General features: G+C 42.9%; 2 protein-coding genes across 2 annotated transcripts; one reads left to right on the forward strand and one right to left on the reverse strand.

Moving 5' to 3' along the window:
- Window positions 1-2,748: 2,748 nt before the first annotated feature.
- Window positions 2,749-277,784, forward strand: COL5A2 (collagen type V alpha 2 chain). The gene is made up of 54 exons (XM_040439368.1): window positions 2,749-2,989; window positions 92,095-92,316; window positions 95,788-95,801; window positions 112,478-112,510; window positions 114,151-114,183; window positions 148,319-148,372; window positions 149,770-149,868; window positions 152,791-152,871; window positions 153,836-153,880; window positions 155,443-155,496; window positions 156,642-156,695; window positions 158,936-158,989; window positions 160,235-160,288; window positions 166,940-166,993; window positions 168,792-168,836; window positions 183,577-183,630; window positions 191,226-191,270; window positions 200,314-200,367; window positions 221,005-221,103; window positions 221,364-221,408; window positions 221,489-221,587; window positions 222,277-222,330; window positions 222,445-222,552; window positions 223,722-223,775; window positions 224,087-224,185; window positions 225,678-225,731; window positions 226,169-226,267; window positions 226,357-226,410; window positions 226,497-226,550; window positions 226,647-226,700; window positions 230,370-230,423; window positions 230,579-230,623; window positions 230,720-230,818; window positions 231,643-231,750; window positions 231,841-231,894; window positions 233,914-233,967; window positions 234,047-234,100; window positions 234,342-234,395; window positions 235,291-235,398; window positions 244,050-244,103; window positions 244,182-244,235; window positions 244,360-244,521; window positions 244,662-244,769; window positions 251,756-251,863; window positions 252,241-252,294; window positions 252,486-252,593; window positions 252,723-252,776; window positions 252,858-252,965; window positions 261,365-261,418; window positions 261,540-261,647; window positions 262,088-262,376; window positions 270,555-270,745; window positions 271,072-271,311; window positions 277,204-277,784. Exons 1-54 carry the CDS (start codon window positions 2,902-2,904, stop codon window positions 277,348-277,350), a joined length of 4,479 nt encoding a protein of 1,492 aa, XP_040295302.1. The 5' UTR covers window positions 2,749-2,901; the 3' UTR covers window positions 277,351-277,784.
- Window positions 277,785-360,923: 83,139 nt separating this feature from the next.
- On the reverse strand, window positions 360,924-467,490 carry COL3A1 (collagen type III alpha 1 chain). Its single transcript, XM_040439256.1, has 51 exons — window positions 467,272-467,490; window positions 442,008-442,207; window positions 435,593-435,646; window positions 430,337-430,465; window positions 429,107-429,187; window positions 426,099-426,152; window positions 420,281-420,334; window positions 416,046-416,099; window positions 415,305-415,358; window positions 415,049-415,102; window positions 411,536-411,589; window positions 411,294-411,338; window positions 410,791-410,844; window positions 408,923-408,967; window positions 408,716-408,769; window positions 402,889-402,987; window positions 402,731-402,775; window positions 402,544-402,642; window positions 402,132-402,185; window positions 401,922-402,029; window positions 400,474-400,527; window positions 400,274-400,372; window positions 399,416-399,469; window positions 399,096-399,194; window positions 398,891-398,944; window positions 398,750-398,803; window positions 398,300-398,353; window positions 394,922-394,975; window positions 393,623-393,667; window positions 391,980-392,078; window positions 391,397-391,504; window positions 391,243-391,296; window positions 391,062-391,115; window positions 390,913-390,966; window positions 390,016-390,069; window positions 387,431-387,538; window positions 387,248-387,301; window positions 386,315-386,368; window positions 385,376-385,537; window positions 385,057-385,164; window positions 384,760-384,867; window positions 384,488-384,541; window positions 384,287-384,394; window positions 383,536-383,589; window positions 383,315-383,422; window positions 378,345-378,398; window positions 378,143-378,250; window positions 377,721-378,009; window positions 375,096-375,283; window positions 374,636-374,878; window positions 360,924-361,911 (listed from the first exon to the last, which is right to left on the reverse strand). The coding sequence occupies exons 1-51, from the start codon at window positions 467,354-467,356 to the stop codon at window positions 361,765-361,767; spliced, it is 4,413 nt and encodes a 1,470-aa protein (XP_040295190.1). The 5' UTR covers window positions 467,357-467,490; the 3' UTR covers window positions 360,924-361,764.
- Window positions 467,491-576,716: the final 109,226 nt, after the last annotated feature.

A 576,716-nucleotide genomic window follows, 5' to 3' on the forward strand; every position in this document is an offset into this window, starting at 1 on the left:
TTTTCACCACACAATGTCAAATGCTTTTTTTTGTGCCACTAATACACACATAAAAGGGCTTTAGAACATACAGTATAACTGCACCGCTGAACGGCAAATAGGGTTGTAATTTTCTCACTTCACCACACAATGGCTAATAAGCCCTTTTTTCCCACTAATACAAGCCAAAAAATGCTTTAAAACATATAACTGCACCATACAAGGGCAAATAAGAAGTATAAATATTTCCTTGTAATAAACCCTGTTAATGGCTGTATCAAACAGCACTTGCACCCCAATAACAAGAATGGTTTGCTGGAATTACAGAGCTGTATAATGGCAATTTGGTTCCGCAGTTGTAATGACCGGCATCACGCACAGGGAGGGAAAAGGGAAAGCCCTGCCCAAGGGAGAGGGAAAGGTGGTGACCCCTGACTCACCTTGCGGCTGGCACCTGACTGCCCTGACGTCCATAGACGGGTTCCTCACCCGTGCGGCGATCACGTGCCTAAACCCTGGCTTTCCCTAGAATGAGCCCTAGGTAGTGAACGGGCCGGTGGGATCACTAGTCCGCACCACTGACACTAAGAGGGAAACACCAGGGAGAGGACAGACAATACAGACAAACACATACACCCAGGTGGGCGACCACAGCAGACCACAAAGGTCCAACAGGGATCCGGAGGGTAACGTTCTGGACCAACTACCAGAGAACGCAGCAACACAGCTCCAGAGGGTCAGTATAGAAGTCCAGGCAGGAAGCTCTATATCTGGCAGCCAGAGAAGTGTGAGAGGGGAATATAAGGAGGTTGGGAGTGCTGGACAAGGAACAGCTGAGGAGAAGGAGCTACGGATCCCTGAGTGAGCCAAAAAGGGTTACAAAGCAAACCCAGAAAGCTACCATAAGGAAACAGCCCTATCTTACATAGAGCGCGCAGCCAACCGCTGTGACTTCCTGACCCCGGGTATAATGGAGTCAGGCGTGGGTCTTGACACCCTCGTGACAGCAGTAAGTGCAGCAAAGTGTAATAGGATTGTTCCTATTACCCAGGCTGTAAACTCCCCTACTGAACCCTGTTCCTGTAATGACCGTCGTCACACAAAGGGAGGGAAATGGGAAGGCCCTGTCCAAGGGAGAGGGAAAGGTGGTGACCCCTGACTCACCTTGCGGCTGGCACCTAACTGCCCTGACGTCCCTAGACGGGTTCCTCACCCGTACGCCGATCACGTGCCTAAACCCTGGCTTTCCCTAAGATGAGCCCTGTGTAGTGAACGGGGCGGTGGGATCACTAGTCCGCACCACTGACACTAAGAGGAAAACACCAAGGAGAGGACAGACAATACAGACAAACATATAATCCCAGGTGGGCGACAACAGCAGACCACCAAGGCCCAACAGGGATCCGGAGGGTAACGTTCTGGAACAACAACCAGGGAACACAGCTACACAGCTCCAGTGGGTCAGTATAGAAGTCCAGGCAGGAAGCTCTATATCTGGCAACCAGAGAAGTGGGAGATGGGAATATAAGGAGGTTGGGATTGCTGGACAAGAAACAGCTGAGGAGGAGAAGCTACGGATCCCTGAGTGAGCCAAAAAGAATTGCAAGGCAAACCCAGAAAGCTACCATTACGAAACAGCACTGTCTTTGTACATCGAACGCGCAGCCACCCGCTGCGACTTCCTGACCCCGGGTATAACAGAGTCAGACGTGGCTCTTGACACCCTCGTGACAGTTCCGCTTCAATACTGTGAAATAATTCATCCCTATCCTTTCCCTGAATTTCTATAGAGCAAAATAAAAGTTTTCAAGTCTTTCCTAGCACTGTCTCTAGCGCCTGCTGACATCTCTCCCTGCACTAAGTACACTGGAAAATGTTAGAATCTAAGATGGCTGAGGCTATATATAGGGCTGCTGATTGGCTGCATGCATGGCATTGTGGGTAATCCCTCGCTCCTAGAGTTCCTTGCTCCATGTCCTAACACGTGCAGCAGCCATTTTTGTGATTTGTTACCACGAAGCGTAAGGAAATTCGGATTCAGTGCAAATCAAATTTTTCCTGAAATTCGGATTGATTCACTCATCTCTACTAAACACTACATGCAGACTTCCAATGTGAATGCAGCCGAACACTACATGCAGACTTGCAAGTGACAGTTATAGTTACAATACAAAAGTGTCATCACAAAGAGTACACCACATTCGAAAATTACATTTACCATAGATGCATGCAAATCTATGCCAACTTAAAAACGAGGATAATGTGAGACATACTTTTCTTATACATTTGTTGTAGCCTAGTGTAGTCAACTACATACTGTTGTTGAGGCCCTCACATACAAAGATTACATGTATGGAAAAAGGTCCCTATTTTGGCATATATACCATTATTAAAGTACATTGACATGTCGGCATATTCCATGCGCTACAGATATAGAGTGAATTTAGCCATAAATGTATAATATTTGCTAAAAAGTAATATCCAGCAATATAAAGTTAAACATTGTATAAAGTTTCCTGTACAGACATGTAGGAAAGAAATTCTATTGCAACGTTAAGCAGCAGTAAATGGTAATCTATAGGGCATGTTTTAATAATATTTGTAGTGATCACTTTCTTCCTATGTGTAGTACTAAAACAGCAAAAACGCTGGGGGAAGAGAGTAATTTTGATTTGGGTTGTTTACCATCAATCAGACTTTGCTTGGCAGGGACTGGATGACTATAAGCCTGCAAAGGCTAAAAGGGGCAGGAAAAGCTAGGGAAGGCTGCATTCTTCCTATTTAAAGCTGCAACACTTCAAAAAAGGTCTTGTTTGCAGACTTTGTCTTGGAGCTCACAAGGAAGAAACATATAGTGATAGCTTAATGGTGCTAAGAAGATCCTAACAAAAAGGAGAGCCACATGTCTAGCAAGCAGACATTATGAATTTAATACAGAAAGGGAATTTGATAGCTTTTACACTTTTAATAGGGCACTTTCTAGCTGTACAAGCTCAAGATGAAGAAAGTGGTAAGTGAAACGACTCAGACTTTGAAGTCTTTCTGTGACATTTGCCTTTGAGGGAAACAAAAGCAGATTTTCTAAACTTTTCCCTTTTTAAGCAATTTGTGTACTATGGGTGTACTATACTAGTAATGGTTTTATAACTGTGACTTTCTTTGAAACTATTGGAATGTCCTTGTCATTGAGATCAGTTTACAGCCCTGATTAGATATATGGAACAAAATTGTTCCTGGCAATAGTTTTGCATTGTTACCTAGCACAGGGCAGATGAAACCGATGTATGAGGATATTTTAGGCATAGTTACTTGCAGAATTTTCACTGTAGTTCTCACATCCAGCTAGGGTGGAGTCCTTGCTATGTCTCCAGGCTTTTTCTTTGTTGAGAAAGAATTCCCTTGTATAGCTTTTGATCACTTTTCATACACTTTTTTCTCTAAGTTGTTCATTTCTTTATTTTCGCCATCATTTTGCAACATGCAAATGATCTTCTGCCACTTTCCTGACACTATATTAATGTTTGCCTCCTCTTGACATGGTCCAGTTTTATTTGGTGTTCTGTTTGGTTATGTTCCTTTGCTAGACTATTTAAGGCAAAGTAAGACTGAAGATTGAGTGTTCCCAGAAGCAAAGTTCTCCCTTTCTTTCCATTGCTTTCCCTTGGGACTTGCTTAACATAACAAAGGCATTGTAGTGAACATTTCACCTACGTCCACACTTAGCTGTGTTTCCACACGCTGCTGCATTTAACGCATTTTGTTTCATGAATTGATGTGCAATAAGACACTTGTATAATTTGTGATTGAGTTTGGAGGTTTTTGTAATACTTATAAAGGAGCATCCTGAACACTTGCACAGTATACTTACAATTTCACACACAGACATGCATAGTTAACATTGTGATAGTAACATGAAACATTTTCACAGCTTTTTTCCTGTATTTTATCAGTAATTAGAGGATTCAGCAGGAGGGAGACTGGAAAATCTCTTGAGCAACTTTCCCATTTATACTCCTCCTTATAACACAAATACCATATGGGGGATGTGCAGCTGTGTAGAGTTACACCTACAGGAGGTAGCCCAGCATTGTAATGATTAGAACAGTTGGCTGGACAGTTACGTCATGGGTCATTAATTCTAAACTAGTCCGTGTCATTGATTGCTTATGTGACTTAACTTGTAGCTGCAGGTCAGATGCATGGCAACAGTAAAGACAATGCTCATACACACGAAGCACATGAAGCAAGTAACATGTTAGTTTTAGCTCATAATAAAGTTGACTTCTTACAATAGAAAGTTAATAAATGACATCAATTTTTTTATAAAGCATTTATAGAACAATTGCTTTACAGCTAATCATTATCAGTATTATAGTGTAGCTGATATATAATGTTTTTATTTGATAAATGTATTAATATAATCTGCTACATCTATGATAAAATGCTTTTTTTTTAAAAAAATACTGTATGTTCAGAGAAGCTATATAATTTTAGCATGCAAAAAATATCCACTGTACAATATCTAGTTAGACCTCTACCAAAATATAAAAATAACAATATCCATTGTCTTCTTGGTTGGGTTTCCTAAACTTCTCTGTTTGTGAATTACACAATTAGGGCTCCTAATTGGCAAGGAGACACCCCTCAATTAATGTGGATCTTTTCTTCCCTCCACATGGGCATGGAGTGCCTATGAGGAGGCCTTCTCCCCACATGTAATACCATTAAACTACAGGAGTGGCAACTAGTATGGGGGAAGGGTCACACTTTGAAATTGGAAGGGCTGGTTTAACAGATGCTAGAACCTCCAGTCCCTGGATGGGAAAAGAGAGTTGTAATGAACTAGCACCAGGAGGGTGCCTTATTTTAATTTTGCAACATTTATATTAAAAAGGCTAAAGATCTCAATTAAGCTTCATTTTTGGATAAAAGGATCATTGATTGCTAGACAGAATGGGCTGGGTGATCTGAGTTTGTGCAATATACTGTTGATGGCTTGTCATCAGCAATCTGAGGACAACACTACCCCAAGTGGCTTATTGTTCTACTGAGAAGCTGAAGCTCCTTCATTCTAGAAATCAGAGTCCCTAAACCTAGAACCCACCAATAATAATGTCAGCTATATTCTGTGATTGGTTTCCACATTCATGATGCCTCAACTCTTATTACATTGCCTTTGGATTTTGGGTGTTATGCAAACAATCAGAAAATACCCCAATATATGTACCAAATATAAAGCCCCAATTAATGCAACAGCATACTATATAGCTTCATACATCATGCATAGGGCCCTATAGTAAAACAAAAAGTGCAATTTTCTGTATAGTTTTTTTTTTTTTTTTGCGGTGACCAACTGTATAGTAAAGCAGAGGGCCAAAAAAAGCAAATGCCATTGGATCAGCCTCTAGGAATATATGGACCGGATCAATATGTGCCTACATTTTCATATGTGCATCAATACAGTGCGAGCATGGCGTTAGCCATCAAGCCTGACTCGTTTTTATAATAAGATGAGCAGTACATTAACTAAATAACAGTACAAGTAGATTTCTGTTACAAGTAACACACACCTACAGGTAACATAGCTGTCGTAATAAGTAGTTTATTAGTAATATAAGTAATCTACCATAACAAGTAAAGGTAATATTAATTGTACATTATTCAGATGGTTCTGGGTTCTGTTCTACTGAGCACAGATTTCAGAGGTCTGCATGTTAAAATTTCATTAGAGTTAGTCATCAAGGATCAGCGAGGAATCTTTTACCTGCTGATCTGGTTGTATAACTCCAGACATTTCATAGGGTTAAATTTTTTTACTCTTAATGGAGATTGTTGTAACATGTAATGCTGGCCAGAGGTTACAAACTTTACATGCAACCAATAAAAATGCTGGCTTCCTGTCTGATGATGTAATGGGTTTATGAATGTTTTAGCAACAAAGCTGGATTAGAGTTCTCTTGGAAAAGATGTCCCATTAAGTGGCATTTAAGGGTTATATTGTTTTGTTAATACTCATATTGTAAAACTATGTGTAACAGGACATTCATTAGTAAACCAGGCACAATGCCTTGTATGGCTAGCTCAACTAAATGTAATGATCATTTATTAATTCATTCTGGAGAAAAAGCATTCTTAATCCATAAACAAATGAGCCATTAACTGCACCGAGGGAAGGCCTAAGCCACTATGTGCACCCTTGTTCTTTCTAACTTCTCTGCCAGCCCCTCCCTCTCCACCTTGATTGACAGGGACACGTTCCTGCATATTAATCTTGCCTGGCCCTGTTAATCAAGGAGGAGAGGGAGGCACTATCCGAGGAGGTGGGGCAAGACTGCACAGAATGGCTTGGGCCGACCCATGGTACACCTAACTGCTCATTGGCATATGGATGAACATTACTTTTTCTGCAGAATGAAGCATCAGTTTGCTAAGTAAAAGGTATCATTACATTCAATTGAGCTAACCCTACAAGGCTTTGTATCTTGTTTAACAATGAGGTTCCTGGTTACAGACTCCCTTTAAAGGTTGGCAAGTCATACAAACATGTTTGAAGTTTTAAATGGTGTGAAGGGAAATGCTTAAAATCTTTTCACACATTGCTCTGCTTGTCTATACCAGGAATACCAAGAACACAAGCTGGTGATGGGCACATTATGGTCCAGGGAATGTTTTTGTGGCATTCTCCGGGCCCATTTATCCATGTAGAAGGTACTCTCAACCAATTAGGGTATGATTATGTACACTTATACATGCTGATTATCTTCACTGGGGTATATAGGATCTTCAAGCAAGACAATGTGACATGTCATATAACTATAAATATCTGACATTGGTTGGAAGAGCATGACCGATGCTTCAAAGTACTACCCTGGCCTTCTAATTCCCTAGAATTAAACATAATTGAGCATCTGCAGGAACACATTGATCATCATGTTTGCTACAGGGATTCTCTCCCATGCACCCTACAACAGCTGTAGCATGCACTGCAGTCAGCATGACACCAGATACCTGTGACAACCTGCCAGGACCTTACTGAGTCACTCCTAGCCTATTTAGCTGCTTTCCATGCTGCACCGCTAGAATCTGACTGGCCCACCGGAGCACCAGAGAACCAGAAAACCGTGGGCCTTCTGACACTGTTTCATGACCGCCGTGGCCACCTGCTGCCCTAATTCAAAGTGCTGTTAATACTCTCTGAGCAATGCACACAGTTTGGCTGCAAAGCCTGGAAGCCCTGCAGCTGCACTGTCTCTGTGCTCATTGAGAGCCAGCATGTAAAGGCCTACTCACCCTTCGGTCAGTTTAGTGGACCTACCCTCACCAAGTCCTCAATAAGTATAGGTACATACAACATATCGCTTGATATTATGATATTTGGGAGGCGAGGTGACCCAAAAATGGCCATTCTGGCATGGTTTTATTTTTTATTGTGTTTGCCTTACGGGATAATGTGATATATTTTCTATAGAGCTAGTCGTTACAGATTTGGCAATACCAAATATGTTTTTTTTATTCACTTTACACAATAAAAACCTTTTTGAAAATAAAAAATCATATCAATAAACTGTCAGCCCACATGCAGGTGAGGCATATGGCTGGTTCAATATGGTTGGCATTGAGATGGTAACATTGTGACCGTGGCTGGAGATTGTGACTATGACATCCTCCTGTAGCTCATACCTCAGCTGTTGATTTCGAACAAAGTCGAACCTTTATGAAAACCTTCCCAGACAACTGATTCACCTATGTGCCAAAATTGGGGTGTCTATGAGAAGATATTAGAAGGAAGATGGATACATTGTCAACATGGCTGGAGATATCACCACCCTGTGATTCCTACCACAGTACAATTAAGTTTAGCACAGTCAGGGACCTTTACGAAAACCTTTCAGACACCTGATTTCTATTTGTGGGTCAAATGGTTCCGGGGTTTGGATGCCTATTAAAGACAGGTCAAACAGACACTCACTTTTATAGTATAGATTTACATATTTATATTTGAATAACTATAGATTGACAAAAATAGACTGTAGTAGTAATAGTTGCATGGAGTCACATTTTTAATCACATGATCACATAATTACATGATCCGTCTCATGTTTTCTCGTTTTGTGAAGAAAATATATATCACAGATCCTCTTCAGAGCTGAATTGCCAGCAGTCTGCATTAAGGGTACAGAGAGGTGTTAACCAGTTGGGGGTGTGTATCTACACAGATTCACTCTATCCAATCAGTGCTGCCATTTTCAGACTGTGCAGGTACACACCTCCAACTGTACCCTTACTGCAGACTGCTAGCAATTCATTCATAACTTCTAGTACAAATAATAAAGGAATGGAACAACATAGAGCCGTAAGAATAGATGCTCCAGAATTGTTATTACATGGGGAATGCAAGAAGCTATTAAAACAGGCATGCCAGGAGTGGTGGAAGGTCCTCTTTAAATAAACAGTGCTTGGGGATACCCCCTTTATCTTCATGGCACTGACTCCAAAAGCGATGTTTGGAGTCAGAGCAGGGACTTCTAAGAAGTTGCAGATGCCAACATGATGGTTCTACCAGCATTATTATTGCTGGGAAAAAAAATACAGGCACTGGCAATCTAAGTAAAATAACAGCCTGGCTGGTGGAATAGCGGCCATGTGGCAACCCTAGCTGTAACAAACAGCTTAAATCCACCGCTGCAATGGCCGAGATCAATACTAGCACCGATCCTTGCCAATTAAACCCTTAGATGCTGTGGACCGTGGCTTCATCTCTCCCCCATTGGGTCCCCTGCTATAGCAGCCTGAGGCCTTACAAAGGTTAGATAACTATTTCAGTGTATTGTACCATTGATCAGACAACTGGATATTAAAGTCCCCAAGTGGGATTAAAAAAATTATGATAAAAAATTCAAGTAAATAAAAATCCCCCTTGCTTATATCTAGTCATATATAATTGGTTAAAAGATGAAAAAATGACCTGATCTATAAAAGCATCATGTTGAATATCCGGTGCCATAAAAAAAGAATTAAAGGGGTTGTCTCACTTCAGCAAATGGCATTTATTATGTAGACAAAGTTAATACAAGTCACTTACTAATGTATTGTTATTATCCATATTGCTTCCTTTGCTGGTTGGATTCATTTTTCCATCACATTATACAGTGCTCGTTTCCATGGTTACGACCACCCTGCAAATCCAGGCACGGTGGCTGTGCTTGCACTCTACAGAAAAAGATGCTGGACTATGTGATGTACTGCGGACCCAGCCACTAGAGAGGCCGGCGATTTTTCCTATAGTGTGCAAGCACAACCACCACTGATGGATTGCAGGGTGGTCGTAACTATGGAAACAAGCAGTTTATAATGTGAAAGACAAATTAATCTAGCCAGCAAAGGAGGCAATATACACAATCACAATACATTAGTAAGTGCCTTGTATTAACATTGTCTACATGATAAATGTCATTTGCCATTTTCCATTGCAGTTTAAGAATTAAAACATCCCTGATTGAATATATTTTAGTACAATCCTGATCAAAAGTTTAAGACCACTTGAAAAATGGCAAAAAATCATATTAAGCATGGCTGGATCTTAAGTTTCCAAGTAGAGCTTCAACATGCAACAAGAAGAAATGAGAGTGAGACAAAATTTTTTTGAGCATTCAATTTAATGAAAACAATGAATAAACTGAAACAGGCTGTTTTTCAGCTGATCAAAAGTTTAGGACCACACCTCCAAAAAAAAAGTAAACCCCCCCCCAAAACAGAAATCCAACTTCCAAACATGAACTCAGTAATGAGTAGCTCCGCCGTTATTAATTATCACTAGTTTCCATGAGGTGAGTGGGAACATTTCTCCAAGTGGTGAAGACGGCCGCAAGAAGGCTATCTACTGTCTGGAACTGTTGTCCATTTTTGTAAACTTCCCTTGCCATCCATCCCCAAAGGTGGATGGATGGCAGGATTGGCCAAAAGATTGATGTTTTTCGCCTGGAAGAAGTCCCTTGTCCTGCGGGCATTGTGTACTGTAGCGTTGTCCTGTTGAAAAACCCAGTCATTACCACACAGACGAGGGCCCTCAGTCATAATGAATGCTCTCTGCAACATCTGGACATAGCCAGCGGCCGTTTGACGCCCCTGCACTTCCTGAAGCTCCATTGTTCCACTGAAGGAAAAAGCACCCCAGACCATTATGGCGCCCCCCCTTCACTGTGACGCGTAGAAAACAACTCAGGTGGGATCTGCTTGTCATGCCAGTAACGTTGGAAACCATCAGGACCATCAAGGTTAAATTTTTTCTCATCAGAGAATAAAACTTTCTTCCACCTTTGAATGTCCCATGTTTGGTGCTCTCTTGCAAAGTCCAAACGAGCAGTTCTGTGGCGTTCAAGGAGACGAGGTCTTTGAAGACGTTTTTTGTTTTTGAAGCCCTTCAGTCTCAGATGCCGTCTGATGGTTATGGGGCTGCAGTCAGCACCAGTAAGGGCCTTAATTTGGGTCGAGTATCGTCCAGTGTCTTGACGGACAGCCAATTGATTCCTCCAGCCCAGTGCTGATGAAATATTTTTGGGTCTTCCACTTGAATTTTTTGTTCCATAACCCTCAGGATCATTTAAGAAATTCCAAATGACTGTCTTACTGCGTCCCACCTCAGCAGCGATGGCGCGCTGTGAGAGACCCTGCTTATGCAGTTCAACAACCCGACCACGTTAAAAATGGGAGAGTTTCTTTGCCTTTGCCATCACAATGTGTGACTACCTGACAGAAAATGACAATGAATCCACATCTTTGCATAGATTTGGCCTTTTAAAGGCATGTGGTCCTAAACTTTGGATCAGCTGAAAAACAGCCTGTTTCAGTTTAATCGTTATTTTCAATTAATTGAATGTTTAAAAAATGTTTTGTCTCACTCTCATTTCTTCTTGTTGCATGTTGAAGCTCTACTTGGAACCTTGTTAAGATCCAACAATGTAAAATATGATTTTTTGCCATTTTTCAAGTGGTGTTAAACTTTTGATCAGGACTGTATTTTTACCAGTTCTGAACTGAACTGTTAATTTTACCCTGACAATATAGTTATTTGGGAGGCCTTTCACCACTGAATACCACGTTCCTCTGTTACAATTTCCAGTTGATCCAGAGAAACGATCACTCTTCAACAGAATTGTCAGATTTGCCCTAAAGTACAAGCTTTCCTCACTATCCCTTTACTGACAAACAGATCAGACAGATGATGGGATCAACCAAGACAAATGTCCAATCCTTTCCTAAATTTATGAACTGTCTACTATTACCAATTCTTCTTAGTGTATATTCCATGACAAATTTTGTTGTTAGCGCAAAAACAGCCGTTGTACTGTTTTGGGTCTACCAATGAAATAATAAAGTTATTACAGTGATCATCTACATAGTTGTGAAATCTATCATAAGAGCCCTCTTCCATTTCTTCTTGTTGATTTAGGTTTGCTAGTTGTGTAATTACTCAAACTGCACCTAATTATAGTCATTTATTATATACTATGTATCACCTTTCATACATTCAAGACCCAATGAAGTCTTTCTAAGATTGATCAGTCAGTCATTCTGGAATAATAAGTAGATCACGTTTTTATTTATTTTACTCTCTTATATAGCGCTGACATATTCCACAGCTTTTTACACTTGTATCTCTCTGTCCCCAATGGGGCTCACAATCTAAGTTCCCTATCAGTATGTCTTTGGAGTGTGGGAGGAAACCGGAGTACCCAGAGGAAACCCACGCAAACACGGGGAGAACATACAAACTCCATGCAGATGTTGTCCTTGGTCGCATTCGAACCTAGGAACCCAGCGCTGCAAGGCACCAGTGCTAACCACTGAGCACACATGTTGTGTAAGCATGCCTTTTGATATTATTCTTGTTTAGATCAGACAGCCATTTCATACATTTGTTACACTAGATGTACATTGTCACTTTGGACACTGATTCTTCCAAATGTAAAAATGAATACAAGCAAACGAAAAATGCATCTTAATCAGAACTGCTACTATGTCTGTAGAGTAATTAATTTTTATGTTATTTCTTCTAGTAGTTGCATCCAATAGTTAACTGGTTACCAATAGCAACTGCATCTTAATTTACCTGCTTACAGAGAGCCACAATGTCAGGGATGTAAAATAGGAAATTACTTGGCAGACAGTGTCTTTGATGTACATCTGTTTGTCTTATGCTTCCCTTCAAGTTATTTCTAGTCCCAGAGCAAAAGATACAGCATGTGAATGCCAAGCCTTGAAGTTATTACGCCAAACTAAATTCCATTAATATTGCTTCCACTCCTCTTAAATCAAAAACTTTCCCTGTCCATATGTGACTCATTATCCATATTCAACATGCATTTTATGCCAGAGATCAAATAGTATATTGACTTTGATCTAGGTATTAAAGTTGGTTACAATTAGAGATGAGCTAATTTCATATTTTGAAATTCGTTCACGATTCGTTTACTGGTAAAAGGTGAATTGCGTTATGGATTTCGTTACCACAGACCATAACGCAATTCTATGATGGACTACATAACGGAATGCCTTTAGAGGCTTTCCGTTATTCATTCCATCATAATAGAAGTCTATGAGCTGCAAAACGGATCCCCTGCATAACGGAAACTGGACGGATTCGTTTTGCAGCCCATAGACTTCTATTATGACTGAATGAATAACGGAATGCCTCTAAAGGCATTCCGTTATGCATTCTGTGATATAATTGCAATATGGTCCATGGTAACGGAATCCATAAGCTGAAATTCGCTCATCTCTAGTTACAATGTTTATGCAGAAGATGAGTGCCAACTTTAAAATACATTATTAGGTGCTGGCAGCATTTTAGAATATGTGTGAAGCAATGCATTTTGTAAATCATGAACTACATTACTAATAAATTATCTTTAGAGCATAGCCAGAGGATTTCCAGAGGATGATCACATAATGACTCTCATTTTACCAGGAAGATAGTGGAATAAGTAGACTTTTTCAATTGATATACAGTAGGTAAAACTTGTGATATTTATGATATGACTAATTCAACTAATTGTAAGAAAATTACAACTGTCACGAGACACATTGCTGGCATAATGGTATTTCTTTTTTCCCAATTTTCCTGATTGTGTTAGCTGTATTAGTGATTGCCTTGAAGGAACACTTCTGGACTGTGTTATACCTACTGCATAGCCTTTGGTTTTCTATGAAGTCTTGCGTTATGCAGTGTCCATTCAGGTTCTACTTGCCTGGAGTGTTACTTCAAAAGTTTATGCAAATTCATCTTTATTAACTTTATTTTCATGCATTGTTGGTCCACAAGGATGTAGAAAACAAAACAAAACACTGTAATATAGCTATCAATTTCCCTCATGTAAGAGTTAAAATAATTCCTTTTTTATAGAGGCTTTCACATATTTTAATGCCTTTAAAAAACATACTGTACATTCCATATGTTTATTAATTTTATGATTCATTCATAGTGGGTGGGTTTAAAAAGAGTGAGGATAGAGGCCCGTGATAAGAAAGAAATGTGTTTATTTCTCAAATGCAATAACAAGGTTTATTCACTATTTCTTAATTTCTAAGCTAAGTCTTATGAAGTACAGCACAGCTACATAGTGTTGAAAGTAACTTTTAGGAACTTTGTATTCTGTTCATGGTAGATAGATACTCATGGGAAAATTGATGTTTCCAGGATAGTTATTTATTAGGTAATATTAATTGATAATTCAGGTGTCCAACATGATACAAGAGACTGCACAGTGAAGCTTCACTGTAATCTTGTAATAAGGGTTGAGCGAACCCGAACTGTAAAGTTCGGGTTCGTACCGAACTTTAGGATTTTTGGACCCTGGACCCGAACCCAAACATTTCAGTAAAAGTTCAGGTTCGGGTTTGGTGTTCAGCGATTTCTCAGCGCTTTTTGAAAGGCTGCAGAGCAGCCAATCAACAAGCGTCTGACCTTAGAAGCCATCACAGCCATGCCTACTAATGGCATGGCTGTATTTGGCCAGAGCAGCATGTGACCCAGGCTCTATATAAGCTTGAGTCACGTAGCGCTAGTCACTCTGCTGTTACAAGTGTAGGGAGAGGATGCTGCTGGACTGGTGATTTCAGGGAGAGAATAGGGGAGAATCTAACTCAGCGATCTACATACACTTAGTTGTGTGGGTGCAGGGCACCATCTTTTTACCCTGCCCTGATCCCGTTGACCGAAAAAAATAACTTTTATCCGTCTGTTAGTTAGGTGGGCGGCGGCGGCCATTTTATCCAAGCTCAGTGCACCAGCACTGCATCTGAGCTTTTGTGACATTCTAATCCAAGCTTGAAAAACTGCACTAATAATCTGGTTGTAAAAAATCACCCTTTTTTGGCAATATACAACATCTGGTGCATTTGCAGGATTAGTCAGTGTGCAATTTTAGCTAGAAATACAGGCATAATTTTCTGGGTTTTTAAAAACACACTTTTTTTGTGCCAAAAACCACTATTTTACAGCAAGTGTGAAATTCAAGTTGAATATATACAGCTTTCATATTCTGTTAAAAAACTTTTTGGGCAATATACAACATCTGGATTAGTCGGTGAGCAATTTAAGCTAGAAATACAGCCATCATTTTCTGGGTTTTTTAAAACACACTTTTTGGCAAAAATACACTATTTTACAGCCCTTGCAGCATCAGCACGTGTGAAATTCAAGGGTTATATACTGCTGTCATATTTAGTTATTAAACACACACCCGATAGGGTAAAAAAAAGTTTATTTGGCAGCCTTTGCTGCCTATGTCATTGTGAGATACACCCTTTATATATTTGGGTTACATTCAGATATTTGAAATACCGCCATTTGGTGCACAAATCTTTAATTGAGGCCTAGTGTGGGTCAGGGCGTGTGAGATACACCCTTTAAATACAGGGGTTCTATTCAGGTATTTGAAATACAGCCATTTTGGGCACAAATCTTTAATTGTGGCCTAGTTTGGTTCAGGGCGTGTGAGATACACCCTGTATATACAGTGGTTATAGTCTTCTATTAATAAAACACCCTTTTTTGGGCAAAATACACAATATTTCCGCCCTTGCAGCATCAAGACGTTTGAAATTCCAGGGTTATATACTGCTGTCATATTCAGTTACTAAACAAACACCTGTTTGGGCAAAAAATATATATTTGGCAGCCTTTGCTGCAGATGTCATTGTGAGATACACCCTTTATATATTTGGGTTATATTCTGATATTTGAAATACGGCCATTTGGTGCACAAATCTTTAATTGCGGCCTAGTGTGGATCAGGGCGTGTGAGATACACCCTTTAAATAAAGGGGTTCTATTCAGGTATTTGAAATACCGCTATTTGGTGCCCAAATCTTTAATTGAGGCCTAGTGTGGGTCAGGGCATGTGAGATACACCCTTTAAATACAGGGGTTCTATTCAGGTATTTGAAATACAGCCATTTTGTGCACAAATCTTTAATTGAGGCCTAGTTTGGTTCAGGGCATGTGAGATACACCCTGTATATACAGTGGTTATATTCTTCTATTAATAAAACACCCTTTTTTGGGCAAAATACACAATATTTCCGCCCTTGCAGCATCAAGTCATTTGAAACTCCAGGGTTATATACTGCTGTCAAATTCAGTTATTAAACAAACACCCGTTTGGGCAAAAAAATATATATTTGGCAGCCTTTGCTGCAGATGTCATTGTGAGATACACCCTTTATATATTTGGGTTATATATTCGGATATTTGAAATACCGCCATTTAGTGCACAAATCTTTAATTGCGGCCTAGTGTGGGTCAGGGCGGGTGAGATACATCCTTTAAATAAAGGGGTTCTATTCAGGTATTTGAAATACCGCCATTTGGTGCACAAATCTTTAATTAAGGCCTTGTCACGGCGGACGTGCACTCAGACTAACAAATAAACCACCAACCAGGCTCTAGGCGAGAGGCAGGGGAAGGGTCACCTCCTAGCTAATCCCTGATCTCTCTCCCTGCACTGCTCAGCCCACATGCAGACCTTGGTGGTAGGTATGATGTGTCCCCGTGCCTGGGCTGAAACACCCTAAATTCCATGAGATGGTGAAGAGGGGAAATAGGAGCAGCCTGCTCGCACAGAACCTGGATGGGGGAGATGACACAAAACAATCAAACTTGAAACCACACTTATCTTTCTGAGCTGGAACAGACAACCTTCCTTCCTAGCTTCCAAGACCAAAGTGATTCCTATAATCCGCTCAGAGCACTGGGCTGGAGTGATATTTAAACTAATGACCCCACCCAGTGCACCTGATGGGAGGCGGATCCAGCACGGCTCCAAAACAAAACACTAAACTCGTGCTGCTATTCTGGCCGACCTCCGCACATAGTCAGGGCGGGGCATGACAGTACCCCCCCTTCTACGGGTGACCTCCGGACACCCCGGACCAACCTTATCCGGATGGGACCTATGAAAAGCCCTCACCAGTCGGCTGGCGTTGACATCTAGAGCCGGAACCCACGTCCTCTCCTCAAGGCCGTATCCCCTCCAGTGCACCAGGTACTGAAGGGAACCCCGAAGAATTCTAGAGTCGAGAATCCTGGAGATCTCGAACTCCAAGTTTCCCTCGACTAGAAGAGGAAGAGGAGGCATTGGCAATGGTTCCACCGGTTTCATTTATTTTTATAATAACGACCTGTGGAACACATCATCATGGATCCTCCAAGTCTGCGGAAGATCCAGTCGAAACACTACAGGATTGATCACCGCAGAAATTTTATACGGACCAATAAATCTTGGACCCAGTTTCCAAGATGGCACTCTTAATTTGATATTCTTAGTGGACAACCACACCAGATCACCCACACATAGGTCCGGACCAGTCACACGTCTCCTGTCAGCCATTCGTTTATACCTCTCACCCATCCTCTCCAAATTCCCTTGAATCCTCCGCCAGATGGAGGATAAGGCAGAAGAGAATCTCTCCTCCTCTGGCATCCCAGAGGAACCAGTCCCAGAAAAGGTACCAAACTGAGGATGGAAACCGTATGCGCCAAAAAATGGCGACTTACCTGTGGACTCCTGCCTACGGTTATTCAACGCAAATTCTGCTAAGGACAAGATTCTCAGCCACAAAGCACCTCAAGTAGGTCTCCAGGTTTTGATTAGTCTGACCATTCGACTGCGGATGGAAAGCCGAAGAGAATGAAAGTTGAAAGCCAAGCTGAGAGCAGAACGCCCTCCAAAACCTGGAGGCAAACTGTGTGTCCCTATCAGAGACCACATCCGAAGGAATACCATGCAATTTCACAATATTATCCACAAAAATCTGCGCAAGAGTCTTAGCGTTAGGCAGACTAGTTAGCGATATAAAGTGAGCCATTTTACTGAAATGGTCAACTACCACCAAAATCACTGTTCTACCGGAGGAACTCGGCAGATCCGTAATAAGGTCCTAGACAAATGCGTCCAAGGACGAGATGGAATAGACAATGGAATAAGTGAACCAGCCGGTTGAGTATGAGCAACCTTTGACTTAGCGCAGGTTTCACAGGCTGTCACGTAATTCTCAATGCTCTTACGTAACCCTGGCCACCAGAACCTCCGGGACACCAGATCACAGGTGGACTTACCACTAGGATGTCCAGCAAGGACAGTATCGTGATGTTCCTTGAACACCTTGTATCGCAGGCCCTCAGGAACAAACGACCTCCCTGGGGGACAAGAACCAGGAGCCCCCTCCTGGGCTCCCAACACCTTCATCTCCAATTCAGGGTATAGACCGGAGACCACCACCCCATCCGCTAAAATCGTCGCAGGATCCTCTGAATCACCTCCCCCAGGAAAGCTGCGAGACAAGGCATCTGCCTTGACGTTCTTGGCCCCTGGGCGAAAGATAACCACAAAATTGAACCTGGTAAAAAACAGTGACCATCTGGCCTGCCTAGGGTTCAGACGCTTGGCAGATTGCAGGTAAGCCAAATTCTTATGGTCTGTATATACCGTAACGGGGTGAGACGCCCCCTCCAACCAGTGACGCCATTCCTCAAAGGCCAACTTGATAGCCAACAACTCTCTATCTCCAACATCATAATTCCTCTCGGCGACCGAGAGCTTCTTGGAGAAAAAGGCACACGGGACCCACTTGCCAGAGGTTGAACCCTGTGACAACACCGCACCAACCCCCACCTCTGATGCATCTACCTACACTGCAAATGGCTGACACACATCCGGCTGCACCAGAATGGGAGCAGACGCAAAACGCTCGTTAATAGCCGAAAAGGCCTGCAATGCCTCATCCGACCAGACAGACGTCGGTGCCCTTCTTGGTCATATCAGTGAGAGGTTTTACTATGGTAGAGTAGTTTGAAATAAATTTTCTATGATAATTCTTAAACCCCAAGAACCGCATCAAGGCTTTCTGATTCTCTGGTCGGTCCCATTCCAGAACCGCCCAGACCTTCTTAGGGTCCATACGAAAACCAGAATCAGAAAGCAAGTATCCCAAGAACGGAAGCTCTTGCACCGCAAACAAACATTTCTCCAATTTAGCATCTAATTTATTCTCCCGAAGGATCGTCAAAACCTGTCTCACATGATCCTGATGGGTCTTCAGATCAGGAGAATAAATTAAAATATCATCCAGGTAAAATACTACGAACCTCCCCACCAAATGATGAAAAATGTCATTGACGAATCGCTGAAATACTGCTGGCGCGTTCGTCAACCCAAAAGGCATAACCAGGTTCTCAAAATGACCCTTGTGCGTATTGAAGGCCGTTTTCCACTCATCCCCCTCCTTGATTCTGATCAGATTGTAGGCCCCTCTCAAATCCAACTTGGAGAACACCTTGGCTCCTACAATCTGATCAAAAAGATCAGAGATCAAAGGCAGGGGATATGGATCCCGGACTGTAATACGGTTCAATTCCCAGAAATCCAAACACGGTCTCAGTGATCCATCCTTTTTCTTCACAAAGAACAAACCCACTGCCACTGGAGACTTAGATGGTATAATATGACCTTTTCCCAAACTCTCGGCGATATACTTTCGCATGACCTCTCTTTCGGGTTGAGAAAGGTTGTAAAGCCGAGACTTTGGCAACTTAGCCCCTGGGAGGAGATTAACTGGACAATCATAGTCACGATGAGGGGGCAATTCCTGAGCCCCACCCTCTGAAAAGACATCCGCAAAATCTGAGAGATATTGAGGTAAAGCCGTAATGGACACACCAGAGATAGATGTGCCAAAACAATTATCCGATCAAAACTCACTCCAACCGATGATTTGTGTCGCTTGCCAGTCTATAATTGGGTTATGTTTAGTCAACGATGGCAACCCCAAAACTATAGGAGCTGGCAAATCCTTCAAGACAAAACAAGAAATAATTTCAACATGTGAATTACCCACCCTTAAGTGAATACCATGAACAATGTGAGTAAGGCTCCTTTGAGAAAGAGGGGAAGAATCAATTGCAAAAACACGAATCTCGTTCTCTAAAGTGCAAGTACTTAGTCCTAGATTTTGAAGGAAAAGAAAGTCAATTAGGTTTACCCCAGCACAACAATCAAGGAACACCTCAACAAAAACATTTCTTGACTCCAGCGCCACCATAGCTGGAAGGAGAAAACGGGAACTGCAGGGAGCTTGCATACCTGCATGCTCCACCACACCATTCATGCTACCAAGTGTCAGGGAAGTTTTTTTTTTTTTCTTTTTCTCTACCACGTGGGGTTTAACAGGACAAGCAAAAACAAAATGACCACTCTTTCCACAATAGTAACATAGTTTGTGCAATTTCCTAAAGTCTCTACTATCAGAATGGCAAGAAATCTGACCCAATTGCATGGGTTCCTCCGCTACCCCCGCGTTACCTGTAACATCACCCGGGGAGGCAGTAGAGATGAAACCACTCACAGAAGGGATACCTTGCGCAGGGGGAGCCCTATACCTCTCTCTGATACGTCTGTCTAGCCGTACTGCTAAAGACATGGCGTTCTCCAAAGAGTCTGGGTATTCATGAAAAGCAAGGGCATCCTTCAATCTTTCAGATAACCCCTGACAAAACTGGCTACGTAACGCGGGATCATTCCACTCTGATTCAGTAGCCCATCTCCTAAATTCAACACAGTAAGCCTCTGCAGTATCTTCCCCCTGAAACAAATTACGTAATCGCGACTCTGCCATCGAGACCCGATCTGGGTCGTTGTAGATTAATCCCAGAGCCTTAAAAAATTCCTCCACCGACCGGAGCGCCCGAGAACCAGGTGGCAGAGAAAAGGCCCAGGATTGTGCGTCCCCTTTAAGCAGAGAAATAATTATACATATCCTCTGACTCTCATCTCATCAAAGTACAATTTGCAGGACTCTCTAAAACGGACAAAGTCATCCATAAAAATTAAGTACTTACAGTTTTTGAAGACAGCAGGCTCAGGGATCAGTGCATTGGTGGCCGGGGCCTGGCCTCAGTGTTCACGGTGACCGTGTGCAGGATTCGTTCTGCACTTGGAGGAGATAAGGCTCATCCTAGCGTTTCCGGCCCGTGACTCTACCTCCGTGTGACATCACGACGGCAACGCGCGGACGCAAAAGGCAGGGGAGGTCGGGAGGAAGTCAGGAGGAAGTAAGTCTTTCAACTCCTTCACTATGCGGCGCCGGCGATGCCGCTCGCATAGTGAAGGATCGGATCGGACAAGGGGCAAAAAAAATATTTAGCATATTGTGTAACTATCACTAAGCAAACAAGGCATTTTGCCGCCCCATTGGCAAGTGCCGCCCTAGGCAAATGCCTTGTTTGCCTCGTGATAGATACACCCCTGACGATGGTGCACTGTTAGTAATGGCAGATCAATTCATCGGTCTCAGTTGAAGGTGTTGAAAATCCTCATGGATCCATGCCTCATTCATTCTGACAAATGTGACTTTTTTTGTACACTGGCAGAGGATAATTTTGTTCATTTCGAAGTGACAACACCACCTGGTGTGCTGAAAATCCTCTCTGAGATAACACTGGAGGATGGAAAAGGACAGTACAGACACGCAGGTGGCAGGCATATACTCGACAAAAGCTGTCTCAAGCTGTTTACACAGTGTATCTTGATAATAAAGCAATTTGGCCTCCTTTTCGGCAACATGAAAACATACCAACATTTTGCTTTGATAGTAAGGGTCTAAAAGCATGGCTATCCAGTAATTGTCAGATTGTGTCATGCGAACAATATACCTTTCAGTACTTAAGCAAGGAATACAGCTTGCCATCTGGTCAGCGTGCCCAAGGGTCTACTATAGAACTTTGTTCCCCACTGAGATGATTGGTTATCTTGGCCAGTGTCATCATTATAATAATCAGCTTCATCCTCCTGCACAAGCAACTTTCTTCAATATTCAGTTCAGTGGGTGTGGACCCACTGTGGCAACAAACCAGTTTGGCCTTGGGCTAGACCTAAGGGCATTCTCCTGGTGATTTCCTGGAATTTAACCCTTTAACCCCTGTACAAGGATCTGGACTTCGCTGTAAGGAAGCAACCAGACCGCTACCTCCTGGAGTAGTCCTGGTGTAGTTAGCTGCGGACCCACAGGGGTCAGAGACACTGGTGTGAAGCACCAAGGACTCCTGCAAAAGGCGTAGTCTGAATACAGTCCAATAGTCAGGGCAGCCTGAGTACTTGTGTATTCCAAATAGAGATTCCAAGGTCATGGCAGGCTGAGTACAAGCATAATCCAGGTCACAGTTCCAAGGTTGGGGCAGGCAACAAGGAGCAGAATTAGTAGATAGACAAGGTTCGGTACACGGATATCTAGGCGAGAATACCTTCACTGGTTACTAGCAAGTAGATACCCTCAAAGCTCAGGCAAGGAAGTGGATCCACAGCCCAGCAAAATAGGAAGGCTGATCTTCAACTTAACCAGCACCTGGACAGGGAAAGGAAGAAGGGATTAAATATCATAGTGATGAAAGGAGTTCACTGAGCACTAGTCCCAAAACACACAGGGAGAATGGAGTGATGTCTGTGCATGCCCCAGACAGCGGGATAGTGGCAAAAATGAGCCACCAGTGTAACACTCCTCCTGCTCCTCCACTAGTGGTAGCTTCTCATCCTCTACTTTATCCTCAATGGAACTTTCTCCATGTGGGTCCCCAACAGCTACACGGTCGCCAACATTGTCCATTGTTGCTTCCCCATGCATCAGTCTGCTCTAAAATAAATATCAGAGGGATGACATCATTAATGCTGCATGTTGTCACTATTGACAAATCTTCGGAGGGCCTAAGTACCTGGCAGGCGTTTCTGATGAGCTGCTAGTGACCTTAAGACAATACATACTTCCTGCTGAGGAGATCTGGTGCATGACAAAATCATTCACCACTTTACGCTGCATGTACAGATGCTCTAGCATATGTAAAGTGAAATTCCAGCCAGTTGTAATGGCATGGATCAAGCCGTGCAATGGCAGACTGTTCTGTTGCTGCAAGTACAGCAGGGAGTTCCTTGACATATACGAATAGCTAAAAAATACATGGCCACCGTACCTTTTCAAATAGAATTACACGACTAAATTTTTTATGTGTCCCATGCAGGCAGCATGTGTTATTTCCCCCAAATGCAATGCAGCCACAATGTTTCTGCTATTATCACTGACCACCTTGCCAAGTTGGAGTAGGCGGGGAGACAGCCAATGGGATGATTGCTACTTGATGCACTCTAGTAGCTTATCAGCTTTGTGGCTACTTTTACCCAGGCAGACCAGCTCTAACATGATATGGCAATGGTTGACTTCAAAGATGTGATAAGAGGGAGGGGGAAAGGGAACCATACTCTGCCCTACTTGTGTTTGGAAGTGGAGGAAGCCCATTGAGGAGGACATGAGGGGCTAGGTGTGTGAACCAGACCAACACAAATATGGAGATGTCAATAGGACTTAGCCTTGTTGCTGTGGTGCTTCCTCACCACTGTAATAAAAAACTTTGGCCCAATTGGCCGTGAAAAAAAAATACTGTTCATGTATGTAAGAGTTGCCCACTGTAGTATGCATTTTACTGCACAGTGAGAATTGCAAGGAGCAGCCCACAATCTTCTGACCGGTAGGTATCTTCCAGTGGGGCTAAGCACACTCCATGAGTTCCCTAAAGTCAGCAGAATTTGCTAAATGGTATTGCAGTGACTGTACCTCCAGCAACTTGGCCAGGTGGGAGTTAAGATTGTGCACCAGCGGACTGCTCATAATATTCTTTACTGGCCAAAAATTCCATTATCGATGGCTGTCTATGGAGTGGAGTGGAGTAGAGGAGGAGTCTGAGTGGGATAAGTAATAACTGATGATGATCAGGCTTGGACTAGCCCACAGGGGTACAGCTGAATCTCCCAGTGGGCCCCTGAGTAAGGTGGGCCCCTAGTCTCCTACCCCCTGCACAAGTGGCACATAACACAGTAGACTTACTGCACTACATACATATATAATATGTACAGCACCTCAACCAGCCTATGTTCATATAATTTTTTTTATAGATTATTAAAGAAACTTCCCAGTTTATTATTATAGACACGTTCAGAGCTGAGATGACTTCTTGCTATAGAGGAAATCTAGCCAGTATCCTCTTTTCCCCAGGACCCACCTTCTCAAAGTTTCTGCAGGGACCTCCATATTCAATCATCTGGTAGCATCTTGCTACTGTGTGAGTAGGTAATATTTAAATGTATCCGTATGCTGGGTGCCCAAAATAAATGTTACTGGTGGACCCTAGGCACCCCAGTCAGACACTGATGATGATGATGATAAGGACACTGTACTATATGTGGATGTGGCCTGACTGCTGCAAATGAGGCCGGGAGAAGAAGGACACTCTTGTTGTGTTAGCTGGCTGCCGTTACTATTTTCCCACAGGAACTGGTGATGCAGCTTCATGTGCTCCAATAGAGCAATGGTGCCTACATTTGTGTTTGAATATCAATAGCTTATTTTAATTCTACAGATTTTGCTCACGGCAATGTTTTTGTCCTCTGGCACTACGGAGAAAAACTGTCATACGGGAGATACCCAGACAGAGCTATTGGCAACCAAGATTGGCCTAGGTCTGGCACGTTAGAACCTGCACCTGTAGTATCAGCAGCATCCCCAGTTCCTGAGCTGACCGTAATAGAAGCAGATCTGGCCCGGCAGTTTTTGGGAGGTTCTGGTCATACATTGCCTCTGCACTTTATTGTAGCTATCATCATAGTTTTCAACCTCCCCACTCTGTTTTTGCCCTGAGAGCTACAGTCGCTACCAGTGCCTTTACTCCCACCATCTACAACACAGAGATGCATGGGGTCCTCAACCTCCCCCTGAACATCATCCTCTTGAGAGTCCAAGTGATGACAAGTCATCAACCGGGAGACTCTCTTGAGTTTCTTTCATAGTTTGTGCTGGGGTTTTGTTGCCTCTTCTTAGTAAAAAAGACACCAGCTCACTAGAAGGGGGCAGTGAAGACAGAGATGATGCAACTGAAAGTCTCCTGTGAGGTTTTAAAGAGGAGCAGCAGGCAGGAGGAATGCTTTGACAGCCTGGCCTTGTTACTCACACCTGGGGAAGAGGGGGAAGATAAATCTGACTGTACCCTTTGTTTAATACCGAAGTATTTGCTGACAGATTCCCTTTAAACTGATCATAGAGATGAGAGGGGGGGGGGGGCATAGAGGTTGACAGTACAGCTGTAATTGTATAGTTGTACAGTTCTCTCTATGATTGGGCAGATCATAAGGAGAGAATCAGTATGTGGTGAGGGGGAGCCTGCAGGCCTTCCGGACTTAGGAGCCTGACCACAACTGTAGCTCCTGCAACCCATTATAGCCAGTAAGATTACCAGAGAACAGTCAATTAGTACGAGTGAATAAATGGAAAAAGAGAACGAGGTTGGGGAGGGGGTAGTTCCTGAAGGAGTTGAAATGGGTTGGTGTTGGGATATAAAGAGAGACAACCCACAAGAAGGATATCAATATAAATAAATAGGGGGTTATTTTACAGGCAGATACATGCCATTTTTGTGACATACTGTATATCTGGTGCAGATTCTGTTGCATACCATGTTGTGGCAGAATCTGCAACTTTTTCCCCGCTCATGGCAGATATTAAAAAGGGGACTTAGTGTGGGTGGGGAAATTGTGTAAATGTTAGACAGCAAAGAAGCTGTCTTATATTTATAATTGGCGGTGGATATGATGAAGTTATGTAGAGGGCACCTCTACATAACTTCTGTGATCCACCGACAGTGCAGGGGTTTATTAGGACCGGCATCTAAAATGTACCCCATAATTTTATTCAAATTATATTCAAATAAAAAAAAAAATTGTGAATGAGTGATATGCTTATATCTGAGCATATGACTCCAACTTGTGTGAATAATTAATCTGTGTAGAATAATGACTAGCAATAATTTTGACCGATATAAATAGAATTCGCATGGTCAAGAGGTCATTCTTTTACACTGACTTATCCGTATGGTTTAAAGTTCATTTTATGGGTGTCCTGTTCCATGTAGAAAGTTTAAAAGTCTTCTATGCAATATTAATTACTGCAAGGAGTACTCCAACATATGGGTTTCATATATTTTTTTTTTGCAGGAACAAATAACAATTTTTTTTCAAAATCTTTGTTGTAACTTGTAGATAGATTTTTTTTATATTAAGAAATGAAGATACATTAAAACATGGCTTTTACTGACAATCCATGCAGTAATAATAAAGTCGTAAACAGTCTTGGGTTGGACATAGCTTTGTTATGGATTAGAAATCTAATTTGCCAACTTTGCCAAGAGTGTTCTGTAATAGTATGCAGTACAGCGATATACCTCTTGGGGGTTTAGAATAACATGATTCTAAGGTAAATGGTTTTCGCTAACTATGATGGAAGACAAATTCCAGATGCGCTAAAGTTCGCTTGTTTTGGAACAATGTCACATTACAAGTGGAAATTACTGGGCACATATAAACGAATGGAAACAGACAAGCAAGTGGTAAAGAACATTAAATTGACATAAAATGGAAAACTGTGAAGAGCAAAATAGGGTGCATGATTAGTAATGGTGACATTACTTGAACCCTAATCATCATTTAGAGAGTAGAGATTAGTTCTATGGGATCATTTTTAGTATAAGATCTTCTTTTACATAATAAAATAATATGTTGATGATGATGATGACAATGTAAGGGAACCTCTTCAGGACACAGTCAGTTTTCACAGTCAGGACCCAGCCTAATTTCGCAAATCTGATGTTTCACTTTATTTGGTATGCTTTAACTTTATTCAAGCAATTCTGAGAATATTTTTTTCGTGACACATCATACTTCTTGTTACTGGTAAATCTGAATTGATATGTTTTACCTTTAGTAACATATTAACTTAGTATATAAGGCCGAAAAAAGACATTTGTCCATCCAGTTCGGCCTGTTATCCTGCAAGTTGATCCAGAGGAAGGCAAATAGAAATTCCTTCCTGACTCTTTTCAGGCAATCAGATAACTCCCTGGATCAACGACCCCTCTCTAGTAGCTATAGCCTGTAATATTATTACACTCCAGAAATACATCCTGGCCCCTTTTGAACTCTTTTAGTGAACTCACCATCACCACCTACTCAGGCAGAGAGTTCCATAGTCTCACTGCTCTTACCGTAAAGAATCCTCTTCTATGTTTGTGTACAAACCATCTTTCCTCCAGACACAGAGGATGTCCCCTTGTCACAGTCACAGTCCTGGGGATAAATAGATGATGGGATAGATCTCTGTACTGACCTCTGATATATTTTTACATAGTAATTAAATCTCCCCTCAGTCGTCTTTTTTCTAAAGTGAATAACCCTAATTTTAATAATCTTTCAGGGTACTGTAGTTCCCTCATTCTAGTTATTACTTTAGTTGCCCTGCTCTGAACCCTCTCTGCCTTGTTCATAGGAGACTGCACACAGTACTCCATGTATGGTCTGACCAGTGATTTGTAAAGTGGTAGGACTATGTTCTCATCGCGGGCATCTATGCCCCTTTTGATGCAACCCATTATCTTATTGACCTTGGCAGCAGCTGCCTGACACTGGTTTTTACAGCTTAGTTTTCTGTTCACTAAAAATTCTAGGTCCTTTTCCATGTCAGTGTTACCCAGTGTTTTACCATTTAGTATGTACGGGTGACTTGCATTATTCCTACCCATGTGCATAACCTTACATTTGTCAGTGTTAAACCTCATCTGCCACTTCTCTGCCCAAGCCTCCAATCTATCCAGATCCCTCTGTAGCAGTATACTGTCCTCTTCCATGTCAATTACTTTACACAGTTTAGTGTCATCTACAAAAATTATATATATATATATATATATATATATATATATAAATATTTTACTGTGAAAGCCTTCTACAAGATCATTAATAAATATATTGAAGAAGATAGGGCGCAGTACTGATCCCTGAGGTACTCCACTAGGGACAGTGACCCAATCTGAGTGTGTACCATTAATAACCACCCTCTGTTTTCTATCACTCAGCCAGTTACTTACCCACATACAGACATTTTCTCCCAGTCCAAGCATTCTCATTTTATATACTAACCTTTATGTGGTACAGTGTCAAATGCTTTGAAGAAGTCCAGATATACGACACCCATTGATTCGCCGCTGTCAAGTCTAGTACTTACCTCCTCATAGAAACTGATTCAATTAGTTTGACATGACCGATCCCTCATGAGGCCATGCTGATATGGCGTTATTTGCTCATTTTCATTGAGGTGCTCAAAGATAGCATCTCTTAGAAAACCTTCAAACAGTTTACCCACGACGGATGTTAAACTTACCAGCCTATAGTCTCCAGGCTCTGTTTTTGGACCCTTTTTGAATATTGGCACCACATTTGCTATGCGCCAATCCTGTGGAACACTCCCTGTTAGTATAGAGTCCTTAAATATCATAAATAAGGGTCTGGCTATGACATTACTTAATTCTCTTAGGATACAGGTGTGTGTGCCATCCGGTCCTGGCGATTTGTCTATTTTAATCTTTTTAAGACGCCACTGTACTTCTTCCTGGGTCAGACAGGGCACTTTTAATGGGGAATTTACTTTTACATTCTGCATTTCATCTGACAGTTTATTTTCTTCAGGGAATACAGTGAAGAAAAGAATATTTAATTGCTTTGCTTTATCCTCATCACTCTCTGCAACTCCCCCCATCACTCTGTAAAGGGCCGACACCTTCAGATTTATACTTTTTACCATTTATATAGAACATTTTAGGGTTAGTTTTGCTCTCTTTGGCAATTAATCTCTCGTTCTTTAGTTTGGCCACTTTTATTTGGTTTTTACATATTCTATTTTTTCCTTATAGTTTTTAAGTACTTCCTCACTACCCTCCTGTTTTAGTGATTTAAATGCTTTCTTTTTGTCATTTATTGCTTTCTTTACAGTTCTATTTATCCAAATTGGTTTCTTCTTGCTCCTCAACCTTTTATTCCCATAAGGTATGTACCTCTCACAATTAGGTTTTAGGATGCTTTTAAAAATATCCCAATTTGTGGCTGTATTTTTATTTTTGAGGCCTTTGTCCCAGTTTGTTAGGCCTATGGCCTCTCTTAATTGACTAAATTTAACTTTTTTGAAGTTTGCTATTTTTGTTCCTTCCTGAAGAAAAACTCTTTTAAATGATAATTGGAAGGTTATTACTTTATGGTCACTATTTTCCAGGTGTCCCCCAACCTGCACATCTGTTGTTCTGTCAGGTCTAATGGTTAATACTAAGTCTAGTGTGGCCGTCCCTCTAAGTTATGGCCAAGAACCTGTTTCCTTTATGAGATGCACAGGTTTCAGTTTCCCAGTCTATATCTGGGTAGTTGAAGTCCCCCATAATAACTACCGCATTATGATTTACCACCTCATCAATCTCGTTTAGAAGTAGATTTTCTGTGGACAAGGTGTATGTATATTTTTTACCCTACACCTTTCCTTCTGAACTGTTCTAATCCCTCCTTCTATTCCTCCCCCAGTTCCATTACCTTGCCTCAGGTCTCTATCTGCACTATCTTCCCCTCCTATAACGTAATTACTCCCCCAGTCCCTAGTTTAAACACTCCTCCAACCTTCTAGTGATCTTCTCCCCAACACAGCTGCCCCTTCCCCATTGAGGCGAAGCCCATCCCTATGATAGAGCCTGTAGCTGAGAAAGAAGTCGGCCCAGTTCTCCAGGAACCCAAACCCCTCCTTCCTAAACCAGTTCTTGAGCCACTTGTTAACCTCCCTAATCTACCGCTGCCTTTCTTGTGTGGCTCATGATACAGGCAGTATTTCAGAAAATACTACCTTTGAGGTTCTTGCCCTAAGCTTTTGACCTAAATCCTTAAAATAATTTTTTAGGATGCGCCACCTACCTCTAACTTTGTCATTGGTTCGAATATGGACCATGACCGCTGGATCTTCTCCAACTCCTCCCAGTAATCTGTCAACCCCTACGCCATGTGTTGAACTCGAGAGCCAGAAAGACAACACACCATTCGATGATCCTGGTCTTTGTGACAGATCGCCCTATCTGTACCCCTAATATTTTAGTCTCCCACTACCAGCACCTATCTGGCCAGCCCTGCTCTCCTGGTCCCCTGCTTACTGGAGACAACATTCCCCTGACTGGCAGAGGAAGTGTCCTGCTGCAGCAGTGCTGTCCCTGGACTGACATCCCCCTCATCTGCCAACTTTGCAAACTTGTTGGAGTGTGTCAGATCAGGGCTAGCCTCCCTGGCACTCTTCCCTCTACCTCTCTTTCTAACTGTTATCCAGCTAGCTACCTCACTTTACTCTGCCTCCTTGCTACCACCCTCACCCACATCTACCCCAAAGAGTGCTTGCTCAGTGAGCAGCAAACTCTTTTCCAAATTGTCAACGCCTCTCAGTGTTGAAACTCGCCCGTTTAGATACTCGATGTGCGATTCCAAACGGGCAATTTGCTCACATTTTGAACAAAGATATGCACCCTCAAACGGCTGTTCTAGGACTGCATACATCAGACAAGATGTGCACTGGACTGCACTGTCAATAATGGAACACATACTAAATGGGGATTACGCAAGAAAAGAGAAAAATACAATATAATGCAGTGATAAGAAACTGATTTACTGCAGTCCCCTCCTAAATTCCCTGAATCTGAAATCGCACACTTAATACAAACACACACTTAAAAATCAAGCACGCTAACGCTCATAAACTCGCGTTGTTTGGCTGCTTGTATAAGTGCAGCTCTCAAACCAGTCTGCTTTTTTTTCTCTGGATTTAAAGAACTGAGCTGCCCTCAAGGCTGGCTATTTAACTTCTCCTAAATAGACAGACACACCCTAATTACTCATCTTTGCAAGACCCTTTGCAAGACCCTGGAGAAGGAAGGGGAAAAAAAAAATGTAATCACAGTATACTCTCAGCTGCTTTGCAAAAAATTTACAGGAAATTTAAAAACATTAGCAATTTTCCAAATTTGAATTTTTCTGCTTTTAAGACATATAGTGATAACTCCTAAAATAGTTAATAATTAGCCAGGGGCGGACTGGGAAATTAAAGTGGGCGTGGAAAAAAACCAAAGTGGCCCCATGTTGTAGATAAGTCTAAATTGACAGAAGACAGGGCAGCATAAGTAGGGAGGGCCAACACAAATAGGCAAGCACAACAGAAGTAGGCGAGCCCTGCAATACCAAAGTGCAGTAAAAAATACAGCCCCAGCAGAACCAAATATCACAATGCAGCAGAAAATTCTGCTTTAGCAAAACCAAATACCACAGTGCAGCATAATATTCTGCCGCCCTCTCTACATTATTCAACTGTGAGTTCCGGAGGGCACCTGTGGCTATTGGAAATGTGCTCTCAGCATTTACTTGTAGGGTCTGTGGCCATCCCAACCCTGATTGGAACATTTTTATAGAGGTTTGTAATGTGTGTGATTCAACATGTTTAAATGGGTGTGTATGTAATGAATTGAAAATAAAATGTTGGATAAAGGAAGAAAGAAAAGGGGGGGGGGAAATAATAATAAAAAAATATTATATATACAGGGAGTGCAGAATTATTAGGCAAGTTGTATTTTTGAGGATTAATTTTATTATTGAACAACAACCATGTTCTCAATGAACCCAAAAAACTCATTAATATCAAAGCTGAATATTTTTGGAAGTAGTTTTTAGTTTGTTTTTAGTTTTAGCTATTTTAGGGGGATATCTGTGTGTGCAGGTGACTATTACTGTGCATAATTATTAGGCAACTTAACAAAAAACAAATATATACCCATTTCAATTATTTATTTTTACCAGTGAAACCAATATAACATCTCAACATTCACAAATATACATTTCTGACATTCAAAAACAAAACAAAAACAAATCAGTGACCAATATAGCCACCTTTCTTTGCAAGGACACTCAAAAGCCTGCCATCCATGGATTCTGTCAGTGTTTTGATCTGTTCACCATCAACATTGCGTGCAGCAGCAACCACAGCCTCCCAGACACTGTTCAGAGAGGTGTACTGTTTTCCCTCCTTGTAAATCTCACATTTGATGATGGACCACAGGTTCTCAATGGGGTTCAGATCAGGTGAACAAGGAGGCCATGTCATTAGATTTTCTTCTTTTATACCCTTTCTTGCCAGCCACGCTGTGGAGTACTTGGACGCGTGTGATGGAGCATTGTCCTGCATGAAAATCATGTTTTTCTTGAAGGATGCAGACTTCTTCCTGTACCACTGCTTGAAGAAGGTGTCTTCCAGAAACTGGCAGTAGGACTGGGAGTTGAGCTTGACTCCATCCTCAACCCGAAAAGGCCCCACAAGCTCATCTTTGATGATACCAGCCCAAACCAGTACTCCACCTCCACCTTGCTGGCGTCTGAGTCGGACTGGAGCTCTCTGCCCTTTACCAATACAGCCACGGGCCCATCCATCTGGCCCATCAAGACTCACTCTCATTTCATCAGTCCATAAAACCTTAGAAAAATCAGTCTTGAGATATTTCTTGGCCCAGTCTTGACATTTCAGCTTGTGTGTCTTGTTCAGTGGTGGTCGTCTTTCAGCCTTTCTTACCTTGGCCATGTCTCTGAGTATTGCACACCTTGTGCTTTTGGGCACTCCAGTGATGTTGCAGCTCTGAAATATGGCCAAACTGGTGGCAAGTGGCATCTTGGCAGCTGCACGCTTGACTTTTCTCAGTTCATGGGCAGTTATTTTGCGCCTTGGTTTTTCCACACGCTTCTTGTTACCCTGTTGACTATTTTGAATGAAACGCTTGATTGTTCGATGATCACGCTTCAGAAGCTTTGCAATTTTAAGAGTGCTGCATCCCTCTGCAAGATATCTCACTATTTTTGACTTTTCTGAGCCTGTCAAGTCCTTCTTTTGACCCATTTTGCCAAAGGAAAGAAAGTTGCCTAATAATTATGCACACCTAATATAGGGTGTAGATGTCATCAGACCACACCCCTTCTCATTACAGAGATGCACATCACCTAATATGCTTAATTGGTAGTAGGCTTTCGAGCCTATACAGCTTGGAGTAAGACAACATGCATAAAGAGGATGATGTGGTCAAAATACTCATTTGCCTAATAATTCTGCACGCAGTGTATGTGTATATATATATATATATATATATATATATATATATAGCGAGAGAGTGAGAGATAAACTATCTACCCCTATTTCTCTTCTTTTCTTTTTTCTTTACATAAAAGAAATAACCTGCACTAAAACTGAGCACAGATACAATCAGTCGGCCGGTCAGCATTGAAGGTCTGCAAGGGGTTAAGCCTCAAGGTGTCAAGAAATTGCTGCAAGCTTGCTGCCACTTTAACCATATTGAACTTTGTTTAAAAAGGTTGTCTGAGATACGGGTAATCTTATAGAATCTTATAAAATAAAGAAATGATGTTATGCTCGGTTCTTTCTTCAGTGCCATTCTTTGTACCACAGGTCTGGTCCACCTGCTACAAGTTTGCAAACTGTAGCGGGGGCATACCTGTATATGGCACTGGACCGCTGTAATCAATTACTTTTCTCAGCGGTCTGCAACAGTGACATGCTGTATGCTTGCATCTCACAGTGCACATCACTGTGATGTGCTTGTGTACAGCATGTGACTACTGCTGCCAATCACTGTTCTCAGTGGCAGACTGCTGAGGTCAGTGATTGGTCTTCTATTATTATGTCAATTCTGCAGTTTGTGGGCAGTAGGTCTATACCACTGGTGCTTACAACAGTGATAGAAAAACAAGCAAGTGTAACATAATTTTTTATTTTGAGGGACTAGTATAAGATTTTTACTTATCTCGGACAATGCCTTTTAACACCATTTTGTGTGACTGGGCTATTATCTGTAGCTAGGGTCCTTTTATGGTCCCTTAAAACTGGACAATTCAGCAGGCGATTGTTGGGAAGGAACTATTCCTTCCTGACAATCACCTGCTTGTCACTGGAGCAGACTGCTGCATTTATATTGCTCGTCCCAATACAGACTCATTGTTTGCTGGCAGCATAGCCTGTTTAAACAGCATGATCTGCTGCCAATAAACGACAATTCAGGTCCCTGCACAAACGATTCATTTACCCGAAGAACGAGTGTTTCCCTTGTTCATTGGGTAATCGGCGGCAGCTTTACACCACCAGATAATCACTAACAAGCTTTGCTATTGACTTTAATTAGCGATTATCTGGTGGATTCTCAGCCTGAATAAAAGGCCCTTTATAAATCCTATTGGTTCGAATAATCTTTTTATACAGTTGTTTTTGCTGACTTTGTGTTCAAACCACCACTCAACTACAGATGAATTCCAAGAGCGTTTTCCACCTTATCTTGTAAACCTCAGATTTTACTATTCAGCTAAGTGTAATTCCAAATGATGACTAGTTTACTCGGGGGATTTGTATAGCTCTGTAAATGTTTCCAAGGAGGAAATGTGTTTTACATGTGTGCTAGTTATTGACAAGTTGTCTAACGCCACACATAGCCCAATCATTAGGAATAGTCAATGTTATCTCAGTGTCAACGACATATGTAGGCTATTACTAATCATCTCTCTCCAGGGTTAATTATGGGGAGCATGTGTTCTAGTAAGGTTATACACTGCTCAAAAAAATAAAGGGAACACAAAAATAACACATCCTAGATCTGAGTTAATTAAATATTCTTCTGAAATACTTTGTTCTTTACATAGTTGAATGTGCTGACAACAAAATCACACAAAAATAAAAAAATGGAAATCAAATTTTTCAACCCATGGAAGTCTGGATTTGGAGTCACACTCAAAATTAAAGTGGAAAAACACACTACAGGCTGATCCAACTTTGATGTAATGTCCTTAAAACAAGTCAAAATGAGGCTCAGTAGTGTGTGTGGCCTCCACGTGCCTGTATGACCTCCCTACAACGCCTGTGCATGCTCCTGATGAGGTGGCGGACGGTCTCCTGAGGGATCTCCTCTGAGACCTGGACTAAAGCATCTGCCAACTCCTGGACAGTCTGTGGTGCAACGTGACGTTGGTGGATAGAGCGAGACATGATTTCCCAGATGTGCTCAATTGGATTCAGGTCTGGGGAAAGGGCATAGCATCAATGCCTTCATCTTGCAGGAACTGCTGACACACTCCAGCCACATGAGGTCTAGCATTGTCTTGCATTAGGAAGAACCCAGGGCCAACCGCACCAGCATATGGTCTCACAAGGGGTCTGAGGATCTCATTTCGGTACCTAATGGCAGTCAGGCTACCTTTGGTGAGCTCATGGAGGGCTGTGCGGCCCTCCAAAGAAATGCCACACCACATCATTACTGACCCAATGCCAAACCGGTCATGCTGGAGGATGTTTCAGGCAGCAGAACGTTCTCCACGGCGTCTCCAGACTCTGTCACGTCTGTCACATGTGCTCAGTGTGAACCTGCTTTCATCTGTGAAGAGCACAGGGCGCCAGTGGCGAATTTGCCAATCTTGGTGTTCTCTGGCAAATGCCAAATGTCCTGCACGGTGTGGGGCTGTAAGCACAACCCCCACCTGTGGACGTCGGGCCCTCATATCACCCTCATGGAGTCTGTTTCTGACCGTTTGAGCAGACACATGCACATTTTTTGGCCTGCTGGAGGTCATTTTGCAGGGCTCTGGCAGTGCTCGTCCTGTTCCTCCTTGCACAAAGGCGGAGGTAGCGGTCCTGCTGCTGGGTTGTTGCCCTCCTACGGCCTCCTCCTTGTCTCCTGATGTACTGGCCTGTCTCCTGGTAGCGCCTCCATGCTCTGAACACTACGTTGACAGACACAGCAAACCTTCTTGCCACAGCTCGCATTGATGTGCCATCCTGGATAAGCTGCACTACCTGAGCCACTTGTGTGGGTTGTAGACTCTGTCTCATGCTACCACTAGAGTGAAAGCACCGCCAGCATTCAAAAGTGACCAAAACATCAGCCAGGAAGCATAGGAACTGAGAAGTGGTCTGTTGTCACCACCTGCAGAACCACTCCTTTATTGGGGGTGTCTTGCTAATTGCCTATAATTTCCACCTGTTGTCTATCCCATTTGCACAACAGCATGTGAAATTGATTGTCACTCAGTGTTGCTTCCTAAGTGGACAGTTTGATTTCACAGAAGTGTAATTGACTTGGAATTACATTGTGTTGTTTAAGTGTTCCCTTTATTTTTTTGAGCAGTGTAGATTTCATTAGGTTACAGTGAACAACCAGTTTAATGTAAAGAACCAATCTAGCACACCTTCCAAATGCCTTCTTTGTAGAAACATTTTAGTTGTGAAGGATATTATATTTGGGCCCAATTGAAACATACATCTTTTAATTAAATAGCCAGAATTTTGGATAATTATATGGGTCCCCATTCATATGAATACGGCTCTGGCTTCTTTTTCCCTAAAAAAAAAAATGGCCAGAATAAGTACAAGCTTTTATTTAATTTTTGGCACTTGTGCCACCATTTTGCCACATTTTTTGCACAGTGTGTCTTACCACTAGAGTTTTCTTCATGGCGTTGTTTTCCTTATATAGCAGGGGATGTGAAAATGCACAAAAAAACAGAGCTACAGCATGTAGTTTGTCTGTCCTGCATTTCAAATTTACCACAGACCTTCAGCTAACATGTGGAGTTCGCATTTTTATGGCAAAAAAACTAAATAAAAAAGCCAAGAACCACTTAGGCAAAAAAAACTGAAAACGTGTGAACATACGGAAAAAACCTACATGTGAAAGCAGCCTAATAGGATATTAGTTATTAAATACCTTATTTTCTACTTGTTGCAAGACCTGTCTAATAAGTGCTGCACATACTGATAAAAGTAGACCTGAGCCATAACTGCATACAATTCACGATCCTTGCAGTTTTAAAATGATTTCTGGGAACACTTTGCAATTTAGGCTACTTTCACACCTGCGTTAGGTGCAGATCCGTCTGGTATCTGCACAGACGGATCCGCACCTATAATGCAAACGCTTGTATCCATTCAGAACTGATCCGTTTGCATTACCATGAACAATTTTTTTTATTTTTGTTCATGATAATGCAAACGGATCCGTTTTGACTTTCATTGAAAGTCAATGGGAGGCGGATCCGTTTTCAATTGCACCATATTGTGTCAGTGAAAACGGATCCGTCTCCATTGACTTACATTGTACGTCAGGACGGATCCGTTTGGCTCCGCATCGTCAGACGGACATCAAAACGCTGCAAGCAGCGTTTTGGTGTCCGCCTCCAGAGCGGACTGATCCTTACCCATTCAGAATGCATTGGGGCTAAACTGATCCGTTTTGGGCCGCTTGTGAGAGCCTTGAAACGGATCTCACAAGCGGACCCAGAAACGCCAGTGTGAAAGTAGCCTTAGTTAATAACCCACATACTCTGTAAAACTTGGGCAGCATAAACATATATCAGACAGTTACAAAGATGTGTCAAATTTATAACAGTGGCACAAGCTATGTGATAGATTTGGCATTTCAAGTTTAATAAAGATCAGTTAAAAGCCTGATAAGTGTTTAAAGATCGGTCCTCACCAGCACTGGTGGAATCTCTTTTTTCTCACACAGGCACAAATGGTCCATGAACATCTGTTGTAGAAGTAAAATGTCCATTGTTAGAATTAGGAATGATCATTCTTTTTCCTATACTGTCTTTTCAGTCTAAATTCATTTAACAGCAGCAGGAAATCATTATCCCACCATAAAATTCCTTTCCAGTGATGCCATAATTGATTCCTGGGAGTTTTTAAACAGAAAGTGTTTGCCATATATTAGAAGAACTCAGCAGGAATACGATCACTTAGACAAGTTACCATTGACTTCATGGCTAGATCCACTTTGACTACATGATCAAATTACTGCCATATGAGTCAAGCCTGCTTTATGACCATTCTCTTGCTGGCTATGCAAAATTCTTCTTAAACTGAAATATAGTTGCCTCTTCCCGACTGAGGGAGAAAGGACTTTATATAAGACTGTTAAAGTTTAAAAAGTTTAGAAAGGGAACCTTTCACATTGAATTTGGTGTTTGTGCTGAAGGCAGCATTTTATTGATGTATAGTTTTTTGGAAAAATATTCATTAAAACTCGTAATTTATACATTTATATCCTTGCTCATTCATGAAGGTGGTCCCTATCAGTGCTTTTCAGCCTTCCATCTATGACTGTCTATACTCAGCTGTCAATCAGTGGTAGGATCACCTCCTTGACTTCAAAGCTCATAGTGAGCAGGAATTTATGTGAATGAAATGCATAAGGTATATATTATTCTGAATCTTTACACATAAAACTATATATCAAATTGCTCAGCTCCTTCTGTTCTTTTAGGCACTGCCTGCAGATTATTTCTCATTTTCATAGTGACAGGTTCTCTTCAATATGAATACAAATGTTACAATCCTCACATCTCTTTCACCTCCATAGTTATTGAATACAAAATAAGTGGGTTCACCTGTTGCCCAGTAATGGATAAATGTGTCACTGAGTGCACAAAAAGTTCCATACCCTTAGAACCAAAAATAGTAATTATAATGTTTTGGTGCCTAAGGCATCATGGTATTATATTAGATCAGAGGCCTGAGGTGGATGAGGCTGAATGGTGGGGACATGAGCCCGAGACCGCCTGAGGCAAGAGGCTCATCTTGCCTCTTGGCAGATGCTGCCCTGCCCCTACTAGGCCAAAGCTGAAGCCTGTTCTGTCCTACGCCGCTTCAGAGTGAGTATAAGACATACATGAATACCTCTTCACATAATGTTACCATGACTACCACTATGCAGGATACAAACAGGTCACCAGTTATAATAGAGCTTAGATAAAATAAAGATGTAAAATTAGCTCAGGTTTATGTCTCTCAGTCTCCACGAATCTCCATGACTGTTGGTTTTACATTTTCACCTCTGTGGGACGGGCTTAATTGCCATGCTCTTGCCCACTGACATCTTAGTACTGAGAGGTAATTGCTATACAGCTAGCTTAGTTACTGCTCTTAGTCTTCAAGCCACTTAATGGTGTTGTCCGGGTTGAACCTGGATATGAGCTATTCTTTATTCTTGTACTACATATGAGTGGAACATCGGAGCATCTCCTTTCTCCGCAAGCTCTGTTTGTTTACTGCTGGTGACATACTGGGCTTCTCCTCACCAGATCAGATGAGTGGTCTATAGCACTGCTGGAGGCTGTTTTGGAGGTGGGTACTATGCTACTTTTCAATAGCTTTAATGCTGCAATGTGGGATATATGTAGTAAAAAGAAATAAAAGTGATAAAGAACCTGATCAATGTAAAAATAGGGGTAACATATAAATAATGGATCCTTTATCATTTTTGACCAGAGTGGTTCTTTAATATCAGAATGTTAAAAATAAGTGATTTAGGCTCTATGCACACACTGCATTTTGCTGCCATTTGCTTTTAGCCACACTCAATTTGGAAATCACATTGACTTGTATGTGGTGCAGTTTTGGAACACTCATAGGTAAGCACTGTTATGTAAGGTATGATGAGGTATTATTCTCTGTTATTCTAATTTTAGATGCAACCTTTTAACTTGTGCAAAATCCTGAGATACAGAATAATATATGCAGGGGCAGACTGGCCTTAGACCCTACAGGGAATCTCTCCGGTAGGTCAATGCCCCACGAGGCCATCTAATGCCGCTGGGCCGGATACATACTGTAGTGTCCCACTTATGTGTGTATGGGCCACTCCAAATTCCAATATGCCCTTTCAGGTCATCTTGCACTAATCATTATATTTCCCTTTGTCAATGCTGCTAAATTCCTATTACAGGCTGGTGAAATGCATTACACACTATCAACACTACAGGTCACTTTAACACCATTTATATAGGTCAGCACACAGGAAGTTAGAGAGATTATGAGTGAGGAGTTAGGAGGAGAGGAGACAGACTTGGCTCTGTCCTCCTGGGCCTAGCCCAGGGAGTGAAGCTACTTCAACCTTTGTAGTCCAAGTCAAGGACTTATTGATCCTTTACTGTAATACCCTAGGGACCCTTCTGGGTTTAAGAGAATAATTGCTGTATCTTGTGCAACCTTTTCAAAGAATGGAGCAGAGAGTTTGCCTGCCATGAGGGAGACCGCCCTTGGGTTGCTGAATTACTGAAGCATTGAATATTGCTGAATTGCTAAGTGCAGAATAGAACTTACAGAGGATCCAAACTATTATTGAAAGGCTGAGTAACCAGAACAAGATCAGGAACCAAGTGCAAGTAACATCATCATTCCTATACAGTTGATCTGGAACCTACATATACCACCTCACTGAGCCTGTTATTGGGATTTATAGCTTTACCATCTATATGTATGACAAAGTGCTGCTATTTGATGATACTTATTGCAAGACTACAATTTACAAGTAAAGTTCCTGTTTGGTTCAACTACTGCCTTTCTCATCATTCTACTCTATCTCCTAATTGCACCTTACGGTGCTGGCATCACAAACACAAGGACCCAGCCACCAAACACCCAAAGCATACCCATTACAATCAAGGGCACCTCAATCAACATCTGGCTGGTGTTCCCTGCAACAGAGAGTGCCCTGGAAGATTTAGTGCTGTCTTCCCCTCCACTGCACGCCGGCCCAGGGAGCTATAGAAAAGTGAGTACAACTTCTGCACCCACTCGGCAACACCAAAAACGCGCACTCACTTCATTCCTGTGGCTCGGACGTTGCAATACTACTGGGGCACTATTGCAGAAAGTCCAGGCAGCATACTGAAGGTCGGGCTAGCTTGGTTCTGTGGCCCACATATGACCTCTTCAGCCCCCTTCTCCATATCTTACTTGGAGAAGGATAGAACGTGGCAGCTATTAACTGTCACCATAGAGTGGCAGCTTCTGGGAGGTATTTTGTGCGACACTGTGGTATTTGGCTCTTTGGGGTGGTATTCGATGATGCATTATGTTATTGTTGACCCTGCCAACTTGCATTGGCCCCATCTAATTGTGTTGCCCTGCCTTCTGTCAATTTAGACCAACCTACAACGATGCCTGAATAAGTTATCAGTATCAGACTGGCGAGGGTGAGACTCCCAACAACCCTGCTGATCAGATGCTGGACCCCCCCTTTAAGCAAACTACAGTGTTGCCTTAATGTAGAATACAGTGCTATAAATACAACACTAACATGATAGGCACTCACATTTTCTACTCTGTGTTTTATTTCATGCCTTACGCACCACAAAATTCCAGTCTGCAACAGGAAACTATATATTATAAAATAAAATGAGTACTTGCTTAGACAGGTTATGCATTTGCTCAAGAACAGATGTCTTGAGACGTGGCACAAGCAATATTTTTTTTCAAAATCATTAACCTTATTTTTTGTAGTATTGTATTTATTTATTTATTGTAGTATTTTATTGTAGTATTGTAGTATTTATTGTAGTATTGTATTTATTTATTGTAGTATTATTGCAGAATTTATTGTATTTATTTATTGTAGTATTTTTCAATGATCCACGCTTGTTCCTGCTTAATATGGAGCTTTAAATACACATATGTAACATTAGACAGTGGATTGTCTTTGATCTTGTGTGTGTGTGAATCCTTTTAGCCTGACAGTGCGTATATAAATAAGATTTACCTTTGAGAACAGGATGCCGGCGTTCTCCGGATCTGGCCGAGAGCCGCACTGACTATAATGGGTTCCATAGGGGGAAACCAGCAAAATGCTCGGATTTGGTTAGACAAAAAATGAGTGCAGTGATTTTTGTCCGTCCGAATCCCAAAATTTATGCTGGGGCATGGACAAATCTCATTATAATCAATGTGGTGTGGCGGGCACATGGCACTAGCCAACTATGCCAGATCCATAGAACGCTGCAAGTGTAAAGTTAGCCTAACAATACTTAAATAAAAATGTTAAGGACAATTGACTACGGAAACATATACACATACGTGGAATTATCTTTTACCACCCCTAAACCACAATGAAATGAATAATGGAAGTTTATAGTATTATAGAGCTCAGTGCACTAAACTATTTAAAGAGGACTTTTCATGGGTCCAGACATTATGAAATAAGTAGCAGGTTATGTAGGGCATAGAGCAGGGATCTAAGAGCGCTTACTATTTTTTCTGGGTGCCGCTCCGTTCGCCTGCTGTGCCCCTGTTGAATTCTCCTGCCTGGTATGCTAATGAATAGCATTGGTTCAGGGAGGAGGACCCTGCCCTGTTTCTCAATGGACTGTAGCGCGGTCCAATCACAAAGGAGAGCGTCACAGCCAGGGGGAAAAAAACTCACCTTCTCCCTGGCTGTGACGCTCTCCTTTGTAATTGGAATGCTGAATGTTAAATAGTGCCAGACAGAGAAATGACACATGCTCAGTTTTCCTGTTCAGCGCCATTAGTGTATAGACATTGAATCTGTGCACTGACATTCAGTACATTACACTAGTTGTGTCCAGATCCAAGCTTAAAATAGCTGTTTGGTCAAATCAGCCATCAGATTTTGATTTGGTCTGAATACATTTGGTCTTAATCAAAAATGCCTCAACTGTCTTGAAAAGATGTCTCCTACAACTGCAACCAGCTCCCTTCATGCTCCCTTCAAGACAGCATTAGTTTGCCCAAGTGACAAACATACACTCACCTAAAGAATTATTAGGAACACCTGTTCTATTTCTCATTAATGCAATTATCTAGTCAACCAATCACATGGCAGTTGCTTTAATGCATTTAGGGGGGTGGTCCTGGTCAAGACAATCTCCTGAACTCCAAACTGAATGTCAGAATGGGAAAGAAAGGTGATTTAAGCAATTTTGAGCGTGGCATGGTTGTTGGTGCCAGACGGGCCGGTCTGAGTATTTCACAATCTGCTCAGTTACTGGGATTTTCACGCACAACCATTTCTAGGGTTTACAAAGAATGTTGTGAAAAGGGAAAAACATCCAGTATGTGGCAGTCCTGTGGGCAAAAATGCCTTGTGGATGCTAGAGGTCAGAGGAGAATGGGCCGACTGATTCAAGCTGATAGAGGAGCAACGTTGACTGAAATAACCACTCGTTACAACCGAGGTATGCAGCAAAGCATTTGTGAAGCCACAACACGCACAACCTTGAGGCGGATGGGCTACAACAGCAGAAGACCCCACCGGGTACCACTCATCTCCACTACAAATAGGAAAAAGAGGCTACAATTTGCACAAGCTCACCAAAATTGGACTGTTGAAGACTGGAAAAATGTTGCCTGGTCTGATGAGTCTCGATTTCTGTTGAGACATTCAAATGGTAGAGTCCGAATTTGGCGTAAACAGAATGAGAACATGTATCCATCCTCTGATGGCTACTTCCAGCAGGATAATGCACCATGTCACAAAGCTCGAATAATTTCAAATTGGTTTCTTGAACATGACAATCAGTTCACTGTACTAAAATGGCCCCCACAGTCACCAGATCTCAACCCAATAGAGCATCTTTGGGATGTGGTGGAACGGGAGCTTCGTGCCCTGGATGTGCATTCCTCAAATCTCCATCAACTGCAAGATGCTATCCTATCAATATGGGCCAACATTTCTAAAGAATGCTATCAGCACCATGTTGAATCAATGCCATGTAGAATTAAGGCAGTTCTGAAGGCAAAAGGGGGTCTAACACCGTATTAGTATGGTGTTCCTAATAATTCTTTAGGTGAGTGTATATGGCGACGGATATGCTAACGGATGGTAGCAACACTCTTCCTGTTTGAATACATACTGCACTGTAAGATTTTAGTTTTTTATTAAAAAATGGTCCAACAATGATCCCTTTTGGTGGAAGATATCTTCTTCATCTTCTGATCTGTGAAATGGTGGCCGCAATTTTGATTGAATCATGCGGGCTAAATCACAAAAGCTTTGGAGTATTGATTCTCTCAGCTCTAGTTACGAGAATTATAATATATTTACTTATATGAATTCTAGCTTAGCTCTGATTCATTGTTTAATAAAAAAAAATTAAATTAATTCCACACAAAGCAATGCCATTATGTGTCTGTGAAGGTTCTCATTTATCCAGGTCATGGTATATCTGTAAAGAATAAATCAAGGCAACTAGACTTACTATGGATTTCTTGAAAACGTTTCACTCGTTCTTCCAACAAGCTTTATCAATTCAGAGTGATTTGACTCAGAATTGAGAAAGCTCGTTGGAAGAACGAGTGAAACGTTTTCAAGAAATCTACAGTAAGTCCAGTTGCCTTGATTTATTCTTTACATAAATGCCATTATGTATTAATGATACATTATATGATTAAACTTGATTGCATGCTTTCTCAAACAATGGGATTAACAGTAAAGAATTACAACATTTATAACTTTTAATGAAGTAATAATGGAATAGCCTCAGTTTTTGGATCTGGAGTGAGGTAATAGAAATGGAATTTTAAACTTATTAGAAACACATGCTCTCTCATGCTTCCCAAAGCTTTGTAACAGTACTGGTAACTGGTGTGTTATCTTTTTAAACATATGAACACCAAATGTTTTTGTTTGGGAAAAACAGTTTGGACATGTACCTCAAATGAACCCTCCAGGCTCTTCATACTTAGTGCTCTCCATACTTAGGGTACAACCACATGTTCTGGTTTCCTGGTGCAGTGTTGGAAGCCAAGGCCAGAAGTGAATACAAAAAAAAAAAAAAGAGATCTGTCCATTTTATATTTTATCTCATTTTATGATCCACTCCTGAATTTGACTTTCAATCCTGCAGCAAGAAACCTGAATGTGTGTCCGTATCTAAAGGGTCACTCCCTTCATTATATGTGGGGCAGTTACCTTTAAATTTTTTTCTTCTAGTTTAAAGGTCTGTACATTCTGATAATTCTGCCCGTGTCGACATGGAAATATGACCTCCATGCATTGACAAGCTGATCCTGTGATAGTTCTGTGTTCATATATGGCAGTCATCTGATGAGACAGAGCTGCAATAAGGAGGGAGAGCGGCAACCTGGCTGAATGATGAGACAAGAGACATGCTTAAGACTACATCAGACTGCCTGCAGACACTGTAGCTAAATTGTAACCACAGATCATAGCTTTGCTGTAATGTAAGATTTTGTAAGATTTTATGACTTTGGATCTCATGACTGGACAGGCACTTTCAAAAAAACACCATCAAGGAGTCAAAATAGTACTTTCCCTAGGCACACAGGCATCCCTAACCAATAGGACACAGAGATATACTTGATGAGGAGGAGAGAGTGCCATCAGCTCTGTGCTCTCTTGCCTGCACTGGTCACAGATATCAATACAGGACTTATACATGTGAGTGCCCTACTGGCTGCTCACAAGTTTCTTCCATGTCAGAGAAGTGTGGTAAGCGGTGGGACAGGCAAATACCAATGATGCAATATGTGACTGTCACTATTGTTTGTGCCTGGCACTGCTAAGCTTCAAAAAGGAGTACCGAGTGAAAATTGGTAAAAAAAAAAAAAAAATTTGCAATGCCATAGAAAAGAATAAAATAGTGATTAAAGATTGTAAAATTCATCAAAAATTTCATTTTTTATAGCAATGCATTAAAACAGACTTAAAGGGATTCTGTCACCTCCTTTTACGATTTTAAGCTGGCACCATCGCTATGTTGACTAAAGTAGCTTATTTCCAGGACTCTTCTTTTTACTTATTTTCGTTTGGTAGTTTTGTTATAAAAGCGATTTTTATGTTATGCTAATTAGGGTCCAAGGTGCCCAGAGGGGCGTTTTTCTCACTCTCCAGTGCCCAGTGACGCCCCCCTGCAGTGCCCAAGATAGCCTCCTGATAGTCAAAACACCTCCCACAGCCCGGCAAACGGTTCCGCCCCCTCCCCACGTCATAGTCTACCTTATAGATATGCCCCGTCCTCCTTCCTGTCTGCAGCCAGAAAACTCGCGCAGGTGCTGTACCGCCTGCAACCTGCGCGATCATCAACGTCCTGAGGGCAACAGCGCTCAGGTCACATCACTGGGCTCGGCTCATGCCCAGTGAGACTTTTGAGGCTGTTGCCCTCAGGAGGTTGATGATGGCGCAGGCCGCAGGCGGTACTGCGCCTGCGCGAGTTTTCTGGCTGCAGACAGGAAGGAGGACGGGACATATCTATAAGGTAGATTATGATGTGCGGAGGGGGCGGAACCGTTTGCCGGGCTGTGGGAGGTGTTTTGACTATCAGGAGGCTGTCTTGGGCACTGCAGGGGGGCGTCACTGGGCACCGGAGAGTGAGAAAAACGCCCCTCTGGGCACCTTGGACCCTAATTAGCATAACATAAAAATCGCTTTTACATCAAAACTGCTAAACGAAATAAAGTAAAAAAAAGAGTCCTGGAAATAAGGTACTTTAGTCAACATAGCGATGGTGCCAGCTTAAAATCGTAAAAGGAGGTGACAGAATCCCTTTAACCATATTAATTGCAAATATATCAAATCTACCTACACAGATCTACATATACATAAATAGGGAGACTTTCTTTTCTGTTTACATAGTTACTTAGCAAACCAATTTAACTCTTCTCTTATCTATAATCTCATATGTAGAGCCAAATGTGGTGTAGTGGATGATTCAAGGCCACTTCATTGCAAAAGCATTCCACTCTAGTACTAATGGTTAACACTAGACATTTATATAACTGAATGTGGTATTTGAAAGCCACTGGATCCACTAAAATCATCTCATAGTTTGTAATCAAATTTATGTTTAGAACATTTTGATTCCTTACATTCTCCAGTAATCTTAAGGGAATTGATTCTATGTATCATGAAAAAAAACTGAAATGGGGTCATTTATCAAACTGGTGTAAAGTAGAACTGGCGTAGTTGCCCATAGCAACCAATCAGATTCCATCTTTCATTTTCAAAAGCTCCTTTGGAAAATTAAAGGTGGAATCTGATTGGTTGTTATTGGCAACTAAGCCAGTTCTAATTTACACCAGTTTGATAAATAACCCCCAAATTATATACATAATATATATTGCAGATATTATACATAGTATAATGAAGTAGATGTGGACAAATTTGACTTGGGGCTACTCCTAAGTGTTTTTATCTAAGTGGCTCTTCAGGTGTTTATCCTTTAACCCCTATACAGGGATCTGTATTTCACTGCAGGAGAAGCACTACACCACTACCTCTTTGAGTAGTCTCAGTTAAAGTGATGGGAGACACCAGAGTAGGGGACCGAGGGGTCGGGTACCAAGCGTAGTCAGGGACAGGCTGAAGTTTGGGAAGATAGAGTATGAGCAATCTGATAAACAAGCAGCGATCAGGTACATGGAACAGGCAAACAACCATAGCATACCTTAGCAGGAAACTAGCCAACAAAAACCTATTGCTCAGGCACCTCGCCAAAGGAAAAGGTAAAGTACCCAAGGTTAACCATCCATTGGCTGGGGAATATTAGAATGCGCGTCCACTTGGCTTTTAAGAGCCAGAGTGTGCATGTGTTTTATGGGGAGAGGCATTGCTGGCAGAAGGTAGGTCATAGCCTGAGTGGATGGAAAATTTCTACTCCAGTGGCTGGAACAGGGCAGGAAGAGGAAGATGCCTGCAATACTGAGCTACCAGAGTCCTGCAGCTATGAAGCCAGTGATCAAAGCGGCAGTCATGCCCACCAGCAGGAGAGAAGTGGTGGTGGACATGGACTGCTGCCATTTTATATATACAAACTCAAATTACATTATTATGACCATCAGCTAATATTCTGAATAACTGTTTTGTGCAGCACAGGCATCAGTTAGAAGGAATGGGAGTGACTTAATAAGGTCCTGGTAGGTTGTCACGGGTATCTGGAGTTATGCTGACTGTAATGCATCCGACAGCTGCTGGAGGGTGTGTGGAGGAGGATCTATAGAGTGAACACAACGATCAAGGTAGTCCGACAGATGCTCGATTGGGTTTAAGCCTGGTGAATTAGGGGGCCAGGGTAGTACGTGGAAATAGAGATAATCAAACCATTTGAGACTAGTTTTGGGTCTGGTTCGCTTATTTCAGTTTAAGTTCAGTTTGGACCCGAATCAATTCGGGCCGAACCAAAGTTGCTCCAATTGCCGCGAAATTAGGTATATAACCCACTCTAGCTTCCTAGGACTCTTTAGGAAAACGTGTTATTTCTTTTCATTTCTTGTTTATGATTGTTTTCTTTTTTCCTTCCCCCTCTCCAGGCTCTGAAACCCAATGACAGCAATAATAAATTATATCTGAGTGACACTGACATACATAGCTATCGATAAACGCACCTTTGATGGCATTAACATACATTGTGTTTACAAACACACCATGCCGGCACATGTGTTATGCTTTTTCATATTCCAAAGCTTCCAAAAATTGTCCCTTATTGGGGTCAGATGATGTTTAAACACACACAGTGGCTTGGGGAGGACAAAGCGTCCAAAAATTATCCCTTGACAGTCAGAATGCCTGCCTGTATGACTTGCACAAGTGTTGATTGTCAGAAGAAAAAGTGGCTTGTTGTGAATGAACCTAACAAAATTATCCCTTTTAATTGGGAGCAGCAGCAGTGCAGTATGGATGTGAAAAGGGCTCAGCATGCAGCTGCAATAGAAGTGAGGCAGAATCAGCAGAACATGGAATGTACAAGGTTGTCTATTGGTAGTAGCAGTAGTAGTAGTAGTAGTTGTGGTAGTAGTGCCAGATGCTTTGCGTTAATGGTGGTGGCATTATTGTACATGTTGACAGAAAGGCAGCAGCATGATGGAGGCAACAGCAGCCTTATGGTACATGATGGAGAAGCAGCAGCAGCCGTCAAGAACATGATGATAGGCACAATGGAGACGGCAGCAGCAGAAGCCGTACAGACCATGATGGTAGGCAGATCGCAAAAATGGCATGATGAAAGTGGCAGGAGCAGCCATACAGAACATGGTAGGCAGATTGTAGTAGTGGCATGAAGGTAGCGGTGGCATCAGCTGTACAGAACATGATGGTAGGCTGGTGTCAGCAGTGGCATGATGAATGCAGGTAAGCAAACAGCAACAGTGGTAAGATGGGGCACTGCCAGGCCAGATCTATTCACCGGCCTCAGCCGGAGGAGTGTGAAAATCCTCCTGAATCCAGGCTTGGTTCAATTAGACAAAAGCAATGTTTTGGATACTGGTGGAGGACAACTTTGTTTGTTTGGGTGTCACCGTGCCCACTGCCTCACTGAAAAGCCTCTCTGAGATGACACTGGAGTCTGGGCAAGAAAGAAGAAAGAAAGTGTGCTGTACCACTGTTCCAGTCTGCCTGACCAGAAATCCATGAGGCCAGGGAACAGGGTATGCACCAGTCAGAGTTTAGGTAGGCCTGAACCTAGGCATTGAGACGGTAGCTGTCAGCTTGCTGACTTGCCTCAGCCTGGCGCTGCACATGGAAAAAATGCTTCATCATATTGAGGAGGCTAAAATGCTGCTGCTACTGCTGCTGTGATTTTTGCTGCTGGTGGCGGCAGGAGAGGGTTGACTTTGCGGGTAGCGGAGAGTAGTCTCCCTTTCAGATACACTGGCAGCAGGCATCTGCAAACTGCATACACAGTGTTTACTGGTAGTAACAGAATTTGTCCTCACGTTCTGTGAGAAGAAAAAATTCCCCCATTTTGCCTTGATAGTGAGGGTCTAAAAGCATGGTTATCCAGTAATCAAACTGCTTGATGTCAATGGTTAAACAGGTTGCCATTCTGGCCAGCGTGCCCGAGGGACCAGTTCTTTCCACCTCCGCCCTGCACTGAGAAGATTGGATGTCGTGGCTGGTGTCACCATCATCATCCTCTTTCACCTCCAACTCTGGCTCCTTTTCCTCCTCCTCAGGTGACAGCACTTCTTTCTCCTCACCCTTGGGAGTTTCACATTGTGGGTCCCCAACAGCCACAGGGCAGACAGCAAGATGTATTAGCTGTTCTTCTTCCTCCTCCTTTGTCGCCACTTATTGCATGTGCGTCAGAAAGTCTTCAAAAATACATATGAAGGGGACATGATGAGGGACAACTGCAGCATGAATGGCATGAGCTGCCACTGCCTGACCTGGAAACATTTGCTCCCGGCTGACCAAATCGTTCACGCCGTTCTGCTGCTAATACAGACACTCAAGCATGTGCAATGTTGAATTCCAATGAGTTGGAAGTTCACTGATTAAACAGTGTAATTGCCGACATTTCTGACACTGCAAGTCTAGGAGAGCGTTCCTCACCACGTTAGAATGGCTGGACATTGCCAGCACCATTGCATTATTTTTAAAAGGCCATGCAGGGAGCATGTGTTATTTCACCAATGTTTAGGCTGACCAGGATGTTGTGTCCATTGCCGCCCAGTTGGAGTCGGCAGGGTGACAGCCAGCGGGATGTTTGCTACTTTATGTACTTTGACAAATGCTCACTGGTGCGGCTACTCTAGCCCAGGCCAATTGGCTCCAAAACAGAGTGGAAACGCTTGACTTGAGACATCTAATAGGACGGTGGGGGGGGGGGGGGGGTAGTGTGAAAGACGTTGTTCCCTGCTGCTGTTGGGGATGACACTGTGGAGGACGAGGTGGAGGAGGCAGATGAGACAGTCCCATGATATGGTGTGAGGGGGTCAAAAGGACATGGCCATATTGCTGGGGTGCTGCCTCTCCACTCCCATAAAAAACATTGACACAGTGGGCCGTGAAAGACATGTACTGTCCCTGCCCATACCAGCTTCTCCAGGTGTCGACCACGGAGTGCAGCTTGCCACAGGGAGAGAATCACAAGGAGCAGCCCGCATTTTTCGCCAAGTGAGAACACAAGGCACTACTGCAATGGTACTGCAGTGACTGCACCTCCAGCAATGTGGCCAGGTGGGGGTTCAGCTTGTAGACAAGCTAATTGCTGGTGGATAAAAGTTTTATTGGCCAAACATTCCGTTATAGATGTCTCACGATGAGGACAAGGAGGAGTCTTAGCAGGAGAAGAATATGATGATGGTGATGATGACAAATATTCTGTATTGCTTGGGGATGCAAGTTGGCTGCCACAAAGAGGACCAGGAGAAGGGAGACATACTTGTTCTGATTGTAATGCAGCACAAGGCAAGGGAGAGCACTGGAGCACAAAATGCTTTGATGCTCCACTCAGAGGGGATGGCTGGGTGAAGAAGGGGATATGTCCGGGTTCATCTCTGAACCTGGACAACCCTTTTAACACCGGTATGCATGGGGTCCCCAGCCTGCTCCCCAAACTCCTCTTCAGGGCAGCCCAAATTGTGATGACTCTAACACAAGTTGTCAACGGGGAGGCTCTCTTGACTATCTGCCGTAGGGCATGGTAGGATTTTCTTGCCACCTCTTCAGAAAAAGGAAGGCTCCCCTCTAGGAATGGGCAGTGAAAACTGAGAGGGCTTCACTAAAAGCCTTCTCTGGAGCTGCAAGGAGGAGAAGCTGGAGGAACGCTCTGACCCCTGGCTCCATGGAATGGTGTTGAACTCCAAAGTCACCTCCATGTCATCCTGCTGCGACTGAGAGAAGGAGTGAGCCATCCAATCCACAATCTTATCCTCTTTCTCCTGAACAATAATGTTGCGTCGGGGACAACTGCGGCCTACTTACTACTACCACTTCTTTCCGGATTACTGGTGCTGTTACTGCCCACATTCTGGCTCTGGGATGTTTTGTTTGGAACCCTTCCATAGTCCTGACATTTTTGGTCCTCTCAGATAATGCTGTGCAATACCCTCTGTATTGGTGGAGCAATCACGTTAATGTATGCAGGCTTGAGTATATTCAGTAACAACCCCCCAAAAAATTCATTGGACATGTGTATAGACATAATCCATAGAAATGGACTTGGCTCTAAATTTGTTATCATTCACAGATATTTTTGTGCCCCACCCTGTGTATTGTTGTAGTAATCATGTTTATATGCTGGTTTAATTAATTTGAACAATCCCCCCAAAAATTAAATTGCAACCGTGTGGATATAAAATAAATGAAAAAGGATGATTGAGGGCCAGGCCTGGCACTCAATTTCATTTTAACTTACAAGTAAATTGCTGCCATAACTTGTGTATGGTTGTAATAATCACATATACTGTACATGCTGGTTAAATTAAACAGAACAATCTAAAAAAAAAAAAATTCCAACCATGTGGATATAAAATAAATGAAAACGGATGATTGAGGGCCAGGCTTGATGCTCAATTTCACGTTAACACTCATAGGTAAATTGCTGCTCTTCCCTGAGTATTGTTGTAGTAATAGAATTTTAGAAAAATGTAAAATAAAATTCCAACCGTGTGCAGAAATAAATTAGCATAAACTGATCATTAAGGGCCCGGCCTTATGCTCAATTTCACGTTATCATTCACAGGTAAATAGTAGCCCTACCCTGTGTATTGGTGTACTGATCGCCTATAGTTACATATTTTATACTGTTAAAAAAAAAAAAGACATAAGTCTATCAAGTTCAACCAAGGGATGGGATGGGGCGCAAATTTTAGAATAGGGAGTGAGACACAGATTTCTTCGCATTGTCATAAGCATTAATGTAATTTACTTTTAAGAATTCATCTAATCTTTTTTTAAAACTGCCCACTGTTCCTGCTGTGACATCCTAGGTAGACTATTCCACTATTTCATAGTTCTTACAGTAAAGAATCCTTGATGCCTCTGGAGACTGAACTTTTTCTTCTCCAGAAAGAGGCAGTGCCCCTTGTCTTTTGAGGGGATTTCACATAGAACAGCTTTTCAGCAAATTTATTGTATGAACCATTTCTTTATTTTGTATAGGTTAACCATGTCCCCCTTAGAGTCTCTTCTCAAGACTAAATAAATGTAATTCTTTTAGCCTTTCCTCATAACTAAAGGTGCATTTACACAACCTGAGAATTAGGCAGATTATCGTGAACGATCGTTCCTTCAAACAGATGTTCCCTACAATCTGGCCATATAAATGTGCTGCTGATAACACGATGAAGGTGATTAGGTGATCTTGTCATTCATGTAGGCACCACCATTCATGGATTTTGGACAGCAGGTCGCGTGGTCAAAACCGCGATCTGCTGCTCAGAAACCATGGTTCTATATGAGGATGAGGGATTCCAACAGCATGGTCTCCTTCACTTAACCAGTAGCCGATTGTTGGGATGGAACGCTTCCTTCCTGACAATCGGCCGGTCAGTCAGCCTGTGTAAATCCAGCTTAAGACCCTGCATGCCCCTTATCAGTTTAATCGCTTTCCTTTGTACTTTCTCCAGCTTCAGGGCAACCTTTCTATGGACTGGTGCCCAGAACTGAACTGCATATTCCATATCAGGCCGCACCAAAGCTTTGTAATGTGGTAATGTTATATCCCTGTCCTGCGAGTCCATGCCTAGTTTAATACATGACAATATCCTGGTAGCCTTAGAAGCAGTTGATTGACATTATATGCTGTTATTTAACCACCTCAGCCCCCATGGCTTAAACACCCTGAAAGACCAGGCCACTTTTTACACTTCTGACCTACACTACTTTCACAGTTTATTGCTCGGTCATGCAACTTACCACCCAAATGAATTTTACCTCCTTTTCTTCTCACTAATAGAGCTTTCATTTGGTGGTATTTCATTGCTGCTGACATTTTTACTTTTTTTGTTATTAATCGAAATTTAACGATTTTTTTTGCAAAAAAATGAAATTTTTCACTTTCAGTTGTAAAATTTTGCAAAAAAAAATGAGATCCATATATAAATTTTGCTCTAACTTTATTGTTCTACATTTCTTTGATAAAAAAAAATGTTTGGGTAAAAGTTATAGCGTTTACAAACTATGGTACAAAAATGTGAATTTCCGCTTTTTGAAGCAGCTCTGACTTTCTGAGCACCTGTCATGTTTCCTGAGGTTCTACAATGCCCAGACAGTACAAACACCCCACAAATGACCCCATTTCGGAAAGTAGACACCCTAAGGTATTCGCTGATGGGCATAGTGAGTTCATAGAACTTTTTATTTTTTGTCACAAGTTAGCGGAAAATGATGATTTTTTTCTTTTATTTTTTTCTTACAAAGTCTCATATTCCACTAACTTGTGACAAAAAATAAAAACTTCTATGAACTCACTATGCCCATCAGCGAATACCTTGGGGTCTCTTCTTTCCAAAATGGGGTCACTTGTGGGGTAGTTATACTGCCCTGGCATTCTAGGGGCCCAAATGTGTGGTAAGGAGTTTGAAATCAAATTCTGTAAAAAATGGCCGGTGAAATCCGAAAGGTGCTCTTTGGAATGTGGGCCCCTTTGCCCACCTAGGCTGCAAAAAAGTGCCACACATGTGGTATCTCCGTATTCAGGAGAAGTTGGGGAATGTGTTTTGGGGTGTCATTTTACATATACCCATGCTGGGTGAGATAAATATCTTGGTCAAATGCCAACTTTGTATAAAAAAATGGGAAAAGTTGTCTCTTGCCAAGATATTTCTCTCACCCAGCATGGGTATATGTAAAATGACACCCCAAAACACATTCCCCAACTTCTCCTGAATACGGAGATACCACATGTGTGGCACTTTTTTGCAGCCTAGGTGGGCAAAGGGGCCCACATTCCAAAGAGCACCTTTCGGATTTCACTGGTCATTTTTTACAGAATTTGATTTCAAACTCCTTACCACACATTTGGGCCCCTAGAATGCCAGGGCAGTATAACTAACCCACAAGTGACCCCATTTTGGAAAGAAGACACCCCAAGGTATTCGCTGATGGGCATAGTGAGTTCATGGAAGTTTTTATTTTTTGTCACAAGTTAGTGGAATATGAGACTTTGTAAGGAAAAAAATAAATAAAAAAAAATCATAATTTTCCACTAACTTGTGACAAAAAATAAAAAATTCTAGGAACTCGCCATGCCCCTCACGGAATACCTTGGGGTGTCTTCTTTCCAAAATGGGGTCACTTGTGGGGTAGTTATACTGCCCTGGCATTTTCCAGGTGCCCTAATGTGTGGTAAGTAGGTAAATGACCTGTGAAATCCGAAAGGTGCTCTTTGGAATGTGGGCCCCTTTGCCCACCTAGGCTGCAAAAAAGTGCCACACATGTGGTATCTCCGTACTCGGGAAAAGTTGGGGAATGTGTTTTGGGGTGTCATTTTACATATACCTATGCTGGGTGAGATAAATATCTTGGTCAAATGCCAACTTTGTATAAAAAAATGGGAAAAGTTGTCTTTTGCCAAGATATTTCTCTCACCCAGCATGGGTATATGTAAAATGACACCGCAAAACACATTCCCCAACTTCTCCTGAGTACGGCGATACCACATGTGTGACACTTTTTTGCAGCCTAGATGCGCAAAGGGGCCCACATTCCTTTTATGAGGGCATTTTTAGATATTTGGATCCCAGACTTCTTCTCACGCTTTAGGGCCCCTAGAATGCCAGGGCAGTATAAATACCCCACATGTGACCCCATTTTGGAAAGAAGACACCCCAAGGCATTCAATGAGGGGCATGGCGAGTTCATAGAAATTTTTTTTTTTTGGCACAAGTTAGCGGAAATTGATTTTATTTATTTTTTTCTCACAAAGTCTCCCTTTCCGCTAACTTGGGACAAAAATTTCAATCTTTCATGGACTCAATATGCCCCTCACGGAATACCTGGGGGTGTCTTCTTTCCGAAATGGGGTCACATGTGGGGTATTTATACTGCCCTGGCATTCTAGGGGCCCTAAAGCGTGAGAAGAAGTCTGGAATATAAATGTCTAAAAATTTTTACGCATTTGGATTCCGTGAGGGGTATGGTGAGTTCATGTGAGATTTAATTTTTTGACACAAGTTAGTGGAATATGAGACTTTGTAAGAAAAAATATATAATTTCCGCTAACTTGGGCCAAAAAAATGTCTGAATGGAGCCTTACAGGGGGGGATCAATGACAGGGGGGGTAATCAATGACAGGGGGGCAATCAGGGAGTCTATATGGGGTGATCACCACAGTCATTGATCACGCCCCTGTAAGGCTCCATTTAGACGTCCGTATGCGTTTTGCGGATCCGATCCATCTATCAGTGGATCCGTAAAAATCATGCGGACATCTGAATGGAGCTTTACAGGGGGGGGTGATCAATGACAGGGGGGTAATCAATGACAGGGGGTGATCAGGGAGTCTATATGGGGTGATCACCACAGTCATTGATCACGCCCCTGTAAGGTTCCATTCAGACGTCCGTATGCGTTTTGCGGATCCGATCCATCTATCAGTGGATCCGTAAAAATCATGCGGACATCTGAATGGAGCTTTACAGGGTGGTGATCAATGACAGGGGGGTAATCAATGACAGGGGGGTGATCAGGGAGTCTATATGGGGTGATCAGGGGTGATCAAGGGTGAATAAGGAGGTAATAAGTGACAGGGGGGGGGTGTAGTGTAGTGGTGCTTGGTGCAACATATTACTGAGCTGCCTGTGTCCTCTGGTGGTCGATCCAAACAAAGGGGACCACCAGAGGACCAGGTAGCAGGTATATTAGACGCTGTTATCAAAACAGCGTCTAATATACCTGTTAGGGGTTAAAAAAATTACATCTCCAGCCTGCCAGCGAACGATCGCCGCTGGCAGGCTGGAGATCCACTCGCTTACCTTCCGATCCTGTGAACGCGCGCGCCTGTGTGCGCGCGTTCACAGGAAATCTCGCGTCTCGCGAGATGACGCGTAGATGCGTGATTGTGCGCAGCGCTGCCACCTCCGGAACGCGAATCTGCGTTAGGCGGTCCGGAGGTGGTTAAAGAGGACCTTTCACCACTTTTTAACAGCTTCATGCATTCCCCATGTAATAACAATTCTGGAACATATATTCTTATGGATCTATGTGGTACCATTCCTTTATTATTTCAACTAGAAGTTATGAATGAATTGCTAGTAGTCTGCAGTAATAGTACAGAGGGCTTGTCCAGGTCCTTTTTAATCTATGATCTACAAGTTCACCCAAATCCTTATCTACAAGTGACAAGTGTTACATCCCCTAGGACAGATGATACCTGGAAATTACTACCCAGATGTATAACTTTATGTTTATCCACATTGAACCTCATTTGCCAAATTGATGCCCAATCACTCAGAATATCTGTAGTTTTTGGATATCTTCCATAGACTGCACAGTACTACATAGCTTGGTGTCATCTGCAAAAATAGAAACTGTGCTATTAATGCCATCTTCAATATCATTAATAAATACATTAAAGGGGTATTATCATCTTAATGATCACTGTTAAATCTGTTAATGATTTAACAGTGATCATTTTTCAAAATATATATTAATTAACAAATTCCCACCCCTTAGAAGTAAATAAACATATACTTACCTGACTGTTGTCTTCCGTCTGCCCTGGTTACGGCCACCGCTCTTCTCAGGAATCGCGGTGGCCGCGCATGCACAGACGACTTCTTCTCTTCTCCCGGCCCGGCCGCGCACTGTACTGAACGCGCACGCCGAGACTGTGCATGCGCTATGGTGATTTCTTCCTGGCCAGTATAGTATACTTGCCAGGAAGAAGTCACATGCGCATGCGCGGTCTCGGCATGCGCGTTCAGTACAGCGCGCGGCCCGGCCGGGAGAAGACATCGATCAAGATGGAGCCCGCCCCCTGCCGAGTGCCGAAACCAGGAAGTGGACAGCGCGCCGGGAGCAGGTAAGTATTAAACGGTGTCATGAGAATACCCCTTTAATTAATAGGGGACCCAACATTGAACGTTGGGGTACACCACTTATAACCCATGACCATTCTAATTAGGGCTCTTTGACCATGATTCTCTGGACACTGTCCTTCAGTCAGTTTTCAATCTTATAAAAAACTATACATTCTAAGCCTATAGACCTTATTTTACTTGCCTATTAAATATCTATGAGGGACAGTATCAAATGCCTTTGCACAATCCAAGAACACTACATCCAAAGCCACCCCTCTGTCCAGGCTTCTACTCACCTCCTCATAAAAACAAATCAGCTTAGTCTGACAACTTCTGTTCTTGGTAAACCCATGCTGGTTATCACTTATGATATTATTTACAGTCACATATTCCTGCATATAGTCCCTTAGGAGTCCTTCAAACATTTTTCCCATAACAGAAGTTAAACCTACCGGTCTATAATTACTTGTGAAGGATCTTAAGTCCTTTTTGAATATGGGTACCACATTTGCTTTGCGCCAGTCACTTGGCACTGTATTAGTCCCTAGAGAATCTTTAAAAATTATAAACAGGGGCACAGCAATGACTAAACTGAGTTCTTTAAGAGCTCTTGGGTGTAATCCATCTAGACCTGGAGCCCTGTTCACATTTACCTTATAAACTTTGCTTGGATCATATCTCCAGTTAGCCAGTCTACTAACAGTCCTGGCACCACCATATCACCTCCTTTCTCTTCTTTTGTATATACAGAGCTAAAAAAAAAACATTTTGTAACTCTGCCTTTCCTTATCTTCATTGACTAACACCTCTTTAGCATTATTTAGGGGACCTACCTGCTCAGACCTTGTTTTTAGCATTTATATATTTAATGATTTTTGGAGGATTTGTTTAACTCTCTTTTGCCATCTGCTGTTCGTTTTGTATTTTTGCGGGTTTTATCTCTCTTTTTTTTCTACAAATTTTATTAACCACTTCACATCCGGGCCATTTGCCCCCTTCCTGACCAGGCCTAATTTTGCTAATTTGACATATCTCACTTTATGTGGTAATAACTTTGGAACACTTTTACTTATCCAAGCCATTCAGAGATTGTTTTCTCGTGACACATTGTACTTCATGCTAGTCATAAATTTGAGTCAATATATTTCACCTTTATTTGTGAAAAATCCCAAATTTAATTTCTCTGCTTTTAAAACAGAAAGTGATACCTCATAAATTATTTATTACTGAACACTCCCCATATGTTTACTTTATGCTGGCATCATTTTGGAAATGTCATTAAATTTTTTTAGGACATTAAAAGGCTTAGAAGTTTAGAAGCAATTCTTAAAATTTTTAAGAAAATTGCCAAAAAAACACTTTTTAAGGACCAGTTCAGGTCTGAAGTCACTTTGTGGGGCCTACATAGTGGATACCACCATAAATGACCCCATTGTAGAAACTACACCCCTCAAGTTACTTAAAACCGATTTTACAAACTTTGTTAACCCTTTAGGCGTTCCACAAGAATTAAAGGAAAATGGAAATTTGGAAATTTCATTTTTTGGGCAGATTTTCCATTTTAATCAAAATTTTTTTTAACACATCGATGGTTAACAGCCAAACAAAACTCAATATTTATTACCCAGATTCTGCGGTTTACAGAAACACCCCACATGTGGTCATAAACTGCTGTATGGGCACACGGCAGGGCACAGAAGAAAAGGAGCGCCACATGTTTTTTAGATGCCATGTCCCATTTGAAGCCCCCCTGATGCACCCTTACAGCAGAAACTCCCAAGAATTAATCCCATTTTGGAAACTGGATAAGGTGCCAGTTTTATTGGTACTATTTTTGGGTACATATGATTTTTTGATCATTCATTATAAACCTTTATTTATTTATTTTTACAGCGTTCACCTGAGGGGTTCAATCAAATGACATTTATAGAGCAGATCGTTACGGATGTGGCGATACCTAATATTTACACTTTTACTTATTTATTTAAGTTTTACACAATAATAGATTTTTTGAAACAAAAAAATTATGTTTTAATGTGTCCATGTACTGAGATCTATACACTCACCTAAAGAATTATTAGGAACACCATACTAATACGGTGTTGGACCCCCTTTTGCCTTCAGAACTGCCTTAATTCTACGTGGCATTGATTCAACAAGGTGCTGATAGCATTCTTTAGAAATGTTGCCCCATATTGATAGGATAGCATTTTGCAGTTGATGGAGATTTGAGGGATGCACATCCAGGGCACGAAGCTCCCGTTCCACCACATCCCAAAGATGCTGTATTGGGTTGAGATCTGGTGACTGTGGGGGCCATTTTAGTACAGTGAACTCATTGTCATGTTCAAGAAACCAATTTGAAATGATTCGAGCTTTGTGACATGGTGCATTATCCTGCTGGAAGTAGCCATCAGAGGATGGGTACATGGTGGTCATGAAGGGATGGACATGGTCAGAAACAATGCTCAGGAAGCCCGTGGCATTTAAACGATGCCCAATTGGGACTAAGGGGCCTAAAGTGTGCCCAGAAAACATCCCCCACACCATTACACCACCACCACCAGCCTGCACAGTGGTAACAAGGCATGATGGATACATGTTCTCATTCTGTTTACGCCAAATTCGGACTCTAACATTTGAATGTCTCAACAGAAATCGAGACTCATCAGACCAGGCAACATTTTTCCAGTCTTCAACAGTCCAATTTTGGTGAGCTCGTGCAAATTGTAGCCTCTTTTTCCTATTTGTAGTGGAGATGAGTGGTACCCGGTGGGGTCTTCTGCTGTTGTAGCTCATCCGCCTCAAGGTTGTGCGTGTTGTGGCTTCACAAATGCTTTGCTGCATACCTCAGTTGTAACGAGTGGTTATTTCAGTCAACGTTGCCCTTCTATCAGCTTGAATCAGTCGGCCCATTCTCCTCTGACCTCTAGCATCCACAAGGCATTTTCGCCCACAGGACTGCCACATACTGGATGTTTTTCCCTTTTCACACCATTCTTTGTAAACCCTACAAATGGTTGTGCGTGAAAATCCCAGTAACTGTGCAGATTGTGAAATACTCAGACCGGCCCCGTCTGGCACCAACAACCATGCCACGCTCAAAATTGCTTAAATCACCTTTCTTTCCCATTCTGACATTCAGTTTGGAGTTCAGGAGATTGTCTTGACCAGGAGCACACCCCTAAATGCATTGAAGCAACTGCCATGTGATTGGTTGACTAGATAATTGCATTAATGAGAAATAGAACAGGTGTGCCTAATAATTCTTTAGGTGAGTGTGTATATATATATATATTTTTTTTAGCAATTTTCCTATGTAGGGGCTCATTTTTTTTCTGGGATGAGGTGACTGTTTTTGGGGTACTATTTTGTGGGACATACGCTTTTTTGATCACTTGGCGTTGCACTTTTTGTGATGTAAGGTGACAAAAATGGCTTTTCTTTACAGTTTTTTTTTTTTTTTTAAGGTGTTTACCCGAGGGGTTAGGTCATGTGATATTTTTATAGAGCTGGTTATTATGGACGCGGCGATACCTAATATGTATACTTTTTTTTATTTATTTCACTTTAACACAATAATAGCATTTTTGAAACAAAAAAAAATGATGTTTTAGTGTCTCCATGTTCTGAGAGCTATATTTTATTTTATTTTTTGAGAGATTTTCTTATGTAGGGGCTAATTTTTTGCAGAATGAGGTTACCAACTGTTACAGGAGAAATACACCCCCCAGACAGGTTGCACTTTTTGTGATCACATGCCCGCCGGGCCAGAACAGGAAGCGCATAGCACTTCCTGCACTGTACACACAGCGCTCGGTGAGCACTGTGTATACAGCGATCTAGAAGGCAGGGACACCTGGGCTATTTATTGTCCTTTTTACAGTAGCTGTAAGTCAAGTGGGGTTTAATTTTAGCTTTTTTTTGTGTGGATTTAAAGCTCTTCCGTTTATCCTCAGTATTATTATACAACAGAAACTGCTCCCAGTCTATGCCCTGAAATGCTGCCCTCCACCCAGGGACATTTTCAACAAGATCTACATCGTTAGAAATTACTAGGTCCAAAAAAGCATTGCCCCTAGTGTGATCTTCTAGTCTGGGTAAATTAAATTGAACAAGTCCCCCAAAAATATAATTCCAACCATGTGGAAACTGAATATACATAAACGGATGATTGAGGCCTGACCCTTAATACTCACAGGTGAATGGTTACCCTAGCTTGTGTATTGGTGTACTGAATTTACTGATGACCTATATGCTGGCTTAATTACATTCAATAATACAATAATACAAAAATAAGACCAAAAAATTGGAACTGAACTGTGTGTTTGTCAATAATAAACATATACATCAAAGATATATATGGTTTTTCAAACTAAAACCCAAAAATTTAAATATGTGCCACAGAGTTCTCGCTAGTATTCTATATGTTAGATTGATGGAAGAACACATGTTGGTACAGTTTTTGCTTATTACACCCTCACCTCCCACACCAAAAAAGTGATTTCTGTAAAAATGGGAAAACACAATTAAAGTATCTGCTTTCAGGTTTGATGGTAGAACACATGTATTCTACACACACAATTCTTCTTCCTCTTTGTACATTTAGCCTTTCCCTTCACTACCCCTGGCAGTAGAATACAAGCTCAATTGATTTCTAACTGTCCCTGATTGTTTTTTCACTTTCCCTGACACACTAAGATAGTTTTACTGGCAGACCCTGTACGACCCAACCACCCTCATTCACAGCCCAACACAGAATGATGTTCTGCTCATTCTGCTAGGGCATCTCCCTGCCTGAGCAGCACTGATTGGCTCCTCCAGGCTGTCTGTCAGCCTGGGAGCTAATGAGGGCAAACCCTCCCCCCCCACTTCCTCTCAGGGTCATGTGAAACCCCTTCTTCTTCCTCCTTAATGTTTTTATTTCTCGCAATATGTACACAAAAATGGCGTTAAGCGCTGTTTTAGTGGATTCATCCGAAAATTTTTGGGTTAGACTGCCATCCGAAAAATTGCAAAATTCAGATTTAACCTTTTTCAGTCCGAAATTCTCGCTCGTCCTTACTTGGAAGTCTTAGTTATGCTCTTCCAACCAATTTATGACATTTCTAGCTCTGTGACAAGATGCATTGTCTGGCTGTAAGATACAATCTACTCCAGGGAAGACAATCAGCAAGTATGGTTGTACGTAATCTGCAATGATGAATTCATACCCAAATTCAGAGTGTCTTCCACATGAATGAGTGGACCCACAGAATGCCATGAAAACATTCTGCAGACCATAAATCTGCCACCACCAGCTTGTGTTCTTTCAGCAATGGTTATAGAGTGTTTGTTCTCTGATGTTTTTAGCCTGACATGCCAATGTACATTAGTTCAATGAAACATAAAACGTGACTCATCCGAGAAGGCAACCATTTGCCAATCAGTGGAGGTGCAATTCTGATACTGCCTCAAAAATGTAAGCCTTTTCTGCCAATGCAAATTCTTTAGCAGAAGTGCAATGACCATCTTTCTGCTTCGGAGCCCTATACGCAGTAGGGTAAGCTGAACTGTTGTTCCGGTAGCACCCTGGTTCAATTTGGGGGTGAGCTGCTCCAATCATCCCTTTTTCAACTTTTACCCATGACAGCAATGAGGGATATGTGTGCAGACAGCATATTGCACATCTTATATACTCACCAGGCCATCTCACAACACGTGACTTCCTGACCATCTGGTTTTGATGGTATTGAGCACACACAGCAATCTAACACTTCCTGTTTTTTGTAGCTCACTTGCCAGCTTTGCTTGCAGACTAGGTCACATTTTATTATCAGTACAGGATAGGTGTAATTTAAAGGTAATGTATATTTTTTTTATACTAATTAAAGTTGGTTAGTTAAACGCATTCCTTTTTTCCAATCTTATTTTTATTTTCTGATTGTAGATTCTTTTATTTTCTGTACCACCATTTTGCCTGAGCTGTTGTTAACAGCATATAGATACATGCTTTACAGTAATGACATGGGCCATATGCGAAATAGATGAGTTATGATATTAAGATTTTATAGCCATATAGTAAATATGGATATTACAAAATGCAGCACTGTGGTTTCCCTTTATGTATTTGTTGAAAATAATGAAAGTTAAAAAGCTAACAAGACTGTGAAACATACAGTATAGTGCTGCATTGTGACAGCACTTGAACAAAAATGGTCTAAGCAGTAAATGGGAGCTTTTCTGGTGACATTTGTACTTCATGCTGCATAAATAGCCTCTATTGTATCTCCCACTTCTCAGAAAGAAATTATCTTCTTAACTAGACATTTTGTGTAGCTACAGAAAAAGAATAATGCTCTTTATACTTCCTCTGCAGCTTAAGGCTTGTAAATGTCTAGGCTTGATAGCCTTAAATTCTTTCTTTATGCTATACTGAGTAGATTTTTCTGTAGAGTGGGTGGGGAAAAATCTTTCATCATTGAGTTGGATGTATACAATGGTGTACAGTCCTTATCACTGTGTCTGAACATGTAAATAGCTAAAAGGTTGCACAGATATTAAAATGTGTTGGAATGGAATGTCATCAAACTGAACAAGATTAAAACATTCTTGTCAAATTCTTGACAAGATATGTTAAAGGCAAATTCCAGTTTTTATTATTTTAGTTTATTTGTTTTTAAATAAATATTATATACATATATATATATATATATATATATATATATATATTGTGACCAGTGAGAGGTTTAGTCTGGGAAAACAGGTATTTTCCTCCCAGCACGTGCTGCTGGGCTGATTTACAGCCAGGTGAGGTCAAACACCGGACCGGATTTTAAGTGCCGATCCGGGTTTTGGCCGCACCTGGCTGTCCTTAAATAGGCAGCTGGACTCAGAAGCCATGTCTGTGTGCTGGGATCTGAGGCCTGTGCTGGGCTGGAGAGCTGAGACCCGTGTGTCAGGGGAACAGGCTGCCTAAAGCCTGTATTTGGACTTTCTGAGGCAGAACTGCCACCAAGGTGACTTTTTGTTATATTAACTTGCCATTGAGTGTGAAGTAACACCAACACTTCAAAAGTGACATTTTGTTTTTGGCACCATGTGTGAATAAACACTGAAGTTTGAATTACAAACTTGTATTTTGCCTCTGTACTGCGCCCGATTATCCTAACTACCAGAGCGAATCCCCACAGTATATACATACACATTATTATATAAAAATAAATGTATATAACAAATTGTTCAAAAACCTAATTTCTAATTAAATAAATATTATAAGTAAAACTGGAATACCTCTTTAATGGTGGCAAATAGTATTCTGTAAGAGCTTTTCATGCGAGCAGAGTTGTCCGGTCAGTAATAAAGGCTTTCACAAAATTAAAATTAATTTATAACTCACCTATTCCCTGCATCTCCCATTCTGACACTTCCTTGTTCCCACACTGGTCTCTGCACTATCTGTTCCCTGTCAACACAGAAATGTCAATTCACTGGCCACAGTGGTGAACTTCTGTCCTGCAGAGGTGGTAAGGGATCGCTGAGGTAAGCATGATTTTTTTACTGGACAGACAATCACTTTAAGCAGCATACATTCCGAAAATGTGCAGAAAGATCTTTTTTTTTTATTCACATTGATAACAAATGTAATATACAGTATACATCTGATCTTTCTGTTTCATATTTTTGCTGTTTATAGTATTTTGGTCTGCTTTTTGATGTACCTTCATAAAATGATTGCACAATAAATGTATGTCCTCATTTTGGATAGGATAAATAGGACAGGGAAACTTTGGCAAATATCAAAGCTGCCCGGTAGCAACACTAGCCGCAATGTCCTCATAAGATACAGTCACAGTTAAACACTCCAAACTACTACATTGCTCTGTTCCCCTTTTAGCAGGAAGTCACTGTGAGCTTGGGGACTAGAGGGGGAGGTTCAAAGTGTAGAACAGATAAAAGTATGCTCAGCAGAAATGGTCTGTGATACACTGCTTTCGCCATACAATGTGGGTGTGTCCTCATGGTCTAGACCACTAAGACCTACATAAATGTAATTCTCAGCAATAGTGCCCCCACTTAAGGAGGATTTGCCACGTTTACCAAGTAAAGTGTTATTTTGGCAAACATATACAATGGATTCAGAAAGTCTTCAGACTCTTTCACTATTTTCACATTACATTATTTTGCGGCCTTTTGTTAAGAGAATTGTATTGTAAAAAAATATATAAAATTTCCCTCATCAATCTGCACTCAATGAGACAAAGATAAATAATTTCAGAACTTTTTCCACCTTTAATGTGTCCTATAAACTGTACTACTCAATTGAAAAACAAACTGAAATCTTTTAGGTAGAGGGAAGAGAAAATATAAAAATAAAATAATATGGTTGCATAAGTGTGCACACCCTTAAACTAATACTTTGTTGAAGCACCTTTTGATTTTATTACAGCACTCAGTCTTTTTAGGTATGAGTCTATCAGCATGGCACATTTTGACTTGCCAAGATTTGCCCACTTTTCTTTGCAAAAACACTCAGAATATGTCAGATTGCGAGGGCATCTCCTGTGCACAGCCCTCTTCAGATCGGATTCAGGTCTGGGCTCTGGCTGGGCCATTCCAAAACTTTAATCTTCTTCTGGTGAAGCCATTCCTTTGTTGATTTGGATGTATACTTTGGGTCGTTGTCATGCTGAAAGATGAAGTTCCTCTTCATGTTCAACTTTCTAGCAGAAGCCTGAAGGTTTTGTGCCAATATTGACTGGTATTTGGAACTGTTCATAATTCCCTCTAGCTTAACTAAGGCCCCAGTTCCAGCTGAAGAAAAACAGCCCCAAAGCATGATGCTGCCACCACCATGCTTCACTGTGGGTATGGTGTTCTTTTGGTGATGTGCAGTGTTGTTTTTGCGCCAAACATATCTTTTGGAATTATGGCCTAAAGGTTCAACCTTGGTTTCATCAGACCATAACACCTTTTCCCACATGCTTTTGGGAGACTTTAGATGTGTTTTTGCAAAATGTAGCCTGGCTTGGATGTTTTTCTTTGTAAGAAAAGGCTTTCGTCTTGCCACTCTACCCCATAGACCAGACATATGAAGAATACGGGAGATTGTTGCCACATGTACCACACAGCCAGTACTTGCCAGATATTCCTGCAGCTCCATTGATGTTGCTGTAGGCCTCTTGGTAGCATCCCAGACCAGTTTTCTTCTCATCTTTTCATCAATTTTGGAGGGACGTCCAGTTCTTGGTAATGTCACTGTTGTGCCATATTTTCTCAACATGATGATGACTGTCTTCACTGTGTTCCATGGTATATCTAATGCCTCGTAAATTCTTCTGTACCCTTCTCCTGACTGATACCTTTTAACAATGAGATCCCTCTGATGCTTTGGAAGCTCTCTGTAGACCATGACCTTTGCTGTGGGATGCAACTATGAAAATTTCAGGAAAGACCAACTAAAGCAGCTGAACTTTATTTGAGGTTAATCAGAGGCACTTTAAATGATGACAGGTGTATGCTGACTCCTACTTAACATGATTTTGAATGTGATTGCTTAATTCTGAACACAGCTACATCCCCAGTTATAATAGGGTGTGGACACATTGTTTTAGGTTTTTTTTTTCTTCCCTCCACCTAAAAGATTTCAGTTTGTTTTTCAATTGAGTGGTACAGTTTATAGGTCACATTAAAGGTGGAAAAAGTTCTGAAATGATTTATCTTTGTCTCATTTTTTTTACAGCACAGAAACCTGACATTTTAACAGGGGTATGTAGACTTTTTATATCCACTGTAAGTATTCAGACCCTTTGCTATGACACTTGAAATTTAGCTCTGGGGACCTCCCATTTCTCTTGATTATCTTTGAGATGTTTCTACACATTGACTGTAGTCAACTTGTGGTAAATTTAGTCAGTTGGACAACATTTGGAAAGACACAATCCTGTCTATATAAGGTCTCACACCTGAAAATGCATATCAGAGCAAGAACCAAGCCATGAGGAGGAAACAACTGCCTGTAGAGCTCATACACAGGATTGTGTGGAAGCACAGATCTGGAGAAGGGTACAAAAATCTTATGCTGCACTTAAAGTTCCTAGGAGCACAATGGCCTCCATAATTCTTAAATGGAAGACGTATGGAACAATCAGGACTCTCCCTGGAGCTGGCCGCCCCACCAAACTAATTGGGGGAGCAGGGCCTTGGTAAGAGAGGTGACTAAGAACCCAATGGTCACTCTGGGTGAGCTCCAAAGATTTGTGTGCAGATGACAGAAACTTCAAGAAGGTCAACCATTACTGCAGCATTCCACCAATCTGGTCCAGAAAGAGACTCCTCCTCAGTAATAGACACATGAAAGTTTCCAAAAAAGCACCAACAGGACTTCTCACTGTGATTAACAATATTTTCTGGTCTGATGAAACCAAGATTGAACTTTTTGGCCTCAGTTCTAAGCATTATGTCTGTTGGAAACCTTGTACTGCTCTTCACCTACCTAATACTATCACTATAGTAAAGCATGGTGGTAGCAACATCATGCTGTGCAGGTGTTTTTCAGTGGCTGGGACAAGGACACTGGTCAGGGTTGAAGGAAAAGCTTTATGGAGCAAAGTACAGAAATATTCTGAATGAAAACCTGATCCAGAGTTCTCTGGACCTTAGACTTGCCCAAGCATTCACCTTCCAACAAGACAGTGACTCTAAGCACATAGCCAAGACAAAATAGTAGTGGCTTAAGGATAACTCTGGGAATATCCTTGAATGGCCCAGTCAGAGCCCTAACTTGAAACCAATCAAACATTTCTGGAAAGACCTGAAAATGTCTGTCCACCGATGGTCCTTCTCTAATCTGACAGAGCTTATAAGGATCTGTAGAGAAGAATGGCAGAAAATCTCAAGATTCAGGTGTGCATGCTCAAGAAGACTGGAGTACAAAAGTGCTTCAAATTTTGCTGTAGGGTCTATTGCTAGTCCACCTCTTCTAGGGCCCTCCAGGGGAAATTGTTTTTCAGACCCAAGTCTTATATCATCAATAAAGTTTACTAGGTCTTGAATCAAAGAAATAGACCCTAGAGGCAAGTGAATATCTCCAAAGGCAGCCAAAGATTTTTTCTCCTGTGTCTTTGAGGTCCAATATGGTATCAGAGCCTGGACCCACCGGAGAATCCTCTGGAACTTTGTTGGGCCAGTCCAACAATGTCTTCCAGTGAGGCTCAGCGTACATCATCATTTCCCTATAGGCAGCAGAGTCCACTAAGTGGTACAGCAGCAAATGCAACTTGGCCAGATGGGAGTTAAACTTGCACACCAGTTTAGTGCTTGGTGTATAGAATTATTTCCTGGACACATATTTCATTATGAATGGCTAATGACAGTGGAGTAGGAGGGTATGTATGAGTGGGAGAGGCAATAAGAGATGATGACGATGACAAAGATATTGTACTGCATGTGAATGTGACCTGGCTTCCACAAAGTAAACTAAGAAAAGGAGAACAGTTTTGTTCCTGTTCCTGGCCAGTTCTATTTTCCCTAAGGATTTAGTGATGCTTACTTATATGTTGCAATAGAGCCATGGTTTCTACATTTGTGTTTGAATGCCCATGGCTTATTTCATCCTGCAGATCTTGCATACTTTTATTGGCAATTTACAATAGTAATGCTGTGTGTTGAATGAAAATGGTCTATTAATACAGTACAATACGTTAACTAAAACTGCACACGATCTTGAAGCAATACAGTGCATGGAATAAAACTGGTATATTAATGCAGATATTGCAGCACAGTGGGTTAACTAAAACTGCACAGTAGCCTGACGCAATACAATGCGTGAAATGAAACTGTCATAGTAATGTAGTTATTACAGTACAATGATCTCACTAAAATGCAATGCATATTGACATAATACAATGTGTAGCATATGTGGCAAAAGTGGGAAAGGCACTCATAGGGTAATAGTTTTTTGATCAGTTGATTAAAGAAAAAGTAGCGATTATGCTCACCTTTTGGTGTTGTTCAAGGATAGGCACAACACTAGTGTAAACTGTAGATGTGTATTTAAATAATGGTTGGTGCTGCTGGTATCGTTCGCTCCTCACTTGTGGAGTTGCCAATCCTCCAGAGGAGTGATGAGAGACAATAAAATGGTTGTGGAGTGATAGGGGTCCACCGTTTTCGATACTTCTTGGCGCAAAAGCCACAACCTCGAGTGATTGGAGACAACTCTATTTTATTAACATATAGGTGACCACATTTTGGAGTCGAAAAGCACTCCTTTTTCAAGTCTATAGAAACAGAGCCTCCTCGTGCACACAGCGCGTTTTTTTTCTCAGCTCATACAATGCAATAATACAATGTGTGGAATAAAACTGCTCTATTCACTTTTTATTACTTACCTCCACTGATCCCCCAGCTCTCATCTCCAATACTTTCCACTTTCTGGTCCTGACTTGACTCATCAGAAATTCCAGGAAAGGTCACCTTGACTAATCATTGGCCTTAGGGGTGACTTGCCTCAGCCTGTTTGGTGAATAAAGAGACACAGGATGTGAAGAAGTTGGAGTGCTGCTATTTCTCTTCATTTCAATTTTGACATTGTCAATATTTGGTGATTGTATTTGATCAATATTTTAAATACATTGTTGAGTTGACAGAGTTTCTCTGTGGTGAAGAGAAAGTAATGCTGAATGTGCTTTAAAATCCTGCACGGAGGTAATATAATAGATCCAGATCCAGCAATGGGATTACTCTTTCTTCAGATTGATAACATAACTAATCCCCACCGATGTTTAGCATCACTTATGTTGCATATAACTAGAGCTATAATAGCAAAAAATTGGAAACAGATGCCTAGAATATCTAGCAGGGTTTTATGGGACATTTGAGTGAGGCCTCTTGCACACGACCGTGTGTCCCCGTGGCCGCATTGCGGCCCGCATACGGCGGGTCCGCAATACACAGGACACTAGCCGTGTGCATTCCACATCACGGATGCGGACCCATTCACTTGAATGGGTCCGCAATCATGGAGATGCGGAATGGAACCACAGAACCCTACGGAAGCACACTATCTTTTTGCTGAACAGACGGTGTCCATGCATTGCGGACCACAATTTGCGGTCCACAGCACGGGCAGCACACGTTCGTGTGCAAGAGGCCTTACACACATGCTATGGAACAATTGATGTCCCTTCATTTTAAATCTCTACATAAGTTTGATAAAGACTGGAAACAATTTGAGCTTTTCTAAAAGATAGTGGGGATAGGTTGGTGACATCGATAACTCTCTAATGCAAAGGTTATGATTGAGGAAAGAGGGAGAGTGAAAACAGAATGAGGAAAGGGTGAAAAGAAAAACTGGCTAGGACATCCTAAGCATGTTTGTGTGATTTGTTATATGTAGAAATGGCCTTGCGGTTCGCCTGGCGGTCATTTCGCAGCGAACTTTGCGTGTTCGCGATTCGCCGAACATGCGAACATATGGAGATATTCGCGCCCGCCATATTCTTTTACATTGTAAAGAACTTTGACCCATGACACATCCATCAGGTGGTACAGGACAGCCAATTGAGACGTTTCAGCACATGGACATACCCCCTACCTTATAAATAAACCTGATCTGGCCGCCATTTTACATTCAGTGATTTGCCAGTGTAGGGAGAGGATGCTGTGTGGAGCATGGACAGGCTGTTAGGGACACCAAACGCTAGCTAATAGGGCCACAAAAGTCATTTTAAGGACTGGTATAGGTGTGCTATCTATAGGTGTGATACACAGAGGGGTGCGATATACTTATAATATACTTTTATGATGAGTCAAAAACACATAGATCTATATAGTGATCACCTGGAAGTCAGGGCCCTAGTAAGCCCCTAGTTCCAGCACAATAAAAATATATTGACTTGCTTGTATTGTTCTGACATGATCCTATTATATGGAATACACCCCTTGTTTAATGAATACCTAAGGATAAAACTGAACGGGCGAATTTATGTATCCAAGACTATAAAAACATGATAGGCTGTAATTGCTTGACAGTCTTATGGCATATTATAGAATATCTACCGTACACCTCTGGGCCCTGAGGGATTTCACATAAGCTAATTAGCCTGTAACATTTGAGTTGGTTGATACGCCTATTAGTAGTTTTCTATGGTATTGTAGCAAATGACTAGGTTTGAGCGAATCAAAGTATCAGAAGTGGACTTTGAACTGAATTTCCTTGTGCTTCATGGTAATAAATACATTTTCCCTGAAATGGCGGTAAAAAAAAATGCTCAACTCATCCATTTGAGGTTGCCGCGGCCATCTTGATTGAAGATCCCCTGTAAAATCTTGTGCGCCGTGATCTATGATGTCACCATGCTGACCAACAAAATGACATCATCACGCACCATGCGAGATTTCAATCAAGATGGCTGCGGCGGCCTCTTCCCACTCAAATGGATAAGGTGAGTATAATTATTATAATTTTTTTTATGGATTAACCCCTGAAACTGCTCACTATTATTCCCTGATGCCGTGATCAGCGATGAACGCGGTATCTGAGAAGTTCAGTGATGGGGGCCGTGCGTTCACTGTTCCCCCATTATTGCACCCACTACTTACAAATGAATGCGCTTTGTGACAAAGTAATTTGTCACTAAGTGAATTTATTGTGAAATTCGCCAAAGCAGCGTAATCAAATTTTAAAAAAATTTGCTCAACACTACAAATAACATACAGTAGAGCTGGCATAACCCACACAGTGTAAACTATATTCACCTGTCCTTGTATATAGACCCACTACACATTGATAATCATATGATTTACTATTTTTTCCATACAGTTGAAGTAGGAGTTTTTTTTTCCACCACAAGTGTCCTAAATGTAAGGCCTCTTTCACACGGGCGTTGCGGAAAAATGTCCGGGTGCGTTGCGGGAACACCCACGATTTTTCCGCGCGAGTGCAAAACCTTGTAATGCGTTTTGCACTCGCGTGAGAAAAATCGCGCGTGTTTGGTACCCAAACCCGAACTTCTTCACAGAAGTTCGGGCTTGGGATCGCTGTTCTGTAAATAGTATTATTTTCCCTTATAACATGGTTATAAGGGAAAATAATAGCATTCTGAATACAGAATGCTAAGTAAAACAGGGCTGGAGGGGGTTAAAAAAAATAAAAAATCATTTAACTCACCTTAATCCACTTGCTCGCGATGCCGGGCATCTCCTTCTGACTCTTTTACTGTCTAGGACCTGTGGAGAGCATTAACTATAGTTTAAGGACCTGGGATGACGTCACTCTGGTCATCACATGGTACGTCACATGATCTTTTACCATGGGTGCAGTGGTAAAACCCCAGCAAGCTTTTTTCTACAGGTTCCTGTGTTGGTTGAAATCAACCACAATCCTGGTATACTGCTTAAAGGGATTGGCCTATCTCTATTGGTGGCATATTGCTACCAAAATGTTAAATAACTTTTTCAATAGTTGTGACACGTGTTATCACGATTAGTTTTAGTTCTGCTACATCTGTAACACACATCTGCCGTAACACACATCTCACACGGCTCACTTCTGTACTGAGCTAATGGCTTCTGGATGATCCCAAAATGGCCTCAGGGTAGATATTTCAGTCTGGACTTTTGCCAAATTCCAAGTCTTATCAGTAGTCCTAAGCACACAAAGCTTAGTACTGCCAAGCATGCTTGTAGCATTGCTTTCACCCAGGCATGAATGAACTTATAGATCCAGATAGTCCTTAATGACAGTTCATTTACTCTTGCTGAACTCAAGCAGTTTGTGATCTTGTTTTGTTCTTAATTTTGCAAACCTATTGACTTAAAGTTAAAGTAATTGTTTCACCGTAAATGTAAGACAAACATACGGTAATTACTTTCCATGTACATCTGTACTTTACTTTTCTTTATGCTAAACATCAGTTATTTATGCATCAGTTTATTAATGTTTTATTTTTTCCCCCAAGATTTGTTTGATACAATTTTCATATATAGAAATATTTTCTTTAAGTTTTCTACATGCAAAATTAGTAGCAACACTAGCACAGAAATAAACACAGCAAACACAGGTACATTTAAACTTTTATAATTTTTTATGCAGTTTTTTAAATGGAGAGTAGATAAAAAAAAAACCCTCAGTGGATCGGAGATGAGCACTATTGCAGTATTAAGGTACTGGGTTCAAATCTAACTGAAAGCAACATGTGTTTGGAATTTTTTCATGTTCCTCTGTACTTGCAGGGCATTTCTTTCATATTCCATAAACATACTGGTTTGGGTGGACTAGAGTACTCAGAAAGACAATCAAAATTAAGATTATATAGTTTAGAAAAAAGGTGGTTGAGAAGTAACCTAATAACTATATACTTGTATATAAAATGTCAATACAGAGATTTCTCCCATGATCTACAGGGAGTGCAGAATTATTAGGCAAATGAGTATTTTGACCACATCATCCTCTTTATGCATGTTGTCTTACTCCAAGCTGTATAGGCTCGAAAGCCTACTACCAATTAAGCATATTAGGTGATGTGCATATCTGTAATGAGAAGGGGTGTGGTCTAATGACATCAACACCCTATATTAGGTGTGCATAATTATTAGGCAACTTTCCTTTGGCAAAATACTGTATATGTCCAGTTGTTATAGATTACATACTGTATTCACATACTGTGTATGTTCAGTTGTTATAGATAATATACCGCCTACACATACCGTATATGTTCAGTTTTTATAGATCACATACTGTCTACAAGTACTGTATATGTTCAGTTGCAATCTATAACAGCTGAACATGTACAGTATGTGTATACAGTATGTAATCTATAACAACTGAACATGTACAGTATGTGTATACAGTATGTAATCTATAACAACTGAACATTTACAGTATGTGTATATAGTATATAATCTATAACAACTGAACATGTACAGTATGTGTATACAGTATGTAATCTATAACAACTGAACATGTACAGTATGTGTATACAGTATGTAATCTATAACAACTGGACATATACAGTATGTGTATACAATATGTAATCTATAGCAACTGAACATATACAGTGTGAGTATACGGTATGTAATCTATAACAACTGGACATATACAGTATGTGTATACAATATGTAATCTATAACAACTGAACATATACAGTGTGAGTATACGGTATGTACTCTATAACAACTGAACATATACAGTATGTGTATACAATATGTAATCTATAACAACTGAACATATACAGTGTGAGTATACAATATATAATCTATAACAACTGAACATATACAGTGTGAGTATACGGTATGTAATCTATAACAACTGAACACATACAGTATGTGTAGGTGGTATATAATCTATAACAACTGAACATATAAAGTATGCGTAGGCAGTATGTAATCTATAAAAACTGTACATATACAGTATGCGTAGGTGGTATGTAACACAAGGTTTGCAGGTCAGGCAGTATCGAGCGCAAACAACTCTCACGTTTAGACACAAACCCTGTACATTTGGGAGTTGAAACCGGGAGAGATCATGTGATCCCGGAAGTGCCCATAACAGAATTAGACTGGGAAGCACACTGTTCACCCAGTAATGGAATATACATCATAAGAAGTCAGTTCTTGTAAGTCTGGGCACTGTGAGCTGAGTTTACTGGTATTTTTTCTGGTGGGTGCAGTGGTAAAACCCCAGCAAGCTTTTTTCTACAGGTTCCTGTGTTGGTTGAAATCAACCACAATCCTGGTATACTGCTTAAAGGGATTGGCCTATCTCTATTGGTGGCATATTGCTACCAAAATGTTAAATAACTTTTTCAATAGTTGTGACACGTGTTATCACGATTAGTTTTAGTTCTGCTACATCTGTAACACACATCTGCAGTAACACACATCTCACACGGCTCACTTCTGTACTGAGCTAATGGCTTCTGGATGATCCCAAAATGGCCTCAGGGTAGATATTTCAGTCTGGACTTTTGCCAAATTCCAAGTCTTATCAGTAGTCCTAAGCACACAAAGCTTAGTACTGCCAAGCATGCTTGTAGCATTGCTTTCACCCAGGCATGAATGAACTTATAGATCCAGATAGTCCTTAATGACAGTTCATTTACTCTTGCTGAACTCAAGCAGTTTGTGATCTTGTTTTGTTCTTAATTTTGCAAACCTATTGACTTAAAGTTAAAGTAATTGTTTCACCGTAAATGTAAGACAAACATACGGTAATTACTTTCCATGTACATCTGTACTTTACTTTTCTTTATGCTAAACATCAGTTATTTATGCATCAGTTTATTAATGTTTTATTTTTTCCCCCAAGATTTGTTTGATACAATTTTCATATATAGAAATATTTTCTTTAAGTTTTCTACATGCAAAATTAGTAGCAACACTAGCACAGAAATAACCACAGCAAACACAGGTACATTTAAACTTTTATAATTTTTTATGCAGTTTTTTAAATGGAGAGTAGATAAAAAAAAAACCCTCAGTGGATCGGAGATGAGCACTATTGCAGTATTAAGGTACTGGGTTCAAATCTAACTGAAAGCAACATGTGTTTGGAATTTTTTCATGTTCCTCTGTACTTGCAGGGCATTTCTTTCATATTCCATAAACATACTAGTTTGGGTGGACTAGAGTACTCAGAAAGACAATCAAAATTAAGATTATATAGTTTAGGTGGTTGAGAAGTAACCTAATAACTATATACTTGTATATAAAATGTCAATACAGAGATTTCTCCCATGATCTACAGGGAGTGCAGAATTATTAGGCAAATGAGTATTTTGACCACATCATCCTCTTTATGCATGTTGTCTTACTCCAAGCTGTATAGGCTCGAAAGCCTACTACCAATTAAGCATATTAGGTGATGTGCATCTCTGTAATGAGAAGGGGTGTGGTCTAATGACATCAACACCCTATATTAGGTGTGCATAATTATTAGGCAACTTTCCTTTGGCAAAATGGGTCAAAAGAAGGACTTGACAGGCTCAGAAAAGTCAAAAATAGTGAGATATCTTGCAGAGGGATGCAGCACTCTTAAAATTGCAAAGCTTCTGAAGCGTGATCATCGAACAATCAAGCGTTTCATTCAAAATAGTCAACAGGGTCGCAAGAAGCGTGTGGAAAAACCAAGGCGCAAAATAACTGCCCATGAACTGAGAAAAGTCAAGCGTGCAGCTGCCAAGATGCCACTTGCCACCAGTTTGGCCATATTTCAGAGCTGCAACATCACTGGAGTGCCCAAAAGCACAAGGTGTGCAATACTCAGAGACATGGCCAAGGTAAGAAAGGCTGAAAGACGACCACCACTGAACAAGACACACAAGCTGAAATGTCATGACTGGGCCAAGAAATATCTCAAGACTGATTTTTCTAAGGTTTTATGGACTGATGAAATGAGAGTGAGTCTTGATGGGCCAGATGGATGGGCCCGTGGCTGGATTGGTAAAGGGCAGAGAGCTCCAGTCTGACTCAGACGCCAGCAAGGTGGAGGTGGAGTACTGGTTTGGGCTGGAATCATCAAAGATGAGCTTGTGGGGCCTTTTCGGGTTGAGGATGGAGTCAAGCTGAACTCCCAGTCCTACTGCCAGTTTCTGGAAGACACCTTCTTCAAGCAGTGGTACAGGAAGAAGTCTGCATCCTTCAAGAAAAACATGATTTTCATGCAGGACAATGCTCCATCACACGCGTCCAAGTACTCCACAGCGTGGCTGGCAAGAAAGGGTATAAAAGAAGAAAATCTAATGACATGGCCTCCTTGTTCACCTGAACTGAACCCCATTGAGAACCTGTGGTCCATCATCAAATGTGAGATTTACAAGGAGGGAAAACAGTACACCTCTCTGAACAGTGTCTGGGAGGCTGTGGTTGCTGCTGCACGCAATGTTGATGGTGAACAGATCAAAACACTGACAGAATCCATGGATGGCAGGCTTTTGAGTGTCCTTGCAAAGAAAGGTGGCTATATTGGTCACTGATTTGTTTTTGTTTTGTTTTTGAATGTCAGAAATGTATATTTGTGAATGTTGAGATGTTATATTGGTTTCACTGGTAAAAATAAATAATTGAAATGGGTATATATTTGTTTTTTGTTAAGTTGCCTAATAATTATGCACAGTAATAGTCACCTGCACACACAGATATCCCCCTAAAATAGCTAAAACTAAAAACAAACTAAAAACTACTTCCAAAAATATTCAGCTTTGATATTAATGAGTTTTTTGGGTTCATTGAGAACATGGTTGTTGTTCAATAATAAAATGAATCCTCAAAAATACAACTTGCCTAATAATTCTGCACTCCCTGTATTTATACCCAGCATTGTGAGAGCCTCTGTCAGCATGATCAACTCTATTACACCAATTGTAATGGCTGGTTGGATTGATCATGCTGATTAAAACGATACCTAAAGGGTGTATTAAAAGTCCCGATTCAACAGACGATTGTCGGGAGGGAAGCGTTCTTTACAAGCAATCGTCTGCTCGCTAGCGGAGAAGACTGCTACAATTACATGCAGCAATCTCCTCCTCAGTATAGGTATTATATTGGTATAGTATACCACCACTCCTCCCTATACTGAATCATTGTTTGCCGGCAGCAGATCATGATTAGACACCATGATCTTCTGCCTTCAAATGTTGATTTTTTTAACCTTTCAAAAGATTCGGATTGCCTGATGAACGACGTCATACATCATTGAGCACAGGATTTTGTGCAAGATCTTCAAGCAAGATGGCAGCAGCCGGCCCGTCATGAGCAAATGGATGAGGCAAGTATCATGTTTTTTTGTTTTTACACTATTTTAGGTAAAATCGATTTGCCACCATTAAACACAAATTTGGCTTTGAGGTGAATCGAACATTAATTAATTCGATCATCTGCTGAAAAGTTGGCAAGTATAATACACCTATTAGTTATCTTTGTACATAACAGCATTCCTAAGATATCAGCATTTTATTATTATGCAAATTTGCTCATTTGAGCATCAAGGAGCATGGCAGAAGGCTAGAAGCACAGCTATTCTACTGCCTACTCCCCTGTGCATGCCCCCTCCCATTTGATTGACAGTACTAGATATGTCATCCAGTCCTGTATTGAGACACCCTCAATATCATTCTTATGTAGAAACCTCTTGAGCACTTCACGAGTGGTCTTATAATGTAACACTAATAATGCCAAATGAGTCATTGGTGTCAGTGTGTGCTATGGATTACATATGAGTCAGTCATTGGTGGCAGCGGAGCAGCAGGACAAGGGAGAAAATGATGAACGGACAGGACAGACTACTCACCTCGCAATTCACCCAGAAGCTGCACTCCTCTACTCTCAGTTAAGGGTACTTTCACACTTGCGGCAGAGAGATCCGGCAAGCAGTTCCGTCACCGGAACTGCCTGCCGGATCAGGCAAAACGTATGCCAACTGATGGCATTAGTAAGACTGATCAGGATCCTTGTCAGTCTTAAAAAAGCCTGATCAGTCGAAAAAATGCATTGAAATGCCGGATCCGTCTTTCCGGTGTCATCCGGCAAAACGGATCTGGCATTTATTGTTTTCACCTCTTTTTCAGTCTGCGCATGCGCAGACCGGAAGGACGGATCCGGCACTAATGCATTCCTATGGGAGAAAAATGCTGGTACCTGCATTCAGGCAAGTCTCCCTTTTTTTTCGCCGGAGATAAAACCGTAGCATGCTACGGTTTTCTCTTTTGCCTGATCAGTCAAAATGACTGAACTGAAGACATCCTGTTGCATCCTGAACGGATTACTCTCCATTCAGAATGCATGGGGATAAAACTGATCAGTTATTTTCCGGTATAGAGCCCCTGTGACGGAACTCTATGCCGGAAAAGAAAAACGCTAGTGTGAAAGTACCCTAAGCTGACAAATTCAGTCCATCCAAAAATGGAATCGCTAGCATGTGGACTAACCATTAGTGTCTCAATAATACCAACATTTTTTTGGTTCATATGCTAATTTCTCTATCTGAAAACATAGAATACTGCCTCACTATGCTTTTGGGGTGTTTCTATAAATTCATGCATTTTCGAAGCTTTTGGTAACACCAAGTGACCAAAAAATTCAAGGGAGCTGTCTTAAAATGGCACTGCAAAAAACACAGTATACCGAATTTAATAGTGTGCCTGTGCCTAGAATCTGTCTAAAAAAAGGGGGGGGGGAAGCTATTTGGCACAACTAGGGCTTCAACTATTTTTCTCACTTGCTCAAAAAGGGGGGAGGCATTTAGCAGGAAGGGTGCAAGGCTTTGAGGGAAAGGGTGCATGACCTAAGATGTGAAATTTTGCACCTCAATTCTGATGTAAAAGTTTGTCTCAAAATAAGCCAACCAATAGTTGGTATCAGAGAAAAGTGTCTAGCCATGTGTCACATTTTCCCATCCAGCCTAAAGAACTGTGGTACAAGTCTAGACAGCCTGTCTACATTTACATCATCTATAGGTTTAGTAAATCTGCCCCAGTGTTTGTAAGGGCATAATTTCCTGTTCGCCAACATGTAACATTTGGCCACAGTGTTTTGGTAAAAAAAAAAACTATAAAATGTGATGTTATTGAAAAAAAGTGAAAGTGAAGCCACCTATACACACTAGAAATAAATTAACCTATTAGCACAAAGTATGGGAGGAAATATATAGTGTGTATAGGAAACTCAAGTAAACAAGGAAAGAACATACAAAGTCCATGGGTGAGGTTTACGACTCAAAATGTGGCAGAATTCTTTTGTAATTTGTACCCCAAAACTGGCATACATACGTTTTATCATATTTGTTAAAGAGGTTGTCTCATCCTGCCACTACTAAGGCGAGATGATGCTAAGTCATGATCACCAGTTGGCCGGAAACAGTGGAGTTGCCTGGAGCTCATAGTACAGTGCTTCAGAGCGATGGAAACTAATCTATGTTAGTGAAACAGCCTAGTTTGCTGTGCTCCACTGTTTCCAAGCCCCCCTGATGGTTGGGACTTAGCCTTATCTTGCCTTAGTAATACCAAAGTGAGACAACCCTTTAAAAGAGCTTTCTGAGACTTTACAACTGTTGACCTACACTCACCTAAAGAATTATTAGAAACACCATACTAATACGGTGTTGGACCCCCTTTTGCCTTCAGAACTGCCTTAATTCTACGTGGCATTGATTCAACAAGGTGCTGATAGCATTCTTTAGAAATGTTGGCCCATATTGATAGGATAGCATCCTGCAGTTGATGGAGATTTGAGGGATGCACATCCAGGGCACGAAGCTCCCGTTCCACCACATCCCAAAGATGCTCTATTGGGTTGAGATCTGGTGACTGTGGGGGCCATTTTAGTACAGTGAACTCATTGTCATGTTCAAGAAATCAATTTGAAATGATTCGAGCTTTGTGACATGGTGCATTATCATGCTGGAAGTAGCCATCAGAGGATGGATACATGTTCTCATTCTGTTTACGCCAAATTCGGACTCTACCATTTGAATGTCTCAACAGAAATCGAGACTCATCAGACCAGGCAACATTTTTCCAGTCTTCAACAGTCCAATTTTGGTGAGCTTGTACAAATTGTAGCCTCTTTTTCCTATTTGTAGTGGAGATGAGTGGTACCCGGTGGGGTCTTCTGCTGTTGTAGCCCATCCACCTCAAGGTTGTGCGTGTTGTGGCTTCACAAATGCTTTGCTGCATACCTCGGTTGTAACGAGTGGTTATTTCAGTCAACGTTGCTCTTCTATCAGCTTGAATCAGTCGGCCCATTCTCCTCTGACCTCTAGCATCCACAAGGCATTTTTGCCCACAGGACTGCCGCATACTGGATGTTTTTCCCTTTTCACACCATTCTTTGTAAACCCTAGAAATGGTTGTGTGTGAAAATCCCAGTAACTGAGCAGATTGTGAAATACTCAGAAAGGCCCTGTCACGGGGTTCCGAAGGTGCACTCGGTCCCCCATCGCCCGCAGACCTGTTGGTTAGCTTTGGGAATGAGGATCTGTGTTTGACCTCATTCCCAGGGCGGCTTTACTAGCTGGGTGGCTCCCTGCTCCTAAGTCTGCCTTGAGCGCCGAGCTGATCACTCCCTCACTCCCCACTATAAATGCAGGCAGCCTGCTGGCTACAGGTTGCCTGTTAATTTCTAGGTTCCTGGCTATTTGTTGGACTGCTGAATACTTACCTGATCCTGTTCCTTGACCATCCTTTTGCCTGATCCTCCTGTACTGCGCATCCGTCCTGGTATTGTGACCTCGGCTCCCACCTGACTACTCTCTTAGGACTCCTCTTGTACTTCTCTGCTCTCCTGGTATTTGACCCCGGCTTCTCCTGACCATTCTTTGCTTAATCCTTTGTACTTTGTAGCTTTCCTGGTATTGACTCGGTCCGTTCACGTCCTGTTGTTTGTCTGTCTGTCATCCCTGCACTTATTCCAAGTTAGGGATTGCCGTCCAGTTGTCCCCTGTCATTAGGACTCGCGAGGCAAGTAGGCAGGGCCAGGGGTAAGGGTGGAGCGCAGTGGTCACTTCCCTTCTCCCCTGTGTGTGTGTGTACGCGACCGTTACAGATTAACAGGCCCAATAACCACTGTATTATGAATCCTCTGGTGACCCTGACTGACTATGTCTCTAATCTGACGCAGATGGTGCAGGAGTTAGGGGAAAAACTCAGCTCTTTTGAGTTAGGGCAAGGCTCTTCCACTCCTCAGGCCTCCAGTCTGCATTTTGAGCCCCAGATTAAGCTCCCAGAAACCTTTTCTGGAGACCGGAAGAAGTTTTTCTCTTTTAAGGAGAGTTGCAAACTTTACTTCCGTTTGCGCCCCGTGTCCTCTGGGCCCGAGAGTCAACACGTGGGCATTATCATTTCCCGATTACAGGGTGATCCCCAGGACTGGGCGTTCTCTTTACCTGCTGGCGCCAGTTGTTTATATTCTGTGGAGGGGTTCTTTCAGGCCCTAGGTACCCTCTATGATGAACCAGACAGGGCTCTAGTAGCCGAGACGGCTCTAAAGGCACTGGTTCAGGGCAATTTACCAGCGGAAGATTATTGCACCCAATTCAGAAGGTGGTGTGTCCCCTCAGGATGGAACGAACCAGCCCTGAAGAGTCAGTTCAGGTCAGGTCTGTCTGATAAATTAAAGGATCTTCTGGTCAGTTATCAACTTCCAGAGACCTTAGAGGAGATGATGACCCTTGTTGTCCGACTTGACCGACGGGTTAGAGAGAGACGACAGGAACAACAGTTCTCTTCCCAGATGGTGGTCCAGCCAGAGGCCTATCCCAGAGACAATGCTGAGGTCTCCACCGAGGAGCCCATACAGGTTGGCATGACCCGAGGGAATCTTCGCCGCAGACGTGGAGAATGCTTTTACTGTGGAGATTCTGACCATTGGATCAACCAGTGTCCTAAGAAGGTCCTCTCTGTTAAGTCTCCTAAGGCAAGGCAACCTAAAGACCAGGTACACCCTGAATTTTCTAAATGTAAGCTTTCGGTACCCATTACGATTTCTCTGGGAGTAGATAAATGGCCGGGTAAGGCCTTTATTGATTCTGGCTCAGCGGCTAGCTTTATTGACTCTGAGTATGCTGTAAGATTGGGTATTCCTATGTTTGCCTTACCAACTCCTATCCATGTCATGGCTATTGATGCTACTCCTCTTATTGGTGGTACGGTGAGCTTATGTACCTCGGAGATTTCTCTAACCGTGGGTGTTTGCCACTCAGAGAGATGTTCGCTTCTAGTTCTGGAGAACCTACCTGCTGAGGTGGTACTAGGGTTGCCTTGGCTCCGACTACATAACCCCACTATAGATTGGTCCAATGGGGAGTTGGTGAGATGGGGGCCTAAGTGTGACTCGTGCCTGTCCGTGGTACAGGCTGGGGTCTCAGTAAAGTCTGATACTTTACCCTCTGTTGTTAGAGAATATTCTAATGTATTCTCATCACCAACCCCGGAGGTTCTACCCCCCCATAGACCTTATGATTGTACCATAGAGCTAGTAGAGGGGGCCAAGTTTCCTAAAGGACGAATTTATAATCTTTCTATGCCTGAACGCAAGGCCATGGAAGATTATATTAAGGAGAGCCTTGGTAAAGGGCATATTAGACCTTCTGTCTCTCCTATGGGGGCGGGGTTTTTCTTCGTTAAGAAAAAAGATGGTGGTCTTAGGCCATGTATCGATTACCGGAGATTAAATAAAATCACTGTCCAGAATAGATACTCCCTCCCATTGATTCCGGATTTATTTAACCAGGTCCTGGGGGCAACCTGGTTTTCCAAAATTGACCTGAAAGGGGCATACAATCTAATCCGAATCAAGGAGGGAGACGAATGGAAGACGGCGTTCAATACTTTGAATATCAGGTGATGCCTTTTGGACTCAGCAATGCCCCAGCTGTGTTCCAAAACTTCATGAATGACATTCTTAGGGAGTTCTTAGGTAAATTTGTTGTTTTCTATCTTGACGACATTTTGATATTCTCTCCCGACTTCGAATCCCATGTGTCTCATGTTAGACAAGTATTAGAGGTGTTGAGGGAGAATCAGCTATCCGCTAAACAAGAGAAATGTGTCTTTGGTGTGCAGGAGATTCTGTTTCTAGGGCATGTTCTGACTCCTCACGCCTTCAAGATGGATCCTGGTAAGGTACTAGCAATTAAGGAATGGGTAAGACCTTCATCCTTAAAGGCCTTACAACGGTTCTTAGGTTTCGCCAATTACTATCGTAAATTTATTATGAATTTTTCCGTAATTGTTAAACCGTTGACCGACCTTACTAAGAAAGGGGCGAATTTGGAGAATTTTTCTACTGAGGCCATTTCTTCATTTGAAAAATTAAAAAAGGCATTCAGTAGCGCTCCCATTCTGATCCAGCCTGATCAGGAGAAACCTTTTATTGTGGAGGTGGATGCGTCCGAGGACGGCGCAGGAGCAGTCCTTTCACAAGGTCCTGCTAGCCTCACTAATCTGAGACCATGTGCCTTCTTCTCCAGGAAATTCTCTCCCACGGAGAGAAACTACGACATAGGGAATAGGGAGCTGCTGGCCATTAAATGGGCATTTGAGGAGTGGAGGCATTTTCTGGAGGGGGCAAGGCATTGTGTAACTGTTGTCACTGACCATAAAAACCTTATGTTTCTCGAGTCTGCTAAGAGGTTGAATCCCCGCCAAGCCAGATAGGCTCTGTTTTTTACTCGTTTTGATTTTTCCATCACGTTCAGGCCGGGAAGTAAAAATGTGAAGGCGGACGCATTATCTCGGAGCTTCCATGCTTTTCAACCTACTGAGGTACCACCTGAATCCATCCTACCAGCAAAAATCTTCTTAGCAGCTCTTACCCAGGATATCTCGGCTCGCATTTGGTCGGAACAACATCTGGCACCGGTATCCACCCCAACAGATAAGTTGTTTGTTCCCATACAATTTCGTCTCCAGCTGTTGGGTGAGTGTCACGATTCTGCCTTTTGTGGACATCCGGGTGTTGAGGGCACTAAGGATCTGGTTTCTAGATCTAATTGGTCGGCCCACTCTAACTAGGGATGTCAAGTCCTACGTGTCAGCCTGTGAGGTTTGTGCCAGGTCCAAGACACCTAGGACTCGCCCTGCTGGTAACCTACGACCCCTACCCATTCCCAGTAGACCCTGGTCCCATATCTCGATGGACTTTATAACTGACCTACCGCCGGCGGAGGGTAAGACTGTAGTGTGGGTAGTGGTGGATAGGTTTAGCAAGATGGTCCATTTCATTCCCCTGTCTAAACTCCCGAATGCCAAAACCCTGGCGTCTATTTTTGTGAAAGAAATTGTTCGATTGCATGGTATCCCGGAAAATATTGTTTCTGACAGGGGTGTGCAGTTTGTGTCCAAATTCTGGAGGGCCTTCTGTCAAAAATGTAAAATTTCATTGTCTTTTTCCTCTGCCTACCACCCTGAGAGTAATGGGTAGACTGAATGCCTTAATCAGTCTGTCGAACAATTCTTGAGGTCGTATGTTGCTGATGACCAGCAATTATGGGTGAAATTTCTTCCATTGGCTGAATTTGCTTTGAATAACCGTGTCAATTCTTCCGCTGGGGTCTCCCCTTTCTTTTGTAACCATGGTTTTCATCCCCGTTTTCATTCTGGGTCGTCCGTCTTCTCCTCTAACCCTGAGGCGGATAAACTCTCCTCCGAACTGTGCACAGTTTGGGCCCGGGTTCAATCGAACCTAGAAAAGGCTCAATGTTCTCAAAAACTCAAGGCCGATAGGAGACGTTCAAGGGGGGTAAACTTTCAGGTTGGGGATAAAGTATGGTTGTCCTCCAAGAATCTATCTCTCAAGGTAACTTCTAAAAAATTTGCTCCTCGTTTTATTGGACCATATAAGATCACGGAAGTGATTAACCCGGTATCTTTTAGGTTGGAGCTGCCCGAGTCATTCCACATTCATAATGTGTTCCATAAATCTCTGCTTAAAAAATATTTTGAACCGGTAGTACCATCAAAAGCCTCGCCTCCGCCGGTTCTTGTTAATGATGCTGTCGAGTATGTGGTGTCTAAAATAGTGGATGTCCGGAAGGTGCGTAATTCCTTGCAGTACCTGATTCACGGGAAGGGGTATAGACCTGAAGAGAGATCTTGGGTACCTGCCAGGGAGGTTCATGCTCCTAGACTTGTTCGTAAATTTCATTTAGAACACCCTGAAAAGCCATCGCCTGAAGTCTTGGGTCCGGTGGCCCCTCGTAAAAGGGGGGGTACTGTCACGGGGTTCCGAAGGTGCACTCGGTCCCCCATTGCCCGCAGACCTGTTGCTTAGCTTTGGGAATGAGGATCTGTGTTTGACCTCATTCCCAGGGCGGCTTTACTAGCTGGGTGGCTCCCTGCTCCTAAGTCTGCCTTGAGCGCCGAGCTGATCACTCGGTGCTCGACTGGTTGGTCTGTCGGTCATGTGACGCTGGCCACGTCACATGACCCTCACTCCCCACTATAAATACAGGCAGCCTGCTGGCTACAGGTTGCCTGTTAATTTCTAGGTTCCTGGCTATTTGTTGGACTGCTGAATACTTACCTGATCCTGTTCCTTGACCTTCCTTTTGCCTGATCCTCCTGTACTGCGCATCCGTCCTGGTATTGTGACCTCGGCTCCCACCTGAATACTCTCTTAGGACTCCTCTTGTACTTCTCTGCTCTCCTGGTATTTGACCCCGGCTTCTCCTGACCATTCTTTGCTTAATCCTTTGTACTTTGTAGCTTTCCTGGTATTGACTCGGTCCGTTCACGTCCTGTTGTTTGTCTGTCTGTCATCCCTGCACTTATTCCAAGTTAGGGATTGCCGTCCAGTTGTCCCCTGTCATTAGGACTCGCGAGGCAAGTAGGCAGGGCCAGGGGTAAGGGTGGAGCGCAGTGGTCACTTCCCTTCTCCCCTGTGTGTGTGTGTGTACGCGACCGTTACAGGCCTGTCTGGCACCAACAACCATGCCACGCTCAAAATTGCTTAAATCACCTTTCTTTCCCATTCTGACATTCAGTTTGGAGTTCAGGAGATTGTCTTGACCAGGACCACACCCCTAAATTCATTGAAGCAACTGCCATGTGATTGGTTGACTAGATAATTGCATTAATGAGAAATAGAATAGGTGTTCCTAATAATTCTTTAGGTGAGTGTATACTCTAGATAGGCAACTGAACCCCCACCAATCAGCTGTTTGAGAAAGCACTGGTGCTCGCAATAGCGTTGCACCCTTTTCCTGCTAACCAAGCACAGCACTGTCCATTTCATAGTGCCAGACTTTGCTTGGTATCGCAGCTCAGCCCCTTTAAAGGGAACCTGTCATCACTTTATGATTTCCAAACTAATGGCAGCATAAAGTAGAGACAAGTGAGTTGATTTCAGCGGTCTGTCATTTGAAAGTTAAAAGTAAATGGTTGGCGAGAACCAACATCACAATAATTGCAGACTGGGCCTGGAAAAGAGTCACGGCCACTTGAGAAGAGTCATGGTTATACATTAATTCCTGTTTTCCCTGCCCACCAGCTGATGATTGGCAGTCTTCTATCTAGTTTTCTCCCTTTCTCTCTAGGAGAGAACTGACAATCATCAGCAGATGGGCTGGGAGAGCAGGAGATTATGAATAACTCTGACTCTTCTTAGGTAGATTTGACTCTTCTCAAGGCCTGGGCTGCAATGATTATGATGATGGTTCTCAGCAACCACTTACTTTTAGCTCATGAGTGACACACTGCTGAAATCAGCATTTCTGTCACTATTTTATGCTGCCCTCAGTGAGGTCAGTATAAAGTTGATGACAGGTTCCCTTTAACTTCAATGGGGTTGAGCTGTGCCTAGGCCATGTAACCAATGAACATGACGTCACATGGCCTAGGGAAAGTTGTGAGGAGGCTGCGGCGTTACTGAGAGTGTTGGTGAGTTCTTAAAATGCTAATCAGCAGGGGTCCTGGCTGTCAGACCCCCCATGATCAGATACTGATGTAAAAAATTCTTGGAAAACCCTTTAAGTGTTATAGACACTTTTATCGGCTTGTGTTTATTAGCTTGCAAAGTTTGTGGCCTACTTGAAAGGGTGTGGATTAAGTTGGGACAATGCACACCTAACATTTTGGTACAAAATTCTGGAATAAAGTAAATCAACTAATTGGTGGTATAAAGTTAGATTAGACAGTCTGAAGATGCATCAGAATTATTATTATCTGGATAAATCTGGCTCTTCTTTTAGACTATATAAGTTACACTGTTTAAACATTAGTATTAGATAATCTGCTGCCATGTCCCTAGTTTTGCAAAGTGACAGTACTAGTAGTATAACCACTTTTTCATGTGCAATAACATGTAGGACTGCAGGACAGAATTGAAATTATGATCATATGAACATTTACATGATGCTAAAACAACTTTCTGGATATGTCAGAGTTAATGCTTAAAAAATTCAAGACACAAGGTCAGCAATTCTAAATCTTCTCCTTCTTTCTCGAATACTGATTGGTCACATGTGGAGGAAAATTCGACTGTAGTTTTTATGGCAGTGTTTTTGGAATGAAGTCAAAAGACATGAATAATATAAAGCAGACTGGGTGTTATCCACCAAATTACTTTATGGAAAAAGAATGGTACTTTAAAGCTAGTAGCAAAATACTGCCACCTTGTGGAGAATGAATAAATAATGTGCAGACTTCATAAAAGTCCATTGTTCTTTCTTCTTCTCCTCTAACAATGGTGAACATTGTTAATGAATGAAGCAGACAATAATTTCAATTTAAAGTATGATGTATTTGTTCTGTTAATAACTATAGCACAAACCATATTAATAATGCAATTCAATCTTCTTAATAAAAGCTTACAGACACCTTGTATTATTTGTTTGCATGCACATTTTTACTTTAAAAGATGTAATATACTATTTTACATTAACAGATATGAAAATCATACTTGCTCAATTGTGAACAATATAATAATAAAGTTGCACAGCTGTTGGGAATTCAAATCCCTTAATGCAGCCCAAAAATGCATCAGAACAATGCTGATTACTATAAGTTTAGTTTGGAGGTTCCTTGAAATAGAACCCCGAGGTCAGGTTATGTGTCTGTATGAGGTCCATAAAATATAATCCCTGTGATGGCTGCATTCCCCAGACCGATTATAACTCGTCTGAGCTGAACTTACTGCATCATAGTGATTTATGATCCTGTGAGATCCAGCCTGACCTTGGGTCTATTGATATTTCTCACTTGAGCTGCAGTTGGTTCATGAAATGTGAAATGCAAGCAAATGCATAGTATCACCCTGCTGGAAGAAAACCTTGCAAGGACTCCTATGGTGGAAACCTCAAAGTGAAGAAAAAATGGCTATCAAAGGAAATCTTCTATAACTTGAATTTATTAGCATGAGTAAATGGTCTATGCTATATGCATTTCGAACCAACTATGGGTTTGACCTCATGATTAAGAACCCCTCGTCGGTTTGAAGCACTGACCATTTACTGGTGTCATAGATCGAGCTGTAAATTTTAATAGATGCTAATAAATTCAAGTTTTAGAAGATTTTCATTGCTGAATTGCTGGGCATTTTTCTTCAGTCCATGAAATGTGGCCATTATATATGGTGTTTCATGGTCTGCACACGGCTGTCTGAAAGTGACCCGAGTATAAAAATGTCCCACTTAATCCTGGATAACACCCCGATGATCAGGGCTGGTTTTAGACAAAATATGGCCCTGGGCTAAATCACAAGTGGGGCCCCAAATCTCCTAATAATGTACCAACAACACAGTCACATTCCGTCAATTCCGGTCCTCCTTCATAGATTTACAGCCCATAAATCCCCCCACACAGATATGCACCCTCATGGTCCCAGAATACACCAAATTCCTCCCCCCGTTCCTGACAAATTTACACTCCATAAAACCCCACACACAGAGATCTGCACCCTCATGGCCACCAGAATATGCAACATGCCCCTACCCCTCACAGGAATGAGTTCCCCTCCTTCACAAAATGTTTTTGTTTGTTTATATCTGAGATTTGTTATTTTCAGTATTTAGGGTAGGACAGCTATTTAAACCCACTTTAGGCCACCTAACCAGGTGTTGCCGCTAATACATCCCCTTTTCAGGGCCATCCAAGGGCGTTTAGGAGGTTCCTGAATACGGGATCGCCCTTATCAGAGCGGCTGTTCCGTTTTGTCGGCAGGGCCTAAAGTATAGGGTTAATATCAGGGACAGTTCCTCCATCTTATAACCCACACTTGTACCTACAAAACAGCCTCTCTTGCCTATGTGGAGAAGACATATCTTTTACTAAGTTTGTTTAATATATATTTTTGTGTGTGTGCTCACTTTTGGGTTACTTTTAAAACTATATATTGATTAAAGGCTACGTTTTAATAGAGTGGTAATCTGTGAAATCTCTTTAATGTAAATAGCTGTGAGTTCGATTGCCAGCAGAAGCACTTCAAAAATAGAGACTAAATACAACTTAAATACACAGGGTATACCCAAGCATACTGACAATGCTTAGGAATACCCCCTTCATCTTCATAGCATTGACTCCACATATGGACACAGCCATATACTGTGTCAGAGCAGAGACTCCTTAGCAGTTGGGATGCCGGCATCTGCTGCACTCTGTTCCTTCCACTTTCTCATTCAGTAACTTAAAGTGGCTGATGGATGAAATAACTGGCAATAATAATTTCCAGTGAAAAAAAATTACCAGCCAGGTGTCACCGCCAGCTCTGTGAGAAGGTCTGTTAGACATTCTTCGCTACCTCTTGCATGAAGTTCTTTGTTTTGGTTTCACTTTGTCATCTCCTTTCCTTCTCCCAGCTGTCATCTATTTGCACTGATTGTCTCCCTTTATATTCCCTCCCATACTGCCTCACTTTGCGGTTTATACTTCTTCCTGGATGAGTTGTTCACTGCTGGATGCTCCTTCTCCTGATTCCTCAGATAAGTCTGTTTCCTTTATTTGTGTTTTCTTGCTGGCTTGATTGTAGGTGACCCTGACTCCGTCCGTATTAAGTGCAGGGAGTCGGTGGTCGTGTCCCCTCACTATTATAGGGTTTTCAGGTGTCAGATAGTATAAGGTACGTGGACATGCAATCGTCTACCATAAAGATCTTTGCATGGGCATAGCAGTCAGGGAGAGGTCTAGGGGTTTTATAGGGCTCACCCATATGCTCCTTAGTTTGGGATCAAGCCAGTCGGATGTTTATTTATAAGTTCCAGCTTTCTGCAACACCATCCGTGAAACCAGGCCCTCTAACCTGCGCAGCTTGGAGGGAACACTGCCCAAGTCCATGTTCAAAGTGATGCTTTTTAGCTGTCCACCCACTCGCTTCAAAGGACGTTCAGCACAACAGGAGCACTGAAGCAGGGGGCCGCTTAGACAATGGGGGCCCTGGGCAATTACCCAGTTTGTCCCCCCTTCCCCCTTAATGCTGGCCCTGCCGCTGATCTCTTCTGGACATATAAAAGAGAGTGGTGACAGAGCCAGAAGACTGTTACAACACATACAAGCATGTCCAATCTCATAGTTTTGAAACTGGAAATAAAAAGCTTATATACCTGACATCTGGAATGAAAGCTGTGCTTCTGTTAAAATCACATGCAATGAGTCATACATATTATGTACATATATGAGGGTGAGGGGTGAGGAAGTTAATAGCAATGCAGCTGTAAAAACTGGTTTCTCGTAAGAATTTGGTTAGGTTTTATTAAGAATGTCTACTCTGGGGACCAGATGTTCCTATAAGCAGAAAGTTCCTATGACATGAATTACTTCCACAGGAAGGGTTCATTTCTGGCAAATGTTCAAACTCAGGCAATTAAGTGAATCTCCACATTTATAGCCTAAGATTTATATGACATGATCACTGGACCTGAGCTATTTTTCAGAGCCCCAGTGCAGTCAGTCTTATCCCATTCAAAAGAAAAACTAAGACTTCAAATCACCAGTAAAATGGTTCAGGGCTCCATGGGTAAATGGAGAGGGAGGCACAGCTGATCGGACAGTAGGTTATGTCACTATGCAAATAGGAACATATAACAAATGCCTTTGTATTTCATAATATTTCATATTTTACTGTGATTTCAGTTTAATATATGGACATTGTAATACATAATTAGCATTATTTTACTTTTCCTAAAGATGGGAATTGTACAGTATATATTTTATGTTGTCTTGTATTAATTATAGTGCAAGTTTTACAAGGCTTTCATGTGCTACTTTGAGTGATACTGAATGAACCTCAATGAACTCCTGGGTTCAGTTCTACAGCTTATCATCAGATTTGGCTTCATTTAGGATATGTTCCCCAAAAATAAATTTCACAGAGCATATCTGATTCTGAGAAAACTTTATTACAATATCTCAGTTCATAGATAAAAACACCCTAAAAGCCAATCCACTACATTATATAAAAGGGCTATGGGAACTTCATGCATGGAGCACAAGTAATACCATACACTTATTGGCACAGAAACTAATATTTTTCCCTGTTAATATATCAGAATAATAAATTCATTCTTTGTAGATTATACTGAATTATGTCGAAGAACTAGAAGCAACTAACATCAGCATTATCATGTCTCATTCATAGCAATGTTTTAAATGTTTGAAAATAACCTCCTTATTCATGTATTTCCAGGAGAAGTTGAAGGCATTGTCTGCAAACAGGGTGATAACATTTACATGAACCAAGATGTTTGGAAACCAGCTCTATGCCAAATCTGTGTATGCGACAATGGTGCCATCTTGTGTGATGAAGTTCAATGCCTCAATGTCGTAGGATGTGAAAATCCTGAGATCCCTCCCGGAGAATGCTGTCCAGTCTGTAGAAGCACGACCGGAGGTCGCACAAGTGTTGAGGGTAAGAAAGAATTCTGATTATATTTATTATATGATTAATACATTTTTATATGCATATTTACTTGTGAATCATATCAATATGCACATTTTTATACAACACCACTTTTAAAGGGAATATGCTTTTTTTTAAATTAAATGTGCTAGTTTTTCCATTCATTCATTTATATATTTATGGTTCCAATTAGTTTTACAGGTCTATAACATAATGTTTCCATTTAACATTTGATGTATTGTTAAGCATCCTTGTGTTTTTAATCCTGCTTTGAAAAGTCTTATATGCGTTATATGGTTTGAAAGGTACAAAAATGTAATGATAGTAGCTTGGATTGTCTGGCTGATAATATTTGTTTGTACATAGACTTAGAATGGCATAACAAAATAAAAAGGGGTACTCACCACACTGCTCCTGCCCCTCTCAACAAGCAGGAATTGTCTTCCCGGCCAATCATTGGTTCCAACAGTGACCCACTTCAGCCAGTTATGTCATTCTGAGAATATGTAAACGCAAGATATTATTAGCCGAGCACCCCCTTTAACTAGTTTTTATATTAGAATATGTTCACATATGGCAAATTTGTGAGGTTTTGAATTCTTCCATGTGCTATTTGGTATGAACCCTAATCATGTGGGCAGAAAGTAATCAAATTTAAAGTATTACACTGAATATTATATAGAACATTTCACAGACTTACCACAGATGACAGGTGTGATGCAGTGGTAGTGGAACCACTGTGTCAGCATACCGGTTTGACTTTGGGCTAAGTCTAAAGGCTCATGCACACGGCATTATGTATTTTGCGGTCTGGAAAAAGTGGATTTGCAAAAAATATGGATGACATCCACGTGCATTCCATATTTTGCAGAACGGAACAGCTGGCCCCTAATAGAACAGTCCTATCCTTGTCTGTAATGCGGACAATAATAGGACATAGGAAACGGAATGCACATGCAGCAACTTCAGGGTTTTTTTTTTTACGGACCCTTTGAAATGAATGGTTCTGCATATGGTACGCAAAAAAAAAAAAAGGTACTGGACCGGGAGAGCATGTGTGAATCCAAGAAACAATCCAAAGGTCAAGGCGGGCAGCACAGGGTCAGAACGGTGAACAGACACAGGTCAGGTCAACATTACATAGTTATAAGGTTACATTTTTTTACTCTGTAAAATGTAATGGAGCATGGCACACAGAGGTACAATATATGCTAATAGCAAGGTATGTGTTGTATAGCAGAGCCATATAATACGAGTCCTTATACAACCATGTATATAAGGCCTAAAATGAGAAAAAACACATGTAAAATACAGTATTTCATATTATAACACACACTTTTTAGCATGAAAAAAATCTTGCTAAAAAGCCCTGCATGTTTCAGTCTGCAGTCGACAGGAGAGGCCGGCATCTCTACACACCTCTGACCACTTATTTAATGGTTGGTGAAAGCAGTCATAAAAGCACTATGCCTGATCATTTAGAGACTTATGCTTCCGTTCACAGCAGGACACTTCTTCCTTCCCTAACCCAGCACATCACATTCAGCTTTCTGTCATGTTGAGAACTCTGCACTTTGTAACTATGTAGCACTAGCTAGACAGCTAGACAGATTCTTCTACACGTTACTATATCCTTCCAGCCCATCATTTACTCCAGGTCATCTGGAAAATATGAATAGCCTAGACCACAGATATGTACTGCCACGGCTACCTTAGACCACTTTTTCTATGGTAAAATATTACCCCTCTTCTATGCTGGAAACTATAGATGAACAAATCAATTATAAATGAGTCAAATTAGTTACAGATTTCCAAAACTTTCGTTTCCAACTAATCCAAATATTTTGGGATCCATCCCACACAAATTGGACAAAATGAGGTCTGCTATCTTACAGTTTAGAAGACAGAGCAGAAAGCATCTTCCACCTAAAAGGGATAACCTTTGGGCCATTTTTTTTTTATCAGACAGTGCAGCGTGTTTTTAAACAAGCTGGTTGCTTCCACTGGCTACAATCTGTTCACCCATAGCCATATCTTGCTGTCACTTAGTTATTACTAACGCTGTCTTGGCGTTAAAGGGTTTAAAAAGGGGTTAGATATAGTCCTGGGAGACCCCGGAGTGTTATGCATTACTTTTCTGGGCAATTCAGACTGAATAAGGCTACTTTCACACTGGCGTTTTGGTTTCCGTTTGTGAGATCTGCTCAGGGCTCTCACAAGCGGTCCAAAACGGATCAGTTTTGCCCTAATGCATTCTGAATGGAAAAGGATCCGCTCAGAATGCATCAGTTTGCCTCCGATCCGTCTCCATTCCGCTTTGGAGTCAGACACCAAAATGCTACTTGCAGCGTTTTGGTGTCTGTCTGATGAAACTGAGCCAAACGGATCCGTTCTGACACACAATGTAAGTCAATGGGGACGGATCCGTTTTCTATGACACAATTTGGCACAATAGAAAATGGATCCGTCCTCCATTGACTTTCAATGGTGTTCAAGACAGATCCGTCTTGGCTATGTTAAAGTTAATACAACCGGATCCGTTCTGAACAGATGCAGAGGGTTGTATTATCTGAACGGATCCGTCTGTGCAGATCCATGATAGACCCACACCAAACACGAGTGTGAAAGTAGCCTATATCAAATCTGACAGCCGATTCAACAGAATCAGACCCAAAACGAACTTTGCTCATCTCCACTAGAAACCAAAAAAAGAGAAACTACCACAAAGGTTAGAAACATTTTCTCCTCTACTTCCAAAGATTATTAGGGAAGTCTTAAGTAGTATAAAATATAATAGTTGTCAAATCTGGATGTGTGCTTTAGTCAGATTCGTTTTTTTAGACTGGAAAACAGTAAGATATTAAGTTGTTGTTTCCCTAATTTTTGTTAGCAGAATATTCAACATTTGCTTTTCAACACAACAGGAATATATTCATACATTATGCAACAATAATTTACTGACACAGCTCCGCAGACCTTACTATAAAAAATGTATAGGGGGCAGAATATGGCGATGCAAAGAAAAAAAATTATGTTTCCACTGCCTGGCCTTGTTAATCAAGGTGGCCAGTCAGAAGCTGACCACAGAAAGGAGTATCATAATTTGGGAACAGGGTCTCGGATCAAGCAAAGACAAATCAGGTTTTAATCAGGTGAACTATGTGTCTACACAAACAATTTGATAGGGAAGTCTCTGGTGACAGATTGCCTTAAGGTATAGAAAGAGCAGAAGTTTGATTGTATAAATGACAAGTTTTATTGAATCTTTTCTCATATAATCCGGCCGGACATGGTTACCTGCAGCCAACCACTTGCTTCAGAGGTGATGTGTCGCTAGTGGAAATTTCAGAACCTGTTTACAATCTGATAAATATAAAGACATGACTAAAGGCTCTCTGGTCTGTACTTTATCAGGTTTAATGATTTCATTTTTTTAATATCTGATTATAATGATCATTTTATTTTATTTTGTATTTGCAGGTAGAGGACTAAAGGTGAGTTAAAATTGCATTATTTACTGCATTAAATGGGTTTTCCGAGATTCCTATGATTTAAACAGATATGCCCATATAGTTGTTTGCCCCATGTACAGCTTTTATTTTCAATATAGACTCTCCTGAGCCATTTTACCAGGTAAACAAGTCACTCTAGTTTGTTTCCATCCTGCATGTAGCACTTCCTCCTAATGTATCCAACCAAACCCATGATGCACTTCTCCTTCCTCTGCCAAAGCTCCAACACCGCCCTCAATAATGCCTAGCTAATTTATAGCTCCTTCTCACTCCCCTTTACTGCCCCCGTTGCTGCTTTGATAAGCCCATGGATAAAACATCACAAGAAATACAAAAGATCTGCATGAACATGATCATGTGACCAAAGCCCGGAGCGGACAGTAGGAGCAATTAAGGTAAAAGAAATGCACTACAAAAATAACACCTACCCTCATAATTGATTACCTTAAAGGGAACCTGTCATCACCTTCATGCTGTCCATACTAACGACAGAATAAAGTAGAGACAGGTGAGTTGATTTCAGCGGTCTGTCATTTGAAAGTTAAAAGTAAGTGGTTGCCGAGAACCAACATCACAATCATTACAGACTGGGCCTGGAAAAGAGTCCCGGCCACCTGAGAAGAGTCCTGGCTATTCATGAATTCCTGCTCTCCTGCCCACCTGCTGATGACTGACAGGCTTCTACCTAGTTTTCTCCCTTTCTCTCTAGGAGAGAACTGCCAATCATCAGCAGATGGGCGAGAGTGCAGGAGATTATGGATAACTGACTCTTCTCAGGAAGATTTGACTCTGTTCAAGGCCTGGGCTGCAATGTTTGCGATGCTGGTTCTTAGCAAACACTTACCTTTAGCTCATGAGTGACACACTGCTGAAATCAGCATTTCTGTCCCTATTTTATATACTGCCCTCAGTGATGTCAGCATAAAGTTGATGACAGGTTCCCTTTAAAGAGTGCTGATGTTAATTGGAAAATTAATTTAGACCTAAGCTGTTTGATTACTCTGAGGCAGATTCAGCAATGTTTTATGCCAGTATTCTAGTGTAAATATATTGAAAAAATTGCCATTTGTGCCATATTTATAAACACCCTTCAGTGAGATCTGGTAAGGTTGATCATGCTGATTAAAATGTTATCTTGTGACATTCCTGAGAAAATGAATTTTTATGCAAATGAGGGATTAAGTGCATTGAAGGGTGCGCTCAACAGTGGAAAAGTGCACTGATGGGCTAGGCCTCACCTCTAATGCATTGAAGCCCTAATTTGAATAAAGAATAAAAATCTTTATGGAACACTGCAACTGATTTTCACAAAACTAGCATCTTTCGAATCAGCAGTATCAACCCTACTGGATAGTATGTGTGGTTTTATATAGTTTATCCTGCTGACAGATGCTCTTTAAGAAGCCCACACAGCAGTTTTTCCAACACATGTGATTGTGAGTGAACCTCAAGTTCATATGATTAGCATTGACATATTCAATTAAATCGGGTATGGGCGCTACATCGCGATGCCAAATAATGAGCAAGTCGTCAATGTAGCGCCCACACCACACAACAGTCTGTCAAAAAAGGTTATACACCAAAAAAAAAAAAAGATTTTTAATCCGAGAATGCCATAACTAAATTCGCTAAAGAGGGTGAAAATTTTGACCACATCGGGGCTCCTTCTATCTGTAAATAAAAAAAACCTCATCAAATGAGAAAAAACTGTGCGTTATTAAAAACTCAATAGACGGAATAATGAAATTACATAAGTCTGTGAATGATTTCATTAGTTTTTACTAACCTATATGGCTATCACTCTAACATGGGTTATACATAGCTGTAGCATGCTAATAGTAATCATGATATCACTTTTAACCTGCTGGTTGATTGGTTCATGTTTCTTTTAAATCAATCCATGTTCTACTATACAATTTAGCTATGAGTAAGCACACAGCTGTGCGAAATGCGTAAGGGACTTCTGTGAATGTCTGTGCACCCCATGCATTGTTTATATTTATGGAATTTTCTACAAATAAAGCTCTTCAAGGATTTTAAGACACTGTATTTCCTTCAATTTTTTTTTTTTTTAAGCAGGACAGATTAACTTTTAGATTCTCATGTACATAAGAATGGCTAAAAATGAAAGACATTGACTAAAAATTAAAGTTTTCAGCCTTCTGCAGAAAATCCACAATGTATCTGGGCAAAATCCAGATCAGCAAAATTCATGACAAATCATTAATTTTTTTGCAGTGGAGTTTCATACACAAATGCTGGAAACTGCAGTATAAATCAACAGCATAAACTGACATTCTGCAGAGTTAAAATCCATGCCATGTGTCAAGTTATTGAAACATTGCACTTACACTATTTTGGGTATGGCCTTCTGCAAAATAATTTCTGCTGCAGATTGGTTAAGGAGGTTATCTGGGAATGAATCCAGGACAAGTCATCAATATCAGATTAGCGAGGGTCCGACACCTGGGATCCCTGCCGATCAGGTGTTAAAAGATACTTTGTGAGCTCCGGGGCTTCTTCCTGAGCCATGTGACATCACCATACATTAGTCACATGGCCTAGTTGCAGCTCAGCCCATTAAGTCAATGGAGTTGAGCTGCAATACCAAGCACAGCTGTTATATGTACAGAGATTTGCTTAGTAAGGACCCAGGTGGCTGCCACACTCACCAGAACTGCAGTGGGCACCGCAGCTTCCCGAAACAGCTGATCGGGGAGGATGCTAGGACTCACACCCCCACTGATGTTATATTGATGACCTGTCCTGTGGATAGGTCATTAGTAGGGATGAGCAAACCCGAACATTTTCGTAAAAGTCTGGGTTCGGGTTCGGTGTTCGGCGCTTTCTTGGCGCTTTTTGAAAGGCTGCAAAGCAGCCAATCAACAAGCGTCATACTACTTGCCCCAAGAGGCCATCACAGCCTTGCCTATTATTGGCATGGCTGTGATTGGCCAGTGCAGCATGTGACCCAGCCTCTATATAAGCTTGGGTCACGTAGCGCTGCACGTCACTCTGCTGATACAAGCGTAGGGAGAGGTTGCAGCTGCGACGTTAGGGCGAGATTAGGCAGATTAACTCCTCCAAAAGACTTCATTCTGTGATCGATCTCCAGCTGTGGATCATTGAAGTGCTGATATTCAATTGCTCACTTTTTTTAGGCTGCCCAGAGCGTTTTTATATAACTTTTTTCTGGGGTGATCGGTGGCCATTTTGTGGCTTGTCGTGCGCCAGCACAAGCTACCACCAAGTGCATTTAACCATCAATAGTGTGGTTATTTTTTGCTATATCCTACATCAGGTGCAGGCTGAGCCTGTGTCACCCAAGTGCATTTAACCATCAATAGTGTGGTTATTTTTTGGCCATATACTACATCAGGTGCAGGCTGAGCCTGTGTCACCCAAGTGCATTTAACCATCAATAGTGTGGTTATTTTTTGCTATATCCTACATCAGGGTCAAGCTTTCATCAAGTGCATTTAACCATCAATAGTGTGGTTATTTTTTGGCCATATACTACATCAGGTGCAGGCTGAGCCTGTGTCACCCAAGTGCATTTAACCATCAATAGTGTGGTTATTTTTTGGCCATATACTACATCAAGGGCAAGTTGAGCCTGTCACCCAGCGCCTAAAAAAATAGGCCTGACATTTATATTCCTCCAAATCAGTACTGTTTTAGCTGGTCAAGTTATTTTTAGTGACCGTAAAAGCACAGTTTTTGTTCTGGGTTAAAAAACAATTCCCAAATTTGCCATTCTCAAAATTAGTAGTTTCTGCTATATCAGGCCTACTTTAAATCTATCCCTAAAAGGGTATATTAGATTCAAGGTGCTGATAGGGTCATTCTGAAAAACTTAACACACACGCTACAGTGCAGATACAAGTCTAATTCTGTGATTAAACCTATACCTGTCACACAGCGCCTAAAAAATAGGCCTCACATTTATATTCCTCCAAATCAGTACTGTTTTAGCTGGTCAAGTTATTTTTAGTGACCGTAAAAGCACAGTTTTTGTTCTGGGTTGAAAAACAATTCCCAAATTTGCCATTCTAAAAAATAATTGTGGTTTCTGCTGTATCAGGCCTACTTTAAATCTATCCCTAAAAGGGTATATTAGATTCAAGGTGCTGATAGTGTCATTCTGAAAAACATAACACACACGCTACAGTGCAGATACAGGTCTAATTCTGTAATTAAACGTATACCTGTCACCCAGCGCCTAAAAAATAGGCCTCACATTTATATTCAGCTAAATCTGTCATTACTGGTGTGCCTGTATTAGTGTAATACGGTACCTAAATAGATAGCCAGACAGTGTTAGGTGTCTGTAAAAAAAAGGCCTGAATTTTAATTCAATACATTGGCCTGAATAATATTTTTCTTATTGTGGTGAACGGTAACAATGAGGAAAACATCTAGTAAGGGACGCGGACGTGGACATGGTCGTGGTGGTGTTAGTGGACCCTCTGGTGCTGGGAGAGGACGTGGCCGTTCTGCCACAGCCACACGTCCTAGTGTACCAACTACCTCAGGTCCCAGTAGCCGCCAGAATTTACAGCCATATTTGGTGGGGCCCAATGCCGTTCTAAGGATGGTAAGGCCTGAGCAGGTACAGGCATTAGTCAATTGGGTGGCCGACAGTGCATCCAGCACGTTCACATTATCTCCCTCCCAGTCTTCTGCAGAAAGCGCAAAGATGGCGCATGAAAACCAAGCCCATCAGTCTGTCACATCACCCCCATGCATATTAGGGAAACTGTCTGAGCCTCAAATTATGCAGCAGTCTCTTATGCTGTTTTGAAGACTCTGCTGCCAGGGTTTCCCAAGGGCATCCACCTAGCCCTTCCCCAGGGGTGGAAGAGATAGAATGCACTAACGCACAACCACTTATGTTTCCTGATGATGAGGACATGGGAATACCACCTCAGCACGTCTCTGATGATGACGAAACACAGGTGCCAACTGCTGAGTCTTTCTGCAGTGTGCAGACTTAACAGGAGGTCAGGGATCAAGACTGGGTGGAAGACGATGCAGGGGACGATGAGGTCCTAGACCCCACATGGAATGAAGGTCGTGCCACTGACTTTCACAGTTCGGAGGAAGAGGCAGTGGTGAGACCGAGCCAACAGCGTAGCAAAAGACAAAGAGGGAGCAGTGGGCAAAATCAGAACACCCGCCACCAAGAGACTCCGCCTGCTACTGACCACCGCCATCTGGGACCGAACACCCCAAAGGCAGCTTCAAGGAGTTCCCTGGCATGGCACTTCTTCAAACAATGTGCTGACGACAAGACCCGAGTGATTTGCACGCTGTGCCATCAGAGCTTGAAGAAAGGCATTAACGTTCTGAACCTTAGCACAACCTGCATGACCAGGCACCTGCATGCAAAGCATGAACTGAAGTGGAGTAAACACCTTAAAAACAAGGAAGTCACTCAGGCTCCCCCTGCTACCTCTTCTGCTGCTGCCGCCTCGGCCTCTTCTGCTGCTGCCGCCGCCTCGGAATCTTCCTCCGCCTCTGGAGGGACGTTGGCACTTGCCGCCCAGCAAACATGGGATGTACCACCAACACCACCACCTGCGTCACCAAGCATCTCAACCATGTCACACGGCAGCATTCAGCTCTCCATCTCACAAACATTTGGGAGAAAGCGTAAATTCCCACCTAGCCACCCTCGATCCCTGGCCCTCAATGCCAGCATTTCTAAACTACTGGCCTATGAAATGCTGTCATTTAGGCTGGTGGAGACAGCCAGCTTCAAACAGCTCATGTCGCTTGCTGTCCCACAGTATGTTGTTCCCAGCCGGCACTACTTCTCGAAGAGAGCCGTGCCTTCCCTGCACAACCAAGTATCCGATAAAATCAAGTGTGCACTGCGCAACGCCATCTGTGGCAAGGTCCACCTAACCACAGATACGTGGACCAGTAAGCACGGCCAGGGACGCTATATCTCCCTAACTGCACACTGGGTAAATGTAGTGGCGGCTGGGCCCCAGGCGGAGAGCTGTTTGGCGCACGTCCTTCTACCGCCAAGGATCGCAGGGCAACATTCTTTGCCTCCTGTCTCCTCCTCCTCCTACTCAGCTTCCTCCTCCTCTTCTTCCACCTGCTCATCCAGTCAGCCACACACCTTCACCACCAACTTCAGCACAGCCCGGGGTAAACGTCAGCAGGCCATTCTGAAACTCATATGTTTGGGGGACAGGCCCACACCGCACAGGAGTTGTGGGGGGTATAGAACAACAGACCGACGAGTGGTTGCTGCCGGTGAGCCTCAAGCCCGGCCTGGTGGTGTGCGATAATGGGCGAAATCTCGTTGCAGCTCTGGGACTAGCCGGTTTGACACACATCCCTTGCCTGGCGCATGTGCTGAATTTGGTGGTGCAGAAGTTCATTCGAAACTACCCCGACATGTCAGAGCTGCTGCATAAAGTGCGGGCCGTCTGTTCGCGCTTCCGGCGTTCACACCCTGCCGCTGCTCGCCTGTCTGCGCTACAGCGTTACTTCGGCCTTCCCGCTCACCGCCTCATTTGCGACGTGCCCACCAGGTGGAACTCCATCTTGCACATGCTGGACAGACTGTGCGAGCAGCAGCAGGCCATAGTGGAGTTTCAGCTGCAGCACGCACGGGTCAGTCGCACTGCGGAACAGCACCACTTCACCACCAATGACTGGGCCTCCATGCGAGACCTGTGTGCCCTGTTGCGCTGTTTCGAGTACTCCACCAACATGGCCAGTGGCGATGACGCCGTTATCAGCGTTACAATACCACTTCTATGTCTCCTTGAGAAAACACTAAGGGCGATGATGGAAGAGGAGGTGGCCCAGGAGGAAGAGGAGGAAGAGGGGTCATTTTTAGCACTTTCAGGCCAGTCTCTTCGAAGTGACTCAGAGGGAGGTTTTTTGCAACAGCAGAGGCCAGGTACAAATGTGGCCAGACAGGGCCCACTACTGGAGGACGAGGAGGACGAGGATGAGGAGGAGGTGGAGGAGGATGAGGATGAAGCATGTTCACAGCGGGGTGGCACCCAAAGCAGCTCGGGCCCATCACTGGTGCGTGGCTGGGGGGAAACACAGGACGATGACGATACGCCTCCCACAGAGGACAGCTTGTCCTTACCTCTGGGCAGCCTGGCACACATGAGCGACTACATGCTGCAGTGCCTGCACAACGACAGCAGAGTTGCCCACATTTTAACGTGTGCGGACTACTGGGTTGCCACCCTGCTGGATCCCCGGTACAAAGACAATGTGCCCACCTTACTTCCTACACTGAAGCGTGATAGGAAGATGCGCGAGTACAAGCGCACGTTGGTAGACGCGCTACTGAGAGCATTCCCAAATGTCACAGGGGAACCAGTGGAAGCCTAAGGCGAAGGCAGAGGAGGAGCAAGAGGTCGCCAACGCAGCTGTGTCACGGCCAGCTCCTCTGAGGGCAGGGTTAGCATGGCAGAGATGTGGAAAAGTTTTGTCACCACGCCACAGCTAACTGCACCACCACCTGATACGGAACGTGTTAGCAGGAGGCAACATTTCAATAACATGGTGGAACAGTACTTGTGCACACCCCTCCACGTACTGACTGATGGTTCGGCCCCATTCAACTTCTGGGTCTCCAAATTGTCCACGTGGCCAGAGCTAGCCTTTTAGGCCTTGGAGGTGCTGGCCTGCCCGGCGGCCAGCGTTTTGTCTGAACGTGTATTCAGCACGGCAGGGGGCGTCATTACAGACAAACGCAGCCGCCTGTCTACAGCCAATGTGGACAAGCTGATGTTCATAAAAATGAACCAGGCATGGATCCCACAGGACCTGTCCATCCCTTGTGCAGATTAGACATTAACTACCTTCCCTTAACAATATATTATTGTACTCCAGGGCACTTCCTCATTCAATCCTATTTTTATTTTCATATTACCATTATATTGCGGGGCAACCCAAAGTTGAATGAACCTCTCCTCTGTCTGGGTGCCGGGGCCTAAATATGTGACAGTGGCCTGTTACAGTGGTGGGTGACGTGAAGCCTGATTCTCTGCTATAACATGAAGACTGATTCTGTGCTGACATGACGCCAGATTCTCTGTTACGGGACCTCTCTCCTCTGCCTGGGTGCCTGGGCCTAAATATGTGACAGTGGCCTGTTCCAGTGGTGGGTGACGTGAAGCCTGATTCTCTGCTATGACATGAAGACTGATTCTGTGCTGACATGAAGCCAGATTCTCTGTTACGGGACCTCTCTCCTCTGTCTGGGTGCCAGGGCCTAAATATGTGACAGTGGCCTGTTCCAGTGGTGGGTGACGTGAAGCCTGATTCTCTGCTATGACATGAAGACTGATTCTGTGCTGACATGAAGCCAGATTCTCTGTTACGGGACCTCTCTCCTCTGCCTGGGTGCCGGGGCCTAAATATGTGACAGTGGCCTGTTCCAGTGGTGGGTGACGTGAAGCCTGATTCTCTGCTATGACATGAAGACTGATTCTGTGCTGACATGAAGCCAGATTCTCTGTTACGGGACCTCTCTCCTCTGCCTATGTGCCTGTGCCTAAATATGTGACAGTGGCCTGTTCCAGTGGTGGGTGACGTGAAGCCTGATTCTCTGCTATGACATGAAGACTGATTCTGTGCTGACATGAAGCCAGATTCTCTGTTACGGGACCTCTCTCCTCTGTCTGGGTGCCGGGGCCTAAATATGTGACTGTGGCCTGTTCCAGTGGTGGGTGACGTGAAGCCTGATTCTCTGCTATGACATGAAGACTGATTCTGTGCTGACATGAAGCCAGATTCTCTGTTACGGGACCTCTCTCCTCTGCCTGGGTGCCTGGGCCTAAATATGTGACAGTGGCCTGTTCCAGTGGTGGGTGACGTGAAGCCTGATTCTCTGCTATGACATGAAGACTGATTCTCTGCTGACATGAAGCCAGATTCTCTGCTATGGCATGAAGAGACTGATTCTCTGCTGATGTGAAGCCAGATTCTCTGCTATGGGACCTCTGTTCAATTGATATTGGTTAATTTTTATTTATTTTATTTTTAATTTAATTCATTTCCCTATCCACATTTGTTTGCAGGGGATTTACCTACATGTTGCTGCCTTTTGCAGCCCTCTAGCTCTTTCCTGGGCTGTTTTACAGCCTTTTTAGTGCCGAAAAGTTCGGGTCCCCATTGACTTCAATGGGGTTTGGGTTCGGGACGAAGTTCGGGTCGGGTTCGGTTCCCGAACCCGAACATTTCCGGGAAGTTCGGCCGAACTTCTCGAACCCGAACATCCAGGTGTTCGCTCAACTCTAGTCATTAGTATTATTTCCCGGATAACCACTTTAAGGATTTAGGAGAAGATTTGCCACAGATTTGAAATCCCAGTACAAAATTTGCTTTGTTTCCACGGTAGAAATTCCACCGCAGATTTGGTGTTGTTTTTATTGCGGAATTGGCACAGATTTCACCCTACGCATTGCAATGGTAAAATCCATTGTTGATAAATAGAGATGAGCGAATTTCCCAAAAATTTGATTCGGTCGGTTTGCCTAATTTTTCGAAAAGATTTGCTTGATCCAAATTTATTTGTGTCGAATCGCGTTAAAAAACAGCTATTTCCGGGCTGCATAGATGTCATGGCGGGGAGTGGGGGAAACCCCCCTACCGTGCGGTGTCAGAAGGTAAAGGGGATCAGCCTGGCCAAAAGGAGTAATAAGGGATCAGGTCACCTCCTACCGCGTCCCTAATCCTCTCCCTGACTCCTCACTGTATGAGCGGACCCCGATGGTAGGACGACTCATACTCAGGATTCCTAGAAACCCTAAATCGCGCTCGTAATCCCTAATTAAGGAGCAGGGGAGAGACAACCTGTTCACCCCAGTCATGGAGGAACAGGAGTCTCTATCTGAGGCCATGCTGCAAGGAGAGGGGAACACATACAGCTATAGAGATGGCAGGTAAGTGAAACCAGTAACACACTTACCTGCCCTAGACACACTGACTGGAACCCATGCACAAGTGCTGGTGTCCACACCAACATTAAAAGGACACAGCACACACCACAACCACACAGGAACCCAGGACTCCCATAGCTGCAATAAACGTGAGACACCATAAAAACATCTAACATCTATGACCACAAGGGTGGCCCTCACTGGACAGATGGAATATGAAGACCAGGAGGATAGCTCCAGCATACACCATGGCTGGAGTACCCCTCAGCTTCAGGCATCCAGCAGAGGCTAAATAGCCCAAGCAGCCACACCCACACACACATAAACCCAGTGTTAACAAAACACTAGGAAGGGAGTTAACCCGTCCAACACCAGACAAGGGAAGGAAGCCACTCAAAGGGGAAGTGCACACAGAAGCATACCAATCCACATGTTACCACCGGCAACAGCATGCGTGGCAACCATATCCCGGCAATCACCCAGAAGGCCGAGACACTGCCACGGCATGCTCTCACAGCAACACGTTGCCGCAGGCAACCGCAAGTGTAGCAACAGTGTCACAGCGTACACCATAGGCCCGTGACAATAGAGCCTTTATAGAGGTGTAGAACACTGTGCCTTGCAGTAACACACATAGGGAGTGTGCTGTGGTAGTGAAATAATACTGTGAGTCCATATGACATGTAGATGACAGGTGTCGCTCTTAAAATAACTTATTTGGGCAGTCACGGGGCCAAAACCGACAAAATAACTCAAGTATGAACTCAGCCTTATAGGTCGATGTTAGCGTCAAGAAGAAGCGCAGTCCTTTTACACCGTCGACAGCTGATTCCACATAGATGTAAACAGAACCTGTTCTATTAAAAATGCTTATACAAGTAGAGCCCCCCCCCCAACAGAGTGAAGAGGGCGTCAGCAGTAAGTTTGTGTTGACGTCACTGATTAAATTGCCCTTCCACTGATCCGTCAGAACAATAACGCACAAAAAACTGATCCTGTCTGTGGAGCATACGCCTTCTCTCGGTCAGCATTTGCTTAATAATCCATTAGTATTGCTAAAAAAACAGGAGTGGATCTAAAACAGAGATGACACGTGAATGGAATATTTGCATGTCTTCTGTGTTTTGGACCCACTCCTGCTTTTGGCTACCAAATCATAAGCCAATTATGATGGGACCATATAGGCCTTACAGCTGCTACAAAGACAGGATCTGTTGTGCCTCTCATTTTTCCAGATCAGAAGAAGGGTCAAACAAATAATGATGTCAGCCAGGACGAAAGGCAAAATAGTGGCCCAGTCATGAAGTGGGAAGGGTGGGAACAGCATGATGAGATCACAGAGCGGCACATCGACAGTGTGGAGTTGGCAGCAGCATCAGGAGGACACAGAGTGGCACAATGATTGAGTCTGGAGGTGGCAGCAGCAGCAGTAGCAACATCAGGAGAAGGCCACTGAGTGACACAATGACAGAGTCTGGAGTTTGCAGCAGTATGAGGAGGCCACCAAGTGGCACAATGACAGAGTGTGGAGGTGGCAGCAGTATTAGAAAGCCACCGAGTGGCCCAATGACAGAGTCTGGAGGTGATGGCAGCAGCATCAGGAGAAAGCCACCGAGTGGCACAATGATAGATTCTGGAGGTGGCGGCAGCAGCAGTAGCAACATCAGGAGAAGGCCTTCGAGTGGCACAATGACAGAGTCTGGAGGTGGCGGTAGCATGAGGAGGCCATAGAGTGGCACAATGACAGAGTCTGGAGGTGGCGGCAGCATGAGGAGGCCACAAAGTGGCACAAAGACAGTGTGGGGAGGTGGCAGCAGTAGCAGCATCAGGAGAAGGCCACCGAGTGGCACAATGACAGAGTCTGGAGTTTGCAGCAGTATGAAGAGGCCACCAAGTGGCACAATGACAGAGTGTGGAGGTGGCAGCAGTATTAGGAAGCCACCGAGTAGCCCAACGACAGAGTCTTGATGTGGCGGCAGCAGCAGCATCAGGAGAAAGCCACCGAGTGGCACAATGACAGATTCTGAAGGTGGCGGCAACAGCAGTAGCAGCATCAGGAGAAGGCCACTAAGTGGCACAATGACAGTGTTGAGGTGGCAGAAGCATCAGGAGAAGGACACCAAGTGGCACAATGACAGAGTCTGGAGGTGGAGGCAGTAGCAGCATCACTAGGAGGCCACAGAGTGGCACAATGACCAAGTGTGGAGGTGGCGGCAGCATCAGGGGGCCACAGAGTGGCAAGGTGACATAGTGTGAAAGTGTCAACAGCATCAGGGGCCACAGAGTGTCAAGGTGACATAGTGTGAAAGTGGCGGAAGCATCAGGAGACCACAAAATGGCAAGGTGACATAGTGTGGAGGTGGAGCAGCATGAATAGGCCACAGCATGAGGAGGCCACCGAGTGGCACAATGACAGGTTCTGGAGGTTGCGGCAGCAGCAGTAGCAGCATCAGGAGAAGGCCACCGAGTGGCACAAGGACAGAGTCTGGAGGTGGCGGCAGCATGAGGAGGCCACAGAGTAGCACAAAGACAGAGTGCATAGGTGGCAGCAGCATCAGGAGAAGGCCACCGAGTGGCACAATGACAGAGTGTGGAGGTGGCGACAGCAGCAGCATCAAGAGAAGGCCACAGAGTGGAACAATGACAGAGTGTGGAGGTGGCAGAAGCATCAGGAGAAGGCCACCGAGTGGCACAATGACAGATTCTGGAGGTGGAGGCAGCAGCAGTAGCATCATCAGGAGAAGGCCACTGAGTTGCACAATGACAGAACATGGAGGTGGCAGCAGTATGAGTAGGCCACAGAATGGCACAATGACAGAGTCTGGAGGTGGCGGCAGTAGCAGCATCACTAGGAGGCCACAGAGTGGCACAATGACAGAGTGGGGAGGTGGCAGCGGCAGCATCAGGAGGAGGCCAAAGGGTGGCACAATGACTGAGTGTGGAGGTGGCGGCAGCATCAGGAGACCACAGAGTGGCAAGGTGACATAGTGTGGAGGTGGCAGCAGCATCATTAGGCCACAGAGTGGCGAGGTGACATAGTGTGGAGATGGTAGCAGCATGAGTAGGCTACAGTATGAGGAGGCCACAGAGTGGCACAATGACGAGAGATTGCGGAGGTGACAGCATCATGAGGAGGCCACAGAGTTCCCGCTTCGTCTATTCATTTATAGTGAATATGGGACAGAACAGAAGGTTAAAATTTCTCAACTTTATAAAGTGCTGCTTAAAAAACAATTTAATAATACACGTTCTCTGGCATAAAAGGCTTGGCAAATTGATTGTCCGTGAATTGCCCTTGAAGATTTGGATAATATATAGGCAAATTTAAGTCTACTTTCTTATAACTTGAGTCAAGTTTTGGGTCAATTTAATAATAAATATTTAATAAATTTTATAATAAAAATAAAGTGTTGCCTAAGACAGGAGAGAATCCACCAGTGTTCTGTTTATTCAACGACATGGTTGCGAAAGCATTCCAAAAAAACGATTTCTCTCCACCTGGAGACGAATCCTGTCAAGATTGATGCAAGTGATTGATGCGGTATCGGCTGCTTATCGAGCCAGATACTTCTGGGGGAACCTGCCTGGCATGAACAGGCTTCTAGTAGCTACAGACAATGAGAAGACAAAGCTTCAAGATAGCTTGGAGCCTGGAAGAGTCGGGAAATTCATCAAGATTGAAACAATAACTACCAGCACCTGGTCTCTTCGTCAGGGAAAACCTCACGAGTTCCCAGTTATCATGGATGGGAAGGAGGACATCCTGTGGTGCACAGAAATGGAAATGGTCTTCGGATTCCCCGCGCAGTATACGGACGTTTTAGAAATGAACCGCTGCTCCCGTCAGCAGCTCCTGGTGTGATATACCAGTCGCCCCCCAAAAAAACTGATAGAAGCGGGGTGTTATATACTAATAATATACTTTCTTTATAGTGCATTTGGGTACTGCAGCATTTGCTTGCGGTTTGCTGTGTTCCCTCTGCTACACACAGTGAACAACGGTATTGGAAAAAAATATTATAACTGGTGTGATATACCAGTCGCCCCACCAAAAATCTGATAGAAACGGGGTGTTATATACCAATAATATACTTTCTATATAGTGCATTTGGGTACTGCAGCATTTGCTTGCGGTTTGCTGTGTTCCCTCTGCTACACACAGTGACCAACGGTATTGGAAAAAATTATTATAACTGTTGTGATATACCAGTCGCCCCACCAAAAATCTGATAGAAACGGGGTGTTATATACCAATAATATACTTTCTATATAGTGCATTTGGGTACAGCAGCATTTGTTTGCGGATTTGCTGCGTTCCCTCTGCTACACACAGTGACAAACGGTATTGGAAAAAATAATTATAACTGGTGAGATATACCAGTTGCCCCCCAAAAAAACTGACAGAAGCGGGGTGTTATATACCAATAATATAGTTTCTAGATAATGCATTTGGGTACAGCAGCATTTGTTTTCGGTTTTGCTGCATTCCCTCTGCTACACACAGTGACAAACGGTATTGGAAAAAATAATTATAACTGGTGTGATATACCAGTCACCCCCCCCCCCAAAAAAAACTGACAGAAGCAGGGTGTTATATACCAATAATATACTATCTTTATAGTGCATTTGGGTACTGCAGCATTTTTTTGCGGTTTTGCTGCGTTCCCTCTGCTACACACAGTGACAAACGGCATTGGAAAAAATTATTATAACTGGTGTGATATACCAGTCGCCCCCCAAAAAAACTGATAGAAGCGGGGTGTTATATACCAATAATATACTTTCTTTATAGTGCAATTGGGTACTGCAGCATTTTTTTGCGGTTTTGCTGCGTTCCCTCTTCTGCACACAGTGACAAACGGTATTGGAAAAAATAATTATAACTGGTGTGCGCATGCGCGTACGCGAAAATTATATTCGCAATATTTTGCATTGAAAAAAATAATGAATGGAGATCGCAAATTCGAATAATACATCTTCTATGTCACTGTCCATGTTATGGGACTATTTGTGCACTTCTAGTAATTATTTCTTGGCCGCAAATATGAGCTGAAGGTTTTTCAGGTTCGCCTGCCATTAAAATCAATGGGACCCACCACAAACTTGCGGTTCGCGAAAATTTGATCGCGTTCGTGCGATCGCGTTTGCGAACTGTCCCGGCAGATGTTCGTCCATCACCACTGAAATAGGCCACTAAACTCTTTCACCACAAATAAATACAACAGTGAAGTGTGTATATTTTTTTCCTTTTTGTACTGAAATAGGACACTGAATGCTTTCACCACATATAACTGCAAAAGTGAAATGCGTATATATTTTTAGTTTTTTACTGAAATAGGCCACTAAACTCTTTCACCACAAATAACTGCAGAAGTGAAATTTTTCCACAGATATAAGCCACTAAAGGCTTTTCAACATAGCACTTGCACCCCAATAACAAGAACAAATTGATGAAATGCCAGAGCTGTATAATGGCTATTTGGATCCCCAAATAATGTTTCCCTGTACTTCCAAATAGCTATTTTTTTTCACAATGAGGTTTTTCTATCACTGTCCCTAGCGACTTCAAACATCTCTCCCTGCACTAAGCACGCTGGTGAATGGCAGAATCTAAGATGGCTGCCATATTTATAGGGCGTCTTCCCAGAGTTCCTTGCCCCATGTTCTCACATGTGTAGCTGCCATTTTAGGAAAAATTGCTATCCGTTACCACGAAGCACGAGGATATACACATTTGTTGCTAATCGACTTTTTCCTGAAATTCGGATCGAGTTCCACTTCATCAGCTTCGATTCGCTAATCTCTATTGATAACCATAGCCTAAATTGATATGCTGCAGATTTAAAATTTCTACGAAAGGTCAATTTGTGGTACAGATTTTAATTTATTGTGCAGCGTATGGAACTTATTTCTTAAAATCTCATCCACTTTTCTTGTTGTAAAATGCACGTAAATCCACATCGACAAATCGGCAGCATATTCACTACTTTTAATATGAGATAAATAAACATAGATTTTTTTTCACATAGATTTTTTTATTGGAACCTTTTATATCTTGGAGTTCTTCTGTATGTATTAATGGTTTTGAGTAAGGCTAAATGAACCAGGTTCTGCATGGAAGCTACATGAACTGAATCTTTCTATGGCTATGACTTCTCCTTTAATTGCTACAGATTTCCACACGTAATTTCACTGTGGAAGATCTGTAGTGTCGAGGAGACATGAAGTACAGAGAGGAGGTGGGGATGTGACTAATGAGCAGCAGCACTTGTATGCAAGCTCCATTACGACAGCACCACATTACCACAGTCTGTCCTGTCCATCCTCTCTGTACTTTATGTCTCCTCATGAACTCCATTCCTACAGAGATTCAGCTAAAGATATTAGCAATTCTAATCAGGATCATAATCCCTCTCATTTATGGATAAGGAGGATGAGGCAGCTCTTTACCTCAGTGTTGTGAAGTAACTTGTCTGCTGTGTGATTAGGACAGGCTTTGTGTGAACTAATAGGACGGCGGCCATTTTATTACCCCTGATGATTGCTCCCTAGACAAAACAAGCCATTATAACTAATTAAAGGTATTTGGGAATATATTTAGAATAAAGTAATATTTACGTATTTTCATTTTCTTAATTCCCGGTTTTAATGACGTTTCTTAAGCAAAAGATGTAATATTGCAAATCTCCATTGTTTTGTAAATGTATTTATGCACTTTTTCTTCTTTAGGGTCAAAAAGGAGAGCCTGGTGATGTTCCCGCTGTAAGTTTTTGTGTTTTTTATTACTTTTTTCTGCAAATTCTTCAGATTCTGCTTGATTTATTACAAATATCACACATTATCACTGTTGTGTAATATAAAGTAGAGTACAGTAATTTCATTTTTTTAAAAGCATATCAAATATATAGGCTTAAATCCAGACTATCACAGGAATAACCACCAGAATTTTATTGCTGCATGTAGTGTTGAGCGTAGTGAAGTATTCAAAGTAGAATTCGGTCCAAAGTAAAATTTTTGCACACTTCATGGTAACGAATCTATTTCTCCTAAAATGGAGGATGCACGTGTTACAAAGTAAAAGTAAGAAGCCCAGGAATGTGAGATCACCCATAATGCTGTGCAGCCAGCCAACGATAGACATCCCCTGTGATGTCACAGCCCTCTAAAACCCTATAATGAAGGACTTTACAGTGTGATCTTCATTATTAAATGAAAGGTAGCTTCAAGCTAATTGGCCACGTGGTTCATTACCGCAGCATAGCTGCTCCGTATGGCCATACTCTAAGACAGAATGGCCTGTGTATACCTGACTTATAGCAATTCATGACAAATAAATTTGTAACAAATCGAATTTCTTGGCTAACTTTGGCAAAGGTGCCAAATAGAATTTTTCAAAACAAGGAACAACTACTGAACTCTGCCAGGTTAATAAATGCCTCACAGCACGTACTTTGCAAGCCATGACCCCCTTTTCCAAAAGGAAAGTCAATATTACCAGGAAAAATTTGGACTTAAAAGGAACCTGCCACCGCGATTTTGGGCATAGAGCTGAGGACATGGGTTGCTAGATCGCCGCTAGCACATCCGCAATACCCAGTCCCCATAGCTCTGCATGCTTTTATTGTGTATAAAAAACGATTTGATACATATGCAAATTAACCTGAGAGGAGTCTGAGCTTGAAAATATGACTCTTCTCTCGTCACACAAGTAAAATATGACTCTTTTATGTTAATTTGCATATGTATCAAATAGTATTTTTTACCCAATAAAAGCACACAGAGCTATGGGGACTGGGTATTGCAGATGTGCTAGCGGCCATCTAGCAACCCATGTCCTCAGCTCTTCACCCAAAATCCCGGTGACAGGTTCCCTTTAAGATCATATTGATGGATTTATTATTGAATTTAATAAAACCTGTGTAAATCCATCTTCAATAAGTGCCAGCATGAAGACAGAATATTTTTTCGAAGATAATTTTTCACATTATTTCTTGATATACTTGTCCTACTTTATAAAAAAAAAATATTAACCTATGTATGAGGCTAATATTTCATCAATTTCTTAAACACAGGATTATGACTGTGTAAAGATATTGGATTTATAGAGTCATATGCTATAATATATAACTATTTTTTACTAAAAGCACTTAATATACTTAAATAGATATGCAATGACTCAAGAATGTGAAAGCAGTTTATTATATAATGAAATATGCATGAGTAAAATGCATGTTTTTATACTGTGTGTACTGTTATCCTTAGAACATTTATTCCAGATAAAATACTGTAATATTCTAGTTTTACTTAGTAGATATCTTCAAACTAGTAGAAAGTGATTTTAGTTGTCTGCATAGATGTTGTTTTTAGTAAAAGCTTAATAACATTGTTTTCTATTATTCTAGGTATCTGGAATTCGAGGGCGCCCAGGACCTGCTGTAAGTTTTGAAGATATGCAAGAAATTGGGCGTAACTATAGCCATAGCAGCCCATAGCACTCAATTTACGGTGCAGCGGTTGGAAGGGGGGCAGTCAGGTGCATGAACTTTTTGTGGGGAATAACAATATATGAAGCTTATACTTATAATTATTGCTACTTTTGTTGCGGTTTTAATTTTCTTACACTAGATGATGGGGTGCCCATCTTATCTTGCTATGGTGCCCTATGAATTCTAGTTATGCCCCTGAAATTAGTGCATATCTAATTGATCAGAAAGCAGTAACATGACTGATATTTTCACTTGGTCATGACTGAGGTTTGTTTTCTTTAAAGACACACCCATGTATTTGTTTATTATATTCAGTAGACAGTGGGTTTGAGAGCTTGCACTTCTATACCGTGCCTTGAAAATAGTAACCTGTGTGTACTAAGGTTAACGTTTTTTTCAGGAAATTACTTTTAACTTATGTCTTCTAGCATGGATCATATAATGAAAGAATCATACTTTCCAGCTGTGTGACACTAATCCTTCACCTTGAGTCCATTCCTGGTTCCTCAGCTTGTTTACTTCTGGCTGGGTATGGACATAGTCAGCAGTGACATACTTGGGGAGTGGCCCTTGACCTAGCAGTGACATGCTGCTTGGAGATGTGCCACCACTGAAGCCAGTCATTGGCTTCAGCAGCACACATGACTATATCCACAGTTATGAAGAAGTAATCAAGCCAGGGAATGGAATATGTAAAAATGGGGCCCAGAGTGCAGGTCCAAAGAAACAGGGAGCAACTGATTATTAATCTTTCCTTTTGTGATCTATGTTTGGGGCCAGTAAATAGTACTCTTGATCGAGCATCTCGATGCTCGGCACGTGGCGGTATTCTGTGCTCGAGTCTCCTCCCCTCACATTTGTTGGCTGCTATGCAGCCAATAAACGTGCGGGTAAGTACTGCCCTTCACTGTAATGCCATAGCCATGTTGGTTACTGGCATTACAGTGATTGGCTGGCCGGAACGCATCATCGGATGCTATATAGCACGCGATGACATGTTTTTGGCTCAGTGTTAGTCAGGAAGAGCTGTGCTGAAGAAGAGGAAGATAGTGTAGGGAGTGAAATTTTCTTTTTTTCAGTTGAAAAAATTGTCAGAGACCCAAAAGTCCTTTTAAGGACTATTGTTGTGTGTGGCAGCAGCAATATATATTTTTAGCACAACCTGCGCTAAATTGCTAAAACTTTACAGACCCAAAAGTCCTTTTAAGGACTGTTGTGTGTGGCAGCAATATCTCTTTTTTGTGCATCCTGCGCTAAATAGCGTGCAATATTTAGGCCGCTGCAGACAGCGACATTATCTGCGCTGCATCTCCTGTGTAACATAAAATCTCTGTGACATCCAGTGTACTTTTCTGTAGACAGTGTCCGCTGTGGACAGTGACATCACCTGGGGTGCATCTTCTGTGTAATGTTTCCACATCCAAAATACCTGTGACATTCCCTGTAATTTTATATTAGCTGCTGCTGACATCATCAGCGACATTATCTGCTGTATTTCTCCTGTGTAACGGGTGCGCATCCCAAAAGTATCTGTGACATCCAGTGTACTTTTTCCGTAGATGGTGTCCATTGCGGACAGTGACATTATCTGCGCTACATCTCCTGTGTAACGTGTGCACATCCAAAAAATATCAGTGACATCCAGTGTACTTTTTCCATAGACGGTGTCCGCTGCGGACAGTGACATTACCAGGGGTACATCTCTTGTGTAACGTTTCCACATGCAAAATACCTGTGACATTCCCTGTAAATTTTATATTAGCCGCTGCTGACATCAGCTACATTATCTGCGGTATTTCTCCTGTGTAACGTGTGCGGATCCCAAAAATATCTGTGACATCCAGTTTACTTTTTCCGTAGACGGTGTCTGCTGCGGACATTGACATTAGCTGCGCTACATCTCCTGTGTAACATGTGCACATCCAAAAAATATCAGTGACATCCAGTGTAATTTTTTTGTAGACGGTGTCCGCTGCGGACAGTGACATTACCTGGGGTACAACTCCTGTATAACGTTTCGACATCCCAAATACCTGTGACATTCCCTGTAATTTTTTATTAGCTGCTGGTGATAGCATTGACATTATCTGCGGTATATCTCCTGAGTGACGTTTCGACATCCCCAATTACCTTTTTTAACTTTTTTGTGTGTACACTTACAAATCCTACGCTACTGTATGTGTGATAAACTTTCTAGCATATATAACATTTAATATGAAGAAGGCGAGCATTAAGGGACACTGGAGTGGCCGTGAGCTGATGGTGCACCCAGAGGCCGTGGCCCTGGGCGCGTTGTAACTGTGCCTGATGCCAGAGCACAAGAAAAACAATCATCCACAATACCTAGCTTCATGTCCCAATTATCAGGACAGCATAGGACAACGCTCTCGAAGTCCGACCAGTGCGACCAGGTGGTCAGTTGGATTGCAGCAGATAATGCTTCCAGTCGGTTAAGCACCACCCTGTCTTTCAACAAATTCAGTCTCAGAAGCCAAGAGTCTGGTCAACACAATCCTCACCCTGATCCTCCTTACTCCCACCATGGAGAGTCTTGCCAAACAAGTGATCCCACACTCGGATATTCTGAGGAGATCTTTTCAGCACCATTCCTTCAATTGGGCCTATCCACAGTCACAAGAACATAACAGTTTGGGAACGGCAATTAGTGTTTCACAAGGTGGATAATGATGATGAGACACAGTTGCCAATAAGTTTACGGCAATTAGTGTCTCAAGAGGTTGATGATGAGGATCAGACACAGTTGTAAATAACTGAGGTTGTTGTTAGGTCAACAAGTCAAGAGGATGAGCAGAGTGAGGAAGTGGAAGAAGAGATGGTGGACGATGAAGACACTGACCCAACCTGGGAAGGTGGCAAGCCGAGCAAGGACAGCAGTACAGAGGGGGAGGGATCTGCAGCACCGAAACAGGCTGGAAGAGGCAGTGGTCTGGCACCAAACAGGCCCGCAACTGTTCCCTGGAGCACACGATTGCGGAAATCTCCCTTGCCAAGGGGTAGGTGTACCGCAGTCTGGCACTTTTTTTTAGGAAAGTGCGGACGACAAAAGAATTGTAATTTGCAACCTATGCCAAACAAAAATGAGCAGGGGCGTGAACACTAGCAACCTCACCACCACCAGCATGATCCGGCACATGGCATCAAAGCACCGTAATAGGTGGGCCAAATGCCTGGGTCCACAATCTGTGTCTGTGGGTCACACCACTGCCTCCTCTTCCACGGTGTTACATGCTGGCCAATCCCCTGTCGAAGGAGCAGGCCTGGATGCCTCCCGGCCTGCACCTGGACTTTCACAAGCACTATCAGCGACCACATCCACTTCTGTGTCCCAGCACAGTGTACAAATGTCAGGCATTTCAACGCAAGCGAAAATACCCAACCACCCACCCACAGGCCATCATAGCACTAAATGCGCAACTTCCCGAATTACTGGCCCTGGAAATGTTGCCATTTAGGCTTGTGGATACTGAGGTCTTCCGCAGCCTGATGTCAGTGGCCGTCCCTCGTTACTCAGTCCCCAGCCACCACTATTTTTCAAGGTGTGCTGTTCCCGCCTTACACCAGCATGTCCCCCGTAACACCACCCGTGCCCTGACCAACGCAGTTACTGGGAAGGTCTACTTAACCACTGACACATGTACAAGTACTTTCGGCTACATTTACCTGACGGCACACTGGGTGAACGTTGTGTAGTGAGTCGTACCCTTGGAAGGCACAGGTTCTACCGACGCCAAGGATTGCGGGCCCTACTTCCATCAGGGTTTCCACCAGCACCGACGTTAGTGGCTCCAACCCCCAATTCTCTTCCTACACCTCCTCCTCCACTTCCACCTCAGAATTATCTCTTGCAGCACCAGTCAGCCATCAGTCGGTATCTGAAAGCAGTGTAGCACTGCAGTGGGTAAGCGTCAACAGGTCGTGCTTAAGCTGATCTGCTTAGGTGACAAATAGCACACCGCCGCAGAGCTGTGGCAGGGGATAAGAGACCAGACTGAGCTGTGGCTCTCACCAGTCAACCTAGAAACCAGGCATGGTTGGGTCTGATAATGGCCGTAACTTGGTGGCGGCTTTGGAGCTCGGGAAGCTCACACACAATCCATGCCTAGTCCACGTTTTAAACGTAGTGGTTCAGCGGTTTCTCAAAACCTACCCCAATTTGCCTGAGCTACTGGTGAAGGTGCGCCGCGTGTGTGCCCATTTCCGCAATTTATCGTTAGCTTCCGCCAGTCTGTAAATGCTGCAGCAGCGATTACAATTGCCAGATCACCGACTGTAGTGCGACGAGAGTATACGCCGTAACTCGACGTTCCACATCTTGGCAAGGCTTTGTGAGCAGCAGAGGGCAGTAGTGGAATACCAGCTACAACATGGTCATCAACTTTCCAGTCAGCTTCCGCTCTTCACAAGCAAGGAGTAGGCCTGGATGTCTGACCTCTAAAAACTTTGAGGAATCAACACAGATGGTGAGCAGTGATAACGCTATTATCAGCGTCACCATCCCACTTCTGTGTCTACTCAAACGCTCGCTGCTCACAATTAAGGCCGACACTTTGCATGTGGAAGAGGTGGAAATGGGGGAAGACATTACACAGGGAGATAGCCAGGCCACCCTCAGTTCGTCTTCTCAGTGCAAATTGGATGATGTTGATCATGAGGAGGCGGAGGAAGAGCAGGAGACGGTTGCCTCTGCTACAGAGGGTAGTACCCATGGAAGTTAATTTCCATCTGTTCAGCGTTGATGGGCAGAGGAGGAGGAAGAGGATGAGGAGATTGAGAGTCATACTCCTGATGACGACAGCAAAGTCTTGCCTGTTTGTACTCTGGCATACATGGCTGACTTTATTTTAGGCTGCCTTTCCCGTGTTTAACTGCCTGAATACACGCTTAAAAGAAATATTTATTAATCATAAATTAAAATTCGTGGCGAACTTGCCACATGTAGAGTTTGTCAGGCTAAGCCTGGGTGGGTGGCTCACTCCACAATTGTATGGGTATAGCCACTCACACCACGCTTGTAAGACGTGCAGAGCTGGAATATCAGAATGATTTGCTATAGATGCCTCTTCTGATATATTCCCAGATGCACTCCCATATGCTCACTAGAGGTGGTTGGATTACTAATGAATTGTCAGAAGTACCAGCAATGACATTAGTAGCAGCATCAACAGCAAGCTGCAACAATGTATCCACGTAGTGAGTATGGATAGATAGAGGAAGGGATAGGTGACTGTGGGTGAGAGCTTTATGTTTGAGCTCTACTTACAACCCAGCTAATCTGCATCCCTATTGTCCCTTCCCTATCTAACAAAAGGACCATCTCTGCAGGTATATGCGTCTGCTCGACGCGTTTCTATGTCACTATATAGATAGCAACATTTCTTCAGGAGCAGAGTAGCAGTGGCATAAGTGTAAGTTCTTATAGTCTTAGACAACTTGCACTATGCACACTGGTGAAGAACGCTGCACGCTGCTGTTTGCGCGCGTGCAGCTCCAAGAGATACAGCCCCCGGCAATGTGTTAGCAGCCGACTCACGGCCGCTCAGCCGCCGAACTCATATTGAAGTCGCCACTCCCACTGGGCGGAGCTTCATCGGCAGGCGGTGACGTCACCCAGGAGAGGTAAGACGTTCTGTTTATCCGCTCTGCCCGATTTCCTATGCTAGCCGCTGTTGTGGGGATTGTTTATTATGGGCAAAAAATTGCCTACCATCGTAGGGGGACACTGGGGGTTGGTATCTTCGTCATAGGTAATACTTAGACAGTAATTGCCAGTACATAGGGGTACTTATACTTATAAGTCCCATATGACAATTGATGCATGGGATAGATATAAATCACCATGTCTTACACATACAGCGCGCAGAAATAGAATACTGTATACACATCCAGAGCTACAGACTGCTCGTGAGATGTTGTGGGGTATCTAATATATCTCGTTCTCTGTATATTGTGGTGACTGATGCGTTGCTTATTAATGCATGGGATAGATATCAATCACCATGTCTTACACATACAGAGCGCAGGGATAGAACCCTGTATACACGTCCAGAGCTAGAAACTGCTCATGAGATGTTGTGGGGTATCTCATATATCTCGTTCTCTGTATAGTGTGATGACTGATGCGTTACTCGTATGTGTTATTCATGACACATTATGTGGATGGAGTTCTCGTCTTGCCTACATACTGTTTAAGGCAGATACATGTGGCCACATAGATCACTCCTATTGTTTTACAATTTATAAATGATCTGATGGTGAACTCACGTCCTGTGGTTGTGCACTTTACCACATTGCCCTTTTTGATGACTTTACAGGCGATGCATTTCCCACATTTGAAAGTGCCGGGTGGTCTATTTGGAAGCCATGTAGTTTGTATTGAGGGGCTGTATAGGCTGTGCACCAGTTGATCTCGTAGGTTGCTTCCTCTTCTGTAGGTGATCAATGGGGCATCACTTATAAGGTGTCCGACTATCGGGTCAGATTTGAGGATACTCCAATTTTCCCTGATAATGTTTCTTACCTCCTTATTGGCCAAGTCGTAAGTGCCTATAATTCTTATCTTGTTATCTGTGGCTCTTGTTTTGGGGACCAGGAGGTCGTCCCTATTACTGGCTGAGGCATGTTGATATGCCTTAGCGAGACAGGGGCCAGGGTATCCTCTCTGACTAAACCGTTGTTGTAGATCAGAGGATGCTCTCTTAAAGTCAATCCATTCGGAGCAATTCCGACGGGCTCTCAGATATTGTCCCTTGGGTATCCCAGATTTTAGATTGGTGGGATGTGCACTCTCCCATCTGAGTAAGGTGTTAGTGGACGTCGGTTTCCGAAACATTTTCGTGAGGATCTTTCTAGATTTATCAATGCTAATGCATAAATCCAGGAATGTCAGTTGCATATTATTGATCTCGCTTGTGAAGAAAAGGCCCAAATCATTTTGGTTGAGTTCCTTAACAAAATTATTAAAGGCCGTACTTGTACCATTCCACAGAATGAACACGTCATCTATGTATCTTATCCATAAGGTAATAGATGACGTCCATTGTTCCATTGTCTCACTGAAGACGCATTCCCTCTCCCACCAGCCCAGGTAGAGGTTGGCATAAGTCGGGGCACATGGGCTTCCCATGGCCACTCCCCTGAGCTGGTGGTAGAACTTGCGATCAAAGGTAAATACGTTATGGTTCAGAATGAACTCAAGTAACTCGATCACAAAGCCATTGTGGTTGGTCAAATGTGATCCTCTTTCAGTGAGGAAGGCACCCACTGCCTGGCAGCCCCTGTCGTGGGGTATAGAGCTTATAATGCCTCTACGTCGAGGCTCGCCAGCAGGGTGCCTGGATCACAGTAGATGTCATTTAGGCGTCTCAGGACATCCATAGAGTCTCTAACGTAAGATGGAAGGTTTAAAACAAAGGTTCTCAGTACCTCATCTACATATAGACTGATTTTTTCCGTTAAGCTATTGATGCCAGACACAATGGGCCTGCCCTTTAGCGGGCTCAGCCCTTTGTGAACCTTAGGCAGGCTATAGAATGCTGCTGTTACCGGATGTTCTGGTAGCAAAAAAGCGAATTCGTTCTTGTCTATGAGGTGTTTTTGCATACCTTTCTTCAGGACACCTCTGAGTTCATTTTTGAACACTTCCATAGGGTTACACTCTAGACGCCTATAGCAAGACTTATCATCAAGGATCCGAGTGCACATCTCCACATATTTCCAGTCGTCTAGAACCACCACATTGCCCCCTTTATCCGAGGGCTTGATCACTATAGTAGTGTCCTTTTTTAGAGTGTCTAATGCATTTTTTTCTTCTACTGTAACATTAGATATGTGAGATTTGTGCATACAGAGTGATCTTAATTTTTCTGTGGTTATGGTGAGGAATGCATCCAGTGGGGAGTATTCATTTATCGGTGGAGGCCTACGTGAGGGTAGGCGCAGATTAGTGAATGGACCCTCGCCAATCTCTCTTTCACCTTCCTCAAAGAGGCCCGCTAAAAGTCTTACATCCTGTAATTCTTCAGGATCAATGCCTAACTTGTGGCACTGTTCTTTATCATTGGTAAGGAAGAATTTTCGCCATTTTAGCTTGCGTATAAACAGATTTAGGTCCTTCACCCAGTTGAATGGATTATAGTGGCAGTCAGGGACGAATGATAGACCTTTACAGAGGACGTCCATTTCCACGTCAGATATATGGCGTTTGGAAATGTTGATGACTTGTAATTTATCGGTTTCTCTTTGTTCTAATTGCCCCTTCTGTTCCTCAGTGGATACTCTGGATACTCTGCCTTTCCCGTGACCCACGCGTTTTATGCATTTTGGACAACACCGATTACTGGTTGTTCACTCTTCTCGACCACCGCAACAAAGAGAACTTCTCATCTCTCATTCCTGTGCTGGAGAGTATGAGCAAAATGGTGCAATACCAGAATGTCCTTGTGGAAAAATTGCTCCACTAATTTACAGCTGACAATGCTGGCGGCAGAGTATGTAGTTCCTTGGGCAACCGAGGAGGGGAGACGAGGGGAACAAACAGCAGTTCCAACAGAGGCAGGGCAACACTCTCCAAAGCCTGAGACAGTTTTCATGACACCCCGCTAGCACCCTCACCCTGATGCGCGGCCTAGTGTCACAAGGAGGGAAAGATTTTGGAAGATGAAGTAATACATAGTAGACCGTGTCAGCGTCCTCAATGATCCCTCTGTGCCTTACATTTACTGAGTGTCCAAGCTGAACACGTGGCATGAACTGGCGCTCTACGCCTTGGAGGTGCAGGCCTGCCCTGCCGCCAGCATTTTGTCAGAGCAGGTATTTAGTGCTGCTGGGGGCATAAAAACTGATAAGCGCATCCGCCTGTCAACTGAAAATGCTGACAGGTTGATTCTTATAAAAATGAACAAGGCCTGGATTGCCCCTGACTTAACTAATACACCAGAGGAACGTGGCTGAACATAAAGGCAATTTAAATGTGTTTTTTATAATGTAATGAATACACTGTATTCCCATGCACCCCTTCCACCACAAAAAAGGGTATATGGTTCAATCTTCAATTTCTCGTCCTTCTGCTCTTCGATCCTAAGGTTGTAGAGGGTCAGCTCACCGGCAGGCACTCGCATATAATGTTTTAGAGGGTCAGCTCACCAGCAGGCCCACGCATATAATGTTTTAGAGGGCTAGATCACCTGCAGGCCCTTGCATGTAATGTTTTAGAGGGTCAGCTCACCAGCAGGCCATCCATCATAATGTTTTACAGGGTCAGCTCACAAGCAGGCCCTCACCTACAATCTTTTAGAGGGTCAACTCACCAGCAGGCCCTCGCATATAACGTTTTTGAGGGTCAGCTCACCAGCAGGCCCTCAACCATAATGTTTTACATGGTCAGCTCACCAGCAGGCCCTCACCTACAATCTTTTAGAGGGTCAGATCAACTGCAGGCCCTCGAATATAATGTTTTTGACGGTCAGCTCACTAGCAGGCCCTCAACCATAATGTTTTACAAGGTCAGCTCACCAGCAGGCCCTCACCTACAATCTTTTAGAGCGTCAACTCACCTGCAGCCCCTCGCATATAATGTTTTAGAGGGTAAGCTCACCAGCAAGCCCTCAACTTCAATAGTTTAGAGGGTCAGCTCATCTGCAGGTTCTCGCATCTAATGTTTTTTAGGGTCAGCTCACCAACAGGCCATCAACCATAATGTTTTTAAGGGTCAGCTCACCAGCAGGCCCTCACCTACAATCTTTTAGAGGGTCAGCTCACCAGCAGGCCCTCGCATATAATGTTTTTAAGGGTCAGCTCACCAGCAGGCCCTCAACCATAATGTTTTACATGGTCAGCTCACCAGCAGGCCCTCACCTACAATCTTTTAGAGGTTCAGTTCACCTGTAGGCCCTCACATATAATGTTTTTGTGGGTCAGCTCACCAGCAGGCCCTCAACTTCAATCTTTAAGAGGGTCAGCTCACCAGCAGGCTCTCACCTACAATCTTTTAGAGGGTCAACTCACCAGCAGGCCCTCACCTACAAACTTTTAGAGGGTCAGCTCACCTATAGGCTTTCACCTACAATCTTTTAGAGGGTCAGCTCACTAGCAGATCCTCACATAAAATCTTTTAGAGAGTCAGATAATCAGCAGGCCCTCAGCTACAATCTTTTAGGGGGTCAGGCCACCTCCAGGCCCTCGCATGTAATCTTTTAGAGGGTCAGCTCACCAGCAGACCCTCACATACAATCTTTTAGAGGTTCAGTTCACCTGCAGGCCCTCGCATATAATGTTTTTGTGGGTCAGCTCACCAGCAGGCTCTCACCTACAGTCTTTTAGAGGGTTAGCTCACCAGCAGGCTCTCACTTACAATCTTTTAGAGGGTCAACTCACCAGCAGACCCTCACCTACAAACTTTTAGAGGGTTAGCTCTCCCACAGGCTCTCACCTACAATCATTTAGAGGGTCAGATAATCAGCAAGCCCTCAGCTACAATCTTTTAGGGGGTTAGCTCATCTCCAGGCTCTTTCATATAATGTTTTTGAGGGTAAGCTCACCAGCAGGGCCCCAACCATAATGTTTTCCAGGGTCAGCTCACTAACAGGCCCCCACATACATACAATCTTTTAGAGAATCAGCTCACAGGCAAGCCCTCACCTACAAACTTTTAGAGGGTCAGCTCACCTTTAGGCCCTTTGCATATAATGTTTTTGAGGGTCAGCTCACCAGCAAGCCCTCACCTACAATCTTTTATAGGGTCATCTCACCTGCAGACACTCATATGTAATGTTTTAGAGAGTCAGCTCACCTTTAGGCCCTCACATATAATGTTTTTGAGGGACAGTTCACCAGCAGGCCCTCAAACATAAAATTTTACAGTGCCAGCTCACCATCAGGCCCTCACCTACAATCTTATAGAGGGTCAGCTCACCAGCAGGCCCTCACCTACATTCTTTTAGAAGGTCAGCTCACCTGCAGGCACTCACATATAATGTATTTGAGGGTTAACTCACCAGCAGGCCCTCAACCATGATGTTTTACAGCATCAGCTCAACTGCAGGCCCTCACCTACAATCTTTTAGCAGGTCAGCTCATCTGCAGGACCTCGCATGTAATGTTTTAGAAGGTCCTCACCTACAATCTTTTAGAGGGTCATCTAACCAGCAGGCCCTCCTATGTAATGTTTTAGAGGGACAGCTCACGAGCAGGTCCTCACCTACAATCCTTTAGAGGGTCAGCTCAATTGCAGGCTCTTGCATACAATCTTTTGAGAGTCAGCTAATCAGCAGGCCCTCACCACAATCTTTTTGAGGGTCAGCTCACCAGCAGGCCCTCGCATATGTTTTTGAGGGTCAGCTAACAAGCAAGCCCTCAACCATAATGTTTTACAGGGTCAGCTCACCAGCAGGCCATCACCTACAATATTTTAGAGGGTCATCTCACCTGCAGACCCTCACATGTAATGTTTTAGAGAGTTAGTTCACCAGCAGGCTCTCACATATAATGTTTTTGAGGGTCAGCTCACCAGCAGGCCCTCAACCATAATGTTTTACAGCATCAGCTCACCAGCAGGCCCTCAATCATAATGTTTTACAGGTTCAGCTCACTAGCTCGCCCTCACCTACAATCTTTTAGAGGGTCAGCTCAACAGCAGGCACTTGCATATAATGTTTTTGAGGGTCAACTCACCAGCAGGCCCTCAACCATAATGTTTTACAGCATCAGCTCAACAGCAGGCCCTCACCTACAATCTTTTAGAGGGTCAGCTCACCTGCAGGCCCTCGCATGTAATGTTTTAGAGGGTCTGCTCACTAGCCGGCCCCCACCTACAATCTTTTAGAGGGTCATCTCACCTGCAGGCCCTAGCATATAATGTTTTTGAGGGTCAACTCACCATCAGGCCCTCAACCATAATGTTTTCTAGGGTCAGCTCACCAACAGGCACCCACCTACAATCTTTTATAGAATCAGCTCACCAGCAAGCCCTCACCTACAATCTTTTAGAGGGTCAGCTCACCTGCAGGCCCTTGCATATAATGTTTTTGAGGGTTAACTCACCAGCAGGCCCTCAACCATGATGTTTTACAGCATCAGCTCAACTGCAGGCCCTCACCTACAATCTTTTAGCAGGTCAGCTCATCTGCAGGACCTCGCATGTAATGTTTTAGAAGGTCTGCTCACCTGCAGAAACTCATATGTACAGCTGATGCTGTAAAACATTATGATTGAGGGCCTTATGGTGAGTTGACCCTCATAAACATTATATGCAGGGCCTGCTGGTGAGCTGACCCTCTAAAAGATTGTAGGTGAGGGCCTGCTGATTAGCTGACTCTCTGAAAGTTTGTATGCGAGAGCCTACAAGTGAGCTGACCCTCCAAAAGGTTGTAGGTGAGGACCTGCTCATGAGCTGTCCATTTAAAACATTACATACAAGGGCCTGTTGGTGAGCCGACCCTCTAAAAGATTGTAGGTGCGGGCTAGCAGCTGGTTAGCTGATTCTCAAAAACATTATATGCGATTGCCTGCAGATGAGCTGACCCTCTAAAAGATTGTAGTTGAGGGCCTGCTTGTGAGCTTACTCTCTGAAACATTACATATCAGGGTCTGCAGGTGAGCTGACCCCCAAAAGAATTGCAGGTGAGGACCTGCTGGTGAGCTGACCTTCTAAAAGATTGTAGGTGAGGGCCTACAATCTTTCAGAGGGTCAGCTCACCTGCAGGCCCTCACATACAATCTTTTAGAGAGTCAGCTAATCAGCAGGCCATCACCTACAATCTTTTAGAGGGTCAGCTCACCTGTAAGCCCCTGCATATATTGTTTTTGAGGGTCAACTCACCAGCAGACCCTCAACCATAATGTTTTATAACATTATTTTAAAGCATCAGCTCAACAGCAGGCCCTCACCTAAAATCTTTTAGAGGGTCATCTCACTTTCAGGCCCTAGCATATAATGTTTTTGAGGGTTAGCTCACCAGCAGGCCCTCAACCATAATGTTTTCTAGGGTCAGCTCATCAACAGTCACCCACCTACAATCTTTTAGAGAATCAACTCACAAGCAAGCTCTCACATACAATCTGTTAGAGGGTCAGCACACCTGTAGGCCCTTGCATATATTGTTTTTGAGGGTCAACTCACCAGCAGACCCTCAACCATAATGTTTTATAACATTATTTTAAAGCATCAGCTCAACAGCAGGCCCTCACCTAAAATCTTTTAGAGGGTCATCTCACTTTCAGGCCCTAGCATATAATGTTTTTGAGGGTCAACTCACCTGCAGGCCCTCAACCATAATGTTTTACAGCATGAGCTCAACCACAGGCCCTCATCTACAATCTTTTAGAGGGTCAGCTCACCTGCAGGCCCTCGCATGTAATGTTTTAGAGGGTCTGCTCACTAGCCAGCCCTCACTTACAATCTTTTAGAGGGTCAGTTCACCTGTAGGCCCTCGCATATAATATTTTCCAGGGTCAGCTCACCAACAGGACCCCACGTATAATTTTTTAGAGAATCAGCTCACCAGCAATCCCTCATCTATAATCTTTTAGAGGGTCAGCACACCTGCAGGCCCTCACATATAATGTTTTTGAGGGTCAGCTCACCAGCAGGCCCTGAACCATAATGTTTTACAGTTCAGCTCACCAGCAGACCCTCACCTACAATCTTTTAGAGGGTCAGCTCACCATCAGGCCCTCACCTACAATCTTTTAGAGGGTTAGCTCACCTGCAGGCCCTCGCATATAATGTTTTTGAGGGTCAGCTCACCAGCAGGCTCTTAACCATAATGTTTTCCAGGGTCAGCTCACTATCAGGCTCTCACCTACAATCTTTTAGAGGGTCAGCTTACATGCAGACATTCGCATATAATGTTTTAGAGGGTCAGCTCAACAGTAGGCCCTCACCTGCAATCTTTTAGATGGTGAGCTCACCTGCAGGTCCTCAACAATAATGTTTTACAGAGTCAGATCACCAGTAGGCCCTCTCATACATTCTTTTAGAAGTTCAGCTCACCTGCATGTCCTTGCATATAAAGTTTTTGAGTGTCAGCTCATCAGCTGGCCCTCATCCATAATGCATTACAGGGTCAGCTTACCAGCAGGCCCTCATCTACAATCTTTTAGAGGGTCAGCTGACCAGAAGGCCCTCACCTACAATCTTTTAGAGGGTCAGCTCACCAGCAGGCCCTCACCTAAAATCTTTTAGAGGGTCAGCTGACCTGCAGGCCCTGGCATATAATAATTTTAAGGGTCAGCTCTCCAGCAGGCCTTCAACTATAATGTTTTACAGGGTCAGCTCACCAACAGGTCTTCACCTACAATCTTTTAGAGGGTTAGCTCACCAGCAGGCCCTCGCATATAATGTTTTAGAGGGTCAGCTCACCAGCAGGCCCTCACCTATAATATTTTAGAGGTTCAGCTCACCTGCAGGCCCTCGCATATAATGTTTTTGAGGGTCAGCTTACCAGCAAGTCCTCAACCATATTGTTTTGCAGTGTCAGCTCACCAGTTGGCCCTCACCTACAATCTTTTAGACGGTCAGCTCATCTGCAGGCCCTCATATGTAATGTTTTAGAGGGTCAGCTCATCAGCAGGCCTTCACCTACAATCTTTTAGAGGGTCAGCTCATCTGCAGGTCCTCATATGTAATGTTTTAGAGGGTCAGCTCATCAGCAGGCCTTCACCTACAATCTTTCAAAGGGTTAGCTCACCAGCAGGCCCTCACCTACAATCTTTTAGAGGGTCAGCTCACCTGTAGGTCCTCGCATATAATGTTTTAGAGGGTCAGCTTACTAGCAGGCCTTCACCTGCAATCTTTTAGAGGGTCAGCACACCTGCAGGCCCTCGCATATAATGTTTTTGAGGGTCAGCTCACCATCAGGCCCTCAACCATAATGTTTTACAGCGTCAGCTCACCAGCAGGCCCTCACCTACAATCTTTTAGAGTGTCAGCTCACCTGCAGGCCCTCACATATAATGTTTTTGAGGGTCACCTCACCAGTAGGCCCTCAACCATAATTTTTTCAATGGTCAGCTCAGCAGCAAGCAATCGCCCATAATTTTTTCGATACTCAGATTAGCAGCAAGCACTCGCCCCTAATGTTTTAGAGAGTTAGCTCTACAGCAGACCCTCACCCCTAATGTTTTAGATGTCAGCTCAGCAGCAGGCCCTCTCCCATAATGTTTTAGAGTGTCACTAGCAGGCCCTTGCTTCTAATGTTTTTGAGGGTGACCGGCAGGCCATCAATCATAATTTTTCAAGGTTGTATGATGCCCTCCTTTATGTGTATTAAATGGTGAATTGGAGTACCCGTTCCTTGTAATTTTTGGAAGCCCTTTCACTTAATGCATAGGCTTTATGAGTGTAGGAGTCCCACTACCTGTACAATTGTACCACAATGTGAATGAGGTCCTCCATTATGTGATATACAGGTTGTATCGGAGTGCCTCTTCCTTGTAATTTTTGGCAGCACTTGCACTTTATATACAAGTAAATATACAGGAAAGAATGTTTCCTAATAATTTTGTGCGTATTATTGTCAGTCTGTAAAAGTGGCGTGCTACTCGGACAACATCGTTCCCAGCAGTGACCAAGGAGTCCAAGACGCATCCAGACATCCTCCCCATGCTGTTCCCGAACCATTTCGGTGGTGTTTCCATCAATTTCTGACCTTTTCCTATGAACCAGGCTCTTCAGAGCAGCGGGTGCCTGGTTTAATGCTCGGGTTCTCCCATTGACTTCCATTATTCTATCGAGCACCCGAGCATCCCAATGTGTTCGGCTTGAGCACCCGAGCACTATGGTGCTCGAGCAACACTAGTTTACGCACCTTGTCTTGCTCTCAGCTCAGGATGGGATACAATTTAATATCTGTAAATCTAAAGACAATCAAAAAAACAGGCACAACTCTGCACCAGTTCAAACTAGTCCTTACTGTGCTCTTGTTTTGTAAAATGAAGCTTTCTGCAAAACTTTGTCTTACAGCTAAGACTGTGTGCATCACGTTTTTGCCCCTATCCTCAGAATAGGTCATCAGTATGTGATTGGTGGGGGTCTGATACGCAGGAACACCATCAATCAGCTGTTTGAGAAGGCATCGGCTCGCCTGTGAGCGCCAGGGCTGTCTTTAACGCGGGGCAAAAGCGGCAGCTGCCTCGGGCCCAGTTGCTCCTGAGCGGCCCAAGCACTGGCACTTTATATACAAGTAAATATACTGGAAAGAATGTTTCCTAACAATTTGTCCTCTTAAAACGATTTTATCTTAGTTTTTTTGCATATTATTGGCAGTCTGTAAAAGTGGCGTACTACTCGGAAAACATCGTTCCCAGGAGCGACCTGGGAGTCCAAGATGCATCCAGACATCCTCCCCATGCTGTTCCACGAGCCATTTCGGTGGTGTTTCCATCAATTTCTGACCTTTTCATGTAAACCAGACACCCTCCCCTCTTCAGAGCAGGGGGTGCCTTGTTTAATGTTCGGGTTCTCCCATTGACTTCCATTGTGCTTAGGTGCTCGGTCGAGCACCCAAGCATCCCGAGGTGTTCGACCCGAGCACCTGAATACCTGAGCACTTTGGTGCTTGATCAACACTAGTAAATACTTAATAGTTCCAGGAAAACCCTTTCAAGAAAAAGTGTTAGTGTTTCTGAAAGCAATAATAATACTTATGGTCAGGGCTAGGACAACGTCGGCGTACGCAGAGAAACCTGCCCTGAACATAGTGGCTGAATTGTGCCGGAAGCCACGGGCGCGGGTACACCAGTGAGGAAAAAGGGGCATACCTGATGGAAGCCTGAGAAAAAGGGCGGGAGGGAGGGGCGTGATGCTCGGGCGCCTGGCTGAACGGAGGGAAGGTGACTAAATAGCCAGACGCCCCTCCCACAAATGCAGGCTGGTAACAGCCTTACAATTTATGGTCAGGGCTAGGACAACGTCGGCGTACGCAGAGAAACCTGCCCTGAACATAGTGGCTGAATTGTGCCGGAAGCCACGGGCGCGGGTACACCAGTGAGGAAAAGGGGGCAAAAAACAACAGGTAGGTGCAACACTTTTATTTACAAATTACAAAGCCAGAGAACGAAAGGCATGAGATATCTCGGTTTGAGGATTGGGTATATACCTGGTAAAGCAGGAGGATCACCACCGCCCCATGGACCGGATGACGTGAGCCGGCACCTGATGTCGGGAAGCAGCGGAGGCTGCCCCTATACGAAATGAGTGCCCTGAAATTACCTTGGGGTCATAGCCTAAACCCTGGGCGAGGGCACGGATATAAGCGATGAATTGCGAGGTGCTGAGAGGCTTGCCTGCATGCGGCAAGAGTGGACTGTTGGGCAATGAACCTTGGATGAGTGCTGTCAGTTGATGCAGCACTTGAACTGGGCACCAATTGTTCAAGGTCGGGTAGAACTTGATTTCAGTGGGAGGACCCGTCTGATTGGTTTTGGTGGAGGGTAGAAGCAGAGTGTAATGGCCCTGGCCCCATGACAGATTTTGCTTCAGAGGATGGTTTTTTCGATTTGGACCAGCCAGAACCTCTCCGGGCCGGAGGAACCCATAAAAAGAGAGATACATAGCCGCTTTCAGAATCAGGCTAGTGGAGGGCCCAAAAGGATTACCATCCAATGACGAGGAGAGATCACATGAACAACTGGCCGGATACTGGCTGCCGATGGCTCACGGATCCCATCCCTTCCTTTTGAATGCCCCGAAGAGTGGCTTTAATAGCTTGGATGGAAAAATAGGACCTGTGACGAGGATTGGCCAGCATAGCGTGATGTTGAAGTCCGGCCAAATAAAGTCTGATGGTACCATACGACAGAGAGAGATGCGAGTGACAATAGGCCAGGAAGGCCATGATGTAGGAGATCTCGGAGTGTTGACCCCTCGGATGATTCCTAGAGAATTTATCAAACGCCCTTAGGCCAGCCTGATAATTCCTCGCCGTATTACGTGACAATGATTTGGCGACCAGGCCCTTGGCCTCCTCTAAGAGTGAATCTAAACCAGAATGAGGGTGCTGAATTGGGGCACCGGGGTGCCTGACCGATCCGCGTCGGGTATTTCCTGAAAGAAAATTGGAAAGTTAGCACGGGAAAGCGCGTCCGCAGCCCTATTCTGCTCGCCTGAGATGTGTACGCAGCGCATGTGAAAATTATGGTGGAGGGATAACCACACTAACTTGCGTAATAACGCCATGATCCTGAGGGACTGGGCTATGCCCTTGTTGACGATGTCCACCAAGGTCTGGCTATCCGTAACGAATGTCACGGAAGAGTTAGACCAGAGGTGACCCCAGGCCTGAGCAGCCGCCACTATGGGATATAGTTCCAAAAGGGGGGAAGATTTTAGAGCTGCAGAGTCCGAGGCTAATTCTGGCGGCCATCCGGCAGCCAGCCAATGAGATCTGAAAATGGCAGCGAACCCGGAGGAACCGGCGGCGTCGGAGAAAACCATGGGGGAAGAGGAATCCCACTGCGGAATGAACAAGGAAATGCCGTTCCAGTTAGCGAGAAAACTGCTCCACATGTCGAGATCTGCAATGGCCTGGCTGTCCAAATGGACGACAGAATCTTGTTCCGGGGCCGAGGGCAGGAGACATAGCAACCTGGAAAGGAAGGCCCTGCCTTGAGGCATAATTCTGGTGGCGAAATTAAGCATCCCCAGCAAGGATTGGAGCTCCGCCCTGGTCAGCGAGTGAGACTGGACTGCCCGGGAGATGGCTGAGCGGATCCTGAGCAACTTCTCGCTGGGGAGGCTAGCTTCCATTCTAACGGTATCTAGAATAATGCCCAGGAAGGTGACTGTAGTGGCCGGACCCTCAGTCTTGGCCGTGGCCACGGGGACCTGGAGTCGGGAAAAAATATCCAGAAGTGAATGGGGAATGGAAGGGACCTGACTGGGCCTTTCAATGAGGAGAAAATCGTCCAAGTAATGAACGACCATGGATAGGCCACCGTGATGGTTGAGAATCCAGTGCAGGGCTTTAGCAAGCTGTTCAAAAAGCCAAGGGCTGCTCTTGGAGCCAAAAGTAAGCAGGTTGGCAAAATAAAATTTATCTGCCCACTGGATGCCGTAGTACTTCCAAAGCTGCGGGTGTATTGGAAGCAGCTTGAAAGCGTCGGCAATATCTACCTTGGCCAACCAAGCCCCGACACCTGCTTGAAGAATGTACTGGATGGCCTCGTCAATTGAGGAATATTGCATGGAATATTCCTCAGACGGAATGAGTGAATTAAGACTGGGGATGGAGGACATATGAGGCGCGGAGAGATCATAAATGAGACGTTTTTTATTTGAAGATGACTTTGTGACCAGGCCGATAGGGTTGATGCGCCACGACCGGAATGGGATCTGAAGGAAAGGACCAATGACGAACCCTTTGTCGACCTCTGCCTGAATGAGAGTGGTCACCGCCTCAGGATCACTGGAGGCGGATAGCAGATTGGGGCCCAACCAGCAGCCCTGGGGGGGCGTGATAATGCCGGTATGAAACCCCTCTCTGCACCCATCTAATAAGAAGGCGACAAAGGAACGATCTGGGTGGTGCTGCAGGAGTGCAGCCAGTAACTCTAAGTTGAGGTCGGCTAGTCAGGAGTCCCTGGCTGACTTCCTGGGACAGGAAGGACGAGGGTGGGCCCGAAAACAAAGGGAGCAGATGTGCAGTGCTCGGCACGCATTGAAAGCACAGCCCTTGGCATTAAAATTATTGCACACCTGGCTACTGCCAAGGTACACAATGGGCCTACCCAGTTTATCTAATGATGAGGAAGACCTGGAGGACCCGGACGGACCTGGAGTGGGCGCTGACTGAGGATCTTGCACCGGATTAGGGCACCATTCCGTGGAATGAAAGATGGACTGGCAGATGGCACACAGGGGAGCCTTCAGACCTGCGAAGTGCCGGCAGAATAACTCCATGTCCAAGTCTGCCCAGTTGGACATGAACTGAAATTGATTCAGGGCTGCGGCGGCTTTGGCAGAAAACGAACGATGATAATCGTAAAATGCAGAGCCGCCGTACTTGTGCCCCAAATCCGCAATCCGGTACAAGTAAGTATCTAATTCCTCCCTGCGATTGGGATGGGCGGAGCATATTACATCCCTGTAGAGACTGAAGGCCAGGACGAACTCGGAAACCGACAGCTTCCTATTTAACCGAGCATCCTTGGCCTTCAACACCACGGAAACCTCTCCGCAATTAATCACCCGGTTTTCGGAGATATCCTGGGAGGCAATCAAAATGGATGCTAAATTAACGTCCTTGCCTGCCAAGATATCCTTCTTAATATGCTCCGGAACGAAGTGGGAAGGAGCAATTTGGGGGGTGGCAGAAGGCCTACCTGCAACGTCCGGAGGAATGGCAGGAATGACTGCCAAACCTGGAGATTGCGGTGAGGCTGCTGGCCTGGATTCTAAAACCGCGACCCTGTTCTGAATGTCCGTGACTGAGCTAACGAGTCCGGTGATGGATGACTGGATCTGGGCTAGAGCCAGCCGGATGGAGTCGCTATTGGACTGCTCAGCTGTCGGACCCGGAGTGGTCATCAGGAGCCGGTATAATTCGGCCTTGCGGGCCGTCGCGGGATGCCGAATCCCCCTGCGATTGAGTTCGGCGATTAACTTTGGCACAGTCCAACTCCTCAGAGATGTGTTGCTAAAATGCCCCGAGACGGATGATCCTGGCATGGAGAGGTTGTCCTCCATATCGGACATGTGAGACATGATGACCTGGGAAAAAAAGGGAACTTATGTCTACCGGAAAAACGAAAAAGAAGCACAGACGGAAGCGGTGGTAGCGGCCGAAAGAAGGTGAGAGACTGAAGCATGTGAAAGTGACGAAAAACCTACCTGACGGGAATGTGAACGGATTTAGAAAGATGATTTCCAAAAACCCCAATCGATTAAGTGGAAATTAATAAAAAGAACGGACTTGAGTATCAAACTGAGAGTTAACCCTACCCCAGTGACCGTCTCTGAGCCGACTTAGGCTACTTTCACACTTGCGTTAGGCTACTTTCACACTAGCGTTCGGGGCTCCGCTTGTGAGTTCCGTTTGAAGGCTCTCACAAGCGGCCCCGAACGGATCCGTACTGCCCCAATGCATTCTGAGTGGATGCGGATCCGCTCAGAATGCATCAGTTTGGCACCGTTTGTCCTCCGCTCCGCTCAGCAGACGGACACCCGAACGGCCGTGCGGAGCCAAACGGATCCGTCCAGACTTACAATGCAAGTCAATGGGGACGGATCCGTTTGACATTGACACAATATGGTGCAATTTCAAACGGATCCGTCCCCCATTGACTTTCAATGTAAAGTCAGGATTATACCATCAGATCGGAGTTTTCTCCAATCCGATGGTATATTTTAACTTGAAGCGTCCCCATCACCATGGGAACGCCTCTATGTTAGAATATACCATCGGATTTGAGTTACATCGTGAAACTCAAATCCGACAGTATATTCTAACACAGAGGCGTTCCCATGGTGATGGGGACGCTTCAAGTTAGAATATACTGAGAACTGTGCACATGACTGCCCCCTGCTGCCTGGCAGGTGCTGCCAGGCAGCAGGGGGCAGACCCCCCCCCCCCCCTCCTGTATTTAACTTATTGGTGGCCAGTGCGGCCCCCCCTCCCTCCCCAGTATTAATTGTAACCAGTGCGGCCCCCCTCCCTCTATATTCATCGGTGGCCAGTGCGGATATTAAATATGAGCAGTGCGGTCTCCCCCTCCCTCCCCGGTATTAAATATGAGCAGTGCGGCCTCCCCCTCCCTCCCTCCCTCCCTCCCCAGTATTAAATATGAGCAGTGCGGTCTCCCCCTCCCTCCCTCCCCAGTATTAAATATGAGCAGTGCGGTCTCCCCCTCCCTCCCTCCCTCCCCAGTATTAAATATGAGCAGTGCGGTCTCCCCCCTCCCTCCCTCCCCAGTATTAAATATGAGCAGTGCGGTCTCCCCCTCCCTCCCTCCCCAGTATTAAATATGAGCAGTGCGGCCTCCCCCTCCCTCTATTCATTGGTGGCCAGTGCGGATTCAAAGTATTGTGATCAGTGCGGCCTCCCCTCTCTCCCCCCCCCCCCCCCCATCATTGGTGGCAGCGGAGAGTACCGATCGGAGTCCCAGTTTAAATCGCTGGGGCTCCGATCGGTTACCATGGCAGCCAAGACGCTATTGCAGTCTTGGCTGCCATGGTTACTTAGCAACAAATAGCAGCATTATACTTACCTGAAGAGCTGCGATCTATGTGACCGGCCGGGAGCTCCTCCTACTGGTAAGTGACAGGTCTATAGGCAATGCGCCGCACAGACCTGTCACTTTACCAGTAGGAGTAGCTCCCGGCCGGTCACATAGATCGCAGCTCTTCAGGTAAGTATAATGATTCTATTTGTTGCTAAGTAACCATGGCAGCCAAGACTGCAATAGCGTCTTGGCTGCCATGGTAACCGATCGGAGCCCCAGCGATTTAAACTGGGACTCCGATCGGTACTCTCCGCTGCCACCAATGATGGGGGGGGGGGGGAAGAGAGGAGAGGCTGCACTGATCACAATACTTTGAATCCACACTGGCCACCAATGAATAGAGGGAGGGGGAGGCCGCACTGCTCATATTTAATACTGGGGAGGGAGGGAGGGAGGGAGGGGGAGACCGCACTGCTGATATTTAATACTGGGAAGGGAGGGGGGGGGGAGACCGCACTGCTCATATTTAATACTGGGGAGGGAGGGAGGGAGGGGGAGACCGCACTGCTCATATTTAATATCCGCACTGGCCACCGATGAATATAGAGGGAGGGGGGCCGCACTGGTTACAATTAATACTGGGGAGGGAGGGGGGGCCGCACTGGCCACCAATAAGTTAAATACAGGGGGGGGGGGGGGGGTCTGCCCCCTGCTGCCTGGCAGCATCTGCCAGGCAGCAGGGGGCAGTCATGTACACAGTTCTCAGTATATTCTAACTTGAAGCGTCCCCATCACCATGGGAACGCTTCTGTGTTTAGAATATACTGTCGGATCTGAGTTTTCCGAAGTGAAAAATCAGATCTGAAATAAACTGTTATGCAAACGGATCCGTTCTGAACGGATGCAAGCGTTTGCATTATAGGAGCGGATCCGTCTGATGAAACATCAGACGGACCCGCTCGAACGCTAGTGTGAAAGTAGCCTTAGGAGCGGATCCGTCTGGTGTCTGCACAGACGGATCCGCTCCTATAATGCAAACGCTTGCATCCGTTCAGAACGGATCCGTTTGCATAACAATGAACAAAAAAAAAAAAAAAAAAAAAAATTTTTTTTTTTTTTTTTTTTTTTATGATAATGCAAACGGATCCGTTCAGACTTTACATTGAAAGTCAATGGGGGACGGATCCGTTTGAAAATTGAGCCATACTGTGTCATCTTCAAACGGATCTGTCCCCATTGACTTCCATTATAAGTCTGGACGGATCCGCTCGCCTCCGCACGGCCAGGCGGACACCCGAACGCTGCAAGCAGCGTTCAGGTGTCCGCTCACTGAGCGGAGCGGAGGCTGAGCGCTGGCAGGCGGATGCATTCTCAGTGGATCCGCCTCCATTGAGAATGCATCAGGGCTGGACGGCTGCGTTCGGGACCGCTCGTGAGCTCCTTCAAACGGAGCTCACGAGCGGACACCTGAACGCAGGTGTGAAAGTAGCCTTACCTGGAATTGCCTCGAAATTCCTAGATGAAACGAAGGAGAGGAAGGAAAAATAACAACTGCCCAATCTAAAGGAAGGGACAACCGACATCAGCATAGATGTAAAAACCTAAGAAAATGCAGACAAAACCTGGGCGATCCAGGAATATTGACAACCTGGGCGATCCAGGAACATTGACAACCTGGGCGATCCAGGAACATTGACAACCTGGGCGATCCAGGAACATTGACAACCTGGGCGATCCAGGAACATTGACAACCTGGGCGATCCAGGAACATTGACAACCTGGGCGATCCAGGAACATTGACAACCTGGGCGATCCAGGAACATTGACAACCTGGGCGATCCAGGAACATTGACAACCTGGGCGATCCAGGAACATTGACAACCTGGGCGATCCAGGAACATTGACAACCTGGGCGATCCAGGAACACTGACAACCTGGGCGATCCAGGAACATTGACAACCTGGGCGATCCAGGAACACTGACAACCTGGGCGATCCAGGAACACTGACAACCTGGGCGATCCAGGAACATTGACAACCTGGGCGATCCAGGAACACTGACAACCTGGGCGATCCAGGAACATTGACAACCTGGGCGATCCAGGAACATTGACAACCTGGGCGATCCAGGAACACTGACAACCTGGGCGATCCAGGAACATTGACAACCTGGGCGATCCAGGAACATTGACAACCTGGGCGATCCAGGAACACTGACAACCTGGGCGATCCAGGAACATTGACAACCTGGGCGATCCAGGAATGTTGACCACCTGGGCGATCCAGACAATTGACAACCTGGGCAGAACCAGTGACGTGACACCCTGGGAAGACCGCAAGGCACGGGAAGACCCCGGATGATCCACCGGACCCCAAAAAGTGGAAGGATCTGGAGACGGAAGCAACGTGACGTAGCAGAACCGTAGAATTGGAAAGTAATGTATCACCAACTTCACGGCGCAAATTCTGGCAATGTGATGCTGAAGCAGTGACGAGGACGGACTGACTGTAGGGAAGCGTTCCCCCCCTGATAAATGGCATTTATGAAAATTCCCTTTTTTTTTTTTTTTTTCGTGCCCTGCCTAATAGAGGGCATATGGTTGAAAACTGCGTCTCCCCCCCCCCAGAATGAAAACGCTGCCTGCATCACATAGCCAGAAAAATGCCCGAATTACTTGTGCTGACCCTTGCTGAAAAAAACAAAATTTAGGAGAGTCCATGAGTGGCGAAAAGAGGGAACAAAACTGACAGCCCAAAGTGAAAACTACTTAGTACCCCCAGTAGCGTGGCACGTGACCGGCAAGATAGTGAACCAGGACGCCGGATGCCGGCGCTGCAGCCGGAATCGGAACAAGGCAGGGGGAGAGCGGCACCTGACCAGTACCACCAGGGGGCGCGAGCCCCGACGTGAGGCTCAGCTGGTGCGACGCGAACTGCACCTCGATTACCTGGAGAGGAGGGCGACGGAGAGGATGATTCGGACGCCGGCGGTGCCTGTATGCTGGAACCGGAAGGAGGTCACGAACAGAGAGGAAGGAGCGCGATACCACGGAATGCGTGAGGCTCGGGCGCCTGGCTGAACGGAGGGAAGGTGACTAAATAGCCAGACGCCCCTCCCACAAATGCAGGCTGGTAACAGCCTTACAATAAGCCAAAGTGCTATACTATATTCTTTGAACTGTGGGTCCCAATGGTTCCCAATGGATCCCATGTACTTATAGCATCATACATTGGGGATCCCGCTCCTTTGATGGTAAGTACAATGCTATTCAATTTTGACAGAACTTCTTATAGAGCCTTGGACAGTAGTGTGAACGGATTATCATCTTAAACTGCAATCTGGTTGGTTTTTATGTTTAGTTCTGACACTAATTCAAGTTGCACGAATGAGACTTATGTTTTAAAAAAGAATAACCTTCATATAATCACAGGTGTGTTTTGTTACTCGTATTTAGGGATGAGCGAACCCGAACTGTATAGTTCGGGTTCGTACCGAATTTTGGGGTGTCCCTGACACGGACCCGAACCCGAACATTTTCGTAAAAGTCCGGGTTCGGGTTCGGTGTTCGGCGCTTTCTTGGCGCTTTTTGAAAGGCTGCAAAGCAGCCAATCAACAAGCGTCATACTACTTGGCCCAAGAGGCCATCACAGCCATGCCTACTATTGGCATGGCTGTGATTGGCCAGTGCACCATGTGACCCAGCCTCTATTTAAGCTGGAGTCACGTAGCGCCGCACGTCACTCTGCTATGATCAGTATAGGGAGAGGTTGCAGCTGCGACGTTACGGCGAGATTAGGCAGATTAACTCCTCCAAAAGACTTCATTCTGTAATCGATCTGAAGCTGTGGATCATTGAAGTGCTATTATTGACTTGCTCACTTTTTTGAGGCTGCCCAGAGCGTTTTTAGATCACTTTTTTTCTGGGGTGATCGGCGGCCATTTTGTGACTTGTGGTGCGCCAGCACGAGCTATCACCAAGTGTATTTAACCATCGATAGTGTGGTTATTTTGTGCTATATCCTACATCAGCTGCAGGCTGAGCCTGTGTCACCGAAGTGCATTTAACCATCAACAGTCTGGTTATTTTTTGGCCATATACTACATCAGCTGCAGGCTGAGCCTGTGTCACCCAAGTGTATTTAAACATCGATAGTGTGGTTATTTTGTGCTATATCCTACATCAGCTGCAGGCTGAGCCTGTGTCATCCAAGTGCATTTAACCATCAACAGTCTGATTATTTATTGGCCATATACTACATCTGGTGCAGGCTGAGCCTGTGTCACCCAAGTGCATTTAACCATCAACAGTCTGATTATTTTTTGGCCATATACTACATCTGGTGCAGGCTGAGCCTGTGTCACCCAAGTGCATTTAAACATCAACAGTGTGGTTATTTTTTGGCCATATATTACATCAGGGGCAAGTTGAGCCTGTCACCCAGCGCCTAAAAAATAGACCTGACATTTCTATTCAACCAAATCTGTACTGTTTTAGCTGGTCAAGTTATTTGTATTGACCGTAAAAGCACACTTTTTTTTCTGGGTTGAAAAAGCATTCCCAAATTTGCCATTCTCAAAATAACTAGTTTCTGGAATTTGAGGCCTACTTGAAATCTATCCCAAAAAGAAAATCTTAGATTGAAGGTATTGATAGTGTCATTCAGAAAAACCTAAGACACACGCTAGCGTGCTGATAGAAGTGTGATTCTGTGATTAAACCTATACCTGTCACACAGCGCAAAAAAAAACAGGTCTCACATCTCTATTCAACCAAATCTGCACTGTTGTAGCTGGTCAAGTTATTTGTAGTGACCGTAAAAGCAGACTTTTTGTTCTGGGTTGAAAAAGCATTCCCAAATTTGCCATTCTCAAAATAACTAGTTTCTGGATATTTGAGGCCTACTTGAAATCTATCCCAAAAAGAAAATCTTAGATTGAAGGTATTGATAGTGTCATTCAGACAAACCTAAGACACACGCTAGCGTGCTGATAGAAGTGTGATTCTGTGATTAAACCTATACCTGTCACACAGCGCAAAAAAAAAACAGGTCTCACATCTCTATTCAACCAAATCTGCACTGTTATAGCTGGTCAAGTTATTTGTAGTGACCGTAAAAGCAGACTTTTTGTTCTGGGTTGAAAAAGCATTCCCAAATTTGCCATTCTCAAAATAACTAGTTTCTGGTATTTGAGGCCTACTTGAAATCTATCCCAAAAAGAAAATCTTAGATTGAAGGTATTGATAATGTCATTCAGAAAAACCTAAGACACACGCTAGCGTGCTGATAGAAGTGTGATTCTGTGATTAAACCTATACCTGTCACACAGCGCAAAAAAAAACAGGTCTCACATCTCTATTCAACCAAATCTGCACTGTTGTAGCTGGTCAAGTTATTTGTAGTGACCGTAAAAGCAGACTTTTTGTTCTGGGTTGAAAAAGCATTCCCAAATTTGCCATTCTCAAAATAACTAGTTTCTGGTATTTGAGGCCTACTTGAAATCTATCCCAAAAAGAAAATCTTAGATTGAAGGTATTGATAGTGTCATTCAGAAAAACCTAAGACACACGCTAGCGTGCTGATAGAAGTGTGATTCTGTGATTAAACCTATACCTGCCACACAGCGCAAAAAAAAACAGGTCTCACATCTCTATTCAACCAAATCTGCACTGTTGTAGCTGGTCAAGTTATTTGTAGTGACCGTAAAAGGAGAATTTTTGTTCTGGGTTGAAAAAGCATTCCCAAATTTGCCATTCTCAAAATAACTAGTTTCTGGATATTTGAGGCCTACTTGAAATCTATCCCAAAAAGAAAATCTTAGATTGAAGGTATTGATAGTGTCATTCAGAAAAACCTAAGACACACGCTAGCGTGCTGATAGAAGTGTGATTCTGTGATTAAACCTATACCTGTCACACAGCGCAAAAAAAAACAGGTCTCACATCTCTATTCAACCAAATCTGCACTGTTATAGCTGGTCAAGTTATTTGTAGTGACCGTAAAAGCAGACTTTTTGTTCTGGGTTGAAAAAGCATTCCCAAATTTGCCATTCTCAAAATTGTGGTGAACGGGAACAATGATGAAAACATCTAATAAGGGACGCGGACGTGGACATGGTCGTGGTGGTGTTAGTGGACCCTCTGGTGCTGGGAGAGGACGTGGCCGTTCTGCCACACGTCCTAGTGAACCAACTACCTCAGGTCCCAGTAGCCAGCAGAATTTACAGCGATATTTGGTGGGGCCCAATGCCGTTCTAAGGATGGTAAGGCCTGAGCAGGTACAGGCATTAGTCAATTGGGTGGCCGACAGTGGATCCAGCACGTTCACATTATCTCCCACCCAGTCTTCTGCAGAAAGCGCACAGATGGCGCATGAAAACCAAGCCCATCGGTCTGTCACATCACCCCCATGCATATCAGGGAAACTGTCTGAGCCTCAAGTTATGCAGCAGTCTCTTATGCTGTTTGAAGACTCTGCTGCCAGGGTTTCCCAAGGGCATCCACCTAGCCCTTCCCCAGGGGTGGAAGAGATAGAATGCACTAACGCACAACCACTTATTTTTCCTGATGATGAGGACATGGGAATTCCACCTCAGCACGTCTCTGATGATGACGAAACACAGGTGCCAACTGCTGCGTCTTTCTGCAGTGTGCAGATTGAACAGGAGGTCAGGGATCAAGACTGGGTGGAAGACGATGCAGGGGACGATGAGGTCCTAGACCCCACATGGAATGAAGGTCGTGCCACTGACTTTCACAGTTCAGAGGAAGAGGCAGTGGTGAGACCGGGCCAACAGCGTAGCAAAAGAGGGAGCAGTGGGCAAAATCAGAACACCCGCCGCCAAGAGACTCCGCCTGCTACTGACCGCCGCCATCTGGGACCGAGCACCCCAAAGGCAGCTTCAAGGAGTTCCCTGGCATGGCACTTCTTCAAACAATGTGCTGACGACAAGACCCGAGTGGTTTGCACGCTGTGCCATCAGTGCCTGAAGCGAGGCATTAACGTTCTGAACCTTAGCACAACCTGCATGACCAGGCACCTGCATGCAAAGCATGAACTGCAGTGGAGTAAACACCTTAAAAACAAGGAAGTCACTCAGGCTCCCCCTGCTACCTCTTCTGCTGCTGCCGCCTCGGCCTCTTCTGCTGCTACCGCCACCTCGGCCTCTTCTGCTGCTGCTGCCGACGCCTCGGCCTCTTCCTCCGCCTCTGGAGGAACGTTGGCACCTGCCGCCCAGCAAACATGGGATGTACCACCAACACCACCACCTGCGTCACCAAGCATCTCAACCATGTCACACGGCAGCGTTCAGCTCTCCATCTCACAAACATTTGAGAGAAAGCGTAAATTCCCACCTAGCCACCCTCGATCCCTGGCCCTGAATGCCAGCATTTCTAAACTACTGGCCTATGAAATGCTGTCATTTAGGCTGGTGGACACACACAGCTTCAAACAGCTCATGTCACTTGCTGTCCCACAGTATGTTGTTCCCAGCCGCCACTACTTCTCCAAGAGAGCCGTGCCTTCCCTGCACAAACAAGTGTCCGATAAAATCAAGTGTGCACTGCGCAACGCCATCTGTGGCAAGGTCCACCTAACCACAGATACGTGGACCAGTAAGCACGGCCAGGGACGCTATATCTCCCTAACTGCACACTGGGTAAATGTAGTGGCGGCTGGGCCCCAGGCGGAGAGCTGTTTGGCGCACGTCCTTCCGCCGCCAAAGATCGCAGGGCAACATTCTTTGCCTCCTGTCTCCTCCTCCTCCTACTCAGCTTCCTCCTCCTCTTCTTCCACCTGCTCATCCAGTCAGCCACACACCTTCACCACCAACTTCAGCACAGCACGGGGTAAACGTCAGCAGGCCATTCTAAAACTCATATGTTTGGGGGACAGGCCCCACACCGCACAGGAGTTGTGGCGGGGTATAGAACAACAGACCGACGAGTGGTTGCTGCCGGTGAGCCTCAAGCCCGGCCTGGTGGTGTGCGATAATGGGCGAAATCTCGTTGCAGCTCTTGGCCTACCTGGATTGACGCACATCCCTTGCCTGGCGCATGTGCTGAATTTGGTGGTGCAGAAGTTCATTCGCAACTACCCCGACATGTCAGAGCTGCTGCATAAAGTGCGGGCCGTCTGTTCGCGCTTCCGGCGTTCACACCCTGCCGCTGCTTGCCTGTCTGCGCTACAGCGTAACTTCGGCCTTACCGCTCACCGCCTCATATGCGACGTACCCACCAGGTGGAACTCCACCTTGCATATGCTGGACAGACTGTGCGAGCAGCAGCAGGCCATAGTGGAGTTTCAGCTGCAGCACGCACGGGTCAGTCGCACTGCGGATCAGACACACTTCACCACCAATAACTGGGCCTCCATGCGAGCCCTGTGTGCCCTGTTGCGCTGTTTCGAGTACTCCACCAACATGGCCAGTGGCGATGACGCCGTTATCAGCGTTACAATACCACTTCTATGTCTCCTTGAGAAAACACTTAGGGCGATGATGGAAGAGGAGGTGGCCCAGGAGGAAGAGGAGGAAGAGGGGTCATTTTTAGAACTTTCAGGCCAGTCTCTTCGATGTGACTCAGAGGGAGGTTTTTTGCAACACCAGAGGCCAGGTACAAATGTGGCCAGACATGGCCCACTACTGGAAGACGAGGAGGACGAGGATGAGGAGGAGGTGGAGGAGGATGAGGATGAAGCATGTTCACAGCGGGGTGGCACCCAAAGCAGCTCGGGCCCATCACTGGTGCGTGGCTGGGGGGAAACTCAGGACGATGACGATACGCCTCCCACAGAGGACAGCTTGTCCTTACCTCTGGGCAGCCTGGCACACATGAGCGACTACATGCTGCAGTGCCTGCGCAACGACAGCAGAGTTGCCCACATTTTAACGTGTGCGGACTACTGAGTTGCCACCCTGCTGGATCCCCGGTACAAAGACAATGTGCCCACCTTACTTCCTACACTGGAGCGTGATAGGAAGATGCGCGAGTACAAGCGCACGTTGGTAGACGCGCTACTGAGAGCATTCCCAAATGTCACAGGGGAACCAGTGGAAGCCAAAGGCGAAGGCAGAGGAGGAGCAAGAGGTCGCCAACGCAGCTGTGTCACGCCCAGCTCCTCTGAGGGCAGGGTTAGCATGGCAGAGATGTGGAAAAGTTTTGTCAACACGCCACAGCTAAGTGCACCACCAACTGATCTGGAACGTGTTAGCAGGAGGCAATATTTCACTAACATGGTGGAACAGTACCTGTGCACACCCCTCCACGTACTGACTGATGGTTCGGCCCCATTCAACTTCTGGGTCTCCAAATTGTCCACGTTGCCAGAGCTAGCCTTTTATGCCTTGGAGGTGCTGGCCTGCCCGGCGGCCAGCGTTTTGTTTGAACGTGTATTCAGCACGGCAGGGGGCGTCATTACAGACAAACGCAGCCGCCTGTCTACAGCCAATGTGGACAAGCTGACGTTCATAAAAATGAACCAGGCATGGATCCCACAGGACCTGTCCATCCCTTGTGCAGATTAGATATTAACTACCTCCCCTTAACAATATATTATTCTACTCCAGGGCACTTCCTCATTCAATACTATTTTTAATTTCAATTTACCATTATATTGCGGGGCAACCCAAAGTTGAATGAACCTCTCCTCTGTCTGGGTGCCGGGGCCTAAATGTCTGACAGTGGCCTGTTCCAGTGGTGGGTGACGTGAAGCCTGATTCTCTACTATGACATGAATACAGATTCTGTGCTGACATAAGGCCAGATTCTCTGTTACGGGACCGCTCTCCTCTGTCTGGGTGCCGGGGCCTAAATGTGTGACAGTGGCCTGTTCCAGTGGTGGGTGACGTGAAGCCTGATTCTCTGCTATGACATGAATACAGATTCTGCGCTGACATAAGGCCAGATTCTCTGTTACGGGACCTCTCTCCTCTGCCTGGGTGCCTGGGCCTAAATGTGTGACAGTGGCCTGTTCCAGTGGTGGGTTACGTGAAGCCTGATTCTCTGCTATGACATGAAGACAGATTCTGCGCTGACATAAGGCCAGATTCTCTGTTACGGGACCTCTCCTCTGCCTTTGGTGCCTGGGCCTAAATGTGTGACAGTGGCCTGTTCCAGTGGTGGGTGACGTGAAGCCTGATTCTCTGCTATGACATGAAGACAGATTCTGCGCTGACATAAGGCCAGATTCTCTGTTACGGGACCTCTCTCCTCTGCCTGGGTGCCTGGGCCTAAATGTGTGACAGTGGCCTGTTCCAGTGGTGGGTGACGTGAAGCCTGATTCTCTGCTATGACATGAAGACAGATTCTGCGCTGACATAAGGCCAGATTCTCTGTTACGGGACCGCTCTCCTCTGTCTGGGTGCCGGGGCCTAAATGTGTGACAGTGGCCTGTTCCAGTGGTGGGTGACGTGAAGCCTGATTCTCTGCTATGACATGAAGACTGATTCTGCGCTGACATGAAGCCAGATTCTCTGCTATGGCATGAAGAGACTGATTCTCTGCTGACATGAAGCCAGATTCTTTGCTATGGCATGAAGAGACTGATTCTCTGCTGACGTGAAGCCAGATTCTCTGCTATGGGACCTCTGTCCAATTGATATTGGTTCATTTTTATTTTTTTAATTTTTATTTTAATTCATTTCCCTATCCACATTTGTTTGCAGGAATTTACCTACATGTTGCTGCCTTTTGCAGCCCTCTAGCTCTTTCCTGGGCTGTTTTACAGCCTTTTTAGTGCCCAAAAGTTCGGGTCCCCATTGACTTCAATGGGGTTCGGGTTCGGGACGAAGTTCGGATCGGGTTCGGATCCCGAACCCGAACATTTCCGGGAAGTTCGGCCGAACTTCTCGAACCCGAACATCCAGGTGTTCGCTCAACTCTACTCGTATTCAATTGTGTGCTCTTTTTTCCGATTATTAGAATAATAATCACTATTACTGACTTTTCTGTAATATTAATTTGATTGTTGTAGGCTGTCACTGGAAATTCTCTTTGAAAAAAAAATAATTATACTTATCATCATCAAGAAAATTGCATTCCTTTAGGCTTTGTCACACACATAGGTAAATTTGAACTGTACAAATGGCCTTAAAACCTGCATCAAATTTTCAGGAAATTGAATGTTCTACAGTCCATGAGGAGGCAAAAGGTCTATTCTGCCTGTTTGAAGTCAGTCTTAATTAAATATGTTTATGGTCAGGTTTTCTTTTAAAACTACTGTGATTAGAACCAATCATTTGTCTTTAAAGGAATACTAAAGAGCAGAAAATTATAATATGGCTTAAGATGCCAAAAACTCTGCTGATGCCAACAGTGTGCCTAAAATCTTCTCTCTCCTGAGTAGCTGAAGATTGTCCTTATGTAGCACTTTGTTCAGCTCGCCCTAAGAAGTCAGCCAGAAAAACACATGTGATATCCACTTGCTATGTGATGAACCTTGAGGTCACTAAGAATTAGGCAGATCATTCTCAGTTCAGCCCACGTCTAGCTCATGCCAAGCCCAATAGATGTTTCTAAACACCATTTCCACAGCAAAGACTGCATCTTTATTATCAAGCACATTAGACCAAATCAACTAACTCTTAATCTCAAGCTATCCTTTCTCACAATGCAATACTAAGTTAATGATAACTTATATGTTTATCCAGTTCAGACTACTACCTTATTTTATCTTGATATAGAGAAGGCAAAGAAACAAAGATGTTATCATGTAAGGGAAAAAAATCCTTCTTGACTTCAGAGACATCACAATAAATCCCCTCCTCCCAATCTTTAAAGATACCTGTTTCTTGTGAAATTTATCAGTTCATTAAAAACACAAATCTCTAATATGTCATGCTCTGGATATGGACAGCTTTGAAATTCTATTCAGATTTTCTTAATTTATTATTTTATAATTTTTTACAGGGTCCACCTGGCTCCCAGGGACCAAGAGGAGACCGAGGCCCAAAGGGTAAACCTGTAAGTCAACATTATAAATTCATAAAAAAGATTTCCAAATGAACTCTTAGCTGCCTGATTAATAACCAGTTGTAACTGTATAAGAAACTAGATTATGCATAAATATTTTTATATGAAAACTGACTTTTATTCATATGTAAATTAGGGCTCGCAAGTGCCCAGGGCGGCGTTCACCTCGTTGGTGCCCAGGCTGTTCTGCCTCTTTTCATCATATCCCCGCCCCAGCCTCTTCCTCTGCCCGCCCCGCTCTTCCTTTGCGTCCTCCTTCTCTGCAGCGAGATCCCGCGCCTGCACTATCCATTGCTTGGCCGGAGCATGCGCACTGTGATGCCAATTGTGGGCACGGCATCACAGTAGCTACTGCGCATGCGCCGGCCAACGGCGAGAAACAGCGGCGAGGAGGCGGACCAGAGACACCCACAATGGGCATCGCAGTGCGCATGCCCCGGCCAATCAATGGATAGCGCAGGCACGGGATCTCGCTGCAGAGAAGGAGGACGCAAATGAAGAGCGGGGAGGGCAGAGGAAGAGGCTGGGGCGGGGATATGACGAAAAGAGGCAGAACAGCCTGGGCACCAACGAGGTGAACGCCGACCTGGGCACTTGCGAGCCCTAATTTACATATGAATAAAAGTCCGTTTTTGCCTTGGGGGAACTTCACAAGAAAACATCAAAGGTACCATTAGAATCATAGACTGCTATGCTAGAGTGCTATGTAAGCGGCCTATAAGGTCACAATCTGGTGACAGACTCCCTTTAAATTGTTTCTAAACTTATTCAGTTATATTAAACTGAAAAATGGTCTTTGGTATTCAATATTTATGTTGTACAAAATGAATTATATAAGTTTATCAGAAACATCCATTAAAGGGGTTGTCCGCTTTTTACTATCGATGAACTTTCCTCAGGATAGGTCATCAATTTCAGATCAATGGAAGTCCAACACTCGGCACTCCCGCTGATCAGCTGTTTGAAGAGAAAGCAGCACTTTCCTCTCTGTTTACCAACAACTGCAGTGGGGAGCAGTGTAATTACAACCATGGTGCCCCCATTCCCTTTTATTGGACAGCTCCGTCCTATTCACTTGAACAGACAGGAGCTGACCCCTAGAAATGTATGGGGATGCCATAGTTGTAATTACACTGCTTGCTGCTGCAATTTTCACTTTTCAGGCGCACAGGGAATGATAAACCCCACCCTTTGTCTCAATTCAGCCAATAAATACCTAAATATATATAAAAAGAAACACTTTTTGACCACAAATTGTAAACACACTTTTATAGACAATTAACAGCCTTTTTGAACACGTTATATTGCTTTCTGTTACCAGCAGAAAAGCATAATTAAATCAACTGTGGCACATGATTTAAATACATTACTTTTCCAACTATTTAAAGGGTGCACGAGGTCCTGCTGGAATAGATGGAGAACCTGGCATTCCTGGACAGCCTGGCGACCCTGGCCCTCCTGGGCATCCTTCCATTCCTGGAACTCATGTAAGTAAAAAGTATTTTTACCATATTATATTTCATAAAAGGGGTTGTGCCAAGTTTTGATATTATGCGCTATCCATAGTATAGGGATAACTAACTGATTGGTGGCGGTCTTATTGCTGGGACCCCCTTGATCTGGAGAATGGGGTCCTGTTCCCCTAATCTGATGGAGCGAGAGGTCAATCATGTGCCCTGCTGCTCTATTCTTCCTCTCTGGTACTGCCAGAAATAGCCGAGCGCTGTACTCAGCTATCTCCTGTAGTCCCACAGAGAATGAATGGAGCAGTTTTAAGGAGCGATGGCGATCCCAGCAGTTGGACCCATGGATACGGGATAACTTCTAAACTTGGCACAACCCATTTAAATGTATAGGGCTTTGCCTTTAAGATAAATTAATAAATCACTCAGGACTTAAGATATTTTCAGTGACATCAAATCATTGTACAGAACATGAAATGTAAACTCACTGCAGATACATTTAATTAGAGATTGAGGAAATTTGCGTTGGGTGAAGGGCAATCATCAATCTCATTTATAACTTAACATGACAATGCATATGGCCAAATGTGCAATGGAATCATGCAGAATGTTATTTGAGATTAAACATACTGAGAAGCAGGAGATAACACTGACCAGTGCAGAAAACAGAGCTTATTACCAGAATAGGGAATAGATGCTGTACTCCTGATGTACAAAATAGTCCCTCTGTTACCATTGGCTACAGAAGTAAATTGAGATGTACACAAATCTGCCATGTGTTTAGTGCTGAAAAAAAAAGTGGGAAGGGAAAACTAAAGAGGGCACATTACAGGACAGTGGCACTTCTTAAATGCATTCCTGCTTCAATAGAAATTATGTCCGCCCCCCTCCATAGCTAATCACAAGCCTCAGCAGTCACATCTGCTCGAACGGTACAGTTTAGCGAGGCAAAGGTAATCTACATTGGGGTTGTTGGCCTGTAGGCTGGACAACCCCTTAAAGCAGGGGTGCACAATGTTTTTTTGGGTTGGAGAGCCGCATTGTCACATTGCTCTATTATTAGTGGCCGCAAAAAAAAGAAAAAATTGACTGGGGCTCGTTTGCATCACCCTATTACACAGACGCATGCTAAATGAATGGGGAGGAATGATCACTTGCACAGTCATTCCTCCCACAGTTCCCTCATTTTTGGTAGCACATCCGTGATTACATAGGGAGATGTGCTGACGATTATCGTACATCTTTTATCCTGAAAAAATATGCTAATCAGCCAACAAACAAGTAATTGCTCACTTATCAGCCGATTGACGGCACGATACAGGTCATATAGTACCTTAAGTACCAGGACATCATGACGTACCGGTACATCATATGTCCCCAACGGGTTAAAGGTATTTCCCAGTAAAACTGATTTTATTAACAAGTTCCTGCAGCCTGGCCCCTGAAGATTTACACTTACCTGCTCCCCGCCACTCCTGTCCTCTGCGCTGCCCTCCTCTGTCTCCATCTCCCAGTTTCTGTGCTGTTTATATCTGGTTGGCTATGGACATGGTCACATGCTCCTCTCCAGCCAATGACTGGCTTTGGCAGTGATGTGGCCACAAGCAGTGTTTCGCCGTTGAAGCCAGTCATTGGCTGGAGAGGTGCATGTGGCCATGTCCAGCCAGCCAGATATGAACTGCACCAGGACCGAAAGATGGAGACAGCGGTGGCAGCACGGAGGAATGGTGCAGTGAGGAGCAAGTAAGTGTAAATCTTCTGTTTCGAGGGCCATGCTGCACGTCATTTTTACCTGAAATATGTTCCACAAGCAATCATAAAAAGAGCTTTGGGGGACACTGACACTTTTTTAGTTTTAACCTTTACCTTTTTATTTTTTCTTATATTTGTATTTTATACTTTTTTTATCTTATTTTTTAGAACTGCTTTATTACTTATTTTTTAGATATATTTTTGCCACATAATATGTCCCCTAAGAGGTCATAAAAAGGCCACTGGGGAACAGGGAACACTTTTTTATTTAGCACTTTTTCCTTTTTATTTTATTTGCTTTTTATTTATTTATTTTTAGACTTTTCCTTAATTATTTTTTAATACATTTTTGCCACATATGTCCCCAGAGAGGTCTTTAAAATACCTCTGGAGGACACAAACTTTTTTATTTTATTTTATACTTTTTCCTTTTTATTCTTTTGTTTGTATTTTACTATATTTTCTATTTTATTGTTTTCAAACATATTTATTATCATTTTTTAACTTGTATTATATATTTTTGCCACATAACTTGTCTCCAAGAGGTCACTGAAAGACTTTTTGGAGACAATGAGAATTTTATTTTTAAATTCATCACTATTTCCACTGTAACTGGAGCATCCAAAGGACCCCCAGTTACAGGGAAAACCAGCCTCCTGTGGGGGTCTATGTACAAGGCAGAGCTCATCAGAATCTACTGGCCCTGCAGCTCTGAACTCCTCTGCTCTCGAGAGACCTGATGATCACATAATCGCTGGATCCAAGCTGCCTAGTGCTCATTGAGGAGAAGGCAGAATCGCTGATAAACGGCTTCTGTCTTCTCCTGAGCTCCCCCGATATCACTGTGTAGGAACTATAATGCGATGCTCCATGGCAGAAACCAAGCTGATCACATGATCAGCTGTGTTTCTACCCAGCAGGACGAGGTTGGCAAACTTTGGCTCTGTGGGTTGCATGTAGCCAGTGGGCTGCAGGTTGTACACCCCTGCTTTAAAGCTTTACAATTACCCCAAACATAGAAGAGTGCAGTGCAGGCATACAGCAGTGAAACATTTTTGCAATAAACAAGAAGGTCTGTTGTGGCCAGTTTGAACTGTTAAAAATGCCCAAGTTTGATTATCAAATGGTGAGGAACTTTCAGTCATAAATTCATTGCTGTTCATTGCCGTACTTAGTTTTGTTTTGTTTTTATAGCCATTGTCTTCTCAAATGCAAGGTGGATTTGATGAAAAATCTGGACTTGGATCTCAGGTTGGACTGATGCCTGGTTCAGTGGTAAGATACTATATTCACATTTTATTTTCATTGTCAACAATAGTATTAATACAATATTTGTTGTTTTAGTAAGCCCATGTGAATCATAATGAGTCCTATACTCACCTTCACTAAAGGGGGAGATTTAACATGTTACAGTCAACATCTAATTTTCACAATCTTCACATACTTAAATTCAGGGCATATTTCCTGCATAGTCTAAATACAGTATGCATACACCTGAATATCATAACCATAATCCATTCTATATGCATTTAATAAACATCTTGCTCCAGAAATATGGGTATTATTCTAGAGTTGGACGCCCATTGTTTCTGTAATATTCTCAGATTTCCATGGAAGATGTTTTATTAGATTTTTTTTAAACAAAGCTTGGAGGTTTTCCTCCATTCAACCACAACCAATTACTAGTGAGGTTAGGCATTGATGTTGGGACAAGTTAAAAACTTTGTAGTGAGTATTGCAACCAAGAAGGGGTGATATTTATACTTATGTGTAATGGGTATGCTCATCTGTGATTTTACAGATTTTTAAAGGTAGTTTTCCAGCAGTAAATAAAATTGATGGCAGTAAGATCAGATTAGGTTAAAAAATAATAGAATCTGAGTCCCTAATGTTGTCTACTTCTGGGTCACGTCTCAATACCCAGGAAATGCCTGGAAATGCCAGCTCAGCCAATCACTAGCAACAGTGATGTCCCACCTCAGCCAGTGAATGACTGAGCAGGCATTTCCTGTGTGTTGAAACCAGACCAGGATGTAGAGCTGCAGGGACCAGAGCATCATTGGAACAGGGGCAGTGAAGGTTCAGTGAGATAAGTATTGGTACTTTTAATTTTTTTAACCCACCCTCTCAGCCTGCTGCCATTTTTTTACCCACTGGGAAACCACTTAAAAAAAAAAAAAACTTGCCCAAAAGTTGCCTGTTACTGCCACTTAAAAATGTTTTGTTTATTGCTTTACAGGGACAAGTTGGACCAAGAGGTCCACAGGGTTTACCAGGCAGCCCAGTAAGTAGTCATTATTTCTGGTTATGGTCTGTTTTGCTTAAGAAGTTTCATATTTAAATGTCACAGATAGGACATTAGAATCTACCGAACCTAAAGTTGAGCTTAGAGTGTATCATTTTAATGCAGACCTAGAATGGCCCTAGAAGAATATTTAAATAGCATATGTCAGCATGATCAACCCTATTAAACCAGGCATCATTGTCTCCACTTCTGAGTGTAGTCTTGCATCATCAGTCTGCAACTGGAGTGCTCTAGAAGCAGCAACAGCAGATCGAGTACCCAAGTGTCGAGTCACTGAGTGACAGCGCAGGCGCAAGAATACAAAGCTAGGCAAGATGTCTAACCCTGTCTATCAAAAGGAAGAGGGAGTTCCAAGAGCATAATGGCATTATAGAAGCAGTTTTCCAAGGGCTGCAGCTGGTCCCTTGGTGCTTGAGACAGCTCATTTGCATATGATGAAAAAAGCAGTAATCTCAGGACCAGTTCTCCATACAGAGATAAAAAAGATATCGTTTTAATCAGCATGATCAACCCTGAAAGGCAATGTACCTGGTTTAATAGGGTTGACCATTTTGACAGGTTTTTAACATGTGGCTCAGAGTAGTCAATGTATATTTTTTTTAGTCCATACAACATTTAGCATCTAGTATCTCTTTTTTCTATTGGAATATTTAACATCTGGACACTAGTGGTTAAATGCAAATTAGTACTTGTCAATGGCAAAATAGGTATTTTAGTATCTGTTAGTAAGTTGGGTTTTCAAAATCTGTGTACCTAGTAATTAGGGAAAAATGTTAACATTTGGTTTCTGGTGAGTATATCTGGATACAGTTCCAATATGTCAATGTCCAGTTGCTTATAGTCAGAGGTGGTCTGGTACCTTGTGGTCACTGGAATGTTTAAAGGGGTTTTAGATTTTTTAACTGATGACATATCCTCTGGATAGATAAGGAGAAAAGAGACCGGCACTCACTTGTTTAGATAATCTTGCTGTGATTTATGAAACAACACCCATTTAAATAACCCGCCAAACCTCAGACTTTGCATGGTGTAGCGTCCTTCTCTGAGCTCACCAAGCACAGCACCAGGCTGCATGCAAGGCTATGGTGGTTTTCATACACAGGCAGTTGAGCCTATTGATTTCTTTTTAGTTGTATAATAATGCCACTGAACACCTGAGCCCAGTGCAATATACTGTACATTCCAGAGACCCCAACCATCATGTGGTATGTATAGTAATGCTGTCCTCAATGGGCCTTATAAGGTGTAAAGACCCACTTCTGCTTCCCCTATAAAACTAGTGCTACGTGAAAGTCATTCAACAGTGGCTGAACAGAAAGATGGTCCCCTACAGTCAACTACAGTCCTAACCTAAATGAATTTCTTATCTGGCCTCATGTGAGACCAGAAAATACATGTCTGTGTATTGCTGTGCAATGTAATCACAATAATTAACTGATAAAATGTTATATTTATATAAATTACAATTATGCAATAAAATGTAATATAACATTGTGTGTTTATTTAAATATAGAAACCTACTTGTCTTTATTTCCTACTAGGGTAGCATGGGACCTCCTGGACCTTCAGGAGAAACAGGTGAACCAGGCTCTATGGTAAGCACAAACATTCTACACACTTTTCATTATGTGTCATACCCCTTCAGTCTGAATACTGAGAATGTGACTGAAGGAATAAATTATGTTTGAAATGGACTAATAGAGACACACGTGAACAACCCAATATGCCTCTTCATTTGCTATCGAAACAGGTCTGAATATGTTGACAAATAGTATCTTTAGTGACATACATAGGCAATATTAAAGGGTAACTGTCATGTTTTTATAAAAAAAAATCTTCACATACCACTGTTTTTCTTCAGTTTTTCCCTTAGTTACGGCTCTTTAAACATTTTCAATGTGAGGACCTTCTCAAGGTGGATCCTCTGCCAGTTCTCTGAGGCCAAAACTGCTTTCCCTCACTTCCCATACACACTTCTTGTAGCAAGCAACTCTCTGCCAGCCAATCATATTGGATTACTGAGAGACACACCTCCTCACTCTGAAGCCTAATGCAGGCATGCAGTGTTAAGGACCGCCTCTCTGTGTTCTGTTTACATTAAGTTGGGAGACAGACAAGCCCTAGTAATGGTCTTTTAAGGGAGCAGTGGAAAGGGACAGAGGGCATTAATGAAAGCTGTTATTATAAGGTAATTACAGATCTTTTGACAATCATTGACAAACTAACTCAGGTATACATTCCTAGTACTAATAAACTAGCAAATAAAAAAAAAATATGACAGTTACCCTTTAGTGGATTTTTTTTCCAGTGGTAATTCACCCTCTAAATATTGATAAAGATAAAGCTATGAAAAATACATGACTTATTAGTTGTGTACAGCAATAAAAAGTAGATGTGCATATATTATCAGACGGTATATGGTTAACTTAAATATCACATTGACACAATATCTCAATTCAATGCATAATGAGATGCTCCAACCTAAAATAAATATTAAGTACGTTTACGAATAGCCTTTTATTGAAAAAAATAAATGCTAATGTTTTGTGTCTGCATCAACTATGCAGACCTGTGTGTCTCATAGGTTATAAACTAGAAACCTTTTGTAGTTCATCTGTTGGCTAATTCTTGATAACAGACTTTTTGCTGTATGAACTTGTTTAGTACTGGTTATAAATATCACACATAAATTATATCAGTGAATGACAATGTCTGTTAATGCGTATCATTTTTGTGTTAGGGTCCAGTTGGTCCACGAGGCCCTGAAGGACCTTCAGGAAAACCAGGGGAAGATGTAAGTTAACTTTAAAGAACAATTATCATTTGCAGTTTTTAAGAAACCTTGTATATGTTTTATTATAGAAAAATTCCTAAATATCTACTTATCAGTAGTGATGAGCGGCAGGGGTCATATTCGAATTTGCGATATTTCGCGAACATTTCGTAGAATATTCGTTAGGAGTAGTGTTGATTGCGAATTTTCGGAATGCAAATTTTTGTAATAAGAATTTTCGTAATGAGAATCAATGAGATCGTGAAAACTCAGATCCGATAGCATATTCTAACCCCCAGGCGTTCCCATGATGACGGGGACGCTTGTCGGGGAGAAGTATGCCAAAGTGGAACAACTGTACAGATTTAAATAAAAAAGACGAATATTCTAAAAAAATAATATATTCGTTTTTTAGAATATTCGTAATATTCTAAAACAAGAATATATAGCAATATAGCGAATATTCGGAAAAAAAACTAATTTAGAACAATTTAGCTAATATAGTGATATAAACTTTTTTTTTAATAGTTGTAATTTTTTTTTCCAATCTGAACTTCAGATGAGAAAAAAATTACAACTATTAGACAAAGAAGATTATAGCACTATATTAGCTCAATTGCACTATATATTTTTTTCCGAATCTTCGCTATATTGCTATATATTCATTTTTTTGAATATTCGTAATATTCTAAAACAAGAATATATAGCAATATAGCGAATTATTATATTGCGAAAATTCGCATTACGAAAATTCTCATTACTGAACTGAACTCTTCAGAGTGGATGGACCTGTGGTGGTGTTCATACTTACCTGCTTCCCGCTGGATTCCGACTACATTGCTTCAAGGCCACCTTGGCAGGTTCCAAGTTTCTGGAAATCAACATCTTGTTGATGGGCACCACATGACCACTGTGGCCAGTGATTGGCTGCAGCGGTCACGTGGAGCCCATTAACAGGATGTTGATTTCCAGACCCTGGAACCTACCGAGGAGGCCATGGAGCGATGCAGGCAGAATCCAGCAGCGGGGACCAGGTATGTATGAACCCCACCACAGGTCCAACCACTGTAGAGGTCCGCTAAAAGTTTAGTCTGGTGGAGAATGCAACAAACCTAATAAGTAATACATTTGTTGCATCTTCTGCTGTAATGTGCCCCAGGCTCATATGTTAGTAAATAAGTTGGGCTACAAAGCTTAAGCCCATGGCTTGCCTCCTCCTGCTCACATCAGATCTACTTTTTTGAAAGCAGTGAGGGCTACATAAAAAAATTGCAATTTCACCTAAATGTATGTGCAGTGGCATTTAAAACATAAGACACCCATGGTTTGGGACTTTTTTATGCCAGAAAACTGGCATAGGGGCATAGTAAATAACCCCTCTGTTGAATGTAGGAGAGAAATATGCAACTAATAACCAGTAAGGCTGAAAAACATGTTCCTCTGTGAGTATACAGAGGTATTGGTATTAAAAAGCTTGTTCTGTTGTCAGCCACTTTAGTTTTGTTTAACGATTATTTAATCTAACTTAACACATTTATAACTTCTGTTCACATTTCTTATAAATTGATCTTAAAGGGGTTGTGCAGGGTTTTTATATTGATGACCTATCCTCAGGATAGGTCATAAATATCTGATTGGGGTCCGACACCCAACACCCCTGCCGATCAGCTGTTTGAAGAAGAGGCGGCGTTCCATGTGAGTGCTGCTTCCTCTTCATTACACTACATTGCTGTCACATATTTTGTATAGCCACATCCATAAGAACCCGTAATAGACAATTATCACTTAATTAATCCTGCATGGTGAATGCCATGAAAAAAAAAGGCAAAAGTAGTAAAATGTAAAAAAATATATATATATATCTATATTTGGTAACTATGTATTTTGTATGCCACAAAGTAAACGTCACAAAATTTACAACATAAAAACTCAGTTGCATTGATGTTCCCCTCCCAAAAGAGGAGACCTTACCCCAATATTATGCCATTAAAAACTATAATATATCCCACAAAAAACAAACACTCATAAGGCTACACTGACGGAAACATAAACAAGTTATAGCTCTTGGATGAAGAAAGAAAAAATTACGTGGTCACTAAGACCCAAAACAGGCTGGTCACTAAGGGGTTAAAAGTCTTACACATAATGATTACTGACAACTATAGATGACAGTCTGCAATACCTTACAATGGTCAATTATATCATACCAGAGATGGATCAGTTTTTTCCAACAGTCCATTTGTATTTGTGTTTTTTTCAAGGGTGAAGCAGGAAGGCCAGGACAAACAGGTGAAATAGGATTTCCAGGATCTGCAGTAAGTATTACATATAACTGTGTTAAATCAGGGCTGCCCAGCAATTCATCCATGGGTTAATATATGGAACAGCTTGGACACATGTAATAGCACCTGTGTATGCAATTTAGGACAAGTCCCAAACTATGGGACCACACCTCACTTGTCTGCGGGATTCAAATTGGTTAACAAGTTCTCCCCATGTGCCAGGGGATGCGGTCAACCTAAGAATCAAAGACCAACACACTTTGCTGGTTAAAAGATTATCTGCCGGGCAACGTCTGTAGTTTTATTAGTTGTACGTTGTGGGTCTAACCACCCTCCTTTAGCCATCAATTTTAATATGTCCAATCACAAGTAATTATTAAAGCAACCAATCAGAAGCATAATGGTATGGAAAAATGCATCTAAAAATTACATAAAGTTGCAGGCTTAGTAAACCTGTAGATGGCATAAACTTAGACATGCACCAAATCTATTATGGTGGCTCAAAATTGGTGCAGTGCTAGACCCTATTTTTTTCTAATTATTTTGTTTTGCTTACTTTCATGCAAGAATTGTGGCACAGTTTCGGAGCAAAACATTGTTTCTTTGGCCATGCCTCATTTTCTGTGGAGCCACCCCCTTTCCATTAGCCATGCCCTTTTTGTACTAGGCACAGAAACTTTCTCTAAACCCAGATACACCTAAGTGCCCCAAATTGTCCCACTTTTTTGTGTAATTTATGCCAGAATCTAGGGGCAATTACGTTAGTAAATGTGGACCACACTATTGCTGCCCAGAAACAATGAATCTGAATAGGGACACTCACCGCCTACCAGGGAATATGACTGATGTAAATATAGCCATCATCTCCACTCATCATCAGGCAATTATCAGTAACATTTGATTAATTTCCGATAGTTGCCTGTGCATCAGCCAACTTCTGGCTCTGGCTTATCTCCTGGGAACAAAGGAATCAGGCATGCTGATATCCTTCCTAATCCTTCTTTTTCCTGACATAATTCTAGATGTCCCTATACGTTACATTATCGTTAATATGTATCTAATGGTTATTTTCCGTCTACAAACTAATATTACATAACATAAACACAGTCAAATAAATTATTCAACATGTCATGGTGGCTCACGTACTATCACTAGTGTGGCAGGGAAAATGTATGCATAACGATTACAGTGTTTTGTGAATATATTTTGTAATAAATAAATGTATAGCTAGATTTTGTTCAAGTTTGTACTTTGCATTTATTTAATCTCTTTCCTTAGGGAGCTAGAGGATTTCCTGGTGCTCCAGGACTCCCCGGACTCAAAGGACATAGAGTAAGGATCTGTTGATATATATATATATTATTTTACATACTGTATTGTGTTTGACAACTACAGATATCCTGAGTTGCAGTTTTGAGAACAAAATTAAATATTGTATATAACTGTTACTCTGATGCTTGCATTTCTCTATGGTCTACACATTCTGTGTACCAGTGTTACCAGTAAGTAATGTAGTTACAAAAACAGACATGTCATAAGAAGTGAGAGTACATACCTCTTTAATGGAAATTAAAAAAAAGGCATATTCGTTATTAACAGCTAGAACAGTTAGGACTTACATAAGCTTGCTAAATACAGGACCTTCCTTGACCTCCTTAAAGATTCACTTTCCATATTCAACTGTTTTGATGGAGTATTTATTAGGCATAACCTAAAGCTCTTAGGTCCCAATGAGAAATCTATTAGATCAATCTCCCACCTATTATGTGACATTTATAATACTGGTGTATTCTGATGTGGCAGAGGCCTGAGTGCGACAGATGCACTAGGTACCTCTGCACCCCTTATAGCTAGACCCTGTCAAACAATGTCCATATTTCAAAAGCCAAATACAGATGTAGCAGGGGTAACACAAACACTCTTAACTCAAATTTCTTAACTCATCGTGTTATCTTGAAACAAAAGACATTGAAAAGCAATTGCTTAACGCATTTAGTTGCATTTAGTTTAGATAACATGTCTCATAAAGCATGTGGGTTAACCCTGCTACATCCGTACATTATGCGATTATGAGTGAATAACAACATTCTTGTTTATATCCACAGTCGTCAAAAGTCTACAGTAGTGATGATCGAGCATGCTCGGTCGAACACCTGTTCTTACCCCAGGCCTTTGAATGCAAGCAAAAATACCCAGCCACTCACCCACAGGCCATAGCACTAAATACGCAACTTTCCAAATTACTGGCCCTGGAAATGTTGCCATTTAGGCTTGTGGACAGTGAGGCCTTCCGCAGCCTGATATCGCCGGCCGTCCCGCGTTATGCAGTCCCCAGCCGCCACTATTTTTCAAGGTGTGACATGCCCGCCTTACACCAACATGTGTCCCGTAACATCACATGTGCCCTGACCAACACAGTTATTGGGAAGGTCCACTTAACCAAGGACACATTAACAAGTGCATTCGACCAGGGACGCTACATTCCCTAGACAGCACACTGGGTGAATGTTGTGGAGGCCGGGAGCGAGTCATACCCTGGCATGGCACAGGTGCTACCGACCCAAAGGATGGCGGGCCCTACGTCGATCAGAGTTTCCGACAGCACCTACGTTAGTGTCACGGTGGGGAGTGGGGAAAATCCCCCCACCGTACAATGTCATAGATATAAAGTAGCAACTAAGCCTGGATGCTGGAATAAGGGAGCAGGTCACCTCCTAATGCATCCCTTAATCTGGCCCTAGTCTCCTATCTGTATGAGCTGACCCTGAAGGTAGGAGGGCCCATACGCCGGAACCTCAGAACCCTGAAATACCTGAATTACCCTGAGGTAAGGAGAAAGGGACAAGAGACTAACTGGTTCATCCACAACACGGATAAACCAGAGTCTCCCACAGGCCTAGCAACAAAGGACAACAACACCAAGGAAATGACAGGTAAGTAACCAGTGGCCAGAGACAACTGAACCAACCATAATAGTAAATCTGGTCACTTACCTGCTGCAGCTGCTGGAAGACACCAAAGAAGAACACAGCTGAAGTAACCTGGAAACCAAACAGATGCGCTGCCATCCAAACACCTTCTGGATGCAGTCCGTACTGACACACAGGAACCAGGACTCCAGCAACTGCACATCCTAGGAAAATGGTTTACCCCTCCGGGAAACTAACCCCATTCCAGAGGGACAACACACACAGGGAAATGTCTTGCACTCATGCAGGGACAAACACCAACAACATCCCAGACATGAAACAAAAAAACAAGACGTACAACAAACCCTAAATATAAACCCACACAAAACATACAAGTGAGGTTGGGTACATAGAGGATACAAAGGAATGACATTGCTAAGAGACCTTGATGAACAACAAGTTCGCCCTCAATGACAGGGCAGATGGAATAGCCACAGAATGGAGCATAGCTTCCAGCCCAAAGCAAGGCTAGATCCCAACTAACCTTCAGGCTACAAACAAAGGATAAATAGCTAGAAGAGATCACACCCTGATCTAACCAAGTCAGGATATTAACCCCACGCACACCACACAGCAGGGAGACACAACTAAAGGGGAAGTGCACGTGCAAACCGCAAACTACACGTTGCCACAAGCAACGAGTCTGCATGGCAACCTCGCCACGGTTAAACACCAATAAGGCCGTGACAGTTAGTGGTTCCAAACCGCACTTCTCCTCCACTTCCACCTCCAATTTATCCACGTGCAGCACTAGTCAGTCATCAGTCAGTAGCTGGAAGCAGTGTAGCACTGCAGTGGGGAAGCAGCAACAGGCCTCTCTGAAGCTGATATGCTTAGGGGACAAACAGCACACCACCGCAGAGCTCTGGCAGGGGATAAGAGACCAGACTGAGCTGTGGCTCTCGCCACTCAACCTACAACCAGGCATGGTTGTGTATGATGCTGGCCGTATCTTGGTGGCGGCTTTGGAGCTCGGCAAGCTCAGACACATCCCATGCCTAGCCCACGTGTTCAACCTTGTGGTTCAGCAGTTTCTCAAAACCTACCCCAATTTGCCTGAGCTACTGGTGAAGGTGCGCCGCGTGTCATCATTTCCGCAAGTCATCGACAGCTTCAGCTGGTCTGTCAACGCTGCAGCAGTGCTTAAAAAAATTGCCACCTCACCGGCTGTTGTGCGACGTGAGCATGTACTGGAATTACACTTTCCACATGTTGGCAAGGCTTTGTGAGCAACAGAGGGCAGTAGTGGAATACCAGCTGCAACATGGTCGTCGCCTTTCAAGTCAGCTTCCGCTATTCACAAGCGAGGAGTGGACATGGATGTCTGACCTCTGTGAGGTTTTAAGAATCTTTGAAGAATCAACACAGATGGCTATTATCAGCATAACCATCCCACTTCTGTGTCTACTTAAACGTTCGCTGCTCACAATTAAGGACGATGCTTTGCATGTGGAAGAGGTGGAAATGGGGGAAGACATTACAAAGGGTGATAGCCAGACCAACCTCTGTCCGTCTTCTCAGCGGGAATTGGGCGATGAAGAGGAGGAGGAGCAGGAGACGGTTTAATTCCATTTGTTCAGCGTGGGTGGGCAGAAGATTAAGAAGAGCCTGAGGAGAATGACAGTCATCATCCTGATGACAACAGCGAATTTTTGCCTGTTGGTACATTGGCACACATGGCTGACTTCATGTTAGGCTGCCTTTCCCGTGACCCGTGCGTTATACGCATTTTAGACTACGCGGATTACTGGTTGTTCCCCCTTTTCGACCCCCACTACAAAGAGAACTTCTCATCTCTCATTCCTGTGGTGGAGAGGACGAGCAAAACGGTGCAACACCAGAAGATCCGTGTTGAAAAATTGCTCCAAAAATTTGTAGTCCGTAGTTCCTTGGCTAACCAAGGAGGGGAGACAAGGGGAACACACAGCAGTTCCAACAGAGGCAGGGCAACACTCTCCAAAGCCTGGGACAGTTTCATGACACCCCGTCAGCACCCTCACCCTCACCCAAGTTGGAAGATGGTGAAGTAATACATAGCAGACAGTGTCAGCGTCCTCAATGATCCCTCAGTGCCTTACAACTACTGGGTGTCCAAGCTGGACACGTGGCACGAACTGGCGCGCTACACCTTGGAGGTGCTAGGCTGTCCTGTCGCTCACGTTTTGTCTGAGCAGGTATTAAGTGCTGCTGGTGGCATTATAACAGATAAGCGTATCCGCCTGTCAACTGAAAATGCTGACAGGTTGACTCTTATAAAAATGAACAAGGCCTGGATTGACCATGACTTCTCGACTCCACCAGAGGAAAGCTGATGAACATAAAGGCACTATAAATGTGTTGTTTATAATGTACTGAATACACTGTATTCCCATGCACCCCTTCCACCATAAACAAGGGTATATGGCTGAATATTCCTTTTCTCATCCTCCTTCCCCTCTTCCATCATATCAACACATGCTTATTCGTCGCTAATAATACTCTCGCATATATGCCCTTCGCATATAATGTTTGACAGGGTCAGCTCAGCTGCAGGCCCTAGCATACAATTTTTTAGAGGGTCAGCTCACCAGCAGGCCTTCAACCATAATGTTTTACAGGGTCAGCTCACCAGCAGGCCTTCACCTACAATCTTTTACAGGTTCAAATCACCTGAAGGCCTTCGCATTTAATGTTTTAGAGAGTCAGCTCACCAGCAGGCCCTCACCTACAACCTTTTAGAGGGTCAGCTCACCAGCAGGCCCACACCTAAAATCTTTTACAGGGTCGGCTCCCCAGCAGGCCCTCGCATATGACTTTTTACAGGGTCAGCTCACCAACAGGCCCTCGCATATAATTTTTTACAGGGTCAGCTCACCAGCAGGCCCTCACCTACAACCTTTTAGAGGGTCAGCTCACCAGCAGGCCCACACCTAAAATCTTTTACAGGGTCGGCTCCCCAGCAGGCCCTCGCATATGACTTTTTACAGGGTCAGCTCACCAACAGGCCCTCGCATATAATTTTTTACAGGGTCAGCTCACCTGCAGGCCTTCACCTACAATCTTTTACAGGGTCAGCTCACCTGCATGCCCTCACCTAATTATACCTAATAGGTAATTTGCGCGCATGCTGCCTTGCTTGGATGTGGTATCCGTAGCTGTTGCTCAGGTTCCCTCTCCGAAATCGAACCACGATTCCCCCGTTACCCTTGGTCTATATGGTTTGGGCTAAAAATAACATCAAAAGTTGATAGGGCAGACATCCGAATGGATCGTCGCCCTGACGGGGATGTGCAATCGGCCCCAGGTTATCTAGAGTCACCAAAGTGGCAGCAGGCCTCACCCATAATGTTTAGATGGTCACATCAGCAGGCCCTTGCCCATAATGTTTTTGAGGGTCACCAGCAGGCCATCAATCAAAAATTTTCAAGGGTGTGTATGATGCCCTCCTTTATGTGTAACAAAGGGTGTATTGTAGTGGCGGTTCCTTGTAATTTTTGGCAGCCCTTTCACTTAGTGCATAGGCTTTATGAGTGTAAGAGTCCCACTACCTGAACTATTGTACCACAATGTGAATGAGGCCCTCCATTATGTGATATACAGGTTGTATCGGTGTGCCTCTTCTTTGCAATTTTTGGCAGCACTTGCACTTTATATACAAGTAAATACACAGGAAAGAATGTTTCCTAACAATTTTTCCTCTAAAATCGGTTTTGTGTGTATTATTGTCAGTCTGTAAAAGTGGCGTACTACTCGGATAACATCATTCCCAGCAGCGACCTTGGAGTCCAAGATGCATCCAGACATCCTCTCCATGCTGTTCCCGAACCATTTCGATGGTGTTTCCATCAACTTCTGACCTTTTCCTATGAAAAGCACATTCTGTGCTGTGATAGGACAGAAGGAGAAGGAACGCCCACAGAGAAAAGCTGATGTCTCCTCCCTGGTGTTCCGATGCTATTACTTAGCATACAGCGCTGGAGAATGTAACGGGGGCATCAGCGGCGCAATGGAGCGGCGCCCAGAAATAGTATTATTTCTGGGCGCCGCTCTGTTGCGCCGCTGAGGCCCCCGTTACATTCTCCAGCGCTGTATGCTAAGTAATAGCATCAGAACACCAGGGATGAGACATCAGCTTTTCTATGTGGGCATTCCTTTTCCTTCTGTCCTATCGCAGCGCAGAACATCACAGCTAGGGAGGAAAAAAAACTCACCTACTCCCTGGCTGTGACGTTCTGCGCTACAGCCAGGGAGAAGGAACACCCAAAGAGAAAAGCTGATGTCTACTCCCTGGTGTTCCGATGCTGTTACCTAGCATATAGCGCGGGAGAATGTAACGGGGGCCACAGCGGCGCAACGGTGCGGCACCCAGAAATAGTATTAAGTGCAGGGAGATCCCCCATGTATGCCCTACATGTCCTGCTAGTTAATTAATAAAGTATTGACCCATGATTGTGTAAATCCCAGCGAGTGCTTGTGATAGTCTCCAATTCTTTATTTCATGTCAAAATAATACATATTACATGGACGCATTTCGGCCTGTTCAGCCTTCGTCAGCATGCTCTGGGTCCGAGTGCCAGCTATTTTCTGGATTCTTTGGACCCATGAATGCGGCAGCGGCACTTGTGTTCTCCCTCTTGCCCAGGGTCCAATCAATATTAAAGACGGCCCTGGTGAGTGCCAAAGCCTTCTCTGGGCTCATAGGACACAGTGCTGTACATAGTATAGCGGCTGTGCTTGGTATCACAGCTCAGCCCCATTCACTTCTATGGGGCTGAGCACTATACCAAACATATATGGTACTGTGCTTGGTGAGCACAGAGAAGGCTGGGGCGCTCACAGGAGCGCCAATGCCTTCTCAAAAAACTTATCGACGGGGGTCTGTAAACCCTTTTTAAATATCTGTCCCTTCTAACGTAGCATATGTAGCTTAATAGTAGAGTTGTATTACTAATATTGTAAACTATTAATTCAAACTAAAGTTGAGTTACTGTATCTGAGGAAACAGTGTGGGAAATGATATTATGTTGCCTTTTAGGGTCATAAAGGACTGGATGGCCCAAAAGGAGAGATCGGAGCAGCAGGAGCAAAGGTAAGAAATTAATATATGCATGGCAACTAAATACTTTAATTGTAGAATTTCTGGAGGAAAAAAATGTCAGGAAAGTAGCCTGAGGCCGAGTTCACACGAACGTGTGTTAACCATGCCTGTGCTGCGGCCCGCAAATAGCGGGCTGCAATGCACGATCGTCGGCCGTAGGTCAGCCGCATCGGATCGTGGACCCATTCACTTTAATGGGTCCGCGATCCGGCCGTTCCGCAAAAAGATAGGACTTGTTCTATCTTTTAGCGGAACGGAAGTACGGGACGTAACCCCACGTAACCCCACGGATTTGCGGACCCATTGAAGTGAATGGGTCCGCATCCGTGATGCAGAATTCACACGGAACTGTGGCCGTGTATTGCGGCCCGCGATTTGCGGGCCGCAATACGGCCACAGATCACACACGTTCGTGTGAACTTAGCCTAAGGCTACTTTTACACTTGCAGCAGAGTGATCCAGCAAGCAATCTGCATGCAAACAGACAGCATTTGTAGACGGATCCGGATGCGGGTCCGTCTTACAAATGCATTGCAAGAACGGATCCATCTCTCCGGATGTCATCTGGAGAAATGGATCCGTTATATATTTTTTTTACATTTTTTTACCGGTCTGACTCTGCACATGCACAGACCGGAAGGACGGATCCAACATTTTTAATGCTGGATCCGGCACTAATACATTTCAATGTAAATTAATGCCGGATCCGGCATTCTGGCAACTGATCCGGAATTTTGGACAGAGGTAATACCGCATTGAGCCCCTATGACGGAACTCAGTGCCGGAAAAGAAAAACGCTAGTGTGAAAGTACCCTTAGAATAGATGAGGGCTTTTTTTTTGTAGAAAACCATGCACTAAAATAGAGTAGTATCACATTAAAAGGGTTGTACCATAACCATGGACATATCTCATTGAAATAGTGGCGAATGCTTATGGAGTTAAAATAATTGTAAAACTTGCAATATAATCAAGGGTTAATGTGCTAATCACAAATTCCTTAGCTGGGGAAAATGGGCCTTGTTTAGAATATGGATAAAGATATGATCTTGGGAAGTGCAACAAAATGTTGCCTGTGAAGTAACTCCACTATAACAAGGAACTACAAAAGGTTTCTGTGACCAAATTTGCTTTTTCTTCCAGCATATACGTGATATGTCTTTCTTTATGATTGGAACACGTCATATTACACTATATTAAGCTCTCCCACTGCTATTTCATATACTGTAAATAAATGAAGCTGGGAAATATGCTTTGATTCCTGCCTAGTGAAGTACTTAAATATTTGTGATTTGAAATCAATAGACAAGGGAAACTCCATTAGCAGTTCCCAAAGTTCTTTTATTTTAACATCATGTATCCACTCGGAGGGCCCCACTGCTCAAATATCCACTGTTTGCTAGAATGGGGTCCTGAGCTCCTCTTCCTCCTAGCTGCATGGCAATCAAGCGGCAATCAAGCATGCACAGTGCAACTCCTTTCAAGGTCTATAGGACTGATGGAGAGAGCAGGGTGAATTCACACTGATTATCATTGCAGCCATACAACAAGTAGGAGCAGGGGTCTCTAGACCCTCGTTTAGCAATCAGTTCGGACCTAGTGTAGGGCGCCCAGTGATCAGTCATTTATCTCCTATTCTGTAGATAGACAATAAGTGTCACAACCTTTTTAATCTTGAAAGCATCACCAATTTCCAATAAATACACATATACTCACACATATCTTATCTGAATACATATTGTATTAACTGAGACAGTTACCTAACTACATATTCTTTACTGTATCATTTAGGGTGAAAATGGTCCTTCTGGTCCAATGGGTTTAAATGGCCCACCGGTAAGTTTGGAACAGCATATAGGCACATTGTGAAAAGTTCTATTAATTTTGTTTTCCTATTTTTTTCCTATAATAGCCTAGAAGAATGCATGTACATATCTAGTGTAGTTGTTTAACTTGCTTTTTGACCCCTTTCAAATGAGCGAGTTTCATTCTCCGGACTCGCAGCGTGAGTATGCAGCAGCTCCCGCCCTGACATCCCAGCACTGATGGGGCCGCATAGCATTATAGTAATATATGATGCTATGTAACCTTTACAGTTATGGAATGTATTGTATAACACCGACAAAATGCTGTCACTGTTATCCAATACATTCCAGACCTCTAAGGGTTATATAGCATCATAAATCACTATACTGCTATGCGACCCCGTCAGTGCTGGGAGGTCAGGACGGGCACTGCTGCACACTCACGCTGAGAGTCCGGAGTGTGGAACTCGCTTGTCTGAAAGGGTCCTTCGGGTGGTGATAGATTAGATACCAACTTATGAAAGCATGAACTTGGGACTTGGTAGTAATCTGCCATGATCCTATCACATGCCTTTAGTACCATTTTTCTTTTTTGAATTGGGATGACTGTTAAAGGGGTATTCTCATCTTGCTACTTCATTCTCAATTGCTGCCAGCTAGCTGTTCACTTCCTGGTTTTCTGCTGTTAAGGCTGGGCGGGCTTAGGCAGCTAGAGTGAAGGCCGGCCACGCCTCCTTATGACATCACACTGAGAACTCAGTCCTTGTGTGCTAGTTCATGTGAAGAGTATGACTCATCAGTCTGGCAGCCTGCAGTGTCTGTGAGGCCCCTCCCCCTGCTGGGGGAATCATCAGAGAACATTTTTATTCTACTCCCCCACTAGCACTGTGTCTGAAAAGCTTCATATACAGCTCTGCTACATCTGTCTGCTTATCTCTTCAACCAGCACTATGTCAGAACAGCTGCATATTCAGCTCTGCTACATCTGTTTCTCTCTTCCACCAGCATTGATGCTGACCCGCCAAATATACAGCTCTGCTACATCTGTCTATTCCCTTCCCCATTAGAAATGTGTCTGAACAGCAGCGTATTCAGCCCTGCTACATCAGTTTCTCTCTTCCACCAGCATTGATGCTGACCCGCCACATATACAGCTATGCTACATCAGTTTCTCTCTTCCACCAGCATTGATGCTGACCTGCCACATATACAGCTCTGCTACATCTGTCTATTCCCTTCCTTACTAGAACTATGGCTGAACAGCAGCATATTCAGCACTGCTACATCCATCAGCCCCCATATGCCTCCATCAGCCCCCAAGTGCTTCCATCAGCCCCATATGCCTCCATCAGCCGCCCATGTGCCTCAAACAGCCCCCTATGTGCCTCGAACAGTCCCCATGTGCCTCAAACAGCCCCCCATGTGCCTCAAACAGCCCTCATGTGCCTCCAACAGCCCCCCATGTGCCTCAAACAGCCCCCATGTGCCTCAAACAGCCCTCAATTGCCTCAAACAGCCCCAAGTGCCTCCAAAAGCCTCCAAGTGCCTCCAACTGCCCCCAACTGCCCCCATGTGCCTCCAACTACCCCCATGTGCCTCCTACTGCCCCCAAGTGCCTCCATATGCCCCCATTAAAATAGCCCCCAAGTGCCTCCATAAGCCCCCATTCAAATAGCCCCCCAAGTGCCTCCATAAGCCCCCATTCAAATAGCCCCCAAGTGCATCCATATGCCCCCAAGTGCCTCCAACTGCCCCCAAGTGCCTCCATATTGCCCCATTCAAATATCCCCCCAAGTGTCTCCTTAAACCCCCATTCAAATAGCCCCCCAAGTGCCTCCATATGCCCCCATTCAAATAGCCTTCCAAGTGCCTCCAACTGCCCCCATTAAAATAGCCCCTAAGTGCCTCCATATGCCCCCATTCAAATAGCCTCCCAAGTGCCTCGATATGCCCCCATTCAAACAGCCCCCAAGTGCCTCCAACTGCCCCCATTCAAATAGCCCCCCAAGTGCCTCCAACTGCCCCCATTCAAATAGCCCCCCAAGTGCCTCCATATGCTCCCGGTCAAATAGCCCCCCAAGTGCCTCCATAAGCCCCCATTCAAATAGCCCCCCAAGTGCCTCAAATAGCCCCCAATCGTTGGTGGAATTGGTGGTGCATGTAAAAATAATACTCACCCACCGCTTATGAAGTTGTCTCCCGGTCCTCCTCTCCGACACTGTCCAGACTCGTCTCGGGCGGCCGTGCATGGCAGAACTATATTCTGTTGTGCTGCGTTGGAGCCGCGCATGCGCGGCTCTCTTTTAGACGCGACTCAAAATAATCTGCGCATGCGCGGCCCATGGATGCAGCATCGAAGGGGAAACGACTGCGAAGAGAACAGTAGCTTTTTGTTAATGATATATATTTACAAAAAAGTTAAATGGGGGATAAATATTTTAATCAAAGATGATTAATCAGATGGGAATACCCCTTTAAAGGGGAATTCCTATATCAGTCTTTCAAGGCAGAGATGGGAATAACCGGTGCAAATACTGGCTACGAGTAGCTGAAGTTACAAAAATATCCAAGCCGACTGCACTCCACTGTTTCTGTAAATCACATAGCAGTGAACAGGAGCTATGCAAACAGCATAGCACAGCAAGCCACACTCTTTGTGGTAACTCAGAAGTTACCAAAACTATGTAGCTCGCTGTACTATCTGTTTTTGTAGCTCCAGTTGATGGCTATTGGAGATATCGAAACAGCAGAGTGCAGTCAGCTCAGCCTTTTCTGGAGGTTCTCCTACCCCTGGCCTGTGCTTAGGCCTCTTTCACACTTGCGTTGTTGGGATCCGGCATGCACTTCCGTTGCCGGAGGTGCCCGCCGGATCCGCAAAAACGCAAGTGTACTGAAAGCATTTGAAGACGGAACCGTCTTCCAAATGCTTTCAGTGTTACTATGGCACCCAGGACGCTATTAAAGTCCTAGTTGCCATAGTAGGAGCGGGGATCGGGGGAGCGGTATACTTACAGTCCGTGCGGCTCCCGGGGCGCTCCAGAATGACGTCAGAGCGCCCCATGCGCATGGATGACGTGATCCATGCGATCACATGATCCATGCGCTTGGGGCGCCCTGACGTCACTCTGGAGCGCCCGGGGAGCCGCACGGACGGTAAGTATACTGCTCCCCCGCTCCCCGCTGCACTTTACCATGGCTGTCAGGACTTTAGCATCCCGGCAGCCATGGTAACCATTCAGAAAAAGCTAAATGTCGGCTCCGGCAATGCGCCGAAACGACGTTTAGCTTAAGGCCGGATCCGGATCAATGCCTTCCAATGGGCATTAATTCCGGATCCGGCCTTGCGGCAAGTGTTCCGGATTTTTGGCCGGAGCAAAAAGCGCAGCATGCTGCGGTATTTTCTCCGGCCAAAAAACGTTCCGTTCCGGAACTGAAGACATCCTGATGCATCCTGAACGGATTTCTCTCCATTCAGAATGCATTAGGATAATCCTGATCAGGATTCTTCCGGCATAGAGCCCCGACGACGGAACTCTATGCCGGAAGACAATAACGCAGGTGTGAAAGAGCCCTCACTCTTAGAATTCTTTAAACAACTGTAGCAAAGTTGGACTTGGCCCAGTATTTATACAATTAGTTTATAGACCTTGGGAAAAGCATGATGCCATTCAAAAGTAAAACATGAAAATGTAAAAAAATAAATAAAAATAACCTGAGGAAAAGGAGAAGCATTTTTGGATATGTAACGCTGACTAGTGCTATTCTTGTGGTACAATTTGTTTCATCCTGGCTGAGCTCTATACATCTAAAAAATCGGAAGTTTATTTTTTATTTTTTTTTATGCACTTTATGCATATAGCGCTACTAAATTCCGCAGCTCTTTACAGACATTAGCATTCAACTGTCCCCAATGGGGCTCACAATCTAAGGTCCTTATCAGTATGTCTTTCGAGTGTGGGAGGAAACTGGAGTACCCAGAGGAAACCCACGCAAACACGGGGAGAACATACAAACTCCATTCTGAACCCTTTTTTTATGGGCGCCTGTGGCTTGTGATCTAGCTCTGACCACCGGTCCGAAGTGTGCACTCCTCTGACAAAAACTCAGTCTCTATCAAACTCCTAATTAGAGTTCTGAGACATCTTGCTTGCTCACCAAGCTTTGCTATCCTTGTTCTTTTCTAAGGAGCCTCCATGCAATACCCTATTCACCATTGAGCCAGACTATACAACTGCTTTGAGGCCGAATGCTGAATTCCTTCTGTTTCAGACATGTCACTTTCCTGCAGCCGCCATTAGGGGGAGCACAGTGCAAAGAGATTTGTTATAGTTTACATTCCCTCAGCATGAGTTACATTTTTATAAACCAACTATTACTTTTTCTGGCATTGGGTAAAAGCATTACATCTATTAGGGTGAATATGATTTTTACACTCGCGTCCAAGCCACCATGGCAACCAAACGGAGCCCCGCGATTTCACTGCAGGGTCTCCGATCGTAACTGCATCCCTCTGCTCTCACTCACAGGTGGCGCAATCAGCGTTGATCCTGGCACCTGAGGGATCAAATGACGGGGGTAGCGCGATCAGCCACTGCAGAGGCCCGCTCCATACATCCCCTGCACCACAGAGACGTGACAGTGGTTGAAAGGGTTAAAAAACGAAACAACAAAATGAGCATGGAGATTGAGTCCTTAACCCCTTAAGGACCGGGCTCATTTTCACCTTAAGGACCAGGCTCATTTTCACCTTAAGGACCAGGCCATTTTTTGCAAATCTGACCAGTGTCACTTTAAGTGCTCATAACTTTAAAACGCTTTGACTTACCCAGGCCGTTCTGAGATTGTTTTTTCGTCACATATTGTACTTCATGACACTGCTAAAATTGGGTCAAAAAAGTTAATTTTTTTGCATAAAAAAATACAATTTTTACCGTAAATTTTGAAAAATTAGCAAATTTCAAATTTTCAGTTTCTCTACCTCTGTAATACATAGTAATACCCCCAAAAATTGTGATGACTTTACATTCCCCATATGTCTACTTCATGCTTGAATTGTTTTGGGAATGATATTTTATTTTTTGGGGATGTTACAAGGCTTAGAAGTTTAGAAGCAAATTTTGAAATTTTCAGAAATCTTCAAAATCCCACTTTTTATGGACCAGTTCAGGTTTGAAGTCATATTGTGAGGCTTAGATAATAGAAACCTCCCAAAAATGACCCCATTCTAGAAACTACACCCCTCAAGGTATTCAAAACTGTTTTTTCAAACTTTGTTAACCCTTTAGGTGTTCCACAAGAGTTAATGGCAGATGGAGAAACAATTTTGAAATTTATATTTTTTGGAAAATTTTCCAATATAATCAATTTTTTCCAGGAGTAAAACAAGGGTTAACTGCCAAACAACACTCAAAATGGGTTGCCCTGATTCTGTAGTTTGCAAAAACACCCCATATGTGGTCGTAAACTACTGTTTGGCCGAACGGTAGCACATAGAAGGAGGGGAACACCATATGGGTTTTGGAAGGCAGATTTGGCAGGACTGGTTTTGTTTATACCATGTCCCATTTGAAGCCCCCTGTTGCACCCCTAGAATAGAAATTTCAAAAAAGTGACTCCATCTAAGAAAGTACACCCCTCAAGGTATTCAAAACTGGGTTTACAAACTTTGTTAACCCTTTAGGTGTTCCACAAGAGTTAATGGCAGATGGAGAAACAATTTTGAAATTTCTATTTTTTGGAAAATTTTCCAATATAATCAATTTTTTCCAGGAGTAAAACAAGGGTTAACTGCCAAACAACACTCAAAATGGGTTGCCCTGATTCTGTAGTTTGCAAAAACACCCCATATGTGGTCGTAAACTACTGTTTGGCCGAACGGTAGCACATAGAAGGAGGGGAACACCATATGGGTTTTGGAAGGCAGATTTGGCAGGACTGGTTTTGTTTATACCATGTCCCATTTGAAGCCCCCTGTTGCACCCCTAGAATAGAAATTTCAAAAAAGTGACTCCATCTAAGAAAGTACACCCCTCAAGGTATTCAAAACTGGGTTTACAAACTTTGTTAACCCTTTAGGTGTTCCACAAGAGTTAATGGCAGATGGAGAAACAATTTTGAAATTTCTATTTTTTGGAAAATTTTCCAATATAATCAATTTTTTCCAGGAGTAAAACAAGGGTTAACTGCCAAACAACACTCAAAATGGGTTGCCCTGATTCTGTAGTTTGCAAAAACACCCCATATGTGGTCGTAAACTACTGTTTGGCCGAACGGTAGCACATAGAAGGAGGGGAACACCATATGGGTTTTGGAAGGCAGATTTGGCAGGACTGGTTTTGTTTATACCATGTCCCATTTGAAGCCCCCTGTTGCACCCCTAGAATAGAAATTTCAAAAAAGTGACTCCATCTAAGAAAGTACACCCCTCAAGGTATTCAAAACTGGGTTTACAAACTTTGTTAACCCTTTAGGTGTTCCACAAGAGTTAATGGCAGATGGAGAAACAATTTTGAAATTTCTATTTTTTGGAAAATTTTCCAATATAATCAATTTTTTCCAGGAGTAAAACAAGGGTTAACTGCCAAACAACACTCAAAATGGGTTGCCCTGATTCTGTAGTTTGCAAAAACACCCCATATGTGGTCGTAAACTACTGTTTGGCCGAACGGTAGCACATAGAAGGAGGGGAACACCATATGGGTTTTGGAAGGCAGATTTGGCAGGACTGGTTTTGTTTATACCATGTCCCATTTGAAGCCCCCTGTTGCACCCCTAGAATAGAAATTTCAAAAAAGTGACTCCATCTAAGAAAGTACACCCCTCAAGGTATTCAAAACTGGGTTTACAAACTTTGTTAACCCTTTAGGTGTTCCACAAGAGTTAATGGCAGATGGAGAAACAATTTTGAAATTTCTATTTTTTGGAAAATTTTCCAATATAATCAATTTTTTCCAGGAGTAAAACAAGGGTTAACTGCCAAACAACACTCAAAATGGGTTGCCCTGATTCTGTAGTTTGCAAAAACACCCCATATGTGGTCGTAAACTACTGTTTGGCCGAACGGTAGCACATAGAAGGAGGGGAACACCATATGGGTTTTGGAAGGCAGATTTGGCAGGACTGGTTTTGTTTATACCATGTCCCATTTGAAGCCCCCTGTTGCACCCCTAGAATAGAAATTTCAAAAAAGTGACTCCATCTAAGAAAGTACACCCCTCAAGGTATTCAAAACTGGGTTTACAAACTTTGTTAACCCTTTAGGTGTTCCACAAGAGTTAATGGCAGATGGAGAAACAATTTTGAAATTTCTATTTTTTGGAAAATTTTCCAATATAATCAATTTTTTCCAGGAGTAAAACAAGGGTTAACTGCCAAACAACACTCAAAATGGGTTGCCCTGATTCTGTAGTTTGCAAAAACACCCCATATGTGGTCGTAAACTACTGTTTGGCCGAACGGTAGCACATAGAAGGAGGGGAACACCATATGGGTTTTGGAAGGCAGATTTGGTAGGACTGGTTTTGTTTATACCATGTCCCATTTGAAGCCCCCTGTTGCACCCCTAGAATAGAAATTTCAAAAAAGTGACTCCATCTAAGAAAGTACACCCCTCAAGGTATTCAAAACTGGGTTTACAAACTTTGTTAACCCTTTAGGTGTTCCACAAGAGTTAATGGCAGATGGAGAAACAATTTTGAAATTTCTATTTTTTGGAAAATTTTCCAATATAATCAATTTTTTCCAGGAGTAAAACAAGGGTTAACTGCCAAACAACACTCAAAATGGGTTGCCCTGATTCTGTAGTTTGCAAAAACACCCCATATGTGGTCGTAAACTACTATTTGGCTAAACGGCAGGACATAGAAGAAGGGGAACGTCATTTTTGGAAGGCAGATTTTGCTGGACTGGTTTATTGACACCATGTACCCTTTCAAGCCCCCTGATGCACCCCTAGAGTAGAAACTCCATAAAAGTGACCCCATCTAGGAAACTACGGGATAAGGTGGTTGTTGTTTTGGGACTATTTTTGGGGTAAATTTGATTTTTGGTTGCTCTATATTAGTCTTTTTTGAGGCAATGTAACAAAAAAATGTAATTCTAAAATTGTTTCTACATTCACTATTTGGTTTTGTGGAACACCTAAAGGGTTAACATAGTTTGTAAAGTAACTTTTGAATACCTTGAGGGGTGTAGTTTCTTAGATGGGGTCACTTTTTTGGAGTTTCTAGTCTAGGCTACATCAGGGGGGGCTTCTAATGGGACATGGTGTCAAAAAAAAAACTGTCCATCAAAATCTGCCTTCCAGAAACCATATGGAGTTCCCTTCGTTCTATGCCCTGCCGTGCGGCTATATAGCCATTTACGACCACATATGGGGTGTTTCTGCAAACTACAGAATCGGGGCAATAAATATTTAGTTTTGTTTGGCTGTTAACCCTTGCTTTATTACCGGCAAAATGGATTCAAATTGAAATTTTGCCCAAAAATTGGTGTTTTGGCACAGTTTTTATTTTATATTTTTAACACCGTTCATCCGAGGCGTTTGGTCAAAAGTTATTTTTATAGCGACGACTTTTACGCACGCGACGATGCCCAATATGTATGGCTCTCAGACTTTGGAGACACTAAGCAGGCATCCTAAAACTGCGGCCCTCCAGATATTGTAAAACTACAATTCCCACCATGCCCTGCTGATGGCTGTAGGTTGTCTGGGCATGCTGGGAGTTATAGTTTTACAACATCTGGAGGGCCGCAGTTTGAGGATGCCTGCTCTAAAACTAATATTTTTTGGGGAAAGAAAAATTGTTTCCGTGTCTCCAAAGTCTGAGAGCCATAGTGTTTTATGTTCTCTAGTGGACTGTTGAGGATTATAAAAATTTAGTACTCCATGGAAGTGTGATACTCCCTGAAGCAATTGATAATGCAGAGGCCCGGATGATCGGGGCAAGTGTCACATTGAGTAGTGGTGTCCTTCCGTATCCCCCTCTTGTGACACACTCTGCACTTTTTTTGGGTTCGTCCCTTCTTTCCAGTATGGGGGACCACACCTGGAAAGTGTTGGCCAGGGACGATCCGGGCGCCTCCAATTCCCGAGGTACTCCGGCCTGCTCTTTCCCGGTCCGAAAAGATCAGGTCTTTGAGGACTGCCTCATAGAACTGGAGGAATGTCCCTGTGCTGCCAGCGCTTCGGGATAGTACAAAAGAGTTGTACATGGCAACCTGTACCAAGTAGACCGCAACTTTTTTGTACCATGCCCGGGTTTTGCGCATGGCGTTATATGGCGTGAGGACTTGATCAGAGAGATCAACTCCTCCCATATACCGATTGTAGTCGACGATACAATCGGGCTTGAGGACCGTTGCCGCGGTACCTCGCACAGGGACAGGGGTGGTGCCGTTACCGTGGATTGTGGACAGCATAAGGACATCCCTCTTGTCCTTATACCTGACCAGCAACAGGTTTCCACTGGTAAGGGCACGGGTCTCACCCCTGGGGATAGGTACCTGGAGGGGGTAGGCAGGGAGGCCGCGTTGATTTTTCCGCACGGTCCCACAAGCGAACGTGGATCTGGCGGCAAGGGACCTGAACAAGGGAATGCTGGTATAAAAGTTATCCACGTACAAGTGGTAACCATTATCCAGCAGTGGGTACATAAGGTCCCACACGAGTTTCCCGCTAACACCCAGAGTGGGGGGACATTCTGGGGGTTCAATACGGGAATCTCGCCCCTCGTACACACGAAATTTGTAAGTGTACCCTGAGGCACTCTCACAAATTTTGTATAGCTTCACGCCATACCTCGCCCGCTTTGTGGGAATGTATTGGCGGAAACTGAGTCTCCCCTTGAACGCAACGAGAGACTCATCAACCGCGACCTCCCTTCCAGGTACGTAGGCCTGCTGAAATGTGGCCCCAAAGTGATCGATGACCGGCCGTATCTTATACAGCCGGTCATAGGCAGGATCACTTCGGGGGGGACATGCTGCATTATCGGAATAATGCAGACATTTCCGGATGGCCTCAAACCGGTGACGTATCATGACCATACTGTACAGTGGGGTCTGGTAGAGTATGTCCCCACTCCAGTATTGCCTGACACTGGGTTTTTGGACTAGACCCATATGCAGCACGAGGCCCCAAAATGTCCTCATTTCGGCTGCACTGACCGGCGTCCAGCCACCGGGTCTAGCCAAAACTGAGCCTGGGTTTTGAGCGACGAACTGTTGGGCGTACAGATTCGTCTGCTCCACCATCAAATTCACCAGTGAGTTACTGAAAAAAAAACTAAAATAGTCTATTTCAGTAAACCCCACTGTGGGAATCTGGATTCCAGGATTGCCAGCAAAATCCGGAATCTCAGGCTCAAAGTCCACTGGGGGACACCAGCTAAGTTCATCGGCAGGGGGCTCCGGTGGACTTATTTGGTGGGCCGGGAAACCAGTACGAACCCCAGGGCGGCTCGTACTAGGGTGGGCCACAGGATCCCTAGCATGTGGGGCCCCTGGCTCCGCCTGGCGGCGTCTCCGCCGCCTTGGTGGCTCATCGTCATCAGATGATGATGAGGAGGATGCGGATGACAAAAGGAATGTGGGGTCATCCTCATCCTCACTGGGGCTCTCAGAGTCGGAGGCAATCTGGGCGTATGCCTCCTCGGCCGAGAACATCCGGTGGGCCATGGGTGTGTGTGCGTGTAGGTGTGCGTGTGTGGCAAACTTTATTATATGTGCGTGTGTGTGGGGGCAACGGGTGTTCGCGTACTAAAAAGTCCAGGCAAAAAAATGGGCAAGTGTTAGAAAAAAAAAAAGTTAAAACTTGCTGATCAGCGGTACAACGCTGATCAGCGGTCGGTGGGGTGGTGGGGCGGGCGATGCGCTAACAGTGGACGGACGCTAAAAAGGGCCGGCCAGTCAGCGCACGCAGAAAAAAAAAAGTGGTGGTGAGTGGGGGGTGGGGGGTGCTGGTGGGGGGTGGGTGGGGGGGGGAGGCAGGTGGGGGGGGGGGAAGTGGCTGGTGGGGGGTGGGTGGGGGGGCAAGTGGCAGGAGGGGTCTGGGTTAGGGTTAGATGGAAGTTTGGAAGTTTGGAATAAAAGTACTTTTTTTTTTTTTTTTCTAACTTACTTTTCCCTTCTTTCCCTGCCTAACGGTGCCTCTCCCTCACTGACCCTAACCTACCTGGGTGGCGATGGGTGCAGGAGGGTGATGGATGCCGATTAGGGGGACACAGGAGCTCGTTCTGGACGGTGCTGCACGGTCAGGGTGCTGGACAGGAAGAGGAGGGGAGAGAGGAGCGCAGGAAGTTTGAATCTCGCGCCTCTCTCCCCTGCACCAATCAGCACCCTGGACAGCGGCATTCAGCACCAGGGCCAGCACCGCCTCTCCAAATCCTCGGACTGCGATAGGTGGTGTATAATTACGCCACCGATCGCAGTCTTTTTCCGGTTCATCGGGTCACAGGACACCCGAATGGACCGGAAACGCAGAAAACCGCAGGTCTGAATTGACCTGCGGTTTTCTGCGATCGCCGATACGGGGGGGTCAAATGACCCCCCCCTGCATTGTTACGGGATGCCGGCTGAATGATTTCAGCCGAAATCCCGTTCCGATTAACCCCTGCGGCGCCGGAGTTCCGATTTTAAGTCAGGACGTACCGGTACGTCCTCGGTCCTTAAGGACTCGGGAAATAGGGCGTACCGGTACGTCCTAGGTCCTTAAGGACTCGGGAAATAGGGCGTACCGGTACGTCCTAGGTCCTTAAGGGGTTAAAGGGGCTCTCTCAGCTTAACATTACTAAGGCGATAGGGGACTAAGCCCTGTGCGCTCCTCTCCTCCTCCTTTTGTGTCCGGAGCTCGAGGAGAGAGGAGCGCTGCCTGTACGTGTCTGATCTGTGCCCCAGCACCCATCCTTGCCCCCAGGACCCGATCTGTGCTCCAACACCCCCATCTTTATCACCAGGTAATTAGGGAAAGTATAGGGAAAGGTTGGGCTAGGCAGGGATATAAAAGGGAAAGCTAGTAGTAAAAAAAAGTTTTGTTGCATCACCCTAAGTAGGGTGTCTGGAGTCCACAGCACAGCTGTGTGACCCTAGACCCCCCAGGGGTGCTGCTGCTTGCCCCCCTGCCCCCCACCCCTCCGCCCACAACTTTTTTGTGGCACAGGCATTTTTTTTTTTTTTTGTGCATACGCTGACTGTGGCTGGCACTCTTAGTGTCCGGCCACTGTCCACTGTTAGCGAATCGCACACCACACCGCTGATCAACTTCGGACGGTTGATCAGCGTTTTTTTTTTTTTTACTTTTTTATCACATTTTTCCCCCTTTTTTTTGTTTGTCTTTTTTTTTTTCTGTTAGTTTTAGGGATAAGTACGCGAACACCTGTGCCCCCACGCACACCAAATAAAGATTTACACACACGCACATACACACGCAGACACACACTCCCCTATGGCCCGCCGGACGTTCTCGGCCGAGAAGGCATGCGCTTAGCTTGCCTCCGACTCCGAGAGTCCCAGTGAGGACGAGGATGACCCCACTTTACTGTTGTCATCCGCGTCCTCCTCATCATTTAGCGATGATGATGAGCCCCCAAGGCGGCGGAGCAAGGGGACCGCCATGCTAGGGACCCTGTGGCCCACACTAGTACGAGCAGCTCTGAGGCTCGTACTAGTTTTCCGGCCCACCAGTTAAATCCACCGGAGCACCCTGCCGGTGAACCTGTCTGGTGTACCCCAGAGCGATATGGGCCCGTGATTCCTGATTTTGTAGGCCAATCAGGAATACAGATTTCCACAGTGGGCTACACTGAATATGACTTTTTTTTGTCATTTTTTCGGTGGCCCTGACCAAAAGGTGGTCAAGGAAACAGTGGAGCTGCCACACATACTTGACACCATCTGAAACAAATAAGTTTATCTTGGTCTCATCAGACCACAGGACATGGTTCCAGTGTGGGCTTTCTCATCATCTTTAGAAGAGGCTTCCTTCTGGGACATCAGCCATGCAACCCAATTTGATGCAGTGTGAGGTGTATGGTCTGAGCACTGACCCCCGTCCCCCCTTAACCTCTGCAGCAATGCTGGCAGCACCGATACGTCTATTTTGAAAAGACAACCTCTGGATATGATGCTGAGCATGTGCACTCAACTTCTTTGGTCGACCATGGCTAGGCCTGTTCTGTTCTGAGTGGAACCTGTCTTGTTAAACCACTGTATGGTGTTGGCCACTGTGATACAGCTCAATTTCAGGGTGTTGGCAATCTTCTTATAGCCTAGGTCATCTATATGTCGAGCAACAATTCTTTTTTTCAGATCCTCAGAGAGTTCTTTGCTATGAGGTGCCATGTTGAACTTCCAGTGACCAGTATGAGAGAGTGTGACAGCGATAACACCAAGCTGTACACTGACTACTTTACATTGTATCAAATTGTCATATCTTCAGTGTTGTCCCATGAAAAGATAGAAGTAAATATTTACAAAAATGTTAGGGGTGTACTCACTTTTGTGAGATACTGTATATTAGAGACTTTTGGTTGAATGGTTGCAGACAAGGTCTCCTCTGATGAAGTACATCACAGATGTCAGAGGTGTGTATGTCTACCCTTAGTTTGCTGATTAAATGAGAAACATGTGAAGTTGATAGGTGAGCTACAATTGGCTTGTTGTTCAATGATGTTAGTAACAGAGCTAGTAACAGCTCAGGGCACACTATTACATTGTATTAAGCCCAGACCCCTGAGCATACCTGGTGTTTAAACCAGCAGGATATAATGCCAGTATATGATCATTACAAGGTATTCTTATTTAATAAACATAAAATAATGGATTTAACATTTTCCAGGTTCATACTAATCTTTAGAAATGCACTTCTAAGGGGCCGTGAATGAAAATCTGAATAAGAACTACCAACTTACTTTTAGGCCTCAGTCCCATGACAGTAAAAAGGGGCCATTAAAAATGGATACACTGTCAGTTTTTCACCCCCATTTTGCATCCCAGTATGCATCCATTTCCTTGCTGTCTATCCATTTTTAGTGACCATTTAGCAACAGTTTTTTATCCGTTTTTTCAAGATTGTTCAAACTGGGCATTAAAAACACATGAATTTCATAGGCTTTTTTTTTTATCCCAACTCCTCAGTATACATAATGGCTGCAGGACATCACATGGCCCCTATAGTGCCCCTGAGTATGAATAACAGATCACCCTCCTTCTTAATGCCCTTCCCGTATACATAATGCCTACATATAATTCCTCCTATTATAGTGGCAATAAAAAAAAAAGACTTACATCACCACAGGCACTTGCGGGGACACTTACTCCGCACTGGATGCTGCAGGACCTGTGCTCCCAGTGCGGTCATGTGACATTATCATGCTAGGCGCTAGTGTCCCTGTGTGTTCAAGTGGATGAGCATTTGTATTTTTATTTTAAACCTTGAAAGGCCCTTGTAGCCATTTTAATGGCCCCATAGACTTTAATTGGTTCTGAAAAACTCTTATGAATGAGGCCTTAGTCTAAGCTCTATATGTCTGGGTGATAAATAAATAATGAACACACAGTGCATAGAACCCACCCTAAAGTAGAGATCATGCATTTTTAACTTACATCTTAACTGAATCTGCATTTGTCTATTAGATACGGTAATTGCACTATCCAGGATTTCACAATATACCAGCACATTCTTATTCTTTTGCTATTTATATTTACATGTAAGAGCGTAATTAGACAGAAGCCAATGTAGTAACTATTTCTTATCTAAATTCTTAATTTTAAAGGGACCAAGAGGAATGCCTGGAGAAAGGGGACGTATTGGACCTCAAGGTACACCTGTAAGTATCAACTAATATGCATGATCAGATCATGGCATCATATAAAGAGAGGCACTGCCTCCTAGACATATTAGAAGCAATATTATAATACACCATTGTTCTCTCTGTTCTCTGGAATTGAAAGAGTTATAAATTCCAAACTGTCCAGTAGGTAAAGCTGCTATTAGGCTTGTTCCTCATTAGTATGTTGTTTTAACCCTTTCCTTTACAGTGTGCACAGCTTAGAGGGAATGCAGATATGGATATAGCAGATGTTGTGCCTTTATACATGGCACCTCTTAAGGAGCCAAGTAAACAGCATAGGTGGGGGGTGCATGCTGTTTTACATAGCAAACACCTGCCGTCAGTCTGTGTTCAGAGATAATTGATCACAGACTTTTAACCCCTCAGATGTTGTGCTCAGTTGCAACCATGGTATCTAAGTGGTCATTTAGTGAAAGCAAAATGTACCTAGCGACCAAATGGCCCCTCTTAGACAAGATCACAGGAGCTATTTGGTTGCTATGGCAGCATTGGGCCTTGTGCAGGCCCCTAGGTCTACCATAGTAAAGTTCCTAATAAGCTCTGACTGTGGTAGGACTTAATAGCATCAATAGACTACAATGGTAAGCCTTTACATTCTATGGTAGAAGCAATCTAATGGGCACATCGTCAAGTCCCTTAGAGGGAACTAAAAACAAAGTTTTAAAAAAGTGTTTAAAGACATAAACAAATGAAAAAATCAAATCATCCTCATTTTACATATAAAAATAAATAAACAATAAAAAATAAACATAATCGGCATTGTTTGAAAATGGACACACTTAAAATATAAAGGTATTTATTGTATATGGGGAACAGCTTAATGGAAAAAATCTAAATAGTCCCTTTGCCTTCTAATTTTTTTTTATAAAAAGTGATCAAAAAGTCAGACAGATCACTAGAAAGAACTACAGATTACCCAGCAAACACAGGGCCCTTACACAATTCCACAGATAGAAATAGACTAAGTTATGGATGTCATAATATGGTGATGCAAAGAAACTTTTTTTTTTACTTTTCTAAAACTATTAAACCTTATGAAGAATAACAAAAATTTGGCATCACTATAAAGACTATATATTTATAATAGTGAATGCTGTAAAAACAAAGTCCATAAAGCAATAAAGCACTTGCATTTTCCGATCCCATTTAGAATATTTTTCCAGCTTTTCACTACATTAAATCGAAAATCAAATAATGCAATTGCAAAGTAAAACTTGTCCAAGAAAAAAAAAAAGCCTTGTGAAAAATATCTGGGATATGCAGTGTACTTTTTCCATAGACGGTGTCCACTGCGGACAGTTACATTACTTGCGCTACATCTCCTGTAAAACATTTGCGCATCCTAAAAATATCTGACATCCAATGTACTTTTTCCGTAGACGCTTTTCCGACATTATCTGCGCTACATCTCCTGTTTAACGTGTGTGCATAGTAAAAATATCTGTGACATCCAGTGTACTTTTTACGTAGACGGTGTCCGCTGCGGACAGTTACATTACCGATGCTACATCTCCTGTATAACGTTTGCACATCCTAAATATCAGTGACATTCAGTATAATTTTTTCGCTGCTGGTGGAAGCAACATTACCTGCACTACATCTCCTGAATACCGCTTGCACATCATAAATATCAGTGATATTCCCTGTAATTTTTTATTAGCCTCTTGTGACAGTGACAAAGCGCTATAAAAATATCATTATTCTTATTATTATTATCTCCTGTATAACATTTGCGCATCATAAATATCAGTCACATTTAGTTAAATTTTTTCGCCGCTGGTGACAGCGACATTACCTGCAATACATCTCCTGTATAACGTTTGCGCATCCCAAATAGCTGTGACATTCCCTGTAATTTTTTATTAGCCGCTGATGACAGCAGCGACATTACCTGCGCTACATATTCTGTATAACGTTTTCACATCCTAAATATCAGTGACATTCAGTCAAATTTTTTCGCTGCTGTTGGCAGCGACATTACCTGCGCTACATCTCCTGTACCTTGCGCATCATAAATATCAGTGATATTCCCTGTAATTTTTTATTAGCCGCTGGTGACAGCGACATTACCTGCGAAACATGTCCTGTAAAAGGTTTGCGCATCAGAAATATCAATGACAATCAGGTTCTGTATAACGTTTGAACATCCTAAATATCAGAGACATTCAGTTTAATTTATTTGCACTTACAAAACCTGTGCTACTGTACGTGTGACATACTTGCAAGCATATATACCATTTAGTGGCCGTGCTGCTGATGGTGCACGCAGAGGCCATGGCCCTAGGCGCGGTGAAACTGTGCCTGCTGCCAGAGCACAAGAAACACACTCATCCATGATACCTAGCTTCATGTCCCAGTTTGCTGGGCGGCGCATGACACCACTCTCGAATGTTACACCAGTGCGACCAGTCGGTTAAGCACCACCCTGTCTTCCACAAAATCCAGTCTCCAATAGTCTGGTCAACAGAATCCTCACCCTGATCCTCCTTCCTCCCAACACGGAGAGTCTTGGCAAACAAGTAATCCCACACTCGGATATTCCGAGGACCTCTTTTCATCGCCATTACTTGATTTGGGTCTCTCGCTTTGCCCGCTTGAAGAGATCATGTGCACTGATGCCCAAACTCTTGAGCATCCACAGTGACAAAAAGATGAAGTTGCCAATAAGTCAACGGCAATTATTGTCTCAAGAGGTTGATGATGAGGATGAGACACAGTTGTCAATAAGTGAGGTTGTTGTTAGGTCAACAAGTCAGGAGGATAACCAGAGTGAGGAAGTGGAAGAGGAGATGGTGGACGATGAAATCACATACCCAACCTGGGAAGGTGGCAAGTCGAGCGAGGACAGCAGTACAGACGGGAAGGGATCCGCAGCACCGCAACAGTCTGGAAGAAGCAGTGGGGTGTCAAAACAGAGAAGGCAGGCCACACCAAACAGGCCCGCAACTGTTCACCGGAGCACCCCCTTGTGGCAATCTCCCTTGCCAAGGGCTAGGTGTTCTGCAGTCTGGCGCTTTTTTGAGAAAAGTGCAGACGATAAAAGAATTGTCATTTGCAACCTGTGCTAAAATGAGTAGGGGCGTGAAAACTAGCAACCTCACCACCACCAGCATGATCCGCCACATGGCATTAAAGCAACGTAATAGGTGGGCTGAATGCCTGGGTCCACAATCAGTATCTGCGGGTCACACCACTGCCTCCTCTTCCCCTGTGTTACATGCTGGCCAATCCCTTGTCCAAGACACAAGACCGGATGCTTCCCGCCCTGCACCTGGACCTTCGCAAGCACCATCAGCTAGCACACCCACTTCTGTGTCCCAGCGCAGCGTACAGATGTCCATACCCCAGGCCTTTGAACGAAAGCGCAAATACCCAGCCACCCACCCACAGGCCATAGCACTAAATGCGCACATTTCCAAATTGCTGTTCCTGGAAATGTTGCCATTTAGGCTTGTGGACACTGAGGCTTTCCACAGCCTGATGGCGGTGGTGGTCCCTCGTTACTCAGTTCCCAGCCGCCATTATTTTTCCCGGTGTGCCGTCCCCGCCTTACACCAGCATGTGTCCCATAACATCACCCGTGCCCTGACCAATGCAGTTATTGGGAAGGTCCACTTAATGACTGACACATGGACAAGTGCTTGTGGCCAGGGATGCTACATTTCCCTGACGGCACACTGGGTGAACATTGTGGAGGACAGGAGCAAGTCATACCCTGGGATGGCACAGGTGCTACCGACGGCAAGGATTGCGGGCCCTACTTCCATCAGGATTTCTGCCACCACCTACAATAGTGGCTGCAACCCCCCCTTCTCCTCCTCCACTTCCACCTCTGATTTATCATCTTGCAGCACCAGGCAGCCATCAGTCAGTAGCTGAAAGCAGTGTAGCTACTGGTGAAGGTGTGCCACGTGTGTGCCAATTTCTGAAAGTCATCTACAGCTGCCGCCAGTCTGGCAACGCTGCAGCAGTGCTTGCAATTGCCAGCACACCAACTTTTGTGCAACATGAGCACACGCTGGAACTCCACGTTACGTTACACATGTTGGCCAGGCTTTGTGAGCAGCAGAGGGCAGTAGTGGAATACCAGCTGCAATATGGTTGTCACCTTTCCAGTCAGCTTCCACTCTTCGCAAGCGACGAGTGGGCATGGATGTCCCACTTCTGTATCTACTGAAACGCTCGCTGCTCACAATAAAGGCGGTTTTGCATGTGTAAGAGGTGGAAATGGGGAAAGACAGTACTCAGGGTGATAGCCAGACCCCCCTCCGTTTGTCTTCTCAGCGCAAATTGGATGATGATGATGATGAGGAGGAACAGGAGACGGTTGCCTCTGCTACAGAGGGTAGTACCCACAGCAGGTTTATGCCATCTGTTCAGCGAGGATAGGCCGAAGAGGAGGAAGAGTATGAGGAGATTGAGAGTCATCCTCCTGATGAGGACAGCAAAGTCTTATCTGTTGGGACTCTGACACACATGGCTGACTTTATGTTATGCTGCCTTTCCCGTGACCCTCGGGTTATATGCATTTTGGCCAACACCGATTGCCGGTTGCTCTCCCTTCTCGACTCCCTCTACAAAGAGAACTTCTCATCTCTCATTCCTGTGGTGGAGAGGAATAGCAAAATGGTGCAATACCAGAAGGTCCTTGTGGAAAAAGTGTTCCAAAAATTTCCAGCTGACAACGCTGGCAGAAGAGTTCCTTGGGCAACTGAGGAGAGGAGACAAGGGGAACACACAGCAGTTCCTACAGAGGCAAGGCAACACTCTCCAAGTCCTGGGACAGTTTCATGACACCCCGCCAGCAACCTCACCCTGATGCGCGGCCTAGTGTCAGAGAGAAAGGTTTTGGAAGATGGTGAAGGAGTACGTAGCAGACCGTGTCAGTGTCCTCAGTGATCCCTCTGTGCCTTACAAATATTGGGTGTCCAAGCTGGACACATGGCATGAACTGGCACTCTACGCCTTGGAGGTGCTGGCCTGCACTGCCACCAGCGTTTTGTCAGAGCGGGTAATTAGTGCTGCTGGGGGCCTAATAACTGATAAACGCATCCGACTGTCAACTGAAAATGCTGACAGATTGACTCTTATCAAAATGAACAAGGCCTGGATTGCCCTTGAGTTCTCTACTCCACCAGAGGAAAGCGGCTGAACATAAAGGCACTTTAAATGTGGCTTTTTTGGTGTAATAAATACACTGTATTCCCATACACCGCTTCCACCATAAAAAAGGGTATATGTCTCAATCTTCCTTTTCTTGTCCTCCTTCTTCTCCTCCATCAAATCAACATGCTTATTAGGCTGCCCTCGCTCCTAATGTTTTAGAGGGTTGTAACGGATCCGCTTCCGTTAATGGACGCTTCCTAGCTTGCGCCGAGGACCACAAGCACCGCACTGGACACCACAAGTGCCGCAGACTCCACAACCGCCGTAGCTTAACTGGAGCCGCGCCGTCTTCCTTCCACCCTGAATGAACCTCCAGCATTCAGGACCGTGTGGGAAAGATCTCTCCTCCAGGGAATATGCAGAGCATAGCAATCCCCAGCGTGATACAGCAATTCCCTCCAATAACGAGACAAGGCTGCGTTTTGAAGGGTTAGAAAAACATGAACTGAACTGAGCTCTTTATTGAGGGCTACCCGCCCGTATTTATGCAGGTCCCCACAATGCATCATGGTTTCCTCCTCTCTGCCCCTGAGACACCCGAAGCGCAATTCAATTATCTCCCAGGACAAAGGGAGATCACCAATACACATGTGGGAACAATAGGAGAGGAATCCCCACCCGAATACACAAAATCCTCCCTTCTGTCTGGGATATAATTATGGAGTAACATAACTATCACAGACAGTAAAAATACAGTTTTTAAACATACACTGTAACTTTAAAACCATACATTCCATGTCCATAAAACTTACATATTTAAACTCAGCATACATCAAACATAAACACTTCCAAAAATCACACAAATCCCTCCAGCGGATCAAAAGTTTAGTGGAAGTCCTTTATGACCGACCGCAAGCACAATTTCCTGCCCAAAACAGTTCCATAGATTCTTTAGTATACACCGCTGACCGCGTTCGGTCCTAAGAACAGTCCAGACATGCGGCATAGTTCTGTTCTTGAAGGCTAATATGTCCCGGGGCCATAGTCGTAGGGCAGGAGGCTAGCCATAAGTCCTCTACAATGCCCAGTGGCAAATGGCAGTTTGTCACAAGGGTCAGCTCAGCAGCAGGCCCTCAACCATAATTTTTTCGATGGTGAGCTCAGCAGCAGGCCCTCAACCATAATTTTTAGATGGTCAGCTCAGCTGCAGGCCTTCGCCAATAATGTTTTAGATGGTCAGCTCGGCAGCAGACCCTCGCCCATAATTTTTTCCATGGTCAGATCAGCAGCAGGCACTCACCCCTAATGTTTTAGATGGTCAGCTCAGCAGCAGACCCTCACCCCTAATTTTTTAGATGGTCAGATCAGCAGCAGGCCCTCGCCCCTAATGTTTTAGAGGGTCACCAGCAGGCCAATGCGCCTAATGTTTTTGAGGGTCACCAGCAGGCCATCAATCAAAATTTTTCAAGGGTGTGTATGATGCACTCCTTTATGTGTAATAAAGGGTGTATTGAAGTGGCAGTTCCTTGTAATTTTTGGCAGCCCTTTCACTTAGTGCATAGGCTTTATTAGTGTAGGAGTCCCACTACCTGAACAATTGTACCACAATGGGAATGAGGCCCTCCTTTATATGATATACAGGTTGTATCGGAGTGCCTCTTCCTTGTAATTTTTGGCAGCACTTGCACTTTATATACAAGTACACATACAGGAGAGAATGTTTCCTAACAATTTTTCCTCTAAAATTGATTATATCTTCGGTTTTGTGCGCATTATTGTCAGTCTGTAAAATTGGCGTACTACTCGGACATCGTTCCCAGCAGCAACCTGGGAGTCCAAGATGCATCCAGACATGCTCCTTATGCTGTTCCCGAACCATTACAGTGGTGTTTCCATCAATTTCTGACCTTATTATGTGAACCAGACACCCTCCCCTCTTCAGAGCAGGGGGTGCCTGGTTTAATGCTCTGGTTCTCCCATTGACTTCCATTGTGCTCGGGTGCTCGGTAGAGCACTCGAGCATGCCGAGTTGTTCTACTCGAGCACCCGAGCCTTTTGGTGCTCGATCAACGCTACTCAATATCTAAGTCTTTTATCTCTAGACATAGACATTGCTCCTGGCCAAGTATACAAAGAGTATACTTATCTGTGTTTTGACTTCGGAAATATTTATTTAATCTAGATTACCTTGTTTTATAAAACAAAGAATCCATTCTTTTCAGTTAATAAGATAATAATAATAAGATGTTATTACTTGCATAATAAGTCCCTTATGAATTATTCAACCATTACACACAATGAGTGTTATGTTTCTTTTAGTATTGTTACTACAAGACATTGCTTTACAGAGAATTTGTGAAAAATACTTGGAATCTGTAAAGGAAATATGACAGAACTCTTGATATTAGGGTGTCTTTAATTGTACATGTTCTGTCTAACTCAACAGTTTTGTTTGATATTTCCAGGGTGCAAGAGGTGCCAATGGACTTGTGGGACCAGCTGGAGCAACAGTAGGTTACCAAATGAGTTTCCTTTATTGATACCAGTAGGTTTGTTCTAAGAACAAAATAATTTTCATTAGTTTGGTTATTTTTTAGGGATTGTACTTACTATTAAGGTTCAGCAACAAAGTAACACAGATAAGATCGAATAAGTCCATGTATTGCTATCCTGCAGTTCTGATCCAGTGGAAGGGAAAAATAATTACTTGTTTACAACAACCAATCTCTAATTCAGTACATATAAGCTACAATATTTCTTCCAAGAAAAGCATCCAGGGTCCTTTAAAATATTTCTGAAAATTAACCATAGCAACAGGCTCTTGAAGCAAAAGAGAACCATCTTCTATGTTAACCTTCATTGGTCTAGTCATACTTGCAACCACAAGTAACCCACTCACTACAAAATCCATAAAAATATTATGTATATGTGTATTTAAGAAAAATATTCATGGATCATTTTTGTTGAAATTTAATTTTTGTATTTTGTGATTCTTGTGCTCCCACTGAGTCAGTGCACCTTAGCCTGCGTTTTCATGGGAGCTAGCGAACTGCTGGGTGTGGCATTATCACCATATGCTGTCAGAATAGTTGGCACGGGGGCATGGATTTTCCTGGATGTTAGCTTGGAGGAGTAAATGTCAGTCAGGCAGGGTAGGAGCCCTACACTTATGTGACTATGAGTGTTGTAGTACTCAGACATTGGGCCCCAATGCTAGTAGATAGGGTTGAGGCACATCTATAAAAGAGTGGGTGTTTGTACTGAGAACATAATATGCCAGAGACACCTTCTTCTGAGCAGAAGGAAACCTCAATTCAGCCACTGAGGAGAAAGCTAGTGAGTTAGGGAGACAATTGTGAGCGATGAAGCAGCTAAAAGAAGCGGCGTACTGTTAAGTTTAAAAATCAGCTGTAGAAAGACCCAGTGCATACTAGCAGTGGGGTGATTGGATCCAAGGAGATAAACTGCATAGTGAGACCTAAGAGATGTCACTTAGTGAAGCCAGAGGGCTTGTGAGTCTGCTGACATAATATTATGTGTGGAAGTTCCTGTGTGCAGAGAAAACATAGCCCAGTTATCAAGAGTAGTGCCGAATGGTTACCCAGAAAGCCAAAAAAGACAGTGTGCATGTAAGTGGGAAAGGGTTATAGGAGATGGGAACATGTCTGCACGTGGTTATAGCAAAGGACTAATATTTGAAGCTAACCCTACTCTTGCAAGCACAAAGGCACAAATATGACCTCATCTCATGTTACAGTTTTGAGTTGTAAAAGCATACCGGCCTAGATTTTCCAATCAGTTAGATGACGTAAACTTAGGCAATCTAGACTTGAACCAGAATTATCACAGTGGCTCAATCTTTGTCAACTATTGATTGGCTTACTGTGAGGCAGAATTTTACTGCAGAACTATGGCGTAGAACAGCAATTCATAAGCTAATAGGGGATATTTAGGGGGAATTTATCATGAATACAGTATTGAAGTCAGTCTTGCTTGACTCTGAATGGAGTACTTTATGACATATTTATGAAAAGTCACATATTATTTGATAAATTTGTCTTATCCTTAAAGTAGAACTGTCGCAAAAAAAAATTATTCTCTGACCTGTTAGAAAGGTGCATGATGTAATCTATAGTGAATGTAATCTTATCATCAGTGACTGTATTTGTGAGGTATCTTCTCTGTCACGAGTTGGAGGTCCCAGGAGAGACCTCTGCGTCATCAAGCAAAAACAAATGGAAATCAGGTACAAACACACAAGAGTTTATTGCACAAACAGAATCCAAGGAGGGAAACACAGGGAAATTGAGAGCTCTATGTACCGTCTGCACAGTGGGAGGAAAACCCCCACTGCGCCACTGTCTAGTAATACTCCAGAGGGGCATGACTAAGCAACTCCTGGTATTCACTAGGGCCCCAGATGGTAGGGTTAGGCTTTGCCGCAGGGAGTTGCCAGGGTCCACTCTGGAGCGTGAACTAGACAGTGACAACAGGAGCAAATGGACAACAGGTAACAGAAGGTACCGACGGTACATAGGCAAACATAACAAACAGGCAAATACAAGCAGGCAACTAAAAACACAAGCAGGAGTTCACGCAAGGGAACAGGAGTGGCAATGAGCAGAGAAGGACTAGCTCCACCAGTGGTATACTGCGTGGCCTTGCCCATAGCACTCTGCAGCAAGGCACACTGCAGGAAGGGCTTGCTGAACAGAGACATAAGAATACACACAAGGTGACTCAAACATAACTGGCAGAACAGATAGCAGAAACACAGGAAAGAGGACGGGAATGAACAAGTAGGAAACCCACAGAGCACAGACAGACACAGATCCCATGGGTCAGCAGCATGGGAGGGTGAGTACAAACAAGGAGCAGGACAAGACAACACACACCAAGAGAGCAGACACAGAACTGAGGAAACCTCAGCCTTATATACAGGTTCCATGGGTGCAGCAGAGAGGCCACACCCATGGAGCAGACAGAGGATTAACTCCTAATAGGCACACAGGGGAGTTAACCCATAAAGAACCAGAAATAACACACAAGAACGGAGCTGCAGCGAGAGCATAGACAGAAGGTCACAGCCAGAGGTAACGACTTCTCCCTTCTAATTGTAGCTGTGTGATGTGACCAATTCTTTGATCTCCAACTAACACAGGACAGGAAGTCAGTTACTTCTCTATTCATTCCTATGAGACTGACATTGAGGCTCCCATAGGAATACATAGAGAAACTGACTGTCCATATATAAGATGCTGTGACAGTTGGAGAGTCTGGTTGCTGGTCACATAACACAGATGAGAAGAATTAGGGAGGTATAACTCACAAATACAGACACTGGTAAGAAAATTACAGTCACTACAGATTACATCATGTACCTTTCTAGCAGGTCAGAGAATAACATTTTGTCACGGTGGACAGGATATCAAATACATAGAAAAATAAACAAACAAGTTTCTAGGCGAGAAGCTGGGGATCAAGGTCACCTCCTAACAAATCCCTACCAGCTCTCCCTATACTGCTATGCCCACATTCAGACCCTTAAGGTGGGTGCCTGGGATGAAAATACCCTAAAATCCCTGAGATGATGAAAGGGGGATAGAGGCAGCCTGCTCCATCAGAACCTGGAGGGGCAGGCGTCTCTCTAACAGCCTAGACAGCAAACCACAAGAAAACAGAAACCAACTTATCTTTTCTGAGTAGGAAAAGCCAATCCTTTCTTCCTTGCTTGCACAGAGCCAGACAGAAGCTGGCAAGGAACACTGGGAGTGGGTGTGATTTAAACTGAAACCAACGACCCCACCCAGTGCACCTGAAAGAAGGCGGATCTAGCTCGACTCCAAAACAAAACAAAAGGCTAGACACATGCTGCTAATCTAGCAGACCTCCGCACATAGCCTGAGCAGGGCATGACAGTACCCCCCCTTCTACGGGTGACCTCCGGACACCCCGGCCCATCCTTATCCGGGTGGGATCTGTGAAAAGCCCTAACCAGTCGGCTGGCACTAACATCCTTTCCTCAGGGCCGTATCCCCTCCAGTGTACCAGGTACTGAAGGGAACCCCGAAGAACTCTTGAGTCAAGAACCCTGGAGATCTCGAACTCTAAATTTCCATCAACCAGAACAGGAGGAGGAGGCAATGGCGATGGTTCCACCGGTTTCACATATTTTTTCAGTAAAGACCTGTGGAACACATCATGGATCCTCCAAGTCTGCGGAAGATCCAGCCGAAACGCTACTGGATTGACCACCGCAGATATTTTGTACGGTCCAATAAATCTTGGACCCAGTTTCCAAGATGGTACTCTCAGTTTAATATTTTTAGTAGATAACCACACCAGATCACCCACACACAGGTCCGGACCAGTCATACGTCTCTTGTCAGCCATTCGCTTATACCTCTCACCCATCTTCTACAAATTCACTTGGATCCTCCGCCAGATAGAAGACAAGGCAGAAGAAAATCTCTCCTCCTCTGGCATCCCAGAGGAACTAGTCCCAGAAAAGGTACCAAACTGAGGATGAAAACCATATGCGCCAAAAAATGGTGACTTAGCTGTGGACTCCTGCCTACGGTTATTCAAAGCTAACTCTGCTAGGGACAAGAATGAGGACCAGTCCTCCTAATTCTCAGCCACAAAGCACCTCAAGTAGGTCTCCAGGTTTTGATTAGTACGCTCTGTCTGCCCATTCGACTGCGGATGAAAAGCCGAAGAGAACGAAAGTTGAATGCCAAGCCGAGAGCAGAACGCCCTCCAAAACCTGGAGACAAACTGTGTGCCCCTATCAGAAACCACATCCGAAGGAATGCCATGCAATTTCACGATATTAACCACAAAAATCTGCGCAAGAGTCTTGGCATTGGGCAGACTAGCTAACGATATAAAGTGAGCCATTTTACTAAAACGGTCAACAACCACCAAAATTACAGTTTTACCGGACGAACTCGGCAGATCCGTAATAAAGTCCATAGACAAGTGCGTCCAAGGATGAGACAGAATAGACAAAGGAAGAAGTGAACCAGCAGGTCGAGTATGAGCAACCTTTGACCGTGCACAGGTTTCACAAGATGCCACGTAATCCTCAACGCTCTTATGTAACCCGGGCCACCAGAACCTCCGGGACACAAGATCAAAGGTGGACTTACCACCAGGATGTCCAGCAAGGACAGTATCGTGATGTTCCTTGAATACCTTGTATCGCAGTCTATCAGGAACAAACAACCTCCCTGGAGGACAAGAACCAGGAGCTCCCTCCTGGGCTCCCAACACCTCCATCTCCAATTCGGAGTACAGAGCGGAGACCACCACTCCATCAGCCAAAATCGGAGCAGGATCCTCTGAATCACATCCCCCAGGAAAACTGCAAGACAACGCATCTGCCTTGATGTTTTTAACCCCCGGGCGAAAAGTAACCACAAAATTTAACCTGGTAAAAAACAGTGACCATCTGGCCTGTCTAGGGTTCAGACGCTTGGCAGATTGCAGGTAAGCCAAATTATTATGATCCGTATATACTGTAACGGGGTGAGACGCCCCCTCCAACCAGTGTCGCCATTCCTCAAAGGCCAATTTGATGGCCAGCAATTCTCTATCTCCTACATCATAATTCCTCTCGGCGACCGAGAGCTTCTTGGAAAAAAAAGCACACGGAATCCATTTGCCAGGAGATGAACCCTGCGACAGCACTGCTCCAACCCTCACCTCTGATGCATCAACCTCCATCACGAATGGCTGAGACACATCGGGCTGCACCAGAATGGGAGCAGACGCAAAACATTCCTTAATAGTCGAAAAGGCCTGCAAAGACAGAGACGTCGGCGCCCTTCTTAGTCATATCGGTCAGAGGTTTTACAATGGTAGAATAGTTCTAAATAAATTTTCTATAATAATTAGTAATCCCCAAAAACCGCATCAAAGCTTTCTGATTCTCCAGTCGGTCCCATTCCAGAACCGCCCGGACCTTTTCGGGGTCCATACGAAAACCAGATTTAGAAAGCAGATATCCCAGAAACAGAAGCTCCTGCACAGAAAACACACATTTCTCCAATTTGGCATATAATTTATTCTCCTGAAGGATCGTCAAAACCTGTCTCACGTAATCCTGATGGGTCTTCAGATCGGGAGAGTAAATTAAAATGTCATCCAAGTAAACTGCCACGAACCTCCCTACAAAATGATGGAAAATGTCATTGACGAATCGCTGAAATACCGCTGGCGCGTTCGTTAACCCAAAAGGCATAACCAGATTTTTTAAATGACTCTCGTGCGTGTTGAAGGCCGTTTTCCACTCATCCCCTTCCTTGATTCTGATCAGATTGTAGGCCCCTCTTAAATCCAACTTGGAGAACACCTTGGCTCCAACAATCTGATCAAAAAGATCAGAGATCAAAGGAAGGGGATACGGATAACGGACCGTAATACGGTTGAATTCCCGGAAATCCAAACAAGGTCTCAGTGATCCATCCTTTTTCTTTACAAAGAATAAACCCACTGCCACTGGCGACTTAGATGGCCTAATATGACCTTTTGCCAAACTCTCGGCAATATACTTCCGCATTACCTCTCTTTCAGGTTGAGAAAGATTGTAAAGCCGAGACTTTGGCAACTTTGCCCCTTGGATGAGATTAACTGGACAATCATAGTCACGATGAGGGGGCAATTCCTGAGCCGCACCCTCCGAAAAGACATCCGCAAAATCTGAGAGATACAGAGGTAGAGCCGTAGTAGACACTCCAGAGATAGATGTGCCAAGACAACTATCTGAACAAAATTCACTCCAACCAATGATCTGTCTTGCTTGCCAATCTATAATTGGGTTATGTTTTGTCAACCACGGTAACCCTAAGACTATAGGAGCGGGCAAGTCCTTCATGACAAAACAAGACATAATCTCAACATGTGAATCACCCACCCTTAACAGAATACCATAAACAATATGAGTGAGACTCCTTTGAGAAAGAGGGGAAGAATCAATTGCGAAAACCGGAATCTCTCTTTCTAAAGTGCAAGTACTTAGACCCAGATTTTGAAGAAAAAGAAAATCAATAAGGTTTACCCCAGCACCACAGTCAATGAATACTTCAACAAAAAAAATTCTTGGGTCTAGCGCCACCATAGCTGGAAGGAGAAAATGAGTACTACAGGTAGCTTGCATACCTGCTTGCTCCACCACTCCAAGAGTCAGGAATGTTTTCTTTTTTTCTTTAAGCAAACCTCTTTGTGATTCTTTCTCATCAACATGCGGTTTAACAAAAGGACAAGCAAAAATAAAATTACCACTTTTCCCACAGTAATAACATAGTTTATGCAATCTCCTAAAGTCTCTACTACCAGAACGGAAAGATACCTGACCCAGCTGCATGGGTTCCTCCCCTACCCCAGAGTTATATGTAATATCGCCCTGGGGAGCAGGTGAGATGAAACCATTCACAGAAGGGATTCCTTGCGCGGATGGAGCCTTACACCTCTCTCTAATACGTCTATCTCACCGTACTGCCAAAGACATAGCATTGTCCAATGTATCCGGGTACTCATGAAAGGCAAGGGCATCTTTCAATCTCTCAGATAACCCCTGACAAAACTGACTACGCAATGCGGGGTCATTCCACTCTGACTCGGTAGCCCATCTCCTAAACTCAACAGAGGAAGCCTCTGCAGTATGTTCACCTTGCAATAAATTACGCAATTTAGATTCCGCCATCGAGACTCGATCTGGGTCAGCATTAATTAATCCTAAGGCTTTAAAAAATTCTTCCACCGGAGGGCCAGAGAACCGGGCGGCAGAGAAAAGGCCCAGGATTGCGCGTCCTCTTTAAGCAGATAAATGATTATACCAACCCTCTGACTTTCATCACCAGACGAAGATGGACGCAGCCGAAAATACAACTTGCATGATTCTTTATAGCGGATAAAGTCATCCACACCCCCTGCAAATCTATCAGGGAGAGCGACTTTAGGCTCCCCATAAATTTGACTTGCACCTGATGCCAGAGCATTCTGACACCGTGTGACCGAATTACGCAGATCCGCAACTTCTAGGGATAATCCCTGCATGCGATCAACTAGCACATCAATTGACTCCATCTCAAAACCGCTGAGCAATGGCAGTCAAAGTATTGACAGGTTATAATGTCACGGCGGACAGGATATCAAATACATAGAAAAATAAACAAACAAGTTTCTAGGCGAGAAGCTGGGGATTAAGGTCACCTCCTAACAAATCCCTACCAGCTCTCCCTATACTGCTATGCCCATGTTCAGACCCTTAAGGTGGGAATAACGTGTCCTCGTGCCTGGGCTGAAAATACCCTAAAATCCCTGAGATGGTGAAAGGGGGGATAGAGACAGCTTGCTCCCTCAGAACCTGGAGGGGCAGACGTTTCTCTAACAGCCTAGACAGCAAACCACAAGAAAACAGAAACCAACTTATCTTTTCTGAGCAGGAAAAGCCAATCCTTCCTTCCTTGCTTCCACAGAGCCAGACAAAAGCTATAACCCGCAAGGAACACTGGGAGTGGGAGTGATTTAAACTGAAACCAACGACCCCACCGAGTGCACCTGAAGGGAGGCGGATCTAGCTTGACTCCAAAACAAGACAAAAGGCTAGACACGTGCTGCTAATCTAGCAGACCTCCGCACATAGCCTGAGCAGGGCATGACACATTTTTTGCTGGAGTTCTTCTTTAAACCTAACACTTATCTACAAAAGCTACTCCAGTTTTCCTACTCCACCCTTCTCCTGGAGTGTGATTGCGAGTTTTTAAAAAAGTGGTAAATCTGGAGTGAAACTCATTAACATAACCAACCATGACCACTTCCCATCCATATTTCAAAACTGGAGTGAGTGGTGTAAAAATGCAAAAAGTCACCAAAATTTTGTGCAAATGAGCCAAAAAATTAGCAAAAGGCTCTTTTTGAAGCCAGAATTGTGGAGTAAAGGCATGATAATTCAGAGCCCTAGTGTTTTAAAAAAAAATTAAGCCAATGATGTGCACACCATTCAACATACTGTAGTGGTGAAATTGATAATGAGGACCTTGTAAAATAAAGGTATTTTAAGAGCCATGATAATTAGAATGAGTGAGGTCAGATCCAAAAAAAAAAATATAATTCTGCTTTCTTAGTATTTCTTTAATGAAAGCTAAGTGTAACCAGTGGCGAACTGGCCACAGACCTGGGTTGATGCCCACAGGGTCCACCCAAGCCCTCCTCACAGCCATCAGGTACACAATGATCTGATGCTCTCAGAACGAATTAATTAATATAGGAGATAGTGGTCACAATCCTGAATTCAACTGCATCACTGTCCTCAGGACAGTGATACAGTTAATACTGCAACAAGGCGGCAGTATTTTGTGCTGGTACTTGGTTCTACCCCTCCTACTTCTGTTGTCCCTGACTACTCATGTTATCCAGCCTTCTGTCAATTTGGACCCGCCAACATGTGGCCACTTTTTTTTTTTCCAGGGCCACTTTAGGTTCCCAGTCCGCCCCTGAGTGTAATATTTAAGTTTTTATGATAAACAATCGTTTTTTTTTATTTACTAGGGTCCAATAGGCTTGAGTGGTGCCCCTGGATTTCCTGGTATCCCTGGTATGAAGGTAAGATGCAGTTTTAAAGATTTACTTTCCTGCTCATATCTGAACACTCACAGATCATTATGTTTAGTGTTGAGCAAATAGAAGTCCACAAAGTGGACCTCGATCCGAATTTCAGGAAAAATTTGATTAGCTATGAAGTTGAATTTCCTCATGCTTCGTGGTAGTGAATCGATTTTCCCTGAAATGGTGTAAAAAACAAAAAATAATACTTACCTCATCCATTTGCTTGCGACGGGCCGGCCACCGCCATCTTGATTAAAGATCTCCCACCAAATCCCGTGATGCATAGTGATGTATGACGCCACCACGCTGGCCAACCTGATGACGTCATCACGGGCCGCGCAAGATTTTGCACGAGAACTTCAATCAAGATGGTGGCAGCCAGCCCGTCGTGAACAAGCGGATTAGGTAAGTATGATGTAATTTTGTATTTTTTTATTTTACACTGCATGATTACTTTCAGATGCCGCGACCAGCTATGAACGCAGCATTTGAGGGGTACAGTGAAGGGGAGCGGTGCAATTGCCGCTCTCAGTCATTGCACCCACTACTTACAAAGAAATGCACTTCATGATGAAGTAATTGGTCACAAAGCAAATTATTTTTTGTTAAATTCAGCGAAGCAGCCAAATAGAATTTTTGAATACTTTGCTCATCTCTAATTATGTTCAACAAAATCTGTGTTACTTGCTACTGTATTAATTTTTTTCCTATTATAGAGGTGCTGTGTTCATACTGTATAATAATTTACAGTCATTTATAAATTGAACAGCATGTTAAGGTATATGAACTTCACAGAAGTGGAACTTCCTCTGGACAGCTTAATGTCTGCATGTAATATTTTGTAGTATTGTATGGCTGAGGATAATGTACATAGTAAATCAGATGTTTGCAGGATGTGAGAGGTAATAAGGGCAATTCATACAAGTCCACCTCTTTAAGTTATAAATGTAGTTCAAGGACAACTGTATCTACTTACATGAGGTGCTTTTGTGAATTTGGCAGAAAATTAGCGGTTCGATTATGGTGTATAGATGTGCAATACATTTATGTCTGCAGGTGATACTTAGTCTAAAAGATGGAGACAGCTGCAACTGAAAATGTTAGTTGGCAGAGTCTAGTTCTTGATTTGCCACCAAATAATAAACTGCAGACTGTTTTATACAATACAACTTTTCATTCATTTTAATAGTGCGTAATCAGTTTGTTTCTCATGCATCTTTGGCTTTATAAAATTCCCAAAAGCTTATAAAAGAACTGGAATGAACATTGTTTGGCATAGTAAGTGGGAACACTATTAAATACCCTAAGGAGGCATCTACTTGTTCAAGGGAAGATATCTCTGTGACCTATTTTGAAGAAAATTTAGGAAATTGCTAAGAACTGATCTGACCTAGAATTAATGGTTTAAGATGTTCATCTTACTATACTATACTGTATATAAACTATAGTTATCTGACGTAATAGAAACTGGAGTAAAAACCATTGCTTTCTTTATTGGCTTCTATATAATACATGTAATATTCATTTATGAAGGGACAACAGCAGATCTTGTGAATCTAGTGTAAAGAAGTGCTGCATTTTAGATGTCACTTTATATGTCACATGCAGTGGCATACATCACATATAGGCAGACCACGCAGCTGCTATGGGGCCCGTGGGGGCCTGCAATGGAGAATAGGCCCCGCCCCCTAATTACCTTCAATACTGGCTCCCATCCAGCTTCAGTCAGGAATTCCTATTGTCAATGGAAAAAGCTAAAGGACCATCACAGGTCCTGTATATCTAGTTATGGAAATGTACAGAGAATAGTGTAGGTCACAGGTTAGAACAGTGCATCTGCCAGGACCTGTGATGACATCATCTTCAGCATCATAAGTCCTGCATGATCTAGCAAAGGAACTGCACCAAGAATAGTGTAGTTTCTAGGTTAGAAGGGTACATCTGCCAGGACCTGTGGTGACATCATCACAGGTCCTTTAACCCCTAACAGCAGGGATTAGAAGTGCACAATGTGCTCTGCATTGATCCATTGACTGGAATGGAGTGGTAAGAGGAGGTCCTCCACTTTTCCCTTAATTTGCCCCCCACCCACACCCACACCCATGTCTTGATTTTACTCATTGCTCACTCATATATAATACTGCAGACAGTTACAATCACCATTACCTCATGTACCTCACACACAGTGACCATAATGTATAAGTCAAAAGAGGAAAGACAAGAAATGAATCGCACATCCAGCTGCTATGCTTTGATCTAATCCCTGCTACTTTAGCAGAAAACAGCACTAAAGTGCATGTGAACCGCCTCCTATGCTACATGCTAAATGAGGCATTAGTGTACATTTTGATCAAAAGGCATAAGCCCACTCACCACGCCAAGGTTGCCTCTATGAGTGGGTCCTAACCTAAAATTGGCATGGCGCTGCGGCGCCATCCCGGCCGGCGGCGGGACCCAGCAGCCAAACAGCACCCCTGCTGCCTGACTACGCCATACCTGGCACTGGGCCCCACCAACCAGCCAAAAAAACAGCACAGTGGCCCCCGTGCAGCACGCACCATGTGAACAGTTGTCAAAGCTCACCTTACCTGAAGCTCTCAGGAACTCCAACTGAGAGCATGATAGGTTATTTTAACCCCTACTGCAGAATACTTGTCTAATTAAAATCACCTGGCCGAATGGAAAGAGTGCTGATCTAGGGACATAATCTCTATACATATATAAAAAAAGGGAGAAAAGAAATGAATCGCACATCCGCCTCCTATGCTACATGCTAAATGAGGCATTAGTGTACATTTTGATCAAAGGCATAAGCCCACTCACCATAATGTATAACTGACCACATATTTTTGTACACGCTGCATCTATTATACCTTGTATGTCTCATATCAGTACACTGCTCATTTTTCAAACTAGTGTAAAGTAGAACTGACTTAGTTGCCCATAGCAACCAATCAGATTCCTCCTTTCATTTTCCAAGGAGCTGTCCAGAGTGAAAGGTGGAATCTGATTGGTTGGTATAGGCAACTAAGCCATCTCTACTTTAAACCAGTTTGATCCAAAAGACATACTGATAGGGACCTTAGATTGTGAGTCCCATTGGGGACGGTTGGTTGCTAATGTCTGTAAAGCGCTGCAGAATATAGTAGCGCTATATAACTGCATAAAATAAATAAATGAACTCCTATATATCTATACCAATATATATATATATATATATATATATATATATATGTATATATATATATATATATATTATATACAGCAGTGTACAGATATATACAGTATATACAGCAGTGTACTGATATGTGAGGTACGAGGTATAATAGATGCAGGGTATACAGATATACAGCATGTACTGATATGTGAGGTACGAGGTATAATAGATGAAGGGTATACAGATATACAGTATATACAGCAGTGTACTGATTGTGAGGTATGAGGTATAATAGATGCAGTGTGTACAGATATATAGTACTGTATATATAGCAGTGTATTGATATGTGACATGCTGTAAAAGGTGCTGTCGGCATGACAGCTTGTTCCCTATCCACAGAATAAGGGAATACGTGTCTGATTGGTTCCAGTTACTGCTGGGACCTCCACAATCTCTAGAAGGGGGCCTTTGTTTTCCACCTCAAGTGAAATGGACGATCAAATGTTCACGAACCGCGCGTTCACATCGCACCTATTGACTTAAATTGCAGGCGAACCTGAAAAACCTTCAGGTCATATTATCAGCCACCAAATACAAACTATGAGTGCACAAATAGTCCCACAACATGGACAGTGACGTACCAAAGGGGGGATCATTGGCAAAAATTCCCACAAAAAATATGTATTTTAATCAGTGGCCATTTTTATGCATCTTAAAGGGAAACTCTCACAAATGTGCCCTGCTGGAGCCAAGAAATGTTTTATTTCCTATCGGTTTGATGTATACAAATGTGCAGCACTCCACGTTTTGTATCCTGCAGTGTCCATTAAAACGTTAACATAATTTTTTTTTCTACCATGGAACTGTATGGTGAGCGGATGCCACTGTACGGTATCAGTCTGAGGCATCTGTTAACGCATACATTTTTGGTATGCATTAAATGGATGGCAAAAATTGGATGTGAACTCAGCCCTAGTGTCAGAATAAGTGTCAGTACACAGCGGAGCAGCGTGGCGGAGAGGGGAGGCCGCCATGTACTGACAGAGCGCTACCTGGTCCTGGTGGTCAGGGATGAGGACTGTGTTTCCCAAGGATAATTTTCTACTGGGAAATACAGGGCACAGTATAATACACTAGAATCTATATAATATAAAGATTTTAGCCCTACCCCTGAATAATAATACAATTAGGTTATTTATTATATAGAAATAGGTCAATGTTAGGCGTATTTCTGACACAGATTGTGGCGCAAAGGTCCTTAACTGCATATTTTTCCAGCACATGCCAGGTCTAAAAAATGATGGCATGGGCAGGGAAAGGGATACAGTTATGGCCATCCAGTTATTGGATACCACTGCCATACATTGACCGGATAACACCTCTGTACAGTGACCAGACAACACCGCCATAACGTGACTGGATAAAAGGGTATAAGAGGGCACAGTACAGGGAATGACTAGGGGCACTGCACAGGGTGTGGTAAGAGGGCACAATGCAGGGTATAAATGGGCACAGTACGTGGTGGAGGGCACAGTCACATGACCCTGTGACATTAGAAGGTCCTTATGGTGAGTTCGGTTCATGTGCCACCATAATGAGAGGCAGAGGAGTGAGAAAGGGGTGTGATTATGTGGCTAGAGATAAAAAATTTAACTGTCAGCCAGTACAGGCCAAATTAGGCAATAGGCATTCAGCTGACAGCAAAAAACTTTGGATTCTGTGGCTGGAGGTACATTAGGCGGTCACAGGATAAAAATGTAACTGTTCGCCAGTACAGGCCCCAAAAATTTGCCAATAGGCATTCACCTGACAGCCAGAACTTTGGATTCTGTGGCTGGAGGTGCATTAGGCGGTCACAAAATAAAAATGTAACTGTCAGCCAGTACAGGCCCCAAAAATTAGGCAATCACCTGACATAAAAGGCCTTTTTTGCCGCTGTATATACATAAGGCAAGGACCGTTCTTTGTTCTGGGTGGTGGCGGATATGTGTGGGCTGGCATGAGGAAATTCCATTACACATGGTCATCACAGGTGTTGAATTCCTCAGAGGTTTATGCCGCATTCATTTTAAAAAATGTCGTGAGCTAGTCGAGTGCACTTATTAGTCACGATCCACCATCCTGCGCCAAACGTCCTTTCGGACAGGACACTCGACGAGGGGCAAGCCAAGAGTTCCATGGCAAATTGTGCCAGCTCTGGCCACAGGTAAAGCCTACACACCCAGTAGTCAAGGGGTTCCTCGCTTCTCAGAGCATCCACGTTAACCCAATGTAGTAGGACACCTGTCGGTCTAGGCCAGGCATCCTCAAGCTGCGGCCCTCCAGATGTTGAACAACTACAATTCCCAGCATGCCGAAACAGCCTACAGGTATCAGCCTACAGCAGGGCATTGTTGGAGTAGTAGTTTTACAACAGCTGAAGGGCCGCAGTTTGAGGATGCCTGGTCTAGGCGTTCCCTGAGGCTGGATCCGGAGGGAGGCTGTCGATGGGTTGCCTGCAAGAATGATCTCATATCCGAAGTGACCAACACATCTTTAAACCGCCCTCTTTTTGCAGGCGCGGTAGGATTGGTACCCGCACCTTTTTCGCTGTGGGTGGAAATTCCTCTGCCAGTTCCCGCAACAGCAGAATGCAGCATCTCTTGAAGCAAGGCCTGGAAAAGCTGCATTCTGATAGCCCTCTGTGATGCTGGTAACATGTCCACCATTTTGTGTTTGTATTGTGGGTCTAAGTATGTTGCCACCCAGTACAGGACCTTTATGCTTTTTATACGGAGGTCCATCTTCAAACACTGGAGCATGAAGGCCCACCATTTGCACTAAATTGGAAGCGGTGGAGCGCCCTGGCTCCTGCTGATTTCCCAGGAGAATGTTGTCCTCGATCTCCTAACCCCAGCCACAGACAACACCAGGGATCCCCGAAAAGTTTAAAGCCTGCACTTCTTGCTCCTCCTCCTCCCCCAAGCCACCATCCTCCTCTGACTCCTCTTCAGACTTCTGCTGACTTGTCTCAGATAGAGTAGCCCCCCCGGGAATTCATTCAGCATTGCGACTTCCTCATCTTCCAGCTCCTGCTCCTCGACGGCTTGATCAATGACACAAAGCAATGCATGCTCCAGAAAGAAGGCGTAAGGTACGATGTTACTGATGGCGCCCTGGCTGTGACTGACCAGTTTGGTGATCTCATCAAATGGCTGCAGAAGTCTGCATGCGTCACGCATGAACAGCCACTGGCGCGGTGAAAAAAAAACAAGCTCTCCAGAACCTGTCCTACTGCAGAGTTTGTACAGGTAGTCGTTAACGGCACGTTTCTGCTGGAGAAGCCTATCAAGCATATACATGGTGGAGTTCCAGCATGTCGGGCAGTCACAAATCAGACGTCTGACGGGCAAGTGGTGTCACCGCTGAATGTCAGCAAGGCAAGCCATGGCCGTGTAAGATCTTCTAAAATGGCCAGAGATTTTCCTGGCCTGCCGCAAGACATCCTGGACCCCAGGGTATTTGGCAACGAATCGCTGCACGATTCAGGACATGTGCCATGCACGGCACGTGTGTCATTTTGCCCTGTTTAGCGTGCTCAGCAGATTGGCACTGTTGTCACACACCACTTTACCAACTGTCAAATTGAGCGGAGTTAGCCACTGATCAGCCTGTGACCGCAGAGCTGAAAGGAGTGCAGGACCGGTGTGGCTCTTCTGTGAAGAAGTTAGGGTTTGGGTACCAAACATGCGTGATTTTTCTCATTACAATGTTTTGCACTCGCGAGGAAAAATCGCGGCTGTTCCCGCACATTTTCCCGCAACGCCCGTGTGAAAGAGGCCTTAAGGTGGTCGTCCCTAGGTGAGTGTTGGGCTTACCGCGACTTATGCATTGACAGCACAGGCTGCAGATGGCAACACTATTATCAGCAGCTGACAAGTTAAAAAAAGCCCACACTGCTGAGCCAAGTGCCGGCATCCTGGGAGCGCAAGATGTGACCATGCATGGTGGATGGCTTGCTCTAGATGCATTTGCAGTCTGCTTTTTGCTTCCTGTGCACTGCGAGTTATGCCTGCTTCTCCTCCTTCTCCTACCTATCTGCTGTTCCGTCTCTTCCTCTGAACTCCCCTCCTCTTCCTCTCTTGTGGGAACATACGTGACGTCCATCGACACGTCATCATCGTTACCTTCACCACCACTGACATTAGAGATCTCGGAGTAGGCAGCAACAGATGGGACCACCCTCCTTGGGCTGTTCTGGGTACTGTCGTCAGACCGCTAGGTGGCAGCCGTTGCTACCTTCTCTTCCTCATCCGATACGAAGAATGGCTGCGCATCGGTAAGGTCTTGTAATGGATGGGAAAATAATTCCTCTGACTCGAGTGGAGGGGCTATGGTGGTGGTGGTGGTGTCTTTGGAGGTGCACACAGCAAAGAGTGAGGAGGGTGCTAATACAGAGGATGAGTAGGGTGCAGAAGCGGAAGGCTGAGTGAGACACTCAACCAACTCTGGTGCGCCCTTTGAAGTTATCGCATGCATCTTCTCCAACTTCCCACTTAGTCTCCAGCCTGGTGCACCTGCCCGACCCCTAGCATCCCTGCGGAAAATTCTGCCTCTTCCTCTGCCTGTCTCTGCAAGTCCATAGAGAAGAGCAGTATTTGTGGAAGAAGGTATATCGCAGCCCTCAATCAGTATTTGGTGGAAAAAGGTATATAGCAATAGCACTCCTCAATTAGTATTTTTTGGAAAAAAGTATATGGCACCCCTCAATCAGCATTTGACAGAAACAGTTATATAGCACCCCTCAATCAGTATTTGGCAGAAACAGGTAAATGGCACCTATCAATCAGTATTTTGCGGAAGCAGGTGTATCGCAGCCCTCAATCGGTATTTTGTGGAAGAAGGTATATAGCACCCCTTAATCAGTATTTGGCGAAAAACAGGTGTATAGCACCCCTCAATCAGGATTTTGTGGAAGAAGGAATATAGCACCCCTCAATTAGTATTTGGCGGAAACAGATAAATTGCACCCCTCAATCAGTATTTTGTGGAAGCAGGTGTATCGCAGCCCTCAATCAGTATTTGGTGGAAGAAGGTATATGGCAATAGCACCCCTCAATCAGTATTTTGTGGAAGAAGGTATATGGCACCCCTCAATCAGTATTTGGCAGAAACTGGTATATAGCACCCCTCAATCAGTATTTGGCAGAAACAGGTGTATAGCGCCCCTCAATCAGGATTTTGTGGAAGAAGTTATATAGCACCCCTCAATTTGTATTTGGCAGAAACAGGTATATGGCACCCCTCAATCAGTATTTTGTGGAAGTTGGTGTATCACAGCCCTCAATCAGTATTTGGTGGAAGACAATATATAGCAATAGCACCCCTCAATCAGTATTTTGTGGAAGAAGGTTTATGGCACATCTCAATCAGTATTTGGCGGAAACAGGTATATAGCACCCCTCAATCAGTATTTGACAGAAACAGGTATATGACACCCCTCAATCAGTATTTTGGGGAAGCAGGTGTATCGCAGCCTTCAATCAGTATTTGGTGGAAGAAGGTATATAGCAAATGCACCACTCAATCAGTATGTTGTGGAAGAAGGTATATAGTAGAGATGGCCTCACGGTTCGCCCGGCGGTCGTTTCGCGGCGAACATTGCTCGTTCGCTGTTCGCCGAACGGGCGAACATATGGCGATATTCGCGCCCGCCATATTCTTTTACATTGTGAAGAACTTTGACCCATGACACATCCATTAGGTGGTATAGGACAGCCAATTGAGATGTTTCCGCACATGGACATACCCCCTAGCTTATAAATAAACCTGATCTGGGAGCCATTTTACATTCAGTCTTTTGCCAGTGTACGGAGAGGTTGCTGTGTGGAGCAGGGACAGACTGTTATGGACACAAAACGCTAGCTAATAGGGCCACAAAAGTCCTTTTATGGACTGGTATAGGTGTGCTATCGATAGGTGTGACATACTGAGGGGTGTAATGTACTTATAATATATTTTGTAACATAGAAAGTATATTATAGTGCAATTGTATTGTGCAGCAGTTGTGTGCGGTTCTGCTGCGATACTGCAGCCACACAGAGTGACAAACGCTATTGGAACAAATTATTTCTACTAGTGCAATTTTGGCTACTTTCACACTTGCGTTTGGGGTTCCGCTTGTGATATCCGTTTGAGGGCTCTCACAAGCGGCCCCGAACGGATCCGTTCATCCCCAATGCATTCTGAATGGATAAGGATCCGTTCAGAATGCATCAGTTTGGCTACGTTACGCCTCCATTCCGCTCTGGTGTCCGCCTGGCCGTGCGGAGCCAAACGGATCCGTCCTTACTTACAATGCAAGTCAATGGGGACGGATCCGTTTTACGTTGACACAATATGGTGCAATTGCAAACGGATCCGTCCCCCATTGACTTTCAATGTAAAGTCAGGCGTCCCTAATAATATACCATCGGATCTGAGTTTTCTCCAATCCGATGGTATATTTTAACTTGAAGTGTCCCCATCACCATGGGAACGCCTCTATGTTAGAATATACCATCGGATTTGAGTTAGATCGTGAAAACTCAGATCCGACAGTATATTCTAACACAGAGGCGTTCCCATAGTGATGGGGATGCTTCAAGTTAGAATATAGTAAGAACTGTGTACATAACTGCCCCCTGCTGCCTGGCAGCACCCTATCTCTTACAGGGGCTGTGATCCGCACAATTAACCCCTAAGGTGCCGCACCTGAGGGGTTAATTGTGCGGATCTCAGCCCCCTGATCGGGTGCTGCCAGGCAGCAGGGGCCAGATCCCCCTCCCAGTATTGAAGCATTGGTGGCCAGTGCGGCCCCCCTCCCTCCTTCCCCAATATTAAAGGCATTGGTGGCCAGCGGCATTTCCGATCGGAGTCCCAGTTTAATCGCTGGGGCTCCAATCGGTTACCATGGCAGCCAGGACACTACTGCAGTCCTGGCTGCCATGGTTACTTAGCTTATACTTACCTGCGCTGTCTGTGGCCGGCCGGCGCTCCTCCTACTGGTAAGTGACAGGTCTGTGCGGCGCACAGACCTGTCAATTACCAGTAGGTGGAGCGCCCGGCCGGCCACAGACAGCGCAGGTAAGTATAAGCTAAGTAACTATGTGAAAGAGTAAACTCCCCCAACCTTTACACCCCCTGCTCCCCCCCAAGGCCAAAGTTTCCTCTTCCACATAAGAAGACACCAGAGACAACAGAACATGAGCCAGTTATGTACCGCTTAGGGGCACATATCACCGCCTCGGCCAGTCCTTGGCTACATCGGTACATGCGATCCCTGTCCATGCCGGAAGTTTACAAGCAGGGACAGGAGCGAGACAAATGTAGCAATGGATAGAAGGAGCCAAAAGTGCGGGGCAGAAAAGTGTGCTTCCCTCCACAAGTCCGACAGGGAGTAGAGCCAAAAACTGTCAAAAAGCTGGGAGCCACAAAAAATATTCTTACCGTCGCGGTCTGTGGCCGGCCGGCGCTCCTCCTACTGGTGTGACAGGTCTGTGCGGCGCATCGCACAGACCTGTCACTTACCAGTAGGAGGAGCGCCGGCCGGCCACAGACAGCGCAGGTAAGTATAAGCTAAGTAACCATGGCAGCCAGGACTGCAGTAGCGTCCTGGCTGCCATGGTAACCGATCGGAGCCCCAGAGATTAAACTGGGACTCCGATCGGAAATGCCGCTCCTCTGCCACCAATGATGGGGGGGGAGGGGGGTTGTTAGCCTGTGGCCACTGGCCACTGGCCACCAATGCCTTTAATACTGGGGAGGGAGGGGGGCCACACTGGCCACCAATGCTTTAATACTGGGGAGGGGGATCTGGCCCCTGCTGCCTGGCAGCACCCGATCAGGGGGCTGAGATCCGCACAATTAACCCCTCAGGTGCGGCACCTGAGGGGTTAATTGTGCGGATCACAGCCCCCTGTAAGAGATCGGGTGCTGCCAGGCAGCAGGGGGCAGTTATGTACACAGTTCTTAGTATATTCTAACTTGAAGCATCCCCATCACCATGGGAACGCCTCTGTGTTAGAATATACTGTCGGATCTGAAAAAGCTGTTATGCAGATGGATCCATTCTGAACGGATGCAAGCGTTTGCATTATAGGTGCGGATCCCTCTGTGCAGATACCAGACGGATCCGCACCTAACGCAAGTGTGAAAGTAGCCTTACCAGTTGCCCCCCAAAAAAACTGATCGAGGCAGGGGTGTTATATATCAATAATATACTTTCTATATAGTGGATTTGAGTAGTGCAGCATTAGTTTGCGGTTTTGCTGCATTACCTCAGCTACAGATAGTGACAAACAACATTGGAACAAATAATTTCTACTGGTGTGATTTACAGTTGCCCCCTAAAAAAACTGATTGAAGCAGGGGTGTGATATATCAATAATATACTTTCTATATAGTGCATTTGGGTAGTGCAGCATTTGTTTGCAGTTTTGCTGCATTACCTCATCTACACAAAGTGACAAACACTATTTGAAGAAATAATTTCTACTGGTGTGATTTACCAGTTGCACCCACAAAAAATGATTGAAGGAGGGGTGTTATATACTAATAATATACTTTCTACATAGTGCATTTAGGTAGTGCAGCATTTGTCTGCGGTTTTGCTGCGTTACCGCATCCACACAGAGTGAAAAACACTATTTGAAGAAATAATTTCTACTGGTGTGATTTACCAGTTGCCCCCCAAAAAAACTGATTGAGGCAGGGGTGTGATATACCTTCTTCCACAAATACTGCTCTTCTATAGGGACGCACCAGACTTGGTTGAGTGGCTCACTCAGCCTTCCGCTTCTGCACCCTCCTCATCTTCTCTATCTGCACCCTCTTCATTCTCTGCTGTGTGCACCCCCAAAGACACCACCACCACCACCACCATATCCCCTCTGCTCGAGTCAGAGGAATTATTTTCCCATCCATTACAAGACCTTACCAATGCGCAGCCATTATTGGCATCGGATCAGGAAGAGGAGGCATCAACGGTCGCCACCCAGCAGTCTGACGACAGTACCCAGATTAGCCCAAGGAGGGTGGTCCCCGCTATTGCTGCCTACTCCGAGATGTCTAATGTCAGTGGTGGTGAAGGACGTCATGTGGTTGCCCACAAGAGAGGAAGAGGAGGGGTGTTCAGAGGGAGAGATGGACAGCAGATAGGGAGGAGAAGGAGGAGAAGCAGGCAGAACTTACAGTGCACAGGAGGCAAAAAGCAGACTGCTAATGTATCTGGAACGAGCTATCCACCATGCACGGTCACATCTGGCGCTCCCAGGACGCTGGCACATGGCTTTGCAGTGTGGGCTTTTTTTAACGTGTCCACTGCTGACAATAGTGTTGCCATCTGCAGCCTGTGCTGTCAACGCATAAGTCGCGGTAAGCCAACACTTACCTAGGGACGACCACCTTAACAAGGCACCTGGCCTCTCATCACCGAGCCCAGTGGGAGCAACACCATCAGAACCCACAAAGCCACACTCCCGGCGCTCCCTATCCTGCCTCTTCTCCCTCTCCTCTCTCCTCCCAGTTGTCCTCCACTCCACCTTCCACCGTGCCATCATCGCGTTCATCTGGCAAAAGGCAGGCTTCCTTGCCCCAAATGTTCGAGCGAAAAAAGATGATGACGCCGGATAACCCTCTTGCCCAACGGCTGACCGCTGCTTGTCAGAATTGCTAGCCCAACAACTACTGCCATATAAACTGGTGGACTCGGAGGCCTTTAGAAAATTTGTGGCCATTGAAACACTGCAATGGAAGGTCCCCGGAAGGAAATATTTCTCCCAGAAGGACATCCCAGAGCTATATGGCCACGTTCAGCGGCAGTAGTATTTCTATATAATAAATGATCACCTAATTGTGTTATCATTCTGGGTAGGGCTAATATCTTTATATTATATAGATTCTAGTGTATTATACTGTGCCCTGTATTTCCCAGTAGAAAATGATCCTTGGGAAACACAGTCCTCATCCCTGACCACCAGGACCAGGTAGCGCTCTGTCAGTACAGGGCAGCCTCCCCTAACCGCCACGCTGCTCCAATGTGTACTGGTTCTTTTTCTGACACTAGGGCTTGGTCCACCTCCTATTTTTGCCATCCATTTAGTGCATACCAAAAAAGTATGCGTTAACAGATGCCTCAGACTGTTGCCGTAAATTGGCGTCCGTTCACCATACAGTTCCATGGTAGAAAAAAAATTACGTTAACATATGCATTTTTTTTATAGACTCTGCAGGATACAAAAATGTGGAGTGCTGCACATTTGTATACAGCAAATAAATAGGAAATAACATTTTTCTAGGCTCCAGCAGGGCACATTTGTGAGAGTTTTCCTTTAAGACACATAAAAATGGCCCCTCATTAAAATAAATATTTTTTGTGGGAATTTTTGCCAATGATCCCCCTCTGGTATATCACTGTCCATGTTGTGGGACTATTTGTGTACTTCTAGTAAGTGTTTGCTGGCTGCAAATATGAGCTGAAGGTTTTTCAGGTTCGCCTGCCATTAAAGCGAATGGGGCCCGCCGCGAACTTGCGGTTCGTGAACATTTGATCGCGTTCGCAAACCGCCCCGGCCGATGTTCGTCCATCACTAGTATGTAGCACCCCTCAATCAGTATTTGGCGGAAACTAGTATATAGCACCCCTGAATCAGTATTTGGCGGAAACAGGTATATGGCACCCCTCAATCAGTATTTGGCGGAAACAGGCATATGGCACCCCTCAATCAGTATTTTGTGGAAGAAGGTATATGGCACCCCTCAATCAGTATTTGGTGAAAGAAGGTGAATATCAATATCACCTCCCAATCAGTATATTTTGGAAGAAGGTATATGGCACCCCTCAATTCGTATTTTGTGAAGACAGGTGTATCACATCCCTCATCAGTATTTGGTGGAAGAAGGTATATAGCAATAGCACCCCTCAATCAGTATTTTGTGGAAGAAGGTATATGGCACCCCTCAATTAGTATTTGGCGGAAACAGGTATATGGCACCCCTCAATCAGTATTTGGCGGAAAGAGGGATATAGCTCCCCTCAACCAGTATTTGGCAGAAACAGGTATATGGCACCTCTCAAACAGTATTTGGCAGAAACAGGTATATAACACCCCTCAATCAGTATTTGGCGGAAACAGGTATATAGCACCCCTCAATCAGTATTTGGTAGAAATAGGTATATGGCACCCCTTAATCAGTATTTTGTGGAAGCAGGTGTATTGCAGCCCTCAATCAGTATTTGGTGGAAGACAGTATATAGCAATAGCACCCCTCAATCAGTATTTTGTTGAAGAAGGTATATAGCACCCCTCAATCAGTATTTGTCAGAAACAGGTATATAGCACCCCTAAATCAGTATTTGGCAGAAACAGGTATATAGCACCCCTCAATCAGTATTTTGTGGAAGCAGGTGTATCACAGGCCTCAATCAGTATTTGGTGGAAGACAGTATATAGCAATAGCACCCCTCAATCAGTATTTTGTTGAAGAAGGTATATAGCACCCCTCAATCAGTATTTGGCAGAAGCTGGTATATAGCACCCCTCAATCAGTATTTGGTGGAAACAGGTGTATAGCAACCCTCAATCAGGATTTTGTTGAAGAAGGTATATAGCACCCCTCAATTAGTATTTGGCGGAAACAGGCATATGGCACCCTCTATCAGTATTTTGTGGAAGCAGGTGTATCGCAGCCCTCAATCAGTATTTGGTGGAAACAGGTATATGGCACCCCTTAATCAGTATTTTGTGGAAGCAGGTGTATCACGGGCCTCAATCAGTATTTGTTGGAAGACAGTATATAGAAATAGCCCCCCTTAATCAGTATTTTGTGGAAGAAGGTATATGTCACCTCTCAATCAGTATTTGGCGGAAACAGGTATATAGCACCCCTCAATCAGTATTTGGTGGAAACAGGTATATGGCACCCCTTAATCAGTATTTTGTGGAAGCAGGTGTATCGCAGCCCTCAATCGGTATTTAGTAGAGCAAGGTATATAGCAATAGCACCCGTCAATCAGTATTTTGTGGAAACAGGTATATAGCACCAATCAAACAGTATTTGGCGGAAACAGGTATATAGCAGCCCTCAAGCTGATTTTTTGGTGGCAACAGGTATATCACATCCGTTGCAATTAGTTACTCCAATAGCTTTTGTCCCTCTATCTAGCTGTGGTATTGCAGCAGAACCATACACAACTGCTGCACAATACAAATACACTATAATATAATTTCTATGTTAGAAAGTATATTATAAGTATATCACACCCCTCTATATCACAGCTATCAATAGCACACCTATACCTGTCTTTCAAAGGACTTTTGTGGCCCTATTAGCTAGCATTTGGTGTCCCTATCTGTCCCTGCTCCAAACTACAACCTCTACCTACACTGGCAAAATACATAATGTAAAATGGCTGCCAGATCGGGTTCTGTTATAGGGTAGGGGGTGTTTGCATGTTCTGAAACGTCTCAATTGGCTGTCCTGTCCCACCTGATGAATGTGTCATGGGTCAAGGTTCGGCGCTAGGCAAAAAAATATGGTGCGTGCGAATATCGCCATATGTTCGCATGTTCGGCGAATCGTGAACAAGCAAAGTTCGCCGCGAAACGACCTCCGGGCAAACTGCAAGGCCATCTCTAGCGACAGATACACATGCATATCCGCTGCTCCATTCTACTTTATAGGACTTCTAAGCGCTTGTACTTAGTTTAGAGTTCAATGGAGCATGTATGCATTCATGGCGATACAATCAAATGGAGAACATGAAACCCCATTCCAGTGATCAGCGGGGGTCCTGTGCACTCAGATCCCACTGATCAGACACCTAACACATATCCTGTGGATAGGAAATACATTGTTGTCATGGGTCAATCCATTTAAGATAGATACCAGAACTCAGTGGCATCTTTTTATGACGTCAGTTGAGTTTGATAGTATTCCCCTGAGTAATGTTTTAAGTATTTTTGTTCAACCGATTTACTTGCTTAAAAGGGTTGTCCAAGTTATTTTTATTGATGACCTATCCGCAAAATAGGCAATCAATATCAGATCGGCGGGGGTTCAACACCCCTGCTTATCAGCTGGTTGAAGAGAAGGCATGAGCTGGGCCAGTGCTGCCTTCTCTGCTCTATTCACCGGCTCACAATTGCAACAGTAGCGGTGAGCAGCTGTATTTACACAATGGGACAGCTCGTTCACATACACTTGAATAAGAATGAGCCATCCCATTGAAATGAATGGGATGGCTTAGGTGTAATTGCACTGCTCATCCCTAGTGTTGTGAAAGTGAGCAGGTAAACGATGAAGAGAAGGCAGCACTGGCAAAGTGCTCACCTTCTCTTTAATCAGCTGATCGGCAGGGGTCCGACACCCAGTAGGTCATCAATAAAAATAACTTGGACAACCCCTTTAAGGGCACCATTACAGTGGCCAATTATCATTACAGCTTGTTTCCAAGCAATTGTAACAGAATTGACCAATATTTGTAAGGGGATGAATTATAATTTATGGTTGATAGTTCTCAATCTCACAGCTATCAAATCAAGTTTTTATATTAAACCTATTACATAGGAAGTTTTGGCTATTTGGTGGATTTTCTTAAAATCTTTCATGTCACTATAGGAAAGATTTATCACCATGAAGGGAAGTCAGTTTTGTAGGAGTGTGCGTTTTCGTAGTTTGCTCTAATTCATTAAATGCTATAGAATGATAAATTTGGTGCATCTTTATAGAGAATCTGTCAATATGATCAACCCTATAAAACCAGGCATTCTGCGTGGTTACGTTGGTCATGGTAAATTTAATGAGCCCTGTATTGCTGGAATTGGATATACCATTGCAGTGTAATTCATATTTTAATTCTTATGCATATGATGTGCTCAGAGCCTCAAGAGACTGGCCTAGTGCCTTGGAGCACTGTTTTACTTTCTCATCTCCCCTTTCATCACTCTCCCTCATGTCCTAATTAATAGGGCCAGGGATCTTCATTTTTATGATGCCTGGCCCTGAAATCTCTCACATATGCCAGCAATATTTCAATCAACACATGTGCAGTGTAACTCATGAGGTTCTGACTACTCTAAGCTCTGCACTGCACATATTGAAATCTCTCTGGCACATGCATGGGATTTCAGGGCCAGGCATCTGAAAAGGGCATGAGGGGGAGTGGTGACAGGGGAGAGGAGTAGGTGAAGTAGTGCCACCCCCAAGGTGCTTTGAGCACCTAATTTGTATAAGAATAACAATGTTAATATCTGATTGCAGACATATATGACTCAATTAAGTCACTACGATCAACCCCACCAGACAGTATGCTTTGCTTTATAAGGTTGTTAGTAGTGACAGATGTTCTTTAAGTCTAACACTTCCACTTTCAGTTACTCCACTTCTCATGCTATCTCTTTCAGAAAATTGCAGCTGATAAATCTAGATTCTTCTAGAATCAGCTTGACAGGATAATAGTTGGAGTACAGTTCACTGCCTGGCTCATGTAAAGCCCGAGATGCTTCTGATTTATAAAGTTATCATGCAGTCTACAGTCCCTGACAAAAGTCTTGTCGCTTGTGTACAAATTGACCTAAAGTGCCGCTAAAATATATTTCTAATCAATATATTGTTACAAGAAATGGGTCATTTTAATCCCAACAGCTTTTGTAATAATGTTTCAGTGCAAAACAAAACTGACAAAAAGTATTCTAATATTCACAGCTTGGTAAAGCCCATTGAGTAAATTTTTGCCAAGACATAAGTGTTGTCGCCTTGTCATATGAGCTTCACCTGCGACTAATAATGGATCAATTAGGGCTCAGGTGTGTATAAAAAGTACCCCAGTACACTAGACCATCACATCAACTGCAATTAGACCTCTGCAAACATGCCTAAGATTCACCCGGAGACCAAAGTGTTGATTATCAAGAGGCTGAAGACCAGATCCACTGCTGATGTGGCAGACAGCTTCAATGTTTCTTAGCGTCAAGTTCAGAGGATAAAAAAAGATTTGAAGAGACTGGAGACGTTTTGGACAAGGCCAGGTCAGGCCGACCCCGCAAGACAACTGCTCGAGAGGACCGTTTGTTGGCTCAAAAATCCCAGGCCAGCCCATTTTCCACCGCAGCAGAGCTACACGAGACCTGGTCACCTGAAGTCCCTGTGTCAACCAGAACAGTTTGTCGGATTCTGTCTCGAAATGGCCTCCATGGTCGAATCAGTGCCCATAAGCCAGCACTAAACAAAAGACAATTGAAAAAACGTGTGGCATTTGCCAAGGGCCACAGCCTGCTAAAAGGATGGATGCTGGAAAAGTGGCAGAAGGTGGATTTTTCAGATGAATCTTCTGTTGAATTACACCACAGTCGCCGCAAATATTGCAGGAGACCTACTGGAACCCCCATGGAGCCGAGATTTACCCAGAAAACAGTGAAGTTTGGTGGAGGCAAAATCATGGTCTGGGGTTACATCCAGTATGGGGGTGTGTGAGGGATCTGCAGGGTGGAAGGAAATATCAATAGTCTAAAATACCAAGAAATCTTAGCTACCTCTTATATTCCAAACCATAAAAAAGGCCAAATTCTGCAGCAGGATGGTGCTCCATCACATACTTCCATCTCCACATCAAAGTTCCTTAAAGGGGTTGTCCGAGTTATGAAAAAAAAATATATAGCACTGCAAATCTGATATATAACTGAGCTAAGCAAGTTTTATGCCAAAAAAAAATTTTTTTTTCCTCATTTCCTGGTTCTTTTCTGGCCCTTTGTTTACCTGCAATAAAAACAATCTCTGCCCCTCCCCCTTCTCTGCTAAGGGAGTGAATACAAGAGCTGCCCTGAGTGACATGTCTGCCTGCTGGGAGACTCTGCAGCTTGTTGTATGTGTAGGACTACAAATTCCAGCTGTATAATGACACTGCTAAGGGAGTGAATACAAGAGCTGCCCTGAGTGACATGTCTGCCTGCTAGGAGACTCTGCAGCTTGTTGTATGTGTAGGACTACAAATTCCAGCTGTATAATGACATTGCTAAGGGAGTGAATACAAGAGCTGCCCTGAGTGCTGGGAGACTCTGCAGCATGTTGTGTGTGTAGGACTACATGTCCCACCTGTATAATGACACTGCTAATACACACAGGATCTTCCCCATACCTTCTTGTGCAATGCGCTCTCTAATCTGTTATTTCCCTGCAGGCAGTCTCCTCAATGCTAGCAGAGCTGTGCAGCTGAAGGGGTTAAGATTCCTAGGATAGAGCACACAGCCGGCAGTGAAGGGGGCGTGGCCAGCACAGTGACGTTTCGTTTACAGGCTTGTAAACAACCTTTATCAGAGCAGGGAGAGAAGCTGACATCACAGGTCATGTGACCCTCAGGTCATGTGACCCTCAGTGAAATCTGAGAAACCGGCCACTGGAGATAAAGTGAGTGAATTGGAAAGCTGTTACATTTGCTTAGTTAGGAACATAGAGAGAACAAAAAAATAACTCGGATAACCGATTTAAGGCGAAGAAGATCAAGATGCTCCAGGATTGGCCAGCCCAGTCACCAGACATGAACATCATTGAGCATATGTGGTGTAAGATGAAAGAGGAAGCATGGAAGACGAAACCAAAGAATATTGATGAACTCTGGGAGGCATGCAAGACTGTTTTCTTTGCTATTCCTGATAACTTCATCAATAAATTGTATGAATCCTTGCCAAACCGCATGGATGCTGTCCTTCAAGCTCATGGAAGTCATACAAGATATAAAATTTGGATCTCACAGCACCATTACTTAATTTGCTGACATATTTTTGGATTTGCAGTAAAGTTGTTCAATTTCTGTATAGGTGACAAAACTTTTGTCTTGCCAAAATTTGACCTTTCTGTCTTGATTAAATGATAAATCTTTTTTCAGTGAAACTAATTTATTTTAGTGCATTAAACATCATTTGGGAGGGCTTTAGCTTTTCATATGAGCTATTTCTAACACCAATTGATTAATTAAAAGTCAGGTTAATAGCAGGAGTTTCTACAAAATAGAGAAGCGACAAGACTTTTGTCAGGGACTGTACATATTCCTATGGTCCATGTGGTTGTTGTAAACCATATTTTTTAAATGTTTTTAACTGCATCTCAGGCCAGATGACCATCCCATAATTATGTACTGTAAAGAAGATACAATTTAAAAAATTATATGAAAAAGGCTAAAAAAAGAATATTTAACATTATCTAGTTTTAATTAGTAAAAGAGCTATATAATACAATTCTTTTAAAAATCTTTTTAATTGACTGCTAGGAGTAGGTAGGCAAATGTTAATGCTATATGTGTGATACAAATATGATGCAAATATTTTATTTTGTTATTGCTGTAATATAGCAAATAAGCATTTTTGTAATTATCAGATATCAATAAAATGCATTCATATAAAGTTGAAGCCAAGTTATAATTTTTATGTTATTTTTCTAATCTTTTCAAATGTCCTTCTAACAAGGGTGAAGCTGGCCCAACAGGTGCACGTGGTCCTGAAGGTCCTCAAGGTCCAAGAGGTGAAACTGGTTCACAAGGACCTGCTGGATCACAAGGTCTCCTGGTATGTTTTATTTCATGGAAATGCAAGTTAAAGTACACAGCAATATAAAACATGTTATGCATTGTCATACACTGCAAACTTAAATAACTCATTTTGACTACTTACATACTTGCTTCCTTACTTGCTGCAGTTATTTCACATCCTACTTGAAAGCCATTTCACTGTAGATATTGTAGAGAAGACATATCTATGATCAAATGTAATAAAACCATTATATACTATTATGGATATCTTTTGTAACACTTATATTTGGCATTTAGGGTACACCAGGAACTGATGGAACTGGCGGAGCTAAAGGACCAACTGTAAGTGAAACATAACCCACAATGAACTTAATTCTCAGCAAATATACATTTTACGATGTCTATTATATTTTCTCTCCCAGGGAGCTCCTGGTGTTGCTGGTCCACCTGGACTTATAGGACCACCTGGATCTCCTGGACCTCAAGGAGGTACCGGACAACCTGGTATCAGAGGCTCAGTGGTAAATATAATTCATAAGTGTGAACTGAATTTATAAAAAATCGTAGAATTTTACGCACACAAAACAACAACTTATACGTAATCAGATTCTGAAACCATCCATGATAAATAGATTATAGTGCCTCAAATTTGAAGAAAGTCTGTACAAATTATCAATATACAGTTGGAAATAATATTCACATAGGTCATAGTTTTAAAACCGGAGAATGTTCTAAAACCTAAGTATTGTAATGATCTGAACAGTAGTATTGAGCGAATCAAAGTTCACAAGGTGAATATGATTTATCCTGGCAGCCCCAGCATCAGGGTTGTTCTAGTTAGTGCTGCTATTGATTATAAGGCAGAGTCACTTACCATTTTTTGCCAGGCATTTTCTTATAATCCATTGTCAGCAGCTCTAGAGGTCCCAGGTGCTGGATTCCACTCAGTGTATGGCATGTGGAGTCCTCGTATTCGTGCCACTGATTGACAGCTTTCTCCCTATGTATAGTTTGGAAAGAATAGGAAGAAATCTGTCAATCATGGGGGTGTGACCCTGCATTGTATCCATATTTAATAGCATAAAAAGACATAAGGGTGGTTGTTTTGTTAAATATTTGAAATACTGTATTTATATAGTTCATGTTCATCAATATACTTTTATAAAAAAGGTCATATATTTTGTGCAATGAACATTTTTATTACTTAAAGGGTGATCCTGGTGTCCCTGGTTTTAAAGGTGAAGCTGGACCCAAAGGTGAACTGGTAAGTGTATGTAGGACTTTAAAAACATAACTGATATTTATTGGTTTTTCTATTTATATTAAAAGAAACAAGGATTGATTAGAGTTAAATGAAGACAATTATTTGTTAAACCAGGGTCCACATGGTCCACAAGGTCCAACAGGTCCTCAAGGAGAAGAAGGTAAAAGAGGCCCTCGTGGAGATCCTGGATCAATAGGCCCTCCAGGATCAGTTGGAGAAAGGGTAATATAATTTTATGCAAAACAGAATGAGTCATAATATTCAAAAGGCTTTCCACAACAGACATTCCTAGAATATTGATTGGATATGAAGTTGCTGCGATGTTTATAGTGGATTAACCTTCACGCAAACTGTACAGTGCTTTGTACATAAACCATAAGATAATATAGAAAACTTTATATGACAAATAATTTCTAAATGGAAAATAAGAGATTCATTGTATAATCATTGTGCTATATATCTTATAGCTGTGTGAGAAACTGATAATGTAATGTTTTGGCAAGAAATCAAGCAATTTATTCTACATTTGTAATGAAGAGGGCAGCTGGATATACTGCTCAATACAGTTGGAACTGAATTTAGAAAAGGTGCATATTTGTCCAGTGCTAAATCCGTATAACATGCAAAGTGACAATTATAAAAGTATTCTTGATTATTTGTCTATCAAATTATTAGTAGCGGAGTGGGTGCCATCTTTAAAGACCCAACATGTGACTATTTCGGCACATGTCCGGAAGAAGTTAATATTACTAAAGCTGGCTTGGCATTAAAGAGCTTGAAATAAGTTGCATACAGTCCTAGGAGGCCTAAGAGTGTCATCCACAACTTTTCAGGGTAGTTGGAACACTTTCAATTCTGGTCAGATTTATTCAGAACCAAATCAAATTGCCTGACTGATTCTGCCAAATTGAATCTGAACTGAATTTCAACAAATCAATAAACATAAACTTAAATCTGAATATCAGAGACTTTAGGGTCTTCATACTGTATGTGGCCTGTCAGGCCAATGTGATGATATTCAACTTGATTGCTGCACATTTAAATGGTCTTTTACGCAGTCAGATGCAAATAAATGGGGAATGAATGGTTGTTATTATGACCGATTCTCAAACATTCACTTTGTATATTGTCAGCAGCACATCTCTTGTCTGCACAGGGTAATATATTGCCAACAAAGATTTTGGGTGCCGCATGAAATATGTGATTACCCAACAAATGAGTGTTTTCCTTGTTTGTTCGGTGAATGGCGGCACTGTTACACAGGCCAGTTACCAGGAATGAGTATTCATATTAATATTAATTTCTGATCATTGGCCTGTGTAATTTATATAATTGCTACATTCTGTTCAAACCATATAATAATTCTTAGCATTTACCATTTTTATTTTTAGGGTGCCCCGGGTAATCGTGGGTTTCCTGGATCTGATGGGTTAACTGGACCGAAGGTAACATTAACAGTTTTGATCAATATCTTACCTAACGTACTCATAGGTCCAAAATACCTGGTGCCTTATGTTCCTCCCACCTATCTAGCCTCAGTTACACCGCTCACATATTAACATCATGCGTTACACAATAGATTCATAAAATGCCTTTATAATGATATTGTTGTTTATATACCAAGAATTTATTGCATGCAATAATAACTGTATACATATTCAATATTATAGCTATTTTTTTCTGTTTTAAAAGATGATCAATTTATTATATTAATGCAAAAAAAAAATATCTAAAATATTCACCAAAACTTTTACAGGGTGCTCAAGGAGAACGAGGAGTCGCAGGGGTTTCAGGCCCAAAAGGAACTAATGGAGACCCTGGTCGTCTTGGAGAACCCGGTCTTCCTGGTGCTAGAGTAAGTAACATGTTAGCATTGGTTATATTTTCTGATTTACAATTCTATAAGTCTATCATTTATAATTTTATTCTGTTTATTGATATGATTTGGTGAAACATTGTACAGCAAAACATAAGGTCAAGGACAACAGGCAGAGCCACATTTTATGGTTATTGTCCTGTAGGAGCCACAGTAGACCACAGTAAATTCTCAGTTTAGTAGCACCTGTTCCGTAATCACGTTTGAAGTGAGCCACCATCTTGAATTTTACATTTTAATCTTTATTAATCATAACAGCAGGTTGCCTATAAGTAAGTCCTGGTTTGTGAAGGCAGTTATTTGCTATTTTAATCTTAAAGATATTTTCCATTTTGCACAATGCCCTTGGCCTATGAAAGGTCCCTCAACTATGAGCTTCTCAGCTGTCATCACCAACAAAACATTTAACTCTCTATTGATTCCTATAGAAAGGGGAATAAGGAAGAGGGATATCTAAAGAAGACAACCCTTTTAAGTATCACATATCATTATGTAAACTTTTTGTCAACACCAACTAGTCATAATGGTAAACTCAGAGGAAGTCCCTTCTACGTATCTTATGGCAATCACATTGAATTGGCCTCTAACTGCCATTAATGCTTATTTTAGTAAATGCACAATTTATTCCATCTGCCCCCCCCCCCCCCAAAAAAAAAGAAAAGAACGAAAACCTTTCCTGTGTAAGGGGGTCTGTGGCAATGTGGAAATGTGGTAAGTTAATGTGGCATGCAAAAATAATGAAGGGGTAATCCGAATAAAAATGTTTTTCTATTATATTGGGAAGGTAGTAAAGGGAGTCTGTCACCACCATATGGCCATATACAGTGCTTACATTGCCCTATAGCACACCTATACATGAATGTTATAGTACCTTTGTCTTTAGACTTGCAGAAGCTGGAAAAATGAACTTTTATTGATATGCAAATGAGCACTCGCAAGTGCCCAGGGGCGGCGTTTACTGTGTTGGTGCCCAGGCTGCCCTGCCTTTTTTCATTGTTCCCCCGCCCCAGCCTCTGCATATGCCCGTCCTCCTTTTCCCTTGCATCGTCCTAAGGTGCGGCGGAGATCCCATGCCTGCGCACTGCCTCGCCGGGCCGGAGCATGCGCACTGCGATGCCCATTGTTGGCACGGCATCGCTTTAACTACTGCGCATGCTCCAGCTAATGGCTGAAGAGTGAAAATTACATCAGAGAGCAATGTTTCTGGCATTCATTTAATAATATAATAGGTGTGCAATTCTTTTTTCTCTATGTTCTATTGAGTTCTACAGTACGTAAAACTCCCTGTTGCATGTTGCACATATTATCTCAGAGCATCATATCATATTTTCCATTGATTATTGAAGAATCTAGTAATACACTTTCCAAAGAAAAACATAAATTGTTTTGGAAACTCTTTTCATACAGTATATCTCCAGAGGAAAGAATGGTCTTCAGAATGAGCAGAATGCTTATAAATCTTCTATTTCAGGGTCTAACCGGAAATCCTGGAGTCCAAGGTCCAGAAGGCAAACCAGGACCAGTGGTAAAGTGTAAAATATTTTATACATCTGCATATTTAAGATTATGTTTTCAACTTATTAATTCATTTCAATGAAATTACAAAGAAGTTTTGTTTGTTAAAGTTTAAAAACAATGTTGATGTCCATTGTTAAAATTTGTCTAAATTTCTGCATGGTATAGTGAGAAAACAGCTGACATTTCTGTTCTATGTTATATACTGTAATGTGCATACTGTTTGAGCTACAGTGCATTCTTGAACAATTTTAAGAGTTTTAATGTGATAAACAAAACTTAAGTTTTTCCTAAATGGGATTTTCTTTTTATATCATACGATATTTTTCAGAAAATCTGTGTTCGTTCCTTTCAGTTTTGGTGTAGTAATACATCTATCTTTTTTCTGTATAGAAGTTGTTTGGTAAAAAAAAAAAAAATTTTAAGCCTATGGTTTATGTCTTGCAGGGAGCTCCTGGAGAAGATGGTCGCACTGGTCCACCTGGTCCAATTGGAATACGTGGGGAAACTGGAACTATGGGGCCTGCTGGTCCAAAAGGCAACAGTGTATGGGCTATAATGGCTTATCAATTTACAAAATTATCAATACTCTTTCTTTTCCTGAATAATTTATGAAATTAAGGTCTGCTCAACAGGGAGACCCTGGAAAGCCTGGGGAGCAAGGCAGTGCAGGTGTACCTGGACAAAGAGTATGTTACCATCTCTGTTTCCCAATCACTGTGTGGGAGCAAAATATATCTTTCTATAAATCTACATTTTTTATTATTTTAATCAGGGAGCTCCAGGAAAAGATGGAGAAGTTGGTCCTTCTGGCCCTGCTGGACCTCCAGTAAGGAATACAAAATAGATACTATGTGAATATTTAATAAGGTTTACATATAGAGAACCATTTTAAATATGTTTCTGAACTCCTTTCATTTTTTAGGGTCTTGCTGGTGAAAGAGGTGAACAAGGACCTCCAGGCCCTACTGGATTTCAGGTATTTTTCATAATTGTTGATATATTACATGTAATGCAAGGTACTTTATGGATAATGTACTAAGTTAAATTGCACATAACATATGGCCTCTAATTTACATAAATACCTAAGGAAACAAAGTTCATTAAGGAAAATAGTTGTACATTCCCCTTTATATGGTACGTAGCTGTTTACGCCTATCTTAAGATGATATTATTTAAACTATGGTTATTGTATATATAAAACCCTTTTTCCTATTCATAAATCCTCCCTATGTCATTCTTTACCTCAAAACCGCAATGTGTCTGGTACTGACCAAAGCCTCAAAAATGTTATGATGACCTCACTTCCACAGTTTGCCCATGGTCACTCCTTCGTTAGAGACCACTGGCTTCCCAATCCCACAATTCACAAGAAGACCACTGATGACTCACTGCTTCATGAAGAATATAAATTCTTGATATCCCTATAGTCCACACTTGCAACTGATCCCTCCTCATGCTTACCAACAAGCCTTATACCCACGATCGGCAATATTGACCCCAAAACACACCAGAAAATTTACCAAATGTACAGTAATACTCCCTTTGGGATATCTTCCACACCAGTACCATCCCAAAAGCATGTCTTCAGACTACTTTCCTGCACCATAAGAAAGATAACTCTTGAAAGCTAATTTGAATACTTTTGAGTTTCTGGGAAAGATTAAACTTAGCTTTTTTTTTAAAAACAGTAAGCCTTTCAGATGCCAGTAGAAGTAATTTTCCCCTGAAACACAGAGCAGTGTTGGCTGGACTACAATACTCCTCATGCATACTAGATGGTCTCGCTAATGACAATGAGCCCCGACAAAGGCCACTCAGCTAAATAGAGCAATTTTCTCTTGGGACTCTCAGTTTTCTTTTCCTTTTGGAAATAGATCTGACTTACATGTCTTATTCAGAGAAATACAATATGAGAAAATCAGTACTTTTATCCGTTTCCAAGTAGAGCTGGCTTCCAGTGGAGTATTACAAATTGGTCTTACGTTCTCTCTGGAATTCGGGTAAATTGATTCATACGTGAGTCAAATCTTGTAAAAAAAAAAAAATGTATCAAATTACGACTGAAACTAATTTCAATAGATTTACACATCTTTAGTTAATTCCTTTGACAACTTTTCATAATGAAAGAAACAACTATTTAGCTAACTATGGTCTCAAAACATTGTAAGGCTCTCAAAACGTACAGTACCAGTCAAAAGTTTGGACACACCTTTTCATTACATGTTTTTACTTGTTTTATTTTCTACTTTGTAGATTTTTATTGAAGGCATGGAATTAATGAAGGAACAGATATCAAATTAAGTGGTTAAACCAGAATATGTTTTATATTTTGGATTGTTTAGTAGACCCTTTTTGCTTTGATGACAGCTTTGCACACTCTTGTCATTCTCTCAATCAGTTTAATGAGGTAGTCACTTTAAATAGTTTTCAACTAACATGTATGCCTGGTCAAGAGTTCATTTGTTGAATTTCTTGCTTTCTTAATGTGTTTGAACTTTAGTAACATAGTATATAAGGCCAAAAAAAAGACATTTGTCCATCCAGTTCGGCCTGTTATCCTGCAAGTTGATCCAGAGGAAGGCAAAAAACAAACTGTGAGGTAGAAGCCAATTTTCCCCACTTAAGGGGAAAAAATTCCTTCCTGACTCCATTCAGGCAATCAGATAACTCCCTGGATCAACGACCCCTCTCTAGTAACTATAGCCTGTAATATTATTGCTCTCCAGAAATACATCCAGGCCCCTCTTGAACTCTTTTAGTGAACTCACCATCACCACCTCCTCAGGCAGAGAGTTCCATAGTCTCACTGCTCTTACCGTAAAGAATCCTCTTCTATGTTTGTGTACAAACCTTCTTTCCTCCAGGCGCAGAGGATGTCCCCTTGTCACAGTCCTGAGGATAAATAGATGATGGGAGAGATCTCTGTACTGTCCCCTGATAAATTTATACATAGTTATTAGATCTCACCTCAGTCGTCTTTTTTCTAAAATGAATAACCCTAATATTGATGATCTTTCAGGGTACTGTAGTTCCCTCATTCCAGTTATTACTTAAGTTGCCCTCCTCTGAACCCTCTAGCTCCGCTATGTCTGCCTTGTTCACAGGAGACCTGAACTGTACACAGTACTCCATGTGTGGTCTGACTAGTGATTTGTAAACTGGCAGGACTATGTTCTCATCACGGGCATCTATGCTCCTTTTGATGCAACCCATTATCTTATTGGCCTTGGCAGCAGCTGCCTGACACTGGTTTTACAGCTTACTTTGCTGTTCACTAAAATTCCGAGGTCCTTTTCCATGTCAGTGTTACCCAGTGTTTTACCATTTAGTATGTATTGGTGATTTGCATTATTCCTACCTATGTGCATAACCTTATATTTGTCAGTGTTAAACCTCATCTGCCACTTCTCTGCCCAACTTTGAAACCATCAGTTATATTGGGAGGGAGGGAGGGTTGGTACACAGTTTCAGTTTAGCCCTATTCTATTTCTGTTCCAATTCACATTATGGCAAGAACCATTAAACTAACGCTGAGTTCACATCGCCGTTATTTTTCCGTCCTTCTGATCCATTATTTTAGACTGAAAAAAAGTCTTGCAGTCCTTTAAAAGTGTCAGCAAATGCAGTCATGAAAACTATCAAATGCTATGATGGAGCTAGCTCTCATGAGGACAACTATACGAAAAGAAAGAAAGACCAAGAGTTACCCCTGCTGCAGAGAATAAGTTTATTAGAGTTTCCAGCCTTAGAAACAGCAAATCAGTGGCATTTCAAATTAGAGCCTACATACTGTAAATGCTTTACAGAAATCAAGTACCAGACATATCTCAACATCATATGTTCAAAGGAGACTGCAAGAAATAGGCATTTATGATCAAATTGCTGCAAAGAAGCCACTACTGAGAAACAACAAGAGAAGAAGAAGTGAAAATCTGTACTTTTGTCTGATGAGTCACAATTTGAGATCTTTTGTTACAACCGCATAAAAGCTGAGAGGATTGTTTCAACATGTGTGGTTTCCATCGTGAAGCATGGAGGAGGAGGTTTGATGATATAAAGGTACTTTACAGATGATACTGTTGGTGATTTATTCAAAATTCAAGGCACACTTAACTAGCATGTCCACCACAGCATTCTGGCGCAACATGCCATCCTAACTGAGTCAATGACCTGAATACACCTCCAGGTTATGTAAGGGCTATTTGACCAAGAAGAGTGCGGCGTCTGATGACATGGCCGCTAAAATCACCCGTAACCCGTTTGGGATGAGTTTGACTACAGAGTAAAGGAAAAGCAGCCAAGTGCTCAACACCTCTGGAAACTCCTACAAGACCATTGTAAAATAGTTCTAGGGGATATCTGATGGAGCTGACAGAGAATGCCAAGAGTGTGCAAAGTTGTCATCAACACAAAAGAGGGCTACTTTGAATAATCTAAAATCTAAAACATATTCTGGTGTGTTTAACAATGTTTTTTGTCTACTACTTAATTCCTCATGTGTCCTTTCATAATTTTCATGCCTTCTGATTTACAATGTAGAAAAACAAAAAACAAGAAACCTTCTGACTGGTACTGTATCTGTGCAGTTTTATAAAAAGATAAAAACATGTTAACTATATAGTATAATGTTTTCTATACATTACAGGGTTTACCAGGTCAACCTGGGCCTCCTGGAGAAACAGGGAAGCTAGGAGATGAAGTAAGTTATTTCTTATGCATTATATAATTGTATAATGAGCACTTCAAATACGTAAAAAAAAAAAGTTTCATATATTTTGTGCTATTTTGGATGGTATTTTTCAGTGATGTAAATAATTGTAGAAATACTTATTATAAATTTTATATCTTAACCAGGGCGTACCTGGAGATTCTGGAGCTGCAGGCCCACTTGGTCCAAGGGTAGGGATTATATTTATATGTAAATCCTTGTATTGCAGTAAAGTGGTATTCCTTTTTTGTTGGAGCAAACAAAATAATGCATTTGTTTTCTAACAGGGAGAGCGTGGTAATCCTGGTGAAAGAGGAGAACCTGGAGCTTCAGGACTACCTGGTGAAAAGGGTATGGCTGGTGGTCATGGACCTGATGGACCAAAGGTGAGTTAGTCTTATTTCACTTTGTGCAAGAGAAATAAAGGAAAAAAATGTACTACTTCAATAATTATGACCTTTTGCATGATTTACTTGAGTATGATGATTTTTTTAATATAATAAAAAAAAATCAAAAGGCAAACATTAAAAAATAAGCCTACTTATAAAAAGTTAGGCTACTTTCACACTGGTGTTTTGGCTTTCCGTTTGTGAGATCCGTTTAGGTCTCTCACAAGCGGTCCAAAACGGATCAGTTTTGCCCTAATGCATTCTGAATGGAAAAGGATCCGCTCAGAATGCCTCCGTTTGCCTTCGTTCCGTCTCAATTCCACTTTGGAGGCTTGCAGCGTTTTGGTGTCCGTCTGACGAAACTGAGCCAAACGGATTTGTTCTGACACACAATGTAAGTCAATGGGGACGGAACAGTTCTTTATGACACAATCTGGCACAATAGAAAACTGATCCGTCTTCTATTGACTTTCAATGGTGTTCAAAATGGATCCATCTTGGCTATGTTAAAGATAATACAAACGGATCCGCTCTGAACTGATGCAGACAGTTGTATTATCTGAACAGATCCGTCTGTGCAGATCGATGAGGGATCCGCACCAAACGCGAGTGTGAAAGTAGCCTTAATTTGATCATGTACATATTTCTTTAATCACTGTGATTGAAAATATAAATGCATGACTGTCATTGTATTTGACAGTCCATTACAATTTTAGTACATATTTTAGAGCTTTGTTGCGTACAATCCATATTTTCACCTACAAAATAACTGTTAATATACATTTTCCAAGTTTTTATCTAAATTATGGTTATGACCATAGGGAAGTCCTGGTCCAACTGGCACCCCTGGTGATGTTGGACCTCCTGGTCTTCAAGGTATGCCTGGAGAAAGAGGCATCGCTGGAACACCAGGTCCAAAAGGTGACAGGGTAAGTGATTTTTTTCTATTACTTCTTAAACGAAACAAATATAATGTAATAAAATACAATATCGTTTCTTTTGTTTTTTTTTTATTTCAGGGAGGTATAGGTGAAAAAGGTTCTGAAGGAACTGCTGGTAATGATGGTGCAAGAGTGAGTACATGTTTATCATATATTGAAGCATATACAGTACACATGATAAAATGCAATCAAGGAATTGATGATCAGTCACTTGAGCAGGGCTGAGTAGCTCCCATCTGGCAGACTCAGACCACTAAGACATTTAAAATCTGTTAATGGTCTGAAAGTGCTTAGTTGTAGGGACATGTTACAGAGAGGGAACAGATACCATATACCCAATTCTGATTATTTCCCTTTCTTCTTTTAAAATATAATTTATTGAAAATTAACAACAACACAGATAGAGCAGCAGCACAGTCAGACGGCGTGAATAGGGTGCAACTCTTCGGGGAAGGCAGGCTTCTCCTCTACTGTAAATACGTCCAAAGAACGAGGCAGCACTTCAAATTCTTGTGAGGGGGGTGATGACCCAAATTTATTTCCCAGGCAACGTTTCGGCCTACTCAATAAGGCCTTTGTCAAGCAATGCAATAGTGTTAAAACTGAGTATATACAGTATACCCAAATGCCAAAAGTGCAAACAAATCACATGGTGCAAATTAAGTGGATAATTGAATACATGATAGATATAACGCATGATTACATGACATCAGAAGCATTATAAATATTCTCAGTACAAAAGTGCATAAATACATTAAAAACCAAATAACTCATACTGTGAAGGGTTCATAAATACAGTGAATGCATATTATTCGTATCACATCTTTATAAAAATAGATTTGTAGACCTGTAGAGATTTCTTAGTGCTAAAGTGCTCGTGCTGGTGACTTAGGGGTTAAAAAATTGTCTGCAGTTGTTCGAACTACAGCTGTATCAAATTTGAATATTGTTTGATTAAAATAGCTTACCATTGGTGGTTCAGTGTGACCGCATGTATCTGGCATCCCTGCATGATTGAAAATGAATATATATATACAGAAGATATATTATCGAGTCTCGGTGTGTACTCATATATAAAGTTACAAAGATAATATTTGTTTATATTACAGTAATACAATTAATTGAATTAAGAGCAGAAGAGTGCTAATGTTAATACTCCAGATGTCAGAACATTTGTGGGTTATTGTCTGAGCCACATTGCCAAATTCAAGTTTATCCTAGCTAGAGTGAGAACTCAGACGTCCCTGACGTAATGGGGTCACACTGGTTGTCACTTTTCTATTTTTTATTCCAAAGGGCAGATTTACTAATCCTATAGATTCTGTAAACTTAAAGAACTTTGCAAAAATGTTTATTCTCTGGCCTGCTAGAAAGGTGCATGATGTAATCTATAGTGAATGTAATCTTCTCATCAGTGACTGTATTTTTGAGCTATGCCCTCTCTTCAAATTTTTAGCTGTGTCATGTGACCAACTCTCTGATCTCCAACTTACACAGAACCGGAAGTCAGTTACTTCTCTGTTCATTCCTATGAGACTGACATTGAGGCTCCCATAGGAATACATAGAGAAACTGACTTCCCGTCCACACATAAGGTGCTGTGTTATTTGGAAAGTCTGATTGCTGGTCACATGACATAGATGAGAAGCAGAAGGGAGCAAATAACTCAGAAATACAAACACTGGTAAAAAGATTACATTCATTACAGATTGCATCATGTACCTTTCTAACAGGTCAGAGAATACAAATTTGACTCCTTTAGACAAGCTGTTTAGACATTCAGCAGATTTGTCACAGTTCCTCAGACTGAATGATACATTTGATGCAGGGCTAGGCACTTTTGTCTAACTCTATGCCAACTATTGGTTTGCTTAGTTTGAGAGAAATTTTGTACTAGAATTGTAGAGCAATTTTGGTGCTAAAGTTGCACATGCCCCCTTTCTCACAATCTCACCCATTTTATGGTAAGCCACTCTCCTTTATAAGCTAGATGGAGAGGATTCCTCAAAAACTAGATGCGCCAAAGTAAATAAAAATGCACCAGATTGCACTACATTTGGTGTAGTTTCTGACAGTGCCTAGGTGCACTGAAATTAGTAAATGTGGACACATGTTGTCAATTATTTCAAACATTAAATATGTTTCTTAAAGGGTCTTCCAGGACCTCTTGGTCCAGCAGGTGCAGCAGGTCCAGCAGGTGAAAAGGTAAATATGTGATTTAATAGCGTCATACTATCAGTTTTTAACAATAGATATGATATACAGTATTACATTCTTTTTCTAGGGTGAACCAGGACCAAGAGGTGTAATGGGACCAGCTGGATCACGTGGAACACCTGTGAGTAATGTGTTCCTATGACTTTTCCTTCAATGACTATTAATGTGGCTCACAAGGTTCTAGTTTGTCAAATTTTATGCATTGTCCATTATATTCTTTGACATTGCTTCATAATATATACTTTTTAAATTATCTTTTTTCACAAATCTTAACATTCTTTGACATGACAACATGAACAATCACATATGTAAGTCTTAAACAAAGCTGAACTGTTATGATCATTTGTTTTCTTTTCTTTCAGGGTTCCAGAGGTGAAAATGGCCCCACAGGTCCTGTTGGCTTTGCTGGACCTCCGGTATGCTCTTTTTCTGGAACTCTTGTTAACACTAATAATTTTAAATTATAATGTGTCGCCTGTTTGTTTCATGCTTAACTTTCCATGATTCTTTTACAGTTTTTAAGTACTATAAAAAAGACTGAATTTTACCAGTTATGAATACTTTTGTAGTTTATTCTATTTATAAATTAATACAATGGTAACATTTGCAGTTCCAAAGTTGAAATTAATTTTCAGATTTAGAGTTCAAGAATATGCAAAGGCAGGGTGCTGAATCTCCCCTGCCTAAACCACTTCCAAGATATTGCACTGCACCAACCAGAATCCTACTCTATACTGATGAGGGACAAGCACCCCAAAATAGCTGTCTACGGATGGCTATCTGGCTTGGCTATATCCCCTTGTCAAATCCCAAGGTTTGTTGGAAAGTCAGATCATGACCTAGAGGCGACCACTTCCAATAGGTGGTGCAAGCGAGATGGTTCTCTTTCTTGCAAGATACCTCTTTGCATATTAGTTTCCCATGAAGCATTACCAATAAGTCCATACTATAGAGTACTTCCAGTTAGTCTCCACACAGGGCTGGTCCTTTTAAGGAAATTCAGCACCCGTCAAAGTTCAAGAGCAAAATAAAAACATACAAAATATTGACATGATATTATAGACTCCATGAAGAAAAGAAGATGCCCATTTCTCAATCCAATTATTGATTGAATTTTATGAGCTCTTCATCCTATTACCACTTCTAGTAGATAGCCTTACAGATAGCTACATCAGTGAATGAAGATTGGTAATATATATAAAGATTAATCCCTTTCCAGTCCAAAGTAAATCTGTAGAGTAAATCTGTCAGTGCAGAAAAAAAATATGACGAACTGCATTTTATGCATTTTTTTTTTTCATTTAATTTTAGGGACCTGATGGACAACCTGGGGTAAAAGGAGAACCTGGAGAGCCTGGCCAAAAAGGTGATGCTGGATCTCCTGGTCCACAAGGCCTCTCTGGATCTCCTGGTCCACATGTGAGTATGAAGACCCATAAATATGAAGCACTGTCTTTTGCAGTTCACATTTTAAAGGGATTGAATGTCCCCCATTCCGTGATTCCACCTCCTCCCCCCAAAACTCCCCCCCCCCCTGAAAAAAAAAAAAAAAAAAAGGATTTTGAGCCTGTGCAGTCACATGCCAATCTGGGACATGTCACCACTGAAGCCAGTAAATGGCTGCAGCAATTAACATGACCACAGACAAAACATGAATTCCAGAAGTGGGAATAGGAGCCTCAGTGCTGGAACAGAGTGCTTTCAAAAGGTGACATGATATTTTTCTTTGTGATAAACAGTTTTTTTTTGGAAGTTCAGACAACTCTTAACTAATTTAATCTAATTTAATCTATGCAATACAGCTCTCCTCACCCAACAAATGTATTTATTGACATTGCTACTCACATCCTAAACTGCCTGTTCCCATAACACTCTACCATATTTTAGTGTGTGCTCTATACTTTTAATTAATAGCTTTAAATTGATATTCAAGTCAAATAATGTATATTTTTGGCAAATTGGTTGTAACATTTATGGTTAGGTCTATTGGCACATTTAAAGGGGGTTATTTGAAATGCTGCTGCGGCCACCACTTCCAGGATTACATACCATACATTCAGCTCAGCACATGATCCCAGCCTGGGATTACAACCTGCAGCGCATGCATGAGTCTGAATCTCTCGCTAAAACGCTATCAAGAGATTTAGACTAACGCTTGTGCTGTAGGTTGTAATCCCAGGCTTGTAGCTGAATGTACAGCATGTGATCCTGGAAGTGGCAGCCGCATCTCAGATAACCCCTTTAAGTAATAGCTGAATACAGCATCAGTGTCCTAAATATCATAGTAATCACTGAAGGTATATTGGCAATTGATCCTTGCTAATGTATATAATGTATCACTGAGGGCAAGGACCTAAAACGTAACTTTCATTTATAATCACAAAAAAATTAAAGTACAACTTGGATCAAGCATCCTAATTGGTGCGTAGAAAGCTATCAACGGTAGACGAGGGGCGGTAAAAAGGCTGAGAAACTGGGATACAGGGAATAACTATCCCTAAACTTTCCCTCCACAGCTGCTCAGCCCAGAGATACACCTTAATGGTAGGTGTACTCTGTCCGCGTACCTAGGACTGAACTGTCCTTAAAAAGACCCTTTTACAAGATGTATCCCAATTTCACAGGTTCCAACGCGTTTCCCCCTCTTATTGCAACAGAGGGTTCATCAGCGGACAATACCTGAATAGTGTGCGGCCTCTTAATGGACTAACAGCGCATAGATATAAGGGCAAAATGCACAAAAACGGAACCAGTGGTACACACAACTACTCCTAAGATACAGAGTTTATGGCAGAACAATTCGGCGGAGATGTAACCAACAGATAGAAACAACATTAGTCACAGTCCCTTAGCATTCATGCTATGCAACAGTGCAGGAACTAATATTACATGTACCATATATTCATGAAATGCTGAGTTTGAAACAGAGGGGTTATAAACAAACCAATCAATGAGACCATAATCACAATTGCTTGACAGTCATACTGTGACACAATGCATGGGCTGATATTACCTGCATCACTGCGTCCTGTGTTGTTTCCATTAGATACTAAATGGGATCATACATACCAAGCCGCTTGAGGTGTGAGTAGAATTAATACAAACTCTCAATCTGCCAACTGTGTGACCAGAGATGTGTTCCTGGGGCCAGATGATAGCTTCTATATATTATATCAGCATGCACTGTGATGGACTAAAGTAGCAGCAGATTATCATATCATGCTCCAGTGTTTGAAATACAAAAGCACAATGCATCAATACATGACCACGTTGACTAGAAAAATAAATTGTGTAATGGATCCTGATACAGATGTGTCATACATTAACTTTTCCTTAACTTGACACATCCTGAACTGTGTAAAACGAGAAAGAAAAATGTACATATCCAACGGATGCCATCCATCAGCCATTTGTCACACTAATCTCATCTGGATATTTTTGATGAATAGCTGTGATGGATTGCCCTTATAAATACCATCATTCAACTCACCTGTCAGCCTTAAAGGGGTTGTCTCACCTTGCAAGTACAGGACTGCCACTGCTCACCAGTTCTGAACTTCCTGGCGTGTATGGGGGCATTGGCTAGGAGTTTGATTGATGGAAAACATGCTCGCACAGGCAGGAGGTGATGTTGTCATCCTAGCACAGTTTGCTTCTACAAGTGCATTCCTGGGTTGGCGCTGCTAATCAGTGAAATAGCTATGTACAACAGCTCTATGGCTACTGACAGTGCCTATGCACGCTCCCACTATTCCGGCTACATTGCAGTGGTGGTCATAACCCCTGACAACGAGCAATCTATAATGGGGTGGAGAAATAGAATAAACACTGACAAAGAGGCAATTTGGACGAATGGATTACATTAGTAAGTCACTTGTATTAACGTTTTAAACAGTATAAGGGCCATTTGATGAGGTGAGGCAACCCCTTCAACATGAGAAATGGAGATTCAAAAACAAAGTGTTTAATATATATACACTGCTCAAAAAAATAAAGGGAACACAAAAATAACACATCCTAGATCTGAATTAATTAAATATTCTTCTGAAATACTTTGTTCTTTACATAGTTGAATGTGCTGACAACAAAATCACACAAAAATAAAAAAAGATATCAAATTTTTTAACCCATGGAGGTCTGGATTTGGAGTCACACTCAAAATTAAAGTGGAAAAACACACTACAGGCTGATCCAACTTTGATGTAATGTCCTTAAAACAAGTCAAAATGAGGCTCAGTAGTGTGTGTGGCCTCCACGTGCCTGTATGACCTCCCTACAACACCTGTGCATGCTCCTGATGAGGTGGCGGACGGTCTCCTGAGGGATCTCCTCCCAGACCTGGACTAAAGCATCTGCCAACTCCTGAACAGTCTGTGGTGCAACGTGACGTTGGTGGATAGAGCGAGACATGATGTCCCAGATGTGTTCAATTGGATTCAGGTCTGGGGAACGGGCGGGCCAGTCCATAGCATCAATGCCTTCGTCTTGCAGGAACTGCTGACACACTCCAGCCACATGAGGTCTAGCATTGTCTTGCATTAGGAGGAACCCAGGGCCAACCGCACCAGCATATGGTCTCACAAGGGGTCTAAGGATCTCATCTCGGTACCTAATGGCAGTCAGGCTACCTCTGGCGAGCACATGGAGGGCTGTGCGGCCCTCCAAAGAAATGCACCCCACACCATTACTGACCCAATGCCAAACCGGTCATGGAGGATGTTGCAGGCAGCAGAACGTTCTCCACGGCGTCTCAAGACTCTGTCACGTCTGTCACGTGCTCAGTGTGAACCTGCTTTCATCTGTGAAGAGCACAGGGCGCCAGTGGCGAATTTGCCAATCTTGGTGTTCTCTGGCAAATGCCAAACGTCCTGCACGGTGCTGGGCTGTAAGCACAACCCCCACCTGTGGACGTCGGGCCCTCATATCACCCTCATGGAGTCTGTTTCTGACCGTTTGAGCAGACACATGCACATTTGTGGCCTGCTGGAGGTCATTTTGCAGGGCTCTGGCAGTGCTCCTCCTGTTCCTCCTTGCACAAAGGCGGAGGTAGCGGTCCTGCTGCTGGGTTGTTGCCCTCCTACGGCCTCCTCCACGTCTCCTGATGTACTGGCCTGTCTCCTGGTAGCGCCTCCATGCTCTGGAAACTACGCTGACAGACACAGCAAACCTTCTTGCCACAGCTCGCATTGATGTGCCATCCTGGATAAGCTGCACTACCTGAGCCACTTGTGTGGGTTGTAGACTCCGTCTCATGCTACCACTAGAGTGAAAGCACCACCAGCATTCAAAAGTGACTAAAACATCAGCCAGGAAGCATAGGAACTGAGAAGTGGTCTGTGATCACCACCTGCAGAACCACTCCTTTATTGGGGGTGTCTTGCTAATTGCCTATAATTTCCACCTGTTGTCTATCCCATTTGCACAACAGCATGTGAAATTGATTGTCACTCAGTGTTGCTTCCTAAGTGGACAGTTTGATTTCACAGAAGTGTGATTGACTTGGAGTTACATTGTGTTGTTTAAGTGTTCCCTTTATTTTTTTGAGCAGTGTATATATATATATATATATATATATATATATATATATATATATATATATTAAAAACTATGGTAAATACAGTACATTTAGTATTTCTGTAATCATACTGACCTGAGGAAAAAGGCCACAATGTTATTTAGAGTACACAATTAAGGCTATAAAAAGGAAGGGGGGCATGACCAGAAAAATTGGATCGTCCACCGCACCCGATAAGTATTTTAAATTTTAATTGTTTTGGCATTTCCAGACACATCAATATGATATATATATATATATGGTGGGTGATTTGGGCAATTTAATTTTTTTGTATTTTTTATATGTTTAACCCCTTAGTGACCACCCATACGCCTTTTTACAGCGGTCACTAAGGGGCTTTAGGCTGGGCCGCCACGGGGAGCCGGGGGCCGGCTTGCACATGAGCCCTCGCACAGCCCAAACCGGCAGGAGTGCCGATCCAGGCTGTTTAACACTTTACATGCCACGGGCAATGGCACCTGCTGCATGTAAAGTGCTGACAGAGGGAGCGTACTCCCTTTGTCTCACATCGGCACCCCCAAAATACGATCCCAAGGTGCCGATGTGTGTGAAGGCTGGCTGGGGTCTAGTGTAGGCCCCAGACCAGCCTTGAGTAATTTCCAGCAGGCTGCGCTGGTCAATGTCAGAATAGCACTGACATAAAAATGCAATGCACCATAGGGATAATGCATTGCATTTTAAAATCAATCAAAAAGCTGTCTGTTATAGTCCTCTTGTGGGACTATTAAGTGGTAAAAAAAAAGTAAAAAACACATTTATTCAATAAAAGAAATCCCATTAAAAAAATTACGCTTTTTATGCCCTATGGTGAACGCCATAAAAAAAAAGACAAAAAAAGACAGAATTACTGATTTATTCCTAGTTGCCACCGAAATATTTTTAGAACAAGCGTTCAAAAAGCGCCATTTACTCCAAAATGATACCAATGAAAAATACAAGTTGTCACGCCCTCACAGAAATGCATAGAAATAAAAATAAAAAAGTTATGGGTCTTAGGAAGCGGCAATGCAAAAATATTTTTTTCTTTAAAAAAAAGGGGGTTTTATTGCAAAAACGTAGTAAAACATAAAAAAAACACCTATATGTATTTGATTTCACTGTAATCGTACTGACCCAGAGAATAAAGATATTATGTTATTTATACCGAAAAAGGAACGCCGTAAAATTTATAACGCAGTGGCAGTATTGCTGTTTTTCCCAACTCCCTCCCAGAAAGAGTTAATAAAAGTTAATAAGAAAGTTATGTGTACCCCAAAATAGCGTCATTAAAAACTCCAACTTGTCCTGCAAAAAACAAGCCCTCATAAAGCTATATAGACAGAAAAATAAAAAGTTATAGCTCTTGGAACGCGACATTGAAAAAAGGAAGAAAAACGCTTGGTCTGTAAGGCCCAAAACAGGCTGGTCACTAAGGGGTTAAAAACATTTTTATATCATTTTTATTTCCTTTAGTGGACTAAATGTTATCATCATTTGTACTGGAGACTGAACTTTTCTTCTCAGTCGGAGGCAGTGCCCCCTTTTTTGACATGGAACAGTTTTTCACTGTATTTCTTGTACGGCCCATTTATATATTTGTATAGGTTAATCATGTCCCACATTAGATGTCTCCTCTCAAGACTAAATACATTTAATTATGTTAATCTTTCTTCATAACTAAGACCCACTATGCCCCTTATCAGTTTAGTCGCTCTCCTCTGTACTTTTTCCAGCTGTAGTGCATCCTTTCTATGTACTGGTGCCCAGAACTGGACTGCATATTCCAGGTGAGGCCGCACCAGCGCTTTGTAAAGTGGTAGTATTACATCCCTGCCCCGAGAGTCCATGCCTCGTTTAATGCATGACAATATTCTGGTAGCCTTAAAAGCAGCTGATTGACATTGTATGCTGTTATTTAATCTACCATCTACATGGACTGCCAAATCCTTCTCTATAAGTGACTCTCCCAGTACTACATCACCTTGGACATATGAAGCACAGAGATTATTACTACCAAGATGCATAACTTTACATTTATCCACATTGAACCACATTTGCTAAGTTGATGCCCAATCTCTCAGAGTATTCAAGTCTGCTTGCATTTTATGAACATATTCCATAGACTGTACAGTACTACATAGCTTAGTGTTATCTTCAAAAATAGTTATGGTGCTATTAATCCCGTCCTCAATATCATTAATAAATAAATTTAATAATAGAGGGTCCAGCACTGAACCTTGGGGTACACCACTTATAACCTGGGACCATTCTGAATAGGAATCATTGACCACAACTCTCGGGACACGGTCCTTCAGCCAGTTTTCAATCCAATTACAAACTATACTTTCCAAGCCTATAGACCTTACTTTACCTATTGAACGTCTATGAGGGACAGTATCAAAAGCCTTTGCAAAATCCAGAAACACTACATCCACAGCTGCCCCTCTGTCCAGGCTACTACTCACCTCCTCATAAAAACAAATTTAGGTTAGTCTGACAACTTCTGTCCTTGGTAAACCCATGCTGGTTATCACTTATAATATTATTTACAGTCACATACTTCTGTATATAGTCCCTTAAGAGTCCTTCAAACATTTTTCCCACTACAGAAGTTAAACTAACTGGTCTATAATTACTTGTGAAGGACCTAGATCCTTTTTTGAATATGGGCACCACATTTTCCTTGCGCCAATCACTTTACACTGTAACAGTACCTAGAGAATCTTTAAAAATTATAAACAGGGGCACAGCAATGACTGAACTGAGCTCTTTAAGCACTCTTGGGGATAATCCATCTGGACCCAGAGCCTTGTTCACATTTACCTTATTTAACTTAGCTTGGACCATATCTATAGTTAGCCAATTGAGTATATTACTGGATGTACTAACACCCCCAGCACCACAGATATCAGCTCCTTTCTCTTCTTTTGTATATACAGAGCTAAAAAAAACATTTAGTAACTCTGCCTTTTCCTTATCTTCAGTGACTGTCCCCCCTCCCTTTGCCATTATTTAGGCGACCGACCTGCTTCGACCTTGGTCTTTTAACATTTATACATTTAAAGAATTTTGGGGGATTTGTTTTGCTCTCTTTTGCTACCTGCTGTTCGTTTTGTATTTTTGCAAATTTTATCTCCTTTTTACAGATTTTATTAAGCCCTTTGTAAACTTCAAAGGCTACAGCTGACCCCTCAGATTTGTATTTTTTAAATGCATTTTTGTCATTTATTGCTCTTTTTACGGTAGCTATAAGCCATGGGGGGATTTAATTTTAGCCGTTTATACTTGTTGCCTAAATTAATAAAACATTTTGTGCAATTACTCAATGTAGATTTAAAGCTCTCCCATAATTATCCTCAGTATTATGATGTGACAGTAGCTGCTCCCAGTCTATGCCCTGAAATGCTGCCCTCAACCCAGGGAAATTAGCCTTTTTAAAATTCTGTGTTTTTGCTGTGCCTGACAGCATTTTCTTCTTATAGTTTAGAGAGAATATAATTATATTGTGGTCACTATTACCTAGTGTTTCTCGAACAGTAACATTTCCAACAAGCGCTGCATCATTAGAAATTACCAGATTCAACTGCAATAGTGTAATATTGCAGTCTATGGAGTACTGACAGATATCTTACTTTGGCAAACCTGGAAGCCTTCACAAGGCCCCAGGCTACCAAAGCAACTGAGTTCACTGTATGATGACACAATAATGGAAGCCCCATCCCTCTACCTAGTCCCTAAGATGCCGCAGTCACAATTGCCAGCATTGGAGTCATCTCAAATCCCGTTCACTGCTGGTGGGTCTCTGCTTTATTATACAGTTGGCACCTGCTGTGTATGCAGAAAGCTCAGCTCGTGACTCTGTTCTATACAACCTCCTAACACAAATGATGTACGTGTGTGATTAACCCCGCAACGCACAAAGGATTGAAATTGCAATCCTTACAATAGATTATCAATATCAAATTAGCAGAGGTCCAATTCCCAGTGCCCCCACCAATCAGCTGTTTTCAGAACCCAAACCAGTTGCTAGAACTATAGAGTTTTATTCACTGTGTAGTGAATGAAAGAAGAGTTGCAGTAACTAGGACTAGCCACTACATGGTAAAAGGAGCAGTATAGTTCTAATGTCTGGTTTCAATGCCAGAGCTTCTGATATTGATAACCTATCTTAAGAACAAGTCATCAATAAGTAAGTCCTGAAAAACCCTTTTAACAAAATTTAAGAAAAGTTGAGATTAAACATATCTGTATCTGTCAGTGCTTTGCAGACTATATTGGTTGGCTGAAAGGATTGTCCCATATAAAACGTTGTAGGTTGGCTTTCACTAGATGGCATTTTGAGCATGTTCAGTACTTCCTAGGGTAGCCTATACAGTATTGTGTATGGTACATTATTTTGTATACAAGTATCCAGTTGCACATATTCCTTAAAGAATACCGATAATCTAAGTAATATAATTAAAATCACTGCTAAATACTAGAATCAGTTTGTTTTAACTTGTTTAACTTGTTTTAGGGACCTCATGGTGTGCCTGGACTGAAGGGTGGTAGAGGAACCCAAGGGCCCCCTGTAAGTAATATAATTATATATATATATATATATATATATATATATATAGTACATCTATAATTCTTTATTACTTTTTAGGGAGCAACAGGATTCCCTGGATCTGCTGGAAGAGTTGGCCCTCCTGGTTCCTCTGTGAGTAAACCCTGAAGATATTCAAAATTTGTTTTATTTATATTGATCAATCATATCATGGGTATCTATTTTGGCATTATTAACAGTTTTACTGTACTTAAGATATAAATCTATATATTTTTAGGGAGCCGTTGGTCCTCCTGGTCCTATTGGTGATCCAGGAAAGGAAGGTCCACCAGGTCTACGTGGTGAACCCGGTGCTCATGGAAGAATTGGAGACAGAGGTCCTTCTGGCCCATCTGGTAGTCCTGGTGATAAAGGAGATCCTGGAGATGATGGACAGCCAGTAAGTTAGAAAGTTAAAAGTAAAAAATATATAGTAGAAATAAGCATATTTTTAAAAAAAATATGTGTAAATATATTTATTTTTATGTTGTTGCACTGAAGAATTATGAATAGTTAACAATATTTAACTATTTTGTTCAGGGTCCTGATGGCCCACCAGGTCCATCTGGAACAACTGGTCAAAGGGGTATAGTTGGAATGCCCGGTCAAAGAGGAGAAAGAGGCATGCCTGGACTTCCAGGGCCAGCTGTGAGTATCCTGACAAAAGCTTTACATGATTTATATTACTGTTTGACTCTGTGGGAGTTTTTAGCACATAAAATCCCTAGTTGTATATAAGGTCTGCAAGGAGAAGGAAGTCTGTATTCTAGTGCAGTTGTATACAATAAACAATACAGCAGCTTTTACATTTTATGGATATGTTCCATTTTAATGCATTATGGATAATTAGTTCAGGAGGATTTACAGTCAGAAATATTTGGGTTTTACCCAGCATTTGTTTCTCAAGCTATTGACCTCTGGCAGATCACCACAGTTTAATTGCTTGCTCATTCTTTTTAGATATATTGAAATGACTAATGCGGTTTAATACAATAGAGGCGTTATGAAACTTCTCCAACAGATTAGAAGTCAAAAGTCAAATGTGATGTTTGCCGAAAAGAGGTGTAACTGTTGTAATTGTGCCCAGTCTAAGAGCTCATGCACATGACCGTGTGCTGGCCGGGCCCGTGCTGCAGACCACAAATTGCAGTCTGCAATGCACAGGCACTGACCGTGGGGCAGCCGCATGCGGATCGCGGACCCATTCACTTGAATGGGGTCCGCGATCCGCATTCGATGGTCCGCACCGCAAAGAAGTAGTGCATGCACAACTTTTTTGCGGTGCGGAGGCATGGCCAGAAACACCACTGAAGCACTACATTGTACTTCCGTGGGGTTCCGATCCGTGCTTCCGCACCGCATCTCTGGGTTTGCGGACCCATTCCAGTGAATGGGTCCGCATCCCTGATGCAGAGTGCACACAGCCGGTGCCCCGTGTATTGCGCACCCGCCGTATGGGGGCGCAATACGGCTACGGCGGAGCAACAGCCGTGTGCATGAGCCCTAAGGAGGAGATTGATATGTGATTACACTGTATATTAAAGTGAAGCAGGGTTCCAGCAAGACAAATATTAGATTATGGTTATCAAGAATTTAGTAGAGAATTATATACAGAATCAAAATAAAATGCTTGATACTTTTGCCAAAACATAATTAACCCCTTCAGGACTGGGCAATTTTCTGTTTTTTGCGTTTTTATTTTTGCTCCCTGCCTTCCTAAAGCCCAATTTTTTTTATGCATTCATTTACATAGCTGTATAAGGGCTTGCATTTTTCAGGAAAGTTGTATTTTCTAATGGCACCATTTAATAATACATACAGTGTAGTGGGAAGCTGTAGTATGGAATTTGGAAAAAAAAAACACAATTCTGCCACAGTTTTTTTGGTTTTAGTTTTACCGTGTTCCCTATGAAGTAAAACTAACCTATTGCCTTCATTCTCTGGGTCAGTACGATTACAATGATACCATATAAATAGTTTTTCCTATGTTTTAGTACCATATTGGATAAATACTGTTAAAATGTAATAGTATGGATGATCTTGGTAAAAAGGAAAGTTCAGCAGCTCTCACCTGCCCCCTCCTTCACCTGTGAGCACGGAAAGCCCGAGTCAGGCCCGGGTAGCATAGATGCGAAAAAGATTCAAGAAATCCAGCTCCACTTCGATAAAAGGAATCTTTATTTTGCTTACGGTAAAATCTCATCCAAATATGGTTACAAAAAGTCTTGTCTACGCGTTTCGGGCTACCAGAAACAATTCCAGCCCTTCCTCATGACACGGTAAGACATTAAAAGTGGCACCTTTTAAAAGGGAAACTGCACCTGTTTTCACTAATTGTGTTCACATGACTGCAAATGCACTCAAAAGAGTGCCACGCCTCTGAACAACTCTTCTCATGAAAAAAAAAAAAAAAACAACATACAATACATAGTAAAAGAAACTATGCAAGAAACACAAATCACAGCTAAGACAATATCCCGTCAGAGGGAGTAATAATCACAGGTAGTATGTATGTATAATTGTTAGGTCACAGGGTACCTCCTGCTATAAAACGTAGCCTTTAATATTAGTTGTATATAAAATAACAAACTCCCACAGACAAACAAAACATAGAATTGAAAAGAAAGAAAATAGAAAGATGACACATCAGGGGTATGTATTGTATATGCTCAGTGGCAATACTCCTACTCCTCAATTGTGGTTTGAGGATATAGAGATATAGGCAAGGTGATCTCTTGTGATTTTGGGCCTGTCCCTAGATATGGCCCTCTACTATACAGTTCCTGCCTACAAGTCTTGGAGATCGACATATGCGTGCAACAGATGTCCACACCTATAGCTCCCTTTGGTCTTAAGCCAGACTGGTTGTGATTTTTTCTTTTCCTGGTATAGACTAGGGCTGACATAGTTTGCGATTCTGGGCGCTCTTCTAGCTGCACATTGGACCCCATCTGCAACTATATCAGTCCATTCCTTGTCATATGCCAGGACAGGAAAAAGTTTTTTTATAATGCAACATATTTGTTTAAACTCTGTACTGTATTGTGTAACAAACAGATTGTTCTTCCTGTTACTATTACTTTTAGAGTTTTTGTTGTAATTTTTGTTTCTGTTAGTAACTGTACTGCGGGGTTCACCCCCCTTCAGCACATTTTCCTGTCTTGGATAAACCAGGGATCCTCTTTCAATAATTGAAACCTGTTGTATTACATCCTCAACTTGTTTTGTGCCATAAGCTCTTTTATATAATCTGTGAGAGATATTTTCAGCCTCAGTCAAGAAGCTTATTTCATCCGTGCAGTTTCTTCTTGCACATATTATCTCACCCCTTGGTATATTGGCTATGACATGTTTAGGGTGACAAGATGTAGCATGTAGTGTGGTATTCCCTGCCATGGGTTTTCTATAAGTGCATGTGAGGACTTGATTGGTGGAGGGATCCCCCCTCAGGCGCAAATCCAAAAAAGAAACCTCCCGTATATCATGGTGGGCACTAAAAGAAATAGTGTCCACACAGGAGTTAATATAATTACAGAAGGATGGTATGGCCGCCACATCACCCGTCCAGATTAGGATCAGGTCATCAATGTAACGACCATACCACCTGATGTGATGCCAGAAGGGGTGGATGTCGATGAGGAGAAAGCTCCTTTCCCTCCATGCCATAAATATATTGGCTATGGAGGGAGAGAACTTAGCCCCCATCGACACCCCCGATATCTGAAGATAAAACTTGTTGTTGAACATGAAAAAGTTGCGCCTGAGGAGGAAGTCCACCACCAAAAGTACATATTTCTGCAAGCCTGAAGTAATATTCCCATATGTCTTTAAGAACCAGGCTAGAGATTGTATGGCCAGTTCATGCGGAATATTTGTGTATAAAGACACAACATCCGCTGTGATCCATGTATAATTTGAGGACCATTCAATTTTCTCAACTATTTGTAAAACGGACGCTGTGTCTTTAAGAAAACCAGATATAAGTGGTATAAGCGGTTGGAGTATGGAATAAACCCATTGGGAGATTCTTTCAGAGACGCAATTGACGCAAGTTCAAGTTCTTGGACGCAATGCCTATGATGTCTATTTATTTGATTGGGGTTTTTTTATTCTGGGAAATAGGGAAGTGATTTGAATTTTTTTTATTTATTTTTTATTTAAAGCTTTTTTTTACTTTCTTTTGGGCCCCAAAGGGCCTAACATTATGCAATTGTTAGATTGCCACTTCTATTTATAATCGATTGACAAATAAAAGATTGATTATATTGCAATGTAGCACTTCCACCTGCAGGTCTACATTGAAATATACCTGTAAAAGCAATCAGAGCCTCAGTAGGCTCCAGTCTTTCACAGACAATGAATGGCTCCCCCATTCACTGCATGGGCGAGCTGTTCCATGCCCAGAAGCACATTTCTTAACCCATTTAGGACACAGACATATTTCACCTTAAGGACCAGGCCATTTTTTGCAAATCTGACCAGTGTCACTTTATGATATGATAACTTTAAAACGCTTTTACTTATCCAGGCCATTCTGAGATACTACCGGATAAGGTGGCAGTTTTTTTTTTGGGACTATTTTTAGGGTACATATGATTTTTGGTTTATCTATAGTACATTTTTGTGAAGCAAGGTTACCAGAAATAGAAATTCTAAAATTTCATCTCCATTTGCCAATAACTCTTGTGGAACACCTAAAGGGTTAACGACGTTTGTAAAATCAGTTTTGAATACCTTAAGGTGTGTAGTTTCTTACATGGGGTAGCTTTTATGGAGTTTTTACTGTAGGGGTGCATCAGGGGGGCTTTAAATGGGGCATGGTGCCAAAAAAAAAAGGCCATCAAAATCTGCCTGTATGCCCTGCCATTTGGTCATACAGCAGTTTACAACCACATATGGGGTGTTTCTGTAAACTGCAGTATGAGGGTAATAAATATTAAGTTTTGTTTGGCTGTTAACCCTTGCTTTGATATTGGAAAAAAACGGAAAATGGAAAATTTGCCACAATTTTTTTGACAGTGTTCATCTGAGGGGTTAGGGGGGGTAATTTTATAGAGCAAATTATAACGGATGTGGCGATACCTAATATGTCTACTTTTTATTTATTTATGTTTTACACTATATTATCTTTTTATAAACAAAAAAAACATTTTAGTATCTCCATAGTCTAAGTCATTTTTTTTTTCGTTTTTAGTCGATTATCTTAGGTAGGGGCTATTTTTTTGCGGGATGAGAGGACGGTTTTATTGGCACTATTTTGGGGGGCATATGACTTTTTGATCGCTTGCTTTTTTTTTTTTTTTTTTTTACCGTGTTCATCTGAGGGGTTAGGGGGGGTATTTTTATAGAGCAGATTATTACGGACGCGGCGATATCTAATGTTTTACTAAATAATATTTTTTAACAATTTTTTTTTTGTTTTAGTGTCTCAAGTCTAAGAACCATCGTTTTTTTATCCGATTGTCAGTGGTTAAATTGGGATATAAATTTAGTACTCTATGGAAGTGTGGTACTACCTGAAGCAACCAGTAATGCAGAGGGCCCGGATGATCGGGGCACGTGTCACACTGAGTAGTGGTGTCCTTCTGTATCCCCCTCCTGTGACACACTCTGCACTTTTTTTCGGTACGTCCCTTCTTTCCAGTATGGGGGACCACACCTGGAAAGTGTTGGCCAGGGACTATCCGGATGCCTCCAGTTCCCGAGGTACTCCGGCCTGCTCTTTCCCGGTCAGAAAAGATCAGGGCCTTGAGGACTGTCTCATAGAACTGAAGGAATGTCCCGGTGTTGCCAGCACTCCGGGACAGCACAAAAGAGTTGTACAAGGCAACCTGTACCAAGTAGATTGTACCATGCTCGGGTTTTGCGCATGGCGTTATATGACTTGAGGACTTGATAAGAGAAATAAACTTCTCCCATATACCGATTGTAGTCGACGATACAATCGGGCTTGAGGACCGTTGCCGCGGTACCTCACACAGGGACAGGGGTGATGCCGTTACCATGAATTGTGGACAATACAAGGGCACGGGTCTCACCCCTGGGGATAGGTACGCACAGAAAAATAAAAAAAACTGCCTGCACCCCAAAAAAGTTGTGGGGGGAGGGAGGCAGGGGAGCAAGCTGCAGCACCCCTGGGGGTGTAGGGTCACACAGCTGTACTGTGTATCCCAGACACCCGATTTAGGGTGATGCAATCAGTAACTGTTTTTTTTTTTTTTTTTTTTAACTAACTTTCCCTAAATATCCCTGCCTAATCTAACTTGTCCCTAGCCTTTCCCTAAATACCTGGGGGTGCTGGGGCACAGATCGGGTGCTGGCTGGATCCTGAACTCTTCACAGATGGGGGGGTTCTGGCTCTGAGACACGTGCAGCGCTCCTCTCTCCTCGGGCTCCAGGACACAAAAGGAGGAAGAGAGGAGCGCTGCGATGATTTGAACCTCCCGCCCGCCGAGCCGACCAATAGGAGACGATCCTGAGAGGTGATGTCACATCACCTCTCAGGATCGCAGGATGGTGATTGGTGGTGTATTATCACACCACCGATCACCATCCTGTTCCAGGTTATCGGGTCCCCAGAGATCCGAATAACCCGGAAACAAAGCAAACCGCAGGTCTGAATTGACCTGCGGTTTGCTGCGATCGCCTACACGGGGGGGGTCACAGGACCCCCCGGTGCATTGTCCCCAGGTGCATGCTCAATGATTTGAGCAGGCACCGGGTTCCGATCACCGCCCACCGAGCGGAAATACATAGGACATACCGGTATGTCCTGTGTCCTTAAGTATCAGGACATCAGGGCGTACCGATACGCCCTATGTCCTAAACAGGTTAAGGGTTTTGCACTCTCAGATACTGCATCTGAGAGGTAAAATGTCTGCATTCGGCATTAGTGCAGATTGCAGACATTAGTCCCGGGTATCTACTTTATGAAACAACAGAAACCCAGCAGCTATAGCGCCAGATTCACTTGTGAGCGGGTGCCATTTTTAATAACTGGAAGGGTTTAATTTGTTAGGAAATAAATGAATAAATGTTGACTATATTTAGTGTTATTTAATATTTTGCATGCACTAAACAAGTTCTTATTATTTTATGTTTACTAGTGTTGAGCGAATCAAAGCATCCGAAGTGGAATTTAATCCAAAGTTTAGGAAAAAATTTGATTCACCACAAAGCCAAATTTATTGCGTTTAGCGATAATGAAAAAAACGTACTCACATTCTCTCGAGAGGCAGTCCGCTCCACTCTTGAGTTGAAAAGACCTGCCAAAGGACCTGCGCTGAGCATGATGACGACACTGCATGCTAATAGTGCAGGTCTTTTCCACTAAAGAGAGGAGCAGACTGCTTCTGCACAAGCGAGTGGATGAGTTGAGTAATTTTATTTTTTTTGTAAAACCAAAAGGCCGTATTGCACTAGCGTGTGACAGTTTTAACAGCTATTAGACTGATGCAATTCTGTCTAAGAGGTCGTTAAAAACTGTCCCATATATTGATAGGCTTAAAAGTGTTTTAACATAGCGTTTTGTGACAAATGAATTCGTAACAAATCTAATTTCTTGTCAAACTTCGGCTAAGCAGCCAAATCGAATTTTTCTAAACTTTGCTCATCTCTAATGTTTACCTTTGCAGGGGTCTCCAGGAAAACTAGGTCCTACTGGATCCTCAGGAGAAAAAGGTCCATCTGGTCCTATTGGTCTTCCTGGTGCTAATGGTCCTGTTGGTGAACCAGGTGCAGAGGTAAATGCAGGCCTTCCTTTTCTAGTAGACTCGTGTTGCTAGTTGCTATGCGTGCTTCTACACATTGCATTGAAAATGTATCCCTCTGAAAAGTAAAAAATATCAATTTACAGTCCTGTTTACAGATTATTTATTCTTGTCTATATCCCTCAAGTATAGATAGCTATGAATAAGCTATATTGTTGTTCATTCAATAATACCATTTTCTTATTATATGTTTATGTGGAAATAATCTCTGTACTGAGAGTACATAGCAAATGGATTTACTTTAGGTTTATAATACTGACTCTGATTGTTCAAAGGATACCAGATAACAATATTAAATATAATGAAATTTAGCTATTGAGTGAGTAATATGCTAATATGAAAATTTTTAGGGTCCACCTGGAAATGATGGTTCACCTGGACGTGATGGAGCTCTAGGAAAGCGTGTAAGTGTTCTGATTTTTACATGTATATCTAGTTTTGCTATATTTGCCATTTTGGACATAATACACAGTATGATTCAAAGTTTGATGGTTGGTATCATTTGATGGCATTCGTTTTAGCTTAAAATATGTAACAAAAAATATATTGGAGCATATTTTTATATTGGCTTTGTGATTTTAATTTTCAATTTTAGGGAGATCGTGGTGATCCAGGGCCTGAGGGTCTAGCGGGAGGTCAAGGATCTCCAGGAACACCAGGACCTGTTGGTTCACCAGGGGAAGCAGGGCCAAGAGGTGCACCAGTAAGTTATTGTATACATCTTTTAATGTTATTGTTTTTTTTTATGATAGAACAGTTACACAATTATAGATATGGTATGTTTGTTGATATTGCCTATGCCTAAGCTTTTTAAATTTCAATTATTTTCTAGGGTTCTCGTGGACCAATGGGTCCCCCAGGAAGAGCTGGAAAACGAGGCTTTCTGGTATATTGCTATTTAACTTTAACTTGATTGGTAGCATCAAATCTATGTAAAACAAGGGTTAATTTTTGTTTTTCATAAAAGGGACCACAAGGACCTCAAGGTGATAAAGGAGACAATGGTGAACGTGGAGAAAGAGGACAAAAGGGTCATCGAGGTTTCACTGGTTTGCAAGGTCTTCCAGGTCCTCCTGTAAGTGTTATTTAAAAATTACAGATTAACGTACACTAATATATATATTTTTTCAGACTTTATTTAATGTACAGTGCATTGATCAAGTGAGTGCAGCGGGCTGCCTGTTATCCACTGGCATTTCTAAAAGATGCTGATGCCAGCAGATTAACCCCTTAGATGCCATGGTCAATGCTGATCACAAGATCTAAAAGGCATACAGAGGGAGGGAGCTCCCTCTCTATCTCTATCAACTCCCTGCAATATGATCGCAGAGTGCCAATGGTTGCCATGACACCTTGAAGCCTTACAAAGCCCTCCGGGCCTGCCATGTCCTGAAACCTATGAAGCTCAGCCCCCAGGCTAGTTCTCAAAGGCAACTGTCAGTGTAATACAATACAACATGTACTTATACTGCATTGAAACAGGGATCATACCCTAAAAGTTGAAATTCTATAGTGGGACAAAAATAAAAAATAATAATAAAAAAGTGTTTTTATAAAAAGAAATCAAGTTTTGGCACTATTTACCCTCATCTTTTTTTGTTTTCTATTTTCTACATTAATGGGTTATTAACTAATGTAAAAAATTGAAAACAAAAAAAAATAAACATATTAGTTTTGCCACATCTGTAACGACCGGCTCTATAAAAATATCACCTGATTTACCCCAACAGATAACGTTGTTAAAAAAAATTAAAAATAAATAAATAAAAACTATGCCAGAACAGCCATTTTGTCACCTTACCTCCCAAAAATCATAAAATCAAGGTATCAAAAAGTATTATGTACCCCAAAATGGTACCAATGACAATGTCACCTCATCCTGCAAAAAATTTACAAAAGACAATAGTTAGAATAATAAAAAAAAAGTTTGGCTTTCAGAAAATGGCGACCCAAAAATATGATAAAAAAAAATGCTTTGTGTAAAAGTGGTAGAATGTATTAAAAAAAACTATATAAAATTGGTATCTCTATAATTGTAGTGATCAGCAGAATAAAGATAACATGAGAATTTTCATGCAGTGTGCACACTAAGAAAACCCAAAAATTGGTGCATTTCTTTACCATGCTTCCCAAAATCCTAAATAAAAAGTGATAAAAACATCTCATGTACCCCAAAATAGAACCAGTAATGGAAAATAAGCACTCATACAGCTCCTTCAATAGAAATCTTTCCCAAAAATATGATTCTTAGAAAATGGCTGTACCACGACCCCAGAGGCTGTTCAGAAGCAACATGGTGCCTGTAAACCAATCAAATCTGCTCATTAATTCCTGCAGAACACCCATGGTGTCAAAATGCTCAATTCACACCTTAATAAATATATTGAGGGGTGTAGTTTCCAAAATAGGGACACCTATAGGGTGTTTCCACTGTACAGGTACCTCAGGAGCTTTAAAATTCTAATGTAGCAGCTGAAAACCATTCCAGCAAAATCTGTACTCCAAAAGTCAAATGGCATTCCTTCCCTTCCGAGCCTTACCATGTTCCAATACAGCAGCTTATTACCATATTTATGGCATTTCTGCACCCAATAGAACCCCCTTATCAATTTAAGTAGTGTGGCCTTCCCCCCCTCATTGAACCCCTCAGGTGCCACATTCATCACTGATCATGGCATCTGAGATGAATATTTAGGACTTTCAGGGGTGGATCATTAAAAAAACAATAACATTTTAGTTATCTTATCCCTTTGAACGTGGAGAGGCCGCCACGGGCAGCTTGCTAGAAGATCCAGTGCGAAACCTCGCGTGGTGCGTGATGACGTCATATGTCACCATACACGAGCTTTCACGTGAAATTCTATGAAATGCCTATGGGGTCAAAGCACTCACTACACCCCTCAATAAATTTCATGAAGGGTGTAATTTAAAAAATGGGGTAATTTTTGGGGGGTTTCCACTCTAGGCGTATTAAACGGTCTCCAAAATCCATATGATGCTCCTTCCCTTCTGAGCCCTGTGGTATGTCCAATGCCCATTGCCCATACAGCAGTTTACAACCACACAATGGGGTCTTGCCATATTCAGGAGAAAATATGTAACAAACTGTCTGGTCCTTTTTCTCCTGCTACCACTTCTGAAAATGAAAAATCTGGGGCTAAAGTAACATTTTAATAAAAAAAAATCATTTTTCATTTTCCCAGCCACATTTTTCCAAATTCTATTGAACGCTTGAGGGAAAAAAAAAACACTCATTAAATTCTGTGATGGGTATAAAAAATGCAGTCACTTTTGGTATATGACACTCTGAGATCTCCTTAGATTTTTTATATCTTTTTCATCTCTTTTTACAAATGTTTGCTCTTTCTCTCCCTTAGCACTTATAAGCTCTTTAACACAATGAAAGCAATAGCAAATAGTTTGAGAGTGACACTGACATATATATATATAGCTATGGGTAAACGCATGGTTGATGGTGTTAACAAACAGCGTTTGAAAACACGCTCTGCTGTCACATGTGCTAAGCATTTTCATAGAAACACCTTCCAAAAAGTGTCCCTTATTGGGGGCAGCTAATGTTTAATCCCTTTAGGACTGCTGTCATACACCTGTTCGCCACAACCTGTTTTACACAGCAGACACCTAATGCTTATTAGTGATGAGCGGCAGGGGTCATATTCAAATTTGCGAAATTCTGTGATGGGTATACAAAATGCAGTCACTTTTGGTATATGACACTCTGAGATCTCCTTAGATTTTTTATATCTTTTTCATTTCTTTTTACAAATGTTTGCTCTTTCTCTCCCTTAGCACTTATAAGCTCTTTAACACAATGAAAGCAATAGCAAATAGTTTGAGAGTGACACTGACATATATATATATAGCTATGGGTAAACGCATGGTTGATGGTGTTAACAAACAGCGTTTGAAAACACGCTATGCCGTCACATGTGTTAAGCATTTTCATAGAAACACCTTCCAAAAAGTGTCCCTTATTGGGGGCAGCTAGTGTTTAATCCCTTTAGGACTGCTGTCATACACCTGCTCGCCACAACCTGTTTTACACAGCAGACACCTAATGCTTATTAGTGATGAGCGGCAGGGGTCATATTCAAATTTGCGATATTTCACGAATATTTTGTAGAATATTCGTCGAATATTCGTCATATTCTACATTTTTTTAACTCGAAAAATCGGCAAGGTAATTATCGCGTAATATCATGCTATAGTGCTATATATTCGTTTTTTAAAATATTAAGTAACTTAAGCAGGGAGGAATCATGACTTCAGATGGAAAAAAATGCTGAATATTCTAAAAAACAAATATATAGAGCAATATAGCTAATATAGTGCTGTATTTGTTTTTCAGAATATTCATAATATTCTAAAACAAGAATATATAGCAATATAGCGAATATTTGAAAAAAAATAATATAGAGCAATTTAGCTAAAATAGTGCTATAATCTTTTTTTTAATAGTCGTAATTTTTTTCCAATCTAAACTTCAGATGAGAAAAAAAATTACAACTATTAGACAAAGAAGATTATAGCACTATATTAGCTAAATTGCTCTACATTAGTTTTTTTGAATATTCTCTATATTGCGATATATTCTTGTTTTAGAATATTACGAATATTCTAAAAAACAAATATATAGCACTATATCGAATATATTTGTTTTTTAGAATATTCGTCTTTTTTTTTTTCAATCTGTACAGTTTTTCCACTTTGGCATACTCCTCCCCGACAAGCGTCCCCGTCACCATGGGAACGCCTGAGGGTTAGAATATACCATCGGATCTGAGTGTTCACGATCTTACTGAGATCGTGAAAACTCAGATCCAATGGTATATTCTAACCCCCAGGCAAGCGTCCCCGTAACCATGGGAACGCCTGGGGGTTAGAATATGAAACAACTGTACAGATTGAAAAAAAAAAAGACGAATATTAAAAAAAACTAATATATTCGATATAGTGCTATATATTCCCATCTAAAGTCATGATTCCTCCCTGCTTAAGTTGCTTGTGGGCCAATGACTCATTGGCCCACAAGCAAGAAGCAGGGAGGAATCATGTGTTCAGATGGGAAAAAATGACAAATATTCGCTACAACGAATATATAGCACTATATTCAAAATATTCTCAAATTCTCTAAGTTGCGATATTCGAGATAACATTTCGCTATTCGAATATTCGCGCTCAACACTAGTGCTTATGTTTTCAATTTGCGATAATGCTGACACATTTAGACCACAGACACTTAACCACTCAGATGCTATGGTAATTGTTACCATGTCATCTGAGGTGACTTTCAACGAGAGCACTACAAAAGCCTTGACCGTGTGGAGATTGGGGAAGTCCTCTCCTGCATAACGAAAACCAGATGGGTCCGTTATGCAGCCCATAAACTTCTAATATGACAGAATGCAAAACAGAACACCTCTTAAAGGCTTCCATTTTGCATTCCGTCATAGAATTCCGTTATGGCCCATGGTAACGGAATGCATATCGGAATTGTAATAAAATCCGAATCCCAAACTCGAACTTGTAAAACACGAGTTCACTCATCCCTAATCATAGACATTGCCGTGTCCCAGAACTTTTATACTGTTAAAGGATATCTGTCAGTAGCTTTGTACCTATGAAACTGGTTGTCCTGTTGAATGTGTGCTCGGCAGCTGAAGACTTCTGTGTTGTTCCCATGTTTATATGTGCCTGCATTGCTGGAAAAAAAATGACAATATATGCAAATTAGTCTCTAGGAGCAATGGGAGCGTTGCCGTTACACTGAGGGACTCTGCTCTCTCTGTAACTGCCATACCCTCTGCACTTTGATTGACAAGGCCAGTCAGGCATGATCACGTTTACACTGCTCCTAGAGCCTTATTTGCATATATTAAAACATCATTTTTTTCAGCAATGCGAGCACATATGAACATGTGACCAACACAGATGCCTTCAGCTGCCAAGCGCACATGTAACAGATGAGCCAGTTTAACAGATACCAATCTGCTGACAGATGCCCTTTAAAATACAAAAACATGTTTATCCCGTATAGTGAACGCCATAACGGAAAAAAAAAATACTCATTTTTCACTTCACCTCCAAAAAAAATGGAATAAAAAGTGATCATAAAGTCATACACACTCCAAAATAGTCTCGCAGATTGCCCTGCAAAAAAATGAGTCATGAAGTTATTCAGGGCAGAATATTATAAAGAAGAAAATAATATTTTTTTCCAAAGTTTTTCTTTTTTTCATCATTAAAAAGCAAGAAAAACTATACAAATGTGTTATCACTGTAATTGTACTGACCCATATAATGAAGTAAACAGGTCAGTTTTACTGCATAGTGAAAGTTGTAAAAATGAAACCCATATAATCATTTAAGAATTGTGTTTTTTTTTCCAATACCACCTTGTTTGGAATTTTTTTCCAGCTTCCCATTACATCATATGCAACATTAAATGGTGACATTAGACAGTCTAACATGTCCATCAATAATCAAGCCCCCCATATGGCTATTTGAAAAAAAAATATAATAATTATTGCTCTGGGAAGGCTGGGAGTGAAAATCGGAAATGCAAAAATGGAAAATTGGCCAGTGCTGAAAGGGACACACACAGTATTATCAGAAGAAAATTGTGGCTTGTTCAGACCAAGTGTCCAAAAATTATGCTTAATGGGGGCTGCCCCTGTTTATACACACACAAATTTATTTCATAAGAAACAGTGGCTTGTTCTGCATAAGTGTACAAAGATTATGGGGGAGATTTATCAAACTGTTGTAAAGGAAAACTTGCTTGGTTGCCCATGGCAACCAATCAGATTCAACCTTTCATTTTTCAGTGCTCCTTTGGAAAATGAAAGTTTAAATCTGATTGGTTGCTATGAGCAACTAAGCCAGTATTCCTTTACACCAGTTTGATAAATCTCCCTCTATGTGTCAATGGAGGAAGAATGCCTGCCTGTATTTATACACATACTAGTGTTAATTATGAGAAGAAAGAGTACCTTGTTCTGAAGTTCAATAAGCCTGGAAAAATTATTACTTGAGAGTAGCAGCAGTACAATGTGGATATGGAAAGGGTAAGTTGTGTAAGAGTAATAGCTGGCAGCAATAGTAGCTCCAGGAGTAGCAGCAGCATAGAACAGACAAGGCATTAGATGTGTGTGCAGCAGTATTGGAGTAATAGTAGTAGTGGTGACTGTGTAGCAGTAATGGAACTGGCAGTAACATAGTAACATAGTTTTTAAGGCTGAAAAAAAGACATCTGTCCATCCAGTTCAATAGGGGATTAGCAACAGGTAGTAACAGCTGTGAAAGTAGCAGTGGTAAGATGGGGCACAATCAGCAATAGGAGATCTATTCATCGGCCTCAGCCAAAGGTGTGTGAAAATCCTCACGGTCGATGCCTCATTCAATTTTGTCAAAAGTGATGTTTTGTACACTTGCAGAGGACAATATTGCCCATTTGGGTGCGACGCCACCTGCCACTCTAAAAACTCTTTCTGAGATGACACTGGAGGTTGGAAAAGACAGTACAGAGACAGCAAACTATGCCAGTTCCAACCACTGTTCTATTCTAACTGCGCAGAAGTCCACAGGATCAGGGAAAACAGTATGCATCAGAGAAATGCCATGGGACAGGTAGAAATATACTTGGTTGTTCAGGCTGTACATTTCTGTAGGCTGATTTGCGTCAGCCTGCTGTAACACATGGAAAAACTGCTCTATCATGTTGATGATACTGAACTGGTTGCTGCTGCTGCAGCCTCTACTGCTTGTGGTAGCAGAGACGGTGGGAGTTGGATGACTAGGCGGGGGGCAGAGAGGGGCCTCCCAGACAGACACATCTGCTCACCAAGAGATGTAGCAAGCTGCATAAACAGAAGGGCATGGTAATAAAGCTACTTGGCCTTCCTTTCCACAACAGGAAAACATTCCCCCAATTTGCTTTGATAGCGAGTACTCATTAGATTGCTTTATGGTAAAGATACGCCTGCCATTACATAAGCAAGCAAGCATACAGCTTGTCATTCTAGCCAGTGTGCCCGAGGACCCTATTCTTTTGGGCCCCTCCCACCACTGAAATGATTGCTCATCCTGCCTCAGCCTTGTCCTCCTGCAAAAGGGACTTCTCCTCCTCCTCCTCCAATGGTAGCTCCTATTCCTCATCCTCCCAGGTCCTATCCAACGCACATAGTCCTCACCCTCCCCACCGCTTTTATCAGACTGTGATATGTAATCTTGGCCCCCCTGCCAATTCCCTACTCTATATTTTCCCTCACATCTGTCTGTATCTCCTCCTCCTCATGGCAGTCCAAATACTGACTGTTCTCATATGAATCATCAACAGGGAGACTCTCTTGAGTATCTTCCATAGTGTGTGGTAGGGATTTGTTGCCTCTTTTAGAGACAAGAGGGAACAGTAAATACAGAGAGGATGCAACTGAAACTGAAAGGCTTCTCTTGGGTTGCACGGAGGAGCAGGAAGAATGCTATGACCCCTGGCTCCAAGGCTCCAAGGCACAGTGTCAGATTCAGGTGACCCTAACATAATCCTGTTGTGAATGAGAGAAGGAGTGAGCTATCCTATCCACAGTCTCATCCTCTTTGTCCAAAATAATAATGTGGCTCCAGTCAGGGAGAACTGTGACCTACCACTACTAATACTACTGCTGGCCAGACGACGAGTGCTGCTACTGCTGTTTGCACTACTACCTACATTCGGACTTTCAGATGACAAGGCTTGGATCGGGCTGTGGGAAAAGTACTTATCTGTTCTGCATAAGTGGAAGGGGGTGCTTTAGCTGCGGATATCTCTTGAATGGTAGCAGTAGAAGCATGGAACTGGTCTTGTTTGAAAGCTAGAATAGTGTGGGTAAAACCTGCTTTTACTTTCGCTTTCAGCTGTATTTATTGTATCACAATTTCTAACAGTAATATCTTCCCATGTACTGAAGATAATGATGACATTCTGGTATTGTTTAAAAGCTTGGAATGCCAGCCTTCAAACAAAGCTGAGATATGAGCAGTTAAAGGGCCCCCCTCTCAGTATGGAGGAGGAGAGGGAGCAGGCTGTAGGAGGAAAGGAAAAATATATACAGTAGAAATATGGCATCATCATCACTGTAGTGACCCACATAATAAAGTTATGTTATTTTTACCACACAGGGAACACCATAAATAAATTCCACAATATAATGTTAAAATTGCTGTTTAATAAAATAAAAGTTATTTACTAAACTATATATACCCCAAAATGGTTCCTAAAAAAACAACAACTAATCCCGCAAAAAAAATAAAAAATTTTGAAGAAAAAAATTAAAGTTTGACTGCTGGAACACAAATCTAAATTTGTATGCATTATTTGTTAAACAAAAATAAATAAATTAAAATGCATATTAGCACAACCATAGCATTTCAGATGTTTTATCTGTTGTTTCTTATGTGCCTGTTTCACCTTTGCAGGGTCCTATTGGTGAACAAGGAGCAACTGGACTTCCTGGACCTTTTGGTCCCAGAGTAAGATTTGTCTTATATTTCCCACATTTACTATATATTGTTCTTTATTTAAAGTCATTTGCTGGTACAACAAGTATAATTCTGAATAATTCCAACACAGTTTATCATTTTACATGTGTAGGGCCCTCCAGGTCCAGTTGGACCTCCTGGTAGGGAAGGTAATCAAGGAGCTAATGGACCAATTGGACCTCCTGGTGTTCGAGGGACTTCTGGAGAAGTAGGCCCAGAGGTAATAATTATAGTGCTAATCATATATAGGGGTTTTCCAGTTTTATTAAAGTAAAATACTGATTAGAAATGGTTAAAACCCCATCTGCAAGACCTTCACCTCTGGTGCTTCAGCGCTGCTCCAGTCCCGCTGTTCTCCACTTCCTATCTTGGCTCTACACATCAGGAATACAAAGAAAGACACAGTCAGCTAATTACTGAGCACGGCTTGCCAGGCACTTCTGGTGTATAAAGCTACAGAAGGAAGTATGGAGCAGGGAGGATTGAAGCAATGTTGGAATAGCAATGGTAGGGGGTTGACAGAGGTAAGTAATACTTCTTTTTCATTCTTAACCCTTTCTGACCTGTTAAAAAATCAGCTCCCTGAAAAACCATTTAATTCCTTATGCAAGAGTTCATAAGCATAAATTAATACATGCCAAAAAATTGCTTTATGCTTAGGGACCTCCTGGTGATGCTGGTCCACCTGGTCCTCCTGGTCCTCCAGGACTTCTCACAGCTGCTCTAGATGATTTAATGGGGGGCTACGATGATACTGTGCCAGATCCACTTCCAGAATTTACTGATGATGAAGCTGTTGATGATGCTAAAAAGAATGATCCAGGGGTTCAAGCAACCCTGAAATCCCTCAGTAGCCAAATTGAAACAATGCGCAGTCCTGATGGCTCCAAGAAGAATCCAGCACGTACATGTGATGATTTAAAACTTTGTCATCCAACAAAGAAAAGTGGTAAGAATCTTATTAATGCTAAGTTTCTGTTTAGTTCATTTTTAAAATGCACACTGTACCTGTATAGACTTGTTCTGGTGATGAAAAAGTACAGGGTGGGCCATTTATATGGATACACCTTAACAAAATGGGAATGGTTGGTGATATTAACTTCCTGTTTGTGGCACATTAGTATATGTGAGGGGGGAAACTTTTCAAGATGGGTGGTGACCATGGTGGCCATTTTGAAGTTGGCAATTTTGAATCCAACTTTTGTTTTTTTCAATAGGAAGAGGGTCATGTGACACATCAAACTTATTGGGAATTTCACAAGAAAAACAATGGTGTGCTTGGTTTTAACGTAACTTTATTCTTTCATGAGTTATTTACAAGTTTCTGACCACTTATAAAATGTGTTCAATGTGCTGCCCATTGTGTTGGATTGTCAATGCAACCCTCTTCTCCCACTCTTCACACACTGATAGCAACACCGCAGGAGAAATGCTAGCACAGGCTTCCAGTATCCGTAGTTTCAGGTGCTGCACATCTCGTATCTTCCCAGCATAGACAATTGCCTTCAGATGACCCCAAAGATAAAAGTCTAAGGGGGTCAGATCGGGAGACCTTGGGGGCCATTCAACTGGCCCACAATGACCAATCCACTTTCCAGGAAACTGTTCACCTAGGAATGCTCGGACCTGACACCCATAATGTGGTAGTGCACCATCTTGCTGGAAAAACTCAGGGAACGTGCCAGCCTCAGTGCATAAAGAGGGAAACACATCATCATGTAGCAATTTCGCATATCCAGTGGCCTTGAGGTTTCCATTGATGAAGAATGGCCCCACTATCTTTGTACCCCATATACCACACCATACCATAAATTTTTTGGTTCCAACAGTCTTGGAGGGATCTATCCAATGTGGGTTAGTGTCAGAACAATAGCGGTGGTTTTGTTTGTTAACCTAACCATTCACATAAAAGTTTGCCTCATCACTGAACAAAATCCTCTGCGTAAACTGAGGGTCCTGTTCCAATTTTTGTTTTGCCCACTTTGCAAATTCAGTGCGCCTATCTGGGTCATCCTCGTTGAGATGCTGCAGTAGCTGGAGTTTGTAAGGGTACCATTTGCGAGTAGCTAATATCCACCGAAGGGATGTTCGACTAATGCCACTCTCCAGTGACATGTGGCGAGTGCTACGCTGTGGGCTCTTGCTGAATGAAGCTAGGACAGCCACTGATGTTTCTTCATTAGAGACAGATTTCATGCGTCCACATTTTGGCAAATCCAACACTGAACCAGTTTCACGAAACTTAGCAAGCAGTTTGCTAACTGTAGCATGGGAGATGGGTGGTCTCGTAGGGTGTCTTGCATTGAAATCTGCTGCAATGACCCGGTTACTGCGTTCACCAGACATCAACACAATTTCTATCCGCTCCTCACGTGTTAACCTCGGTGACATGTCAATGGCTGTAAACAAAGAGAAACTTGTAAATAACTCATGAAAGAATAAAGTTACGTTAAAACCAAGCACACCATGGTTTTTCGTGTGAAATTCCCAATAAGTTTGATGTGTCACATGACCCTCTTCCTATTGAAAAAACAAAAGTTGGATTCAAAATGGCCGACTTCAAAATGGCCGCCATGGTCACCACCCATCTTGAAAAGTTTCCCCCCTCACATATACTAATGTGCCACAAACAGGAAGTTAATATCACCAACCATTCCCATTTTATTAAGGTGTATCCATATAAATGGCCCACCCTGTAGTTACGTTTGGACCTGTCAGGAGCCTGATACCCCATTTTAGTTTACCTGTACACAACCATTAAAGAGGTTGTCCAACAAACATATGTATATTGAGTTACTTTATTTTAACACACAAACCAATTTTTCATTTCCAGCCAAATTCTCCTGTGTATTGCTGTTATATTCTTGTAATGTCACTGTCTCTTTTTTTTATTTTCCTCTTAGAATGTCCACCTAACGAGTCCAGTGCTGCTGGTCACACATGCTCAGTAGCTCGGTCCCACTGTCTAAATCTTCTTGCTACAGGTGGTGGGATAATCGTTACAAATATATAGGCCATCCTTTTAATACATTTGGAGCATCTTGGAATGTTTTAAAGACAGAAAATTTAACTAATGCCTGGTATGAACAAAATCATGGGGGGATTAGGAATTCAAAGTAGCCGTGGAAAAGTGTTGTACACAGAACCTTGTTTTGCAAGGAGCCAAACTATTAGAAGGCATGACCAACACAAGTGAGCGGGGTGAACAAAACATTAGACTTGGTCATAATGCTGGCTGGTGAGACCAACACAAACAATGAGTCTTTTCACTAAGCAGGTTTAATATACAAGTAAGCAAGGCATTGCACTAGACAAGGCAAAAACAATAGAACTGTAGAGGATGCAGACAAGCCAGTAGGTCAGCAAGTGCTTCAGTTATGTCTGTAGGCAAAGCTAATGTGACTACATCTCTTTGGTTGCTTGAAACTTTAATCCCTTAGGCCTCTTTCACACGGGCAAGTTTTCCGCGAGGATGCAATGCGTGAGGTGAACCCATTGCACCCACACTGAATCCGGATCTATTCATTTCTATGGAGCTGTGCACATGAGCAGTGATTTTCATGCATCACTTGTGCGTTGCGTGAAAATCGCAGCATGCTCTATATTGTGCGGATGCGGTGCGATTTTCACGCATGGTTGCTAGGAGATGATCGGGATGGGGACCCGATCATTATTATTTTCCCTTATAACATGGTTATAAGGGAAAATAATAACATTCTTAATACAGAATGCTTAGTAAAATAGGGATGGAGGGGTTAAAAAAATAAATAAAAATTAAACTCACCTCATCCACTTGTTTGCGTGGCTTCTTTTCTGTCTTCTTCTTTGATGACCTGGGAGGAAAATGACCCTTGGTGACGTCACTGCGCTCATCACATGGTCCATCACATGATCAATCACCATGTGCATTTGTTTAATTTGGAGATAAAAAAATAATTACAAACTTTAAGACTTTCATGATTTATTAGTCCTAGTGTTGGTCGAGCACCAATGGAAGTCAATGGGAGAACCCGAGCATTAAACCAGACACCCCCTGCTCTGAAGGGGTTCACAGGAAAAGGTCAGAAATTGATGGAAACACCACTGAAATGGTTCGGGAACAGCATGGGGAGGGTGTCTGGATGCATCTTGGACTCCAAGGTCGCTGCTGGGAATGATGTTGTCCGTGTAGTACGTCACTTTTACAGACTGACAATAATACACACAAAACCGAAGAGAAAATCGATTTTAGAGGAAAAATGGTTAGGAAACATTATTTCCTGTATATTTACTTGTATATAAAGTGCAAGTGCTCCCAAAAATTACAAGGAAGAGGCACTATGATACAACCTCACATAAAAGAGGGCCTCATTCACATTGTATTACAATTGTTCAGGTAGTGGGACTCCTACACTCATAAAGCCTATGCAAAGGGCTGCCAAAAATTACAAGGAAGCGACATTCCATTACACCCATTATTACACATAAAGGAGGGCATCATACACACCCTTGAAAAATTATGATTGATGGCCTGCTGGTGACCCTCAAAAACATTTGGAGCAAGGGTCTGCTGAACTGACCATCTGGGGCGAGTGCCTGCTGCTGATCTGACCTTCTAAAACATTAGGGGTGAGGGCCTGCTGCTGATGTGACGATCTAAAACATGAGTGGTGAGGGTCTGCTGCTGGGCTAACCCTCCAAAACATTAAGGGGTGAATGCCTTCTGCTGATCTGACCTTCTAAAGCATTAGGTGTGAGGGCCTGCTGCTGAGCTGACCCTCTAAAACATTAGGGGCGAGGGCCTGCTGCTGATCTGACCATCTAAAACATTAGGGGTGAGGGTCTGCTGCTGAGCTGACCATCTAACACATTATGGGTTTGGGCCTGCTGGTGACCCTCAAAAGCATTATGGTTGAGGGCCTGCTGGTGACCCTCAAAAACATTATGGGCAAGGGCCTGCTGGTGACCCTCTAAAACATTATGGGTTTGGGCCTGCTGGTGACACTCAAAAGCATTATGGTTAAGGGCCTGCTGGTGACCCTCAAAAACATTATGGGCGAGGGCCTGCTGGTGACCCTCTAAAACATTATTGATGAGGGCCTGCTGATGAGCTGACCCTCTAAAACATTAGGAGTGAGGGAAGCCTAATAAGCATGTTGATATGATAAAGGAGGATGAGAAAAGGGAGATTGAACCATATACTCTTTTTTGTGGTGGAAAGGGTGCATGGGAATACAGTGTATTCAATACATCATAAAAGCCACATTTAGAGTGCCTTTATGTTCAGCTGCTTACCTCTGGTGGAGTAGAGAAGTCAGGGGCAGTCCAGGCCTTATTCATTTTTATAATAGTCAACCGGTCAGCTTTTCAGTTGACAGGCGGATGTGCTTATCAGTTATTAATGTCGCTGTCACCAGCGGCTAATAAAAAATTACACTAAATTAATGTCACCAATATTTAGGATAGGCAAACATTATACAGGAGATGCAGCACAGGTAATGTCGCTGCCACCAGCAGCAAAAAAATTAGACTGAATGTCACTGATATTTCAGATACGCAAACGTTATACAGGAGATGAAGCGCAGGTAATGTAACTGTCCGCAGCGGACACAGTCTACGGAAATAGTACACTGGATGTCACAGATATTTAGGATGCACACACATTACACAGGAGATGTAGCGCAGATAATGTCGCTGTGTGCAGCGGCCAAACAATTGCAAGCTATTTAGCCCAGGTTTCAGCCGAACGCCGCGATGTGCCGAGCATCGCGATGCTCAAGTAAAATTAGTGTTCGGCAGAGAATGCTCTCCCAACACTAATTAGTCCCACAAAGGGATTTTACAATCAATACTTTCATCGCTCAAATAATACACTGTACTATGTTTGTAGTGCAATGTATTAAAGTGTCAGTAGCAAACTGACAGGCAACCATAGTAGATTTAAGCAGTAGATTTAAGGTCGTGTCGTATAACGTGAAGATCTTCTCTCACATTACCCAAACCCTTTCCTTTCTAATAATATGTGAGTGTTTCAATATTTTGTCACTGGTTGGGGTGTATTTAAAGTGGTGGCAGTTCTTTGAACTTTTTTTAATCTTGAGATTGCACATTTTTGTCTATTATTTTATTTTTTGTATTATGTGTTATATATATTTTAATAGGGTATCTGGTTTATGTATGTTGATTTTATCTATTATATATTTCTATGATTCGTGTTTTTGTATAATATGTAATAATATATTCTCCCCTTTTTTAGTTTATTTATATTTATTTTTATTCTATATAATTATATATTAATCATGTTGATCATTGATGTATAATATAATATATATGGATTATTTTGAATATTAATGATGGTCGATTGTGGTTGTTTCTTGACGCTGCTTTCATGCAGCTGTTATACAGGACCAGTAGAGAAAGCTTTATGTGTACTAGTGTTTCTTCTCTTGCTTGGGATGTGGGTGTGCGGTGCCTGCGCTCGGCACCTTCCGTCTGTGGGTCTCCAACCTTTCTTATGTGTTTGTGGGCGTGGCGCTGGTCAGGATGGAGGCGGAGCGTGGGCACTCGCACATCGCGTGGCCATTACATACCCAGGTGATTGAAATCATTTTTTTAAACTCAAGCATCCTATTGGTGGGTATAGGACTAAATACCTGATCCTATAGTGATGGCGTTACCCCCAGACGAAGGCACTCGAAACGCGCGTTGCGGTAGTGCCATCCTGGTGTACACACTTTGCTTGGGTGAGTCTTTTTCTTGCCATTGTCTCCTTGGAGTTTTGGCTAAGATTTTTGCAGGATTGGTCCGTATACTGTATATTATCAGTTTGCCAATATCCTTATATTATGCACTGTTGATGACTCTCCCACTTTTTAATGGTATATTTTGTTATATACTATATACGATTCAAAAAATATAATATTTTATATGGGTACTATGTGAGCTCCATTTTTTTTCCAGAACTTTTTGCTTGTACCCTTGTTCTATAGATTTTATCTACTTTCAGTAAAGCTGGATTAAATGTTTAAGGGCTCATGCACACAAACGTATTTTCTTTCCGTGTCCGTTCTGTTTTTTCTGCGGACCGTATGCGGAACCATTAATTTCAATGGGTCCGCAAAAAAAACGGCAGTTAGTCCGTGGGCATTTTGTTTCCGTATGTCCATATTTCAGTTCCGCAAAAAAAAGTCCTATTATTGTCCGCATTATGAACAAGGATAGTACTGTTCTATTAGCTGTTCCGTTTCGCAAAATACGCAGTGCACACAGATGTCGTCTGTATTTTTTGTGGATCAGTTTTTTGCAGACCGCAAAATACATATAGTCGTGTGCATGAGCCCAAAGGGCTCTTTCACACGAGCAAGTTTTCTGTGCCGGCGCAATGCGTGATGCGAACGCATTACGCCCGCACTGAAACCGGACCCATTTATTTCAATGGGTCTGTGTACATGAGTGTTGTTTTTCACGCATCACTTGTGCGTTGCATGAAAATCGCAGCATGTAATATATTCTTCGTTTTTCACGCAGCCCTGGCCCTATAGATGTGAATAGGGCTGCGGGAAAAATGCATCGCATCTGTAAGCAAGTGCGGATGCAATGCATCTTTCACTGATGATTGCTAAGAGATGTTGTTTGTAAACATTCCGTTTTTTATCACGCGCGTGAAAATTGCCTCAATGCGCATTTCACCAGCGCGAAAAAAACTTAACCACTGAACGCAATAGCAGACAAAACTGACTGAACTTGCTTGCGAAATGGTGCAAGTTTTCCTGAACGCACCCTGAACGCATCCGGACCTAATCCGTATCGTTCATGTGGAAGAGGCCTAAGTGTTCCTAGGAATGCTCTTTCCCAGAAAGGGATTGTTCACACAAACATATGGGTTCTATTCCGCAATTTCAGTCCGCAATGCATGGAGAACGTTCATGAGGCCTCCAGGACGGATCCAGACCTATTCAACTTGAATTGGTCCGCATTAGTGTTGATTGAGCACCAAAGTGCTCGGATGCTCTGCCAAGCACCCGAGCACAATGGCAGTCGAAGGGAGAACCCAAGCATTAAACCAGGCTCCCCCTGCTCTGAAGATGAGAGTGTGTATGGTTTACAGAAAAAGGTTAGAAATTGATGGAAACACCACCAAAATGGTTTGGAAACAGCATGGGGAGGACATCTGGATGCATCTTGGACTCCTATTACCTATGACATACAATAGACAACCACACAAAGGCTATATGCCAAAAGCTGGGTATGTGCAAGCCAACAATCTATCCATGAGACAGCTACAGTCAGCAGACCTTACAATGGCAGCCTTGTGCACTATGAGACATTCAAAACCAGCTCTCATTTGACTGAGAGCCAGTAAGCCTCAAAGTTGCTTCATAACTGTTGGATGGCTTGGGTGGACCTGCGCACCTAGATCATTATCATTAGGGTGACAAAAAGTTTTCTGATTGTCCTAACATAATATTCAATAACCTTTTGACTCTGACCGCTCACTCCACTTTCACATATGGCTAAAGTCAGTTTTAGCCAAGTCAGATTTATGATCGGCCCTTTAAGACTGTAATAAATGTGATTTGACGGTAGCAGTTTATCCGTCAGTAAGAGCTTTACAAAAGTCGCACATCTTTACGAAAAAGTCGCACGTCTTTACCAAAAAGTCGCATGTTCTATTAAAAAGTCTCAAAAGATAAGCATGGTCCTCACTGGAGTGAAATTGCGCATTTTTTTGCGACTTTTTTAATAGTCCCAATAGTAAATCTGTCTAGAGATTCATTTACATAAGAAAACATGCCCACTTTCAGAAAACTGGCAAGCATAGTGCAGAGCAGAAAATTTGTGTGCAGTTTTAGCGTTTGCACATTTTTTTGCGACTTTTTCACTCCATTATTCTGACTTGAGCTAATGATAAATCTGGCCCATAGTCTTTTCATGAATCCAATAAATGGCACTGTTTATAAGTAGTGTTGATCGCAAATTTTTATTGCAAATTTTCCATGCAAATGGTGCTTCCGTTCCACACCGCTCCAGATTTGCGGACCCATTCAAGTCAATGGGTCCGCATCCGTTATGGAACTTAACCATAATTTAGGAAATGCAAGCTTGTTCATTTTATATGATGCTGATAATATTTAATCTGTGTTCACAGGAGAATATTGGATAGATCCAAATCAAGGATGTTCAGAAGATGCCATTAAGGTTTACTGTAATATGGAAACTGGAGAGACCTGCATATCTGCAAATCCTTCCAAAATACCTATTAAGACTTGGTGGACTGGCAAAAGTGGAGATAATTTCAAGCCCATATTTTATGGTGTGGATATGAACAGAGGATCTCAGGTACATAATTGAATAATGTATTTTATTATTATGCTAGCAAATGATGTCAGCCTATATTTTGGATCAATAACTGGGATCCCAATGACCCTCAAAATGATAGAGCCCCAGTGCTGCATCTCCTACACAGTTCTCTTGTGCACAATGACATAACATTATAAGATGAGAATAATCCTTTCCTATATAATAGGGTAACTTGTAAAGTAATTCTCATGTTATATCTGCATTGCCTTTTTTGTCAATAAATTAATTGTGATTAATTTGTAATTACATTTTGTAACCAGAAACTAGTGTACAGATTTGTTTTAATTTTTTTTATTTTTTTTTAGTTTGTCTATGGAGAAAGTGATTCACCTAATACAGCTGTGACTCAAATGACCTTTTTGCGTCTTCTGTCAAAAGAAGCTTCACAAAATATTACCTATTACTGTAAAAATACAGTGGGATTCTTAGATGAAAAAAATCACAATTTAAAAAAAGCTGTAATACTCAAAGGTGCTAATGATCTTGACATTAGAGCAGAAGGAAACAGCCGCTTCAGATACACTGTTTTAGAAGACACTTGTTCGGTAAGTGAATGCATGCAATATTATAATCCCAATTCATAAGAAAATATAAAGAATAATGAAAAGAATATATTAGAATATATGTAATATATATATATATATATATATATATATATATATATATATATAGTGACATTTATAACAATGCTATTTCCTTAGTAAGAGGAATAAGAGTAATAGACTGATAATCACCAAATCTTGTTTCATGTTTCCTGCTTTTGTTAGCCATCCCAAACTTTGCACATGGAGAATGTGCTGAGCTGTAAGCAGGGCAGGTGTCAGTACCTAGCAAGGTCATTCAGATGGCAGGGACCTCTCCTGCTCTCTGCTTTGAATTTTTATATTTGTATCCCGTATAGTTTCTTCTACAAAGAATATTGAAGGTGGGTCCCCCCCGGTACTGACAGTGCACCTGTGTATCATGACAGTTTGCACCTGTGTATTATTCTGCTTTTTTTTGCTAGGTCTCCTCTGGGTCTCAACCTTAGCTGCTAGTGTATAAGAGGCCAAAACACTAAGGCCTATTGCACACGGACGTTTTTTTTTCCCGTTTACTGGACGTTTTTTGCGTTCCGTATACGGTCCGTATACGGAACCATTCATTTCAATGGGTCCGCAAAAAAAACGGAATGTACTCCGTATGCATTCCGTTTCCGTTTTTCCGTTTTTCCGTTCCGTTTTAACATAGAACATGTCCTATTATTGCCCGCAAATCACAGTCCGTGGCTCCATTCAAGTCAATGGGTCCGCAAAAAAACGGAACACATACGGAAATGCATCCGTATGTCTTCCGTTTCCGTTCCGTTTTTTGCTGAACCATCTATTGAAAATGTTATGCCCAGCCCAATTTTATCTATGTAATTACTGTATACTGTATATGCCATACGGAAAAACGGAACGGAAAGACGGAACAGAAACGGAAACACAACGGAAACAAAAAACGGAACAACGGATCCGTGAAAAACGGATCGCAAAACACTGAAAAAGCCATACGGTCGTGTGCAATAGGCCTAAGGCTAACTTTAAAGGGCTTGTCCACTTTATTTATATTGATAACCTATCCTCTCCCTGGACCAGCACCGATCAGCTGTTTGAACAAAAGCAATGCTTGTATGAATGCTGCCTTCTCTTTAATGTTTACCTACTCGCTGTCGCAGCCATAGTGGTGAGCAGGTATAATAGCAACTACACCATTCCATTCACTTCAGTGGGACAGCTCCTTCCTATTCACTATCCCTGTCACGGCGGACAGGATACAAGATACAAAGAAAATCAACAAACAAGTGTCTAGGCAAGAAGCTGGGGATAAAGGTCACCTCCTGACAAATCCCTACCAGCTCTCCCTAGACTTCTATGCCCACATTCAGACCCTGAAGGTGGGAATGAACGTGTTCCCGTGCCTAGGCTGAAGATTCCCTAAATTCCCTAAGATGGTGAAAGGGGGAAAGAGGCAGCCTGCTCCCTCAGGACCTGGAGGGGACAGGCGTCTCTCTAACAGCCTAGACAGACAACCACAAGAAAACAAAACCAACTTATCTTTACTGAGCAGGAACAGCAAATCCTTCCTTCCTTCCTCTGAACCAGACAGAAGCTATAACCCACACAGGACACTGGGAGTGGGCGTAATTTAAACTCAAACCAATGACCCCACCCAGTGCACCTGAAGGGAGGCGGATATAGCTCAATTTCAAAACAAAAAGCTACACACGTGTTGCTAACCTGGCAGACCTCCGCACAAAGCCTAAGCAGGGCATGACAATCCCATACAAGTGAATTAGAAGGAATGGTTAGCAATATAAATAAAGCAGACAACACCTTTAAATGTGATGTATTTTCATTGTGGAACAATCCACTGCAGAAATTTACACTATGTTTGACTACGGGGAAAATAATTCCCAATACATACATAGAGTCAAAAGTATGTCGCAGTGGAAAAGCTTCCTGCAGAATATATGCCACAAAATCCACAGCATGAAAATCTGCATATAAATTCTAGTGTTTTTGCTGAGGAGCAAAAACACTAGAATTAATATGCGGATTTTCATGCCAGTTGCGGATCCAGCTTTAGAGTGAGCCACAGGGTGCACTATTATCTATGAGAGCACTTTCTATGCCTAAAAACCCAAACCATACCAGTCTTCACTTACATTTATTTAGTATGCTGGTATATAAAGATATATCTCTATATCCCAGTATATTATAGGTATAGGTAGAAAAAAATGATTAAAAAATGGTTATTCTATTCATTCTTTTAAAGGAAACATCACCAATTTGTTAATAACAAAGACATTTGATTTTAAAACTTTAACAAACAATACAATTCAGTGTGCACATTAGTTATGGTCCTTAGTAAATGGTGTAATAAAAAATGGTGCAATAATTTTTTTTCTGAATTTAACCCATACGTTAATGTAAGGCCTCATGCACACGGCCGTTGTTTGGGTCCGCATCCGAGCTGCCGTTTTGGCGGCTCAAATGCAGACCCATTCACTTCAATAGGGCCGCAAAAGATGCGGACAGCACACGGCCGCGGCCCCGCTGAAAAAATATAACATGTCCTATTCTTGTCCGCGCTTTGCGGACAAGAATAGACATTTATATTGACGGCCGCCCTTTCCGTTCCGCAAATTGCGGAAGGCACACGGGCGGCTTCCGTTTTTTGCAGATCCGCGATTTTCAGACCGCAAAAAACGGCACGGTCATGTGCATGAGGCCTAAATTGAATGTTAATGTATGAGTAAGGCAAAATGTTACCTAAAAAGCTCAAATTAAATAAAACCACAAATAGCTAGGCTGTAGTACAAAATAAAAAAAAAGTTATGACTGTTATGGCAATAAACATGGATGGGCAAAGACAAAAAAAAAGTCTATCTACTATACCCACAAAAAGAGAAAATCATGGATCACACATCCACATGCTATGCATTGATCTATTGTTGCTTCTCAGCATTATTAGTAGTATACAATGCCATAAAGCATGTCAAGGTCACCTCTATGAGTGGATGCCTACTCTAATTTATTGCCATATATCACACCAATAGGCGGTGTAACCGAGCAGTCCGACAGCACCCCTGCTGCCAGAATTGCACAGAAACCATGCAGCATTGCACCATGTAAACAGATGCCAAAAGTTCACCTTGAGCTCTTAAGGATTCCAACTGAGAACCAGTAGGAGTTTGGGAGTGCTGATACCATGAGAGAAAGAAGAGCACTATGCAAAATATGCAATATGCCGACAAAAAGAGAAATGCATGGATGGCATATCTACTTGCTATGCAATGATCTATTGTTGCTTTCCAGCACAACTAACATCACTTTTCAGCATAATTAGTAGTATACAGTGCCATGTGGTGCTGCACCAATTGCATAGCATGGGGATGTGCAATCAATGCTTTTTTTCTCTATTTTTTTTAATTTTATCAGTGTCTGTCTCTTTCCTATGGTATCAGCACTCCTTTTACACAGCACAGGTGTTTTTAATTAGCTGGAGACTGCCGAAGGGTCAATAAACTCCTACTAGGTCTCAGGTTGTAGATCTTGAGACCATATGGAAAGGTGAATTTTTGACATCTGTTTACATGGTGCGGTGCTACATGGTGGCTGTTGTTGCCCCAGTGCTGTGCCTGTGGATCTGTGCTGCTCAGTGACAAGGGGACGTGGTGTTTTGGCACAGTGGTCTCCATGTGGTGCCGCACCAATTTAGAGTAAGTACCCACTAGTAGAGGAAACCTTGGCATTGTGAGTGGGTCTATTCATTTTGATCAAAAAATATATTAATGCCTCATGTGCAGTATGTAGATTAGGATTTGACATACTATTTATAACGCTGAAAAGCAATATGAACTATGCTGAGAAGCACACCTCTCTCCTACTTTGGTTATTTTCACACATGATACTTTTTGGTGCTTTTTTGAAAACCAAAAGCATGACAAAAAGTCACTAGTATATTAGAGAATAGAGTACCGCACACTGTTTTACTCTTCCCGGTGCCAGCAAAGACCCGACGGTCATCCAACTATAGTATAAATATCCGGCACACAATATTTTTTGCAATTTAAAGGTAATTTTATTTAGTGATTTTCACAATAAAAAGGTTCAGGATTCAGTTTATAGAAAACTAAATGCTGCATAACCACTATCCATATATGAGCGAGACGTTTTGGTCCATAGAGATCTTTTTTAGCGGCTTGGAGTTTCTATAGGAAAATAATAGCACATCTATAATGAGGTATCTGAACCCTTTGTGATAAATAAAGTATTCAATATGTATATATATACACAATCGATTATATACATAGTGCGGATAAAGGCCAATATATAGAGGAAAAGTGGTGAAAAGAAAGAGTATGGGAAAAATGTGGGGGTGTAAGGAAGTTATAGAGCAAAATGTCATTTTGCTTTATGTACTAGACAATATTAGAGATTGTAGCTGGTAAATGGTATATAGCAGTATGGTGGTTGTATGAAGTATAGCTATATATAGAATGAGAGGTAAAAGACAAGGTAGCATAGTAGGCAACATAAATAGAAAACAGAGATGTCGGTAATATAGTGAAGGTAGAGGGATGTAAACAGCTGCATGCATGTAGGCAAAAGTAAGTACTAATACCTGTGGTCAGAGATAAAGGGATTGCATTTTCAGGCAGATCTGGCATCTATTTAAAGTGTATTGGCTTTGCTGAGTGTCGGTCACGTGATTACGTCGCCACCTGATGTGAGCGGGCCGGTGATGTGTTCCACAGCTTAATGTGCTAGATTCTGACCTCTATGTGTGGTGTATGGGCTCTATTGAGTGCAGTCACATGATAATGTTGCCATGTGATATGGGTGGTGTAGAGGATATGTTCCACAGTGTCATGTGATATGTTCCACTAGTAAAAAATGTATGGTCTATAGTGAGAAGTTGTGATATGTAGATAGAGCAAAAGGATAAAGTTATGGAGAACAAAATGAAATAAAATAAAATAAATATAGAAGGGAGATGGAAAATATAGTAGTAAATGCATTAAATAAAGCAAAAAAAAAAAGGAAAAAATATTTGGAAAATTATATAATAATTATACAAAAATGATTTTGTTAATGCTACTAAAGAGACACAATACCAGTAAGTTAGGAGTGGGGGGATTTGATACATGTAACTTCAACTGACCCTCAGTTGAGGTGACAAGTATCCTCACTATGTATATACCAATTGTGTATATATATCCATATTGAATACTTTATTTATCACAAAGGGTTCAGATACCTCATTATAGATGTGCTATTATTTTCCTATAGAAACTCCAAGCCGCTGAAGATGGTTCCTATGGACCGAAACGTCCGGTTCATATAGGGATAGTGGATACGCAGCATTATATTTCCTATAAACTACTAAATACATATAAATCACTAAATAAATTACCTTTAAATTTAAAAGAATATTCTGTGTGCCGCATATTTATACTATTATAAAAAGTCACTAGTGACATTATTATTGTATTGGGTGGAGGAAAACAGTTGAGGCAAATTAAATCCCGATGTGACTGTGTACTAGCTATAAGTACTCATTGTGCCACCCTATAGTGCTCCATATGGTGGCATAATACATAGTTCATTGCTAGACACATCGCTTCTATGGGAGATCATCTCTATAATATGGCATTTGATAGATGGGTTGTTTTTGTTTCTTATGTATAAGGAATCCAACAGAAAAAAAGTTTCCATTTCTATTTACAAAATCATAGATTCAATAGGAAGGTCCAGTAGGACATAATAGAAGTGGAGCCCTACTGTGTTTATGAATTCACAAGACGTAAATATGTTGTAAGGGTGCCATAATATAATCATGTGCACGGCACTGTATATTGAATAGGGATTCCCACCACATGACAAATTCATGTTTGTTTCTCTTTCCAGAAGCGCAGTGGAAATATCGGTAAAACTGTGTTTGAGTACAGGACCCAGAATGTGAAACGTTTGCCTATTATTGATATTGCTCCTGTGGACATCGGAGGTGCAGACCAAGAATTTGGAGTTGACATTGGGCCAGTCTGCTTTTTGTAAATCACACCAACAAACAACCTAAGAACTTAAACTGAAAGTTATCCTGAGACTCTTGAAAACTGTAGCTGTCTGTGCTCCAGCACTGTACATACAGTTGTTCATTATTTTCCCTTTTTTATTAACTTCTTGGCCTTCCTTAAAAATATTTATTTTTGATTTTTAAACCAACTGAAGAGCAGGAAGATAATACACGAATCAATATTTTTGTAGTGTTCCATATGTTTGCACTCCATTTAATAAATCAGACAAATTGAGAAAAAAGGGGTAAAATAATCATGATTTTTCTATGTATGCCAAGTACCGTAAAGGTTTAAAAACAAATTGAATTGTTCCAGTTTGATGGACTTCTGCTTTCCAACATTTTGGGATGAATTTTTACATGTTTAGTTTTACATTGTGATGTAAGCTAACGTTATTAAAAGTTCTAAAGTTATGATTAGATAATTTATGATGTCTGGTTTATCAGTATTGGGCTTTAGTTACAATTTGAAGCTCAAATGTACTGTACATATTAAATAGAAATTGCTTACAAAGGGTTACAAAGCTTGATGGGTTTCCCATTTTGGTTTTCAGTTGATTGTAATTTTGAAGATATTTCTTTAGAATTTGCATACTTGCATTGATGTACTGCAAAGAGTAAAACCAAAAAATATTTATTTACAAGGTACAGTATAAAAACTATATATATATTTTTTTCAAGTCTTCATTATGTTGATTGTGTGTGCCAAACTATACTGCTCACAAGCATATGTTACTTTTAGCATTTAGGCAAGTACCATAAATTGTATGCAGAAAACTGTTATGTACAGAATATGAACACTATTTCCATTTTACCCTTAAATTGTCAGGTGCAAAAGGATTTGGTTTCTTAGCATAAGCTACCTCATCTCTAGATGCTGGGATGCATATACAATAGTTGTATTTAGAAACATAGAAACATAGAATGTGTCGGCAGATAAGAACCATTTGGCCCATCTAGTCTGCCCAATTTCTTCTTCAATATTAAAAAGGTGCTATGCTTTTATTGTTCTTCAGAGAATGGGGAAAGTTACTATACATGCTTGATGGTGCTAAAATACCTTTTGTAAAATCCTGAATAAATAAAAATTCATAGCTGCCCATAAATATTATTTTATAAGTGGGTTTAGTGTGCATTTTAATAATCTCATTTCCTTTGCAGCTAAACAAAATGCAGAAGGCATTGGATGTAAACAGAAATATACCATTAGCTATAACCATGTATCTTTGCAAAATTTTATTTACGTCTCATTTGTTGGTGAGTGTAGAATTAAAAAAAATATGACAAAGAAAAGCAATGTACACAATTTATTAAACTGCAGCCATAGTTTGGTGTCATTTTTATTGTTGATAACTTAATAATACATACGGTAGATGTACTGATCATTTCCTTGTATGCAATGTGAATAGGCAAACAATACATAACTATGTATGCAATCCTTTTATGAAGTTTAAATAATAATTGCATTTAATACTGTAAATTCAAATATATGAGTAGTAAACAGAGGAGGGTAAAGTGGAGATCACCTCTAAGTATTGAAGTGAAATTTTGTTAAATAAAATAACAGCAGTTGGTTGCTGCACATGAGACCCATACTTTAAACTAGACAACTTTTCACATTTAGGAAGAAAATAGAACATTCAACCATAACCAGAACAGTGTTGCATACACACACATGCAACTACTCAAACCATCTTATCTTAAAATAAAGTTTGGGAAAGTAGAGTGAAAGGTGTGCATTTAGCACCAATGCTTTGTAACACTGGGTTTTGGGTTTAAGTCCAAGGAAGGGCAACATCTGCATTCAGTTTGTCTCCTGCAAAATCATACTGATTGTTTATTTGTCTTATGAAATTCAGTGTCTATCTGAGATAAGAAAATTATACTGTGAGCACCACTGGGGATAGGGACTGGTGTGGGTGATGATAGTTCCTGGTCAGCTCTGCAGAATATGTTCATTCTATAAAAAGCGACAGGAACTACTGTAAATAGTGGTGTACACTCAGCTATCTAGCAATGGAAAACAACATATTAGCCCATATAAAATGTATTCAATGACATTTTGAGCATGAAATATACCAGGGACACTTTATTAAGAAAGTTGAAGAGTTCAGGAGTATTCAGGCATGGGCAAAAGAATCAATAAAATAGTTGAGAAATATTACTTTTAGATCTCATGAATATGACCTTATTTTTGGTCTGTGTCCTTTCTGCATTTTTTGTGGATTGCACATGGACTCTTAAAATTTTTATGGGTCTGAAAAAAACAGACAGCATGCTGTCCTATCCTTGTCCATTTTTCAGATTTTTTTATGGAGAACAAAATGGATATAGTCATGTGCAGGGGGCCTTAGTAAAAGGGAATTGAGAAATTACATTAAGGGTGGTATCACACACAGGTTTTTGTGCTAGGTTTTGTTGCAGTTTTTTTTATCCTGAAGTTGATCCACCAGATGGAGAAGCATAAATCCTTCACATGCGATCAATGAAGTTATTAATGTTTAAGGAATGTTATGCAATGCAGTATGCAGTTGGGCATGCCAATAATCAAGATCTGCTGGTAACTCCATATACAATTGCCAACCAATGATGTACCAGATGTACTCTATGGAAGAGAAGTCCAGAGATGACGCAGGCCATGGTAATATGTTTAGACCACATAGCTGCTCACAGTAGCAAGAACAATATGTGGCACACATTGTTGAAAAACAGCCCCCAGGGAACTATAATTGAAATTGTTATGTCACTGTTTCCATGACCAAATGAATGTGACGCCATATACCTGAAATGAAGACTAGAGGGTCTGCCTATAGTACATTATGCCATTCCACACCATAATCCTGGTAGTAGTACTAGTGTGACATTCCCTTACGAAGGGCTCTTCATGGGATTTCCCACATAGTCTCCAGACCAATCTTGTCTCTGTGCACTTCTAGCTGTCATTGCAGTTTGTTGTTCTCCCAACCACCTGGACATACAGCGTTTAACAGTGCTGACAACTCAGCCTAGGAGAGTACTAATCTCCCAGAGTGTGATAAGCAAAGATCTCTGAGTTCAAGCATTCTGCCTCTCTCAGTTTGTGACAAATGGTGATATTTTGCATGTCGACAAACAGAAGGCATCATCCCACATGACTTTTTGAGGATTCATGTGGCAAAAAAAAACTTTGCTTAGATACAATAACAGAAATAAGCTCACTGCATAAATACTGCAAGAATCCCAAGATTTCTACATAGAAATGTTACCAGAATGAAGATTACTACATAGATATTGTAGATATGAAAGCAGTAGCAGAACAGTCACCCCCAGCAGTTCTCCTTGCTTACAGTAGGCGACCAGATTACTATTGAAGACAAAGAGGATGACATTGTGGACTGAATAGCTCCCTCATCATCTCAGTCACAGCAGAATGATGTTGATTATTAACTGTACAAAAATTGCAACAGGTTTTTGGGGAAAAAGGCACAATTGGATGTCCCTCGGGTGAGACTAAAATATGCACTGCTGTTGACACTGTAAAATAAGCTTATTGGTCACTTATAAAGTATTTTTTAAAAAGTGACAGGATTTGGGAAAAATAGGCACAATTGGACGTTCACTGGCTGTTACTAAAATATATGTCATTATTCTGCTGTTTACACGCTAAAATATGCTTATTGCACACATATAAACTGTAGAACAATTAATACATACATATAACAATTAAAACAACAGGCGCAATTGGATGTCTGCTTGTAGATTGCAATTGTATATCCCCTGGGTGTTACAAAAATTTTACTCTGCTGATGACATACTAAAATATGCTTAATGTACATGTATACATACTTAAATTAAATTCAGTTTTTTGGGGACTAAACAGGTGCAACTGGACATCTCTTGGGTGCGACCAAAATATACTCTGCTGTTGACATATTAAAATAGGCTTATTGCTCACTTTTAAACTATAGAAAAATATGCTATGACTAAAAATGTGCTATTACACTGCTGTTCGCTGTACAGAAATATATGCTGCCAGAAATATGCCTATTACAAATTTATGAACTGTAGAAGCTTGGCAATAGGTTTCTGTAAATAAGCTTTTCTCTGCACATAAAAACTAGAGCTGAGCGTATTTTAAAAAAATTTGATTCACTGGTTCGCCAAATTTTTCGGGAAAAATTTGGTTTGCATAAATTTGCGGCGAATTACGTTAAAAAACGTCTATTTCCTTGCTGCTGAGAGCCTTTATAGTGGTGTAGAACACTGTGCCTTGTAGTAACACACATAGGGAGTCTGCTTTGGTAGTGAAATAATACTGTGAGTCCATATGACATGCAGATGATAGGCGTTGCTCTTAGAATCACAGCGTACTTCACTTATTTGGGTGGTCACGGGGCCAAAACTGACCAAATAACTCAAGTATCAACTCAGCCTTAAAGGTAGATAATAGCGTCAAGAAGAAGCGCACTCCTTTTACACCCTCATCAGCTGATTCCACATAGATGTCTACAGAACCTGTTCTATTAAACGCTTATACAAGTAGAGCTCCCCCTACAGAGTGGAGAGGGTGTCAGCAGTAAGTTTGTGTTGACGTCACTGATTCATTTTCCCTTTTCTCTGATCCTTTAGAACAATTACCCAGAAAAAGCATATTCTGTCTGTGGAGCATACTCCTTCACTCGGTCAGCATTTGCATGTCTTCTGTGTTTTCTACCTACTCCTGCTTTTGGCTACCAAATCATAAGCCAATTCTGATTAGACCATACAGGCCTTAAAGCTACTACACAGACAGGATCCATTGTGCATCTCGTTTTTCCTTCATTCTGACAGATCAGAAGAAGTGTCAAATAAATGATGATACAGTAAGGTAACGGCCAAAGGGTGAGAGGCGCTTATAGGGTAAGTAAATCGAGGTACAACAGCTTCCTTCAAAGAGCTGGTGGATACGATAGACTCACCTGTTATGGTTGCACCGAAGTTAAGTGCAACCGTATTGCAGGTGAGCTGTGAGGTATAAAAGGTGCAGGTCGGTGCTGCCAGATGCGTCTAGAAGCCCCTTGAGACGAAGGCCAAGTCGCCACTCGGGTATATATTGGAAAACGTGTCTTAGCTTGTCACTGTGGAGTGATCAAGCTGGTAGACGATTATAAGGTGCATTACCACGACCCGGTACAGGATACAATAAAGTTTATTTTGAGACAACGCGTTTTGGGGTGTGTACTGCCTGGTTTCTTCTAAAAAAGGCGCATGTCCGTACCTCAATTTTGTTCTTGTTACACTTTGAGTGAGTGTAGCGGTTCACCGCTACAGTCCTATGTGCTGCACATGTAGAAAGGGTGCCAGCAGCATGAGGAGACGGAGCGGCACAATGACAGAGTCTGGAGGTGGCAGCAGCATGAGGAGACCACAGAGCGGCACAATGACAGAGTCTGGAGGTGGCAGCAGCATGAGGAGACCACAGAGTGGCACAATGACAGAGTCTGGAGGTGGCGGATGTCAGCCAAGCCAAAAGCCAAAATAGTGGACCAGTCATGAAGTAGGGATGGTGGGAACAGCATGAGAAGTCCACAGAGTGGACCTATGACATAGTGATGAGGTAAAAGAAGCATGAGGAGACCACAGAGTGGCCCAATGACAGGGTCTGGAGGTGGCAGCAGCATGAGGAGGCCACAGAATAGCACAATGACAGAGTCTGAAGGTGGCGGCAGCATCAGGAGGCCACAGAGTGGCACAATGACAGAGTCTGGAGGTGCCAGCAGCATGAGGAGACCACAGAGCGGCACAATGACAGAGTCTGGAGGTGGCGGCAGCATCAGGAGGCCACAGGCAAGGTGACATACTGTGGAGGTGGGTGCCAATACCAGTACCCACTGAAGACGATGGGTGAAAGAAGGAGAACTTGGCATCAGATGTGTGGCATCAGGCGGGTAACAGCATCAGAATAGTAGCTGAGGCAGGTAGCCAGAAGAAACCGGTCTCTTTTTTCAAATTGTTGGTGTGGCACCATGGATGATCTAGTCTGATGCATCAGGCATTGGTGTGTGGAAATCCTGGCTGATCCACGCCTGATTTATCTTGATGCAGTGTCCCTCTATGTGCTATATGTGGGCATTTTAAACTCTTGCTAAATGTCATATCAAATGTATTGTGGTATCATGCTGTAATTCCCTTTAACAGGCTGGCAGTGTCATTTACCTTTATTCGCCCCTAGGTGGTACTTGCACCACATATATATATATAGCTGGGGAGGGTGTAAAGTTAGTGTGTCCGATGCTAATGAAGAGATGATGAAGTTAATGGAAGATGTGGAAATTTGTATTTCCACCTAAATAAATAAAAAAAGATTTTAACGCATATAAGAGCACCGCTTAATGTAGAATACAAGATTTTATGTCCACCCAAATAACAAAAAAAAGATTTTAACACAAATAAGTGCAGCGCTTAATGCAGAATGCAAAATTTTTTGTCCACCCAAATAATTAAAAAAAGATTTTAACGCATATAAGTGCAGCGCTTAATGCAATATTTTTTCCACCAAAATAATTTAAAAAAGATTTTAACGCATATGACTGCAGCTCTGAATACAATTATTTTTTTACACCAAAATAAGTCCCAAAATATTTTACCACATATAACTGCCACGCTAAACGCCAAATATATTTATATTTTTCTACTGATATACGCCACTAAAGGCTTTACCACATATAATTGGAACAGTGAACGCCGATTATATCTTAATTTTTCCACGTATATACACCACTAAAGGCTTTTCAACACAAGGTTATAGGCTGTCAGTTTAAAAAAAAACTATGGCGCCTGAGGTGGAGTGATCTGAAGTTAACAGGACGTAGCGGAGGAAGTAGGTTCGCGCTGGAAGAGCAAGACGCAGTCCCCATAGTGTCCAGTAAGAAATACTGCAGATAGATGCGGGCTGGAGTGAATTAGTTTGCATTTTTGTACAGGGTTAGTGCATAGTGTATTCACCTTTATTGATGCGCCGCTCTTATGGACGTCCTCATGTAAGCGCGAAGTGTGTGAAACGTAAATACAAAATTTCACCACGACTTAATTCGGTCCATACCGCAAAAAGAACTTTCCCACATATAACTGCAGCGCCAAATATATCTTAATTTTTCTACTGAAATATGCCACTAAAGGCTTTACCACATATAACTGCAACAGTCAATGCTGAATATATTTATATTTTTCTACTGATATAATAAAGGTTTTTCAAGATATGAGTGCAGGAACGAATGGTGAATGTATACTTCTTTTTCTAATGATATACATCAATAAAGGTTTTTCTACATGTAAGTGCACCAGCGAATAGCGAATGTATATTTCTTTTTCTACTGCAATACGCCAGTAAAGACTTTACCAGATATAACTGCAACAGTGAAGTGAGAATATATTTTTCTTGTAGTACTAAAATACGCCCCTATACTAGTGTTGATCAAGCACCATGGTGCTCGGGTGCTCGTGCACCCGAGTATAATGAAAGTCAATGGGAGAACCCGAGCATTAAACCAGGCACCCCCCTGAGCTCAGAAAGGGATAGAAACACCACCGAAATGGTTCGGGAACAGCATGGGGAGGATGTCTGGATGCATCTTGGGCTCCCAGGTTGCTGCTGGGAACGATGTTACAGACTGACAATAATACGCACAAAACAGAGGATAAAATTGATTTTAGAGTAAATTTGGCAGGAAACATTCTTTCCTGCATATTTACTTGTATATAAAGTGCAAGTGCTCCCAAAAATTACAAGGAAGAGGCACTCCGATACAACCTGTATATCACATGAAGGAGAGTCTCATTCACAGTGTAGTACAATTGTTCATGTAATGGGACTCCTACACTCATAAAGCCTATGCACTAAGTGAAAGGGCTGCGAAAAATTACAAGAAACCGGCACTACAATATACCCTTTGTTACAAATAAAGTAGGGCATCATACACAGCCTTGAATAATTATGATTAGTGGCCTGCTGATGACCCTCAAAAACATTTGGGCAAGGGCCTGCTGATCTGACCATCTAAAACATTATGTGCGAGGGCCTGCTGCCGCTTTCCTCTTTCTACTCTTCGGCCCACCCACCCTGACCAAATGGAATAAAACTTCCATGGGTACTACTCTCTGTAGCGGAGGCAACTGTCTCCTGCTCCTCCACCTCCTCTTCATCGTCCAATTCGCGCTGAGAAGACGAACTGAGGGTGGTCTGGCTATCACCCTGTGTAATATCTTTCCCCATTGTCAAGCAACTTAAGCAGGGAGGTATCATGACTTCAGATAGAAAAAAATGATGAAAATTCTAAAAAACTAATATACCGTATAGCACTATATTCTATAATGCTATATATTCCTTTTTGACCCACGCCTGTATTGATTGCGTAATATTCACATATTAAGCGATCACTACATTGCCGATTTTTTTTTGTAAAAAAAAAAAAGACGAATATTCGAAAAAAAAATATTTAGCACTATATTCAAAATCTTCCCAAATTCTCGAAGTTGCCATATTCGCGCTCAACACTACTTGGTGGAAGCATTATCTGCTGTAATCCAACCGACCACCTGGTCGCACTGGTCTGACTTCAAGAGTGGTGTCCTGCGCCGCCCTGCAAACTGGGATATGAAGCTAGGTATCGTGGATGATTGTTTTTCTTGTGCTCTGCCAGCAGGCACAGTTTCTCCGCGCCCAGGGCCACGGCCTCTGCGTGCACCATCAGCATCACGGCCACTTCACCGTCCCTTACTGCTCGCCTTCTTCATTTTAAATGTGATATATGCTTAAAAGTATGTCAGACGTACAGTAGCGTAGGATTTGGAAGTGTATGCGCCAAAAAATTTGCAAAGGTATTTGTGATTAGAATAATAACTGAAATAAAGTGGCCTAAATTAGGGAGAATGCTCAAAAACCCCAAACACTGTGGTGTGTTTATAACCGGGGGAGCAATTCCTCCGCATGTGATCCATTGCTAACGGCAATCCCCAGCAAAAATGCATACAATGGAGGATGTCGGCAGCGGATCACATGCACCACAATGGCATCCTACACAAGATGGGATAAAGTGTGGATGCAAATTTAAAAATACATAAATCACTGCGAAAGGTGCACCACAATGATATGGAACTGACAACATTGGCCAATCCCTCAAGCAGATGTTAAGAACTGAGACTTTAGCCAATGTATTCCTGTCAGGAACACATCGTAGCCCTTTTGCACCACCGTCAAGGTATCTCAGCTTGTAGGGTTGAGCGAACCCGAACTGTAAAGTTCGGGTTCGTACCGAACTTTAGGATTTTTGGACCCTGGACCCAAACCCGAACATTTAAGTAAAAGTTCGGGTTCGGTGTTCGGCGCTTTCTTGGCGCTTTTTGAAAAGCTGCAGAGCAGCCACTCAACAAGCAGTTAACTGTCTGACCTTAGAAGCCATCACAGCCATGCCTACTAATGGCATGGCTGTGATTAGCCAGTGTAGCATGTGACCCAGCCTCTATATAAGCTGGAGTCACGTATCGCTGCACGTCACTCTGCTGTGCTTAGTGTAGGGAGAGGTTGCTGCAGGAGGTTTCAGGGAGAGAATAGGAGAGACTCTTTGCTCAAAATCAGAATCTAACTCAGTGATCTACATACATTGTGTTTTGTGGGTGCAGGACACAATTTTTTTATCCTGCCCTAAGCCCAGTGACCGAAAAAAAAAAAACTTTAATAAGTCATTTAGGTGGGTGGCGGCGGCGGCCATTTTATTCAAGCTCAGTGCACCAGCACTGCATCTGAGCTTTTGGGACATTGAAAATCTAAATTTTTTGGGCAATATACAACATCTGGATTAGTCAGTGTGCAATTTAAGCTAGAAATACACCCATCATTTTCTGGAGATTTAAAAACACACTTTTGCCAAAAAACACAATTTTCCTGATCTGCAAGTGATAAATTCAAGTTTAATATATACAGCTTTCATATTCTGTTACCAAAAAAACCCCACTTTTTTGGCAATATACAACATCTGGATTAGTCAGTGTGCAATTTAAGCTAGAAATACACCCATCATTTTCTGGGGGTTTAAAAACACACTTTTTTGCCAAAAGCCACTATTTTCAGGCCTTGCATCAGCACGTGTGAAATTACAGGCTTATATACTGCTGTCAAATTCAGTTATTAAACAAACACTCGTTTGGGCAAAAAAAAATTAGTTGGCAGCCTTTGATGCAGATCTCATTGTGAGATACACCCTTAATAAATTTGGGTTAGATTCAGAAATTTTAAATACCGCCATTTGGTGCACCAATATTTAATTCAGGCCTAAAGTGGTTCAGGCCGTGTGAGATACACCCTTTACATACAGGGGTTTGATTCAGGCATTTGAAATACAGCCATTTTGGGCAAACAAATCTTTAATTCAGTCCTACAGTGGGTCAGGCCGTGTGAGATACACCATGTATATACAGGGCTTATATTCTTTCATTAATAAAACACAATTTTGGGGGCAAAATACACAATATTTCAGGCCTTGCAGCATAAGCACGTTTGAAATTCCTGGGTTATATACTGCTGCCATTTTGAGTTATTAAGCAAACACCCGTTTGGGCAAAAAATGTTTATTTGGCAGCCTTTGCTGCATATGTCATTGTGAGATACACCCTTAATACATTTGGGTTAGATTCAGAGATTTGAAATACAGCCATTTTGGGCAAAGAAATCTTTAATTCAGTCCTACAGTGGGTCAGGCCGTGTGAGATACACCGTGTATATACAGGGCTCATATTCTTTCATTAAAAAAACACCCTTTTTTGGGCAAAATACACAATATTTCAGGCCTTGCAGCATAAGCACGTTTGAAATTTCTGGGTTATATACTGCTGCTGTGGCGGTCACGTACACTACACACAGGGGGGAGGATAGTGACCACTGCGCTCCACCCTCACCCCTGGCCCTGCCTACTTGCCTCGCAAGTCCTAATGACAGGGGACAACTAGATGGCAGTCCCTAACTTAGGATACGTGTTGGGAAGACAAATAACGGAATATGAACGGACCGGGTCAGAACCAAGAGAGCTACGCAGTACAAAGGGTTAAGCAAAGAATGGTCAGGAGAAGCCGGGGTCAAATACCAGGAGAGTAGAGAAATACCAGAAGAGTCCGCAAAGAGTAGTCAGGTGGGAGCCGAGGTCACAATACCAGGACGGATGCGCAGTACAGGAGGAGCAGGCAAAGGATCGTCAGGGAACAGGATCAGGTGAGTAATCAGTAGTCCAACAAGTAACCAAGAACCTAGAATTAACAGGCAACCTGTGGCCAGCAGGCTGCCTGTATTTATAGTGGGGTCTGAGGGTCATGTGACGTGGCCAGCGTCACATGACCGACAAACAGACAAGTCGAGCACCGAGTGATCAGCTCGGCGCTCAAGGCAGACCTAGGAACAGGGAGCCTCCCAGCTAGCAAAGTCTCCCTGGGAACGAGGCCAAACACAGATCCTCACTCCCGAAGCTAAGCAGCAGGTCTGCGGCTGATGGGAGACAGAGTGCACCTTTGGCGCCCCGTGACAGCTGCCATATTGAGTTATTAAACAAACACCCATTTGGGCAAAAAAAAAATATTTGGCAGTCTTTGCTGCATATGTCATTGTAAGATACACCCTTTATACATTTGGGTTAGATTCAGAGATTTAAAATGCTGCCATTTGGTGCACCAATATTTAATTCAGGCCTACAGTGGTTCAGGCCGTGTGAGATACACCCTTTATATAAAGGGGTTTGATTCAGGCATTTGAAATACAGCCATTTTAGGCCAAGAAATCTTTAATTCAGGCCTACAGTGGGTCAGGCCGTGTAAGATACACCCTGTATGAAAGGATTTGGACCTTTCTGGAGCTCAGACACTGACGTCAGGAGAGATGTTTCTCAGTAGGTAATAACAGACACACACATCATTGAGAAACACTCTAATTTTATTATGCAATAGCTTGGCCTCATATAGAGAGCAGAAAAGTTTGCATAACATCAGCGCTAAACCAATCTTAAAGGATAAACATTGACGCCCATACAGATACTACCGGAACATCCTTTTATGGGTATGTAATACGTCACATATAAGAATGTACGCAGTTGTGCCGAATGACCCTGAATTAGACAGGACATTTGTTCTAGTTCTGGGAGATTCCCAGAATCTGTCCTGAGACAGATAAGTGAAGTTAACTCACAGCGTGGGGGATGTGAAGTGCGTGGGTGAGATATTATAACAATTCTGTACATCTTAGAGAAAAGACAACATGGAGTCACATTTCCCTTCAATCCCCTCTTAGAACCAAATTTCTTAGATAATATGGTTCTTACCCTTGCCCTTTTCCCTGTATACCACCAGATATTTTCTATATCCTTTATGTGAGTTGTCTTCAGGATTAGGCAGCGGAGTCTCATAAAATGACATATTTGATACTCCTTTCATTATCAGTTTCCGTACACATGGCATGATACATGTTGCAACTATTGCTATTACTATAATAATTATCAGGATAATAATTCCCAACTGTACAAGTGCCTGTTTCCAGTTAGTGAACCAGCAAAAATACTGATCCCAAGGGTTATTGATACCTGAGTTTCTTTTGAGCTCGATTGATAAATCCTCGAGTTTGTTTATTGCAGTGTGACCTTACCATTTGGGCCGGTGTTGTTGGGTATGAACGTGCAGCATGATGAGGGGTCTGGCAATTGCTTACAGACACCATCTCTTTCTGCAAGTATCATATTGAGTGCCATGCGGTTTTGAAATGTCATAATGGAATCTGCCTGTAACTCTTCTGCTACACCCTGTAACGCGTCCCTGTGTAGTTTACAAACCTTTGTTGATTATAGTAAATATAGTTGATCCAGTCTACATTTTTGTTGATTGTTATGGGGGGAATTATGGATTCAAATCCTGCTGTGGCCTTGAATTCATCAGGGGCCCCTCTTGGGATCCCGATTGCATCAATATACACGTGTGGGTCGAAGCTACCTTTTGGAAGGGCACGACGGTTGCGTATATGTGTTGGTGTCTTTCTCATTTTTAATGAAGATGTGTATGTTCATGATGGCTTTAGCAAGAGCACATTCACCTTTCCAGGAACCCTCTAGTCTAGATCTTATCTTTCCATCCCCACAGATCCAATATACAGGGTGGGCCATTTATATGGATACACCTTAATAAAATGAAAATGGTTGGTGATATTAACTTCCTGTTTGTGGTACATTAGTAAATGTGAGGGGGGAAACTTTTCAAGATGGGTGGTGACCATGGCGGCCATTTTGAAGTCGGCCATTTTGAATCCAACTTTTGTTTTTTCAATAGGAAGAGGATCATGTGACACATCAAACCTATTGGGAATTTCACAAGAAAAACAATGGTGCTTGGTTTTAACGTAACTTTATTCTTTCATGAGTTATTTACAAGTTTCTCTTTGTTTACAGCCATTGACATGTCGCCGAGGTTAACACGTGAGGAGCGGATAGAAATTGTGTTGATGTCTGGTGAACACAGTAACCGGGTCATTGCAGCAGATTTCAATGCAAGACACCCTACGAGACCACCCATCTCCCATGCTACAGTTAGCAAACTGCTTGCTAAGTTTCGTGAAACTGGTTCAGTGTTGGATTTGTCAAAATGTGGACGCATGAAACATCAGTGGCTGTCCTAGCTTCATTCAGCAAGAGCCCACAGCGTAGCACTTGCCGCATGTCACTGGAGAGTGGCATTAGTCGAACATCCCTTCGGCGGATATTAGCTACTCACAAATGGCACCCCCTACAAACTCCAGCTACTGCAGCATCTCAACGAGGATGACCCAGATCGGCTCACTAAATTTGCAGAATGGGCAAAACAAAAATTGGAACAGGACCCTCAGTTTACGCAGAAGATTTTGTTCAGTGATGAGGCAAACTTTTATGTGAATGGTGAAGTTAACAAACAAAACCACCGCTATTGGTCTGACACTAACCCACATTGGATAGATCCCTCCAAGAGTGTTGGAACAAAAAAATTTATGGTATGGTGTGGTATATGGGATACAAAGATAGTGGGGCCATTCTTCATCAATGGAAACCTCAAGGCCACTGGATATGCGAAATTGCTACATGATGATGTGTTTCCCTCTTTATGCACTGAAGCTGGCACGTTCCCTGAGTTTTTCCAGCAAGATGGTGCACCACCACATTATGGGTGTCAGGTCCGAGCATTCCTAGATTAACAGTTTCCTGGAAAGTGGATTGGTCGTCGTGGGCCAGTTGAATGGCCCCCAAGGTCTCCCGATCTGACCCCCTTAGACTTTTATCTTTGGGGTCATCTGAAGGCAATTGTCTATGCTGTGAAGATACGAGATGTGCAGCACCTGAAACTACGGATACTGGAAGCCTGTGCTAGCATTTCTCCTGCGGTGTAGCTATCAGTGTGTGAAGAGTGGGAGAAGAGGGTTGCATTGACAATCCAACACAATGGGCTTAAAAATGGGCTATAAAATTGAACACATTTTATAAGTGGTCAGAAACTTGTAAATAACTCATGAAAGAATAAAGTTACGTTAAAACCAAGCACACTATTGTTTTTCTTGTGAAATTCCCAATAAGTTTGATGTGTCACATGACCCTCTTCCTATTGAAAAAACAAAAGTTGGATTCAAAATGGCCGATTTCAAAATGGCCGCCATGGTCACCACCCATCTTGAAAAGTTTCCTCCCTCACATATACTAATGTGCCACAAACAGGAAGTTAATATCACCAACCATTCCCATTTTATTAAGGTGTATCCATATAAATGGCCCACCCTGTACATCTCCAATCGAGTATTCTTGATTCTGTGTGAGGGAGGTATCTGTTTCACTGTAAGTTGCACAGTATCCTTCAATGAAATTACCCAGGGGTCATCCTTGATCTCCCCCTCTGTGGCTGGTATAGTTACCAGGATAGATATGTATACCTGCACCAGGGCAGGGAGTTTTTATGAGGCTTGTGTATTTTTGCTTCCATTCTTCACATGCAGACTGGTTACTAGATGAAATTGTGAATAATTGCAAAAAACATTCCTCAACACTAGAGGGCAATATTAAGGGCACAGTACCTAGGTGAGGCTTAGCTGTCCCACATATATAACAATTACTTTTATTTACTGAAGCAGCGCTGTACTTCATCCATTCTAACCATAGGTTGGCATCAGAGAACCCAGTTTCTGTTGCAAGAGCCTCCTCATATGTTGGGTAGTGATGAGGGGCAGGTGCCATATTCGATTTCGCCGAAATTCGATAGAATATTAGTTTCCTATTCGTCTAAATCGAATATTAGTCATTATTCTAGTTATCGCGATTAATATGCGATTTAAATAATCACGTATTGCGATTTTAACTTAAGGCTACTTTCCTATTGGTTTGATATCTAGAATTAGTGAAGATGACGAATATGACGAATGTATTCGTCATATTCCTCAAAACGAAGATCACAAAATATTCTCCATCTTTGTTTTAGCTACCTATTCGTCAACTTTGCTAATTCCAGCAATCAAATAGGAAAGTTGACTATAGAGACAGCTAAGTTTAATTCGCTATGCGATTATATTACTTTGCTTTTTTTTAAAAAAAAATTGAATAGTTAAATACTTGATTATTATAATGATTCTATTTATAAAAAAAAAAAAGCAAAGTAATATAATCGCATAGCGAATTAAACACAGCTGTCTCTATAGTCAACCTTCCTATTTGATTGCTAGAATTAGCGAAGTTGACGAATAGGTAGCTAAAACGAAGATGGAGAATACTTCGTTATCTTCGTTTTGAGGAATATGACAAATACATTCGTCATATTCGCTAATTCTACCAAGCCAACCATAGTAAACCAGGTCCAAGTTGAAATAGCAATGCGATTAATTCAAATTATAATAATCGAATTGCAATTTCAATTTAGCACTGCTATATTCCATATTCGTTAAGTCTAGCCTATCGGAATATAGCAGTGCTAAGTTGAAATCGCAATTCGATTATTATAACTTGAATTAATCGAATTGCGATTTCAACGTAATTCTCAAATCCGACAGTACATTCTAGTATGGAGACGTTCCCATGGTGATGGGGACACTCCATGAGCACGGAAGTCGTCAGAAGCGGCAACGGGCACTGACTGGAGCAGCCAGGAAGACAGGAATCCTAAGGACAGGTAAGAACTACTTTTGGGAAGTGGGAAAGAAAAAAATATAAACAACAACAAAAAAAAAAAACAATATTCGAAATATCGAATTTATAGCACTATATTCAAAATATTCGCGAATTAGCGAAGTGCCGATATTCGCAAAAAAAATTTGAATATTCTCGCTCAACACTAATGTTGGTCAGATATTGCTCTCATATTGTTAAAAGTTAAGATACAGGGTTTGAGCACGTCACTCTGCTGATTCAAGCATAGGGAGAGGTTGCTGCTGCGACGTTAGGGCGAGATTAGACAGATTAACTCCTCCAAAAGACTTCATTCAGTGATCGATCTCCAGCTGTGGATCATTGAAGTGCTGATATTGAATTGCTCACTTTTTTTAGGCTGCCCAGAGCGTTTTTATATCACTTTTTTCTGGGGTGATCGGCGGCCATTTTGTGGCTTGTGGTACGCCAGCACAAGCTACCACCAAGTGCATTTAACCATCAATAGTGTGGTTATTTTTTGCTATATCCTACATCAGCTGCAGGCTGAGCCTGTGTCACCCAAGTGCATTTAACCATCAACAGTGTGGTTATTTTTTGGCCATATACTACATCAGGTGCAGGCTGAGCCTGTGTCACCCAAGTGCATTTAACCATCAACAGTGTGGTTATTTTTTGGCCATATACTACTTCAGGTGCAGGCTGAGCCTGTGTCACCCAAGTGCATTTAACCATCAACAGTGTGGTTATTTTTTGGCCATATACTACATCAGGTGCAGGCTGAGCCTGTGTCACCCAAGTGCATTTAACCATCAATAGTGTGGTTATTTTTTGGCCATATACTACATCAGGGGCAAGTTGAGCCTGTCACCCAGCGCCTAAAAAATAGCCCTGACATTTATATTCCTCCAAATCAGTACTGTTTTAGCTGGTCAAGTTATTTGTAGTGACCGTAAAAGCACAGTTTTTGTTCTGGGTTGAAAAATTATTCCCAAATTTGCCATTTTCTAAATTGGTAGTTTCTGCTATATCAGGCCTACTTTAAATCTATCCCAAAAAGGGTATATTAGATTCAAGGTGCTGATAGTGTCATTCTGAAAAACTTAACACACACGCTACAGTGCAGATACAAGTCTAATTCTGTGATTAAAGGTATACCTGTCACACAGCGCCTAAAAAATAGCCCTGACATTTATATTCCTCTAAATCAGTACTGTTTTAGCTGGTCAAATTATTTGTAGTGACCGTAAAAGCACAGTTTTTGTTCTGGGTTGAAAAAGTATTCCCAAATTTGCCTTTTTTAAAATTGTGGTGAACGGTAACAATGAGGAAAACATCTAATAAGGGACGCGGACGTGGACATGGTCGTGGTGGTTTTAGTGGACCCTCTGGTGCTGGGAGAGGACATGGCCGTTCTGCCACAGCCACACGTCCTAGTGTACCAACTACCTCAGGTTCCAGTAGCCGCCAGAATTTACAGGGATATTTGGTGGGGCCCAATGCCGTTCTAAGGATGGTAAGGCCTGAGCAGGTACAGGCATTAGTCAATTGGGTGGCCGACAGTGCATCCAGCACGTTCACATTATCTCCCACCCAGTCTTCTGCAGAAAGCGCACAGATGGCGCATGAAAACCAAGCCAATCAGTCTGTCACATCACCACCTTGCATATCAGGGAAACTGTCTGAGCCTCAAGTTATGCAGCAGTCTCTTATGCTGTTTGAAGACTCTGCTGCCAGGGTTTCCCAAGGGCATCCACCTAGCCCTTCCCCAGGAATGGAAGAGATAGAATGCACTAACGCACAACCACTTATGTTTCCTGATGATGAGGACATGGGAATACCACCTCAGCACGTCTCTGATGATGACGAAACACAGGTGCCAACTGCTGCGTCTTTCTGCAGTGTGCAGACTGAACAGGAGGTCAGGGATCAAGACTGGGTGGAAGACGATGCAGGGGACGATGAGGTCCTAGACCCCACATGGAATGAAGGTCGTGCCACTGACTTTCAGAGTTCGGAGGAAGAGGCAGTGGTGAGACCGAGCCAACAGCGTAGCAAAAGAGGGAGCAGTGGGCAAAATCAGAACACCCGCCGCCAAGAGACTCCGCCTGCTACTGACCGCCGCCATCTGGGACCAAGCACCCCAAAGGCAGCTTCAAGGAGTTCCCTGGCATGGCACTTCTTCAAACAATGTGCTGACGACAAGACCCGAGTGGTTTGCACGCTGTGCCATCAGAGCCTGAAGCGAGGTATTAACGTTCTGAACCTTAGCACAACCTGCATGACCAGGCACCTGCATGCAAAGCATGAACTGCAGTGGAGTAAACACCTTAAAAACAAGGAAGTCACTCAGGCTCCCCCTGCTACCTCTTCTGCTGCTGCCGCCCTGGCCTCTTCTGCTGCTGCAGCCTCGGCCTCTTCCTCCGCCTCTGGAGGAACGTTGGCACCTGCCGCCCAGCAAACATGGGATGTACCACCAACACCACCACCTGCGTCACCAAGCATCTCAACCATGTCACACGGCAGCGTTCAGCTCTCCATCTCACAAACATTTGAGAGAAAGCGTAAATTCCCACCTAGCCACCCTCGATCCCTGGCCCTGAATGCCAGCATTTCTAAACTACTGGCCTATGAAATGCTGTCATTTAGGCTGGTGGACACAGACAGCTTCAAACAGCTCATGTCGCTTGCTGTCCCACAGTATGTTGTTCCCAGCCGACACTACTTCTCCAAGAGAGCCGTGCCTTCCCTGCACAACCAAGTGTCCGATAAAATCAAGTGTGCACTGCGCAACGCCATCTGTGGCAAGGTCCACCTAACCACAGATACGTGGACCAGTAAGCATGGCCAGGGACGCTATATCTCCCTAACTGCACACTGGGTAAATGTAGTGGCGGCTGGGCCCCAGGCGGAGAGCTGTTTGGCGCACGTCCTTCCGCCGCCAAGGATCGCAGGGCAACATTCTTTGCCTCCTGTCTCCTCCTCCTCCTACTCAGCTTCCTCCTCCTCTTCTTCCACCTGCTCATCCAGTCAGCCACACACCTTCACCACCAACTTCAGCACAGCCCGGGGTAAACGTCAGCAGGCCGTTCTGAAACTCATATGTTTGGGGGACAGGCCCCACACCGCACAGGAGTTGTGGCGGGGTATAGAACAACAGACCGACGAGTGGTTGCTGCCGGTGAGCCTCAAGCCCGGCCTGGTGGTGTGCGATAATGGGCGAAATCTCGTTGCAGCTCTGGGACTAGCCGGTTTGACGCACATCCCTTGCCTGGCGCATGTGCTGAATTTGGTGGTGCAGAAGTTCATTCGCAACTACCCCGACATGTCAGAGCTGCTGCATAAAGTGCGGGCCGTCTGTTCGCGCTTCCGGCGTTTACACCCTGCTGCTGCACGCCTGTCTGCGCTACAGCGTAACTTCGGCCTTCCCGCTCACCGCCTCATATGCGATGTGCCCACCAGGTGGAACTCCACCTTGCACATGCTGGACAGACTGTGCGAGCAGCAGCAGGCCATAGTGGAGTTTCAGCTGCAGCACGCACGGGTGAGTCGCATTGCGGAACAGCACCACTTCACCACCAATGACTGGGCCTCCATGCGAGACCTGTGTGCCCTGTTGCGCTGTTTCGAGTACTCCACCATCATGGCCAGTGGCGATGACGCCGTTATCAGCGTTACAATACCACTTCTATGTCTCCTTGAGAAAACACTTAGGGCGATGATGGAAGAGGAGGTGGCCCAGGAGGAAGAGGAGGAAGAGGGGTCATTTTTAGCACTTTCAGGCCAGTCTCTTCGAAGTGACTCAGAGGGAGGTTTTTTGCAACACCAGAGGCCAGGTACAAATGTGGCCAGACAGGGCCCACTACTGGAGGACGAGGAGGACGAGGATGAGGAGGAGGTGGAGGAGGATGAGGATGAAGCATGTTCACAGCGGGGTGGCACCCAAAGCAGCTCGGGCCCATCACTGGTGCGTGGCTGGGGGGAAACACAGGACGATGACGATACGCCTCCCACAGAGGACAGCTTGTCCTTACCTCTGGGCAGCCTGGCACACATGAGCGACTACATGCTGCAGTGCCTGCGCAAAGACAGCAGAGTTGCCCACATTTTAACGTGTACGGACTACTGGGTTGCCACCCTGCTGGATCCCCGGTACAAAGACAATGTGCCCACCTTACTTCCTACACTGGAGCGTGATAGGAAGATGCGCGAGTACAAGCGCACGTTGGTAGACGCGCTACTGAGAGCATTCCCAAATGTCACAGGGGAACCAGTGGAAGCCCAAGGCGAAGGCAGAGGAGGATCAAGAGGTCGCCAACGCAGCTGTGTAACGGCCAGCTCCTCTGAGGGCAGGGTTAGCATGGCAGAGATGTGGAAAAGTTTTGTCACCACGCCACAGCTAACTGCACCACCACCTGATACACGTTCCGTGTTAGCAGGAGGCAACATTTCACTAACATGGTGGAACAGTACCTGTGCACACCCCTCCACGTACTGACTGATGGTTCGGCCCCATTCAACTTCTGGGTCTCCAAATTGTCCACGTGGCCAGAGCTAGCCTTTTATGCCTTGGAGGTGCTGGCCTGCCCGGCGGCCAGCGTTTTGTCTGAACGTGTATTCAGCACGGCAGGGGGCGTCATTACAGACAAACGCAGCCGCCTGTCTACAGCCAATGTGGACAAGCTGACGTTCATAAAAATGAACCAGGCATGGATCCCACAGGACCTGTCCATCCCTTGTGCAGATTAGACATTAACTACCTCCCCTTAACAACATATTATTGTACTCCAGGGCACTTCCTCATTCAATCCTATTTTTATTTTCATTTTACCATTATATTGCGGGGCAACCCAAAGTTGAATGAACCTCTCCTCTGTCTGGGTGCCGGGGCCTAAATGTGTGACAGTGGCCTGTTCCAGTGGTGGGTGACGTGAAGCCTGATTCTCTGCTATGACATGAAGACTGATTCTGTGCTGACATGAAGCCAGATTCTCTGTTACGCGACCTCTCTCCTCTGCCTGGGTGCCTGGGCCTAAATATGTGACAGTGGCCTGTTCCAGTGGTGGGTGACGTGAAGCCTGATTCTCTGCTATGACATGAAGACTGATTCTGTGCTGACATGAAGCCAGATTCTCTGTTACGCGACCTCTCTCCTCTGCCTGGGTGCCTGGGCCTAAATATGTGACAGTGGCCTGTTCCAGTGGTGGGTGACGTGAAGCCTGATTCTCTGCTATGACATGAAGACTGATTCTCTGCTGACATGAAGCCTGAATCTCTGTTATGGGACCTCTCTCCTCTGCCTGGGTGCCTGGGCCTAAATATGTGACAGTGGCCTGTTCCAGTGGTGGGTGACGTGAAGCCTGATTCTCTGCTATGACATGCAGACTGATTCTCTGCTGACATGAAGCCAGATTCTCTGTTACGGGACCTCTCTCCTCTGCCTGGGTGCCTGGGCCTAAATATCTGACAATGGACTGTTCCAGTGTTGGGTGACGTAAAGCCTGATTCTCTGCTATGACATGCAGACTGATTCTGTGCTGACATGAAGCCAGATTCTCTGCTATGGCATGAAGAGACTGATTCTCTGCTGATGTGAAGCCAGATTCTCTGCTATGGGACCTCTGTCCAATTGATATTGGTTAATTTTTTATTTATTTTTTTTAAATTCATTTCCCTATCCACATTTGTTTGCAGGGGATTTACCTACATGTTGCTGCCTTTTGCAGCCCTCTAGCTCTTTCCTGGGCTGTTTTACAGCCTTTTTAGTGCCGAAAAGTTCGGGTCCCCATTGACTTCAATGGGGTTTGGGTTCGGGAATAAGTTCGGGTCGGGTTCGGATCCCGAACCCGAACATTTCCGGGAAGTTCGGCCGAACTTCTCGAACCCGAACATCCAGGTGTTCGCTCAACTCTACTCATGGTATTCAGTTAAGGGTGGGTGATTCACATGTTGAGATTATGTCTTGTTTTGTCATAGAAACATAGAAACATAGAAACATAGAATGTGTCGGCAGATAAGAACCATTTGGCCCATCCAGTCTGCCCAATATACTAAATACTATGGATAGCCCCTGGCCCTATCTTATATGAAGGATGGCCTTATGCCTATCCCATGCATGCTTAAACTCCTCCACTGTATTTGCAGCTACCACTTCTGCAGGAAGGCTATTCCATGCATCCACTACTCTCTCAGTAAAGTAATACTTCCTGATATTACTTTTAAACCTTTGCCCCTCTAATTTAAAACTATGTCCTCTTGTAGCAGTTTTTCTTCTTTTAAATATTCTCTCCTCTTTTACCTTGTTGATTCCCTTTATGTATTTAAAAGTTTCTATCATATCCCCTCTGTCTCGTCTTTCTTCCAAGCTATACATGTTAAGGTCCTTTAATCTTTCCTGGTAAGTTTTATCCTGCAATCCATGTACCAGTTTAGTAGCTCTTCTCTGAACTCTCTCCAAAGTATCAATATCCTTCTGGAGATATGGTCTCCAGTACTGAGCACAATACTCCAAATGAGGTCTCACTAGTGCTCTGTAGAGCGGCATGAGCACCTCCCTCTTTCTACTGGTAATTCCTCTCCCTATCTACCCAAGCATTCTGCTAGCATTTCCTGCTGCTCTATGACATTGTCTGCCTACCTTTAAGTCTTATGAAATAATGACCCCTAAATCCCTTTCCTCAGATACTGAGGTTAGGACTGTATCACTGATTTTATATTCTGCTCTTGGGTTTTTACGTCCCAGGTGCATTATCTTGCACTTATCAACATTAAATTTTAGTTGCCATATTTTTGACCATTCCTCTAGTTTTCCTAAGTCCTTTTCTATTTGGTGTATCCCTACAGGAACATCAACCCTGTTACAAATCTTTGTGTCATCAGCAAAAAGACACACCTTCCCATCGAGGCCTTCTGCAATTTCGCTGATAAAGATATTAAACAATATGGGTCCCAGAACAGATCCCTGAGGTACCCCACTGGTAACAAGACCTTGGTCTGAATATACTCCATTGACTACAACCCTCTGTTGCCTGTCCCTCAGCCACTGCCTAATCCATTCAACAATATGGGAGTCCAAGCCCAAAGACTGCACTTTATTGATAAGCTTTCTATGTGGGACAGTATCAAAAGCCTTACTAAAGTCTAGATAAGCGATGTCTACTGCACCTCCTCCATCTATTATTTTAGTCACCCAATCGAAAAAATCAATAAGATTAGTTTGACATGATCTCCCTGAAGTAAACCCATGCTGTTTTTCATCCTTCAATCCATGGGATTTTAGATGTTCCACAATCCTCTCCTTAAGTATGGTTTCCATTAATTTCCCCACTATTGATGTCAGGCTTACTGGCCTATAGTTGCCCGATTCCTCCCTACTACCTTTCTTGTGAATGGGCACAACATTTGCTAATTTCCAATCTTCTGGGACGACTCCTGTTGCCAGCGATTGGTTAAATAAATCTGTTAATGGTTTTGCTAGTTCAACGCTGAGCTCTTTTAATAGCTTTGGGTGTATCCCATCAGGCCCCTGTGACTTATTTGTATTAATTTTAGACAGCTGACTTAGAACCTCTTCCTCTGTAAAGACACATGCATCAAAAGATTCATTAGTCTACTTTCCTAACTGAGGTCCTTCTCCTTCATTTTCCTTTGTAAAAACTGAACAGAAATATTCATTGAGGCAGTCAGCTAGTTCTTTATCTTCTTCCATATACCTTCCTTCTTTTGTTTTTAATTTGGTAATTCCTTGTTTTAGTTTCCTTTTTTCATTTATGTATCTGAAGAATGCCTTCTGGCCTTTTTTCCCTGACTGAGCTAATTTCTCTTCTGCCTGTGCTTTGGAAGCTCTTATAACTTGTTTGGCCTCTCTCTGCCTAATCTTATAAATTTGTCTGTCATCCTCGTTTTTTTTTTTTTTATAATTCCTAAATGCTATCTTTTTGTTTTTAATGATTTTGGCCACTTCTGCTGAGTACCACAGTGGTCTTTTCCTTTTTTTGCTTTTACTGACAAGCCTAATGCAATTTTCTGTTGCCTTCAATAGTGCCACTTTTAAGTAGTCCCATTTCTCCTGGACTCCAATGAAACTGTTCCAGTCTGATAGGGACTTGTATACCACTAATCTAATTTTAGAAAAGTCTGTTTTTCTAAAATCTAAAACTTTTGTTTTTGTGTGGTGTGACTCAGTCACTGTACTTATAGTAAACCACACTGACTGGTGATCACTAGATCCCAAGCTTTCCCCTACAGTAATATCAGATACCAAATTCCCATTTGTGAATACTAAATCTAAAATGGCCTCCTTCCGGGTTGGCTCCTCGACTACTTGCTGTAGAGATAATCCCAGTAGGGAATTTAGAATATCTGTACTCCTGGCAGAACTAGCTATTTTGGTTTTCCAGTTTACATCTGGAAGATTGAAGTCTCCCATAATGATAACTTCCCCCTTCAATGTCATTTTAGCTATTTCCTCAACTAGTAGATAATCTAATTCTTTGACTTGGCTAGGTGGTCTATATATCACACCTACACGAGTTACCTTATGATTATCAAGCTGCACGGTAACCCAAACTGACTCTAAATTGTTCTCGCTAACTTGTATCAAATTAGATTTTATGTTATCTTTCACATACAGGGCCACCCCTCCTCCTTCTTGCCTTCTCTGTCTTTCCTGTATAGAGAGAACCCTGGTATTGATATATCCCAGTCATTACTCCCCTTGAACCACGTCTCAGTAACAGCCACTACATCTATATTCTCAGATGCCATTATAGCCTCAAGTTCATTGATCTTATTCCCTAGACTGCGAGCATTTGTAGACAAGACTCTGAGCTTGTCATTTCTTAACCTTTGTGCTACTGGCCTCTTCTGGCATTGTTCTGGGGGGCAGTTGGACTGCTGGATTATCACTCTTTTGCCCCCCTTTCCTAGTTTAAATGCTTCTTAGCAAATACCTGGAACTGTTCACCGAGGACATTCGTTCCTTTGAGAGAAAGATGCAAACCATCTTTCTTGTACAGTTCTTTTCCATTCCAACAAGAGCTAACATGAGACACAAAGCCAAACCCTTGGTTCAGACACCATTCACCAAGCCATACATTGAATTCCTTAATGCGCATCTTCCTGTCATGCTGAAGGTTATGCACAGGCAAAACTGCAGAGAATGAAACAGTTGATGCAACATCCCGTATATCCTTTCCAAGTGTGTGAAAAGCTTCTTTCACCTTTGAAACCTCATTGCAAGCCAGATCATTTGTCCCAAGATGGAGAATAACATCCACTTCCCTTTCCTGCTTTGCTTGCCTAACAATATTAAGGATCCGACGTCTATCCCTGCTAGCGGTAGCACCAGGGTGACATCTCACAACACCATTCTCCTCAAACTTCACACCTCTTATGATGGAATCGCCCACCAACAGCTGCTTACTATCAATCCTCACCTTCTCCTTTTTGTCTTTGGCTGCAGTCTTACATACTTTAGGCATGGGAGATGATTGTTTCTCACCCACTGTGCTTGAGCCATCCTCCATGTTGCTCTTGCACTCTGAAAGTGCTGCAAATGAATTATGGAGAGCCACAGACTGTGGGACATGCCCTCTATCCACAACTCTCAGTCTACCAGAACCTACAGTAACCCATCTCCCTATTCTAGGGGGCCTCTGTGGCAGTGGCATTGCAATGTTCTCAGCCTGAGTTTGTTTAGTGGTTAATTTAAAAATCTCATATTTCAAAAAGGTATTTTCCTGCTGCATTATGGAGAGCTGTCTACAGATCAGACAGTATCCAAACCTCTGAAGAGTGGAACCTGAAATAAAAGCGCAACAATTCCTGCACAGAACCAGGTCTGCCATTGTAAAGAGGGGAAAGATTTTAAACAAACAAATATTACTTGTTTAGATTGTATCCACCTCCAGATTACCTCCTGAGTATCTCCTGAATATCTCAATGCTCTTGTAAATCAGCTCTTGGTAAGCAGTCTTGGAAAAGCAGCAAGCTAATCATGAAGGATTTGCCCGCTCCTATAGTCTTAGGGTTACAGTGGTTGACAAAACATAATCCAATTATAGATTGGCAAGCAAGACAAATCATTGGTTGGGGTGAATTTTGTTCGGATAATTGTCTTGGCACATCTATCTCTGGTGTGTCCACTACGGTTCTACCTCAGTATCTCTCAGATTTTGCGGATGTCTTTTCGGAGGGTGGGGCTCAGGAATTGCCCCCTCATCGTGACTATGATTGTCCAGTTAATCTCATCCCTGGGGCTAAGTTGCCAAAGTCTCGGCTTTACAATCATTCTCAACCCGAAAGAGAGGTCATGCGTAAGTATATCGCCGAGAGTTTGGCAAAAGGTCATATTAGGCCATCTAAGTCTCCGGTTGCAGTAGGTTTATTCTTTGTAAAGAAAAAGGATAGATCGCTGAGACCTTGTTTGGATTTCCGGGAATTGAACCGTATTACGGTCCGGGATCCGTATCCCCTCCCTTTGATCTCCGACCTTTTTGATCAGATTGTTGGTGTCAAGGTGTTCTCCAAGTTGGATTTGAGAGGGGCCTACAATCTGATCAGAATCAAGGAAGGGGATGAGTGGAAAATGGCCTTCAATACGCATGAGGGTCATTTTGAGAATCTGGTTATGCCTTTTGGGTTGACGAACGCGCCAGCGGTATTTCAGCTATTTGTTCATCATTTGGTGGGGAGGTTCGTGGTAGTTTACTTGGATGACATTTTAATTTACTCTCCTTATCTGAAGACCCATCAGGATCATGTGAGACAGGTTTTGACGATCCTTCGGGAGAAATTGGAGAAATGTGTGTTTTCTGTGCAGGAGCTTCCGTTTTTGGGATATCTGCTTTCTGACTCTGGTTTTCGTATGGACCCCGAAAAGGTCCGGGCGGTTCTGGAATGGGACTGACCAGAGAATCAGAAAGCTTTGATGTGGTTTTTGGGGTTTACTAATTATTATAGAAATTTTTTTTTGAACTATTCTACCATTTTAAGACCTCTGACTGATATGACAAAGAAGGGCGCCAACGTCTCTGTTTGGTCAGATGAGGCATTGCAGGCCTTTTCGACTATTAAGGAGTGTTTTGCGTCTGCTCCCATTCTGGTGCAGCCCGATGTGTCTCAGACATTTCGTGGTGGAGGTTGATGCATCAGAAGTGGGTCCCGTGTGCTTTATTTTTCCAAGAAGCTCTCGGTCGCCGAGAAGAATTATGATGTGGGAGATAGAGAGTTGCTGGCCATCAAGTTGGCCTTTGAGGACTAGTGTCACTGGTTGGAGGGGGCGTCTCACCCCGTTACTGTATATACGGATCATAAGAATTTGGCTTACCTGCAATCTGCCAAGCGTCTGAACCCTAGACAGGCCAGATGGTCACTGTTTTTTACGAGGTTAAATTTTGTGGTTACTTTCGCCCGGGGGTTAAAAATATCAAGGCAGATGCGTTGTCTCGCAGTTTTCCTGGGGGATGTGATTCAGAGGATCCTGCTCCGATTTTGGCTGATGGGGTGGTGGTCTCCGCTCTGTACCCCGAATTGGAGATGAAGGTGTTGGGAGCCCAGGAGGGGGCTCCTGGTTCTTGTCTCCCAGGGAGGTTGTTTGTTCCCGAAGAACTGCGATACAAGGTATTCAAGGAACATCACGATACTGTCCTTGCTGGACATCCTGGTGGTAAGTCCACCTGTGACCTTGTGTCCCGGAGGTTCTGGTGGCCCGGGTTACGTAAGAGCATTGAGGATTACGTGGCAGCTTGTGAAACCTGTGCACGATCTAAGGTTGCTCATACTCGACCGGCTGGTTCACTCCTTCCTTTGTCTATTCCGTCTCGTCCTTGGACGCACTTGTCTATAGACTTTATTACGGATCTGCCGAGTTCCTCCGGGAAAACAGTAATTTTGGTGGTAGTTGACCGTTTTAGCAAGATGGCTCACTTTATATCGTTAACTAGTCTGCCTAATGCCAAGACTCTTGCGCAGATTTTTGTTGATAATATCGTGAAATTGCATGGTATTCCTTCGGATGTGGTTTCTGATAGGGGCACGCAGTTTGTCTCCAGGTTTTGGAGGGCGTTCCGCTCTTGGCTTGGCATTCAACTTTCGTTCTCTTCGGCTTTTCATCCGCAGTCGAATGGACAGACAGAGCGTACTAATCAAAACCTGGAGACCTACTTGAGGTGCTTTGTGGCGGAGAATCAGGAGGACTGGTCCTCATTCTTGTCCCTAGCAGAGTTTGCTTTGAATAACCGTAGGCAGGAGTCCACGGGTAAGTCACCATTTTTTGGCGCAAACGGTTTTCATTCTCAGTTTGGTACCTTTTCTGGGACTAGTTCCTCTGGGATGCCAGAGGAGGAGAGATTTTCTTCTGCCTTGTCTTCTATCTGGCGGAGGATCCAAGTGAATTTGGAGACGATGGGTGAGAGGTATAAGAGAATGGCTGACAAGAGACGTGTGACTGGTCCGGACCTGTGTGTGGGTGATCTGGTGTGGTTGTCCACTAAAAATATTAAACTGAGAGTGCCATCTTGGAAACTGGGTCCAAGATTTATTGGCCCGTACAAAATATCTGCGGTGATCAATCCAGTAGCGTTTCAGCTGGATCTTCCGCAGACTTGGAGGATCCATGATGTATTCCATAGGTCTTTATTGAAAAAATATGTGAGACCGGTGGAACCATCGCCATTGCCCCCTCCTCCTGTTCTGGTCGATGGAAATTTAGAGTTCGAGATCTCCAGGGTTCTCAACTCTAGAGTTCTTTGTGGTTCCCTTCAGTACCTGGTACACTGGAGGGGATACGGCCCTGAGGAGAGGATGTGGGTTTCGGCGCTGGATGTCAGTGCCAGCCGACTGGTGAGGGCTTTTCACAGATCTCACCCAGATAAGGTTGGTCCGGGGTGTCCGGAGGTCACCCGTAGAAGGGGGGTACTGTCAAGCCCTGCTCTGACTATGTGCGGAGGTCGGCCAGATTAGCAGCACGTGTTTAGTTTTTTGTTTTGGAGTCGTGCTAGATCCGCCTCCCTTCAGGTGCACTGGGTGGGGTCATTGGTTTAAATCACACTCAATCCCAGTGTTCCGTGCGGGTTATAGAGCTCAGTCAGTCTGTGGAAGTAAGGAGTGAAGGATTGGCTTTTCCGGCTCAGATAAAATAAGTTGGTTTCTTATTTCTTTGGTTTGCTGTCTTAGCTTTTGTGTGTCGTCTGTCCCCTCCTGGTTCTAAAGGAGCAGGCTGTCCCTTTTTCCCCTTTCCCCATCTCAGGGATGCTATGGTATTCTCAGCCCAGGCACGAGGACACATTATTCCTACCTTCAAAGTCTGAATGTGGGCAAAGCAGAATAGGGAGAGCAGTTAGGGATTAGCTATGAGGTGACCTTATCCCCAGCTTCTCGCCTAGAAAACTTGTTTTGTGATTTATGTATCTTATATCCTGTCCGCCGTGACAGTAGTTCAGTGACAGTTAAGTGACCCAGAAAACAATAATTCTGCAGTGTGGGCCCATTGTTGTCTAGTAGGCTTTAATGATCACCTTAGATGATCACAAAGAAAATTTATGTTTTTTCTATGCAAAATTCTCCAGCCGATCGCTTTTGGTCTGTTCACAATAAAGCAACGACCTTATCATCTGGGGTGTGCCAACATTGCCATTGCAAACACACTCATAGAGGTGGTCACTTCATTGTGATACGCAAGCCCCTTCACCACGACAAGGTAACGATCACGAAGGGGAATTGACACATGTATGTGCCTTTTTTTTGGGGGGTTTTTGAAACCACAGTGCAGCACCAGAGGCCAGAAAAATTAGGCATGTACACATGCCTAAAAAATTAGGTATTGTTGCAGCCGCTGCTACAGAAAAATTTATGTTTCTTTCCCAGGCAGAAAGTGCCCTAAAACATTGCGGCTTGAACCCTAGTTGGTGGCGGATAAGTCACGCAAGTCATCCGGCATTCAGAGGTAAAATACAGCAGCGTGTGGACCATTTTTAGCCCAAGGCAGATCATCTCATCCCCAGGCCTTGTTTAGTCGAATGTATCGCTCACTGTCAGTCCCTTCGGGATCCATCCCTCATTCATCTTAATAAAGGTGAGGTAATCTAGATTTTTTTGACCTAGGCGACTTCTCTTCTCAGTGACAATACCTCCTTCTGCACTGAAGGTCCTTTCTGACAGGACACTTGAAGCGGGGCAGGCCAGAAGTTCTATCGCAAATTGGGATAGCTCAGGCCACAGGTCAAGCCTGCACACCCAGTAGTCCAGTAGTCAAGGGGTTCATCGCTCCTCAGAGTGTCGATATCTGCAGTTAAGGCGAGGTAGTCTGCTACCTGTCAGTCGAGTCGTTCTCTGAGGGTGGACCCCAAAGGGCTGTGGCGATGCGTAGGACTTAAAAAGCTCCGAATGTCCTCCATTAACAACACGTCTGTAAAGCGTCCTGTCCTTGCCGGCGTGGTCGTGGTAGGAGGAGGATTACTTTCACCTCTTCCCCTGTTAGATTCCCATTGTGCTGTGACATCACCCTTATACGCTGTGTAAAGCATACTTTTTAATTTATTTTGGAACTGCTGCATCCTTTCCGACTTCCGGTAATTAGGTAACATTTCAGGCACTTTCTGCTTATATAGGGGGTCTAGTAGCGTGGCCACCCAGTACAGGTCATTCTCCTTCAGCCTTTTTATACGAGGGTCCCTCAACAGGCATGACAGCATGAAAGACCCCATTTGCACAAGGTTGGATGCTGAGCTCCTCATGTCCCGTTCCTCGTCCTCACTGATCTCACTGAACGTCTGTTCTTCCCCCCAGCCAAATACAACACCATGGGTACCAGATAGGTGACAACGAGCACCCTGGGATGCCTGCTGTGGTTGGTCTTCCTCCTCCTCAAAGCCACATTCCTCCTCTGACTCCTCTTCCTGCGTTGCCGCAGGTCCAGCAAGCGATGCTGATAAGGCTGTTTCTGGTGGTGATGATGGTGACCACAACTCTTCCTCTTCCTCTTCACGCTCATCTACGGCCTGATCCAGCACTCTTTGCAGGGCACGCTCCAGGAAGAAAACAAATGGGATGATGTCGCTGATGGTGCCTTCGGTGCGACTGACTAGGTTTGTCACCTCCTCAAAAGGACGCATGAGCCTACAGGCATAGCGCATGAGCGTCCAGTAACGTGGCAAAAAAATTCCCAGCTCCGCAGAGGCTGTCCAGCACCCCGGTCATACAAATACTCATTGACAGCTTTTTCTTGTTGGAGCAGGCGGTCGAACATTAGGAGTGTTGAATTCCAACGTGTTGGGCTGTCGCAAATAAAGCGCCTCACTGGCATGTTGTTTCGCCGCTGGATATCTGAAAAGTGCGCCATGGCCGTGTAGGAACGCCTAAAATGGCCACACACCTTCCTGGCCTGCTTCAGGGCGTCCTGTAAGCCTGGGTACTTATTCACAAAGCGCTGTACGATTAGATTACACACATGTGCCATGCAGGGAGGGAGGGTCTGCTGCTGATTGGCTGGAATGTGTCTGCTGACTGTGAGGTACAGGGTCAAAGTTTACTCAATGATGACGAATAGGGGGCGGCGAACGCGAACAAGCTATGTTCGCCGGGAACTATTCGCCGGCGAACTATTCGGGACATCTCTAGTCATCACTGGACTTAAGGTCTAGAATGGGAGCACCAAGAAGAAGGACATAACTAAAGAGTGCCAAGAAGGACATAACTGGAGTATGGGGCACCAAGCTAGACATTACTGTGCTAAAGGACAACAAGGGTATGCATTACTGTAGGGGCAAGGGGTATGTTACAGGACTAAGGGTAATCAAGACGGACATTACTGAACTAAGGGCAGCAAGTGGGAAATTACTTGTCTAAGGGGATACCAAAAGGATATTAATAGACCAAGGGTCACCATGAGAAAGTGGTGATTGTAACTGTAGTATTATATATAAGTAAACAATTAATAAAAACAGGGCATGCGTGGGGGGTCACCATTCCAGTCTTAATGGATCAATGCAGATCACGTTGCGCACTTCTGATCCTTGCTATTACGGGTTGAAGGATGTGTTATGATTAGGGTTGAGCGAACCCGAACTGTAAAGTTCGGGTTCGTACCAAACTTTAGGATTTTGGGACCCCAGACCCGAACCCGCACAGCAGCCAATCAACAAGCGTCATACTACTTGCCCCAAGAGGCCATCACAGCCATGCCTACTAATGGCATGGCTGTGATTGGCCAGAGCAGCATGTGACCCAGCCTCTATATAAGCTTGGGTCACGTAGCACTGCACGTCACTCTGCTGTTACTAGTGTAGGGAGAGGTTGCTGCTGGACTTGTGATTTCAGGGAGAGCATAGGAGAGAATCTAACTCAGCGATCTACAGACAAATAGTTGTGTGGGTGCAGGGCACTATTGTTTTACCCTGCCCTGTGCTTATTGACCAAAAAATACTAACTTTTAGAATTCTGTTAGTTAGGTGGGTGGTGGCGGCGGCGGCCATTTTATGCCGAATATTCGCGCTCAACACTATACCCTACCCAAATGAATCGCCCAAAAACGGAAAAAATTATGGCTCTCAGACTATGGAAACACTAAAACATGATTTTTTTTGCTTAGAAAATGAAATTATTGTGTAAAACTTACATAAATAAAAAAAAGTATACATATTAGGTATTGAAGCGTCCGTAATAACTTGCTCTATAAAAATATCACATGACCTAACCCTTCAGATGAATACTGTAATTTTTTTTTTTTTAAACAGTGTAAAAAAAGCCATTTTTTGTCACCTTACATCACAAAAAGTGTAATAGCAAGCGATAAAAAAGTCACACGCACCCCAAAATAGTGCCAATAAAACCGTCATCTCATCCCGCAAAAATCATACCCTACCCAAGGTAATCGCCTATAAACTGAAAAAATTATGGCTCTCAGACTTTGGAAACACTAAAACATGATTTTTTTTGTTTCAAAAAATAAATCATTGTGTAAAACTTTCATAAATAAAAAAAAAAGTATACATATTAGGTATCGCCGCATCCGGACAACCTGGTCTATAAAAGTATCACATGATCTAACCTGTCAGATAAATGTTATAAATAACAAAAAATAAAAAACTGTGCCAAAACAGCTATTTCTTGTTACCTTGCCTCACAAAAAATTTAATATAGAGCAACCAAAAATCATATGTACCCTAAACTAGTACCAACAAAACTGCCACCCTATCCCGTAGTTTCTAAAATGGTGTCACTTTTTTGGAGTTTCTACTCTACAGGTGCATCAAGGGGGCTTCAAATGAGACGTGGTGTCAAAAAAAAACAGTCCATCAAAATCTGCCTACCAAAAACCGTATGGCATTCCTTTCCTTCTGCGCCCTGCCGTGTGCCCTTCCCGCGGTTTACGACCACATATGGGGTGTTTCTGTAAACTACAGAATGAGGGCCATAAATTTAAAGTTTTGTTTGGCTGTTACCTCTTGCTTTGTTACTGGGAAAAATGGATTAAAATGGAAAATTTGCCCAAAAATTTAAATTTTGAAATTTCATCTTCATTCGCCATTAACTCTTGTGGAACACCTAAAGGGTTAACGACGTTAGTAAAATCAGTTTTGAATACCTTGAGGGGTGTAGTTTTTTAGATGGGGTAACTTTTATGAAGTTTCTACTCTAGGGGTGCATCAAATGGGACATAGTGTCCAAAAAACCAGTCCAGCAAAACCTGCCTTCCAAAAACCGTATGGCATTCCTTTCCTTCTGCGCCCTGCCGTGTGCCCGTACAGCGGTTTACGACCACATATGGGGTGTTACTGTAAACTACAGAATCAGGGCCATAAATGTTGAGTTTGGTTTGGCTGTTAACCCTTGCTTTGTAAGTGGAAAAAAATTATTAAAATGGAAAATCTGACAAAAAAGTTAAATTTTGAAATTGTATCTCTATTTTCCATTAATTCTTGTGGAACACATAAAGGGTTAACAACGTTTGTAAAATCTGTTTTGAATACCTTGAGGGGTGTAGTTTCTTAGATGGGGTCACTTTTATAGAGTTTCTACTCTAGGGGTGCATCAGGGGGGCTTCAAATGGGACATGGTGTCCAAAAAAACATTCCAGCAAAACCTGCCTTCGAAAAACCGTATGGCATTCCTTTTCTTCTGCGCCCTGCCGTGTGCCTATACAGCGGTTTATGACCACATATGGGGTGTTTCTGTAAAATACAGAATCAGGGCCATAAATATTGAGTTTGGTTTGGCTGTTAACCCTTGCTTTGTAACTGGAAAAAAATTATTAAAATGGAAAATCTGCCAAAAAAGTGAAATTTTGAAATTGTATCTCTATTTTCCATTAATTCTTGTAGAACACCTAAAGGGTTAACGACATTTGTAAAAGCAGTTTTGAATACCTTAAGGGGTGTAGTTTCTAGAATGAGGTCATTTTTGGGTGGTTTCTATTATGTAAGCCTCGCAAAGTGACTTCAGACCTGAACTGGTCCCTAAAAATTGGGTTTTTGAAAATTTCAGAAAAATTTAAATATTTGCTTCTAAACTTCTAAGCCTTGTTACATCCCCAATTTTTTTTATATCATTCCAAAAATGATCCAACCATAAAGTAGACATATGGGAATGTAAAGTAATAACTATTTTTGGAGGTATTACTATGTATTATAAAAGTAGAGAAATTGAAACTTGGAAATTTGCAATTTTATTTTATTTTTTGGTCAATTTGGTATTTTTTTATAAATAAAAATGAATTTTTTTAACTTCATTTTACCAGTGTCATGAAGTACAATATGTGACGAAAAAACAATCTCAGAATGGCCTGGATATGTCAAAGCATTTTAAAGTTATCAGCACTTAAAGTGACACCGGTCAGATTTGCAAAAAATGGCCAAGTCCTTAAGGTGAAATAGGGCTGAGTCCTTAAGGGGTTAAATACCGCCATTTGGTGCACCAATATTGAATTCAGGCCTACACTGGTTCAGGCCCTGTGAGTTACCCCCTCTACATACAGGGGTTTGAATTGGGCATTTGAAATACAGCCATTTGAAATACACCCTTTTGGTGCAAAGATATATTTACTTCAGGCCTACACAGGTTCAGACCGTGTAAGATGCCCCCCTACATACAGGGGTTTGAATCAGGCATTTTAACGACAGCCATTTGAAATACAGTCTTTTTGTGCAAAGATATATTTACTTCACGCCTACACTGGTTCAGGGCGTGTGTGATCCCCCCTATACATACAGGGGTTTGAATCAGGCATTTGAACGACAGCCATTTGAAATACAGCCTTTTTGTGCAAAGATATATTTACTTCAGGCCTACACTGGTTCCGGGCGTGTGTGATCCCCCCTATACATACAGGGGTTTGAATCAGCCATTTGAAATACAGCCTTTTTGTGCAAAGATATATTTACTTCAGGCCTACACTGGTTCCGGGCGTGTGTGATCCCCCCTATACATACAGGGGTTTGAAATAGGCATTTGAAATACAGCCATTTGAAATACAGTTTTTTTGTGCAAAGATATATTTACTTCAGGCCTACACTGGTTCAGGGCGTGTGTGATCCCCCCTATACATACAGGGGTTTAAATTAGGCATTTGAAATACAGCCATTTGAAATACAGCCATTTTGTGCAAAGATATATTTATTGCAAGCCTACACTGATTCGGGGCGTGTGTAATCCCCCCTATACATACAGGGGTTTGAATCAGCCATTTGAAATACAGCCTTTTTGTGCAAAGATATATTTACTTCAGGCCTACACTGATTCAGGGAGTGTGTGATCCCCCCCTATACATACAGGGGTTTGAATTAGGCATTTGAAATACAGCCATTTGAAATACAGCCATTTTGTGCAAAGATATATTTACTTAAGGCCTGTTGGGCAATATACTCTCTTGCCTAACGGTGTCCCTGACACATGATTTCGGTGATCAGCTTGAATTAAGTCTAACCGGTAGGGAGAATGAATCAGATAAAAACTTAACACATGTCTAGTTCCAATCCATTCTGGTTTATTCCACAGTTGTCAAACAGTTATAATAGAGGGGGTTGAGCTTCCTTGACATCCAATCATATGTTAGCATTAGTATTCGACCTATGGTATCGATCACACATGAGCTCTGCATTAACATAATAGATGACTCATAGTAACAGCATTTGACCAATCAGGTATAGACACATAGACCAGCATACACTTGAGCCAGATGATCTTATATGGTAGGACTAAGGAATGTATGGGTATCTGAAACAGCACAGGAAGTTTCACACATTCCATAAGGGGGAAAGAGATTTTGTAGTGCACTGACCAAATGTAATACACGTGGCTGAATAAGACAAAATGGAGTCACATATATCCCTTCAATCCCCTCTAAGAACCTTATATATATACCTTATACTATATGGTTCTTTCTCTGCTCTTCCTTTGTTTGCTTGTAAGCCTTTAGGTATTCCATGTACCCTTCAGGAGTATAATCCTCAGGCTTTGTTGAGGTTGGGTTTACCTCTTCTACCTCTACCGGTGTATAGAGGAATGTTGAGTGTACCCCTCTTTCGGCCACCTTTTGACATATGGCTAGAAGGGAGGGCACACACTGCAGACAACGGCAGAGACACACTATTGCAGCGACCACGGCGAGTACCACTCCTAAAACATATCTTATTTGACCAAAGTCAGGTATTCAGCCAAAAAGCCATTCCCCCCAACCTTGGTCAACATCCTGTTTTATATGTTTTCTCATCTCCTCTAATTGGCCTATTTTATCTTTTATTCCACGGGAGTGATCTGATAGATTGAAACAACACATCCCTGCGAACGCTGAGCATCCTACACCATGTTGGAGCAATAAATAGTCAATAGTTGCCCTATTCTGAAACATAGCCTTTTCATACGATTGTATATCCAGCAGCATATCTTGCAGAACTGCACCAGTGACATTTATCTGTTTTACCATATAACAGGCAAGTTTTGATATTATCCTGTGGTTATATATGGCCAAACCTGGTACTCCTATCAAAGATACCCCTAAACTCATGTATTCTGACCTAGAGAGGAGATTCACATTATAGTCACAATTTTCTGGTAACTGTAGGGAAGTGTCTCTCGTGTATCGTGTCTTCATTGCTGGAAATAGTGGTATCATTGCTAACGTCAGCCTGGCTATTGTACAGGGTCCCTCTGTAATATTGGCCGGTATGTATGTGTAACTAGTATTCCCACAGGCCAATACCCATCCTGTTGGTAGAGGTACATGTTTGTCTAGGGATGGTACTGTTTTTGTAATATTACATTGCATATTTTTTTCTGATATTATCTTTTTACAACTACCTAAATCTCTATCACAAATATTTGGTTTAGTCTTATTCTGCATTTTAGCTTGTATGCAGGGAGGCAATAGTGTCTCATCACAGGTGAAGTTATAACATATTCCTGCTGCTGTGACAAGACCTGTAATTATTTCTATCATATTACTCTGCAGAGTCTCATATATAGGACAGTCATAACAAGCATGATAAGGATTTACATATCCATATTTAACATCATGATCCTCCAAATCTGTGTCATTCCATTGGGAACGTAGGAGCTCCGTCCATACATCTACTGGGGTGGGGGCTGCTACCAGACATGTCTCCAAAATGTTAGATGCCGATAAAGTGGTTCGGAGACAAAAGTCAGTTAAGTTCAGAGTTTTGGCCAGGTACAGCCATAAGTTCTCCTTTGTCTTCCATAGACTTCCCCTCTGCATTCTGTTTTCAAGTATATCTGTCTGTTCCACAGCCATGGGACAGTAAGTAGGAGACACAAAATTGCAATTATTAAGGCACTGCATCTCAGCCATCTCGAGGAATTTCCCGACTGCGTCATCTCGTTGGGGGTCAAGGATGTCTGCCTCCGTTAGTACCCCTTCTGTATCTTCTTCGAGGTCAAGGCTGTCTGCCTCCATTAATACCACTCTTTTCTTCACCAACTTAATCCTTGTGGCGTGGATCCACGTGGGTAACTGTTCAGTGAGGACTGCTGTTCTGGTGATCGCGACTACCTCGGTGGGTTGTCCGTAGGTGAAGCTTCCTGGTTCCTTTCCCTTCTTTAAGATCGTGATCATCACCTGGTCGCCTATCCGGAATGGACGGGTTGGTTCCTGTGAAAGAGAAGGAGACTTACAAGCAACTTATTTTTTCAGTTTTACTGAGGACCTTGATCAGATTATTACTCCTCTCTGATCAGGTCCAAGTCCCCTTCCTGCACTACCAGGGGGCGTCTTGCCCATGGTGTGGGGAAAGGCCTACCCATGAGTATCTCAATGCTGTTTATGTCCTACTCCGTGGAAATGTGCTATTAAGATGGAAGCACTGTGTTGGGGAATGCATAACTTCCCCTCTTCGCAGACTAATCCTATCTCAGGATTTTTCTGCAATACTGGATAACACCAGTCTTGCTGTTCCTGTTTAGTGGCATACCACTGAAGATCAGTAAGCATTTGCAACATCTCAGGGGTTGCAGGTGCCAAACATGGCATCTCCCAATGGTTATACAAACCTGTGAGGTTGCATTTGGCCACTCATTTCGCCACCTTAACTGCCAGCGCATTGCCCTGTGAGACATGATCCTTACCATCTACTGCCGTGAATCCTCTCCTCTGCCAGATCATACCATGGTCCCACACTACCCCATGTGTGTACCTACTCTCAGTATAGATGGTGACAGGTCTATCAGTATGTAGAATACATGTCCTAGTGAGTGCCATGAGCTCAGCTGCCTGCTGTGTTGAGTGCGGATGTCCTTAAGTAGGCCTACAACATCATGAGTGGTGTGCAAAATGGTGTAATGTCACATTGTGAAAGAAGTTGCCAACTCTTACCATCATAGCACAGGCTGCAAGAGAACACAGACATGCCGACATCCCCTGGACAGGGGTGGGCATTACCTTTGAGAAAAACACACAAGGACGCAACTTGCCTCCGTTTTCTTGTGTCAGTACACCCGCCATGGTTTTACAATTTTGGCGTGCAAACATGTGGAAGGGCATATTATAGTCAGAGAGGCCCAGCCCTGGACTTGACATGAGCGAACATTTCAGATAATCAAATGCATTGTACATTTCAGAAAACCATTTAATCAAATCTGAATTTCCATCCAGAGTGGCTTGCCTCAAAACATTGTCAATAGTGGGAGCAATCAGGAATCCATTGTCTACAGTAATTTATCATACCAAGGAAAGATAACATTTCTTTCTTGGTGTGCAGGGCGACTAAACCCGCAATAGACTGGACTCTTTCTGCGCTGATTCTCCGTTCACCTTTTGTGAGGACAAAGCCCAAGTATTCAACCTGCATTTTACACCATTGCATTTTCTTAAGTGTCACTTTGTGACCACATCCTGACAACCATTGTAAACCATCCTGAATGCTGGCCTCCGCTGACATGCTACACAGTAATAAATCATCAACATATTGCAGCAGCACAGAACCTTGGGGGGGGGGTGTACCATGGTTCTAACATCGCTTGGAGGACTATGCTGTACACTACAGGTGAATCAGCATATCCCTGGGGCATTTCTGCACCAGGTCAGTTGACGTCTGTCAAAGGAAAAAGCAAAAAGTAGTCTGGTTATCTTATCAACTGGGATAGAAAAGAATGCATTTTTCAGATCTATCACACTGAAACAAACAGCGTCTGCTGGAATGGCAGATAATAATTAAGTGACATCAGGTACAACAGGGGCTATAGGCACAATGATGTTGTTGATGGCCCTTAAATCCTGTACAAAGCGGGTAACACCATCTGCCTTTGTCACTGGATTCACGGGCGTGCTGTAGGGTGAAATCACCTCTGCCAGGATTCTCTTTTGTAGGAATTCTTCTATCATTGGCCTAAGTCCATCAAGTTTCTCTTTTTTTTTACAGCGGGTATTGTTTCTGGAACACTGAGATGACACCTGGTTTCACAGTAGCTTTGTAAGGTGTGCAATCTATGAATCCTGTGTCATATTCATTTGAGGACCATAATGCAGGGTTAATGTTATTAAGTTCTGGGTGGTCCTGTATGTTTGCAAGAATCAGTGGCACTGGTGTAGAGACTGGGATGAGATCTGAGTGTACTCTTATGCCCTGAGTCTTTGCTGATACCTGCAAGTCAAGCTTAATGAACAAATCTCTCCCTAATAGGCTGACTGGGCAATCTAGTATAATGCTGAAGACATGATCTGTGATGTATTTGTGATGTATTCCCTGTCTATGGTCTCGAGTAGTAGTGAGTCAGTTTTGAAATTATTATTATTTTTTTTTTCAAAACCCTATTAATTCACATAGAAGGCTCACATTTCCTTCCTCCCACTCTGAGTCATCTAAGTCCACCCCTTTTAGTCGGACGCTGTGGCCCTTCCTCTGTTCTGCCATTAGTATCCTAGCTGTCCAGAAGAACAGAGCTCTGATGTTAAGCACAACACTTAACATGTAACATGTAACTGCAAACATTGAAACAAACAGATCTGACAATACAGACATGAACACACAAAGGGTTCATAAAAACTTTTCATTGAAATAAAAATGTACAGCTTGATCAATGCTGTTGGTACCAATAAAAACCAAAAACTTCCAAGAAAAATAAAATAAACTTCTTAATGCGCATATTTAAAAACAAATACCGTACTCCATACGCATTCATATACATTTTTTTTTCATGTACTCTTTTTCCATTAACAACTCATAACCACGCCCTTACACATAAAATATGAATTGCATTCACAGCTCTGTTACGTACATCTCAGTCTTCGTACTTTTTCAATTCCATATACAACTCAGAGCCACACCCATTCACATTCCACTGAATCATGTATCTTTCACCCAATCACACAATCTCTTTGTTACATTCCAAAATTTGCAGCACAGACAAACACAGCTTTCCTGGAAACAGATAGCCACACCACACCCAGAATTGCTGATGGTCTGTCACTATAAAACAATATACATGTTAATCATACAGTCATTTTGTTAAAATTAACAAATCATCTTATATGCCATGTGGTTTTTGGTTTAGTGTTATACACATCGCCACTTATTCTATATAACTACCCCTTCCCCCATTTCCTTTGCCTTGCGTCTCTTATTTCAGGAGTGTTCAAACAGGGGAAGTAAAGCAATACATCACAGGACGGTCAACTGTCCCAAATGTTCCTCAAACTTTTACTCATATCTGAATAAGGACTTAGAATGGGTGCAACCTTAGATTGATAGGAGTGGACACTTCCAATTAGCATCATCACTGCAGGAACATTTTAAACCATTGGAACATACAATTTGGAAAGATCCAATCCAATACTGGAGCCCTGTCTGGAAGATCTTATAGATAACACAGGTTAGCATCTTCACATTCTGCTGATGCATTTACCAATTACCAGCCCCCCTCCCCCCCAACCCCATATGGAGGTTAGTTGAATTCCTGAGCACAGGAGGGGGGGTGAGATGGGAGGGAGTTCTCTCTGAGAGCACATTTCAGAGAAAACAGGAAAAAGTTCTTGTGGAACTACAAGTGACATTTTGGAATTTACAGCACATGTGGTGGGGGAAGGGATGCCACATGGCAACCTTTTCCTGTTCTTTGTTCCCTACCACACCCAAATCCTCCATCTTGTAATAAGAAATGCTGCTCATTTCATTTCTCTAACTTCAAGTTCTCTCAGTCACTTCCATATACACTTTTCCACCATAACTCAGCTTGCACCAGCCTATTATTATCCTTCAATACACTTATCTTTTCAATTAATAATACACTTATGCATTAACTATCCATCTTTTAGTGCTGTAATCTCTAATTCCAGGGCTATAAATCGTCACTATTTAAACACACACAGATCATTAGGGCAACAAAACTTAACCAGTTCATTTCTGAACGTTTAACACAAGCCCTTTCTATTTGCAGACGCTGAAACACTTTTTCCCTTGCCATGAATTAACTTCCTGACACTGCTGTGTTTTCTCACTCACCATAGCCCCCCTTCACAGGAGTTCTGATGTACACTGTCTGTAAGCTTCTAACAGATTATTACAGCTTTTCATCCCTGTTGCCAGCCGGGCATAACATTCTGTTTCACATTTTAACTGTCAATTCTCACATCCTGTCAAATTGTCTACCCATGTGTTAACTAGGAAGTAATTTGTGAGACTAGACCGTGCGACATAAAGTTTACATGTTGGCAGTGATGGAAACGGAATGATTTCACATTGGGATGTGACCGTACACTTACCACCCGGTCAACATCTCACACAGACAGGTAATCTTAATACTTCTAAAATACTTATACTATATATACATAAGAGTTAATTCAAGCTTGTAACCTTCTTCTGTTCCCGGAACAGATTATTCATATAGTGCACTTTTTATATCTCACGATATGGACTCCCGGAGCCGCTTACAATCAACATTTGCGTGCCCCAGACATCGCAATCCACCGAAATCATAAATAGATGGTTCGACTTACTTGATTGAGATTTTGGTCATTGCTCCAGGTCCAACAGGGAGGACAAGAATTGATGTCTTTCACTATAGACCTGAAGAGGACCCTCCCAATCCCGGAACCGAGCCCCCAAGCTGTTGGGCAATATACTCTCTTGCCTAACGGTGTCCCTGACACATGATTTCGGTGATCAGCTTGAATTAAGTCTAACCGGTACCGGGAGAATGAATCAGATAAAAACTTAACACATGTCTAGTTCCAATCCATTCTGGTTTATTCCACAGTTGTCAAACAGTTATAATAGAGGGGGTTGAGCTTCCTTGACATCCAATCATATGTTAGCATTAGTATTCGACCTATGGTATCGATCACACATGAGCTCTGCATTAACATAATAGATGACTCATAGTAACAGCATTTGACCAATCAGGTATAGACACATAGACCAGCATACACTTGAGCCAGATTACCTTATATGGTAGGACTGTATGGGTATCTGAAACAGCACAGGAAGTTTCACACATTCCATAAGGGGGAAAGAGATTTTGTAGTGCACTGACCAAATGTAATACACGTGGCTGAATAAGACAAAATGGAGTCACATATATCCCTTCAAGGCCTGCACTGGTTCCGGGCGAGTGTGATCCCCCCTATACATACAGGGGTTTGAAATAGGCATTTGAAATACAGCCATTTGAAATACAGCATTTTTGTGCAAAGATATATTTACTTCAGGCCTACACTGATTCAGGGCGTGTGTGATCCCCCCTATACATACAGGGGTTTGAATTAGGCATTTGAAATACAGCCATTTAAAATACAGCCTTTTGGTGCAAAGATATATTTACTTCAGGCCTACACAGGTTCAAACCGTGTAAGATACCCCCCTACATACAGGGGTTTGAATCAGGCATTTGAAATACAGCCATTTGAAATACAGCCTTTTTGTGCAAAAATATATTTACTTCAGGCCTACACTGGATCAGGGCGTGTGTCATCCCCCCAATACATGCAGTTGTTTGAATTAGGCATTTGAAATACAGTTATTTTGTGCAAATATATATTTACTGCAGGCCTACACTGATTCAGGGCATGTGCGATCCCCCCTATACATACAGGGGTTTGAATTAGGCATTTGAAATACAGCCATTTGAAATACAGCCTTTTGGTGCAAAGATATATTTACTTCAGGCCTACACAGGTTCAGACCGTGTAAGATACCCCCCTACATACAGGGGTTTGAATCAGGCATTTGAAATACAGCCATTTGAAATACAGCCTTTTTGTGCAAAAATATATTTACTTCAGGCCTACACCGGTTCAGGGCGTGTGTGATCCCCCCTATACATACAGGGGTTTGAATTAGGCATTTGAAATACAGCCATTTTGTGCAAATATATATTTACTGCAGGCCTACACTGATTCAGGACATGTGCGATCCCCCCTATACATACAGGGGTTTGAATCAGCCATTTGAAATACAGCCTTTTTGTGCAACGATATATTTACTTCAGGCCTACACTGGTTCCGGGCGTGTGTGATCCCCCCTATACATACAGGGGTTTGAAATAGGCATTTGAAATACAGCCATTTGAAATACAGTTTTTTTGTGCAAAGATATATTTACTTCAGGCCTACATTGGTTCAGGGCGTGTGTGATCCCCCCTATACATACAGGGGTTTGAATTAGGCATTTGAAATACAGCCATTTGAAATACAGCCATTTTGTGCAAAGATATATTTATTGCAGGCCTACACTGATTCGGGGCGTGTGTAATCCCCCCTATACATACAGGGGTTTGAATCAGGCATTTGAAATACAGCCATTTGAAATACAGCCGTTTTGTGCAAAGATACATTTACTTCAGGCCTACACAGGTTCAGACCGTGTAAGATACCCCCCTACATACAGGGGTTTGAATCAGGCATTTGAACGACAGCCATTTGAAATACAGCCTTTATGTGCAAAGATATATTTACTTCAGGCCTACACTGGTTCCGGGCGTGTGTGATCCCCCTATACATACAGGGGTTTGATTTTGGCATTTGAAATACAGCCATTTGAAATACAGCCTTTTTGTGCAAAGATATAATTACTGCAGGCCTACAGAGGTTCAGGCCCTCTGAGATACTACCTCTACATACAAGGGTTTCAATTAGGCATTTGAAATACAGCCATTTTGGCAAAAAAATATTTTATTGAGGCCTAGTCTGGTTCAGGCTGTGTGAGATACACCCATACTGTCGTTCTATTCTACTATTAACCGCTTTACGTCCGCCCATAGGATATAAACGTCCTATGGGTGGACCTCTATTTCTGAAAGCACGTTTTAAAACGTCCTTTCAGAAATAGCAGCTGCACTCTAATCGTGCAGCTGCTGATCGGGTTGCCCGCTGTCAGTGACAGCAGGGCAACCCTAAGACAAGGCAGGGACAGTACCCAGGTGTCCCTGCCTTCCGGATCGCTGCAGACACAGCGCTCACCGAGCGCTGTGTATGCAGAGAAGGAAGCGCTATGCGCTTCCTGTTCCGGCCCGGCGGTCATGTGACCGCCGGGACCGGAGCGTGCAGGAGCTGTGTGAGGTCTTTCAGAGACCTCGATCAGCCCTGCTCTGAGGCTGTACAGAGCTGGATTGCTGCTGTACAGCCTCTATAGGGGTGCATTTGTCCTGTAACTGGGGCTACTATGTCAGCCCCAGTTACAGGAGAAATCAACAGTGAAAAAAAAAAAAGAAAAAGTGAAGTAAATGTCCCCCAGAGGTCTTGTATGACCTTATGGGGGACGAAAAGTGTAAAATAAAAAAAATAAAAATAAAAGGTTGAAAATAAAAAAATAAAAAAAAGTTTATAGCAATATAGAAAAGTGAGGGGGCACTCAAAAGGGATGTCTAGATAATATAGATATTTATTAATATATTAAGAACACACCCTTAAAACCATTAAAACATACATAAAACACATATGCGAAACGTCACTGGTATGGTCCCAACTTCAATCTGTGTAAAATTGACAACGCTTACAATCTTATTACAATGGTGAAGACAGAATGAATGTCCCAATCATATGTTGCAACAGTGTGCAATTCCACTGTAGCCAATGACGTTGAAGCTATAGTGATGCTTATCACTAGCGGCCCTGTGGCCCAGTCCTATTGGGGCAACGATGATGGTGGTGTCCCTTAATCCGATATTTCTGGACAAGCAGAGGTATGTACCAAATTTGGAGACTAAACTCCAGCTACTTACAGTCTCTCGTCGCTTTCAGTGTTGCGGTCTTACCCTTCCTGGCTGTCTCTCCGCAGCGCTGGTTTCCAGGCGGCCGTACACTCACAGCGTCTCACGTGGTGTACTCGGCCAAAACGTGGCGTCCCACGTGACCTGGTTACCTGGGGTGCCGGCTGGACGCTGGTTTGACGTCACTGGTATGCGACTTGAGCTCCGGTTCTATGCCGGTGAAGAATCTAGTGTAGCGATATCTTTGTCTTTGTTGTAGAAAGCTTTCTTGTTCTTTCCAGGAATCCACGCTCACTCGGTATTTGCCAGACGCGTTTCAGGGTCATACACCCCTTCCTCAGTGGCCAACTGAGTGAGTGGATTCTCACTCCTTATATATGGGTTTTGTTCTTTCTCCCCACCCACAATGCCACTTTTCTGGGCTTCTCCTATTAGGTGGGATGGATTGCGTTGTTGCTGGCTTGTATCACTATTAGCTACTTAAAACATATTTAAATGACAATTATAATCATAAATAACATCCCCTATATTTATTATCATTAAAAACAGGTTTATGGAGAAGACTACAAGGTCAATATGACATTCTAAAAGAGAACCGCATCAAAAACGCATCAAAAACGCAATCAGTGTGAACTGCGTTTTATGTGCGTTTTTGGTATTTTAATGCTTTACAGGGTTTTGACATATTAATGCTGTCTGTAAATTGGAGGTTTTCTTGTTGTGTTCATTGATCTACACGGTGATAGAACATATTGGGGGGATTCAGGCACTACATGAACAATTATCGGGTGATGCCGAGCTCCCAAGTGAACAATTAGCATTCTTACTAGATGGGGTGAGGTACATTTTAACTCACAACTATTTTGCTTTTGAAAATGAGTTTTATCTGCAGTGTACCGGTACCGCCATGGGCACCAGATTCGCCCCGAGCTATGCCAATTTATTTTTGGCCCAGTGGGAAAGGGAGATCATTTTGCCCAGGCTGGGGGCGGATCTGGTGCTGTGGCGGCGGTACATTGATGATATTTTATTTATCTGGCAGGATACAGCTGAATCCCTTGATTTGTTTCTAAAGAACATTAACAATAATGATAGAAATTTGGTATTCAGCCCTATCATTAGTAAAGAGAAGGTGGAATTCCTAGATTTGGAAATATGGATCAAGGAAGATCAGTTGCAATGCAATACATTTTTCAAGCCAGTGGCCAAAAATAGCTTCATCAGATATGCCAGCTGCCATCTCCCACGGTGGCTGACTAATATACCAACCAGTCAGTTCCGCAGACTTAAGCGGAACTGTACGGTTGATAGCAAATTTGATGAAGAGGCCACTGTCCTGAAACAGCAACTGTTGGATAGAGATTATCCAGTCCAAATTGTAAATAAATCATTAGAAAAGGTAAAAAAGATGAAAAGGGAACAATTTTTTGCGACAAGTGAGCCACAACCACAAGATGAAACAATAAGAATTATCCTCCCATTCAGTTCTCAGTATAGAGTGGTGGAAAGGAGTATTCGAAAACATTGGGGACATCTGCTGAACGATAAGCTAGTTGGGCCCCTTTTGAGTGATACACCTAAAATCACATATACGAGGGCCAATAGCCTAGCAGGGAAAGTAGCCCAACTGTTAAAGTCAATAAAGATAACCAGAAACATCTAAAAAATAACTGGCTGACAATAAATGGTTTTTTCAAGTGTGGCAGGTGTGCGAACTGCAGAATTACAAGTTTCCCCAAAAAAAACACCACAGTAGTATCCACAGTAAACTCTTTTAGTCTAGAAATACAAGAATGCTTAACCTGTGACTCAACCGACGTCATATACCTATTGGAATGTGGATGCAGGAAGCAGTACATAGGTAGGACAAAGAGAACACTCAAAAAGAGGGTAGCGGAACATGTGGCAAACATCAAAAAAGGTTTAGAAACGCACCCCCTATCGAAACATTTTAAAATCCAACATAACTGCGACCCAACTAGCCTCAAATTTACAGCTATAGAAAGGGTCAAGAAACTATGGAGAGGGGGTAACCATATTGCACACATGTCCAGACAAGAATCCCGCAGAATCTTTGAATATGACACCATTGTTCCCAGAGGCCTCAATGCCGAGATGGAGGTGTTCGGGTTTCTGTGAATATTGGGGGGTTGTCCGGGGGGGATGGGACATCGCAGTTTGCCAATTATTGACACTGTGATCTCCCCTCCCCACTGGAAGCCTCCTCCTAAATATAATCAATGAACACAACAAGAAAACCTCCAATTTACAGACAGCATTACTATGTCAAAACCCTGTAAAGCATTAAAATACCAAAAACGCACATAAAACGCAGTTCACACTGATTGCGTTTTTGATGCGTTTTTGATGCGGTTCTCTTTTAGAATGTCATATTGACCTTGTAGTCTTCTCCATAAATCTGTTTTTAATGATAATAAATATAGGGGATGTTATTTATGATTATAATTGTCATTTAAATATGTTTTAAGTAGCTAATAGTGATACAAGCCAGCAACAACGCAATCCATCCCACCTATTAGGAGAAGCCCAGAAAAGTGGGATTGTGGGTGGGGAGAAAGAACAAAACCCATATATAAGGAGTGAGAATCCACTCACTCAGTTGGCCACTGAGGAAGGGGTGTATGACCCTGAAACGCGTCTGGCAAATACCGAGTGAGCGTGGATTCCTGGAAAGAACAAGAAAGCTTTCTACAACAAAGACAAAGATATCGCTACACTAGATTCTTCACCGGCATAGAACCGGAGCTCAAGTCGCATACCAGTGACGTCAAACCAGCGTCCAGCCGGCACCCCAGGTAACCAGGTCACGTGGGACGCCACGTTTTGGCCGAGTACACCACGTGAGACGCTGTGAGTGTACGGCCGCCTGGAAACCAGCGCTGCGGAGAGACAGCCAGGAAGGGTAAGACCGCAACACTGAAAGCGACGAGAGACTGTAAGTAGCTGGAGTTCAGTCTCCAAATTTGGTACATACCTCTGCTTGTCCAGAAATATCGGATTAAGGGACACCACCATCATCGTTGCCCCAATAGGACTGGGCCACAGGGCCGCTAGTGATAAGCATCACTATAGCTTCAACGTCATTGGCTACAGTGGAATTGCACACTGTTGCAACATATGATTGGGACATTCATTCTGTCTTCACCATTGTAATAAGATTGTAAGCGTTGTCAATTTTACACAGATTGAAGTTGGGACCATACCAGTGACGTTTCGCATATGTGTTTTATGTATGTTTTAATGGTTTTAAGGGTGTGTTCTTAATATATTAATAAATATCTATATTAATTAGACATCCCTTTTGAGTGCCCCCTCACTTTTCTATATTGCTATTACCTTTTGTGGGTCCTGAGGGTAGGACCAGAGGGTGAGCACCTATCCATACGGAACGGGGGTGAGCCGCTGTACGTTTCACGTTTTTTAAAAAAAAGTTTCACATGTAAAAAAAAAAGTCCCCAAGTAAGGAATGAAAAAAAAAAGTTAAAAATAGAAAAAATAAAATAAAATAGACATTTTTGGTATTGCCGCGTCCGTAAAAACCAGCTCTATTAAAATATCACATGACCTAACCCCTCGGGTGAACACCGTAAAAAATAAATAAAAAAACTGTCAAAACAAGCAATTGTTGTCACCTTGCATCACAAAAGGTGCAACACCAAGTGATCAAAAACGCGTATGTCCCACAAAATAGTACCAATAAAACCGTCACCTCATCCCACAAAAAATGAGCCCCTACATAAGAAAATCTCTCGAAAAATAAAAAAACTATAGCTCTCAGAACATGGACACATTAAAACATAATTTTTTTGTTTCAAAAATGCTATTATTGTGTAAAACTTTTATAAATGAGAAAAAGTATACATATTAGGTATCGCCACGTCCGTAACAATCTGCTCTATAAAAATGGCACTTGACTGAACCCCTCAGGTAAACGCAGTAAAAATAAATAAATAGAAACTGTGCTAAAACAACCAATTTTTTGGTCACCTTGCCCCATAAAGTGTTATAATGAATGATCAAAAAATCATATGTACCCAAAAATAGTACTAATAAAACTGGCACCTTATCCCCTAGTTTCCAAAATGGGGTCACTTCTTGGGAGTTTCTACTGTAAGGGTGCATCAGGGGGCTTCAAATGGGACATGGCATCTAAAAACCATGTGGAGTTCCTTTTCTTCTGCGCCCTGCCGTGTGCCCATACAGCAGTTTATGACCACATGTGGGGTGTTTCTGTAAACCGCAGAATCTGGGTAATAAATATTGAGTTTTGTTTGGCTCTTAACCATCGATGTGTTAAAGAAAAAAATTGATTAAAATGGAAAATCTGCCAAAAAAGTGAAATTTAAAAATTTGTTCTCCATTTTCCTTTAATTCTTGTGGAACGCCTAAAGGGTTAACAAAGTTTGTAAAATCGGTTTTGAATACCTTGAGGGGTGTAGTTTCTACAATGGGGTCATTTATGGGAGTATCCACTATGTAGGCCCCACAAAGTGACTTCAGACCTGAACTGGTCCTTAAAAAGTGGGTTTTGGCAATTTTCTTAAAAATTTGAAGAATTGCTTCTAAACTTCTAAGCCTTCTAACGTCCTAAAAAAATAAAATGACATTTCCAAAATGATGCCAACATAAAGTAGACATATGGGGAATGTTAAATAATAAATATTTTATGAGGTATCACTTTCTGTTTTAAAAGAAGAGAAATTGAAATTTAGAAAATTGCGAATTTTTCAAATTTTTGGGTAAATTTGGGATTTTTTCATAAATAAAGGTGAAATATTTTGACTCAAATTTATGACTATCATGAAGTACAATGTGTCATGAGAAAACAATCTCTGAATGACTTGGATAAATAAAGGCATTCCAAAGTTATTACCACATAAAGTGAGATATGTCAGTTTTGCAAAATTTGGCCTGGTCAGGAAGGGGGCAAATGGCCCAGATGGCAGGTAATTAATTAAACACCCATTTAGGGGTAAGCGTCAAATAAGGGACGTGGCCCAGTTGGTGGTGCTGCTGGTGGAGCTCCTGTTGCAGGGAGAAGACGTGGTCGATCTGTGCCAGCTACACGCACAAGTTAAACCCCTTCCTCATTTGCGAGTAGGCGACAAAACCTGCAGCGGTATTTGGTCGGGCCTTATGCTGCTCTACGAATGGTGAGGCCTGAACAAGTATAGGTGATAGTAGATTGGGTTGCTGACAGTGGATCCATTTCCTTCACATTTTATCCCACCCAGTCTCATGCTGAAAGACCACAGTTGGCACCTGCAGCTGATGTCCATCAGTCTTTCACCTCACCCCCTTGCAAATCAGCCAAGCAGTCTGAGCCCCAAGTCATGCAGCTGTCTCTTCTGCTTTTTGATAACTCTGTTAGCAGGGTTTCCCAGGGCCATCCACCTAGCCCTGCCCCAGAAGTGGAAGAGATTGAGTGCACCGATGCCCAACCACTTATTTTTCAAGATGAGTACATGGGAGGACCATCGCAGCACGTCTCGGATGATGACGAAACACAGGTGCCAACTGCTGGGGCTTTCGAAAGTGTGCAGACCGACAAGGAAGTCAGGGGTGAAGACTGGGTGGAAGATGATGTGGAGGATGATGAGGTCATCGACCCCACATGGAATCAAGGTCATGCGAGTGACCGATGTAGTTCGGAGGAAGAGGCGGTGGTCGCACAGAGCCACCAACACAGCAGAAGAGGGAGCAGGGTGCAAAAGCGGAGCGGCCGTCCACTAGACAGTACGCCTCCTACTTCCCACCGCAGCAAGGCTCCGAGCACACCAAAGCCAGCTCCAAGGAGTTCCCTGGCGTGGCAATTCTTCAGACAATGTGCTGACGACAAAACACGAGTGGTTTGCACGCTGTGCAATCAAAGCCTGAAACGAGGCATAAATGTTCTGAACCTGAGCACAACCTGCATGACCAGGCATTTAAGTGCAAAGCACGAGCTGCAGTGGAGTAGACACCTCAAAAACCTCTGGCCCTTCCTATATCCTCTTCTGCTGCAGTCGCGTCCTCTTCATCCACCTCTGGAGTGACAGTGCCATCTGCCAGCAACACCAACACCTGGGTCACCAAGCATCTCCACAATGTCCCACGTAAGCGTTCAGCTCTCCATATACCAAACGCTGGAGAGGAAGAGGAAGTACCCCCCTACCCACCCGCGATCCCTAGCCCTGAATGCCAGCATTTCTAAATTACTTGCCTTTGAAATGCTGTCATTCCGTCTGGTGGAGACGGATAGTTTTAAAGGCCTTAAGGCGGTGGCTGTCCCACAGTACGTCGTGCCCAGCCGCCACTACTTTTCAAGGCGATCCATCTCTTCCCTTCACAACCAAGTAGGGGACAAAATCAGGTGTGCACTGCGCAACGCCATCTGTGACAAGGTGCACCTGACTACGGATGCGTGGACCAGTAAGCACGGTCAGGGCCGTTATATCTCCATAACAGCACACTGGGTAAATGCAGTGGCGGCTGGGCCTGAGGCGGATAGCAGTTTGGCGCATGTCCTTCCACCACAGAGGATTGCAGGGCGCTTCAGTTTGCCTCCTGTTGCTTCCTCCTCCTCCTACTCTGCTTCCTCATCCTCTACCAGCTCCTCATCCGGTCAGCGTAACACCTTCACCACCAACTTCAGCACAGCCAGGTGTAAACAACAGCAGGCAGTTTTAAAGCTTATCTGTTTGGGGGACAAACCCCACACCGCGCAGCAGCTGTGGACGGGCCTTGAAAAACAGACCGATGAGTGGTTTGTGCCAGTCAGCCTCAAGCCCGGCCTGGTAGTGTGCGATAATGGGCGAAATCTCGTAGCAGCTCTGGGACTAGCCTGTTTGACGCACATCCCTTGCCTGGCGCATGTGCTAAATTTGGTGGTGCAGAGATTCCTTAAAAATTACCCCAACATGTCATAGCTGCTGCATAAAGTGCGGGCCGTCTGTGCGCGCTTTCGACGTTCTCACCCGGCTGCTGCTCGCCTGTCAGCGCTGCAGCGTAACTTCAGCCTTCCCGCTCACCGCCTCATATGCGACGTGCCCACAAGGTGGAACTCCACATTGCACATGCTGGCCAGACTGTGCGAGCAGCAGCAGGCGATAGTGGAGTTTCAGCTGCAGCTCGCACGGGTGAGTCGCTCGGCGGAACAGCACTACTTCACCACCAATGACTGGGCCTCCATGCGAGACCTGTGTTCCTTGTTGCGCTGTTTCGAGTACTCCACCAACATGGCCAGTGCCGATAACGCTGTTCTCAGCATTACTATCCCACTTCTATGCCTCCTTGAAAAAACGCTCATGGCGATGATGGAAGAAGATGTGGCACAGGAGGAGGAAGAGGGATCATTTTGTAGGGTTTCCGGCCAGTCATTCCCAAGTGGCTCCGAGGGTGGGTTCCTGCACCCACAAACCCAAGGTACACAATTGTCCAGCCAGGGCACAGTTCTGGAGGATGAGGAGGTGGAGGATGAGGAGGAGGAGATGCAGGAGGAGGAACCATGTTCACAGCAGGGTGGCACCCAGACCAGCTCATGGCCATCGCTGGTGCGTGGATGGGGGGATACAGAGGACACAGATGATACACCTTTCACAGAGGACAGCTTTTCCTTGCCTCTGGGCAGCCTGGCACACATGAACGATTACATGCTGCAGTGTCTCCGCAATGACCGCCGAGTTGCCCACATTCTAACTTGTGCTGATTACTAGGTGGCCACACTGCTGGATCTCCGTTACAAGGACAGCGTATCGTCCTTAATTCCGTCAATGGAGCGTGATCGCAAGATGCGCGAGTACAATCGCACGCTGGTAGACGCGCTGCTGGTGGCATTCCCACCTGACAGCGGGGGCACAGTGGAAGCACAAGGCGAAGGCAGAGGAAGAGGTCGCCAACGCAGCTGGGGCCCGCCAGCACCTCAGAAGGCAGGGTTAGCATGGCCGAAATGTGGAAAAGCTTTGTCAGCACGCCACAACAACCAGCACCACCAGCTGATATGGAACATCTTAGCAGGAGGCAGCATTTCACCAACATGGTGGAGCAGTATGTGTGCACACGCCTACGTGTACTGAATGACGGGTCTGCCCCCTTCAACTTCTGGGTCTCCAAGTTGGGCACATGGCCTGAGCTTGCCCTTTACGCCTTTGAGGTGCTGGCCTGCCCTGCAGCCAGTGTATTATCTGAACGTGTGTTTAGCACGGCAGGGGGCGTGGACAAGCTCACGTTCATTAAAATTAACCAGGCTTGGATCCCACAAGACTTGTCTGTACCTTGTGCAGAATAGACATTTATACCACCATCAAACATACATTCTTGTACTCAAGTCAAGTGCAATGATTCTTTGTTTTCTTTTTTTTTTATTTGTCCCAATATTTTGGGGGCTACCTACCCCAATAAAAAATAAAAAAAAAACATTGTTGGCTACCTCCTCCTCCTTTATTGCTGCCTCCACCTACACACCACATTCACCGCCTCCTCAACCTCCGACTCCATATCAACCTCCTTCTCTCAGTTGCAGGTTAATAATTTGTAATTTTTAGTTATTTTATTTTAAGTTATTTCCCTATCCACATTTGTTTGCAGAGCAGTTGCCATGCTCTTAAGCACATTGTACTGCCTTTTACATCCCTCTAGCCTTTTCAAGGACTATTTTAAAGCCACTTTAATGCAAAAAAGTGCCAATTTTAGTGCCCTAAATTGAAAAAATACTTATTTTCAATTGTCGGGTGACATTTTACCATTTTTGTTGTATACAAACACCTGCTGTGCCTGGGTGACAGGGGCCTAAATCTCTCAAAATCCTCTGTTCTATTGCTGGGTGACATGAACCCCCTTTTGCCGTGAATAACCCCCTGCTGAACCTGGGTGACAGGGGCCTAAATCTCTCAAAATCCTCTGTTCTATTGCTGGGTGACATGAACCCCCTTTTGCCGTGAATGAACTCCGGCTGTGCCTGGGTGACAGGGGCCTAAATCTCTCAAAATCTTCTGTTCTATTGCTAGGTGACAAGAACCCCCTTTTGCCGTGAATGAACCCCTGCTGTGCCTGGGTGACAGGGGCCTAAATCTCTCAAAATCCTCTGTTCTATTGCTGGGTCACATGAACCCACTTTTGCCGTGAATGAACCCCTGCTGTGCCTGGGTGACATAGGCCTCGTTCTCTCAAAATCCTCTGTTCTATTGCTTGATGACATGAACCCCCTTTTGCCGTGAATGAACCCCTGCTGTGCCTCGGTGACAGGGGCCTAAATCTCTCAAAATCCTCTGTTCTATTGCTGGGTGACATGAACCCCTTTTTGCCGTGAATGAACCCCTGCTGTGCCTGGGTGACAGGGGCCTAAATCTCTCAAAATCTTCTGTTCTATTGCTAGGTGACAAGAACCCCCTTTTGCCGTGAATGAACCCCTGCTGTGCCTGGGTGACAGGGGCCTAAATCTCTCAAAATCCTCTGTTCTATTGCTGGGTGACAAGAACCCCCTTTTGCCGTGAATGAACCCCTGCTGTGCCTGGGTGACAGGGGCCTAAATCTATCAAATTCCTCTATTCTATTGCTGGGTGACATAAACCACCTTTTGCCGTGAATGAACCCCTGCTGTGCCTGGGTGATAGGGGCCTAAATCTCTCAAAATCCTCTGTTCTATTGCTGGGTGACATGAACCCCCTTTTGTTGTGAATGAACCCCTGCTGTGCCTGGGTGACAGGGGCCTAAATCTCTCAAAATCCTCTGTTCTATTGCTGGGTGACATGAACCACCTTTTGCCGTGAATGAACCCCTGCTGTGCCTGGGTGACAGGGGCCTAAATCTCTCAAAATCCTCTGTTCTATTGCTGGGTGACATGAACCCACTTTTTGCCGTGAATGAACCCCTGCTCTGCATTGCTGACAGGGCCCTAAATCTCTCAAAATCCTCTGTTCTATTGCTGGGTGACATGAAATCCATTTTGCTGTGAATGAACCTCTGCTCTGGATTGCTGACAGGAAACTAAATTTAGTGAAAACATCTGTTACTGATAGGAAGATGCGCGACTACAAGCGCACCCTGCTGATGGCATTCCCACCTGACAGCGGGGGCACAGTGGAAGCACAAGGCGAAGGCAGAGGCGGAGGAAGAGGTCGCCAACACAGCTGGGGCACCGCCAGCACCTGAGAAGGCAGGGTTAGCATGGTCAAAATGTGGAAAAGCTTTGTCAGCCTTGGAGGTGCTGACCTGCCCTGCAGCCAGTGTATAGTGTGAACGTGTGTTTAGCACGGCAGAGAGCATTATCACAGGCCGCAGCCAATGTGGACAAGCTTACGTTTATTAAAATGAACCAGGCATGGATCCCACAGGACTTGTCCGTACCTTGTGCAGAATAGACATTTATACCAGCCTCAACCATCCAGTCTTGTACTCAAGTGCACTTATTCTTTGTTTTATTTTGTTATATGTCCCAATATTTTGGGGGATACCCCAATTTAAAAATAAAAAATTACACAAATCAGTGTTGGCTACCTATTCCTCCTTCACTGCCGCTTCCACCTACACCGCCACGTCAACCTACACCGCCACAGCCACCCATCCACCGCCTGCTCAGCCTCCTACTCCTAGATCCAGATTGTTATTTTTAATTTTCTGTATTTTATGTTATTTTAAGTCATTTCCCTATCTACATTTGTTTGCGGAACAGTTGCCATGCTCTTAAGCACATTTTGATGCCTTTTGCAGCCCTCTAGCCCTTTCCAGGACTATTTTAGAGCCATTTTAGTGCCCAAAAGTTCGGGTCCCCATTGACTTCAATGGGGTTCGGGTTCGGGGTCAAGTTCGGGTCCCAAACCCGAACTTTTTTTTCAAGTTTGGTCGAACTCGTCGAACCCGAACATCCAGGTGTCCGTTCAACTCTAGTTATGATGTTGCAGGTCCTGACAGATGCACCTTTCAAACCTATACCACTCTTGGTGCAGTTACTTTTCTAGATCATGCAGGACCTGTGATGCTGAACATGATGTCATCACAGGTCCTGGCAGATGCACTGTTGTAACTTGGGAACTACACTATTCTCTGTGCATTTCCTATCCTAGATGTACAGGACCTGTGATGACCCGCAAAAAAAAAAAACTCCCGCAAAAAAAAGCCTTTACACAAGATGATTGGCAGAAAAATAAATAAAAATTATGGCTTTCAAAAAATGGAGGCACAAAAAGACGATTCTTTTTCCAAAAATGTTTCTTTATGTAAAACCGAAGAAAAAAATAAATTGACAGATATGGTATTGTCGTGTCTGTAGCAACCTGCTCGAAAAAAATAGCACTTGATCTATCCTGGGGAACACCGTAAAAAGCAAAAAATAAAAACTGTGCCAGAAGAGCCATTTTTTTGTTACCTTGCCTCACAAAAAGCATAATATCGAGTGATCAAAAATCATATGTACACTTAAACAGTACCCATTCTTGGACTGGACCACAGGGGTATAGGGAAATCTCTCCGTGGCTCTGAGCAAGATGGGCCCCTAGTCTCGCACCTCCTGCACAAGGGGCACATAACACATTGGACTTACTGCACTATACACATATATTCAATGTACAGCACCTCAACCAGCCTATGTTCATATAAAAACTTACATTATTACATTATTTATTAAATTTGAATGCACTCGTACTGCGGGCCCCCAAAATAAATTTTACTGTTGGGCCCTAGGTAGTGATGGAAGAACATGTGACAGGACGGTTTGCGAACGCAATCGCTCAAACTCGCTCAAATGTTCGCGAACCGCAGGTTCGCGGCGGGTCCCGTTAATTTTTAATTTTTTTTAATTTTTTTATTTCTGAATAAAAATTGATACATAACATTATGCGAGATAAAGTACATTGATCGAACAAAGTCGAACAAGAACAAATACAGTATGTAAGTAGATGTCACATTCGTTTGATTACATATAAGCATTTACAGCCAAAATAAAAGTGATAGGTTGATACATAAATAACAGGAAACAATCCTATTTGAAGTTTCTATATCTTTCCCAATCCAACCAATTGTTTTTAAATCTGGAATGGGATCTATTTTCCCAGGCAGCAATCTCCTCAAATCTGTAGATAGTATCTACTTTGTTAACCCAAATATCTTCAGGGGGAGTATATGGAGATAGCCAAAACCTTGGAACCAGAAGGCGTGCAGCCATGATCAATTTGTTAAATAGAAAAGGGATCTTGATTTGTTTGTCACCTGTATGACTACCCAGGAGGGCAATTTGGGGAGACATTAGGATTTTTGAATTGCATATCTTATTTTCTCCCACCAATTGTGTATAGTTGGGCATGTCCACCAAATGTGGTAGAAGGTACCTCTCTCCTGACTGCAGCGCCAACAGGTATCCATATTTCCCTCTCCATATCTGCATGTTATGTCGGGAGTCTTATACCACCTAGTCAATACCTTGTAGCCATTTTCTTGAATCCTCATGCAGCGGGAGGAGGAATGAGGAGCAATAAGTATGCGAGATTGTTCACTGGGGGAGAAGCTATATTTAAGATCTCTCTCCCATAGATTAATGAAAGCTGGTTTTGGTGGCATAATCGGTGTATTGAGGTTTTTATATATTTGAGAAATGGGTTTGACAGGGGAGGATTGAGTCTGGATCATATGTTCAAACCACGTGAGAGGTCTGATTAGAGAATGGTAAGGGATGAGTTTAATAATATGGTTCCTTAAGAAAGAGACGATGAGAGGATTAATGTAAGGGGTATTCAGGGCCAACAGAAGAGCCTCACCTTCTAACAAATTCCCTGATTCAGAAAACAGAGAGATGATGGGGGTGACTGATAGGCGGAGGGCTGTAGGAATAGTTTGTTTCATTTCTCTAGAGGCAAAATCTAGCACATCTCTGATCTGTACAATCGGAGAAGGAGTGGGGATGCCCAAATTGGATTTCTGGAACCATTTCCATGCCTCCATGGTTGCTTAACAGAGGGACTAGCAGTTTGTTTTTGGAATGGATAGCTGGGGGTATCTACTAGAAGACCTCTAAAAGAGTTTCCTGATTGAGAAGTTTCCATACCCACCCATGATTTGTGGGGAGATTGTCTAAACCAATCCAGGGCTCTTGTCAGAAGGATAGCTCTGTTATACAGAAGCGGATTTGGGAGGCCAATTCCTCCACATGTTCTATGTCTCTGAAGAACTGACAGGGAGATCCTTGATTTCTTTTTATCCCAAATGAAGGATCTAATTGCTTTAGATAAGGTGATGTAATATTTTTTTGGGATGGGGACAGGGAGGACCTGTTGTAGGTAATTGAGCCTAGGGAGGACTAGAGACATTACCATATTTTTATGACCAAACCAGGATAAAAAGGGTGAATTTAAATTGGCAAGTTGATCTTGTATGGATTTAAGAAGTGGGGTATAGTTGAGGGAGAATAATTTGTCCAGGTCGTCCGATATTTTGATGCCTATATAAGAAAGGAAAGGGGTATCCCAGTTAAAAGGAGAAATTTTAGCCAGTTTTAGTTTAACTGATGGTTTTATGCCAATGGCTAGAACGTTGGATTTTTTTAAATTGACCTTGAAGTTTGAAAGTGGACTAAAGGTTTCTAGTATTTTATAGACAATGGGTAATGATGTTTCAGGATTTGTTGTGGTAATCATAAGGTCATCAGCAAATGCGGCAACTTTATGATCTTGACCCCCTAACTTGATGCCTTTTATTTTATTTTCTTGGCGAATGGTTTGGAGAAGTGGTTCCATGATTAAAACAAACAAAAGGGGGGAGAGGGGACAGCCCTGTCTCGTTCCATTTTTAATAGGAAAGGGAGGAGAGAGGGAGTTGTTAACTAACACTGCTGCTGAAGCCTTAGTATACATTGAAAGGATTGCGTCTACAAATTCTGGGGGTAGGCCAAATTTTTCCAGTGTAAGGGTCATAAAATCTCATCTGACCCTGTCAAATGCTTTCTCAGCATCAGTGCTGAGAAAGACAAGAGGATTAGAGTGTTTTTTGGCGTAGAACAGGGCATTTATTAATCTGGCTGAATTATCTTTACCTTCCCTTCCACTAACAAAGCCAGTTTGGTCTCTATGGACTAGCAGAGGAAGAAGTGGAGACAGGCGGTTGGCCATCATTTTTGCTAAGAGTTTTAGATCTAGGTTCAGAAGGGATATGGGGCGATAGTTTGCACAGAAGGAGGGGTCTTTCCCTTCTTTGGGGATGATAGTAATGTGTGCTTTAGTCATATCTGGGGACAGTGGGAGGTTCTTTAAGAACAAATTACATATCTTTAGTAAATGGGGGGATAGAGTTTTACCAAAGATGCGGTAGTAGAGGGCAGGGAGACCATCTGGGCCAGGTGCTTTGTTCTTAGGGAGATTTTTAATAGTCAAAAGTAGTTCTTCCGGTGTGAATGGGGCGTTCAACTTTTCTCTTTGAAGAACGTCAAGCTTAGGAAGAGGGATTTGGTCTAAGAATTGTTTAATTGGATGGAAGGGTGACGTGGGATCTATGTCGCAATTTATTTGAGGGATATTATATAGGGCTTTATAAAATTCCTGGAATTGTTGGGCTATTTCTTTAGTTGAAATGGCTTGGCCCCCATCAGCCTTGGTGATTTTATTTATATAGTTATGGGCTCTTCTCTTTTTAATCCTATTCATCATGAATTTAGATATTTTGTCGCCATGGGCGAAAAATTTATATTGGGAGTGTAAGTATAACTTGGCTGATTGTGTGTTAAGGTAATTTTTTAATTCTGCTCTCAGTTCGCTAAGCCTGGAGAGTTGGGAATCCTGGAGAGATTTCTTATGAAGGGTTTCTATTTTGCGGATTTCTAACAAGAGATAATCCATATGTGCTTTCCTTTTCTTTTTGAGAATTGAACCGGCCCTGATAAACTGGCCTCTTACGTAGGCTTTATGGGTGTCCCAGACTACATGCGGGGAGGTTTCTGGGAGAGCGTTTAAAGTGAAAAATTCCTCCATGGATTTCTGTATGTCTAGAATCTGTTCTTTAGAGGATAAAAGTTGCTCATTGAGCCTCCAGGTTGAAGGTTTTTGGGGACAGTTGAGGTGTGGATATGATAGCCAGCTTGGGGGAGTGGTCAGATAGGTGGATAGAGTCAATCCACGCTTTAGTACAAAGGTGGATGTGCTCCCTGGATATCATGATATGGTCTATTCTGTGGTATGACCCATGAACATGGGAGAAAAATTTATAATCTTTAGACTCTGGATTAAGGGACCTCCAGACATCCATAAGATCTAGATTATGAAACTGTTTTTTAATGGACACTAAGGCTTTGTGAGAGAGGGCAGATTTATGGGAGGTTGAGTCAATCAAAGGGTCTAGGCTTAGGTTAAAGTCTCCGCCCAATATGGTAATGCCTTCTTTAAAGGAATCTATTATTGGGGTGAGACTTTTAAACCAGTTCTGTTGGTTAGTATTCGGGGCATAAATATTAATGAACATGTATATTTGATTTGAAATACAGCCCTTGATTAGAATGTAGCGTCCGTCTGGGTCTTGTATTTGGGAGCCTAACTGAAAGGGCACATCTCCTCTGATACCCTGATACCCACACTAACTCCTCTAGAAGCTGAGGAATTTGAGCCACAGTGGAACCATACTGGAAATTTTGAGTGGGATAAATTCGGGTAATGGTTAAATTTAAAGTGCGTTTCCTGCAGCATCAGGATTGAGCAATCTTTTTTTTTGAGAAATGAGAGAATCTGGCATCTTTTGGAGGGCGCATTAAAGCCCTTTACATTATATGAAACTACGGTTAAATCCGCCATCTCTTTTCCATATTAATGAGACTGCTAATTCCATTATTAAAAATGGGTATTCTAGGGGCCTGGGAATTGGATGTGCCTTACAGGGCGTATTGACTTCCTTGTCATTTGTAATCCTAGAAGGATAAGTTACATTGGTAATATCAGCAGGACATCTACTCATACTGAGAACATACACTCACCTAAAGAATTATTAGGAACACCTGTTCTATTTCTCATTAATGCAATTTTCTAGTCAACCAATCACATGGCAGTTGCTTCAATGCATTTAGGGGGTTGGTCCTGGTCAAGACAATCTCCCGAACTCCAAACTGAATGTCAGAATGGGAAAGAAAGGTGATTTAAGCAATTTTGAGCGTGGCATGGTTGTTAGTGCCAGACGGGCCGGTCTGAGTATTTCACAATCTGCTCAGTTACTGGGATTTTCACTCACAACCATTTCTAAGGTTTACAAAGAATGGTGTGAAAAGGGAAAAAACATCCAGTATGCGGCAGTCCTGTGGGCGAAAATGCCTTGTGGATGCTAGAGGTCAGAGGAGAATGGGCCGAATGATTCAAGCTGATAGAAGGGCAACGTTGACTGAAATAACCACTCGTTACAACCGAGGTATGCAGCAAAGCATTTGTGAAGCTACAACACGCACAACCTTGAGGCGGATGGGCTACAACAGCAGAAGACCCCACCGGGTACCACTCATCTCCACTACAAATAGGAAAAAGAGGCTACAATTTGCATGAGCTCACCAAAATTGGACTGTTGAAGACTGGAAAAATGTTGCCTGGTCTGATGAGTCTCGAATTCTGTTGAGACATTCAAATGGTAGAGTCCGAATTTGGCGTAAACAGAATGAGAACATGTATCCATCATGCCTTGTTACCACTGTGCAGGCTGGTGGTGGTGGTGTGATAGTGTGGGGGATGTTTTCAGGGCACACCTAAGGCCCCTTAGTGCCAATTGGGCATTGTTTAAATGCCACGGGCTACCTGAGCATTGTTTCTGACCATGTCCATCCCTTCATGACCACCATGTACCCATCCTCTGATGGCTACTTCCAGCAGGATAATGCACCATGTCACAAAGCTCGAATCATTTCAAATTGGTTTCTTGAACATGACAATGAGTTCACTGTACTAAAATGGCCCCCACAGTCACCAGATGTCAACCCAATAGAGCATCTTTGGGATGTGGTGGAACGGGAGCTTCGTGCCCTGGATGTGCATCCCTCAAATCTCCATCAACTGCAAGATGCTATCCTATCAATATGGGCCAACATTTCTAAAATATGCTATCAGCACCTTGTTGAATCAATGCCACGTAGAATTAAGGCAGTTCTGAAGGCAAAAGGGGGTCCAACACCATATTAGTATGGTGTTCCTAATAATTCTTTAGGTGAGTGTATATGAACACATGTAACAGGTAACAACAATACCACAATCTCTTTTGCTTTACATTTAGCATAAAGGTCAGGTGGTGAAAAATAAAAACAAAGATAGAAATAAGGTATGCAAAAAGGAAAATAGTATGTAAAATGTGGAGTACTCCCGGTGAGACCGTGAGTGGAAAGAGGATAGTGAGGAAGTAAGTTAGTATGGTAGGGCGGAAAGAAGGATCTGTTTCAGTGCCCTTATTTCAAGAAAATGGTCCAGTTTGACCAAAAGGGGGATAGAGACGACAGAGGCAAAGGGAAAGGGATAGGGTAAGGTGAATCTAATGAAGGTGAAAGGGAGGTATTTCAGAGGAAGGGAGTGACAGAGGTCATACGTGGCCGCATAAGCATCTGTGTAGAGGAATTTCACTCTCCCAGAGGAAGTCTTCTTGGAGTGGTTTTCAGGTTACCTCTTCTGTTTTTTTGCTGCTTGGGAGTATGTTGTTTGTCCCAGGATTCAGTAGGGGGGAGAACAGGTAAACCGCATAAATCTTGAACTGGGTCCCAGTCCTGGATATCCAGAGGGGCAATATTCAGGTGCTCATAGACTGGGACTAAATCCATTTGTGAGGAAATGGTCATCCTGCGTCCCTCAAAAACAAACGAGAGGCCAAAGGGAAAGGTCCATCTATACATGGTGTTGTTTCTCCTGAGCCAATCTGTTAGCAGTTTAAGAGCTCTTCTTTTCCTGAGGGTAGATTGTGCCAGGTCTTGAAAGACTAGGATGTCATGGCCGTCCCACTTCACTGATTGCATATCTCTGGCTTTATTCAGCACTGCTTCTTTCACTGGAAAGCTTAGAAATTTACAGATGACATCTCTGGGTGGTGCTGTAGGTGCAGGTTTGGGCTTCAGGGCTCTGTGGGCTCTCTCTAACAGTACCTCATGTACCTAGTCGGGACCCAATAGGTATAAGCAGATTTGTACAATAGTATTAGGGATGTCACCCTGGGCAACCGATTCTGGTATCCCTCTAAAGCGGAGATTATTGCGGCGGCCTCTGTTTTCCTGATCTTCTATCGCATTGTATAGCGAATTCAGGTTTAGTTGGACTGCTTGCAATTTTTGTGTAACTGCAGCTTGGTGGTCTAACAGGACAATTTGTGTGTCCTCAAGGACCTCAACCCTGCGACCTATATGGCGGACATCTTGTTTGATCGTGCCTATGTCAGCACTTATTGGTTCTAATGCCGTCGCTAGTGAGGCAGTCAGAGTGTCTCTGAGGTAAGAACGGGATATCGGGAGGGTATCAGATTCATCCTCACCTCCCTGTGCGCCGAGAGAAGGTTCTCCCTGTTTTCGGCTGGCAGCATGTGGAGACGCCGGCGCCATCTTGGCCTCCCTGTTAACGTAGGTGGAAGCAGCCTTTTTTATAAATTTATTCATGTCGCCGCTTGTAATGGATGTTTTCGGGTGAGCGGCAGGTTCCCCCGCTTTAGAGCCTCCGATCTTCACCATTATTAGACCTATTCAGGGGGAAATCCAAGCTGTAAGGGTACTTTTTAAACGGAGCTCCTGCTTCACACAGCCATTCAGCTCAGCCGCAGGCTCCGCCCCCGGTCCCATTCATTTTAATGTCATGCGAACATGAGAAACCTCCAGTTCATATTTGCAGCCACAAAATACTTAGTAAATGCGCACACATAGTCCCACAACATAGACGCTGACATACCAGAAGTATTTCGGCAAAATATTCATCGCAAGAGCACATGCATTCTGAAGGCGTGGCCTACAGCAACTGGTTTACACCGACTAGCAATTAGATGGATGCGATGGTTGGAGAGAAGTTCAACGAGGAAGAGGAAGAACTCCTGGTGACTGTAAGTAATCTTACATTAAAGTAGTGTATTTGATTACATTTCACCTGCATGTCTGAACAATCGCTTTATATGCAGAAAGAGTGTTATAAAAAAATCGCCAGTGCGACCTTCTGCCATTCCAATTTTTCTTAAGTGCACCAAACTTCACATTTTATAAGGTCTCACTAGATATTATTGATTTTTGCACTAAGTATTCCTGTGATATTACACCCACTATGTTAGGTTACCCTGCAGGGTGGCCGAGCGCACGGCATCATTGGTTGCTAATGCTAACTCGCTATGATGCTGTGCGCTTCTTGCCGCCACCGCTGTACAGTAATACACTTGTATAAATCATACAAGTGTATCACAGTACACCGGTGGTGGCCTGGAAGCGCACGTCGTCATAGCAACCAATGACGCCGTGCGCTTGTCCACTCTGCAGGACGGCAGAACGGGTTTGTACGGTCCGTAGTTTAGAAAAAACACGCCCGTGTGCATTCGGCCTTACTGTTACGGTTTGAAGATGGGATTGTATTGCGACTGTATGTGGGTGGGGTCTGAGCTATCAGATACTGTCCAACTAAGCAGAGATGTACCTGTCTAATGAAGTGACAGTACGGTAAGGGGTGTACAGCTGGTTCGTCTCCCCGGGATGCATGCGGCCTAAATCTAATATTTCCACCTCAAAGCATTAAATACTTTTAGCTGTTTACTTGAGTAAATTATTTTCAATACTATTATTGTTAAAAATTGGGATTATATGCTTGTATTTTTCTCTTGCAGTGGATGTTGGGTCGGGGCTACGACCGCACCCGGTCCCACGCCGAGTAACAGAGGATAGTGCGGGAGTTGGCCTATGAAATGTGGCGCCAAATGGGTCGCAAACACCGCCGTCCGGCAATTATAAAGAAATTGTCAGACATGAAGCGAAGACTGCCACGCTTCATTAAAAGAATCTGGGACGAAAAATGCCCAGGTACATACATAAATAACTTTTGTATGTTTTGCCAACACTCTGTAATGTATACAGTGCTAAGCAAAAGTATTCACCCCCCTTGACTTTGTTCTTTTTTTTGTTGACTCACACCCTGGAATTAACATAGATTGTTTGAGGATTTCCATCATGTAATTTGTAGAACATGCCCACAAGTTAGACCTTCTTTTAAATTGGTTAATTGTAAATGATACAACTAATAGGACAAAATAACAGATAAGGTCAGTATGCATAACTATTCACCCCCCCTAAAGTCAATACTTAGTACCTAATACTCAATATCTTTTGTGGCAATCACAGCTCCAAGTCGCTTTGGATAAGTCTCTCTGAGCAGTTGCCACATCTTACCACAGGTGTTTTTGCCCATTCCTCCTTGCAATACTGATGGTTTGCGCTTGTGAACAGCAATCTTTAAGTCTGACCACAGATTTTCTATTGGATTGAGATCTGGGCTTTGACTAGGCCATTCCAACACATTTACATGTTTCCCCTTAAACCACTCAAGTGTTGCTGTAGCAGTGTTTTTGGGGTCATTGTCCTGCTGGAAGGTGAACCTCCGTCCTGGCCTCAGATCACACACAGAGTGGTACAGGTTTTTCTCAATAATATCCCTGTCCATCTTTCCCTCAGCTCTGACCAGTTTACCAGTCTCGGCTGCTGAAAAACATCCCCACAGCATGATGCTGCCACCACCATGTTTCGCTGTGGGGATGGTGTTCTTTGGGTGATGTGATATGTTGGCTTTGTGCCACACAATGTATGGACTGAACCATCACTGTGTCTACAGTAGAAGCCTGAGGCCTAGCCTCCTTCCTATGGGCTATGGACCCAGGACTATGGGTTTATAGTTCCCTCTAAACCAAATAGGTCAGAGTGGGGTGACCTATTTGGTTTAGAGGGAACTATAAACCATGAATTTTTGGTTGAGTTTATAGCCCACATCTTTCGTATTCCCCATTAAAGTAACATGGTGTGAATTCATAAACGCAATAAGGGTTAACTCTGCTCTGAGACTCCTAATAAATGTGTTGGTTTATTTTTCCCTTTGTTCTATTGTGTTAGGGATGGGATTAAGAAGTAGATGACTCTGGTGTAGAGAAGTAGATCATCCTACGATACACTGAGGAAATAATCCCATTACATGGGTCTCCTCATGCCCTATTGTTCCGTCAAGACACTGTGGAGGGGATGTCTTTTTTCATACTGTTAATTTTTTATTGAGTTATGCGTCATAAAGCTGGCAGCCACCACAATTATATATAGATCCCTCCATATTGGAGTTTCTTTATATCAAATGTTCTTAAGATTTTGGAGTTGTTTATCTAAAATCTGAACATTCTGTGATCAAAGAAGTTCCTATTCCCTCCATTCGGAGAAGGCAATTGGTGGAGGTAGTGGAGGTAGAGGCGGAAGAGGAGGAGGAGGCCGGATCCTCCCAGCCTATTGAGCAACCCCCACCAGATTTGGGAGAAGTGAAGGAGGTGGAAAGTGCTGTACCCTCCAGCACCACCCCATCCCAGGACTCGGAGGAAGAGGAGGTGATCACCAGCCCCCGCCAGGAGGGTAAATATGCGCACATAGCATTATGATTATGTATCCATAACATGTACATAAATATTAAAAGGGCCAACATTGAGGCGACAACATACACTATAGTAATAAAAAAAGAACACTGGACAATAACTCTTTATTCTACATTAAAACCATTAACTTAACAAATAAATAATATTAAACTTAATAGAACTATCAATAACTAATAAATAAAATAAAATGATACTGTACTAAAATATCACTAACTAATAAACTATATAAAGATCATAAATATCACTAACGTATTGAGATTTAAATCGTTAATATGTATAAAGACTTTCAATAAAAAAAATTTTTTTAAAGTTAAACAATAGACAAACAGACATATTTTGTACCGCGGTGTACATATTGACCGTCTCTATAAAAATATCCGATGATCTAACCCCTCCGGTGAACACTTTAAACATAAAAAAAAAAGAAAAAATTTAAAGAAAATATTCATTTATTCAACCTAACATCACTAAAAGTGCAACACCAAGCTATCAAAAAGGCATATGCCCCCCAAAATAGTAATAATCAGTCAGTTCATTCTGCAAAAAATGAGACCCTACTATTAGATAATAGCCAAATAAAAACAATAATATGGCTCTCAAACTATGGAGACAGTAAAACAAGAATTGTTTTTGGTTCAACAATGCTTTTATTGTGTAAAATAGAAATAACAAAAAAAATTCGGTCTGGCCGCATCTGTAACAACCAGCTATCTTAAAATATCATACCAAATAACCCTTCAGGTGGACACCTTTTTAAACTAAAATTTAAAACTCTCCAAAAAGTCAATTTTTTGGACAAATTTTATCACAAAAAGGTGTAATAGCAAGCAATCATAAAATCAGATACACCACAAAATAAAGGTTTAAAGGTTTAATAAGAGTTGCAAATAATGTTCATATTATTTTTTCAAACAGGAATGAAGACATTGAAGGCAAAATTGGCCAAAATGCAAAGGAAGCACCGCCAGGATATGCGGGCCATTCAAGAGTGCTTGAAGGCCATGGAGGTGAGGCAACGCCAGACCATGGAGGGGGTGCAGGAGATGATCCTCCTTTTGGAAAAGTTGCCATAATTATTATTTTTTTCTAATAAGTTATATAAATAGTTTATACAGTTATAACGTGCATTTTTTTTTTTTTTATATTGCTCGGTTTTAGTGTAATAGATCAGCCTAAATCAGCCAGAACTGACAGCAGTCGGTAAATACATGTCAAACACATATAGGGTCCATTCACACGTCTGTAAAATGTTTCCGCATCCGTTCCACAATTGAGAGGAACGTTGATTTTATCCGTTCCACAATTGAGAAGAGATTGATTTTCAATTCCAGTATAAAAAATTAGGCATTCACAGGATACAGAAGTAAGTGTCGGCCTTTACAGGCCCCAAAAATTAGCCGACAGGCGTTCACCTGACAGCAAATACATTTGTATTCTGTTGCTGGTGTTACATTAGGCATTCACAGGATACAGAAGTAAGTGTCGGCCTTTACAGGCCCCAAAAATTAGCCGAGAAGGCGTTCACCTGACAGCAAATACATTTGTATTCTGTTGCTGGTGTTACATTAGGCATTCACAGGATACAGAAGTAAGTGTCGGCCTTTACAGGCCCCAAAAATTAGCCGACAGGCGTTCACCTGACAGCAAATACATTTGTATTCTGTTGCTGGTGTTACATTAGGCATTCACAGGATACAGAAGTAAGTGTCGGCCTTTACAGGCCCCAAAAATTAGCCGAGAAGGCGTTCACCTGACAGCAAATACATTTGTATTCTGTGGATGGTGTTACATTAGGCATTCACAGGATACAGAAGTAAGTGTCGGCCTTTACAGGCCCCAAAAATTAGCCGACAGGCATTCACCAAACAGCAAATACATTTGTATTCTGTGGCTGGTGTTACATTAGGCATTCACAGGATACAGAAGTAAGTGTCGGCCTTTACAGGCCCCAAAAATTAGCCGAGAAGGCGTTCACCTGACAGCAAATACATTTGTATTCTGTTGCTGGTGTTACATTAGGCATTCACAGGATACAGAAGTAAGTGTCGGCCTTTACAGGCCCCAAAAATTAGCCGACAGGCGTTCACCTGACAGCAAATACATTTGTATTCTGTTGCTGGTGTTACATTAGGCATTCACAGGATACAGAAGTAAGTGTCGGCCTTTACAGGCCCCAAAAATTAGCCGAGAAGGCGTTCACCTGACAGCAAATACATTTGTATTCTGTGGCTGGTGTTACATTAGGCATTCACAGGAAACTGAAGTAAGTGTCGGCCTTTACAGGCCCCAAAAATTAGCCGACAGGTGTTCACCAAACAGCAAATACATTTGTATTCTGTTTGCTGGTGTTACATTAGGCATTCACAGGATACAGAAGTAAGTGTCGGCCTTTATAGGCCCCAAAAATTAGCCGAGAAGGCGTTCACCTGACAGCAAATACATTTGTATTCTGTGGCTGGTGGTACATTAGGCATTCACAGGATACAGAAGTAAGTGTCGGCCTTTACAGGCCCCAAAAATTAGCCGACAGGCGTTCACCTGACAGCAATTACATTTGTATTCTGTGGCTGGTGTTACATTAGGCATTCACAGAATACAGAAGTAAGTGTCGGCCTTTACAGGCCCCAAAAATTAGCCGAGAAGGCGTTCACCTGACAGCAAATACATTTGTATTCTGTGGCTGGTGTTACATTAGGCATTCACAGGATACTGAAGTAAGTGTCGGCCTTTACAGGCCCCAAAAATTTGCCGACGGGCGTTCACCTGACAGCAAATACAGTTGTATTTTGTGGCTGGTGTTACATTAGGCATTCACAGGATAATGAAGTAAGTGTCAGCCTTTACAGGCCCCAAAAATTAGGCACTTAACGAACATAAAAGGCCTTTTATGCCGCTGTATTTACCGAAGACAGGGACTATAAATTGTTATGGGTGGTGGCGGATATGGGCTGTCATGATGAATTTGAATCAAACCTGGTCTACCAGTCACATGTGTTGAATTCCTCCAAGATCCATGCCTCATTCATTTTTAGAAATGTGAGGTAGTCAACACTGTCGTGAGCTAAGCGAGTGCGCTTATCAGTCCCCCCTGCTGCGCTGAACGTCCTTTCGGACAGGACACTTGACGAGGGGCAAGCCAACAGTTCCATTGCAAATTGTGCAAGCTTTGGCCAGAGGTCAAGCCTGCCCACCCAGTAGTCCAGGGGTTCATCACTTCTCAGAGCGTCCAAATCGGTTAAACCGATGTAGTCGGACACCTGCCGGTCTAGAAGTTCCCTGAGGCTGGATCCGGAGGACTGAAAGAATGTTATCATATCAGAAGTGACCAACACATCTTCAAACCGCCCTCTTCTTGCAGGCGCAGTTGGAGTGGTAGCCGCAACTGTTTCTCTGTGAGTGGAAATTCCTCTGCCAGCGCCCAGAAAAGCAGAATGCAGCATTTCTCTAAGCAAGGCATGGAAGTGCTGCATTCTGACAGCCCTCTGTGATGGTGGTAACATTTTTTGTTTGTACCGGAGGTCTAAGTACGTTGCCACCCAGTACTGGTCCTTGCCCTTGATGCTTTTTATACGGGGGTCCCTCTTAAAACACTGGAGCATGAAGGCCCCCTTTTTCTCTAAACCTGAAGTGGTGTAGTGGCCTGGCTCCTGATCCTCATCCAGGATAATGTCGTCCTCATTCTCCTCCCCCCCATCCACGGACAACACCAGGGATCCCAGAAAGGTTTAAAGCATGCTCCTATTGCTCCTCCTCCTCCCAGGCACTATCCTCCTCTGACTCCTCTTCAGACTCCTGTTGTTGACTTGTCTCAGATGGAGTAGCCCTCGCTGAAAAATCATCCAGCATTGCGACTTCCTCATCTTCCTGCTCCTGCTCCTCGATGGCTTGATCTATGACACGACGCAATGCACGCTCCAGAAAGAAGGCAAAAGGTACAATGTCACCAGGGCCGGTGCAAGGATTTTTGCCGCCCTAGGCAAAGATCCATTTTGCCGCCCCCTCATGTCACTCACTCAATGACAGACAGACACACACTGACAGACAGCCATGCACCTAGACACTCACTGAATGACGTACACAGAAACTCACTGACAGACATACTCACTGACAGACACACATACACTCACTGACAGACAGACATACACTCATTCAGACACTGATTGACAGACACACACACTCACTCACTGACAGACACTCACTGACAGTCATACACCTACCCACTGAAACACACACACACACAGAAACTCACTGACAGACACTCACTCACTGGCAGACAAACACACACATATAAACTCACACAGACACTCACTGACAAACATACACACACTCACTGACAAACACACAGACACTGACCGATAGACATCCAAACTCACTGACATACACTCACTCACTGACATACACACACAGACACTCAATGACAGACACACATACATTTACTGACAGACATACACTCACTCACTCATACACTCACTGCTCTGCCATATTTAAGAAGCAACCTCCACCTCCTGGCCCCACTGTAACGGTGCTGGGGGTGGCTCAAGAGCTGCTCGCCCAGGGCTGCAGCCCCAGCAGGCCGGCGCCCTAGGCGAACGCCTAGTTTGCCTAATGGTGGCACCGACCCTGGATGTCACTGATGGCGCCCTGGCTGCGACTGACCAGTTGGTGATCTCATCAAATGGCGGCAGAAGTCTGCATGCCTCGCGCATGAGCAGCCACTGGCGTGGTGAAAAAAAACAAGCTCCCAGAACCTGTCCTGCCGCAGAGTTCGTACAGGTAGTCAATAACTGCACATTTCTGCTGGAGCAGCCTATCGAGCATATACAAGGTTGAGTTCCATCATGTCGGGCAGTCACAAATAAGACGTCTGACGGGCAGGTTGAGTCGCCGCTGGATGTCAGCAAGGCGAGCCATGGACGTGTAAGATCTTCTGAAATGGCCCGAGATTTTTCTGGCCTGCCGCATGACGTCCTGGACCCCGGGGTATTTGACAACGAATCGCTGCATGACCAAGTTCAGAACGTGTGCCATGTATGGTACATTTTTCCATGTGTGTCATTTTGCCCTGCTTCATCGTGCTCAGTAGAATTGGCACTGTTGTCGCACACCACTTTACCAACTGTCAAATTGAGCGGTGTTAGCCACTGATCTGCCTGTGAACGCAAAGCTGAAAGCAGTGCAGGACCGGTGTGGCTCTTGGCTTCCAGGCACAGCAGACGCAGCACAGCATGGCAACGTCTCAGCTGGCATGTCGAATAGGTTCTGGGGATCTTGGGCGGTGCAGCGGAAGAGACGGTAGCAGCGGAAAAGGAGGAGTCAGCCGAGGAGGAGAGGGAGGATGGAGTAGGAGGAGGAGAAGAAGAGGCAGGCCTGCATGCAACCCGGTGCCACGGGTTACATGCTTGACGGCCGTCAGAAGGTTCACCCAGTGGGCAGTGAAAGTTATATACCTTCCCTGCCCGTGTTTGCTAGACCACGTGTCTGTGGTCAGATGTATCTTGACACAGACACTGTGTGCCAGAGATACATTCACTTGCCGCTGAACGTGGCCATATAGCTCTGGGATGCCCTTCTGCGAGAAATATTTCCTTCCTGGGACCTTCCATTGTGGTGTTCCAATGGCCACAAATTTTTGAAAGGCCTCCGTGTCCACAAGTTTATATGGCAGTGGTTGGCGGGCTATCAGTTCCGACAAGCCAGCGGTCAACCGTTGGGCAAGAGGGTTATTCGACGTCATCATTTTTTTACGCTCGAACATTTGGGTCACGGAAACCTGCCTTTTTCCTAACAAACGTGAGGACGGCATGATGGAAGGTGGAGTGGAGGACAATTGTGAGGAGAGAGGAGAAGGAGAAGGAGAAGAGCCTGGATGGTGAGAACCTGGAGCGTGGCTTTGTGGGTTCTGACGGTGTTGCTCCCACTGGGCTCGGTGATGTGAGGCCAGGAGCCTTCTTAAGGCGGTCATCCCTAGGTGGGTGTTGGGCTTACCGCGACTTATGCGTTGACTGCAAAGGCTGCAGATGGCAACACTATTGTCAGCAGCTGACACATTAAAAAAAAGACCACACTGCGGAGCGCAAGAAGTGACCATACATGGTTGATGGCTCGCTCCTTATACATTAGCAGTCTGGTTTGTCCCTCCAGTTCAATGTAAGTTAGGACTGCTTCTCCTCCCTATCTGCTGGTCCATCTCTCCCTCTGAACTCCCCTCCGCTTCCTCTCTTGTGAGCACCTACGTTACGTCCATAGACACGTCATCATCAACGTCACCTTCCCCACCACTAACGTTAGAGTTCTTGGAGTAGGCAGCAACAGCAGGGACCAACCTCCTTGGCTGATCTGGGTACTGTCGCCAGACTGCTGAGTGGCGGCCATTGCTACCTCCTCTTCCTGATCCGATGCCAAGAATGGCTGCGCATCGGAAATGTCTTGTGATGGATCGGAAAATAATTCCTGTGAATCAAGCGGAGGGTATATGTTGGTGGTGGTGTTGGTGGTGGTGTCTTTGGGGGTGCACACAGCAGAGAGTGAAGAGGGTGCAGATAGAGAGGATGAGGAGGGAACAGAAGTGGAAGGCTGAGTGAGCCACTCAACCAAGTCTGGTGCGTCCTTTGACGTAATTGAACGCAGCTTCTGAAACTTACCACTTTGGCTCCGGCCTGGTGCTTCTGCCCTACCCCTACCACCCCTGCGGAAGGGCCTGCCTCTTCCTCTGCCTGTCATTTTTTAAATGACCTGTTGACAAAAGTTTCTAGAGAAGCGCAGTGTATGTGTAAGAAGGTATATAATACCCTGCTTCAATATGTCGTTTTGGTGGTAACTGGTCTATAATCACACCAGTTTTTAAAAAAAAAATATTTTAAATTTTATCACTGGCAGAGGTAACACAGTGAAAGCGGCGAAATTTCTTCAGTAGTGTAATCTTAGATAACACCCTGCTTCAATATGTTGTTTTGGGGGCCACTGGTCTTTCACACTAGTTATAAATATGTTTTCTTTTAAATTTTCTCACTGTGTGTAGCAGAGGTAATGCAGTGAAAGCGGTTAAATTTCTGAAGCACCCAAATACACTATTTGAGTAGTATGTTCTTAGATAACATCCCGGTTCAATATGTGGTTTTGGGGGCCACTGGTCTATAATCACACCAGTTATAAAAAATGTTTTCCTTTAATTTTTCTCACTGTGTGTAGCAGAGGTAACGCAGTGAAAGCGGATACATTTCTGCAGTACCCAAATACACTATTTGAAAAGTATATTCTTATATGACACCCCGCTTCAATATGTCGTTTTGGGGGCCACTGGTCTATAATTACACTAGTTATAAAAAAAAATGTTTTCCTTAAAATGTTCTCATTGTGTGTAGCAGAGGTAATGCAGTGAAAGCGGATAAATTTCTGCAGCACCCAAATACACTATTTGAATAGTATATTCTTAGATAACACCCCGCTTCAATATGTGGTTTTGGGGGCCACTGGTCTATAATCACACCAGTTATAAAAAATGTTTTCCTTTAATTTTTCTCACTGTGTGTAGCAGAGGTAACGCAGTGAAAGCGGATACATTTCTGCAGTACCCAAATACACTATTTGAGTAGTACTGGGTAGGCCATTTATATGGATACACCTTAATAAAATGGGAATGGTTGGTGATATTAACTTCCTGTTTGTGGCACATTAGTATATGTGAGGGGGGAAACTTTTCAAGATGGGTGGTGACCATGGCGGCCATTTTGAAGTCGGCCATTTTGAATCCAACTTTAGTTTTTTTCAATAGGAAGAGGGTCATGTGACATCAAACTTATTGGGAATTTCACAAGAAAAACAATGGTGTGCTTGGTTTTAACGCAACTTTATTCTTTCATGAGTTATTTACAAGTTTCTGATCACTTATAAAATGTGTTCAATGTGCTGCCCATTGTGTTGGATTGTCAATGCAACCCTCTTCTCCCACTCTTCACACACTGATAGCAACACCGCAGGAGAAATGCTAGCGCAGGCTTCCAGTATCCGTAGTTTCAGGTGCTGCACATCTCGTATCTTCACAGCATAGACAATTGCCTTCAAATGACCCCAAAGATAAAAGTCTAAGGGGGTCAGATCAGGAGACCTTGGGGGCTATTCAACTGGCCCACGACGACCAATCCACTTTCCAGGAAACTGTTCATCTAGGAATGCTCGGACCTGACACCCATAATGTGGTGGTGCACCATCTTGCTGGAAAAACTCAGGGAACGTGCCAGCTTCAGTGCATAATGAGGGAAACACATCATCATGTAGCAATTTCGCATATCCAGTGGCCTTGAGGTTTCCATTGATGAAGAATGGCCCCACTATCTTTGTACCCCATATACCACACCATACCATCAATTTTTTTGTTCCAACAGTCTTGGAGGGATCTATCCAATGTGAGTTAGTGTCAGACCAATAGCGGTGGTTTTGTTTGTTAACTTCACCATTCACATAAAAGTTTGCCTCATCACTGAACAAAATCTTCTGCGTAAACTGAGGGTCCTGTTCCAATTTTTGTTTTGCCCATTCTGCAAATTCAGTGCGCCGATCTGGGTTATCCTTGTTGAGATGCTGCAGTAGCTGGAGTTTGTAAGGGTGCCATTTCTGAGTAGCTAATATCCGCCGAAGGGATGTTCGACTAATGCCACTCTCCAGTGACATGCGGCGAGTGCTAAGCTGTGGGCTCTTGCTGAATGAAGCTAGGACAGCCACTGATGTTTCTTCATTAGAGACAGATTTCATGCGTCCACATTTTGGCAAATCCAACACTGAACCAGTTTCACGAAACTTAGCAAGCAGTTTGCTAACTGTAGCATGGGAGATGGGTGGTCTCGTAGGGTGTCTTGCATTGAAATCTGCTGCAATGACCCGGTTACTGCGTTCACCAGACATCAACACAATTTCTATCCGCTCCTCACGTGTTAACCTCGGCGACATGTCAATGGCTGTAAACAAAGAGAAACTTGCAAATAACTCATGAAAGAATAAAGTTACATTAAAACCAAGCACACCATTGTTTTTCGTGTGAAATTCCCAATAGGTTTGATGTGTCACATGACCCTCTTCCTATTGAAAAAACAAAAGTTGGATTCAAAATGGCTGACTTCAAAATGGCCGCCATGGTCACCACCCATCTTGAAAAGTTGCCCCCCTCACATATACTAATGTTCCACAAACAGGAAGTTAATATTACCAACCATTCCCATTTTATTAAGGTGTATCCATATAAATGGCCCACCCTGTATATTCTTAAATAACACCCCGCTTCAATATGTGGTTTTGGGGGCCACTGGTCTATAATCACACCAGTTATAAAAAATGTTTTTCTTCAAATTTTATTACTGTGTGTAGCAGAGGTAACGCAGTGAAAGTGGCTAAATTTCTGCAGTACCAAAATACACTAATTGAAAAGTAAATTCTTAGATAACACCCCGCTTCAATATGTCGTTTTGGGGGCCACTGGTCTATAATTACACCAGTTATAAAAAAAATGTTTTCCTTTAAATTTTCTCATTGTGTGTAGCAGAGGTAACGCAGTGAAAGCGGATACATTTCTGCAGCACCCAAATACACGATTTGAGTAGTATATTCTTAGATAACACCCCGCTTCAATATGTGGTTTTGGGGGCCACTGGTCTATCACATCAGTTCTAATACTTTTTTTGGGATTTTCTAATATAGGGGTTTATCAGGGGCTTTCAAACTTGAAATTATCCTGATGAAATCTGCTCTCCAAAATCCATGTTTTGCTCTTTCCTTTCTGCGCCATTCTGTGGTATAGCAGTTTACGCCCACATATGGGGTGTTTCTATAAACTGCAGAATCAGGGTAATAAATATAGAGTTTTCCTTGGCTTTTAACCCTTTTATCTCTATTTTCCTTTATTTCTTGACGAACGCCTAAAGGGTTAACAAGGTTTGTAAAACCAGTTTTAAATAACTGGAGGGTTTAGTTTCTAAAATTGGGTAATTTGTGGGTGGTTTCTACTATATAAGCCCCCACAAAGTAACTGAACTGGTCCTTAAAAAAAGTGGGTATTGGAAACTTGGTTTTAAAAATTGTCATTTCTTTGTATCTGCAATTGCCCTCATATAACTTACGCTCAGGTTAAGTTTATGCTTCCAAGAGATTGTAACAATGTAGATTTCTATGTTATTACTTTTTGATGAAAATAAATAAAAATAGTTTTAAAACAATAAAAATTGCTTCTATAATTCCAAGCCTTCCAAAAAATAAAATGACATTTACAAAATGCTGAAAACATAATGTAGACATATGGGAAATGCAAAGTAATAGCTATTTTATGAGGTATCACTGTCTGCTTCAAAATTGCAAATTTTATTTTAAAAAAAATTATAAATAAAGGTGAACTATAAATTTACAACTATCATAAAGTACAATGTGTCACGAGAAAACATTCTCAGAATGGCTTGAATAAGTAAAAGTGCTTCAAATTTATTGCGTCATAAAGTGACACATGTCAAATTTCTATTTCCTGGTCCTTAAGGTGGTGAAAAATGGCAGGGTCTTTAAGGGGGTTATTTATGAAACAGATTAAAGAATACGCCTTTATAGTGGGGATACCTTTGGAAGTGCAAAATGAGGTTTCTATGTCAGTATTTTGGGCAGCTCTTCTCAGCCCAATAAACCTGCCTTATGCTACTTGTAGGGAATAGCCTATTTAATGAATGGTTACTTATGATAGGATAAACGGGGCATTGTGCATTCTCCTTACAATGCAATGAAGCACATTGACGTGTATATTTATTTGGTGGAGATCCATTTATACATATTCTTCATATTTAATCTGACATTGAGTAAAAGTATTTTTTTAATAGTGTACTTTCCCTTCCTATACTATTTCACTGGATCTGCTGAAATGTTCCTTTAAGGTAATTAGAATATTTATTGTTTTTGTTTTTTAACTGTGCAAAAATTAATCTTGTAGAAAGGCACAAGGGACCATCATAGATGGAAGATATGTGTCACCGAGGTTCCTGGCCTCGGTGAAGTAGGAGCCAGTAGTGTAAATGTCCACAGCAGTTGCTGATGGACACTTTGATAGTTAGCATAGCTGTGAAAAGCTAATCCGGGCCGGCTCTTACTGGGAGCAGCCAAAGTGCAGGGAGGGTTGGCTGTTCCCCATGGTCCAGGCCGGGTTTTGACGGGCTTACAAAAAAGTCAGCCAGCAGGGTCAGTGGTGTGATTACCTGGCTGATGGTGGAGCTCTGTGTAGCTGTGTGTTTTTGGAGCCGAGTGAAAACCAGAGGGTCTCTGCTGAGAGACAAAGGACAAAGCAAGGTTCCCATCCACTCCGTGGGGAGTACGGTACTGTGCCCTAAAACTTTCTATGTGATTTTTGAGATTCAAGACTGAACTGTTTTTCTTTAAGTGTCAGCTGAAGTAAGCTGATCACTTCTGCCTGTTGAATTGTGGTGTGCCAACAATAAAAGACATTTATTACTTTGATTTCCACCACTAAAAGGCTACTGTGTATTTATCTGAAGGCTACCATTTGGGAAATCCCTACAATTGGTGTCGGATGCGGGCACACCCAGGATTGCTTGAAGCAGCAACAAGTTAAATGTCAGAAGCAGTTTTTTTTTCCTCTGGTTGGACTCTTAAAGGGCCAGTAGCCTAAATTACTGAATGGATTTTTTTTGTTGAAAGGAAGTTTTTCAATTGATGTCCTGGGTTAAAGCAGCAGCGGAGCTTCAACAAGAATCAATGAAAATGGAGGATCTTATCAAGCAGATGGTGCAGAGCAATCTACAGCAGCAACAGGCATTGGAGCAACAACGGCAGGCTAATGCCCATCAGCAGGAGACAAACCGCCTACTGGCGGATCAAATTGCAACGGGGTATGTGGCTGAACAGAATGTGGGCGGAATAAAAAACGTGCAATCTGCCTCACCGTCTTTGAGCGGGTCGCTGAGCGGGAGAGACTACCAGATGAGCAATGGGCCGAGGTGCTGGCCCCCTTCCTCTCAGGCGAACCCCAGAAGGCGTATTATGACTTATCATTGCAGGATGCACGGGAATACTCCAGACTGAAGGCAGAAATATTGGCACGTCTGGGGGTAACCATCACCGTCCGAGCTCAGAGGGTGCACCAGTGGGGGTTTCAGAGAGGCAAGCCTCCCAGATCCCAAATGTTTGATCTACTGCACCTCGTCCAAAAATGGCTACAGCCGGATGTCTGTTCCCCAGCCAAAATGGTGGAGCGGGTCGTAATGGACCGATTCCTGCATGCTCTCTCTAAGCCGGTACAGTGCTGGGTTGCACAAGGAAATCCGCAGACTGCAGATGACTTAATAGGTTTGGTAGAGAGGTACTATGCTGTAGAGCCAACCATGGCTGCCTCAGGATCCTTGAACTCCCCCTATGCTGTAGAGCCAACCATGGCTGCCTCAGGATCCTTGAACTCCCCCTACTGGAAGGCATGGGTTGACACTGAAGTGCAGAAAAAGGGACTAAACCCCCCCCGGGGTGGACGTTATGAGGCCAAGAGTCTATCAGAACCAACGCCACGACCGTCTTTAAGAGAGGTCATCTGCTGGAGGTGCCGTGGCCTGGGACATATGGCAGCCCAATGTCCCATCAGCCCAGAACAAATGGACTGTTCTGTGGGGAGACGAACCTCACTGTTTGCGTGTAGTGCGGTTCCTAATGTTGAGGGAGGACTCCCTTTTTGTACAATTAATGTGAATGGCAACCCCACAAAGGGACTTCTGGACTCGGGGAGCCTGGTCACGCTCCTAACAGCCCGTATTCCTCATGTTGGTTCCTGGGAAGACCTTGGGAGTCACCTGCATTCATGGTGATACCAAGGTCTACTCAATAGCCCAGGTGACCTTAAAAACAGAAGAGTGTACGGTATACCACCAGGTAGGGGTAGTGCAGGGGTTGATGCATGAGATGATCATTGGCCGAGACTGTCCTGTGTTCTGGGACCTGTGGGCCAAGGCAGTACCGCAGCAACACCCTGGTGCTGCAGACAGCCCCGTGCTCCTTGACCCTGAGATGGTCCCTGACTTTCCGTTCTCGGCCATGGTAGGTGAGAATGAGGAAGAGTCTGCCCTTGAGGAGACGGTCCCCGACTTTAGAGGTGTCTCGGGGAAACTTTGGGACTGCTCAGTTCCGAGATGAGACTCTAAAAGGGGCCTTAAACAATGTGGGGGTAGTAAATGGGGCACCTCAAGAGCCAGGGGCAGATGAAAGGTACCCTCACTTTGCAATGAATGAAAACTTGTTGTACCGGGTGGTAAAATCCGCAAGGGGGCACCAATATATATTAGTGGTAATGGATTATGCTACCCGATACCCTAAAGCGGTGCCCTTGAGGAAAGCTACCTCTAAAGTTATAGCCAGAGAACTGTTTCAGATTTTCTCCAGAACAGGGCTGCCCAAGGAGATCCTGACTGACTAGGGGACCCCGTTCATGTCCAGGGTCATGCAGGATCTCTGTAAAGTATTAAAAATTAACCAGTTGCGTACCTCAGTGTACCACCCACAGACAGATGGCCTGGTGGAACGCTTCAATAAAACTTTGAAGGCCATGTTGAAAAAAGTGGTTGAGAAAGATGGCAGAGATTGGGATTACCTGTTGCCTTATCTACTGTTCTCAATCAGAGAGGTACCCCAAGTGTCAGCAGGTTTCTCGCCTTTTGAGTTGTTGTATGGAAGGCATCCACGAGGCCTGTTGGATATTGCTAAGGAGACCTGGGAGAGTGAGGTCACGCCTTACAAAAGTGTCATTGAACATGTGACTACATTGCAGGAGCGAATAGCTCAAATGACACCTATTGTGAAAGAGCATATGCTCCAAGCACAGGAGGCGCAAGCGAACGTATACAACAGGACCGCCCGTTTTAGACAGTTCAGTCCTGGGGACCGTGTTTTAGTCTTAGTCCCCACAGTGGAGAGCAAGTTCCTGGCCAAGTGGCAAGGGCCCTATGAGATAACTGAGAGGGTGGGCGAAGTTAATTACCGGGTATATCAGCCAGGTAGGAGAAAGCCCTATCAAATCTACCACATCAACTTGTTAAAACCATGGAAGGATAGGGACCCTCCTGAGAGCCCATGTCTGTTGACCCAACCAGACGCCACCATCGACAATGTAAAAATTGCCGAAACCCTGTCCCCTTCCCAAAAATACCAATGCCGGCTCCTGTTACAGCAGAATAGGGACTTGTTTACAGAAACCCCTGGCTTAACCAAGGTCATGGAACATGAAATTCTAACAGAACCTCAGGCGCGAGTAAATTTAAAACCATACAGGATACCTGAGGCCCGAAGGGAGATAGTTTCCAAAGAGGTCCAGAGAATGTTAAAACTGGGGGTAATTGAGGAATCCAAAAGTGGGTGGTCTAGTCCCATAGTGCTAGTCCCGAAGCCCAATGGAGAATTGCGATTTTGTAATGACTACCAAAAATTAAACGAGGTGTCCAAAGTAGATGCTTATCCCATGCCCCGGGTGGATGAGCTCATTGAGAGACTAGGGCCAGCTCGATACATAACGACCCTGGATCTTACAAAGGGATACTGGCAAATTCTGTTGTCGAGAGAAGCTAGGGAAAAAACTGCGTTTGCTACACCGGAAGGGTCCTTCCAGTACGTTAGGATGCCGTTTGGGTTGCAAAGGGCCCCTGCCACCTTCCAGAGAGCTATGGACCAAATCTTACGCCCACATCGGGAATATACGGCCGCTTACTTGGATGATATAGTGATCTTCAGTCAAGATTGGGAGAGTCACCTCAGTAAAGTTCAGAGCATCCTAGATGCACTACGAAAGGCCGGGTTCACTATAAATCCAAGTAAGTGTGCCATGGGGTTGGAAGAGGCTCGATACTTGGGATATATCGTAGGAAGAGGTATAATAAAACCCCAAGTAACTAAAGTGGAAGCTATCCAGAAATGGCCCCGCCCACTTACCAAGAAACAGGTCAAAGCCTTTCTCGGTATTGTGGGATACTACAGGAGATTTGTTCCTAAGTTTGCAGAAATAGCAGTACCCCTGACCGACCTTACAAAAGGGGGGAAGTCTGCTGTGATCAAGTGGTCCCCGGAGGCTGAAGAGGCCTTCCAAAAACTTAAGTCCGACCTCTGTAGACAGCCCATCTTGGTAGCCCCTGACTTCTCCCGGGACTTTATTGTTCAGACAGATGCATCAGAAGTAGGCATAGGGGCAGTAATGTCTCAAGTCATAAATGAGGAGGAACATCCCGTGTGTTACCTCAGCAGAAAACTGTCCCCGGCAGAGCGGAATTACTCTATAATTGAAAGGGAATGCTTAGCCATTAAGTGGGCCCTTGATTGTATCCGATACTATCTCCTGGTCTCGGATCATGCCCCTCTGCAATGGTTAAGAGAGAAAAAGGGTAAGAATGCCCGTGTCACCCATTGGTTTCTAGCTCTACAGGACTTTAGGTTTTCGGTAGAGCATAGGCCGGGAAGGCTACAAGGAAATGCGGATGCCCTATCCAGAGTACAGTGCATGTTTGCTGGAGTTGCCCAGACCCCCGGCTTTGGGCAGAGGGGGGGATATGTAGAAAGGCACAAGGGACCATCATAGATGGAAGATATGTGTCACCGAGGTTCCTGGCCTCGGTGAAGTAGGAGCCAGTAGTGTAAATGTCCGCAGCAGTTGCTGATTTACACTTTGATAGTTAGCATAGCTGTGAAAAGCTAATCCGGGCCGGCTCTTACTGGGAGCAGCCAAAGTGCAGGGAGGGTTGGCTGTTCCCCATGGTCCAGGCCGGGTTTTGATGGGCTTACAAAAAGTCAGCCGGCAGGGTCAGTGGTGTGATTACCTGGCTGATGGTTGAGCTCTGTGTAGCTGTGTGTTTTTGGAGCCGAGTGAAAACCAGAGGGTCTCTGCTGAGAGACAAAGGACAAAGCAAGGTTCCCATCCACTCCGTGGGGAGTACGGTACTGTGCCCTAAAACTTTCTATGTGATTTTTGAGATTCAAGACTGAACTGTTTTTCTTTAAGTGTCAGCTGAAGTAAGCTGATCACTTCCGCCTGTTGAATTGTGGTGTGCCAACAATAAAAGACATTTATTACTTTGATTTCCACCACTAAAAGGCTACTGTGTATTTATCTGAAGGCTACCATTTGGGAAATCCCTACAATCTATATCAATCTTTTACCTGATTTGTGCATATGATTACAAAAAAGACAACTCTAAAACAAGGGTGAATGAGTTTCATACATCTTTTTATTATGTGTCTCTTTACACAACCATGAAAAAGTTTACAAAGATGATTAATGCCTGCCAACTGTGTCCTAGTTATTGCAGCAAATCATGCTAACTACAATTGAGTAATGCCAGCATTGATTTTAAACAGAAGACAAACATTTTTCCTGCATTGTAAAACTTTTTAGTCCCCCATGTTCACTTACAAAGTTTCTGAGAGGAAAGTTGATGATAGCACTTAGCACCATGAAATTCAAACTTTCCTTTCATTTTAGTGGTCTTGGCTAACAACGACAGAAACATATGGAAAGTACCTAGCAAAACTGAATTTACTTATCAGTTCTGAACAATACATCTAATACAAAGTAGTATCTGTGCCTGCCAAATTGTTTCAGATGATAACTGTACTGTGTTGACTCAGCTGAGTCTTACAGGCTGATCTTATTCTCATGCCTCATCAAACACACCCCACATTCTGCCCATGATGAGGTAGATGAAATGTGGAAGTTCTTTCTGTTTACTATGAACTTCATCTTGGTTAGAAGGTGAGTGTACTTTGATGTATTTATTTATCATTGCTTGTTAGGCCACACATTTAACAGTGTTTTTCTTCTTTCTGACCTTTTTTAGCACCATTCAGATGTCTTCAAAATAGGATTTTTTGTACAAAAAATAGAGCAAAGCAGTTTGTGTAATTGCTAAATATTTAGTGTCTGTACACCAGATGATGCCCTTTCCCACAATGTGTGGAAGATAAATTACTATTTTGGAGACACAATTATAATAGGGGCAAAAAGGAGTGCTGATTGTTTGCTGTGGTTTAAAATTATGTAATACCCTAAATTTACAAGAAGCATACTGGTCCCACTTCTACACCAAATTCTTGGTCTGATCCTCCGATATCGAATGGCGCAATATCTACAATAGGCAATCTTGTAGTCTTGCGTGTTCTGTACTCAAAAACTGTTTTATCCCAGTCTCCTGTGTGTTTCTGTAAAGCAATTTAAGAATAAGGTTAGAGTGGGTTTGAAACACTGTTAACTAAATTAGATGCTTTAAAATGCTCCAGAAAAATGTATATGTGATTATTACATAACTGAAGTTACTATGCAGATATTACATACACTTTGCACATAAAATTTTACAAGGCCCCACACTATGTATATTTATAGAAATGATGGTCCCAAGTACAGACAAATATCTATAATGATAGATAATTCTAGCAGTTGATGTGGGGTCTTGATCATTAGTAGTAAGGAGCTGGTGTTCTCGTCAAACTCAAAGTGACAGGTGACCACTCCCCTTTTCTGCCCATAACCCCACCCACTCCACCCATAACCCCACCCACAATCCCACCCCAAACCACTCCTAAAATAACGCCCCATTCAAATCCCTTTTTATTCTTTTAGATCCGATAAAGCGTCAGTAATTTAATCAAGTTTAATATGTTTAAAAATAAAATGATATTAAGCTTATATTAAACTCTTATTAAGTTATTATTAATATTGGCAATAATTATTTGATCCGTCTAGCTTTGCTAAAGCTAAATGACCTTCGATGATGTTGCCAAAGGTCCTGCAAGGTATACGATGCAGTCCAACACATCAGTAATTTAATTAAGTTTAATATGTTTAAGAATAAAATGATATTAAGCTTGTATTAAGCTTATATTAACCTCTTACTAAGCTATTATAAATATTAGCAGTGGCTAATTCTAAATATTGGCAGCGGCTAATTGATCCTTCTATCTTCCTAAAAGCTAAAAAAGACCTTTGATGTTGTCACCAAAACGCCCCATTTTCCGCCCATAACCCCAGTCCACTCCGCCTACAACACGCCCATCAAAGGTCCCACAAGGCAACAGTCCAGAGTATCATTACAGATCCTTCAACCCCTAAAAACATGGAGAGGATGATAGCTAACTATCTAGACAGCTCTCTAGCTATCTATCTATAACGTGGCTATCTATCAAACATCTATCTATTTATCTTTCTACCGGTCTATCTTTCCTAGCCTATGAATAGAGGTTCAGACATGTCAGGACATGTTCTACTATATTTTTTATAACTATCTATCTTTTATCTATCAATTATCTATCTATAATCCGGCTTAATAAAATAACACTATAAATATTTTATCTTTCTATATATCTATTTATCCATCATCCTAAAAATGTATCTAATTATCTATCTATCTATCTATCTATCTTTCTATCAATCTGTCTATATATCGACCTATCTATCTACTCTATCTGTCTTTCTATCTTTCTATCTATTATCTATCTATTATCTATCTATCTTACTACCTTTCTATCTTTCTATTTATCTATCCATCTATCTAACAATGTATCTATTTATCTATCTAGCTATCTATCTATCTCTTATCTATCTATCTATCTATCTATCTATCTCATATCTATCTTTATTTCAATCAATCAATCAATAAAGCTTTATTAGCAGGTCTAAAATTATACATTAGTATTGCCAAAGCATATAGAAAATAGGGGGTTGAGAAATGGGGACACACCCGGGGTCGGTGTATAGGAGTCCGTGGCATATCATGAAAGGGGGGAAAGGGGTGCAGGCACACCCCAGGTCAGGGTATTGGAGTCCATGGCATATCAGGCTCCTCTCAGTCTGTGGCAGGCACTGATGTATTGTGCTGCTATGTCCACAGTGTTCTCTTCCTCTCCTAGGTCTACTAAAGTGGATGTCCCTCACTGATGAGTATTTGGGACAGTATATCAGGAAGTGGGCCTCATCCTCCACTGCCTGCAGGTGGCACTGCTGGCACAGTCTGCTTTCTCTAGGCATGTAGCTCTATTCGACGGCCAGGCTGTGGCCGCTCAGTCTGTAGCGGCTCAGGATTTTCCGGTCTCTGGGGTTCCCTAGTTTCTCCAGATATGGGGCCAGTTTGTAGTCTCTTTGCAGGCTTTGGTACATCGTCAGCTTCTGGGATGCCTCTCACCTCCTTCCTCCATTCACTGATGTATTCCTCTTGTTTGTTTACTGTGTTCCTGATCCCAGTTTTGTGGTGTGGGGTGATTATCTGGTCGGGCTGGGTTTCAGTAAGTGGATTTTGGGGCTTTGCCTTGCCTGGATCCCTTAGTGTAGCAAGGCTTTATGGTGATAGGAGCCTTCACTACAACCATGTAGATTGCCCCAGAATGATAGCGCCCTCTTCTGAATTGTAAAGTGTAGAGGGAATCTGACCAGCTCCACTTGACAGGCACTGTAAGAGGTGCTCCGATGGACCTGGAGGAGATACTTACAGAATTTCAGGTGAAATATTTCTGTTGGGCTGGAATCCCAGCTTGACCAGTCGGGGTACGTGTGAGGGCCCCAGACTTCACTGCCATACAGGAGGATTGGTGCAATGATGGAGTCAAAGATTTTAAGCCAGACCCTCACTGGTGCTTTGAGGTGGTACAGTCGTCTTTTGATATTGTAGAAGGTCTTGCATGCTTTGTCTTTCAGCTCCTCAAAGGCTGATTTGAAGCTCACAGTTTGGTCAATTATCAGTCCCAGGTAGGTGTACCTGTTAGGGTACTGTAAGAGGTTGGTTGTGTAGTGTGAAGGTAGGGGGCCTGGCTGACTTTGTTTTCTTTCTCTGGAACACCATAGTGTTGGTCTTTTTTAAATTGATGGGAAGGGCCCATGTGGTGCTGAATTTCTCCAGAATGACTAGCTGGTCTTGGAGACCTTTCTCAGTTGGTGATAGCAGGAGAAGTTCATCCGCATACAGGAGAAATTTCACCTCAGTGTCATGGAGGATAAGACATGGTGTTGAGGAAGACTCCAGAGCCACTGCCAGCTCGTTGATGTAAATGTTAAACAGAGTTGGACTGAGGCTGCAGCCCTGTCTGATTCATCGGCTCTGCTGGAAGTAAGCCGTTCTTTTCCCATTTACTTTCACGCTGCATCGGTTCTCGGTGTAGGAGCTTTTGATGACGTTGTATGTCTTTCCTCCTATTCCGCTCTCCAATAGCTTCAGGAGCAATCCTGGATGCCACAGAGTCAAAAGCCTTTTTGAAGTCCACAAAACAAGTGTATATCTTTCCCTGCTTTGTGTTGTAGACATGGCTCTGGATGAGGCGGTGCAGGGTGTAGTCTGTGGTGCGGTGGTTTGGCATGAATCCTGCTTGGCTTTTACGGAGTACATTGTGCTGGGTGAGAAAGACGAGGATTCTCTGGTTCAGGATACTGTTAAATAGTTTCCCCAGATTGTTGCTGACACATATCCCTTGGTAGTTGGCCGGGGGGAAGTAGCCAGCGCTTAGCACAATGTTGTATAGCTTTGCTATGGCTGCCTGTATTACTGGTAGGCTGTACTTAATAATTTTGTGTGGGATGCCATCTGTGCCGCTGGCTTTCTCACCTCTTATGGTTAATATTCTCTCTAATATCTCCTGCAGTGTTATGGGTGAGTCTAGCGGGTTTTGGAAATCTTTTAAGTATCTCTTCCATGCTCTTCAGTTTTGACCTCATTTGTTCTTGGTCTGGGTTACGTTCTTCTTTTGGGATGTCTCTGTAGAGGTCTCTGAAATATTGGAGCCAGATGTTGCCGTTCTGAATATGGAGGTTGTTTTTCTTCTCATTTGTGCCCAGGTGGTTCCACCATAGTTCCCAGAAGGAGTTATCTTGGAGGGCATCTTGAACCTCAAGTTTGGTTGAGGTATATTCTTGCTTTTTCCTTCTGAGGAAGGTTTTGTATTGCCTCTGCGTTGTGTCGTAGACTTCCCTTAGGTTGGTGTTGTTGGGATCTCTATGCTTTTTATTTGAGGCCGATCTTAAGGTTTTCCATACAGCTCTGCACTCCTCATCAAACCAAGTGTTGGGGTTATCTTCTTTTTGCTTCAGATGGCTATACTTTTTCAGGTCAGCCATTTATGCCATGGTGTAAAATATATTATTAAGATCTGTTATAGCTTGATTGACTCCTTCTGGGTTTATCTCAAACACCTTGTTGTTAAAGTAGTAGAGCATCCCTTGGATTTCTGGTTTATTGTGCCCCTTTTTATATTTCTGAGCCGATGTCTTGGACCACTTATAAGATGGAGGTAGTGTGAAGAGCCTCACCTGCTGAGGTATTTGACCTGGTTGTTTGTTTGTGGACTTAATATATAGGGATGTTTGGTTGTGATCAGAGGAGTGCGATTGTGAGCTGACTATGAAGGGCCCAATGTTTGTGGGGTTCGTGTCTGTGATGGCGTTGTCCACTATGCTGCTACCCACATTGGAGTTTAATGTAGTCCTTCCTAGAAAGTCTCCCTTGGTGCGACCGTTGAGGATGTGGAGTCCTAGGCTTCGGCAAAGATTCAACAGTTTTTTGCCACTTTTATTTACCGTGCTGTCGTAACTGTTCCTCTCTGTATGTACTGAGGTGTCGCTGTCGGTCTGGGCTCCATATATATATATATATAGATGTTTCCTTCTGTGGTCAGGTAATGTCTTTCCCTGTCTGTTCCGGCATTGAGGTCTCCGATAATAAGGAGTTTGCCCAGGGTTTGATAGTGGGCGGATTCCCTTTGCAGGATCTCAAAGCATTCTGGGTTGTAGTAGGGGGACTCAGGATGTGGTATGTAGGCTGAACAGAGATAGATGTCGGACTGGAAGGTGAGGATGGAGCAGTCTATTCTGATCCAGATATGACTGTTTCACTGAACTGATCTGCTCATGGAGCTCCACTTTATACCACATTAGTATTTCTCCCAAACAGCGGCCAAGTTTGGTGGTTTTATTTTTTAGGGCTGGACAGAGATTTCCCTGTATCCTGAGGGGCCAGGGACTCGCTCTCTGCCTTAGTCCATGTTTCTAGAAGGATTTGAATGTCAATGGTTCTCAAACTCTGGGTGAAGTCTGGATCATTTACTTTACATCCAAAGGCTGACGCGTTCAGACCTTGTATGTTCCAGCTGCTGATTATAAAGGATGTCATAGCAGGTCCTTATACCATGTAATGAGCGGGTTTCATAGGACGAGCTGGGGGTTTAACTGGTTCTGGTATGATAGATAAGGCTTGTGTTGTCCAGTCACTTGAATGTTCTACATAAAGTTCTGAGCAGGTTTTTTTTATCTCATCTAGGTCTCTGCTCTGTATTTCTCAGTGTGAGGCAGGTGGTTTCCTCCATGGTTTTTGCCTCTGGTGGCCCGCGTTGGGGTACAGGGCCTTGTTTACTGTTTTTTGTGTGGCATTTGATACTTGAGGTCTTTGTGTTGTTGGTGGACTTTCCCTGTTGTCTCCAAATTGACCTTTGTAGGGTCTAGGCCCGGGGGGTTCTGTTTATTACAATGTCCTTCATTTCTTTGGTCAAGAGGCTGACTCCTTGCTTATTGAGGTGTTTGCTGTCATATACAGTCAGGTCCATAAATATTGGGACATCAACACAATTGTAACATTTTTTAGCTCTATACACCACCACAATGGATTTGAAATGAAACAAACAAGATGTGCTTTAACTGCAGACTGTCAGCTTTAATTTGAGGGTATTTACATCCAAATCAGGTGAACGGTGTAGGAATTACAACAGTTTGCATATGTGCCTCCCACTTGTTAAGGAACCAAAAGTAATGGGACAATTGACTTCTCAGCTGTTCCATGGCCAGGTGTGTGTTATTCCCTTATTATAATGAGCAGATAAAGGGTCCAGAGTTAATTTCAAGTGTGCTATTTGCATTTGGAATCTGTTGCTGTCAACTCTCAAGATGAGATCCAAAGAGCTGTCACTATCAGTGAAGCAAGCCATCATTAGGCTGAAAAAACAAAACAAACCCATCAGAGAGAGAGCAAAAATATTAGGCATGGCCAAAACAACTGTTTGGAACATTCTTAAAATGAAGGAATGCACTGGTGAGCTCAGCAACACCAAAAGACCCGGAAGACCACTGAAAACAACTGTGGTGGATGACCAAAGAATTCTTTCCCTGGTGAAGAAAACACCCTTCACAACAGTTGGCCAGATCAAGAACGCTCTCCAGGAGGTAGGTGTATGTGTGTCAAAGTCAACAATCAAGAGAAGACTTCACCAGAGTGAATACAGAGGGTTCACCACAAGATGTAAACCATTGGTGAGCCTCAAAAACATGAAGGCTAGATTAGAGTTTGCCAAACGACATCTAAAAAAACCTTCACAGTTCTGGAACAACATCCTATGGACAGATGAGACCAAGATCAACTTGTACCAGAGTGATGGGAAAAGAAGAGTATGGAGAAGGAAAGGGACTGCTCATGATCCTAAGCATACCACCTCATCAGTGAAGCATGGTGGTAGTAGTGTCATGGTGTAAGCATGTATGGCTGCCAATGGAACTGGTTCTCTTGTATTTATTGATTATGTGACTTCTGACAAAAGTAGCAGGATGAATTCTGAAGTGTTTTGGGCAATATTATCTGCTCATATTCAGCCAAATGCTTCAGAACTCATTGGATGGCGCTTCACAGTGCAGATGGACAATGACCCAAAGCATACTGCAAAAGCAACCAAAGAGTTTTTTAAGGGAAAGAAGTGGAATGTTATGCAATGGCCAAGTCAATCACCTGACCTGAATCCGATTGAGCATGCATTTCACTTGCTGAAGACAAAACTGAAGGGAAAATGCCCCAAGAACAAGCAGGAACTGAAGACAGTAGAGGCCTTGCAGAGCATCACCAGGGATGAAACCCAGCATCTGGTGATGTCTATGCGTTCCAGACTTCAGGCTGTAATTGACTGTAAAGGATTTTCAACCAAGTATTAAAAAGTGAAAGTTTGATTTATGATTATTATTCTGTTCCATTACTTTTGGTTCCTTATAAAGTGGGAGGCAAATATGCAAACTGTTGTAATTCCTACACTGTTCACCCGATTTGGATGTAAATACCCTCAAATTAAAGCTGACAGTCTGCAGTTAAAGCACATCTTGTTCGTTTCATTTCAAATCTATTCTGGTGGTGTATAGAGCCAAAATTTTTTGAATTGTGTCGATGTCCCAATATTTATGGACCTGACTGTAGATAAAGGCGGTTGATGGCGGGGTGTTGTTCCATGGTGAAGTTTGGCACAGAGCTGATCTTAGCTGCTAGTTCAGTGTTAATGGTTTGGATGGTATCATTGGGCACATCCTTTCTGGGCAGCAGGGATGACACTATTATTTTACTGGCCGGGAACTTCTGTTGTGCAGTTTTTGCCAGCTAAGTCAGCTGTTCCGCGATCTGCTGCTGATGGTCTTGAAGGATGTTTGTATGTATGATGATATTGGTTGGATTGGTGAAGTGTGGATTGTTGATAACTGCTGTGACTTGTTCGATCGTTGCACAATTAATTTTTTGAACCCTTTCTTTTGGGAAAAGTTGCCTCATGTTCAAGTATTTCCCATTGGAGTCTATGATTAGTACTGTATCCGGACATTGGGGCTTACAGGCCACTTGCTCTTTGGTGAAGGTTGTCTCGGTGCTGTTCGGTCCTGTTACTGGGTCATGTTGGTTTGTGCTTGGGGTTCTTATAATTGTTGGCTCTGTCTTCGCGTGTAGCAATCCGCTATTGGTTGGTGTGGTTACATTTATTTCTGGTGTTGTTAATGTGTTACGGATCTTTGGTATAAAGTTCTGGATGCTGGTTGTCATTGTCTCTGTACTCTTCCCTGACCCCCCTTCCTGATTCTGTAGCTGCGTCTTTAGATCTGTTATCTCTTGTTCTAGCTTTTTATTTTCTTGTTGTAGGACATGCAGTTAACATTGCATTTCTCACAGAGCTGCTGTAAATTCATATTTGAGTTTGTTTATTTCATTAAGTGCTTTGTCATTTGCATTTTTATCACTTCGGTTTCTTTGAAGTTCTTCCTTGAATTGAAGGAAGTCTCTTTCTAATTAAGATAAACAGTCTCTGAGAATGCGGGTTGTTGGGTGGGAAGCATCCTCACCTAAAGCCTCAGGGGGGTCTTTGGGGGTTGTCTCTGCTTTTTCTTCTGACTTGTATTTTTGTGCCAGGTTTTTAATATGAGGAAAGTTTCTTTCAAACTGTGTTAAGTTGTCCTCATTGCCTTGTATCATGATGGTGCCAGTGTGGTATAGATTTATGGTGAGTACAGTGTCCTCGTCATCCCGTTACCTTTATCCTGATCTGACGGCCCCTGTTGACGCTGCACTTTGATATGTTAATATAATGTCTGCAGAAAGCTGTGTGCCAGGCAGACGGCTTCTCAGTGAAGAACACTACGTCTGTTTTCCTCCTCTGTGGCTCCTTAAAAGTGAAATCAGCATAGAGGGTCTCTGGACTCTGTCTAATGCTGGCATCTTTTACAGCTTTCCTTGCTTTAGTGCTCCTCAGCCCTTCTGAGTATGTTGTCTCAGGGATGTCTGACCCCCTGCTGGCTGAGCCTTGTGTCTTTTCCTCATTTACATTGCTGGACATTCCTGGTTTCAAATTGTGGTTTTCCATTCTTAAATAATATCCTTATTTCTATGGAGTTTGGTCTCTAGCAGTTTCTAGTGAGGATGTGGGGGATTTGGTGTTGGAGCAGGAGCTCTTACCTGTGGTTGCTCAGTTCTCTGGACTATGGATGATGATGGTGCTTGTTGTTTGTAGTCTGTCCTGTTAATTGCTGTCTGTCCTCTAAGCAAAAATCGTGTTTTGTCCTTTAAAATCCATAAGTTTTTCCTTTTTCATGAAGAGCTTTAGTCCTGCTTGCTTTTGTATCCCATGGAGTCGATATTTCCCAGATTTTGTCTTAAAGTTTACTCATTACAAGGTATAAAGTGATGAAAACTCAGGAGCTCATGTTCAGTGCTGCTTATTCCTGGGCTGCTTATGCCTATCTATTTATCTATCTATCTATAGCTTATCTATCTATCTAATATCTATCTTTCTATCTATCTCATATCTATCTTTCTATCTATCTATCTATCTATCTATCTATCTATCTATCTATCTATCTTTATATCTATCTATCATCTATCTATCTATCTATTACTTATCTATCTATCTATCTATCTATCTTTCTATCTAATATCTATCTTTCTATCTATCTCATATCTATCTTTATATCTATCTATCTATCTATCTATCTATCTTTATATCTATCTATCTATCTATCTCATATCTATCTTTATATCTATCTATCATCTATCTATCATCTATCTATCTATCTATTACTTATCTATCTATCTAATATCTATCTTTCTATCTAATATCTATCTTTCTATCTATCTCATATCTATCTTTATATCTATCTATCTATCTATCTATCTTTATATCTATCTATCTATCTATCTCATATCTATCTTTCTATCTATCTATCTATCTATCTTTATATCTATCTATCTATCTATCTATCTATCTATCTATCTATCTATCTATCTATCTCATATCTATCTTTATATCTATCTATCTATATATCTCTTATCTGTCTATCTCATATCTATCTATCTATCTATCTATCTATATATCTCATATCTTTCTATCTATCTATCTTTCTATCTATTTATCTTTCTATCTATCCATCTAATATCTATCTTTCTATCTATCTCATATCTATATTTCTGTCTATCTATCAATGAATCAATCTTTCTATTTATCTTTCTATCAATCTTTCTATCCTTCTATCTATCCATCTATCTAACAATTTATCCATCTATCTATTTATCCATATATTTATTTATCTATGTATACGCATATCTATTTATCAAGCTTCTAATATCTTTCTAGCGACCTATCTTTCTATCTAGCTATCGATCTATAACATGGCTATCTATCAAACATCTATCTATCTATATATCTAACTGTCTATCTTTCCAATATCTTTACCTAACCAGCTATCTAACAATCTATCTATCTATCTTTCATGTTTGTAAGCAGAGCAATCATCACCCAGCGCTCCGCATTTTTATGCGTCTTAAAGGGAAATTCTCTGAAATGTGTCCTGAACTAGAAAAAATTTATTTTAGGCCAGGGGAGTACGTTGTTCCAATGTCGTTTGTCACTATCTGTAGCTAAGGTAACGCAGCAAAACCGCAAACAAATGCTGCACTACTCAAATCCACTATATAGAAAGTATATTATTGGTATATAACACCCCTGCTTCAATCAGATTTTTTGGGAGGCAACTGGTATTTCACACCAGTAGAAACTATTTGTTCCAATGGTGTTTGTCACTTTGTGTAGCTGAGGTAACGCAGCAAAACCGCAAACAAATCCTGCACTACCCAAATGCACTATATAGAAAGCATATTATATGTATATCACAGCCCTGCTTCAATCAGTTTTTTGGGGGGGCAACTGGTATATCACACCAGTAGAAATTATTTGTTCCAATAGCAGTTGGCACTCTGTGTAGATAGATAGATAAATAGATAAACGCTTAGATAGATGGATAGATAGAAAGATTGACAAAAAGATAGAAAGATTGATAAATAGATAATAAATAGAAAGATAGATAGAAAGACAGATCGAATAGATAGGTCGATATATAGATAGATTGATAGAAAGATAGATAGATAGATAGATAGATAGATTGGTAGATAGTTAGATGGGGTCAGTATTGGGCCATATTCTCTTTAATATATTTATTAATGATCTTGTAGAAGGCTTGCACAGTAAAATATTAATTTTTGCAGATGACACTAAACTGTGTAAAGTAATTAACACGGAAGAGGACAGTATACTACTACAGAGGGATCTGGATAGATTGGAGGCTTGGGCAGATAAATGGCAGATGGGGTTTAACACTGACAAATGTAAGGTTATGCACATGGGAAGTAATAATGCAAGTCACCCGTACATACTAAATGGTAAAACACTCAGTAACACTGACATGGAAAAGGATCTAGGAATTTTTGGGAACAGCAAACTAAGCAGTAAAAACCAGTGTCAGGCAGCTGCTGCCAAGGCCAATAAGATAATGGGTTGCATCAAAAGGGGCCTAGATGCCTGTGATGAGAACATAGTCCTACCACTTTACAAATCAGTAGTCAGACCACACATGGAGTACTGTGTACAGTTCTGCGCTCCTGTGAACAAGGCAGACATAGCAGAGCTGGAGAGGTTACAGAGGAGGGAAACTAAAGTAATAACTGGAATGGGGGACTACAGTACCCTGAAAGATTATCAACATTAGACGACAGAGGGGAGATCTAATTACTATGTATAAATATATCAGGGGACAGTACAGAGATCTCTCCCATCATCTATTTATCCCCAGGACTGTGACTGTGACGAGGGGACATCCTCTGCATCTGGAGGAAAGAAGGTTTGTACACAAACATAGAGGAGGAGGAGGTGGTGATGGTGAGTTCACTAAAAGAGTTCAAGAGGGCCCTGGATGTATTTCTGGAGTGTAGTAATATTACAGGCTATAGCTACTAGAGAGGGGTCGCTGATCCAGGGAGTTATTCTGACTGCCTGATTGGAGTCGGGAATTAATTTTTTCCCCCTTAAGTGGGGAAAATTGGCTTGTACCTCACAGTTTTTTTTTTGCCTTCCTCTGGATCAACTTGCAGGATAACAGGCCGAACTGGATGGACAAATGTCTTTTTTCGGCCTTATATACTATGTTGCTATGAAATATAGATAAATATATAGAAAGATAAAATATTTATAGTATTATTTTATTAAGCCATATTATAGCTGGATAGCTAGATAGCTGTCTAGATAGTTAGCTATCATCCTGCAATCTCTCTACATGTTTTTAGGGGTTGAAGGACCGATAATGATATTCTGGACTGTTGCCTTGCGGGACCTTCGATGACATCACGATGGGCGTGGAGTGGGCTGGGGTTATGGGCGGAAAATGGGGCGTTTCGGTGACATCATCAAAGGTCTTTTTTAGCTTTTAGGAAGATAGAAAGATCAATTAGCCGCTGCCAATATTTATAATTAGCCACTGCTAATATTTATAATAGCTTAGTAAGAGGTTAATACAAACTTAATATCATTTTATTCTTAAACTTAATTAAATTACTGACGTGTTGGACTGCATCGTATACCTTGTAGGACCTTCGGCGACATCATCAAAGGTAATTTAGCTTTAGCAAAGCTAGACGGATCAAATAACTATTGTCAATATTAATAATAACTTAATAAGAGTGTAATATAAGCTCAATACAAGCTTAATATCATTTTATTCTTAAACATATTAAACTTAATTGAATTACTGACTCTTTATCGGATCTAAAAGAATAAAAAGGGATTTTAATGAGGCGGTATTTTAGGTGTGGATTGGCGTGGGATTGTGGGCGGGGTTATGTGTGGAGTGGGTGTGGTCATGGGTGGAGTTGGGGGGTTATGGGTGAAATGGGAGCGTGGTCACCTGTCACTTTGAGTTTGACGAGAACACCAGCTCCTTACTACTACCATTCCTTCCCTGGGATGTGATCTGTGGTTCTTTATAATACAACAGCAGATGCTATCACTTTTACAATCTCAAAGGTATTTAGTATGGGGACAACCCTTCACCAGAGTATAGAATTAAAGGATGCTTTATATACCCCTAGACAAAACATCTTTGAGACAGAAATTAAGGTTTTCTTGAAAATGGAAACATTTTTCAGGGGCTTTCCTATGGTAGTAGGGTGGGGAATCTCTGTTCTAGATACGCGTTTAATTATCGTAATGGGTCATAAAAGTGAAATTGGTAATAAAACCAAACTACATTTTTAAAACGATAGCAATCAGCACTATAAGGTAAGGTGAAAAGAGCAAGAACCGTGTAAACACAAGTATAAAACCGGGAGACTCTACTTACAGTGCAACCATCTTCCAAAACAGTGTATGTGAATTTGCTGTTTCCTTCAGCCTTCAGCTCACTTTCAGTAGAACTCATGAACTTCACAGCCTTCTTAACGTTTCCATTTTCTCCATCCATGTATGCGACACTGTTCTTGCAGTGGTAAGTGATATTTTGAGAGCCTCGGCTGGAGAGGATTCTGAGGAATGCCATTTGAACATCAGCAACATCTTCTGGCAGCTCTGGATCACCATAGCTAAACTGCAAAGTGCACACAGCAAAGATTAAGAGTAAAGAATAAAACATTATGCAACAGTTACAAAAATATTAAAAGCCTTGTTCACAATTTTGAGCTGCACTATTACTTTAATACTTTGCCTTAAGATCATGTTGCTTATGCAATGTACAATATAAAACTACATTTTGAAATGCTCATTATCACTATATAAACAATACAATACCTTTCTTTTAACATTACCTGAAAGCCACCACTCATAGACTCTCCAAACCAAATGTGTTTCTTAACCTCTGAAGTGCTGCTATACCAGTTCTTTTGTGGGATATTCCTGGGATTGGCATTAATGCATGTTTCACCAGTTTCCATGTTGCAAAAAACTTTAATGGCATCAATTTTACACCCTTGGTTGGGGTCAATCCAGTATTCTCCTACAAATTAAAAGCACAAAGCTGTCACACTTAATCACAGTATTAAAGTGTAGTTGATAAATGAAAATGGTAACTTCTACATGGAGTTTGTACTGTATACGTGCATGTGGGTGTACAAACACATGTCCTGTAAATTTGGCTTCAGCATCTGTGAGAATACTGACATCTATGTGATAATTATGTGGTGCAGTGGAGCAAGGGTGCACTAATCCACTACCCAGACACTTTTTGGGGGCAGCCAGAGTAAGGATGCAGCAAAGGACCCTAAAAAGAGAACTTCTGCACCCAGAATTTTTTCTTCTTCAAAAAAATAACTTATGTTGGTGTCTGTGGTCCTCCACAAGCCTGGAGAAGGCCATTAGTGCCAACAAGCCGGTTGCCACGATAATGATCTTCAGGGTTACATAACATTTTAGTCATATGAGCGTAAAGATAACAACAAAGACATCTATTGGATGCCAATGAAAGTGATACTTATGCTGTGCACCATAGCCCCCAAGTGTAGTAAATCCTGTACTATGTGTGTTACCTCTTACTGGAGCCCTATTACTACTACAATGTTATGAGGGATCTATGGCGGTCACCGTTAAGAAGACAATATAATTGTCACATATATAGGGGCACTATGGCTGTTTATGTTATAAAGGTAGTATAGTATTCACCATTATGGATTCTTTATGCTTGTTCCTGCTATGGGGATACCAACGGTGTCTGAATTTATTTGTGTTGCAATAAGGGTTTGAAATGGCTGCAAAAGCAATAAGCAATAGATGTCTGGGCAGTAAATTCTGGAGTTGCCAGGAAAAGTCATCATAGAGGTGTGGTCCGGATGGAGAAGAAATGTGCAGAGATGACTACAACCAGTGAAGACATCACCTGTAAGTAACTGGATTTACTTATATGGTCTTTAGAGTGCCTTTGTAGGACTGGTATCTACCTCTATACAATGACTACAGTGTAGTATCAGCACTTTACCAAATCCCCATTTGCATGACTATGGCCAGAAGTATGACATTACCAGGTACTTCTGCCTCCTCTGTCTCAGGTTCTAGAGGCCTGACACTTATTTTAATTTTGGGACTACACCCCGGCATCTTATTCAAAGATCTGTGCCAAAATGTATTTTACTTGCATTCTTTAAAGTACATTGCAAAAAAAGATATGCTAGTATATGCAAAATATCATATTCTATCAGCAAAAAAAGATGTTCAATTGCATATACTGGTGTCTGCTCGATAGATCCATTTTTAAAATCTAGATGAGCAAATCAATTCATATGAATCAGTTTCAGACTTATTCAGCAGCAAGGTGCTGGCCCACAGGCCAAGAGACTCCCCCTTCCCTCTTGATTGACAGGGTCAGATATCTCACCTGGCCCTGGCAACCTGGTACCTAGAGGTGTAGCAGCACATACACACTCAGCATCTTCACTGCTCAGGTAGCAGAAGCAGAGCCTCTGTGCGATGGTATGGTCACAAGATTAACAGGTCCAGGAGAGATATCTGACCTTGCCCTTTAAGGGGGAGGGGGAGTCTCTTGAGCAGAGGGGTCAGTTCCTCACTGCTCAAGAAGTCTGATTTATGAACAAATGTGATTCATATAAATCAGCTCACTCATTTCTAAAGTGACTATATTTTGCCTTTTTTTTCTGACAGAAGTAAACCATCAGGTAAAACCATCAAAAGGATAAGCTGAATAAGAAGCATTTGGTCCTCACAAATATACACACAATATAAAATGCAGATACACAACCAAATACTTACAAAATCTGGATCCAGGTCATTTTAGTTACAGATTCAGCAGCTGTGATGGTGGTAACCTGCAATGGTGGCTGCATAATGTGACCTTACTATGTGTATAGTACTTACTTTATTAGTGCCGTGCACCCACAGTCATGTTGTCTGTATATAGCATTATGCCGCAATGCTGCTGTTATTTGTTATGCAATGTGCTTTGAATGTGTTTTCTGTAAGAATGATCCTGTCACAATCAGGTTGCACATGGGCACACACAAATTGATTTGCACACTAATTCCCTTTCCTGCCCTGACAGACACTATTACATCACAGCAGCAATGCACTTACAGCGACCCACGTGCAACATCACTTGTGGGTGTCAGCTTAGTATCATTGCATTTGAAACCAAATAAGAATATTAACTGTGAAACAAATTTATGCTGGATGGTGAACACTTAAAAAAAAAAAAAAAAACTATGCAAAAAATATGTTGTTTACTGTTTATCACCTTTAAAAAAAAAAGGGAATCAATAGATCATATGTACCCAAAATGGTACCAATGATAACTAAAACTTTTCCTGCATTTCCTGTGTGTCTAGAGGGGTCAGGAAGAATTGGGAAGTGGGGACCAGAGCCCACTGGAACGGGAGCATCGTTCTTTACCAATAATCTACTGCATATAACATTTATGCACTACTTACCACTTTTCAGCTCTGGATGGCAAAATTTTAGGTCACGGCAATTACGAGCTGGATTCTTTCTTGTACCATCAGGACTGATTATGTTTTCTAACTGACTATTGATGGATTTTAGTGATGTCATAATCTCAGATGTAGCTGTTGCATCGATTGGTTGGTCTCCATAGTATGGAGCTGATGGTCCTTTTTCCCCACCATATGCGCCAAGATTAGCTCCGCCACCATCACAGCAAGGTCCAGGTGGGCCAGGAGAGCCAGGCTGTCCTGGTGGTCCAGGTTGACCAGATGCTCCCTAGAATGCAGAACAATTAATATTAATAGTGTGATAGACATACTCCCAGTTGTATCTAATTTGTACTGAAGGTTGTTTTCTACATACCATATGATTGCATTGTACTATAAGTTTATTCACAAAATATATTTACCTCTGGGCCAGTTTCACCTCTGCTACCGCGAGGACCTGGAGGGCCTAAGGGTCCTGGATATCCACTAGTGCCATCTTTACCTGGGGCACCACTAGATCCCGGTGGACCCTAAAACCATCATATAGGTCATCAATTAAAGATATTTATTCCTTATGAAATTAGCATGCCAAAAATCTTTATGTTATTGCAATGGTTTACTTACTCTAGGACCTAGAGGACCTGGTGAGCCAGCAGCACCTTGTTCTCCAGAAGTGCCCTGCAATGAATAAGTAGTAGATTTAAATTATGCAGATGAGGTAAATACAGCTGTGCCAATGATGCCAGGTGGACCCCAATGGTTTTAGCAATGGTTTGTTTCTGTCGTTTGTCATTTGGAAAAATAGCAATGCATGCAGTGCTGGTTTACCCATGAGAAACAACAGAATCTGGAATGTGAACATAGCCTTATGTGACTGTAGTAATTAGTAGTCATTAGAGATGAGCAAATTGATTCTAAATTAATCAAATTAATTTATAATGTCCCCAAAATTTGTCTTGCAAATGAATCTGAAGTTTCTCAGATTTGAGTTGTGCAAATATCAGTAGTGTAGTGAGCACAACAGGGCAGGGAAGATGAAGACGGAGAATCACATGACCCTGGCTGGCAGTCTTGCCCATTATGCCTTGTTGTTAGCTTCAATTAATCAGGAGAGATAACATAAATGTGTCATGTGTGGGTCCCAAGCAGAGAAGACATCTGCATTTTGAGCTTTACATTGATGTGGCGGGATGTTTCTGCCACAAACAAAGCAAAGAAAAAAGATTCTATTTAAACAAAAAACAATATAGCAAGTTCAGGGCCTTATAGGGAAAGATTTTGAGATTTAGATAAATTTATTTATTTAATTGAGAGAGAAAAAGTTTTAAAAGTTTCTTCAATTAACAACAAGCAGATGCATTTTCAGCGTCACGGTCAGCATATATTTTTGATGCAGACTCTATCCAATTATGTATTAAAAAAAAAAAAAACTGTTGCAAAGTTTCTTCAATTAATAATGAGTGCCAAATTTGACTAGACGCATTTTGCAGCGTCACAGTCAGAGTATATTTTTGCTCCAGACTATCAAAGACTAGTGTACCAGACCTGATGTGTTGTAAATCACTAAACTGTTCTATTGTAATGGACTCTGTCCATCCATACAGTGGGACTTGTTACAGTTCAACCCCTTGACAGTACATAGATATTGTCTTTTTAAATATGGCATGGATAGGGGGCCATAGATGCTGGGTTTCTGCTGTTTTATACAACAGACACCCGGGGATAATTTGTGCAATCAGTGATAACTTGAAAAGGGGTTGGATATACTACTAGGAGACCCCAGAGTGTCATTTATAACCTTTCAGAGCAGTCTTAGCACTTTTGATTGGGATAAAATGTGTATCCATTTCAATCTGCTGACTGATTAATTAGAAAAGGGCCTGAAATAAATTTCAAGAAATTCACTCATATTTTTTGAACATTTTCAATGGTTCATTGCATTTAAACCTCTCAGGATCACTACTGAACATGTACAGAAGTCCATCCTTTAACAATGGGGCCCACTCCTGAGCACAGCAGGCAGCATACCCACTGCATTTCTGATGTTTTAAACAGCTAATGTCTGTGATCAGTCATAACGCCAATCGCAGACATTTAACCTCTCAGATGTCACGGTCAATCGTGACCATGGCATCTGAGGCTGCCTTGGAGAATGGCTTCCCTATGCAGAAAACGGTTGGAATTTGGTCGGATCTAGATGAAGAGTTCCAGCCTAATAGAGCTGTAGTTCCCCTTGAGCCCTGCGGGTGCCAGGGCTCAATTGGAAAATACTGAAAGTCTCTCACATTGCAATAGTAATTTGTTGCAATGTGAGGTACAAGTGATCTAAGGATTGCATGTCAAGAGCTCCTGAGGGGGACTGAATAAAAGTGCAATAAAAAAAAGTTTAAAAAGATTTTTAAGAATATAAAAAAAATATATAAACATTCAAATCAACCTCTTCCCCATAATAAAAATAAAACCAATTAAACAAAAAAAAAAAAGATTAAGGCATTTACATGTCCAAAAATGCCTGTACTATTAAAATATAAATGAAACCTCTTCAAAAAATGAATACAAAGTGATCAAAAAGTGATATACACTCCAAAATTGTATCAATAAAATGTACAGATTGGCCTGCAAAAAATGACATTTCATATAGCTCCATCGACGCAACTATAAAAAAAAGGTATGGGCTCAGTATATGGCGATGAAAAGAAAAATTATATTTTTCCATTTTTTTTTTTCAGTATTAAAACACAAGAAAAAGTATGTAAATGTGTTATCATTGTAATCATACTGACCCAGATAATGAAAATACCAGGTCAGTGTAACTACATACAGTAGGTAATGCTGTAAAAACGAAACCCTAAAACTGTGGCAGAATTCCGTTTGTTTTTCAATTTCCACCCCATTTGTAATTGTTTTTTCAACTTTTCACTATATGTTATGGCTATGTGAATGGAAAAATAATAAGTTATGGCTCTGGGAAGAGAAAATGACACAAAAACGGAAATAGGCCTGGTCCTGAAAGGGTTAAACAGCCCATTGTTAGAAATGCATGTAAATATTGGCAAAAAATCACAGTAAGCATTATGGTAGATGCTAATTATTTTTGAAGGAGACTATGTCATTAACTATGTAAATTAACATATTTTTTTTACCTATACAGTGCCTTGCAAAAGTATTCACCCCCCTTGACTTTTTTTGTATTTTGTTACTACACAGCCTTAAAGGGGTTATCCGAGTTATGAAAAAAAAAAATAATATAGCACTGAATATCTGATATATAACTGAGCTAAGCAAGTTTTATGCAAAAAAAATAAATATATTTCCTCATTTCCCTGGTTCTTTTCTGGCCCTTTGTTTACATGCAATAAAAACAATCTCTACCCCTCCCCCTGCTCTGCTAAGGGAGTGAATACAAGAGCTGCCCTGAGTGACATGTCTGCCTGCTGGGAGACTCTGCAGCATGTTGTATGTGTAGGACTACAAGTCCCAGCTGTATAATGACACTGCTAAGGGAGTGGATACAAGAGCTACCCTGAGTGCTGGGAGAAAATAGCAACTTGTAAGTGTAGAACTACAAGTCCCACTTATATAATGACACTGCTAATACACACAGGATCTTCCCCCTACCTGTAATGCTTTGCAGAACTTCTCTTTCAGCTCCTGTGCCCAGCATTTGTCTCCTCACTGCCTGCAGCTACACAGTAAACACTTCAGCCCTGAGTCTGTGCAGCTGAAGGGGTTAAGATTCCTAGGATAGAGCACACAGCCGGCAGTGAAGGGGGCGTGGCCAGCACAGTGACGTTTCGTTTACAGGCTTGTAAACGACCTTTATCAGAGCAGGGAGAGAAGCTGACATCACAGGTCATGTGACCCTCAGTGAAATCTGAGAAACCAGCCACTGGAGATAAAGTGAGTGAATTGGAAAGCTGTTACATTTGCCCAGTTAGGAACATAGAAAGAACAAAAAAATAACTCGGACAACCCCTTTAAGTTCAATGTTTTGTTAATCTGAATTTTATGTGATGGATCAGAACATAATAGTCTAAGTTGGTAAAGTGAAATGAGAAAAATATATAAATAAAACTAGAAATAGAAACAGAAAATTGTCATGTGCGTATCTATTCACCCCCTTTGTTAGGAAGCCCATAAAAAGCTCTGGTGCAGTCAGATACTTTCAGAAGTCACATAATTAGTGAAATGATGTCTACTTGTGTGCAATCTAAGTGTCACATGATCTGTCATTACATATACACACCTTTTTTTGAAAGGCCCCAGAGGCTGCAACACCTAAGCAAGAGGCATCACTAACTAAACACTGCCATGAAGACCAAGGAACTCTCCAAACAAGTAAGGGACAATGTTGTTGAGAAGTACAAGTCAGGGTTAGGTTCTAAAAAAATATTCAAATCTTTGATGATCCCCAGGAGTATCATCAAACCTATAATAACCAAATGGAAAGAACATGGCACAAAAGCAAACCTGCCAAGAGAAGGCCGCCCACCAAAACTCATGGACCGGGCAAGGAGGGCATTAATCAGAGAGGCAGCACAGACCTAAGGTAACCCTGGAGGAGCTGCAGAGTTCCACAGCAGAGACTGGAGTATCTGTACATAGGACGACAATAAGCCATACACTCCAAAGAGTTGGGCTTTATAGCAGAGTGGCCAGAAGAAAGCCATTACTTTCAGGAAAAAACAAAAAGGCACATTGTGAGTTTGCAAAAAGGCATGTGGGAGACTCCCAAAATGTATGGAGGAAGGTGCTCTGGTCTGATGAGACTAAAATTTCACTTTTTGTCCATCAAAGAAAATGCTATGTCTGGCGCAAACCCAACACATCACATTACTCAAAGAACACCATCCCCACAGTGAAACATGTTGGTGGCAGCATCATGCTGTGGGAATGTTTTTGGGAAACTGGTCAGAGATGAGGGAAAGATGGATGGTGCTAAATACAGGGATATTCTTGAGCAAAACCTGTACCACTCTGTGTGTGATTTAAGGCTAGGATGGAGGTTCACCTTCCAGCAGGACAATGACCCCAAACACACTGCTAAAGCAACACTTGAGTGGTTTAAGGGTAAACATGTAAATGTGTTGGAATGGCCTAGTCAAAGCCCAGACCTCAATCCAATAGAAAATCTGTAGTCAGACTTAAAGGTTGCTGTTCACAAGCTCAAACCATCCAACTTGAAGGAGCTGGAGCAGTTTTACAAGGAGAAATGGGCAAAAATCCCAGTGGTAAGATGTGGTAAGCTCATAGCGACTTATCCAAAGCGACTTGGAGCTGTGATTGCTGCAAAAGGTGGCTCTACAAAGTATTGACTTTAGGGGTGAATAGTTATGCACATTTATGCACACTGTTATTTTGTCATATTTGTTGTTTGCTTCACAATAAAAAAACAAAACAAAAACTAACATCTTCAAAGATGTAGGTATGTTTTGTAAATTAAATTACGCAAATCCTCAAACAATCCATGTTAATTCCAGGCAGCAAAATACAAAAAAAGTCAAGGGGGATGAATACTTTTGCAAGGCACTGTATTTAAACAACTTAGTGTAAGTTAGTTAAATAATTATAGACTTATTTTGATGCAAACTCACAGGAGGACCAGGGAGGCCAGGGTTGCCAGGAAATCCACGATGTCCTTTAATTCCATTAGTACCACGTTCTCCTGCTTCACCCTTATCACCCCGCAAACCCTGAGGACCCTAAAGAATACATAAGCGCAATGGCATTAGAATTGAAATCAACATCAATCTATATTATTTATACACAATATATATAGTAAATGTGTGCTATAAAGGAAATGCTTAAAACTTACAGGAGCACCTCGAGCACCAGCAGGTCCAGAAGGACCAGCAGGACCAGAAGGACCCTAAAAAATAGAAATTGTACATGAAAATGTGCATTTATTTTTAGACCACAAATATTAACATTCAACTTCTTATGATTTTGAGTTGCCAATATTCTATAACTAATCCTAACCCATCTTATTAAAGCCTTTTTAAAACAGGGCAGACAACCTAGCTAACCAAATTAACATAGTTGCAGTGGTTTAGCAACTTTTAATTTGATAGTAATCGAAGATATGCATTACCTTTTAAGTAGAATGGAACGATTTGTTGTACGGTACCACTTTCTCAAATGTATTCTTATCAATTACGGTACTTTGTTTTAGCTGTTTAAATGTTTGATTTTCATTTTAAATAGCTTTATCGACCGCATGCAACTATTTAACTGTGACTTTTCAACAGTTTTCCATAGGAACTAGTAATGGACAATGTCTTTCTAATTTAAAATATGACATATCAAAATACAGTATCTATTTTATTGTAATTGACCCAATGATTTATTCTTACTTCCATATGCAGACATAGGAATTTATTTCAATCATCAATCTTATTTGACGTGTGAAACTATGAGACTATAGGAACCTATTCTCTTTATGGTATTGTTATGCATACCAGCAATTAATTTATTTGAAATAATTAAATAATATATTTGAGTACATCAGAGGTATAAATATGTTTAATTATTGTTAACAATATTATTCTTAAATAGAGCAGACTTACAGTTTCTCCTCTATCCCCGGATTTTCCCGCTGCACCAGCAGGACCTGGGGCACCAGGATGACCTGGTGTTCCAGGAGCACCAGGAGAGCCATTTTCACCACGATCACCCTGCGAAAGAGCCAAAGGTACACTAAATTAACAAAAAAAAGTTATTTAAAGAATGAGGTTAGCTGTTGGTAAATTTATGAACTAGATACTTACCTTTGGACCAGTAGATCCATCCCGTCCAGGTAAACCATCACTACCTGGATTGCCCTAAATGAACAAATATCTTACAGTTAGTCTTTAATGCATGTTATATAAATAAGAAGGAACTACCCCTCCAGTGATAGCTGTACAAAACCCAAAATGTATTATTTATTATTCCCTCCAATTAGTACAATAAAGCGTTTATTCAAACAATATAATGAGGTAGTAATAGTAACTTAAAATATTTATTTGTCATAAGCTGTGCTATACTGTAAGTAACTTACATCTCGTCCACTTTCTCCAGGAGGGCCATTAAGACCAGAGGGACCTGGTGAACCTGGAGAACCACGATCACCAGGTGACCCATTAGTACCTGGTTTACCATCTTCACCCTTGAAAATAAAACATTAAGTGGTGCTTAAATGATCTTTGGGTTAATTTATATGAATAAGACTGAATCATACAGTGACAGAATAATAATTAACATAACATGATACAAGAGATTGGTATATAAATAGCTCAAATAATTCAGAAATGCTATTTAAAATAACATATAATGGAAGCAAAGAAATAAGCAATACCTTGAAACCTGGAAGGCCAGGACTGCCAGTTCTACCTTGCAGGCCAGGTAATCCTACAATACCACGGGTACCAGATGGACCAGAGATACCAGAAGGACCTGGAGCACCCTGTGAAAGAAAAAAGAAAATAAATATATTATTTAACACTTTATTTAATGTTTATTACCATAGATCCTGGAGGACTTCTCTATGCATTGAGAGATAGAATAATTTGCAATACTTTGCAATACATTGCAAATATGAAATGTTTAAATGTGCTCAAAATTCATACTTAGTGTCAATGTGAGAATTCAGAAGAAACAATACAGAGAATACTAACCGATTCTCCTCGAGAACCTGGCTGACCTCTCTCTCCTGGTTGACCAGGCTCACCCTTTGGACCTGCAGAACCCTGACTTCCAGGAGCACCAACACTGCCTGCTGCACCCGGAGGGCCATCTTTTCCTGGGCCACCAGGAGGACCAGGTGGACCAGCATTGCCCTATTAATAAGAAAAAGGTTTCAGGTTAGGTGAGTGAGTACAGTGAATTAAGCATACCACAAGTCACTTAGTCTTATGAAGCAGACAATTAAATGGCATAATTGCTAATAAATGTTGGGAGTTGGCATAAAGGGGAAATTAGCCACATAGCATTCACCAATATAATGTTAATATAATTCAAAATATTATTCGGAAGAAATGTACATAGGTACTATGCTAAAGGGGTTTTACAGGAATAACATATTGATGACTTATCCTATATATTGATGGCCTACCTATAGGATGGGCCATCAATATCAGTTGGGGGCGGTCTGACACCTGACATCCCCACTGAGCAGCTGTTACCAGCAGCTTCAGTTCCAGAAGTAAGCAGTGTATAGAGCTAGAACACCACAGCCTTGTACACTGTGTAGTGGCCATTCACTTGAATAGGAGCTGAGGTGCAGTACCAAGGCCACAACACTGTGTTCAAGGCTGTGGTGTTCTAGCTCCATACACTATTTACTTCTGGAACTGCAGCTGCCATTAACAGCTGATTGTTGGGGGTGCTATTTGTTGGACTGTACACTACTGATCCTGATAACCTATCCTATGATTAGTTCATCAATATGACAGTCCTTAAAACATTTGCTATATTTTGGTATGTTTATAAATATTGGTATTGTAAATATGTTGGTAAATCTATGGTGAATAATAGTAGGATCAGAGATAAAACTGTTAGCAATTATCAGATAATATTAAAGATGCCAAGCTTTTCTTTAAGTAGTATCTACTTACATTAGATCCCGGAGGTCCAGGTAAACCACGAGCACCTGGAAAACCAGCAGCGCCCTGTAAATAATAAAACCAATATGGTGGAAAATTTTATGTCAAGAATTGAAATTCCCAATATTGCCTTAAGAATTTACATACAGAGTTGTGGTATTCGTAAACAAATCTTATAGTCAGTCTGTGGATAAATAATATGTGACTCCAAATATAGCCCCATCCCCAAATGACACTGGTGAACAATAAGTGTACTGTAACAATTTTGTTGATTTTTTGGTTCAAATCATCAAATGTATAAAAAGTCAACTCAACTGATAAAACATATGAGCATTGAAATACTAAGAGTAAAGGGATTCCCTGGGCTTTTAATAGAAACTATTCCTTCTTCTAACTTTTGGAAGAGAGATCCTTAGTTTAATACTTGCTCCACCGATGCCACCGTCTCAGCTGCACTCACAAAGGCTGTGGGCTATTCTGCCAACGTCCTGACCGGATGTGTTTGATTCTTTTCCTGCTCAGCTGCATTTACTACTATGCAGCTTAACAGGAAAAGAGCCACACACATCCAGTCGGGACTCCAGCAGAAGAGCCCGCTGCCTGTGTGAGTGCAGCTGAGACAGTGACATCGGTGGAGCAAGGGACAAGTATTAATCTAACAATCTTTCTTACGCAGGTTAGAATAAAGAACTGTTTTCAATAAAAGCTCAGAAAACCCTTTAATGTATGAATATCTAATAATTATTAGTATGTATTAGTATGTAATAATAATACACATTTGTAAAAGTTATTTTGCCAGAATCTGACAATTATGAATTTGTCTATACAATGGCAGTTTCCTATATATTTGAACTATGGTATATGATTTCTAAAGCTGGGAAATAAATACAAGCTTGAAAGAATATTTATACAACATTATAAATTAAATAAAACTTATCCACTCACAGCTGTGCCTGGAGCACCGCGATCACCTTTAGCTCCTTGGGGACCATTATTACCCTGTGATGAGAAGGTGGATTAGCAGATAAACCTTAAATATGCAAATCTGGATTAAATATTAAAATTAAATAAAACATAATACACAATAATAATAATGAAGTAAAATTAAATAGATTAAAAAAAACTCACAGCAGGACCAGGCCCTCCAGCAGGTCCAGCAACACCTGAAGGACCAGGCTCTCCTCTTTCACCAGGACCACCTTTATCTCCTTTGCCTCCAGGTTCTCCATTCTGACCCTAAAGACAATTGACATAAAGAGTTATATTACCAGTAAAATTAAGTCTTCTAAGCTGATGTCATAAAACTTACACAGTTATAGTATAGCTTGAAGATACTGTTCATTTTGGTTTAAACTCACCAATTGTAATGATTAGCACTACCACTTACAGTTCTCCTCAGAGTAGTAATAGACACACTAAGATTTGTTTCCCCTATTTGCAAGGGAGCTGGTATACGTAATCATTTGTCTAAGAAATTTACATATTGACTTAGGGCTCTTTCACACTTGCGTTGTTCTTTTCCGGCATAGAGTTCCGTCGTCGGGGCTCTATGCCGGAAAAATCCTGATCAGGATTATCCCAATGCATTCTGAATGGAGAGAAATCCGTTCAGGATGCATCAGGATGTCTTCAGTTCAGGACCGGAACGTTTTTTGGCCGGAGAAAATACCGCAGCATGCTGCGCTTTTTGCTCCAGCCAAAAATCCTGAACACTTGCCGCAAGGCCGGATCCGGAATTAATGCCCATTGAAAGGCATTAATCCGGATCCGGCCTTAAGCTAAACGTCGTTTCGGCGCATTACCGGATCCGACGTTTAGCTTTTTCTGAATGGTTACCATGGCTGCCAGGACGCTAAAGTCCTGTTTGCCATGGTAAAGTGTAGTAGGGAGCGGGGGAGCAGTATACTTAACGTCCGTGCGGCTCCCGGGGCGCTTCAGAGTGATGTCAGAGCGCCCCATGCGCATGGATGACGTGATCGCATGGATCACGTCATCCATGCGCATGGGGCGCTCTGACGTCATTCTGGAGCGCCCCGGGAGCCGCACGGACGGTAAGTATACTGCTCCCCCGCTCCCCACTACTACTATGGCAACCAGGACTTTAATAGCGTCCTGGCTGCCATAGTAACACTGAACGCATTTTGAAGACCGATCAGTCTTCAAATGCTTTCAGTTCACTTGCGGTGCTACGGATCCGGCGGGCACTTCCGGCAAATGGAGTACACGAAGGATCCGGACAACGCAAGTGTGAAAGAGCCCTTACTGATGTTTTGTAAACTTGTTTTACTTCTGGTAGTTAAATAATGTGATCCTAGATGGAACTTGAAGGATCTCACAGCATTTGCTATGTAGATAGGAATTCAGTTTCTCTATTTATTACTATGAAAGTCTCAATGTCAGTCTGTTAGCAATGAATAGAGAAGTTGGCTTCCTGTCCACACAGCAGACACTGTTGGATCCAGAAAGCTTCAATGGGAGTCACATGGTCTAATTACCAAGTGATTATTGTACTATTTTCTGGTAAAATGCCAGGCACTCTGACAGAGACCCCGATGGACCACATTATAGTCAATGGGATTCATTGGGCATCTTTGGTTTCAGTGATGATTCAGCACTGTTGTTATTTTGTTGATCTGCTCCCAGGGCAACACAAAACAACAGAAATATCATTGATATAAATATACACTAATATACTTGCTCATATCTTATTCACCAGTATTCATCATGAACTGGAACATATGTCAGTCTTGGAAAGACAGAATACATCTCCAAACTTTTCCTCTGGGAATAAAAGCTCCAATGAAATATAGAACACAATCACAATCCAAATATGATCTAAAGGGTCTTAAATCCAAAACATAACTGGGATCATTTATCAAACTGGTGTAAAGTACAACTGGCTGAGTTGCCCATAGAAACCAATCAGATTCTACCTTTTAGTTTTGACAGCTCCTTTGGAAAATAAAAGGTGGAATCTGATCGGTTGCTATGGGCAACTAAGCCAGTTCTACTTTACACCAGTTTGATAAATCACCCCAAATGTGTTTCAGGAACACAGCCTTTTCTTCTGATACAATTGGACAATAATTCCAGTCCAATTGTTTCTGAAAAAGGTGCTGTGTCCCCCAAAACATATTATGTTTTGGTTTTAATACAGACCCTGTGGATCCTCTTTTGATAGTAATTGTGTCCTATATTTCATTAGAGCTTTCAAAAGCTCTCTGTGCCTGCATTATTTTGATATCTGGAGAACTCATGTGACGGACACTAGACATTTACAGCCAAGAATCCCAACTGATTAATTTATGATTCTACAGTTGTAGCTTACCATAACAGCATTAGGTGAGAGTACAACCTAAAGTTCTATATTCCTTTTCTGGCTATACTACCCTATATTTTCTCTAGCACAATGGCGTAGAACAAATAATGTTTTTTTGAGCTTTACCAATTATTTTCAGACATAATCATCAGAATATATTTTGTCCTTAAATGAAAAACTAAAAATGTAGGTAATATAGATGTGAACAACTGTCAAGTTCTTTGTAAGCTTAGTGTATTTTTGTAACAAATTATATAAAATATCAAGACTGTCAGAAATGAGGAAAAACAAAAAAAAAATGGGGAATAGAAGCTCCATAATGTATATACTTGAGCCATTTACAATTCCATACACTATCGTTTTATTTGTGGAAATTGTATCTAGAGGTACTTACAGGTGCTCCAGGAAAGCCAGCAGGACCAGGTGGACCAGTTTCCCCTCGTTCTCCCTAAAACATAAAAATAAACAATTATAAACTGTTAGTCATATGTCGATTGAATGTTCTGTATTAAAGGGGTTGTGCAGGCAATAAATATTAATGACCTATCCTCAGGATAGTTCATCAATATCAGATCAACGAGGGTCTGACACCCAGCACCCTTGCCAATCAGTTTGATAAGGGGCCGCTCCATGCGAGCTCTACTTCCTGTTCAGTACACTGCCTGTCATCTCAGAATCAAGTGTAATTACAAGTTCTCCCTCTGTTCACTTGAATGGAGTTTGTACTTGAAATTACACCTCTCTGCTGCTGCAAGGGAGACTACATGTAGTTTAATGACCAGAAAGCAGGGCTTGCATGGAGCACTGCCCCCCCTTCAAACGGCTGATTGGTGGAGGTGCCAAATGTCAGAGCCCCATCTATCAGATAATGATTACCTATCCTGATGATAGGTCCTCAATATATAACAACCCATTTTAGCAATTCTGGGAAGTGGACTGTTGCAGCATAAACCAGTCAAATATGGATACCATATTTATGGTAGAGAATAGTATGTTTTGCTGCTTTATTTTGCATCACAAATTATCAATTGGCACCTAGATTGAAGCATATGGCATACATTTAGATATATGCAAAATGATTCTGTTAATATTCGAGCAAACCAATATTATACTAATTGCATCAGATAAATTTAAAATAAAAAGAAATGGTAAGCAGTAATTATTGTAAGTCATGAATTTACTCAATAGTTGTTTTGAGAAAAAAATATTACTTTCAAAGACATGCATTGTCTTTCATAAAGTAAATATATATTTATTTGAGCCTTCAAGGCTAGTAAATAATTGTACTTACAGAACCGCCACGTGCACCAGTAGGCCCAGGAGGTCCAGCTGGGCCACTATCTCCCTATAAAAGACAATTGATTTTGTTAATCAATAGCAATGTATGAATTGGAGATGAAGCATGAGAACTATTATATAAAGAAAAGACAAAAACATTACCTTATCTCCAGATGGACCAGCAGGACCAGGAGGACCAATAGGGCCAGTAAGTCCCTACATAAAGAGATTGAATATTTCTTAAATAAACATATCACCGAGTAATTATTCCTTGTGTATAAACCAAAATAATATGCTATAGATAAATAACACACATTAATAATGTAGAATTCTACAAATTTACCCTCACGCCATCTTTTCCTGGAGCTCCATCTGAACCTGCGCCACCAGGTTCACCCTAAAACAGCAATAGAATATTTTAGATTATTTCAAGAAATGATTGCCATTTTTTACATATAAATTGATCTGCTTAATAGAAAAAAAAATAAGAAACAGACCTTCTCTCCTTTTGGCCCAGGACTTCCAAATGCTCCCCTTTCTCCAGGCATTCCTTGGAGACCAGGCGGTCCCATTGCTCCAGATGGGCCAGATGGACCAGCTGGTCCCTGGAAAGAAATATAAATTATTTAGAATGCATTAAAACACATGATTTTAAATTACCTAATATAATATAATTAACGCTTATTGGTTACATTTATCAATACTATGCACTATATAAATGGTGCACTAGTCTCACACCAATGAACTATGCATCAGTGACCACCCTGTTGATGAATATGCCATTGTTTTACCTGTTTTGAAACACTTTTCTAGATGACACTGGTGCCACACTAAAATAGCACATCTTTTTTCCACACATTTATACATGTTGGAAAAATTGGTTCACATACAGTACTTTAAATGAAGCCTGGCTGAAATATTTCCAATGTATTTAGATCACAAAATGCCCTATATAACAGATTTAACTTCAATGTTATAAAATATGCACAGCTCTATATAGAACAACTTCAGACATAAAACACTATGAAGAGTAAATGGGTTATTTGCTTATTCTAACTTTGGTTCCTCCTCTATATATACCTTTGCACCGTCTGGTCCAGGAGGACCAGCACCTCCTCTTGCACCGGGAGTTCCAGGAGAGCCTTGCACACCTCTTTCACCAGGTACACCATTTTCTCCCTAAATAAAATAGCAATTAGTGCATGAACACACTTTACATATTACTGAGCTATCAGCATATCACAGTGATAAATAAATGAGCCGATTTAACACAGTAGAATGGACTTAATCAACTCTTTATGATTATTTAAAGGCTATGTACACTTTAGGTGTATCTATTATTAAAATTATTATTTCATTGCATCTTTTAGAGCCTAAAAATCTTTTTTTCTGATACATTTTCATTAAATATTTGACTCTGGTGGCCTTTTTTTACCTGTTTGCTTTAATGCACACAATATAGGCTGATCTGTTCCTTGTTCAGAGAAATCCACTAGAGAAGTTGTCTAGTAGCTCACTTTGTAACTTTAATATTTTTCTCCAAAGTGGTTATAAACATTCATTTAACTGAAATATGGTTTAATATAGTTTAGGATTTCAGCTTAAATGAGTGTTTATAAAAATTTAGGAAAAAAGAGATAAAAGCTGCAAAGTGAGCCATCAGACAGCTTTACAGCTTCTCTCATGGGTTTCTCTAAACAGGGAAGATCAGCCTGCATTGTCTGCAATTGTATATACATTACTTAACTTGATTAACTAACATTATCTGAGAAAATAATCATTAAGTATATTTGGGTTTTGGCTTTTGTTCATTTTCTTTCTTGATTAGTGTACAGTCAGCTTGTTGATTGCCATTTGGTATTTAAAGAATGGTTGAATATGCATGTGTGAGAATTGTTTAAGGGGGTTATTCACCCTTGGTGACCTTTTCTGCTGAACCACCAGCTTGGCTGGACTCACGGAGGGCAAACTTACCTGATCCCCATCGCTGTGTTCCAGTAGCGGCTGGCCATAGTGGTGATGTGTCACCCTTGTGTCATGTCACTGGGTCATGTGATGCATGGGTTACATGTCACAATTGTGTCTAGTCGTTGACTGCAGGGGCAATGTGACCCATGCCAAACCAGATGTTGATGTGGGGAGTCCCAAGACCTACAGTACCTAGGGTGAGCGATGGAGCTAGAACTCAGTAGCAGAGATCAAGTAAGTATGATTCCCACTGCTGGTCTGGCCATGCTGAGGGGTCTGCAGAAAAGGTCCCCAGTGGTAAAGAAAATATCCCTTTAATACCATTATGTTAAATTAAATGCTCATCAATAAAATGTGTAATTGTTATTTTAATGATTTTATACCCTCTATTACTTTTTATATTGCCATAAAAAGATACAAATCATGGGAAAAAAAGGAAGTAAACCTGATTGACATTAATTGTGTGAAATATCCTGCATAATGGACTACCTGAGCCAAATATGGTCATAATCTAACTGTAAAAGAAGATGACAAAGACAATATTTTTGTTTTATTGTGAATGATCTGTTTAGTTAACCCTATAGGTCATAAACTGAACAATGAAAAAACATAAGAAGGTAATTTTGGAAGAATGGAATTTACTGTTCTGAAAGAGCGGTGCAATTAAACAACCATGAAATCACATCATCTGTGGATGCTTTTGAGTAAATTTTATTAAACATTTTTTAGCAATAAAACAGGAATATAAAGCTTACTTTACTGCCTGAGTTTCCTGGAGCACCAATTTCACCCTTTGGTCCCTACAGACAAAATAAATTGTTGAATTATAATGATATAATTCATATTATGGTCGTCATCATCATCACATTATCATCACTATTATTTGAAAAACTATGTGTGTTTTAACATACAGTTTACATACAATCACATTATTCTATTTAAAATGGAATTTACAGAATAGTTTAATGTGATAATATATATATATATATATATATATCTTGTAAGAAGGTACAAGGACTCATCCTGGATGATAAGCATGTGTCACCGAGGTTCCTGGCCTCGGTGGAGTAAGAGACAGTTTTCTGTGTCAGCAGCAGTGACACCTTGCTAGCTAGTATGGCTGGAAATAGCTGATCCGGGACGGCTCTTACAGGGAGTAGTCAAAGTGCTGGGTGGGTGACTACTCCCCACGGTCCAGGCCGGGTTTTGGCAGCACCTGGCTGTCCTTAAATAGGCAGCTGGGCTCAGCAGAGAGGTCTCTGTTTTTGGGATCTGAGGCTTTGTGCCGTGCTGCAGAGCTGAGAGCCGCATGCTGTGGAAACAGGCCCCCTGAAGCCTGCTTTGGACTACTGGAGGCATAACTGCAAGCAAGGTGAGTTGTGTTGTATGAACTTTCCATTGTGTGTGAATTAACACCAAGACTGCAAAGTTACGGGCTGTTTTGTACAATTGCCTCAAGTGTGAATAAACACTGACGTTTTGAGTTAAGAACTTGTATTTTGCCTCAGTACTGCGCTCGCTTACCCTATCTACCAGAGCGAAACCCCACAATATATATATATATATATATATATATATATATATATTACACATATACAGGCAGACGCTATCTGAATTCACTTGCCTATTTCCACTGATGACACAAAGTGGAAGCCCTGGCGGCCCACCAAGTCTATGTTTCCAAGCAAAAATCAGTGACTGCGGTGGTCACATGGCATACTTTACTGGCATCAATGTGCACCACTGCACTATGATACCAGTAGTACTACATACCATAGTTAATACACCTCTGAAAGGGGTGGTGCTTGTGACCCTCACTGATCTCTAGAAAAATTGGGATGACTTTAAATTGAGTGGCAGAGTGCATGATCGACTGGTGACAGCCTCTCCATTCAAACTCCTTCACATTGCATGACCACAGGGGCTTGAGTTGAGAGGCTCATGTTGTGTGAACATCTTAGGGCCTGTGGTATACAGCATAAACTCAGCGCAGATATTAATATTTTTAATTACATTTCATTAAGAAAAAACTCTTAATTTCCAAAGTTACTTACAGCTTCCCCAGGTTTTCCATTCTCACCAGAGGCTCCAGGAGATCCAGGCATTCCCTATAAGAATGCAGAAACTTTTACTTGTATAAAAAGACTAAATTGTCTTGGAAGAAAGAGTATATGAGACTATACACTTGATTCCACAGCAGTCTAAATAGCTAATTTCAGGAAAATAAACACAGACAAGCTATGATATAGACTAGTAGTACCGCAACAACTAATAAGAACTAAAGATGGCCTTGCGGTTTGCCCAGCGGTCGTTTCGCTGCGAATATTGCTAGTTCGCGATTCGCCGAACATGCGAACATATGGCGATGTTCGCATGCGCCATATTATTTTGCATTCCACCGAATTTTGACCCATGACACATCCATCAGGTGGGACAGGACAGACAATTGAGATGTTTCAGCACATGGACACACCCCCACCCTATAACAGTACCCATTCTGGCAGCCATTTTACATTCTGTGTTTTGTCAGTGTAGGGAGAGGTTGCTTTGTGGAGCAGGGACACACTGTTAGAGACACAAAACGCTAGCTATTAGGGCCACAAAAGTCCTTTTAAGGACTCGTATAGGTGTGCTATCAATAGGTGTGATACACTAAGTGGTGTGATATGCTTATAATATACTTTCTAACATAGAAAGTATATTATAGTGCATTTGTATTGTGCAGCAGTTGTGTGCGGTTCTGCTTCGATACCGCAGCTATATAGAGGGACAAACGCTATTGGAATAATTAATTGAAACTGGTGTAATATACAAGTTGCCCCCCAAAAAACTCTTTAGGGGTTCGATATACCCGCTACCAGAGCTGGCACAATTTGCCATGGAACTCTTGGCTTGCCCCTCGTTGAGTGTCCTGTCAGAAAGGATGTTCAACGCAGCAGTGGGGATCGTGACCGATAAGCGGACTCGCCTAGCTCACGACAGTGTGGACTACCTGACATTTCTAAAAATTGGAGGCATGGATCTCGGAGGAATTCAACTTCTGTGATGACCACGACTTAAAGAATTTCCTTATGCCAGCCCACACATATCTGCCACCATCCAGAACAAAAAATGGTCCTTGTCTTACAGTAGGTATATACAGCGGCATAAAAGGTCTTTTCTGTCAGATGAATGCCTAGTTTTTTGGGCCTGTACTCCACTGGCCTACAGTAAAATTGTCATTCAGTGACCGCCTAATGTACCCCCAGCCACATAATCACATGTTCTTTTCTGTCAGGCGAATGCCTAATATTTGGGGCCTGTACTCCACTGGCCTACAGTAAAATTGTTATTCAGTGACCACCTAATGTACCTACAGCCACATAATCACTTGTTCTTTTCTGTCAGGTGAATGCCTAATTTTTGGGGCCTGTACTCCACTGGCCTACAGTAAAATTGTTATTCAGTGACCGCATAATGTACCTCCAGCCACATAATCACTTGTTCTTTTCTGTCAGGTGAATGCCTAATTTTTGGGGCCTGTACTGGCCTATAGTAAAATTGTTATCCACTGACTGTCTAATATACCTCCAGCCACATAATTACTTGTTCTTTTCAGTCAGTTAAAAGGCAAATTTGTGGGGCCTGTACTCCACTGGCCTACAGTAAAATTGTTATTCAGTGACCACCTAATGTACCTCCAGCCACATAATCACTTGTTCTTTTCTGTCAGGCGAATGCCTAATTTTTGGGGCCTGTACTCGCCTACAGTAAAATTGTTATCCACTGACCGTCTAATATACCTCCAGCCACATAATCACTTGTTATTTTCTGTCAGGTAATTGGCTAATTTTTGGGGCCTATACTCCACTGGCCTACAGTAAAATTGCTATTCAGGGACTGCCTAATGTACCTCCAGCCACATATTCACTTGTTCTTTTCTGTCAGGTGAATGCCTAATTTTTGGGGCCTGTACTGGCCTACAGTAAAATTGTTATCCACTGACCGTCCAATATACCTCCAGCCTTATAATTACTTGTTCTTTTCTGTCAGGCGAATGCCTAATTTTTGGGGCCTGTACTCCACTGGCCTACAGTAAATTGCTGCTCAGTGACTGCCTAATGTTACCTCCAGCCACATAATCACTTGTCCTTTTCTGTCAGGTGAAAGCCTAATTTTTGGGGCCTGTACTGGCCTATAGTAAAATTGTTATCCACTGACCGTCTTATCCAACCTCCAATGTCATCTCAGAGGGGGTTTTCAGTGTGGCAGAGGGTTTTCACCCAACAGAGAAACTTGTCATCCACCAGTGTACTAAATGTCATGTTTGCAAATATTCATGGATCCATGCCTCATTTAGTTTGACAAACACCTGCTGCTGAGGCCAGTGAATAGTTATGCCATTGCTGACAGGGGCTATTTATACCACTGCCACTGTCTGCCTGCCATTATGTTCTGTACGATATGACTGCTGCTGCCACCACAACAGTAGCTACTCTATCTACTGTCACTACCATAACCCAGTACACAACCATCACTACTACTACTTCTTCTAAACAGCTGAACATACATTTACTGCTTTGCCTTTTCCATGCTGTGCTGCCACTGCTGCTTCTTCTATTGCTACATGACACTATTACTCTACACACCTTAGACCTTTCCCGTTCCAGATCCACACTGTGCTGCTGATCCCAAAAAGGGATAATTTCTGAAGGCCTGTTCAGAACAACTGTTCTGCCCCTGGACACTTGTGCAAAACAGGCGCTGTTTGTTAACACCATAAACCATATGGCTACCCATAACTATATATGTCAGTAACATTATTTACTATTGCTGTCATAATTGTTTTAAAGAGCTTAATGGGGGGGGAGGGGGTAGTGAGCAAAAATTCTGAAATAAAAAAATAAAAAAGAGAGAGAAGGCAATAGAGAAACAAATGCCCTAGAAAATATCTGAGTTTCATATACCAACCAAAAAGTCAGCAATGAAAACTACAACTCTTCCCACAAAATCAAACTAATATGTTTGAGTCTTTGAATTCAGCGACACAATATTATACTTTAAAGACATTTAGAGATTTTATTATGCAAAAGTAGAAAAATATAAAAAAAATTATAAATTAGGTATTGGAATAATTGTACTGGCCTGCAAAACTGTACTGACTAGAAGTTATTGTGTCACTTATAGCACACTAAAAACTATAACATCAAAACACAAAAAAACTGAGAGAATTGCTGTGTTTTTTCATGTGGTCATCCTCCCCCAAAAATATAAATATTATATAATACATTTGAAGTACCCCCAAAATTATGTCTTTATAAAAATGCAACTTGTCCTGCAAAAAACAAACACTCATACAGATATGTCAAGGGAAAAAACTTATGACTTTTGAATTATGCAGATTTAAAACATGAAATCGGTTATACAAATAGGTAAAGCTTTTCCAATATTACCTGGAAGCCAGGTTGACCTGTTGCTCCTGGTTCTCCTCGTTCACCTCCAGGACCCTAGTAAATGCACAAGTTTCTCAGTAAACATACAACATTTCAAAATCCCATTTTGAACTAATACAAACTTCAAAATTATTATTGTATGTAATTACTTCTCCTAAATTAAATTTTAGGTAGAATTATTTGGTTACAGACACTGCTAGAGACAGCATGATAAAAGTCTATGAAATCTATGATAAAGAGCTATGATTCTTAGAATTACATGCCGAAAAGCAATTATTTATAGGCTAAGAACATATTAATGGTTAAATGCAGTACTGTAAAAATACCAATACATTTTAATATGTTTTCGAAGTAAGCCTAATGTTTGCACTGCAGCAAACATTTTCTTTGCATCACATATCTTCTATACTTAAGGTATACGAAACATGCTAAAATTGTAAGAGTACTTACTGCTTCTCCTGGGGGACCTTGTGGTCCTGCATCACCACTCTTTCCAGGTAGACCCTAATAAATAAATTTTAATACATGGAATTATAATTTAAAACTCAATAAATAATAATAGTGTAAGTGAAAAAGTTCAGAATGACATACCTGTGGTCCCTGAGACCCAGGGCCACCTCTTTCTCCATTTTTGCCAGGTGCTCCCTATAGAAAAGTACAAAGGAATAGTTAGAAAAATATTACTTTAATACTCTTAGAAGTCATTTATGACATATTCTAATTATATATATAGTGCTATATACATAAAGTTAACAATAAATTACAAAGATTCCAACAAATGTTGGAGAGTACTTGCCTCATTACCCTTTGGACCTGGGAAGCCCATAACTCCAGGCTGACCTCTTGGGCCTGGTGGGCCGGGGTTGCCTGAACGTCCAGATTCTCCCGGAGGACCCTCAAAAGAAAAGTCAGGAATTCTTAAATTGCAATAAATCCAGCAAAAAGTAAGTACTGACAGGTCATATGTCAGACAAAAAGATTGAAAAATAATTACACCTCTCCTTTGCAAACAATTGCAATAACATGATTTTCAAAAGCAATATGATAAAATAAGCATCTTACTATAACAAGTACTATAAAAATGTTACAGCTTTTAACCAAACATTGAACACTTACAGAGGGTCCTGACTTGCCATCAGATCCAGGGCTACCTGGACTTCCTGTAAGACCCTAAAATGCAGAATAAAATATTTTACTCCATACTGTATGACTTAGCAGGTTATAATCTGATTTCCTTTTCAATAAATATCTGTAGTTTCATAACAATTTATTGTTTGCTTCCAAAATTAACAATATCTTTATCTTTCTCATTAATTAGATTAAAGGGAATCTGTCACCAGCGACCTCCCTATAAAATTGTTATCATAGACACATAGCTATGGTTCACATGATTAAAACACTATTTTTCTTTTCTTGAACTGACTCTCTGTCCAGAGTTTTGACATTTTTTTTTAATATGCAAATTCAGGCTTTGTTTCAATGATGAAATCACCACTGCTCTTGTTGCACCCAGGCTCCACTTCCTTCTGTGGCCAGACCCTCCCCAGCGAGGGAAGGGCTGACCACAGAAATTAGTGGAGCCTGGGTGCAACAAGAAAAATCGTGACACCCTCATTGCACCAAGACCTAATTTGCATATAAGTAAATGTTATTATAACAGATCAACAAAACAAAAACTAAGTTTTAATCAGGTGAACTACAGCCATATGTCTTTGCAAACAGGTGAATTGGGAGAGGATTGCTGATGACAGATTCCCTTTAAGTTTACTGTCATCCTAATTTCACTATGAATTTACATCTAGGTAGGAAGCTGCATTATGCAGCAAGCACTTTTTAGCCTGAGAGATTGCAGAACTGAATAGACTGACAATTTCTGGTCTTACAATGTTTACAATGGAATGAAAAGTGCTACAAAACAGTACTATAATGCAACTGTAGCAAACATGAAAAGAATATGTGCATATAAATATTTACCCTCAATCCCGGTAGACCAGGGCCTCCATCTCTTCCTGATTCACCTTGAATACCTCTTGGACCAGGACTACCTGCTGGTCCACGTTCTCCTGCAGGCCCCTAAATATATATAAAAGAATAGTTTAATATTTAATTACTATTTATAATCTATCTATCTATTTACCTATCTATCTATCTAATAGAGAAACAAATTACCGTACCTTTTCACCCGGTACTCCATTGCTACCTGGGGGTCCACGGAAACCTGGAGCTCCCTGGAAGAGAATGCATATAGATATAACACTTTAGCTAAGTGTAATGGCTGTGAAATCAATGAGCTTGTATGCCATTTTTATCATTGATAAATATAAACATACATTTAAACCCTAGTTTCAAGAATATTATATCACAAGACTAATATAAATTACATTTGGTTCAGTATAGGATTTACGGTATAGGATTTACGACACAGGAGTCTATGGAGTCTTTGCATCACAGGAGTTTATGCCTCTTCGTATTAAAACCTACGTTAAACCTTAACATGGAGACTAAATGTAAAGTCTAACATCTACTGTATATTATAAACAAGCTGAAAAGTAATCACCTAAAAATTGTGCTCTGTATAAGTTTAGAAAATAACTGACAATTTCTACTGCATGAATTGTAATTTATATCTGAGCACTCATGCACACGAACGTAAGGGCTCCGTACCCGTGCTGTGGACCATGAATAGTGGTCCACAATGCATGGGCACCGGCTATGCGCACTCTGTTTTGCGGATGTAGACACATTAACTTGAATAGCTCCGCAATCCGCAACATACAACAAAAGATAGGACATGCCCTATCTTTTGTGGTGCTGAGCTACAGACCCGAAAGCCCATGGAAGCACTTCAGAGTGTTTCCCTGGGCTTCCGATCTGTGCCTCCGCCACTCAAAATATAGGAAATGTCCTATCTTTTGCCATATGTTGCAAATACATGTCATAAAATGGTCAGATGTAATGTTATTTCTCACACACCTAGCATATTCTGAAATGTAAATTAAACAAGTATGCACCTCCACAATTAACAAATAAAGTGTTATGATTTTTTGTGTTATTGTCAGGCTCAGACTGACCAACAGAGCTAAGGGGGAAAAGTGGACCCCTAGTTCCCCTCACAAGTGGCACCTGACATTGACTACACTACATATGAATAGCATCTCCCCCAGCCTATGTTCATATTAAAAACAGGTAGATTATTTAACAAAGTACCTAGTTTATAGATGTATCTGGTGGCTGAGATGTCTTCTAGGCACTCAGGCAGATCAGCCAGCATCCCCTTTCCCCAGGGAACTGCCCTGTAAAAGTCACTGCAGGGGCCCCCCATAATCATCTTATAACATCTTGCTGCTTCTGCGGCTGTGTGAGCAGATTGAATTTCCATATAGCTATACAGTAGGTCTCCAGAATACATTTTACTGATGGGCCCCAGGCACCCCAGTCCGACACTGACTGTCATCATATTTATCTTTCATTTTCATAGTACATCATATCTGGCAGTTAAACATGGCTGTTTATGCACAAAAAGTGCAATACTAGACATGGTTATTAGATTAAATTGAAACCCGAGCAAATGCAGTGCTACAAAACATGTCACCTGTATTTTAAAGAATGTAACTAAACCTACTCTGTCTCCTGGAGTTCCAGGTAACCCATTTGTTCCTGGTTCACCATTCACTCCTTTTTTTCCTTCTTCACCCGCAGGACCAGGTGCACCTGGAGTTCCAGCTTCTCCCTTAACACAGTAATATAACAATATCAACATACCATAGTTATTTAAGTAAAAATGCTTTTTTTTAAATTACAGAATAGATCTCAAATATATCCAAGGACTTACACGTTCTCCCCTTGCACCATGCTCTCCTTTAGAACCATCTTTGCCAGGTTCACCCTAAAAATCAAAGTCATAAGGTATTATCTAGACCTAATATTGAAATGAACATTATATTATATAACATATACCATAGTTTTTTGGCTCTTGCTTTACTTCATTACACATTTTAACAAAATTGCTGGAGCAAAACACAGGTTTTATCTTGTATAAAAATACATTCATTATTTAGATCAGTTTTACTACATTCTAAGAAAAGTTGCAAATAAATTACTTATGACAAACACCTCCTGAAACAATGAATATACACTGTAAATCATTTTAATGAAGAAATAGTAAATTACCAAACAAAACTTTTCTTTAATGTATTTATGACATTATAATGTTTCAGATAATGCAATTGTCTTTGGTTACTTACTGCTGCACCACGCAAGCCAGGGGCTCCATTAGTTCCAGTTGGACCAGGAGGACCACGAGCACCAGACAAACCAGGAGCACCAGGAATACCAGCAGGACCCTTTTGAGAATAAAAATAATTTTAAGTTCCTTTGCACATATTGTAATAAACCAAACCAAATATGCTTTCCATGCTCTGTCATACTTACAGTTTCTCCTTTGCCACCTGGATTGCCATCTCTACCAGAAGGACCCTGAATTAATACATTTAAGTTAATGAAGTTGAGTTATTTAATTGTCATATTAAATGTGAATAAAAATAAACATGTATATTGAATATACACATTTAAAATATATGACTGCTTACAGCAGATCCAGTTGAACCAACAGGACCTTGGGGGCCTGGTTCACCTCTACCCCCTGGAGATCCATCAGAGCCACGAGGCCCAGGTGATCCAGCTTCACCCTAAACAGACAAAAGAAGTATGTTTTATAAGCTTTAATAACCATAGTCAAAACTGGTATCCACTCCAACTTCTACACAAATGTCAAGCTCTTGTAAAAATTGTAATTAATTCTGTTTTTATTCTTCAGGTAAAATACAATAGCAATGAGAAACAGAAATACATTTTATACTATATTCATATATCTCTCCAACTTTCAAGGTATGCTCTGGGAAAGCTCTAAGTACATCCATAGGCCGCATTTACCTGTCGATTGCCAAAGAGTGTACAGGGCTTATATAACGCTGGTATAATTTTTTTCTCAACTGTATTGCACTTTTCTATACAGCTTCCAAAATAACGTATATCACATAGTATACAGTTTCTTCTTTAAATGGTAGCCTACAGCTAGCATAAGTTGCTGTATGGCTATTCAGTGACATATTTCAAAGCCGTTCTCTGAAGTAAATGTCTGGAGGTTTAAACGTGGCATGTGCAGAGCCTTAGTGATGTACCATGATTCAAAAAGCATGGTGCAAAAGTGAAGGCCTATAGCCATTATACAAATCACTAGAGATGAACGAATTACATGTTATGAAATTCGCTCATGCTTCGTTTGGTGGTAAAAGCAGAATTGCGTTATGGATTCTGTTACCACGGACCATAACGCAATTCTATGACGGAATGCATAATGGAATGCCTTTAGAGGCATTCCGTTATTCATTCCGTCATAATAGAAGTCTATGGGCTGCCCTGCATAACGGAAACGGGACGGATCTGTTTTGAAGCCCATAGACTTCTATTATGACGGAATGAATAACGGAAAGCCTCTAAAGGCATTCCGTTATGCATTCCGTCATAGAATTGCATTATGGTCCGTGGTAACGGAATCCATAACCCAATTCTGCTTTTACCACCAAACGAAGCGTCAAAATATAAAAATTCGCTCATCCCTACAAATCACCACAGACAGACACACAATGATGTAATTACTAGTGATGAGCGGCATAGGCAATATTCGAATTCGAGATATTTTGCGAATTTTTGGCCGAATATTCGCCATAAATTCGAGAATTTGTGATCTTCAGTCATTATTTACTTGATTGTGAAAATCGGCAATGAAATATATTTGCGATAAAAATTTGCAATCAACACTAAGAGGTAGGCAACTTTCCCATTGGTTACTAGGGATGTTGCTATGTGCCGATGTTTGCGATAAAATAAATTTGCGATAAATTCGCCATAAATTCGTGATTAGAATATTCAACACTATTCGCGAATACGAATATATGTCACTATATTCGAAATATTCACGAATTATCGAAGTGGCGATATTCGCGATTAAAATTTGCAATTCTAATATTCACGCTCAACACTAGTAATTACTGTAATAACCACAATAAAAATCATGTTTCTACCACTAGTCTTATTTACTTATTACATGAATGTGTCCTGTGTGCTGACCCAGCACATGTATGTCATGTAACACTGCTTACTGAATATCAGGGTGTAAAGTATCACATGACTGATGCCATGTTTCAGTTAGGCCATGGATATATTACATAGGAGTGATGGGACATGGGCTATACCATTTTTCTGCATATAGGGGTCAACTCCCTGATATCAGAAAGGTATGTATGCAGAATTTTAAATACATGTGTATTATGCTGGTTTTACATCATATTATGAGCCTTCCGTCTGAAGTATATGCCAGGAGGATCCCCGATGTATACCTATGACGGAAGGCTGTAACGTATCCCACAGAATAGGCAAAGAGTGGGATACGTTGCTCATAGGTCCCCTCCTACCTAGCAGCAGGCTCCCAGCAGCACGGAACACAAAGCACTATGTCACTCCCGCTGCTTTGTCAGGTGACCCTTTCCCCAGGAAGTTCTGCAGCTCACAAGCTGCTAAACTGCCTTTGCCCCTCCTGTCAGCTCCCCTTCCCCCGCAGACACATCAGAACATGAGGATTTATATCTCCTCTGTCCTCCTTCAGCTGTCTGTACCAGAGGCTCAGGTCGCAGCAGTAGGACAGGGGAGTCACAAATCCTCCTCAGATTTGTGCAATACATAAAATACTCTTTTGTCCTCCGTCTAATTAAGCCCTAATGACACATTTAGAGTGTACGTCTGGAGGTTCCCTGAAGTACACGCTAAACGTAGGTGAAAAATGAGATGTGATCTCACCCAACTGTATGAATTCCTATTATATAAACAAATAAAGGAAAAAGTAAAATGAGGAATACTACTTTAAGTATCCACCCAGTGGCAGCAAAAGTTAATATGTTTATTATTGTACAGTTAAAAAGTGCCAAGTTTTCAAGTTACCTCCTGTGGCTCCATTCATTCTTTATGGGACTGCAGGAGATAGCTGAGTACATAAAGTGTGAAGATGTCGTTTTTTCTGATTATTTGAACTATATTTTTGTATCTGTTTATATCTGTTCATTTTGTTTCTGTTTGAGCCATGGTGGTCTGTAAATATACTGAAGATTAGTTTACAGGGAGTGCAGAATTATTAGGCAAGTTGTATTTTTGAGGATTAATTTTATTATTGAACAACAACCATGTTCTCAATGAACCCAAAAAACTCATTAATATCAAAGCTGAATATTTTTGGAATTAGTTTTTAGTTTGTTTTTAGTTTTAGCTATTTTAGGGGGATATCTGTGTTTGCAGGTGACTATTACTGTGCATAATTATTAGGCAACTTAACAAAAAACAAATATATACCCATTTCAATTATTTATTTTTACCAGTGAAACCAATATAACATCTCAACATTCACAAATATACATTTCTGACATTCAAAAACAAATCAGTGACCAATATAGCCACCTTTCTTTGCAAGGACACTCAAAAGCCTGCCATCCATGGATTCTGTCAGTGTTTTGATCTGTTCACCATCAACATTGCGTGCAGCAGCAACCACAGCCTCCCAGACACTGTTCAGAGAGGTGTACTGTTTTCCCTCCTTGTAAATCTCAGATTTGATGATGGACCACAGGTTCTCAATGGGGTTCAGATCAGGTGAACAAGGAGGCCATGTCATTAGATTTTCTTCTTTTATACCCTTTCTTGCCAGCCACGCTGTGGAGTACTTGGACGCGTGTGATGGAGCATTGTCCTGCATGAAAATCATGTTTTTCTTGAAGGATGCAGACTTCTTCCTGTACCACTGCTTGAAGAAGGTGTCTTCCAGAAACTGGCAGTAGGACTGGGAGTTGAGCTTGACTCCATCCTCAACCCGAAAAGGCCCCACAAGCTCATCTTTGATGATACCAGCCCAAACCAGTACTCCACCTCCACCTTGCTGGCGTCTGAGTCGGACTGGAGCTCTCTGCCCTTTACCAATCCAGCCACGGGCCCATCCATCTGGCCCATCAAGACTCACTCTCATTTCATCAGTCCATAAAACCTTAGAAAAATCAGTCTTGAGATATTTCTTGGCCCAGTCTTGACGTTTCAGCTTGTGTGTCTTGTTCAGTGGTGGTCGTCTTTCAGCCTTTCTTACCTTGGCCATGTCTCTGAGTATTGCACACCTTGTGCTTTTGGGCACTCCAGTGATGTTGCAGCTCTGAAATATGGCCAAACTGGTGGCAAGTGGCATCTTGGCAGCTGCACGCTTGACTTTTCTCAGTTCATGGGCAGTTATTTTGCGCCTTGGTTTTTCCACACGCTTCTTGCGACCCTGTTGACTATTTTGAATGAAACGCTTGATTGTTCGATGATCACGCTTCAGAAGCTTTGCAATTTTAAGAGTGCTGCATCCCTCTGCAAGATATCTCACTATTTTTGACTTTTCTGAACCTGTCAAGTCCTTCTTTTGACCCATTTTGCCAAAGGAAAGGAAGTTGCCTAATAATTATGCACACCTAATATAGGGTGTTGATGTCATTATACCACACCCCTTCTCATTACAGAGATGCACATCACCTAATATGCTTAATTGGTAGTAGGCTTTCGAGCCTATACAGCTTGGAGTAAGACAACATGCATAAAGAGGATGATGTGGTCAAAATACTCATTTGCCTAATAATTCTGCACGTAGTGTAGAATCGTTTGTGGAAGGGAGTTTTTCTTCATGTGATCATATTTTCAAGGTTGTTTTTGGATTCTGACCCCCTGCAGACCTGGAGAAACTGGCCACTCCGTGGTCCGGAATGATAACAGATGAACAAAAGGAACACATTGGCCCTTTATACTGCTCATGTCTTGGCTACGTTCCACCAGGGATTGAAGCTTTTTGTTTACACTGTATAAAGCTGTAACCCTTCAGGAAAGAAGTCAGAAGATCATCCTATGGGGGGACGCCTCACGTAGGGACCTAATCAGTGTTTTCCCGATGTAGACTCTGACTGCTGTCGCTGAAAGGGCTTCCCAGCTGATGTCACTGTCAGATGATGTGAACTCCATCGGTTATTCTGGATGTAGTCAGGAGTCAGGACTCCAGTTGAAGTGTTAATGTAATTTTGTATTATGTTCTTTATCCTTTGTATATAGATAAGTGCAAATATCACTATATGTGTATACTACTTATTATATTTAATAAACTCGTATTCTAAACCTTCCTTTAAAGTGTAGTTGAAGTTTCAGTTGAGTCTCTCCTTAAAGAGTATCCAAACCAGAAGTCTTTTTCTTATCAGCAAAACTGTAGAGCACTGTGGATAGGGGATTCCGATAACTTGAAAACTTGACAGAACTCATTAACATATTAAAACATGTTAGAGGATGTGAAGGATGAAGCTGTAATAATTATGTCATTAATATCATCATTAATAAACAGCACTGCAGCAATGCTTTCATGTTTCTCTAACCACAATACTTCCTGTCACCTTTAGAGCACTTTATAACATTGTCCTTCCTTAGAATGTAATGACAAGATTCTTCAAACATAATTTATTATAAGTGTTTTACAGCTATGTAGTTCACAATTCCTGTGTGCTCATGCAGGTAGCTGGAACAAAATAATTAATAATGCTACTTGCTAAGTATGTTAAAATGCATGGGCCCATAAGAATTTAAGATTTTAAAGGGGCTATTCCCTAGGAAATATTCCTATCCAATGGAGTATTTCAAATGAAATATCATTGCAATATATGCAATCATTTCCTGTTTGTTAGTACCCCCTACTGTTTATCCCTGTGGTTAGCCTTCTCTGGCATTCAGGAGTGGATTAACATGCTCAGTAACTTTCCTGCCCCCTTCCACTTCCCTTAATACTGTAATAGTGATCTCATTTTGAGGTTGGTGAAGTGGTCCAGACACCTTTAATTCATTCTACTTCTAAACTCAGAGAAATAAGTAACTATATAAAGCATCTCTCTAGAAGGACATTACCGGGACATTACATACCATATGTTTCTCTCTGGCAATATTTGAGAAATATTTTGTATGTAGGGGAGGAAAGAGTTAAAAAGCTAATTGCAATTCTTACTGGGAGTCTGGGAGATGCAGATTATTGATGACCTACGTACCATTCACAGAAAGGCAAGCAAGCAAGTTCTCCCGATAAGTAGATAAGTGAGTACAAATGAAAAAAGTGGGGGAATCCCCTTTTAAAATGATATTTTTGAATCTCTTAAAGGCTGAACATAAAAGCCATATTGCAAAAAAATAAATAATAATAGTCTTAGATAATGAGTTTGATTGTATTAGATGATGAATGATACATTAAATGAGAGAGTGTTTGGTCAATGTTGATATTCCCATAGAAATTAATATTACTACATCATTTAGTTACTTTACCTTAAGGCCTGGGCCACCAGGGAATCCTGCATTACCAGGGGGACCTGGAGGACCCTACAGAAAAAAATTATACAAATTTTTTATTAAAAGGCAGCAGACTATATTTAGTAAAAAAAAATAGTTAATTGCATGATTCTAGCTTACAAAGTATTTACCATGCTATTAATATGCAGTATAATATAAAAACAAATCACATAATGTTTTTACCGTCTGTCCAGAAGTACCAGGTGCTCCATCATTACCACGTGCACCCTAAAATAAATGGAGATATGAATTAGTTATCCATTTGTTTTTATGATTCATCTTACATAAATGATTTACTGGCAGCATGGAAAAAGCAATAGGAAAAACAAAGCAAAGAAGCCATCACCACCATTGGGGTACAGTATATCCAAGTTGAACTGTTGTAAGACTCTTTTGAGAAATATTTGGGTGTGTACTGTACCTCACCTGAGGAAGTTGCTTAGTAAAGTTGTGTTCACTGCAACCATGTGGCAGTGAATTGCTCCTGTATGGGCACTAAACACCCTCCTGGCCAGCATCTACTCCTTTGTGGGGTTTACAATGCCTATGATAATATATTACAGTCTTTGCATGCAGAGGTATCTATTAGGGCATACCTTTACTAAATTCTCATAGGGCCTACATTGGATAGCTCTGGTGACTTTTGTTAGGCCACAAGCACTTGGCCCATGCGTCACAACCCATCCCTAAGTCATCACCATAATCTCCATTCATTACAGTGAAAAAAGAGTTCAGTAGAATTTTCCCTAATCTCTGACATTAATGCTAAAGGGAGGCTGTCAATCACAGTCTGCATCCATGGGGTGACTGTATAGGCATGGCTTCTGTGTGACAAGAGATTAGCATCATGTATATATACATCCTAATGTAGAAGGAACTCTTGCTTTAATGTAAGAAGAGGATAGAGAGGCTGTTACACTGATATACTTATGTAGACTTTGAATCTCTGGGGTGAGGTTTGTAGCAGTTTATGGGGGATATATTAATTTTGGGGTAATCCTACTGTATTTACTATCTGTGAAACACATTCCAGAGGTTGTGGTTGTGTCCTGGGGCCAGGCAAAAATTTTGCATGCTGCACACTGCTTTGTATGCACCATTTCTGAATCTCCTTGATGCCCCTTTTCAAAGTTGACAGGTATAGATGACAGGTATGTTCTGTATTTGCTTTCTTATAATATGACTTTGTGCAGAGCAATGCACAGGAGCCCTTGTTAAGGCACACAGAGTTCATTTGCAGGGTGCTATGTTTCTAGGAGACAATACCCCATAATATGGCATTTGATGGAACATGTTGCAATTGCTTTTGTTGCATACATACAAAATCAGACAGAATATACCTCAATCATAGGCATACAGAGGGAGAGTAAAGCCCCAAACAGGTTTATGCTCTAAACAATAGACAGGTTGTCTGGAGCCAGAATACACATTTTTGTATGAGACCTAACTGTGTGTTGTTTTCACTTGGGTTCATTTCTGATCTTGTGTAACTGATGCATTTCTCATTTACTCTTGTAAAGCTCTGCAAAAAGGTCTAAAAGAGCAACTAATGAGTTGAATCATAAATACTGTATGGCTTTCTGGGTATTTGGTAGATATGACATGCTTCTGCTATGGGTTTGATCAGGGGCAATTTTAGATAAAGTGTAGACCTGGACAAAATAAAAAATGGGGCTCCCAAATATGGGGCCCTGAAATACTGTTACAACACTCATTGATCTCTAGCACTTCTAGTGGCATTGCTATGATTTTAAAAAATGAAGGGCACGATGATTTGTTATTCCTATAAAGGGCCTTCATACTAAGCACAGCCTGTACTTTGGTTTCTTTAATATGGTAAGAATGTTTCTGATAATTTATTGTATACTATGCACATTGAAAATACAGTTAGAGCCACTTCAGCTTAGAAATAGAACAACAATATATACATAGAATTGGTGAAGATAAAAGTTGCTGTGCTATTTCCCCCTTTAATGAATCAATTTAATTTATATCAGATATTATATCAGACCTTTTATTAATTTTGCCCAGTTTAGCTACCAATTACTTACAGCTGTTCCAGGTATTCCAGAACGGCCTCTCTCACCAGCTTGCCCTCTTGGACCCTAAAAAAAATAGAAAGAATATAATCGCACATTTTTCCCCTGAACAAAATAATAATTAGAACAATAAGTAGAATAATGAAAATGAATTCTGATGTTATATTAATATTTATTTCTCTCCATAAATCCAAATGTAATATATGGTATAGTACAATTACTGCTAGTTTGCTGCTGCTAAATATATGTAAATGAAAGATTTGTTTTTAGGCTTCCTAGAAGTGAATCTCTAAATTTACACAGTTAATACAGTAAGTTGATGCTAAAAATCATTAACATTTTTCTTAAAGCAGGATCACCCCTAATTAATTGCGTTATATCAGACATGAGACTGTAACTTGTTTTCCATTATAAATGAATTGTATATTTTTCTAACAATAAGTTTGCCAATAATTAAATTTTTTTTTTTTAGTATGATTTGTCATTGAGTTGCCTTTAAATAGAAGATAAATTACCGCTGCACCAGGTAATCCATTGTCACCAGGAGCTCCAGGTTCTCCCTAGTAATGGAAAATGATCAATATAAATACAATAAAGGCAGAAGCATTATAAAACAATATAAACAAACACAATGTAAGAAAAAGAAAAATGGACAGATACGTTTTACAGGATTAAGGGTGCAAACCACACACACATTATATATATATATATATATATATATATATATATATATATATATATATATATAAATAATTACCCTGAGTCCAGAAGCACCAGAATCTCCCTTTGCTCCATCTCTTCCATCTATACCCTGCAGAGAATAGAATTATTAATATCATAATATCATAGTGTTGTAGAAATCTGCATTACTGAAAGCTTCTATTTTATGAACTACGTTGAGAAATCTGCATGTATACTATAGCCCTGATTGATCAAGACCAGTGTTTAATTTATGATTAGACACAGGCCTCATCATACGTACATTCTATGTGCGAGGCTGAAATCTACATCAGCTAGGAGCTGCCGCACATTTCATTATTTATGCCAGTTTCTATGCACACTGGGGGTTCTACCATGTACTATGTGTGATAACTGTGCCCGTCTCCTGGCTGGATGCTAAAGTAAAGAGAAGGTGTTATAAAGTAGATCAGGGCAGAAAGCACTTTACAGTGGTGGACTACTTCTTGGGTAATTGTGGGTGCAGCATTTTGTGAATTAAAACGTAATTTTCTCATTCCTATCAATAATAAAAACAGCCATAGGCCTCCTGCACACGAACGTATTTTTTTGCGGTCCGCAAAAACGGGTCCGGTTTTTCGTGATCCGTGACCGTTTTTTCGTCCGTGGGTCTTCCTTGATTTTTGGAGGATCCACGGACATGAAAAAAAAGTCGTTTTGGTGTCCGCCTGGCCGTGCGGAGCCAAACGGATCCGTCCTGAATTACAATGCAAGTCAATGGGGACAGATCCGTTTGACGTTGACACAATATGGTGCCATTTCAAACGGATCCGTCCCCATTGACTTTCAATGTAAAGTCTGGAGTCCCTTTTATACCATCGGATCGGAGTTTTCTCCAATCCGATGGTATATTTTAACTTGAAGCGTCCCCATCACCATGGGAACGCCTCTATGTTAGAATATACTGTCGGATATGAGTTAGATCGTGAAACCTCATTTCCGACAGTATATTCTAACACAGAGGCGTTCCCATGGTGATGGGGACGCTTCTAGTTAGAATATACTACAAACTGTGTACATGACTGCCCCCTGCTGCCTAGCAGCATCCGATCTCTTACAGGGGGCTGTGATCAGCACAATTAACCCTTCAGGTGCCGCACCTGAAGGGGTTAATTGTGCTATCATCTCCCCCTGTAAGAGATCAGGGCTGCCAGGCAGCAGGGGGCAGACCCCCCCCTCCCCCCTCCCCAGTTTGAATATCATTGGTGGCCAGTGCAGCCCCCCCCCCCTTCCTCCCTCTATTGTAATAATTTGTTGGTGGCACAGTGTGCGCCCCCCCCCCCTTCCTCCCTCTATTGTAATCGTTGGTGGCACAGTGTGCGCCCCCCATTGGCCCCCCTCCCTCTATAGCATTAACAACATTGGTGGCCAGTGTGCGGCCTCCCATCTAGCCCCCCCCCATCATTGGTGGCAGCGGGTTACTAGCAGTAGTGATTCATACTTACCTGGGAGCTGCAATTTCTGCTTCCGGCCGGGAGCTCCTCCTACTGGTAAGTGACAGTTCATTTAGCAATGACACTTACCAGTAGGTGGAGCTCCCGGCCGGACACGAACATCGCAGCAGCCGGCCCGGTAAGTATGAATCTTCTACTATTGTACTATTGCTAAGTAACCATGGCAACCAGCGTCCTGGTTGCCATGGTTACCGATCGGAGCCCCAGCGATTAAACTGGGACTCCGATCGGAACTCCGCTGCCACCAATGATGGGGGGGGGGGGAGATGGGAGGCCGCACACTGGCCACCAATGTTGTTAATGCTATAGAGGGAGGGGGGGGGGCCGATGGGGGGCGCACACTGTGCCACCAACGAATTATTACAATAGAGGGAGGGAGGGGGGGGGCGCACACTGTGCCACCAACGAATTATTACAATAGAGGAAGGGAGGGGGGGGGGCGCACACTGTGCCACCAACGAATAATTACAATAGAGGGAGGGGGGGGGCCGCACTGGCCACCAATGATATTTAAACTGGGGAGAGGGGGGAAGGGTCTGCCCCCTGCTGCCTGGCAGCCCTGATCTCTTACTGGGGGCCGTGATCAGCACAATTAACCCCTTCAGGTGCGGCACCTGAAGGGGTTAATTGTGCTGATCACGGCCCCCTGTAAGAGATCGGGTGCTGCCAGGCAGCAGGGGGCAGTCTTGTACACAGTTTGTAGTGTATTCTAACTAGAAGCGTCCCCATCACCATGGGAACGCTTCTGTGTTAGAATATACTGTCGGTTCTGAGTTTTCACGAAGTGAAAACTCAGCTTTGAAAAAGCTTTTATACAGACGGATCTTCGGATCCGTCTGTATAAAAACTAACCTACGGCCACGGATCACGGACACGGATGCCAATCTTGTGTGCATCCGTGTTCTTTCACGGACCCATTGACTTGAATGGGTCCGTGAACCGTTGGCCGTGAAAAAAATAGGACAGGTCATATTTTTTTCACGGCCAGGAAACACGGATCACGGATGCGGCTGCAAAACGGTGCATTTTCCGATTTTTCCACGGACCCATTGAAAGTCAATGGGTCCGTGAAAAAAAGCGGAAAACGGCACAACGGCCACGGGTGCACACAACGTTCGTGTGCAGGAGGCCATAGAAGTATGATTACCCACCTTGCCCCAGTCCCTGCCTAGATTTGTCCGCAGGTGTGCAGGGTTACCACTGCTGACAGAAAGATGTAGCATCTAGTGGCTATTTGCAGTAGTGCATGTTTTGCGTTTGTTTTTCCTGCTTGTGTCACAAAAGCTTACAGAATTCAACATTAAAAGGGTTGTTAAGTTTTTGTGAAAAAACAAAAAACACATGCAATCGACCTGCAGTAAAGCATATATCATTACTTGCCTGACAGCTCCCCCACTGCTGTTACAGTTCTACCAGTTTGCCCCTGACGAAGCTAATTAGGAAAAACCTGGGTAAGGCGGAAGCATGAGCGTGGATGTTTTTGCTTAATGCTCGTTTATACATTTCCTTTGTCAGTATATTAAAACCTTTTAAAAGATTTGATTTGTGGCGGAAATTCACTATGTGCACGAAACTCTAACCTCCTCAGAAGGATCAGTTGTGATCCCTATTGGAACTCGGATGTTTGGCTGCATAGAAGAGCCTGCTGTAATCTGACCTAATATAGAAGCCTTTACTTGTACCTGGCAGCGTGATCAACTTTAAGAAATAAGCACCAGCAGGAATCTGTTTACCTGGCTGTAGCAGAGACATCACGTTGACAACATGTTACTGCTGCAGACAAACAATGGTCTCAGCAGTACACTGAAGAGGCAAGTGAAAGGCTGCAGTAGTCATATGTTGTTGACATGACAGCTGGGTAAACAGAGCCCTTACAGGAGATGGCATTGATATGTTGGGTCAGTAACAATCTATTTTTTACTGCAGGCAGATCACATGATCCGTCCGGTTTCCACCTAAAACAGGACAACCCCTTTAAGTATAGAAGGAGATGCATACTAAAATACACATTGTATGTAAACTGCAATTGGTTCTTTAGCTAGAAAACGACATAATACAAAAACCAGCATAGCACTTACCCTGTGGCCTTTCATTCCAGGAAAACCAGCCATTCCAGGAGGTCCTCTAGAGCCCTATATAAAACAAGGAAATCTTAAGTGCAAATGCTACACAAATCACATAATTCATATACAGTATGTACTTCAAATGATAAACTCTAGTTCTGCAATACTGTTTTTGTTATTTTTTGTTATTTTTTTTATAGGTAGCCTTTCCCTAGCTACCTATAGTATTTCTGACCTTCTCTGTCATTGGATCTGTCTCTGTCATACTTACAGGAGTACCAGCTACTCCACGTTCTCCAGGTCTTCCGGGTCTACCAAGTTCTCCCTAAAGAAAGTTAGAAATGTGAAGTAAGTTGATGCAAACCCTTATAATGTACATATTATCAGACCTACCTTGTACTAAAATTAAGTAAGGAAACTATGCTTACATCTAAGGCCTCAAACACAGGAGCATAGTAAAAACCCTTTTGATGTATAGGAACACCTTATTATAGACGTTTTATCTCCAAGAAACATGGGTGGGAATATGACAACAAATTGGGGCCGTCTGGAGTGTTTATGGATCTGTACAGCCAATATGAACTAAAAAAGGTGTCCATGAGTCTCCTTGATGGATCATACAGGGAAAAATATATGTGATTTGCATATCTGATATTTTGCAAACCCACAGGTTGTACAAGATATCACACAATATTACACTAAAATGGAACAGCATTACAGCAAAGTCTTGCATAAAATATTGCTATGAAGCCTTACATTATTCATTTACATTTCTGGCATACAGTGCCACCTACTAGGCTTTAAACTTACACTAACATTTTACCTGGTAGGAAGTTGCTGGAACGGACTATTATAGGCCACAACAATGTAATTGCTCTACCTTTTTGACATATGGCACTATAAGAGCACATGTTGAGTTTTAAGATATAGATCTATTAAGCAGTATAGCTTACAAAGACCATCTTACTAACTACTGTACAGTTTAAGATGAAATGATAGAAGATATGCTTACATCTTTCCCTGATGGACCAATTGGTCCCATTTGTCCGGATGGTCCAGGAGGTCCCTACAAAGAAAGAAAAATATAAAGAATGGTGGTTGTTAGTGGGGTTGTTAGAAAAATAAAATAACCTAACATATGCTAACCTTATTAATGTAAAACTTTTGTTATATATATTCCAATCACGTGTAAATAATGAAGTCATTGAACTTAATGAGCTGCTACAGCATAAACTGGATTTATTGTATCTGCTTTATCAGAGTACACAGTTAACACTGATGTACAGACAGAAGCATCTGGGCCTCTGTGCAAAATATGTAGCAATTTGCAAGGCCTATTTTCTATTACACAATTTTAATAGTACTGTTTTCAGCTCTTTGGCACCTCAGGCTAAAGGGCAGGGGAAGGGGGGGGGGCTACATCCAGCTCTCTACCATCTCTAAGTACATCCCTGTGTGCAGAGCTTGTTTCCTTTGTATTATATACAGCTCTCTGGTATTTCCTGAGGTGAAGGCTTCCCTCAAGGCAGTGCCTTTAAAGAAGGTGGGAGATCAGGGGAGGCTGGACCTGGACTGACTTAAGTATTTATGCAGCACTGAGTGCTCTGTTTCCTCCACCAGGTTTTGACAGAAGCCATGGCACAGGGACAAGAAAATTCAGCCTAATGACATCTGTGGATTATAAAACGCTGGACCCAAAGTCTCAATAAGTTCACACACAAGCTTCTGGATCACCACATCTTGGACACGTCGCCACAGGGTTAACAAGGAAATGGGCAAAACAGGAACTGGTAGATCATTATGGACAGAACATTGTTCATAACTATAAAGCTCAAGTCCAGATCACCTGTGGGTGATTCCCGGAAGCATGGATGACACCTGGATCGGGTGCTCCAATCTTGACACAAAAATAGGGAGAAATGCAGCTTCCATAAAAATCTGTAGTTTATTTATGCGAAAGGTAAAAAGACATACACACAGACAACAACGTCTACAGCAACGCTGTTGTCTGTGTGCATCTCTTTTCATCTTTTTGCATAAATAAACTACAGATTTTTATGGAAGCTGGATTTTTTCATATTTTTGTGTCAAAAACATGGTTCATAGTATATTGTGCCAGAAAGTTTTGTATGTTTTCCTTGATTATTTGTAACTTTTTATGTTAATAAGCTATGTTCTTCAGTCTGTTCTAGCTCTAAGTCATGTATACTGGTTATGTAAACTATTTCTTAGAAATCAAATATGTAAGTGTGTAAGTGTTTAGTTTGGAAGGTAAGCCACAACAGGATTTCTACCTAGTCTTTATTGATTCCATAAATTATATTTATAAGAATTAGCATAAAATAAATTCCTAAAATAAAATGTAATTAAAATTACGGATGGAGTAGAGTTAACACTCCTGTTTTCTGAGATTTCTGAGTTGTGTTATCTAATCTAAGCAAACACCTTCAATTGCTTTTCAATGGCTTTTGTCTCAAGATAACGCGATGAGTTAAGAAATTTGAGTTAAGAGCTGGAGTGCTAACCCTGCTCCATCTGTATGTTCTATACTAGGTTTGCCATGTTAAAAAATTAGTTTTTAATGCACCAGGAACTAAAATATTATATGTAGCAGCAGTTGCTGTTAGCAGGAATCACACAAGTTGTTGCTTTTTTTTATAAACTATGAGAGCCATCTAGAGGCTATGAACGATATTACAGCAATCATGTCAAGCATTTTTTTTTTTTGGAAAGTGACTTTTTATTCTGCACATCTCATAAATTAAATGCTTTCTTTATGGAAATGATTGCAAATATGGCCAGTGAGCAGTGCTGAAGATTGTGTGCTTATAAGTTTCTGTTAATAGTTTCAGCAGAGTGGTACAGAGCACTATATGCTCTATATGTCCTAGCAGATACTCATTAAATATAACATAACTCTATAGGGGAATAAATTCAATAATGCTATGAAAAGGGGTTTACTGGTTTCAGCAAATACAATGTATCCATTTTATAATAATAAAAAAAATCGTCACATGGATTTAAAGGGAACCTGTCACCTGGATTTTGTGTATAGAGCTGTGGACATGGGTTTCTAGATGGCCGCTAGCACATCCGCAATACCCAGTCCCCATAGCTCTGTGTGCTTTTATTGTGTAAAAAAAACGATTTGATACATATGCAAATGAACATAAAAGAGTCATATCTTACTTGTGTGACCAGAGAAGAGTCATATTTTCAAGCTATGACTCCTCTCAGGTTAATTTGCATATGTATCAAATCGTTTTTTTTACACAATAAAAGCACACAGAGCTATGGGGACTGGGTATTGCGGATGTGCTAGCGGCCATCTAGCAACCCATGTCCACAGCTCTATACACAAAATCCAGGTGACAGGTTCCCTTTAAAGAATGCTACATGCTGCAATGATGGTGATTTTCATTGTTTTGGGACCATTTACATGGGCTGATATTCAGAGCAATGACTGGGAGCAGGAACAAACCTCTTCTTCCTGACCATTGCAACTCATTAACTGCATTTATTTGCATTATACATTTTGTATGGGGATGAGTGATGGTTTTTTGATCGTTCATTCCCATATAGATCTGGGGGTTAATTTATAAAATCAGATCTGTCAGTTTTGTGGCATAAAAAAGTTGCAAATCATGATAATTGCAATATTTCCTCATTTCCATTTCAAAATTTTGTGATCCTCGCCATTTTTCACAGTAATCTAGGTTTAAGAGCTAAAAGTGAGATTAGACCTGAATTATTGCACATTTAGTGTCTGCAATACTTTTTGCAGAAAAGTTTCAAAAAAGTCTGATCTTACATCAGGCAGCCCCCTCACGTATTTTTTAAGACTAAGTAATATAACACAGTGCATTGCAAATACATGAATATTGTGCACCATTTCATAAATATGGTGTAACCACACAATGTTAACCAGACTTAAAAAGGGCATGAAAACGATCTCAAATGATAAATGACCCTCCTGATGTTTGGCTGCAGCACAGCCCAGTTTACAAAGGACCACTGACAAATGATAACTTTATGTACTACATAAACCATGGATCACATGGGTGATCAGCCGCACATATACATAGGGCTATTATCAGGGATGATCATATGTTCTGAATAATTGTCTTAATAATCTTCCCATGTAAATGAGACTTTACTGTCAGAGGTTGACACACAGGTTAGTGGTTACTTACAAGAGGGAGCTGTATTAATTGAGTAGTAAGTCTAACAAGTCCATCACATGACCACAACAGCTTTTTATTCTCTGAAGGTATTTACTGAATTACAGCAAATGGGGATCTTTCAAACCATGAAATATTGATAAAGACAAAACCTAAACCAGAAAACCCCTTAATAATGTTCTGCAGTCAAAAAGTTCAAACAAGAAGCAGACAAATCTAATATACATCTAATATATAAATGAGTGTGTGTGTGTGTGCGTGTGTGTATGTATGTCCGCTAAAGGAATCCGCACCGTCACATTTACAATGGCAAAATTTGGCATACAGGTACATCAGGTGTCCGGGAAGGTTTTAGACCGGGTCTCAGCTCTCTAGCGCGTACCATTCCTGAGATATTCCCATAAAATGCAAATATCGTACATTATATATATATATATAAATCCGAAAAAACGAGCGGCACTCCAATGGATAAAAGTAAGTGAACCTTTATTCACCCAGGTGGTGCAACGTTTCGGCTCTACACTTGAGCCTTTTTCAAGCTTGAAAAAGGCTCAAGTGTAGAGCCGAAACGTTGCACCACCTGGGTGAATAAAGGTTCACTTACTTTTATCCATTGGAGTGCCGCTCATTTTTCCGGATTTGTACATCGGGGTAAGAAGCCTATCCCCCTTGGGACGTGCACCCTATTTTTGTATTCATTTAAACCAGTGCCGCCATTTTTCTTGAACTATATATATATATATATATACTGTGTATATATATATATATATATAATTGCTTTTTTTGTGGATTTTCATATATTTTGTTAGACTTTGGGTGTGTTTCTTGTTTGAACTGTTTATTAGTTAAATGCAAGTGATACTCCATGCCTCTGTCTTCGGTGCCCCTTTCTCTCTTAGTGCTTGGCTATATTTAAAAATTAAGTTTTACCAATTAATGACATCATATAGTAAATTTCTAAACATGAACAATGGACTTCTAAAAAAAATACACCCATCTCACCAGCAGTTAATGCCAGTGAGGCATCTGCCGATCTCTGGACATCTTTCTAAGAGTAATTACTTACTGGTGGTCCAGGCTGTCCAGATTCACCTGGGGACCCTTGATAACCATGAGCTCCCTATAAATAGGAAACAAGATGAAATAAAAGCATTTATCATTAAGTAAGGCATAACCAACATTGTTATAGTAAGTGTTATATCTTAAGTGCGTTATTATTATTATTTTTTTTATAAGTATAAACTAAAACAGCAGTAATATAGTAGAACATCAAACTAGTTACAAATACACCTACAAATAAAACAAAATAAAAAAATGGATACTCACAATTGTCTACTCTACAGCACAAGGCAGAACACTTACAGACTCATGAAGCCCTCATAGACAGTATTCATTTACATACAGTCATAAGAAAAAGTACACCCTCTTTGAACTCTATAGTTTTATCTATTAGGACATAATTAAAAAAAAAAGCTGGTTTTAAAATTAGGTAAATATATACGATAAAGGACATCTTCGGTCCTTTCAAGAGTTCCAACAACAGTTCGACCTATCCAAAAAGGACTTCTACAAATATTTACAGATCCGTCACCTCATACAGGCCTACAAACCTTGTGATATTATCGCTAATAGACAGGTATTGGAGAGGTGGATTTCCCCCAGACAATCTGCACACCTACCCTCTCTTAGACCTCTATACATGAGTCTTGGTGACAAACAGTCCTTCCATAAAGTAACCCCCTTTCTAACCTGGGATAAGAAATGAATATATCTATTTCCATAACTAAATGGATCCCAGCTCTGAGATTCATTTCTAATACCTTCTTTAGTGTCTCCCTTTATGAAGCTGCTATTAAAACCTGTCTGAGATGGTATTTCACCCCGGATAGACTAAGTAGAATATATCCTGGTAGCTCCCATCTATGCTGGCGCGAATGTGGAGCCAAAGGTACACTGCTACACATTCTTTGGGCCTGTCCTAATTTTACAGGATATGGAATAGCATATTTGACTTAGCCTCCAGGTGTTGCGGTAAGACCCTAGAACCTTCCCCTTTCAGAGCCCTATTCTTTATGGATTTGCAGGACATTTCCATACCATACAGAATCCTTGTTGCTCACTTATTTGTAGTCACTAAACTTTTCATCACCAGATACTGGAAGTCCACAGAAATCCAGACTGTGGGAGAAATTATTACGCGTGTACAACAAAACTGCTACTATGAAAAGATGATGGCCTATAAAGACCACAAACCCGACAAGTTTTACCATCAATAGCAGGCCTGGCTTAATTTTGCACCCATACCTATTAGTCCGATTCCAATAGTAACTCAAAATTCGATGTAAGACCTATTTACTTACTAAGTTACTTGTTTACCGATTTTGGTATCAAGTTTAAATCCTGTTAAACTGGCTGTTTTTTTATATTACTGTATGTTTCTGTATATCTTTATTGATGAACAACTACTTTCCTTATCAGCCTTATATTGAAACAGTCTGGTTCAAATACTCTGATTCTCATGAAACAATGTACCATCTCTACCTGTATTATTTGGACCATTGTTGTTTTATGAAAACCAATAGAAAAAATTAAAAGAGAAAACTAGGTAAATATAACCTCAGATGAACAAAAGATTCAACCATTTCAAAATGTATTCAACAAAAATGAAGCCAAATAGAACAGCCATGTTTGAAAATAAGTCATTAGCTAGCAGACCCTCCTTTAGCAGCAATAACTTGAAGTAATCATTTTCTGTATGACTTCAGTATATTTACATCCTTCCGGAGGAATTCTGGGCCACTCTTCTTTACAACTTTGCTTCAGTTCATTAAGGTTTGTCGGTATTCATTTAGGCACAGCTCTCTTAAGATCTCAGCACAGTATTACTATTGGGTTGAGGTCTGGACTGTGTGGGTCAATGCAACACGTTTTCTTTTTTAGACATTCTGTTGGAGATTTGCTGGTGTGCTTGGAATCATTGGCCTTTTACTTGACCCACTTTTAGACAAGCTTTAGCTGCTGGATAGCCTCACATTTGACCGTAAAATACTTTGTAATACAGAAAAGTTCATGGTCAACTCAATGACTGTAAGGTGCCCAGGCCTGCGTCTGCAAAAGAGGCCTGAATCATCACCCCTCCTCTACCATGGACAATTAGAAAGCAATGATAGTTTCTTTTTGTTTTCCACCAAATGTGGTGCTGTACATTATAGCCAAACATCTCCACTTTGGTCTTGTCTGCTCCAGAAGAATTATGGTTTGTTGATATGCAACTCTGCAAACTTAAAGGGGTTCTGCACTTTCATTTAACTGATGATCTATCCTCTGGATAGATCATCAGCTTCTGATCGGCCGGGGTCCATTCAAGTGAACAGAGCTTAGCCCCGCCGACGCTAGTTTATACTAGTTGTGACGTCAGTGGGCCGGCGGCCTGGCGGTAAACAGTGAGAAGGCCACGGCGCTGCTGGAGCGCCGCTGCCTTCTCAAACAGCTGATCGGCGGGGGTCCCGGGTGTCGGACCCCCGCCGAACAGAAGCTGATGATCTATCCAGAGGATAGGTCATCAGTTAAATGAAAGTGCAGAACCCCTTTAAGCTGTACTGTCATGTTCTTTTCAGTAAGAAGATGCTTTCTCCCAGCAACTTTTCCACACAAGCCATACTTGTTCAGTATTTTTCTAATTGTAATGTCATGCACTTTAACCTCCTCCCGACCGCCTAACGCAGGGATGCGTCCTGCGGGCGGTCGGTTTGTTCCTCGTTGACGCATCGGCGCGTCATCTCGCGAGACGCGAGATTTCCTGTGAACGCGCGCACACAGGAGCGCGCGTTCACAGGATCGGAAGGTAAACAAGTTCATCTACAGCCTGCCATCGGCGATCATTCGCTGGCAGGCTGTAGATGCGATTTTTTTAACCCCTGAAAGGTATATCAGACGTTGTTTTGTTAACAGCGTCTGATATACCTGCTACCTGGTCCTCTGGTGGTCCCTTTTGCTTGGATCGACCACCAGAGGACACAGGCAGCTCTGTAAAGTAGCACCAATCACCACACTACACTACACCCCCCCCTGTCACTTATTAACCCCTTATTAACCCCTGATCACCCCATATAGACTCCCTGATCACCCCCCTGTCATTGATCACTCCCCTGTAAGGCTCCATTCAGACGTCCGTTTACCGCGGACACCGCGGATCCCGCAAAACGGAGACCGCGGATCCGCAGATCCGCAAAACACGGACACCGGCAATGTGCTTTCCGCATTTTGCGGATCCACACATTGCCAGAACTATATAGAAAATGCCTTCTGCGGACAAGAATAGGACATGTTCTATAGGCTCTACAAAAAACGCAGTGTTCGCCCGATCAGGCCTGATCTTGTGCGCACACTTGCGTTCAGTCCGCCCCACCGCAGTGACAGAAATGTTTTTTTTATGATCACTGCAAAAACACAGTAAAATCGCTGCGGCGCTATAAAGATCAATTTTGAGGGGCATGGCGAGTTCATAGAAGATTTATTTTTGGCACAAGTTAGCGGAAATTGATTTTATAATTTTTTTTTTCTTACAAAGTCTCATATTCCACTAACTTGAGACAAAAAATAAAATCTCACATGAACTCACCATACCCCTCACGACATACCTTGGGGTGTCTTCTTTCCAAAATGGGGTCACATGTGGGGTATTTATACTGCGCTGGCATTTTAGGGGCCCTAAAGCGTGAGAAGAAGTCTGGAATCCAAATGCCTAAAAATGCCCTCCTAAAAGATACTCATTGGAATTTGGGCCCCTTTGTGCACCTAGGCTGCAAAAAAGTGTCACACATGTGGTATTGCCGTACTCAGGAGAAATAGGGCAATGTGTTTTGGGGTGTATGGTGAGTTCATGTAAAAAAAAAAAATTGTCACAAGTTAGTGGAATATGAGACTTTGCAAGAAAAAAAAGAAAAAAAAAAGGAAAAATCATTTTCCGCTAACTTGTGACAAAAAATAAAAACTTCCATGAACTCACTATGCCCATCAGCGAATACCTTAGGGTGTCTACTTTCCGAAATGGGGTTATTTGTGGGGTGTTTCTACTTTCTGGGCATTGTAGAACCTCAGGAAACATGACAGGTGCTCAGAAAGTCAAAGTGCGTAAATTCACATTTTTGCACCATAGTTTGTAAACGCTATAACTTTTACCCAAACCAATAAATATACACTTATTGCATTTTTTTTTTATCAAGGACATGTAGAACAATAAATGTAGAGAAAAAATTATATAGAAATGTAGTTATATTTGAAAAATTTTACAACAGAAAGTGAAAAATGTATTTTTTTTGCAAAAATTTCGGTCAATTTCGATTAATATCAAAAAAAGTTAAAATGTCAGCAGCAATGAAATACCACCAAATGAAAGCTCTATTAGTGAGAAGAAAAGGAGGTAAAATTAATTTGGGTGGTAAGTTGTATGACCGAGCAATAAACCGTGAAAGTAGTGTAGTGCAGAATTGTAAAAAGTGGTCTGGTCATTAAGGGGGTTTAAGCTAGGGAAGCTGAGGTGATTAACATTTAACATACTGAGGCCTGTAGAGTCCTAAATGTAGCTGTTGCAGCTGTTGCATTGTGCAGTCTAACCTTGGAGTGAATTTTCTGGGATGTCGACCCATGGGAAGATTATTTTCCACACGTGAATAATCTTTCTCATTGTAACATATTGGTCTTTAAACTGTTTGGAATGCCCTTAACCCTTCTAGGCATTGTGTTAATATACACATGAATGTTGCAAACCAGAAAACTGCCAAAACTTCTGTTTTTATAGAGGTGGTCACACTTGCTCAATTAATAAAGGGCATTTGATCAGCAGCACCTGATTGCTACTTACTCTTTTAATTCTTATGGAAGCAGTTCGGGTCTACTTAATTTTTCACACACAGCTTCTGTATTTTAGATTAAATAGCTTAAATATTGACATGGCATCATTTGTCATGTGATGTTCATGTTGTTTTTGCCATAATTTTAAGACCTTCTAAGAAGTTTTTTTTATTATTATGTCTTGATACATAGGTGAGCTCAGCCTCTAGGAGTAACAGTAATGACCCTGTTGCTCATTTGCATATATTAAAACTTAGGTTGTCATTTACTAATCTGAAATATGCCTAAATTATTTGCACTGCTATCTGTGACTTTTCCCTGTTCACACCAGGTCTAAAATTGTGGGTGTGGGTGGGGAAGGGGGTGGGCCGGCAGGCCCGTCTCATTCATCATTCTTTACACCTATTTTAGGCATAGAAAATGGTCTAAATTTGAGACAGCTCAGAAGTTGTCTTACATTCAGAACTGGCACTGGATGCGACAAAGTTATGGAGAGGCCTGCGCCTCTTCATAACTCTAGCGGATCCTCTGACAGCTATGGGGCTTAATTAAGACTGGCATCTAAAACGCCGGTCTTAATAAATGTGCAACCTAATTTTTTCTGACTTCAGCAGTGATATGTCCATGTACTGCATATGAGTCGACTCCTGTGCCCAATCCCTGGCCTCAGCAGTTTTGTGCAGTAGTTTACAAAAAAGTAATATGCTTCACCAGCTGGTTAAAAAAATAAATGGATAATACATTCCCTTTACAACTGTGGGGCACGTAAACCAGTTCCTGCTACCTACTCCAACTCTATTCTGTACAGTCTAGTTATGTGGTAGTACTTGCAAAATTATGTCAATTCTGATTTGTGCTCAGCATTTGTAAGATAATTTTATTTTATAATAGTTTAATTATTTAATAATGAATGTATTTTACTTTGTTGAGGAAATGCCACTATCATGGGAAGCCATACTTGAGATCATACCAATTGATCATATCAGTCCACAAAACAATAAGATATTACTATTGTAATTTAATATACTTACGGGTTGGCCAACTGGTCCGGGTGATCCTGGAGGTCCAGCAGGTCCAGGTGCACCCTAAATAAAAAGGCAAGATAGAAGATTTTCTTAAGATTATTGCCAGTTATTAAATTTGGTGTATATGTAGCTCACCTACCAATACTGCACTGCTGGAAAAGGTGCAACAGAGACAATTTACTAATGTGACTGTGGCTAGACTTTATTGTAAAATGCACCCAAATGATGCATTTATATAGCAGCTTGTTTTAGACCTGTTTATGAAGCAAATGCACAAAAAAAAGAATAATCTACTGTATCTGCTTTGATTTTCCAACTTAGCCAGATTTCTGGCTTTGCAAAAAAGGTGTGGTTTAAGGTATGTGTGACAAGGTGTGCCAAAACTTTTGCACAAAATGAGCCACTGTGTTAAATCTGGCACATCTTTATACTGTCTGCCTAAATTTATTCTGCCTACGTTTTAGACAGGATTAGTAAATCTGCCCCAATGTGTACAGCTTGTCTTTATTTTCAGAACATTATAGTAAAGGGGTTTAGTGGTTATTAATATCATAAACGTCTGCACTATACTAAGAATATATCTTAAGATGGTTTATCTAGCTCCAGGAAATACTACAGTAAGTATTTACCATTGTTGATTCTACTTACAATAGTACTGCTATGTCAAACAAATATTCTTTAAAGACTATGTACACCTTCGGGGCAAATTTTTTTTTTATTGCATTTTTGTCATTTTGGGCTAAAATCATTTTTTCAATTGGTCTTTATTAAAAAATATTGAACTGTTCTGTCACAAAGGGTTAACTGTCTGGCTATGTGAATAGTACTTTTTACTTTCACTTTGGTCATCTAATAACTCTTATCTTTACTAAGAGGACATACACACTGATTTAAAGAGGACCTTTCACCGATTCTTACCCTATGAACTAAGTATACATACATGTAGAGCGGCGCCCGGGGATCTCTTTGCACTTACTATTATCCCCGGGCGCCGCTCCGTTCTGCTGCTATGTCCTCCGGTATCTCCGTTCCCTAAGTTATGGTAGGCGGAGTCTGCCCTAGGGCTGGCCAATCGCATTGCAGAGCTCACAGCCTGGGAGAAAATAACCTCCCAGGCTGTGAGCTCTGCGCTGCGATTGGCCAGCGCTAGGGCAGACTCCGCCTACCATAACTTAGGGACTGGTATCTCCGCCTACTATAACTTAGTGAGCGGAGATACCGGAGGGCATAGCAGGAGAACGGAGCGGCGCCCGGGGATAATAGTAAGTGCAGTGAGATCCCCGGGCGCCGCTCTACATATCTGTATAGTTAGTTCATAGGGTAAGAATAGGTGAAAGGTCCTCTTTAAGCCACATTCTTATCAGTAAGATAAGAACTGAGCTATAATGAGTATTTGTGATGTCAGAGAGCAGAGATAAGGGGCCTGTCAGATTAGCTGGCTGACTGAGCAAAGAGAAAATTCAGACCCCTCTATTAGAGCATCTCAGCCCTGTACAGAAAAAAAGTTCTATATTTTAAATAAAGAGGAATTTAACTCAAAATGAGTACAGTGCAATAATAATACCCCCCTTTCCAGAAAGGTGTACATAGCCTTTAAGCTGTTTTGATATTAACACGTGGCATCTCAAGGGATACTGCATTTTCCCTGATCAACCATGTTATATATGGATGGCTGAAGTCTACTAGAGTGGGAACTGCTATCAACCCATATTCGCCAATAATCTATATTCGCCAATTACCCATTGATAGCACTGTTATTCCAGTGGAATAAGTCCAAGTTACAGTATTAAGGCCCATTCACACGACCGTACGGAGGACCAACTGTCATATGAGATGGCTCTTCAGATCATCACACCAGCAAGTGGGGCAGGGTGTCTCTCAGCAGCAAAGGCAGGATTGAAGTACTCACCATGAGACCTCCATTATCAAACCCAACCCCTGTGGGCTCCCAATAAAACCTAGATTAATCGCTAAATATGACACGGTTCAAGTTCGGAGCAGTCCATGTGCCTGTCATTGGAAGGACATGTAATGGGCACTGTGACACCAAATTTACTTCTGCTAAGTGCTTGGGAATGGTTCAGGCAGAGACAGGAGTGTGTAATGAAGGTGCCACCTGTGTCTGGATGGTGGACAATGAAACTATGGGTGTGATCGTGCTTGTCAGCAGATCAAATTATCTTTTCTACTGGTGTTCTGTCCAGGCCTTCTAAAGCTTAAATGTTAGAGCTGGCAGGTCTTCCTTAATGGTATACATTTTACACTCATGACAAAAAACCATTGTAAACTAGCTGTTTGGTCATATGATCTGAGCCTAAAAGCTTTTAAATGTTGTAATACATACAAAATCTATAGTGTACTGCATCTGTATAAAATAGATAGATAAATAGATAGATGGATAGATAGATAGATAGATAGATAGATAGATAGATAGATAAATATAGGTATGTGTCTGTCTGCGTGTGTGTTCTTAAGTCTTTAAAATTAAAATAAAATGCTAAATATTTTCTAAAATGTAAGGCTACTTTCACACTCGCGTATGGTGCGGATCCATCATTGATCTGCACAGACGGATCCGTTCAGACAATACAACCGTCTGCATCCATTCAGATCCATTTGTATTATCTTTAATATAGCCAAGACGGATCTGTCTTGAACACCATTGAAAGTAAATGGAGGACAGATCAGTTTTCTATTGTGCCAGATTGTGTCATAGAAAATGAATCCGTCCCCCTTGACTTACATTGTGTGTCAGAACGGATCAGTTTGCCTCAGTTTCGTCAGACAGACACCAAAACCCTGCAAGCAGCCTCCAGAACGGAATGGTGACCGATCGGAGGCAAACTGATGCATTCTGAGCGGATCCTTTTCCATTCAGAATGCATTAGGGTAAAACTGATTTGTTTTGGACCGCTTGTGAGAGCCCATGACGGTGGTTTTCCGTTTTAAGGCGTAAATAAATAGACCTCAAGAACAGTGGGAATTGATGTCTATAAAAAATAAATCAATCTTACAAGCATCATTTGACCCCCGAGTTGACCTGAGCCAGATTTGAAATCATATCCAGATTTGGAGTCATACTGAGGACGGTAGATCTGTAGAAAAGAAAAGAAAAAAAAAACAGTAATGCCAGTATTAAAATTTGAGCCATTATGTGTGTTCTTTGAAATCTATCTATCTACAGCAGCAATTCTCAACTGGTTTCCATGAGGTTTGATAGAAGGATGTTTACTTCCACTTCCCGTACAACTTCCTGATCCTAAGCAGCTTTAGGACTTGTATGCGGCAGCACGTATTCCCTGATGCTGACTGACTGCAGGGTAAGTTACTGCACAGAGCTGAAGAAAAGTAACAATGGGAGTGAGCAGAGATACTGTAGGTAAATGTTTTATTTATCTGACCTTGGGTCTGACAGAATATTGCTGGTTACCAGTGGGACATAGATAGTTTGGTTTGATCTGGGATTTGGTAGGGGCTTCCTAACATAAGATTTTCTATGAATTCTGTAATGTTCAAAAGGTTTGAAAAGGCTGATCTACAGTATCAATCTACCTGATCTATCTACAGTATCTATCTATCTTTCTATCTATCTGTCATCTATGGTATCTACCTATCTATCTATGATTCATCCATCATTGATTTCTATATAGAGTTTTCCATTACTAATTACAGTCTCATAATTTGACTTCCTTATCTCTATAGCCAATTTTAATGGACAGTTTTGTAGTGTTGAAGGTGTTGGAGAAAGCCAGAGAACAGTATGGGAACCCAGCACAAGCACGGGAAGAACATATCAACTGCATGCAGATGCTTGCCTTGATTTAATATAATTCAGAAGCCAGGGCCCCAGTACTGCTAGGCACACATGCTAACCACTGTCTTTATCTGAATTTCTGCTTTTTTATTAACATACAGCTGTTAAAAACACATTTTATATTTTATAGTAGCAAGCATTTAGTGTCTGCATTTTTTTTAACCACAACCTATCCATTTAACAGTCAATTCTACTCCTTTTAGACTGTAAGCTCACATGTGTCTAGTGTTTTTGTTTAAAAATCTCAACACAATTGTGGCTCTATTGTATGACATATACCACCATATATAAGTGAATGGAATCCATTGGGTTCTGTCATGGTTTTTGATGTATTCATCATGTCAAATGAGACAGGATTTGCAGCCGAGACTGTGAATAGATCTTTAAAATCAAAAGTGAACATAACCTTACTTAACAATAAAATACTTACCCCATCTCCCCCACCTATTGCGCCTTGCCCACAACCCTCGCAAATTCCAGGGGGGCCAGGAAGACCAGGTTGACCTGGTAGACCAGGATTTCCATTGTCACCATTTCGGCCAGGAATGCCAGGAGGGCCCTACAGAGGATACACATAACATACTGTATTTAACAAATCTAAAACATATATGTCAATATAAGCAGTGGCCTTGTAGTGCACCCAGGGATTCATATAATATCTAACACTAGTTGGCATTGTATTCATTCCTATATCTATTTCAGGGCATGTTCACTGCACTAGTCATTTCTGTTGTTCGGCGCCATCAGAGGAGCAAAGCCAAAATAAAGGAAGTACAAGTAACTGACCAAATAGAGCTAAACAGACCCCAATGACTATAATGGGGCTGCATTAAGTTTTTTTTAGCAGAAAAAAGTCCTGCATGCATTCCTTTTCGGTCAAATGAATGGAGCCTACAAAGCGGGTGTGAATATACCATCATGTGTGGTCATAGGTTTAACTGCTAGCTCATTATTTGTAATAAAAGTTAATTAACATGCAACTATACACTGACATATGGGGTTAACCACAGTCCATTAAGTTATATTGTGTTTAGCTTTGTGGCCAAAAGGTAAGTTTATGATGGATGTACCTCATTTATGTGCTTATTTACTGAAAGTCTTGAAGACAAGTTGCTTATTTTGTATTAATAACAAGGTCAGCATATTATTCTGGTCAGTGAAATGGTAAATAGTGCTGATGTGTTTTACCATCCAGACGATAGATGTAGCTTTTGAAATCTCAGTTAGAAATACTAGTCCGAATTATTTGTCAGTGTGTCTCCACATAGTTAATAGTGGGAATATAACATTTGTGAGTGATAATGTGAAATATTAGCCATAAATCTGTGTTGTTTCATCTCCACACAGTACAAATGTAAAAAATTTTGGGGTTGAATTTTTTTTAAAACCGGCATATACATGCCTTACAATATGAAGGGCAGCAGACGAAAAATGTCTGTGAGTGATAACATGAAATATTAGGCATAATTCTATCTTGTTTCATCTCCACACAGTTCAAATTTTAATTTTTGGGTTGAAGTTTTTAAAACTAGCATATACGTGTCTTACAACATGCAGGGTAGTGGACAAAAACATCTGTGTGATAACGTGACATACTAGACCCAAATCTGTGCTGTTTTATTTTCACACACTTTAAATAAAAAATTTTGGGGTTGAAGTTTTTAAAACCAGCATATACATGTCTCACAATACGCAAGGTAGTGAAGAATAACATCTGTAAATGATAATGTGAAAAACTATGCCAAAGTCTGTGTTGTTTCATCGTAATTTCTTTTGGTTGAGGTTTTTTTAAAACCAGCATATACCTGTCTTACAACATGCAGGGTAGCGGACAAAATTATCTGTGAGTGATAATGTGACATACTAGGCCTCAAATCTGTGTTGTTTCCTCTCCACATAGTTTAAAATTTTTTTTATGGGGGTTGAAGTTTTTAGAATCTTCCTATGAGTGTCTTACAATACGTAGTATAGCGAAGGATAACATCTGTGAGTGATTAAGTGAAATATTAGGCATAAATCTGTGTTGTTTTATCTCCACACAGTTCAAATGCTATTTTTAAAGTTGAAGTTATATACATGTCTTACAATATGTAGGGTAGCGGACGGTTAACATCAGTGAATGGTAATGCAAAAAACGACATCTGTGTAGGTGCATCTCAGGCTCTTCAAATGTTGGTCTAGTTTTGGAAATAATTGCTTAGTAGTTTGTCAACTTGTGTTTTATACAGAATATTTTTTTTTCTGAATCTGCATATTTTAGCAAGCAAAATACATTGCCTGCAGATCTGTTAGTGGCGCCAATAGTGCAGTATTTCCAAAGTCAACTGTCAATAGCAATGTCTTCAGTGTGTTTATGTAAAGGGAAGAACATCGTATTGCGCCTCCCTGTCTTTAACTTCCACAAATCATATTTGCAAACTGTTCCATACTTTGTGTGACAATGTACATTTAGGCCCAAAAATGTTAGCGATACAGAAGGGTTCCAAAGAAAACATAGAGCTAGAATTTGGGCAGTAGCAGCACTAGCTAACAGGTCAGATATATTAATACTTGTAGGCTGCAGTTGTTCCTGGCTTTGGAAAGTCGCAACATTATCATTGAGGAGAAAGAAGATGAGTTTGTGGATTGGATGGCCCACTCCTCTTCTCAGTTGCAGCAGGATGATGTGGAGGTGACACTGTGCTATGGAGCCAGGAGTCAAAGCATTCTTTCTGCTCCTCCTCCTTGCACTCCCAGAGAAGACTTTCAGTGGAGTCCTTTTAGTCTTTACTGCTATTTCCTAGTGGGGCACCTTCCATTTTCCTGGAAGTGCCATGTGCTATGCCAGGAGTTAGTAAACCTCTGGGGGGCACAGGCAGGAGCAGCAATATGCGCTCCTGCTGGTAAACACTGATGCCCCATTCATAAAATGTCTACAGCCCATACTCTGTACACCGCTAAGCAGTCAGCAGTGTACAGAAATGTCAATTTTATGCGCACAGGGAATGGTGCGCTTTAGGGGGGCTGTAATAAAAATACAAAATGCTTCAATAAAGTATATTAGAAAAACTATTATTAGGGCATTAGGAACATCTTATTAAAGTTTTATTCAAAATTTTTGTTACTCTTTAAATCTGTGCGTTAGTATGATCACAGTAACACCAATGTTATATAGTTGTTTTTGTCTTTTCATACTTCATTCTTTACATCACTATATTTTGACCCCCATGTTTATCTATTATTTATTTCTAGGGAGCTGTGTATGGGCCCATTTTTTGCTGTCTACCCTTTATTTTTTCTTAGATGCCATTTTGAGTGTGTATGATTGTTTGTAAAATATGGAAAAGGGTTACTTTCATTTATATATCTTTTTTTTTTAATATATATACACTTCATTGTTAGTCTCCCTAGGCATCTCATCGCTTCTATCAAGTGAATTACCATTGTAGTCTATGAAAGGATCAGTGCATTCTTATCAAGCCCTGACACATGCTTGATAGGAATTTTACTATGGCAGGCCTCAGAGCCTTCTTGAATGTCCCAGACGGCCAGAGCAAAGGACAGCTCCTGCTATCTAATCACAGGGGAGTTATTCAGTCACCAGGAATGCCTCATTCCTTGGAAATGGTCACATAGATGTTGTGGTCGCAATCGGCAATGAGATCTGATTTAAAAGTCTGTGATTGTAGTTGTCTCTGATTACAAACTTGGTGTCTTTGACGACCTGACATCTACCGTGCATGTACAATGGGAATAAAGTAGGGGTTAAAAGGGTTTTTCTGATATTTTAATACCGATGACCTATCTCCAGGACAGGTCATTTGATCAGTGGGACTGCTGCCAATCAGCTGTTTCGGAAAGCACCGATACTCTTGTGAGCACCATGGCCTTCTCCTACCTTACTAAGCACAGCATGGTACAATGTACAGCATCTGTGCTTGGTATCATGCTCAGCCCCATTCACTTCAATGGGGCTGAGCTACTCCTAGGCCATGTGATCAATGAACTTGTCATTACTGGCCTAGGGAAAGCTGGAAAAGGCCATGGTGCTATTGAAGTGCGGCTGTCTTCTTGAACAGCTAATTAGCGGGGGTCCCAGGTGTCGGACCCCCACCAATTAGATCCTGATGACCAATTAAGAGGATAGGTCATCAATATTAAAATCTCAGAAAACCTCTTTAATACTACCTAATAACCAAGATAACTATCATTAACCCTTACGCTACTCAATGTAACTATTCAAAAAGTGATGCAATGTATGTGTAAAGTTGTCAAAATTCACCATCTCAGCTGAGGACATCCAAGTCCTTGAAAAAGCTCTTTAAGAATTATGTATTTTCTCCTATGTTAGGCTTTATCTGACTTTCTCTTATTGTGACACACTCACCACTCCACAATCCCATGATGAGCGCCACCCCTGATAGAGGGCATTGGCTTTGCTGTGCAGTTGCCTGGCAGCATGTTCATGCAGGATCAGGGATGAAGTCACAGCACAGTCACATGGTCACCGGGCCAATAGGTGTTGGCGCTGGTGGCCTGCGTGCATGGACCTTTACTTCCGGGTAATGAGGGACACCGGACCAATCAGAATTGTAGCTGGTGTCCCATACTATAATGGGCAGGATATTTAAACAGGCTAATTACTGTGTCACTAGCATTTTCACTATACGACTTTTGGATCTCTGACTTCTGACTTGGCTATTCCTCTGACCCTGCTTTTAAAATTCTGACTTTGGCTCTACGGATTCTCTCAGTGTTGTCCCTGGCTTGGTATCATTACTGGTTTTTGTCATCCATTTTAGTTTGGTGGACTCTCCTGGAATTGGCCTTAGCATGGTACGATTTCTGATCTTTGCTCATTCAGTTCTGTTTTTTCTCTCCTGGTTTTGATCAGGTCTGGTTGCTCAATACTTCAGTCTTGTTGGTCTGTCACTATGTTTATTGTTTTCTCCTGGATACCTATCCTCTTTTAGGTCCCGGCACCTAGTCAGGAAGGGATGGTCATCGAGTTGTGGGCCATCATCTAGGACAGATCATGTAAATAGGTAGAGACAGTGTTGTGGGTGGTTTTCAGGGCTTCACTAATCCCTACTGTGAAACTTATTGCTGTAAAGGTGTCCTAAATAATGACTAAAGCTGTAGTTACACAAGCCAATAATCGTCCAGATTATCGGGAACGACCGATCCTTTCGTTCATGCAGGCACCACCGATCATAGTTTCTAGGCAGCAGATCGTATGGTCTAAACAGCTATCTGCTGCTCAGAAACCATGAATCTGTATGAGGATGAGGGATCACTATTGCGATCCATCATCCTCATACAGTGAAGTCAATCACTGCATGTAAATGCAGCGGTCTCCTTCACTGAACGAGAGGCTAACTGTTGAAAAGGAACGCTTCCTTCCCAACAATCAGCTGCAGAATCAGTCAGTGTAAATCCACCTTTACTGTATGTTAGTACAAAGAGAAATTGGGAGGAATTAGTAATACTTGGAGAGATATGATTATCATATTCTTTATGAGCAAGACACATCATTCTTAGCTATTAGTATTAATTATGTACTAGAATACTTTTATTACATTTTGTTACAGATTTATTAAGACATTAATATACAATGTTTTTACAATTCAGATAGGTTTGAAAAGCTGCAAACTGAAATAAAGTAGATACCAGCATAAGAATCACAATGTAGTTAATAAATACTTACAGGGTCTCCTTTGGCTCCCTTTGTTCCTTGTGATCCACTGCCATTTGGGGTTGGCTGCATTGAAATAAAAATAAAAGCTATATTCAGATTTTCTCATGTAATATGAGAAAATGTGTTGCATTTATTACATTTATTGTATCCATTATCTTATGTTCTTGAGCATTGATCATGTGATGATTACTATTAGAATTGCTTTAATGTACAATATCTACAGTGCCCCTATGAGACATTTTGAGAGTTAAGAAAATAGATAATTATGAGATTTAAAAAATCATAGTTCTGAATTTAACTAAAGCTGACAATACTCAATCAATAAACCTGTTTAAAATAAAGAATACATAATAATAATAATAATAATAATAATAATAATAATAATAATAATAATAATGCTCTTGCTGGGCTTGCTGTACTAAGTGGGGTTGTGAATAAGTGGAGTATTGAGAAGATCTGCTAACATAAATATGCAGTAATACACTGTCCAAAAAATAATAATTTGCCACCTGGATTTAACTAAGCAAATAGTTATGAGCCTCCTATTGGATAATTACTGCATGGGTGATTATATATCAGCTGGCAACAAGTTATTTAACCCCAACTGGTGCAATGAGTTGCTTCTCATTTCTTAAACAACCATGTCGAAAGACACATCTCGTGGTCGTGGAAAAGATGTTAGTCTGTTTGAGAAGGGTCAAATTATTGGCATGCATCAAGCAGAAAAAACATCTAAAGAGATTGCAGAAACTACTAAAATTGGGTTAAGAACTGTCCAACGCATTATTAAAAACTGGAAGGATAGTGGGGACCCATACGATTAGAGGAAAAAATGTGTCGGGAAAAAAATCCTGAATGATCGTGATCGGCCATCACTTAAACGTTTGAAGAAAAACAACAGTAGAACTCAGGGCTATGTTTAATAGTGAAAGTAAAAGCATTTCCACACGCACAATGCGAAGGGAACTCAGGGGATTGGGACTGAACAGCTGTGTAGCCGTAAGAAAACCACTAATCAGTGAGGCAAACCAGAAAAAAAGGCTTCAATTTTCTAGGGAGCATAAAGATTGGTCTGATTGCTGATCTGACCTGAGGTGCAAAGGAAAATATTTTTTTCTTATTATCCTCCTCTAAAACCTAGGTGCGTCTTATGGTCCAGTGCATCTTAGAGAGCGAACAATATGGTCCTCAAACCAGCGATTTTCTGAAGCAGAGAGAAGATACCAGGACCACACAGAGGAGAAGCCAGCAGATGGAACCAGGGCCAGGTGAGCTGTGAGGGGGGGGGGGGGTCAAAATGTAGTTTGTTTGTGTTGGCAAAAATCGTTGCACCTGCCCTGAGTGTAGTAGTCTGTTCTTAGATTTCAGAGGCTCGATAGGGCTAGTACTGAAGAATAATCTTTTTTTTCCAGAAGATATACAGTACAGACCAAAAGTTTGGACACACCTTTTCATTCAAAGAGTTTTCTTTATTTTCATGACTATGAAAATTGTAGATTCACACTGAAGGCATCAAAACTATGAATTAACACATGTGGAATTATATACATAACAAACAAGTGTGAAACAACTGAAAATATGTCATATTCTAGGTTCTTCAAAGTAGCCACCTTTTGCTTTGATTACTGCTTTGCACACTCTTGGCATTCTCTTGATGAGCTTCAAGAGGTAGTCCCCTGAAATGGTTTTCACTTCACAGGTGTGCCCTGTCAGGTTTAATAAGTGGGATTTCTTGCCTTATAAATGGGGTTGGGACCATCAGTTGCGTTGAGGAGAAGTCAGGTGGATACACAGCTGATAGTCCTACTGAATAGACTGTTAGAATTTGTATTATGGCAAGAAAAAAGCAGCTAAGTAAAGAAAATCGAGTGGCCATCATTACTTTAAGAAATAAAGGTCAGTCAGTCAGCCGAAAAATTGGGAAAACTTTGAAAGTAAGGGCTATTTGACCATGAAGGAGAGTGATGGGGTGCTGCGCCAGATGACCTGGCCTCCACAGTCACCAGACCTCAGGGGCGGATTAAGTGCATGATAGGCCCGGGGCTGTCTAACCAACTTGGGCCCCCCCCCCCCATTTTAGTTTAGTTTTTTTTTTGTATGAAGAGGCTGCGGTGCTTCATGAGCACCACAGTCTCTTCTTAGGCCATATGACATCTTCAGACAAAAAAAAATACCCCAAATTGGGTCCTAAACTGAAATATTTGGTCGCCAAATTTAAAATACATATAATTATAATAAAAAAAACATGGAGGAGAATACAGCACCACATACCTCTTACATCCAGTGACATCTCCTGTCATGTAGACCTTCTCTTTCCTCTTCTCCTCCGTTTGACCCAGACCACCATGGCAAATTCTTTCAGCCGCATCTCGTCTCTACAGTTTGTAACACAGACACGTTAGATTTCTCAATTCCTCCTCATCCTGGTGTCCCCACAGTGTCATCCTGCTGCCACTCCCAATACTGTGCCCGTTGTGCCCCCCAATGTCCAAGGTACTATACTGCTTAAAAAATAATGACCCTAATAGACATAATTGGAGTCATTTATCAAACTGGTGTAAAGTAGAACTGGATTTCCAAAAGAGCTGCCAAATATGAAAGGTGGAATCTGATTGGCTGCTATGGGCAACTAAGCCAGTTCTACTTTACACCAGTTTGATAAATTACCCCAAATGTCCCTATAGTGTCCACAGCAGCTATAATGTCCCCTAGAGTGCCCCAGTAATAATAACACCCTCTATTGTGCTCCAGGCAATAATCCCTGTATAGTGTCCCCAAAAATAATAGAATTGCCCCTACAGTGCCTCCCCAATAGCAACACCCACATATAGTAATTTCCACCACACTGCCCCCACATAGTAATTCCCCCATAGTAATTTGCCCCCACACAGTAATTTCCCCCAAACTGCCCCCATATAGTACTTTGCCCCACACAGTAATTTCCCCTACATAGTAATTTGCCCCACACTGCCCCTACATAGTAATTTCCCCCACATAGTAATTTGCCCCCACATAGTAATTTGCCCCCACACTGCCCCCACATAGTAATTTCCACCACACTGCCCCCACATAGAAATTACCCCCACACAATAATTTGCCCCTACATAATAATTTGCCCCTACATAGCAATTTCCACCACACTGCCCCCACATAGAAATTACGCCACACTGCCCCCACATAGCAATTACCCCACACTGCCCCCACACAATAGTTTCCCCCACATAGTAATTTGTCCCCACATAGCAATTTCCCCACACTGCCCCCCACATAGAAATAACCCCACACTGCCCCAACATAGCAATTTCCCCCACACTGTCCCCACACAATAGTTTCCCCCACATAGTAGTCCCTCCCATAATAATTTGGCCCCACACAGCCCCATATAGTAATTTGCCCCCACACTGCCCCCACATAGTAATTACCCCACACTGCCCCCACACAATAGTTTCCACCACACTGCCCCCATATAGTAATTTGCCCCCACATAGTAGTCCCTCCCATAATAATTTGGCCCCACACAGCCCCATATAGTAATTTGCCCCCACACTGCCCCCACATAGTAATTTGCCCCCACACTGCCCCATATAGTAATTTTCCCCCACACTACCCCCACATAGTAATTTTCCCCCACACTGCCCCATATAGTAATTTGCCCCCACACTGCCCCACATAGTAATTTGCCCCCACACTGCCCCATATAGTAATTTGCCCCCACACTGCCCCCACATAGTAATTTGCCCCCACATAGTAGTCCCTCCCATAAAAATTTAGCCCCACACAGCCCCCACATTCCCCCTCCCATGTACTCGAGGTCCCTTCCCTAATATGTCCTGCTCTGTGTGTCGTCCCCCACATGTCCCCCAAAGTAGGCACATGAAATAAAAAATAAAAAATTGAAAAAGAAAATGAAAAGTTAAATACTCACCGTCCAGGGCCAGGCACTTGATCGCAGACGAAGGCGGAATGAGGCAGGAATGCACACGTCAATGTGCTGTGTCCGGCACAGGCGCGTGATGACGTCATCACGCACGCCTGTGCCGGGATTTCACTACCGCATAGGCCTCAGGCCTACTAGGCCTGAAGCCTATGGCGGTGATAGGCGATGGGACAGGGAGCTATGCGCTCCCGTGCCCCGCCGCAGTATGTGGGCGTTCGGGTCGGCGCTGGGCCCCCCAGCGGTGCTGGGCCCGGGGCTGCCGACCCGAACGTCCCTATTGTAATCCGCCACTGCCGGACCTGAACCCAATCGAGATGGTTTGGGGTGAGCTGGACCGCAGAGTGAAGGCAAAAGGGCCAACAAGTGCTAAGCATCTCTGGGAACTCCTTCAAGATTGTTGGAAGACCATTTCAGGGGACTACCTCTTGAAGCTCATCAAGAGAATGCCAAGAGTGTGCAAAGCAGTAATCAAAGCAAAAGGTGGCTACTTTGAAGAACCTAGAATATGGCCTCATGCACACGACCGTTGTGTGCACCCGTGGCCGTTGTTCCGTTTTCCGTGATTTTCTTCGGACCCATTGACTTTCAATAGGTCCGTTGAAAACTCGGAAAATGCACCGTTTGTCATCCGCCTCCGTGATCCGTGTATCCTGTCCGTCCAAAAAATAGGACCTGTCCTATTTTTTTGACGGACAACGGTTCACGGATACATTCAAGTCAATGGGTCCGTGAAAAAACACGGATGCACACAAGATTGGCATCCGTGTCCGTGTCCGTAGGCTACATTCATACAGACGGATCCGCAGATCCGTCTGCATAAAAGCTTTTTCAGAGCTGAGTTTTTACTTCGTGAAAACTCAAATCCGACAGTATATTCTAACACAGAGGCGTTCTGATAGTGATGGGGACGCTTCTAGTTAGAATATACTACGAACTGTGTACATGACTGCCCCCTGCTGCCTGGCAGCACCCGATCTCTTACAGGGGGTTGTGATCCGCACAATTAACCCCTCAGGTGCCATACCTGAAGGGGTTAATTGTGCGTATCATAGCCCCCTGTAAGAGATCAGGGGCTGCCAGGCAGCAGGGGGAAGAAATTTCATTCAGACCTGTCACTTACCAGTAGGAGGAGTTCCCGGCCGGTCACAGACAGCGCAGCAGGTAAGTATGATGCTTCTAATATTGCTAAGTAACCATGGCAACCAGGACTGCAGTAGCGTCCTGGTTGCCATTGTTACCGATCGGAGCCCCAGCGATTAAACTGGGACTCTGATCGGAACTCTCCACTGCCTCCAATGATCGGGGGGAGAGGGGAGGCCGCACACTGGCCACCAATGATATTAATACAATAGAGGGGGGGCCGGGGGGGGCGCACACTGCCCACCAATGATAATACAATGGAGGGAGGGGGGGCAGGGGGGCCGCACACTGGCCACCAATGATAATACAATAGAGGGAGGGAGGGTGGGGCGGGGGGGCCGCACACTGGCCACCAATGATATTCAAACTGGGGAGGGAGGGGGGTCTGCCCCCTGCTGCCTGGCTGCCCCTGATCTCTTACAGGGGGCTATGATATGCACAATTAACCCCTTCAGGTGCGGCACCTGAGGGGTTAATTGTGCTGATCACAGCCCCCTGTAAGAGATCGGGTGCTGCCAGGCAGCAGGGGGCAGTCATGTACACAGTTCGTAGTATATTCTAACTTGAAGCGTCCCCATCACCATGGGAACGCCTCTGTGTTAGAATATACTGTCGGATATGAGTTTTCACGATGTAACTCAAATCCGATGGTATATTCTAACATAGAGGCATTCCCATGGCGATGAGGACGCTTCAAGTTAAAATATACCATCGGATTGGAGAAAACTCAGATCCTATGGTATATTAACTCCTGACTTTACATTGAAAGTCAATGGGGGACGGATCCATTTGCAATTGCATAATATTGTGTCAAGGTCAAACGGATCCGTCCACATTGACTTGCATTGTAAGTCAGGACGGATCCGTTTGGCTCCACACGGCCAGGTGGACACCAAAACGACTTTTTTTTCATGTCCGTGGATCCTCCAAAAATCAAGGAAGACCCTTGAAGATGATGGATCACGGAAAAACGGAACCCGTTTTTGCAGACCGCAAAAAAAACGGTCGTGTGCATGAGGCCTATGACATATTTTCAGTTTTTTCACACTTGTTTGTTATGTATATAATTCCACATGTGTTAATTCATAGTTTTGATGCCTTCATAGTCATGAAAATAAAGAAAACTCTTTGAATGAGAAGGTGTGTCCAAACTTTTGGTCTGTACTGTATGTACTAAACTTGGCAAACAATATACCAATATAGTTGGTTAAATCTTCACCGCAACTTATATTCTTTGCACTGCATTTTCATACATAGATTGTATGGTAAAACATTGTGTAAATTGGTAGTGATAGAAAAGGAACATGTACAGTGAATCAATGGTTTTCATTTTTAACATATACATACACTTGGTGGGGTTGGACAGATTGGACAACATTCACCAAATGGAATTTCTGGGTTTTCGCATTCTAGCTCAGCTTCATCACAGATGATATCATCGCACAGCACAGATCCAGTGTCACAAACACAAATTTGGCAAGGTTCCGGTTTCCAGACGTCTCGGTCAGCATACGTTTGTCCAAAATGGGTACATGCTCCGCCTATTGCTGCAGATGAAAAATGAAAGACAGAGACGACAATAAATGTTTGTCAAATGTAACATTTCCAAAAGTCACATTTTTCACCATGAGATTGGTGGTTCACTATTAATAAAGTATGTTGTAGCTTGTACAAAGTAACCATTGTTTCTCTCACCATCCTGGCTGCAACCCAAACATGGTTTTCATGCAGCTCTCTGATGATATGTTGGAAAATTACAGCCTTCCCATCTTCTATTGTGTAGATGCAAAGTAATGGTTAATGGTAAGCACAGTGTTTGGTAGGTTAAAGTGTAACTTCCATTGTATTTTTATTTGCGTAATGTGTAGTGGCAGTGATACTGACCATTTTTGTAATAAACGTTTATTACTAATATCATCCATTTTTATTAGAAAAATAGCTCTAAAGTGGCCCATTTTGAGCCTTAGCAACACCCCTCTGTCTTCTATTTACATAACTGTGGAGACTTGCTAACACTGACTGTGTTATGTAAACAGAAGACAGAGGAGCGTTGCTAAGGCTCAAAATGGGCCACTTTAGAGCTATTTTTCTAATAAAAATGTATGATTTCAGTAATTAAAGTATATTATAAAAATGGTCAGCATCCCTGTCCCTACACATTACACAAATAAAAATAGAATGGCAGTTACACTTTAAAATAGGCGCAGATACATTTTTCCATCGCATTATGCATTGCTCAGTTCCAGGTATTACGGCCACCAGTGCAGCGCAGATACAAGATAGCCGGAACAGGAGCTGCTGTGCATGCATGCCTATATGTTCTCCCATGGTCCTGGCCACCAGAGAGCCCAGCACGTTTTGCTATACTGTAAAAGAAGCACCACCACTTCTGGATTGCAAGGTGGTCATAACCTCTGGAAACAAACAGTATATAATGCAATGTATAAATGAATGAAGCCAGCAAAAGAGACTAGGGACAATCACAATACATTAGTAAGTAGGTTGTAATTAACTTTGTCTACATGATAAATGCCATTTGCTGAAGTGAGACAACCCCTTTAAGACAGGGAAATTAATGTGTGAGACTTGGGGAACAGGCCAAGTATTGTGGCAAGCTCTTTATATCTCTTTGAAATATGTTGGCTACATATGAGAAACAGGGAATAGATAATGTAAATATGATGAATGGATCACATTATAAGAATTACAGCATTCATTTCATGGGAATCGGGAAAGAAATTATAACAAACATCCTATATATTTAATTATAGAGTCTTGATGAACAGGATAATTTGTATCTTAACAATAAACGTGTGGAACAATTTGCATGGCCATAGCTTAAAGCAAAGTACTTTATAATCCAGATTCCTGGGAAAACAAATAAAGCCTCCTTTTAAACACTGCTTTTTTGATGATTTTAACCCAAATGGTTTTGATATTTTTTTTTAAATATCAAAATACTTTTTTTTTTTTTAAGAAAAGGTACTAAGTAGAGATGAGCGATCCTAATTTAAGGAAAACTTCAATTCGCAAAAAAGGAAAATTTCCTCACGCTTCGTGTTAACAAATCACAATTTTCCTAAAATGGCGGCTACACGTGTGAGGACTGAGGACATGGGGCAGGGATCCAAATTGTCATTAGACAGCTCTGTCATTCCAGCTTTTTGTTATTGGGCTGCAAATGTTATGTTAGAAAGCCCTTAGGCCTCTTTCACACGGGCGTTGCGGGAAAATGTGCGGGTGCGTTGCGGGAACACGTGCGATTTTTCCGCGCAAGTGCAAAACATTGTAATGCGTTTTGCACTCGCGTGAGAAAAATCGAGCATGTTTGGTACCCAAAGCCGAACTTCTTCACAGAAGTTCGGGCTTGGGATCGGTGTTCTGTAGATTGTATTATTTTCCCTTATAACATGGTTATAAGGGAAAAATAAAAGCATTCTGAATACAGAATGCATAGTAAAATAGCACTGGAGGGGTTAAAAAAAAATAATAATAATTTAACTCACCTTAGTCCACTTGATCATCACCATCCATCACCATGGTAAAAGATCATGTGATGGATCATGTGATGACCGGAGTGACGTCACCACAGTTCCTGTTCCTGCAATCAGCAAAGAAGGAGACAGAAGAGAAGCCGGGCTGTGCGATCAAGTGGACTAAGGTGAGTTAAATATTTTATTTATTTATTTTTAACCCCTCCAGCGCTATTTTACTATGCATTCTGTATTCAGAATGCTATTATTTTCCCTTATAACCATGTTATAAGGGAAAATAATAATGATCGGGTCTCCATCCCGATCGTCTTCTAGCAACCGTGCGTGAAAATCGCACCGCATCCGCACTTGCTTGCGGATGCTTGCGATTTTCACGCAATCCTATGCATTTCTATGGGGCCTGCGTTACGTGAAAAACGCACAAAGAGGAGCATGCTGCGATTTTCACGCAACGCACAAGTGATGCGTGAAAATCACAGCTCATGTGAACAGCCCCATAGAAATGAATGGGTCGGGATTCAGTGCGGGTGCAATGCATTCAACTCACGCATCGCATCTGCACGGAATACTCGCTCATGTGAAAGGGGCCTTAGAGGCTTATATCTTAGTATCTTATTCAGTATGACAAGAAAAATATATACGCATTTCACTTCTGCAGTTATTTCTGTTGAAAGCATACAGGGTCGTATTACAGTACAACAAGAAAAATATATACGCACTGTACTGTTGCAGTTATTTCTCGTCAAAGCATATAGGGGCGTATTACAGAAAAAAAGAAAAATATATTCTCAGTGCATTTCTTCAGTTAATTCTGGTGAAAGCGTATAGGGGCGTATTTCAGTAAAATAAGAAAAATATATATGCACTGCACTGTTGCAGTTATTTCTGTTGAAAGCGTATAGAGGTGTATTTCAGTAAAAAAAATACAAATATGTACGCACTGCACTGTTGCAGTTATTTCTGTTGAAAGCGTATAGGGGCTTATTTCAGTAAAAAAAGACAAATATATACTGCACTATTTATTTGTTTTCTGGTTAAAGCGTATAGTGGCCTATTTCATTCCAACAACAAATATATATTCTCAGGTCACTTCTGCAGTTATTTCCGGTGAAAGCGTATAGGGACGTATTTCATAAAAAAAATAAAAACATATACGCACTGCACTGTTGCAGTTATTTCTGTTAAAAGCGCATAGGGCCGTATTACAGTAGAAAAAGAAAAATATATACGCACTGCACTGTTACAGTTATTTCTGGTGAAAGCGAATAGGGGCGCATTTCAGTAAAATAAGAAAAATATATACGCACTGCACTATTTTATTTTTTTGTGTTAAAGCGTATAGTGGCCTATTTCATTCCAAAAAGAAATATATATTCTCAGGTCACTTCTGCAGTTAATTCTGGTGAAAGCGTTTAGGGGCGTATTACATTAAAAAAAGATAAATATATACGCACTACACTGTTGCAGTTATTTCTGGTGAATGCGTATAGGGGCGTATTACAGTAAAAAAAGAAAAATATATTCTCAGTGCATTTCTGCAGTTAATTCTGGTGAAAGCGTATAGTGGCCTATTTCAGTCCAACAAGAAAGATACATGCTCTGTTCCCTTCTGCAGTTATTTCTGTTGAAAGTGTATAGGGGCGTATTACAGTAAAAAAAGAAAAATATATACACATTTCACTGGTGCACTTATTTAAGACCAAAGCATTCAGTGGCCTATTTCAGTATGAAAATAATAATATATTCTCAGTTCACGTCGGCGGTTATGTGTTGAAAGCATGGCTGGGAGTCAGCAGGGTGGCAGCAGTGGGAGGTTGGGAGCCAAACGTGCCCGGGGTACAGCACCTGCTTCTCAGCAGCCTACCTGCCCGGGAAGTAGTGGTGCAGGGGTTCACGGAAGTAGCGGCTGTAGAAGTCAGTCAGTGCGGCTGTTATATGTGTTATTTTGTATTTCAGTACAAAAAGAAAAAAACATTTTCAGTTCACGTCAGCGTGATGTGTAGATGTGTTGAAAGCGTTTAGTGGCCTATTTCAGTACAAACAGAAAAATGCATTCTCAGTTCACGTCGGCGGCGGTTATATGTGTCGAAAGCATTTAGTGGCCTATTTCAGTACAAACAGAAAAATACTTTCTCAGTTCACGTCGGCGGTGGTTAGATGTGTTGAAAGCGTTTATTGGCCTATTTCAGTACAAACAGGAAAAAAAAATTCAGTTCATGCTGGCGGTTATATGTGTTGAAAGCATGGCTGGGATTCAGCAGGGTGGCAGCAGTGGGAGGTCGGGAGCCAAACCAGCCCGGGGTAGAGCACCTGCTTCGCAGCAGCCTACCTACCCGGGAAGTAGCAGGGGTTCATAGAAGTAGCGGCGGTAGCAGTCAGTCAGTGTGGTGGTTATATGTGGTAAAATCTTCACTGAAGTATTTAGGTCGAAAAACTAAATTTATTCAGCGGTCAGCGCTGTGGTTATATGCGGTTAAATCTGTATGATGTCTCTATGATAAATCTGCAGCGTGGGGGCCCCGTGTGGCTTCTACGCACTTTCAAAATAATCCTTTACTTGAGCGAATAGATGCCGGATGACCGGGACGCTCAATGACCTTCCCAGAAGCTGCTGTCGGGAGCAGCGGTTTATTTTTGAGACGTACATATAGTGCGGGGGGAATCCAAAGACCCTTTCCATCTCTGTGCTCCTTTATATGTGGTAAAATCTTTATTGAAGTATTTTGGTGCAAAAAGAAATTTTATTCAGCGTTCAGCGCTGCACTTATATGCGATAAAATCTTTTGTGAATTATTTCGGTGGAAAAACAAATTTCATTCAGCGTTCAGTGCTGCATTTATTTGTGGTAAAATCATTTGTAACATATTTTGGTGGAAAAAATTTTTTATTCAGCGCTGCAGTTATATGTGGTATAATCTTTTGCGACTTATTTCGGTGAAAAAAAAAATTGTATTCAGCGTTCAGCGCTGCAGTTATATGTGGTAAAATCTCCATGATGTCTCTATGATAAATGTGCAGCATGGGGACCCTGCCAATTTCAAAATAATCCTTCAGCGGAGCGAATAGATGCCGGATGACCGGGACGCCCCATGACCTTCCAAGGAGCTTGTATTCAGCGATGCTGTTATATGTGGTAAAATCTTGTGTGATTTATTGTGATGGAAAAAAAAATTGTATTCAGCATTAAGCACTACAGTTATATCCGTACAATCTTTTTTGAATTATTTCAGTGGAAAAAAAATCTTGTATTCAGCATTAAGCGGGTGGGTAGAAAACACAGAAGACATGCAAATATTCCATTCACGTGTCATCTCTGTTTTAGATCCACTCCGGTTTTTTTGCCTTTAGCAATACTGATGGAATATTGCTGACCAAGTGAAGGCGTATGCTCCACAGACAGGATCCGTTTTTTCTGGGTAATTGTTCTGACAGATCAGAGAATGGGGAAAATTGATCAGTGATGTCAACACAAACTTACTGCTGACACCCTCTCCACTCTGTCGGGGGGCTCTACTTGCATAATCGTTTAATAGAACAGGTTCTGTAGACATCTATGTGGAATCAGTTGACGAGGGTTTAAAAGGAATGCGCTACTTCTTGACGCTAACATCTACCTGTAAGGCGGAGTTGATGACGAACCGAATTTTTGAAAAATTCGCTTATTTCTAGTACTAAGAGGTCATTTTTTTTTTTTCTGGGCTGTGCACTACATTACTGCCCATAATGCACATACATATGGTACTTCTTTTAAAAAAGCCCAAGGAGGGACATTATCATGGGAGAACTAATTGTGCTAAAATTTGTTAAGCTAAACCACACCTCTAACCCCATCCAATGTCTAGTTATACATTTCCAATGCCATCCAGTCCCCTTAGCACCCCATCACAGTAGTTATGCCTCATTAGTGCACCCAAATAGTAGCGATGCTCTATTAGTTTGAAAATAATATGGAATAAGGTGGCTGTACTATTAATCGTATGGAGTAAGGTGCAAATCATTTGTATAAAAATTAAGTAAACAAATTTGACAGGCACTCTTGCATTTGGAAGCATATGGGTGCAAATATATTTATTCAGTCCTAGTACAATATAAAACTATAACTAGCAACTTAAAATATGAAAAAATAAGGATAAAATCAAACTTTGATAGGTAGGAGGTATTATACTGATACAAACGCTGGGAGACCGCATGGTATTAAATATATCCACATCATGGCGTCCCACGCTGTAACCCTGATCGGCAAACAGGACAGCTGACTGAACGCCGTATCCACAGCCCTCGCAGTGAAGTGAAGAGAAGCGGAGGTAAGATACACCTGTGCCGGTGACAACGTGGGACGCCATGCCGAGGCACAGCACCCCGCTCCTCACCACAAACCAATGAACTGTGAGTAATATACTGTGGACATTAGAGCCACCCAGTTGAAGATACATGTTGATGGTATACAGCATACGATATAAGACTAGATAAATATCAATATATGATCTTATTGAACAGAGGTTGATCTAATTTTGCAACGTATCTGAGCTTCTATATGGACCTACTTATACATGATGTGGACAGATGTTATACCATGTGTATATGAATATTAGTTTCCCAGGTGTATATGAATATTAGTTTAACACCCCACCATGCTGGCAAATGTACTTATTGACACTTTGAATATATTATATACCATAGCAGTGGAGTGATTAAATCTCTAGTGTTTGTATCAGTATAATACCTCCTACCTATCAAGTTTTGATTTTATCCATATTTTATTTATATTTTAAGTTTTTAGTTATAGTTTTATATTGTACTAGGATTGAATAAATATATTTGCACCCATATGCTTCCAAGAGTGCCTGTCAAATTTTTTACATAATTTTTATACAGATGCTCTATTAGTGCCCCCGAACAGTAGTTATGCCCTCTTAGTTCCCTCGCACAATAGTTATGCACCCTTAGCGTCCTCATACAGTACTGATACCCAATTAGTTTCCCCACACAGTAGTTGTCAGCACTGTTCAATGTTGCATGTCCTGGTGTTTGGGAGAACCACAACGAACTGGAATGACAGCAAGAGTGCACATAGGCAAACCTCTGCATGGACAGATCATCTAATTAGAAGAATGGCACGTAGGGATCCATTCTGTACTGCAGGTGAAATTGAATGTCACTTTCCAATCCCAGGGAGGCAGAAAGTGACTTTACACAACACTGGGCTGTGAGCCAAACACCCAACTACAGGTGTGCCATTGGCCTCATGCGACAGCTCACAAAGCTTATCATGTAGCACAGCAAGACAACAATGGAGGATAGGATGGAGGTCTATCCTCTTAAGTGATGAATCTCGCTTTTGTCTGATGCAACGATAGCCAGGGATTGGTCTGAAGACCACAGGGTAACACCATGACAGGAGACAGTCAGACAGTCAATAACCTCCTTGATAGCATGCTAAGGCATCTAAATGCGTGTGTATCTATGTGTTGCACTCATACTCAATACCGGATAAATTGATATGTTTTTAATATTTTGTTTCCATTTTTTATTATTTGCATAGCAATAACATGTCTATTGATCCAGTGTTTTTCATTTTTCCACAAATTTTCCTTCTTGGTGTTGCAATGTTGAGGAGTGTATATTGGTTTTACAGTGTTGGCCGGTAGATGGCAATGTTGGACAGTACGTATATATTAGAATTCCCTTACACATCTGGCAATAATTAAATTTATACCTGATTTGAACTTAAGTGAAACAAGATATGAGCATAAAAAAGGGTTCCGTTTTTGCTGTTTTGGCAAATTGTGTAGAACAGAATCATTTTACATGGGGATTTTTCCTTTGCACACATTTACTTTATTTATTGTATCCCCATTGTGCACAGATTATTCCCAAAACACAGTAGTATGACTTAATAGTATAACAGACTTTGCATAGATGCATGGAAAAGAAATTCTGAAAACTGTTAAATGTGTTAATAGGAAAACTCTGGCAGTATTTTGTGTAATGAATAAGGCTACTTTCACACTGGCGTTTTGGCTTTTCGTTTGTGAGATCCGTTCAGGGCTCTCACAAGCGGTTCAAAAGGGATCAGTTTTGCCCTAATGCATTCTGAATGGAAAAGGATCCGCTCAGAACACATCAGTTTGCCTCCGTTCCTTCTCCATTCCGCTTTAGAGGCGGACACCAAAACGCTTGCAGCGTTTTGGTGTCCGTCTGACGAAACTGAGCCAAACGGATCCGTTCTGACACACAATGTAAGTTAATGGGGACAGATCCGTTTTCTATGACACAATCTGGCACAATAGAAAACAGATCCGTCCTCCATTGACTTTCAATGATGTTCAAGACTTGGTTAAAGATAATACAACCGGATCCGTTCTGAACGAATGCAGATGGTTGTATTATCTGAACAGATCCATCTGTGCAGATCCATGATAGACCCACACCAAACACGAGTGTGAAAGTAGTCTAACCTGCAATTAGAAAGAATTGTGTTATTAGAAACAGAGACAATTAAATGGAGTATTAAATTGTCTATGTGGATACAAGTTAATCACAGACTCTATAATGAATGTATTCATCTTTCTACTTTACATTAAACATAGAAACATAGAAACATAGAAACATAGAATGTGTCGGCAGATAAGAACCATTTGGCCCATCTAGTCTGCCCAGTAGTTTCTACCATCAGAACTACTGTTATGTAGCGGACTGACATTAGCGATGCGCTAATGTCAGCACTACATAACAGTATGTTTTTTACATTCTGATAAAAGCACTTTTACTATATGCTAATGAGCCTTTGGGTGCTATGTGGGTGTAGAATCAGCACCTAGAGGCTCCGTCTACTCACCCTTTATCCCGCCCAGGTCCCCTGTTCTGCCCGCCCCGCAACTCTTGATTGATGTCACGGTTCGCAGCATCGCTGACGAAATCCTGCGCCTGCACCATTCACTTCTGTATTCAGCGAAGGAGCAGTGAGTGAATGATGCGCTTCTGGTGCCGGATTCCTCACTGCGCCTGCGCCGACTACGTCACAGTGAGGAAGTCGGCACCAGGAGAGCGGCCTTCACTCACTCCGCCTGCGCCGAATACAGAAGCGAACGGCGCAGCTGCTGGATTTCGTCAGCGATGCTGCTAACTGTGACATCAATCAAGAGGAGCGGGGCGGGCAGAACAGGGGTCCTGGGTGGGATAAAGGGTGAGTTAGACGGAGCCTCTAGGTGCTGATTCTACGCCCACATAGCACCTAGAGGCTCAATAGCATATTATAAAAGTGCTTATTTTATTAGAACGGCTGCAGGGACTAATGTTAGAAACATACTGTTATGTAGTGCTGACATTAGCGCATTGCTAATGTCAGTCAGCTACATAACAGTAATTCTGATGGTAGAAACCCTTTAATTCATTATCAATCCCAAGATTTCAAATGTTGTCAGTGAATTAAAAGATATCAGTAAATGGAAGCATTTTTTGTAAAAACTTTTGCTCTTGCACAACAAAACCAGGTGAACTGAAATAGTTCAGCTTTGCAACTACATAGGCTGAATTTAATCTGGACAGCTTCTGAATGTTTCCCTTCATTGACAGAAAGACACTGGACCATGGTAAGACACTGAAAAATATACTAAATTAGGACATCACATAATGTTTTCTTAAAGACTTAATAACTCAATTTTCAGAAATTACAGTTGATACATTACATTGTACTGCCTGGGGCAAAGGATGATCAACTGACACAATTGTAAATTGTATTTGGAAAATATCAGAGCAAACTTTTAATAAAAAAAAAAATAGAATAGATCTGAGTTTGTTACTAGGGAAAATGAGTGGCAGCTAAAATGAGAGACCTAGGAGAAGCCATATTCCTCCTAAGCTAGTCAGTCCCCACAATGCAGAAGATAAAGAGAAGTGCAGATGATAAATTCCTGCCACAGTTACAGAGCTACTAAGCAGACGTATTATCCTGCAAGCTCCAGATTTATAGTGCAGAGGATTTATTCCTGCCAACCATTGCCAAAACCTGCTGGGACCAAAGACCAACGCTGTATTCTGTTTGGATTCAAGTTATCCTCAGTAAAGAAAAGTTTGAACTTTACCTAAAGGTCTGGACATCAATTTCTGCTGCAAAATTCCTCTATTACTCCTATTATCACTACACTTAAATTTATTGCAAGTGAACAAGGATCCAGGAGTCCAGCCATACCCAGGTAGGAGACACCGTTGACACAATTATCACCACCTATAGAGACATTATAGGCCATCACACCACTCAGGCATTCCTAACCTGGGACGTGCGTTATAACACCTTGGGAGGGCCCTGTGATAGTACCCTGCACACGCCGCAATTGGCGTCATGAACAAACTATAGACTATCATCTACACCTGACCCAGCCATTGCATAATTTGGCGTCAGCGTATACCCGTATCCTGCTCTATTGCATGTCCACTTTGTTTAATAGATAAGCAATTCCATTAAGCCTTGATTCTCAAACTGGGGTGAATAAACTGTCTATTTTGACTGTTATGTGGGTGTCTACCTTGTTAAATAAATGAACAATTCTATTAGGACTTGATTCTCAAATTGGAGTGAATAGGCTCTCATTTAACTTATATTGGGCTATCCACCTTATTTAATAAATAAGCAATTCCATTAGGCCTTGATTCTCAATTTGGGGTGAATAAGCTGTACACTATAACTTGTTTAATAGATAAGCAATTCTGGTACGCCTTGATTATCAAAATGAGGTGAATAAGCTGTACTACTGCTGTTATAATAATACTGTTATTGGGGTGTCCACATTGATATTGAATACAGTACCTTATTTTACAGATATAATTACTGTTACTGTACAGTATGTCCAACAGAAAGTTCTCAGGGCCCTCCAAAGAAATGGGCATTGGTAAAAATATTGCCATCAAGTGCCATCCCCCCCATGCCTATGTGCCAGTATCAAGTGCCTCCCGCTCCCCCCATGTGGCAGTAACAGATAGTCCGGTATTAAAAAAAAACACAAAAAAACCCACTTATACTTACCTCCATCACACAGCGATGCGATGTGGGCCTCTTCCAGTCTGTGTCCCACGCTGTACGGCTCAGACGGCGCGATGACGTAATTGCGCCGCCTGCATCGGCCTCTGATAGGCTGCCGGCACAAGGTCCTCAGCCTATCAGAGGAACAGGGAAGGGAGACTCCTCTCCCTCCCCTGCCCCACAGCACAGCCATCTGTATCGCTGTCCTGAGGACGGCGATACAGATGACTATGGAGATGAACGCTTCCACAATGGAAGCGTTCATCTCCCTGTGACCTGCCGTTAGTTTCCGGCCCTGCACCAGTGTCGGGTGGTGGGCTTGGGGGCCCCTAAGGACTCGGGGGCCCGGGGGCAATTGCCACCCTTGCCTATATGGAAGCACCGGCCCTGTCTACAGCACCCTGTTACCCCAGATCCAAGATCACCTGGACTACTGGGTAGCCAAACATAAATTGTGGCCCCAACTTGCTGAGTTTGTCCTGGACAAGATTTTTTGCCTGGCCAGTAGTATGGCATCAGAGCGGGTGTTTAACACACAAAGTAGAGAGATTAAACTTTATAAAGATGAATCAGGCGAGGATCAGCCAGGATTTCCACAGACCGGTGCCTGATGCATCAGACTACATCATTCTGGCAGTAATGTTTTGACTGCAGTGTGCTGCCACATCAGAACATTGTGAAAAGTGGCCGATTACTTCTAGCCACTTGCTTTAGGCACTATTCTGATGCCACACCAGCTGCCTCTGCTGTCATCTTCTCCATCTTCTCCATCTTGTGCTTTTACTGCCACTGATGTTGCCCCTCCACCTCCCCACTCTGTGACTGGGCCACTATGTTGACTCCTCATGCTATTGTTACCCTCACCACTCTGTGACTTTGCCACTAGTGTCCCTTTTTGGCCTTGTTGACATCACCTTTATTTTACCTTTCTTCTGGTCTGTCAGAAGAAACAAAAAATGAAAAACACAACAGATCCTGTCTTTGCAGCATCCATAAGGCCTCTATTACATGGTAAGAATTTTGCATTGGTATTCAATCATGATTTGGAAGCCAAAAGCAGGAATGGGTCCAAAACACAGAAGACATGCAAATATTTCCTTCACGTGTCATCTCTTTTTTGGACCCGCTCCTGTTTTTGCCTTAGTTACCAATACTCATCAAATACTGATTCAAAAACTGACTGAACACTGACCATATGATAGTGGCCATTAAAGTCCTGCATGCAGGACTTATTTTCCATCTGAATAAAACCAATTTCAGATGCAAATACCCAAAATTATGCAAATTGAGCATGGGGCCTCTATCAATAGTCAGCATTTTGCATCAGGATTTTATCATGTTATGGAAGCCAAAAGCAGGAGTGGGTCCAAAACACAGAAGACATGTAAATATTTCCATCACGTGTCATCTCGGTTTTGGACCCACTCCTGTTATTTTGGTTTTAGCAATATTGATCAATTACTGATTTTTTGGGGCGTTGTTCTTCTGACAGATCAGAAGAAGGGAAAATACAAAGTGACGTCAGCACAAATTTACTGCTGAAATACTCCCCACTCTGTCATGTGGGTCCACTACTTGTATCATTGGCATAACAGAACAGGTTATCTAGCAATCTATGTGGAATCAGCAGATGGTGTAAAATAAGACAGCTCTTTCACTCTATAGCAGAATCTTGGGCCACAAAGGTTGAGTTCCCACTTCAGTTATTTGGCCAGTTAATAACAGCAGTTACTGTATGGCGAGCAAAAATCAGGAACCAAACCTACTCTCAGAAAAGGTATCATGAAAAGATCTACCCTGTGTTTTTGAACCGTAACTGGCCAAATAAATTATGTGTGAGCTGAGCCTAATAGTGACACCTGTCACCTGCCTGTCAAACTGACACTCAGTAACTGTTTCACTACCAGACTTTATATGCATGTTGCTGCAATGCACAGTGATGTACATCAAGATACACTCTCCCTGCAGGTCGGGACATAGCTGATTTAATGAGCTGCGTGAAAAATTTATTTGGAATGAACATTTTTATGTTCCCCAATAGGTCATTAAAACACCCCTGGGGACACTGACTTTTTTTCTTGTACTTTTCTTCTATAACTGTGGCATCCAAAAAGCCACAGTTACAGGTCAAATCTATCCCTTTGGCAGAGGCAGAGCTGATCGGGGTCTGAGAAGACTCAGCACCTGTGCTATACCCAAGACACCTGGTGATCGCGTGATTGCTTGGACCAATAGATGAAGTGGCGGACCTGCTTCCTCTATTCACTGCATAGTGCTGAGCACTATGCACAAAGGAAAGGAGAAGGCAGAAGGGGCAATATACTCCTTCGGTTTCTCCTCAGGATCCTAGTTGTCACTGACAGCTAGTGAACCAGCCTGTTCCTGCTAGAGTGCAGGAGCAGGAACTTTAATCCAGCACCATATATGTAAGGCGCGGCACTAGGCACCATGCATGTACAGAGATTGGTCTTCATGAGGATATGATGTTAATAATACATCAGGGAGAATTCTAAACTGGCACTCATTGGAATTGTCCAGATTTTTACTGTATTTCTTTATTTTAGCGCCATAAATTTCTTTCTAAAGTATGCAGCTATTTCTCTTATTGATTCATTGCTATAGTTTAGGGACCTTATTTTGGCTGACATTTACTATGGTGAATGGCACATTTTAGATATATTTATGAAACAAGTCAGCAAAAAGAATAGTCCACTGCCCTTGTCAACGGAATGGGCGGGATTTAGCATGAAATGGTGTGGCTTAAGATGTACTATTTACTGACAAAAATTTGTAACACAAATCTTCCACATAGCAAGAAAACCAATAAGTTGTAGAAAGTTAGACTTTCCCCTGAGGCAATGTGATAAATGAGGTGCAGCTTTAGACTGCCTGTCTAAATTTACACTGTCTACATTTTTATAAAGCATTAGTAAATCTGTCCCTTTGTCCTGTGATGGTGAAAACATAGACATGGTAAACATTAAATGATCTAGCTCTCAATACATTCTACAGGCACCTTTTGATATAAGAATGCCCCATATATATGTTTTAAGATTATATTTAAAATAGGCCACAGTTTTTAAATGCAATATAAGTACGGGGGTAGGTGAGACTTATTGGAATAGTGTGTTATTTCACAAGCTGATATACAATGCTGTAGTAATGTCATTGCAGAAACATGGTATTCCAAACAATCCCTGTAAATTATGGCTGAGACTCTACCTCTTTATTAATGTTTGATCTGGTTGGCTCTGCTACAGAAATGAAAAGCAGAAATCAGACACCTTAACACACAATGGATTGATATAAAAACATTTACAAGCTTTTCAGTCAGCCTTTTTTCCATATACATAGCCTAGTGGGAGCCAAGACATAAAAAGATCAAGCCTTTGCAGTTTTTAATGATACTAAGCAGGCCTGCATGAGTTTAATGGTCACGCTCCAAACTATATTACTTTTCTGTTGCATGACTTTATTTTAAAGCATAAAAGGTAAACAGGTATATTGGATATCTAATTAGCATATTGAGTGAACCTCAACTTTAACATTTGGAAAAATAACAGCAAAGAGCGGGTGTGATATTACCCTTTCACAAGTAGCACCGAAGGAAGAATTCAATTAAAGGTGGATATACATGGCCTGATATTCGGGCAGATTATCAGGAATGAATGTCCCTGCGAATGCTCGTTCCCGACAATCTGGCCATCTAAATGTGCTGCCGGTCACCTGGTGAACTAGTGAAGCGCTCATTTATCGTTTCTGGGCAGCAAATCATGTGGTCTAAACAGCAATCTGCTGCCCAGAAACAATGCAGCTGTATGGGGATGAGCAATCGCAATAGCGATCCCTAGGTCTCATACTGTGGAGGTGATCGTTGCATGTAAATGCAGCATTCTCCTTCACTGAACGAGCAGCTGACTGTCTGGAAGGAGCGCTTCCTTCCTGACAATCGACTTTAAGTTCAGCTTGTGTAAACCCACCTTAGGACTTATGCTTACGTACTGATGGCCTGTCCTCTAGATGAGTCATTAATATCATAAAGGGGTTGTAACAATTTTGCAAGTTATTCCCTATTTGCAGGATCGGGGGTAACTAACTGGTTGCTGGGGGTCTGACCATTGGGACCTCCCACTGATGTGACAATGTGGGTCAGATTCTTCTGTTTTGATGGAGTGGCAGGTTAAGCATTCATCCTGCCACTTCATTAATTCTCTATGGGATTTCCAAAGATAGTCAAGTACAATGCTTTGCTATTTCTGGAGGTTCCATAGAGAATGAATGGAGTGTCTCGGTGCATGCTCGACCTGCCGCTCCATCAGGTAGTAGGACCTTTGGATATGTAGCTGCCAGTCAAATGCTTCTGATCTCGAGACACCTGACAAACAGTTGATTTTAATGGGAAGAGTTTCAATTGCCTATTTTTCTCTACAATACTCAAATACTATTTTTCATACAGATGCTTACTAGAAAACAATAGTAATGTCTTATTTACTGCAAAGATCAACAATAACATCTACAAAACCAGTGGAAATGGGGATGTTCAAGAGGAAAGACACATATTTTTTATTTCTCAAAGCCGAGTGATCCATAGACCTTGAGGTATCTTAGAACAATTCAATCCTACTGTTGTGTTCATATGCATAAACAGTTTTATGGAAGGGAAAGAAAGCTTTTCGAAACATTAAAAGCTTTTTGATTTACTTGTAAGACAAACATTTTTAAAGGGTATAAATTATGGAAAATGGAAGTGGTTTCTTAGCTAATCTGTAAGGCATTCACTTTCATTAAACAATGCCAAGTTTTCGAGTCCAAAGTCAATGCTCAAAATTATAGCTAGCCGCCGGAGTTATCTCATGTTTTCCATTGTCAGGCTGACATAAAACAGACGATGTTCCAGACGGTGCCAGGAGACAGTAGAGAGAGTCCATTCCTGATGTAGTCTGTTACGTGTTAGGGTGATTTACTGAATATCTGGGAGATGAATCTGACAATTAAGTGATAGGACACCGAGTCACCCTAGAAACCTCATAAATAAAAACCTTAGATACAATATCCTAATTTTTTTTTGCATGTTTCAGCACTTTTAGCATAGAAACTTAGAAACATAGAATGTGTCAGCAGATAAGAACCATTTGTCCCATCTAGTCTGCCCAATATACTGAATACTATGAATAGCCCTTGGCCCTATCTTATATGAAGGATGGCCTTATGCCCAGTGGCGTCTCTAGCTTTCAAATTTTGGGGGGAGGCACACTGGGGTCCAGGACAAAAGTAGGGGGGGGGGGGGGGGGGGCAGCTATAACAACGATACATTTACACAAGTACACTTAGAAATGCTGCGATACTTTATGCTATATGTGTCATCCCCATTTCCCCCTCCATAACAGTGTCATCCACATATCTCCCTCCCCGCCTCTCACAGGAGTGTACATTTGACATTTCTAAACTGTAATCCATATCCTGCAGTAACTTTAACTTTAAATCAGGATTAAGCGGCCGCTCATCTCTACTAGTACCTTAACCTTACACCACTCGGCTAGCTTCGGTAACAGGGCTAGGCTACACCCTACAGGCACTGCCTGTTAGCTGTTACCGAGCGAGCGCTGATTTCTGCAGGTCAGAGCATACGGATTACAGTTTAGAAGAAATGTACACTCCTGTGAGCGGTTCAGACCAGTGGTGGATCCAGAGCCTGGTCTCGGAAGGGGCACTTCCAGATTATTTTCTGTCCACCGCCACAGAACAAGGGTGCTTATAGAACAGACTACACAGTGTAAAGGTATACTGTCTATTGTGTGGCACAGTGTAGCGGTGTACTGTATATTGTGTGGCACAGTGTAGCGGTATACTGTACATTGTGTGGCACAGTGTAGAGGTATACTGTACATTGTGTGGCACAGTGTAGAGATATACTGTACATTGTGTGACACAGTGTAGAGGTATACTGTACATTGTGTGGCACAGTGTAGGCTATATGTGTATAACATAAACATATTTCACATGAAAACTTACAAATACTTGGCTTGGCGCTTGGGGATCTCAGACACTACTTCAACACTTTGGCCGGGGACTCTGCAGAGCTGATGTGTTTTATCCTAATGAAAAAGATTTCATAATAAGGATTTGGAGAAGGGGCAGAGGGATAGCAGAGCAGGGAGAGGCTGGTGCTGCTACTAGGGGGTCATACCATGGGGGAGTAATAAAGCCCACCATAATGCCCCCCCAGTAGAAATAATTCTCCTTATAATATGACAATGCAAAAAATACCCCCTTGTAATGCCCCCAGTTGAGCTAATGTCCCCCATAATGTGCCAGTATAAAATACCCCTATATAGTGCCCCCAGTAAATGCCCCCATAGTGCTCCTCTCCCCCTTCCTCCTAGTGCCCCCCATAATGTACCAGTATAAAATGCCCCATATATCGTGCCCCAGTAGATGCCCTCAGTGTCCCCCATAATTTGCAAGTATAAAATACCCCTTCTTAGTGCCCCCGTAGATGACTCAATAGTACTCCTCTCCCCCCTTCTCCATAGTACCCACCATGTGTCCCAGTATAAAATGCTACTGTACAGAGCCCCCCATATAAAATACCCCTTCTTTGTGGCCTCAGTAGATGCTTCTATAGTGCCCACCAATAATGTGCCAGTAATAAGTGCCCTCAATAACGTGCCAGTAATAAGTGCCACCAATAACGTGCCAGTAATAAGTGCGCCCAATAATGTGCCAGTAATAAGTTCCCCCCATCAAGTGCCAGTAACAAGAACCCCCATCATGTGCCAGTAACAAGAGCCCCCCAATGTGTCAGTAATAAGAGCCCAGCCCCCATCACATGCCAGTAATAAGAGCCCCCCCAATGTTCCAGTAACAAGAGCCCCCCATCATGTGCCAGTAATAAGCCCCGCATCAAGTGCCAGTAATAAGCCCCCCATTACATCCCAGCAATAAGCCCCCCATCACGTGCAAGTAATAAGCCCCCCATCATGTGCCAGTAATAAGCCCCCCCATCATGTGCCAGTAATAAGCCCCCCATCATGTGCCAGTAATAAGCCCCCCATCATGTGCCAGTAATAAGCCCCCCCATCATGTGCCAGTAATAAGCCCCCTCATCATGTGCCAGTAATAAGCCCCCCATCATGTGCCAGTAATAATCCCCCCATCATGTGCCAGTAATAAGCCCCCATCACGTGCCAGTAATAAGCCCCGCATCACGTGCCAGTAATAAGCCCCCATCATTTGCCAGTAATAAGCCCCCCATCATGTGCCAGTAATAAGCCCCCCATCATGTGCCAGTAATAAGCCCCCCAATCATGTGCCAGTAATAAGCCCCCCATCATGTGCCAGTAATAAGCCCCCCCATCATGTGCCAGTAATAAGCCCCGCATCAAGTGCCAGTAATAAGCCCCCCATTACATCCCAGTAATAAGCCCCCCATCACGTGCAAGTAATAAGCCCCCATCATGTGCCAGTAATAAGCCCCCCCATCATGTGCCAGTAATAAGCCCCCCATCATGTGCCAGTAATAAGCCCCCCATCATGTGCCAGTAATAAGCCCCCCCATCATGTGCCAGTAATAAGCCCCCTCATCATGTGCCAGTAATAAGCCCCCCATCATGTGCCAGTAATAAGTCCCCCATCATGTGCCAGTAATAAGCCCCCATCACGTGCCAATAATAAGCCCCGCATCACGTGCCAGTAATAAGCCCCCATCATTTGCCAGTAATAAGCCCCCCATCATGTGCCAGTAATAAGCCCCCCATCATGTGCCAGTAATAAGCCCCCCAATGATGTGCCAGTAGTAAGCCCCCCATCATGTGCCAGTAATAAGCCCCCCCATCATGTGCCAGTAATAAGCCCCCTCATCATGTGCCAGTAATAAGCCCCCCATCCTGTGCCAGTAATAAGCCCCCATCCTGTGCCAGTAATAAGCCCCCGATCATGTGCCAGTAATAGGCCCCCCCCATCATGTGCCAGTAATAAGCCCCCCCATCATGTGCCAGTAATAAGCCCCCCCATCATGTGCCAGTAATAAGCTCCCCCATCATGTGCCAGTAATAAGCCCCCCATCATGTGCCAGTAATAAGCCCCCCCATCATGTGCCAGTATTGTAATAAGTCCCCTATCATGTGCCAGTATTGTAATAAGCCCCCCATCATGTGCCAGTAATAAACCCCCCATCATGTGCCAGTAATAAGCCCCCCCAATGTGCCAGTAATAAGCCCCACAATGTGCCAGTAACAAGAGCCCCCCTAATGTGCCAGTAAAACTATTGTAAAAAAAAAACAAAAAACACTTATACTTACCTCCATGTCAGCGATGCGATGCAGGCCTCTTCCGGCCTGTGTCCCACACTGTATAGCTCAGGCGATGATGTCATCGCGCCGCCTGCGCCGGCCTCTGATAGGCTGCCGGCCTAGCGCCTGCAGCCTATCAGAGGAAGAGGAAGGGACACGCCTCTCCCTCCCCTGCCCCGCCGCAGCACAGGCAGATTACTATGGAGATGAGCGCAATGGAAGCGCTCATCTCCCTGTGCCCGGCTGCGGCAGCTCACTTAGGGGGGGGGCATTTTAGTTTGGGGGGCACATGGGGGGGAACAGCGTGATGTAGGGGGGACTTGGCATCCTCTGGCCCCCCCTGGCGACACCACTGCTTATGCCTATCCTATGCATGCTTAAACTCCTTCACTGTATTTGCAGCTACCACTTCTGCAGGAAGGCTATTCCATGCATCCACTACTCTCTCAGTAAAGTAATACTTCCTGATATTACTTTTAAACCTTTGCCCCTCTAATTTAAAACTATGTCCTCTTGTAGCAGTTTTTCTTCTTTTAAATATTCTCTCCTCTCTTACCTTGTTGATTCCCTTTATGTATTTAAAAGTTTCTATCATATCCCCTCTGTCTCGTCTTTCTTCCAAGCTATACATGTTAAAGTCCTTTAACCTTTCCTGGTAAGTTTTATCCTGCAATCCATGTACTAGTTTAGTAGCTCTTCTCTGAACTCTCTCCAAAGTATCAATATCCTTCTGGAGATATGGTCTCCAGTACTGAGCACATTACTCCAAATAAGGTCTCACTAGTGCTCTGTAGAGCGGCAGGAGCACCTCCCTCTTTCTACTGGTAATGCCTCTCCCTATACACCCAAGCATTCTGCTAGCATTTCCTGCTGCTCTATGACATTGTCTGCCTACCTTTAAGTCTTCTGAAATAATGACCCCTAAATCCCTTTCCTCAGATACTGAGGTTAGGACTGTATCACTGATTTTATATACTACTCTTGGGTTTTTACGCCCCAGGTGCATTATCTTGCACTTATCAACATAAAATTTTAGTTGTCAGATTTTTGACTATTCCTCTAGATTTCCTAAATCTTTTTCCATTTGGTGTATCCCTCCAGAAACATCAACCCTGTTACAAATCTTTGTGTCATCAGCAAAAAGACACACCTTACCATCGAGGCCTTCTGCAATTTCGCTGATAAAGATATTAAACAATATGGGTCCCAGAACAGATCCCTGAGGTACCCCACTGGTAACAAGACCATGGTCTGAATATACTCCATTGACTACAACCCTCTGTTGTCTGTCCCTCAGCCACTGCCTAATCCATTCAACAATATGGGAGTCCAAGCACAAAGACTGCAATTTATTGATAAGCCTTCTGTGTGGGACAGTATCAAAACCCTTACTAAAGTCTAGATAAGCGATGTCTACTGCACCTCCTCCATCTATTATTTTAGTCACCCAATCAAAAAAATCGATTAGTTTGACATGATCTCCCTGAAGTAAACCCATGCTGTTTTTCATCTTTCAATCCATGGGATTTTAGATGTTCCACAATCTTCTCCTTAAGTATGGTTTCCATTAATTCCCCACTATTGATGTCAGGCTTACTGGCCTATAGTTGCCCGATAGTTGTACATTAAGCTGGAAGTAATGACACAAGTCATGTTGACAGAAAAGGGTTGTCTCATTTCAGCAAATGGCATTAATGTACACATAGTTAATACAAAAGACACTTACTGATGTACTCTGACTGTCCATATTCTCTTCTTTGCTGACTTGATTCATTTTTCCATCACATTATACACTGCTGCAGTGGCCAGGGGTTATGGCCACTGCAGCAGCACAGATACAAGGTGGCTGGAACGGGAGCTGCTGTGTGTTCCCACTGTAATAGCCACCAGAGAGGCTGGTGTCTTTTCCTATATTGTGCAAGCATGAACACCGCTGCTGAATTGCAGAGTGGTCATAACCATGGAAACAAGCAGTGTATAATGTGATGGAAAAATGAATCAAGTTAGCAAAGGAGGCAATATGGACAATCACAATATATTAGTAAGTCCATGGTATAAAGATGGTATCCTGGAAACGATAAAGCTGAATTATCCTTAGGATAGGTCATCATCATCACATTGGAGGGGCCTTGGCACATGCACCGATCAGCTGTTTCAGGGAGCCGCTGCACTGACTGAGTAATGACAGCTTTCCAAGCACAGCAGCAGACATTGTATATTGACTGTGTTTGGTATTGCAGCGCAGACCCATTGACTTGATTGGGCTGAGCTGCAACTAGGCCATGTGAGCGATGTACAGTAATGTCACTGGCCTAAGAAGAGCCTGTGGTGCTCACAGAGCACCCAGCCTCTTCTAACAGCTGATTAGTGGGGGTCCTAGGTGTCGGACTCCCGCAGATCTTATATTGATGACCTATCCTGAGGATAAGTTATAAATGTCTATTCTCAGAGAACCCCTTTAACTTTGTCTATATGATAAATACCATTTTCTGCAGTGAGATAACCCCTTTAACCATAAACTGTTCAATTAACAGCTAAAGCCAGGAATATTTGAGGGTGAGTTGGTCTCATAGGGTGGTTTCTATTTTCCAAATAATCCTAGATTTGTAACCATAATTGCCACTCTCTAGTCTGTAAAAGTATAACAATTAAAAGGAAACACTGGTTTTAGTGGTCATCTTCTTGGCATTGCTCTCACTACAGTTACACAGAACTTTCAGGAGTACTACAGTGCTAGAGCTAACATATGGAGGCCAGGCAGTACTCCCTGGAAAAAGAATATGCAGGTAAAGCTACTTTCACATCTGCGTTTTTGCTGGATCCCTCATGGATCAGCCAAAACGCTTCTGTTACTGATAATACAACCGTCTCCATCCGTTATGAATGGATCTGGTTGTATTATCTGTAAAATGGCCAAGACGGGGGACGGATCCGCTTTCTTTTGTGTCTGAGAAAACTGATCCGTCACCATTGACTTACATTGTGAGACATGCTAAACATCCGAGGATGCACTCAAAAATGCTGTTTGCAGCGCTTTTGTGTGCGTCATGGGAATGCAATGAAACGGAACGGAATGCAATGAATGGGGACAACACTAAAGCATTTTCGTCCTCTATTGAGATCCTATGACGGATCTCAATACCGAAATGGAAAACACAGATGTAAAAGTAACCTAAGCTATTTTGCAAGAGAAAGAAAACTGTTTCTGTGGTGGCACCTAGTGAAGGTAATTACCCTATAGTCAATGATTTTGTTGCATTTTTATGCCACTCACTTCAGTTTTGAAAAGTGGGTGGAAAAGGGGTTACCATGGTTACCTTTGTTAAAGGGGTTCTACAGGTTGTTTTAACTGATGATCTATCCTCTGGATAGATCATCAGCTTCTGATCGGCAGGGGTCCGACACCCGGGACCCCCGCCGATCCGCTGTTTGAGAAGGCAGCGGTGCTCCAGCAGCGCCGCGGTCTTCTCACTGTTTACCGCAGGCCCAGTGACGCCATAAAGTGAATGGAACTTAGCCGCGCCCAGGCCAGTTGATACAAGTCGTGACGTCACTGGGCCTGCGGTAAACAGTGAGAAGGCCTCGGCGCTGCTGGAGCGCCGCTGCCTTCTCAAACAGCTGATCGGCGGGTGTCGGACCCCCGCCGATCAGAAGCTGATGATCTATCCAGAGGACAATTTATTATTTATTTTAAAAAAAGTCGCAAAATTACTCCAGCAGGGAGGTGGTGTAGAAAACTGTAGTAGCATTTCTAGACAAAAGGGGTTTAATATTTGATAAATTTGGTGCAAAGTATCCCCAATACAGACCCTATATACCCCCTCATGATAAATTTGTCACAGTCCATAGATAGACTATAAATTCCTGTACTTCTGCATTGTGATTTGTACTGACTAAGCACTGCACTTTTATTTCCCTTATTACAGTATAAGATGAAGTAATTGTATGAGTGCTACTAGCTCACATTATATACCTAATAGTTTGGCTTCAATGTATGAAATATTCAGAAATGAGTTGCATGCTCAGCATATAGTAAGTGTGTTTCATATCTGTTGTCTACATCTGTATGTTTGTCTGAAGAATAAATATGAAAAGTGAAATGTGTTACCATGTCTACCATGTATTGGTAGAGGAGCTTTGCAGTTCTTTGTACTTTTGATTATAAAGATGGAGGAAGCACACTAGGTGTGGCTGGTTTCAGTTACACGAGACCACCACTAGATGGCAGCAGCATGACGTCTGTGCCTGAACATTTGCTATGCATGTAAAGAAATTCATGTTGTTTCCAAAGATGTCAGCAGATTCTGATTCTCATGAGCTGGAATATGAATTATCAAACCGGCTATGTCCATGATTTGTCATATAACACATGGGGTAATAAAATGAGTTCCACAGAACATATGTTTTACATCATCTTCTCTTGCAGTCAGAGGTTTATATTCCCAAGCCCAAAGGAAAAAAGTAATGTCATTGCCTAGTTGTTTTCTACAGTAACATGCCATATATTAATACTGGTGAGATCATCTTACTGTACATTGCCAGCTTCGGCAGACTACAGACAGGCAGCATGATTTTACTCAGCCCGTTCCAGCTGTTACAACATAGGGTGAATAATCATAGCCAGCGGCTAGATATGACTACATGGAAACTATTGACACTTTAACTCTGCATAGTACAATAGCAAAAACTGCCATATGCAGTAATGGTAACACAGCAAACTACGTGACCAAGGGCGTTTTACAAAGGATGATGTATGGATGATGGTGTATTTGACACTAATCTACCTTTCTGCATCTTGTGATGTATCTTGTTAAAGGAGAAGTACTAGTGGGAAACTTCTCTCCTGAAGCCCAAAATGGTCTCAGCAGAGCAACTAATGAGCATAAGGACAACCACTATAGATAATACCTGAAACATTTTTACATTAATTCAGCTCAATTATGGTTAATGGTTAGAATATCCTCAATTAGGCTTGAAAGTAAGCTATTTATACATACTTATTATGTAGACTTACAAGTTTGATATCAGTTTCATGTGGTTTACTAAATTCTTTCTTTACACCAAATGAATGCATTTCTCTACTCTATGAAACGCACAGTAACATATGCAGGGAGAACACAACGCATTGTGCTACAACTACTATACGCCATACACATATGAAATAGCATAGAAATAGCTCTGATGTCACAGAGAATTCAACTTCTTCTTGAAAGAATTTATATTAAGCAAAACTTCCAAAAATAGTAATGTGATCGTTTATAGTAGACTGCTGTATGAAGTGATAATGCCATTCCCTTCAAATATACACAGTAATGCAATTTGCATGTTAAACACAGGGAATATTTATGAAGTGAATGTGATAATAACCCTCAAATCATGACATATACTAGTTCCTTAATTGAAGGTCCTGAAACCATTTTAAAGGTTCTCAAGGTTTTCAGGTCAGCGTGGACATGTGGATGTATGATGCACATCTGTCCATTGCTCCAGCTTATTAGCAGCATCTTATCAGAACATGGTTACCACAGCTGCTTTACAGACCAGGAAGGTCAGATTACATTGCAGCTAGGAACACGTTACTTGCATTAGAAAACGTACATCTCCAGAGCTGCATCTCAAATCTGTTATTATTCCTAACTTCATGTCCTGCTTTCAGACTAAAGCAACAATTGCCATTCTCACAATATGGGGCAGTGTAAGCCTCCTGGTGCATTTTTTTCCTTTCCATTGTTACGTTACATTTAGTGTCTAGGAGTTTTTGACCAGTTAAGGTGAGAGCAAAATAAAAAGTTGAGACAATTACTCACCTTCCTGTTGTTGTGCCAGAATTAGGGAAGGATAAGTCACTGCAATGATGCAGAAAAGAGAGGTTATTTGCACAAAGCTCGTCATGTCTAAATGTTAGACATGAGACTCTAAGTGCAGACTAGGGGAAAAATAAAAATAAATCTTCTTAACTTAGCACCATCAAATGCTCCCCTACCCCTTCAGCTCTGGGCCCTTAAACTGAACTTAGCCACTGAGATTCCTTTGCACTGTTCTTAAATAGGGAAATCTTTGGCTTGCACTAAATTCCAGCCCCTTTCTGAAACTTGAGAGGTGTTGCCATCAGGAAACCCCTTCAATGCTGAAGGATCCCATATAGGGCTTGCATTGGAATGTATTGCCAAGTGAATATGCAGTGTTAACGTGGAATGGTCTGTGTTTGACCTCAAAGAACAGAAAGAGAAGTTAAAGAACACATCTGGAGAAATGTGCATTGTACAAATGATTATAGCTACACATTTTCCTGACTTCCAAATATATAGAACAGATGTTATCAATAGGGATGAGCGGATCAGTGGATGTTTGGGTTCAGCCCAACTTTGAGTCAAAGTTTGGGTTTGGGACCTGAACTTAATCAAAACTCAATCCCAGAACCCGAACCCAATTGAAGTCAATGGGGAACCGAACTTTGGTGCACTAAAATTGCTGTAAAATAGTCGTAGTAAGGGCTAGAGGGCTGCAAAAGGAAGCAACATGGGGGTAAGAGCAGGACAGTTGCCCTGCAAAAAAAAGTGTGTATAGGGAAATGACTATAATAACATTGAATAGAAAAAAATAATAATCTTGAACTAGGAGGCCGAGGTCAAAGTGGAGTAGGAGGTTGAGGAGGCGGTGGACGTGGCGGTGTAGGTAGAAGCGGTGGTGGAGGAGGAGGTAACCAACACTGTTTTTATTGCTTTTTTATTTTTTATTTTCTTTCCTTTATTTTGTTTATTTTTTTTTTTTTTTTATAAATTTGGGAAGACCCCAAAATATTGGGAAATAGAAAACAGAATGCAAAGAGAAAGTGCGCTGGAGTATAACAATGGCTGGGTGCGGCCAGTATACTTGTGTACTTAGCACAAGGTACAGACAAGTCCTGTGGGATCCATGCTTGGTTCATTTTAATGAACGTGAGCTTGTCCACATTGGCTGTGGACAGGCGGCTGCGCTTGTCTGTGATTACCCCCCCTGTAGTGCTAAACTTGCAATCAGACAATACACTTGCTGCAGGGCAGGCCAGCACCTCTAAGTCGTAAAGGGCAAGCTCAGGCCATGTGCCCAATTTTGAGACCCAGAAGTTGAATGGGGCAGACCCATCAGTCAGTACGTGTAGGCATATGCACACGTACTGTTCCACCATGTTGCTGAAATGCTGCCTCCTGCTAAGACGTTCTGTATCAGCTGGTGGTGCTGGTTGTTGTGGCCTGCTGACAAAGCTTTTCCACATTTCGGCCATGCTAATCCTCCCTTCTCAGGTGCTGGAGGTGCCCCAGCTGCGTTGGTGGCTTCTTCCTCCTCCTCCTCTGCCTTCCCCTTGTGCTTCCACTGAGCCCCCGCTGTCAGGTGTGAATGCCATGAGCAGCACGTCTACCACCGTGCGCTTGTACTCGTGCATCTTCCAATCACGCTCCAGTGATGGAATTGAGGACAGCACGTTGTCTGTGTAGTGGGGATCCAGCAGGGTGGCCACCCAGTAATCAGCACTGGATAGAATGTGGGAAACTCGGCGATCGTTGCGCAGGCACCGCAGCATGTAGTCGCTCATGTGTGCTGTCCTCTATGGGAAGGGTATCGTCTGTGTCCTCTGTATCCCCCCAGCCACGCTCTATTGATGCCCATAAGCTGCTTTGGGTGCCACCCTGCTGGGAACACGGTTCCTCCTCCTCATCCTCCAGAAATGTGCCCTGGCTGGAGAGTTGTGTACCTGGCGACAGGCAAGAGATGTGAGTCAGCCCCAGAGCTGCTACAAGATTTCGCCCGTTATCGCACACCACCAGGCCAGGATTGAGACTCAGCTACTCCAACCATTCAACGCTCTGTTGTTCCATGCCCGTCCACAGCTACTGCGCGGTGTGGGTTTTTTCCCCCAAACAGATGAGTTTCAAAACAGCCTGCTGTCGTTTCCCCCTGGCTGTGCTGAAGTTGGTGGTGAAGGTGTTACACTCACCGGATGAGGAGGCAGTAGAGGAGGAAGCGGAGTAGGAGGAGGCAACAGGAGGCAACGACAAATGTCCTGCAATCCTCGGTGGCGGTATGACATGAGCAAAACTGCTCTGCCTCAGGCCCAGCCGCTACTGCATTTACCCAGTGTGCAGTTAGGGAGATATAACGTCCCTGCCCGTGCTTACTGGTCCACCTATCGGTAGTTAAGTGGACCTTGCCACAGATAGTGTTGCGCTTGCACACCTGATCTTTTCCGCCACTTGGTTGTGCAGAGCAGGGATGGCTCGCCTGGAAATGTAGTGGCGGCTGGGAACCAAGTACCATAAGGTTTTCAAAAGTCTCTGCTTCCACCAGACGGAATGACATCAGGTAGGTAAGGGGTACTTCCTCTTTCTCTCCAGTGTTTTTGGGATGGACAGCTGAACACTTCCATGGGATAGTGAGGAGATGCTGGGTGACGGTGGTGGAGGTGGTGATTTTTCTACCATATCCTCAGGTGCAGGTGCCACTGTCACTCCAGAGGGGAAGGAAGAGGTAGAGACCTCAGCAGTAGAGGGAGCAAGAGGGAGTCTAAGATATTTTGTGTTTTTTCAGGTGTGTACTCCACTGCAGATCGTGCTTTGTATTTAGATGCCTGGTCATGCAGGTGGTGCTCATGTTTAGAACATTTATGCCTCACTTCAGGCTTTGATTGCACAGAGTGCAAACCACTAGCGTCTTGTCAGCACATTTTTCTGAAGAACTGCCATGCCAGGGAACTCCTTGGAGCTGGCTTTGGTGTGCTCAGTCCCTGGGTGTGGTGGGCAGTAGCAGGCATACTGGCTAGGGGACGGACACTCTGCTTTTTCACCCTGCTCCCTCTTTTGCTGTGCGGCTGGCGTTGTGTGACCACCACCTCTTCCTCCAAACTGCACACGTCACTCGCATGAACTTGATTCCATGTGGGGTCTAGAACCTCATCATCCTTCACATCATCTTCCACCCACTCTTCACCCATGCCCTCCCTGCCGGTCTGCACACAGCAGAAAGCCACAGCAGTTGGCACCTGTGTTTCGTCATCATCATCATCATCAGAGACATACTGTGGTGGTCCGTCCATGTCCACATCCTGAAATATAAATGGTTGGGCATCAGTGCACTCAATCTCTTCCACTAGGGCAGGGCTAGGTGGACGGCCCACGGAAACCCCCCAGCAGAGTCATCAAAAAGCAGACTGCAGCATGACTTGGGGCTCAGACTGCTTGGCTGATTTGCAAGGGGGTGAGGTGAAAGACAGATGCCCATGGCCTGCAGGTGCCAACTATACCGTTTCAGCAGGGAACATGGTTGGAGACAATGTGAAGGAACTGGAGGCACTGTCAGCCAATCAATATACTACCGCCTTTACTTGTTCTGGCCTCACCATTCGTACACCGGTATTCGGGTCTACAAAATGACGCTGAACGTCCTGTCACCTACGTGCACCTGAGGAAGGTGTTTCATTTGGGCATGTAGCTGGCCAAGATCTACCACATCCTCTCCCTGCAACAGGAGCTTCACCAGTACCAGCAGCACCACAACCAGGGCCACGTCCCTTATTTGATGATCTCTTCATTCTTTGAGGTCACCCACCGAACTAACAGACATATTAACTATATTAATTTATCTGTCACATATTTAGTACAGGTGTACCTCACACCAAAAATGGGAATATGTCACCCACCGAACTAACAGATGGATTACCTATATTACCTGGGCTTGCTGTACGAAATAGGCTTGTGAATAATTGGATTTTAAAGAACCGGAGTTAAAGACAAGGAGCAAGAAACTAAGGTTTGATAGATTTCCCTTGTGTATTGTTGACTTGATTCTAGTTGGTCCTCCAACTACAGCAGACAGGATCTAATTCTAACTCATATTTACTGTTTTCCTTCTTTACTGTTTATCCCCATTTAAACATGTGCTCCATAGACAATGTCTAAGTGTGTGTCCTGTGCTATGTATGCGTCCCTTTAAGAGCCATTCGACGGTAAAAACATTTGCACTAGATGCAATCATGTTGCATACTTGGAAGCCCAGATCTTGGATCTAAATAAGCAGCTTGAAATACTTAGGGGCATTAAAAACCTGGAGAGAGGCTTAGACCTCACTGTGTAGGCACTGACTGGGGTCAGTGAAATGAAGGTGGGAGGAGGAGGGCAAGATCAGGACTATCAGGTCAGCAGTTGGGTTAATGTAGGAAGAAGGGGTAGAGGGAAAAGTGCCAGGGAGGATAGTCCTGAGCTGAAACACCCTAGTAAATATGCCTGTTTGGTTGATATTAGGGATTAAAGCCCAGGGCCAGCAACACTGCAGCAGGGCGTTTCTCCTAGCAACCAGGAAGATGCCCCCTGCAGGAAGGATGGGGAAAGGAGTGCAGCAAAGGTTAGACAGATAATGGTGGTAGGGCACTCTATTATTAGGAGGACAGACAGGGTCATCTGTCGCCGAGACCGTGAATGCCGAACAGTGTGTTGTCTTCCGCATATTACGTATCGGATTGACAGATTGCTGGGTGGGGCTGGGGATTGACACATTGGCACCAATGTCAAAGTCAGGGGGACATGGAAGGTCCTTAAAAATGATTTTAGGGAACAGGGAGAGAAGCTCAAGTCCAGGACCTCCAAGGTAGTGTTTTCAGAAATACTACCAGTGCCACGAGCGTCACCAGAGAGACAATGGGAGCTTATGGAGTTAAATAACTGTCTCAGAAGCTGGTTCAGAAAGGAAGGGTTTGGGTTCATAGAGAACTGGGCCGACTTCTCTGTCGGTTACAGGCTCTACAGTAGGGATGGGCTGCACCTTAATGGGGAGGGTGCAAATGCCCTGGTGAAAAAAAATGGTTAGACGGCTGGAGGAGCTTTTGACCTAGGATCTGTGGGGAGGATGGGTGTTATACTAATAAGGGGGTAGATAATGTAGATATAAAGTGGGATATAGGAGGGGACTGTGGGGAATTAGTGGAGGCTGGGGTTAGTGAGGAAAGCAGGGAGAAGACTGGGCAGAACTATACACCAACGAAAAATAGAACTTCTAGAGAATAGAATAACAAGAACCTGTTACATAAAAAACATCAACCCAGGTAACCCAAAAATCCCAGATATTCACTTTACAGGTAATAATTTAAAATGTATTTTCACAAATGCCAGAAGTCTAGCTAGTAAAATGGGGGAGCTGGAGGCTATGGTACTAGAAGAACACATAGATGGTTGGATTCTTCGCATGAGTGGGCTGTAAATATTGAGGGATGTACACTATTTAGGAAAGACAGGGTAAATAGAAAAGGTGGTGGTGTGTGCCTATATGTGAGTAGTGATCTGAAGACAAGTGTGAAAGAGGCAATTGTGGGTGAGGATGGTGAGAATATAGAAACCTTATGGGTGGAATTTCAAAGGGATATAAACACTGAAAAAATAATACTTAGTGTAATCTATAGACCCCCTAAAATCACAGAGGAGATAGAAACGCAACAGTATAACCAAATAGAGCGGGCTGCACAGGCTGGTACAGTGGTCATAATGGGAGATTTTAACTTCCCAGACTTTAACTGGGGTCATGATTCTGCCTCAACCGCAAAGGGGAGAAAATTCCTCAACTTGCTGCAGGACCACTTGAAGCCAGTTTGTAGAGACTCCCACTAGGGGCAATGCTCTGTTGGATCTGGTAATTTCTAATGATGCAGAGCTTGTTGGAAATTTTACTATTTGAGAAACACTAGGTAATAGTGACCACAATATAATTATATTCCCCCTAAACTATAAGAAGCAAACTCTGTTAGGCAGAGCAAAAGCACTGAATATTAAAAAGGCTAATTTCCCTGGGTTGAAGTCAGCATTTCAGGGCATAGACTGGGAGCAGCTATTATCACATAATAATATTGTGGATACATGGGAGAGCTTTAAATCCACATTGAGTAATTGCACTAATAAATGTATTCCTTTAGGTAACAAGTATAAACGGCTAAAATTAAACCCACCACGGCTTACAGCTTCTGTTAAAAAGCAATAAAAGACAAAAAAAAAGGCATTTAAAAAATACAAATCTGAGGGGTCAGCTGTAGCATTTGAAGATTACAAAGGCCTTAATAAAATCTGTAAAAAGGAGATAAAATAAGCAAAAATACAAAACAAACAGCAGGTGGCAAAAGAGAGCAAAAAAAAAATCCCCAAAAATTCTTTAAATATATAAATGCTAAAAACCAAGGTCCGAGGAGGAATAATGGTAAAGGGGGGTAGTCAATGAAGATAAGGAAAAGGCAGAGTTACTAAATGTTTTTTTAGCTCTGTATATACAAAAGAAGAGAAAGGAGCTGATATCTGTGGTGCTGGGGCTGTTTGTACATCCAGTATTATACTCAATTAAATAATTGTAGATATGGTGTAAGATAAGTTGAATAAGGTAAATGTGAACAAGGCTCCGGGTCCAGATGGATTATACCCAAGAGTGCTTAAAGAGCTCAGTTCAGTCATTGCTGTGCCCCTGTTTATAATTTTTAAAGATTCTCTAGGTACTGGTACAGTACCAAGTGATTGGTGCAAGGAAAATGTGGTGCCCATATTCAAAAAAGGATCTAGGTCCTTCACAGGTAATTATAGACCAGTTAGTTTAACTTCTGTTGTGGGAAAAATGTTTGAAGGACTCTTAAGGGACTATATACAGGAGTATGTGACTGTAAATAATATTATAAGTGATACCCAACATGGGTTTATCAAGGACAGAAGTTGTCAGACTAACCTGATTTGTTTTTATGAGGACGTGAGTAGCAGCCTTGACAGAGGGGCAGCTGTGGATGCAGTGTTTCTGGATTTTGCAAAGGCTTTTGATACTGTCCCTCATAGACGTTCAATAGGTAAAATAAGGTCTATAGGCTTGGAAAGTATAGTTTGTAATTGGATTGAAAATTGGTTGAAGGACCGTGTCCAGAGAGTTGTGGTCAATGATTCCTATTTAGAATGGTCCCGGGTTATAAGTGGTGTACCCCAAGGTTCAGTGCTGGGCCCTCTATTATTTAATTTATTTATTAATGATATCAAGGACGGGATTAATAACACCATTTCTATTTTTGCAGTTGACACCAAGCCATGTAGTACTGTATAGTCAATGGAAGATGTCCATAAACTACAAACTGACTTGAACACTCTATTGGGCTTCAACTTGGAAAATGAGGTTCAATGTGGATAAATGTAAAGTTATGAATTTTGGTAGTAATAATCTACGTGCTCCATATGTCATAGGTGATGTAACACTGGGAGAGTCACTTATAGAGAAGGATTTCGGTGTCCTTGTAGATGGTAGATCAAATAACAGCATACAATGTCAATCAGCTGCTTCTTAGGCCACCAGGATATTGTCATGCATTAAACGAGGCATGGACTCGCGGGGAAGGGATGTAATATTACCACTTTACAAAGCGTTGGTGCGGCCTCATCTGGAATATGCAGTCCAGTTCTGGGCACCAGTCCATAGAAAGGACATACTGCAGCTGGAAAACGTACAGAGGAGAGTGACTAAACTGATAAGGGGCATGGAGGGTCTTAGTTATGAAGAAAGATTCAAATAATTAAAATTATGTATCTTGAGAAGAGATGTCTAAGGGGGGACATGATTAACCTATAGAAATATATAAATGGGCCATACAAAAAATACGGTGAAAAACTGTTCCATGTAAAATGCCCTCAAAAGAAAAGGGGCACTGCCTCCGACTGGAGAAGAAAAAGTTCAGTCTCCAGAGGCGTCAAAGCTTCTTTACTGTAAGAAATGTGAATCTGTGGAATAGATTTCCTCAGGATGTGGTCACATCAGGAACAGTGGTCAGTTTTAAAAAAGGGTTTAGATGATTTCTTAAAAGTAAACAACATTAATGCTTATGAAAACGTGAAGAAATCTGAGTCTCACTTCCTTCTGGGATTCACGTCCCCACCTATCCCTTGGTTGAACTTGATGGACTTATGTCTTTTTTTACCCGTATCAACTATGCAACTACGTAACAAATTTCGCTGTCATATATGCAGTGCATGTGTATCTCACACCAAAATTGGGAATATGTCACCCACCGAACTAACAGACGGATAAACTATATTAATTTCCCTGTCACATATGCAGTGCACGTGTATCTCACACCAAAAATGGGTATATGTCACCGGCAGAACTAACAGTCAGAATAACTATATTAATTTCCCTGTCATGTATAAAGTGCACATGTATCTCTCACCAAAAATGGGAATATGTCACCCACCGAACTAACAGACGGATTAACTATATTAATTTCCCTGTCACGTATGCTGTGCAGGTGTACCTCACACCAAAAATGGGAATATGTCACCCACCGAGCTAACAGACGGATTAACTACATTAATCTCCCTGTCATGTATGACGTGCAGGGTACCTCACACCAAAAATAAGAATATGTCACCCACCGAACTAAAAGACAGATAAACTATATTAATTCCCCTGTCACATATGCAGTGCACGTGTATCTCACACCAAAAATGGGTATATGTCACCCACCGAACTAACAGATGGATTAACTATATTAATCTCCCTGTCATGTATGACGTGCAGGTGTACCTCACACCAAAAATGGGAATATGTCACCCACCGAGCTAACAGACGGATTAACTACACTGCCTGTCCCCAAAAAAAGTTCCCACCAAAAAAAAAGGTCACACACTCTAATATTTTGTTGGACCGCCTTTAGCTTTGATTACGGCACGCATTCGCTGTGGCATTGTTTTTCAATAAGTTCCTGCAATGTCAGAAGATTTATTTCCATCCAGTGTTGCATACATTTTTCACCAAGATCTTGCATTGATGATGGTAGAGTCTGACTTCTGCGCAAAGCCTTCTCCACCAAAGATTCTCAATGGGGTTAAGGTCTGGACTCTTTGGTAGCCAATCCATGTGTGAAAATGATGTCTCATGCTCCCGAACCACTCTTTCACAATTTGAGCCCGATGTATTCCGGCATTGTAACATAGTAATATAGTACATAAGGCCGAAAAAAGACACTTGTCCATCCAGTTCGGCCTGTCATCCTGCAAGTTGATCCAGAGGAAGGCAAAAAAACCCTGTGAGGTAGAGGCCAATTTTCCCCACTTTAGGGGAATAAAAAATTCCTTCCCGACTCCAATCAGGCAATCAGAATAACTCTGATGTCATCGTGGAATATGCCCGTGCACATCAGGGAAGAAAAAATCCATTGATGGAATAACCTGGTCATTCAGTATGTTCAGGTAGTCAGCTGACCTCATTCTTGGAGCACATACTGTTGCTGAACCTAGACCTGACCAACTGCAGCAACCCCAGATCATATCACTGCCCCCACAGGCTTGTACAGTAGGCACTAGGCATAATGAGTGCATCACTTCATCTGCCTCTCTTCTTACCCTGATGCGCTTATCACTCTGGAACAGGGTAAATCTGGACTCATCAGACCACATGACCTTCTTCCATTGCTCCAGAGTCCAATCTTTATACTCCCTTGCAAATTGAAGCCTTTTTTTCTGGTTTGCCTCACTGATTAGTGGTTTTCTTATGGCTACACAGCTGTTCAGTTTCATCCCTTGAGTTCCCTTCGCATTGTGCGTGTGGAAATGCTCTTACTTTCACTATTAAACATAGCCCTAAGTTCTACTGCTGTTTTTCTTCTATTTGATTTTACCAAACGTTTAAGTTATCGCCGAACACGATCATTCAGGATTTTTTCCCCGCCACATTTCTAGAAATGTCTCGAATAGTTCGCCGGCGAATAGTTCCCTGCGAACATAGCTTGTTCGCGTTCGCCGCGGTGGGCGAACATATGCGATGTTCGGTCCGCCCCTATACATCATCATTGAGTAAACTTTGAACCTGTACCTCACAGTCAGCAGACACATTCCAGCCAATTAGCAGCAGACCCTCCCTCCCAGACCCTCCCACCTCCTGGACAGCATCCATTTTAGATTCATTCGGAAGCAGCATTCTTAGTGAGAGGAGGGACAGTGTAGCTGCTGCTGATTTAATAGGGAAATCGATAGCTAGGCAAGTGTATTCAGTGTCCACTGCAGTCCTGAAGGACTCATCTGATCTGATTTTTAAGGTTAGAACATCAGTCTGCTTTTTTTTTTTTTTCCTGTGTAATCAAATTGCAGTTGCCTGCCTGCCAGCATGTGTGTCAGGCTCACAGCCCTGCAAGTGCATAATGTCACCAGCGCAACTCATATCTGGTGTCACATTTGATTACATTTAAAGAAAAACAACAATTTTGACTGAATAAATAGCAGTCAGTTACACACGTGTTTGTGTGTTTAAGGCCCAGTGCAGTGCATAGTGTCACTTCAGCGCCATTTATATCTGGTGTCACATTCGATTCCATTTAAAGAAAAAAATCAATTTTGGCTGAATAAATAGCAGTCAGTTATACACGTGTTTGTGTGTTTAAGGCCCAGTGCAGTGCATAGTGTCACTTCAGCGCCATTCATATCTGGTGTCACATTCCATTCCATTTAAAGAAAAAAAACAATTTTGACGGAATAAATAGCAGTCAGTTACACACGTGTTTGTGTGTTTAAGGCCCAGTGCAGTGCATAGTGTCACTTCAGTGCCATTCATATCTGGTGTCACATTCGATTCCATTTAAAGAAAAAAAACTATTTTGACTGAATAAATAGCAGTCAGTTACACACGTGTTTGTGTGTTTAAGGCCCAGTGCAGTGCATAGTGTCACTTCAGCGCCATTCATATCTGGTGTCACATTCAATTCCATTTAAAGAAAAACAACAATTTGGGCTGAATAAATATCAGTCAGTTACACAATTGTTTGTGTGTTTAAGGCCCAGTGTAGTGCATAGTGTCACTTCAGCGGCATTCATATCTGGTGTCACATTCAATTCCATTTAAAGAAAAACAACAATTTGGGCTGAATAAATATCAGTCAGTTACACAATTGTTTGTGTGTTTAAGGCCCAGTGTAGTGCATAGTGTCACTTCAGCGCCATTCATATCTGGTGTCACATTCGATTCCATTTAAAGAAAAACAACAATTTGGGCTGAATAAATAGCAGTCAGTTACACACGTGTTTGTGTGTTTAAGGCCCAGTGCAGTGCATAGTGTCACTTCAGCGCCATTCATATCTGGTGTCACATTCGATTCCATTTAAAGAAAAACAACAATTTGGGCTGAATAAATAGCAGTCAGTTACACACGTGTTTGTGTGTTTAAGGTCCAGTGCAGTGCATAGTGTCACTTCAGCGCCATTCATATCTGGTGTCACATTCAATTCCATTTAAAGAAAAACAACAATTTGGGCTGAATAAATATCATTCAGTTACACAATTGTTTGTGTGTTTAAGGCCCAGTGTAGTGCATAGTGTCACTTCAGCGCCATTCATATCTGGTGTCACATTCGATTCCATTTAAAGAAAAACAACAATTTGGGCTGAATAAATATCAGTCAGTTACACACGTGTTTGTGTGTTTAAGGCCCAGTGCAGTGCATAGTGTCACTTCAGCGCCATTCATATCTGGTGTCACATTCGATTCCATTTAAAGAAAAACAACAATTTGGGCTGAATAAATAGCAGTCAGTTACACACGTGTTTGTGTGTTTAAGGCCCAGTGCAGTGCATAGTGTCACTTCAGCGCCATTCATATCTGGTGTCACATTCGATTCCATTTAAAGAAAAACAACAATTTGGGCTGAATAAATAGCAGTCAGTTACACACGTGTTTGTGTGTTTAAGGTCCAGTGCAGTGCATAGTGTCACTTCAGCGCCATTCATATCTGGTGTCACATTCAATTCCATTTAAAGAAAAACAACAATTTGGGCTGAATAAATATCATTCAGTTACACAATTGTTTGTGTGTTTAAGGCCCAGTGTAGTGCATAGTGTCACTTCAGCGCCATTCATATCTGGTGTCACATTCGATTCCATTTAAAGAAAAACAACAATTTGGGCTGAATAAATAGCAGTCAGTTACACACGTGTTTGTGTGTTTAAGGCCCAGTGCAGTGCATAGTGTCACTTCAGCGCCATTCATATCTGGTGTCACATTCGATTCCATTTAAAGAAAAACAACAATTTGGGCTGAATAAATAGCAGTCAGTTACACACGTGTTTGTGTGTTTAAGGCCCAGTGCAGTGCATAGTGTCACTTCAGCGCCATTCATATCTGGTGTCACATTCGATCCATTTAAATTAAAAAAAATATTTCGGCAGAATAAATAGCAGTCAGTTACACACGTGTTTGTGTGTTTAAGGCCCAGTGCAGTGCATAGTGTCACTTCAGCGCCACTTATCTGGTGTCACATTCGATTCCATTTAAAGAATAAAAAACAATTTTGGCTGAATAAATAGCAGTCAGTTACACATGTGTTTGTGTGTTTAAGGCCCAGTGCAGTGCATAGTGTCACTTCAGCGCCATTCATATCTGGTGTCACATTTGATTCCATTTAAAGAATAAAAAACTATTTTGGCTGAATAAATAGCAGTCAGTTACACACGTGTTTGTGTGTTTAAGGCCCAGTGCAGTGCATAGTGTCACTTCAGCGCCATTTATATCTGGTGTCACATTCGATTCCATTTAAAGAAAAAAATCAATTTTGGCTGAATAAATAGCAGTCAGTTACACACGTGTTTGTGTGTTTAAGGCCCAGTGCAGTGCATAGTGTCACTTCAGTGCCATTCATATCTGGTGTCACATTCGATTCCATTTAAATAAAAAAAACGATTTTGGCTGAATAAATAGCAGTCAGTTATACACGTGTTTGTGTGTTTAAGGCCCAGTGCAGTGCATAGTGTCACTTCAGCGCCATTCATATCTGGTGTCACATTCCATTCCATTTAAAGAAAAAAAACAATTTTGACTGAATAAATAGCAGTCAGTTACACACGTGTTTGTGTGTTTAAGGCCCAGTGCAGTGCATAGTGTCACTTCAGTGCCATTCATATCTGGTGTCACATTCGATTCCATTTAAAGAAAAAAAACTATTTTGACTGAATAAATAGCAGTCAGTTACACACGTGTTTGTGTGTTTAAGGCCCAGTGCAGTGCATAGTGTCACTTCAGCGCCATTAATATCTGGTGTCACATTCGATCCATTTAAATAAAAAAAAAAATTTCGGCAGAATAAATAGCAGTCAGTTACACACGTGTTTGTGTGTTTAAGGCCCAGTGCAGTGCATAGTGTGACTTCAGCGCCATTCATATCTGGTGTCACATTCGATTCCATTTAAATAAAAAAAACGATTTTGGCTGAATAAATAGCAGTCAGTTATACACGTGTTTGTGTGTTTAAGGCCCAGTGCAGTGCATAGTGTCACTTCAGCGCCATTCATATCTGGTGTCACATTTGATTCCATTTAAAGAATAAAAAACTATTTTGGCTGAATAAATAGCAGTCAGTTACACACGTGTTTGTGTGTTTAAGGCCCAGTGCAGTGCATAGTGTCACTTCAGCGCCATTTATATCTGGTGTCACATTCGATTCCATTTAAAGAAAAAAATCAATTTTGGCTGAATAAATAGCAGTCAGTTACACACGTGTTTGTGTGTTTAAGGCCCAGTGCAGTGCATAGTGTCACTTCAGTGCCATTCATATCTGGTGTCACATTCGATTCCATTTAAATAAAAAAAACGATTTTGGCTGAATAAATAGCAGTCAGTTATACACGTGTTTGTGTGTTTAAGGCCCAGTGCAGTGCATAGTGTCACTTCAGCGCCATTCATATCTGGTGTCACATTCCATTCCATTTAAAGAAAAAAAACAATTTTGACTGAATAAATAGCAGTCAGTTACACACGTGTTTGTGTGTTTAAGGCCCAGTGCAGTGCATAGTGTCACTTCAGTGCCATTCATATCTGGTGTCACATTCGATTCCATTTAAAGAAAAAAAACTATTTTGACTGAATAAATAGCAGTCAGTTACACACGTGTTTGTGTGTTTAAGGCCCAGTGCAGTGCATAGTGTCACTTCAGCGCCATTCATATCTGGTGTCACATTCGATCCATTTAAATAAAAAAAAAAATTTCGGCAGAATAAATAGCAGTCAGTTACACACGTGTTTGTGTGTTTAAGGCCCAGTGCAGTGCATAGTGTGACTTCAGCGCCATTCATATCTGGTGTCACATTCGATTCCATTTAAATAAAAACAACTATTTGGACAGAATAAATAGCAGTCAGTTACACACGTGTTTGTGTGTTTAAGGCCCAGTGCAGTGCATAGTGTCACTTCAGCGCTACTCTTGTGTCACAGTAGCTTGCACGCATAGTACAACTTAACTAATCTAAAAAAAATGAAAGGCAGAGGCAGGCCACCCCGCAGGGGCCGTCGTGGTCGTGGTGCTGTGATTCCCTTTGGCCCTAGAATAATGCCCAGTGTTCAGAGGCCACGTACCCTGAACTCGAAAAGTTCTGAAGACATAGTTGACTGGCTAACACAGGACACCCAATCTTCTACAGCTTCCGCTCGGAACCTTGACGCACCATCCTCCTCCAGCTCAGCTTTGGGCATCTCTCAAGTTACCACTGGCCCGCCTGCCGCCACCACCAACACTAGCACCACAGGCGCTTCACTTGATCTGTCAGAGGAGTTATTTACACATCAGTTGGAAGAAATGAGTGATGCACAACCATTATTGCCAGAGGATGTAGATAACAGGGATATGTCTCAGTCAGGCAGCATTACACACATGGACGTACGGTGTGATGATGATGATGTTGTACCCGCTGCTGCTTCCTTTGCTGAGTTGTCAGATACAAGTCAAGTGGTTGATGATGACGATGTGTCCGTGGATGTCACGTGGGTGCCCGCTCGAAGAGAAGAAGAACAGGGGGTTAGTTCTGATGGGGAGACAGGGAGGAGGAGGAGACGAGTTGGAAGCAGGGGGAGGTCGTCGCAAGGAGCTAGTGGCACAGTCAGACAGCATGCATCGGCACCTGGGGTCAGCCAGACAGCACACCAATCAACGCATGCAGTTGCCACCACCAGAATGCCGTCTTTGCAGAGCTCAGCAGTGTGGCATTATTTTTGTGTGTCTGCCTCTGACAACAGCCATGCCATTTGCAACCTGTGCCAAAAGAAACTGAGTCGTGGGAAGTCTAACACCCACCTAGGTACAACTGCTTTGCGAAGGCACATGATCGCACATCACAAACGCCTATAGAATCCACACATAAGTACAAGCAGCACACAAACTCAAAGCCGCCATCCTCCTCCTGGTCCAGCATCTTCATCCACGTCAACCACTTCTTTCCTCCCTGCCCCCTCTCAACCATCCGCCACTCCGTCTCTCGCCTTGAGCAGTTCCTGCTCATCTGCCCACAGTCAGGTGTCTGTCAAAGACATGTTTGAGCGTAAGAAGCCAATGTCACAAAGTCACCCCCTTGCCCGGCGTCTGACAGCTGGCTTGTCTGAACTCTTAGCCCGCAAGCGTTTACCATACAAGCTGGTGGAGTCTGAGGCCTTCAAAAAATTTGTAGCTATTGGGACACCGCAGTGGAAGGTACCCGGCCGAAATTTCTTTGCACAAAAGGCAATCCACAACCTGTACTCGATTGTGCAAAAGGAAGTAATGGCATGTCTGGCACACAGTGTTGGGGCAAGGGTCCATCTGACCACTGATACCTGGTCTGCAAAGCACGCGCAGGACAGGTATATCACCTACACTGCGCATTGGGTAAACCTGCTGACGGCTGCCAAGCATGGAATGCGTGGCTCTGCAGAGGAGTTGGTGGCACCGCCACGACTTGCAGGCAGGCCTGCTGTCACCTCCTCTACTACTCCTACTCCATCCTCTTCCATAACCTCCTCGGCTGAGTCCTCTTCTGCTGCTGCGTCTTGCTCCACATCAACGGCACCCCCCCAGCTCCCCAGGGGCTATTCCACATCCCGGATACGGCAGTGTCACGCCGTCTTGGGGTTGACTTGCCTGAAAACAGAGTCACACCGGACCAGCACTCCTGTCCGCCCTGAACGCACAGGTGGATCAGTGGCTGACTCCCCACCAACTGGAGATCGGCAAAGTGGTGTGTGACAACAGAAGCAATTTGTTGGCGGCATTGAATTTGGGCAAGTTGACACATGTGCTGTGCATGGCACATGTGTGTAATCTGATCGTACAACGCTTTGTGCATAAGTAACCAGGCTTACAGGACGCCCTGAAGCAGGCCAGGAAGGTGTGTGACCATTTCAGGCGTTCCTACACGGCCATGGCGCACTTTTCAGATATCCAGCGGCGAAACAACATTCCAGTGAGGCGCTTGATTTGCGACAGCCCGACACGTTGGAATTCAACACTCCTAATGTTCGACCGCCTGCTCCAACAAGAAAAAGCCGTCAACGAGTATTTGTATGACCGGGGTGCTAGGACAGCCTCTGCGGAGCTTGGAATTTTTTTGCCACGTTACTGGATGCTCATGCGCAATGCCTGTAGGCTCATGCGTCCTTTTGAGGAGGTGACAAACCTAGTCAGTCGCACCGAAGGCACCATCAGCGACATCATACCATTTGTTTTCTTCCTGGAGCGTGCCCTGCGAAGAGTGCTGGATCAGGCTGTAGATGAGCGTGAAGAGGAAGAGGAAGAGTTGTGGTCACCATCACCACCAGAAACAGCCTTATCAGCATCGCTTGCTGGACCTGCGGCAACGCTGGAAGAGGAGTCTGAGGAAGAGGAGTCAGAGGAGGAATGTGGCTTTGAGGAGGAGGAAGACCAACCACAGCAGGCATCCCAGGGTGCTCGTTGTTACCTATCTGGTACCCGTGGTGTTGTACGTGGCTGGGGGGGAAAAACATACCTTCAGTGAGATCACTGAGGACGAGGAACGGGACATGAGTAGCTCGGCATCCAACCTTGTGCAAATGGGGTCTTTCATGCTGTCGTGCCTGTTGAGGGACCCTCGTATAAAAAGGCTGAAGGAGAACGACCTGTACTGGGTGTCCACGCTACTAGACCCCCAGTATAAGCAGTGAGTGCCTGAAATGTTACCGAATTACCGCAAGTCAGAAAGGATGCAGCAGTTCCAAAATAAATTAAAAAGAATACTTTACACAGCATATAAGGGTGATGTCACAGCACAACGGGAATCTAACAGGGGAAGAGGTGAAAGTAATCCTTCTCCTCCCACGACCATGCCGGCAAGGACAGGACGCTTTACAGACGTGTTGTTGATGGAGGACATGCAGAGCTTTTTAAGTCCAACGCATCGCCACAGCCCTTCGGGGTCCACCCTCAGAGAACGACTCAACCGACAGGTAGCAGACTACCTCGCCTTAACTGCAGATATCGACAATCTGAGGAGCGATGAACCCCTTGATTACTGGGTGTGCAGGCTTGACCTGTGGCCTTAGCTATTCCAATTTGCGATAGAACTTCTGGCCTGCCCCGCTTCAAGTGTCCTGTCAGAAAGGACCTTCAGTGCAGCAGGAGGTATTGTCACTGAGAAGAGAAGTCGCCTAGGTCAAAAAAGTCTAGATTACCTCACCTTTATTAAGATGAATGAGGGATGGATCCCAAAGGGACTGACAGTGGGCGATACATTCGACTAAAAAGATGAGCTGCCTTGGGCTAAAAATGGTCCACACGCTGCTGTATTTTATCTCTGAATGCCGGATGACTAGGGTTCAAGCCGCAATGTTTTAGGGCACTTTCTGCCTCAGAAACAAACATAAATTTTTCTGGCCGCTGCTACAGCAGCGGCTGCAACAATATATAATTTTTCAGGCATGTGTACATGCCTAATTTTTCTGGCCTCTGGTGCTGCACTGTGGTTTCAAAACCCCCCCAAAAAAAAGGCACATACATGTGTCAATTCCCCTTCATGATCGTTACCTTGTCGTGGTGAAGGGGCTTGCGTATCACAATGAAGCGACCACCTCTATGAGTGTGTTGGCAATGGCAATGTTGGCACACCCCAGATGATAATGTTGTTGCTTCATTGTGAACAGACCAAAAGCGATCGGCTGGATAATTTTGCAAAAACATTAATTTTCTTTGTGATCATCTATGGTGATCATTAAAGCCTACTAGGCCAAAAATGGGCCCACACTGCAGAATCATTGTTTTCTGGGTCACTTAACTGTCACTGAACTACCTCAGCACGACCATAGGCTTTGAAAAACCCCCATCGCCTGCAATCTCCCAAACGTGCACACGATCACAGTCATCACTACACCAAGATTGACGCATAGAGGTATAAAATTTATGTCATGAGGGTGTCAACTATTGACAACTCTTTGCGGTTGTCTAAAATCTATTTTATAGACGTCCCCTGATAGGGGACGTAACAGGGATTAAACTGATAAGAATAGAACAACATAACACACCACAACTATCTGGCGGCACATTAGATTGCATGCGCAGTGCCCCAAATTTGAAGTAGGAGAACCGACCGAGCATATTTTTCCATCTCCCCATTCCTAAAATCAATGCCATATACACGTCCCCTGATAAAGGACATAACAGGGATTAAACTGATAAGAATAGAACAACATAACACACCACAACTATCTGGCGGCACATTAGATTGCACGCGCAGTGCCCCAAATTTGAAGTAGGAGGACCGACCAAGCATCTTTTTCCATCTCCCCGTTCCTAAAATCTATGCCATATACACGTCCATTGATAGGGGACGTAACAGGGATTAAACTGATAGGAATAGAACAACATAACACACCACAACTATCTGGCGGCACATTAGATTGCACGCGCAATGCCCCAAATTTGAAGTAGGAGGACCGACCAAGCATATTTTTCCATCTCCCCGTTCCTAAAATTGATGCTATATACACGTCCCCTGATAGGGGACGTAACAGGGATTAAACTGATAAGAATAGAACAACATAACACACCACAACTATCTGGCGGCACATTAGATTGCACGCGCAGTGCCCCAATGTCACGAGGGTGTCAAAAGCCACGCCTGACTCCATTATACCCGGGGTCAGGAAGTCCCAGCGGGTGGCTGCGCGCTCGATGTACAAAGACAGTGCTGTTTCGTAATGGTAGCTTTCTGGGTTTGCCTTGCAACCCTTTTGGCTCACTCAGGGATCCGTAGCTTCTCCTCCTCAGCTGTTTCTTGTCTAGCAATCCCAACCTCCTTATATTCCCATCTCCCACTTCTCTGGTTGCCAGATATAATGTAATGACCGGCGTCACGCAAAGGGAGGGAAATGGGAAGGCCCTGTCCAAGGGAGAGGGAAAGGTGGTGACCCCTGACTCACCTTGCGACTGGCACCTAACTGCCCTGACGTCCCTAGACGGGTTCCTCACCCGTACGCCGATCACGTGCCTAAACCCTGGCTTTCCCTAGGATGAGCCCTGAGTAGTGAACGGGGCGGTGGGATCACTAGTCCGCACCACTGACACTAAGAGGAAAACACCAAGGAGAGGACAGACAATACAGACAAACATATAATCCCAGGTGGGCAACAACAACAGACCACCAAGGCCCAACAGGGATCCGGAGGGTAATGTTCTGGAACAACAACCAGGGAACACAACTACACAGCTCCAGTGGGTCAGTATTGAAGTCCAGGCAGGAAGCTCTATATCTGGCAACCAGAGAAGTGGGAGATGGGAATATAAGGAGGTTGGGATTGCTGGACAAGAAACAGCTGAGGAGGAGAAGCTACGGATCCCTGAGTGAGCCAAAAGTGTTGCAAGGCAAACCCAGAAAGCTACCATTACGAAACAGCACTGTCTTTGTACATCGAGCGCGCAGCCACCCGCTGCGACTTCCTGACCCCGGGTATAACGGAGTCAGGCGTGGCTCTTGACACCCTCGTGACACCCAAATTTGAAGTAGGAGGACCGACCAAGCATCTTTTTCCATCTCCCCGTTCCTAAAATGGATGCCATATACACGTCCCCTGATAGGGGACGTAACAGGGATTAAACTGATAAGAATAGAACAACATAACACACCACAACTATCTGGCGGCACATTAGATTGCACGCGCAGTGCCCCAAATTTGAAGTAGGAGGACCGACCAAGCATCTTTTTCCATCTCCCCGTTCCTAAAATCGATGCCATATACACGTCCCCTGATAGGGCACGTAACAGGGATTAAACTGATAAGAATAGAACTACTTAACACACCACTCCTATCTGGTGGCACATTAGATTGCACGCGCAGTGCCCCAAATTTGAAGTAGGAGGACCGACCAAGCATCTTTTTCCATCTACCCGTTCCTAAAATAGATGCTATATACACGTCCCCTGATAGGGGACGTAACAGGGATTAAACTGATAGGAATAGTACTACTTAACACACCTTATAATAACGCAGAGAGAGGCAACGCAGAGAGAGGAGTCTGAAGAAGAGGAGTCAGAGGAGGAAGGTGGCTTTGAGGAGGTGGAAGACCAACCACAGCAGGCGTCCCAGGGGGCTTGTTGTCACCTTTCGGGGACCCTTGGTGTTGTACGTGGCTGGGTGGAGGAAGAGACCTTCAATGACATCAGTGAGGACAAGGAACGGGACATGGCTAGCTTTGTATCCAACCTTGTGCAAATGGGGAGTTTGCGGTTGTGCAAATGGACTGTTTGCGGTTGTTTGCGGTGCGTTAAACAGGGTGTTTGGTCTGTCACTGTGAAGCGGGCGTAACCCTTACACTTCCTGATCGATACAACATCATACCTGATGTTTTAAAGCACGTTATTCCAAACAATTTAGGAATGTTATGTGATTTATGCCCTTTATGGATTAAAACCCGACTCTGCGTCAACTACGTAATTTTCCATGGGAGTTTTGCCATGGATCCCACTCCGGCATGCCACAGTCCAGGTGTTAGTCCCCTTGAAACAACTTTTCCATCACTATTGTGGCCAGAAAGAGTCCCTGTGAGTTTTAAAATTCTCCTGCCCATTGAAGTGAATGGCGGTTCGCCCGTTCGCGAACATTTGCGAAAATTCACGTTCGCCGTTCACGAACGGAAAATTTTATGTTTGCGACATCTCTACACATTTCTTCCTTTAATACGATGGGTCCCCACTATCCTTCCAGTTTTTAATAATGCGTTGGACAGTTCTTAACGCAATTTTTGTAGTTTCTGCAATCTCCTTAGATGTTTTCTCTGCTTGATGCATGCTAATGATTTGACCATTCTCAAACAGACTAACATCTTTTTCATGACCACGTGATGTGTCTTTCAACATGGTTGTTTAAGAAATGAGAAGCAACTCATTGCACCAGTTGGGGTTAAATAACTTATTGCCAGCTGAAAGATAATCGTCCATGCAGTAATTATCCAATAGGAGGCTCATAACTATTTGCTTAGTAAAATCCAGTTGGCGACTTTTTTTTGGGGACAGGCAGTGTATATTAATTTCCCTGTCATGTAGGACGTGCAGGGTACTTCACACCAAAAATGGGAATACGGTATGTCACCCACCGAACAAACAGACAAACTATATTAATTCTCCTGTCACATATGCAGTGCAGGTGAACCTCACACCAAAAATAAGAATATGTCGCCCACCGAACTAACATACGGATAAACTATATTAATTCCCCTGTCACATATGCAGTGCACGTGTATCTCACACCAAAAATGGGTATATGTCACCGGCAGAACTAACAGAAGGATTAACTAAATTAATTTCACTGTCATGTATGACGTGCAGGGTACCTCACACCAAAAATGGGAATATGTCACCCACCGAACTAAAACACGGATAAACTATATTAATTTTCCTGTCACGTATGACGTGCAGGTGTACCTCACACCAAAAATGGGAATATGTCACCCACCAAGCTAACAGACGGATTAACTATATTAATTTTCCTGTCATGTATGACGTGCATGGTACCTCATACCAAAAATGGGAATATGTCACCCACCGAACTAAAACATGGATAAACTATATTGATTTCCCTGTCACGTATAACGTGCAGGTGTACCTCACACCAAAAATGGGAATATGTCACCCACCAAGCTAACAGACGGATTAACTATATTAATTTTCCTGTCATGTATGACGTGCAGGGTACCTCACACAAAAAATGGGAATATGTCACCCACCGAAGCTAACAGACGGATAAACTATATTAATTTCCCTGTCACATATGCAGTGCACGTGTATCTCACACCAAGAATGGGTATATGTCACCGGCCGAACTAACAGACGGATTAACTATATTTATTTCCCTGTCAAGTATGCAGTGGAGGTGTATCTCACACCAAAAATGGGAATATGTCACCTACCGAACTAACAGATGGATTCATTATATTAATTTCCCTGTCATATATACGGTGCAGGTGTACTTCACACCAAAAATGGGTATATGTCACCCACCGAACTAAGTCAGATTAACTATATTAATTTCCCTGTCACGTATAAAGTGCACGTGTATCTCACACCAAAAATGGGTATATGTCACACATCGAACTAACAGACAGATTAACTATTATATTTTTGTGTCAGGGGTACAAAAATGGTGCATTGCACCCACAAAAAATCACTATAGGTCACCCACAGAATTAACAGCTACATTAATTATCGTATTTCTGTGTCAGGGTTATAAAGATGGTGCATTGCACCCACAAAAAAAATCGCTATAGGTCACCCACAGAATTAACAGCCAGATTTATTAATATATTTCTGTGTCAGGGGTGCAAAGCTGATGTATTGCACCCACAAAAAGTAATTATAGGTCACCCACAAAACAAATAGCCAGATTCCTAACACACTCCCTCACTTCAGCTTCCTGCTTCCTGTCCCTGCACTACTGAGAGCTGATGGTCGGTTTTATTGGAACATATAATCTTGTTTTTCATAGTCTGAGAGTCCTTTTGGGTGCTTTTTTGCAAACTCCAGGTAGGCTTCCATTTGTCTTTTACTAAGGACAAGCTTTTTTTGGTCAGTCAACCATAAATCCCAGATGGAGTTCTGCAGTGATGGTTGACCTTCTGGATATTTCTCCCATCTTAACAAAGAATCTTCTGATTTCAGCTGGAGTGACTACTGGGTTCTTGGCCAGCTCTAGGAAGAGTCCTGATTGTTCCAAACATAATTAAGAATTACGGAAGCCACAATGCTCTTGGGAACTTTCAGTGCAGCACAATAATTTATGTACTCTTTGTCAGATCTGTGCCTCTACGCAATCCTGTCTCTGAGCTGTACAGGCAGTTCTTTCCTAGATATGGTTTGGTTTTTGCTCCCAGAGCCAAAATTGAAGTGTCATATATGAATATTTATGTCCATGTAAAATTTATTTTTTTCCTATAAATAAATTCCAAAATTGTGTTTTCACTTTCATATTAAGGTAGTGAGGGCAAAATAACTGTGAAAGGCTACATGCACATGACCGTTGTTTTGGTCCGCATCCGAGCCGCAGTTTTTGCGGCTTGGATGCGGACCTATTAACTTCAATGGTCCGCAAATGGTCCACTAAAAAAATCATAACCTGTCCTATTCTTGTCCGTCTTGCAGACCGCAAAACACACAACGGTTGTGTGCATGTAGCCAAAGCCTATGAAAGTGAAAGGCTATCCAAATAAAAAGTGAGAGGGAAATACTTTCCTAATGCATTGTATGAATAGATTCTACTGCAATGCACATAAGTTTTTGAAGAGAGAGTATTCTTTTTTTTTATGTAGGAGCCACCTATTGTTCCACCTCTATAATTGCAAACAAAGGCATCTGTACCAAATATTAACACTGATTTTCGCAGGTGTTCAAATACTTATGTTCAGTAGTGCTCATTATTTGGGTTACGTGATTGGCTTTGGGATCATCAAACCCCAAATAAACAAAGTCGAGGCCTTTGAAAATTGGCCCCAACCTCTCACGACGAAGCAAGTCAAAACGTTTCTCGGTATCATTGGGTATTATAGTCGATTTATACCCAATTTTTCCGGGAGGGCTGCACACCTGAACAATCTGCAGAAAGGAAGGAAGTCAGTCAGGATTCGGTGGAATCCACAGGCAGAAGAAGCGTTTCATGTCCTGAAATTGTCCCTATGTGAACACCCCATCCTTTCCAACTCCAAAATTAGGGACTAATTCATCGTCTAAACAGACTTGTCTGAAGTAGGGCTTGGAGCAGTTCTGTCTCAAAAAGAGAATGGAGAAGAATACCCCATCAATTATTTGAGTAGAAAGCTTACCGCAGTAGAAAAGAACTACAGCATAGTGGAGAAGAAGTGCCTAGCTATCAAGTGGGCCTTGAAGTCCTTATGGTACTACCTGCTGGGGCGACATTTTTGCCTGGTGATGGACCATTCACCATTGGTCTGGATGAGGAATTTCAAGGAGAGAAATGTTCGGATCACCAGGTGGTTTCTCTCCTTGCAGAATTAAAATTTTTCGGTGGAACATCAAGCGAAAAAGCTGCAGGGTAATGCAGATGCTCTATCACGAGCATCATGTTTTGGTGCAGGTGTTCACCCGAGGTTTGAACAGAGGGAGGGGGTATGTGAGGCAGCGACAGGTAGAATAATGCAGGAAACCTATTAAGGAGATGCATATTGTGGTTTGCTGTGGCGTGCCCAAGGTACCCGGCCTTGGTGGGGTGGAAGCCAGTAGCTAGAGTGTCCACTAAGATAGATAGTGGATGCTGTTGCTACCTAGTATAGCTAGTATCAGCTAATCCGGGCCCCTTTTACTGAGAATAAGCAAAGGACTGGGTGGGTGCTTACTCCCCACGATCCACTCCAGGTTTTATACATGGCTCATGTCCACGGTTGTGTTAAAAAAATTAGCAGCATGAAGCAAGGTGTGTCTGCTAGAGTGAGAGGCTACAGATCACTAAGTGAAAGGCACGTGTGGAGGAACACTAGCCTGTGGACGGATCTAAAGGAGACCCCAGCCTGCATTACTTATTTCAGTTGTTGAGGACTGACCAGTGGCGTAGCGTGGGAGAGGCCGGGGGGGGGGGGGGGGGCGTTGCCCCGGGAGCCAAATTGCAGGGGCGCCAGGCAGCAGGCATTTCATGAAGGGCCATGGGAGCCTATGGCTCCTGTCCCCTCCTTTCTGCCTCATCGGCTTCAGGCCAGGCCTGAAGTCTATGAGGTAGTAGAACGGCGCAGGAGATCGCAATTACCTCACTGTGACCTCCTGCGTTGGGTCTCGCGAGATGACGTGATGACGCGGCGCGGGAAGGCACAGTGACCACCTGCGCTGGGGCGCCACAAGCGGTGATAGAGTGAGGAAAAGAGGTTAGTATTATTATTTTTTTTTTTTTTTTTTGTGTAACTAGCTCAGGATGAGCAGTTGAAGGCTTAGGCCTCTTTCACACTTGCGTTGTTGGCATCCGGCATGCACTTCCGTTGCCGGAGGTGCCCGCCGGATCCGGAAAAACGCAAGTGTACTGAAAGCATTTGAAGACGGAACCGTCTTCCAAATGCTTTCAGTGTTACTATGGCACCCAGGACGCTATTAAAGTCCCGGTTGCCATAGTAGGAGCGGGGAGCGGGGGAGCGGTATACTTACAGTCCGTGCGGCTCCCGGGGCGCTCCAGAATGACGTCAGAGCGCCCCATGCGCATGGATGACGTGATCCATGCGATCACGTGATCCATGCGCTTGGGGCGCCCTGACGTCACTCTGGACCGCCCGGGGAGCCGCACGGACGGTAAGTATGCTGCTCCCCCGCTCCCCGCTACACTTTACCATGGCTGTCAGGACTTTAGCGTCCCGGCAGCCATGGTAACCACTCTGAAAAAGCTAAATGTCGGCTCCGGCAATGCGCCGAAACGACGTTTAGCTTAAGGCCGGATCCGGATCAATGCCTTCCAATGGGCATTAATTCCGGATCCGGCCTTGCGGCAAGTGTTCCGGATTTTTGGCCGGAGCAAAAAGCGCAGCATGCTGCGGTATTTTCTCCGGCCAACAAACGTTCCGTTCCGGAACTGAAGACATCCTGATGCATCCTGAACGGATTTCTCTCCATTCAGAATGCATTAGGATAATCCTGATCAGGATTCTTCCGGCATAGAGCCCTGACGACGGAACTCTATGCCGGAAGACAATAACGCAAGTGTGAAAGAGCCCTTAGTTCTGGCGAATAGTCTGGGTGGGGCGCAGTACAGCAAACTTCTAGTTGTTGCAGGACTATCCATTGACAGCAAGCAGAAACTTAAATCACAAATTAGTAAGTTGCTGAACTTCAATGTGTAATACATAAATGTGTTAGTCTCTGTACTCCCATCTAGGGAAGCCATCGTGTGTACATCATGATGTTACTCTCCAAGATGTCCCCTTGTTTGAGTTCATTGGAGTTATATGTGATGTGTACGAAAAATATGGGATTGTGTACTTTAGTTTCAAAGCCTCTCTGGACAATAGACCTAGTGGTGTTTAAGGTATTTCTAGCAGCCGTTTTTTAATTATTAATAGATCTGTAGGATAGTAGGGGTTTCCCCACATTCGTTCCTAGAATACTTCACTTTCCCTGGGATAGCCGCCGTAATTGTCCCCCCCCCTCCCCTTGATACAATTTGCGCATTCTGCGCTTCTCCTGGAGGCTTGCCTTTTGAAGTTATGAGGTGTTCAAACAGTAAGGCCTCATGCACACGACCGTTGTGTGCACCCGAAAACTCCAATCCGATGGTATAATAGGGACTCCTGACTTTACATTGAAAGTCAATGGGGGACGGATCCGTTTGCAATTGCACCATATTGTGTCAACGTCAAACGGATCCGTCCCCATTGACTTGCATTGTAAGTCAGGACAGATCCAATGGCCAGGCGGACACCAAAACGACTTTTTCCTTCATGTCCGTGGATCCTCCAAAAATCAAGGAAGACCCACGGAAGGAAAAACGGACACGAATCACGGAACTACGGAACCCGTTTTTGCGGACCGCAAAAAAAAAACGGTCGTGTGCATGAGGCCTAAGATGAATACGGGGAAGCCTCTCAAATCTGACTGGCTGGCAAAATCAAGCCACGCCCCTGGGGGTGGAGTGTATTCACCTTTAAAGAGGACCTTTCACCAGAGGAAAGCCTCTAAACTGACTATACAGAAGTGTAGAGCGGCACCCAGGGATCCCCCTGCACTTACTGTTATCCCCGGGCGCCGCTCCGTTCGCCCGGTATAGCCTCCGGTATGTAAGTAGTTAGGCTCCACCCAGTTGAGCCTGCCGGCGTCTCCTTCTCCTATGCTGTAGCGCTGGCCAATCACAGCGCTCAGCTCATAGCCTGGCCAGCGCTACAGCATAGGAGAAGGAGACGCTGCTCCGTTCGCCCGGTATAGCCTCCGGTATGTAAGTAGTTAGGCTCCACCCAGTTGAGCCTGCCGGCGTCTCCTTCTCCTATGCTGTAGCGCTGGCCAATCACAGCGCTCAGCTCATAGCCTGGCTATGAGCTGAGCGCTGCCATTGGCCAGCGCTACAGCATAGGAAAAGAAGACGCCGGCAGGATCAACTGGGTGGAGCCTAACTACTTACATACCGGAGGCTATACCGGGCGAATGGAGCGGCGCCCGGGGATAACAGTAAGTGCAGGGGGATCCCTGGGCGCCGCTCTACACTTCTGTATAGTTAGTTTAGAGGCTTTCCTCTGGTGAAAGGTCCTCTTTAAAGCTTGTTGTTCACATGGCCGCGTGCGTCCATCCTAGTGCTAATACTTCCACCAGAGTATCAGAGTTACTTTCAGGCAGGGATATTATGCTAACAAGGTCTCCTGTGTATGGCTGTATAATTGAGCCACATGAATTTCAGTAAAAGTTCGGGTTTGGTGTTTGACGCTTTCTTGGGGCTTTTTGAAAGGCTGCAGAGCAACCAATCAACAAGCGGTTAACTGTCTGACCTTAGAAGCCATCACAGCCATGCCTACTAATGGCATGGCTATGATTGGCCAGAGCAGCATGTGACCCAGGCTCTATATAAGCTTGAGTCACATAGCGCTGCCCGTCACTCTGCTGTTACAAGTGTAGGGAGAGGATGCTGCTGGACTTGTGATTTCAGGGAGAGAATAGGAGAAAATCTAACTGAGCGATCTACATAGATATAGTTGTGTGGGTGCAGGGCACAATCGTTTAACCCTGCCCTGAGCCCATTGACCAAAAAAACAACAACTTTTATCCGTCTGTTAGTTAGGTGGGTGGCGGCGGCAGCCATTTTATGCAAGCTCAGTGCACCAGCACTGCATCTGAGCTTTTGGGACATTGTAAATCACCATTTTTTTGGCAATATACAACATCTGGATTAGTCAGTGTGAAATTTAAGCTAGAAATACACCCATCATTTTCTGGGGTTTTAAAAACACACTTTTTTGCCAAAAAGCAGTATTTTCCTGATCTGCAAGTGTTCAATTCAAGTTTAATATATACAGCTTTCATATTCTGTTACCAAAAAAACACATTTTTGGCAATCTACAACATCTGGATTAGTTAGTGTGCAATTTAAGCTAGAAATACACCCATCATTTTCTGGGGTTTTAAAAACACACTTTCTTTGCCAAACAACTGTATTTTCCTGATCTGCAAGTGTTAAATTCAAGTTTAATATATACAGCTTTCAAATTCTGTTACCAAAAAAAACACTATTTTGGCAATCTACAACATCTGGATTAGTCAGTGTACAATTTAAGCTAGAAATACACCCATCATTTTCTGGGGTTTTAAAACAAAACCCCATTTTCTGGGTTTTTTGACAAAAAGCACTATTTTCAGGCCATCAGCACGTGTGAAATTACAGGCTTATATACGGCTGTCAAATTCAGTTGTTAAACAAACACTCGTTTGGGCAAATAAAGTATATTTGGCAGCTTTTGCTGCATATGTCATTGTGAGATACACCCTTAATACATTTGGGTTAGATTCAGAGATTTGAAATACTGCCATTTGGTGCACCAATATTGAATTCAGGTCTACACTGGTTCAGGCCGTGTGAGATACACCCTCTACATACAGGGGCTTGATTCAGGCATTTGAAATACAGCCATTTTGGGCAAAGAAATCTTTAATTCAGGCCTACACTGAATCAGACCGTGTGAGATATACCCTCTAAATACAGGGGTTTGATTCGGGCATTTGAAATACAGCCATTTTGGGCAAAAAAATCTTTATTTCAGGCCTACACTGGTTCAGGCCGTGTAAGATACACCCTCTACATACAGGGGTTTGATTCAGGCATTTGAAATACAGCCATTTTAGACAAAGAAATCTTTAATTCAGGCCTACAGTGGGTCAGGCCGTGTGAGATACACCCACTACATACAGGGGTTTAATTCAGGCATTCGAAATACAGCCATTTTGGGCAAAGAAATCTTAAATTCAGGCCTACACTGATTCAGACCGTGTGAGATACACCCTCTACATACAGGGGTTTGATTCAGGCATTTGAAATACAGCCATTCTGGGCAAAGAAATCTTTATTTCAGGCCTACACTGGTTCAGGCCGTGTGAGATACACCCTCTATATACAGTAGTTGGATTCAGACATTTGAAATACAGCCATTTTGGACAAAGAAATCTTTAATTCAGGCCTACAGTGGGTCAGGCCGTGGGAGATACACCCTCTACATACAAAGGTTTGAGTCAGGCATTTGAAATACAGTCATTTGGGGCAAAGAAATCTTTAATTCAGGCCTACACTGATTCAGACCGTGTGATATACACCCTCTACATACAGGGGTTTGATTCAGGCATTTGAAATAGAGCCATTTTGGGCAAAGAAATCTTTATTTCAGGACTACACTGGTTCAGGCCGTGTGAGATACACCCTCTACATACAGTAGTTGGATTCAGACATTTGAAATACAGCCATTTTGGACAAAAAAATCCTTAATTCAGGCCTACAGTGGGTCAGGCCGTGTGAGATACACCCTCTACATACAGGGGTTTGATTCAGGCATTTGAAATACAGCCGTTTTGGCAAAGAAATCTTTTTTTCAGGCCTACAGTGGGTCAGGCCGTGTGAGATACACCCTCTACAAACAGGGGTTTGATTCAGGCATTTGAAATACAGCCATTTTGGGCAAATAAATCTTTAATTCAGGCCTACACTGATTCAGACCGTATGAGATACACCCTCTACATACAGGGTTTGATTCAGGCATTTGAAGTACAGCCATTTTGGGCAAATAAATCTTTATTTCAAGCCTGCACTTGTTCAGACCGTGTGAGATGCACCCTCTACATACAGGGGTTTGATTCAGGCATTTGAAATACAGCCATTTTGGGCAAAGAAATCTTTATTTCAGGCCTACACTGGTTCAGGTCGTGTGAGATACACCCTTTACATACAGTGGTTTGTTTCAGGCATTTGAAATACAGCCATTTTAGGCAAAGAAATCTTTATTTCAGGACTACACTGGTTCAGGCCGTGTGAGATACACGCTCTGCATACAGGGGTTTGATTCAGGCATTTGAAATGCAGCCATTTGGGGCAAAGAAATCTTTATTTCAGGCCTACACTGGTTCAGGCCGTGTGAGATACACCCTCTACATACAGGGGTTTGATTCAGGCATTTGAAATACAGCCATTTTGGGCAAATAAATATTTAATTCAGGCCTACACTGATTCAGACCGTGTGAGATACACCCTCTACATATAGGGGTTTAATTCAGGCATTTTAAATACAGCCATTTTGGGCAAATACATTTTTATTTCAGGACTACACTGGTTCAGGCCGTGTGAGATACACCCTTTACATACAGGGGTTTGATTCAGGCATTTGAAATACAGCCATTTTAGACAAAGAAATCTTTAATTCATGCCTACAGTGGGTCAGGATGTGTGAGATACACCCTCTACATACAGGAGTTTGATTCAGGCATTTGAAATACAGCATTTTGGGCAAATAAATCTTTAATTCAGGCCTACACTGATTCAGACCGTGTGAGATACACCCTCTACATACAGGGGTTTGATTCAGGCATTTGAAATACAGCATTTTGGGCAAATAAATCTTTAATTCAGGCCTACACTGATTCAGACCGTGTGAGATACACCCTCTACATACAGGGGTTTGATTCAGGCATTTGAAATGCAGCCATTTGGGGCAAAGAAATCTTTATTTCAGGCCTACACTGGTTCAGGCCGTGGGAGATACACCCTCTACATACAGGGGTTTGATTCAGGCATTTGAAATACAGCCATTTTGGGCAAATAAATATTTAATTCAGGCCTACACTGATTCAGACCGTGTGAGATACACCCTCTACATATAGGGGTTTAATTCAGGCATTTGAAATACAGCCATTTTGGGCAAATACATTTTTATTTCAGGACTACACTGGTTCAGGCCGTGTGAGATACACCCTTGACATACAGGGGTTTGATTCAGGCATTTGAAATACAGCCATTTTGGGCAAATAAATATTTAATTCAGGCCTACACTGATTCAGACCGTGTGAGATACACCCTCTACATATAGGGGTTTAATTCAGGCATTTTAAATACAGCCATTTTGGGCAAATACATTTTTATTTCAGGACTACACTGGTTCAGGCCGTGTGAGATACACCCTTGACATACAGGGGTTTGATTCAGGCATTTGAAATACAGCCATTTTAGACAAAGAAATCTTTAATTCATGCCTACAGTGGGTCAGGATGTGTGAGATACACCCTCTACATACAGGAGTTTGATTCAGGCATTTGAAATACAGCATTTTGGGCAAATAAATCTTTAATTCAGGCCTACACTGATTCAGACCGTGTGAGATACACCCTCTTCATACAGGGTTTTGATTCAGGCATTTGAAATACAGCCATTTTGGGCAAAGAAATTGTTAATTCAGGCCTACACTGATTCAGACCGTGTGAGATACACCCTCTACATTCAGGGGTTTTATTCAGGAATTTGAATTACAGCCATTTTGGGCAAAGAAATCTTTATTTCAGGCCTACAGTGGGTCAGGCCGTGTGAGATACACCCTCTATATACAGGGGTTTGATTCAGGCATTTGAAATACATCCGTTTAAGCAAAGAAATCGCTAATTCAGGCCTACACTGATTCAGACCGTGTGAGATACACCCTCTACATACAGGGGTTTGATTTAGGCATTTGAAATACAGCCATTTTGGGTAAAGAAATCTTTATTTCAGGTCTACAGTGGTTCAAGCCGTGTAAGATACATCCTCTACATACAGGGGTTTGATTCAGGCATTTAAAATACAGCTATTTTGGGCAAAGAAATCTTTATTTCAGGCCTACACTGATTCAGACCGTGTGAGATACACCCTCTACATACATTGGTTTGATTCAGGCATTTGAAATACAGCCATTTTGGGCAAAGAAATCTTTATTTCAGGCCTACACTGGTTCAGGCCGTGTGAGATACACCCTCTACATACAGGGGTTTGATTCAGGCATTTGAAATACAGCCGTTTTTTCAAAGAAATCTTTAATTCAGGCCTACACTGGTTCAGGCCATGTGAGATACATCCTCTACATACAGGGGTTTGATTCAGTCATTTGAAATACAGCCATTTTGGGCAAAGAAATCTTAAATTCAGGCCTACACTGGTTCAGGCCATGTGAGATACACCCTCTACATACAGGGGTTTGATTCAGACATTTGAAATACAGCAAAAAACACACGGTGGTTGGATTGGATTACAGGGTTCTTTTATTAGGCAAGCGGTACAACGCGTTTCGGGGATATACCCCTTCTTCAGGTACAAATGACCTGCATACATGGTATCAAATTACATACATTTAAATATACTTAAAAAACCGCCAAAAACACAGGGGGTGGGGTAGGGGGTGGGTCTATGGGCGGTACTGAGAGAGCTCTCAAAGCTAGCAAGAAAATAAACTGCCAAATCGGAGATTCCAGTTGCTATTTCCTGTTATCCCTTTCTATCTTCAGGGGAGGTGCGATCCATATTTATATATGTTTATTCTTTTTAATGTCAGCTACAGGGTTTACCGTAGCGGGCGCAGGACCTGGGAATGTCATGTGAGTCAAGCTGATAGCTCACATGAGCTGTTGTGGGGCACGTGACCTCCATTGCCCGGCAACAAAAGGGCCCGTGAATGGAAATGTAGCCGCGTCTGGAGGCGGCCGGCCACGTGATCGGACTGCTGCACACGTGATCCCCGTCTCCCGGCAACCAGACGCTAACAAAAAGCTATAGCTATATAGATAAAACTGACTTATATCTGTATCTAGGCCATAGCTGTATCTAAGCTATTCCTATATCGGACCAATATCTGTATCTTAGCAATATCTATATTCAAATATAGCTTGAATATAGATAAAGTTTAGATACGGATATAGCTATCATACAGGAATAGCTTAGATACAGTACAAGTTCATATACAGATATAGCTTTGATATAGCAATAGCTATATCTATAAGACGGACATATATCTGTATCTAAGCTCTACCTGTATCTAATCTAATCCAATATCTAACCAATATCTGTATCTAACCAATATCTGTATCTAAGGGTAGTCTCAGAATGGCGTCATTCTTTTCCGGCATATAGTTCCATCAAAAGGGCTATACGCCGGTAAAATTACTGATCCGGCATATAACAACATATTATGAATGGATAGAAATCCGCTCTGTTTGCATCAGTATGCCTTCCGTTCCGTCACTGTCAGAAGTTTTGGCCAGACATGATACAATGCCTGATCATTCGCGGTAATGCAGGATCCGGCATTTACATAGACTTGCATCAGTGCCGGATGCGGTGTTCTATAAAATTTTCCTAACCATAAAATTTCCCTACCATCGTCACTTCTGTCCGCACCAGACAAGACGTTACAAGCTTTGGTAGGAGGTGTGTCGCGCCACTCAGGTGCACAACGACGTGTTAGTGATATTTTGTATCTGATTTGTAGAGAAGCAATGCGCTTTCGCCGTCCTTCTCAGCAAGACACCGGCCGACACTGTGCATGCGCCAGGAGCCTCAGCAGCATTACGGCGCAAGCGCATTACTTCACTATAAATCTGCTATTAAATGTCACTACCCCGTCGTTGTTGCGCCTGCATGGCGCGTCACACCTCCTACCAAAGCTGGTAACATCATGTTCATTGCGGCCGGAAGTGACGAGGGTAGGAAAATTTTAAGGGTGGTGAATTTTTATAGAACAGCGGTGTTCAGACAGATTTCTATACCTTGCCAGTACGCTGTACCGGAAGTGAAGCAGCCGCACCAGAAGTGACGCGGCCGCACAGGAATCAGCTGGAGGAGTGTTTGTGCAGCGCTGGGTAAGCACACATCCGCTGGATGAGTAAAAAATCATTGCAGCACCGCGGGAGAAGGACTTGATGCGCATGCTCGAAACAGTACACCGCGTGTGTGCACTTACTGGTAGGTAGAGGTAGATTTTCAAAAGAAACATGTTCCACAAGATCTCCCTACCCCTGAGTGGAGCAGTTCATCCTTACCGCAAAGCTGAGTTCAGAAAATCGAGGTAACAACATATCAGAGCTGAGTGAGGGATATTGGGGTAATATCCAGCACTCAACTCTGCTATGTGGGGACCTCGATATTCTGCATTCAGCTCTGCGGTAAGGATGAACTGCTCCTTAGGATTTCTGGTCGCGTTTGCACTCAGGGGTACGGAGATGTGATGGAACATATTTGGCTGGAAAATCTACCTACACCTAAGTGCGCACGCGCGGTGTACAGTTTCGAGCATGTGCACGAAGTGCTTTTCCCACAGCGCTTCCATGAATTTTTGCTAATCAAGTGGATGTGCGCTTGCAAAATGCCGCACAAACCCTCATCCAGCTGATTTCTGTGGGGCCGCATCACTTGCGGTGCAGCCTCTTCACTTCCGGTATAGAGCTCTGGCAAGGTATAGAAATTTTGCCGAACACCGGCAGTGTAAATAACTAAAGGACGGATCCATCCTTCCGGTCTGCGCATGTGCAGACCGGGAAAACTGAGAAAAAGACTGCCAGAAGGATCCGTCCATCCGCATGACAGCGGATAGACGGATCCGTCCTTCCGTTGCATTCGTAGACGGATACCTTCTTGCAATGCATTTCTAGACGGATCCGTTCTTGCAATGCATTTCTAGACGGATCCGCACATGGATTCGTCTACAAATGTTGTCAGTTGACAAACCGATCGGCAGATCCGGCAGGCAGCTCCGACTACGGAACTGCCTGCCGGATCACACTAAGGCTCCATTCACACGTCCGTGGTGGGTTGCGGACCCACAAATTGCGGATCCGCAACACACCCACCCGGCACCCCTATAGAAATAGGACATGTTCTATCTTTTGTGGATCTGCAGACCGGAAGATCGAGGCCGCGCTACGCAAATGCGGATGCGGACAGCACACTGTGTGCTGTCCACATCCATTCCGTCCCCATAGAAAATGAATGGGTCCGCACCCGTTCCGCTAAATTGCGGAATGAATGCGGACCCATTTGCGATGTGTGAATGGAGCCTAAGGGTACTTTCACACTAGAGGCAGGATCGATCCATCAGGCTGTTCACCCTGTCTGATCCGCCCTGCCGCTATTTGGCCGTGCCGCTGGACTGCCTCTCTATCCCTATTGACTATAAAGGAGACGGTGGTGGAGCTACGGCGCAGCACGGCAGTGCACAGCGAGCGGCCGCTTGACTAAAAGTACAGCATTTCCGACTTTTTACGGTACTTTCACACTAGCGTTAGTGTGATCCGGCAGGCAGTTCCATCGTCGGAGCTGCCAGCCGGATCCGCCAATCAGTGTGACCACTGACAGCATTTGTAGACGGATCCAGGTGCGGAGTCGTCTAGAAATGCATTGCAATAATGGATCCGTCTATCCGCTTGTCATGCCTCTTGTCATGCCTCCATTCATTTCAATGGGTCCCCAAAAAACGCGGACAGCACACCGTGTGCTGTCCGCATCAGTATGTCCGTTCCGTTGCTCCGCAAAAAAAATAGTGCATGTCCTATTTTTTTCTAGTTTGCGGACAAGGATAGGCATTATTACAATGGATCTGCAAAAAAAAAACGGATCCGAAAAAAAAATGTATGCCATACAGAACGTCATTGTTTTTTCTTCTGTGGATCCGCAATTTGCAAAAGACATACGGTCATGTACATGTAGCCTAATGATTATTAAATAGCCATGCATGTAGACCCTTGCTATCAAAGCAAATTCGGGATTCGTTTTCCTCTTGTCGTAAGGAGGGAAGGCACATTTTTATATTACCAGGATACACTATATGCAGCTTGCCACAATTTTTGGCGAGCAGATGCCCGCCCCCTTCATGACTGACCAGAAGGCCTATCTCTGCCCCCCTACCCCCAGCTGATTCCCCCCTCCCCCCTTCTCTGCTACCACAGAGTAGAAGCAGCCAGTTTATCATGTGCTTGTGCCAGGTTGACAGAAATCAGCAAAGAGAGTTGTGCCACCTGGACCAGCAGGTTAAGTCCTACCTGAACTGTAGCATTTCTCCAGCACAGACCCTGCTCCCATACCCTGACACCATGGACTACTGGGAAGGCAGATTGGAATAGTGGCTGGAACTGTCTGTCTGCCATCGTGTTCTGTACCAGTGCCATAGGTATCGGGGAAGTAAGGGAAGCAACTTGCTTTGGGGCCTGAGCTCAGAAGAAGCCCGAGAGCAATACTAATGATTTTGTCAGCAGGTGAATTGGTTACCACTCCTGCACCCTGCTAATGTCTTTAATGGGCTAATACAATGTCACCTATGTATCCTGTTCCAGGTCCTCCACAATGTGCATTTTTAAACTTGTTATGCAATTGTTCATATGGAATGTGCCTGGTTCACCAGCAGATGGCAGCAAACATGGCAGAGCTATAGTTAGATAGAATGGAACTCCTCATTCCATTCTCCCCCCTTTTGGTCAGAAGTGGGACAGTCCTGCTTGCTACCAGAAGGAAGTGGGGCAGTTCTGGTTTATGTTGGTTGAGACTTCATGTTGGAGCTGCCAGAATTCTAACCTATTCCTTGGCTTAAGATAAGTCCGACTTAAAAGTGAAGCACAGCGTAAAGAAAAAGCCAAGTTATCCAGTCAGCTTGTTAGTACAGCAGAGTGAGAGAAAGATATAGCAGAGTTGATTTTGCCTGCCAGTTTAGTGTTAAAGCCTGCTGATACCAAGATAACGCCTGTAAACTGTTTGAAGAAATGTTTATTCAAAGTAAAGTTGCCATTGAACTTTATCTCAAGTTCTGTACTCAAGTTATTCTTTCCAATCCCTCAGTTATTCCCCCTATTATTTGCTTTGGAGCCAAAGCCTGGGGTCCAGCAGTATCCTGGTAGGAGCACCGTGACACATTTAGGCCGCACTACCCCATTCGGCATTCCTACTACACCTAGTACGCAATAAAGAGGCCCTGGGGTGAGGCGCCCGTTGCAAGTCCTGCAGTTTTTATTAATGTTTCTATTACATTTACTTGTTGCCCCTTTGTAGGAGCAGACACTGAGCCGAAGAGGTGTAGCTCCTTCCAATATGCTGTCTCCTCTTACTATGGCCGTTCTCACACTGAGATCCACAGTACTGGCACTTGCCAGTTATGCTTTTTGTTTTCTATTGGCTGGCAGCTTACTATACTAGAGTGAATAGGAGGGTAAGGAAAGTTAAAAGGCCATCAAAAACGGCGCCAGAATCCATTGCTAATCAATAAGTACCAGATATTTAATCCAAACAGAAAAGAGTAATGGTGATAGTAATAGGGAATCTTCTGTAAAGGTGAGATGAATGGACCTAGTGGAATGGTATACATAGTAACATAGTCCATCCAGTTCGGCCTGTTATCCTGCAAGTTGACCCAGAGGAAGGCAAAAAAAAAACTGAGAGGTACAAGACAATTTTCCCCACTTAAGGGGGAAAAAATTCCTTCCCGACTCCAATCAGGCAATCAGAATAACTTCCTGGATCAGCGACCCCTCTCTAGTAGCTATAGCCTATAATATTATTACACACCAGAAATTCATTCAAGCCCCTCTTGAATTATTTTATTGTACTCACCATCACTACCTCCTCATGCAGAGAGTTCCATAGTCTCACTGCTCTTACCGTAAAGAATCCTTTTCTATGTTTGTGCACAAACTTTCTTTCCTCCAGACGCAGAGGGTGTCCCCTCGTCACAGTCCTGAGGATAAATAGATGATGGGAGAGATCTCCGTACTGTCCCCTGATATATTCATACATAGTAATTAGATCTCCCCTCAGTCGTATTTTTTCTAAAGTGAATAACCCTAATGTTGATAATGTTTCAGGGTACTGTAGTTGCCCCATTCCAGTTATTACTTTAGTTGCCCTCCTCTGATCCCTCTCTAGCTCTGCTATGTCTGCCTTGTTCACAGGAGCCCAGAACTGTACACAGTACTCCATGTGTGGTCTGACTAGTGATTTGTAAAGTGGTAGGACTATGTTCTCATCACGGGCATCTATGCCCCTTTTGATGCAACCCATTATCTTATTGGCCTTGGAAGCAGCTGCCTGACACTGGTTTTTACTGCTTAGTTTGCTGTTTATTAAAATTCCTAGGTCCTTTTCCATGTCAGTGTTACCGAGTGTTTTACCATTTAGTATGTACAGATAATTTGCATTATTCCTTACCATGTGCATAACCTTACATTTGTCAGTGTTAAACCTCATCTGCCACTTCTCTGCCCAAGCCTCTAATCTATCCAGATCCATGTGTAGCAGTATATTGTCCTCTTCAGTGTTAATTACTTTACACAGTTTAGTGTCATCTGCAGAAATATATACAAGGTGGGTGGTGACCATGGTGGCCATTTTGAAGTCGGCCATTTTGAATCACATCAAATTTATTGGGAATTTCACACGAAAAACAATGGTGTGCTTGGTTTTAACGTAACTTTAATCTTTCATGAGTTATTTACAAGTTTCTCTTTGTTTCCAAAAATTGGAACAGGACCCTCAGTTTACGCAGAAGATTTTGTTCAGTGATGAGGCAAACTTTTATGTTAATGGTGAAGTTAACAAACAAAACCACCGCTATTGGTCTGACACTAACCCACATTGGATAGATCCCTCCAAGACTGTTGGAACAAAAAAATTGATGGTATGGTGTGGTATATGGGGTACAAAGATAGTGGGGCCATTCTTCATCAATGGAAACATCAAGGCCACTGGATATGCGAAATTTCTACATGATGATGTGTTTCCCTCTTTATGCACTGAAGCTGGCACGTTCCCTGAGTTTTTCCAGAAAGATGGTGCACCACCACATTATGGGTGTCAGGTCCGAGCATTCCTAGATGAACAGTTTCCTGGAAAGTCGTGTTGAATGTCATGTTTCCTGGAAAGTCGTGTTGAAGTTGAATGGCCCCCAAGGTCTCCCGATCTGACCCCCTTAGACTTTTATCTGTGGGGTCATCTGAAGGCAATTGTCTATGCTGAAGATACGAGATGTGCAGCACCTGAAACTACGGATACTGGAAGCCTGTGCTAGAATTTCTCCTGCGGTCTTGCTATCAGTGTGTGAAGAGTGGGAGAAGAGGGTTGCATTGACAATCCAACACAATGGGCAGCACATTGAACACATTTTATAAGTGGTCAGAAACTTGTAAATAACTCATGAAAGAATAAAGTTACGTTAAAACCAAGCACACCATTGTTTTTCTTGTGAAATTCCCAATAAGTTTGATGTGTTACATGACCCTCTTCCTATTGAAAAAACAAAAGTTGGATTCAAAATGGCCGACTTCAAAATGGCCGCCATGGTCACCACCCATCTTGAAAAGTTTCCCCCCTCACATATACTAATGTGCCACAAACAGGAAGTTAATATCACCAACCATTCCCATTTTATTAAGGTGTATCCATATAAATGGCCCACTCTGTATTTTACTGTGCAAGCCTTCTACAACATCATTAATAAATACATTGAAGAGAATAGGGCCCAATACTGACCCCTGAGGTACTCCGCTAGTGACAGTGACCCAATCTGAGTATGTACCATTAATAACCACCCTCTGTTTTCTATCATTGAGCCAGTTATTTACCCACATACAGACATTTTCTCCCAGTCCGAGCATTCTCATTTTATATACTAACCTTTTATGTGGTACAGTGTCAAATGCTTTGGAGAAGTCCGGATATACGACATCCATTGATTCACCACTGTCAAGTGTAGAACTTACCTCCTCATAGAAACTGATTAACTTAGTTTGACATGACCGATCCCTCATGAAGCCATGCTGATATGATGTTATTTGCTTGTTTTCATTGAGATCCTCCAAGATAGCATCTCTTAGAAAACCTTCAAACAGTTTACCCACAACACATGTTAAACTTACCGGCCTATAGTTTCTGGGGTCTGTTTTTGCACCCTTTTTGAATATTGGCACCACATTTGCTATGCGCCAATCCTGTGGAACACTCCCTGTTAGTATAGAGTCTGTAAATATCAGAAATAAGGGTCTGGCTATGACATTACTTAATTCTCTTAGGATACGGGGGTGTATGGCATCTGGTCCAATACGATTTGACTATTTTAATCTTTTTAAGTCGCTGTTGTACTTCTTCCTGGGTCAGAAAGGGCACTTTTAATGGGGAATTTACTTTTACATTTTGTATTTCATCTGACATTTTTTTTTTCCTCACTGAATACAGTGGAGAAAAAAATATTTATTAGCTTTGCTTTCTCCTCATCGCTCTCTGCAACTTCCCCCTCATTGCTCTGTAGAGGGCCGACACCTTCAGATTTATACTTTTTTACCAATTATATAATTGAAGAACATTTTAGGGTTAGTTGCAATTAATCTCTCTGTCTCTAGTTTGGCGGCTTTTATTTGTTTTTACATATTCAATTTTTTTCCAGTGCTTCCTCGCAACCCTCCTGTTTTAGTGAATTAAATGCTTTATTTTTGTCATTTATTGCTTTCTTTACAGTTCTATTTATCCACATTGGTTTCTTCTTGTTCCTTAACCTTTTATTCCTATAAGGTATGTACCTCTCACAATTAGATTTTAGGAAGCTTTTAAAAATATCCCATTTTGTGGCGGTATTTTTATTTTTGAGGACTTTGTCCCAGTTACGCCTATGGCCTCTCTTAGTTGGCTAAATTTAGCTTTTTTGAAGTTTGGTATTTTTGTTCCTCCCTGCAGAAACGCTCGTTTAAAGGATAATTGGAAGCAGGGGCGTAGCTAGAAATGCATGGGCCCCATAGCAAAAAAAAATTATTGCCCCTCCCCAGCCCCCAAATATCTATCGGGCCTCCCACCACCCCTTCCAGAGCTCCCACCCAAACACCGATCCTAGATCTCCCACCGCCATGAGCATAGAAAAGGAAAAACAAATAAGTATAAAAAAAAAAAATAGAACATGTCCTACTCTTGTCAGCAACTGCGGACAAAAGTAGGCATATTCTATGCAGTGTCGGCAATGTGCGGTCCGCAAATTACGGATCGCACATTACTGACGTCAGTTTTTTGCGGATCCACGGACCCGTGGATCCGCAAAACACTTACGGACGTGTGAATGGGGCCTTATCATGCGTCTTCAGTTAGATGACAGAGAAAAGTCTGAGTGCACTCAGACTTTTCTCTCTCATCTAACTTTTACAAGTCAGTCCCATCAGACTCCCAGTCCAGACTAAGCTTGTGCCTGCCACAGTAGTGCCTCTGCCACCACCAGACCACCAGACCACCAGCCCTGAGCCCGCCCACAGTGGAACCATCTACTGCGAGTACAGCAACCTTCAATAAGGAGCAGAACTTAGGGTAGTTTCACACTTGCGGCAGGACGGATCCGACAGGGACGGAGCTCCGGTGCAGTGCGGCAGTGTGCGGTGAAAGGCTGGCGGCCGAAAAGTACTGCAAGTCCGACTTTTTCGTCCGGTGGCCTCTCACCGCGCAGTGCTGCGCCGGAGCTCCGCCCCCATCCACATTATAGTCAATGGGGACGGAACAGCGGTCCAGCGAAATAGCGGCAGGACGGATCCGACAGTCTGAACAGCCTGCCGGATCCGTCCTGCCGCAAGTGTAAAAGTACCCTTAGTCTGTCATATAAGGGGGGGGGGGGGACCCCAGAACTAGAGTGTGCCCCCCAAAAGAGTGTGCCCCTCCTTATCACTGCTGGCATCTACTTATCTACCTCCTTATCTACTGCTGGCATTGGTACTGCTCCTGACTCCTCCCCACTCCCCAGCCAGGCCCGAGCCGGCCTGGGCCACGGACGGACCGCCCACTAATTGTGCCCGGCGCCCGCCCTCGGCCCTCCTTTAGCCTGCCCTGCAGGCAGCTCACAATGGATTCCGGAACTTAGGATTCCATTCCAATTTCCTGCGCTGCGGCCGCTGGTGCCCGGCTTCACGGAGTGTGGGCTTTAGACAGGACTTTACATAAAGGCAGACCCCTCCCCCTCTCCGGTTTTGACGATCCTTTCTAAACAGACTGTAACCTTGTACATTAACTGCCCAGTCATAGCTATCATCCAGCCATGTCTCAGTTATTCCCACTATGTCATAGTCCTCCTCACACATCACTAATTTCAGTTTCCCAGTTTTATTAGTCAGGCTTCTGGCATTAGTATACATACAATTAAGAGGTTTATGTATATTTTTTTTACCCTACACCTTTCCTTCTGAACTGTTCTAGTCCCTCCTTCCATTCCTTCCCCAGTTCCACTACCTTGCCCCCGGTCTCTATCTGCACTATCTTCCCATCCTATAATGTAATTACCCTCCCCCAGTCCCTCCAACCTTCTAGCCATCTTTCCCGCCAACACAGCTGCCCCTTACCCATTGAGGTGCAGCCCATCCCTACGATAGAGCCTGTAGCTGACAGAGAAGTCGTCCCAGTTCTCCAGGAACGCAAACCCCTCCTTCCTACACCAGTTCTTGAGACACTTGTTAACCTCCCTAATCTCCCGCTGCCTTTCTTGTGTGGCTCGTGGTATAGGCAGTATTTTGAAAAACACTACCTTTGAGGTCCTTGCCCTAAGCTTTTGACCTAAATCCCTAAAATCATTTTTAAGGACTCTCCACCTTCCTCTAACTTTGTCATTGGTTTCGATATGGACCATGACCGCTGGATCTTCTCCAGCCCCTCCAATTAATCTGTCAACCTAATCCACGATGTGTCGAACGTTAGCACAAGGAAGACAACACACTGTTCAGCGATCACTGTCTTTGTGACAGATTGCTCTTTCTGTACCCCTAATAATAGAGTCTCCCACTACCAGCACCTGTCTGCCCTGCCCTGCTCTCCTGGCCCCCTGCTTACTGGAGCTGACATTCCCCTGACTGACAGAGGAAGTGTCCGGCTGCAGCAGTTCTGTCCCTGAACCGACATCCCCCTCATCTGCCATCTGTGCAAACTTGTTGGGGTGTGACAGATCAGGGCTAGCCTACCTGGCACTGTTCCTTCTACCCTGCTTTCTAACTGTTACCCAGCTAGCTGCCTCACTTTCCTCAGCCTCCTTGCTTTCACCCTTCCCCTCATCTACCCCATATAGTGAGCAGCAAACTCTTTTCCAAATTGTTAACGCCTCTCAGTGTGGAAACTTGCCCGTTTAGATACTCAATTTGCGATTCCAAACAGGTAATTTGCTCACATTTTGAACAATGATATACACCCTCGAACGGCTGTTCTAGGACTGCATACATCAGACAAGATGTGCACTGGACTGCGCTGTCAAAAATGATGGGGATTACACAATGAAAGCGAAAAATACAATAGAATGCAGTAATAAGAAACTGATTTACTGCAGTCCACCACTGAAGTCCCTGAAACTGAAGTCACTTAATCTAAAGTCGCACACTTATACAAACACACACTTAAATCAAACACGCGACGCGTATGTCTTAGTAAGATCAATTATATTAAAATGGTTGGATAAAAATCTGAATTTATGAACAAGATTCACTGTACTGAGTAGGAGGTCTAAGGGATAGATATGAGACACCCAATAGACAGGGATAAATATAATAAAAACAAGCAGAATAAAATGACTCACTTCATTCAGGAGGAGGTCTATGGGATAAACTCAAGACACCCAAATAGACGCTACCTCCCCCGCCAGAATCGCTGGTAGTGTGACAGGACAGATCACGGCAGTATCCAAGATGTACTTAAGGTGGTTTCCTTTAATGAAATCTCAGGTGGGCTCAACGCATTTCGGGGGCTTAAAAGTACCCCCTTGGGATGGACATTTGGTGGGATGGTTTAACAATATTGGTGGTGTTAGTGGGTGTCTGGAGTACACTTCCAGCCCAGGAGGAGGGTGAGGTGGAGCTTGGGTTGGCATGCGAGTGGGACGGACGGGCACTTCCGGTCCCGCTCGCAGTGGAACGCATCGGTGGAACACAGATAACTCCCGGTGTGGTGGAACGCACAGAAGAAGGCTGCGCTACAAGCTCTCACCTCGTCCACTGAAAGGCATATAGATTGTTTCCTCATTAGATAGATGGAGGCCCGTTCCTACCAAAGGAAATCTAGGCAGGTTCCTACCTGATCTCTACAAAAGGATCATACGGGAAATCAAACTACTCCTTCCGACCAAAGACTTTCCCAAACTGAAAGACATACCATCTGGAACATGGTCCACCATAGAGATCAAACGGAATGAGAAACCGACTGATAACACTGTTGGGAATGCTCTAGAAACCATCAAAAACTTTGTAACAAAATCGATTTTTTTTTTCTAAAGATCTACACAAACTTGGGTTTGATCCCCAGAGGCCTAAGACTATCTCTCAAACCCACCTTCCCCAACTATTCCAATATCACCAGTGACTGGCTTAAAATTAATGATGATTGATCATTTAAATTCATGAACATCCTGATCAGTAAAAGACAAGAACTTTGCACAAAACTGTCATTAATTTTGAAAAACCTTATGTACCAAATCAATCACCAATCGAATATTTGCATGAAATTTTAGCCATCTTATGCAAATCATTTTATGGGACTTTTTGAAGATGTTTTTGGTCCTATTTCACATCCCAACATTTAAATTTATTGAAGATACATTGATGATATCATTTTTATTTGGAAGGATAGTGTAGAGGAGCTTGTACTTTTCATACAAAAGTTAAATACCAATAACTGGGGTCTATCTTTCACCCTCGAATACAGTAACACAGAAGCCATCTTTCTGGACATCCACCTCACTATAATATCCAATAAAATTACCACTAAAACTAGAGTTGAGCGAACACCTGGATGTTCGGGTTCGAGAAGTTCGGCCGAACTTCCCGTAAATGTTCGGGTTCGGGATCCGAACCCGAACCGAACTTCGTCCCGAACCCGAACCCCATTGAAGTCAATGGGGACCCGAACTTTTGGGCACTAAAAAGGCTGTAAAACAGCCCAGGAAAGAGCTAGAGGGCTGCAAAAGGCAGCAACATGTAGGTAAATCCCCTGCAAATAAATGTGGATAGGGAAATGAATTAAAATTAAAATAAAAAAAATAAAAATGAACCAAACTCAATTGGACAGAGGTCCCATAGCAGAGAATCTGGCTTCACGTCAGCAGAGAATCAGTCTCTTCATGCCATAGCAAAGAATCTGGCTTCATGTCAGCAGAGAATCAGTCTCTTCATGCCATAGCAGAGAATCTGGCTTCATGTCAGCGCAGAATCAGTTTTCATGTCATAGCAGAGAATCAGGCTTCACGTCACCCACCACTGGAACAGGCCACTGTCACACATTTAGGCCCCGGCACCCAGACAGAGGAGAGCGGTCCCGTAACAGAGAATCTGGCCTTATGTCAGCGCAGAATCTGTCTTCATGTCATAGCAGAGAATCAGGCTTCACGTCACCCACCACTGGAACAGGCCACTGTCACACATTTAGGCCCAGGCACCCAGGCAGAGGAGAGAGGTCCCGTAACAGAGAATCTGGCCTTATGTCAGCGCAGAATCTGTCTTCATGTCATAGCAGAGAATCAGGCTTCACGTCAGCCACCACTGGAACAGGCCACTGTCACACATTTAGGCCCAGGCACCCAGGCAGAGGAGAGCGGTCCCGTAACAGAGAATCTGGCCTTATGTCAGCGCAGAATCTGTCTTCATGTCATAGCAGAGAATCAGGCTTCACGTCACCTACCACTGGAACAGGCCACTGTCACACATTTAGGCCCAGGCACCCAGGCAGAGGAGAGAGGTCCCCTAACAGAGAATCTGGCCTTATGTCAGCGCAGAATCTGTCTTCATGTCATAGCAGAGAATCAGGCTTCACGTCACCCACCACTGGAACAGGCCACTGTCACACATTTAGGCCCAGGCACCCAGGCAGAGGAGAGCGGTCCCGTAACAGAGAATCTGGCCTTATGTCAGCGCAGAATCTGTCTTCATGTCATAGCAGAGAATCAGGCTTCACGTCACCCACCACTGGAACAGGCCACTGTCACACATTTAGGCCCAGGCTCCCAGGCAGAGGAGAGAGGTCCCGTAACAGAGAATATGGCCTTATGTCAGCGCAGAATCTGACTTCATGTCATAGCAGAGAATCAGGCTTCACGTCACCCACCACTGGAACAGGCCACTGTCACACATTTAGGCCCAGGCACCCAGGCAGAGGAGAGAGGTCCCGTAACAGAGAATCTGGCCTTATGTCAGCGCAGAATCTGTCTTCATGTCATAGCAGAGAATCAGGCTTCACGTCACCCACCACTGGAATAGGCCACTGTCACACATTTAGGCCCCGGCACCCAGACAGAGGAGAGCGGTCCCGTAACAGAGAATCTGGCCTTATGTCAGCGCAGAATCTGTCTTCATGTCATAGCAGAGAATCAGGCTTCACGTCAGCCACCACTGGAACAGGCCACTGTCACACATTTAGGCCCAGGTACCCAGGCAGAGGAGAGAGGTCCCGTAACAGAGAATCTGGCCTTATGTCAGCGCAGAATCTGTATTCATGTCATAGCAGAGAATCAGGCTTCACGTCACCCACCACTGGAACAGGCCACTATCACACATTTAGACCCAGGCACCCAGGCAGAGGAGAGAGGTCCCGTAACAGAGAATCTGGCCTTATGTCAGCGCAGAATCTGTCTTCATGTCATAGCAGAGAATCAGGCTTCACGTCAGCCACCACTGGAACAGGCCACTGTCACACATTTAGGCCCAGGCACCAAGGCAGAGGAGAGAGGTCCCGTAACAGAGAATCTGGCCTTATGTCAGCGCAGAATCTGTATTCATGTCATAGCAGAGAATCAGGCTTCACGTCACCCACCACTGGAACAGGCCACTGTCACACATTTAGGCCCAGGCACCAAGGCAGAGGAGAGAGGTCCCGTAACAGAGAATCTGGCCTTATGTCAGCGCAGAATCTGTATTCATGTCATAGCAGAGAATCAGGCTTCACGTCACCCACCACTGGAACAGGCCACTGTCACACATTTAGGCCCCGGCACCCAGACAGAGGAGAGCGGTCCCGTAACAGAGAATCTGGCCTTATGTCAGCGCAGAATCTGTCTTCATGTCATAGCAGAGAATCAGGCTTCACGTCAGCCACCACTGGAACAGGCCACTGTCACACATTTAGGCCCAGGCACCCAGGCAGAGGAGAGAGGTCCCGTAACAGAGAATCTGGCCTTATGTCAGCGCAGAATCTGTCTTCATGTCATAGCAGAGAATCAGGCTTCACGTCACCCACCACTGGAACAGGCCACTGTCACACATTTAGGCCCAGGCACCCAGGCAGAGGAGAGAGGTCCCGTAACAGAGAATCTGGCCTTATGTCAGCGCAGAATCTGTCTTCATGTCATAGCAGAGAATCAGGCTTCACGTCAGCCACCACTGGAACAGGCCACTGTCACACATTTAGGCCCAGGCACCCAGGCAGAGGAGAGAGGTCCCGTAACAGAGAATCTGGCCTTATGTCAGCGCAGAATCTGTATTCATGTCATAGCAGAGAATCAGGCTTCACGTCACCCACCACTGGAACAGGCCACTGTCACACATTTAGGCCCCGGCACCCAGACAGAGGAGAGCGGTCCCGTAACAGAGAATCTGGCCTTATGTCAGCGCAGAATCTGTCTTCATGTCATAGCAGAGAATCAGGCTTCACGTCAGCCACCACTGGAACAGGCCACTGTCACACATTTAGGCCCAGGCACCCAGGCAGAGGAGAGAGGTCCCGTAACAGAGAATCTGGCCTTATGTCAGCGCAGAATCTGTCTTCATGTCATAGCAGAGAATCAGGCTTCACGTCACCCACTACTGGCACAGGCCACTGTCACACATTTAGGCCCCGGCACCCAGACAGAGGAGAGCGGTCCCGTAACAGAGAATCTGGCCTTATGTCAGCGCAGAATCTGTATTCATGTCATAGCAGAGAATCAGGCTTCACGTCACCCACCACTGGAACAGGCCACTGTCACACATTTAGGCCCCGACACCCAGACAGAGGAGAGCGGTCCCGTAACAGAGAATCTGGCCTTATGTCAGCGCAGAATCTGTATTCATGTCATAGCAGAGAATCAGGCTTCACGTCACCCACCACTGGAACAGGCCACTGTCACACATTTAGGCCCCGGCACCCAGACAGAGGAGAGGTTCATTCAACTTTGGGTTGCCCCGCAATATAATGGTAAAATGAAATTAAAAATAGTATTGAATAAGAAAGTGCCCTGGAGTAGAATAATATATTGTTAAAGGGAGGTAGTTAATATCTAATCTGCACAAGGGATGGACAGGTCCTGTGGGATCTATGCCTGGTTCATTTTTATGAATGTCAGCTTGTCCACATTGGCTGTAGACAGGCGGCTGCGTTTGTCTGTAATGACGCCCCCTGCCGTGCTGAATACACGTTCAGACAAAACGCTGGCCGCCGGGCAGGCCAGCACCTCCAAGGCATAAAAGGCTAGCTCTGGCCACGTGGACAATTTGGAGACCCAGAAGTTGAATGGGGCTGAACCATCAGTCAGTACGTGGAGGGGTGTGCACAGGTACTGTTCCACCATGTTAGTGAAATGTTGCCTCCTGCTAACACGTTCCGTATCAGGTGGTGGTGCACTTAGCTGTGGCGTGTTGACAAAACTTTTCCACATCTCTGCCATGCTAACCCTGCCCTCAGAGGAGCTGGGCGTGACACAGCTGCGTTGGCGACCTCTTGCTCCTCCTCTGCCTTCGCCTTGGGCTTCCACTGGTTCCCTTGTGACATTTGGGAATGCTCTCAGTAGCGCGTCTACCAACGTGCGCTTGTACTCGCGCATCTTCCTATCACGCTCCAGTGTAGGAAGTAAGGTGGGCACATTGTCTTTGTACCGGGGATCCAGCAGGGTGGCAACCCAGTAGTACGCACACGTTAAAATGTGGGCAACTCTGCTGTTGTTGCACAGGCACTGCAGCATGTAGTCGCTCATGTGTGCCAGGCTGCCCAGAGGTAAGGACAAGCTGTCCTCTGTGGGAGGCGTATCGTCATCGTCCTGTGTTTCCCCCCAGCCACGCACCAGTGATGGGCCCGAGCTGCTTTGGGTGCCACCCCGCTGTGAACATGCTTCATCCTCATCCTCCTCCACCTCCTCCTCATCCTCCAGTAGTGGGCCCTGTCTGGCCACATTTGTACCTGGCCTCTGGTGTTGCAAAAAACCTCCCTCTGAGTCACTTCGAAGAGACTGGCCTGAAAGTGCTAAAAATGACCCCTCTTCCTCCTCTTCCTCCTGGGCCACCTCCTCTTCCATCATCGCCCTAAGTGTTTTCTCAAGGAGACATAGAAGTGGTATTGTAACGCTGATAACGGCGTCATCGCCACTGGCCATGTTGGTGGAGTACTCAAAACAGCGCAACAGGGCACACAGGTCTCGCATGGAGGCCCAGTCATTGGTGGTGAAGTGGGTCTGATCCGCAGTGCGACTGACACGTGCGTGCTGCAGCTGAAACTCCACTATGGCCTGCTGCTGCTCGGACAGTCTGTCCAGCATATGCAAGGTGGAGTTCCACCTGGTGGGCACGTCGCATATGAGGCGGTGAGCGGGAAGGCCGAAGTTACGCTGTAGCGCAGACAGGCGAGCTGCGGCAGGGTGTGAACGCCGGAAGCGCGAACAGACGGCCCGCACTTTATGCAGCAGCTCTGACATGTCGGGGTAGTTGCGAATGAACTTCTGCACCACCAAATTCAGCACATGCGCCAGGCAAGGGATGTGCGTCAAACCGGCTAGTCTCAGAGCTGCAACGAGATTTCGCCCATTATCGCACACCACCAGGCCGGGCTTGAGGCTCACCGGCAGCAACCACTCGTCGGTCTGTTGTTCTATACCCCGCCACAACTCCTGTGCTGTGTGGGGCCTGTCCCCCAAACATATGAGTTTCAGAATGGCCTGCTGACGTTTACCCCGTGCTGTGCTGAAGTTGGTGGTGAAGGTGTGTGGCTGACTGGATGAGCAGGTGGAAGAAGAGGAGGAGGAAGCTGAGTAGGAGGAGGAGGAGACAGGAGGCAAAGAATGTTGCCCTGCGATCCTTGGCGGCGGAAGGACGTGCGCCAAATAGCTCTCCGCCTGGGGCCCAGCCGCCACTACATTTACCCAGTGTGCAGTTAGGGAGATATAGCGTCCCTGGCCGTGCTTACTGGTCCACGTATCTGTGGTTAGGTGGACCTTGCCACAGATGGCGTTGCGCAGTGCACACTTGATTTTATCGGACTCTTGTTTGTGCAGGGAAGGCACGGCTCTCTTGGAGAAGTAGTGGCGGCTGGGAACAACATACTGTGGGACAGCAAGTGACATGAGCTGTTTGAAGCTGTGTGTGTCCACCAGCCTAAATGACAGCATTTCATAGGCCAGTAGTTTAGAAATGCTGGCATTCAGGGCCAGGGATCGAGGGTGGCTAGGTGAGAATTTACGCTTTCTCTCAAATGTTTGTGAGATGGAGAGCTGAACGCTGCCGTGTGACATGGTTGAGATGCTTGGTGACGCAGGTGGTGGTGTTGGTGGTACATCCCATGTTTGCTTGGCGGCAGGTGCCAACGTTCCTCCAGAGGCGGAGGAAGAGGCCGAGGCGGCGGCAGCAGCAGCAGAAGAGGCCGAGGCGGCAGCAGCAGAAGAGGTAGCAGGGGGAGCCTGAGTGACTTCCTTGTTTTTAAGGTGTTTACTCCACTGCAGTTCATGCTTTGCATGCAGGTGCCTGGTCATGCAGGTTGTGCTAAGGTTCAGAACGTTAATGCCTCGCTTCAGGCTCTGATGGCACAGCGTGCAAACCACTCGGGTCTTGTCGTCAGCACATTGTTTGAAGAAGTGCCATGCCAGGGAACTCCTTGAAGCTGCCTTTGGGGTGCTCGGTCCCAGATGGTGACGGTCAGTAGCAGGCATAATCTCTTGGCGGTGGGTGTTCTGATTTTGCCCACTGCTCCCTCTTTTGCAACGCTGTCGGCTCGGTCTCACCACTGCCTCTTCCTCCGAACTGTGAAAGTCAGTGGCATGACCTTCATTCCATGTGGGGTCTAGGACCTCATCGTCCCCTGCATCGTCTTCCACCCAGTCTTGATCCCTGACCTCCTGTTCAGTCTGCACACTGCAGAAAGACGCAGCAGTTGGCACCTGTGTTTCGTCATCATCAGAGACGTGCTGAGGTGGTATTCCCATGTCCTCATCATCAGGAAAAATAAGTGGTTGTGCGTTAGTGCATTCTATCTCTTCCACCCCTGGGGAAGGGCTAGGTGGATGCCCTTGGGAAACCCTGGCAGCAGAGTCTTCAAACAGCATAAGAGACTGCTGCATAACTTGAGGCTCAGACAGTTTCCCTGATATGCATGGCTGTGATGTGACAGACCGATGGGCTTGGTTTTCATGCGCCATCTGTGCGCTTTCTGCAGAAGACTGGGTGGGAGATAATGTGAACGTGCTGGATCCACTGTCGGCCACCCAATTGACTAATGCCTGTACCTGCTTAGGCCTTACCATCCTTAGAACGGCATTGGGCCCCACCAAATATCGCTGTAAATTCTGCTGGCTACTGGGACCTGAGGTAGTTGGTTCACTAGGACGTGTGGCTGTGGCAGAACGGCCACGTCCTCTCCCAGCACCAGAGGGTCCACTAACACCACCACGACCATGTCCACGTCCGCGTCCCTTATTAGATGTTTTCCTCATTGTTCCCGTTCACCACAATTTTGAGAATGGCAAATTTGGGAATGCTTTTTCAACCCAGAACAAAAAGTCTGCTTTTACGGTCACTACAAATAACTTGACCAGCTAAAACTGTGCAGATTTGGTTGAATAGAGATGTGAGACCTGTTTTTTTTTTGCGCTGTGTGACAGTTATAGGTTTAATCACAGAATGACACTTCTATCAGCACGCTAGCGTGTGTCTTAGGTTTTTCTGAATGACACTATCAATACCTTCAATGTAAGATTTTCTTTTTGGGATAGATTTCAAGTAGTCCTCAAATACCACAAACTAGTTATTTTCAGAATGGCAAATTTGGGAATGCTTTTTCAACCCAGAACAAAAAGTCTGCTTTTACGGTCACTACAAATAACTTGACCAGCTAAAACTGTGCAGATTTGGCTGAATAGAGATGTGAGACCTGTTTTTTTTTGCGCTGTGTGACAGTTATAGGTTTAATCTCAGAATAACACTTCTATCAGCACGCTAGCGTGTGTCTTAGGTTTTTCTGAATGACACTATCAATACCTTCAATGTAAGATTTTCTTTTTGGGATAGATTTCAAGTAGGCCTCAAATACCACAAACTAGTTATTTTGAGAATGGCAAATTTGGGAATGCTTTTTCAACCCAGAACAAAAAGTCTGCTTTTACGGTCACTACAAATAACTTGACCAGCTAAAACTGTGCAGATTTGGTTGAATAGAGATGTGAGACCTGTTTTTTTTTGCGCTGTGTGACAGTTATAGGTTTAATCACAGAATGACACTTCTATCAGCACACTAGCGTGTGTCTTAGGTTTTTCTGAATGACACTATCAATACCTTCAATGTAAGATTTTCTTTTTGGGATAGATTTCAAGTAGGCCTCAAATACCACAAACTAGTTATTTTGAGAATGGCAAATTTGGGAATGCTTTTTCAACCCAGAACAAAAAGTCTGCTTTTACGGTCACTACAAATAACTTGACCAGCTAAAACTGTGCAGATTTGGTTGAATAGAGATGTGAGACCTGTTTTTTTTTGCGCTGTGTGACAGTTATAGGTTTAATCACAGAATGACACTTCTATCAGCACGCTAGCGTGTGTCTTAGGTTTTTCTGAATGACACTATCAATACCTTCAATGTAAGATTTTCTTTTTGGGATAGATTTCAAGTAGGCCTCAAATACCACAAACTAGTTATTTTCAGAATGGCAAATTTGGGAATGCTTTTTCAACCCAGAACAAAAAGTCTGCTTTTACGGTCACTACAAATAACTTGACCAGCTAAAACTGTGCAGATTTGGTTGAATAGAGATGTGAGACCTGTTTTTTTTTGCGCTGTGTGACAGTTATAGGTTTAATCACAGAATGACACTTCTATCAGCACGCTAGCGTGTGTCTTAGGTTTTTCTGAATGACACTATCAATACCTTCAATGTAAGATTTTCTTTTTGGGATAGATTTCAAGTAGGCCTCAAATACCACAAACTAGTTATTTTCAGAATGGCAAATTTGGGAATGCTTTTTCAACCCAGAACAAAAAGTCTGCTTTTACGGTCACTACAAATAACTTGACCAGCTAAAACTGTGCAGATTTGGTTGAATAGAAATGTCAGGTCTATTTTTTAGGCGCTGGGTGACAGGCTCAACTTGCCCCTGATGTAATATATGGCCATAAAATAACCACACTGTTGATGGTTAAATGCACTTCGGTGACACAGGCTCAGCCTGCAGCTGATGTAGGATATAGCACAAAATAACCACACTATCGATGGTTAAATACACTTGGTGATAGCTCGTGCTGGCGCACCACAAGTCACAAAATGGCCGCCGATCACCCCAGAAAAAAAGTGATCTAAAAACGCTCTGGGCAGCCTCAAAAAAGTGAGCAAGTCAATAATAGCACTTCAATGATCCACAGCTGCAGATCGATCACAGAATGAAGTCTTTTGGAGGAGTTAATCTGCCTAATCTCGCCCTAACGTCGCAGCTGCAACCTCTCCCTATACTGATCATAGCAGAGTGACGTGCGGCGCTAAGTGACTCCAGCTTAAATAGAGGCTGGGTCACATGGTGCACTGGCCAATCACAGCCATGCCAATAGTAGGCATGGCTGTGATGGCCTCTTGGGCCAAGTAGTATGACGCTTGTTGATTGGCTGCTTTGCAGCCTTTCAAAAAGCACCAAGAAAGCGCCGAACACCGAACCCGAACCCAGACTTTTACGAAAATGTTCGGGTTCGGGTCCGTGTCACGGACACCCCAAAATTCGGTACGAACCCGAACTATACAGTTCGGGTTCGCTCATCCCTAACTAAAACCCATTTTAAACAAGTTGACTCTAATACCTAACTGGATTATAAAAGCTGCCACCACCTAAAATGGAAAAGAAACATTCCCTATAGCCAAAAAACTCATTAAGGATTCAACCAAGAGAATTCTAAAAGTCAACCAAAAAGAGGCCCTTAAACCCAAAGACATAGATTACAAAAAGCCACAGCAAAATTCCTCCACTAATTCTCAATACAGTCTAATAACTAGATACAATTCCAAACATACATTGATCCGACAGATATTAAACAGACACTGGGCGATCCTCAAAAAAGACCCCATTCTGAAAAAGAATTATCACCCTTCCCAATTATTACATACAGAAGAGCAAAAACCCTTAAAAATATGATAACCCCTTCCCTTCCAAAGAAAAAGATGGAAAAGGGGGGCCCACACCCATCCCTCAAAGATCCAGTCATTAAAGGCGCACACAGATGCAATAACAAAAAGTACAAGTGCTGCAACATAATTACTCACAATAGAAAAGAAATCAATATTCCATCCTCCAACGAAACATTGATATGATATGAATTTTGGGACTAATAACGTAATCTACCTTCTACAATGTCCATGGAATCTGTAATATGTAGGGAGAACCACTCAAACTCTTTGTGAAAGGCTGAACGAACACAGGTCCAACAAACGAAAAATTTTGACGCATGGTGTCTCTTGACACTTTTCGACCCACCATGATAGCAATCCTACTCTTCTCCAAGTCACTCCTCTAGAATGGATCCCCCATCAATCTCTATGCCTGAAAGAGATGTACTGGATCTTTCGTTTAAACACTTTACTCCCCTTTGGGTTAAAAGAATCTCTAGAGTATACCAATTACTAATCTCCTCTCCAGACCCACAGACCCCAAATATTTTAAGAAGATCAAATTAGTACCCGGATAGACCCTACTAATGCTCATCCAAAGGATTTTATTTGATCCATTTATTTCCAGGAATGCAATTTTTAAGATATATCTACTCCAGATATATGTATATTTTAAACCACTCTTTAGGCTACTTTACAAATAAAGTTGTTTTTACCCTATCACACTTCTTTATTCTTCAGATGGACTCATTTACACTTACAACAGTGTTACTTTTTTTTTATATATTTTTATATATAATATATTTATTTATATTTTTTTTACATACTCTCATGTAGCAGTCACCAACCAATCCACTTTTTTAATAAGGTCACCTATCCAACTATTCACTCGTGTATTATTATTATTCATTAGATCTTATTTACCTCTTTGTGTTTGTTTGTTTTTTGCTAATGAATACATCTATTTATTGTATTTATTGTTATTTATTAATTTATTTACTGTTTCCTCATAAATTTCTAGTAATCATCCATCCATTCATTTATTTAATTATCCATTCACACCTGTAATGTATTTTATTTTGTATTTGTTTTATATCACTATCTATCCTATTGATTGATAGTTAATTGTTAATGTATAACCACCCGAGGACAACAGGTCAAAAAAGATTCACATTTATAACCACATCAACCTGATAAAAACCAATAAAAACACTCAAAGTATAAAAGTACAAAAGTGCAATAAAATGATACATATATTTACTTCCTATTGTGGTTCAAGTATAGTATCTGTATTCACTTCCTGCTGTATCTATATTTACTTTCTGCTGTCGTCCAAATATATATCAGATTGATCACAGACAGTGATATCAAGAAATCTACCGAAAAGATAGTCACATGGAGAAATGTTGCCATAAATTGATGCCAAAAACAAATCAATAGTTCATCAACTTGGGAGATGAGTAGTTAATCAATGTATAAATAGATAAATTGCAGACAATGATGGTTTATAGATGTATAGATGAGTCCTCGCTGAGAAGAGCCATATAAATAGTTAAAATGATTAGAATGGATAAAATGGTTAGAATGTCCACAAAGGGTTAATCATCTCACAGAAAGACTTCCACTTTAGTTCAATGGATTTAAGTCCATCCACAAATATTACCCCTTCGTATTCATATAATAAACTATGGTGGATAAGACTTTAAATGGTAAATGTCACTTACACTACTCCCGATGTTAGTAGGGGTCAGTAAGATTATTACCCGCCGCTGATTTGTGGCGTCCCATGTGTCAGGCTGAGTATATAGAAATTTTTTACCTCTCTCCTGAAAGGTAAAGGATAGCTAGAATCTTATCCTCCAACTGCGCCGCTCCTCACAATTCGCATCGGGCGTCCCACATGGTTCAAAAGTTCAAAGTTCAGACTATCACGTATGCCGGCACTGAGCTTGCAATCTTGCTGTCAATAGGACATCGGTTTTCAAAGCAGCACTTGTATATAGATTTACTGTAGTTTTCTCTCTATTAAATATCCATGGCTATTAAGTGGGAGTAATCCACATTTGCAGGTATATGGGCATCAAACGCATTTCAGAGTGTAACCTTACTCCTTCTTCAGAGGTTACCTGCTAATTCTTGACCTCTATTTTTATAGTCCTCTGGGAAAATCGTTATTCCAAAAATCTGGAGTAGTAGTTGTTTCCCTAATACGCACTGGATCAACGGATTTAGCGTTATTATCTCTCTTTCCCACTTCAATATTGTAAAACTAATCTATAGATTATATGTATCATGTACATTTGCAAATTCTCCCCCAAAAAACACATATGCTTTTTTGATGCGGTTCTAATGCTTTTTTTTTTTTTTTTAGCAAAATTGCATTTTCATAAGTAGGAGTGCCATATATTTCATTTATACACAATTATGATTATCTTACCAAATAAATATCCATTTTACCCGCATAAAAACTATCTTATCTATAGGAAAATGAAAGAGCTTTCACCATTACATCTGATGTATATCATAAGTCTATCAACATATATAGTAAATCAATTGAGGCGAGATATACTATATATAAGGCTCATACAAATTATAAATAATTGAAAAAAATCGGAAATTTCTTGAAAAATTTATATGGATTATCAAAATAGCTTATTGGTCCAATCTATTGTTAGTGGGTTGCATTCCTCTTATTCCTTGGTCTTTCCTTTCATTCATTGATCTTTTCAATGCAACATCTTTCAAGTGCAACTCTTTAAGTGCACATATCGAATTATACCAGAATGTAATATTATGGATATGGAATCCACTTTGTCATCACTGCCTACTGACCATCAACCAATTCTCTACTCCAGGTATGTCTACATTGAAGCTAACTGCTGCACCCAGCTTTTCCACAGACTGATATTGTCCACACCCCTCATCTTTGAAGCTAACTGCTGCACCCAGCTTTTCCACAGTCTGATATTGTCCACACCCCTCATCTTTCCTTCTCATCCCTGGTATGTCTATAATGATATGGCATACATATTTACGGCATACATATTAGGACATCCTCAGACATCATCCACAACTCCCTCCTCTGTCATGCAAAACTCCATCCTCCTTCAGCCCAAACTCCCTCCTACCTCAAACGTCAGCCCAGACTCCCTCCTCCCTCATCCAAAACTCCCTCCTACCTCAGACGTCAGCCAAAACTCCCTCCTCCGTCAGGCAAAACTCCATCAGTCCTCTTCCCTCAGACCAAAATCCCTCCACCGTCAGCCAAAACTCCCTCCTCCTTCAGACGTCAGCCAAAAATCCCTCCCCCCTAACTCAAAACTTCCTCGTCCCTCAGACGTCAGTCAAAAAATACTTGCTCCATCAGCCCTCAGCCAAAACTCCATCAGCCGTCAGGGGTCAGACATCAGGTGTCAGCCCTCATCCTAAACTCCATCAGCCGTCAGGGGTCAGACATCAGGTGTCAGCCCTCAGCCTCAACTCCATCAGCCGTAGTAATAGAATGTAAAATATGTTTACAGCAAGCGCTGGCACCACAGACCATTGTCTTCACACATTAGATATATATACAGTACAGACCAAAAGTTTGGACACACCTTCTGATTCATAGAGTTTTCTTTATTTTCATGACTATGAAGGCATCAAAACTATGAATTAACACATGTGGAAGTATATACATAACAAACAAGTGTGAAACAACTGAAAATATGTCATATTCTATGTTCTTCAAAGTAGCCACCTTTTGCTTGGATTACTGCTTTGCACACTCTTGGCATTCTCTTGATGAGCTTCAAGAGGTAGTCCCCTGAAATGGTCTTCCAACAGTCTTGAAGGAGTTCCCAGAGATGCTTAGCACTTGTTGGCCCTTTTGCCTTCACTCTGCTGTCCAGCTCACCCCAAACCATCTCGATTGGGTTCGGGTCCGGTGACTGTGGAGGCCAGGTCATCTGGCGCAGCACCCCATCACTCTCCTTCATGGTCAAATAGCCCTTACTTTCAAAGTTTTCCCAATTTTTCGGCTGACTGACTGACCTTCATTTCTTAAAGTAATGATGGCCACTCGTTTTTCTTTACTTAACTGCTTTTTTCTTGCCATAATACAAATTCTAACAGTCTATTCAGTAGGACTATCAGCTGTGTATCCACCTGACTTCTCCTCAACGCCACTGATGGTCCCAACCCCATTTATAAGGCAAGAAATACCACTTATTAAACCTGACAGGACACACCTGTGAAGTGAAAACCATTTCAGGGGACTACCTCTTGAAGCTCATCAAGAGAATGCCAAGAGTGTGCAAAGCAGTAATCAAAGCAAAAGGTGGCTACTTTGAAGAACCTAGAATATGACATATTTTCAGTTGTTTCACACTTGTTTGTTATGTATATAATTCCACATGTGTTAATTCATAGTTTTGATGCCTTCAGTGTGAATCTACAATTTTCATAGTCATGAAAATAAAGAAAACTCTTTGAATGAGAAGGTGTGTCCAAACTTTTGGTCTGTACTGTACACTGCGTGCAGAATTATTAGGCAAATGAGTATTTTGACCACATCATCCTCTTTATGCATGTTGTCTTACTCCAAGCTGTATAGGCTCGAAAGCCTACTACCAATTAAGCATATTAGGTGATGTGCATCTATGTAATGAGAAGGGGTGTGGTCTAATGACATCAACACCCTATATTAGGTGTGCATAATTATTAGGCAACTTCCTTTCCTTTGGCAAAATGGGTCAAAAGAAGTACTTGACAGGCTCAGAAAAGTCAAAAATAGTGAGATATCTTGCAGAGGGATGCAGCACTCTTAAAATTGCAAAGCTTCTGAAGCGTGATCATCGAACAATCAAGCGTTTCATTCAAAATAGTCAACAGGGTCGCAAGAAGCGTGTGGAAAAACCAAGGCGCAAAATAACTGCCCATGAACTGAGAAAAGTCAAGCGTGCAGCTGCCAAGATGCCACTTGCCACCAGTTTGGCCATATTTCAGAGCTGCAACATCACTGGAGTGCCCAAAAGCACAAGGTGTGCAATACTCAGAGACTTGGCCAAGGTAAGAAAGGCTGAAAGACGACCACCACTGAACAAGACACACAAGCTGAAACGTCAAGACTGGGCCAAGAAATATCTCAAGACTGATTTTTCTAAGGTTTTATAGACTGATGAAATGAGAGTGAGTCTTGATGGTCCAGATGGATAGGCCCGTGGCTGGATTGGTAATGGGCAGAGAGCTCCAGTCCGACTCAGACGCCAGCAAGGTGGAGGTGGAGTACTGGTTTGGGCTGGTATCATCAAAGATGAGCTTGTGGGGCCTTTTCGGGTTGAGGATGGAGTCAAGCTCAACTCCCAGTCCTACTGAGAGTTTCTGGAAGACACCTTCTTCAAGCAGTGGTACAGGAAGAAGTCTGCATCCTTCAAGAAAAACATGATTTTCATGCAGGACAATGCTCCATCACACGCGTCCAAGTACTCCACAGCGTGGCTGGCAAGAAAGGGTATAAAAGAAGAAAATCTAATGATATGGCCTCCTTGTTCACCTGATCTGAACCCCATTGAGAACCTGTGGTCCATCATCAAATGTGAGATTTACAAGGAGGGAAAACAGTACACCTCTCTGAACAGTGTCTGGGAGGCTGTGGTTGCTGCTGCACGCAATGTTGATGGTGAACAGATCAAAACACTGACAGAATCCATGGATGGCAGGCTTTTGAGTGTCCTTGCAAAGAAAGGTGGCTATATTGGTCACTGATTTGTTTTTGTTTTGTTTTTGAATGTCAGAAATGTATATTTGTGAATGTTGAGATGTTATATTGGTTTCACTGGTAAAAATAAATAATTGAAATCGGTATATATTTGTTTTTTGTTAAGTTGCCTAATAATTATGCGCAGTAATAGTCACCTGCACACACAGATATCCCCCTAAAATAGCTAAAACTAAAAACTACTTCCAAAAATATTCAGCTTTGATATTAATGAGTTTTTTGGGTTCATTGAGAACATGGTTGTTGTTCAATAATTAAAATTAATCCTCAAAAATACAACTTGCCTAATAATTCTGCACTCCCTGTATATACACTGCTCAAAAAAATAAAGGGAACACAAAAATAACACATCATAGATCTGAATTAATTAAATATTCTTCTGAAATACTTTGTTCTTTACATAGTTAAATGTGCTGACAACAAAATCACACAAAAATTTAAAAATGGAAATCAAATTTTTCAGCCCATGGAGGTCTGGATTTGGAGTCACACTCAAAATTAAAGTGGAAAAGCACACTACAGGCTGATCCAACTTTGATGTACAGTAATGTCCTTAAATCTAGTCAAAATGGGGCTCAGTAGTGTGTGTGGCCTCCACTTGCCTGTATGACCTCCCTACAACGTCTGTGCATGCTCCTGATGAGGTGGCGGACGGTCTCCTGAGGGATCTCCTCCCAAATCTGGACTACAGCATCTGCCAACTCCTGGACAGTCTGTGGTGCAGCGTGACGTTGGTGGATAGAGCGAGACATGATGTCCCAGATGTGCGCAATTGGATTCAGGTCTGGGGAACGGGCGGGCCAGTCCATAGCATCAATGCCTTCGTCTTGCAGGAACTGCTGACACACTCCAGCCACATGAGGTCTAGCATTGTCTTGCATTAGGAGGAACCCAGGGCCAACCGCACCAGCATATGGTCTCACAAGGGGTCTGAGGATCTCATCTCGGTACCTAATGGCAGTCAGGCTACCTCTGGCGAGCACATGGAGGGCTGTGCGGCCCTCCAAAGAAATGCCACCCCACACCATTACCCAATGCCAAACCGGTCATGCTGGAGGCAGCAGAACGTTCTCCATGGCGTCTCAAGACTCTGTCACATCTGTCACATGTGCTCAGTGTGAACCTGCTTTCATCTGTGAAGAGCACAGGGCGCCAGTGGCGAATTTGCCAATCTTGGTGTTCTCTGGCAAATGCCATACGTCCTGCACGGTGTTGGGTTGTAAGCACGACCCCCACCTGTGGACGTCGGGCCCTCATATCACCCTCATGGAGTCTGTTTCTGACCGTTTGAGCAGACACATGCACATTTGTGGCCTGCTGGAGGTCATTTTGCAGGGCTCTGGCAGTGCTCCTCCTGTTCCTCCTTGCACAAAGGCGGAGGTAGCGGTCCTGCTGCTGGGTTGTTGCCCTCCTACGGCCTCCTCCACGTCTCCTGATGTACTGGCCTGTCTCCTGGTAGCGCCTCCATGCTCTGGACACTACGCTGACCGACACAGCAAACCTTCTTGCCACAGCTCGCATTGATGTGCCATCCTGGATAAGCTGCACTACCTGAGCCACTTGTGTGGGTTGTAGACTCCGTCTCATGCTGCCACTAGAGTGAAAGCACCGCCAGCATTCAAAAGTGAGCAAAACATCAGCCAGGAAGCATAGGAACTGAGAAGTGGTCTGTGGTCACCACCTGCAGAACCACTCCTTTATTGGGGGTGTCTTGCTAATTGCCTATAATTTCCACCTGTTGTCTATACCATTTGCACAAGACTTGGAGTTACATTGTGTTGTTTAAGTGTTCCCTTTATTTTTTTGAGCAGTGTATATATATATATTATGGACACTAATACCAGGCACCAGTACTGGATACAAGTTTCCTTGGTGTATAATGGAGGTACGCTGTGTTCAGCCGCTGATTTACAGTACATCTCTCCAGCACACGTTACATCAGCAGCCGCTAGAGACTGGTTCGCCTACAAGTGAATGAGATTCCTTTCCTAACAGCAGATGGCTCCATAGTTCAGGGGTTAGTGCGCTGGTCTTGTAAACCGGGGGTGGCGAGTTCATATCTTGATGGCACCTTTACAATTTTATTTTTCTTCGTTAATATTTGTACTATTACTTGCTTGTACGTGAAACCCCAGTTGCATTGATTTGTGCCCCCAGAACAGTAAAATAACCAAATTATGACATATATGCCATCATCCACCCATCATAAATCTACCCCATCATCTCATTTATCATTCATCTGTCTATCTATCCTGAATTATGTGTAAGCAGACCTGTCATATTTATATGATAACGGAAAGCATATTTCATTTGATAAATTGCGCTAAAATGTTCTTTGCTAATGCTTACTAAACCGAATAAGTAATAGTACAAATATTAACAGACAAAAAAAAAATTTGTGAAGGTGCAAGCAAGATTTGAATTTGTGACCCCTGGTTTACAAGACCAGCACTCTAACCCCTGAACTATGGAGCCATCTGCTGTTAGGAAAGGAATCTCATTCACTTGTAGGCGAACCAGTCTCCTGCGGCTGCTGATGTAACGTGTGCTGGAGAGAAGCCTGTGTATGTCAGCAGCTGAACACAGCGTGCCCCCATTATACACCAAGGAAACTTGTATCCAGTACTGGTGCCTAGTATTAGTGTCCATAATATATATATATATATATATATATATATATATAATGTGAAAAAACAATGGTCTATGGTGCCAGCTCTTGCAGTAAACATATTTTACATTCTATTACTATGGCTGATGGATTTTAGGCTGAGGGCTGACACCTGATGTCTGACCCCTGACGGCTTATGTGATGTCTGACCCCTGACAGCTGATGGAGTTTAGGCTGAGAGATGATGGAGGAGGTATTTTTTGACTGACGTCTGAGGGACGAGGGAGTTTTTGTCACGGCGGACTGGATCTCAGATATACAGACAACCAAATTGGGAATGGTCACCTCCTAGCATATCCCTCACTACTGTCCCTACGCTGCTAAGCCCACATTCAGACCTAGATGGTAGGAATAATGTGTCCTCGTGCCTGGACTGCAAACACCCTAGAATTTACCTGAGATGGTGAAAGGGGAGAAGGGGCAGAAGACACACAAACAGCCTAGACCGCAAATAACAAAAACAGAAACCAAACTTATCTGAGCTGGAACAGACAAACCTTCCTTCCTTGGATCCAAGGCCAGACTGAATTCTATAACCCGCACGGCCCTCTGGGAGTGAAGAAAATTTAAGCCAATGACCCCACCCAGAGCACCTGAAGAAAGGCGGATCCAGCATGATTCCAAAACAAAACAAAACAAATGGTTAGACACGTGCTGCCAATCTGACAGACCTCCGCACACCGTCCGAGCAGGGCATGACAGTTTTGAGTTAGGGGGAGGGATTTTTGGCTGACGTCTGAAGGAGGAGGGAGTTTTGGCTAACGGAGGAGGGATTTTGGTCTGAAGGAAGAGGACTGATGGAGTTTTGCCTGACGGAGGAGGGAGTTTTGGCTGACATCTGAGGTAGGAGGGAGTTTTGGCTGACGGCGGAGGGAGTTTAGTCTGACGGAGGAGGGAGTTTGGTCTCAGGGAGGAGGACTGATGGAGTTTTGCCTGATGGAGGAGGGAGTTTTGGCTGACGTATGAGGGAGGAGGGAGTTTTGGATGAGGGAGGAAGGAGTTTTGGCTGACGGAGGAGGAAGTTTAGTCTGACAGAGGAGGGAGTTTGGTCTGAGGGAGGAGGACTTATGAAGTTTGGGCTGACGTAGGAAAGAGTTTACTCTGACGGAGGAGGGAGTTTGGTCTGAGGGAGGAGGACTGATGGAGTTTTGCCTAACTGAGGAGGGAGTTTTGCCTGACGGAGGAGGGAGTTGTGGATTATGTCTGAGGATGTCCTAATATGTATGTGAGTGTTTACATTGACTATTTCACCATGTATCTGGTCCTCCCTTGATTAGGCCATATGTAGCCCCCTCCCCTCTTGGTCACACCTGATTGAACACTGAGTGGTATAAATCTAGGTCCTAAGGTCTTTCAGACCTTGGTCTTTTCAACATGCAACATCTTTCAAGTGCAACTCTTTAAGTGCACATACCGAATTATACCAGAATGTAATATTATGGGTATGGAATCCACTTTGTCATCACTGCCTACTGACTATCACCCAATTCTCTACTCTCCAGGTATGTCTACATTGAAGCTAACTGCTGCACCCAGCTTTTCCACAGTCTGATATGGCCCACACCCCTCATCTTTCCTTCTCATCCATGGTATGTCTACATTGAACTTTAATGTCTCTTCCCCTGCTGGATTTATTGAGTGTTTACATTGACTATTTCACCCTGTATCTGGTCCTTCCTTGATTAGGCCATATGTAGCCCCCTCCCCTCTTGGTCACGCCTGATTGAACAACGAGTGGTATAAATCCAAGTCCTTACGTCTTTCAGACCTTGGTCTTTTCAACATGCAACATCTTTCAAGTGCAACTCTTTAAGTGCACATAGCGAATTATACCAGAATGTAATATTATGGGTATGGAATCCACTTTGTCATCACTGCCTATTGACTATCACCCAATTCTCTACTCTCCAGGTATGTCTACATTGAAGCTAACTGCTGCATCCAGCTTTTCCACAGTCTGATATAGTCCACACCCCTCATCTTTCCTTCTCATCCATGGTATGTCTACATTGAACTTTAATGTCTCTTCCCCTGCTGGATTTATTGAGTGTTTACATTGACTATTTCACCCTGTATCTGGTCCTTCCTTGATTAGGCCATATGTAGCCCCCTCCCCTCTTGGTCACGCCTGATTGAACACCGAGTGGTATAAATCTAAGTCCTTAGGCCTTTCAGACCTTGGTCTTTTCAACATGCAACATCTTTCAAGTGCAACTCTTTAAGTGCACATAGCGAATTATACCAGAATGTAATATTATGGGTATGGAATCCACTTTGTCATCACTGCCTACTGACTATCACCCAATTCTCTACTCTCCAGGTATGTCTACATTGAAGCTAACTGCTGCACCCAGCTTTTCCACAGTCTGATATTGTCCACACCCCTCATCTTTCCTTCTCATCCATGGTATGTCTACATTGAACTTTAATGTCTCTTCCCCTGCTGGATTTATTGAGTGTTTGCATTGACTATTTCACCCTGTATCTGGTCCTTCCTTGATTAGGCCATATGTAGCCCCCTCCCCTCTTGGTCACGCCTGATTGAACACCGAGTGGTATAAATCTAAGTCCTTAGGTCTTTCAGACCTTGGTCTTTTCAACATGCAACATCTTTCAAATGCAACTCTTTAAGTGCACATAGCGAATTATACCAGAATTGGACCAGAAGGAGACCACAGGTGATTACAGACATAGTTACTGCAAACAATGCTTCAATTTGTCTTCTTACTCTTCCCACTTTTCCACAACCTCCTGAAATACCCCCCCATCCATTCACTCAGCTAGGAACTATTCATCTCTTCCTCCATCTTACCTTCTCATCTGACCGCTTGCACAAACCTGTTTGGCAACGTAAAACACTTCCTTCCAAAACACACACAGATACCTCATGCCCTCTCTTATTCTCATCTATTAACACTTTCTCTGCTTCTCCTTATTGCTGGTGATATCTCTCCAAATCCCAGCCCCCCTCAGCAAATCCCCACTATCACCTCTATGTCCCAGTACAAATCTTCTACAAATTTCTGCAACCCCTTAAACCTAATAACCATTTCTCTGACCCTTGCTCCTTTGGTTCCTCTTGCAGGAGCATTATGGAATGCACGCTCTGTCTGTAACAAACTGTCCTACATTCATGATCTTTTAATCTCTCAAAAACTTTCCTTTCTGGGTCTCACAGTAACATGGCTGACACCCTCTGACACCTCCTCCCCTGCTGCACTCTCATATAGTGGATTTAATTTCACTCACACCCCCGTCACAGCTGCAAACATGGTGGAGGAGTTGGTCTTCTCCTATCAGACACCTGCTCCTACAGCCCAACTCCACTGCCCCCCTACATTACGCTCCCCTCATTTGAAGTGCACACTCTTCCCACCTACTCTCCCTCCAACCTTCAAGTAGCTGTCATTTACCACCCCCCCAAACCCAGCCACCATCTTTCTTGACCACTTTAACACCTGGCTACTACACTTTCTTTCTGCTGACATCCCCACTATCATCATGGGTGACTTCAACATCCCTATTGACACCTGCAACTCAGCCGCCTCTAAACTCCGATCACTCTCTTCCTCCTTTGGCCTCTCACGGTGGTCTTCAGCTCCCAGCCACAGAGATGGTCACACTCTGGATCTTATCTTTACCCGCCTCTGCTCCCTATCTAACCTTTCTAATTTGCCTCTCCCCCTATCCGACCACAACCTACTCAACTTCTCCTCACTCATCTCTGCTGCTCCCCCCGCTCCACACACTAGCACACCCCTGCAGGAGCCTTAAACATCTCAACTTTCGCTTGCTTTCTGACTCTCTTCTGCCATGCTACCATCTGTTCCCTCGAAAACCCAGATGCTGCCACCACCCTATATAACACCACAATAAGTGCAGCCCTGGACACTGTTGCCCCCCTCACACACAACAAAACCCGAAAAATCAACAGACAACCCTGGCACACCAACCTGACCAAAAAACTCAGGCAAGCTTCCAGGGCTGCTGAGAGGCGATGGAAGAAATCCCATTCGAAGGATCAATTCACAGCATACAAGCAATCCCTCCTCATATTCAAATCCTCACTCGCTGATGCAAAAGAGAGATACTTCTCATCCCTCATATCTTCCCTGTCCCACAGCCCTAAACAACACTTTCAACTCCCTTCTCCATTCCCCAGCTCTCATCTCAGCTGAGGAATTTGCCACATACTTCAAACAAAAGATAGTCAACATCACAGAAAGCTTGAGTACACAGTCCCCACAGACCCTCTACACAACTGCTCGGTCCTTTTTTCCCAAAAACCACTTCCTGCACGATTACAGAAGAAAAACTCTCTACTCTACACTCCAGATCACATCTCACCACCTGTGCACTTGACCCAATCCCATCCCACCTCATCCCTTACCTCACCACAGTGTTTATCCCAGCCCTAACCCATGTCTTCAACTTATCACTAACCTCTGGTGTCTTCCCCTCTGCTATTTACCATTACACTCATCCTCAAAAAGCCTTCACTTGACCTATCTTCTTTGTCCAGTTATCACCCCATATCACTTCTTCCGTATGCCTCAAAGCTACTTGAACAACATGTCCATTCAAAACTGTCCTCTCACCTCTCCTCCTGCTCCCTCTTTGACCGGCTACAATCTGGCTTCCAACCCCACCACTCGACTGAGACTGCCCTTACCAAAGTCACCAATGACCTACTGTAGGAAGGCGCAAGGGTCCATCATTGATGGAAGGTATGTCTCACCGAGATTCCTGGCCTCGGTGAGGTAAGAGTCGGTAATTTCATGTGTCAGCGGCAACTAGTGCTGGCTGACATGGTTTTGCTATTTAGTATGGCTGTAAAGCCAATCCGGGCCGGCTCTTACTGGGAGCAGCCAAATTGCAGGGTGGGTGGCTTCTCCCCACGTTCCAGGCCGGGTCCTGGTTTAAGCTATAAAACACAGGCAGCACTGTCAGGTGGAAGGAATTTACTCCTCTCTGACAGTGAAGCTCTGTCTGTCTCTGTGTTGGGACCTGGGAGTTTGAGCCTGGGTAAAGGCCTGCTACCTTGTTGGCGTGAAAGCAGGTGGTTTCTGCTATGTCCAAGGACTTCTGCATTGCTGCATGGTGTGAACAAACACCAGACTCAAGGTGACTGTTTTCCTTGAAATTGTCTTTTTGTTTTGCTTATCCTTATGTGTGAATAAACACCGAACTGTTTAAGTTAAAGACGTTGTCATTGCCTCTATACTGCGTCTGCAAGCCTGTCTACCAGAGAAAATCCCCACACTATTTACAGCCAAAACAAAAAAACATTACTGTGTCCTCCTTCTCCTTGACCTGTCCTCTGCCTTTGACACTGTTGACCACTCCCTTCTGATGAAAACTCTCTCATCTCTTGGCATCACTGACCTGGCCCTCTCCTGGATCACATCATACCTCATAGACTGGACGTTTAGCATCTCCCACTCTCACACCACCTCCTCATCTCATTCCCTCTCTGTTGGTGTCCTGCAAGGCTCTGTCCTAGGACCCCTGCTCTTCTCTAACTACACTTTTGGGTCCCATGGCTTTCAGTATAAATCTTATGCTGACCACACGCAAATCTACCTCTCTGGTGCAGACATCACCCCCTTATTATCCAGAATACCACAATATCTATCTTCTATATCATCCTTCTTCTTCTCTCGCTTTCTAAAACTTAACATGGATAAAACAGAATTCATCATCTTTCCCCCATCTAGCTCAAGCCCCCCAACAGACCTATCTATCACGATCAATGGCTGCACACTATCCCCGGTCAACCAAGTCCGCTGCCTTGGAGTGACCTTGGATTCTGCCCTCTTCTTCTGACCGCACATCCAAGCCCTTTTCACCAACTGCCGCATCCAACTCAAAAACATCTCCCGCACCCGCGCTTTTCTTAACTTTGAATCTGCGAAAATGCTTGTACATGACATCATGACATCATGTCACGCCTAGACTACTGCAACATTCTCCTCTGTGGCCTTCCATCTAGCACTCTCGCACCCCTCCAATCTATCCTCAACTCTGCTGCCCGACTAATCAACCTCTCAACCTGTTACTCCTCTGCCTCTCCCCTCTGCCAATCCCTTCAGTGGCTCCCCAATGCCCAGCAAATTCAGTTCAAAATACCAACAAACACATGCAAGGCCGTCCACAACCTGTCCCCTCCCTACATCTCTGAGCTACTTTCATGATACATCCCCACACGCAATCTCCAATCCACACAAGTAGGGTTGAGCGAACACGAAATGTAAACTGAACTTTAGGATTTTTGGACCCTGGACCCGAACCTGAACATTTCAGTAAAAGTTTGGGTTTGGTGTTCGGCGAGTTAATGGCGCTTTTTGAAAGGCTGCAGAGCAGCCAATCAACAAGCGTTTAACTCTGTGCCCTTAGAAGCCATCACAACCATGCCTACTAATGGCATGGCTGTGATTGAACAGTGCAGCATGTGACCCAGCCTCTATATAAGCTGGAGTCACATAGCGCTGCACGTCACTCTGCTGTTACTAGTTTAGGGAGAGGATGCTGCTGCTGTAAGGAGAGAATAGGAAAGAATCTTTAATCAGAAGTGCTTGTTAACTCAGCGATCTACCTAGATTTAGTTTTGTAGGTGCAGTGCACAATCTTTTTACTCTGCCCTGAGCCCAGTGAACCTAAAAAATTACTTTTATCCGTTTGTTAGTTAGGTGGGCGGCGGCGGCGGCCATTTTATGCAAGCTCAGTGCACCAGCACTGCATATGTGCTTTTGTGACATTCAAATCCAAGCATGAAATACTGCAATAATAATCTGGGTTTAAAAACAAACAAACCCATTTTTGGCAATATCCTACATTTGGTGCCTTTGCAGCATTTGTCAGTGTGCAATTTAAGCTAGAAATACAGCAATAATTTTCTGGGTTTTAAAAAACACCCTTTTTGGGCAAAATACTCACTTTTACTGCCCTTGCTGCATCTGCACGTGTGAAATTCAAGCGTTCTATACTGCTGTCATATTCTGGTAGTAAAAAACACCCTTTTTGGGTAAAATACTTAATTTGCGGCCTTGTCTGCATCTGTACGTGTGAGATACATGCTTTAGATACTGCTCTGCTATTCTGTATTAAAAAACACCCATTTTGGGCAAAAATCTTAACTTTGCAGCCTTTGCGGCATCTGCCATTGTGAGATACACCCTTTAGATACTGTTGTTCTATTCTGCTATTAAAAAAACACCCATTTAGGGCAAGATCCTAAATTTGAGAAATATGAGGAGAGCGTCAAATAAATAACGTGGCCCCGGTTGTGGTGCTGCTGGTGGAGCTCCTGTTGCAGGGAGAGGACGTGGTCGATCTGTGCCATCTACACGCACAAGTGAAACACCTTCCTCAGGTGCAAGTAGGCGACAGAACCTTCAGCGGTATTTGGTCGGGCCTAATGAGGCTCTATGAATAATGAGGCCAGAACAAGTACAGGCGATAGTAGATTGGGTTGCTGACAGTGCCTTCAGTTCCTTTACATTGTCTCCCACCCAGTCTCCTGCTGAAAGATCAGAGTTGGCACCTTCAGCCGATGTCCATCAGTCTTTCACCTCACCCCCTTGCAAATCAGCCAAGCAGTCTGAGCCCCAAGTGATGCAGCAGTCTTTTCTGCTTTTTTATGACTCTGCTAGCAGGGTTTCCCAGGGCCATCCACCTAGCCCTGCCCCAGAAGTGAAAGATATTGAGTGCACTGATGCCCAACCACTTATGTTTGAAGATGAGTACATGGGAGGACCAACGCAGCACATCTCGGATGATGACGAAACACAGGTGCCAACTGTGTGGCTTTCGAAAGTGTGCAGACCGACAAGAGGGCAGGGGTGAAGGCTAGGTGGAAGATGATGTGGAGGATGATGAGGTCCTCGACCTCACATGGAATTAAGGTCATGTGAGTGACCTGTGTAGTTCGGAGGAAGAGGCGGTGGTCGCACAGAGCCACCAGCACAGCAGAAGCGGGAGCAGGATGCAAAAGCGGAACAGCCATCCACTAGAAAGTATGCCTGCTACTGCCGACCGCAGCAAGTGACCGAGCACACCAAAGCCAGCTCCGAGGAGTTCCCTGGCTTGGCAGTTCTTCAGACATTGTGCTGACGACAAGACACGAGTGGTTTGCACGCTGTGCAATCAGAGCCTGAAGCGAGGCATAAACGTTCTCAACCTGAGCACAACCTGCATGACCAGGCATCTAAGTGCAAAGCACGAGCTGCAGTGGAGCAGACCCCTCAAAAACCAAGAAAGGTCTCTGGATCCTCCTGCTTCCTCTTCTGCTGCAGTCTCGGCCTCTTCATCCACCTCTGGAGTGACAGTGGCACCTGCCACCCCGCAATCAGAGGATCTGCCAGCAACACCACTAACTGGGTCACCAAGCATCACCACAATGTCCCACGGAAGCGTTCAGCTCTCCATCTCCCAAACACTGGAGCGGAAGAGGAAGTACCCCCCTACCCACCCACGATCCCTGGCCCTGAATAACAGTATTTCAAAATGACTGGCCTTTGAAATACAGTCATTAGGTCTGGTGGAGACGGAGAGTTTTAAAGGCCTTATGGCGGTGGCTGTCCCACAGTACGTCGTGCCCAGCAGCCACTACTTTTCCAGGCGTGCCATCCCTTCTCTGCACAACCAAATGGGGGACAAAATCAGGTGTGCACTGCGCAATGCCATCTGTGGCAAGGTCCACCTAATTACGGATACGTAAACCAGTAAGCAATGTCAGAAACGTTATATCTCCCTAACAGAACACTGGGTAAACCCAGCGGCGGCTAGGCCTGAGGCGGATAGCAGTTTGGTGCATGTCCTTCCACCACCGAGGATTGCAGGGCGCTTCAGTTTGCCTCCTGTTGCTTCCTCCTCCGCTTCTTCATCCTCTACCGGCTCCTCATCTGGTCAGCGCAACACCTTCACCACCAACTTCAGTACAGCCAAGGGTAAACGACAGCAGGCAGTTTTAAAACGTATCTGTTTGGGGGACAAACCCCACACTGCGCTGGAGCTGTGGACGGGCTTTAAATAACAGACCGATAAGTGGTTGGAGCCAGTCATCCTCAAGCCTGGCCTGGTGGTGTGCGATAATGAGCGAAATCTCGTAGCAGCTCTGGAACTAGCCGGTTTGACGCACATCCCTTGCCTGGCGCATGTGCTGAATTTGGTGGTGCAGTGGTTCCTTAAAAATTACCCCGATATGTCAGAGCTGCTGCATAAAGTACGGGCCGCCTGTGCGCGCTTTCGGCGTTCTCACTCTGCTGCTGCTCGCCTGTCAGCGCTGCAGCGTAACTTCGGCCTTCCCGCTCACCGCCTCATATGCGATGTGCCCACAAGGTGAAACTCCACCTTGCACATGCTGGCCAGACTGTGCAAGCAGCAGCAGGTGATAGTGGAGTTTTAGCTGCAGCACGCACTGGTGAGTGGCTCTGCGGAACAGCACCACTTCACCACCAATGACTGGGCCTCCATGCGAGACCTGTGTTTCTTGTTGCGCTGTTTCGAGTACTCCACCAACATGGCCAGCACCGATAACGCCGTTCTCAGCGTTACTATCCCACTTCTATGCCTCCTTGAAAAAAAAACGGAGGAGGAGGAGGAAGACGGATCATTTCATAGGGTTTCCGGCCAGTCATTCTCAAGTGGCTCCGAGGGTGGGTTCCTGCACCCACAAACGAGGTGGAGGATGAGGAGATGGAGGAGGAGGAACCATGTTCACAGCAGGGTGGCACCCACACATGCTCATGGCCATTACTGGTGCGTGGCTTGGGGGATGAATGAATGAATAACTTGTATAGCGCTACAATAGCGAACTGAATCGCCTCAAGGGATACAGAGGACACAGACGATACACCTCCCACAGAGGACAGCTTTTCGTTGCCTCTGGGCAGCCTGGCACACATTAGCGATTACATGCTGCAGTGTCTCAGCAATGACCGCCGAGTTGCCCACATTCTTATTTGTGCTGATTACTGGGTCTCCGTTACAAGTACAATGTACCGTCCCAAATTCCTTCACTGGTAGACGCGCTGCTGGTGGCATTCCCACCTGACAGCGGGGGAGCAGTATGTGTGCACACGCCTACACATACTGAATGACGGTTCTGCCCACTTCAACTTCTGGGTCTCCAAATTGGGCACATGGCCTGAACTTGCCCTTTATGCGTTGGGGGTGCTGGTCTGCCCTGCAGCCAGTGTATTGTCTGAACTTGTGTTTAGCATGGCAGGGGGCGTTATCACAGTCAAGCCCAGCCGCCTGTCCACAGCCAATGTGGACAAGCTCATGTTCATTAAAATGAACCAGGCATGGATCCCTCAGGACTTGTCCGTACCTTGTGCAGAATAGACATGTATACCGGCTTTAACCAGCCATTGTTATACTACAGTGCAATAACTCATTGTTGTATTTTGGATATTTCACACTCTTTTGGGGTGTACCTTAATTTAAAAAAAAAAAAAAAAAAGAAAACAGTGTTGGCTACCTTGTCCTCCTCCACCGCCGCTTCCACCTACACCGCTATGTCCACAGCCTCCTCAAACTCCTACTCCATATGGACCTCCACCTCATAAATCAAGTTTATTTTTTTTCATTTGTACGTATTTTATTTTATGTCATTTGTTACATTTACTGGTGAAATTCAACAAATTTTTAGGTGTGCTATACCCCTGCTTTACCTAGTAGACAGGTAACATTTCACTAATTTGTCTGTTACATATTCGGGTGAAATTCACCACTTTTTGGCTGTTATATACCCCTGCTCTACCTATTAGACAGGTTAATAAATTTCACAAATTTACATTCTTGGGTGACATTTTACCATTTTTGCCGTGAATAAACCCCTGCTCGGCATAGGTGACAGGGCCAAAATTTTTAAAAATCATCTGTTCGATTGGTGGGTGAAATTAACCCATTTTTGTTGATGAAAAACCCCTGCTCTGCATAGGTGACAGGGACTTCAATTTCTAAAAATCTTCTTTAATTGGCCCTTTCATTTGATCCTTTTTTATTTAATAACTTGTCCCACATTCCAGCTCGATCAAATTGCAGCCATTGACCTCCCTTGGAAGTGGTATCCCTTTCGCACGCTCCCTCTTTGGCGTGGAACCCTGATTCCCCGCTAACCGTGATCAACATGGTAGGCGCATAAAAGAACAATCGAAAGTTGATAGTTCAGATATCCAATTGGATCGTGGACATCACGGGGACGTGCGACATGGTGGGGCAGAATGTTTGCACACTCCTACACGTACTGACTGATTGGTCTGCCCCCTTCAACTTCTGGGTCTCCAAATTGGGCACATGGCTTGAGATTTCCCTTTACGCCTTGGAGGTGCTGGCCTGTCCTGCAGCCAGTGTATTGTCTGAACGTTTGTTTAGCACGGCTGGAGGGGGTTATCACAGGTTATATTTCCCAATGTTTTGGGGTGTACCCTAATTTAAACAAAAAACTAAAAAATGTTAACAAAAAATCAGTGTTGGCTACCTCCTCCTCCTCCACCGCCGCTTCCACCTACACCGCTATGTCCACCGCCTCCTCAACCTCCTACTACATATGGACCTCCACCTCATAGATCAAGATTTTTTTTTTTTTACGTATTTTATTTTATTTTAAGTCATTTCACTAATTTGTCTGATACATTGTTGGGTTACATATCCCAATTTTTTGGCTGTGATATACCCCTGCTCTACCTAGTAGATGGGTTAATACATTTCACTAATTTGTCTGTTACATAGTTGGGTGACATTCACCAATTTTTGGCTGTGATATACCCGTGATCAACATGGTAGGTGCATAAAAGACAATCGAAAGTTGATAGAGCAGATATCCAATTGGATCGTGGACATCACGGGGACGTGCGACATGGTGGAGCAGTGTGTGTGCACACGCCTACACGTACTGACTGATGGGTCTGCCCCCTTCAACTTCTGGGTCTCCAAATTGGGCACATGGCCTGAGCTTGCCATTTACGCCTTGGAGGTGCTGGCCTGCCCTGCAGCCAGTGTATTGTCTGAACGTTTGTTTAGCACGGCTGGAGGGGGTTATCACAGGTTATATTTCCCAATGTTTTGGGGTGTACCCTAATTTAAACAACAAAATTTTTTTTTTAACAAAAAAACTGTGTTGGCTACCTCCTCCTCCTCCACCAACGCTTCCACCTACACCGCTACGTCCACCGCCTCCTCAACCTTCTACTACATATGGACCTCCACCTCATAGATCACGATATCCAATTGGATCGTGGACATCACGGGGACGTGCGACATGGTGGAGCAGTGTGTGTGCACACGCCTACACGTACTGACTGATGGGTCTGCCCCCTTCAATTTCTGGGTCTCCAAATTGGGCACATGGCCTGAGCTTGCCATTTACGCCTTGGAAGTGCTGGCCTGCCCTGCAGCCAGTGTATTGTCTGAACGTTTGTTTAGCACGACTGGAGGGGGTTATCACAGGTTATATTTCCCAATGTTTTGGGGTGTACACTAATTTAAACAAAAAACTTAAAAATTTTAACAAAAAAACTGTGTTGGCTTCCTCCTCCTCCACCGTCGCTTCCACCTACACCGCTACGTCCACCGCCTCCTCAACCTCCTACTACATATGGACCTCCACCTCATAGATCAAGATTTTTTATTTTTTTACGTATTTTATTTTATTTTAAGTCATTTCACTAATTTGTCTGATACATTGTTGGGTTACATATCCCAAATTTTTAGCTGTGATATACCCCTGTTCTACCTAGTGGACGGGTTAATAAATTTCACTAATTTGTCTGTTACATAGTTGGGTGACATTCACTAATTTTTGGCTGTGATATACCCTTGCTCTACCTAGTGGACAAGGAAATACATTTCACTAATTCGTCTGTTACAGTCTTGGGTGACATTTTACCAATTTTGCCGTATACAAACCCCTGCTCTGCATAGGTGACAGGGACCTAATTTTTGTAAAAACGGCTGTTCAATTGGTGCGTGACATAAGCACAGTTTTGCCATGAATAAACCCCTGCTCTAAATAGTTGACAGGGTCCGAAATTTTTAAAAATCGTCTTTTCCATTGGCGGGTGAAAATAACCCATTATGCTCTGCATAGGTAACAGGGACTTCAATTTCTAAAAATCTTCTTTAATTAACCATTTCATTTGATCCTTCCACTTTAATAACTTGTCCCACATTTCAGCTCGATCACATTGCAGCCATTGACCTCCCTTGGATGTGGTATCCCTTTCTCATGCTCCCTCTCTGGGGTGGAACCCTGATTCCCCGCTAACCGTGATCAACATGGTAGGCGCATAAAAGAACAATCGAAAGTTGATAAAGCAGATATCCAATTGGATTGTGGACATCACGGGGACGTGCTACATGGTGGAGCAGTATGTTTGCACATGCCTACACGTACTGACTGATGGGTCTGCCCCCTTCAACTTCTGGGTCTCCAAATTGGGCACATGGCCTGAGCTTTCCCTTCACGCCTTGAAGGTGCTGGCCTGCCCTGCAGCCAGTGTATTGTCTGAATGTTTGTTTAGCACGACTGGAGGGGGTTATCACAGGTTATATTTCCCAATGTTTTGGGGTGTACACTAATTTAAACAAAAAAACTAAAAAAATTTAACAAGAAAACTGTGTTGGCTACCTCCTCCTCCTCCACCGCCGCTTCCACCTACACCGCTACGTCCACCGCCTCCTCAACCTCCTTCTCCATATGGACCTCCACCTCATAGATCAAGATTTTCTTTTTTTTTACGTATTTTATTTAATTTTAACCACCTCCCGTCTGCCCATAGACTATAAACGTCCGGTAAGTGGTTCTCTATTTCTGAACGGACGTTCCAGATCGTCCGTTCAGAAACTGCATCTGCACGCTAATCGTGCAGCTGCTGATCGGGTATCCCTAAGAGAAGGCAGGGACAGTGCCCAGGTGTCCCTGCCTTCTGGATCGCTGCATACACAGCGCTCACCGCCGGTACCGGAGAGTGCAGGAGCTGTGTGAGGTCTTTCACAGACCTCGATCAGCCCTGCACTGAAGCTGTACAGCGCTGTATTGCGCTGTACAGCCTCTCTGGGGGGTGCATTTCTCCTGTAACTGGGGCTCCAGTTACAGGATAAATCAACAGTGAAAAAAAAGTGAAGTAAATGTCCCCCAAAGGTCTTGTATGACCTTATGGTGGACGAAAAGTGTAAAATAAAAAATAAAAAATAAAGTGGTAAAAAAAAAAATAAAGTGGTAAAAAATAAATAAATCCCCAAGCAAGGAATAAAAAAAAAAAAGTTAAAAATAGAATTTTTTCTATAAAATAGACATATTTGGTATTGCCGCGTCTGTGACGGTCGGCTCTATAAATATATTACATAATAGACCCAGTCCAATAAACACCATAAAAAATATATATAATAACTGTCAAAAAAAGCAATTTTTGTCACCTTACATCACAAAAAGTGCAACACCAAGTGATCAAAAAGGCGTATGTCCCAAAAAATGGTACCAATAAAACCGTCACCTCATCCCGCAAAAAATTAGCCCTGACATAAGAAAATCTCTCAAAAAAGAAAAAAAAACTATAGCTCTTTGAACATGGAGACACTAAGGCTGCGTTCACACGGGCGAGTATTCCGCGCGGGTGCAATGCGGTAGGTGAACGTATTGCACCCGCACTGAATCCTGACCCATTCATTTCTATGGGGCTGTTCAGATGAGCGGTGCGTGAAAATCGCAGCATGCTCTATATTCAGAGTTTTTCACGCAACGCAGGCCCCATAGAAGTGAATGGGGTTGCGTGAAAATCGCAAGCATCCGCAAGCAAGTGTGGATGCTGTGCGATTTTCACGCATGGTTGCTAGGTGACAGTCTATTCACTGTATTATTTTCCCTTATAACATGGTTATAAGGGAAAATATTAGCATTCTGAAAACAGAATGCATAGTAAGTGATCAGTTGAGGGTTAAAAAAAATAAATAAAATTAACTCACCTTCTCCGTTTGTTCGCGTAAGTCCCGGTCTCTTCTTTACTTCTCAAAAGATGAACTATGGGCTAAAGGACCTTTGGTGACGTCAGATCACATGCTCCAATCACATGGTCCATCACCGCGGACCAACTCAACTGATCACTTACTATGCATTCTGTTTTCAGAATGCTATTATTTTCCCTTATAACCATGTTATAAGGGAAAATAATAACATCTACACAACACCGAACCCAAACCTGAACTTCTGTGAAGAAGTTCGGGTCTGGGTACCACAGTCGGTTTTTTATCACGCGCGTGCAAAACACATTGCACACGCACGATAAAAACTGAACATCGGAACGCAATCGCAGTCAAAACTGACTGCAATTGCATTCCTACTCGCGCGGGTTTGCCGCAACACACCGGGACGCATCCGGAACTAATCCGGACACGCTCGTGTGAACCCAGCCTAAAACATATTTTTTTGGGTTTCAAAAATGCTATTATTGTGTTAAAGTGAAATAAAAAAAAAAGTATACATATTAGGTATTGCCGCGTCCGTAAAAACCAGCTATATAAAAATATCACATGATCTAACCTCTCGGGTGAACACCGTAAAAAAAAAAAAAAAAACACTGTCAAAACAAGCAATTTTTGTCACCTTACATCACATTAAGTGCAACACCAAGTGATCAAAAAGGCGTATGTCCCACAAAATGGTACCAATAAAACCGTCACCTCATCCCGCAAAAAATGAGCCTCTACATAAGACAATCTCTCAAAAAATAAAAAAAACTATAGCTCTCAGAACATGGACACATTAAAACATAATTTTTTGGTTTCAAAAATGCTATTATTGTGTAAAACTTTAATAAATAAGAAAAAGTATACATATTAGGTATCGCCACGTCCATAACAATCTGCTCTATAAAAATATCACTTGACTGAACCCCTCAGGTGAACGCTGTAAAAATAAATAAATAAAAACTGTGCTAAAACAAACAATTATTTGGTTACCTTGCCCCGTAAAGTGTTATAATGAATGATCAAAAAATCATATGTACCCAAAAATAGTACCAATAAAACTGGCACCTTATTCCCTAGTTTCCAAAATGGGATCACTTCTTGGGAGTTTCTACTGTAAGGGTGCATCAGGGAGCTTCAAATGGGACATGGCATCTAAAAACCATGTGGAGTTCCTTTTCTTCTGCACCCTGCCGTGTGCCCATACAGCAGTTTATGACCACATGTGGGGTGTTTCTGTAAATCGCAGAATCTGGGTAATAAATATTGAGTTTTGTTTGGCTGTTAACCATCGATGTGTTAAAAAATAAAATTGGATTAAAAAGGAAAATCTGCCTAAAAAATTTAATTTACAAATTTCCATTTTCCTTTAATTCTTGTGGAACGCCTAAAGGGTTAACAAAGTTTGTAAAATCGGTTTTAAGTGGTATCCACTATGTAGGCCCAACAAAGTGACTTCAGACCTGATCTGGTCCTTAAAAAGTGTTTTTTTTTGGCAATTTTCTTAAAAATTTTAAGAATTGCTTCTAAACTTCTAAGCCTTTTAATGTCCGAAAAAAATAGAATGACATTTCCAAAATGATGCCAGCATAAAGTAAACATATGGGGAGTGTTAAGTAATAAATAATTTATGAGGTATCACTTTCTGTTTTAAAAGCAGCAAAATTAAATTTGGGATTTTTCTCAAATAAAGGTGAAATATATTGACTCAAATTTATGACTAGCATGAAGTATAATGTGTCACGAGAAAACAATCTCTGAATGGCTTGGATAAGTAAAAGTGTTCCAAAGTTATTATCACATAAAGTGAGATATGTCAGATTAGCAAAATTAGGCCTGGTCAGGAAGGGGCGCAAATGGCCCGGATGTGAAGTGGTTAATAAAATTTGTAGAAGAAAAAGAGAGATAAAACCCGGAAAAATACAAGGCTTGTCCGGAGAAAAAAAGGTGAGCGCTACCATCAGTCCTGTGTCATGCCAACAGTAAAGCATCCTGAGACCATTCATGTGTGGGGTTGCTTCTCATCCAAGGGAGTGGGCTCACTTACAATTTTGCCCAAAAACACAGCCATGAATAAAGAATGGTACCAAAACACCCTCCAACAGCAACTTCTTCCAACAATCCAACAACAGTTTGGTGAAGAACAATGCATTTTCCAGCACGATGGAGCACCGTGCCATAAGGCAAAAGTGATAAGATCTGGAAACTCCCCAGATCTTAATCCCATTGAGAACTTGTGGTCAATCCTCAAGAGGCGGGTGGACAAACAAAAACCCACTAATTCTGACAAACTCCAAGAGGTGATTATGACAGACTGGGTTGCTATTAGAGTTGAGCGAACACCTGGATGTTCGGGTTCGAGAAGTTCGGCTGAACTTCCCGGAAATGTTCGGGTTCGGGATCCGAACCCGACCCGAACTTCGTCCCGAACCCGAACCCCATTGAAGTCAATGGGGACCCGAACTTTTCGGCACTAAAAAGGCTGTAAAACAGCCCAGGAAAGAGCTAGAGGGCTGCAAAAGGCAGCAACATGTAGGTAAATCCCCTGCAAACAAATGTGGATAGGGAAATGAATTAAAAAAATAAATAAAATTAATCTCAATTGGACAGAGGTCCCATAGCAGAGAATTGGGCTTCACGTCAGCAGAGAATCAGTCTCTTCATGCCATAGCAGAGAATCTGGCTTCATGTCAGCAGAGAATCAGTCTTCATGTCATAGCAGAGAATCAGGCTTCACGTCCCCACCACAGGAACAGGCCACTTTCACACATTTAGGCCCTGGCACCCAGACAGAGGAGAGAGGTCCCGTAACAGAGAATCTGGCTTCATGTCAGCACAGAATCAGTCTTCATGTCATAGCAGAGAATCAGGCTTCACGTCACCCACCACTGGATCAGGCCACTGTCACATATTTAGGCCCAGGCACCCAGGCAGAGGAGAGAGGTCCTGTAACAGAGAATCTGGCTTCATGTCAGCACAGAATCAGTCTTCATGTCATAGCAGAGAATCAGGCTTCACGTCACCCACCACTGGAACAGGCCACTGTCACATATTTAGGCCCCGGCACCCAGACAGAAAAGAGAGGTCCCATAACAGAGAATCTGGCTTCATGTCAGCACAGAATCAGTCTTCATGTCATAGCAGAGAATCAGGCTTCACGTCACCCACCACTGGAACAGGCCACTGTCACATATTTAGGCCCAGGCACCCAGGCAGAGGAGAGAGGTCCCGTAACAGAAAATCTGGCTTCATGTCAGCACAGAATCAGTCTTCATGTCATAGCAGAGAATCAGGCTTCACGTCACCCACCACTGGAACAGGCCACTGTCACATATTTAGGCCCAGGCACCCAGGCAGAGGAGAGAGGTCCCGTAACAGAGAATCTGGCTTCATTTCAGCACAGAATCAGTCTTCATGTTATAGCAGAGAATCAGGCTTCATGTCACCCACCACTGGAACGGGCCACTGTCACATATTTAGGCCCCGGCACCCAGACAGAGGAGAGGTTCATTCAACTTTGGGTTGCCCCGCAATATAATGGTAAAATGAAAATAAAAATAGGATTGAATGAGGAAGTGCCCTGGAGTACAATAATATATTGTTAAGGGGAGGTAGTTAATGTCTAATCTGCACAAGGGATGGACAGGTCCTGTGGGATCCATGCCTGGTTCATTTTTATGAATGTCAGCTTGTCCACATTGGCTGTAGACAGGCAGCTGCATTTGTCTGTAATGACGCCCCCTGCCGTGCTGAATAAACGTCCAGACAAAACGCTGGCCGCCGGGCAGGCCAGCACCTCCAAGGCATAAAAGGCTAGCTCTGGCCACGTGGACAATTTGGAGACCCAGAAGTTGAATGGGGCCGAACCATCAGTCAGTACGTGGAGGGGTGTGCACAGGTGCTGTTCCACCATGTTAGTGAAATGTTGCCTCCTGCTAACACGTTCCGTATCAGGTGGTGGTGCAGTTAGCTGTGGAGTGGTGACAAAACTTTTCCACATCTCTGCCATGCTAACCCTGCCCTCAGAGGAGCTGGCCGTGACACAGCTGCGTTGGCGACCTCTTGCTCCTCCTCTGCCTTCGCCTTGGGCTTCCACTGGTTCCCCTGTGACATTTGGGAATGCTCTCAGTAGCGCGTCTACCAACGTGCGCTTGTACTCGCGCATCTTCCTATCACGCTCCAGTGTAGGAAGTAAGGTGGGCACATTGTCTTTGTACCGGGGATCCAGCAGGGTGGCAACCCAGTAGTCCGCACACGTTAAAATGTGGGCAACTCTGCTGTCGTTGCGCAGGCACTGCAGCATGTAGTCGCTCATGTGTGCCAGGCTGCCCAGAGGTAAGGACAAGATGTCCTCTGTGGGAGGCGTATCGTCATCGTCCTGTGTTTCCCCCCAGCCACGCACCAGTGATGGGCCCGAGCTGCTTTGGGTGCCACCCCGCTGTGAACATGCTTCATCCTCATCCTCCTCCACCTCCTCCTCATCCTCGTCCTCCTCGTCCTCCAGTAGTGGGCCCTGTCTGGCCACATTTGTACCTGGCCTCTGCTGTTGCAAAAAACCTCCCTCTGAGTCACTTCAAAGAGACTGGCCTGAAAGTGCTAAAAATGACCCCTCTTCCTCCTCTTCCTCCTGGGCCACCTCCTCTTCCATCATCGCCCTAAGTGTTTTCTCAAGGAGACATAGAAGTGGTATTGTAACGCTGATAACGGCGTCATCGCCACTGGCCATGTTGGTGGAGTACTCGAAACAGCGCAACAGGGCACACAGGTCTCGCATGGAGGCCCAGTCATTGGTGGTGAAGTGGTGCTGTTCCGCAGTGCGACTGACCCGTGCGTGCTGCAGCTGAAACTCCACTATGGCCTGCTGCTCCTCGCACAGTCTGTCCAGCATGTGCAAGATGGAGTTCCACCTGGTGGGCACGTCGCATATGAGGAGGTGAGCGGGAAGGCCGAAGTTACGCTGTAGCGCAGACAGGCGAGCAGCGGCAGGGTGTGAACGCCGGAAGCGCGAACAGACGGCCCGCACTTTATGCAGCAGCTCTGACATGTCGGGGTAGTTGCGAATGAACTTCTGCACCACCAAATTCAGCACATGCGCCAGGCAAGGGATGTGCGTCAAACCGGCTAGTCCCAGTCCATTATCGCACACCACCAGGCCGGGCTTGAGGCTCACCGGCAGCAACCACTCGTCGGTCTGTTGTTCTATACCCCGCCACAACTCCCCGGGCTGTGCTGAAGTTGGTGGTGAAGGTGTGTGGCTGACTGGATGAGCAGGTGGAAGAAGAGGAGGAGGAAGCTGAGTAGGAGGAGGAGGAGACAGGAGGCAAAGAATGTTGCCCTGCGATCCTTGGCGGCGGAAGGGCGTGCGCCAAACAGCTCTCCGCCTGGGGCCCAGCCGCCACTACATTTACCCAGTGTGCAGTTAGGGAGATATAGCGTCCCTGGCCGTGCTTACTGGTCCACGTATCTGTGGTTAGGTGGACCTTGCCACAGATGGCGTTGCGCAGTGCACACTTGATTTTATCGGACACTTGGTTGCGCAGGGAAGGCACGGCTCTCTTGGAGAAGTAGTGGAGGCTGGGAACAACATACTGTGGGACAGCAAGCGACATGAGCTGTTTTAAGCTGTCTGTGTCCACCAGCCTAAATGACAGCATTTCATAGGCCAGTAGTTTAGAAATGCTGGCATTCACGGCCAGGGATCGAGGGTGGCTAGGTGGGAATTTACGCTTTCTCTCAAATGTTTGTGAGATGGAGAGCTGAACGCTGCCGTGTGACATGGTTGAGATGCTTGGTGACGCAGGTGGTGGTGTTGGTGGTACATCCCATGTTTGCTGGGCGGCAGGTGCCAACGTTCCTCCAGAGGCGGAGGAAGAGGCCGAGACGTCGGCAGCAGCAGAAGAGGCCGAGGCGGCAGCAGCAGAAGAGGTAGCTGGGGGAGCCTGAGTGACTTCCTTGTTTTTAAGGTGTTTACTCCACTGCAGTTCATGCTTTGCATGCAGGTGCCTGGTCATGCAGGTTGTGCTAAGGTTCAGAACGTTAATGCCTCGCTTCAGGCTCTGATGGCACAGCGTGCAAACCACTCGGGTCTTGTCGTCAGCACATTGTTTGAAGAAGTGCCATGCCAGGGAACTCCTTGAAGCTGCCTTTGGGGTGCTCGGTCCCAGATGGCGGCGGTCAGTAGCAGGCGGAGTCTCTTGGCGGCGGGTGTGCTGATTTTGCCCACTGCTCCCTCTTTTGCTACGCTGTCGGCTCGGTCTCACCACTGCCTCTTCCTCCAAACTGTGAAAGTCAGTGGCACGACCTTCATTCCATGTGGGGTCTAGGACCTCATCGTCCCCTGCATCGTCTTCCACCCAGTCTTGATCCCTGACCTCCTGTTCAGTCTGCACACTGCAGAAAGACGCAGAAGTTGGCACCTGTGTTTCGTCATCATCAGAGACGTGCTGAGGTGGTATTCGCATGTCCTCATCATCAGGAAACATAAGTGGTTGTGCGTTAGTGCATTCTATCTCTTCCACCCCTGGGGAAGGGCTAGGTGGATGCCCTTGGGAAACCCTGCCAGCAGAGTCTTCAAACAGCATAAGAGACTGCTGCATAACTTGAGGCTCAGACAGTTTCCCTGATATGCATGGGGGTGATGTGACAGACTGATGGGCTTGGTTTTCCTGCGCCATCTGTGCGCTTTCTGCAGAAGACTGGGTGGGAGATAATGTGAATGTGCTGGATGCACTGTCGGCCACCCAATTGACTAATGCCTGTACCTGCTCAGGCCTTACCATCCTTAGAACGGCATTGGGCCCCACCAAATATCCCTGTAAGTTCTGGCGGCTACTGGGACCTGAGGTAGTTGGTACACTAGGACGTGTGGCTGTGGCAGAATGGCCACGTCCTCTCCCAGCACCAGAGGGTCCACTAACACCACCACGACCATGTCCATGTCCGCGTCCCTTACTAGATGTTTTCCTCATTGTTCCCATTCACCACAATAAGAAAAATATTATTCGGGCCAATGTATTGAATTAAAATTCAGGCCTTTTTTTTACAGACACCTAACACTGTCTGGCTATCTATTTAGGTACCGTATTACACTAATACAGGCACACCAGTAATGACAGATTTAGCTGAATATAAATGTGAGGCCTATTTTTTAGGCGCTGGGTGACAGGTATACGTTTAATCACAGAAATAGACTTGTATCTGCACTGTAGCGTGTGTGTTAAGTTTTTCAGAATCACCCTATCAGCATCTTGAATCTAATATACCCTTTTAGGGATAGATTTAAAGTAGGCCTGATATAGCAGAAACTACTAATTTTGAGAATGGCAAATTTGGGAATTGTTTTTCAACCCAGAACAAAAACTGTGCTTTTACGGTCACTAAAAATAATTTGACCAGCTAAAACAGTACTGATTTGGAGGAATATAAATGTCAGGCCTATTTTTTAGGCGCTGTGTGACAGGTATACGTTTAATCACAGAATTAGACTTGTATCTGCACTGTAGCGTGTGTGTTAAGTTTTTCAGAATGACCCTATCAGCACCTTGAATCTAATATACCCTTTTAGGGATAGATTTAAAGTAGGCCTGATATAGCAGAAACTACTAATTTTGAGAATGGCAAATTTGGGAATTGTATTTCAACCCAGAACAAAAACTGTGCTTTTACAGTCACTAAAAATAATTAAACTAGCTAAAACAGTACTGATTTGGAGGAATATAAATGTCAGGCCTATTTTTTAGGCGCTGTGTGACAGGTATACGTTTAATCACAGAATTAGACTTGTATCTGCACTGTAGCGTGTGTGTTAAGTTTTTCAGAATGACCCTATCAGCACCTTGAATCTAATATACCCTTTTAGGGATAGATTTAAAGTAGGCCTGATATAGCAGAAACTACTAATTTTGAGAATGGCAAATTTGGGAATTGTTTTTCAACCCAGAACAAAAACTGTGCTTTTACGGTCACTAAAAATAACTTGACCAGCTAAAACAGTACTGATTTGGAGGAATATAAATGTCAGGCCTATTTTTTAGGCGCTGGGTGACAGGCTCAACTTGCCCCTGATGTAGTATATGGCCAAAAAATAACCACACTATTGATGGTTAAATGCACTTGATGAAAGCTTGACCCTGATGTAGGATATAGCAAAAAATAACCACACTTTTGATGGTTAAATGCACTTGGGTGACACAGGCTCAGCCTGCACCTGATGTAGTATATGGCCAAAAAATAACCACACTATTGATGGTTAAATGCACTTGGGTGACACAGGCTCAGCCTGCACCTGATGTAGGATATAGCAAAAAATAACCACACTATTGATGGTTAAATGCACTTGGCGGCAGCTTGTGCTGGCGCACCACAAGCCACAAAATGGCCACCGATCACCCCAGAAAAAAGTGATATAAAAACGCTCTGGGCAGCCTAAAAAAAGTGAGCAATTGAATAGCAGCACTTCAATGATCCACAGCTGGAGATCGATCACTGAATGAAGTCTTTTGGAGGAGTTAATCTGCCTAATCTCGCCCTAACGTCGCAGCAGCAACCTCTCCCTACGCTTGTATCAGCAAAGTGACGTGCAGCGCTACGTGACCCAAGCTTATACAGTATAGAGGCTGGGTCACATGCTGCACTGGCCAATCACAGCCATGCCAATAGTAGGCAAGGCTGTGATGGCCTCTTGGGGCAAGTAGTATGACGCTTGTTGATTGGCTGCTTTGCAGCCTTTCAAAAAGCGCCAAGAAAGCGCCGAACACCGAACCCGAACCTGGACTTTTACGAAAATGTTTGGGTTCGGGTCCGTGTCACGGACACCCCAAAATTCGGTACGAACCTGAACTATACAGTTCGGGTTCGCTCATCCCTAGTAATAATATGTAAAACTATATGTTGTTAATATGTAATCACTATATGGTTATAATATGTAATCACCATATAGTGGTAGTATTTAATCTCAGTATGGTGGTAATATGTAAATCACCAAAAATGTAAAAAATATATAAAAATAATAAATATGGAAAAGTCTAAATATAAAAATGTTAAACAATTAATTAAAATAATAAATATAAAAAATAGTTATAACATAAAAATGTCTATACATGATGAAAAATATTAATCTAAAATTTAAATGTAAAATATTAGTATACAGTTCGGGTTCGCTCATCCCTAGTTGCTATCAGTCAGGAATTGGCCCAGAAGTTGATTGAGAGCATGCCCAGTCGAATTGCAGAGGTCCTGAAAAAGAAGGGCCAACACTGCAAATACTGACTCTTTGCATAAATGTCATGTAATTGTCGATAAAAGCCTTTGAAACGTATGAAGTGCGTGTAATTATATTTCACTACATCACAGAAACAACGGAAACAAAGATCTAAAAGCAGTTTAGCAGCAAACTTTGTGAAAACGAATATTTGTGTCATTCTCAAAACTTTTGGCCACAACTGTATTTGCTTGTTTATAAAATGCAAATGCTGCCAAACATTACAAGGAAGAGGCACTCAGATACAACCTGTATATCACATAAAGGAGGGCCTCATTTACATTTTGGTACAATTGTTCATGTAGTGGGACTCCTACACTCATAAAGCCTATGCTGCCATAAATTACAAGGAACCGGCACTCCAAAACACCCTTTATTACACATAAAAGGAGGGCATCATACACACCCTTAAAAAATTATGATTGATGGCCTGCTGGTGACCCTCAAAAACATTTGGATCAAGGGCCTGCTGATCTGACCATCTAAAACATTGTGGGTGAGGGCCTGCTGCTGCTTTGGTGACTCTAGTTAATCTGGGGCCAATCGCACGTCCCCGTGACGGTGACGATACATTCGGATGTCTGGCCTATCAACTTTTGATGTTATTGTCAGTGCAAACCATTTAAACTACGGGTAACGGGGAATCAGTGTTTGATTCCGGAGAGGAAGCCTGAGAAACGGCTACGGCTACCACATCCAAGCATGGCAGCATGCATGCAAATTACCTATTAGGTATAATTTGGTGAGGGCCTGCAGGTGAGCTGACCCTGTTTATGATTTTAGGTGCGGGTCTGCAGGTGAGCTGACCCTGTTTATGATTTTAGGTGCAGGCCTGCAGTTGAGCTGACCCTGTAAAAGATTTTAGGTGCGGGCCTGCTGGTGAGCTGACCCTGTAAAAAATTATATGCAAGGGCTTGCAGGTGAGCTAACCCTCTAAAAAATTATATACGAGGGCCTTCAGGTGAGCTGACCCTATAAAAGATTTGAGGTGGGGGGGGCTGCTTGTAAAATATTCTATGTGCGGGCTTGCTGGTGAGCTGACCTTCTTAAACAAAATTAAATGCGAGGGCCTTCAGTTGAGCTGACCCTGTAAAAGATTTGAGGTGTGGGCCTGCTGGTGAGCTGACCCTGTAAAAGATTTGAGGTGGGGGCCTGCTGGTGAGCTGACCCTGTAAAAAATTATATGCGAGGGCCTGCAGCTGAGCTGACCCTCTAAAAAATGATAATGCGAGGGCCTGCAGCTGAGCTGACCATCTAAAAAATTATATGCAAGGGCTTGCAGCTGAGCTGACCCTGACATTAAATTTGAAGGGCATATATGCGAGGGCATTACATGTGACGAATAAGCATGTTGATGTGATGGAAGAGGAAGGAAGAGGAGGAGGAGAAAAAGGAAGATTCAACACATTTAAAGTGCCTTTATGTTCAGCCGCTTTCCTCTGGTGGAGTCGAGAAGTCATGGTCAATCCAAGCCTTATTCATTTTTATACGATTCAACCTGTCAGCATTTTCAGTTCACAGGCGGATACGTTTATCTGTTATAATGCCACCAAAAGCACTAAATACCTTCTCAGACAAAACGCTGGCAGCAGGGCAGGCCAGCACCTACAAAGCGTAGAGCGCCAGTTCGTTCCACGTGTCCAGCTTGGACACCCAGTAGTTGTAAGGCACTGAGGGATCATTAAGTACGCTGACACGGTCTGCTATGTACTCCTTCACCATCTTCCAAAATTGTACTCTCCTTGTGACAGTAGGCTGCGCATCAGGGGGAGGTGCTGGCGGGGTGTCATGAAACTGCCCCAGGCTTTGGAGAGTGTTGCCCTGCCTTTGTTGGAACTGCTGTGTGCTCCCCTTGTCTCCCCTCCTCGGTTGGCCAAGGAACTACAGAATCTGCCGCCGGCGTTGTCAGATGGAAATTTTGGGAACAATTTTTCTACAAGAATCTTCTGGTATTGCACTGTTTTGCTTGTCCTCTCCACCAGAGGAATGAGAGATGAGAAGTTATCTTTGTAGCGGAGGTCCAAAAGGGTGAACAACCAGTAATCTAAACCAGTTGTCTAAAATGTGGGATGGTTACGCTGATAATAGAGTTATCGCCGCTCACCATCTGTGTTGATTCCTCAAAGTTTCTTAAAACCTCACAGAGGTCAGACATCCATGCCCACTCATCGCTTGTGAATAGCGGAAACTGACTGGAAAGGTGAAGATCATGTTGCAGCTGTTATTCCACTACAGCCCTCTGCTGCTCACAAAACCTGGCCAACATGTGGAATGTGGAGTTCCAGAGCGTGCTCACGTTGCACAACAGTCAGTGAGCTGGCAATTTCAAGCACTGCTGCAGTGTTTACAGACCGGCTGAAGCTGTTGGTGACTTGCAGAAATGTGCACACACGCGGCGCACCTTCACCAGTAGCTCAGGCAAATTGGGGTTGGTTTTGAGAAACCGCTGGACCACAAGGTTGAAGACACGGGCAAGGCATGGGATGTGTCTAAGCTTACCAAGCTCCAAAGCCGCCACAAAGTTATGGCCATTATCAGACACAACCATGCCTGGTTCTAGATTGAGTGGCGAGAGCCACAGCTCAGTCTGGTCTCTTTTCCCATGCCACACTCTGCAGCGGTGTGCTATTTTCCCCCTAAGCATATCAGCTTCAGCTCGGCCTGTCGCCGCTTCCCCACTGCAGTGCTACACTGCTTCCAGCTACCGACTGATGACTGATTGGTGCTGCACGCGGATAATTCAGAGATGGAAGTGGAGGAGGAGGCGGAGGAGGAGAAGTGGGGGTTGAAGCCACTAACGTAGGTGCTGGCGGAAACCCTGATCGATGTAGAGCCTGCAACCCGTGGCGTCGGTAGCACCTGTGCCATCCCAGGGTACGACTCGCTCCCATCCTCCACAACATTCACCCAGTGTGCCGTCAGGGAAATGTAGAATCCCTGGCCGAATGCACTTTTCCATGTGTCCGTGGTTAAGTGGACCTTCTCAGTAACTGCGTTGGTCAGGGCACATGTGATGTTATGGGACACATGCTGGTGTAATGCGGGCACAGCACACCTTGAAAAATAGTGACAGCTGGGGACTGCGTAACGCAGGATGGCCGCCGACATGAGGCTGCGGAGGGCCTCAGTGTCCACTAGCCTAAATGGCAACATATTTAGGGCCAGTAATTTGGAAAGCTGCACATTTAGTGCTATAGCCTGTAGGTGGGTGGCTGGGTATTTTCGCTTGAGTTCAAAGGCCTGGGGTAAGGACATTTGGCTGCTGCGCTGGGGCATGGAAGTGGATATGTTCGCTGATGGTGCTTGCAAAGGTCCAGGTGCAGGGCGGGAGGCATATGGGCCTGCGCCTTCGAAAGGGGATTGGCCAGCACGTAACATAGGAGAAGAGGAGGGAGTGGTATGACCCGCAGACACAGATTGTGGACCCAGGCGTTCGTCCCACTTATTACGGTGCTTGGATGCCATGTGGCAGATCATGCTGGTGGTAGTAAGGTTGCTAGTGTTCATGCCCCGGCTCATTTTCGTATGGCACAGGTTGCAAACTACTATTCTTTTGTCGTCTGCACTTTCTTCAAAAAAGCGCCAGACTGCAGAACATCTACCCCTTGTCAAGGGAAATTTCCGCAAGGGGGTGCTCCGTGGAACAGTTGTGGGCCTGTTTGGTGTGGCCCGCCTTCTCCCTTTTGCCACCCCACTGCCTCTTCCAGCCCGTTGCGGTGCTGCAGATCCCTCCCCCTCTGTACTGCTCTCCTCGCTCGGCTTGCCACCTTTCCAGGTTGGGTCAGTGACCTCATCATCCACCACCTCCTCTTCCACTTCCTCACGCTGATCATCTTCCTGATTTGTTGACCTAACCACAACCTCAGTGATTGCCAACTGTGCCTCATCTTCTTCATCAACCTATTGAGACAGTAATTGCGGTTGACTCATTGGCAGCTGTGTCTCATCATCATCCACCTCATTAAACTCTAATTGCCATTCACCACCGTCATGTTCTTGTTACTGTGGATGCTCAAGAGATTGGGAATCAGGGCACAATATCTCATGTCCCTCTTCAAGTGTGCTTGGCGACAGGGCCAAATCAAGTAATGGTGCTGAAAAGAGCTCCTCGGAATATCCGAGTGTGGGATCACTTGTTTGGCCACACTGTAAATGGTGGGAGGAAGGAGGATCAGGGTGAGGATTGTGTGGACCAGACTCCTGGATACTGAGACTGGACTTGGCGGAAGACAGGGTGGTGCTTAACCGACTGGAATCATTATCTGCTGCAATCCAACCGACCACCTGCTTGCACTGGGCTGATTTCAAGAGTGGTGTCCTGCACCGCCCTGCAAACTAGGACATGAATCTAGGTATCTTGGATGATTGTTTTTCTTGTGCTCTGGCAGCAGGCACAGTTTCTCCGCCCCCAGGGCCACGGCCTCTGCGTGCACCATCAGCATCACGCCCACTTCCCCGTCCCCTACTGCTCGGGTTCTTCATTTTAAATATGATATATTCTTGAAAGTATGCCACACATACAGTAGCATAGGATTTGTATGTGCAAAAAAATTTACAACAGTATTTGTGATGAGGAAATGTTATATAGGACAGGTAGCACAGGTAATGTCACAGTTCGCAGTGTCTACAAAAAAACTGCACTGGATGTCACTGATATTTTAGGGATGCACACATTTTGAACAGGAGATGCGGCGCAGATAATTTAACAGTCCGCAGTGGACACCGTCTACGGAAAAACTGCACTGGATGTCACTGATATTTTAGGGATGCGCACACTTTAACCCTTTCATGACCAAGGGTCATTGATGCCCTAATGTCCAGGTCAAAATTTACAAATCTGACATGCGTCAATTTATGTGGTAATAGCTTTGGAACACTTTTACTTATCCAAACCATTTTGAGATTGTTTTCTCGTGACATATTGTACTTCATGATAGTCATATATTTGAGTCAATATATTTCACCTTTATTTATGAAAAAATCCAAAATGTACCCAAAATTTTGAAAAATTCACAATTTTCCAAATTTCAATTTCTCTGCTTCTAAAACAGAAAGTCATACCTAATAAAATATTTATTACTTAACATTTCCCATATGTCTACTTTATGTTGGCATCATTTTGGAAATGCAATTTTATTTTTTTAGGACGTTAGAAGGCTTAGAAGTTTAGAAGCAATTTTTAAAATTTTAAAGAAAATTTCCAAAACCCACTTTATAAGGACCAGTACAGGTCTGAAGTCACTTTGTGGGGCCTACATAGTGGATACCCCCATAAATGACGCCATTGTAGAAACTACACCCCTCAAGTTACTCAAAACTGATTTTACAAACTTTTTTTAACCCTTTAGGTGTTCCACAAGAATTAAAGGAAAATGGAGATGAAATTTCTAAATTTCACTTTTTTGGCAGATTTTCCATTTTATTGCATTTTTTTCTTTAACACATTGAGGGTTAACAGCCAAACAAAACTCAATATTTATTACCCTGATTCCGCGGTTTACAGAAACACCCCACATGTGGTCGTAAAATGCTGTACGGGCACACGGCAGGGCGCAGAAGGAAAGGAATGCCATACGGTTTTTGGAAGGCAGATTTTGCTGGATTGGTTTTCTGAACGCCATATGTTTTTTATTTTTCTGCCGATCGTCTTGTGCAGGGGCACGTTTTTTTCAGAAAGTGTTGAGGTTTTAATTGGTACCATTTTTGGGTACATAGGATTTTTTGATCATTCATTATTACACTTTATGGGGCAAGGTGACCAAAAAATTTGCTGTTTTGGAACAGCTTTCATTTTTTTATTTTTACAGCGTTCATCTGAGGAGTTAGGTCATGTGATAGTTTTATAGAGAAGATCGTTACGGACGTGGCAATACCTAATATGTATACTTTTTCTTATATATTTAAGTTTTACACAATAATAGCATTTCTGAAACCAAAAAAATGATGTTTTAGTGTCTCCATAGTCTGAGAGCCATAGCTTTTATATTTTTGGGGCGATTGTCTTAAATAGGGTATCATTTTTTGCGGGATGAGGTGACGGTTTGATTGGTACTATTTTGGGGGTCATAAACCTTTTTGATCGCTTGCTGTTGCACTATTTGTGATGTAAGGTGACAAAAATAGCTTTTTTGGCACAGTTTTTTTTTTTTTTAATGGTGTTTATCGGACTGGGTCTATCATGTGATATATTTATAGAGACGGTCGTTACGGACGCAGTGACACCTAATATGTGTATTTTATTTTTTCATTTTTTTTATAGGAAAAGGCAATTTCTTTTTTTAATTTACATTTTTATTTATTTTTTTATTTTTCATTTTTATTATTTTCACTTTCTTTTTTTATCAAGTCCCTCTTGGATCATGAAGATCCAAAGGGGCTGATGGCTGTACTATACTTTGCAATGCTCTTGCATTGCAAAGTATAATACTATTAGATGCCCTGTAGGTGGCAGCACCGGACGCCTTTGCCATGGCAACCAGACGCCTTTGCAAAGCGTTCGGTTGCCATGGCAACTATCGGGCGCTGCTATCACAGCGCTGCAGCCCCGATGGTTGAGAGAGGGAGCTCCCTCCCTCTATTAACCCCATGGATGCCGCAACCGCGGCATCTATGGGGTTACAGCAGAGTGTCAGCATAGAGCTGACACTCGCTGCTGATGGCGGCGGTTCAGGAATGGAGCCGCCGCCATCACACACAGCGGGGGCACAGGATCGGGGGCAGCGCTGGAAAGGGGGGGTATTGGGGTACGGCGACTAACATTGAGGGTGAGGGAGGCTGGGGCAGGAGGGGCGGGGAGACAGCATGGGGAGGACCGCATCAGGGAGGGACTACATGAATATGGATCGGGCGGGGGAACTACTGCATCAGGGGCAAGCGCGGACAGGGGGGTGTTGGAGTCAGATCGGGGGGCACAGATTGGGGGCGACAGAGACACTACCTGGTTTCAGGCTGTGATCTGCAGAGCGCAGATCAGAGCCTGAAACCGGCATTTTTTCCACTGCCGTGATCCGATTGGTTAGTCTGCACAGACTAACCAATCGGATCGATTGTCAGCAAGGGGCCACTCTGATTGGTCCCTTGCCGGCATTACTGCACTGTATGCTGTCCGTGACAGCAGCAGTGCAGGGGCAGAAGCTTTAATCCAACCGCTTTGCAGCGCTTGGATTAAAGAACTGTCTTGACGTTTATAGATGTGATAGCTGCACGGGGCATATGCAGCTATCACGTATATATACAGATTGCGGTCGGGAAGGGGTTAAACAGGAGATGCGGCGCGGATAATTTAACTGTACGCAGCGGCCTATTACACGGTATTTAGCACAGGATGCTCTAAAAATATATATTGCTGCTGTCACAGTCCTTAATGGAAATTTTGGGTCTCTGAAAAGTTTTTTGTATACAAATCTTCCTATTACACTCCGTACACTGTCTGTCCCTTCCTATGCACAGCTCTCTCTAACACTGAGCAATTTAGCGCAGGTTGCGCTACAAACATATATTGCTGCTGTCAAACACAATAGTCCTTACAAGGACTTTTGGGTTTCTGAAACATTTTTGTACACTTATAATATTCAATTACACTCCCTACACTCTCTGTCCCTTCCTATCATCAGCTCTCCCTGACTTAGAATGAGCCGAACATGCGTCATCGGGTGCTATATAGCACCCATATATATATAAAAAAAGAAATGAATCGCACATCCAGCTGCTATGCTTTGATCTAAACCCTGCTACTTTAGCAGAAAACAGCACTAAAGTGCATGTGAACCGCCTCCTATGCTACATGCTAAATGAGGCATTAGTGTACATTTTGATCAAAAGGCATAAGCCCACTCACAACGCCAAGATTGCCTCTATGAGTGGATCCTACTGTAAAATTGACGTGGCGCTGCACGGCGACCACCAACTATGTGGCGCCAATCCGGCAGGCAGCGGGACCCAGCAGCCAAACAGCATCCCTGCTGGCTGACTACGCCATACCTAGCACTGGGCCCCACCAACCAGCCAGAAAAACAGCACAGTGGCCCCCGTGCAGCACGCACCATGTGGACAGTTGCCAAAGCTCACCTTACCTAAAGCTCTCAGGAACTCCAACTGAGAGCATGATAGGTTAATTTAACCTCTCCTGCAAAATACCTTGCTAATTAAAATCACCTGGTCGAATGGAAAGAGTGCTGATCTAGGGACATAATCTCTATACATATATAAAAAAGAAAAGAAATGAATCGCACATCCAGCTGCTATGCTTTGATCTAATCCCTGCTATTTTAGCAGAAAACAGCACTAAATAGCGTATGTGTACCGCTTCCTATGCTACATGCTAAATGAGGCATTAGTGTACATAGCATAGTATATAGCACCTGACGACGCGTTCCGGACAGCCAATCACTGTAATGCCAGTAGCCAACATGGCAACTGGCATTACAGTGAGGGCAGTACTTACCTGCACGTTTATTGGCTGCTTAGCAGCCGCGAAATGTGCAGGGAGGAGACTCGAGCCTTGACTCCGAGCACATGCGGTACTCGGCCGAGTACCGCTATGTGCCGAGCATAGCGATGCTCGAGCCAAACTGGTATTTGGCCGAGCATGCTCGTTCAACACTACTTTCAACCCAAAATCTGACTAGATCATTCTGGATGCCACACCCAAACTTTGTCAAAAGAGACAGTTTCTTATAGCTACCTGCTTCAGCGACTATTCAGATGTTGCCACCCGCCTGATGCCACACACCCGCTGCATATGTGCTCTGACTGCCACTCACCATCTTGTGCTGTTACTGCCACTTCTTTTGCTCCCCACCTCACCACTCTGTGACTAGGCCACTGTGTTGACTCCTCATGCTGTTGTCACCTCACCACTGTGTCACTGGCCCATTGTATTGACTCCTCATACTGTTTCCACCCTCACCAATCTGTGACTGGGCCACGTTGTTGACTCCTCATGCTGTTGTCACCTCACCACTGTGTCACTGGCCCATTGTATTGACTCCTCCTCATCTGTTTCCACCCTCACCAATCTGTGACTGGGCCACGTTGTTGACTCCTCATGCTGTTGCCACCCTCACCACTCTATAACGGGGCCGCTATTGTCCCTGTTTGGCCTTTATTTTACCCTTCTTCTGATCTGCTAGAAGGACGGAAAAATTAGAAACACAACAGATCCTGTCTTTGGAGCAGCCATAAGGCCTGTATCACATGGTCCCTATTTTGCATCAGGATTGGATCATGATTTGGACGCCAAAAGCTGGAGTGGGTACAAAACACAGAAGACATACAAATATTTCATTCACGTGACACCTCTGTTTTGGATCCATACCTGTTTTTTTGGGCTTTAGCAATACTGATGGATTACTGACAAAATTCTAACCATGTGAAGGAGGTTGCTCAAAAGACAGGATCTGTTTTTTGGGGTTTGTTGTTATGACAGATGAGAAGAAGGTCAAAATAAACAGTGATGTCAACACAAACTTACTGCTGACACCCTTTCCACTACTTCTATCATCGTGTAACAGAACAGGTGTAAAAAAAAATGCACTCTTTCATTCTATAGTAGAATCTTGGGCCACTGCACGGTTCTTTATACCTGCCGCTAACATTGCCCTTGAAGGCTGAGTTAACTCTTCAGTTATTTGGTCAGTTTTGGCCTCGTAACTGACCAAATAAGTGAAGTGTGAAGTGATTCTAAGAGTCTGCGTGTCATACTGACTTACAATACTGTTTCACTAGCACAACAGACTCCCTATGCATGTTTCTGCAATGCACAGTGTTCTACATCACTATACAGGTTCTCAGCAGCCAGGAAATAGCTGTTTTTAATGCAATTTGTCACAATTAAACTCTGATCAAATCTTTCTGAGAGTTTCGCTCATCTCTAGTGGTGAGTGTGTGTATATGTGTATCCATATATGTGGTGTGTGTGTGTATGAGTCCATGTATGTGGTGAGCACGTATATCAGTTTGTCCATTTATTTGGTGAATGTGTGTATTTGGTGAGTGCATCCGTTTATGAGTGTGTCCATGTATGCAAGTCACTAGTATATACTAAATAGGAAACACTGGGTTACGGCTGATGCACACGACTGTATGGTCACCGTGCCCATGTTGCGAACCGGCCATATAAATCCTGTTTTGTGATGCGGACCGATTGATATGAATGGATCCACGATCACAAAATACAGCAAAAGATAGGACATGTCCACAAACCCGAAAGCCTTCCAAGTGTTTCTGTGGGCTTCCGACCCGTGTCTCTGCTCTGCAAAACATAGGACATGTCCTTTCTTTTACCATATTTTGCGAATCAGGAACCCATTCAAGTCATTGCATCCGTAGCACGAAGTTCACATGGCCGGTGCCCATATATTGTGGTCCACAATTATTGTGTATAATTCTGGGCTCCTGTGCACAAGAAAGATATAGCAGGCCTGGAGAGGGTTCAGAGGAGGGCAACTAAAGTAATTACTGGAATGGGGCAACTACAGTACCCTGAAAGATTATCAAAATTATAACATTTTTAACGGAACATTATTTGTGCTGCTAGAAATGTATTAGGACGGAGCAAAGCGGAATGCCTCTTAAAGGGTTCTGTTTTGCATGATGTCCATAAATTCTGTTATATTCCGTTATAACGGAACAGTCTAGCAGAGTTACAAACGCTGCTGCAAACCCGCCATTAGTCTGGTGTTTCAAATTCTACAAGTATATACAGTGATCACAGTATGAAGAGAGAAGCCAGATGCTAAACAAATATGGTTGGATCGAAGCTCAGAAGTTTCTCTGTCTAATAGCTCACAATCCATTTATTTTATGAAAAGATTATACAAAAATTAGCCAAACAGCTTCATACACATCATTTCCCAGCAGAACTCTGCCAATCACAATAAAATATTAAATTTATCATGCACATATTTAGGTACATATGAATATGTTAGTGATGTAAACAAACAAAAGAATAGACCTTTATGTGTTTTATCTTATAATCCTTCCCCCTCCTCTGAATACCAAAAAGAACTGGTATTTTCTGGTCAGATCTATCCTTCCCTGAGGGAAAATGCACTAAAGTGACCTTCTTTATTACAGGCAGAATGCCTTTGAATAATCCTCTCTGGTAAATTGGAAACATTCTCATGTCTGGAATACTATCACACTGTCAACCATGAGTTTACCCATAGCTATTTATGTTAGTGTCAGTGGGGGTGGGGAAGGAGAGAGACAATAATGTGAAGAAGAAAAAAAAAAGAGAGAGAAGAGTGTAATATACAGATTTTTAGGCCAGTGGGAGCACTTTTTATTTGGGTAGAATCAATTCGGACTGAATCCAATTTTTGGATTAATTCAGTAAATTGGACTCAAAACTAATTTCAAGAAATTCGCTCATCTCTAATTTGCAGTATATTCTGTGCACGGAGTATTATTCATACAGATTTATATATATCATACATGCCTTTCTCAATCCTTAATATGGAAGCCCCCCCCCCCCCCCCCCTTTGTAGATAAAACAGCTCCCAATCTTCTGGGAAAGACTTTCTACAAGATTTTTGAATGAGTGCATGTGGGAATGTTTCTTAGGTCAGACAATGATTTTGCATGATTAGGCTTGCCTCACAATCTCTGTTCTTGTTTTTCCCATTTCCCAGTCCTCCAGTTATATGAGTAAAAAAACACATTACATTTGTGACACAACCCTTTAAATAGGTATTATTTGGAAAGTCATGGGATATCAGTTTAAACCTTAAAGAAGTTGTCCCATTGTGCAACCTCTGTTCATATACCCTATTAGCAATAGTGCAACTGTCACCATAGCAGCTGCTATGGGACCTTCAGTATTAGGGGACCCAGCAGTCACCACTGTCAACTCTATTTATTTTATAGAGGATGTATCAAGAGCTATACACTCACTCCATCAAAATATTATCAGCGATGGGGCTATATTTAAAAGTCGAGATTATTTTATTGAATGCGATAAATCGCCAATGTAAAAGTCACGTAATGCCAATTCGTAACGCGAAATACAGGCATGGGTCACTTTGGCTACATTTTTCAAGCTGGTATAAGTTTCCTGAGACTGAAGAAAATGGTTGGCACGGCAGAACATTAAAATAGCTTTATATGCAGATAGAGTCAAGTGCTCCAATATATTTGCGATTGCGCTAATCGGCAGTGATTAGCATATTTTATTGCACTACGTGCAACTTCACATTTTAGCAGATTACTGATTGGTGCACTAAGTATTGTTGTGAACTTGACATTGCTTCCTTTTTCTTTGGCCCACAAGCAAGTAGCAGAGAGTAATCATGTGTTCAGATGGAAAAAAATGCTGAATATTCAATATAACGAATATATTGCGATATTCGCGATAAAAATTCTCTATTCGAATATTCGTGCTCAACACTAAATATTATACCATCAACTGTGCCCTCACTCCCCACTTATCTTACCCACCCCTGGACATAAGGGCACCTGTGTCCAAGGGAAAACGACACTTCGATGTGAGTTTTGCAAAAGCTTCATGAGGAGGTCAAATGAAGCATGGCCCATATATGAAAAGAAATGCTCACCACTTACCCAAGATGTGCATGTCATCTAGTGTTCAGTGAAGCAAAGCATCCAAAGCTGTCATGTGGGCTTTCCTACATTGATGACTCTTTTCAACTCTCACAAACTTGCCTGCTTGGATTTAAAGGGGTTATCCAAGTTATATAAATGTATGCTAAGAGCTATTATATTACTATATTAAACTCTTGATTTTGCGCTGTTTTGCCACTGCCGATTTGGGTCATGTGACCCCCGACGTCATCAACCCTGCTCAGGCGCTGACGTCTCGTTTACAAGCTTCTCCCTGCTTGAGGAAGTGGCCCGGCTCTGTAAACGAAACGTCAGAGCCTTTGGTGCCCGCCTTTGGTGCCTCTTTCACTCTCCTCACACAGCCTCGGTGATTGTAAGCGATCGCGCATGCGCGATCCTTACCAGAGCCATGGTGAAAGATTGATTCGGCAGCAGGGTATGTGTCTGGCTCCTTACCACACTTCCATGGGCCAGTTTACCCGTTCCCCTCCCGCATCTTGGTATTGTTATTATAGCCCTGGTCCCCTCAACAATATCACATTACACTCCTGATACCACCCCAGGACACAAAAAGTAAATATTTGTCTATCATATAGATATAGCTATAGCTATATCTAAGCTATTGCTATATCTAAGCTATTGTTATATCTAAGCTACAGTACAGACCAAAAGTTTGGACACACCTTCTCATTCAAATAATTTTCTTTATTTTCATGACTATGAAGGCATCAAAACTATGAATTAACACATGTGGAATTATATACATAACAAACAAGTGTGAAACAACTGAAAATATGTCATATCCTAGGTTCTTCAAAGTAGCCACCTTTTGCTTTGATTACTGCTTTGCACACTCTTGGCATTCTCTTGATGAGCTTCAAGAGGTAGTCCTCTGAAATGGTCTTCCAACAGTCTTGAAGGAGTTCCCAGAGATGCTTAGCACTTGTTGGCCCTTTTGCCTTCACTCTGCGGTCCAGCTCACCCCAAACCATCTCGATTGGGTTCAGGTCCGGTGACTGTGGAGGCCAGGTCATCTGGCGCAGCACCCCATCACTCTCCTTCATGGTCAAATAGCCCTTACTTTCAAAGTTTTTCCAATTTTTCGGCTGACTGACTGACCTTCATTTCTTAAAGTAATGATGGCCACTCGTTTTTCTTTACTTAGCTGCTTTTTTCTTGCCATAATACAAATTCTAACAGTCTATTCATTAGGACTATCAGCTGTGTATCCACCTGACTTCTCCTCAACGCCACTGATGGTCCCAACCCCATTTATAAGGCAAGAAATCCCACTTATTAAACCTGACAGGGCACACCTGTGAAGTGAAAACCATTTCAGGGGACTACCTCTTGAAGCTCATCAAGAGAATGCCAAGAGTGTGCAAAGCAGTAATCAAAGCAAAAGGTGGCTATTTTGAAGAACCTAGAATATGACATATTTTCAGTTGTTTCACACTTGTTTGTTATGTATATAATTCCACATGTGTTAATTCATAGTTTTGATGCCTTCAGTGTGAATCTACAATTGTCATAGTCATGAAAATAAAGAAAACTCTTTGAATAAGAAGGTGTGTCCAAACTTTTGGTCTGTACTGTATATCAGTTTATAAGCTTGAACTGTTTCTAAGATATATCTGTATCGAAGTTATATACAGTGGATATAAAAAGTCTACACACCCCTGTTAAAATGTCAGGTTTCTGTGATGTAAAAAAAGGAGACAAAGATAAATCATTTCAGAACTTTTAATGAGACCTATAAACTATACAACTCAATTGAAAAACAAACTGAAATCTTTTAGGTAGAGGGAAGAAAAAATATAAAAATAAAATAATATGGTTACATAAGTGTGCACACCCTTAAACTAATACTTTGTTGAAGCACCTTTTGATTTTATTACAGCACTCCCTTTTTGGGAGTCTATCAGCTTGGCACATTTTGACTTGGCAAGATTTGCCCACTCTTCTTGGCAAAAACACTCCAAATCTGTCAGATTGCAAGGGCATCTCCTGTGCACAGCCCTCTTCAGCTCACCCCACAGATTTTCAATCGGATTCAGGTCTGGGCTCTGGCTGGGCCATTCCAAAACTTTAATCTTCTTATGGCGAAGCCATTCCTTTGTTGATTTGGGTATATGCTTTGGGTCGTTGTCATGCTGAAAGAGGAAGTTCCTCTTCATGTTCAGCTTTCTAGCAGAAGCCTGAACGTTTTGTGCCAATATTGACTGGTATTTGGAACGGTTAATAATTCCCTCTAGCTTATAGCCCCAAAGCATGATGCTGCCACCACCATGCTTCACTGTGGGTATGGTGTTCTCTTGGTGGTGTGCAGTGTTGTTTTGGCACCAAACATATCTTTTAGAATTATGGCCAAAAAGTTCAACCTTGGTTTCATCAGACCATAACACCTTTTCCCAGATGCTTTTGGGAGACTTCAGATGGGTTTTTGCAAAATGTAGCCTGGCTTGGATGTTTTTCTATGTAAGAAAAGGCTTTCGTCTTGCCACTCTACCCCATAGCCCAGACATATGAAGAATATAGGAGATTGTTGTCACATGTACCACACAGCCAGTACTTGCCGGATATTCCTGCAGCTCCTTTAATCTTGCTGTAGGCCTCTTGGTAGCCTCCCAGACCAGTTTTCTTCTCGTCTTTTCATCAATTTTGGAGGGACGTCCAGTTCTTGGTAATGTCACTGTTGTGCCATATTTTCTCCACTTGATGATAACTGTCTTCACTGTGTTCCATGGTATATCTAATGCCTTGGAAATTCTTTTGTACCCTTCTCCTGACTGATACCTTTTAACAATGATATCCCTCTGATGCTTTGGAAGCTCTCTGTGGACCATGGCTTTTGCTGTGGTGTCACGACCGCTACCCCAGCAGCAGTCGTGTCGCACCAGACGGAGGGGAAGGGGGACACTAATCTACGGATGGGAATAGTATGGCCACCCCTGACTAACCCTAAGCTGGCACCTGTCTGCCCTGATACCCTAGACGGGGTGTGAACCCGTGCGGCGAGCAGGATGCCTAAACCCTCAGTCACCCTAATGCCTAGAGTGGGGAAAGGCCGATGGGAGCACTAGTCACCATCACTCATGTCTAGGAGAACAGCAGGGAAAGACAGCAACAAACAAACTATATCAGAGATAGACTTATCCAGTCACGAGCAGAGAAGGCGATCCCAATCACGACAGTCCACGCCGGACAAGAGCTCCACAGCAACACCATCAAACGATCTCCTTCAAAGGTCAGAATAGAACTGGAAGTAAGGACTATATCTGGCAATGACTGCAAGTGAAAGTGAAACTAATATAGTAGCTGGGAGTGGCAGACAGGACTCACCTGAGAAGGATGCCTACAAACTCCCAGTCAGGACAAAAAGGTTTACAAGGCAAAACCCAGATGACATACCCTGAACCACGGAGAAAAACTCACAAGCTATCGCGAGTAGCAAGTCGCTGCGACCTTCTCCTCCCAGACCTGTCTGGATCAGTCACAGTCGTGACAGTACCCCCCTTTCTACGAGGGGCCCCTGGACCCTCAAGACCAGGCCTCTCCGGATGGGAGCTATGAAAAGCCCGAATGAGTCTGTCCGCTTTTATCTCTGATGCTGGAACCCACATTCTCTCTTCGGAACCATAACCTTTCCAGTGCACCAGGTACTGAAGAGAGCGGCGAACATATCGTGAATTAACAATCTTTTCTACCTGAAACTCAAGACTGCCATCAACAACCACCGGTGGAGGCGGTAGTGGCAATGGTTCAGGAGGTTCTACATATCTCTTAAGCAGAGATCTGTGGAAGACATTATGGATCCTTAGAGTCTGAGGTAGCTCCAGACGAAAAGCCACCGGGTTAATGATCTTAATTACCCTATAAGGACCAATAAATCTCGGACCTAATTTCCATGAGGGAACCTTCAACTTGATATTTCTGGTAGACAACCACACCAAGTCATTCACCCCAAGGTCCGGACCTTCAGAGCGCTTCCTATCAGCCGCACGTTTGTATCTACCACCAATTCTCTTCAAACTTTCTTGCACACTCTGCCACACTGAAGAAAGTGAAGACGCAAATCGTTCCTCCTCGGGAATCCCAGACGGCCCCCCCTCACTAAACGTACAAAACTGAGGATGGAAACCATACGCACCAAAAAATCGTGACTTATCGGTGGATTCTTGACGACGATTATTAATGGAAAACTCGGCTAATGGTAAATAAGATGACCATTCCTCCTGATTTTCGGAAACAAAGCATCTCAAATATGTCTCTAGGTTTTGATTGGTACGTTCAGTCTGACCGTTGGACTGTGGATGGAAAGATGAAGAAAACGACAGATGAACCCCTAAACGAGAACAAAAAGTTTTCCAAAATTTAGAAACGAATTGGGTACCACGATCCGAAACAATATCGGAAGGGACCCCGTGAAGCTTCACGATGTGGTCAATAAAAACCTGAGCCAGTGTGTTAGCATTAGGCAATGCGGCAAGAGCAATAAAGTGCACCATTTTACTGAATCTGTCAACAACTACAAGAATAACAGTCTTCCCCGCTGATACTGGTAGATCCGTAATGAAATCCATTGACAGGTGCGTCCAAGGCCTGTTGGGGATGGCCAGAGGTAAAAGACGCCCCGCCGGACGAGTATGATCTACCTTAGAACGAGCACAGGTAGCACATGCAGACACAAAATTCAACACCTCCTGGCGCCATTTAGGCCACCAGAACCGACGAGACACTAACTCAGAGGTTGCCCTACTACCTGGGTGTCCTGCCAGTGTGGAGTTATGGTGTTCTTTTAGTATCTCCAGTCGTAAATTTTCTGGCACAAACAGTTTACCCGAGGGGCAGGAGGCCGGGGCGTCCCCCTGAGCTTCCAACACCCTCCCCTCCAAACCTGAGTGTAATGCAGAGACCACCACCCCCTTTTGCAAAATGGGCTCTGGTACCTCAACATCACCCCCTCCAGGAAAACTTCGATACAATGCATCCGCCTTAGTATTTTTTGTCCCCGGGCGATAGGTTATTACAAAATTAAACCTAGTAAAAAATAACGACCACCGAGCCTGTCTAGGGGTGAGACATTTAGCAGACTCCAGATATAATAAGTTTTTGTGATCAGTAATCACCGTGACGGGATGAACCGCCCCCTCCAAAAAATGACGCCACTCCTCCAAAGCCAACTTAATAGCCAAAAGTTCCCTGTTGCCAATATCATAGTTCCTTTCTGCAGTAGACAATTTCTTCGAAAAGAAAGCACACAGACGCCATTCACCAGGGGACGGGCCCTGAGATAGTACCGCTCCCACCCCCACCTCTGATGCGTCAACCTCTACAATAAAAGGAAGCGAGACATCTGGCTGTACGAGAATAGGGGCCGAGGTGAATCTCTCCTTCAGAGATGCAAAGGCATTTTTGCTGCATGTGACCATTTGGAAAAATCGGATCCCTTTCGGGTCATGTCCGTCAGTGGTTTGACCACCAAGGAATAGTTTTTTATAAACTTTCTATAAAAATTGGCAAACCCCAGGAAGCGTTGCAATGCCTTCTAGTTCTCAGGCAGGTCCCAGTCTATAATCGCCCGGACTTTCTCTGGATCCATGCGGAAACCTGAATCTGACAACACATACCCCAGAAATGGCAGTTCTTTTACGGCGAACACACATTTTTCTAACTTAGCAAACAATTTGTTGGCCCTTAATCTTATGTGTATCCAGATCCGGGGAATAGACCAGGATGTCATCAAGATATATCACAACAAATCTCCCGATAAGGTGACTAAAAATATCGTTGACAAAATGTTGGAATACCGCAGGCGCATTAGTAAGACCAAATGGCATGACCAGATTTTCATAATGCCCTTCCGGAGTATTAAAAGCCGTCTTCCACTCATCCCCCTCTTTGATGCGAACCAGGTTATAGGCTCCTCTGAGATCCATTTTGGAGAACCATTTAGCACCAGCAACCTGATTAAAGAGGTCGGGAAGGAGAGGAAGAGGATAGGGATCTCGGATAGTTATCCGGTTTAATTCCCGGAAATCCAGGCAAGGACGTAGGCCCCCATCTTTCTTTTTAACAAAAAAGAACCCTGCAGCCACAGGTGAAGAAGAGGGTCTGATGTGTCCCTTAGCCAATCTCTCCGAAATATAATCTTTCATAGCCTTCCTCTCCGGGCCGGAAAGATTGTATAACCGGGTTTTAGGTAGTTTGGCCCCAGGTAGTAGATTAATCGGGCAATCATATGGACGATGAGGTGGTAACCCCTGACAACCCTTCTCAGAGAATACATCCATAAAATCTGACAGAAAGGCAGGTAAAGATGTTACAGAGAGTGTAGAGCACCTACTACTCAAGCAGTTGTCCTTACAATGTTCACTCCACTCCACAATCTCCCCGGCCTGCCAATCCACCACTGGATTGTGAGTCACCAGCCAGGGAAGCCCCAATACCATAGGAGCCGGAAGACCGTCCAGGACATAACACGAGATATGCTCTTTATGGAGGTCCCCTACCTGCAGATGGATATTATGAATGATCTGAGTTAACTCTTTCTGAGTAAGAGGGGAGGAGTCGATGGCAAAAACAGGAATAGTTCTGCGTATCGGTTCTGGAGTAAAACCCAGAGCCTGAGCAAACCGTGAATCCACCAAGTTGACACCCGCCCCACTGTCCAAAAAGACGGAACACATCACAGTCTTATTGCCCGCCTCAACGGTAGCGGACAACAAAAACTGAGACATGCGTATGGAGGAAACGAATACGCCCAGACTGTTATCCTCCGCACAATCTGGGGACTCTAGTTTTCCCGGCGGCTCCTTTGTTTGTGGTCTCTTGGGTTCTGAGGGACAAACCTTTACAAAATGACCCCTCCCCCCACAACAAAAACAAACCTCTGACCTACAGCGGAACTTAGGATGATTCACCCTTCTAGAGGCGCCACCTATTTGCATTGGTTCGACTAGATCATAACAAACCGATCCCTGCCCTGTAGTAGAGGCCTCCGTAAAATTTAATAGTCTCTCCCTGAGTCGTCTGTCGATTCTTATGGACAGAGACATAGCAGCCTCCAGAGACCCAGGGACCTCGTATACCGCCAGCGGTCTTTTAATTTTTCAGACAACCCCTGGCAGAACTGACTCCTAAGGGCCGAGTCGTTCCATAACGTATCAGTAGCCCACCTACGGAATTCGGAACAATATAGTTCAGCAGACCGGTTCTCCTGCCGAAGTCCACGTAGCTTAGACTCAGCCAGTGAGACCCTGTCCGGGTCATCATATACGAGACCCAGGGCTTCAAAAAACTCCTCCACTGATCGTAAGGCCAGAGAGTCTGATGGTAGGGAGAAAGCCCAAGCCTGCGGATCTCCTTGCAGGAGAGAAATTACAATACCCACCCGTTGTTCCTCACCGCCGGAGGATCTAGGGCGTAACCTGAAGAACAATTTGCAAGCTTCTCTAAAGGTTACAAATTGGTCTCTCCCTCCTGAGAACCTATCAGGTAAAGCCACTTTTGGCTCAGGAGTACCTTGGTTTCCCGTAGCAACGGTGGAACCCAAGGATGGCTGCTGCTGCTGCAGCACTGTTGCTTTTAATCCTGCCACTTCAAGGGATAATCCCTGTAATTGTTTCGCCAAAACCGTAACCGGATCCATAGTGGAACAGAAAAATACAAAGCAAAACAGCAAGTAAAAAAAAAAAAAAAAAGTCTTTTTTTTTTTTTTTTTTTAAAAGGCCAGATATACTGTCACGACCGCGCTACCCCAGCAGCAGTCGTGTCGCACCAGACGGAGGGGAAGGGGGACCCTAATCTACAGATGGGAATAGTATGGCCACCCCTGACTAACCCTAAGCTGGCACCTGTCTGCCCTGATACCCTAGACGGGGTGAGAACCCGTGCGGCGAGCAGGATGCCTAAACCCTCAGTCACCCTAAAGCCTAGAGTGGGGAAAGGCCGATGGGAGCACTAGTCACCATCACTCATGTCTAGGAGAACAGCAGGGGAAGACAGCAACAAACAAACTATATCAGAGATAGACTTATCCAGTCACGAGCAGAGAAGGCGATCCCAATCACGACAGTCCACGCCGGACAAGAGCTCCACAGCAACACCATCAAACGATCTCCTTCAAAGGTCAGAATAGAACTGGAAGTAAGGACTATATCTGGCAATGACTGCAAGTGAAAGTGAAATTAATATAGTAGCTGGGAGTGGCAGACAGGACTCACCTGAGAAGGATGCCTACAAACTCCCAGTCAGGACAAAAAGGTTCACAAGGCAAAACCCAGATGACATACCCTGAACCACGGAGCAAACTCACAAGCTATCGCGAGTAGCAAGTCGCTGCGACCTTCTCCTCCCAGACCTGTCTGGATCAGTCACAGTCGTGACAGTGGGATGCGAATAAAAACATTTCAGGAAAGACTAACTAGAGCAGCTGAACTTTATTTGGGGTTAATCAGAGGGACTTTAAATGATGGCAGGTGTATGCTGACTCCTATTTAACATGATTTTGAATGTGATTGCTTAATTCTGAACACAGCTACATCCCCAGTTATATATGCAACCGCATTATTCTAGATTTTTTTGTTTTCTTCCCTCCACCTTAAAGATTTCAGTTTGTTTTTCAATTGAGTGGTACAGTTTATAGGTCACATTAAAGGTGGAAAAAGTTCTGAAATGATTTATCGTTGTCTCATTTTTTTTACATCACCGAAACCTGCCATTTTAACTGGTGTGTAGACTTTTTATATCCACTGTATATAACCAAGCAATATCTATCTAATATAGATATTACTTAGATGAATTTAGCTTAGTTACATATATAGCTTAGATACAAATACAGCTTAGATACATAACTTAGATACAGATATATGTCCAGACTCCTTTGCATCAGGTGGAGAGATTCAAAGCTACAAGCTACAAGCTACCTGAAAGGAATCCATGTTCTTTTTTATGTCAAAACCAGTTGTGCTTTTTGCTGAAGTTTCGTTTCTCTGTTAGGAACTAACTCTGATTGCTGTGAAACTAATTGCTGTAAGGTTTCTATTCTCTGTAACCCTGAATTTTATCTCTTTGGCACTACTCCCGGACAATATTCCTAATATGGAAGTTCCGTTTTTGTTTCTCTTTTTCTGTCTGTAGAATAAAACGTGTTAATATGATAGGTTGAATACATAACTTACTATGATATGCTAATAAAGGGGGTAAAGCCCCCTCTATATAACCTGTGTACATTAAAAATAAACCTCAGAGTGTTCATTCAGTACATCACTGTTGTGTCTTTTATTACCTACTGGGTGAAGCGCTCTCCTGACGTCAGAAAAGGACTCAAACCAAGCCGATACTAGAAGTTTGGTGCCAGGGGTACCAAGTGGGACGTTGAGATTCCTATCAGTTTGGGTGCTCGTCCGGGATCGGGAAGGTTTTCCTCGTGTTCGGTAAGAAAGGCATCTGTTATTGTCCTCTGGCCGATCCGAGAACCATGTCTCGATCTAGTAAGTAGAACCTACAACTTCTAGTATAATTACTGTATCA

The sequence above is a fragment of the Bufo bufo genome, chromosome 7 (assembly GCF_905171765.1).
Source record: "Bufo bufo chromosome 7, aBufBuf1.1, whole genome shotgun sequence".
NCBI classification, from domain to species: Eukaryota; Metazoa; Chordata; class Amphibia; order Anura; family Bufonidae; genus Bufo; species Bufo bufo.

Bases quoted from the DNA above. Each gene is read 5' to 3' on its own strand.
- COL3A1 (XM_040439256.1), bottom strand. From the start codon at position 467,356: ATGACGAGCTTTGTGCAAATAACCTCTCTTTTCTGCATCATTGCAGTG. The intron at 400,373-400,473 runs GTACGGTAATTT...ATATATATTTAG, and splicing joins ATGGAGTACCGGGTGAAAAG to GGGCCTGCAGGAGAACGTGG. The intron at 390,070-390,912 runs GTAAGTACAATT...TTTATGTTTTAG, and splicing joins CTGGTGCACGTGGCGGTTCT to GGAGAACGAGGGGAAACTGG.
- COL5A2 (XM_040439368.1), top strand. From the start codon at position 2,902: ATGAATTTAATACAGAAAGGGAATTTGATAGCTTTTACACTTTTAATA. The intron at 168,837-183,576 runs GTAAGTTTGGAA...TTAATTTTAAAG, and splicing joins TGGGTTTAAATGGCCCACCG to GGACCAAGAGGAATGCCTGG. The intron at 252,777-252,857 runs GTATATTGCTAT...TTTTCATAAAAG, and splicing joins CTGGAAAACGAGGCTTTCTG to GGACCACAAGGACCTCAAGG.